Here is a 540525-nt window from a genome sequence, read left to right on the forward strand (position 1 = left end):
ATAGTGGTAGGAGGGGAAGGTGGTGTTGATCCCCATTAATTGTATAGGGTGGTCATCTCTATTATTGGTAGGAGAGGAAGGTGGTGGTGATCCCCATTAATTGTATAGGGTGGTCATCTCAAACAGTGGTAGAAGGGGAAGGTGGCAGTGATCCCCATTAATTGTATAGGGCGGTCATCTCCATTCTTTGTTGGAGGGGAAGGTGGTGGTGATCCCCATTGATTGTATAGAGGCAGTCATCTCCATCATTGGGAGAAGAAGGTGGTGTTGATCCATATTAATTGTATAGAGGCGGTCATCTCCATCTTGGTTGGAGGGGAAGGTGGGTAGTGATCCCCATTAATTGTATAGAGGCGGTCATCTCTCCATTCTTGGTAGGAGGGGAAGGTGGTGTTGATCCCCATTAATTGTATAGGGTGGTCATCTCCATCATTGGTAGGAGGGGAAGGTGGTGTTGATCCCCATTAATTGTATAGGGTGGTCATCTCCAACATTGGTAGGAGGGGAAGGTGGTGGTGATCCCCATTAATTGTATAGGGTGGTCATCTCAAACAGTGGTAGAAGGGGAAGGTGGCAGTGATCCCCATTAATTGTATAGGGCGGTCATCTCCATTCTTTGTTGGAGGGGAAGGTGGTGGTGATCCCCATTGATTGTATAGAGGCAGTCATCTCCATCATTGGGAGAAGAAGGTGGTGTTGATCCATATTAATTGTATAGAGGCGGTCATCTCCATTCTTGGTTGGAGGGGAAGGTGGTAGTGATCCCCATTAATTGTATAGAGGCGGTCATCTCCATCATTGGTGGGAGGGGAAGGTGGTGTTGCTCCCTATGAAATGTATAGGGTGGTCATCTCCATCGTTGGTAGGAGGGGAAGGTGGTTGTTATCCTCATTATTTGTATAGGGTGGTCATCTCCATCATTGGTAGGAGGGGAAGGTGGTGTTGATCCCTATCAATTGTATAGTGTAGTCATCTCCATCATTGATAGGAGAGGAAGGTGGTGTTGATCCCTATGAATTGTATAGAGGAGGTCATCTCCATTCTTGGTTGGAGGGGAAGGTGGTGGTGATCCCCTTTAATTGTATAGAGGCGGTCATATCCATCATTGGTGGGGAGAAGGTGGTGGTGATCCCCATTTATTGTATAGAGGCGGTCATCTCCATCATGGGTAGGAGGGGAAGTTGGTGTTGATCCCCATTATATGTATAGGGTGGTCATCTCCATCCTTGGTAGGAGAAGAAGGTGGTGGTGATCCCTATGAATTGTAAAGAGGTGGTCATCTCCATCATTGGTAGGAGGGGAAGGTGGTGTTGATCCCCATAAATTGTATAGAGGTGGTCATCTCAAACAGTGGTAGGAGGTGAAGGTGGCAGAGATCCCCATTAATTGTATAGGGTGGTCATCTCCATCATTGGTAGGAGGGGAAGGTGGTGTTGATCCCCATTAATTGTATAGGGTGGTAATCTCAAACAGTGGTAGGAGGTGAAGGTGGCAGTGATCCCCATTAATTGTATAGGGTGGTCATCTCCATCATTGGTGGGAGGGGAAGGTGGTGGTGATCCCCATTAATTGTATAGAGGCGGTCATCTCCATCATTGGTAGGAGGGGAAGGTGGTGGTGATCCCCATTAATTGTATAGAGGCGGTCATAATTGTATAGAGGCGGTCATCTCCATCATTGGTAGGAGGGGAAGGTGGTGGTGATCCCCATTAATTGTATAGAGGTGGTCATCTCCATCATTGGTAGAGGGTGAAGGTGGTGTTGATCTCTATCAATTGTATAGTGTAGTCATCTCCATCATTGGTAGGTGGGGAAGGTGGTGGTCATCCCTATTAATTGTATAGAGGCGGTCATCTCCATTGGTAGGAGAAGAAGGTGGTGTTGATCCCTATTAATTGTATAAAGGTGGTCATCTCCATCATTGGTAGTGGGGGAAGGTGGTGGTCATCCCTATTAATTGTATAGAGGTGGTCATCTCCATCATTGGTAGGAGGGGAAGGTGGTGGTGATCTCCATTAATTGTATAGGGTGGTCATCTCCATCATTGGTAGGAGGGGAAGGTGTTGTTGATCCCTATGAATTCTAAAGGGTGGTCATCTCCATAATTGGTAGGTGGGGAAGGTGGTGGTGATCCCCATTAATTGTATAGAGGTGGTCATTTCCATTCTTGGTAGGAGGGGAAGGTGGTGGTCATCCCTATTAATTGTATAGAGGTGGTCATCTCCATCATTGGTAGGAGGGGAAGGTGGTAGTGATCCCCATTAATTGTATAGAGGTGGTCATCCCCATCAATGGTCGGAGGGGAAGGTGGTGGTGATCCCATTTAATTGTATAGAGGTGGTCATCTCCATCATTGGTAGGAGGGGAAGGTGGTAGTGATCCCCATTAATTGTATAGGGTGGTCATCTCCATCATTGGTAGGAGGGGAAGGTGGTGTTGATCCCCATTAATTGTATAGAGGTGGTCATCTCCATCATTGGTAGGAGGGGAAGGTGGTAGTGATCCCCATTAATTGTATAGGGTGGTCATCTCCATCATTGGTAGGAGGGGAAGGTGGTGTTGATCCCTATCAATGGTATAGTATAGTCATCTCCATCATTGGTAGGAAAGGAAGGTGGTGGTGATCCCTATGAATTGTATAGGGTGGTAATCTCCATCATTGGTAGTAGGGGAAGGTGGTGATGCTCCCTATTAATTGTATAGGGTGGTCATCTCAAACAGTGGTAGGAGGGAAAGGTTGCAGTGATCCCCATTAATTGTACAGGGTGGTCATCTCCATCATGGGTAGGAGGGGAAGGTGGTGATGATCCCCATGAATAGTATAGGGTGGTCATCTCCATCATTGGTAGGAGGGGAAGGTGGTGTTGATCCCAATTAATTGTATAGAGTGGTCATCTGCATCATTGGTAGGAGAGGAAGGTGGTGATGATCCCTATTAATTGTATAGGGTGGTCATCTCAAACAGTGGTAGGAGGGGAAAGTGGCAGTGATCCCCATTAATTGTATAGGGTGGTCATTTCAAACAGTGGTAGGAGGGGAAGGTGGCAGTGATCCCCATTAATTGTATAGGGCGGTCATCTCCATTCTTTGTTGGAGGGGAAGGTGGTGGTGATCCCCATAAATTGTATAGAGGTGGTCATCTCCATCATTGGTAGGAGAAGAAGGTGGTGTTGATCTCTATGAATTGTATAGAGGCGGTCATCTCCATTCTTGGTGGGAGGGGAAGGTGGTGGTGATCCCCATTAATTGTATAGAGGCGGTCATCTCCATCATTGGTGGGAGGGGAAGGTGGTGGTGATCCCTATGAATTGTATAGAGGTGGTCATCTCCATCATTGGTAGGAGGGGAAGGTGGTGTTGATCCCCATTAATTGTATAGAGGCAGTCATCTCCATTCTTGGTAGGAGGGGAAGGTGGTGTTGATCCCCAATAATTGTATATGGTGGTCATCTCCATCATTGGTAGGAGAGGAAGGTTGTGGTGATCAACATTAATTGTATAGGGTGGTCATCTCAAACAGTGGTAGGAGGGGAAGGTGGCAGTGATCCCCATTAATTGTATAGGGTGGTCATCTCATCATTGGTAGGAGGGGAAGGTGGGTGATCCCCATTAATTGTATAGGGTGGTCATCTCCATCATTGGAGGAGTAAAAGGTGGTGTTGATCCATATAAATTGTATAGAGGTGGTCATCTCCATTCTTGGTTGGAGGGGAAGGTGGTGGTGATCCCCATTAATTGTATAGTTGGTCATCTCCATCATTGGCAGGAGTAAAAGGTGGTGTTGATCCATATAAATTGTATAGAGGTGGTCATCTCCATTCTTGGTTGGAGGGGAAGGTGGTGGTGATCCCTATTTATTGTATAGAGGCGGTCATCTCCATCATGGGTAGGAGGGGAAGTTGGTGGTGATCCCCATTATATGTATAGGGTGGCCATCTCCATCCTTGGTGGAGAGAAGGTGGTGATGATCCCTTTGAATTGTATAGAGGCGGTCATCTCCATTCTTGGTAGGAGGGGAAGGTGGTGTTGATCCCCATTAATTGTATAGGGTGGTCATCTCAAATAGTGGTAGGAGGGGAAGGTGGTGTTGATCCCCATTAATTGTATAGGGTGGTCATCTCCATCATTGGTAGGAGGGGAAGGTGGTGGTGATCCCCATTAATTGTATAGAGGCGGTCATCTCCATCATTGGTAGGAGGGGAAGGTGGTGGTTGATCCCCATTATATATATAGGGTGGCCATCTCCATGATTGGTAGGAGAAGAAGGTGGTGTTGATCCCATATGAATTATATAGAGGTGGTCATCTCCATTCTTGGTTGGAGGGGAAGGTGGTGGTGATCCCCATTAATTGTATAGAGGCGGTCATCTCCATCATTGGTAGGAGGGGAAGGTGGTGTTGATCCCCATTAATTGTATAGAGGTGGTCATCTCCATCATTGGTAGGAGGGGAAGGTGGTGTTGATCCCCATTAATTGTATAGGGTGGTCATCTCCATCATTGGTAGGAGTAGAAGGTGGTGTTGATCCATATAAATTGTATAGAGGTGGTCATCTCCATTCTTGGTTGGAGGGGAAGGTGGTGGTGATCCCCATTAATTGTATAGAGGCGGTCATCTCCATCATTGGTGGGAGAAGAGGGTGGTGTTGATCCCCATTAATTGTATAGAGGCGGTCATCTCCATTCTTGGTAGGAGGGGAAGGTGGTGTTGATCCCCATTAATTGTATAGGGTGGTCATCTCCATCATTGGTAGGAGGGGAAGGTGGTGGTGATCCCCATTAATTGTATAGGGTGGTCATCTCCATCATTGGTAGGAGGGGAAGGTGGTGTTGATCCCTATTAATTGTATAGAGGTGGTCATCTCCATCATTGGTAGGAGGGGAAGGTGGTGTTGATCCCCATTAATTGTATAGAGGTGGTCATCTCCATCATTGGTAGGAGGGGAAGGTGGTGGTGATCCCCATTAATTGTATAGAGGTGGTCATCTCCATCATTGGTAGGAGGGGAAGGTGGTGTTGATCCCTATTAATTGTATAGGGTGGTCATCTCCATCATTGGTAGGAGGGGAAGGTGGTGGTGATCCCCATTAATTGTATAGGGTGGTCATCTCCATCATTGGTAGGAGGGGAAGGTGGTGGTGATCCCCATTAATTGTATAGAGGTGGTCATCTCCATCATTGGTAGGAGGGGAAGGTGGTGGTGATCCCCATTAATTGTATAGAGGTGGTCATCTCCATCATTGGTAGGAGGGGAAGGTGGTGTTGATCCCCATTAATTGTATAGAGGTGGTCATCTCCATCATTGGTAGGAGGGGAAGGTGGTGGTGATCCCCATTAATTGTATAGGGCGGTCATCTCCATCATTGGTAGGAGGGGAAGGTGGTGTGATCCCCATTAATTGTATAGGGTGGTCATCTCCATTCTTGGTAGGAGGGGAAGGTGGTGTGATCCCTATGAATTGTATAGAGGTGGTCATCTCCATTCATTGGTAGGAGGGGAAGGTGGTGTTGATCCCCATTAATTGTATAGAGGTGGTCATCTCCATCATTGGTAGGAGGGGAAGGTGGTAGTGATCCCCATTAATTGTATAGAGGTGGTCATCTCCATCATTGGTAGGAGGGGAAGGTGGTGTTGATCCCAATTAATTGTATAGAGGCGGTCATCTCCATCATTGGTAGGAGGGAGGTGGTGTTGATCCCCATTAATTGTATAGGGTGGTCATCTCCATCATTGGTAGGAGGGGAAGGTGGTGTTGATCCCCTATTAATTGTATAGAGGCGGTCATCTCCATTCTTGGTAGGAGGGGAAGGTGGTGGGATCCCCATTAATTGTATAGAGGTGGTCATCTCCATCTTGGTAGGAGGGGAAGGTGTGTGGTGATCCCCATTAATTGTATAGGGGTGGTCATCTCCATCATTGGTAGGAGGGGAAAGGTGGTGGTGATCCCATAATTGTATAGAGGCGGTCATCTCCATCATTGGTAGGAGGGGAAGGTGGTGTTGATCCCCATATTAATTGTATAGAGGTGGTCATCTCCATCAGTGGTAGGAGGTGAAGGTGGTGAGTGATCCCCATTAATTGTATAGGGTGGTCATCTCCATCATTGGTAGGAGGAAGGTGGTGGTGATCCCCATTAATTGTATAGAGGCGGTCATCTCCATCATTGGTAGGAGGGGAAGGTGGTGTGTTGATCCCCATTAATTGTATAGGGTGGTCATCTCATCATTGGTAGGAGAAGAAGGTGGTGTTGATCCCCATTAATTGTATAGAGGTGGTCATCTCCATCTTGGTGGAGGGGAAGGTGGTGGTGATCCCCATTAATTGTATAGAGGCGGTCATCTCCATCATTGGTAGGAGGGGAAGGTGGTGTTGATCCCCATTAATTGTATAGAGGTGGTCATCTCCATCATTGGTAGGAGGGGAAGGTGGTGTTGATCCCCATTAATTGTATAGAGGCGGTCATCTCCATCATTGGTAGGAGGGGAAGGTGGTGGTGATCCCCATTAATTGTATAGAGGTGGTCATCTCCATCATTGGTAGGAGGGGAAGGTGGTGGTGATCCCCATTAATTGTATAGAGGCGGTCATCTCCATCATTGGTGGGAGGGGAAGGTGGTGTTGATCCCCATAAATTGTATAGAGGCGGTCATCTCCATCATTGGTAGGAGGGGAAGGTGGTGTTGATCCCCATTAATTGTATAGGGTGGTCATCTCAAACAGTGGTAGAAGGGGAAGGTGGCAGTGATCCATTAATTGTATAGGGCGGTCATCTCCATTCTTTGGTTGGAGGGGAAGGTGGTGGTGATCCCCATTAATTGTATAGAGGCGGTCATCTCCATCATTGGGAGAAGGGGGTGTGGTGTTGATCCCCATATTAATTGTATAGAGGCGGTCATCTCCATTCTTGGTGGAGGGGAAGGTGGTGTGATCCCCATTAATTGTATAGAGGCGGTCATCTCCATCATTGGTGGGAGGGGAAGGTGGTGTTGATCCCCTATGAATTGTATAGGGTGGTCATCTCCATCGTTGGTAGGAGGGGAAGGTGGTGGTGATCCTCATTATTTGTATAGGGTGGTCATCTCCATCATTGGTAGGAGGGGAAGGTGGTGTTGATCCATATTAATTGTATAGAGGCGGTCATCTCCATCTTGGTGGAGGGGAAGGTGGTGTGATCCCCATTAATTGTATAGAGGCGGTCATCTCCATCATTGGTGGGAGGGGAAGGTGGTGTTGATCCCTATGAATTGTATAGAGGTGGTCATCTCCATTTTGGTAGGAGGGGAAGGTGGTGGTGATCCCCTTTAATTTGTATAGAGGCGGTCATCTCCATCATTGGTAGGAGGGGAAGGTGGTGTGTGATCCCAATTAATTGTATAGAGGGGTCATCTCCATCATGGTAGGAGGGGAAGGTGGTGGTGATCCATTGTATAGAGGTGGTCATCTCCATCATTGGTAGGAGGGGAAGGTGGTGGTGATCCCCATTAATTGTATAGAAGGGTGGTCATCTCCATCATTGGTAGGAGGGGAAGGTGGTGGTGATCCCCATTAATTGTATAGAGGTGGTCATCTCCATCATTGGTAGGAGGGGAAGGTGGTGGTGATCCCCATAATTGTATAGAGGTGGTCATCTCCATCATTGGTAGGAGGGGAAGGTGGTGTGATCCCCATAATTGTATAGAGGTGGTCATCTCCATCATTGTGGTAGGAGGGGAAGGTGGTGGTGATCCCCATTAATTGTATAGGGTGGTCATCTCCATCCTTAGTAGGAGAAGAAGGTGGTGGTGATCCCTATGAATTGTATAGAGGTGGTAATCTCCATCATTGGTAGGAGGGGAAAGTGGTGTTGATCCCCATAAATTGTATAGAGGCGGTTATCTCCATCATGGGTAGGAGGGGAAGGTGGTGTTGATCCCCATTAATTGTATAAGGGTGGTAATCTCAAACAGTGGTAGGAGGTGAAGGTGGCAGTGATCCCCATTGACAGTATAGGGTGGCCATCTCCATCCTTAGTAGGAGAAGAAGGTGGTGGTGATCCCTATGAATTGTATAGAGGTGGTAATCTCCATCATTGGTAGGAGGGGAAAGTGGTGTTGATCCCCATAAATTGTATAGAGGCGGTTATCTCCATCATGGGTAGGAGGGGAAGGTGGTGTTGATCCCCATTAATTGTATAGGGTGGTCATCTCAAACAGTGGTAGGAGGTGAAGGTGGCAGTGATCCCTATTAATAGTATAGGGTGGTCATCTCCATCATTGGTGGGAGGGGAAGGTGGTGGTGATCCCAATTAATTGTATAGAGGCGGTCATCTCCATCATTGGTAGGAGGGGAAGGTGGTGGTGATCCCTATGAATTGTATAGAGGTGGTAATCTCCATCATTGGTAGGAGGGGAAAAAAGTGGTGTTGATCCCCATAAATTGTATAGAGGCGGTCATCTCCATCATGGGTAGGAGGGGAAGGTGGTGTTGATCCCCATTAATTGTATAGGGTGGTCATCTCAAACAGTGGTAGGAGGTGAAGGTGGCAGTGATCCCTAGTAATAGTATAGGGTGGTCATCTCTATTATTGGTAGGAGGGGAAGGTGGTGTTGATCCCCATTAATTGTATAGAGGCGGTCATCTCCATCATTGGTAGGAGGGGAAGGTGATGCTGATCCCCATGATATTGTTTAGGGTGGCCATCTCTATGATTGGTGGGAGAAGAAGGTGGTGTTGATCCCCATTAATTGTAAAGGGTGGTCATCTCTATCATTGTTGGGAAGGGAAGGTGGTGATGATCCCCATTAATTGTATATAGCGGTCATCCCCATTCTTGGTAGGAGGGGAAGGTGGTGTTGATCCCCATTAATTTTATAGAGGCGCTCATCTCTATCATTGATGGGAGAGGAAGGTGGTGGTGATCCCTATGAATTGTATAGAGGCGGTCATCTCCATTCTTGGTAGGAGGGGAAGGTGGTGTTGATCCCCATTAATTGTATAGAGGCGGTCATCTCCATTCTTGGTAGGAGGGGAAGGTGGTGTTGATCCCCATTAATTGTATAGGGTGGTCATCTCAAACAGTGGTAGGAGGGGAAGGTGGCAGTGATCCCCATTAATTGTATAGGGTGGTCATCTCCATCATTGGTAGGAGGGGAAGGTGGTGGTGATCCCCATTAATTGTATAGAGGCGGTCATCTCCATCCTTGATAGGAGGTGAAGGTGGTGGTGATCCCCATTAATTGTATAGAGGTGGTCATCTCCATCTGATAGCATAAATGATAATTGGTGTTTATCACGTATATATATGTCTAATGAACACAAACAAGAGGCCCAGAGGGCCTGTGTCACTCACCCGTTTTTTTTTCTTTTTCTTTAATTTAGTTATTAGGGATTAAAAAATTACAAAGACAAATTGACCCCTCGATTTGTTTAATTTTGAATCCTAACCATATAATAATGCTATAAATACCATACGAATATGCTATCCAATACATAGTGTCAGAGAGGAAGCAATTTATATGAAAATAGTAGCTTAATCAACCGTTTTGGCCCCGTGCCTAAGGCCCCACGAGGTCAGCCCTATCATTTTTACAATTTTGAATCTCCATCCTATAAGGATGCTACCATTGCACTATGAGTACTATCCCATGCTTAGTTGCAGAGGAGTTGTTAATATGGTAACAGCCAAATTGATCCCTTTTGACCCCACTCCTCTGCCCCCGGGGGGGGTCAGCCCGATCATTTGTACAATTATAAATCCCCATCCTATAAGGATGCTACCATTGCATTATGGTTGCTATCCCATGCATAGTCGCAGTGGGGAAGAAGTTTTTTATATGGAAATTGACCATGCCCCTCAGGCCCCCGGAGGGATCAGCCCCATCATTTATACAATTATGAATCCCCACCCTATAAGGATGCTGCCATTGCATTATGGGTGCTATCCCATGCTTAGTTTCAGAGAAGAAGTCATTTATATATGGAAATAGCCAAATTGACCCCCTTTGGCCCCGCCTCTCAGGCTCTTGGGGGAGGTGGGGGGGTCAGCCCCATCAATTGTACAATTTTCAGTCAGTAACCCATAAGGATGCTACCAGTCAAATTTTGTTGAATTTCGACCAGCGGTTATAAAGAAGAAGTCGATTGTTGACGGACAAGCAGACTACAGACGACGGATGCCAGACGCCACGGTATGGCATAAGCTCACCTTGGTCCTTCAATTTATTTTGCTTTTGGTGCATGTGCAATCAGTACTTCATTGCATATAGGACATATAGTGCCATGAAATTTTTTCAGAATGCAAGTAATTATTTTTAATTTTTTTATCTTGAAGTAAAATTAGAAGCTCAAACTTTTCAATGGCAGTAACTTTTCAATGGCAGTAATAGTGTTAAGTAAGTAACTTTTTTAACTGACGAAAAATACTGAATCATTTGCTCTTGTTTTTTATAGAGAAAAAATATTATTTTGTCAGCGATGGAGCATCTTTAAGGGAGGGTGGTCATTCCTTGTAATTGAACAGGGTAAAGGTGTGTTGATTCCATCTACATTTTTGTTTTTATCAGCTAGGGGAGGGAGAAGGTCATCCTTATCATATGTAGAAAGAAGGGATGATCCCTCACCAATTATACAGCGGGTAGGGTGGCGTGGGGGTGTCTTTTAAAATGATTAAGCCGAGTATGGATGGATATTCAATGCATACTATGCCCAGGATTCCAAAAAGTACATTTATGTTTGTCGGCACAAATTATCAGATGAAATTCTGCTGATTTTTCCATTTTGAAATGTGAAAATTCCTCAATCTGTATCAAGTCGACAAATGTTTCTGGACTTGTCATGAAAAGTAGGTCTTTGGCAGAAACTACTGGAAAATGTTCATGGATAAGTCTTATGTTCCGCAGCGCACATGTTCTTATAACAAGTTATCTCAAAACAAGGAAAAATCCAAAATTAAAACCGAACATTCCTTAAATTGTGTAAAATAGAGATTCTCTCCCTCATTCAAGAGATTTCCCCCCGGTACTGCCTACACCCGGTGTGTATGGGCCATATGGGGATGGCTGTGTCCCCGCAAATTGTAGATGGGGAGGGTGGGGATTTGCTTAGTGCAGGGAGTGAGGGAGTCCCAATCGTTTGTAGAGAGGTGCGTATGCCTTTCCCATCCTTTGTTGGAGGGGGCAATCTCTATTTTACATAGAAGTCGAATTGGGATGGATGTGCCCTGTCAATTATATTGGGGGTGAGGAGGCTGAGGTGTCATCCCATTATTTTGTGTCCTATTATCCTGCCAACGAACATTATTTTAAATAGTCTAGAATTCTGTCACGAAGTAAAATGATTATCACTCTATTTTATTTTTATTTATTTCTATTGTTAAAGGCCCACTACCTTTTCAGAGTAAAACATAAACGTTTGTTAAAATCATTACCGGTAATAACATCAGGAAATATTCTAACAGACTTAGATGAGATCACTACGGGGGGTGGAACTGCAACGTCCTGGGTTATGGAAAATGTAGAAATTCTTGATGGAACCGGCCGTGGATTCAAAAGAATACAGAGGCCTCACTTGTAATCCAGGTAAATATATAAAAGAGCGAGTCCAACACGGTAGTTCCTTCCAGTAAGCTGATTTTTTAATCAGATAGTTGTTGACATGTTTCGACTCTAGACGACTCGCCTCGAGTTTAAACATGTCAACAACTATCTGATTAATAGACTTAGATGAGGTTACAACACCAAACATATATGCAATATTTCCTGCGTAATATATGATAACCTGTGGCATCGGAAGATGAAACGTAATGGGGAGGGGGCAAAGGTCCTCAATATTAAGTAATGATAATTGTGAATGTCATCATATCATAATGCAACCCTGCTAGATCTGATCCGCTTCTTACGCCCCTGATACCAGTGGAATCATTTTCCTGTTTTGCCGTCACGCGCAGTGATAATCAACTACCGCATGAGGATGTGTGCGAGATATCAATTTATCTAATGTTTAATTTGTATAAATGTTGTATATTTTAAACTGGAAGAGGGAAAGGGTTTACATAGGCACTGTCTGTTACCCAATCCCATTGTGTATAATCATATACAGTAAAATATTTTGAATTGAAAATTGAACTACGTAGATCTACTGTACCTCATGGTATTTAGAATGGCGGCGGGAAACATCAAACAGTCCGCGTTATGAAAATAAACGTTTTATTTATTTAAATCAAATTGTTCAGAAGGTGATGATAAGTGTAGTATTTACGGAAAGTAAATAGGTAACTTTTGCGACTCTGCAAAATTATCGATTCCCATTTTAAAAACAATATAACAGTTAGGCCTGTTATATGTAGGTAACGTTAGACTCAGTACAGTGTATGAGTATGTCAGCAGTTTTAAAGAGAAATTGAAAATAACAAATTAAAACACAATAGCAAATTCATTTATTTATAATATTACTTTTTTTCGTTCTCTAATCAGTCCTAGCTGCTAGCACGCATTCACATTTTGTGCGTGACCCGCCATTTGTAAATGGTCTTACTAAATGACAGCAGTGCAAATAATTGACAAATTAATTATAAACCCTTTACCTAAATATTATCAATAAATACGGTGTGATGACTAGAAAATAACTGTAATGTTTATATCTGTTTACAAAATAGTCTGCTTCTCTTCTTCGAGTCGCTTCTTAGTAATCCACATACTTATGTCGACTACGTAAGCGGTTTGGTTGGTGATGTCACCGTGTTCTGCGAATCTAATTTGTGGTTGGTTCCCATAATGCCCTTAAACCCCACCCAGCACTGTCAAATTGACGTATGGTTTTCAGAGATGATATGTCGGCTAAAGAGGAAAATACGACCATTTCAATGTATAATTGTGCCGGCTTGGAGGATATAAGGGATCTAAGTGTTGTCTAGGCACACTGCACCCTCATCATAGTGACAAAGGGCGCAGTTGTGACCGAGGACTATTCGCACAGCCGAATCGGCAGGGTATATTCGACGCCTAGTGTTCACCCAAAACAGGCAAAATTTCGTCCCTACTTTTCACGATGGGGTGTTGCAGTGGACCGGGCGGCCCGAGTGACGAGGACGAAAAAATTAAAAAGGAGGCTAATAAGAGGATAGAAAAACAACTACAGAAGGATAAACAGCTATACAGAGCCACACACAGGCTCTTATTATTAGGTACTAAGGGTCTATCATATTCTTAGCCGAATACTGCTTTCTTCTCGTGGTATTGCGACCTGCTCTTACCCATAATAGTGGTGGTACGACCCGTAATCAGATTTTTTTCTGTTTCTTCTGCAGGTGCCGGGGAATCAGGGAAATCGACAATTGTCAAACAAATGAGAATCCTTCACGTGAATGGGTTTGGGCAAGAGTGAGTAAAATATCTCAATAATGTGTCGATTTCTGTTTACTTGCCTATCTGCGTGTGTACACATTACTACACAACTCGTTCTCGACGTTCATAGCTAAATGTTTATGTATGCATGGCATTATCGAAACATATTGGTAAGGGGGTGATAGGTGAGAAGCGAATCGGCATTATCAATATTTACGCTAAATATGTGTCTAAAATCGGTTTCAGAGAACGGAAACAGAAGATCGAAGACATTAAAAAGAACATTAGGGATGCAATACTGGTGAGTTTTCCCGAAGACCTAATTCCATAATCATTGATTAGAATGTCTCCATCTTGGAAAATGGCGACCATTTCAGTGTCTGATTGAAACTTGCATTGGCACTTCCCGGTACAATGTAAATTCCATGGTTTAACAGTCAGTCGTGTTAGCTCAAGTGTGTTATATATTTATAGTGTCAATTTAATGTAAATAATTGAAATTGTCATGATCATGAGCAGTCAGAATATTATGAGCGAGATTAAAAATACTCTCAAAATAGATGCCCTTTTTTGACATCTTTACATGAATGTCTGGATTGGTGAATACATGTGAGCATCAAGTTTATATCTTAGGTGTGTTTTGAGTAATTTTATGTTGTGTGCAAATGTACATTAAGTTAATTATTTAGATAATGATGTGTGTTGGGCTGTTATATACAGATATTTGCCACAGATAAATTTTATGATGCCAACCTCTGACAGCAAAAATCAGGTGATCACTCAAGATAAAACAAGGGTGAAAGAAGCAAAACAAGTCTCTGTCTTGCATCATCATTTCTTACAAATGTTATTTAGTTGTACAGTGTACAAAGCCAAAATCACACCCAGAATGATGAAAATAGTTATATAATTAAAATAATTTAAAAATTATAATTTCAACATCCTAATCAATGCATTGCTGTACACCAGTACAATATACACATATACAAGTTTCTATCTTGTTATTTTTCAGTCATTATGAAATTCAAATGTATTCCATAGCATTAATTTTGTTTCATTAGATGGGGTTGGGGGTTAAAGATTGTCAAAAATCAAATGTTAAGATCATTCTTTCTTTCAGTTGAAAATTTCTTTCCTTTATATAGGGCAAGTTCCAGATTTAGATGACATATATATATATATTCACATATGGAATTTTCTTGAAAATATGTTACAAAAACACCCAACTTGAATTAGAAAGCATAACTTTTGCAACAGATCAACATGTGTTTAGGTCAACATGCATGACATATAGGCCTATATTTTTAGCAACACTGAGTCAAAATATTCCCTATTGTAATATCATGCACACCCGAGTCGATATTCTGTGATGTCACTTCCAAGTTGTTATTGCAATTATAATGTGACAATTCCGTCTTTGCATAGTACAATTAGCTCCCTTGCAGGTAAGTTTCGATTGTTATGACAAAAAATGTCATTATTTTGTGAGCGCAATTCACATCGTTTTTCTCCGAAAAGTATGACGCAACGCTCGCAAACACGACATCACAATCAATACCTAACCGCAAGGCCAGATAACTCTTAATATGCAAATACAGAATACCCAGACGTCGAGTTCTTTGGGAAGATGTTGTCAAGCCATACTCCATGCATTTACAACATTAACACTATCGGCCTTACTATATTTTCCCTATAAGGGTGCAGTACCACATTTAATAAGAACGCTCCCAAGTGTCATGTACAAATTTCTCAGTAGACATTAGCGATTAATGTCATTGTGGGTACCAATAAAATAATGTTTCACACCTGGTTGGTGCTTACTTATTCAAGTAAGGGTGTTCTATCTTAACATGTGGGCTTGATAGCAAATCTAGCAGACCATAATATTGACTAGGAAAAACTTATGGAAGGTTTGGCTACATTTTCACCAGGTTTTAGGATTTAATTTTTACAGTTTTCATGACATAATTGCATGGTGTTATGGATCATCATCATATTGTATAATATTCTTTTATTGTGTTGGCACCCCCATATAGTTTAGCTTTTCCAATATATCCTGCCCTTGTAGGGAGAATCGATAAGACTGAGAACATTTTAGGGTCAGCTTTCATTAATGTATGCAAAAAGCTAAAATTTAGAAAGGAAGGAGAATTTAAGTGATCAGAAAGAAAAATTACCAGATTAATAGATCTGTGACTAAATATCTAGACCATTCCACTTATTGTCAAGTGTTTAAATAATGCATTTGAATGGAAAATTGTCAAAATATTAGACTGAAAAAGAAAATGCTGAAGAGGCAGATATAAATTTAATCCTTTAGCATCCTCCAACAAAGCAATTTTTGTAAGAAACTAAGATGTACAATATTGAGGGTGATAAAAGATAGACCCGTAACATACAGGATAAACTTTAAATTATTGATGATAAACCTTACTTTGCTGCTCTTGAAAGTTTATAAGTGAATTTGTGATGTAATGTAAAAAACCTGACTTAAATAGCATAAAACAAAAACACAAAGAAGTCCAAACTGCAGGTGATAAAAAAAAAAGGTGACATCAATGGCATGTTTATTAAGAATATACAGCCATGCGATGCATCAGGTACACGAATGCGAAACAGACAAGTACAGATAGACTCAAGATCGAAGCATGATCAGAACGCACGAGTAACCAATAAAACACAGCTAGTAGTACTAGTGCATTGATAGTGTGCATCTAATGGCAAATTTTGTCTACTGATGTACATTCCTCATTTTGAACCTGTTCAAAATCTTTCACCAGATAGAAAAAACATTTATGGAGAAGGACTACAACAAGTGGTGCATAAGGAAGCTTAAGACGGAAGAAACACATGCAAATAAATAAGAACATGTCAAAACTTTTGTTAAACATTGAAAATTTGTCGGAATTAACAATGTAATGTGGCATTATATTAGCTTTAGTCATATTTCAACAAATTGCTATAGTATATCGGTATTAAGTCATTCCTGACAAGTTAAGATTGGGCATTGTACACCTGGTAGGATTGATTTTAATTATGTAATGGATATATTTTGATTTGTTTGGCATTATACAACACTCGTTACTGTTCATCTTTCAGACTGTCACAGGAGCCATGAGCACTTTAAATCCCCCAGTCTTATTGGAGAAACCTGAAAACCAGAGCAGGGTTGACTACATGCAGGAGCGGGCCAGTCAAACTGATTTTGAATATCCACCGGTATGTATAATTTCATCAGATTTGTTCCATTTAATTTTCCATTTAGATGTTGGTCAAATGTGAAATTCACATCTTGTTGTAGATCAATCACAGAATCACATTGGTCCAGCTGTGTTGCATATCCCGATTTGGTCACGGGACTCAAGTTACATATTGACCTTTGACCAGCTACATCAAAGAAAATTCTTCATCTAGTCTTTTAGCTAGTAAGGCTCTGAATTTTCGTATTGTTCATGATATGTTCAGTGGTAATAATATCTATACTATTTGTTTTTAATTCATCTCTTGCATCTTGCTAGACATTTATTGTCCTCTTGGTGAATTATAGAACAATATAATCTTACATACATGGCTGACAAGTGACAAGGATACATAACCCTCATGTAAGATTCTGGCAAATTAAAGCCTCAGGTCCACACCCAAAATTTTTCATGAGTGTTGATGAGATATATTCCTGTCCACTTGACAGGCCTATGTTTGATTATTTTTTCCATTCTTGGAAGAAAAAGGATAAAGTTTCAGCTGCTGACTAGCTTTTTCATCGCACCATCATCACAGAACATCATTATGCTTCAACATTGCGCGCTGCATTTACACCACATGTATTGATGATGCCGCATGATTTTCTAGTGCACATGAACTGTCATACACCTCTTTGTGTAAGATTAATAAAATCTTGCATGGGTCTGTCAAGTAGATTAGGATAAATCTTAACCCTTTGAAAGATTTTTGGCGTGGCTTGCTGGGGGTTGATGGCCAAAATTAGGATAAATCTTAACCTTTTGAAAGATTTTTGGCGAGGCTTGCTGAGGGTTGATGGCCAAAATCTTTCTTGAGGGTTGAGATATCCCTGTCCACATGATAGAACTCTGTTCATTTATTTTTCTCTGATACTTTATTGAAAAATGGTAATTAAAGAAAGATTCAGTTGTTAAAAAACATTCTCACATCACCATCATCACACAGACGTCTCGATGTCAAAATGATGCCATTGACAATGGTCACCGCATGTATTGATGACGTCACATCATTGTCTAGTGCATGTGAGCTGTACGTCTTTTACCTACCTCCTAGCAACCACGGGATAACCTTCGCAGGTATATATGGAAGAATAATTATATAAAATCTTTCACCCCTTTGGGGTAAGAGAATCTCAATCTAAAGGTAAGATATACTTCAGTTGTCAAACACAAGGCTTTGCTGAGTGTTTGACAGCTTAAAAATCTTAACCCTAGGGTTGAGATCACCTGTCTCACCCCAAAGATGGTGAATGATTATTTTTCTCTTACCCTATGTGAGCACGTGCAAAGATCCTGTGTAGCATGTCTTTACCCTTGGATGAGATAGAAAAATCTCACACCAGTAAAATTGTGGGTATCCCTATCGGGGTAAGAGAAAGAGTTATCTTTTCCTTTGCAATCCATCATTGGCATTTAATTTATATAATGATAACTAAACATTGAAAAAAATATTCAGTAAAATAAGCTAAGGTTATTAACAAGCCTCTAGGGACAACAAAATCACTAAAGTGACTGTAAACATTTTTTTATTTACACATTACAGACATCTTACATATGAACCTTGACAGTGAATAAAAATCACTACGCTTTAACCATGAATTTGTTGTAAGCATGTTTGTTATAATTATAAACATGTTTTACTGTATAATTATTATTTGGCATAGGAAGGTGTGATGTTAGCACAGTAAGATCAAACTTTGTTAACTTGAAGAACCCTCTCCAGTGTCCTATATGGATAAACCTCTAATTATATCCAGCACATGTAAATTGTAAACTGTGTGGTCTGGACCAACAATACACTTCAAATTAAAAAGTATCTCCAACCTTACAGTTTGACTCATACAAGGTTTTAATTTAAGCTCTACATGATCTTACAGGACCCCATATTTGAACTTTAATTTTAATTAAAAAGATGGCCATTCATGATTGTAAGAGTGTAGTACATTTGTTCAGGTGTTAGAATCTTGTAACAAACTAATTGATGTTTGATGTGTGTAGTATATGTTATGCATTTGTTACGCATTCCCTCTTTTAATTAAAATGGCGTTTTCATCTATGTGAGACTTCTTTATTTCTACAGAGTTTGGTAATTATAACTTACTTTATACGTACAATATGAACACTCTCTGCCATTACATCCTGTCCTGCTTTAACAGTAACAGACTTAAAACAGCTTTCTAGGTTTATTATTAATTTGTGATTGTCATCAACCTGCATTAGTACATATGATAATGCTTTGCTGTGCACCTTCATCTTTCCCAAACATCCAAAATGGCTTCCTTTGCTTCTGATCATGATTGGCTGATATTATATGTTGTGATGATGCCCAAACAGATATATTTGGGATAAATATGACTAAATATGAGATAATAATGTGTAACTAACAAGAAATTACAATCAACCCATGTTTGATTATATTCCTTTGATGCTAAGAAGATTATACGATTAAACTTTGGTTCTTTAAAGGCATTTTCATCTTCGTGATCACAGAAACGTTGTGCATCAAAATTGGTTGGTGATGATTGACATGTCGCTGTTGGAAGACCGAGTTAGACAGTATTGTGAACATATTCACTGGTAGTTGAGCAATATGGTTCCTTGAACATTTTAGTGTATATTTAATAATTACTTATTTTCTTATTTCTTTGAACAGGAATTCTATGAGCACACAGAAATCCTCTGGAAAGACAAAGGAGTGCAGTCTTGCTATGAAAGGTCCAATGAATACCAGCTCATTGACTGTGCTCAGTAGTAAGTGTTTTATATATTATGTCTTACTTTATATTCATGCTCAATTAAAGATGCTCCACTGCCAACAGAGCATAAACAACTCATCATTTGATATATGTGTCTAATTAACACAAATATGAAATCATTTGTTTTGCTTTTGGTGAATGCGCAATCAGTAATTCATTCCATATAGGGAACAGTGCGATGGAGGTTGTTATTAATTAATTTTGATATAATATTTTGAAATAAAGTAAGAATCTTTGAGTTTTCAATGATGTTAATGGTGTAAAGTAAGTAACGTTTGTGACTAAAGTAAAATACTGATTCGTTTGCTCCTGTTTTTGATAGAGAAAGAATACCATTCATCATCAATGGAGCATCTTTAAATAAAGCTGTCTTACTTATATACCACTCTATATTATGTTCATATCCAATTAATAATTATTATATAGTCTTCTTGATGTAATAAAACTCATGTCACCACTCTAGTTGTACTACCTGACATAATAGATACATTGACCAGAAGTCTAGTGGAAATATTTTCTTTGTGTTATTTGGTAAAATGATGGGTGGCTATTCAGAATCATATGTCTGTGGTTTGTCTGGAGATATATATTAATGGTAGGCTATTCAGACCTATCTGTGTCTATGGTTTGTCTGGAGATCTACTCATGCAAGTGGTAGGCTATTCAGATCTACCTGTGTCTGGTTTTTCTGGAGATATATATTAATGGTAGACTATTCATATCTATTTGTAACTGGTTTGTCTGGATATCTACTCCAGTGGTGGGCTATTCAGATCTACCTGTGTCTGTGGTTTGTCTGGAGATCTACTGAAGTGGTGGGCTATTCAGATCTACCTGTGTCTGTGGTTTTTTTGGAGATATATATTAATGGTAGACTATTCATATCTATTTGTAACTGGTTTGTCTGGATATCTACTCCAGTGGTAGGCTATTCAGATCTACTTGTGTCTGTGGTTTGTCTTGAGATCTATTCTATTGGTAGGCTATTCAGATCTACCTCTGTCTGTGGTTTGTCTGGAGATCTACTTCATTGGTAGGCTATTCAGATCTACTTGTGTCTGGTTTGTCTAGAGATATACTCCAGTGGTAGCCTATTTAGACCTACTTGTGTCTGTAGTTTGTCTGGAGACCTACTCCAGTGGTGGGCTATTCAGATCTACTTGTGTCTATGGTTTGTCTGGAGATCTACTCCAGTGGTAGGCTATTCAGATCTACCTGTGTCTGTGGTTTGTCTGGAGATATATATTAACGGTAGGCTATTCACATCTATTTCTGTCTGTGGTTTTTCTGGAGGTATACTCCAGTGATAGGCTTTTCAGATCTACCTGTGTCTATGGTTTGTCTAGAGATCTACTCAAGTGGTGGGCTATTCAGATCTAGTTGTGTATGTGGTTTGTCTGGAGATCTATTCAGATCTACCTGTGTCTATGGTTTGTTTGGAGATCTATTCCAGTGGTAGGCTATTCAGATCTATTAGTGTCTGTGGTTTTTCTAGAGATCTACTCCAGTGGTGGGCTATTCAGATCTACTTGTGTTTGTGGTTTGTCTGGGGATCTACTCAAGTGGTAGGCTATTCAGGGCCCGGCACCATAAAACTTTCTCAGACAGATTCTTTACTCAAGCCTATGTAAAATTATATACTTGAGTACAAAAATTGTCTGAGAATAGTTTTATGGTGCCAAGCTCTGATCTACCTGTGTCTGTGGTTTGTCTGGAGATCTACTCCAGTGGTAGGCTATTCAGATCAATTAGTGTCTGTGGTTTGTCGGGAGATATATATTAATGGTAGGCTATTCAGACCTATTTCTGTCTGTGGTTTGTCTGGATATCTACTCCAGTGGTTGGCTATTCAGACCTATTTCTGTTTGTGGTTTGTCTGCATATCTACTCCAGTGGTAGGCTATTCAGATCTACTTGTGTCTGTGGTTTGTCTTGAGATATGTATTAATGGTAGGCTATTCAGACCTATTTCTGTCTGTGGTTTGTCTGGATATCTACTCCAGTAGTAGGCTATTCAGATCTATTTGTGTCTGTGGTTTGTCTGGAGATCTACTAAAGTGGTGGGCTATTCAGATCTAGTTGTGTCTGTGGTTTGTCTGGGTATCTACTCTAGTGGTAGGTTATTCAGATCTACTAGTGTCTGTGGTTTGTCTAGAGATCTACACCAGTGGTAGGCTATTCAGATCTACTTGTGTCTGTGGTTTGTCTTGAGATATATATTAATGGTAGGCTATTCAGACCTATTTCTGTCTGTGTTTTGTCTGGATATCTACTCCAGTAGTAGGCTATTCAGATCTACCTGTGTCTGTGGTTTTTCTGGAGATCTACTTCATTGGTAGGCTATTCAGATCTAACTGTGTCTGTGGTTTGTCTAGAGATCTACTCCAGTGGTTGACTATTCAGATCTACTTGTGTCTGTTATTTGTCTGGAGATCTACTCCAGTGGTAGGCTATTCAGATCTGCATGTTGTGCAATAATGCAAACCAATTTTTCTGTGTGTTAGAATCTTTTGATCAACTCAGAAAGAATTTGTTGGGAAGTGACCTTGGTCCTAATTCAAGGTTATATGTTTAACATTTTGTTAAAAGCACACCAAGAAAGATAATTGTGAAAAATTGAGGGTTTTGTCTGCCAAGTATGAAGCAAAGTATAAAAGAATTCCATTGACTTAAGCCAAATTTTCTATTAGGTCTCTCAATCTAATCTGAGCATTACAGATCCATGGGGCCTCTTGTTATACCTGTTCTGTGAGCCACTCTTCAAATATGTATAATGAACAGCCACATTGCCTCACAAAAGATTTAAAAGTCTGAGAGCAACATTATATATGCAGAGGTGGGTAGTTTATATTTTATATGTGTGGCATGAAGCCTCCAGTGAGCTATTGATCGGAAGACAGAGAAGAAATCATATATAACCAGTGTGCGAGGTGGCTCAATCAAATATCAGTCCACTTGAAGCTACAGACAGCTGCTATATATAGCTGCAGCATAATGGCAGTGCTATAAATAGAGCAGGTGCTATTGACACTTGTTGACCTAGCCAAGGTAAACTTAAAGATCAAAGGGCAATTTAATAGAATTGAAGGTACCCAGACAAAGAGTATCGGGTAGGCAAGAAACTTGTCCATAATTCATTCTTACCCCTGCCTATATATATACACCTATTGCAGAAAGTGGATCTGATTTTAAATCATATCACTGCAAATAAAAGTACATGACAGTAATGAGATGTCCTACTTTCCTGCAATGACATTTTGATTCTAATGCATGGCTATCAAATTCTAGATCTGTTGAGAATGGTATCACTTAGTTACATCATCTACAATTACAAATATGCAAGGCAAAATTGCTAGTATTTGTTGGTCTGATTCTCAAGCTGGCTTTATCTTGTTACCAAGTCCCTCCACACCAGTTTTACATGAAATATTATATAAAACAAGTCTTAGAAGTTTTGTTTTTTTTGCAAGTCTTGGTGAACTAAAAATAAAAACATTTGAGAAGTTTCATAAAATATATGAAACGAACACAAATTTAAGTCTTTTTATCGCATATTAAACTGCAACAATCTCCATATTGCAAAAATCCAGCAGTGGTTGCCATTTTTTCATGAGGTCATAATGAATTTCCTGTCCAGCACAACCAATTAAAAATGCTTCATGGGAATATTACTCTAGTCACATGCACAAAAATATTATGGTGGTGAAGTTACTGGTTATCAGGTGTGATTATGTGACTTAATTGTATGCCCTTGCCATGAAACTATATGTATTATATGATTTTGTCGGTTTGAACTCGCACTGATGTATTTCTTTTACAAAGATATTGAATCATTAGATAGGGGAGCTATTCAAATCGCATTTCGTCTTTGTTCCGTCAGTCAATTCATCTGTCTGTCTGTTAACAGTTTTTGTTACTGCTATTTCTCAGAAAGTACTGAAGGGATCTGTCTCAAATTTCACATGCATGTGCCCCTAGAGTCCTAGTTATGCATATTGCATTTTGGGACCGATCAGTGAACAAGATGGCCGACAGGCCGCCATCTTGGATTTTGATACTTGAAGTTTAATAGTTACATCTATTTCTCAGAAAATACTGAAGCAATCTGTCTCAAATTTCATATTTAGATTCCCATGGGATCTTAATTGTGCATATTGCATTTTGAAATCAATTGATCAACAAGATGGACAACAGGTAGCCATCTTGGATTTTGCTAATTGAAGTTTGTTACTGCGATATATCTCAGAAAGTAATGAAAAGATCTTTTTCAAACTTTGTATGTAGTTTGTAGTAAAAGTTTAAAAACCAGAGAAAAGATCTGTCTTTCCATTGTCAGACGTAGATCATTGTTTGGTGGGCCCCAAGATCCCTCTGGGATCTCTTAATTTGATTTCAAATCCTTCCATGATTTCTTTCTAATCAAAATAAAGATCTCTCAAAGGATTTGTTCAACTCACTGTAAACATTACCCTGGCCTTAGATTGCCTGTACACACATAACATTACCCCGGCTTAGATTGTTTGTACACAAATAACATTACCCTGGCCTTAGATTGTCTGTACACAAATAACATTACCCTGGCCTTAGATTGTCTGTACACAAATGACATTACCTCGGCCTTAGATTGTCTATACACAAATAACATAACCCTGGCCTTAGATTGTCTGTACAAAAAAAAAACATTACCTTGGCCTAAGATTGTCTGTACACACATAACTTTACCCTAGCCTTAGATTGTCTGTACAAAAAAAACGCATTACCTTGGCCTTAGATTGTCTGTACACACATAACATTACCCTAGCCTTAGATTGTCTGTACAAAAAAAAACATAACCTTGGCCTTAGATTGTCTGTACACAAATGACATTACCTTGGCCTTAGATTGTCTATACACAAATAACATAACCCTGGCCTAAGATTGTCTGTACAAAAAAACCCATTACCTTGGCCTTAGATTGTCTGTACACACATAACATTACCCTAGCCTTAGATTGTCTGTACAAAAAAAAACATAACCTTGGCCTTAGATTGTCTGTACACAAATGACATTACCTTGGCCTTAGATTGTCTATACACAAATAACATAACCCTGGCCTAAGATTGTCTGTACAAAAAAACCCATTACCTTGGCCTTAGATTGTCTGTACACACATAACATTACCCTAGCCTTAGATTGTCTGTACAAAAAAAACGCATTACCTTGGCCTTAGATTGTCTGTACACACATAACATTACCCTAGCCTTAGATTGTCTGTACAAAAAAAACGCATTACCTTTGCCTTAGATTGTCTGTACACAAATAACATAACCCTGGCCTTAGATTGTCTGTACAAAAAAAATAACTTGCTTAGATTCTGTACACATAAAAAAATTAACCTGGCCTTAGAGATTGCCTGTACACATATAACATTACCCTGGCCTGAGATTGCCTGTAAACAAATAACATTACTCTGGCCTTAGATTGCCTGTACACAAATAACATTACTCTGGCCTTAAATTGCCTGTACACAAATAACATTACCCTGTCCTTAGATTGTCTGTAAACAAACAACATTATCCAGGCCTTAGATTGCCTGTACACAAATAACATTACCCTGGCCTTAGATTGTCTGTACACAAATAACGTTACTCTGGCCTTAGATTGTCTGTACACAAATAACATTACCCTGACCTTAGATTGTCTGTACACAAATAACGTTACCCCGGCCTAAGATTGTCTGTACACAAATAACATTACCCTGGCCTTAGATTGTCTGTACACAAATAACATTACCCTGGTCTTAGATTGCCTGTGCACAAATAACATTACCATGGCCTTAGATTGTCTGTAAACAAATAACATTACCCTGGCCTTAGATTGCCTGTACACAAATAACATTACCCTGGTCATAGAATGTCTGTAAACAAATAACATTACCCAGGCCTTAGATTGTCTGTACACAAATAACATTACCTTGGTCATAGATTGCCTGTACACAAATAACATTACCCTGTCCTTAGATTGTCTGTAAACAAACAACATTATCCTGGCCTTAGATTGCCTGTAAACAAATAACATTACCCTGGTGATAGATTGCCTGTACACAAATAACTTTACCCTGGCCTTAGATTGTCTGTAAACAAATAACATTATCCTGGCCTTAGATTGCCTGTACACAAATAACATTATACTGGCCTTAGATTGCCTGTTAACAAATAACATTACCCTGGCCTTAGATTGTCTGTACACAAATAACATTACCCTGGCCTTAGATTGCCTGTACACAAATAACATTACTCTGGCCTTAGATTGTCTGTACACAAATAACATTACCCTGGCCTTAGATTGTCTGTACACAAATAACATTATCCTGGCCTTAGATTGCCTGTACACAAATAACATTACCCTGGCCTTAGATTGCCTGTAAATGTCTATACACATAACATTTTGGAGATTTTGTGATTCAGAAATTTAAGTTCATTTTAAAATTATCAAGCAAAATTCATATAAAATTCACACCAACATATTAAATTGTTCACACCAAACTCTCACTAAATATGTTCCATTGTTTATTTAAATCTGGGAAATATAATTGTTCATTCAAAACTTGCACTAAACATGCTAAATCGTTCCTTCAAAATTCTCACTAAACATGCTAAATCGTTCCTACAAAACTTACAAAACTCACACTGAACTTGCTTAATCATTCATGCAAAACACACACTGAGCATTCTAAATCATTGATGCAAAATTTCCACATAACATGATTAATCATCCATGTAAACTCACAAACAAAGGTTCCAAATACACCTTTTTACAAATGCAAATGCTCACTGAAGAACACAAATCCCGATGAGATTCCATTCTACAGATTCCTTCTGACACTAGTTCTGTCTAGCACAGCTACCAGCAGTTGGTATGTAGTTATAGATATTTTCTGCTCTGTGCCATCTGACTACTTGGTAAAAGTATTTTATTGGTCCAGACCAAATTTCTTTACTGTATTATATTCCATTATGTACAAATACTCCATAACTTTGCCGATTTCCAACAGACTTTGAGATTAACAAAATTCAATTGAAATTTTACAAATTCTATCATTGTTTTGGTTTCTTTTAATTTTCTGAAGTAAAAATGCTATAGGAAAGAAATATCTTAAAACCTTTTTAAAAATGCATTGTACTGATAAATGACATGTCTGACAAATACAGAGACTTAACAGCATATTCCATTTAGCAAAATTTTCTGCTTGTCCCAACTTGGAACAGACTCACTAAATGAAACACAATATGATAAACCAATCACATTTGAGGCATGGGTTATCCAATATGGCGGCTATCAACATCAACTTGCTGTTATATCCAAACCTGTATTTTGTCTTCATGATACACAGTTACCTGCTCTTGTCACCTGATATGCTGAGATTATTACATGACCATTTTGATATCACACCCCTTATCAGCCCAGAGGGATATCACCCAGGCCAATATCAACATGTGGGATTTAGGTATTTGCTGCTTAAATTACAAAACGAGTGATATCAGTAGTTAACATGATAATGCTTGTGATATCATTTGCTTGCAAGAATTTGAATGGAATCTAAATTTAGGAGGAAATGGTATACTTAACTCTGCATAACAAAAAGAACAAAACAAAAAAACAAAGAAACATAAAAACTAAACAATAAACAAACTCTTGATAGATTAAAATGTCATTAGTTGGTATTATTATGATTCTAACCACATATTCCTTTACATAGAAATTTACCTTAGTTTAGCATATCAATGCAGTAATTGTTTGGGTAAAAATGTTTTATTGTATATTGTAATAATTACTTCACTTTCTTAAGGTATCAATTGATGAAGTAGTTTTTGGACAGCTGTAGAATTGTTAATGTTAAATAATATGTAGGAACACTTCCATGGAGTTTTATGATTATCCAGACCTTGTGTAGAAAATTCATGTGGAATTCTAACATAAAGCCAGGGGAAGTGATAGAACAATTTTTACTTGATGTTGAAACAATCCCAGTATTTGTTGCTGACACTTATAGAATATAAAGTGTGAAAAATTGAACACTTTATAGCGTGGAGGACAGTTGAAAGGCGATGACTGTACAAGTTAGGTGTGTATGTACATGTTGGGCTGGTAGAAATGGTGGCAATAGATATATGTAATTGACTTCACCCAAATAAAATCCATACACATGTTACACAGCGTTTTCATTATCTGAGCATTCTAAGTCTTTCTAAATGGGATTTGGGTCCAGTAAATGTATAAAGTTAAGTAGTGACAGCCATGTAGCAGTGTGGGCTGTCTGTATACCACTGTGTGTGTGTATATACACCAAGGTGTAGTACACTCTGTATATATTTATATATTCTGGGTCATTACTCCAACCATAAATTATCCAATAGCTTTCTAAAAATAGCGCTCAAATGAGTCATCCTGCTATATTGGGTTACAAGGCTAAGAGCTGAGCAGTATATACACACATGATCACTGCTTCCTCCTCAGAATACAATAGGCAGTTGTCTCCCTTATACAGTAGATAATCTAATTAATCCATCCTCATGTAATATACTCTTGTCATATGGTCTAAGGATATACTAGTGTCTTATCGCATGGTGAGGCGATATACTAGTGTCTTGTCTTATGGTGAGGCGATGTACTAGTGTCTTGTCTTATGGTGAGGCTATGTACTGGTGTCTTATCTCATGGTGAGGCGATGTACTAGTGTCTTGTCTTATGGTGAGGCTTTTTGCTAGGTTATCTCATGGTGAGGTGGTGTCTTGCCTTATGGTGAGGTGGTGTCGTCTTACGGTGAGGTGGTGTCTTGTCTTACAGTGAGGTGGTGTCTTGTCTTGTGTTGAGGTGGTGTCTTTTCTTATAGTGAGATGGTGTCTTTTTCTTATGTTGAGGTGGTGTCTTGTGCTATGGTGAAGTGGTGTCTTTTCTTATAATGAGGTGGTGTCTTATCTTATAGTAAGGTGGTGTCTTGTCTTAAAGTGAGGTGGTTTCTTGTCTTATAGTGAGATGGTTTCTTGTCCTAAAGTGAGGTGGTGTCTTGTCTTGTGTTGAGGGTGTGTCTTTTCTTATAGTGAGATGGTGTCTTTTCTTATGTTGAGGTGGTGTCTTGTGCTATAGTGAGGTGGTGTACTGGTGTTTTGAAGAAATAGATGAAGACTTAAATATATGACTTATATTGTAATAAATCTGCTGCTTAATGGACCATTTTTTTTCTTCAGTTTTTTAGACCGTGTACATATAGTAAAGCAATCCGATTACACGCCAACTGAACAGGTAAGATTATTTAGCACAATAACTTAATACATATCTGTGTTTACCTATCCTGTTTCACTTACAAAGGACTACTGCCTATCACAGAATTCACTGTTTCCAATATAGAAAATAACAGTAGATTATCCTCAGGATATGTAAATTAAGTGCCATGTGAATTGTCAATCACTATAATGTTTAGCCAATCACTGTCTCATAACATACCGTATTTTCCCTATTAAGAGCGCCTCCTCTAATAAGGGCGCCCCCACGTTTTTTGCTGAAAAAATCAACTAATTTCATACAATTTTTGTGCCAGATTGTGACGATTTGTCTTTGCAAACGCTAAAAAATACTGATTCACATCAATCTGATGCTTAACAGATATCCGATCAGTTTGTATAAGCACTAAATTTATTGCATTGGACAACTTAGGACATCTTTGCCAAGTGTTTACACATAGAAACAGCGAGAACGCCATGTTCAAAATAAAACGTGTCACTTGAATGCCCCACACACTTGTATGGATGAAGACTAGCTGGCAATAACATTTTAGCGATGTCTATACAGGTTTTATGAATACTTACTGTATATCTATGAGGTAAGGTTCCTAAATAACAGGAATGTTTCCATTTCTAAGCATTTTATTGTGTGCTCATGTCGGTAATTTCCATCTGCCACAAAACGAAAGTAGCGATCGAAATCACCGTCCGCCATTTTGTGTACGCATGGTAAACAAACAGGCTAGCATGAAATGCCAAAATTCCGTGAAACAGACATATTTAACCAATCTTTAATACTTCTGGTGCATATATTTCTTCATAATTATGTAATTTCAATACTTCCTTGACTTCAAAACGTAAGTTGGTTATAGTAAGTTTCAGAAAAATATGTAACTAAAAGAAAGATGACTATAGTCTGTTTCAGAAAAAAAAACCATCTAAAAATGGTCTCAAATAACGGCGCCCAATTGGCCATTTACACGCACCCGGCGCCCTCATTAGAAAAATTATGGTAAATGGGAAGATGACCATATACAAAGAATCATCAAGAATTCATTTCAGACAGTCCTTTTATACTGTATAGTACTCAACAGTAGTTTTAAGTGTTGTGATTTCCTTGCTGTGATACTTCTTGCATCTTGAAATATTGTGCAAGTTTCAATTTCAAACAGTAATATTCTTTCTATTTAATTCGTGGATATTTGACTTTGTGAAAATCAAAGTTTACCGCAAATATATAGAGAGAGAAAAAAATGAACACAAATAAAAGCAGCTATTAATTACCTGTCAAAAGAAGTTTTAAAAAGAAAGCAAGTTCTTTGTTTCTGTATGCATAGATTTTCAAGTCCTGGTTTTTGATGCTGTGAAACAGCATTCCTAGGTACGCTCGGAGAGCCTGTGCACATCAAAACAATGAAACCACTCCACGATGAAAATTAAAAGTTGTTTTATTCATTTCACATAATACTTGATGGTATGAAAAAATAAAACCCCAATATTAAAAACCACAGACATAGAATTTGTACATACGTATACACCATGGATGGAGTGTTTAAACTGTTCAGTTGGGACTCTATGATGTTTGTATTACTCCGAGAACACCGGTCTCCCGAAAATCACAAACAACGCCTTCTTCGCTGTCTTCCTCCGCGACAGACTTTCTGTGGATTTTGGATTGTGTATGGTTATTTAAATTTTTTACGTAATTCATGCTAATTATCGATTATTGTAATCAAATGTTATGAAGGTAACTGCAAAAGAAAGTTCTTATAACGCTTATAAAGTTTTTTGTGTTGGTTGTATTGACGAACTATATCTGAGATATTATTGCGCAGTAAAAGTTTATAGTTTTGAGAAATTTGACTGTTATAAGTAACCAAATAATGTACCCTTTACTTGACAAATGTATATGGCCATGTTTTATCATAACTCAAAATCGGCAAAGCAAAACTCACGATAAATGTTCTGCACGATAATATCTCGTCAACCAGTTACTGTTAGGCTTACGAAGACTTGCTAAAGTCTGATACATTACATGAGGTTATCTTGATGTTAACGGCTAGCGTTCTTGTGAATTTAAAATTATGAAATAATGTACCTTTTTGGCAAAAATATCTGGCCATGATTTATTAGTCAAAAGTCGTCAAAGCAACCCATGTTAGTTTTCTAAAAAGGAAACCAAAACATATCCAGAAATGGTAATATTTCTAATGTTATATTTTTCCGAAAATATTCTTCAGTGTTAAGTGGATATTAAGATACGAAAATGTTTACTTATTATTTTTTTGTCTTTGAAGAGACATTGATAATGATAATTTAGCAATACGCCGATTCCGGGATACAAGGAACTCTTCTGGGTAGGAGGTAGAAAACGTTGATTTGGTCATGTGACCGCGAAAAATTTAGGGCACTTTTTTCCGTCATGGCGGTGACACTTTTAGGCAGAGAATATCAATGTCCGGGTAAAGGTCATAGTCAGTAATACTTGCTTGATAACGGAACTAAGATAAACTGTTATGTTTTGTGTTTCTTATTTGTTATTGAGTTTTGGCAAATGCACCCTGGTAAGTTATACAATAAATGTGAGTTAGACGTCAGCTACTGTTGATTTTCAACTGCTAGGCGACAGCTCCATTTGATGCCGTAATTGTCATTTCCTTATTAAAGTGTACACGGAACGGAAAATTATATTTTGATATGTTATTCTGTCTGATCTCCTGACAAGAATGTTGAAAACTGCATCAAAATCGGCCGCTTCAGTACCGAGATACCGCCCTCTGAAGTGCTCGATTTTTACCTGTATAACGACTGCTAATCAGTGTATCGGCCGCTCACCCTGATTTGGGAAATAACAGGATGTGACGTCACGAGGACAACGGCAGTGTGAGCTGTATATGTTTGGTAGTGGGGTTATAGCACAAAGGTGGACATATATATATTCCTGAAATGGGGTTACGATAATTTGACAAATATATATACAGTTATGATGACGATTTGATCATATTATATTAGGAAATATTGCAACTGAAATAAGGCTAAAATACATATTTATAATCAGTCTAAAAGCATCACTTTGTGTACCTTGTGTAAACTTTTATACGTGCACGCCTCGGTACATTTTTACTAGAGATCTAATCTCTGTTTCAACAAATCACTAAATTATCAAACTTCATGAATATTCAATTTTCACTATGTAATCTTAAAAGAGACTAATTCGGAAAATGATGGTCATATAATTATCCATTTGAATATGTTTCTGTATAAATAAAAATTCACTGCTATGAATTTCAAGAATCAACATAACAAAAAAGAAAATGTGTTGAATGTATTTTATAGTTCAATACACGTAGCCATCATAGACATAAATTGGGGGTAAACAATAAAACAAAACTTGAGAGTTTGAATTTATAATATAAAATCCATTTATAGCTATAACGTGTTTCTCTTCTCTTTTAATCTATGTCGACATGTGTTATTTAAACAATCTTCAACAGTACATTTATTGATCATATAGATTATTATTTTTGGTATCATAATAATGATCGATATTGACCAAAATTCACAAAGAAATGGACATCTGAAATCTATTAACTATCAGATGTATCAAAATTCTGACATTGTGCATTATATTTGCATTAATCTTTCTCTATATGTCATTTGTAAATAATTTTGCAGTTTTTGTTATAAAAATACATATACATGTAACCAGAAACATTTATTATGTACAAATGTATGCATGGGTGTTTCTGAAGTATATACATGTAGTGCTTGACACACTTGTTATATGTTACGTATATTTTACTTTTATTTTTAAACCAAAAATTTATAAGTGTTTACAAATATGACATTATACAACAATAACATGATGGCTTATCGCTAACTTACCTGTGAACTGATATTTTGACACGTGACGTGTGCTAATCAACTAAGCGTGGCAGGTCACTAACACCTTTCTTACGTAATCCCCTCATTAGCCAGGGTTGATCACGCGCTTTAGTTACTGCAGTATACAGGTATAGAGATTAACGCGGCACGACATTGAAAGTATTCTGATTTCGAAACTTGATATCTGATATTTGGAAAAGACATAGACATCATCTACGTAAAACTCTTCACTATCACATCTTCAGTTCGTCTGACCCGTGCTTGACTTATTGTTCTAGTAAAGACACTAATGAATGAATTTGAGCGAAATATCAACAAGTCGTCAGATTTACCGTATTACGTGTATATGAAAGCTGAATGTATTTCGTCAAAAAACAATTAGATCGGAAACTATCACTCCATCTAAATTCTGAATATGTGTTACGGTTTTCAAAACTTAGTATATAGAATTAAATCCACCAACATATTTACTGGTAATTAAACAATGGTATTGAATGTGTATTAAGTCACACGATCGATTTCAGACAAAACACAATTAGTAGCTAGATGCATTTGCACATATGCAAAAAAAATCTGTTTAGAATCATACCTTAAGTCGTATGGGCAGGTTTTATGAAAAAGTCGGAATTTTGTAAAGTGTGTTCAAGGATTTGTTTGACCAGTTGACATTAGACGACCCGAGTTGGGTTTTGGGTAACATAATCAAGAACATATACGTCCTTGATATAATATTCATGTATATGTGGTCCCAAACCCCGCGGATATACAACGTACATGGATTATTATGTACATTTTATTGTGTATAATTATGCAGTAATCGCGCAGAGATGTTCATTTATCTACGACAGGTACATCAATATATGTATGGTATAAATCCCTATTTCCATGCATATTCCAAACTCATATCTGTGATTGAGGATAATATTAAATAGGTATCGGACATGTACACAGGTACTTGTGTCTTCAAAATCGATTTTTACAAACGAATGGTTCACATTAGATGGCAGACACCGAATATCGCCACTCTAACTTATGCGAGTAGAGTCGATTCTGTTGTCCTCGTGACGTCACAGGTCAGGGGTCCTGAATCGGGGTCAGTGGCTTGGGGCTTCAGGTGTGTTCTAGAGAAACGGCGCATTATCTCTAATACCGTAATCGCTTTGAAACTCGTACTTTCGGCATTCTAAATTTTATCCAATGACGCTTTTATCAAGCCTTATATACCAAACCATTCCGTGTACACTTTAAGTGTTCAAATTTAACTTTGGTGCATATTTGGATTAAATTTAATACAATTTGTTCTGATAATTAATGTTAAATGTTCTGTCATGATATGTAATTTTCCACCCGTGTACAATCATTACATATGCCGCCATTTTGTTTCAAATGTGCCCTAAATTAAGTCACGTGGTGATGAAAGTCACATGACTAAACTGACTGAATGTTGTATCCCGGAATCGGCGTATTAATAAAGAATTATAAAAAAATGATACTCAGATTCTGAACAGTTTCATTGGTGTTGAAATCGTTATTTCAAAATAATTTAGAAATAAAATTTATTACAGTTATTTCAGGATAATAAGTTATTCAACTTATTGTTCTTGAAAAACTTAAAATATCATAAAATAAATATGATATATCGTTAATATTTTTTTTATTAAACTCCGAAATTCAACACTGCACACTTATGTAGAGTTTACTTAATTCAATATTTAAATGCAAAACCAATTTCTTTATTCCTTTGTTTGAGTCCTTCATTCACAGCATCTATGAGTGGCCTTGGCACTTTGATTTTTTGCTCATTTTAATCCTATTTGTTTTAATTAAATAGCTTAATGAATTATGGAATTAGCTCATGAATCCTATGAAATTGTAGTTCATTTTGTCTTTATGTCACCAGAATACTTAATAAGATCAAACATTAAAATTATACTTTACTTTACCATTTTAGAATTGGAAGTATTTATAGATGATAGTTATCAGTCGAACCAGTGGGCTGTTTGATTTCACTGATGAGATTGGCACAAGAATCCATGCTTGATTTTCTGTTGTTCATCATAATTCATTACATATTTTTTTCTTTTCTTTCCAGGATATATTACGATGTCGAGTTTTAACATCAGGAATCTTTGAAACCAAATTTATAGTTGATAAAGTGAATTTTCAGTAAGTATTCTTTTATTCGTTTGTCGTGTTTTTGCATGTATAGTGCGCAAAAACATTTTTTAGTTGTATTTTGGAGAGAGAAAAATGAATAAAAAAATCTTAATTTTTGCATCTTCTTCCGAAAAGTTTTGTATAGTCTCCAAACACCTTGAAGCAACAAAATCAAAAGGTTATATTGTTGGTAGTGCTTAGAACAACCTTCTGGTCATTAAAATTAACTGGTATCATTATTAACTTGAAAGAATATGTTACTTTGGTATATCAAAATACCATTTGAAAAATAAATTAATAAGCATTTCCTTAAAACCCACAAAAAGGTTAAAAATGTAATGTGACTTATGAATAAAGCACAAGTTCATTAGCATCAACCTTTTGTTTGGTAAATTTAAAAGTTGTTGGCTACTCATCTTACATTTGTCACTTTGCTGCCATGATATTTGAGGGAGGCCATATCAACCCCATACCACCTCATCACACCATGTTGCAATTGAATATTTCATATCATGTTAAGGCATCTTACATATATTTGTAGTTTTAATATATATCTTCTATGGATCCTGTCCCAATACAAATGTATCCCTGTCTTCCTGCAGTATGTTTGATGTGGGTGGCCAGAGAGATGAGAGGCGGAAATGGATCCAGTGTTTTAATGACGTGACGGCCATCATCTTTGTGACAGCGTGTAGTAGCTATAATCTTGTACTTCGGGAAGATCCCAGCCAAAATCGACTCAAAGAGTCCCTTGCACTTTTCCTAAGTATTTGGAACAACAGGTGAGTTGAATAGTGTCATTGTTTGTTGTTTCTCTTTGAGGAAATGTAAGTCATTGAACAAAGATGTTTTACTTCTTGTTCTCATTGTTACCTGAAATGAATAAAAGTTATTTCTTTATTATTTTATCTTTATGTTACCCCATTTAGTTACATACTGATTTATTTGCCCGTATTGAAAGGTACTGATGGGTATTTTATGGATTTGTGTTAGAATTGGTGCTTTTTTCAGAAATAAATGAACTTTTCTCACAAATAAATGGCAATCACAACTGGTTTAATACAAATAGTCATGTAACTAAATCCTCAATACTCTGGGGGTTACTATCACTGTCATTATATCTACCCCTGGACACGTCATAGTAACACTGAAGACATTTCAGGAGGGAAAAAGCTTACCTATCACATTCCTGTAGATACTTTATTTGAGGGTTAAGATACTTTATTTGAGGGTTACAAAGATCAATACCCACTTGAAAACAATACAGTTCATATTCTTTGATTTTTATGACTGACCTGTCATATCTGTTGTCTCTACTGTTCAGTTTTACTATATGATATAATCCAGAGGTAGATATCACGACAGTGATAGCAACCCCTGGAGTGTAACCCCTGGAGTGTCAAGAATGATGTAACTACAGATCATGAAATGGTGAAATAAAGTTGAGCTGTGATGGTAGATTTGCTTTCCAGCTTTGTTTTCCAATAATTTTGTTTATATTTCTTACTAATGTCCTGTAACTATAATCTAATTCTATTTCTGATTTGTTTCTCCACAGATGGCTACGAACTATCTCCGTAATTCTATTTTTAAACAAGCAAGACTTACTAGCAGAGAAGGTGAAAGCAGGGAAATCAAAGATAGAAGAATATTTTCCCGACTATAGACGCTACCAAATACCTTCAGATAGTACGTATCGCTTATTTTTATACTGAATGGATATTTATCTCACTTTCATATCTAGATTCCTCCTGGTTAATCATTTCATTCTCATCATGAATACAGTAAGTTGACTTCGAGACTTATCTTAAGTCAGTCATCTGCATGCTTTTCTTGTTTCCAAATGATAAAGAGCAAGGGATGAAAGGAGAAAATGTTGAGAGAAAAAAATATATGAAATTTAGAAGTTCTTTATATGAATGTAGTTAGCTGTCTCTTTTTGAGGTTACAGAAGTCTTTCTTTTGATGAGTTAGCTTCAATGAGTTAACTTCAACCTTTAGTCGAGTACAAATAACACTGTTAACCTTAAAGCTAATTTTAAGTTTTAAGAGAGAAAGTATAAAATATGCTCAAAATCATGTAAAGGATTGATTTACACATAATTAGTGAATGATTGTTGTTGGTACCAAGATTATGATAATTTGAGTATCTTACACAAGTTCAATAATGATTTTAATCAAATTAGTTTAATAAGAATTCGCCTTTTACAGGAGTAGGTGCCAGGGTAAGGTCAATATGACTGATATACAGTCAACCTTCTTTCTTTCGCGGGTACTAAATTTCACGATTTTCTTTTTCAAAACAAGTTTGCAAGGATATCAATTTTCAAAATTTCATAGAAACTTGCAGCAATTTAAAGATGCTCCACCGTCGACAGAGTATAAATGATATTCATCATTTGAACAATAATTGGTATTTTATCGTGTATATATATGTATAATTAACACAAAAAATTATATAAGATAATTTATTTTGCCTTTGGTGCATGCACAATCATTACTCCATTCCATATAGGATAGAGTGCAACAGATTTTTTTCGGGATGCAATTAAATATTTTTTATATTTTTAACTTGAAGTAAAATTAGAAGATCAAACTTTTCAATTGTGGTAATGATGTAAATTAAGTTACTTTTGTAACTGAATAAAAATACTAAATCGTCTGCTGCTGTTTTTGATAGTGAAAAATACCATTTGTCAGCTGTAGAGCATCTTTAAGTGATGTAAATATATATTTTGGAAGAGAACTTTCCCAAATTTACTTGGATCCTGAAATGAAACTGCATAGGAGAGAAAGTTGGTTTACAGTGCATAAGCTAATTGATGTTACTGTTTACACCTTCCACTAATTCTATGTTTGTTTACAGTTGTTGTAGGGCCAGATGATGATCCAGAGGTGTTCAGGGCCAAGTACTTCATCAGAGATGAATTTTTGGTAAGATTTCAATTGAAAGACATAATATTTAATCTAATAAATAAAGGAAAAACAAATTAATCTGGCTTTCTGACAAGCTTTGCTAATTTGAGAAAAGTTCTAATTGATGTTGAGTTTATCAAAAATAAATTTAAGAGTAATACTCCTTTGTGGATATTCAAAAGTTTTATCAATTTTCAAAACATTACAGATTTTGATGGAAATGTCCTTTTATACTTTCCAAGAGAATAAGGATTAAACTAGGTTCTGCACTTCTGGTATAGAATAATGATGGGTATTGAAACAATAAGAAATGAAAGATTGTCTTCATAACACTTCACGTCTAATACTGTTTCTTTATTGTCCTCAGAAAATCAGCACAGCGAGTGGAGACCGTCGCCACTATTGTTACCCTCATTTTACTTGTGCTGTAGATACAGAAAACATTCGACGGGTCTTCAACGATTGTCGGGACATCATCCAAAGGATGCATCTGCGTCAATACGAATTACTGTGATGTTTGGACACTTCCCCGCAACCCAGGGGGTCGGGGTCATGTGACAAAAGCGTGATGCATTAGTTGGCTTAAAACATACTGTGTGAACAAGGTGGAGCGCATTACACGCATATTCAACTGGGCACGCATCATGGTGATATGGCAGCCAGTGAACTGGCAGTTGTATGTATGTGTGTGACTGCCTGCGTGCAAGCCTGGCAAAGCAAGTGCTTTGGGGTGTTTGGTGCAGGAGATTGGCCAAGCATCGTCCTGACGGAGATCACTAGACTAATATTGGGAGGATCCCTTCTAGACAACAAAGGCATGGGACAGTGTCTCTATAAACACAGATATGTGAGAGTGCTCTGGAGAGTGAATGGCGTATAAATGTGGCATGCATGTAAAGTAAGATGCAAGCAAGATTAAGGATGGACTATATATGCTCTTTGTGAATGAAAGTGGAAAAAAACATTTTGAATACAGAGTAAAATGTGTGCATTTCACTATTAAGCAGAGAATGCTCTGTATTTTAGATTTCAAATGCAAAACTGTAACGTCCCAAGGATTACGATGTTGATTTGGATTTTCTATGGTGTACCATTATAATTTTTATCCCAGTTTGTATCACAGCATTTGACAGGATTTGGGATAGTGTTGCAAATGCATTTGGTAACCAAATCATGTGAATTAGGATGTCCTCCAACTTGTGTACTAGTATGCCACACACTTCTTACTCGAAGCTTTCTCAGTTTAGTGCCCTATATGTCTGATGTGGATTTCATTATCCGCAGTACTCTAATGCATGTCTCAAACAATCTGTTTTAGTTGCCTCTTGTCTGTCGTCATGACAAAATCAAATGGGGAATTTCGTATCCCTGATTAAGAGGCAAACTATACAGTTTCAAGTTGTCAACACCAGACACAAATGCATTTTCCAATTTTTATTCAAATTCTCCAATCAGCATAGTCAAATGTTGTTGATGTCCTATTTGCAAAGCCATATTAACAAGATACATTGTAATGTCTATTTAGATCATACAGCTTTAAACCTGTACGACAGAGAACTTGGGTGACTGTTAAGGCCATATTGGCCTCTTGTTGATAACAAAGGTATATTTTAAGGGAAGTAGAAAGTCCTGGTGGCCTGATGCAAAGGGTCTGGAATATTAATCCATCTGGTATCCAGGGGATATATTTACAGTGGTGGTCAGTAGATATTGTCTGTGATATGCAGAGTGTAAAACAGATCTTCCAGCTCTGGGCAGTCGGGTGCAACAGGAACCACGTTTTACATCACTCGATTTTAAGGCGATTTTAAAATAGTTATAAGTGAGAATTTTTTTGTGCTGATATTTTGATAATGTTGTGTTGTTGGCACATCATTTTGTAAAGCACAGCAGTGGAGATGCAATCATATCTTAACATCAATATTGGTAATTGAACATGTTCAGTTTTTTCCATAAAAGTGACATTCTTTGTGTCAATGTTCTAGTTTTACTAAATGTTTCAACTTGCATGCACTGTGATGATTCTCCACGAAAATCAGATGATTTCAGTCCCTCACTGTGAATTGAGTCATCAGAGAAGACTAGTTTCTGCCCTTCATTGTTTATCAGACACTCAAAGATGGGTTTCCACTCATGACCATACCTAGAACATACTGAAGAATTTGGGAGACCCAGACCATGCATCAGACTGTGAAACTGGTTTCCACCCCAGACCATGCATCAGACTGTGAGACAAATTTCCACCCCAGACCATGCATCAGACTGTGAGACTAATTTCCACCCCAGACCATGCATCAGACTGCGAGACTGGTTTCCACCCCAGACCATGTATCAGACTGTGAGACTGGTTTCCACCCCAGACCATGTATCAGACTACGAGACTAGTTTCCACTCCAGACCATGCATCAGACGTGAGACTAATTTCCACCCCAGACTATGTATGAGACTGGGAGACTGGTTTCCACACCAGACCATTTTTCAGACTGGGAGACTGGTTTCCACACCAGACCATGTATCAGATTGCGAGAGTGGTTTCCACCCCAGACCATGTATCGGACTGCAAGACTGGTTTCCACCCCAGACCATGTATCAGACTGTGAGACTGGTTTCCACCCCAGACCATGTATCAGACTACGAGACTAGTTTCCACTCCAGACCATGCATCAGACGTGAGACTAATTTCCACCCCAGACTATGTATGAGACTGGGAGACTGGTTTTCACACCAGACCATGTATCAGATTGCGAGAGTGGTTTCCACCCCAGACCATGTATCGGACTGCAAGACTGGTTTCCACCCCAGACCATGTATCAGACTACGAGACTAGTTTCCACTCCAGACCATGCATCAGACGCGAGACTGATTTCCACCCCAGATCTAGACTATGTATGAGACTGGGAGACTGGTTTCCACACCAGACCATTTTTCAGACTGGGAGACTGGTTTCCACACCAGACCATGTATCAGATTGCGAGAGTGGTTTCCACACCAGACCATGTATCAGACTGCAAGACTGGTTTCTACCCCAGACCATGCATCAGACTGTGAGACTAATTTCCACTCCAGACCATGCATCAGACTGCGGGACTAGTTTCCACCCCAGACCATGTATCAGACTGCGAGACTGGTTTCCACCGTTGACTGTCATTGTGGCTTGTTATTGTGTTATCCATGTATGCATGTAAACCATTAATATATTTACTCCAAATCCTAGTGGAATCTCAATACTGGTGTAGAGGTTTCTCATCCTAAACATGTAATATGCTGTTATAGGATCAGCAACTTTTTTGTTTGTTAAGTTCGATTAAATGTACAGTCAATGGGATCAGGAAACAGTTTCCATGGTGAGTCCACACCTACCACTAGAAATGGTTGTTAGATAGGACTGGGGTTGTTTGTGCGTGATCAAAAGCTTGTAGGAAATTTTGGCTTCTGTTTTTAGGATGTCAAGCAAATAAACAGTTATGCTATGGTGTCTTGCTGAAGGACACTTGAGCATTGTCCAATGTTTTATGGTAAGATCTGTGGACGTAGTGGTTTTTACTGGTAACATCAAGGTACATGGTCTCATAGATTTATAAGATTTTCAGGTATAACACTCGTACTACTCTATCATAAGGAAACGGTTAAGGTCAGAAAGTCTATTGTGAATCACTTGGTTTGAAATGCAATTATTTATTTTTGACAGTATGATTTCCAAAGATAATAATGTACAAATTTTGAATGATGAAAAGTATACAATGCAATGTATCCTTTTACATATGCTGCAGAGAGTGGTGAAAAAGCTTGGATTTCACATGATGCATTCACTTGAAAACATATCTCAATAAAAATGTGATTCATTGTAGTTTGTTGAACTTCTAGCACCCAATGACTTTAGGGAAAACAACACAAAATCACAACTCCACATGAATTTGAATTTCTCTCTATTTCATGATAATGTTTGTAGTTCAGTGTAAGAACAATAAATTTGATGTTATGAAGACAAATCATTTTATATGTATGTTTTTTTTTGTGTGGATAACTAGGGACCATAAAAGAATCCCGTGTAATTCTACTAGATAATGAGGGAACGATAAGTGGAGATGGTATTTTTTAGGTCAACCAACATTTAGTCATGTTCTGTCAGTCATTGTGCGCTCTGTATATATTAACTTTGACATCTTTTTAACTATTCCAATTTTAACGTGGGATTTCTACCTGAAACTTTCCTGATATCGTCCATCAATGGTTCAGACTGCATGCTGCTTCATCATGATAGGAACTTTTTACCTGGCAATTGAATATGAGACATAATCATACCACAGTTTTGTGTTGATCAACTTGTACTAGTATAGTTTAGTTGGCTAGGAGTTACCCTTGTTTGGATGCTGACCATGTTCAAATAGGTTTATAGGCTTGTTTGAAATCAAATATTTCTGCTAAAAGTAACATCACAATTGAAACCTTTCTGAAATGGTTCTACATATATATATATAATCCTGTGCATTTCTTCAGCTGTAGCCATCCCTTCCCAGTATCCACTCTTGGAACTTAGAATTTAGCACGTTATAGCTATTTTATGTTGTTGATTTCATTATTTTGTTTTCGTTATTATTACTTTTTTTCTGGCATTTTACCATATACTGGTATCATCATTATACTATTTTAAAGTAATTGGTTATTTGGAAGTGAACAAAACTTCTTCAATGACCATCAGTTTCCACCCAGGAACATATTTAATGTACAGTACTAGACAAAACAGAGTGCAGATCACTCTAACAAAGGGGACATACTCGAATATTTAAGGTACAGTACTAGACAAAACAGAGTGCAGATCACTCTAACAAAGGGGACATACTCGAATAACAAGGTACAGTACTAGACAAAACAGAGTGCAGATCACTAACAAAGGGGACATACTCGAATAACAAGGTACAGTACTAGACAAAACAGAGTGCAGATCACTCTAACAAAGGGGACACTACTCGAATAACAAGGTACAGTACTAGACAAAACAGAGTGCAGATCACTCTAACAAAGGGACATACTCGAATAACAAGGTACAGTACTAGACAAAACAGAGTGCAGATCACTCTAACAAAGGGGACATACTCGAATACAAGGTACAGTACTAGACAAAACTCTAACAAAGGGGACATACTCGAATAACAAGGTACAGTACTAGACAAAACAGAGTGCAGATCACTCTAACAAAGGGGACATACTCGAATAACAAGGTACTACTAGACAAAACAGAGTGCAGATCACTCTAACAAAGGGGACATAGTAACAAAACAGTGCAGACTAAAAACAAGTACAGTATCAGTGCAGATCACTAACAAAGGGGACATACTCGAATAACAAGGTACAGTACTAGACAAAACAGAGTGCAGATCACTCTAACAAAGGGGACATACTCGAATAACAAGGTACAGTACTAGACAAAACAGAGTGCAGATCACTCTAACAAAGGGGACATACTCGAATAACAAGGTACAGTACTAGACAAAACAGAGTGCAGATCACTCTAACAAAGGGGACATACTCGAATAACAAGGTACAGTACTAGACAAAACAGAGTGCAGATCACTCTAACAAAGGGGACATACTCGAATAACAAGGTACAGTACTAGACAAAACAGAGTGCAGATCACTAACAAAGGGGACATACTCGAATAACAAGGTACAGTACTAGACAAAACAGAGTGCAGAGTGCAGATCACTCTAACAAAAGGTCAGACATACTCGAATAACAAGGTACAGTACTAGACAAAACAGAGTGCAGATCACTCTAACAAAGGGGACATACTCGAATAACAAGGTACAGTACTAGACAAAACAGAGTGCAGATCACTCTAACAAAGGGGACATACTCGAATAACAAGGTACAGTACTAGACAAAACAGAGTGCAGATCACTCTAACAAAGGGGACATACTCGAATAACAAGGTACAGTACTAGACAAAACAGAGTGCAGATCACTCTAACAAAGGGGACATACTCGAATAACAAGGTACAGTACTAGACAAAACAGAGTGCAGATCACTCTAACAAAGGGGACATACTCGAATAACAAGGTACAGTGAAAATTCAATATGATATCTGATTGAGTAAAAACTTTAGAATGAAAACCTAAGCAAGACTAAATGACAAAATCTTAAGTGTATGTACCTGTTCTTTTTTCTGATGGGTGTGCTTTGGTGTAGAGCGGTGCCTTTCCAGGTTGAATATGGTATACAATTAATTCTGAAACTCTAGGTGCGATGTTACAATAAGATGTTGTTAGGATCATTTGTAAGTTTAAGCTCACCTGGTCCAAAGGACCTCTTGGATTTTGAGAGGTATGTTCTTAATATATTTTATTTATATTAAAGATACCAGACATTCTTCTAATGTTTTCACCTACAGTGTGTCAACTTAATGCAAGCCTTTTCAGCTTTGGCTGTAGTGTGGATACCTTATATGGACTCCCAAATTGGATTGGTTGATTTCAAACAGACTTGGTCTTATTTTATATTACATAATGTGTCTGTAATTATCTGGTGACTTCTACACACTACTGTTGTGTTTCTAGTGTAATATGATCCGGAGTGTCCATTGATTGTGCTGTGTAGATATTGCGATGTTAGACCAATGTCATCAGGAATTGACAGTGATAGCACTAAAGAATGGCAGCCTCCATTGGATTAGATTGCAGTAGATTATTCTTATAAAATTTGTCAACACATAGATTTTTGGATTTAGGGGATAAAACATTACTTCAGCTTGTGTACATTTCATATGAGATTTTGTGGATTTAGTCTTTCTAAGTTTTGATTTTTGCTCATATAGTGTAGCGAAAAGAAAAACTGCTGCAGACTCAGTTCTGAGCTTCTTTGAAATGGCAACATATTTCAGATCTTGTATATTGTGTTGAGCTAGGTCTGAGGAGCTGAAATCTGTCATCAGTAAACCTCTGATGATCCCTATTGTCATTATGTTATCATTTTAATTGTTATGAAATCCAAGATGTAACAAGAGATGGTTTTACAGTCGTGTCTGTAGAATATTGCTATTAACAGCTGGAAGACTTAATGGTGATGAATTTGTAACTGTTCGCACTTCACTTGTACAGTTGTGATGACTGTGTTGGCCCACAGGGCCTGTGTCAGTTGCTATATGAAGTGGAAACATTTTTAAATATTAGCTGTCCCCAGTTTTACTTGTACAGAAACATTTGCAATCTTTATTCAGACAAAAAAATCATGCACAAATATATTGAATCCATTGTAGCAGGTATCTTAAGACAGTGTGAGTGTAAAAACAAAACCATTGATTTCATTGAGACTGTAACCATGTTGCTGGCCTCTGCGGACTATCAGATGTGCTGGATAGTATCTGATAGGGTCACAGAAGGGCTGTATTTATTTGTTTGTTAATCGCACATCATCTGGCTGTACATCTTAGTTGAAATTTGAAACTTTGAATATGCTTGATTGCATTATCATGCCAGCAGATTTATAAATAAAAAATATGAAACTTAACAATGTGTGCTTTTCATTATTTACACGAAACACTTGATAAATAAACAGCTTAATACGGGAGTTTCGAGATCACAAAAAGACGTGGGTAAAGTGCATTTTACCGTTGATTAGTCCCACCTTTCAATGATTATGATGTCATAATCACCTGAAGGTGGGACTAATCGATGGTAAATTGTACATTACCCACATCATTTTGGGATCTCGAAACTCTCGTATTGAGACACATTCAGTGTTAGGTCTGATTTTCAACTTTATAGTAAAATGTGTCTTAGCCCATGTCTGAGGTGACTGACTTTGTCCCTTATACCTGAATTGTTTATTTTGTAAATGATCTACCATTTTCATCTGAACTCAGGGTCACAAAGGGCAGTTAATATGATAGATTTCTGAAACTTCTTCCCAGTCCAGTGAGCAAACTCCTCTTTAGTCAACATAGCACTTTTTTGTTGGCAATAAAGTTTGATGAAATGAATCGCTTTACTATTGATCAAGGATATGGTCAGAGTAGGTTTCTGTTCGATAACTAAAAATCCCAGAGATATGCAGTGATATGTCTGTGACATGCTGGAATGAAAAGTAACAATTTATTTTGAATAAGATTATGAAAATTTATTGAAATGAATTCAGTCAAGCTTAGGTTCATAGGGGTAAAATATGTTGAAAAAGAAATTCATTCATTAAAGCAATACAAGAAACCATATAGGTTTGATATATTTTGTATGTAGCATGATGTTAACATGGGTAAACAAGTAAATAGTGGACCAATTTGGTCCCAGTTTCTCAGTATTGGAATATTGACTGACCAGTAGTAACAAAAGGAGACTTATTTTAGAAATCATGATAAAGGGGAAAGATTCACGAGTATCATTGAAATCAACATTGACAAATACAGTTGCATGTTGTGTATAAGAATGGTATGCAGAGGGAGTATATTACCTTCCTGGAAAATGACCATTCTTGGGCCAAAAAAATAACATGTCTGGTTAAGGTTACCCGACCAACCCTAATTTTTTACCCCACTTTTCTACGAAAACAAAATTAAAAGTTGGGATTTCGATCTCGGACTCCGGTTCCGGCTATTATTTAAGAATGAAAGACACTAAAAAAATCCTCCCAACCTATATAGCTACCTACCCTATTTTTTGTTGCTAATGTAACCCTAAACAGACATATTTATTTTTTTGGCCTTATGAAAGATCTGTTAAAATTACACTAATAAAACAACTATAACCGATCAATCAAATTTAGAACTGCATATTAGCATTAATAAGAAAGCCAATGATTAATTTGAAAAAATATAAAGATCAAGAAGAAAAAAAATCATGTTCATTCACGTTTTCTTGACACAACCAAGTCAACTGGCACCTGCTGCTGAGATAAGAGTGGAAGAGTTTTCTCCCCTGATCCATGAACTCGCTGATTACCATACAGCTATATATATAGTTACTAGTTGAAATAGAGTATCGATGCGCATTATTAATTTGATTGAAACATACATATTTTTTTTCTTTTCTAAGCGTAACTCTAAACAGAACAGTAGTGCGAGTTTTTTTTTCTACTTGCAGGTAAGATATTTGATTTAAAATAGTATACACTTCAAATTACATCTGCTTTATTTCCAAACGTACACGGTAGGTCAACATATTAAATTTGTTGTCTGTTTCTTCTTATATTTCGCCTGAGATATATGAAATCGTCTATGAAGACATAAAAAATTGCTATTTGAAAGACATGATCAAACAGAAAGTAAACATATACGTTTCTGGATAATATATAGGTCCACTACATATAGTCTTCGTACAAATGTACTCTGTTCTCATCCTCCATCTTTATAAGCCTAGTTATATCACGTGGACATATTGATTATCTATACTATACTGCAACGTTATTTTCAAAATAGAATCTACCAGGTTTGTACGGTTTAACTGTTGTTTTTTTAAAGGTTTAGAATGTCGTTGCTCTTTTTATATATTTAGTTGCTATGTTGTTCAGTTGACATCTAGATCTAGTCCCGAACTTCTGAGTTGTGAGTTCGAACCCTCAAAGTGCAGTTGCAAATTTATACTTGCCGTATATTGATGTTTTTTTCGGAGAACTATTTGGGTTTTTCCGTCTCCAAAACCAAATGTTAACAACAAATGTGTGTACAGAATAGATCTAATGTTACATGTAGCACGCCTTTATTGATGTCCCTGATTGACAGATAATCGGTCCATGATCCCTGACTAGTATTATCGTCGTTTTACATTTAATTTCTAGCTTAATAGAATTCTGTGTTATTAACATTATAAATGTTTATGTGTATTCGAAAGCAACGTCCATTCTGACTCCCTTATCACACGTAAAGATATTGAAGAAGAGTGATCCAAGGGAAGCAACTCCTACAGGCCGGACTAAACGATAGACCACACACTGACGAAGCACAGCCTTACGCGTTGTGTTACCCCGACTCCCGAGAAGGTGTTACCTGTTGACCACATGAAACAGATTTTTTTTTTTAAATAGGTACCATGTCTTTATTTAGCTTTTTATCACTTGTATCAAGGACACATAGAATTCTAATTAAAAGTAAATGTTTCCTTGGCAACAACTAAATAGTGATAAACACTAGAAATAAGTTATTTGTCGTCTATAACTTACTACAAGATGGGGTTAAAGGGCCACTACCTTTCCGAAACGGCTTTTAATTTTTAAAATAGAAATGTAAAACGAGATCAATAATTTTGTAGAGTCGCAAAAGTTATTAACTATACTTTTACTAGCACACTTATCATCACCTTCAGAATTGTTTAATTAGAATAAATAAAATGTTAATTTTCATAATGCGGGTCGTTTTATGTTTCCCGCCGTCGTCCTAAATGCCGCGCGGTAGTTGACTATCACTGCGCCAGACGGCAAAACAGCGAAATGAATCTGTTATCGTACATTAGACAGGAAATCTTGCATATGTTTGGTGTTGTAACCTCATCTTAAGCCATCGATATATATTTTCTTTTGTTATTAATGTTTTTAAGAAACCTTTAAATTTTGCTCCGGAAAGGTAGTGGGCCTTTAAGTGATTATAAATATAATATTTATCCATGTCTTGACATTCTTTCTGAATTTACATTAAAATGACAAAAGAACAGAAAGTAATTAAATCCTATGTTTCTAAAAATCATTTTAACATGTGGTATATTATGCTAGATTTTTGCACCACATTTTGACAATGATATTATTCAGAAAGTAGGTTTTGTTGTGTTGTGATAAAAGTAACTTACATTTGTGTTCATTTCAATACTAAAAAACAATATTTGACTCATTACATAAATCATACATTTGTATACGAAATTCACACTAATAATAAAGATCACCCCATGTGACAATTCAGAAACTTGAATCGCAAGACGAATAACCTGTCTTTGTAAACCTTTGAACTGAGAGAAATGTCACAAGAACCAAGTGGGCTTTATACACAGGTCAAATTTCTGACACCATGTTGCTAAATGAAGCTTTTAAGTCTTGACTACCAATTTAAGTTATTGAAATGAAGCTTTCAATATTTAGTTTCCAAGGAAATTCAGGGGCATGGGTTAAAATATTATTCAAGCATTGATATAACTCATATAAAATACTTTATAGCTAAAACAAATAGCATGTCTTTGTTCATATTAGGAAATAAGAATGCCTAGATATATAAATTGGTTCATATGGCTTTTTCAAAAGATTGTGGCCAAATGGCGTTCATGTCTATGATGGAGACTGGAGATAATAAAAGGGCCATGCCTTATATAGCTACTTGGCCACCATGACGCAGTACAGTTCCACTTCACCTACGTCGGTAAGTTCTGAGCTTTTAGTAGGGCTTACAGTAAAAACGTAAATGTTTGTAAAAGGTCTGTACCAATGGAGACCAGGTGTGACTCTCAACACTCACCCGTATAGTACAGCTACTGATTAAATCAGATAGGTAAGTTTTAATGTAAGGTCATAGGTCTTATATCATTGTGTCACATTGGCATCTAAAGAAACATTTAACAAAAACTTCTTCTCATTAACCAAAACACACAGAAGCCTTTATTGGGATATGAGACATGCTGATGTAAAAGTTTAGGTATTCAACAGCAACATATAACCATCATATAGGGAATATTTTGGTTTGTCAGCTCGTTGGTCCAGTCTCGTTTTTGAAAGCTGGTGTGAATAGTGATCAAAAGTATGAATGACCTTGACCTTCAAATGTGCTATAATGTTACAAAACTTCAATATATATTAATCAATTTAATATATCCTTTAGTTTCATTATTCATAAATCTTAAACAAGCTGTAAAATCAGGTTAATGAATTCCTAAATATTGAATATCACTGATATTAAACAATTTTCATATAATTTGATTTTCTTTGATAAAATATTTCAATGCCATTACTGCATTAATAGCTAGATGATATATCAAAACTTCATAGGTAATATAACAGAACATGGGGATTGGTGTTTTTTTTAAAGGTTTGCCATTATATCAATAGAATGGGAGATTTTAAATTGGATCTGGAAAGGTAGCTCAAATATTACAGATGATCAGATACTAAATAAATATTGAGGAGCAAAATAAAAAAGAAGAAGTTTTTAAACAATTTTGAATTAAAAAGAATTGTAACAGGTAAATATAGTAGAAATTAAAATCCAAGTTAAATTAAGAAATAGCTAAACTGTGTTGTCATTTAATGTAATAAAGTCTATAACTGTATGTCCAAAGGAGCAATTTGTATTTCAGGTTTAATCAGTTGGCTGTTAAGCTATTGAGATGGGTACAGCCTTGCTCTGTAAATAAAGTTTCATTAGAAAACACAGAGAGTCTTTCAGGCCATTTGTAGATTACTTTAAACGTTTTATGTGTCAATGCTTTATGCCAGAGTTAAAAGAGATAGTGGAGTACTCCGTTGAATGACCTTCTCTTATACAGCGGAATGAAAAACTCCCTAAATTACAGCCTTTGTGTTACTGTATATTATATTAAAGCTAGTGACGGCCAGTATTTCTGTGTATATAAATGTATATGAATAAAATTTCGCAGGTTGAATTAGAATTGTTGAAAAAATTCTTCGGGGTGATTTGGCCTGACTAGTTTCATGTCAGTCAGTGTACCTGGTAAATGTGTGGTAATGTCTTAGTTGTTACTTTTACAGGTAATTACTATTAAACGATCAGGTGTCAGGTAAACTAGGTAATGTCTAAGTTGTTACCTAAACAGGACGTTGTCTTGTATGATATTTAAATTTCCCAACAGAAGGGTAAAACACTGATTACGTAAAAATCTGTGGAGAGTACATATTAAATACATGATACGTCAACGAAGGTAACACAGGACCAAGGCAATGTATAGCCGTATAGAACAAACACACCGATTGAATTTCCATCGAGGAGCAGGAAACAAAGATAAACAAAAGAGACAATTCAAATATTTTGATTTCAATGTCTATACGCTGTGATATGAAGGAGCTTTGGTATTTATGTGTGGAATCAAAATAGTGCTTGTTCAATTATAAGGCTGTACCTTTAATATTGATGTTCAATATTTTCATTAAATAGCTGGAGTGTTTCTTACTGAGACCACAATGTACCTCGGCTAACAACAAAGATGTCACTTATCAGTTTCCGACTGAAGATTTAAGGCAATACATAAGAAGGCAATCAATGATTGGACGCTGAGTGGACTTAATTAATGACTTGTTGATGGTTTCTGCTGTAAAAAACCCTGAATGAAGTAATAACCACTGGAGTGTTGAGGAAGACATGAGTACAGGAGATTCAAGTGCAGATCTAAAGGATAACGAAAGCTTGTCAGGGGAGGATCCATGGTAGGTACCAGGTTATTATTTATCATAAAGGTTGTCGGGGGAGGATCCATGGTAGGTACCGGGTTATTATTTATCATAAAGGTTGTCAGGGGAGGATCCATGGTAGGTACCAGGTTATTATTTATCATAAAGGTTGTCGGGGGAGGATCCATGGTAGGTACCGGGTTATTATTTATCATAAAGGTTGTCAGGGGAGGATCCATTGTAGGTACCGAGTTATCATTTATCTTAAAGGTTGTCAGGGGAGGATCCATGGTAGGTACCGGGTTATTATTTATCATAAAGGTTGTCAGGGGAGGATCCATGGTAGGTACCAGGTTATTACTTATCATAAAGATTATCAGGGGATGATCCATGGTAGGTAACGGGTTATTATTTATCATACAGGTTGTCAAAGGAGGATCCATGGTAGGTACCAAGTTATTATTTATCATAAAGGTTGTCAGGAGAGGATCCATGGTAGGTACCAAGTTATTATTTATCATAAAGGTTGTCAGGGGAGGATCCATGGTAGGTACAAGGTTATTATTTATCATAAAGGTTGTCGGGGGAGGATCCATGGTAGGTAACGGGCTATTATTTATCATGAAGGTTGTCAAGGGAGGATCCATGGTAGGTACCAGGTTATTATTTATCATAAAGGTTGTCAGGGGATGATCCATGGTAGGTACAGGGTTATTATTTATCATAAAGGTTGTCAGGGGAGGATCCATGGTAGGTACCAAGTTATTATTTATCATAAAGGTTGTCGGGGGAGGATCCATGGTAGGTACCAAGTTATTATTTATCATAAAGGTTGTCAGGGGAGGATCCATGGTAGGTAACGGGCTATTATTTATCATAAAGCTTGTCAGGGGAGGATCCATGGTAGGTAACGGGCTATTATTTATCATAAAGGTTGTCAGGGGAGGATCCATGGTAGGTACAGGGTTATTATTTATCATAAAGGTTGTCGGGGGAGGATCCATGGTAGGTAACGGGCTATTATTTATCATGAAGGTTGTCAAGGGAGGATCCATGGTAGGTACCAGGTTATTATTTATCATAAAGGTTGTTGGGGTAGGATCCATGGTAAGTATCAGGTTATTATTTATCATAAAGGTTGACAAGGGAGGATCCATGGTAGGTACCGGGTTATTATTTATCATAAAGGTTGTCAGGGGAGGATCCATGGTAGGTACCGGGTTCTTATTTATCATAAAGGTTGTCAGGGGAGGATCCATGGTAGGTACAAGGTTATTATTTATCATAAAGGTTGTCAGGGGAGGATCCATGGTAGGTACCGGGTTCTTATTTATCATAAAGGTTGTAGGGGTAGGATCCATGGTAGGTACCAGGTTTATTATTTATCATAAAGGTTGTCAGGAGAGGATCCATGGTAGTTACAGGGTTAATATTTATCATAAAGGTTATCAGGGGAGGATCCATGGTAGGTACCAGGTTATTATTTATCATGAAGCTTGTCAAAGGAGGATCCATGGTAGGTACAGGGTTATTATTTATCATAAAGGTTGTCAGGGAAGGATCCATGGTAGGTACAGGGTTATTATTTATCATAAAGGTTGTTGGGGTAGGATCCATGGTAGGTACCAGGTTATTATTTATCATGAAGCTTGTCAAAGGAGGATCCATGGTAGGTACCAAGTTATTATTTATCATAAAGGTTGTCAGGGGAGGATCCATGGTAGGTACAGGGTTATTATTTATCATAAAGGTTGTTGGGGTAGGATCCATGGTAGGTACCAGGTTATTATTTATCATAAAGGTTGTCAGGGTAGGATCCATGGTAGGTACCAGGTTATTATTTATCATAAAGGATGTCGGGGGAGGATCCATGGTAGGTACAAGATTATTATTTTTCATAAAGGTTGTCAGGGGAGGATCCATGGTAGGTACAAGGTTATTATTTATCATAAAGGTTATCAGGGGAGGATCCATGGTAGGTACCAGGTTATTATTTATCATGAAGGTTATCAGGGGAGGATCCATGGTAAGTACCGGGTTATTATTTATCATCCAGGTTGTCAGGGTAGGATCCATGGTAGGTACCGGGTTATTATTTATCATAAAGGTTGTCAGGGGAGGATCCATGGTAGGTACAGGGTTATTATTTATCATAAAGGTTATCAGGGGAGGATCCATGGTAAGTACCGGGTTATTATTTATCATAAAGGTTGTCAGGGTAGGATCCATGGTAGGTACCGGGTTATTATTTATCATAAATGTTGTCAGGGGAGGATCCATGGTAGGTACAAGGTTATTATTTATCATAAAGGTTATCAGGGGAGGATCCATGGTAGGTACCAAGTTATTATTTATCATGAAGGTTATCAGGAGAGGATCCATGGTAGGTACCAAGTTATTATTTATCATAAAGGTTGTCGGGGGAGGATCCATGGTAGGTAACGGGCTATTATTTATCATGAAGGTTGTCAAGGGAGGATCCATGGTAGGTACCAGGTTATTATTTATCATAAAGGTTGTCAGGGGATGATCCATGGTAGGTACAGGGTTATTATTTATCATAAAGGTTGTCAGGGGAGGATCCATGGTAGGTACCAAGTTATTATTTATCATAAAGGTTGTCGGGGGAGGATCCATGGTAGGTACCAAGTTATTATTTATCATAAAGGTTGTCAGGGGAGGATCCATGGTAGGTAACGGGCTATTATTTATCATAAAGCTTGTCAGGGGAGGATCCATGGTAGGTAACGGGCTATTATTTATCATAAAGGTTGTCAGGGGAGGATCCATGGTAGGTACAGGGTTATTATTTATCATAAAGGTTGTCGGGGAGGATCCATGGTAGGTAACGGGCTATTATTTATCATGAAGGTTGTCAGGGAGGATCCATGGTAGGTACCAGGTTATTATTTATCATAAAGGTTGTTGGGGTAGGATCCATGGTAAGTATCAGGTTATTATTTATCATAAAGGTTTGACAAGGGAGGATCCATGGTAGGTACCGGGTTATTATTTATCATAAAGGTTGTCAGGGGAGGATCCATGGTAGGTACCAGGTTATTATTTATCATAAAGGTTGTCAGGGGAGGATCCATGGTAGGTACAAGGTTATTATTTATCATAAAGGTTGACAAGGGAGGATCCATGGTAGGTACAGGTTATTATTTATCATAAAGGTTGTCAGGGGAGGATCCATGGTAGGTACCGGGTTTTATTATTTATCATAAGGTTGTCAGGGGAGGATCCATGGTAGGTACAGGGTTATTATTTATCATAAAGGTTGTCAGGGAGGATCCATGGTAGGTACAGGGTTATTATTTATCATAAAGGTTGTCAGGGAGGATCCATGGTAGGTACAGGGTTATTATTTATCATAAAGGTTGTCAGGGGAGGATCCATGGTAGGTACAAGGTTATTATTTATCATAAAGGTTGTCAGGGGAGGATCCATGGGTAGGTACCAGGTTATTATTTATCATAAAGGTTGTCAGGGGAGGATCCATGGTAGGTACCAGGTTATTATTTATCATAAAGGTTGTCAGGGGAGGATCCATGGTAGGTACCAAGTTATTATTTATCATAAAGGTTGTCAGGGGAGGATCCATGGTAGGTACAGGGTTATTATTTATCATAAAGGTTGTCAGGGGAGGATCCATGGTAGGTACAGGTTATTATTTATCATAAAGGTTGTCAGGGGAGGATCCATGGTAGGTACAGGGTTATTATTTATCATAAAGGTTGTCAGGGGAGGATCCATGGTAGGTACAGGGTTATTATTTATCATAAAGGTTGTCAGGGGAGGATCCATGGTAGGTACCAGGTTATTATTTATCATAAAGGTTGTCAGGGGAGGATCCATGGTAGGTACAGGGTTATTATTTATCATAAAGGTTGTCAGGGGGGGGAGGATCCATGGTAGGTACAGGGTTATTATTTATCATAAAGGTTGTCAGGGGAGGATCCATGGTAAGTACCGGGTTATTATTTATCATAAAGGTTGTCAGGGTAGGATCCATGGTAGGTACCGGGTTATTATTTATCATAAATGTTGTCAGGGGAGGATCCATGGTAGGTACAAGGTTATTATTTATCATAAAGGTTATCAGGGGAGGATCCATGGTAGGTACCAGGTTATTATTTATCATAAGGTTATCAGGGGAGGATCCATGGTAGGTACCGGGTTATTATTTATCATAAGGTTTCAGGGAGGATCCATGGGGAGGGTTATTATTTATCATCCAGGTTTCAGGGGAGGATCCATGGTAGTACCGGGTTATTATTTATCATAAAGGTTGTCAGGGTAGGATCCATGGTAGGTACCGGGTTATTATTTATCATAAAGTTGTCAGGGGAGGATCCATGGTAGGTACAGGGTTATTATTTATCATAAAGGTTATCAGGGGAGGATCCATGGTAGGTACCGGGTTATTATTTATCATAAAGGTTGTCAGGGGAGGATCCATGGTAGGTACAAGGTTATTATTTATCATAAAGGTTGTCAGGGGAGGATCCATGGTAGGTACAAGGTTATTATTTATCATAAAGGTTATCAGGGGAGGATCCATGGTAGGTACCGGGTTATTATTTATCATACAGGTTGTCAGGGGAGGATCCATGGTAGGTACAGGGTTATTATTTATCATAAAGGTTGTCAGGGGAGGATCCATGGTAGGTACAGGGTTATTATTTATCATAAAGGTTGTCAGGGGAGGATCCATGGTAGGTACTGGGTTATTATTTATCATAAAGGTTGTCAGGGGAGGATCCATGGTAGGTACAGGGTTATTACTTATCATAAAGGTTATCAGGGGAGGATCCATGGTAGGTACTGGGTTATTATTTATCATAAAGGTTGTCAGGGGAGGATCCATGGTAGGTACTGGGTTATTATTTATCATAAAGGTTGTCAGGGGAGGATCCATGGTAGGTACTGGGTTATTATTTATCATAAAGGTTGTCGGGGGAGGATCCATGGTAGGTACTGGGTTATTATTTATCATAAAGGTTGTCAGGGGAGGATCCATGGTAGGTACAGGGTTATTATTTATCATAAAGGTTGTCAGGGGAGGATCCATGGTAGGTACCGGGTTATTATTTATCATAAAGGTTGTCAGGGGAGGATCCATGGTAGGTACCGGGTTATTATTTATCATAAAGGTTATCAGGGGAGGATCCATGGTAGGTACCAAGTTATTATTTATCATAAAGGTTATCAGGGGAGGATCCATGGTAAGTACCGGGTTATTATTTATCATACAGGTTGTCAGGGGAGGATCCATGGTAGGTACAGGGTTATTACTTATCATAAAGGTTATCAGGGGAGGATCCATGGTAGGTACTGGGTTATTATTTATCATAAAGGTTGTCAGGGGAGGATCCATGGTAGGTACTGGGTTATTATTTATCATAAAGGTTGTCAGGGGAGGATCCATTTTAGGTACCTAGTTATTATTTGTCATAAAGGTTGTCAGGGGAGGATCCATGGTAGGTACCGGGTTATTATTTATCAAAAAGGTTGTCAGGGGAGGATCCATGGTAGCTTCCGGGTTATTATTCATAATAAAGGCAAAATAATAATACTAGGAAATACTTAGTGGTGAAATTTACTAGGAAATATACTAAGTACCATGTACTTAAAAGTATATGTAGGACCATGCACTGGTAATCCCAAGGACCATGTACAGGGTAATCTTAAGGACCATGTACAGGGGAAATCCTAAGGACCATGTACAGGGTAATCCTAAATTAAGGACAATGTACATAATATCCTAAGGACCATGTTTAAGGTAATCCTAAGGACCATGTACAGGGTAATCCTAAGGACCAAATATAAAGTAATCCTAAGGACTATGTACAGGGTAATCCTAAGGACCATGTACAGGGTAATCCCAAGGACCATGTACAGGGTAATCTTAAGGACCATGTACAGGGTAATCCTAAGGATCATGTACAGGGTAATCCTAAGGACCATGTACAGGGTAATCTTAAGGACAATGTACAGGATAATCCTAAGGACCATGTACAGGGTAATCCTAAGGACCAATAACAGGGTAATCTTAAGGACCATGTACAGGGTAATCCTAAGGACCATGTACAGGGTAATCCTAAGGACCATGTACAGGGTAATCCTAAGGACCATGTACAGGGTAATCCTAAGGACCATGTACAGGGTAATCCTAAGGACCATGTACAGGGTAATCCTAAGGACCATGTACAGGGTAATCCTAAGGACCATGTACAGGGTAATCCTAAGGACCATGTACAGGGTAATCCTAAGGACCATGTACAGGGTAATCCTAAGGACCATGTACAGGGTAATCCTAAGGGCCATGTACAGGGTAATCCTAAGGACAATGTACAGGGTAATCCTAAGGGCCATGTACAGGGTAATCCTAAGGGCCATGTACAAGGTAATCCTAAGGACCATGTACAGGGTAATCCTAAGGGCCATGTACAGGGTAATCCTAAGGGCCATGTATAAGGTAATCCTAAGGACCATGTACAGGGTAATCCTAAGGGCCATGCACAGGGTTATCCTAAGGACCATGCACAGGATAATCCTAAGGACCATGTACAGGGTAATCCTAAGGGCCATGTATAAGGTAATCCTAAGGACCATGTACAGGGTAATCCTAAGGGCCATGCACAGGGTTATCCTAAGGACCATGCACAGGATAATCCTAAGGACCATGTACAGGGTAATTCTAAGGATCATGTATAGGGTAATCCTAAGGACCATGTACAGGGTAATCCTAAGGATCATGTACAGGGTAATTTTAAGGACAATTTACATGATAATCCTAAGGACCAAGTACAGGATAATCCTAAGGACCATGCACAGGATAATCCTAAAGACCATGTATAGGGTAATTCTAAGGACCAAATACAAGGTAATTCTAAGGACCATGTACAAGGTAATCCTAAGGACCATGTACAGGGTAATCCTAAGGACCATGTACAGGGTAATTCTAAGGATCATGTATAGGGTAATCCTAAGGACCATGTACAGGGTAATCCTAAGGACCATGTACAGGGTAATTTTAAGGACAATTTACATGATAATCCTAAGGACCAAGTACAGGATAATCCTAAGGACCATGTACAGGGTAATCCTAAGGACTGTGTACAGGGTAATCCTAAGGACTGTGTACAGGATAATCCTAAGGACCATGTACAGGGTAATCCTAAGGACCATGTACAGGGTAATCCTAAGGGCCATGTACAGGGTAATCCTAAGGACCATGTACAGGGTAATCCTAAGGGCCATGTACAGGGTAATCCTAAGGACCATGTACAGGGTAATCCTAAGGACCATGTACAAGGTAATCCTAAGGACCATGTACATGGTAATCCTAAGGACCATGTACAAGGTAATCCTAAGGACCATGTACATGGTAATCCTAAGGACCATGTACAGGGTAATCCTAAGGACCATGTACAGGGTAATCCTAAGGACCATGTACAGGGTAATCCTAAGGACCATGTACAGGGTAATCCTAAGGACCATGTACAGGGTAATCCTTAGGACCATGTACAGGGTAATCCTATGGACCATGTTTAACCCTAGTAGTGCTGTATTGTCTCATATTGGGATAGTACCGAGTGCTGAATTGTTTGGAAAATTTAAAAAAAAAAAATTTTTTTTTCTTCATTCTTAAATACCAAGAAGCATCCAAATAATATGTTTGATACACTCAGTGGTCATTTGAAAGTCGATAGACTTCAGTTTGTTTCAAGAAAAAGGTCTTATCATCCTGGGTCAATACATTGAAGGACTAATTTTCCTGAAATGCTAATTGGAATTAGAATAGGTTGACTGTTAAATTTCAGATGAAAGTTAAATGGGTGGAGACCAACAGTTAAGGTGGAAAAGGACATTGAAAAAGAATTGCCTATATTACTGTAATAACCTTTTCTGAAACTGAGCAATTTACATCACTTATAATTACAGAAGGGAAATATTAAAGTTATATAAATGGTAGGGCTGGAGATGTTCATATTCATATTGAGCTACTCTTTCTATGAAAATAAGCAATTCTAGATACAACTAGTTTTATAGTCAAACTTTTTAAAGCTTTTCCAGACTGAATGGTACAGAAAAATTTGGTTTACAAATAAGGATTTGAGAAAAGAAAACACTCAATTGGAGGGTGTGTGGATAGGATTGGGTTGGATGCAAGTTGATGTATCACAGATATGAAAATGCACTCAAAATAAAATTTGATCAAAACCTTATGGGGGAGTATGAAGGAAAAGGGATACTGTTAAACTTATTGCTGTCACTTGTATAAGGTTTTTATAAAATGAAAATAATGATAATAAAAATAAAATTGGGAGATGGGAGTGAATTTTGTAATGGAGTTGGTGCTGGTAGAGTTAAAACAAGTGAAGGAATTGATCTGTCGGGTAACATAGGAACAGCTCTATACAAGTAAAATCAAATAAAAAATTTGGAGAATTGTATTGATTTGAATGATTATCAGCAAGGAAGAAAATTTAAGTATAAATCAATATATCCTCTTGTCCTTTTTAAAATCCACACCAAGATATGACACAGAGTTCATTTTGTGTGTCAGCTCACACTGCTAGCATGGAAACCATCGAAAATATTTGATACCTGCCAAGTAGTCATTAGTGGTAGGTACATACACCATAATGGGCCCAATAAATACCCACATCCTTTTACAGTCGTTAGTGATACATACCATAATGGGCCCAATAAATACACATGTCCTTTTACAGTTGTTAGTGATACTACCATAATGGGCCCAATAAATACACATGTCCTTTTATAGTCGTTAGTGATACATACCATAATGGGCCCAATAAATACCCACATCCTTTTACAGTCGTTAGTGATACATACCATAATGGGTCCAATAAATACACATGTCCTTTTATAGTCGTTAGTGATACATACCATAATGGGCCCAATAAATACCCACATCCTTTTACAGTCGTTAGTGATACATACCATAATGGGTCCAATAAATACACATGTCCTTTTATAGTCGTTAGTGATACATACCATAATGGGCCCAATAAATACCCACATCCTTTTACAGTCGTTAGTGATACATACCATAATGGGCCAATAAATACCACATCCTTTTAATCGGGATCATAATGGCCAATAAATACACATGTCCTTTTACAGTCGTAAGTGATACATACCATAATGGGTCCAATAAATACCAATGTCCTTTTACAGTTGTTAGTGATACATACCATTATGGGCCCAATAAATACCCACATCCTTTTACAGTCGTTAGTGATACATACCATAATGGGCCCAATAAATACCCACATCCTTTTACAGTCGTTTGTGATACATACCATAATGGGCCCAATAAATACTCACATCCTTTTACAGTCGTTAGTGATACATACCATAATGGGTCCAATAAATACCCTCGTCCTTTTACAGTTGTTAGTGATACATACATAATGGGCCCAATAAATATACCCATGTCCTTTTACAGTCGTTAGTGATACATACCATAATGGGCCCAATAAATACTCACATCCTTTTACAGTCGTTAGTGATACATACCATAATGGGTCCAATAAATACACATGTCCTTTTACAGTTGTTAGTGATACATACCATAATGGGCCCAATAAATACCCACATCCTTTTACAGTCGTTAGTGATACATACCATAATGGGCCCAATAAATACTCACATCCTTTTACAGTCGTTAGTGATACATACCATAATCGGTCCAATAAATACACATGTCCTTTTACAGTCGTTAGTGATACGTACCATAATGGGTCCAATTAATACCCATGTCCTTTTACAGTCGTTAGTGATACATACATAATGGGCCCAATAAATATACCCATGTCCTTTTACAGTCGTTAGTGATACATACCATAATGGGCCCAATAAATACCCATGTCCTTTTACAGTCGTTAGTGATAAATACATAATGGGCCCAATAAATACCCATGTCCTTTTACAGTTGTTAGTGATACATACATAATGGGCCCAATAAATATACCCATGTCCTTTTACAGTCGTTAGTGATACATACCATAATTGACCCAATAAATACCCACATCCTTTTACAGTCGTTAGTGATAAATACATAATGGGTCCAATAAATACACATGTCCTTTTACAGTTGTTAGTGATACATACCATAATGGGCCCAATAAATACCCTCGTCCTTTTACAGTTGTTAGTCATACATACATAATGGGCCCAATAAATATACCCATGTCCTTTTACAGTCGTTAGTGATACATACCATAATGGGCCCAATAAATACCCATGTCCTTTTACAGTCGTTAGTGATACATACCATAATGGGCCCAATAAATACCCATGTCCTTTTACAGTCGTTAGTGATACATAACATAATGGGCCCAATAAATACCTATGTCCTTTTACAGTCGTTAGTGATACATACATAATGGGCCCAATAAATACCTATGTCCTTTTACAGTCGTTAGTGATACATACCATAATGGGCCCAATAGATACTCTTGTCCTTTTACAGTCGTTAGTGATACATACCATAATGGGCCCAATAAATACCCACATCCTTTTACAGTCGTTAGTGATACATACCATAATGGGCCCAATAAATACCTATGTCCTTTTACAGTCGTTAGTGATACATACCATAATGGGCCCAATAGATACTCTTGTCCTTTTACAGTCGTTAGTGATACATACCATAATGGGCCCAATAAATACCCACATCCTTTTACAGTCGTTAGTGATACATACCATAATGGGCCCAATAAATACCCACATCCTTTTACAGTCGTTAGTGATACATACCATAATGGGCCCAATAGATACTCTCGTCCTTTTACAGTTGTTAGTGATACATACCATAATGGGCCCAATAAATACCCACATCCTTTTACAGTCGTTAGTCATACATACCATAATGGGCCCAATAGATACCCTCGTCCTTTCACAGTCGTTAGTGATGCATACCATAATGGGCTCCATAAATACCCACATCCTTTTACAGTCGTAAGTGATACAAACCATAATGGGCCCAATAAATACCCATGTCTTTTTACAGTCGTTAGTGATACATACCACAATGGACCCAATAAATACCTAATCCTTTTACAGTTGTGAGTGATACATACCATAATAGACCCAATAAATACCCATGTCCTTTTACAGTTGTTAGTGATACATACCATAATGGGCCCAATAAATACCCACATCCTTTTACAGTCGTTAGTGATACATACCATAATGGGCCCAATAAATACCCATGTCCTTTTACAGTCGTTAGTGATACATACCATAATGGACCCAATAAATACCCATGTCCTTTTACAGTTGTTAGTGATACATACCATAATGGACCCAATAAATACCATGTCCTTTTACAGTTGTGAGTGATACATACCATAATAGACCCAATAAATACCCATGTCCTTTTACAGTTGTTAGTGATACATACCATAATGGGCCCAATAAATACCCACATCCTTTTACAGTTGTTAGTGATACATACCATAATGGACCCAATAAATACCCTTGTCCTTTTACTGTCGTAAGTGATACGTACCATAATGGGTCCAATTAATACCCATGTCCTTTTACAGTTGTTAGTGATACATACCATAATGGGCCCAATAAATACCCTTGTCCTTTTACAGTTGTTAGTGATACATACCATAATGGACCCAATAAATACCCATGTCCTTTTACAGTTGTTAGTGATACATACCATAATGGGCCCAATAAATACCCACGTCCTTTTACAGTTGTTAGTGATACATACCATAATGGGCCCAATAAATACCCTTGTCCTTTTACAGTCGTTAGTGATACATACCATAATGGACCCAATTAATACCCATGTCCTTTTACAGTTGTTAGTGATACATACCATAATGGGCCCAATTAATACCCATGTCCTTTTACAGTTGTTAGTGATACATACCATAATGGGTCCAATAAATACCCTCGTCCTTTTACAGTTGTTAGTCATACATACCATAATGGGCCCAATAAATACCCATGTCCTTTTACAGTTGTTAGTGATACATACCATAATGGGTCCAATAAATACCCTCGTCCTTTTACAGTTGTTAGTCATACATACATAATGGGCCCAATAAATACTCACATCCTTTTACAGTTGTTAGTGATACATACATAATGGGTCCAATTAATACCCATGTCCTTTTACAGTTGTTAGTGATACATACCATAATGGGTCCAATAAATACTCACATCCTTTTACAGTTGTTAGTGATACATACCATAATGGACCCAATAAATACCCTTGTCCTTTTACAGTTGTTAGTGATACATACCATAATGGAACCAATAAATACCTAATCCTTTTACAGTTGTTAGTGATACATACCATAATGGACCCAATAAATACCCATGTCCTTTTACAGTTGTAAGTAATACATACCAATAAATACCTACATTTAAAAAAAAAACTCTTTTTTTTTTTTTTTAGATGACCCAATGTCATTTATGTCATTTATGTAATAAGACTTTACATATCAAGGGCTGATATTTCAACTGCATTTGTCATTATAAATCAATCAAATGTATTTACATCTAGAATGACTGATGATTTAGAAATTAATATATGCCAGTTTTGTGATTGAATTGTAGACTTTAGCTATTGGAATAATGCAAAACTGATAGAAATGTCCAAATAAGTGTCCACCTAATTTTGCTTTATGTGTTTCACCCTGGGTATATCTTAGGCTAACTACACCAATCAAATTCTACCTTATAAAACTCATGCTGGGCCATATTGTTCAATGGTAAGGTGACACACACTGATTTTTAATAAGACTAAATTTGACACATGTTCTCAGTATTTAAACAGTGCTTTATACATGTACCTTAAAAGGAGAGAGAAAAGCCATCAACTTTTCTTTCTGCTTTGACACACCACTTCAGGTCCATGCAAAGTGTTTTGAAAAATTAATCAAACAAATTGATTCTGTCGGACTGTTGACTGTACGGATTTAGAGTTGTTAAAGATCACTGGCTATATAGAGTTATTGTTACTAACTGTAATACCACAGGTCTATATAAACATATAGCGACCACCTTACCCTAAGATTGATCACAACGGATTAAATCCACTATTGACATAGTTCCTAACTATATGGATACAGGACTGGACAATTAGATTCAATGGTAAAAGCTGTTCCCTCTGTTAGAAGTTCTGGGCTGAGTTCTGACTTTTGATTTTGTCCTGATACATTTAGTGTCCTATTAAAGGCCCACTGTATTCCCGAAACAATTATTTTAAGTTTATTAATAACATCAGAAGATATCTTTATGCTGGGTTTAAAATCAATTATTCTAGATAGCTTATATTTCCGGTGTCTATCTAGACTTATAATGTCTATAGTTGGAATCTTGTTCCTAAGTTGTCACCAGATTTCTGTAACACTCAGAATCAGTAACAACACTCCACTCGTTAATTGATACATTTTCACTGTTGGCATTGTTCAGTGCATGACTGCCAGTCACTTAGTTTGACGTCATTATCACTGTGACGTCAGCATTGTCGTGTTGGCGATCATGGGAGATAGCCAATGGCTGGTCTGTCCATGATGATAGTGGCATGTTTATTCGTTATAATTCAACACTTCATTAAATTTGCTGTCGTCTAGTTGGCATTCATTCTTCTATAATTGCATACTGTTTGATTTGGTATATATATCCAAATCCTAAACTCTTTCCTTTGAAATTAACTTAATAGCAGACGATGTAAAAACCTTGGCCAATTACTATATGTCATATTTCAGTGTAGCATTACACATTTAAAACACTGAGCTATGTGTTGGCTGTCAAAGTGTTATTTAAATGTGATTATGGGTCAGTGTTGTGAATTCCCAGCGGAGAAACATGATCGAGCTTTTAGTTTCTTTTCAGAATCTGTTCAATTAACCTGACAAATGTTTAATCTATATATAGCTAACCCTGTATGTAGTTGCTGATATTATGTTGTTTGTTCCCAATAAGTTGAGATTTGTACCACAGACCTTGTCTATGCCCTAAGTCAATACCATTTACCTATCGACAAAGCAATGTGAGCTGCCCATCAGAAATATATTTTAGTATTATCCTTTGTACACTCTATACTTCTGATCAATACCACGGCACATCCTCAAATTAAACTTCGTCCTCTGTGGCGTTTTTGTAATAGTTCAATATCACCATTCATTTGACAATTGTTGAATTTCCTTACTCAAACATTTGAGCCGATAGGATCATGATTTGGCTCATACATGTTTACATATGTGTTGCTATACAGATCAAGCTGACATCAGTCATGTTAAATTTGTTACCTCTCAAGATTAAACACAAAAAACACTTTTCTCCAGTATTTACACTGTCTTAATTAAAAACAACTGTAGACATATTTGTACGAATTAAACAAAATGTATTTTTATCTTTTACCTGGTGACTCGCTCCTGTAATTTGTGACTCTGTTCTAGGCTGCGAGCTATACCTTGTGAGTTGCACTTGTAATTTGTGACTCTGTCAGGACCATATCAGGTCCTGACAAAGTGTTGTTATTTGCAGGTTGATCTGAAATCCATGATGGCCGCCCTGACACCATATCTAATTAATTTCCCATATGACTGTTGCCTAGGTAGTCAGATGACCATTAAGGCCCTTGGGCCTTTTGTTCCCCTTTTCCACATTAATCATAGTTGCTCCTCCCTCCTTCCAATTTCACATTTGCCCCATTCCCCCCTCCGAGTTTCATTTTTACCTCCCTCCCAAATCTAATTTGCCCCTCCCTCGTCCCATTCACAGTTAATCACAGTTACCTTTTGCCCCACCTCCTACAGTTGTACCCTAACATTGTTTGCCCTATATCCCACAGAAAGACTCCTATGACACACTCCCTCTAACAATAGAGGTCCTTATGTTGCGATCGATTGTATTTCCAGGTGATCAGTTTCCTCCAAACAGCTTTATTCTATTTGTGAAATGGCTGATGAAATTACCATCCTTTTAATTCAATACAACTGTAAATATGTGTTGCCTTATAGTACTTCATGTCAAACTCAGTGGGGGCAATCTGTATTTATTATTTTTATATCCGAGTCAAATTTACAGGTCAGATCTAAATCTAAAGAATTCAGTCAGGTGTTAAATAAAGGGATGTTTATGTTAGCAACTGATCGAGGATGGAGTATGTAAGATATAATAGTAAAGGGTAGCTATAGAGAGGTCCAGGTACTGACCATACAGAATACTGACCATACAGAATACTGACCATCATAGTAGATAGCCTGTGTGATGTAACAGAGTATGTAAGTATACCATAAGCAGATTTGTTACGTCAGCCTCTAAACTGCTCATGATATAGAAATTTTCACTCTTGATAAATATCGATATTTGTTTTATATAGGTTGACTGGAATTGTTCGATAACTTATAAAAAAGTCGTTTGAATCATAAAAGTCATGGAAATATGCATAAGTAAAGCTTACATGCCAATGTACGATACCAGCAATTGTTTTTCCTCTCCTCAATTTTGACCATCATATTCTGTTAATCTATTTTCTTGTGGATACATTTGAGATTTTGTGAAAGCAAATTAGCAAAATTTCCAGGCAGCTAAAATATTCCTATTTTAACAGAATTTGAATATTTTGAATCCTTGATGATTGCTGTGTACTGTACGTATAAGATGTTTGAAGCTATTTTTGTGTCAAGTTCTTTGTGTCTTTTTTTACAAGCAGAAGTCTGAATCTGGGATGTAAGTTTGTGAAAAAATACATAACAGTGTACTAGAAATTATCATTGGATGTCATGAAGACTCTTAACCATCAAGATATTATGGTCAAGGTCATTCATATTACATGTAACAAACTTGGTAACCCTTCATCTCAGCCACACAATAAAGAGGTAGGAAATAGGTCAGATCTGAAAGAGGTCATAGTTAGCAACGAGTTATATCAATAACTATGATCAAATTATACCCATCTTATTAGATCACCTGACCATAGGTCATAGTGACCTATTGTGATAGTCTTTTGTACGTGGTCGTCCTTCGTCCGTCGTGCGTCATGCGACGTCCGACGTCCGTTAAAATTTCCTTGTGAACGTGATAACTTGAGTAAATTTTCACCGAGCTTAATGAAACTTTATATGTAGACTAACATTGGAATGATCTCAGACAAGTAAGAAAATCAGTATGATTCAACAGAAATTTATGGAGTTATTGCCCTTTGCACTAATAATTACTATTGGACATTGTGAACGCAATAACTTTAGTAAATATGAACCAAGCTTAATGAAACTTTGTGAGTAGACTAACATTGGAAAGATCTCAGACGAGTTCAAAAATGAACTTGATTCAATAGTAAATTATGGAGTAATTACCCTTAACACTAATATTTATTATTGGGCCTTGTGAATGCGATAACTTGAGTAAATATAAACCGAGCTTAAGGAAACTTTGTATGTAGACTAATATTTTAAAGATCTTGGAGGATTTTTAGAATCAGCTTGATTCGACAGTAATTTACGTAGTTATTGTCCTTTGCACTTACCTTGTGAACATGATAACGTGAGTAAATATAATCCATGCTTACTGAAACTTTGTATGTAGACTAACATTTAAAAGATATTGGACGAGTTTGAAAATTAGGTTGTTTTGCAGATAATTACGGAGTAATTGTCTTTTGCACTAAGAATTATTATTGGACATTTTGAACACGATAATTCGAATAAATGTGAACCAAGCACAAATAATTATTATTGGACATTGTGAACTTGACAACTTGAGTAAATATGCACCAAGCTTAATGAAACTTTGTATGTAAACCTATAAGATCTATCAATGTCCTATTTTGTGAGCAAAGGACATCAGTTGGCTAGTAAATGACATCCATAATTTATATCAAATATCAGGTGACTGTTAAGGCCCATGGCCCTCTTGTTTAGTCCCAGTTATATATAATTTCATTTGACCAGTTTGATTTAATGCTGTTTGAACCTCATCAAAGTTTTATGAATCTGTTAAAGCTTGTTGGTTTGAATGTCCACCCACAGAGTTATATTGATGTAATGACAAAACTGGAGAATGTAAAAATAAGTGTATTGTTTGGGCTGTAGTAATCCTCACAGTTGGTGTTACTCATTGTTTACATCATTGACAGTTAATTATGTCAGTTTTGATGACATGGAAAAAATCTGGGTGATTATGTTTCTTTAAATTGAGCTGTGATTCCAAACTTCTACAATACAAAGTTTATGTTTAAGTATAAAACAGTTATGGACTGGAAGTCATGATGAGATTCAGGTGAGTATCATAAATGTTTTTGACTCTTAACTGGTGGAGTTTTATAAGACAATGGAGTGTAAAGTAATATATCACTTATAACATATATCTTACTGGTCATGTAATGTTGATGTAATAACATTTTCAATTATCAACTGTTTTCTTAGAATTGTTGTTGCATGTGCGATAGGTATTTAAATTGACCTTCATAAAAGGGTACAAAATTACTTTATAGTTTACCAATAACCTTGCCATGAAAAATAGCTCTTTCATGTTTATACAGAAAAGATAATAATTAACAGAGAAGATAGGATCAAGTAAATACCACAGCCCAGATACCAAAACATCACATTGGTTTCTCATTTGTATTTCCATGTCCTTTTAACAACATATGAAGATGTGCAAAAATTTGATGGTGGACAAAATTCTGTAATTTCAAAAAAAAAAATAGTTATAACCCAAGGCAACCACCTGGCAACCATATTGTGTAGACCAAGATAAAGTAACATACTCCTGGACGTATTTGGGAGCAGGGCAAATAGTATTACCAATTCCTAATTGTCAGAAAAGGATGACTTGTGGTAGGGCGGGGGGCTGGTGGTGACTTGTGGTAGGGGGGGTGGGGCTGGTGGTGGACTATAGTCAGAAAATGATGACTTGTGGTTAGGGGGCTTGTGGTGGACTTTAGTTAGAAAAGGATGACTTGTGGTTAGGGGGCTTGTGGTGGACTATAGTCAGAAAAGGATGACTTGTGGTAAGTGGCTGGTGGTGGACTATAGTCAGAAAAGGATGACTTGTGGTAAGGGGGCTGGTGGTGGACTTTAGTCAGAAGAGGATGACTTGTGGTAAGGAGGGCTGGTGGTGGACTATAGTCAGAAAAGGATGACTTGTGGTTAGGGGGCTTGTAGTGACTTGTGGTAAGGGGGCTGGTGGTGGACTTTGGTCAGGAAAGGATGACTTGTGGTAAGGGGGCTGGTGGTGGACTATAGTCAGAAAAGGATGACTTGTGGTTAGGGGGCTGGTGGTGGTGATGGACTATAGTCAGAAAAGGATGACTTTTGGTAAGGGGGCTGGTGGTGGTCTATAGTCAGAAAAGGATGACTTGTGGTAAGAGGGCTGGTGGTGAACTATAGTCAGAAAAGGATATTTTGTGGTTAGGGGGCTGGTGGTGGTGGACTATAGTCAGAAAAGGATTACTTGTGGTAAGGAGGCTGGTGGTGAACTATAGTCAGAAAAGCATGACTTGTGGTAAGGGGGCTGGTGGTGGACTTTAGTCAGAAAAGGATGACTTGTGGTAAGGTGCTAATGGTGGACTATAGTCAGAAAAGGATGACTTGTGGTTAGGGGGCTGGTGGTGGTGGACTATAGTCAGAAAACGATGACTTGTGGTAAGGGGGCTGGTGGTGGACTATAGTCAGAAAAGGATGACTTGTGGTTAGGGGGCTGGTGGTGGACTTTAGTCAGAAAAGGATGACTTTTGGTATGGGGGCTGGTGGTGGACTATAGTCAGAAAAGGATGACTTGTGGTTAGGGGGCTGGTGGTGGACTTTAGTCAGAAAAGGATGACTTTTGGTATGGGGGCTGGTGGTGGACTTTAGTCAGAAAAGGATGACTTGTTGTGATTGAGGAGGCTGGCGATGGTGGACTATAGTCAGAAAAGGATGACTTGTGGTAAGGGGGCTGGTGGTGGACTATAGTCAGAAAAGGATGACTCGTGGTAAGGGGGCTGGTGATGGACTATAGTCAGAAAAGGCTGACTTGTGGTAAAGGGACTAGTGGTGGTTGACTATAGTCAGAAAAGGATGACTTGTGGTAAGGTGCTGGTGGTGGACTATAGTCAAAAAATGATGACTTGAGGTAAGGGGGCTGGAATTAAGGGGGCTGGTGGTGGTGGACTATAGTCAGAAAAGGATGACTTGTGGTAAGGGGGCTGGTGGTGGACTATAGTCAGAAAAGGATGACTTGTGGTAAGGGGGCTTGTGGTGGACTATAGTCAGAAGAGGATGATTTTGTGGTAAGGGGGCTGGTGGTGGTGGACTATTTTGATAGTAATGGCTATCCAAGCCAGGTGGCCACTGAGGGTTTAAGAATGTCTGATGTTTTAAATCACTGTTGGATTTGTGGTAAAATGTCTGACGCCTTAACCACTTAACTTTCCTTCACCGTAGTTGAAGTCAAATAAATTTAAACTGTTTATCAAATCAGTGTTCATGGTGTACATATAACTGCAAGTATACAACCCATAAATATTTAGACCAGAGTATTTGATAAATAATACAGGCCCATTGGATCTCTTCTTTTAAGTTCTGTGAGCAACCACCACATATATCAATCATGACATCTCTCTATATACCAAAGGATATGATTCACAATATCTTTATTTACCAGTTATTCTGTTGGAAGGGAGGTAACTCCTCTAGGACAGATTGAAACAATTTATTAGTTCACATATGCATAAGAAGCAAATTCCAGTACACCTACCAATACCACTTTGAAATAAATCAAGAGCATTTATTAATACCGTCCCCTGCTCTGTCCCATCCTGTCACATCCCATGCTTTTTTGAAAGTCTCAGTATACAATATTTATGTCTTAGGTATCGGTCCATCATCAGTCCAGAACATTTTACTTTTTTTAATTTCTTTTTCAAAAAACAGGAAGAGTTATAAGACCCTTTACTAAAATTATGAATTTCATGACTCTGGTACCTCAGATTTTCCCCATGGGGAGGGGGTTATTTTATTATAATTCATATAGAAAAAAACTCATTATTTGTTAAATTCCTATAGGAAACAAGTCAAACTTGGTTAGAACATATTAAAGACATATCGTCTGTGAAGAACCCTTATGTAGAAGAACAGGAAAATACACATTCGTGTTGAGTGCCCCGACGAGGAATCCAACCTGGGTCTCCAGCGTGGAAATCTATGGCTCTACCGTCCGAGCCAAAGAAGCATATGCTCCGTCAGCTGAGTGACAGAGACCGTATTTAACATTATTTACAAGTCACACCGACCCGCTCCTTTTACACTTAGGGGCCTAACAGTCTGGTCCCAAATGGGGTCAAAATTACAAAGACATGTTTAAATTTTCCTGTTGACTCAGATAAGGTGAAATCAAATATTCTTCATGGATGGAATGGTTCCCATGTAGTGAATCAATGTTACCATAAAGGAAATAAGCTAATGACTTCTGGATCTATTGAATAATAATACTATTTGCACACATCTGTTCTTACTGAAATCCAGGGGCCATCAAGAGTAAACACTCAGGTAATTGTTAGGGCCTATGGGCCTACTGGTTTGTTTTTTTACCTGGTTAAATGCCTGCATTTTGTTATTGTGAATCTTTTTAATTGTGCTTCATTTCCTGTTCAAGTAATGATCTTGATTTGAATCCCCAACAACTTGAATGAGAAGCTGAATGATTAAATGGTATTGTGAGACAGTTACAACTATAAAGTGTGTTTATAGTTCCCCTGACCGTTGTGTTCATTACCAAGCTTTAGGAACAAAGGCAGAATCAAGTCCTAGAGGGCAATTTGAAAACCCAGATCTAAACTCAGACCTTACCCTCAGGTAATTGGTACTTTTGGTGGCTTTGTTCGTAAATTAAATCAATACCATCATCAAAAGTAATAATAATAATAAAATCTTTTATTTAACCAGGGTTACATATTTAGACAAGTCTAATTTACAATATGGCCCTGCATCAATATATACAGTTATCACAGACAACAGTTTAATACAGACAATACCTTAATTTAAAAGACATATACATTCATATCAACATGTAAATATGGTTGCTTTCTGAAATATTGGTAGAAAGTATAAAACTAACATTGTGAAAACACATCCTTTAAATATTTTTGTTTAAAAACAGCAACACTGGGGGCATTTCTAATATCATTGTTCAATCCATTTAGTAAATTGGAACAAGTGTAAACAAATGAACGCTTAAAATAACTTGTTCTAGCATTAGGAATATAAAACTTATTTGAAATTGAAGATCTGGTATTTCTCATACTAACATCCCTAATATAGGTAAACATGTTACTGAAGACACTAGGAGTATCCCCATGTAAAATTTTGTAAGCAAGAACAGCTTTCCTAAAAATAAAATAGTTTTCTATTGGCAGCCACTTCAACTGAGTAAAAAGTACTTTGGATGGTGTTAAAATATCTCTAACATTTAGTAAAACTCTTGCTGCTCTTTTTTGCAGTTTGCACAATTTATGAATATAAGATTTGTTACTGGCCTCACTCCAAACAACAGAGCAATATATAAATTGTGGAAAAAACTATACTTTGGTAAACTTTTTTCAGAACATCATTTGACATAAATGGCCTTAGCCTTTTCAGAACACCAATCTTTTTTGAGACTTTCTTAGATACATAGTCAATATGGTCTTTCCATGAAAGACAACGGTCAACAAAAACTCCAAGGAGTTTAGCACAATGTACAGATTCAATATGAAAATCATTTTATTTTAAATTCAACTCTCGGCATTTGGATAACCTCTGTGCTGATCCAATCATCATGCACTGGGTTTTGTTCAAATTCAGACTAAGTTAAAGTTGTATTTCTTGTAATTTTCACTGTAACGATATGTCGTTTTACATTTGATATTTGCATATGGACATGTAACTTGATGATTTAGCTCCCCAAAACCATATGTCAGTCTATAAAAGAGCCGAAATCTAGGGATCATATATTCCTGGTTTTGAATAAAATGCCTTCAATCTCCGCCATATTCAGTACCTTCGGGTTTTGTCGGAAATCCGAATCATATCACGTGACTGACGTCCACACGTCCTGCACGTGGTGATCCAGGTAACTAGGGTAAGCGCACATGTGTTTGTTTACGTTTACCTTGTGGCTAATATGAGCAAATCGTGCTGGTTCATGTCCACAGAGCGAGTATTTGAAACATCTAATTCACACAATGTGCGAGCATTAGTTTCTTTGTAGATCCAGTCTGCTGAGGTCGACCACGTGTTTTATTTATGAAAAATTGTTGACATTTTTCTTGGTTTCACAACACTCGTGTTACTTCGAGATTGTCGTGGCGATGTTCGGAAGAGTTCGGAATGAATCGGCATCTTTCGAGCCTATTTTTTACGTGTACACGTTAAAAAGATTTTTTCACTTTTATAATTAAAATACTTCCAGTGCTGCAATTTAATAAAAAGTGTTAAAATTAGAAAGTTTAAACCTCGGACAGACGGAGAAAAATGTGTATAGCACCTATACAGTTTTTACTATGACAAAAAGAGCGAAAGTGATAGACCATACAACTTTAAAAAGTGTACCTGGATTAGTAATCATCTCTGAATATGCTTAGGTTTCAAGATATTGAAAGCAAAGATACCATTTCTTACTGTGTTTGCACTAAATAATAACTTATCTTCCATACCAACCATATACTCTCCATAACAACCATACACTATCCATACCACCCATACACCCTCCATACCAACCATACACTATCCATACCAACCACACATTCTCAATACCAACCATACACTCTCCATACCAACCATTCACTCTCCATACCAACCATACACTCTCCATACCAACCATACATTCTCAATACCAACCATACACTCTCCATACCAACCATACTCTCCTAACCAACCATACACTCTCCATACCAACCATAAACTCTCCATACCAACCATACATTCTCCATACCAACCACACATTCTCAATACCAACCATACACTCTCCATACCAACCATACACTCTCCTAACCAACCATACACTCTCCATACCAACCATAAACTTTCCATACCAACCATACAATTTCCATACCAATCATTCACTCTCCATACCAACCATACACTCTCCATACCAACCATACTCTCTCCATACCAACCATACACTCTCCATACCAACCATACACTCTCCATATCAACCAAACACTATCCATACCACCCATACACCCTCCATACCAACGATGCACTCTTTTTATCAACCATACACTCTCCTTATCAACCATACACTCTCCATACCAACCATACACTCTCCATACTACCTATACACTCTTCATACAAATCATTCACTCTCCATACCACCCATTCACTCTCCATACCAACCATGCACCCTTCATACCAACGATACACTCTCCTTACCAACCATACACTCTCCATACCAACCATACACTATCCATACCAACCATACACTCTCCATAAAAACTCCAAGGAGTTTTGCACGATGTACAGATTCAATATGAAAATCATTTTATTTTAAATTCAACTCTCGGCATTTGGATAACCTCTGTGCTGATCCAATCATCATGCACTGGGTTTTGTTCAAATTCAGTTCAAATAAAAAGTGTACCTGGATTAGTAATCATCTCTGAATATGCTTAGGTTTCAAGACATTAAAAGCAAAGATACCATTTCTTACTGTGTTTGCACTAAATAATAACTTGTCTTCCATACCAACCACATACTCTCCATACCAACCATACACTCTCCATACCAACCACATACTCTCCATACCAACCATTCACTCCTCATATCAACCATTTACTCTCCATACCAACCATGCTCTCTCCATACCAACCATTCACTCTCTATACCAACCATGCACTCTCCATATCAACTGTTCACCAAGTTTGTTCACATGAATAACATTGACCTTCCTTCAATGTCACAGGGGTGAAATAGGCTTCCCAATAACCAAGAGGCTTAGAAATCTGGTATATCGCTAAAGTTAAGCTTTTTGGATTCAAGTGGTGCAAAATCTGATGAATTTAATGACCTTTTTAGAAATGTTAATGAGGCCAAATGATGTGTCTTTAAACACCTGTTTTCAATTTCTAAAACCATTGTCTAAATTCTTTCTGCACTGAATTGACCAGCACCTTCAGGACTCCTCTGTACGGATCACTGATAGTATTACTATATGCATATAGTCTTATAGTGCCTTAAAATCCTCATTTCATACAAATAAAGGAATTTCAACCAAACCAGGGCAGACCAGTAGTTAGACAAACAGGTAAAACTAACTTTTATTCAGATGATTGTGTAAACAGATGTATTTAGTTAAGATTTAGTGTAGCAAACCTCTATTGTGTACAGACCAATCTGTGATGTATGGCGTTTTTTGATGGCCACTGTCCGCCATCAGTACAATGTGTCCCCTGTCAAAATAAAGCTACAATCAAACATATGCTTAGCAACGTTTAAGTGTTAGCTTGCGATTAAACAGACAAATATATGACACCATAACGATTGCTAGTTTAATGACAGATATATTTTACTGCTACAATATATTGCCAAAGTTCTGGTTACATGGAAACTGAGATTACTTTGAATACGATAAAAATGGATTTATTGGCCTAATAACTATTTGGTTGTGAAAATAGATCTCAGAGAAAGATTATTGAGATGATTATTGGACTTGGTATGGGTTTAAAATAGGATGATTAAAGTTTAAGTTGAATGTCATGTTTTAGTATAGTGTTTAATGTCAATGTGACATTGGGCAGACTGACGGAAATCTGTATTGTAGGGAATTCAGCGTATTTCACAAGCATTGAGGTGCTACATTTCATTAAACACTAAGTTTAAAACAGGTGAGGACTAGAAACAGTCCAGAAAAACAAAAGACATCCAGGAAAAGTTGAGAAATACCTTGGGAGATATACATAACATTAGATGAAATGGGTAAATTGTCCAGTATTTGGTAGTGACCAGGTTTGACCTCTGAGCAGCAAAATGACATTACATGATGGTCAGTTTAATGTCCAGTACTCAGGATGGTGACCAATACCTAGGGACACCTAAGTAACGTCCACTACCGTGGATTATGCCCACCCGAGCCAGATCAGGAGATAGCATTTAGTGATAGCAGACATTTATTATTACAAAGGGGCTGGAAATCTCAGCACTCACAGGCCAATTTGTTTATCGGAAGATCTGAAGAAATAAAACTGCCTGGTGCCATTAGGTGTGTGGGGCCGGTATTGATCTACAAAGTCAATATCTGACCTGTACTCAGGTACAATACATCCTATTGTGGCAGACTTCCCACTAAATGGTCATCACACAATGTCACCACATCAGTTTGGCTAGGATGAATTATGCCACTTTGTCAACACCATCCGGGGTTTAATTTCTAAAGATCAACCATCACTCTGTGTAATGGAGACATCCACGGTAATTTTGAATGATAAATCATTCCAATGGACAAATTTATATCACTTATTTTAGTGGAATGAAAGTTTTGGAATTTGGCAAATTTTGAATTTCTGTTGGAAATCAGGATTAATCTTGGAAGGCTTCCACTTCAGTATGTGTGAAAATGAGGACAATTCATTCAAAGTGTCATACACCAAGAATAATAAAATGTGTTCTTATGAGGATGGAACTATGGTGAAAATCTAACAATGTCATCATCAAGTTTAAATGAGAAAGAAAAATCTTTAACCAAGAATTTTCACCAAGTGACACAAGCTCTTCAAGCAAAGCAGAAATGGCTCAATGTTTTCTCTAAGTAAGTATCAAGATATCACTGTATACTTTTGTTTACACCGCTGATGAACCATAGGGTTCAAAGTATTAAGGGATATATCAATTCTGATTCAATAGCTTAGTAGAAATCTTTTATATTCATCTAGATGAAAGATGAAAGATGGAAGAAATTATCAAAAATTAAGTTTTCTTTCAAGAAGTGTAAATGTGTAAAGGGTCACCTGTTGTAGTTATTACCTGTGTAAAGGGTCACCTGTTGTAGATGTTACCTGTGTAAAGGGTCACCTGTTGTAGATGTTACCTGTGTAAAGGGTCACCTGTTGTAGATATTACCTGTGTAAAGGGTCACCTGTTGTAGATATTACCTGTGTAAAGGGTCACCTGTTGTAGATATTACCTGTGAAAACGGTCACCTGTTGTAGATATTACCTGTGTAAAGGGTCACCTGTTGTAGGTATTACCTGTGTAAAGAGTCACCTGTTGTAGTTATTACCTGTGAAAAGGGTCACCTGTTGTAGATATTACCTGTATAAAGGGTCACCTGTTGTAGGTATTACCTGTGTAAAGGGTCACCTGTTGTAGATATTACCTGTGTAAAGGGTCACCTGTTGTAGTTATTACCTGTGAAAAGGGTCACCTGTTGTAGATATTACCTGTATAAAGGGTCACCTGTTGTAGGTATTACCTGTGTAAAGGGTCACCTGTTGTAGATATTACCTGTGTAAAGGGTCACCTGTTGTAGATGTTACCTGTGTAAAGGGTCACCTGTTGTAGATATTACCTGTGAAAACGGTCACCTGTTGTAGATATTACCTGTGTAAAGGGTCACCTGTTGTAGGTATTACCTGTGTAAAGAGTCACCTGTTGTAGTTATTACCTGTGAAAAGGGTCACCTGTTGTAGATATTACCTGTATAAAGGGTCACCTGTTGTAGGTATTACCTGTGTGAAGGGTCACCTGTTGTAGATATTACCTGTGTAAAGGGTCACCTGTTGTAGTTATTACCTGTGTAAAGGGTCACCTGTTGTAGGTATTACCTGTGTAAAGAGTCACCTGTTGTAGTTATTACCTGTGAAAAGGGTCACCTGTTGTAGATATTACCTGTATAAAGGGTCACCTGTTGTAGGTATTACCTGTGTAAAGGGTCACCTGTTGTAGATATTACCTGTGTAAAGGGTCACCTGTTGTAGTTATTACCTGTGAAAAGGGTCACCTGTTGTAGATATTACCTGTATAAAGGGTCACCTGTTGTAGGTATTACCTGTGTAAAGGGTCACCTGTTGTAGATATTACCTGTGTAAAGGGTCACCTGTTGTAGATGTTACCTGTGTAAAGGGTCACCTGTTGTAGATATTACCTGTGTAAAGGGTCACCTGTTGTAGATATTACCTGTGTAAAGGGTCACCTGTTGTAGATATTACCTGTGTAAAGGGTCACCTGTTGTAGATATTACCTGTGTAAAGGGTCACCTGTTGTAGGTATTACCTGTGTAAAGAGTCACCTGTTGTAGTTATTACCTGTGAAAAGGGTCACCTGTTGTAGATATTACCTGTATAAAGGGTCACCTGTTGTAGGTATTACCTGTGTGAAGGGTCACCTGTTGTAGATATTACCTGTGTAAAGGGTCACCTGTTGTAGTTATTACCTGTGAAAAGGGTCACCTGTTGTAGATATTGCCTGTATAAAGGGTCACCTGTTGTAGGTATTACCTGTGTAAAGGGTCACCTGTTGTAGATATTACCTGTGTAAAGGGTCACCTGTTGTTGATATTACCTGTGTAAAGGGTCACCTGTTGAAGTTATTACCCGTGTAAAGGGTCACCTGTTGTAGGTATTACCTGTGTAACGGGTCACCTGTTGTAGATATTACCTGTGTACAGGGTCACCTGTTGTAGATATTACCTGTGTAAAGGGTCACCTGTTGTAGATATTACCTGTGTAAAGGGTCACCTATTGTAGATATTACCTGTGTAAAGGGTCACCTGTTGTAGATATTACCTGTGTAAAGGGTCACCTATTGTAGATATTACCTGTGTAAAGGGTCACCTGTTGTAGATATTACCTGTGTAAAGGGTCACCTGTTTTAGATATTACCTATGTAAAGGGTCACCTGTTGTTGATAATTGTAGTTGTTATGTACAAATGGTCATGTGCCAACCTCAATATATATAATATTGTGAGAAATCACTAATCCTTACAAAACATATATATAACATTGTGAGAAATCACTTATCCTTACAAAACATATATATAATATTGTGAGAAATCACTAATCCTTACAAAACATATATATATAATATTGTGAGAAATTACTCATCCTTACAAAACATGTATATAATATTGTGAGAAGTCACTTATCCTTACAAAATATATATATAACATTGTGAGAAATCACTCATCCTTACAAAACATATATATATATAATATTGTGAGAAATTACTCATCCTTACAAAACATGTATATAATATTGTGAGAAATCACTCAACCTTACAAAATATATATATAACATTGTGAGAAATCACTCATCCTTACAAAACATATATATAATATTGTGAGAAATCAATCATCCTTACAAAACATGTATATGATATTGTGAGAAATCACTCATCCTTACAAAATATATATATAACATTGTGAGAAATCACTCATCCTTACAAAACATATATATAATATTGTGAGAAATCACTCATCCTTACAAAACATATATATAATATTTTGAGAAATCACTCATTCTTACAAAACATATATATAATATTGTGAGAAATCACTCATCCTTACAAAACATATATAAAATATTGTGAGAAATCACTCATCCTTACAAAATATATATATAACATTGTGAGAAATCACTCATCCTTACAAAACATATATATAATATTGTGAGAAATCACTCATCCTTACAAAACATATATATAATATTTTGAGAAATCACTCATTCTTACAAAACATATATATAATATTGTGAGAAATCACTCATCCTTACAAAACATATATAAAATATTGTGAGAAATCACTCATCCTTACAAAACATATATATAATATTTTGAGAAATCACTCATTCTTACAAAACATATATATAATATTGTGAGAAATCACTCATCCTTACAAAACATATATAAAATATTGTGAGAAATCACTCATCCTTACAAAACATATATATTATATTGTGAGAAATCACTCATCCTTACAAAGAATTGGAAAATGTATATTGTTACGTGATAGCAGTAGTTACAAAGGAGATGTGAATAATTAAAGTCATTAACATTGTGTGTGTACAGGTAGTAGGCTTCATCAGGTCACTACCTGTTTACAGTAAATAGTGTCATTGACACAGGTATATAATGAGTTTTTGTTATTGAGATGATATCTGGAGTTTATTAAACTTTAAATCCCTATGACATTTCTATATAAATGTTTCTCTAGACTGTCTACAAAGTTAATGACTTTCTTATCAACTTAATTATCTCGTCGTATTTCCTACTGTTGTTCGCACATTGAGTTGACAGAAAAGGACAACGCAAAATAAAAGAAAATGTCAACAGTATTTTTAATCAGAAGTAAACGTAAGCCTTAAGGGCCATGGCCTCTAAACTTGATATGGATCTTTTGATTACAATTTTGATGTTGGTAAAGAAATTGCAAAATGGCTTTTTAAAATCACAGTATTAATTGATATCTAAAATATTCATATTGTTATCCTCTTACTATACAAGTCACTGTAAATCTGTGTTTATTAATCAAGTCTAGATAGATCAGTCACAATACAGTATAGACATGTTTGGAGATTCCTAAAAAGTAAGCTATTTTTAAAACATCTCTTAGGAGTCAAAGCTGATGTTACCCTTGTAATCAGTGTAGTTGTAAGAAGGAAATAACTTCTGTTTCACCTTGTGTTCTGTGGCTTATAATTATATTCAATGGACAATAAGTCATCTGTCTTTCTTTGTCAATTCTCTGTCTTTTGTTGTCCTTCTTCTCTCTTTCTTGGTCGTCTGTCTTTCTTTATCACTTTTCTATCTTTCTTTGACATTTTCTGTCTTTCATTGTCCCTCATCTGTCTTTCTTTATCATTTCTTTGTTATTCTTTGTTCCTTGTGCCAAGTGGTACTGAATCAAGTCCCTGTGGTACTGGATCATTGGAATATCATGTCCCTGTGGTACTAGATCATAGGAATATCAAGTCCCTGTGGTATTGGATCACTGGAATATCAAGTCCCTGTGGTACTGGATCATTGGAATATCAGGTTCCTGTGGTACTGGGTCATTGGAATATCAAGTCCCTGTGGTACTGGATCATTGGTATATCGAGTCCGTGTGGTACTGGATCATTGGAATATTAATTCCCTTAGGCATTGGGTCATCAGACTGGGTTACTGTCACATAGAAATAGGTAGCTCAGGTCCAATTTGTGTTGTATCAAAGGCCTTTGTCCGTGTCCTTGTGCTGCAATAGTAATTTGGTTACAGACAATAAAAAGTTTTGGAGTCTGTAGGTTTCAATTCAAGGTTATCTGCTTTACAATCAGGGTTTGATCCTATAATGATCTTAAGGTGCACAGCTTTGATAGTTCAAGTGTATTTAAGATATTTACTTTCTAACCGTATTACTCTATATATAAACCTAATCACATAAGTATGTGTACAGGATATTTGTTTGTCTCGTGTTCAATTGACCTTGTGGTCATGATCACTCAGGTGGAATCCTAAACCTAGTAACAAGAGACTACTGACAGGTGCTTCTACCATAGAATCACTAGGTTTCCTTAGCTCTCAAACTCCTAAACAACTCCATAGTTTTCTTGTAGTAAAGTTCTGGTGAAAATGTCAGTAGTACAGGCCCTCTGAGCCTCTTGTTTGGTATGAATGGGCCAGTACCTACATTAAAGCTCTCCACTATATGTGTGGTGACCTGTAATAAGTAGCCCTGATATATAAGTGTTTATTTATATCGTGTTTCAGTATGTGAATGATTTACAAACAAACAGTGATCTATAAGTAAGGAACATGTAGATTTTACTGTATATTAATGTAGAGAATTATCATATTGTGGACTGATGATAAATTTTCCTCTGACAGATAATCTCTTCAAACACTGGACTACCATTAATAACACAAACCAGGCAATTTGACAAGCTTTTCACATTTAAATATCACCAGACAACCACACAGGTTTACATTACTATATTATATTCTGTGTGATAACAGGACCGTGCTGGTGTAAGGCACGTATACTTACCTGTACAGGTAAAGATCATATATTACATAGTATTAATTTACATCACTGACAATGGATTGAAAAGTATTCAGGCAACTTCTCTTTATATAATTATATCATATTAATCTTACCATGATAAAATTTGGGGTGGATAGCAATTATTTCTGTCTTTAATTGGAGCTGATTCAGTTAATTCCCCGAAACCCTCTAGTGAGGAGAACTAATTATTAACATCAATCAGTACCTAAGTATTCCTTAGCTATCTTCTATTAGGACTTTAGTTTGATTTTTATGAAATTTGAAACCATAATTATCTAATCAGAATGTAAAATCACACCTCGTCATCTTGAATTGTTTTTTTAACTGGAGAAATTTTAGCATTATTACAACAGGATCATACTCATATATGTCTATGTTTGACCATAGGACACACAGGATGGTGTGGACCACACCTTATCTAAGTAGATATAATCTCACATAATACCAAATATTTTAATGGAAAGGTACACAATACCTGTTACTCAATTTTGGAAATAAAAAAAAATTATCGTAACATAATATTTACATAAAATTCATAAAATTAACTGTAATTAATATTGTTATGTGTAATGAAATAATATTTCAGTAATGTTATAATGATTTATGATAAAATCAGTTAAGTTCCTAAAAGGAAATCTTATACTCCACAGAGATTTTCTGTTTATAAGGCTAAAGTACTGTGGTATCTGTATCACTCAATAACTTTAGACTATCAATGTGTACATTGGGACCCATCGTTGGAAATCCATGAGTCAACGCTCTATCATTTATCATTATTGACAATGATTTGGACTATATAACTACAGATGTCAATGAAATGGTAAGATCATACTGAAAATCTCCAACAATATGTCTCAAATAATTGTACAAAAAACTGCTTGGTGAGAATGTGGTTCAAACATGGACCCCCCTGACACTCAGAAGACAGCTCTACAAGGACCCTCCTGACACTCAGAAGACAGCTCTACAAGCACCCCCCTGACACTCAGAAGACAGCTCTACAAGGACCCCCCTGACACTGCAGAAGACAACTCTGCAAGGACCCCTCTGACACTCAGAAGACAGCTCTACTAGGACCCCCTGACACTCAGAAGACAGCTCTACTAGGACTCCCCTGACACTCAGAAGACAGCTCTACTAGGACCCCTCTGACACTCAGACGACAGCTCTACAAGGACCCCCCCCCCTGACACTCAGAAGACAGCTCTACTAGGACCCCCTGACACTCTGAAGACAGCTCTACTAGGACCCCCCTGACACTCAGAAGACAGCTCTACAAGGACCCCCCTGACACTCAGAAGACAGCTCTACCAGGACCCCCCTGACACTCAGAAGCAACTCTACAAGGACCTCCCTGACACTCAGAAGACAGCTCTACTAGGACCCCTCTGACACTCAGAAGACAGCTCTACAAGGACCCCCCTGACACTCAGAAGACAGCTCTACTAGGACCCTCCTGACACTCAGATGACAGCTCTACTAGGACCCCCCTGACACTCAGAAGACAGCTCTACCAGGACTCCCCTGACACTCAGAAGACAGCTCTACAAGGACCCTCCTGACACTCAGAAGACAGCTCTACAAGCACCCCCCTGACACTGCAGAAGACAACTCTGCAAGGACCCCCCTGACACTCAGAAGACAGCTCTACAAGGACCCCCCTGACACTCAGAAGACAGCTCTACAAGGACCCCCCTGACACTGCAGAAGACAACTCTGCAAGGACCCCTCTGACACTCAGAAGACAGCTCTACTAGGACCCCCTGACACTCAGAAGACAGCTCTACAAGGACCCCTCTGAAACTCTGAAGACAGCTGTACAAGGACCCCCCTGACACTCAGAAGACAGCTCTACCAGTTGATCTACGAGTTGTCTTCTAAACCTTCTGATTGATTTTTTTGCCTAATATATATTAGGCAAAAAAAAATGGAAAAAGCCTAATAATATAGGCAGGTTTACCTGGTGATCAGCTGGATCCACAACCGTTACACTCTTACCTTCCTGTTTTAGTCTTTGTCCTGAAGACACCTGGTGATCAGCTGGATCCACAACCGTTACACTCTTACCTTCCTGTTTTAGTCTTTGTCCTGAAGACACCTGGTGATCAGCTGGATCCACAACCGTTACACTCTTACCTTCCTGTTTTAGTCTTTGTCCCGAAGACACCTGGTGATCAGCTGGATCCACAACCGTTACACTCTTACCTTCCTGTTTTAGTCTTTGTCCTGAAGACACTGATGTTTGCAACAGGGTTTGATCAAAAGCACCAAATGTAGTAGGAGCAGAAAAATGTAGCGGTCAGACCGGGATTTGAACCTGGAACTGTGAACACTAGCCGTGTGCTCTACCGATTGAGCTAGTGGTTGCCAATATTTGACCACCTACAGTTTTAAATCCTATTTATAATGAAATGTATATATCGTAATCGACCCAATTAGTGCCAAGGATGCTATAAAAATATTGAAACAAATAAAGGAGCGCTAAATAGAACCAAATTTGGACTAGCCTTTCTATGTTTAATTTGAGGTAAGTGAAATGGATGCTTAAAAAAGGGAGAGGGACGCTTATAGGGGTGGGGGACGCTTATTGGGACAAATATGGTATGTAGTTATACTTTCCCTAAATTCAGCAATATTAGACCCATTGTAGATATACTAATTTGTTTGCTTTATATGCTATTTTATTCAGTTTAGTTTTATTTTGAAAGAGAGTGTTTATTCACAATAAATATGCTTATAAATCGATAACTAACTTTAGTTTATGAAACCCAGCAATGTTTAACTTATTTTATGTATATCCCTTTAACATGTGTATGGGGTTTACATTCACAGATTGTGATTCATAAAAAGTAGAACTCTTCAATGATATTGGGTTGTGATGTCACTCACGGTAGGTTTGAAACTTACAAAAGATATTATCAGATTAGAGAGCAATTTTCCTGCAGACATTTACACTTAAGCAGCACACCTTTATTAAATAAGTTTAATTACACATGAACAACGTCACATTCATGTATGTTATTCCAGATTCATTTGAAAATTCATCGCACAATTTTAATTTACTCTGCCTTGGAATTAGAAAATATGTTTTTATGATCATTTCAAAATCTAACCCTGTATAAGAGTTTTGCACACTGAATTTGAATTAGAAACAATTCAGACGAATTCCATGTTTTGCACTTAAATGTACTCTAAGAGTCAGTGAATAGCTAAACTTTGAAAGTGTAAATCTTCAATGTTACGCCTGATGTACATTAAGAGGTAGATATCAATGGTAAATTGATATATTGAAATAGCCCTATATTGCAGTATAAGATCGCTGTATACAATTTGTCATGCAAATCACGACCCCAATATGGAAGGGATCAGAACCATATTTTATGTACACAGTAACCTTTTAAGTTGGATTAAAGAACATTTCTTAGTTGTGAAGACTTCAGGTGGACGTTTTACCTGTACAGGTGTTGAGGTAATACAGGTATTGTTAACTTCCAAAATGAAAAATCTGAAAACAATTTAACTGCCTGTATTTCAGCACAGTACATCAAAATTCTGTATTTTCATATAACAGCATCACTTTAAAATACTGATAAATATTAATAAAATTAAATGTTTTATCTTGTATCAAATGAAAATGAAGTGGAAATGAGTGGAACAATTCTAGGATGACGTAGTAGGACCTAGTACTCCTTACATAGTCAAACACATGCATGTTTTCCAGTTGTACGGAAGATCAATTCGTAATGCTAACTTAGAAAGATGACAGATGAAATATTGGCTCAAGTCTCACTCTCTCCTTGTGAGAGTTGTGATGATTTAAAGAGATATCGGGAGTCAATACTAGGTGTGATAAATAATAACAATAGATCTGCTGGCTAACTTTACTTGGAGTACTGACATCAACCATTTCCCCTGGATATTGTGAAAAACTATTTCTGGAGTGACTGTGGTCTGTGGTGTCAAGTAGTTTGGGATTATGATAAAAAAAATTTCTGGGGGTCTCTTTTTTCTAGTTTTTCCTAATGTCTCATATACATGTATTGTTTTCCTGTAAGGTTTTACACAATTTATGACATAATTATAGTACATGTTGTTTTTTAATCACTTCATGTGTATAGAGAGATGCTAGGGTTGAAAAAAAGTGTGTTGGATTAATCGTCTCAGGATTTTAAATTCTTCTGGTTGGATAATTTCCAGATAGACATTCCAAATATTGTTTTGCTTTGCTAGCAGTGCAAATAAGAAGTGTGTATGAGAGTTGTAATTGATTTTTGAGTTTCCAATCGATGAAGGGATGAGCCAATGGGATAGGAGCTTGGTGATTGTGAAATTAGTGCAAACACAGAAAACTATAAACACTTGTTGACACTGATAATGGTTAATGCAGGCATTAACTCTGACTGTGCATGAATTTAAGTTTATTTCATACATGGAGGTATTATTCTGATGTGTTGTAACCATTATGGAAGTTAAAACCCTCCAACGAAGGGATAGTTTCCCTAAAGTACAACGGAGAGATAGTTTTCCTAGAGACCCCTCGCCAGGTCCAGGGGGTCTGAAAAGAAGGCTCAGTTTTGCAACAGTAGCAAAAAAGGCTTTACAATACAAGAGGGATGATGAACGGTAAGGAAAAATTTTCTAAGTTAAGGGGTTATCAACAAATTATTTCAGATAGAACTGTACAATTATTTTTTTTTTTAATTTTTGTTTATATGTTGATCTTTGTACATCAACTTATTTTGAGCCAAGAGAACACTAAACTTGAATTGGTAATGAAAAGGTCAGGAATGTATTCCTATAGTGGGGTACTCCTATTCTGCAAACATTTTTTCTCATAAGGATCATAGACACATTGTATTAGATGTCACTAACATCTAATACAATGTGTCTAAACATATAACCTAATAGGGGTTTCTCCCTGTTCTAGACTAAGGTTTATTAGTAAACTTGTCAGATATTCCATCAAAATTAGCTCCTCCAAGCTTGATTCACTTCTGTATATAGAGTGATATTAAAGATGTCTGACATCCTACCAATATTTCTCCATCTCAGGGCTGTAAAGGCTGAGTGGTCAAGTGCCTGCCATTATCCTAATATTCCTGCATTTATGGGCTACAATGTCTTGAGTGTTTCATGTGTTTGACAGTCATTGTGCCCCATCAGTAATGGTGTCAGACATCGAGGTTCCAACGGCAGAGTGGTTAAGGTGTCTAAAGTTCTATCAGTAGTGCTCTGTCTCTAGGTCACAGTGATCCTATGGTTAATTAGCTGTGTGATTTTAAACTACAAGCCCTTTTTCCTCTGGGTCTCCAAGCAGTCAATGTGTCTTGACTTTCTACCTCTTTAGCTCCTGTATCTTTTAAGCTTTGAAACGTATGGCAGTGAAGTGAAATATGATATTTTACAATTAGCTCTCCATCTTCAGGCTTCAGTGACCACATGATTAAGGGGTCAGATATTCTACCAATAGCCCTTGAACTCTTGGCTTCAGTGCCACATGACATGGTGAAGTTGTCTGACATTCTAACATTATTCTTCTTTCTGATCAACATCCCCAACCTCTGGGCTACAGTAGCTATGTGGTTACCCTGGTGTCTGATATTTCTGATCAACATCCTCAACCTCTGGGCTACAGTAGCTATGTGGTTAACCTGGTGTGTGATACTTCTGATCATCATCCCCAACCTCTGGTCTACAGTAGCTATGTGGTTACCCTTGTGTCTGATATTTCTGATCATCATCCCCAACCTCTGGGCTACAGTGTAGCTATGTGGTTACCCTGGTGTCTGATATTTCTAATCAATATCCTCAACCTCTCAGCTACAGTAGCTATATGGTTAACCTGGTGTGTGATACTTCTGATCAACATCCTCATACTCAGGGCTACAGTAGTTATATGGTTACCCTGGTGTCTGATATTTCTGATCAACATTACCAACCTCTGGGCTACAGTAGCTATATGGTTACGCCAGTATCTGAGATTTCTGATCAACATCCCCAACCTCTGTGCTACAGTAGCTATATGGTTACGCCAGTATCTGAGATTTCTGATCAACATCCCCAACCAGTGGTTTAAAGTAGGTATGTGGTTACCCTTGTGTCTGATATAACAATATATCAATAACTGGCAATATTGGCTGTGGTACCTCAGCTTACCTCAGAACCAAAACTTTACAGGGTTCATTGTCCATGGTGAGTTAAAGACATGCAGAGTATCAATGAGGAACCTTAAAGGTGCTCCACCGCTGACAAAAGGTATTTTTTCACTATCAAAAACAGGAGCAGACGATTTAATATTTTTCTTCTGTTACAAAAGTTACTTACTTTACACCATTACCACCATTGAAAAGTTTGAGCTTCTAATTTTACTTAAGTTAAAAATATGTGCCACTATATTCCATATGAAATGAAGTACTGGTTGCGCATGCACTAAAGGCGAAATAAATTATTTTATATTATTTTTTGTGTTAATTAGGCATATATATACATGAATAAACACAAATTATTGTTCGAATGATGAATGCCATTAATCCTATATAATTTATTATTGTTGCAGTCATTCGAAATGAGGTGGAATATTATTATCTGGGTCTCCAAGCAGTCTCTATCGGCAGTGATTAAGGGGTCAGAGCTTCATTAAATATAATGGTTATAGTACTTATGTGAATAACATCTCCCCAGTGGTACCATGGTGTTTATATGTATGATAATGACTGTTACCCTGGGTGTCTTGATATTTTGATCAACATCCTCAACATCTTGGCTTAAATAATTCCTCAACCTGGGGCTACAGTAGCTATCTCTTTACACCTGGTGTTGATATATTGGTACCGGATCAAACATCTCAACTACTCTGGGCTACAGTAATGTGTCTGATATTTCTTAAGCAATATCCTTCAACATCTGCGCTACAGTAGCTATACTGACCCTGGTGTCTGTATTTCTGATCAACATCCTCAACCTCTGGGCTACAGTAGCTTTGTGGTTACACCTGGTGTCTGATTATTTCTGTTCTACATCACCAACCTCTGTGCTACAGTTGCTATATGGTTTACGCCAGTATCTGAGATTTCTGATCAACATCCCCAAACAGTGGTTATAAAAGTAGGTATGTGGTTTTAAACCTGGTGTGTGATATTTCTGATCATCAATCCCCAAACTTCTGGTCCAGACAGTAGCTATGTGGTTACCCTTGGTTGATATTTCTGATCATCATCCCAAAACAGTGGTTAAAAGTAGGTATGTGGTTAACATGGTGTGTGATATTTCTGTTCATCAATCCCAACCTCTGGTCTAAACAGTAGCTATGTGGTTTACCCGTTGTGTCTGATATTTCTGTTCATCAATCACCCTAACACAGTCCTCAAGGTATGTGGCTAAAACATGGTGTGTGATACTTCTGATTCTTCAATCACCCAACCTCTGTCTACAGTAGCTATGTGGTTTTCCCTTGAGTCTGATATTTTGATCATACTTCCCCCAACCTCTGGGCTACAGTTAAGCTATGTATACCCTGGTGTTCTGATATTTTCTAATCAATAAACATCCGACAGCCAGAGAGACAATGGATATACATCCGACAGCCAGAGAGAGACAGAGGTAGATAGAGGATTATTATATATAGATACATCCGACAGCCAGAGAGACAGATGGGTAGATAGAGGAATCACAATATATATAGATACATCCGACAGCCAGAGAGACAGATGGGTAGATAGAGGAATCACATATTATATATAGATACATCCGACAGCCAGAGAGACAGATGGGTAGATAGAGGATTCATATTATATATAGATACATCCGACAGCCAGAGAGACAGATGGTAGATAGAGGAATCACAATATATATAGATACATCCGACAGCCAGAGAGACAGATGGGTAGATAGAGGAATCATATTATATATAGATACATCCGACAGCCAGAGAGACAGATGGGTAGATAGAGGAATCACAATATATATAGATACATCCGACAGCCAGAGAGACAGATGGGTAGATAGAGGATTCACAATATATATAGATACATCCGACAGCCAGAGAGACAGATGGGTAGATAGAGGATTCATATTATATATAGATACATCCGACAGCCAGAGAGACAGATGGGTAGATAGAGGAATCACAATATATATAGATACATCCGACAGCCAGAGAGACAGATGGGTAGATAGAGGATTCATATTATATATAGATACATCCGACAGCCAGAGAGACAGATGGGTAGATAGAGGAATCACAATATATATAGATACATCCGACAGCCAGAGAGACAGATGGGTAGATAGAGGATTCATATTATATATAGATACATCCAACAGCCAGAGAGACAGATGGGTAGATAGAGGATTCATATTATATATAGATACATCCGACAGCCAGAGAGACAGATGGGTAGATAGAGGAATCACAATATATATAGATACATCCGACAGCCAGAGAGACAGATGGGTAGATAGAGGATTCATATTATATATAGATACATCCGACAGCCAGAGAGACAGATGGGTAGATAGAGGAATCACAATATATATAGATACATCCGACAGCCAGAGAGACAGATGGGTAGATAGAGGATTCATATTATATATAGATACATCCGACAGCCAGAGAGACAGATGGGTAGATAGAGGAATCACAATATATATAGATACATCCGACAGCCAGAGAGACAGATGGGTAGATAGAGGAATCACAATATATATAGATACATCCGACAGCCAGAGAGACAGATGGGTAGATAGAGGAATCACAATATATATAGATACATCCGACAGCCAGAGAGACAGATGGGTAGATAGAGGAATCACAATATATATAGATACATCCGACAGCCAGAGAGACAGATGGGTAGATAGAGGATTCATAATATATATAGATACATCCGACAGCCAGAGAGACAGATGGGTAGATAGAGGAATCACAATATATATAGATACATCCGACAGCCAGAGAGACAGATGGGTAGATAGAGGATCACATATTATATATAGATACATCCGACAGCCAGAGAGACAGATGGGTAGATAGAGGAATCACAATATATATAGATACATCCGACAGCCAGAGAGACAGATGGGTAGATAGAGGAATCACAATATATATAGATACATCCGACAGCCAGAGAGACAGATGGGTAGATAGAGGAATCACAATATATATAGATACATCCGACAGCCAGAGAGACAGATGGGTAGATAGAGGATTCAATATATATAGATACATCCGACAGCCAGAGAGACAGATGGGTAGATAGAGGATTCAATATATATAGATACATCCGACAGCCAGAGAGACAGATGGGTAGATAGAGGAATCACAATATATATAGATACATCCAACAGCCAGAGAGACAGATGGGTAGATAGAGGATTCATATTATATATAGATACATCCAACAGCCAGAGAGACAGATGGGTAGATAGAGGAATCACAATATATATAGATACATCCGACAGCCAGAGAGACAGATGGGTAGATAGAGGAATCACAATATATATAGATACATCCGACAGCCAGAGAGACAGATGGGTAGATAGAGGAATCACAATATATATAGATACATCCGACAGCCAGAGAGACAGATGGGTAGATAGAGGATTCATAATATATATAGATACATCCGACAGCCAGAGAGACAGATGGGTAGATAGAGGAATCACAATATATATAGATACATCCGACAGCCAGAGAGACAGATGGGTAGATAGAGGAATCACAATATATATAGATACATCCGACAGCCAGAGAGACAGATGGGTAGATAGAGGAATCACAATATATATAGATACATCCGACAGCCAGAGAGACAGATGGGTAGATAGAGGATTCATATTATATATAGATACATCCGACAGCCAGAGAGACAGATGGGTAGATAGAGGAATCACAATATATATAGATACATCCGACAGCCAGAGAGACAGATGGGTAGATAGAGGAATCACAATATATATAGATACATCCGACAGCCAGAGAGACAGATGGGTAGATAGAGGAATCACAATATATATAGATACATCCGACAGCCAGAGAGACAGATGGGTAGATAGAGGAATCACAATATATATAGATACATCCGACAGCCAGAGAGACAGATGGTAGATAGAGGAATCACAATATATATAGATACATCCAACAGCCAGAGAGACAGATGGGTAGATAGAGGAATCACAATATATATAGATACATCCGACAGCCAGAGAGACAGATGGGTAGATAGAGGAATCACAATATATATAGATACATCCGACAGCCAGAGAGACAGATGGTAGATAGAGGAATCACAATATAGAGATACATCCGACAGCCAGAGAGACAATAGATAGAGGAATCACAATATATATAGATACATCCGACAGCCAGAGAGACAGATGGGTAGATAGAGGAATCACAATATATATAGATACATCCGACAGCCAGAGAGACAGATGGGTAGATAGAGGATCACAATATATATAGATACATCCGACAGCCAGAGAGACAGATGGTAGATAGAGGAATCACAATATATATAGATACATCCGACAGCCAGAGAGACAGATGGGTAGATAGAGGAATCACAATATATATAGATACATCCGACAGCCAGAGAGACAGATGGGTAGATAGAGGAATCACAATATATATAGATACATCCGACAGCCAGAGAGACAGATGGGTAGATAGAGGAATCACAATATATATATAGATACATCCGACAGCCAGAGAGACAGATGGGTAGATAGAGGAATCATATTATATATAGATACATCCGACAGCCAGAGAGACAGATGGGTAGATAGAGGAATCACAATATATATAGATACATCCGACAGCCAGAGAGACAGATGGGTAGATAGAGGAATCACAATATATGTAGATACATCCGACAGCCAGAGAGACAGATGGGTAGATAGAGGAATCACAATATATATAGATACATCCGACAGCCAGAGAGACAGATGGGTAGATAGAGGAATCACAATATATATAGATACATCCGACAGCCAGAGAGACAGATGGGTAGATAGAGGAATCACAATATATATAGATACATCCGACAGCCAGAGAGACAGATGGGTAGATAGAGGAATCACAATATATATAGATACATCCGACAGCCAGAGAGACAGATGGGTAGATAGAGGAATCACAATATATATAGATACATCCGACAGCCAGAGAGACAGATGGGTAGATAGAGGATTCACAATATATATAGATACATCCGACAGCCAGAGAGACAGATGGGTAGATAGAGGAATCACAATATATATAGATACATCCGACAGCCAGAGAGACAGATGGGTAGATAGAGGATCACAATATATATAGATACATCCGACAGCCAGAGAGACAGATGGGTAGATAGAGGAATCACAATATATATAGATACATCCGACAGCCAGAGAGACAGATGGGTAGATAGAGGAATCCAATATATATAATACATCCGACAGCCGAGAGACAGATGGATAGATAGAATCACAAAATATAGATACATCCGACAGCCAGAGAGACAGATAGTAGATAGAGGAATCACAATATATATAGATACATCCGACAGCCAGAGAGACAGATGGGTAGATAGAGGAATTCACAATATATATAGATACATCCGACAGCCAGAGAGACAGATGGTTAGATAGAGGAATCACAATATATATAGATACATCCGACAGCCAGAGAGACAGATGGGTAGATAGAGGATTCATAATATATAGAGATACATCCGACAGCCAGAGAGACAGATGGGTAGATAGAGGAATCACAATATATATAGATACATCCGACAGCCAGAGAGACAGATGGGTAGATAGAGGATTCATAATATATATAGATACATCCGACAGCCAGAGAGACAGATAGGTAGATAGAGGAATCACAATATATGTAGATACATCCGACAGCCAGAGAGACAGATGGATAGATAGAGGATTCATAAATATATATAGATACATCCGACAGCCAGAGAGACAGATGGATAGATAGAGGAATCACAATATATATAGAGATACATCCGACAGCCAGAGAGACAGATGGGTAGATAGAGGAATTACAGATATAGCGATACATCCGACAGCCAGAGAGACAGATGGGTAGATAGAGGAATAACAGATATAGAGAAGGAGAGCAAAAAGATGAAAGGGAAAGAGACATGCTGATTAAACAATGGCTGATTTAAGTTTGTGAATGAGTTCTGTTGAAATAGATTTATTGAACAACAGTTACAGTATTGATTATGAACATTTAAAATGGAGAATAACATGTGTACATACTTATGGTATTCTACTAATTGGTCTGTATAACGACTTGGTGAAGTCAGTTTAGTAATGATTTTAATCTGCTTAGCATTGCTGCTCAGTTTTTACCCCATAGTATTAGTGGTAATATTCCTTAAGAACTTTAAGAGACTATATATATAGCTAGTATCAATTAACCAAATTTTGTAAGCTCATTGTCTGGGGAGAAAAACTAACAAAAGCAAAATCTATATCTTTAAAAAACCTCAAAAGACTTGAAGATTGCTGTTTTTCATTTATAAAAGTATATTAATAATGATTTTCTTTTATAAGGAAAGTATGGATGAATTATATTACTTCAATATTGAATGGCTCTGCATGTTAAGATGTAATAACTTTTGTGATTCAATGAACCTTGAAGTAAATTAATTACCAGTTAACATTAGAGGCAAGTGGTAATTACAGCACCATTTTCTGATGTCCATCGTACCCTTAAGTTTGGGAGAAAGCATTTAGCTTGACTTCTGATTATTGAATTAATTGGATCCACTTATATATGAGTATAATTTGAAAACGATTGATGTGAGAATCTATTTATAAGTTGTAAAAGTATTATATCATTTAATGTTCTTATGGTTCCATGGTTACAGGTGGTAAACATGCCCAAGTTACAGTGTAAAAGAAATATATTTCATCCCCCCTGTACTTATATTATATAAACCTACAACCCAAGCAATAACTATCACCAACACTCAGTCTCACCAGACCTCTGAGATCAAAGGTGGCAATAAAAATTAACAAAAATTAGACATGTGTATTTGAGGGATATTTCTATACCCCTCCCCTCCAACCCCACCCTTATCCAACCCCACCCTTATCCAACCCCAGTACTTGTTACAGTGTGAAAAAGAAAATTCAGATAGGTAATATACAGATGTATTCACCTGTCCAGATAGGTAATATACAGATGTATTCACCTGTCCAGATAGGTAGTGGTACAGATGTATTCACCTGTCCAGATAGGTAGTGAGACAGATGTATTCACCTGTCCAGATAGGTAGTGATACAGATGTATTCACCTGTCCAGATAGGTAGTGGTACAGATGTATTCACCTGTCCAGATAGGTAGTGGACAGATGTATTCACCTGTCCAGATAGGTAGTGATACAGATGTATTCACCTGTCCAGATAGGTAGTGGTACAGATGTATTCACCTGTCCAGATAGGTAGTGAGACAGATGTATTCACCTGTCCAGATAGGTAGTGGTACAGATGTATTCACCTGTCCAGATAGGTAGTGATACAGATGTATTCACCTGTCCAGATAGGTAGTGATACAGATGTATTCACCTGTCCAGATCACTGGTAGTGATACAGATGTATTCACCTGTCCAGATAGGTAGTGATACAGATGTATTCATTATCACCTGTCCAGATAGGTAGTGGTACAGATGTATTCACCTGTCCAGATAGGTAGTGATACAGATGTATTCACCTGTCCAGATAGGTAGTGATACAGATGTATTCACCTGTCCAGATAGGTAGTGATACAGATGTATTCACCTGTCCAGATAGGTAGTGATACAGATGTATTCACCTGTCCAGATAGGTAGTGATACAGATGTATTCACCTGTCCAGATAGGTAGTGATACAGATGTATTCACCTGTCCAGATAGGTAGTGATACAGATGTATTCACCTGTCCAGATAGGTAGTGATACAGATGTATTCACCTGTCCAGATAGGTAGTGATACAGATGTATTCACCTGTCCAGATAGGTAGTGATACAGATGTATTCACCTGTCCAGATAGGTAGTGATACAGATGTATTCACCTGTCCAGATAGGTAGTGATACAGATGTATTCACCTGTCCAGATAGGTAGTGATACAGATGTATTCACCTGTCCAGATAGGTAGTGATACAGATGTACAGATGTATTCACCTGTCCAGATAGGTAGTGATACAGGTGTATTCACCTGTCCAGATAGGTAGTGATACAGATGTATTCACCTGTCCAGATAGGTAGTGATACAGATGTATTCACCTGTCCAGATAGGTAGTGATACAGATGTATTCACCTGTCCAGATAGGTAGTGATACAGATTGTATTCACCTGTCCAGATAGGTACATCCCTTGAAATGTGATACAGATGTATCATTCACCTGTCCAGATAGGTAGTGATACAGGTGTATTTACCTGTCCAGATAGGTTGTGATATAGATGTATTCACCTGTTTAGATAGGTAGTTATATAGATGTATTCACCTGTCCAGATAGGTAGTAATACAGATGTACGTATTCACCTGTCCAGATAGGTAGTGATACAGATGTACGTATTCACCTGTCCAGATAGGTAGTGATACAGATGTATTCACCTGTCCAGATAGGTAGTGATACAGATATACGTATCTATTCACCTGTCCAGATAGGTAGTGATACAGATGTATTCACCTGTCCAGATAGGTAGTGATACAGATGTATTCACCTGTCCAGATAGGTAGTGATACAGATGTATTCACCTGTCCAGATAGGTAGTGATACATGATGTATTCACCTGTCCAGATAGGTAGTGATACAGATGTATATGTATTCACCTGTCCAGATAGGTAGTGATACAGATGTATTCACCTGTCCAGATAGGTAGTGATACAGATGTATTCACCTGTCCAGATAGGTAGTGATACAGATGTATGTATTCACCTGTCCAGATAGGTAGTGATACAGATGTATTCACCTGTCCAGATAGGTAGTGATACAGATGTATTCACCTGTCCAGATAGGTAGTGATACAGATGTATTCACCTGTCCAGATAGGTAGTGATACAGATGTACGTATTCACCTGTCCAGATAGGTAGTGATACAGATGTACGTATTCACCTGTCCAGATAGGTAGTGATACAGATGTATTCACCTGTCCAGATAGGTAGTGATACAGATGTATGTATTCACCTGTCCAGATAGGTAGTGATACAGATGTATTCACCTGTCCAGATAGGTAGTGATACAGATGTATTCACCTGTCCAGATAGGTAGTGATACAGATGGTATTCACCTGTCCAGATAGGTAGTGATACAGATGTATTCACCTGTCCAGATAGGTAGTGATACAGATGTATTCACCTGTCCAGATAGGTAGTGATACAGATGTATTCACCTGTCCCAGATAGGTAGTGATACAGATGTATTCACCTGTCCAGATAGGTAGTGATACAGATGTATTCACCTGTCCAGATAGGTAGTGATACAGATGTATTCACCTGTCCAGATAGGTAGTGATACAGATGTACGTATTCACCTGTCCAGATAGGTAGTGATACAGATGTATTCACCTGTCCAGATAGGTAGTGATACAGATGTATTCACCTGTCCAGATAGGTAGTGATACAGATGTGTATTCACTGGTCTGTCCAATAGTAGTGATACAGATGTATTCACCTGTCCAGATAGGTAGTGATACAGATGTATTCATCTGTCCAGATAGGTACGATACAGGTGTATTCATCTGTCCAGATAGGTAGTGATACAGATGTACTATTCACCTTCATTCCTGTCCAGATAGGTAGTGATACAGATGTACGTATTCACCTGTCCAGATAGGTAGTGATACCGATGTATTCACCTGTCCAGATAGGTTGTGATACAGGTGTATTCACCTGTCCAGATAGGTAGTGATGCAGATGTATTCACTTGTCCAGAATAAGGAACAGGTATTTATTTGATACACAGAAGGGTTAGTTGGCTGAGTGAATGTTCTGATGCAGCGTTCTTGGATTCTTTATTATTGACGTTTATAGAAGAAGATAAGGCGTTTATCTGGGTTGGGGATCTATTTCCTGTTTTTTATCCTAGGATGTCATTGATCTGTCAGGTCTTTATTGTGGAATGTCTGCCATTTATTGATTCTACTGTAACAAACATGGACCTAACCTATTTGTTTGTTGTTGTCCATTCATATATCTGGTAATCAACAAGAAAGACAGCATTGTAAACAATTCATCAGGTAGTTAATTGAATAAAACCACAGAAAAAGATCAGGATATCAAACTGATATTTTAATTAAAGACTCTTTATTATGTGCTTCATTCTGACTACACAAGATTTGGACAGGTGCAGGTGAGCGTCCATATAAAAAGATCTGATTTTTGTAATTGGAGGTAACTTCTGCATTCAGGTCAAAATTGTATTTGAGGTCAAATATCAACTCTTGTATAGGTCAGAGATGTCTGTGCTTGTGGTCAGATATCAACTGTCTTTGTGGTCAGATATCAACTGTCTTTGAGGTCAGACATCAACTGTCTTTGTGGTCAGATATCAACTGTCTTTGTGGTCAAATATCAACTGTCTTTGTGGTCAGATATCAACTGTCTTTGTGGTCAGTATCAATTGTCATTGTAGTCAGATATCAACTGTCTTTGGGGCCAGATATCAACTGTCTTTGGGACCAGATATCGACTGTCTTTGGGGCCAGATATCAACTGTCATTATAGTCGGATATCAACTGTCTTTTCAATCAGATATCAACTGTCTTTGTGGTCAGATATCAACTGTCTTTGTGGTCAGATATCAACTGTCTTTGTGGTCAGATATCAACTATCTTTGTGGTCAGACATCAGCTGTCTTTGTGGTCAGTATCAACTGTCATTGTAGTCAGATATCAACTGTCTTTGGGGCCAGATATCAACTGTCTTTGGGACCAGATATCGACTGTTTTGGAGCCAGATATCAACTGTCTTTGCAGTTGGATATCAACTGTCTTTGTGATCAGATATCAATTGTCTTTGTGGTCAGATATCGACTGTCCTTGTGGTCAGATATCAACTGATTTTGTGGTCAGATATCAACTGTCTTTGCAGTCAGATATCAACTGTCTTTGTGGTTAGATATCAACTGTCTTTGTGGTCAGATATCAACCGTCTTTGTGGTCAGATATCAACTGTCTTTGTGGTCAGATATAAACTTTCTTTGTGGTCAGACATCAGACACCCATGTTTGATTCTTTTTCTCCCATACTTAGTAGAAAAAATGATGAAATTCCACTTGGTTTCCAGCTTTTTCATCGTGCCATGATCGCAGGAACGTCGTTATGCGTCAAAATTGATGACGTCATCTAGAATGTGCTGCAGTTATGCCGCATGTATTGATGACGTCACGTTATTGTCTAGCGCGTGTGAGCTGTCTTACACCCCCCTGTGTAAGATAGAGATATCTTTTCCCTAGCAACCACGGGATATCCCTGTGAAGTATGGGAGAAATCAACTGTCTTTGGGGCCAGACATCAACTGTCTTTGGGGCCAGATATCAACTGTCTTCAGAATTCAAGGCTAGAGTCAAGGTTAAAACCTTGATCAGAGTCCCTATTCCCCCTAGTTGTAAATAATTAACATTGAGATGTTTAATTGTTGCAGGGAGAAGGAAAAGAATGAGCTGAAGTCTCGCATTGATGAGTTGGAACATTATAAAGCCAAGTATGAGCAGCTACAGGAGGAAAACCAGGTAGGTTAAATATGTCAAAATTTACCTGATGTTATGAGGTGAGGGCAAGGTTGGTTTATTCTGTCACTTTTACCTGATATTGTTAGAGGAAAACCAGGTAGGGTAATTCTGTTATAATTTACCTGATGTTATGAAGTGGACGCAAGGTAGGTTAATTCTGTCACATTTACCTGATATCGTAGGAAGAAAACCAGTAGGTTAATTCTGTCACATTTACCTGATATCGTAGGAAGAAAACCAGGTAGGTTAATTCTGTCACATTTACCTGATATCGTAGAAAGAAAACCAGGTAGATTAATTCTGTCACATTTACCTGATATTGAAGAAAGACTAGGTAGGTTGATTATGTCATTTTTACCTGATATTGAAGAAGGAAACCAGGTAGGTTGATTATGTCATATTTACCTGATATCATGCAAAGAAAACCAGGTACTGTAGGTTAATTCCGTCAACATTTACTTGATATTGTAGGAGGAAAACCAGGTATGTTAATTATGTCTACATTTTCTGTTGTTAGAAAAGGAAAATAAGGTCTAATAGCTGCATGATGCTCTATAAAGTAATTATGGTCATGGTTTGTTGTGTTGTCTAATGCTATTTTTTTTGTCTTGATGACAGACTAAATGTGTAGCAAGAAATATTCAGCTATTACAAAATTGATATTAACTCAATTTTTACTTGACTGCATAAATGATAATATTTTTAATCATCTTTAAAGGCAATTAGATAAAAGAAGTTTAAATTGTAAGACCCTTGGAATAATGAGTATATTGTGTGTTATAGGCGCTACAGAGAAAGGTGGACCACATGTACCTCGGGCAAAGTGATGCAAGTCAGAAACTCCTCAAAACATCAGAGCTTAATGACAAGCTACGGGCTGAGAACAAGAAAAAGACGGAACAAATTGAGAAGTTTCAGCGAGACACACGATTAATGGAGGACCGGATACGCAATCTGGAGATCCGAGGTCAGTCTGGTCTCATTTTCATTGTGTTGTGTATAAGGGCGAGCAGTCAGTTGATGTTAGATAAAAAAAACCATAACTGTAATTATTACAATGAATTAAAACAATAAACACTTTTCTAGTACATGGATGGAATCTTGACTACCTATCATATTTCTTCTGCACAAGTAATTTGTCACTCACTGTGGGAGGGTAAAGGTAATGGTTGAGTGAGTTGGATAGTCACTGTGGGAGGGTAAAGGTGATGGTTGAGTGTGTTGGATAGTCACTGTGGGAGGGTAACAGTGATGGTTGGGTGAGTAGGATAGTCACTGTGGGAGGGTAAAGGTGATGGTTGAGTGAGTAGGATAGTCACTCACTGTGGGAGGATAACGGTGATGGTTGGGTGAGTTGGATAGTCACTGTGGGAGGGTAACGGTGATGGTTGGGTGAATAGGATAGTCACTCACTGTGGGAGGGTAACGGTGATGGTTGGGTGAGTTGGATAGTCACTGTGGGAGGGTAACAGTGATGGTTGGGTGAGTAGGATAGTCACTGTGGAAGGGTAACGGTGATGGTTGGGTGAGTAGGATAGTCACTCACTGTGGGATGGTAAAGGTGATGGTTGAGTGAGTAGGATAGTCACTGTGGAAGGGTAACGATGATGGTTGGGTGAGTAGGATAGTCACTCACTGTGGGAGGATAACGGTGATGGTTGGGTGAGTTGGATAGTCACTGTAGGAGGGTAAAGGTGATGGTTGAGTGAGTTGGATAGTCACTGTGGGAGGGTAACGGTGATGGTTGGGTGAATAGGATAGTCACTCACTGTGGGAGGGTAACGGTGATGGTTGGGTGAGTAGGATAGTCACTGTGGGAGGGTAACAGTGATGGTTGGGTGAGTAGGATAGTCACTCACTGTGGGAGGGTAACGGTGATGGTTGGGTAAGTAGGATAGTCGTGTGGAAGATAACGGTGATGGTTGGGTAAGTAGGATAGTCACTCACTGTGGGAGGGTAAAGGTGATGGTTGGGTGAGTAGGATAGTCACTGTGGGAGGGTAAGGTGATGGTTGGGTGAGTAGGATAGTCACTCACTGTGGGAGGGTAAAGGTGATGGTTGGGTGAGTAGGATAGTCACTGTGGGAGGGTAAAGGTGATGGTTGGGTGAGTAGGATAGTCACTGTGGGAGGGTAAAGGTGATGGTTGGGTGAGTAGGATAGTCACTGTGGGAGGGTAAAGGTGAAGGTTGGGTGAGTAGGATAGTCACTCACTGTGGGAGAGAAAAGGTGATGGTTGGGTGAGTAGGATAGTCACTGTGGGAGGGTAAAGGTGATGGTTGGGTGAGTAGGATAGTCACTGTGGGAGGGTAACAGTGATGGTTGGGTGAGTAGGATAGTCACTGTGGGAGGGAAAAGGTGATGGTTGGGTGAGTAGGATAGTCACTGTAGGAGGGTAAAGGTGATGGTTGGGTGAGTAGGATAGTCACTCACTGTGGGAGGGAAAAGGTGATGGTTGGGTGAGTAGGATAGTCACTGTGGGAGGGTAAAGGTGATGGTTGAGTGAGTAGGATAGTCACTGTGGGAGGGTAAAGGTGATGGTTGAGTGAGTAGGATAGTCACTGTGGGAGGGTAACAGTGATGGTTGGGTGAATAGGATAGTTACTGTGGAAGGGTAACGGTGATGGTTGGGTGAGTAGGATAGTCACTCACTGTGGGAGGGAAAAGGTGATGGTTGGGTGAGTAGGATAGTCACTGTGGGAGGGTAAAGGTGATGGTTGAGTGAGTAGGATAGTCACTGTGGGAGGGTAACAGTGATGGTTGGGTGAATAGGATAGTCACTGTGGAAGGGTAACGGTGATGGTTGGGTGAGTAGGATAGTCACTCACTGTGGGAGGGAAAAGGTGATGGTTGGGTGAGTAGGATAGTCACTCACTGTGGGAGGGTAAAGGTGATGGTTGGGTGAGTAGGATAGTCACTGTGGGAGGGTAAAGGTGATGGTTGGGTGAGTAGGATAGTCACTCACTGTGGGAGGGAAAAGGTGATGGTTGGGTGAGTAGGATAGTCACTGTGGGAGGGTAAAGGTGATGGTTGAGTGAGTAGGATAGTCACTGTGGGAGGGTAACAGTGATGGTTGGGTGAATAGGATAGTCACTGTGGGAGGGTAAAGGTGATGGTTGGGTGAGTAGGATAGTCACTCACTGTGGGAGGGAAAAGGTGATGGTTGGGTGAGTAGGATAGTCACTGTGGGAGGGTAAAGGTGATGGTTGGGTGAGTAGGATAGTCACTGTGGGAGGGTAACAGTGATGGTTGGGTGAATAGGATAGTCACTGTGGAAGGGTAAAGGTGATGGTTGGGTGAGTAGAATAGTCACTGTGGGAGGGTAACGGTGATGGTTGGGTGAGTAGAATAGTCACTGTGGGAGGGTAACGGTGATGGTTGGGTGAGTAGGATAGTCACTCACTGTGGGATGGTAAAGGTGATGGTTGGGTGAGTAGGATAGTCACTCACTGTGGGAGGGTAAAGGTGATGGTTGGGTGAGTTGGATAGTCACTGTGGGAGGGTAACAGTGATGGTTGGGTGAGTAGGATAGTCACTGTGGGAGGGTAACGGTGATGGTTGGGTGAGTAGGATAGTCACTCACTGTGGGAGGGAAAAGGTGATGGTTGGGTGAGTTGGATAGTCACTCACTGTGGGAGGGTAACGGTGATGGTTGGGTGAGTAGGATAGTCACTCACTGTGGGAGGGTAAAGGTGATGGTTGGGTGAGTTGGATAGTCACTGTGGGAGGGTAACAGTGATGGTTGGGTGAGTAGGATAGTCACTGTTGGAGGGTAACGGTGATGGTTGGGTGAGTAGGATAGTCACTGTGGGAGGGTAACAGTGATGGTTGGGTGAGTAGGATAGTCACTGTGGGAGGGTAACGGTGATGGTTGGGTGAGTAGGATAGTCACTCACTGTGGGATGGTAAAGGTGATGGTTGGGTGACTAGGATAGTCACTCACTGTGGGAGGGTAAAGGTGATGGTTGAGTAAGTTGGATAGTCACTGTGGGAGGGTAACAGTGATGGTTTGGTGAGTAGGATAGTCACTGTGGGAGGGTAACGGTGATGGTTGGGTGAGTAGGATAGTCACTGTGGGAGGGTAACAGTGATGGTTGGGTGAGTAGGATAGTCACTGTGGGAGGGTAACAGTGATGGTTGGGTGAATATAGTCACTCACTGTGGGAGGGTAAAGGTGATGGTTGGGTGAGTAGGATAGTCACTCACTGTGGGAGGGTAACGGTGATGGTTGGGTGAGTAGGATAGTCACTGTGGGAGGGTAACAGTGATGGTTGGGTGAGTAGGATAGTCACTGTGGGAGGGTAACGGTGATGGTTGGGTGAGTAGGATAGTCACTGTGGGAGGGTAACGGTGATGGTTGGGTGAGTAGGATAGTCACTGTGGGAGGGTACAGTGATGGTTGTGTGAGTAGGATAGTCACTGTGGGAGGGTAACAGTGATGGTTGAGTAAGTTGGATAGTCACTGTGGGAGCGTAACAGTGATGGTTGGGTGAGTAGGATAGTCACTGTGGGAGGGTAACGGTGATGGTTGGGTGAGTAGGATAGTCACTGTGGGAGGGTAACAGTGATGGTTGAGTGAGTAGGATAGTCACTGTGGGAGGGTAACGGTGATGGTTGGGTGAGTAGGATAGTCACTCACTGTGGGATGGTAAAGGTGATGGTTGGGTGAGTAGGATAGTCACTCACTGTGGGAGGGTAAAGGTGATGGTTGGGTGAGTAGGATAGTCACTCACTGTGGGAGGGTAAAGGTGATGGTTGAGTAAGTTGGATAGAAACTGTGGGAGGGTAACAGTGATGGTTGGGTGAGTAGGATAGTCACTGTGGGAGGGTAACAGTGATGGTTGGGTGAGTAGGATAGTCACTGTGGGAGGGTAAAGGTGATGGTTGGGTGAGTAGGATAGTCACTGTGGGAGGGTAAAGGTGATGGTTCGGTGAGTAGGATAGTCACTCACTGTGGGATGGTAAAGGTGATGGTTGGGTGAGTAGGATAGTCACTCACTGTGGGATGGTAAAGGTGATGGTTGGGTGAGTAGGATAGTCACTATGGGAGAGTAACGGTGATGGTTGAGTGAGTAGGATAGTCACTCACTGTGGGAGGGTAATGGTGATGGTTGGGTGAATAGGATAGTCACTCTGGGATTGTAACGATGATGGTTTGGTGAGTTGGATAGTCACTGTGGGAGGGTAAAGGTGATGGTTGGGTGAATAGGATAGTCACTGTGGGAGGGTAACGATGATGGTTGAGTGAGTAGGATAGTCACTGTGGGAGGGTAACAGTGATGGTTGGGTGAATAGGATAGTCACTGTGGGAGGGTAATGGTGATGGTTTGTTGAGTTGGATAGTCACTGTGGGAGAGTAACGGTGATGGTTGGGTGAGTAGGATAGTCACTGTGGGAGGGTAACGGTGATGGTTGGGTGAGATGGATAGTCACTGTGGGAGGGTAACGGTGATGGTTGGGTGAGTAGGATAGTCACTCACTGTGGGATGGTAAAGATGATGGTTTGGTGAGTAGGATAGTCACTCACTGTGGGAGGGTAACGGGTGATGGTTAGGTGAGTAGGAGGATAGTCACTCACTGTGGGAGAGTAAAGGTGATGGTTAAGTGAGTAGGATAGTTACTTTGGGAGGGTAACGGTGATGGTTGGGTGAGTAGGATAGTCACTGTGGGAGGGTAACTGTGATGGTTGGGTGAGTAGGATAATCACTGTGGGATGGTAATGGTGATGGTTGGGTGAGTATGATAGTCACTCACTGTGGGAGAGTAAAGGTGATGGTTAAGTGAGTAGGATAGTTACTTTGGGAGGGTAACGGTGATGGTTGGGTGAGTAGGATAGTCACTGTGGGAGGGTAACTGTGATGGTTGGGTGAGTAGGATAATCACTGTGGGATGGTAATGGTGATGGTTGGGTGAGTATGATAGTCACTCACTGTGGGAGGGTAAAGGTGATGGTTGGGTGAGTAGGATAGTCACTCACTGTGGGAGGGTAAAGGTGATGGTTGGGTGAGTAGGATAGTCACTCACTGTGGGAGGGTAACGATGATGGTTGAATGAGTAGGATAGTCACTGTGGGAGGGTAATGGTGATGATTGGGTGAGTAGGATAGTCACTGTGGGAGGGTAACGGTGATGTTTTGTTGAGTAGGATAGTCACTCACTGTGGGAGGGTAAAGGTGATGGTTGGGTGAGTAGGATAGTCACTCACTGTGGGAGGGTAAAGGTGATGGTTGAGTGAGTAGGATAGTCACTGTGGGAGGGTTATGGTGATGGTTGGGTGAGTAGGATAGTCACTCACTGTGGGAGGGTAACTGTGATGGTTGAGTGAGTTGGATAGTCACTGTGGGAGGGTAAAGGTAGTGGTTGGGTGAGTAGGATAGTCACTCACTGTGGGAGGGTAAAGGTGATGGTTGAGTGAGTAGGATAGTCACTCACTGTGGGAGGTTATCGGTGATGGTTGAGTGAGTAGGATAGTCACTCACTGTGGGAGGGTAACGGTGATGGTTGAGTGAGTAGGATAACGGTGATGTTGTGAGTATAGTCACTCATGGTGGAGGGTAACAGTGATGGTTAGTGAGTAGGATAGTCACTCACTGTGGGAGGGTAATAGTGATGGTTGGGTGAGTAGAAAAGTCACTCACGGTGGGAGGGTAACGGTGATGGTTGGGTGAGTAGGATAGTCACTCAATGTGGGAGGGTAAAGGTGATGGTTTGGTGAGTAGGATAGTCACTAATTGTGGGAGGGTAAAGGTGATGGTTGAGTGAGTAGGATAGTCACTCAATGTGGGAGGGTAAAGGTGATGGTTGAGTGAGTAGGATAGTCACTCACTGTGGGAGGGTAATAGTGATGGTTGAGTGAGTAGAAGAGTCACTCACTGTGGGAGGGTAATAGTGATGGTTGAGTGAGTAGGATAGTCACTCACTGTGGGAGGGTAACGGTGATGGTTCAGTGAGTAGGATAGTCACTGTAGGAGGGTAATGGTGATGGTTGAGTGAGTAGGATAGTCATACACTGTTGGAGGGTAATGGTGATGGTTGAGTGAGTAGGATAGTCACTGTGGGAGGGTAACAGTGATGGTTTTAATGAATAGGATAGTCACTCACTGTGGGAGGGTAACAGTGATGGTTTGGTGAGTAGGATAGTCACTAACTGTTTGAGGGTAACAGTGATGGTTTGGTGAGTTGGATAGTCACTGTTGGAGGGTAACAGTGATGGTTGAGTGAGTAGGATAGTCAGAGTGGGAGGGTAACTGTGATGGTTGAGTGAGTAGGATAGTCACTCACTGTGGGAGGGTAATAGTGATGGTTGGGTGAGTAGAAAAGTCACTCACTGTGGGAGGGTAACGGTGATGGTTGGGTGAGTAGGATAGTCACTCAATGTGGGAGGGTAAAGGTGATGGTTTGGTGAGTAGGATAGTCACTAATTGTGGGAGGGTAAAGGTGATGGTTGAGTGAGTAGGATAGTCACTCAATGTGGGAGGGTAAAGGTGATGGTTGAGTGAGTAGGATAGTCACTCACTGTGGGAGGGTAATAGTGATGGTTGAGTGAGTAGGATAGTCACTCACTGTGGGAGGGTAATAGTGATGGTTGAGTGAGTAGGATAGTCACTCAATGTGGGAGGGTAAAGGTGATGGTTTGGTGAGTAGGATAGTCACTCAATGCGGGAGGGTAAAGGTGATGGTTGAGTGAGTAGGATAGTCACTCACTGTTGGAGGGTAATAGTGATGGTTGGGTGAGTAGGAAAGTCACTCACTGTGGGAGGGTAATAGTGATGGTTGAGTGAGTAGGATAGTCACTCAATGTGGGAGGGTAACAGTGATGGTTTGGTGAGTAGGATAGTCAGTCACTGTGGGAGGGTAACGGTGATGGTTTAGTGAGTAGGATAGTCACTGTAGGAGGGTAATGGTGATGGTGGAGTGAGTAGGATAGTCATACACTGTTGGAGGGTAACGGTGATGGTTGAGTGAGTAGGATAGTCACTGTGGGAGGGTAACAGTGATGGTTTTAATGAATAGGATAGTCACTCACTGTGGGAGGGTAACAGTTATGGTTTGGTGAGTAGGATAGTCACTCACTGTTTGAGGGTAACAGTGATAGTTTGGTGAGTTGGATAGTCACTGTTGGAGGGTAACAGTGATGGTTGAGTGAGTAGGATAGTCACTGTGGGAGGGTAACTGTGATGGTTGAGTGAGTAGGATAGTCACTCACTGTGGGAGGGTAACTGTGATGGTTGAGTGAGTTGGATAGTCACTGTGGGAGGGTAAAGGTGGTGGTTGGGTGAGTAGGATAGTCACTCACTGTGGGAGGGTAAAGGTGATGGTTGAGTGAATATGTTAGTCACTCACTGTGGGAGGTTATCGGTGATGGCTGAGTAAGTAGGATAGGCACTCACTGTGGGAGGGTAACGGTGATTGTTGAGTGAGTAGGATAGTCACTCACTGTTGGAGGGTAACAGTGATGGTTGAGTGAGTAGGATATTTACTCACTGTGGGAGGGTAATAGTGATGGTTGGGAGAGTAGAAAAGTCACTCACTGTGGGAGGGTAATAGTGATGGTTGGGTGAGTAGGAAAGTCACTCACTGTGGGAGGGTAATAGTGATGGTTTGGTGAGTAGGATAGTCACTCAATGTGGGAGGGTAAAGGTGATGGTTTGGTGAGTAGGATAGTCACTCAATGTGGGAGGGTAAAGGTGATGGTTTGGTGAGTAGGATAGTCACTCACTGTGGGAGGGTAAAGGTGATGGTTTGGTGAGTAGGATAGTCACTCACTGTGGGAGGGTAACGGTGATGGTTGAGTGAGTAGGATAGTCACTCACTGTGGGAGGGTAATGGTGATGGTTGAGTGAGTAGGATAGTCACTACACTGTTGGAGGGTAATGGTGATGGTTGAGTGAGTAGGATAGTCACTGTGGGAGGGTAACAGTGATGGTTTTAATGAATAGGATAGTCACTCACTGTGGGAGGGTAACAGTGATGGTTTGGTGAGTAGGATAGTCACTCACTGTTTGAGGGTAACAGTGATGGTTTGGTGAGTTGGATAGTCACTGTTTGAGGGTAACAGTGATGGTTTGGTGAGTTGGATAGTCACTGTTGGAGGGTAACAGTGATGGTTGAGTGAGTAGGATAGTCAGAGTGGGAGGGTAACTGTGATGGTTGAGTGAGTAGGATAGTCACTCACTGTGGGAGGGTAATGGTGATGGTTGGCTGAATAGGATAGTCACTGTGGGAGGGTAACGATGATGGTTTGGTGAGTTGGATAGTCACTGTGAGAGGGTAAAGGTGATGGTTGAGTGAGGTGGATAGTCACTGTGGGAGGGTAACTGTGATGGTTGAGTGAGTAGGATAGTCACTCACTGTGGGAGGGTAACAGTGATGGTTGGGTGAATAGGATAGTCACTGTGGGAGGGTAACGATGATGGTTGGGTGAGTAGGATAGTCACTCACTGTGGGAGGGTAATGGTGATGATTGTGTGAGTAGGATAGTCACTCAATTTGGGAGGGTAATGGTGATGGTTGAGTGAGTAGGATAGTCACTCACTGTGGGAGGGTAACAGTGATGGTTTAGTGAGTAGGATAGTCACCGTGGGAGGGTAACAGTGATGGATGGGTGAGTAGGATAGTCACTCACTGTGGGAGAGTAACAGTGATGGTTGAGGGAGTAGGATAGTCACTCACTGTTGGAGGGTAACGGTGATGGTTGTGTGAGTAGGATAGTCACTCACTGTGGGAGGGTATCAGTGATGGTTTGGTGAATAGGATAGTCACTCACTGTGGGAGGGTATTGGTGATGGTTGGGTGAGTAGGATAGTCACTCACTGTGGGAGGGTAACGATGATGGTTGGATGAGTAGGATAGTCACTCACTGTGGGAGGGTATCAGTGATGGTTGGGTGAGTAGGATAGTCAGTCACTGTGGGAGGGTAACGGTGATGGTTGTGTGAGTAGGATAGTCACTCACTGTGGGAGGGTATCAGTGATGGTTTGGTGAATAGGATAGTCACTCACTGTGGGAGGGTATTGGTGATGGTTGGGTGAGTAGGATAGTCACTCACTGTGGGAGGGTAACGATGATGGTTGGATGAGTAGGATAGTCACTCACTGTGGGAGGGTAACTGTGATGGTTAAGTGAGTAGGATAGTCACTCACTGTGGGAGGGTAATGGTGATGGTTGGGTGAATAGGATAGTCACTCCCTGTTGGAGGATAACAATGATTTGTAAGTAATGATGTGGAAAAACAAACGTATATACATAAATAATCATGGCATTGTTTATGGTTATAACACAGTGGTCGTAAACGAATAGACAACATTGTTTTAAATCAAACTTCTTCATTATCAATTTTTCAAACATTTGCATTTACTGGAGTTACACTTGACTACATCAGCTTTTCCAACTCCCCTCTCATGAATGTTTATTCTGAAGCTAAATTATCCATGCATTATTTCAGCTTCTGAAGTAGACAAAGCAGAGCTGATTCTTGAGTCGACTAAACAGGTTTTGGAGTCCACACAGTCACAACTCCGTGGACGAGAACATGAGATTCGGACTTTGACCTCGGAACAAGAAGACACAGAGAAAAAGTTACAGGTACTGTACAATGCATTCTTTACATCAGTTTCTGGTAATGTCATTATGATAAAATACAATGAAAATAATTGTAAAACCTTACTATTCTGGCTAGAGAGTTAGGCTTCATTTCAGTTATATTAAATGTAAATTCTGGATGGCATTTATGGCCCATTAGGCCCGTATTGACCCAAAGCAGATGGAATAATGAATGGTTGTTGCTGAGGACAAAGTTGATGAGTTGGTTTTCTGATGTTTAATTGGTTGGTTAAAATAAAAATACTAATTGGTTATTTATTTTGTCAGATTTAATTGGTTGTTACTAATGAAAGAATTGCAGATTGGTTTTACTGAACCATAGCATTTATTTCTCACAATTTTATCCATTGGTGTACATTGTAGCAAACCAACAGAGAAGTGAGGGAGCTTGAGAGTAAAATACAGGACCTGAAATACCAAGTACGACAGGAACTGGTCAAAAATGAAAATATTGAAAAGGTAAGCACTAGAGCAACTTAAGCTATTATCGACCCCTATCAATTATCGACCCCCTACAGTTAATATCATAAATATCTCATCTTATGCTGATATATTTGCCAATCAATTCAATCTCCAAATTAACAAAGATTAAGGCATGCGGATCATCTTTTGACTATTCCATAGACACAAGTTACTTTTACGGTATAGTTCAGAATCGATGTTGTTACGCAACGAGTTAGTAGAATGCACGAAGTCCATACGCTCAGTATTGACTCTGTCTTGTCTTTTTTCCTCGTTTTAGGACATAAACAAAGAGATGTGAATATCATTAACCAGGTTAAAGAAAGATAGATATGCAAATATCTTAATTTTATTTTGTGGGTAGGGGGTCAATAATAGATTGATAAATCTGAAAACTTAATGTATTATCGACCCCCCCCTACATCCCGGAAGCAAGGATGTCTTTATAATCTTGAAAACGGATTCGGAATACCTATTATAAGAGTTATCTTTCTTAGACCATGAAGCAAGTCACTGTCAACGAAAGTATGTAGTATGATAAACAATTTTCTCGATTATTTTAACGATATTTTGTCTAATCGCACTGTACAGATATTGATGCAACAGTGCAGTTATTTTTGCTCTTAGTAAAAAGAAAATAAATAATTTGCGATGGCTTTCCTGTGAATATTATTCTAACCATTACATTGCAATTACACCTGTATTATGATTGCTAATGATTTTGAGAAAATGAGGCACTGCAGACTTATTCTAGATGTTAACGACTTGATCAAATAATTTGATAAAAAAGAAGTTGAAGAGAGCAGAGTTAAGATAGAAAACAAACAAATGGATGGGGGAGATCTGAGCCATTTCTATAAAATTAGGAATTGGCAGAAAGAAAAAAAGAAAGAACTAGAAAAAAACCGAGATTGAGAGAAAGAGAAAAAATTTAAGCAAAGTATAAAAGAGAATTAAGCAGTGACACCAAAATGTCTGAAACAAAATGACAGGATATCAAATTTGATATAAAGGATGCATTGTTTTGTCAGGGATGTCAGTTGAGCGATAGATCGTTTCCATAATATATGATATGCATGCAGTATTAGGTAGTATATCGTATGCAGACAAGAAAATATCATAAGTGACCTGAATCTTATGCCAGACAATAAGTTTAATTGTGTATTTTACACGTAAATATTTGCTAGTAATAGCAATTTCTAAAAAAAAAAAAAACGGTATTAATATGCATATTGTATACGTCTAATCATATACATATTTTAGGTAATTATGTCCCCCAAACGAAGTGGGGGGACATATTGTTTTTGCTCCGTTTCTTATTATTATTATTATTATTATTTTTATTCTTATTTCTTCTGGTTTCTTCCGCCGCGCGGGTTTCCGCAGCTTTTCTCAGTAACTACTGGGCCGATTATCACGAAACTTCACATACAAATTCATTAGGGTGTGGGATTGTGCATAAAGGTTTTTTTTCCCCAACCGGAAGTCCAAGATGGCCGCCAGGGCCCATTTCCTGTTTTCAGGTTTCGGTCTCCGATCTCGATGAAAATTGGTCTATGGGGGTTTTAAGGGATGGCGAACATCATGAAAACATTTTCGTGAAGATTTTTGGTATTTCAAGATGGCTGCTGGCCCACTTCCTGTTTTCAGGTTTCGGTCTCCGATCTCAAAGAAAATTGGTATATAGGGGTTTTAAGGGATGGCGAACAACATGCAAAGGTTTTCGTAAAGATTTTAGTATTCCAAGATGGCCGCTGGCCCACTTCCTGTTTTCAGGTTTCGGTCTTCTATCTCAATGAAAATTGGTGTATAGGGGTTTTAAGGGATGGCGAACAACATGCAAAGGTTTTCGTAAAGATTTTGGTATTCCAAGATGGCTGCTGGCCCACTTCCTGTTTTCAGGTTTCGATCTCCGATCTCAATGAAAATTGGTATATAGGGGTTTTAAGGGATGGCGAACAACATGCAAAGGTTTTCGTAAAGATTTTTGATATTCCAAGATGGCCGCTGGGCTCACTTCCTGTTTTTATATTTTGGTCTCTGATTTCAATAAAAATTAGTATATAGGGGTATTAAGGGATGCTGATCAATATGATAAAAATTTTAAAAGATTGTCGCTGGGCAAACTTCCTGTTTTCAAATTTTCTTCAGCAATTCATTGAAAATTGGTAAATGGGGATTTTAACTTAAAATTTTAATGGATGCCATACAGTCATGATTACTGCCAAATCAATTTCTCTGAAAATAGCCTTGTATTACCATATTTCTGCGCGTATAGTGCACACTTTTTTCAGATTTGTTGCAATTGGGGGTGCGTTTGGGGGACTATGTAATGGTGTCCATTACAATGAGTACTTGTTACATATATATTTTCTTTAATATAAATCAAGTCTCAGTAAGTGTTTGGTTGGTTGATGTGTTCAGTTCAAAGTCATCTTTTTATCGAGGTTTGTATTCCATGTGTCTCCCAAAAACAATCGTACATATATATAGTCCTGGATGCCAAGTTTCATAATTGTAGATCTAGACTGGAACATATTACATACATGTATAATTATGTTTTTGATTTGGATTATACAGGATTCAGTTATTGCAATATTCTGTGCAAAATACAATTATAAAGCGGGTGTATCATTTTCAAATGGGATTTGCTTGACAATGTTCTCTTTACATTTGATAAAACATGTTTCTTTTGAATATTTATTTTGGGGGTCGATAATAGATCAAAGGGGTCGATAATACAGTGTGATAGAAGGTCTATATAAGAACCTGTTTCTCCAAAATAAGACCTTATTGTATAGCTAAACAACACTTAAACACTAGTAAAAATTCCAATTAAAAGCTTTTATATGACACTCCAGAAATTTCCGATTGCACTCTTCACCTATGAATTAAACATTGTTAAGGGGTCGATAATACCTCAATATGCTCTATGTCACATATTGATACTGATCCTTGCATTCAACTGTTATATAACCTTGCATTGTCTTAGTACCATGTGACACCTTTGCTGGTGTTTTATATTTCCATTTTTGTGTCATCAGACATCTCTTGTGATATCAAGCTTTCATATCCTGAGAAAAAAAAAGGTCAAACTGTAGTTATTTGTATTTTTAGAAAATATTTTGAATGGTACATGTCATGTGTTTAAATATTAACAATAAATATGACTTTTTGTTACCAATAATATAAGACTCTATCATATGTGGATATGAAGGATAGGGATATTCTACCCGAGGGTCACAAAATGTAGTAAAACCCTAGGCTTGCCAAGGGTTTTACAACATTTTGTGATCCCGAGGGTAGAATATCCCTATCCTTCATATCCACTTATGAAAGAGTATTTTTCTTTCATACCTCGACGTTTTATTGCAATTTTTCAACTATAATATCCTGCCATTTTGAAATAAATTCAAAGAAATCTACGACTGGAAGTCAATTTTCCATACATGAAAAATTATGTAATACTTTCAACACAAATTCCATTGTTTGCATCTTTTATGGTAAAACCAGTCATATTTGTGAAAAAAATGTTAAAATTTTACCGAGGAAACAGAGATTTTGTTGACGCCGTGACGTCACGAGGCTTTATTGCATACAGCCTCAGGCGACATGAGTGTATTGCCCTGGACCAGCCAGTATTACACGTGTAAAAAAAAAAAAAAAAAATGAAAGAAATATGCCTACATGATTACAAGATATATATCCTATTGCTATACATGAATGAGAATTTTCATGTAAAAATGGTCCCGTTTTGTTTAATCATTTTATTATATTTGACAAAATAATCAGCTATGTTAAACTTGCTAACATAGTATCCTGCATTTTTATTTTTATTAATATTAGAACTTAGAAACAATTCCAAAAATAAAAGAAGAAATTAAGGAAAAGGAAGAGAAACTTCAGAGACTACAGAAAGATTTGGATGAGAAGACGATATTACTGGCGACATCACGAAAGGCTGTTCGGGAATACAAAGAACAACTGAGAGTATGTATCCATCAATGTATCTATCATGTGATACTCATAGCTAATAATTCAATTTTAAATTTTCTTAATTGATCATAAATCTATGGAGTGTGCTTATACAATGTTATTTAATTTAAAAAAGTTCTTTCTTTTTAATTTTTGTTCTGATGAAAATAATTTGTATTTCATAATACAGTGTGTAGTTGCTAATAATATTTGAGACCAAGCTTGTACAGCTGGTTCACAATGACAGAGCAATGAAATACAGAGGGGAGATAACTCCTCTTCAACTCCTCCTCTCATTACTATCTGTATTACAGGAGTATGAGCGGACAGCCACCCGGACAGAAAACATGAAAGAAGAGATGGACATCGCACAATGTGAGGTGTCAACACTTAAAAAACTCTTACAGGGGAAAGATTTTCTCATTGTACAGAAATCTAAGGCATTAGACCTTTCCAAGGTAAAGACTATACAAATTTATATCCAGTATATATGGTGGTGCATCCCCAGTAACTCATTGTCAAATTATATCATTTAGTATATAACCATAGACAATTATAAATATTGTATGGGTTACAGAGGGTGATGATAGTGTTTCAGATAAAACAGACTAGTATGTTGTTTCTGGGGATTTAATATTATCAGGGTGTGCCTAATCAACTTTGTCTATTAGAAGTATTAACGAATAGTAAGTTTATGTTTTTGTTTTTCTGTCTTTCTAAAGGATGTAATCATGAGTCTAAAGCAGTCAACCAATAAGGAACAAATAGACAAAATTGTACGTCTTCTTGACAAGATTGGCAACCAACCACAACATTGTACCTCCAATGGGAACCTCAGGTAAAATATCACAATATGGTGACACAACACATATAATCTGATTACATAAAACACATAAAATGGTGACCCAGTACACATAAAATGGTGACCAATCACATAAAATAGTGACCTAGCTGTCACACGTAAAATGCTAACCTACTATAAGTTATTATATATTAAAAGATGCCCTTGTCCCTAAGTTGACCTCTCAGGCGATATAAAATGGCTGGAAATTATTTCATGTGATCAAACTAGATTTAATTGTGTACATGTATACATATATATTGTAAAATTAGTTGTTTTATTTCAGTTCTAGTGACCATACCTTTAACGAGTATGATACACACAGCAGTGTGACAGACAGACCCCAGTATAGTCGTAATAGAGGAAAACATCCAGTAAGTAGCCACTATTGTAAAATTATAAAAATATGACCAGTAAAGCCTCGGCTCGGAATACTAACTGTTGTATAAGTAAGACCAGCAAAGCCTCGGCTCGGAATACTAACTGTTGTAAAAGTAAGACCAGTAAAGCCTCGGCTCAGAATACTAACTGTTGTATGAGTAAGACCAGCAAAGCCTCGGCTCGGAATACTAACTGTTGTAAAAGTAAGACCAGTAAAGCCTCGGCTCAGAATACTAACTGTTGTATGAGTAAGACCAGCAAAGCCTCGGCTCGGAATACTAACTGTTGTAAAAGTAAGACCAGCAAAGCCTCGGCTCAGAATACTAACTGTTGTATAAGTAAGATCAGCAAAGCGTCGGCTCGGAATACTAACTGTTGTATAAGTAAGACCAGCAAAGCCTCGGCTCGGAATACTAACTGTTGTAAAAGTAAGACCATTAAAGCCTTGGCTCGGAATACTAACTGTTGTATAAGTAAGACCAGCAAAGCCTCGGCTCGGAATACTAACTGTTGTAAAAGTAAGACCAGCAAAGCCTCTGCTCGGAATACTAAGCTGTTGTATAAGTAAGACCAGCAAAGCCTCTGCTCGGAATACTAACTGTTGTAAAAGTAAGACCAGTAAAGCCTCGGCTCAGAATACTAACTGTTGTATGAGTAAGACCAGCAAAGCCTCGGCTCGGAATACTAACTGTTGTAAAAGTAAGACCAGTAAAGCCTCGGCTCAGAATACTAACTGTTGTATGAGTAAGACCAGCAAAGCCTCGGCTCGGAATACTAACTGTTGTAAAAGTAAGACCAGCAAAGCCTCGGCTCAGAATACTAACTGTTGTATAAGTAAGACCAGCAAAGCCTCGGCTCGGAATACTAACTGTTGTAAAAGTAAGACCAGCAAAGCCTCGGCTCGGAATACTAACTGTTGTAAAAGTAAGACCAGCAAAGCCTCGGCTCGGAATACTAACTGTTGTATAAGTAAGACCAGCAAAGCCTCGGCTCGGAATACTAACTGTTGTATAAGTAAGACCAGCAAAGCCTCGGCTCGGAATACTAACTGTTGTAAAAGTAAGACCATTAAAGCCTCGGCTCGGAATACTAACTGTTGTAAAAGTAAGACCAGCAAAGCCTCGGCTCGGAATACTAACTGTTGTATAAGTAAGACCAGCAAAGCCTCTGCTCGGAATACTAACTGTTGTAAAAGTAAGACCAGTAAAGCCTTGGCTCGGAATACTAACTGTTGTATAAGTAAGACCAGCAAAGCCTTGGCTCGGAATACTAACTGTTGTAAAAGTAAGACCAGCAAAGCCTCTGCTCGGAATACTAACTGTTGTATAAGTAAAACCAGCAAAGCCTCTGCTCGGAATACTAACTGTTGTAAAAGTAAGACCAGTAAAGCCTCTGCTCGGAATACTAACTGTTGTAAAAGTAAGACCAGCAAAGCCTCGGCTCTGGAATACTAACTGTTGTATAAGTAAGACCAGCAAAGCCTCTGCTCGGAATACTAACTGTTGTAAAAGTAAGACCAGCAAAGCCTCGGCTCGGAATACTAACTGTTGTAAAAGTAAGACCAGCAAAGCCTTGGCTCGGAATACTAACTGTTGTAAAAGTAAGACCAGCAAAGCCTCGGCTCGGAATACTAACTGTTGTAAAAGTAAGACCAGCAAAGCCTCGGCTAACTTTTGGTCGGAATACTAACTGTTGTATAAGTAAGACCAGCAAAGCCTCGGCTCGGAATACTAACTGTTGTAAAAGTAAGACCAGCAAAGCCTCTGCTCGGAATACTAACTGTTGTAAAAGTAAGACCAGCAAAGCCTCGGCTCGGAATACTAACTGTTGTAAAAGTAAGACCAGCAAAGCCTCGGCTCGGAATACTAACTGTTGTAAAAGTAAGACCAGCAAAGCCTCGGCTCGGAATACTAACTGTTGTAAAAGTAAGACCAGCAAAGCCTCGGCTCGGAATACTAACTGTTGTAAAAGTAAGACCAGCAAAGCCTTGGCTCGGAATACTTGCTCGGAATACTAACTGTTGTAAAAGTAAGACCAGCAAAGCCTCGGCTCGGAATACTAACTGTTGTATAAGTAAGACCAGCAAAGCCTTGGCTCGGAATACTAACTGTTGTAAAAGTAAGACCAGCAAAGCCTTGGCTCGGAATACTAACTGTTGTAAAAGTAAGACCAGCAAAGCCTTGGCTCGGAATACTAACTGTTGTAAAAGTAAGACCAGCAAAGCCTCTGCTCGGAATACTAACTGTTGTATAAGTAAGACCACAAAGCCTCGGCTCGGAATACTAACTGTTGTAAAAGTAAACCATTAAAGCCTCGGCTCGGAATACTACAACTGTTGTAATGTATAGTAAGACCAGCAAAGCCTGGCTCGGAATACTAACTGTTGTATAAGTAAGACCAGCAAAGCCTCGGCTCGGAATACTAACTGTTGTAAAAGTAAGACCAGCAAAGCCTTGGCTCGGAATACTAATGTTGTAAAAGTAAGACCAGCAAAGCCTCGGCTCGGAATACTAACTGTTGTAAAAGTAAGACCAGCAAAGCCTTGGCTCGGAATACTAACTTAGTACCAGGAATACTTACTGTTGTAAAAGTAAGACCAGCAAAGCCTTGGCTCGGAATACTAACTTTTGGTCGGAATACTAACTGTTGTATAAGTAAGACCAGCAAAGCCTCGGCTCGGAATACTAACTGTTGTAAAAGTAAGACCAGTAAAGCCTCGGCTCGGAATACTAACTGTTGTAAAAGTAAGACCAGCAAAGCCTCGGCTCGGAATACTAACTGTTGTAAAAGTAAGACCAGCAAAGCCTCGGCTCGGTATAATAACTGTTGTAAAAGTAAGACCAGCAAAGCCTCGGCTCAGAATACTAACTGTTGTAAAAGTAAGACCAGCAAAGCCTTGAAGGGGAATATTAACTTCATGGCTACTAAATTTTGTGAATTTCATTTCAAAACAAGTTCGCGAAGATTATATAATATCCATGTATTTGAAAAAAATTTTGAATGTAAATTTCTCTCAATAAAACTCTCAAAATCAAATGCATGAATGTGATACATTTGTTATTACCTAGAGTGGACCTGGCATTGATGTAAACAAACATCCCTATACTACGGATATGGAAAAAGAGCCTTATTACAGAAAGCGCCCAGTGTCTGCAAGTACCTTCCAGGAACTTCTGTATGATAGTAATGAAGATCTACGTGCCAAAACTGCAATAGTGAGACCAGTGAAGCGTACATCCTCTTACAGGGAGACTAGCACTTCAAGGACTCATTCTTCTTTATCTAAACGCTCACAGCCACCAAGCGAATCTTCAGGACGTTTGTCTTCTATGGACCGTAAACAACTTAGTAAGAGTGTAGATGTTACAGACGGTGTTGTTCATAGTAGGAACTGTATAAATTATGATTCTGTAAGTCAAAGAACGCAATCTCCACGAGGAACATCAACATGGATACGGAGGTCAAGGTCAGAACTTTCGCTGAGTAGCGAGTTGTCATCGCTGTCATCTGATTTAGATGATGTGGCTAATACAGCTGTTATGTCTAAACTTACTAAACTTTCCTCGCGACAAAAGGAGGATATTCTGTGTAAATTTGTGTCGCCTGGTGACAGAATTTTATTTAGTGTGCCACAGAAACCGCCACGTTATGGCAAGAAAATTGGTAAGTATGGATGTGATAAGAAATATTTTGTATAAGATGAAACGTAGTATATTGTATGTACAAATTGTTACAATTATTGATCAGAGGCCTCAGAATGAACACAAAACATATGCCTGAAGAATCAAGGTCCTGATTTTGAGTGTACAGTTTGAAGGTCCTGATTTTGAGTGTACAGTTTGAAGGTCCAGATTTTGAGTGTACAGTTTGAAGGTCCAGATTTTGAGTGTACAGTTTGAAGGTCCAGATTTTCAGTGTACAAGTTTGAAGGTCCCAATTTTGAGTGTGTCCAGATTTTGAGCGTACAGTTTGGAGGTCCACATTTTTAGTGTACAGTTTGAAAGTCCTGATTTTGAGTGTACAGTTTGGAGGTCCACATTTTTAGTGTACAGTTTGAAGGTCCTGATTTTGAGTGTACAGTTTGGAGGTCCACATTTTTAGTGTACAGTTTGAAGGTCCAGATTTTGAGTGTACAGTTTGAAGGTCTTGATTTTCAGTGTACACAGTTTGAAGGTCCAGATTTTCAGTGTACAAGTTTGAAGGTCCCAATTTTGAGTGTACAGCTTGAAGGTCCAGATTTTGAGTGTACAGTTTAGAGGTCCACATTTTTAGTGTACAGTTTGAAAGTCCTGATTTTGAGACTGGAGTTAGAGTGACACAAAATTGACCCCAATGACTCATTTTGACCTATATAAACAAGATAACAAGAAAGTGTTTTTTTTCTTAGTTCCAAAGCCAAAGATATACACAGGCATCGTCAAGTATCGAGGGACTTTGGATAAGCCAGGCTATGATGCGAGGATGTTTGTAGGAGTGAGGCTTGATGATCCAGGTAAAGGGACAAAATACCGACAAATTTACAAACAATTCAAATTAAGTCAAAGTGAGACAGGACAATCCAGGTAAAGGGACAAAATACCGACAAATTTACAAACGATTCAAATTAAGTCAAAGTGAGACTGGACAATCCAAGTTAAGGGAAAGGGACAAAATGCCGACAAATTTACAAATAATTCAAACTAAGTCAAAGTGAGACTAGACAATCCAGGTGACAAAATACCGACAAATTTACAAACAATTCAAATTAAGTCAAAGTGAAACTGGTCAATCCAGAAAAAGCAAGAAATACTGACAAATTTACAAAGAATTCAAATTAAGTCAAAGTGAGACTGGACAATCCAGGTAAAGTGACAAAAAATTCTGACAAACTTACAAACAATTCAAATTATGTCAAAGTGAGACAGGACAATCCAGGTAAAGGGACAAAATACCAACAAATTAAAAAACAATTCAAATTAAGTCAAGGTGAGACACAACAATCCAGGTAAAGGGACAAAATACCGACAAATTTACAAATAATTCAAATTAAGGATGTATTCTTCTGTGGTTTCAGTCCCATTGAAGTCTCGTTTCAACATAGATCAAAAACGTTATGAGATTTTCAAACACGATTTATCAATATCTGTAGCATGTGGTCTGTAGCAAATTTTGTCAAAAAATTACATTTCTATTTTTAGTAGATTTTTTACACAGCGATTTTAAGAAATGGCCCATTTGGCGGCCATTTTGAAACTATGTCTTTTTTTGCTTTGAGTAGAGCCACCGTTTTACCATTTTTTACTTAAATTGTTTTTACTTAAATCATTACCGCGTCAGCATTTTCAGCTGTATCGAGTTAATTTTTGCTGCAAATCTTCACTGGGTTCGTGTTAATTAAAATATTGAACATTAATGTGTGAAATGATACACTTTTGTCACTTTATTTCTACATTTAATGGTAATTTGAGCACTTTTATTTTTTATTCAAAAATATTGATAAATAACAAATATTTAAATGGGACAAAAAAGTAAGCACACGGACCCCCCCTTGTTCTGCATGATTTAGAAATAACAACCCTTTCCCTATTGATATGCAAACTATTGACAAAAGTTTAATACCAGAACTTTTTCTATAAAGCTTTACATTTGACAAAAATGGCTGAAAATGGTGCATTTTGGAGCTCAAAATTAAGGGGTAGGCGTAGCATATGTTGTTATTTTGAGAAAAAATATGAGTGTTATTAATCATAACTGGTATATTTTTAATGAAGACTACTTGAAAATAAATTCTACAAACATCCATACATATCAAATACCTCATTAGGGAATTATGGCTTTAAATTCTAGTGTATGTGGTCAAAACGGCTAAATTCCAATAAAATCTACTATTTTGTCATTTTGGTATCTTTGAGTGACAATAGCTCAAAAACGAGCACACGAACATATGTTTTTTCTTCCATTTTCTTTCATGGTATGGACTCCTATTTCCAAAAATCTACACGAGAAAAAAAGTTTAATACAAGAAAATTTGACTTCTCAGAGGAGTACATCCTAAGTCAAAGTGAGACAGGACAATTCAGATAAAAGGACAAAATACCGACAAATTTACAAACAATTCAAATTAAGTCAATGTGAGACTGGACAATCCAGGTAAAATGGCAAAAAATTCCAACAAATTTACAAATAATTCAAAATAAGTCAAAGTGAGACAGGACAATCCAGGTAAAGGGACAAAATACCGACAAATTAAAAAAACAATTTAAATTAAGTCAAAGTGAGACTGGACAATCCAGGTAAAGGGACAAAATACCGACAAATTAAAAAAAACAATTTAAATTAAGTCAAAATGAGACAGGACAATCCAGGTAAAGATACAAAATACCGACAAATTTACAAACAATTTAAATTAAGTCAAAGTGAGACAGGACAATCCAGGTAAAGGGACAAAATACCGACAAATTAAAAAAACAATTCAAATTAAGTCAAAGTGAGACTGGACAATCCAGGTAAAGACAAAATACCGACAAATTTACAAACAATTCAAATTAAGTCAAAGTGAGACAGGACAATCCAGGTAAAGATACAAAATACCGACAAATTTACAAACAATTCAAATTAAGACAAAGTGAGATTGGACAGTCCAGGTAAAGTGACAAATTCTGACAAATTTCCTAACAATTCAAATTAAGTCAAAGTGAGACAGGACAATCCAGGTAAAGTGACAAAATATTGATAAATTAACTAAAAATGATCCAAACTCAGAGTAAGTCTGGATGATCTAATTTAATAAAGCAATAAAAAACTGACAAATTAACAAACAAAAAATAATAAAGATTGGTTCTGGTACATAGAGGGTATGAAGGCTACAGAACATGATATGACTGCAGCGTTGTTTTGGGGATATCTGTAATTACGATCAGTACTTGTTTTTCTTGTTTTAGTGGGATTTTTTCAAAAGATGTATATTTAAAAACCTTGTTTTGTAGCTGGTGAGACAGACGGTATGTACAAGGGCAAGCGATATATGTATACTCCATTTGATCAAGGGAAATTCTTCAAACTACTAGATGCTACCTCTGTGTTGGATGTTGAGGTAGGAAATATCACCAGGGAAGAATACTGTAAATAAATATGGCTGACTAAATCAGGATCCATCAATTCACTTGAAAGTCTGCCTTAAATTCTAATATGTTAAAAAATCATCTTTAATAACAAATTTTAAACTTAAATTTCAACAAATTTCATTGCAATAATAGTTTGAAATCCACGAGTAAAGGAAATTCAAGGAAGCTTATAAATAAGCTTTTTATTGATTTGATATTTATAATCTATTCAAGTTTAACATTTTCTTTTCAATTCAGGATGGAAAATACAAACTGTTGTCTTCGTTAATGTGTAAGTATGTAGCCAATGAGATGGAGAGTTCAAAATGATATAAACATAACAGTCAACTCCTACAGAGGTCAACACGTACAGAGGTCAACATCTACAGAGGTCAACACCTACAGAGGTCAGCATCTACAGAGGTCAACATCTACAGAGGTCAACACAGTCAACACCTACAGAGATCAACATCTGCAGAGGTCAACACCTACAGAGGTCAACATCTACAGAGGTCAACACAGTCAACACCTACAGAGGTCAACATCTAGAGGTCACCACCTACAGAGGTCAACAAAGTCAACACCTACATAGGTCAACATCTACAGAGGTCAACATCTACAGTGGTCAACATCTACAGAGGTCAACACCTACAGAGGTCAACAAAGTCAACACTTACAGAGGTCAACATCTAAAGAGTTCAACAAAGTCAACACCTACAGAGGTCAACACCTACAGAGGTCTACAAAGTCAACACCTACAGAGGTCAACAAAGTCAACACCTACAGAGGTCAACAAAGTCAACACCTACAGAGGTCAACAAAGTCAACACCTACAGAGGTCAACATCTACAGAGGTCAACATCTACAGTGGTCAACATCTACAGAGGTCAACACCTACAGAGGTCAACAAAGTCAACACTTACAGAGGTCAACATCTAAAGAGTTCAACAAAGTCAACACCTACAGAGGTCAACACCTACAGAGGTCTACAAAGTCAACACCTACAGAGGTCAACATCTACAGAGGTCAACAAAGTCAACGCCTTCTGAGGTTGTCAACACAGTCAACACCTACAAGAGCTGGAGAAGTCGACATTATGCTGACACCTTAGTTGTTGTTTTCTATGACAATAACAATGTCATGTTCAAAGTGGTAGGTTCCTTTAACAATAACAATGTCATGTTCATAGTTGTAGATTTCTATGACAATAACAATGTTATGTTCAAAGTGGTAGGTTCCTTTAACAATAACAATGTCATGTTCATAGTTGTAAGTTCCTATGCCAATTATAACGTCATGTTCATAGTTGTAGGTTCCTTTGACAATAACAATGTCATGTTCATAGTTGTAGGTTCCTATGCCAATTTTAACGTCATGTTCATAGTTGTAGGTTCCTATGACAATAACAATGTCATGTTCATAGTTGTAGATTTCTATGACAATAACAATGTCATGTTCATAGTTGTAGATTTCTATGACAATAACAATGTCATGTTCAAAGTGGTAGGTTCCTTTAACAATAACAATGTCATGTTCATAATTGTAGGTTCCTATGCCAATTATAACGTCATATTCATAGTTGTAGGTTCCTATGACAATAACAATGTCATGTTCATAATTGTAGGTTCCTATGCCAATTATAACGTCATGTTCATAGTTGTAGGTTCCTATGACAATAACAATGTCATGTTCATAGTTGTAGATTTCTATGACAATAACAATGTCATGTTCATAGTTGTAGATTTCTATGACAATTATAACGTCATGTTCAAAGTTGTAGATTTCTATGACAATAACAATGTCATGTTCAAAGTTGTAGATTTCTATGACAATAACAATGTCATGTTCATAGTTGTAGATTTCTATGACAATAACAATGTCATGTTCATAGTTGTAGGTTCCTTTGACAATAACAATGTCATGTTCATAGTTGTAGGTTCCTTTGACAATAGCAATGTCATGTTCATAGTTGTAGGTTCCTCTTTGACAATAGCAATGTCATGTTCATAGTTGTAGGTTCCTTTGACAATAGCAATGTCATGTTCATAGTTGTAGGTTCCTCTTTGACAATAGCAATGTCATGTTCATAAGTGTAGATTTCTATGACAATTATAACATCATGTTTTTATAGTTGTAGGTTCCTTTGACAATAGCAATGTCATGTTCATAGTTGTAGGTTCCTTTAACAATAGCAATGTCGTGTTCATAGTTGTAGGTTCCTTTAACAATAGCAATGTCGTGTTCATAAGTGTAGATTTCTATGACAATTATAACATCATGTTTTTATAGTTGTAGGTTCCTTTGACAATAGCAATGTCATGTTCATAGTTGTAGGTTCCTATGACAATAACAATGTCATGTTCATAGTTGTAGGTTCCTTTGACAATAGCAATGTCATGTTCATAGTTGTAGGTTCCTTTGACAATAGCAATGTCATGTTCATAAGTGTAGATTTCTATGACAATTATAACGTCATGTTCATAGTTGTAGGTTCCTTTGACAATAACAATGTCATGTTCATAGTTGTAGGTTCCTTTGACAATAGCAATGTCATGTTCATAAGTGTAGATTTCTATGACAATTATAACGTCATGTTCATAGTTGTAGATTTCTATGACAATAACAATGTCATGTTCATAGTTGTAGGTTCCTTTGACAATAACAATGTCATGTTCATAGTTGTAGGTTCCTTTGACAATAGCAATGTCATGTTCATAGTTGTAGGTTCCTATGACAATAGCAATGTCATGTTCATAGTTGTAGGTTCCTTTGACAATAGCAATGTCATGTTCATAAGTGTAGATTTCTATGACAATTATAACGTCATGTTCATAGTTATAGATTTCTATGACAATACAATGTCATGTTCATAGTTGTAAGTTCCTTTGACAATAGCAATGTCATGTTCATAAGTGTAGATTCCTATGACAATTATAACGTCATGTTCATAGTTGTAGGTTCCTTTGACAATAACAATGTCATGTTCATAAGTGTAGATTTCTATGACAATTATGACGTCATGTTCATAGTTGTAGATTTCTATGACAATAGCAATGTCATGTTCATAAGTGTAGATTCCTATGACAATTATAACGTCATGTTCATAGTTGTAGGTTCCTTTGACAATAACAATGTCATGTTCATAAGTGTAGATTTCTATGACAATTATGACGTCATGTTCATAGTTGTAGATTTCTATGACAATAACAATGTCATGTTCATAGTTGTAGGTTCCTTTGACAATAACAATGTCGTGTTCATAGTTGTAAGTTCCTATGACAATAACAATGTCATGTTCATAGTTGTAGATTTCTATGACAATAACAATGGCATGTTCATAGTTGTAGATTTCTATGACAATAACAATGGCATGTTCATAGTTGCATTTTCCTTTAATTAGTTTCAGTGTTCAATGTTTCAGTTTTATGTAAAATTTGCATAAACTATTGTGTCACATTAGGCTAATTACAAGTTGATGTATAGCAGATGTATAAATAGCAATGTCATGTATGAGGTTTAGAAAATGTATGTATAGTGACTTCGTCATCAACTTAGTTAATTAACATAATCATCATCATATCTAATTAATGTATAGATAGTGATGTCATATGAGTGTAAGGTCTTAATATAAAGATAGTGATGTCATATGAGTGCTAGATCTGTACTTAATGTAAAGATAGTGATGTCATATGAGTGCTAGATCTGTACTTAATGTAAAGATAGTGATGTCATATGAGTGCTAGATCTGTACTCAATGTGTAGATATTGATGTCATATGAGTGCTAGATCTGTACTCAATGTATAGATAGTGATGTCATATGAGTGTTTGATCTGTACTTATGTATAGATAGTGATGTCATATGAGTGTTAGATCTGTACTTATGTATAGATAGTGATGTCATATGAGTGTTAGATCTGTAATCAATGTATAGATTGTGATGTCATATGAGTGTTAGATCTGTACTTAATGTATAGATAGTGATGTCATGTGAGTGTTGGATCATTACTCAATGTATAGATAGTGATGTCATATGAATGTTAGATCAGTACTCAATGTAAAGATAGTGATGTCATATGAGTGCTAGATCTTCTTAATGTGTAGATAGTGATGTCATATGAGTGCTAGATCTTCTTAATGTGTAGATAGTGATGTCATATGAGTATTAGATCTGTACTCAATGTATAGATGGTGATGTCATATGAGTGTTAGGTCTGAACTTAATGTAAAGATAGCGATGTCATATGTGAGTGATAAATCTGTACTTAATGTATAGATAGCGATGTCATATGAATGTTGGATCAGTACTCAATGTATAGATAGCGATGTCATATGAGTGCTAGATCTTCTTAATGTGTAGATAGTGATGTCATATGAGTGCTAGATCTGTACTCAATGTATAGATAGTGATGTCATATGAGTGCTAGATCTGTACTTAATGTATAGATAGTGATGTCATATGAGTGCTAGATCTGTACTCAATGTATAGATAGTGATGTCATATGAGTGCTAGATCTGTACTTAATGTATAGATAGTGATGTCATATGAGTGCTAGATCTGTACTCAATGTATAGATAGTGATGCCATATGAGTGCTAGATCTGTACTCAATGTATTAATCTGTAAGCAATGTATAGTTAGCGATGTCATATAAGTGTTATATTTAAAGATACAAATACCATAATTATGAGTGTTGTGCCTATACTTATGATATGTTTATATAGATACAGATGACATAGAGTATTATATCTGTACCAATCTTTAGAATGCCATTTGTGTGCTATATAGGTATCTAGATAAAGTGTCAAACTGTTATGTCATGCTAGTATATTTATATGTAGTGTATACTACACGAGCTTCCTTTAAAATATATGATATAGTATTACTGTCACCGTTTCAATTCAATTGTTGTTTAATTTATATGGTTAAATAATCATATCTACATAATAGTGTAGTGTTAGGTATCTAGTTAGAAGATGATAACTATATCATACTGTGTTAACAGTGAGCCTCCGGTGATACATCACTGATTTAAGGAGATATATGTATATGAATTGTTATTTTTCTTGTAATATCTATACAACACCATTCACCTGTGATATCTACAATACAAATGAAAAACCTCCAAAGCTTGTGTTTTTTTGTTTTTTTAAATGCAAAGAAATTTTAGAGTATGCAAAATTAGATTTTCAAACAGTATCAAAGCATTTGTAAGTTTCCCAGGTGAGATTCCGGACATCTGATCACGTTTTCTTGCATTTCCCAGATTCGTACGTCATGGCCACCGATCTTGGTAATTTAAGAACAATATACAAAAACCTTTTGGTGTTAATTGTTAAAACCTTCTCCTTTTTTATTTGGATCATGATACAATCAAGAAATTACTTGACATTTTCAAAATTATAATCTACTTAGGTTTGTTGAAATGTTTGGAAACACGCTCGCCTCACAATGCTTTGCGAACAATGGTCAAAATAAAACCTATAGACATAGTCTATACTTATTACAAATTAATTATAACTGTTATGGGAATATACATTTGTATCTGTCCCGGGTACGATAAATGTAATTTAGATGACTATTGTATGGCCGAAGAACAAAATCCATGTTATGATATATTTTCCAAACATTAGTAATATGTTATAAATTATCTACTCCTTGTCATAAGTGTCCGACAAGGAGCCGCTTTCTGAACTATATTCTGCCGATTTCAATGACTTCTTGACGAACGGATCTCCTATAATTGTTAGGGAACACTTTACACCTATGTTCTACAATAATTTCTTAAATTCAAATATATACTTCCTGTAGAGAGAAGAGAATAAGTAGACAAACTAAATTCCCTAATCGTTTGCCCATGCAAAGAATATAAACACAACACAAACATATTCTGATGTATGCCAAACTTGGTCTTTAGTTTATAGGGTAAGAGAAAGAAAGATCGGTCTCGTAGGCCTATCAGGTGGAAGCGAGCCATTGAAACATAGATGAGTAAACAAGATATATCGAACAGCTCCAAACAAAGTCGATAACGCAAACGTCACGTCATATTTTACGTGGTCTGTGCAGTTTGACAGAGCTCTCGTGATTTTGTTTTAACCAGATTTTCATAAACTTGCAAAAGTTTGTAGAAAGCTTCTTGCTCTGTCTTCGGATATGTTTGAAATATGTTTCATTTAAATAATTTTGTGTGCAGTGTAACAAAACTTTTACATATTTTTTTTTTTCTTATTTCATAATTTCACTAGAGAAATACCGGTATATAAAATGTGTTAGATATCTCTTGAAATAAACAACGGTACGTTCTACAAATATTTTCTACGGGATTTACAAATATTTTTCATCATCACATGACGAACTTTAAGGAAGATTTGTTGTAAAACGAACCCATGAAAATATATTGAAAGGTTGTCAAAATGCTTGAATTAAAAATATGACGTTTTCCAATACTTATGTCCGGTCTCTGTGTATGCATATCAAGTGTAAAAACGGAAGTGTATAGTATTTTCTAAATTTCGTAGTTATGTGTCTGTATAGCGGTACTTGGTCACTTGCTAAAACAAATGATACAATGAATAGTGGATAGTTTTTGCCAATTTTATTTATTCTGTACGTTCATATAGTCATTTACAATTCAGAGGGAGTAAATGCAACAAAAATGCAATAGAATGCACCACGTTGTGATATTCAGGTATAGCTTGGATTGCCATAAACCAGTCATTACTTTTTAAAAAAATGTTAGAATTACGTAGAAAACAAATCCTTCTAGAATCACTAAATCTAAAATCTAAAATTACTTCCGTCATATCCATATTTCTTACGCTGGAAATGGCTGTTCACTTTCAAAATTATATTTTCGTGTCTAACGTTATTTCACGGGGATTCAATTTCGCGATTTAAACTTTTGTTTTTTACTGTTCATAATACCATTGTTGCGGCGTTTTACAATTTCTTATCACCAGCGAAATAAGTACATGTGTAATATGATCGCACGCGTTAATATAAGTTGGTTGCAAATATACCTTATGGGGAATTCCATTAGTATGGACAAAAATAATGTCAAATTTTCAAGGCGATCAAGGCGATCTGTCCCATTATCAATACACAAAAAGAACAAACAAAATTTCATCTTAATGACAGTCAAAATGTCCACATACGCACATTTTTTTTTAAATTATAACACATATAGGCTAATTAACATTAGTGATGATAGTGATGAACATCTAATCTACCTTTATGCATCTGTATCGATTGGTATGTACATATTTAATATCGTTATGGCCGGGAATCACGTGATCAAAAAAGTTAGCTTTCCATGAATCAAATCATAAAAAATAAGATTTAAGCAACTTTCTACTTTTTGTTTATATGTTTCTCAATGCTGAACACATCCTGTGGTCTAAAACGATATCATATGTAACTTCCTTTTGCTTGAAAATTGCTGAAAATTAGAAATATGAGCGATTTGTAATCATTCGTAAAAAGAAAGCGGCTAAAGCATATCTTAAATGTATTTCGTGCATATTTCAAGATATGTTTTAGCCGCTTTCTATTTACGAATGGTGTAGAATTAAGAAACTGTAAATATATGAATAATCAAATTATTCATATAAGTTGAAATTATGAGATATATAATGTTTAACCTATTTTAGATAAGAATAATGCCAATATCTTGTGTTTTACCGACCTGTATACCATGCCTGTTTTCATTCATCCCGCTTCGATACTCACAAGTGACGATACTATACTATACACTTCCATTCATACACTGTGCATATTGCTGATTGGATATCTCCATCGAGAGCATTGCAATGGGGGCAAGAATGTCATTTTCTATTAGTTACTTGTGTCGATGATTATGCGGCACTCCCATATAATGCTACCCCTCAATGACGTCATTATTAGGAGCAGGACGGAAAATGATGACGTCACCATAGAGTTACGTCACATATCATCACAACCACTGTACACTCGCCGCCATTTATGCACGCCTGTTCTCTCTGGATGAAGCAGAATGAATCCAAAAATTATCATAAAAGCGATCAAGATTAAGATTGCATTGAAAAGATTGTCGAAAGCTAAAGAAAATGCTGTCCGGATTCACCGAGGCCTTCCTCCTCTTGTTCCCTGGTATGTATTATCTAGAAATACACCATGTTCACATTACCTTATTCAAGTTATTGTACCAAGCAAACGGTGTGCCATAAACATAAACTCTCGTTAGGCCTAAAAGAAAGTAGACCTAGGCCTTTCACATTTCTGAAAATGTTAACGCAACCAATATGTCCTGGCGCCAGCATGCTGCTGTCATCATAGCTTCGAAGCAACTGTGTTCTAAACAACCATGACTGCAATGCGCAAACATGTTTTGAAATAAGTATGGCTATGCTGTTATCAAGCATTTTCTTTGCAAACATAGATAAAATCTGTCATGTTCAAAGGCTTTAATGAAAAAGAGAGGCATGCAGATGAACTCCACTTGGCCCATGCCGAAATATGAATGTTTATCGAAGTTTAGAGGTTTCGATTCCATTATACCGGTACCGTTCTCGACGTTAAACTGTTTACAGGTACAGACAATGCTACATCTGCTGTATGTCCTCGATACGGCGGGCCTGCTGTCGTCTGTTCTGTCCATGCTGCATATACGACGGTCCCAGACCCCCGCCAACCACTCGTTGTGGACGGGTGCTCACTGATAAAACGTACGAAAATGAAGTCATGAGGAATTTCTTAGGTAAGTAAAACTTGCTTCATTCATGGTTATTTATTTGCTTGATAATTGTTATCTGATTATTCTAAATAATTAAATCAGTGTGAAGTAAAAACGAATAACAAGGTAAATGCATGACCGTTCGTCCTCGATACTCTAGGGGTTTACTATCACCAGGGGCGGATGTCAGGTTTTGAGGTTAGAAGTGGGCGTGTGACCAAGCAAATCAGCGAGGCGAATACTGGTGGCGCCGACCTTACGCCCCGCACAAAGCTTACTACGCACATTAAATGGCTGCAAAATCCTGCAATTCTGAGGATTTCAATATGAAACAGTAAACACAAGCATTATACCATAAAACCTACTGCGTGCGAGCATACAGTTAACGTCAAAGGCTAAATCCATGACCTAAACTGCGGCATACATGTAAAACACCATTTATCCATACAAAATAATTATGGTTTTCGTGTCAAGTGTCAATTTTATCTTTATTTAAAGTTTATGATTATAAAATTTTTCACTGTACAGAATTGCAATTAACCAAAACACATCTTACCTCTACTTTCAATATGGACCCATAAAGCGATGATCGGGTCTGCGGGTAGCATGGCGCCCCCAGAAGCCCTCGAATAAATGACTACTAAAAATAAAAAAAAAAATCCTGCTTTCTGAGGACTTCGTGTACACTTTCCCAAAAAATATTTGAAGCCATGTAAAAATATTCGTTTATTATTTTTGACGTCAAATGATCATATTTTTGGAATTAAAAGTTAACAGAATTGCACTGCGCCTAAAATCACAATATTTTATAGAGGCACGAAGCAAAGAAAAGGATGGGGGTCAGGGGGCCGACTAGAACGAATATACGTACCCCAGCCTACTAAAGCATTTACATATTATTTTCGTCCAAAACAAACAAAGAAAATACCAGGCTTACTATCTACCGTACCGCTCATTAAAACGTTGAAAACAAATCACATTTTGGTGAACTTGCCGTATAATTCCCTTCTGAAGCACCTGTTCATACGTATGTAATGTAAACAAATAATGCCCTCGATCGACAGAATTTGATAAATTATGTGGTTCGTTTTTATTGCCTAGTAAGGTAAGCTATATCAACACAAGTACGCGATAAAAATATAATCGCAACATACGTTTTATAATGGTTTACATATTCATCACACTTTGCTCCATTTGCAGCGTAATAACGAACAACGCGAGAGCTTAAGCTCTAAAGAAGAACACCAATTATTCTGTCTACAAATCTACTTCATTGAGCTACAATCTATTGCAAGCGACTAGGGCTCTCCGCCTAGTGAAGGTTTATTAATAGGGCTAATAAAAAATGTAATGTCTGAACTTTTCTAACGATATAAGCATTTACACTTTTTAACATTATTTGTTTTTTTTTTTTCGGATTAGAATAATTCTTAAGATTTTCACTAACCATACACAATCGTTCAATAATTCGTGTATTCGGAACAATGGACAGAAAATTAGGGCTAGTGGTCTGTTCTCTCTCCAAAAAAAAAATTTTTTTTCGGGGGGAAGTACGACGGGTCCGCTCTCCCCTAATGGATCCGCGCCTATCACTGACGTTATATCCATCCCTAGACTATTTATATCATGAATATATCAGTTATATCAGACGGCAACAAAAGACACAGGGAATTTGGTCCTCTGAAATCAAAAGAATAAAATAACGGTACAATGACAATGTGGTTGACTGTCACATAAGATATAACGTTAGCTTTGAAGTTGAGCGTTACGCTCTTCAAAGGAATTTCTGCATGCCTGTGATTGGTCATTTTTTTTCTCCTACGATGCCTCCAGTTTTAGTATGAGATAATCCAGGGGTCGATATAAAGACAGTGGTGATAACTCATGGAGTATCCAGAACAAAGACCGTTATTTTTGCATTTAGATTAATCAGTTTGTCTAGAAAACGGTGATGTGTTTAGCGACTTTTTGCCTCCGTTTTCAGATCTGACGTTGACCACGTGTAAGATGACGTGGCTAAATAACCTATCACATTTGGTTCTATTTCCAGGTTTTACGTTGGGTATTTTGGCCACCCTAGTTTTCTACATGACCATGCTATCCCAGTTTAAGTTCCATGCTCTGACCGCTGGTATTCTGGCCTCGATTGCCGGTGTGTTCATTACCAACGGAATGGCCTTCAGCTCAGGCATGAGATGCATCACTTGTCTCACCATCCCACAAATGTTCTCAAGTAAAGTATATTTTGAAATCTTTTCACACGTTCAAATTGTTCGGATTGGTTCTTTAAACTGTTTGATGTTAGTTTTTTTTTATCAAAATGAACTATTTGGAACATATTTAGATATCATTAGGTCTAGTACTTTCTGATCCAAATGTAAATTCGCCGCATAGGTTACTAAGAAGTTAGATTTGATGATGTTTCCAACAGGATCCTGTTCATAATTCGGACCAGCGCATGCTATAACATATATATAAGTAAGGTACAGCTTAAACACAATACATGTAACTAATTGCTTTGTCCGTTCTCGCAAGGAGAAAGATTTGGACTGAAAATTGATAAATCAGTAAAGCCAGATATGCTGATGTTTTTTCACAAGTCCAGCTTTAGTTACACGTTGACATGATAAAATAATGGATATTAAATCCACATGAACATATTTAAATACTATATGTAATTTACGCGGTATTACATTATTTGTTTGTTATAGGCACGGGGCGATATTTCCTACTGATGTATATTATGATACTAGTGCTGTCACATCCAGTGAAAAATTTCAACCACAACATCATGATTATGTCCAATAGTTACACATGCGGCCAACAAATGGCGTATAATCAGACAAAGCAATTGGTGGACGCTGCCGTCGCTCCTATCGCAGGTATACAACCTATCTACTTACTTCGTACCTCCAAAATACACTGTTCCATTTCCTGAAGTAGAAGAGTCCAAAGGTGTCTTTAGAAGTGAATGAGTTAAATTTGAAATAACATACAACGTATACTTGAAACCCGCATAGTTTTGCAAAGGTTATAAGTTTCCACAGATAGCGCACTTTAAGAATTTTTCTGATTTTTCTGGTGTTTTCCTCTGTATACAGATGTCATTGTTGGTCAAGCAGATACATTCTCTATCTTTGGTGTGTTTCCTCTGTATACAGATGTCATTGTTGGTCAAGCAGATACATTCTCTATCTTTGGCGTGTTTCCTCTGTATACAGATGTCATTGTTGATCAAGCAGATACATTCTCTATCTTTGGTGTGTTTCCTCTGTATACAGATGTCATTGTTGATCAAGCAGGTATATTCTCTATCTTTGGTGTGTTTCCTCTGTATACAGATGTCATTGTTGGTCAAGCAGATACATTCTCTATCTTTGGTGTGTTTCCTCTGTATACAGATGTCATTGTTGGTCAAGCAGATACATTCTCTATCTTTGGTGTGTTTCCTCTGTATACAGATGTCATTGTTGGTCAAGCAGATACATTCTCTATCTTTGGTGTGTTTCCTCTGTATACAGATGTCATTGTTGGTCAAGCAGATACATTCTCTATCTTTGGTGTGTTTCCTCTGTATACAGATGTCATTGTTGGTCAAGCAGATACATTCTCTATCTTTGGTGTGTTTCCTCTGTATACAGATGTCATTGTTGGTCAAGCAGATACATTCTCTATCTTTGGTGTGTTTCCTCTGTATACAGATGTCATTGTTGGTCAAGCAGATACATTCTCTATCTTTGGTGTGTTTCCTCTGTATACAGATGTCATTGTTGGTCAAGCAGATACATTCTCTATCTTTGGTGTGTTTCCTCTGTATACAGATGTCATTGTTGGTCAAGCAGATACATTCTCTATCTTTGGTGTGTTTCCTCTGTATACAGATGTCATTGTTGGTCAAGCAGATACGTTCTCTATCTTTGGTGTGTTTCCTCTGTATACAGATGTCATTGTTGGTCAAGCAGATACATTCTCTATCTTTGGCGTGTTTCCTCTGTATACAGATGTCATTGTTGGTCAAGCAGATACATTCTCTATCTTTGGTGTGTTTCCCCAGTATACAGATGTCATTGTTGGTCAAGCAGATACATTCTCTATCTTTGGTGTGTTTCCTCTGTAAAACAGGTGTCATTGAGAGCGTTCGGGTGGTGATGAAGTCTCTGAAGGACTTCGCCGTGGTATTACAAAAGTCCTTCATGGTTTTAAAGAAGGCTGTCACAGAAATAGGTAAGTAATCATTTCATACGATCCCTGGGTGTATTAGAATTAGGAAACATCTATAGTTGACCTGCAACATGAAAAATATAAAGAAATACATTAATTCGCTAAATTGAGAATAGAATATTACAGCATCCATTCAAAATGTTGTTGACATTGACTATTGATGTATTTATCTCCTGCGAAAACAGTTCTGATCTGCAAACTAATGTCAAATCCTTGTCGCCTGTTGTTTCATTTAGTTGGTCAGGTATTATCTGATTTTCCCGACTTGTAAAGTTCGCAACCCTGATGTTAATTATTTCTTATCTCTCTATTCCTATTTAAACTGACCACTGAAAAATATATGTATCGTCCATTTGTCAATAAAGTTTGTTATTTCCGTGTATATATCTTATCATAATAACTTGACGGTACCCAAATTTGAACACTTTTTGAAGATAATTGTAAAAAATTTCTAACGTGTGCATAAATCCAGAGTTTTCTCTTAACTTTCCACAAGTAGTTGCCTTCAGTTTCATGAATCGTGTCAGCAGTGCATGTATTTTGAAATAGAGAGATTGAAGTATGCCCGGTCTAGTCCCGTGTTCCAACAGGTTCGAGTACCCAAAATGGAACACCTCCTTTATATAGTTTGATTAAAAAATGTATATACATCATTAAAAATGTTTGAATTCAGTTCAAACATTTTTTAGTTTACTTAAGTCACATATCTGTCAAAAATATCCCATTGTGCATTTGTTTTTCTTGTTTTAAAATACATGGTGTTTTAGGGTTGTCGCACGACGTCGTTTCCCGGATTTTTTCACAATTTTATTCTTTTTGTTTTTAAATACAGATGATAAGCAACCGGAAAGAAAATGACATCTAAAACGTGTCACACTTACTCTTCAGCACCTTAATTTTTGTTCAGGACAGTTATTGATAGTTTCGACTGTAAACGGAAAATTCTGTTTCACTTATTTTAAAAGTGTTCCATTTTGGGTAGTGTCACGTTATACCATTTTCAACACACTGACAGAGAAGAAACTCCGGAAGAACATCTTACACGATTTTCAGCTAGCTGTGAGACAGATCATATATGTCATCCAATTGTTAGTTTTCCCTTTCCTTCTTAGTCTTTGTAGCGTTTCTACTTTTTCTTTGCCAAGTCTTTGTTTGTTGTTATTCGTTTTCGTGCAATTTTATTGCTTTCCTATATCGGTTTGAATTTATTTTTGGTTACCGGAGACGACATCCTAAATGACCTATCATGCATTCTACTAAAAAAAGTAATCACTTTTGTCCGTCGCAATACGTCCGTGCAATTTGCATTTTCATTTCCTCCAAAATCAATCAAAATTGTGAATTACATGGTCGTCCTTGTTCAACTTTATGAGGTATAATGAGTTAGCACTCGGATGATAGCTCTGTTTTTCTTGTTGCTGATTGTTGACTTTGTCCACAGCTGCAGCTATAGGGCGAGTGTTTTCATGGCTGAGCAGCATAGTGGATATCTGTAACGAGAAGATGGGAGAGCCTTACCATAAGTGTACCGGGACCTTTAATACAGCAGAGAACAACTGTAGGTAGGTCACATTGTCGTCTGCTCAGGCTGATTTCTTTCCCAAGTGTCGCATGTCAGATGGTATAATAGTAAACAATCATAAAATATTATCCATGTAAATATTGGTAATTGCGTGCACTGTCCTAAGCAATCACCCCCACCATAGTATACATTCCTTCCAACTGTAATTACCGATATATTGTATTTGATTTAATTCCGTAGTTCTTACACATTTTAAGTTTCCTAAGTCTATTTTGTTCCTAGAGAGATGCTGGGATGGTTTTTCGGCTGGATATGTGGTATTGTGACTGCTTTCAAACAAGTATGTCATATTGTCCGCAGTAAGTATTACATCCCTGGTTGTTTGATCTTAACATTTTTTCAATCCATAGTTGACTTCACGTAATTAAAGTTAGATATCCAGTTTATACTCCTGTAATGATAAAACACCAGAGCCTATTTTTTACCGTATAGTCGGTCATTTCCACGGGGCGATATTTCAGTAATAGATTCATTGATACGCCATACGGTATTTCAAAGAGCTTCTTGATGCCTGTAATTTTAGTCAAAGTTGCATCATACACGTAGTTAAAGGTAACGAGTCACTTAGGATTGGCAAACCATTATTTATTATGTAGCTGAAGATAGTCCCTTTACTCTCTCCGTGACTTATTGGTATTTTAAAACCACAACCTGTAGCAGCAGCGGTCGGTAGTAACGAATGTTGTTTTCCTGCCTTCGTTCATTTATCAGATTCCATCTCAGAAGACAGTGCTACGGACGCTAGAGTTTAATCCTGACGGTGACGCTAACTTACCACTGCTGAAGGCGACTAAATTGATATCATGATAAAAATATATTTTGCTGTTTTCTTGTTTGAAATCGTAATCACTTGAGAAAAACACTGTTTCCATGTATATTTATGATAAATCAAACGTATTTGGGTTTTTTCTGTGTAAATATTTATAGGTGTTGGTGTTTGTTTTAGTTGGCGAGCTTCTATGTGCAATAGCCAGTCTAATAAAAGACTTGATTATAGACCAGTTGGCAGACCGTAAGTACTTCATAGACTTACAAAACACTAACGTTTGGCTATCTTTAGAATCATTACTAAATCATTTATATAGATTTGTATTGGATATCGCCAGGTCTTTATTGATATTCGCGATTACAATTTACACCATTACCACCAAGAAATAATTTAATGATATAGGGATTCATTCTACTGTAATTAAAAACATGGCAAAATGTTCTGCATGTCTTGACCTTAGTATCCTCATTGTATGTATAACAGGTACTGTTTCATCTTTTCTATCGTCGTTGTTGGACAATGAAATTTATTGTTAGTGATGTTCATATAAAAAGGACAAGGATTCATCTACGTCCTTGGGAAGGGTAAGGTTTTGGACGCAGATAATGTATACTGTGGGAGTTCTACATCATATACTACGCTATGTTATAATATGAGAGGATACCATTGGCTGTCTGGGTTGTTCAACTTTCAATGTCTTAAGTTAAAGGGACAATTCAGTCTAAGAGAACATTAAAATTTGTATATATATCAGATAAAACAAGTTCTAATGGAAATTACATCAGTCAGTTTTACTGTGATATGCCTGAAACGCCTATGGTGGTGACACGTGTGTGAAATATTCAAACTTGCTCGCTGTCCGCCATTACACACTGTGGTCGAACTTCTTGTATGCCGAACCCTGTCCCTTGCTCGTAAAGTAATGCAACTTTTGGCTAGAACTGCTCAAATCGCTCTGAGAGTAGTGTGTTTACCTTATTAGGTGAACTGTCTTGCCTAAAGATCATTTTATCACCTTCTCAGTGGTTATGTAGTTCATTTGTTTAACGTGCGTGACTTTGGCTCGGGTATGGGTACAGAGTTAATATTGTACCTGCTTAATCGTATTGATCAACGATTTGATATTTCAACGATATTAATTAAAATACTTAACAATGTCGTGGAATTTGTCAATGTTTTACGTTATATGTTTCATAAGAAATGTAGAACAATACATTTATGCTATTGTTTGCTTATTGGTTATGTAAAAGAATTTGCCTGGGTTGTTCAACTTTCAATGTCTTAAGTGTAATGGCTTTATTCAATAACCAAACTTTTTAAGCTACTTACTTACATTATTTAATACAGCAATGTCAAAGGCGATAGACTCGGTCACGGACATGTTTTACTTCAACATAACCATCAACTACTCCTACAAGTTTAATATGACCCAGTCGAAGAATTTGTCGCAGATTCGGGATGATATTTTAGCCGACGTGAAGGAACGCGTTGGTCAGCACGGTACCTTAATGGACACAGTCCAATTCGTCATGATGTTTTCTAGTGTTTTCGTGGTGATAAAGTGAGTATTGTATACGATAATGTTTAGTCTCTAGACCACACACACTCACATAATTTTACATATTGACTCATCTCCATGTGGTTGAATTGCATGCATTGTAAGCCATACCCTACTCAGCGCATTCTACATGTATATACTCCAGAGGTTACTATTACCGATGTAATATCCACCCCTGGTTACTATGATATAGTCCAGGGGTGGATATAACGTCAGTGATAGTAACTCCTGGAGTATCGAGAATGCACTCAGCGACTTTTGTCGAGACAATGTTGGTTCTATCCTCAAGTTAGATTTTGGCACTTCTATCTTCATTTAATTATTTTGAAGTTCATTTTCTAGTTTCTTCTTTCGTCAACACTTTTTGGCGTCTGACTTGATAGATAATCCTATAAGGTTGAAATATGCAGCTTACCTCATTTTGCACTCTCATGGTGGTTTTGTTTCGTACAATCGTTTCAGGGCATTAATATATCGCAGGAAATACCTCACCACGGACAAGTTCGACAACATCTACATAACACTGAAGATAGAGAGTATAGAGGAGAAACGGTGTGATCAGGGCGGTGAGGGTATACTACCACTCACCCCAAAGGAGTCCAACAAATATATAAAGACAAGTGAGTGATTAATAACCATGTGGTTATTTCTACTAGTTATGACACTATCAGATCTGCTTTTTATTATCTGAGGCAAACGTTTTCTTAGTTCCATTATCATCAGCCGATTCATCGGATTTTTACATGGGATACAGTTACGCAAAATCAGAAAACGTTCTCTGTCTGGCATCACTTAGTTTCCAATAATCTTCTCTCCAGTCTCTGGGAACTATACCTATAACCTCTCCAGTCTCTGGGAACTATACCTATAACTTAATTAGTATAACTCTTACTTCCCCGTGCTATCTACAGGGTCTATTAGACTTGCCAGACGTGAGAAGTCCAAGCTAGCCAAGGGGATAATGATGCTCGTGGTCAACTTGATTTACACCAGTTTCTACATCATCTGTGACTACAGTCTGTACTGGCTTCTCGACCTTCTCCGGACTCAGCTGGAGGTCAAAACACATTCAGTAGGTAAATACATACTGCTAATCCAGTGGGCATAGACGCCAACACAACATTTCTCTAAAGACCTTCATGTTTTGTGATAATATACAATGGTTTTTGTTAGAATAGCACTTATGATAAGCGTGTGGATACACAGTTTTAAAATTCAATTTCATTCTCATTTTTTTTATTCTTTAGTAATGAGCACATCACTAATTATGAGCAATGGTAACTTTATCCTGTAGGTTTTCGCAATATTCGATAGTTTCGGGAAGACTACTATGTTGCCTCCGTGTTACAGTTCCCCCTCACCTGAAAATCCACGTCCAAGGTGATGGTGCTATGGCCGACATGTACCGTGCCCTAGTTAGCTTCTTTGATCCTCTCGTGACGGATGCTTCTGTGGACACCACACCATGTTTACCGAACCCAAGTACACCAAACTTCGCCATCTATAAACAAATCTGTAAGTTCATTTTAAACAAACATCGACCTTATACTCAAATGATAATCTTGATCTTATAATGACCTTATAATATCAAATTATGAGGTAGACTGGATCCTTGTTTCTGTTATATCTTTTTAAGTAGTCTCAAATTCCTCTTTTAGACAACATTGATATTTTATCTTTGTGTGGGTGTTCAGTATATAAAACTGCAATGTTATTTTGAAATTATAAATCACTATCAGAACGGATATCCAAATGTATTGAACAGACTTAAACCGCACATAACTAATCATTATATATGTCACGTACGAAGGCATTCTTCCCTATATCGTATGGCAATGAAAACAAAACAAACTTACATAAGTCAGTGCCATGGTATATAGAATGACTCCAGGTTGTCGTTCTCCTTTCCAGGGAGTATGTAAAACATAAATCAGTGCCATGGTATATAGAATGACTCTAGGTTGTCGTTCTCCTTTCCAGGGACTATGTAAAACATAAATCAGTGCCATGGTATATAGAATGACTCCAGGTTGTCGTTCTCCTTTCCAGGGAGTATGTAAAACATAAATCACTGCCATGGTATATAGAATGACTCTAGGTTGTCGTTCTCCTTTCCAGGGAGTATGTAAAACATAAATCAGTGCCATGGTATATAGAATGACTCTGGGTCGTCGTTCTCCTTTCCAGGGAGTATGTAAAACATAAATCAGTGCCATGGTATATAGAATGACTCTGGGTCGTCGTTCTCCTTTCCAGGGAGTATGTAAAACATAAGTCAGTGCCATGGTATATAGAATGACTCTGGGTCGTCGTTCTCCTTTCCAGGGAGTATGTAAAACATAAATCACTGCCATGGTACATAGAATGACTCTCGTTCTCCTTTCCAGGGAGTATGTAAAACATAAATCAGTGTCATGGTATATAGAATGACTCCAGACTCTCGTTCTCCTTTCCAGGGAGTATGTAAAACATAAGTCAGTGCCATGGTATATAGAATGACTCCAGACTCTCGTTCTCCTTTCCAGGGAGTATGTAAAACATAAATCAGTGCCATGGTATATATGGAATGACTCCAGACTCTCGTTCTCCTTTCCAGTGAGTATGTAAAACATAAGTCAGTGCCATGGTATATAGAATGACTCCAGACTCTCGTTCTCCTTTCCAGGGAGTATGTAAAACATAAGTCAGTGCCATGGTATATAGAATGACTCCAGACTCTCGTTCTCCTTTCCAGGGAGTATGTAAAACATAAATCAGTGCCATGGTATATAGAATGGAATGACTCCAGACTCTCGTTCTCCTTTCCAGTGAGTATGTAAAACATAAGTCAGTGCCATGGTATATAGAATGACTCCAGACTCTCGTCCTCCTTTCCAGGGAGTATGTAAAACATAAATCAGTGCCATGGTATATAGAATGACTCTAGGTTGTCGTTCTCCTTTCCAGGGAGTATGTAAAACATAAATCAGTGCCATGGTATATAGAATGACTCTAGGTTGTCGTTCTCCTTTCCAGGGAGTATGTAAAACATAAATCACTGCCATGGTATATAGAATGACTCTAGGTTGTCGTTCTCCTTTCCAGGGAGTATGTAAAACATAAATCAGTGCCATGATATATAGAATGACTCTAGGTTGTCGTTCTCCTTTCCAGGGAGTATGTAAAACATAAGTCAATGCCATGGTATATAAAATGACTCCAGGCTCTCGTTCTCTTTTCCAGGGAGTATGTTCGGGGTGTATCTATTCCTAACCCTCTTCGAATCTTATGGCTTGCGTTTGCGTCACGTGATCGCAGCTTGTTACTACCCTAAACGTGAGCAACAGCGAGCAGTATGGCTGTATAACCACATCCGTAAGTGTAGGGGTGGCTTCCTAAAGACTACCAGACGACAGCTGAAGAGGAAATACCTTAGAAACACAGAAACAGAGAAGGTCAGCCTTCGTGGAAAGTTGGCCGCTAAGTAGGTTTATCACTGTTCTAACTCCAATAATGTAATTCTACGGTGTATTATAGGGTTATATTACATAAGGTCTTTGATTTAAACATATGTATTGCCAAAAATACAATCAACAAGGGATTATGCACAAGTTGTTTTAACGTATTGACGCATAGTTTTCTAGATCAAACAATTGAACTATTTTTTTAATCTAACCCTTCAAGTTCTTAGATTGTGCTATCTTGAACAACCTGTATTCATTTTTTTCTGAACAAGACTTAAGCTATTCTGGTGTAACTCACTTTATCACATAATTTTATCAAGATATCCGTTGGCTGGGAAATTATTCCGGTATCTAGGGTGGGATCGGAAGGCCTGTATCTGTTGTGGGCGTGAGGGTAGAAAAGAGGACCATGACAACTTCCAACACTGTGTCAATGCGGGATGCAATGGTAAGTACAAACGTCAAAAGTAAAACCTTCAACATCCTGTTCAGCTTTCAAATGTGTCACAGTGCTTTGTAGTAGTCCAAAAGCTTTCTCTGTAGATGGAATCAAAGGCCTAGTTTAAGTCAGCGAAGTCCATATACATTGTTCCACTCGATTCACTGTTCTATTAAGTTTTGTTCCCCGTGTGGTTTTTACCCTGTTTTACCCTTAGATCCACTGCACCTTTACCATAAAAAATATTTATCAAAGTATTGATATTGGAGAACAAACCCACAGGGACTTGTAACGTAGGTTTTGAGAAAGTCTGTTGTGTATACATGTGTACTATGCCTATATACTATATAAAAGGACAAGGGAACCAACGGCTCGCTTGGAAGAGGTACACCTGCCTCTACAAAAGTCGCCCATATTCCGTCAAACATGGATAAATATGTATATATTTAATACTAATATATTCTTAAATAAATTTTCGATACGGAAAACACAACTTCAGACACGAAATAATATATTAACATACCTTTATTTCATTATGAACGTGAAAAATGCAGTCAGATATCCACACTGTCGTTATGCCTGTCCAGTGAAATCTAGGTCAAAGGCACTCATATAGGGATTGGATTTCGTTTTTATGTTGCTTGTATGGAGCAATTCCCCTAAGAATATATTCTATGGGGCGCGTTAGCGACCCATATTGAATATATTCTTAGTGGAATTGCTCCATACAAGCATGGTTAACATAAAAACGAAATCCAATCCCTATATTTACACTGACACGACTTTTTATTTATATTTTATGCAATAAAATCGTCATTTGAAAGTGACGTAATTATTCAATAAAAGTCGGTCAAAAGTGGGAGGAGCTTCCTCAATTGAACAGCGAATGATGACGCTTCACGTAAGGTAGAATTATTCATCCGCGACGACAAAAAAGTTCAATATTTTAGTGTAAAATAAACATGACAAAAAAAGTAAATTTCATAGATAATTTTATTTAATCAGATCAGAACTTTAAATATATATTCAATTTTGCTAAAAGTTAATATATAGCGTAATAATTCAATTTTGTTTGTTACGAGCATCTTCATTGGTTTAAAAATTTACTTTATCAGCCCATAAAGGAAAAAATGGCGTCGCTTCGCGGTTTATTTAGAGTACACTCAGATTTTTGTGTTATATCTCCATAACATAAAAAATCTATTCAAGTTAATCCTTAAATAACATAAAGAATTTGTACACGGCCACATGTGTGAACTCGGTGACCGTTATTGTGCAGCGAGGCGAAGCTGACGCACGCTTACACACTGGAGTTTGCCGAAGTTGTCGGACACCGATTTTCAAGTAAGTCAATGTGTTTTAATTGTCGTCTGATTTGACGGTTTTACATCCTTGGGAGCCATGTGATTATATAATCTACGCTTAGATCCATATCGCCATCGATAGATGAAACAAATTCACTTGTGTTCGATGGATACAATGTATTTGTGGTGACGCGGAACTGTCAACACGTGGATTATTAGCGGTGCATGTTTTATAATACACATGATTAAATACTCAAAGAACAAAGACAAGAGGATATGTTTATAACTGATCTCTATCAGAGGGTCTCACACCCGTCTACCCCAAAGACTCGATCGTAGGACGAACATAGGCACAGAGGTAATGACAAAATGTTTACATTTGACATCCATCATTTTTAACAAAAATGAAAGCACGTCGCCCCGGTCGGGATATTTTTCCGTTTCTTTATACAATTGTTAATTTAAAAATTGTTTGAATCATATATAAATATAAAACATGTATATATTGTTTACATTTTTTTGTTCACTTTTTTTTATCCAGCACTCGACTCTTGTTCGTATAATCCGCCATATTGTAATTGATGATGGGTACCTTTTTAGTGTACTCGCCCTTACCCGATACTGCACTGAAATTCTGTACCCAGACTCTGTATAAATTAAGTTTCATGGTTAAGGTTCTTAGAAGTACCTTTATTTGAAATACACGTATCATTAATTGAAGAATCTAACATAAGTCGAGACTCTAATGTTTTACTTTATCGTTACCACATATGGGGTTTCCAGTTCGGGTCCGGGTATGGGATACACAATATCCACTCGAACGTGTTTAACCTAGATTTCAGTGGACAGGCATAACGACAGCAAGGAAATCTGACGGCATTTTCCACGTTCATAATGAAATAAAGGTATGTTAATATATTATATCGTGATTGAAGTTGTGTTTTCCATGTCGAAAATTTATTTAAGAATGTATTGGTATTATATATGTACATATTTATCCATGTTTGACGGAATACGGGCGACTTTTGTAGAGGCAGGTGTACATCTTCCAAGCGAACCGTTGGTTCCCTTGTCCTTTTATATAGTATATAGGCCTAGTACACATGTAAACACAACAGACTTTCTCACAACCTACGTTACAAGTCCCTGTGAACAAACCGATATCTACACAATAAGGACTTCAAATCATTTTGCTGATATTGTTTCTTTGTTCCATATGGATGTAAAGACGTTTTTGTGTGCTATCATGTTGTTTCTATGGCAACTTTTATTATGTTTATTGTTATGCCATTAAGTTACCTGTATCAGTTCCCCCGAATTTCCCATTTTTACCTTCCGTATAGATTTGATGATTTCCCCCTTCTTTATCTGTTTATCTATCATCTAAAATGTTTACTTAGCTCTCGTGAACGTGAACGATTCAATACTTCCATTGAGAACTATTCATATCTGGTCTTTCTTTGCCTCTCAGAATCTTTGTATCATTAACTGTTTTTGTCGTCACTTTTGTCTAGCCAATGTATCGTTTCCTCACACAATCTGTTCGTGACTTGTGTAGTGCTCTTTCTGTTACCATAACCAGGCGAGGTCTATTTACAAGCTGTTGTCTCAATGTTTCCACTCTAAACAAAGCTTCCGTGATCCACAGACATCTATGTAGTTTTCCCAAATGCCTTCAATGTTTTGTCCGTTTCTTCCAGCACTTGGAATCTGTTCTGTGAATTGGCAAAACAAGCCAGAAATTATGTCACGTGTTCCAAAAGAGTCAATGCAATCGTGTTCTGACTACCCTTTTACAATTCTATATCACATCTGGGTTTAGATATAATCTTGAAAGAGATTTACATTGATTAATGATATTATTTTATGTGCATACGAGTGATGTCGAGTCGGATATCAAATCTGAAATATTGTTATTTATGATATACGATTATTACTGACAAATTACATTATTTTCTCTGGAAGGTATATACTGCCACGTGTGCTTCTCCGACCTGAACAACATGTGTACAGTCTGTATGAATCCGGTAGACTACGGGGATTTCTCAGACTTCAGTGAAGAAAGGTATAGCATCTTACACTCATCAAATCAGTACATCATATCATAATTCACCAAATAAACTTCCTCGGCTACTCATACTTTACAATCCGAGTAAATGGAAATGATAATATAGTTGATATCTTCGATGAACCGTATAGCCAGTTATTTACGCTGGCCAAATAGTCGCGATTTTAATAGTAAAGAAAAGGTGGGGCGATTTTCGTGATATGGTAGATCATTCAAACACTGCACTACATTTCACGGATTAATTTAATCCGCTAAACCTGCCTATATTATTAGGTTTTTTTTTTTTTTTAAATTTGCCTAATATATATTTTGCCATATATATATTAGGCAATTTAATTTTTTTTTAAAAGTCTAATAATATAGACAGATTTAGCGGACTATGATTAATTTTCAAGATCATAACGATGTGCGGCGAGATCATGAACATAACCGGCTATACGGTACTATTTGAAGCTGAACATACGTCTCTTTGACGAACGGAGTCTTTACATTATGTCGTCTGCTCTCGTGGTTGTGTATATGTCGTTTTCTAATATCGTATCCGAAAAGATGTTTTCATACATTATCCATACAATACAGTGTCAGCATCTGTTGGCCTTCTGGGGATAGAGTAGGTTGGTGTCTGAGGCTGAGGATCTCAATCTTTGGTAGGTTTTCTTTAAACAGCCATTGCTACTTTGTTGTTATTCAACCAAAGGATACCAAAGTAAGTTGATTTTGCTTTACTACCTAGTGTATATGTTGCTTTCTTTTGCTATATGTTTCTTTCTTTTGTGCCCTGCAGGTAGGGCATTAGAATTGTACCTCCTATCCCTATTACGTGATCGTAAAATGCGACTAAATTTATGATCCTATCTTTTCTCTTCTTCCTAACTGTGTTTCCTAATGCCTCCCTTGGCAACGCCTCACTTTTGGCCTTGAGTTGAGCGTTCGCCCCTGTGAGGAAGGCTCTGGGTTCTGTCCCCTGGCCGAGACACACCATAGTCTATAAAAGTGGTAGTTTCTGCTCCTGCTTAGCACTCAGCAAACAGGGAGTGGGACGACTGGTTCGCCCGTTGTCAGTATAATGTGACCGGGTGGGGTGTGTTGCTTGGTGTCTTCGACGGCATGCTTCAGTGATATAGCATTATAAAAAGGGCAACAGTTCCACTATACAAGAACACACAACACGAACATACCACAGTCTCCCAAAACACGCACCTCGCACTTCACACACGCTAAACACTGCATACATGGGAGGCCGTCCTTACATGACCCTGGCTGTTAATAGGACGTTAAAATAATCAAACAAACAAACAAACAAGCTTTTTTTTGCCAAGATAACTGAAAATATTTATAATGTGGAATTTTATATTTTTTTGTATTTAACAGAGATTCAAGTGAAGATGAAGATGAAGTTGCAAGAATGAAAGATATATCACAGAGGCGACGTGAAGACACAAAGCGTCTACAGGAACAACAAACACCGTCAAACATTCTGGGAACCTTCCGTCATCAGCTCAAACTCAGTAGTGATAGCATGAACAGTGACGATACAGCTGGTGGCCCATCAGATCCGTATCACCAACGCTACTATCATTGATGTAGTGCTACTCTGCATCAGCAAGAGACATCACTGATCTTTGTGAACTGTGGATCATCGACGGGACTGATGTAAATCAACAATGGATCAACGAAACTCTACACCACAAAACAATATCATTACCTGGTACATGTACTCATGAATCATGAATTCTAGTTTACCAATAGGTTTTACTGATAGATGTCAAATCCACCTCATCGATGATGCGTAACTAAGGGATTGTCAACTCAAGATCACCAACGACAAACAAGACTGGTGATAACATAATGCTGATTAAGGATCACTAGCGAGATCATTACTATTAAAGAGTGGATTCCACGTCATCGTCACGAAGAATGATGAAACGTCAACCCCACATCACCGACGACAACATTACTGATGAAGGCCTACTTCAGATCACCAACTGAACTTCACCGATGAATGTGAACTCCGCGTTATAAACAGGAAGCTTTCCAATGAAGGTTTATTCCAGAACACCAACTAGACCATTACTAATGGCCTACTCTCTCCCTCTCTCTTTCTTCCCATAGCCCTAATCTAAATTTGCGCACACAATTTCGCGACCCCTCTGTCATCTCCCTTTATTCCATTGAATCCATCCACCCGTTCTCTTTTTTTCTACCCTATTCCTTCCATCTTCTTATTGTCTGTTTTCCCCTTATTACTATTATTGGATATAATGCGACAAGCTCGTCAACATTTGAACAACTTGGATGAGATAGAGAGTGAGTTTTCGTTTCAAAGTTAAACATTATTGAATAAAGACAAGATTCAATGACGTGCGTTTGGCTTTTTTATGAGTCACTATTATGGATCAGCCTAAATGCTCTAAATCAGAATTTGATATAAATAGAGAACGAAAATAAAAGATTACCGACAACAGAACAAAACTCAAAACTTTAAAATGATCATATGTAAGTAACGTTCAGCAAACATTCAAGTGAGCACCCAGTCGTTACACATGCCTACGTACAAGGACAGTTGTTGATCAAAACGTCAGTCGGTTCACTTTAACTGTGCGTTGTTTTACTGTCTCACGGGCAACTGCATATAACAGAATTTCACGCTTTTGAAGTCTAGTGGCATTTCCAGCGACGATAAGAGAATGTCGACTTTTTTCAGTTTGTTTACTTTATGGTCCCCATCCAACCGTTTGGAACTCTCATTTTTTGCTCAATCATGAAAAATTTAAGGTTTAAGACCCCGTTTAAAGTATCGATTATTTTGTACGTTTATATCACTTCTTAGGTGTACTTGACCATAAATTATTTGATATAAAGTGTGTTAACCTTAGATATTACTGTTGACTCTTAGATTGTTGTGTTGTTTGTAAATTTGGACAAAATATGCAAAAAGGTACACTTATTAGTAATAATTGTAAGTCCACAAGGTTCATTACATATTTCTGTCACCAAATAACCATGCCATTATGTTTGACCGTATTCGACTTTACATAGGCATACACATCCACTTCTTTTTGACCTTGTCAGGAAAATGGCGACTGTATATTTAACATGCAAAATATGGCATATATGGGACGTCCTTATTGATATCAATGTACATATTCAATATTATAGTGTCATCTGAACATAGTGGGAATAATGTTTTAAAGAAAAAACATGTTTAATTTAAGATTTTAAGTGCATTTCCACAAATCTGCATGTTTTGTCCCAAATACAGCAGTTAAACATTTTTTTCTCAAAACAAACCTGTTAGTCTCCGTTTCATGTTTAGTGTTCCTAACAGTATATAATATACGGATTTGAGATGATTGAAATACCTTCCTTTACGTTATATTTGCATCATATAATCCCGCCAAGATCTAACTGAAGACTCGATGTGTGTGCCTTTGTAAAATCGAATTCGGTCAAACCATCGCTCTTGCTACATGTCATAAACACTAGTAAACACAATGGCATGAGTTATTTGGTGACAGAAAGATATGTAATGAACCCTGTGGACTTGCAATAAATCTGAAAGTGTACATTTGTTTTTGCATATTTTGCCCAAATTTACAAACAACACAGCAATCTACGAGTCAACGGCGATATCTTAAGGTTAGCACGGATGCATAGACACTTTATATCAACTAAATTATGTTCAAGTACACTCGTACACTGAAGTGGTATATAGCCATACAAAAAAATCACTATTTAAACATAGGTATTTAGCACGCCTATAAGTCAAAGACCCACTATATAGACTAATATATATGATCTCTATATATATTAGTCTATAGTGGGTCTTTGACTTATCGGCGTGCTAAATACCTATGGTTTATGCCTGTATTGTGTCTTTGAAATGGACGGGATAAGGGCAAAATATTTAACATATCGGTAGTTCATATTTGGAGAGATTCTACAAAATGACGAGAGAAGTTAGTTCAACATCACATCCACTAACACGTACGCTTTGGTTGAGCCGAAATGACAACATGCTTATGGGATATTTATATTGTGGACAAGGAAAGACAACTCTAATATAATTAGTTACTCGATAGTATATACGTCACCGACAGACGAACACCATGTGGCAATAAAAGTCTAATAATAATACGATTTCATACGACATTAAGTCATTAAAAGCAAATGAACTATAAAGCGGTATCTAAAACAATTGAAATTAACAAGATGGAAACAGTTTTAAGAGTGGCTTCCGAGGGCTCAAACAATGTAATTATATCAGAGATTTAATTATATATATAGCATTTTTTCGCGATATAATGCCAAAGTTTCGCGTAATAACGCGAGATTCATTTATTTTTCTTCTACCAAAATGAGCCTAATCGGCTTTCGTAGTTCCAAGCATCAGTTTTTTTAACGATTCTGAAAGTGTTGTTAAAGTCTCATCCTGTGCGGCGATGCTATAGAGCTCTTACAGGTGATCAATATCATTTAACTAACTCCACAATTCGATATTGTGGTGATTTTGCATCTGTCGGGTATTAAAGGGGGAAATATTATGGGATATAATAATTAGTCGACGGTGTACATTCGCGCCTTATCGCTTGACTCGCTTCGGGAAAATTAAAAAAAAAAACAGGTTCGATTCACTGATAATACATGTAGCTAAATATAGCGGTATCTGTGTATTATGTGTATATATGTACATAATGGTAACCGTCGCAAGTGTGACCATTATCATAAATACATAGACTTCCCATACTACACGTGTATCGGAAGCACGCCATCTAATGTATCCTTTACAATAAGTAGTAATAATATAGATGTATCTCATTGTATGGCTAGCTATTGTTCAGACATAAAGTGCTTCAGGAACTGTGATAAGCTTTACTGTCGAGAAATTTTTTATAACGATAGTTTTGATATGTTGCATCAAAACATTCATCCTATTCCTGCAGATTGTACATGTGTAGGTCTTGCACAATAAATCCTACTTAATTTGGCTGCCCTCACTAAAATGGCAGCGTCCTCATTATTTCACACTAAGTTAACACAGAATCAATTACATTTCCCAAAACGAAAAATACCACTCGCTTCCTTTAAGATCAGATGTGTTACAGTTTTAATAAGATAGAAATCATTATTATAGTAACTAAGCATTTCAATCGCATCGTGCTGGAGCCGCGGTCGCTGCATATACAAAAGTGTAGGACTAATTCAGATCATACACTGTCATGAGCCAGATCCTTACATGGGCTAATGAATACCATCCCATCTCTCTGATGTATATTCTTTTATCTGAAAACACACATTACGCAGATCAGGCCTATTTCTCATGAGATTTTTTAACAGGAAACATGTCCCGTCAGAATCGACATAAGGAACATAGCATTAAAAAAATGTAAAATATACCGACGCCCCACTGGTTCCCATGAACTTGTTGGTTGCCTCGGAAGTACACGCCAGTACAAAGTTACCGGCTGTGTGTTCAGTCATCCGCAGCAATCACTCTCCTGGAACTAGCGCGTCAGTTGCTGAAGGTTGTGAGTCGACACAACATTTTTCAAAACTGAAGAAGTTAAGTATACAATTTGCCTAAACTTCAAAAAATGCCAAGAAGATCTCGAGACGGAGGTGAGGAGAGCCAGCCTGTTTTAAAGCGAGGGCGCTACAGTTTCCGAATGACCAGGTAAATAAACAGTTTATAGCGCTTATTTCCTTTCCTCGATTCCGGGTACGCTTTCTAAAGAAGAAAAAAAGTACTTCATTAGGTGTGCAATTACCTGATTACTACGAAACCGAGATACGTTCGTTCATTTTCTTTTCCTTAAAATCTTGTACGAAAGTTTTTTGACCATAAAAAGCCAAACGTTTATCCATAGAAAATATACATCCCGCTTTGTATGTGTACTACTGCCTCTTATATAGACCTATGTACGTACACATGTGTTGTGTATAGTATAAAAGGCCAAAATCGAGTCACTCACTCTGCCTTCATTGATTTTGTTTACAAGTGGTTTATATTGATAGTTTTATTGAGATTTATAAAAGTGTTGCTAATCAGAGGAAAAGAAAATACACCATTGAAAAAAATAGTGATATTGAATTTGTAATTAAAACATAGTAGAAATGATATAATCCACTTGGGTGATCGGGTGGTGTGTGGTTAAGCCGCTCGCCTTTCACCTAGCCGCCGGGTTCGATCCCCGGCATGGACGTGGAAAGGTCAGGGGTCACCTGCCCGATCACGTGGGTTTTCTCCGGCACTCCGGTTTCCTCCCACACTAAGACTCCACGCGCGCTTACATCCGGGCCATCGAGAGTGATTTATATAAGTTGTGTAACTTGTTTCTCAATCGATGTAAAATAAATAAAGTTTATATTATAATCCACTATAGCTACTGTTTACTGAAGGGAGGTTTGGATCTTTATGGCCTTTTTGCATTGGGTAAAGTGACAGATGATTAAAGATTTGACAATGTAAGTGAAAATATCTTAATTAGGTCTAATTGGTAAGTGCCCACTAATATTTAAAAAGTTTATTAAAAACCATATTTTTTTCAAATGTAGGAAAATATGTATGTCGATGGCCTAAGATAAGGTTGCAACTCCACACAAATGCAAGCTTTCCTGTGGGATCAATATCAGATTCATTTCGCTGTTCAACTATCGCACTATATATAATAAGATGACGGCGGGAAACATAAGACGACCTATGAAAATTAAATAATTTGATTAAAATTTTAATAAAATTGTTCAGAAGGTGATGATCAGTGTAGTATTAATGGTAAGCAAATAACTCTACAGAATTTGAATTATAAATCTTGTTTTAAATTACCATTTAAAAAAATAAAAGCTGTTTCAGAAAGACCGATGGCCTTTAACATTATTCCTCTCCAGTGACTGGCAGTGCCAGGGGCTGCATATAACACAATTATTAAATGCAATGTAAGATGTACACAAACATTGAAACCAATGAGTTTTTGGCCCAAAAATCTGTTGAAGTGACCTTGACCCATAATTATACTGCATAATGTTAGTTAGTAATAATTAACCCCCTATCCCCCATTCCCCCTTGTCCAGTGCCCAGACAACTTCTATACTACTGAACCAATTTCAATGCATCTCACAGTAATGACCCTGTGTAGATGTGCAGTTAAAAAGTTTATTTTCCAAAAAAAATGGTTGCCATGGAGACCATTTGGTGACTGTAAAATTGTCAGTACAGTGGACCTTCGATAATCCGGACACCTTCGTTCCCAGCCTAAACCGTCCGGATTACAAGTTTTTCGGACTGCCGAATTCCGTGTTCTTAGTCAATTAAATTGTCACGTACGAGTTACTCCCCTTGACCTTGTAATCAATGATCGATGCTTTTATGTAATATACGCGTATTATAACTAAAACTTCGTTTGTTATGTTTTATACATATTTTTATATCATTACGTTAAGATCATTAAATAAATGTATTTCTTTTTCAAAATACGAAACCTAAAGCCGTCGTTAATTGTGTGTTATGTATGCATATAGCTACGTATCCCATTCTTGATCTGTCGTACGGCAAATTGCCTAACCAACTACGTTCTTGGCATAAAAAAAACTATGATAACAAACAGTTGTGAACATTTTATGAACTCGTATAATTGTTATTTTGTATAATGTGTGTTTTTAATGACCATTTCCACAAGTCTTTGCTTTCTGACTTACAGACGTGTGTAACATATTATAACCACGTGCCCGTTCACGTCTAACTTCGTGCACAATGTCACACACGTGTAAATGGCATGTGCCGTAGCCTTTATATCTTATACCACAGAAGATAAATTTGAATAGATTCACATACATTTAAATATTTTTTAAAATTCTTATTAATTTTGTGAGTATTATCTCGCTTTATTGTATCCGATACTCATTGCGATATATTCTGCATGCGAAACAGGTACGGTATCTACAGCCAGAGATTTACATAGTATACATTATCTATGTCTCTTACAGCATACGTACCCGTACCCAAGCTAAAACTAAATGTTTACAAGCGTGTGGCTAAAAATATATTGCGTATCTTAATTACAACGATGAAGTTTGATCTCCTATAGAAAACCAATGAACCGTTACATGACTGCATGTACCCGTGTGAAAGGTGTTCAGGTAAACGCCCGTGGCTATGACCTGGCAGCCGTCGTTATGACAACACACTCAGTGTCAAGTGATAACGTGTGTATTGTACATTCTCGGCACGTGGCCACAACAAATTGTCCGGATTATTGTGGGAATTTATTAACGAAAATTACATTCCGTTCCCAAAATGGAGTTCCGGATTCGGAATACGAATTTCCGGACTAGTGAGTATTAATAACGTTACGGAAGTCCGTTCCCTGACATTTCCGTCCGGATTGTGAGTTTTCCGGACTATCGGCGTCCGGATTATCGCGGGTCCACTGTAACTCATTATTCTTTGGATCAATTTTGGTCAAACTTGGTCAAGTGTTGTAATATATAGATGCCTATTATTTGATTCACATATTACGTAGGTTAATAATGGTTACCATGGAAACATAACAAAAGCATCTTATTGATCCGTTTAAGCTGAAAAAGGCTATATATGGGTTTTGAAAGGATGACAATTACAATGATTACAGTATAATTTTGAAGACATTCAGTGGCATTTTATTACGCCAGATACTGACTGCTGACATTTTTTCTTGGGTACTCTGGCTTTGCTACACAATCAAACCTTTGTCCTGGCACATCCTTAAATGACCCTGGCTCAGGCAGTTAATAAAACGTCAAACTAATAAATAAACATTCTGTTGCCATGATTAACAAACGAAATGTCAAAATAAACATAGACGACTGTGTGCTGCCCACAAATCTGGCGAGGACAACTCCTAAATTACTGAAACTTACTGTAATGTTGGGGACCATGTATAGATGGACAACAATGATTTTTTTTTCATATTTGGTTGCTATGGTAACTAGTCACACTTTACACAGGTTATGGGCAGTAGTTATGATTCACAATCCTTTTGAGTATGACCTATTCTCATATATAACATATTGTTGGTTTGTCTGAAAAGGTGAGGGATACCACCTGTCACAGGTCCTGTGGGCCTTTGTTGGATCGTTTTGTACTGTTCAGGCTGTGTAAGATAATTGTGTTTACATGTTTATAATTAGGAACCAATATTTCAGAAAAGGAATGCATTGTTTGCAAGCTTAAGCAATCAATTCAATTTAAGCTGTTGCTCATAGAATAAGTAGAGGTAAGCTTTGCCCTAGCTTGAAGAATACACATTTGAAAATAGTGTTAAAAACAGTGGTAATGATGTAACATCTAGTTGTGATGCTCAGTTTGATTTTTGTGTACTTAATTCCAGTTTGTTATGAGTCATTTTGTCTATAAAAAGGGTCTCAAACAATGACTGGCAGTCTAGACTAGTAGAACCCTATACTATCAGTCAGGGGGGCACATTTAAATGGCAAAACAACTGGAGTCATTGAAAATGTTGTTTACTACAATACTGCACATTAAACATATGATACAAATGTTTGGGGACACATATAAAATAATCTATCATCATGTTTAGTGTTGGGAATCAGTTGAGATGTCTGGGGGTCAGTCATGGAAAATTTGTTAATAAAATTCAATGGTCATCTCATAGGGATAATGTTGACAACATTATTTGACTCATTTCCTACTACAAATGAATAGATACATGTAATGCTCAAAAATGTGTTTCCCTATTATAGAATATAAACTATAGTAAACTATGAGGGGAAACATGAGACCCCAGGGTCATATAATTCATTTTTTATAAAGGACCTTATAAGACCTTAAATTTATATCTATAAAGGGTATTTGGTTATACCATGTCATCTGTGAAATTTTAGTCAATTTTATCCCTTTTGGCTCCTTCCACAGTCCCCTGGGGCTGGGGATCATATAATTCACAATTTTAATTGGCCTTATGCCTTAGATGTTTTTGCAAAATTTCATTGAAATTGCTATAGCGGTTTTGGAGAAGAAGTCAAAAATGTCAATTGTTTATGCACATATGATGCACAATGGACAACAATCTTGACTTAGATCACTTAATTATTTGTCACAGGAAGGAGTGTGTCATTTGTTTTATATTATAATGACAAAGATTCATCACGGTACTTAAACAAGTCTTTTCATATTTTAACAAATTTATGACATTTGCCATCAAAAGCCTCATGATTACTTGATTACATTTTCTTTTGTTTCCATGATTAATTTTACCAAGTTATTGAAAAGGAAGGGGAAAAATGGGTTAGGATACAGGTTAACGTGGAAGAGGTAAACAAAAGAGGTTCATAGCATCGATACGTTTGCTCCTATCAGTTTCAATATAGCGTTTATAGCAATCACTAGACCATAAACCTAGAAGTTGGATATCGTCATCTGCGACACCACACAAACTAGCCCAAGTAGCAGCCCCCGCCTCAGAGAGTGACCCTCATAGGAAGCGGCGTAGTACCCAAGTTGAGAGAGAACCAAGCGGAAGGCCTTAAGGAAACCAGAGAAGGATAAGCACATCCCAGAGGATAAAAGGAACAGAGGTTGGGTCAAATCTGGCTGTTATAAAAGCTGCTGAAGTGGGGCACAGGGGCAAAGGGGGTGACCTAGCTGTAAACAGGGAAGAACTATTTCAATAGGAACAGCTCTAAATTGCATGGCCTTTACAACTTTTAAAGACAATAACATACCCCATGGGTGAGGCAACAAATCCAGACACTGAACATGACGGGAGGGTTCAAATACACCTTTAACTAAGAAATTATTAGGTCTCAAAAAACCAAAGAAACCAACAAGGAAAGCTGCCCAAAAAACACAGTTGGCTTTACAAGTAAAGTCTTAAATTTTTGGGCTTTTGGCATGCCCAAAAGGTAATTTTTGTGTCGTGCATATATATGATGGTGATGTTTCTCCCTTAAACGTCCATTTTAAGCTTGTCAGTGCAAAGTCTGAAGGGTGAATTTTTACTGAGCAGTAGGCACTTTTTAAATCCACTTTTGCTAAGAAATCACTTGGTTTAATAATCCAAATAGCACTTTTTTTTAGCTCACCTGGCCCGAAGGGCCGGTGAGCTTATGTCATGGCGCAGCGTCCGTCCGCCATCCATCCGTCAATTTAAATCACTACTAGTCATAGAGTTCTGCATGGAATGTAACCAAATTTGGCCAGAAACATCCTTGGGGGAAAGGGAACAGAGTATGTATAAATTTGGCTCTGACCCTCTGGCGGCAGGAGGGGCATGGCCCAATATGGGGAATAGTGGTAAATCCTTCAAATAGCTACTAGTCATAGAGTTCTGCTTGGAATGTAACCAAGTATGTCCAGAAACATCCTTGGGGGAAGCTTAAGGGGAACAGAGTTTGTATAAATTGGCTCTGATCCTCTGGGGGCAGGAGGAATGTGACCCTATAGAGGAAATAGAGGTAAATCCTTAAAATCGCTACTAGTCATAGAGTTCTGCATGGAATGTAACCAAATTTGGCCAGAAACATCCTTGGGGGAAGGGGAACAGAGTTTGTATACATTTTGGCTCTGATCACCTGGTGGCAGGAGGGACAGGACCCTATAGGGGAAATAGAAGTAAATCCTTAAAATCGCTACTAGTCATAGAGTTCTGCATGGAATGTAACCAAATATGTCCAGAAACATCCTTGGGGGAAGGGGAACAGAGTTTGTATAAATTTTGGCTCTGACCCCTCCTCAGGGCAGGAGGAGCAGGGTCCAATAGGGGAAATAGGGGTAAATCCTTTAAACTGCTACTAGTTATAAGAGTTCTGCATTGAATGTAACCAAATTTGGCCAGAAACGAAACATCCTTGGGGGAAAGGGAACAGAGTTTGAATAAATTTTGGCTCTGAACCCCCTGGGGGCAGGAGGGGCTGGGTCCAATAGGGGAAATAGAGGTAAATCCTTTAAATCGGTAATTGTCATAGATTTCTGCATGGAATGTAACCAAATTTGGCCAGCAAAATCTGTGGGGGAAGGGGAACAGAGTTTGTATAAATTGTGGCTCTGACCCCCTTGGGGTAGGAGGGGTGGGGCCCAAAAGGGGAAATAGAGGTAAATCCTTTTAATCACCAATAGTGATAGAGTTCTGCAGGGAATTAACCAAATTTGGCCAGAAATATCCTTGGGGGAAGAGAACATATTTTGTATAAACTTTGGCTCTATATACCCCTCACCGAGCAGAAAGAATGGGTCCCAATAGGGAAATAAGAGGGAAATCTTTAAATTCCTTCAGAAAAGAAACATTGATCCTGTAATCAGAACATTACTTTGCATTACAATTACCAGGTGAGGGATACAGGCCCTCTGGCCCTCTTGGTTTTATAAATTATTCTTATGTAAATATATGGATTGAAAGTATTTTTCTAATTTTCATAGCGGCTATGATTAGCAGAAGCTCTCTACATATCTTACGAGGATTAATAACGTGCTCCACGGGATGTAGATACAGTAAAACCCCTTTAACTCGAATCCGGATTCCTCGAATACCCGCTATTCGTCGAACTCGTCGTACGGTCCAGACCGTCTCCCTATGTAATCTATGTAACAAAACCCCGGATAGCTCGAACAGCTATTCGTCGAATACCCCTTATTCCTCGAACAGAATCATGTCCCCGTTTCATCAAATACATAGTGTTTACCCATGTATTCGTCGAACAGGTGTTCAGCCCTTGAGATTTTTTTACCTGTGTCACACCTGACTGCACCGACCGACATGGATAATTGCTCACGATCTTGTGTTTATACAGTTGGCGTGTCGAGCCTTTAGGTAATTAAGAGATTAACGGTGTCATTATTACCTACCTACACGATCGCAATGTTGTTTGATGCTAACTTTATTTGAATATTTCAGAAAAGGCATTAAGTTATTGATGTTTCTCTCGTAATAATCTTCGCTGTAAATACGAAAATACGGGAGTTGTTGATCCGTGTTAATAGAAAGTACAAATTGTGAAATGACAAAAGAGGCGGAAGATATTGCTGACGTCCGCCTAATTATAAAAGTGTTTTTTTTTTTTTTTAAATTTCTTTGTTGGTTTCATTCGACAGGCTAACACAATGTTATTTATCGAAAGATGTAAACGATATCAAACGATATGTGCAAAGAATGTTGAAAGATAGGGTAATTAAAATGCCATTGTCGTGCATTGTTTGTCATAGTTTGAGACCGGACATTTTGACTGTTGATCATGACCAACCTCGGATGAGTCGAATACCCCGTATTCCTCGAACTATTGACCTGGTCCCCTGCTGTTCGAGTTACAGGGGTTTTACTGTAGCTTTTTCTATTTATAGCCGCTATGAAAAGTAGAAAAATACATTCAGTCCCTATATAAATATGTGAATGACAAACTATGCTCATAACGAAGAAATTCTCAGGGCATCCAGTTGACCCTTGTCTTTTAGCAGATTTAGAAGTCGCATCATCATTTCTCAGAAATCTGAAGAGTCAAAACATATTACAAAACCACATGTCCTTCAAGCCCAAGAGTCAAATTTGATTTTTGGGGTTCAATTTAAAAACAGTTTGAGGAGTCTACTGGATGGCCTGATTCTGCTTGTTTTTAGAGGGTCATTATAACTGTTTTAGACTTTTAGTGTAATTTCAAGGTCTCATAGGTCTTTCAATATACTAAATCATTGTATCCCTGTCTTAAAAATGATACATTTTATTCTTTCTTCAGGTCTCGTACAAGAAGGCTAGCCAGACTTGGCAATGAAATTGAAGGCAGAGTCAACAAAATCTCAGATGAAGATTTCAAGAAAAAGTTCACCATCCTGGAGGTGGAGGAGAAACGTAAGACCGATTCACTTCTACAGAACTACTTACAATGAAATACAACCAAGTTTATATTGAACATACAGCACTGGCATATATAGTGGCCATGAGCAAAGTCATAGATGGGTCAGAAAATAAAACAATTCATTATGTACATTAATTGGGACTCCAGACTCAAATTAGAGAGAGAAAAAAAGTATATATTTTGAAAAGTGAATTGCTATTTAAGTTAATACAAATTATAGCAGGAAACCTTTGATATTATCTAAACTGTTAGCTATATACCATAACACTGGGTTTTTCTTGTGTTCATGTTATTTTTAGCACAAGCTTATATCATAGCGTGGTGCCGTCATCCATTAACATTTCCTTTAAATCGCTACTAGTCATAGAGCTCTACTTGGATTGTAACCAAATTTGGCCAGAAACATTCTTGGGGGAAGGGGAACATAGTTTGTATAAATTTTTGCTCTGACCCCTTGGAGGCAGAAGGGGCATGGCCCAATAGGAGTTATGGAGGTAAATCCTTTAAATCGCTGCTAGTCATAGAGTTCTTTATGGATTGTAACCAAATTTAGCCAAAAACATTTTCAGGGGAAGAGGAACAAAGTATAATTTTTGGCTTTGACCCCCTGGTGGCAGGAGGGGTGTGGCCCAATAGGGGAAATAGAGGTTAATCCTTTCAATTGCTACTAGTCATAGAGTTCTGTATGGATTGTAACCAAATATGATCAGAAACATCTTCTGGGGAAGAGGAACAGAATTTGTATAAATTTTGGCTCTGACCACTTGGAGCAGAAAGAGTGGGGCTTAATAGTGAAATTAGAGGTAAAATTATATTTAAATTCATTCAGAAAAGGAACAATGAACCTGTATTCAGAACATTTAGGGGTTTCAATATCAGGCGGTACCGGTACTTTGCTGGTTGAACCTGGCTGTGGTACCGCCTGATTTGGGCTAAATTCCATTAGATAGCATACAGATGGTATAGAAAAGTACCCCCTGAAATTGCAATTGTACCGCCTCTCCTGAAAGATAATGAAACCCCTGCAGTCATTGCTTGGCATTACAAACCAGGAGAGCAATACAGGCCCTCTGGGTCTCTATATTAAGGAATATAATGTAATAAAGTGTTCTATAGTGATTGATCCAAAACTTATTCATAACATATTTTCAATTACCAACATAAGCTCAGTAAAATGTTGAATCGGGGGCCTTTATGTTTTACCCATTTTGTCCCCACAGCTGGTGCCTCACTCAAGGTAATGTCCGTCGACAACCACCTGACGCTGAATCGCCGTGAACACCATACCAAAGAGTATGACCAGCAGGATTTGATAGTGAGACGTGGTCAAGCTTTCAAACTGACCATTACATTTGACCGTGAGATTGACCAGGCTCATGATACAGTCCTACTCCAAGTCACTTTTGGTATGTATTCTGTAGAGTTGAAGAAATAGACATGAGATACCAGATGATATTATATACATCAGGGGTTATTTATAGACACCAAGGGATATTTATTGGCTGGGTATTGGAAGGTCTAAAACGATACGTATTGATGATATACTGGATCTCTTTTTTTCAAATTCAGTTGACCATTGTGTTTTGAATATTGTGACAATAGTTAAAAGACAATTTTGATAAAACATTCTATAACCTGGCAAAAACCTACCAAACATTTGTTTTGGTTCACCATCTGTGATGATTAATTTCTGTCAATTTGTATTCTTACCTATGAAAAACATGTCTAATCCATCTAGGTGACACAGATGGTTTAAATACTTCCTTTTGATTGAAATGCTCTTACTTGAAAGATGTTTTAGAATAAATTTTGTTTGGAATTTCCCCTTTCTATAATCAAAACAGTAGGTTGAGTTGTTAAAACGATACAGCGATATACAGCATGTTTGCGTATCGATATTCGATACGCTTCTGAAAACCGATATGTATCGGTATATCGATATATTGATCCAGCCCTAATAGACACCAGGATATATTTATAGTTACCAGGGGATATTTATAGAGACCAGATGATATTATAATACACACCAGGGAATATTTATAGACATCAAAAGGCAAGGGATATTTTCAGACACTAGGGTAAATCTATAGACACCAGGGTATAATTTTAGACACCAGTGGTCAGTTATAAACACCAGTGCATGTAGATATTCATGGACCTCAAAGGGTATCTATAGACACCGATCGATGTTATCTTGATTTAATGATTACTAATGAATTTTATAGGTGATCAACCAAAGGAGAGTAAAGGAACCATGGCACGAATCCCTGTGTTGTGGACCAAGAATGTGAGTTCCTCTGACATGGCCGACAACTGGTCTGTGAGCACTGTGGACCAGACAGGGAAAACAGTGACCTTGAATGTTACCTGTTCCTCTTATGTTTGTATTGGAAGATATAGCCTGTTTGTGGAGAGTAATCTAAAGGACCAGGACATGGTGAAGCGATACAAACACCAAGATGAATTCATCGTTCTCTTCAACCCCTGGTGTGAAGGTGAGTGATTTTTCTATATACCGTATTTTCCCTATTAAGAGCGCCTCCTCTAATAAGGGCGCCCCCACGTTTTTTGCTGAAAAAAATCAACTGATTTCATACAGTTTTTGTGCCAGATTGTGACGATTTGTCTTTGCAGACACTAATAAAATACTGTTTCACATCAATCTGATGCTTAACAGATATCCGATCAGCTATAAATTTATTGCATTGGGCAACTTAGGACATCTTTGTCAAGTGTTTACACATAGAAACAGCGAGAACGCCATGTTCAAAACAAAACGTGTCACTTGAATGCCCCACACACCTGTATGGATGAAGACTAACTGGCAACAACATTTTAGCGATGTCTATACAGGTCTTATGAATACTTACTGTATATCTATGATAAAGGTTCCTAAATAACAGGAATGTTATCATTTCTAAGCATTTTATTGTTTGCCCTTGTCGGTATTTCCCATCTGGCACAAAATGAAAGTAGCGATCGAAAGCACCGTCCGCCATTTTGTGTACGCATGGTAAACAAACGGGCTAGCATGTCTATGAAATGCCAAAATTCTGTGAAACAGACATATTTAACCAATGTTTAATACTTTTGGTGCATACATTTCTTCAAAATTATGTAATTTCAATACTTACTTGACTTCAACACCTAAGTTGGTTATAGTAAGTTTCAGAAAAATACGAAACTAAAAGCAAGATGACTATAGTCTGTTTCAGAAAAAACTATCTAAAAATGGTCTCAAATAACGGCGCCCCCCTAAGCCATTTACCCGCGCCCGACGCCCTCATTAGGGAAAATACGGTACTAATATCGTTATCTACAAGCCTTGATGTAAATTTAAAGGTGAGTGATTTCTCCCCTGCCATTGTTTCACAAGGATGGAAAAAAGTGTTATCTTTATCATGGATCATGATTATGAAATTTAATTTATGCTTTGAGATTGATCTTACACTTCTTTTGGTTATAGGTATAACAAAAATCAGGGGTAATGTATTTCACTGGATACCTGTTTTTGGAATTGAATCCTTTCATATTGACATTAAAGAATGATCTATTGTTTATGGACCAAATAGAACTAAGGTACTAAAGGGCCAAGGATGAGCTTAGGTGTGTTGATCTGGCCAATATTCTTAGGCACAAATAAATTACAATGTTGACAAAATCATTTGACAGCTTTCAAAAAAATGTAACAAGATATTGCTTAAAGCTGACAATGCAAGTTAAACAGCATGCATTTGAAATAAAAAAAAAATTGTTTCTGAGACATTCCCCAGTTATGACAGTGTCGTATACAAGGAAGTGGCAGCCATTTTTATTTTTGCTCTGCTTAGTTACCTTCACTGGCCAACTCCCTATATAAAGCGCGGGACTAGACACATGTGTGTCATTTCAAACATAACTTGTCTCGTATACACATGCCCCGATATTGCAAATAACAATGTCAAACTGAAAATAACCTGACAAGGTTTCATTGAAATAATACAGGAATGTGTTGTCAGCTAAATCCCAAATAACATCCAAAACGAGCTAATGAAACACTTCAATATACACTAGATTTTACACCTACACCGACACGTGTGTGTCCTTGGTACAGTAGTTGTCGCTTGTTTGGGACAGATAGTCACGTGCACATGGCCAGTTGAGTACATCGGTTACGATAATATATGTGGAGATATGTGGATGGTTAATCGTTTGGATTTCTATTCATTTGTGTGGAAATTTTATTTTGACAAACATGTAAATGACAGCTTAGAGGATTTGATGTATTTTGTTGCCAAACAAGCCCCATATACCTTTATAGGTAAGTGTTTTGTTTACGTAACAGTAGGTGATATACAGTGGACAACTGCCAGGTGTGTATGTACGTGTATAGACTAAACGCACGTGTGTCGATTCACGCGCTTTATATAGGGGTTGGTGAGAGCCCCGGATACTGACAGAGCGAAAAACAAAAATGGCTGACCTCGATAGGGGGTTGTCTCATAAACGATTCTTGAAATACAAGTGTGCTTAATTTTTTTTTTAATCTCAATTTAAAACTTTTTAACTTACATTGTCAGCTTTAAACCTTAATTTTACTTGCATGTGCATTTGTTAGTTAAATCCTATAAAAGACTGCTCGAGTTATGAACATGTAACTTACAGTAGGAGGAATTTGAAGGGTATAGATATTTAGTGGGTCTGATATGTCCTGTCCTAATTGAGTACAGGTAATTGATGCTGTAACGTCCTGTCCTGATTGATGCTGTAACGTCCTGTCCTGATTGATGCTGTAATGTCCTGTCCTGATTGATGCTGTAACGTCCTGTCCTGATTGATACTGTAACGTCCTGTCCTGATTGATGCTGTAATGTCCTGTCCTGATTGATGCTGTAATGTCCTGTCCTGATTGATGCTGTAACGTCCTGTCCTGATTAATATTAATGCTGTAACGTCCTGTCCTGATTGATGCTGTTATGTCCTGTCCTGATTGATGCTGTAATGTCCTGTCCTGATTGATGCTGTAACGTCCTGTCCTGATTGATGCTGTAACGTCCTGTCCTGATTAATATTAATACTGTAACGTCCTGTCCTGATTGATGCTGTAACGTCCTGTCCTGATTGATGCTGTAACATCCTGTCCTGATTGATACTGTAACATCCTGTCCTGATTGATGCTGTAACGTCCTGTCCTGATTGATACTGTAAGGTCCTGTCCTGATAAATATTGATGCTGTAACGTCCTGTCCTGATTGATGCTGTAACGTCCTGTCCTGATTGATGCTGTAACGTCCTGTCCTGATTGATGCTGTAAGGTCCTGTCCTGATTAATATTGATCCTGCAACGTCCTGTCCTGATTAATATTGATGCTGTAACGTCCTGTACTGATTGATAATGAAACGTCCTGTCCTGATTGATGCTGTAATGTCCTGTCCTGATTGATGCTGTAATGTCCTGTCCTGATTATATTGATGCTGTAATGTCCTGTCCTGATTGATGCTGTAACGTCCTGTCCTGATTAATGCTGTAACGTCCTGTCCTGATTGATGCTGTAACGTCCTGTCCTGATTGATACTGTAACGTCCTGTCCTGATAAATATTGATGCTGTAACATCCTGTCCTGATTGATGCTGTAACGTCCTGTCCTGATTGATGCTGTAACATCCTGTCCTGATTGATGCTGTAACATCCTGTCCTGATTGATGCTGTTATGTCCTGTCCTGATTGATGCTATAACGTCCTGTCCTGATTGATGCTGTAACATCCTGTCCTGATTGATGCTGTAACGTCCTGTCCTGATTGATACTGTAACGTTCTGTCCTGATTAATATTGATCCTGCAACGTCCTGTCCTGATTAATATTGATGCTGTAACCTCCTGTACTGATTGATGCTGTAACATCCTGTCCTAATTGATGCTGTAATGTCCTGTCCTGATTGATGCTGTAACATCCTGTCCTAATTGATGCTGTAATGTCCTGTCCTGATTGATGCTGTAATGTCCTGTCCTGATTAATATTGATGCTGTAACATCCTGTACTGATTGATAATGAAACGTCCTGTCCTGATTGATGCTGTAATGTCCTGTCCTGATTGATGCTGTAATGTCCTGTCCTGATTATATTGATGCTGTAATGTCCTGTCCTGATTGGTGCTGTAACGTCCTGTCCTGATTAATGCTGTAACGTCATGTCCTGATTAATGCTGTAACGTCCTGTCCTGATTGATGCTGTAATGTCCTGTCCTGATTGATGCTGTAATGTCCTGTCCTGATTATATTGATGCTGTAATGTCCTGTCCTGATTGATGCTGTAATGTCCTGTCCTGATTGATGCTGTAACGTCCTGTCCTGATTGATACTGTAACGTCCTGTCCTGATTGATACTGTAACGTCCTGTCCTGATTAATATTGATGCTGTAACGTCCTGTACTGATTGATGCTGTAACATCCTGTCCTGATTGATGCTGTTACGTCCTGTCCTGATTAATATTGATGCATTAACGTCCTGTACTGATTGATATTAATGCTGTAATGTCCTGTCCTGATTGATGCTGTAATGTCCTGTCCTGATTGATGCTGTAACGTCCTGTCCTGATTGATACTGTAACGCCCTTTCCTGATTGATGCTGTAACATCCTGTCCTGATTGATGCTGTAATGTCCTGTCCTGATTGATGCTGTAACATCCTGTCCTGATTGATGCTGTAACATCCTGTCCTGATTAATATTGATGCTATAACGTCCTGTCCTGATTGATGCTGTAAGGTCCTGTCCTGATTGATGCTGTAACGTCCTGTCCTGATTGATGCTGTAACATCCTGTCCTGATTGATGCTGTAACATCCTGTCCTGATTAATATTGATGCTGTAACGTCCTGTCCTGATTGATACTGTAAGGTCCTGTCATGATTAATATTGATGCTGTAACATCCTGTCCTAATTGATGCTGTAATGTCCTGTCCTGATTGATGCTGTAACATCCTGTCCTAATTGATGCTGTAATGTCCTGTCCTGATTGATGCTGTAACGTCCTGTCCTGATTAATATTGATGCTGTAACATCCTGTCCTGATTGATGCTGTAACGTCCTTTCCTAATTGATGCTGTAACATCCTGTCCTAATTGATACTGTAACGTCCTGTCCTGATTGATGCTGTAACGTCCTGTACTGATTGATAATGAAACATCCTGTCCTAATTGATGCTGTAACGTCCTGTCCTGATTGATGCTGTAACGTCCTGTCCTAATTGATGCTGTAACATCCTGTCCTGATTGATGCTGTAACGTCCTGTCCTGATTGATGCTGTAAGGTCCTGTCCTGATTGATGCTGTAACGTCCTGTCCTGATTGATGCTGTAACATCCTGTCCTGATTGATGCTGTAACATCCTGTCCTGATTAATATTGATGCTGTAACGTCCTGTCCTGATTGATACTGTAAGGTCCTGTCATGATTAATATTGATGCTGTAACATCCTGTCCTAATTGATGCTGTAATGTCCTGTCCTGATTGATGCTGTAACATCCTGTCCTAATTGATGCTGTAATGTCCTGTCCTGATTGATGCTGTAACGTCCTGTCCTGATTAATATTGATGCTGTAACGTCCTGTCCTGATTGATGCTGTAACGTCCTGTCCTGATTGATGCTGTAACATCCTGTCCTAATTGATACTGTAACGTCCTGTCCTGATTGATGCTGTAACGTCCTGTACTGTCCTGTACTGATTGATAATGAAACATCCTGTCCTAATTGATGCTGTAACGTCCTGTCCTGATTGATGCTGTAACGTCCTGTCCTGATTGATACTGTAACGTCCTGTCCTGATTGATGTTGTAACGTCCTGTCCTAATTGATGCTGTAACATCCTGTCCTGATTGATGCTGTAACGTCCTGTCCTGATTGATGCTGTAACATCCTGTCCTGATTGATGCTGTAACGTCCTGTCCTGATTGATGCTGTAACGTCCTGTCCTGATTGATGCTGTAACGTCCTGTCCTGATTGATGCTGTAACGTCCTGTCCTGATTGATGCTGTAACGTCCTGTCCTGATTGATGCTGTTACGTCCTGTCCTGATTGATGCTGTAATGTCCTGTCCTGATTGATGCTGTAACATCCTGTCCTGATTGATGCTGTAACGTCCTGTCCTGATTGATGCTGTAACATCCTGTCCTGATTGATGCTGTAACGTCCTGTCCTGATTGATGCTGTAACGTCCTGTCCTGATTGATGCTATAACGTCCTGTCCTGATTGATGCTGTAACATCCTGTCCTGATTGATGCTGTTATGTCCTGTCCTGATTGATGCTATAACGTCCTGTCCTGATTGATGCTGTAACATCCTGTCCTGATTGATGCTGTAACATCCTGTCCTGATTGATGCTGTAACGTCCTGTCCTGATTGATGCTGTAACATCCTGTCCTGATTGATGCTATAACGTCCTGTCCTGATTGATGCTGTAACATCCTGTCCTGATTGATGCTATAACGTCCTGTCCTGATTGATGCTGTAACGTCCTGTCCTGATTGATGCTGTAACGTCCTGTCCTGATTGATGCTGTAACATCCTGTCCTGATTGATGCTGTTATGTCCTGTCCTGATTGATGCTGTAACGTCCTGTCCTGATTGATGCTGTAACATCCTGTCCTGATTGATGCTGTAACGTCTGACAACTTTTCATGGTGCTCTTACTTCTTGATTCCAGATGACAGTGTGTACATGAAGACCCCAGAATGGAGAAAGGAATATGTCCTCAACGAAAGTGGAAAAGTTTGGGTTGGTAGTCAGTACAGGAATCATGGCAGGTCATGGAATTTTGGACAGGTATATACACAAGTATAACAAAAAATAACATAAAGAAAAATAAAGAATCCCCACTATACTTAATGTAGACAAATGCTATAGTTCTATATTCATGATTTAAAAATGACATTTTCAAGTCATCAGATCCAAAATCATGAATTTCTTCACAAACTGAACAACACAATATGCACATTACTGTGCTAAGTAATAAATGTCTATACAGATATGTATACCGTTACAAACATAAATAATTAACGGGTAATAAAGTTTTGTTTTCAATAAATTATAATTTATAATATTAAATTATTTTATTCTATATGGGGAACAGCTTTGCATTCATTGTATGATATGACATGTCAAAGTCTGTAATGTTTGTTCCAAAGTGATAACCAAAACGTTTTCATTGTCTCTATGGGAGAAGTTCTTTATATCCAGATTAATTGTATTACCATATTAATGGCTACTTATTTATAATGTGTCACATTTTTACAGTTTTCCGAGCCCTGCCTGAATGCTGCCTTGTACTTGTTGGACAAGGCTGATTTGGCCGACTCTGGAAGGTTCAGTCCAGTATCAATTGTCCGCATCATCTCTTCCATGGTATGTCTAACTTGTCAAGGACAATTCTGTGTACTTTCTGTCCTTGTTTGGAAGTTGTTTTGTAGGTACAAATATTCATGGTTCATCTTTATTACAATCATTCCACATACAAATGTATTAAACAAAGTGAGTTGTTTCAAGGAGAGGATACTACACAATGAAAAGTTTATGTTCTACAGTACTCTGTTTTAAAACTGATATTGTAGAGTCAACTGATTCATAAACTAGGTAGTTAGTGGTTAAACTATCATAAAGTCTCTGTTTTAAAGACAAAAACGATTTAGAATATCAGCACCAAAGGAAAAAAAGTATTTGGCATTCCGGGTACAGTAGAAGGGAAGGAACCTTTCTATATAGGCTTGTGAGTGCATCCTTTGTTTTCTTGAACTGAAATTCCATATATATCTGCATTTTGAAGTAAATCCTATGGCTTTAATGTTGACAGGCTAATAGTATGGATGAACCAACTGGTGTACTGGAGGGCAGGTGGACCTCAGAGTACCCAGACGATTGTACACTCCCCTGGGTGTGGACTGGAAGTGTGGACATATTGAAAGAATTCATGCAAACTGACAAACCAGTCCAGTACGGCCAATGTTGGGTGTTCTCATGTCTGGTGACCACATGTAAGTATCACTGGTCAAAACTGACTGACCAGTCCAGTACGGCCAATGTTGGGTGTTCTCATGTCTGGTGACCACATGTAAGTATCACTGGTCAAAACTGACTGACCAGTCCAGTACGGCCAATGTTGGGTGTTCTCATGTCTGGTGACCACATGTAAGTATCACTGGTCAAAATTGACTGACCAGCGTAGTGAACACCAGCTTAGTGAACACAACAGGTCAGAGCTGATCAATCAATTTAGAACAACAAGTGTCTGGTGACCATATGTAAGTACCACTGGTCAAAACTGACTGACCAGTCCAGTACGGCCAATGTTGGGTGTTCTCATGTCTGGTGACCACATGTAAGTATCACTGGTCAAAACTGACTGACCAGTCCAGTACGGCCAATGTTGGGTGTTCTCATGTCTGGTGACCACATGTAAGTATCACTGGTCAAAACTGACTGACCAGTCCAGTACTGTATCACTGGTCAAAACTGACTGACCAGTCCAGTACGGCCAATGTTGGGTGTTCTCATGTCTGGTGACCACATGTAAGTATCACTGGTCAAAATTGACTGACCAGCGTAGTGAACACCAGCTTAGTGAACACAACAGGTCAGAGCTGATCAATCAATTTAGAACAAGAAGTGTCTGGTGACCATATGTAAGTACCACTGATGAGAACTGACCATCCATTGCAGCCATTGTTGGTTGTAATGACCACACAGTGCTTCTGGTCTGTGGTCAAAACAGACTGACCAGTCTAGCATGGCTAATGTTAGGTGTTCTTAGCCCACCATTAGCAGATTTTAATAAATGAAATGTGTTGTTTCTATAGAGACATGTAGTTTGTCTGTATGCAGTAAATGTTTCGAAGAAACAGGGAAAGAAGGGAAGACTGAAGAAAGCGTTTGTTTATGACAGAGATCATTACAGCCGTGCTACCCCAACTGAGAACGATGCGTGTATATAAACCCCTACCGCTCTACCGCTGACTTGTATCGATGTGTTGAATGAGTGTCGAATGAAGAGTTTTACGAACCGTGATGCTAAATATAACGTTTCGGGGCACGAGAAAAGATAGGAAATGGAGTAGGAAGAGCAGAGTATATAGAGAAAGCATAGAGTGAGTAGTCGTCTGCTATACCTATATATCTATTAATTTGGAAGACAACTCCTAGGTTCTAAAATGTCCTACCATGGCATCGTCTAGCAGTAACTAGCCCTACCCATCAAGAGCAGGGGGAAAGGAAGGAACCTAACCTATCAATTTGGTATATAGATTCTATAATTTTGAAGCCCTTCTAATTTATCTATGTGAAAATATCTAAACTATGACCTGTACCTATACCTAACCTCTGGGCCGGCGTTATCACACCTACTCTTCATCGAAAGACCGCAGAGCGGTTTTTATCGTGCAAGGCTGAGCATCCTCACACGGGATTGAATGAGTGTACTGTAGCCGTGTTATTTATAGACTGGAGTACTGTCGCCAAATCCACAGGTAAATTGGTACTGGATGCTACGCTCGGGCCTCTCATCCAGCTTAATGAAACTGAATGGCTAGTTAGCTTAACCGATCTATATATCATCAACAATGCGTCTGTATCTACTTAAAAACAAAACAAATATTCTTCAAATTGCATCAACATTCACTTGACTAGTATTTCTTTATTTTAGATATTTTAACAAATCTTCATATTTCTAGTAAAATTGCATATGAAACTCCTTATAGATCTAGCGTAGGGAACCGCCATACCATGTCCCGGCTGCAGGCCGTGTGCAAAAAGTCAAAACACGCGTGGGATTTATAAGACGGGTCCTAAACTGTCCTATATTTAGGATTTTCAATAAGTGGTTCGTAATATTATTACAGCAAAACTGACAAGCTACAAGGTTAGTGGCATTTTAACCGAACTGTTATTTATAATTAGCCATCAGCTTGGATCTGGTGCCGTACAGCAAGGATGTATATGAGACTTATAAATCCTTGCGTACAGGTAGTGAGTTTACTCACAATGTGACTATTGCAAGCCACCATATCTGCTATCCGATTGCTCTTTAAAGTTTGTTAATGATCTAAAACACACTTATAACTTATTGTGGCAATTTTAAGTAACTAGATTATAATATTTTCAAATAGTTCTGATAACTATTCATGTGTAATATCTCCAGACATTGACAGTAATTACCACCTTTATAACATTGAATTTGTGGTTCCCCGGACATTGTTTTCCCCAAAATTTGAATGCGCAAAATATACCGATAGTAGATTTGTTTCAGCATGTTCAGCCCTAAGAAAAAATACATGTGCAAAGTACACTGGTGTGTAAGTAAAACAAGTTTTTACGGTATTTGTAACAATTACGATTGTGTTTGGTACAGATTATGTAGCCAGAGCGCCCGCGATTTACCTGTGGATTGATGACAGTACTCGAGTCTATAAATAACTAGCTTCACTCATTCAATGCATCGATACAAGTCAGCGGTAGAGCGGTAGGGGTTTATATACACGCATCGTTCTCAGTTGGGGTAGCACGGCTGTAAAGGGTGGATGTCATGATCCCTTTTGGATTTCTTGTTTTTGTAAGATTACTTTCTGAGAGTAAGTCTTTGTTAAATACCAATAATGTATAGTAGAGCATCTACAAAAATAATTGTACATCAATATTGATTGTTACTCTACACAAAATGACTATGGTTTGGGTCTTTTTTGGTCCCTAAAGTCATCAAATATTTAAGCCTTCATGTTAAGAAAGTAAGTTGTGATTCAATTGTAATGGAAGTTTTCTAGTTTTACAGCTTCAGTTGCCATTTTAACCATCCAATATATATACGAGTTAATTAAATGAATTTGACAATTTTGTCATGTTTTGTTTGGCCATTTTTTTCAGTTTTGTTATAAGAAACAAAAGAGCACAATTTTGAACAAACTTCATAATGATTTTCTGAAAATATGTAGTCAATGCACAGATACATCTGAAAAACATAAAGTTTGTTCAAGGATGCACTCATATTCTAGAAAAAAAACATAGACAAAAAAGAATATCAAAATTGACAAAGTTTTCACATTTTTAGGTCACCTGAGACGAAGTCTCAAGTGACCTATTCTAATCGCCTTTTGTCCGTCGTGCGTCGTATGGCGATAAACAATTTACTTTTTCAACTTCTTCTTCAAAACTACCGAACCAAATTTGTTGAAATTTTGCAGAAACCTTCCATAGCCAAAGGTCAACCAAAATTGTGAATTATATGGTCCCAGCACCCCAGGGGCCTGAGGGGTGGGGCCAAAAGGGGTCAAATAGGCTAAAACTTCAAAAATCTTCTTCTGAAATTCCAGAAATGGTAGAATCAAATACTCTTCATAGATTGAAAGGTCTTGAGGTCCTTTACAAAAATTGTGAATTATATGACCCTGGGGTCTCACGTTCCCCCCTGGGGAGGGGGTCAAGTTTACTATAGTTTATATAGGGAAAAGACATTTTTGAGCATTATTTGGTCATTTGTAATAGGAAATAAATCAAATGTTGTCAGAATTATCTGTATGAGATGGCCATTGAATCCTATTAACAATTTTTCCACGACTGACCCACAGGGGCCTGAGGGGTTGGGCCAAAAGGGGTCAAATAGGCTAAAACTTCAAAGATCTTCTTCTGAAATTCCAGAAATGGTAGAATCAAATACTCTTCATAGATTGAAAGGTCTTGAGGTCCTTTACAAAAATTGTGAATTATATGACCCTGGGGTCTCACGTTCACCCCTGGGGAGGGGGTCAAGTTTACTATAAATTATATAGGGAAAAGACATTTTTGAGCATTATTTGGTCATTTGTAATAGGAAATAAGTCAAATGTTGTCAGAATTATCTGTATGAGATGGCCATTGAATCCTATTAACAATTTTTCCACGACTGACCCCCAGGAGCCTGAGAGGTGGGGCCAAAAGGGATCAAATAGGCTTAAACTTCAAAAATCTTCTTCCGAAATTCCAGAAATGGCAGAATCAAATACTCTTCATAGATTGAAAGGTCTTGAGGTCCTTTACAAACATCGTGAAATATATGACCCTGGGGTCTCACGTTCCCCCCTGGGGAGGAGGGTTAAGTTTACTATAGTTTATATAGGGAAAAGACATTTTTGAGCATTATTTGGTCATTCGTAATAGGAAATGAGTCAAACTTTGTTAGAATAATTAGCCTGAGATAGTATTTTAACATCATATCCATATTGGTCCTGGCTGACCCCCAGGGGCCAGAGGGTGGGGCCAAAATTGGTCAAAATGGCTAAAATTTCAAAAGTCTCCTTCTGAATTTACAAATTTGATGGAACCAAATACTCTTCATAGATTGGAAGGTGTACTGACAATAAACAAGCCTGGCTCGAATGTATGAACTTGTCAGATTTATTGATGAAATAGTGAAAGCTGAAAGTAATCAAAGTTTACATAAGTGTATGTTGATGATGGTTTGATTATTATTTACATTAAATGTAAACGGCAATGCAGCATAATAGACAACATTAACAGTACCAAAAATATGGGTACACTTATTGCTTGTCTCATTCATACACAGTTATACACTTTACACTTTTTAATATAATTATGGTGAGAGCATCCTTAATAAACTGGCTTGTTGCTTTACTTTACAATACTGGCAGAATAAGCTTGAGTAACTTATAACAAATGGACATGAAATATATCAATAATATCTTATGACTAGATCAGTAACATGTTGACGAGACAAATGAGTATTGAAAAAGTGCAGTTACAGAAACATACACCGTAAACACTTGTTTAAATTTACCGCTTTGACCCCACATCATAATATTGTAATTATCGGTTAATTATTTATTCTATGACTTTGGCTTTGAAACAATGCTATTCTATAATAAAGGTATCAACAAATATTATTATAAAGCTATAGACTTACACAGTATGGGCCACAATAAAGGCTAAAAGTGGCAAACAGCATATTGAGAACCGTATCAAAACAAAGTTGGGCGGATATGGAGAAATACAAAGGGCGATAACTCTAAATCACATAAAAATTATAGGTAGCATACACCTATATAAATACAGGTCAATAGGCAGAACAGAAGGTCTTTTTAAGGCCCTGTACAAAAATTGTGAATTTCATGCCCCTGGCATCTCAGACTTTCCCCTGATTAGGGGTCAAATCTATTTTAATTGATATTGGAAAAACACATTTATGAGCATTATTTGCTTAATTTTCATAGGAAACAGTCAAACTTGGTTAGAATTATTACCCTGTGATAGCATTTTAGCATCATATCCATATTGGTCCTGGCCAACCTCCAGGGGTGAATAGGCAAGGCCAAAAGGGGTAAAAATGACTAAAATAAGAAAAAAAAATCTTCTGAATTCACAGATTTGATGGAACCAGATACTCTTCATAGATTGAAAAATCAGTTATAAAATCACTGACTGGTTTCAAGGGCCTGATGGGCCAATATATAGTGTTTTTGTGTCTTTGTTTCATTCTGTATCCAAACTCAGGTGACCGCTAAGGCCCATGGGCCTCTTGTCATAATTAATGCATGTTTAGGATAGTTACCATAACAACTACAGCTGCAATGATACTCAACTATCATACCTACTCTATCAATGATACTCAACTATCATACCTACTCTATCAATGATACTCAACTATCATACCTACTCTATCAATGATACTCAACTATCATACCTACTCTATCAAGGTTGTACTCGATATTTGAAATTTTAACAATTTAATCACAAGGGTTGAAAATTGACAGATGGGGCCAAAAAGGGCCGAAACCATACATGGTCCTTTATGGAATATATTAAACAGTTGGTTGACTCAGTAATATTTAGATGACATTTGTTAGTACTAAAAGAATGTTTTAATTTAGTGCTGCGATCCTTGGGTATACCAACTAGGACTGTGACAAACTTTGAATCTGCCCACGACACAGATTGCAGTATGACAATAGACTACCATTACGATGAGGATGGTGAGCCAGATGAGGATTTAAATGACTCCAAGTGGTATGTACTAGGTTAAAGATATAGGTGCTTTGTGGATTATCAGTTAAATGCTCAATCTATTTTAAAGGGACAATTCAGTCTAAGAGTACATTAAAATTTTCCCATTTATTGGAAACAAACCAGCCGTAATGAAAGTAAAGATTAGTTGGTTTTACTGTGATATGCCAGAAAAACCCACTGTGGTAAAATATGTGAAATGTTCAAACTCGTTCGCTGTCTGCCATTACACATTATGGTTGGACATCTTTGATGCCGAGCGAAAGTGGAGTAAAGCAAATTTTGTTAAGAACTACTCAAATCACTTTTATACTAGACTAGTAAGTGTGTTTACCATATTATGTGTATGCTGCTGTCTGAAAAAACAATTTCATCAACTCTTCGATGGTTATGTGTATTTTTTTAACTTACGTGACAATGGCTCGTGTACATAATAGTGTTTGATGAATAGTATTTCTACGCAAATTGGAATTTCAACAGTTTCAATTAAAATACTTCACAATGCCATGGATTTTTCAATATTTTGTGTTTATAAAAATCATGTTTCATAAGAAATGTAGAACACTACATATATGCCATATTTTGCTTCATGGTTATTTAACAGAACAAGCCTCACTTAATTGTCCCTTTAATATTAAATATATAAAATTTATATCAGACAAGTGCCCTAGTTGTGCATTATGGTGTTGCAGACCTTCCATGTTCAATGTTTTTTCTGTTACCATGAAAACTTAGTCAAAATACCAAATTACTTTTTATTTTTGACACCTGCTGTTTTTTAGGTCATCTGACCCGAAGGGTCAGGATGACCTATAGTCATCATGTTTCGTCCGTCGTCGTCCGCCGTGCGCCGTGCCGTGCGCCGTGCGCCGTCCGCCGTGCGCCGTATGTTAACTTTTCACATTTTGAACTTCTTCTCAAGTTCTACCTGTGCAATTTGGCTGAAACTTGTATGAAATGATCCTGACATGGTCCCGACAAAGTGTTGTTATTTTTGCGGGTCGATCCGAAATCCAAGATGGCCGCTACAGCCGCCATTTTGAAAACACATTTTGAACTTCTTCTCAAGTTCTACCGGTGCGATTTGACTGAAACTTGCATGAAATGATCCTGACATGGTCCCGACAAAGTGTTGTTATTTTTCGGGTCGATCCGAAATCCAAGATGGCCGCCACAGCCGCCATCTTGAAAACACATGTTGAACTTCTTCTCAAGTTCTACCTGTGCGATTTGACTGAAACTTGCATGAAATGATCCTGACATGGTCCCGACAAAGTGTTGTTATTTTTCGGGTTGATCCGAAATCCAAGATGGTCGCCACAGCCGCCATCTTGAAAACACATTTTGAAATTCTTCTCAAGTTCTACTGGTGCGATTTGGCTGAAACTTGCATGGAATGATCCTGACATGGTCCCGACAAAGTGTTGTTATTTTTCGGGTCGATCCGAAATCCAAGATGGCCACCACAGCCGCCATCTTGAAAACACATTTTGAACTTCTTCTCAAGTTCTACCGGTGCGATTTGGCTGAAACTTGCATGAAATGATCCTGACATGGTCCCGACAAAGTGTTGTTATTTTTCGGGTTGATCCAAAATCCAAGATGGCCGCCACACCCGCCATCTTGAAAACACATTTTGAACTTCTTCTCAAGTTCTACCGGTGCGATTTGACTGAAACTTGCATGAAATGATCCTGACATGGTCCCGACAAAGTGTTGTTATTTTTCGGGTCGATCCGAAATCCAAGATGGCCGCCATCTTGAAAACACATTTTGAACTTCTTCTCAAGTTCTACCGGTGCGATTTGACTGAAACTTGCATGAAATGATCCTGACATGTTCCCGACAAAGTGTTGTTATTTTTCGGGTCGATTCGAAATCCAAGATGGCCGCCACAGCCGCCATCTTGAAAACACATTTTGAACTTCTTCTCAAGTTCTACCGGTGCGATTTGGCTGAAACTTGCATGAAATGATCCTGATATGGTCCTAACAAAGTGCTGTTATTTTTCGGGTTGATCCGAAATACAAGATGGCAGCCACAGCCGCCATCTTGAAAACATATTCCAAATTTTTCTCAAGTTCTACCGGTGTGATTTGGCTGAAACTTGCATGAAATGATCCTGACATGGGCCCGACAAAGTATTGTTACATCTCTGGTTGATCACAAATCGAAGATGGCTACCATGACACTATATCTAATTAATTTCCTATATGTTAAGGCACTTGGGCCTCTTGTTTGAAATAAAATTTGTTGAAAGAAATTGAGAATGATCCTGACATGGTCCTGACAAAGTGACACCATATATAATTAATTTTACTATTGCCAAGGTAGTCAGATGACCGTTAAGGCCCTTTGGGCCTCTTGTTTTGTTTTTTTTCCCCCAGTTTTACAATACTAAATAAACATACATTTAAAGTTATACTTTAATAACACTTACTTTGAGCTTGATATATAAATATATTTGGATGTTCATACCAACTGTGGGGCATGTTTTTTGTTGGTTTTTATTGTCATCATGCACCATCCGTTGTCGTGCCCTTGCGCCATCTGCCATGCGGGATCTGCCATACGTAAACTTTTCATTCTTAGAATTTCTTCTCAATAACCGAAAGGCCCAAAGTACTGATATTTGGCCTGTAGCATGCTGGGATGAAGGGCTACCAAGTTAAATATTCAAATGAATAACCTTGACTTTCATTGAAGGTCAGGGGGGTCAAAAAGGCTGAAATCTTTTAAACGACTTACTCTCAAGAACCAAAAGGCCCATGGTACTCATATTGGGCCTGCGGCATGCTTAAATGAAGGGCTACCAAGTTTGTTCAAATGATTAACCTTGACCTTCATTTAAGGTCACAGGGGTCAAGTAGGCTAAAATCTTTAAATCATTCTTGTAAATAACTAAGAGGCCTACAGGCCTGATATTGGACCTGTGGCCAGCATGCTTGGTTGAATGGCTTCCAAGTTTATTCAAATGAATGATATTGACCTTCATTCAAGGTCACAGGGGTCAAATAGACTAAAATCTTTAAACAGCTTCTTATGAATAACCAAGAGGATAGAGACCTGATATTGAGCCTTTGACATGCTGGGATGAAGGGCTATCAAGTTTGTTAAAGTGAATGACCTTGACCTTCATTCAAGGTCGCAGGGGTCAACAACTTTTAGCATAGTGGGGATCAAGGACCTTCATTCATGGTCTTCATAAAATATATCAGAATCTGAACTTCCTCTATTAAAAGAGTTCTTTTGTATTGCCTTGATTGTTTGCTACTACTATATTCTTTGAGGTATTGTACAGTCAGATGACCGTTAAGGCCCACGGGTCTCTTGTTTTAGTTCCAGGTGAGATTTTGTCATGGTGCGGTGTTCGTCCGTCGTCCGTTCGTCAAAATTTCCTTTAAATCGCTACTAGTCATAGAGTTTTTTTTTTTATAAATTGTAGCCAAATTTGGCAAGAAACATCCTTTGGGGTGGGGGGAACATAGTTTGTATAAATTTTGGCTCTGACCCCCGGGCACAGGAGGGATGGGGCCCAATTGGGAAATTAGAGGTTAATCCTTTAAATCCCTACTAGTGATAGAGTTCAGAGTTAAACATGGAATGTAACCAAATTTGACCAGGAACATTCTTGGGGGAAGGAGAACAGACTTTGTTTAAATTTTTCATTTTACCCCCTTAGGGCAGGAGGGGCGGGGCCCAAAAGAGGAAATAGAGTTAAATCCTTTATATTGCAACTTTTCATAGAGTTCTGCATGGAATGTAACCAAATTTGACCAGGGACATCCTCGTGGGCAGAGGAACACAGGGCAGGAGGGGCTGGGCCCAATAGGAAAATAGAGCTAAATCCTTTTAAGATGCTCCACCGCAGACAGAGCATAAACGATACTCACCATTTTAACAATAATTGACATTTAATCGTACATATATATGTCTAATTAACACAAAAAAGGATATAAGATCATTTATTTTGCTTTTGTTGCATGCGCAATCAGTACTTCATGCCATATAGGAAACAGTGCCACAGAATTTTTTCTGGATGCAATTGATTATTTTTGATATTTTTATTTCAAAGTAAAATGGGAAGCTCAAACTTTTCCCGGGGCAAAAGGGGTGGGGCCCAATAGGTGAAATAGAGGTAAATCCTTTAAATCGCTACTGTATAGGACTTTCATAGAGTTCTGCATGCTTTGGAATGTAACTAATTTTTACCAGGAACATTCTCTGTGGAAGGGGAACAGAATTTGTATAAGGTATGTCTCTTACCCTCTGGAGCAGAAAGAGTTTGGCCCGATAGGGAATTAGAGGTAGATTTTCTTGAGAAAAGAATAATAGAATCTAACATGGATCTGTCAAGTGGACAGGGATATCTCAACTCTTGTGAAAGATTTTGGCTGTCAACCCGAGGCTTGGATCCATGTTTGATTCTTTTTGTCCCATACTTAATAGGAAAAATCCGAAATTCTCGTTGCTTTCCAGGCTTTTCATTGCGCCATTATCACAGGAACATTGTTATGCGTCAAAATTGATGACATAACCGACAATGCACGACGCGGCTATGCCGCATGTATTGATGACGTCGCATTATTGTCTAGCGCGATTGAGCTATCTTACACCCCCCTGTGTAAAATAGAGTTATCTTTTTCCTAGCAACCACAGGATATCCCTGTGAAGTATGGGAGAAACCGTGATCCTGTATATTTGTATTCAGAACATTACTTGGCATTAAAAACCAGCGATACAGGCTCTCTGGGCCTCTTGTTTTTTCTAACATTAATTCACAATGAGGTGACTGATTTTTTACTTTGAGTGATTGTACAATGCATTACAGGAATTTCCATGTCTGGAACGAGTCTTGGTTCAAGCGCCAGGATCTGCCCCCAGGTTATGACGGATGGCAGGCACATGATGGAACACCCCAGGAACTGAGTGAAGGTATAGTAACCAGGCTCATGTCACTGCATATTTGGTACTGTGTTTACCTTGGTATATGTCATGCATTAAAAAGCAGGTTACCAGCACACATTTTGTCTTCTTACCATCATATCAAACTTAGCTTAAAATTTTATACACAAATGGTTCATGAGTCCTGCATGGTAAAACATTATGTTACAAATATTGACCACTATTACTTAATTTGTACCTGGTTCAAAGGACATAGTTGAGCTTATACTATAACATGTGTCAGGCATCCATCCATATTTTTGTTAACAACTTCTTCATAACCTTTGAATTTGACTGGTACACATTAAACAACATCTTGGAACCATCAAATAGCCAAGATTTCAACCCCTTAGACACCAAGACGTGCTCTGATAAACACACAAGGGCTTTATAGGGTAGCTCAAAAACTATCACATGTCAACACTTTAGCTTCATAAGAGTGAAAGTTAGCTTGAAAACAAACTTAATTGCCTGTATGTAAATTAATATCTAAATAATGTATTTGCTTAAGGTAGCTCTTTGTATCCGCTAATTGAGAAAAAAATTCTCGGCGTTGATAATAGTAACTACTGAATGATACTGCATTCTGTTTGTACTTTGTACATCTGTTGGATTCCTATAAGGTGGTTGGGTGGTGTAGTGGTTAAGCCGCTCGCCTTTCACCTAGCCGGCCGGGGTTCTATCCTCAGCACAAATGTGAAAAGGTTAGGGGTCACCTGCCCAATCACATGGGCACACTAAGACCACTCATGCATTTACATTCTGGCCATCGAGAGTGATTTACATAAGTTGTATAATTTGTTTCTCCATCAATATATAGTAAATAAGGTTTATATATTTTACTATTTAACCATCAATTCAATGTTTACTTCTTAGCCCTAGTCATTGATAGAGCATCATATTACAGGGTCAATTCTTAGATAATTTTAGCTACTTTTGCTAAGATGTTAAACAAAAACACCAAAAATATTTAATGATACAACTAGATAATGATAATTATGTTGTTTCTGCAGGCGTAATGCGATGTGGACCAGCTTCACTGAAGGCCATTAAGGAGGGTCATGTTTATCTCTCTTTCGATACCAACTTCATCTTCTCAGAGGTCAATGGGGACAAGGTCAACTGGAGGGTAAGTCAGCAGGGACAAGGTCAACTGGAGGGTAGGTTAACAGGAACAAGGTTTGCTGGAGGATAGGACAATAGGGATAAGGTCAGCTGGAGGTTTGGTCAGCAGGGAGGAGGTCAACTGGAGGGCAGGTTAACAAGCTCAAGGTCACTTGGAGGTTTGGACAACAGGGACAAAGTAAGCTGGGGCTTAGGTAACAGGGAAAAGGTCAACAGGAGGGTAGTTCAAAAGGGCCAAGGTCAGTTGGACGTAAGGGCAACAGGGACAAGGCCATCTTGAGCTTAGGTCGACAGGGACAAGGTGAGTTGGAGGATAGATCAACAGGTACAAGGTCACCTGGAGGTTAGGTCGACAGGAACAAAGACAGCTTGAGGATAGGTCAACAGGGACAAGGTCAGCTGGGGGGTAAGTTTACAGGGACAAGGTCAGTGTGAGGGTTAGACAACAGAGACAAGGTCAGCTTGAAGGTAGGCCAACAGGTATATGTGGTCAGCTGGAAGGTAGGCCAACAGGTATGTGGTCAGCTGGAGGGTAGGACAACAAGAACAAGGTCAGTTGGAGGATAGGTTAACAAGAACAAAGACAGCTGGAGTGTAGGACAACAAGAACAAGGTTTGCTGGAGGGTAGGTTAACAGTTATAAGGTCAGCTGGAGGGTAGGTCAACAGGGCCAAGGTCAGTTGGAGGATAGGTTAACAAGAACAAAGACAGCTGGAGTGTAGGACAACAGGTATAAGGTCAGTTGGAGGAGGATAGGTCAACAGGGACATGGTCAGCTTGAGGGTAAGTTTACAGGGTCAAGGTCAGCTGGAAGGTAGGCCAACAGGTATGTGGTCAGTTGGAGGTTAGGTCGACAGGGACAAGGTCAGCTGGAGGTTAAGTTAACAGGGACAAATTTAGTTGGGAGGTTAGGTCAACAGGAATAAGGTCAGCTGGGGGGGTAGGTTAACAGGGATAAGGTCAGTTGGAGGGTAGATTAACATGGACATGGTCAACTGGATGGTAGGTCGACAGGGTCAAGGTTTGCTGGAGGGTAGGTTAACAGGGATAAGACCAAATTTGAGCTGGAGTCAAGGGAGATATGAGGAGAAGACAGTTAGTTTGGAAGAAGAGAAGATATCAATCCAAAATGTTTGTCTTTTATGTTCATACTATTATGGCAGCATGTACAATTTTAAAACCCTACTTGCAAGATGGTACGTGGTATGGACTATAGGAAAAAATATTTGTTATTGTTGTTACCAAATTATATACTGAAATTGTGCTATGACCAGAAATATGAAATGTCACATAGTGAACATTTGGTGTATGTTGTGTATTGTTATTGAACCCTGACTGTTACAGGTGTTCAAGGATGGTCGCATGGAGGTGTTGAGTATTAATGAGTTTGCTGTTGGTAGGAATATCAGCACCAAAGCTGTTGGTTCTGATCTGAGAGAGGATCTCACAGGACAGTACAAGTATCCGGAGGGTAAGTAGTTACCTGTGCTGAATCACAATGCTATCCCATCACACATCAGGTGCTATCTACTACATCACCAGAGGATTTAGTGTCATTTTTGAGTAATTTATATCATGTCAATAAGTGGATGTGTACTTTATGCAAATACAAGTTATTCTTGAGAGATCTGTCTTGATTTTGTTGTCTGCCATATTGGATTATTTAGTTTTAGTAAAATATTGACTGAAGGATAAAATATCAAACAAACAAAAATCCTCTTGAATGTTTGATGTGTTTGAGTTCTATATGTAACATTAAGAATGAAATTACTCCTGTGGAGATGGACTATAGGTTTGTGTCATGTCTGTCGGGCATTTCCTGTGAATTGGATTTGATCTCCGATAATGTAAGGCAATGGAACTTCATACATGGTATGTGGGTCTGTCTTGGTAAGATGGTATGTTGTGTACCAAAATTAGGTCACTGTGACCAACATTTTGACTTCATTTAAAAGCAAAAGTTATCTGAGCTCTATCTTCTATACTATGGAACTTTATACTTGGTAAGTGGGCAGTGATTTACGGGACTCGCCTAGATGAGTCATGGACTCATGATTTTCCTGTGGGACTCACCAAATTTTGAGAACCCTCTATACTTCTTTGTACTGGGACTCATTAAAATTTGAAAATAAGTGTCTGGACTCACCTTAAAAAATCCCCCATAATAGCTGAGTGGGTCAATCTATGTTAGATTATGTTGTATGCTAAAACTAGGTTATTGTGACCTATACATGTATTTTGTCCTTTAACCTACATGTAAGAAAAACCTTATCTGGATTATATTGCCTATATCATATAGTACAGAAACTTTTTTCGGCTATGGGTTCATCCACAGGGACCTGGCACGAAAATTCTTAACCAATACCGTATTATACATATATATATATATTATAGTGTCAAGGGTATGAACTCGACGGCCAAGAAAAACGGACCTATTTTTTTAAAACAAAATTTGACTGGTAGCATCCTTATGGGCTACTAACTGAAAATTGTACAAATGATGGGGCTGACCCCCCAGGGGCCTGAGGGGCGGGGTCAAAAGGGGTCAATTTGGCTATTTTCATATAAACGACTTCTTTTCTAAAACTAAGCATGGGATAGCACCCATAATGCAATGGTAGTATCGTTATGGGGTGGGGATTCAAAATTGTACAAATAATAGGGCTGATCCCTGGGGCCTATTTCCATATAAATGACTTCTTCTCTTCAACAAAGCATGGGATAGCACCCATAATGCAATGGTAGCATCCTTATAGGGTGGGGATTCCAAATTGTGCAAATAATAAGACTGACTCCCCGGGGGCCTGAGGGGGTGGGGGGGGTCAAAAGTGGTCAATTTCCATATAAATGACTTCTTCTCTGCAACTTAACATGGGATTAAGCTCATGATGCAATGGTTACATCCTTATAGGGTTTGGATTCAAAATTTTGCAAATGATGGGGCTGACAACCCGGGGGCCTGAAGGGTGGGGTCAAAAGGGATCAATTTAGCTATTTCGATATAAACGACTTCTTCTCTGCAACTAAGCATGGAAGAGCACTCACAATGCAATGGTAGCATCCTTATAGGGTTGGGATTTGAAATGGTACAAATGATAGGGCTGACCCCTGTGGCCTTACACGGCAATAGACGCAGGGTCAAAAATGTCAATTAGGCTACTATTTTCATATAAATTACTTTGTCTCTGAACCTATGTATTGGATAGCATATTTGTATGGTATCAATAGCATCATTGTATGGTTGTGATTCAAAATTATACTTTGGGAGTCAATTTTGCTAATTTTTCTAATTGTCAGAGTCTTTGTGATAATTATTAAAAAAAACCAGGTGAGCGATACAGGCCCTCTGGGCCTCTTGTATTGTATAAAAGTCAGATGACATTTAAGGCCCATTGAGCCTTTTGTTTGACAGATTAAGGAAATGGCCAAAATAATAAAGGATACTTATGTTATCAGTCTTTGGGTCTAAAGCATTCTGTTTCTTTTCCTTTCCAGGATCTGAAGAGGAACGGAAGATTGTTAAGTTTGTTCAACAGTTTGGAACAAAGAAAAAAGAGAAAATTTATAAGACAATTGCTGTTAAAGAAATTGAATTGGAGGCTGTCCTTCCAAATGACACCATGGTTGGGGACGATGCAGAGATAAAGGTGAAGATCAGTAACATGACACACCAGGATCTTGTGTTGGACGTCCGTATAACTGTTGCTAACTGTTACTACACTGGCATTGCTGGTCGTAAGGTGAAAACTGAGAAGATGCAGTGTTCTGTACCTGCTGACAATGGTGAGTATATTTGATCTATGGTTATTGTATCGCCAGCGACTATATTTCACAAAGGCGAAACACTATGGTGTTCTTTTCTGGCGGCGCGTTGTCATCAACATTTTACTTTAAAGTTTTGCGTTTAGCTCTGTTTCTCAAAAAGTTCCCAAGTCCAATCCTAATCCAACTTTAAACATAGCTGAAGGACATCATTATCACCTCAACACACATAATTATTGCAGGATTCATTTCAGGCCATGGGATGCAGAGGCTGTGAAACTTAAGTATGCTAAACTATTTAGAAGACTTGACTTTAAAGTTTTGCGTTTATAGCTCTGTTTCTCAAAACCGTAAATCAAATCCTAGCCAAACTTTAAACATAGCTAAAGGACATCATTATCACCTCAACACACCTAATTATTGCAGGATTCTGTGGAACTTTGTGATGCCAAACTATGCTTAGCTCTTTTTTATTCAAATCGCCTTTCGTACGTGGTCCGTCCTTCCGTCCGTCCGTCCGTTAACAATTCTTGTTACCGCTATTTCTCAGAAAGTACTGAAGGGATCTTTCTCAAATTTCATATGTCGGTTCCCCAAGGACCCTAGTTGTGCATATTGCATTTTCGGACCAATCGATCCACAGGATGGCCGACAGGCGGCCATCTTGGAACTTTGATAGTTTAAGTTTGTTACCGCTATTTCTCAAAAAGTGCTGAAGGATCTTTCTCAAATTTCATATATAGGTTCCCCTAGGGCCCTAGTTGTGCATGTTGCATTTTGGGACCGATCGGTGAACAAGATGGCCGACAGGCGGCCATCTTGGATTTTGATAGTTAAAGTTTGTTATCGCTATTTCTCAGAAAGTGCTGAAGGATCTTTCTCAAATTTCATATATAGGTTCCCCTAGGGCCCTAGTTGTGCATGTTGCATTTTGGGACCGATCGGTGAACAAGATGGCCGACAGGCGGCCATCTTGGATTTTGATAGTTAAAGTTTGTTACCGCTATTTCTCAAAAAGTGCTGAAGGGATCTTTCTCAAATTTCATATATAGGTTCCCCTAGGGCCCTAGTTGTGCATGTTGCATTTTGGGACCGATCGGTGAACAAGATGGCCGACCGACGGCCATCTTGGATTTTGATAGTTAAAGTTTGTTATCGCTATTTCTCAGAAAGTACTGAAGGGATCTTTCTCAAATTCCATGCATAGTTTCCCCTTGTACCCTAGTTGTGCATAGTACCTTTAAGGACTGATCCATAATGCCTTTCGGGACTGATCGGTAAACAAGATGGCCAACCGGCCACCATCTTAGATTTCATTGTTGAAGTTTGTTACCACTATTTCTTAGAAAGTACTATAGCGATCTGTCTCAAATTTTATATGTAGTGTGTTTGAAAAAGTTTGAAAAGCAGGGAAAAGATCCCTCTTTCCATTGTCAGACATAGATCATTCTTTGGTGGGCGCCAAGATCCCTCTGGGATCTCTTGTCTTAAAAAGCATAAGTCTAATCCTTAACAATCTTGGAATATAGCTAAAGGCCATCATTATCTCATCAACACACTTAATTATGGCAGGATTCATTTCAGGATGTGGGATTCAGATGCTGTAGGACGTAATTATGCTGCATTTCACTTTTCCTTCATTTTGTTTTATTTTCAGATGTTTTTAGCCCACCATTATCAGATGATGGGCTATTCAAATCGCTTATCGTCTGTGGTCTGTCGTCCCTCCGTCCGTTAATATTACTTATTACCGCTATTTCTCAGAAAGTACAGAAGGGATCTCTGTCAAATTTCACATTTAGGTCCCCCTAGGTCCCTAGTTGTGCATATTGCATTTTGGGACCGATCTGTCGACTGGCCGCCATCTTGGATTTTGATAGGTGAAGATTGTTACTGCTATTTCTCAGAAAGTACTGAAGCAATCTCTCTCAAATTGTATTTGTAGGTTCCCCTTGGGCCCTCGTTGTGCATATTGCAATTTCGAACCGTTTGGTTCCAATTACATGTGCAGGTTCCCCTAGATGTCTATTTGTGCATAATATATTTTCGGATCAATCAGTGAAAAAGATGGTCAACAGGCCGCCATCTTGGATTTTGATAGTTGAACATTGTTACCGCTATTTCTCAGAAAGTACTTAAGCAATCTCTCTCAAATTGTATTTGTAGGTTCCCCTAGGGCCCTATTATGCATATTACATTTTAGGACTGATCGGTCAACAAGATGGCGAACAGGTCATCTCGGATTTTGATAATTGAAGTTTGTTACTGTTATATATATTAGAAAGTACTGAAAGGATCTTTCTTAAATTTCTTATGTAGTAATATGAAGTAAAAGATTGAAAAGCAAAGAAAAGATCCCTCTTTCTATTTACAGATGTAGATCATTCTTTGGTGGGCTCCAAGATTCCTCTTGGATCTCTTGTTAAATATTCCATTATAGTTATGTAATAAATCAACAATGCGGTATGGGCGATAATTACGTGTAAATCTTGTTAAAATTTTACTGTTACTACCATTAACTGGCCTATCATCTCTACCCTACAATGTTCAAACATTTTATTTATAATGTTGGAATTAATATCTTTACAGTGCAAACTGTCAGCATGTGGATGTCAAAGGCAGATTATGTGAAGCAGATGAATCCTGAAGGTCGATTCAAGGTCAATATACATGCCAAGAATGTTGCCAATGACCGCCTGTACGTTGTTGATGACGTGTTTGTGATGGCGATACCAGATAAGCTTTCTGTTCATGTAAGTTATTATTCACATAGAGAGATACATGTAATGATAATACCTAACTATATATACACTATACATGTAACCTGGGTAAATACTATAAACCACAACATACCACTCTAATTAACTTTATATATATACCACAGTCCTACCTGTCTCTATACTTGACTACCTGTCTCATTATAAACTTTAAATATACCACAGCTCCCACCTGTCTCCCTCTATTATATATATATATATGTAAAAACCCAATTTAGACTTTATATATACCACAGCTTCAACCTGTCTCTCTATATGTAATAACCCAACCCAGACTTTATATATACCACAGCTTCCACCTGTCTCTCTATATGTAATAACCCAACTTGGACTTTATATATACCACAGCTCCCACCTGTCTCTCTATATGTAATAACCCAACTCAGACTTTATACATACCACAGCTCCCACCTGTCTCTCCATATGTAATAACCCAACTCAGACTTTATATATACCACAGCTCCCACCTGTCTCTCTATATGTAATAACCCAACTCAGACTTTATATATACCATGGCTCCCACCTGTCTCTCTATATGTAATAACCCAACTCAGACTTTATATATACCACAGCTTCCACCTGTCTCTCTATATGTAATAACCCAACTCAGACTTTATATATACCACAGCTTCCACCTGTCTCTCTATATGTAATAACCCAACTCAGACTTTATATATACCACAGTTCCCTCCTGTCTCTCTATATGTAATAACCCTACTTGGACTTTATATATACCACAGCTCCCACCCGTCTCTCTATATGTAATAACCAAACTTAGACTTTATATATACCATGGCTCCCACCTGTCTCTCTATATGTAATAACCCAACTCAGACTTTATATATACCACAGCTTCCACCTGTCTCTCTATATGTAAAAACCCAACTCAGACATTATACATACCACAGCTCCCACCTGTCTCTCTATATGTAAAAACACAATTTAGACTTTATATATACCACAGCTTCAACCTGTCTCTCTATATGTAATAACCCAGCTCAGACTTTATATATACCACAGCTCCCACCTGTCTCTCTGTATGTAATAACCCAACCCAGACTTTATATATACCACAGCTTCCACCTGTCTCTCTATATGTAATAACCCAACTTGGACTTTATATATACCACAGCTTCCACCTGTCTCTCTATATGTAGTAACCCAACTCAGACTTTATACATACCACAGCTCCCACCTGTCTCTCCATATGTAATAACCCAACTCAGACTTTATATATACCACAGCTCCCACCTGTCTCTCTATATGTAATAACCCAACTCAGACTTTATATAAACCATGGCTCCCACCTGTCTCTCTATATGTAATAACCAAACTTAGATGTAATAACCAAACTTAGACTTTATATATACCATGGCTCCCACCTGTCTCTCTATATGTAATAACCCAACTCAGACTTTATATATACCACAGCTCCCACCTGTCTCTCTATATGTAATAACCCAACTTGGACTTTATATATACCACAGCTCCCACCTGTCTCTCCATACTTGATTACCTGTCTCATTTAAATTTTATACATACCACAGCTCCCACCTGTCTCTCTATATGTAATAACCCAACTTGGACTTTATATATACCACAGCTTCCACCTGTCTCTCTATATGTAATAACCCAACTCAGACTTTATACATACCACAGCTCCCACCTGTCTCTCAATATGTAATAACCCAACTCAGACTTTATATATACCACAGCTCCCACCTGTCTCTCTATATGTACTAACCCAATTCAGACTTTATATATACCACAGCTCCCACCTGTCTCTCTATATATAATAACCAAACTCATACTTTATATATACCACAGCTTCCACCTGTCTCTCTATATGTAATAACCCAACTCAGACTTTATACATACCACAGCTCCCACCCGTCTCTCTATATGTAATAACCCAACTCAGACTTTATATATACCACAGCTCCCACCGTCTCTCTATATGTAATAACCCAACTCAGACTTTATATATACCACAGCTTCCACCTGTCTCTCTATATGTAATAACCCAACTCAGACTTTATATATACCACAGCTCCCACCTGTCTCTCTATATGTAATAACCCAACTCAGACTTTATATATACCACAGCTCCCACCTTCTCTCTCTATATGTAATAACCCAACTCAGACTTTATATATACCACAGCTTCCACCTGTCTCTCTATATGTAATAACCCAATTCAGACTTTATACATACCACAGCTCCCACCGTCTCTCTATATGTAATAACCCAACTCAGACTTTATATATACCACAGCTTCCACCTGTCTCTCTATATGTAATAACCCAACTGACTTATAATATACCACACTGTCTCTCACCTCTATATGTAATAACCCAACTCAGACTTTATACATACCACAGCTTCCACCTGTCTCTCTATATGTAGTAACCCAACTCAGACTTTATACATACCACAGCTTCCACCTGTCTCTCTATATGTAGTAACCCAACTCAGACTTTATACATACCACAGCTTCCACCCGTCTCTCTATATGTAGTAACCCAACTCAGACTTTATATATACCACAGCTTCAACCTGTCTCTCTATATGTAATAACCCAACTCAGACTTTATATATACCACAGCTCCCACCCGTCTCTCTATATGTAGTAACCCAACTCAGACTTTATATATACCACAGCTTCCACCTGTCTCTCTATATGTAATAACCCAACTCAGACTTTATATATACCACAGCTCCCACCCGTCTCTCTATATGTAGTAACCCAACTCAGACTTTATATATACCACAGCTTCCACCTGTCTCTCTATATGTAATAACCCAACTTGGACTTTATATATACCACAGCTTCCACCTGTCTCTCTATATGTAATAACCCAACTCAGACTTTATATATACCACAGCTTCCACCTGTCTCTCCTTATGTAATAACCCAACTTGGACTTTATATATACCACAGCTCCCACCCGTCTCTCTATATGTAATAACCCAACTCAGACTTTATATATACCACAGCTCCCACCTGTCTCTCTATATGTAATAACCCAACTCAGACTTTATATATACCACAGCTCCCACCTGTCTCTCTATATGTAATAACCCAACTCAGACTTTATATATACCACATTTCCCTCCTGTCTCTCTATATGTAATAACCCAACTCAGACTTTATATATACCACAGCTTCCACCTGTCTCTCTATATGTAATAACCCAACTTGGACTTTATATATACCACAGCTCCCACCTGTCTCTCCATACTTGATTACCTGTCTCATTTAAATTTTATACATACCACAGCTCCCACCTGTCTCTCCATACCTGGTAGATACTGTTGGAAAGGTGGAATTCAAAAACATAACACAGCTTACACTGACAAATGGTATGTTTTCCTGCGACGCTGGCAATGGACTCATAATGAATGGCTTTAAAGTCCCTGTAAAGTAAGTACAATTCCTAAGCTGTAAGGGTTATATTTGATCTGCTAAGAATGCAAAGAAATCTGTGTTACTAGGATTTAACTTCAGATAACAAATAGTCTTGTGCTTTATTGATGTTGTTTCTTATTGACAATCAGCTTATAAGGTCATTTGACCAGAAAGGTCGGAATTAACTATAGTCATTGTGCTCCATCCATGGATCGCAGTCTGCTCTGTGTAAACGTTTTATTCAAATAACTTTTTCTCAATAACTAAAATGCCCAGGGTACTGATATTAGGCCTGCATCATGCTGGTATGAAGGACTACAAAGTTTGTTCAAATAAATGACCTTCACTTTCATTCAAGGTCACACGGGACATATAGGCTAAAATCTCAACTTCTTGTCAAGAGACTTTATACTGGGCTTATAGTATGCTGGATGAAGCATGTGCACTTTCAAGTTTGTTTACTTTAATGAATTCTATTTCATACTTAAAAAAAAATTAAAAGTATTTAAACTTGTTTCTATAAAAGGTATATATGGTAAGTGGTAATGTTTACTTCTCAACTTTAACTGTCGAACATTTTTTTCAAGGCGACCCATCGCTCCTGGTGAAACTGTGGTGGAGGAGTTTGTTATTCATCCAACTCGGCGCTATTCTCGTAAACGGCGATTGTATGTTACATTCAACTGTACCCAGTTTGTAGATGTGGAGGGCTATGCATTGACCAAGATAGTCAACACTCCTCCCAAGGATGCTGATGAAACTGACAGCAGCGACGATGAGGATTAGGCGCAGCAGAGACAATGAAGATTGAGGATATCAAACTAGCAGAATCTCACTAAATCACTCATATACTCATTCTGACTTTGTGTAGTATTATTCATTGTTAAAAAGATACCTTTGTTTGATTACTAATTTTGTTGCTGTATTTGTGTCTTGTCTGACCTATCATATGTGGTTTTGTGGATCCCCGGTGGGAAATGAACAGAGTGTACTATTTGTGGCGCATAAATAATATGCTCCATTGTTCTTTATATGGGAGGCTATACATTTAACAAATTTATTTGAAAAGTTATGAAACTGAGGTGAGATGAAGAAATACAGAAAAATGTTTTTAAATGTTGCAATAGTAACGATTATTTCATTACACTTTGTTAAAAAAAAAAAAAAATTCTACCACTTTGGTTTCTCAGAATTGTTGAGGATTGTAAAACATGGATCACCACTGCTGTAAATTCACTAACATTTTGCAATTTAAATGTTATGTTAAATCTACTACCACAAGGCTAGGACTACATTACAATCATATGGAACAGCTGTGTGTGTCTGTACAACACTCAGCAGTAGGTTGTCAGTCGGCAATTTTCTTGTAATCTGAGAGGGACTACTTCATGATATTGAAAAGATTTACCAAATGGACTTTACAACATGCAGCGTTCTGACATTGGTTGACTTTTCTGAGGACATCTCCATAGTTACAGCACAAGGGACTCCCCTTGCCACCATAGTGCTAACTTTAATAGGGCTTTACGCTTGATCATTATGATTTTTGCTATACACACCAAGTTGTCTGTATTTCAAAATACAGGCAAGTACATAGTACTGCATGAAGCGTTTCTACTGCATGAATATTGGTTGTTGTCTTTTGTAAAGTGAATGTTTATGTGTGTTTAATATGATCTATTTACACTCAAAGTGGATGCTCAAAGAACCAATCATATCATTACACATACATGTCAGGGGAATCAAAATTAGTATTCATTAATAATTATGCAGGCAGCTAAAAATAGTACTAGAGGTGAGAGTAAAAGATCCGAAACATCAGTAATATATGTATACTGTGAAACCAGACTTCAACTTTCACTCTATTGAAACATTCTGTTTTGTCCTACCACATACAATATCTTAATATCAACATAGAAATGGTTCCTGGTCACCACTGGCATTATACTGATCATTGTCTGTTAATTTTCACAATCCTAGCAATGTCCCGCAAAATCGCTAAAATCTCATCCCCGCGAAAATAACTGGCTATATGGTACTATAATTAATGTAACCTAAAAGGGTACGTCCTTTACTGTTGATGCCAGAACCTACCAAGTCCAATACAGTGTCAGTAAAGTCAGGTTTCACTTTAGTATGTTTGTTCAGTTGTGCTCATCAAATATAATACAATCCACCCTTGAGATCGAATTATACATCATTGAGTCGCTTATCATAATACGGAACTGTAGTTCTTTATCACCAAGAAATGGTATGTGTATGTAAGGAAATTGTTTGTGTTCTTTGTTTCATTTCATTGTTTGAATTCCTGAGTAAAAGTGCTTATATGTATCAGATTAATTATCTCTATTTCTATAATAAAATCTCTTTGAAATTCATGTAAGGTCTTCAGTCAGTAAATTAAGATTTTGCTGAGAGGAAATAACAAGTCCTGTTTAATCTGTAAAAATATCTACCAGTAGGTTCCACCTACTGTACTGATGAGGAAATATCATAACGACTGTCTCCAGATTTTTTGGGCAACTGGTGCTGGTGACCTATTGCAAAAGTCTTCTGTCTGTCGTGCGTTAACTTTAGCTTGTAAACAGGATAACTTGAGTAATTGATGTGACTTTTAGCCTTGCACCATTGCACTCATTTGACTATCTTATAGTTACTGCCCTTTGCAATAATATTTGACCTTGCAAAACAACTTGAATAAATATTTACTGAGTTTAATGAAACTTTGTCTGTAGCCTTACATCAGAAAGATCTTTGAGGAGTTCGAATAATAGTCTTTTTACCCCACCATCATCACATTGTGGGCTATTCAAATCGCCTTTCGTTCATGGTTTGTGGTCCGTTCTTTAACAATTTTTGTTACCGCTATTTTTTTGAAAGTACTGAAGGGATCTGTCTCAAATTTCATCCTTAGGTTCACCTAGGGGTCTAGTTGAGCATATTGCATTTTCGGACCGATCGGTGAACAAGATGGTGGCCATCTTGGATTTTGATAGTTGAAGTTTGTTACCGCTATTTCTTAGAAAGAACTGATGGGATCCGTCTCAAATTGCATGTGCAGCAGGGTTGCATTTTCGGACTGATCAGTGAACAAGATGGCCGCCATCTAGGATTTAGATAGTTTTAGTTTGTTACCGCTGTTTCCCAGAAAGTACTGAAGGGATCTGTCTCAAGTTCCATGTGCAGGTTCCCCTAGGGGTCTAGTTGTGCATATTGCATTTCCGGACCGATAGGTGAACAAGATTGTGGCCATCTTGAATTTTGATAGTTGAAGTTTGTTACCGCTATTACTCAGAAAGTACTGATGGGATCCGTCTCAAATTGCATGTGCAAGGTTGCATTTTCGGACCGATCAGTGAAAAAGATGGCTGCCATCTAGGATTTTGATAGTTTAAGTTTGTTACCGCTGTTTCCCAGAAAGTACTGAAGGGATCTGTCTGAAGTTCCATGTGCAGGTTCCCCTAGGGGTCTAGATGTTGTTATTGCATTTTGGGACCAATCGGTTAACAAGATGGTCGGCAGGTCTCCATCTTGGATTTTGATAATTGAAGTTTGTTTCTGCTATACATCTCAGAAAGTTCTGAAAGGATCTTTCTCAAAGTTTATATATAGTATGTTATAAAAGTTTGAAAAGCAGAGAATAGATCCCTCTTTCTGTTGACCTTGTCAACAGGATAACTTGAGAAAATATTTTCTAAATCCTAAATTATCAACAAATGGGTCAAAGATGCCTATGGCATATTTAAAGACCTCAACAACAGGTAAATTTTATGAATTTTTGTATGCAACCCTCACATCAGTATAATCTCTGACACGTTTGAAAATTGGACTTTTCTTTATAAAGTTACAAGAGTTATTGGCCTTTGCAATAATATTAATATTGAACTAGTGAACAGGACAAGTTTAATAGGTAAATATGTAGCCTAACATCAGTAAGAACTTGGATAAGTTTTGATTGAAATGATCTGATTGCAATTTTATATTGGTATGATATATTATACTAACATACATGAGTTGTTAATCAGAATAATTAACTCTTCAATGTCTGTAATGAATAATGACGTAAAAAAGATGTGCTGTGCATTTAAAGGTCACTCTAAAAGGCAAGTGTTGGCCCATATATGACAATATAAAAATGTCCGGTAACTGTAAGGCCTTGTGTATAGAGACCACCTGATCATATTAGGCTTAACAATTCAGAATTATACATATCAGAAGACATTATGATAATAAATAGTTTTATTTACTGCACACATACTTCCTAGACCATTGTAGCAAGCAGTTCAGTAAATAAAGACACATCCAAGAATCTGAAAACCAAGTACAAGCATGCTGTGGAATATCTACAAATCATCTCGTGCATTCTATATCACAGATCAAATAATAATGAAGTCACTAGTATTGTTTCATGGATGCCTCGATGGCTTGTCTCAGCATTTCCTCATCATCCTGTTCATAATCCTGAAAAGAAAAAGAAAATCTTTCTACAGTAACTAAAATGAATTTACCGCTATATCTAAATGGTGATAATCTACCTACAGTTACACATAACCTTATCATTACAGCTAAACGAAATATAGAACAAAAATAAATGTGTATTTGCCAAATCAGTGCCTTGACCTCATTTACTGTAAATGTAAGAAATGAATACATTAAAATTCCCAAAACTAATGTTTTCTCATCTGTAACATAAATTCTCCCAACGTAGTCACTACGTCATAGCTAGTCAAACCATGTCACAATTCATTCATGACAATAAAAACACAATGACGAAGGTCACTCTGACAAAATTATGTGTCATATTGTATTTCACTGTGTTTCTTGAAAACAAAGTGTGTACTATGAGAAGGAAGCAAGTATATAACAAGAGGCCCATGGGCCTTAACGGTCATCTGACTATTAGTACAATACAACATAGTCGTTTAAAGATTTTAGCCTATTTGACTGCTGTGACCGTGATTGAAGGTCAAGGTAATAGGTAATTCATTTGAACAAACTTGGTAGCCCTTCATCCCAGCATGCTGCATGAGTTCTTGAGAAGAAGTCATTTAAAGATTTTAGATTATATTGCTTCCGTGACCTTGAATGAAGATCAAGGTGATTCATTTGAACAAACTTGGTAGCCCTTCATCCCAGCATGCCACAGGCCTAATATCTGGTTTCTAAACCTCTTCATTATTCACAAGATGTCGTTTAAATGATTATAGCCTATTTGACCCCTGTGACCTTGAATGAAGGTCAAGGTCATTTATTTGAACAAACTTGGTAGCCTTTCATCCCAGCATCCTACGGGCCCAATATCAGTACCCTGAGCTATCTGGTTCTTGAGAAGAAGTCGTTTAAAGATTTGGCCTATTTGACCCCCGTGACCTTGAATAAAGGTCAAGGTCATTTATTTGAACAAAATTGGTAGCCCTTCATCCCAGCATGCCACAGGCCTAATATCAGGTCTCTACGCCACTTAGTTATTCACAAGAAGTTGTTTAAAGAATTTTAGCCTATTTGATCCCTGTGACCTTGAATGAAGGTCAAGGTCATTTATTTGAACAAACTTGGTAGCCCTTCATCCCAGCATCCTACAGGGCAAATATCAGTAGCCTGGGCCTTCTGGTTCTTGAGAAGAAGTCGTTTAAAGATTTTGGCCTTTTTGACCCCTGTGACCTTGAATGAAGTTTAAGGTCATTCATTTGAACAAACTTGGTAGCCCTTCATCCCAGCATGTCACAGGTCCAATATCAGTACCCTGAGCGTTCTGGTTCTTGAGAAGAAGTCGTTTAAAGATTTTAGCCTATTTGACCCCTGTGACCTTGAATGAAGGTCAAGGTCATTTATTTGAACAAACTTGGTAGCCCTTCATTCCAGCATGCCATAGGCCTACTATAAGGTCTCTAGGCCACTTAGTTATTCACAAGAAGTTGTTTAAAGAATTTTAGCATATTTGACCCCTGTGACCTTGAATGAAGGTCAAGGTCATTTATTTGAACAAACTTGGTAGCCTTTCATCCCAGCATCCTACAGGCCAAATATCAGTACCCTGGGCCGTCTGGTTCTAGAGAAGAAGTCGTTTAAAGATTTGGCCTTTTTGACCCCTTTGACCTTGAATGAAGGTCAAGGTCATTCATTTGAACAAACTTGGTAGCCCTCCATCCCAGTAACCTACAGGCCAAATATGAGTACCCTGGGCCTTCCGGTTATTGAGAAGAAGTCATTTGAATGAAAAATTTACGCACGGCGCACGACGACGGACGGTGCATGATGACAATAGGTCATCCTGACCCTTCGGGTCAGATGACCTAAAAATATGATTGTTCTTCCCCAATGATGTTTTATAGCAAATATAGATGAAATCCATCCAAGGATGAAGGAGTAGTATTTTAAAGCTAAAAATAACCTTTTTGGGGCCCCACCCCTCAGCCCCTAGGGGACAGACCAGGCTCATTTATATAAAATATGATTGTCTGTCCCCAAGGATGTTTCACACCAAATATGGATGAAATCCATCCAAGGATGAAGGAGTAGTATTTTAAAGCTAAAAATAACCTTTTTGGGGCCCCACCCCTCAGCCCCTAGGGGACAGACCAGGCTCATTTATATAAAATATGGTTGTCTCTCCCCAATGATGTTTCACACCAAATATGGATGAAATCCATCCAAGGATGAAGGAGGAGTAGGATTTTAAAGCTTTAATTAAGAAAATTTCCCCTTTTGGGGCCCCGCCCCTCTGCCCCTAGGGGTCGGACCAGGCTCATTTATATAAAATATGATTGCCCTTTCCCAACAACGTTTCACACCAAATATGGATGAAATCCATCCAAGGATGAAGGAGGAGTAGGATTTTAAAGCTAAAATTAAGAAAATTTGCCCTTTTGGGGCCCCACCTCTCAGCCCCTAGGGGTCGGACCAGGCTCATTAATATAAAATATGATTGTCCTTCCCCAATGATGTTTCACACCAAATATGAATGAAATCAACCCAAGGATGAAGGAGGAGTAGGATTTTAAAGCTTAAAATAAGAAAATTTGCCCTTTTGGGGCCCCGCCCCTCAGCCCCAAGGGGTCGGACCAAGCTCATTTATATAAAATATGACTGTCCTTCCCCAATGATGTTTCACATCAAATATGGATGAAATCCATCCAAGAATGAAGGAGGAGTAGGATTTTAAAGCTAAAATTAAGAAAATTTGCCCTTTTGGGGCCCCACCCCTCAGCCCCTAGGGGTCGGACCAGACTCATTTATATAAAATATGACTGTCCTTCCCTAATGATGTTTCACACCAAATATGGATGAAATCAACCCAAGGATGAAGGAGGAGTAGGATTTTAAAGCTTAAAATAAGAAAATTTGCCCTTTTGGGGCCCCACCCCTCAGCCCCTAGGGGTCGGACCAAGCTCATTTATATAAAATATGATTGTCCTTCCCCAATGATGTTTCACACCAAATATGGATGTAATCCGCCCAAGGGTTAAGGAGGAGTAGGCTTTTGTATAAATAGTCTTACGCACGACGCACGGCGGACGGCTGACGGCGCACGGCGGACGGCGCACGACGACGGACGAAACACGATGACAATAGGTCACCCTGACCTTCGGTCAGATGACCTAAAAAGGACCGTGAAACCTTTGCAGTAACATTTTAGTCGCTAGAAGACCTCGTCATAAATTTGTTTCCTATTAGGCGAGTAGCGTAATCTATAGTTTAATTTTTTTAACTGTTTCTTAAATCATATTGGCTAGGTTTCATCTGTATTTTACTGCGGGCTAGACTTGATGGGAGAACCAGTGGACGCAATATTCACAGGAAATGCTCTATTAAGCTATGTAACACATATGCAACCTACTTCTAAAATATTAGTATGGTAATTTAAGAATGCATTTTTAGCACGAGCGTACTCGCACTATTATTTTCCTTGTCGGGTGTAGAGTCTGTGTCGTCCGCTATGCGCAGATTCCAACTGCGCACGCGATACCGGAAGTCAGTGTATTATACCCTTTAATAGATTTTGCCATGACTTAGTGGCACCAACCTTTCAATAACATATACTTAGATGTACTTGTCAGCGATAATCTACTATAAGTTATGAACAGTGACATTACACAGTGCTAAACACATTTTGTGTTGTGTAAACTTCAAGCGGCGTATCATACAAACTCTTGCATCGGTCACGATATTCTAAGCATCTGATCGACTTCGGAAATTTCTGGAACAATACTCTGCAAATCAGGTTTATATAGTCAATAAAAGAAAGTGACGATATGGATAACTTTTAGTACCGGCCACATATTTAATTTATTTCATATCATCCTAGGTCTTAGGTGTACATTGCACTATCGCTAACTAAACCCTGTGACCACAGATCGCATCCGTTGCAGTTCTAATAAATATTTCTAAAATTACACAGCTTTGCATAAGAAAAACAGAATAAAAACAAATGTTATAAAATATCAGCCTGAACGTCTGAGCTCTAGATCTAATGTATCCTAGAAAGCAGTTCAAGCATGGCACAGGTAAGTCACCACGTGCACAGAGACTGGATAGTGTTCTAGCAGACGACTATTTTGAAAAGCGAAACAAGTCTATCGTATCAATATTGATATGATAATAAACACACTTCTATGTAACAAAGAGCACATTTAACAAAGTTCAAAATAATTTCACATTTAAAGTTCTGATAAAGTGAAGGAAAGTATTTATTACAATACACCAAGGGCGTAAACCATCTCCATGCAATAGTCCTAAGGATAATGACCGAAAGTGCTACGTACACATGTTGCCGAGGATGATTTCATACTGGAAATTAAGGTTAGGAAGTAGTTAGCGAGCACTTAATGTCTAACAGACATATTTCTAGTTAAATACAGGTGCTGTGTTCTTGATTTTTTTTTATTTCATGCTTCGACTGCAAAGGGATTTCCCTAAAGTCGTGCTTTGTGTGAAAAGGGAATTCCCCTTGGAAGAAGTTCTGGCTAGTAGGGTGATACAAGATCTTGTATCACAAATGTGTTATACAAACAAACAGAAAATATTCAGTGAAGTTAGTTGTTTCACTATTGTAAACGACATGTAATTAAAGTGCTTACCACGTAAGTATCGTACTCAAACTTGTGCCTCATATTTAAGTGCTGAAGGAAATCTGAGCTCTGTTGGTTTGGATCTCCCCATGGCATTGCTTTACATATTGGACAAACCTAATAAAAACAATAGGCCCATGGGCCTTAACGGTCACCGGAGTTTGGATAAAGAATGAAACAAAGACATATAAACACTATATAAATGTCCATCAGGCTCTTGAAATCAGTCAATGATTATATCGTTTTGACCTTTAAATCTTTAAAGAGTATTAGATTCAATTACATCTGTTACATTTCTTATGAAAACTGAGCAAATAATACTCATAAATGTGTTTTCCCTATATAAAATAAAGTAAATTTTACCCCCTCCCCAGGGAAAAATCTGAGACTCCAGGGCCTTAAATGCTGTAGAGGGCCTTGAGACCTTTTAATATATGAAGAGTATTTGGTTCCATCATATCTTTAAATTCAGAAGATTTTTTTAAATTTTAGCCATTTTGACCCTTTTTGCCCCTGCCCCTCTGACCCCTGGGAGTCAGCCAGGGACCTACCGGGTATATGGGTTTGATGTTATACTTTCTCAGGCTAATAATTTTAACCAAGTTTGACTCATTTCTTATGTAAATTGAGCAAATATAATCGGTACTCATAAATGTATTATCCCTATATATGACCCCCTCCCCTGCGGAAAATCTGAGACCATAGGGCCTTGAAATTCACAATTTTTGTAGCTGGTATTGAGACCTTCAAATAAATGAAGAGTATTTGATTCTACTACATCTGCAAGTTGAGAAGATGATTTGTGGGCAAATAATGCTCATAAATGTGTTTTTCCTATATACACTAAATTTGACCCCCTCCCTAGGGGAAAATCTGAGATCTCAGGGCCATGAAATTAACAATTTTTGTAGAGGGCCTTGGGACCTTTCAATCCATGAAGAGTATTTGAAATTTAGCCATTTTGACTCTTTTTGGCCCCGCCCCTCTGGACCCTGGTAGGTGGAGGCCATATAATTCGACCTTATGCCTTACAAGGTTTGTACAAAATTTCATTGAATTTGCTTCAGCAATTTTGGAGAAGAAGTCAAAAATGTAAATTGGTTACGAACACACGACGGACAAAAGGTGATTAGAATAGGTCTCATGTGACCTAAAAATATTGGATTAGCAACTAAATCATGTTACTATTTTTACCATACGAAAAAATTTGCAAACTAATTGATAAAAGATTTTTCATTACACGTACTGCGTATATACATGTATGCACACTACATATGTATGAGGGGAAAAAACCCGAAATAACACGTACTACTGAAGAGCTCCCTTGAATGGAGCGAAAGTGCTCACTAGTCAATCATTATTGTTTTTATTTCTTATAGATTTCGTCCATAAGGATTTTTCTTTAAGTTTATCATATATATATGTATATATACAGGTTTTGTGGAGATAAGTCAAATGGTTTTGCAGTTGCAGCGATGAAAAGTCTTAGATTTCTCCTAGTTAATACATGTAACATAAATGTTGATGTATAAACAAGCCGTGTCTCTTGTTTGATCAGCCTACCATGTTTGTTTTCTCCTTGCGATGGTATTGGTTACAATGCTGAACAAGATCTTGACAGGTAAAGTTTTGTTGGTCACACAAAGGACACTGGAAGGTCAATCGATTTGGTAAATCACTGAAAAATTAATACAGACAATGAACAAATACATTTTTTCAAGAAATTCAGTACAATGCTGTTGGAGTAAAGGGTTACATATGAAATACCTTTTGAAATGTTAGGCAATGTTTGGACGATGGAGAAATAAGGCATTTAATGCCATACACTGAACAGGGACACATATTTATTGTTAAGTTTTGTTAATTTTTGTCATTTTTTCCAGTGTCTTCCTTTTGAAACCAAATTTGTTGATAATACTGCAATCCTTTACAAGGGTATTCTATACAAACCTAGGAAGTGTCTGGGAGGTACTGCTGATAGGCTTGAACGGTTGGATTGTGTTATCTTGCCGAGAACATGTCTTTTGATGTGATTTTAAGTCTGGTAATGTGAGCTGCACAAACAGAAATACAAAACAAACAGTCAATCTGGCTATTAGGAATTTTTATTAGGAACTTCCGCATCGAGGATTCTCACAAAAGTTTGCAAACAAAGTTTATTTCATAACCTGAAGAAGTTAAAAAATAGTTAAATCAATGCTTATAATTAATTTTTCAGACTACTTTATAACATAAAATACCTTAGTAAACATACAATTCCCTTGATTTTCCAATACATTATTTTTTCTAAATCAATATGCAACGTCGACGTCTCTATTGTGACATCATGATAACGTCGGGTTTTCGCACCATTCTCAGATTTTTAGCCCACCATCATCAGATGTTGGGCTATTCAAATCGCCTTTCGTCCGTTGTCAGTCATTCGTCCGTCCGTCCTTTAACAATTCTTGTTTCCACTGTTTCTCAGAAAGCGCTGAAGGGATCTTTTGTTGGTTCCCCTAGGGCCCTAGTTGTGCATATTTTGCATTTTGGGATGATTTGGTGAATAAGATGGCCGACAGGCCGCCATCTTGGATTTTGATAAATGAAGCTTGTTTCAAAGTTTTGAAAAGCAGAGAAAAGATCCCTCTTTTCATTGTCAGATATATATCATTCATTGGTGGGTGCCAAAATCTATCTGGGATCTCTTGTTTCTTCATAGAATATGAAGTAAAAGGATCTGCCAATCAGAATGTTGGATTTAGTATGAAAGCAAATAAACTTCATACATGGATGTCTTAGTTCCTCAGTAGAGAGGGAAGGACCTCAGATCAAGTTTTCCTCTCAAACCCATCTTGCCCAAGTTTATATTGACCTTGATATTCACACTTTTATTAATACAGTAACACTGACCACAAGTATTACATCTACAATGAATTCACCAGGATCCACAAGTATTCACTAGGATCCACAAGTATTACATCTACACTGAATTCACTAGGCTCCACAAGTATTACATCTACACTGAATTCACTAGGCTCCACAAGTATTACATCTACACTGAATTCACTAGGCTCCACAAGTATTACATCTACACTGAATTCACTAGGCTCCACAAGTATTACATCTACACTGAATTCACTAGGCTCCACAAGTATTACATCTACACTGAATTCACTAGGCTCCACAAGTATTACATCTACACTGAATTCATACAGTAACACCAGGCTCCACAAGTATTACATCTACACTGAATTCACTAGGCTCCACAAGTATTACATCTACACTGAATTCACTAGGCTCCACAAGTATTACATCTACACTGAATTCACTAGGCTCCACAAGTATTACATCTACACTGAATTCACTAGGCTCCACAAGTATTACATCTACACTGAATTCACTAGGCTCCACAAGTATTACATCTACACTGAATTCACCAGGCTCCACAAGTATTACATCTACACTGAATTCACAGGCTCCACAATATTAACATCCACAGATTCCATTACATCTACACTGAATTCACTAGGCTCCACAAGTATTACATCTACACTGAATTCACAGGCTCCACAAGTATTACATCTACACTGAATTCACTAGGCTCCACAAGTATTACATCTACACTGAATTCACCAGGCTCCACAAGTATTACATCTACACTGAATTCACCAGGCTCCACAAGTATTACATCTACACTGAATTCACCAGGCTCCACAAGTATTACATCTACACTGAATTCACTAGGCTCCACAAGTATTACATCTACACTGAATTCACAGGCTCCACAAGTATTACATCTACACTGAATTCACAGGCTCCACAAGTATTACATCTACACTGAATTCACAGCTCCACAAGTATTACATCTACACTGAATTCACCAGGCTCCACAAGTATTACATCTACACTGAATTCACCTAGGCTCCACAAGTATTACATCTAACACTGAAATTCACCAGGCTCCACAAGTATTACATCTACACTGAATTCACAGGCTCCACAAGTATTACATCTACACTGAATTCACCAGGCTCCACAAGTATTACATCTACACTGAATTCACCAGGCTCCACAAGTATTACATCTACACTGAATTCACAGGCTCCACAAGTATTACATCTACACTGAATTCACTAGGCTCCACAAGTATTACATCTACACTGAATTCACCAGGCTCCACAAGTATTACATCTACACTGAATTCACCAGGCTCCACAAGTATTACATCTACACTGAATTCACCAGGCTCCACAAGTATTACATCTACACTGAATTCACCAGGCTCCACAAGTATTACATCTACACTGAATTCACCAGGCTCCACAAGTATTACATCTACACTGAATTCACCAGGCTCCACAAGTATTACATCTACACTGAATTCACCAGGCTCCACAAGTATTACATCTACACTGAATTCACTAGGCTCCACAAGTATTACATCTACACTGAATTCACCAGGCTCCACAAGTATTACATCTACACTGAATTCACCAGGCTCCACAAGTATTACATCTACACTGAATTCACCAGGCTCCACAAGTATTACATCTACACTGAATTCACTAGGCTCCACAAGTATTACATCTACACTGAATTCACTAGGCTCCACAAGTATTACATCTACACTGAATTCACCAGGCTCCACAAGTATTACATCTACACTGAATTCACCAGGCTCCACAAGTATTACATCTACACTGAATTCACCAGGCTCCACAAGTATTACATCTACACTGAATTCACAGGCTCCACAAGTATTACATCTACACTGAATTCACTAGGCTCCACAAGTATTACATCTACACTGAATTCACAGTCATACTACTGAATTCACAGCTCCACAAGTATTACATCTACACTGAATTCACACAGGCTCCACAAGTATTACATCTACACTGAATTCACCAGGCTCCACAAGTATTACATCTACTACACTGAATCACAGGCTCCACAAGTATTACATCTACACTGAATTCACCAGGCTCCACAAGTATTACATCTACACTGAATTCACACTCCACAAGTATTACATCTACACTGAATTCACAGGCTCCACAAGTATTACATCTACACTGAATTCACAGGCCACAAGTATTACATCTACACTGAATTCACAGCTCCACAAGTATTACATCTACACTGAATTCACCAGGCTCCACAAGTATTACATCTACACTGAATTCACCAGGCTCCACAAGTATTACATCATTCACAGGCTCCACAAGTATTCATCTACACTGAATTCACAGGCTCCACAAGTATTACATCTACACTGAATTCACAGGCTCCACAAGTATTACATCTACACTGAATTCACCAGGCTCCACAAGTATTACATCTACACTGAATTCACCAGGCTCCACAAGTATTACATCTACACTGAATTCAGCTCACAAGATTACATCTACACTGAATTCACCAGGCTCCACAAGTATTACATCTACACTGAATTCACCAGGCTCCACAAGTATACATCTACACTGAATTCACAGGCTCCACAAGTATTACATCTACACTGATTCACACTCACAAGTATAATTCACTAATTCCAGGCTCCACAAGTATTACATCTACACTGAATTCACCAGGCTCCACAAGTATTACATCTACACTGAATTCACCAGGCTCCACAAGTATTACATCTACACTGAATTCACCAGGCTCCACAAGTATTACATCTACACTGAATTCACAGGCTCCACAAGTATTACATCTACACTGAATTCACCAGGCTCCACAAGTATTACATCTACACTGAATTCACAGGCTCCACAAGTATTACATCTACACTGAATTCACAGGCTCCACAAGTATTACATCTACACTGAATTCACTCAGGCTCCACAAGTATTACATCTACACTGAATTCACTGCTCCACAAGTATTACATCTACACTGAATTCACAGCTCCACAAGTATTACATCTACACTGAATCTCACACAGGCTCCACAAGTATTACATCTACACTGAATTCAGGCTCCACAAGTATTACATCTACACTGAATTCACCAGGCTCCACAAGTATTACATCTACACTGAATTCACCAGGCTCCACAAGTATTACATCTACACTGAATTCACTAGGCTCCACAAGTATTACATCTACACTGAATTCACCAGGCTCCACAAGTATTACATCTACACTGAATTCACTAGGCTCCACAAGTATTACATCTACACTGAATTCACCAGGCTCCACAAGTATTACATCTACACTGAATTCACCAGGCTCACAAATACATCACACGTCACGGCTCCACAGTATTACATCTACTGAATTCACAGGCTCCACAAGTATTACATCTACACTGAATTCACCAGGCTCCACAAGTATTACATCTACACTGAATTCACCAGGCTCCACAAGTATTACATCTACACTGAATTCACTAGGCTCCACAAGTATTACATCTACACTGAATTCACCAGGCTCCACAAGTATTACATCTACACTGAATTCACCAGGCTCCACAAGTATTACATCTACACTGAATTCACCAGGCTCCACAAGTATTACATCTACACTGAATTCACTAGGCTCCACAAGTATTACATCTACACTGAATTTCACAGGCTCCACAAGTATTACATCTACACTGAATTCACCAGGCTCCACAAGTATTACATCTACACTGAATTCACAGGCTCCACAAGTATTACATCTACACTGAATTCACCAGGCTCCACAAGTATTACATCTACACTGAATTCACCAGGCTCCACAAGTATTACATCTACACTGAATTCACCAGGCTCCACAAGTATTACATCTACACTGAATTCACCAGGCTCCACAAGTATACATTACACTGAATTCACATCAGATACATCTACACTGAATTCACCAGGCTCCACAAGTATTACATCTACACTGATTCACAGGCTCCACAAGTATTACATCTACACTGAATTCACCAGGCTCCACAAGTATTACATCTACACTGAATTCACCAGGCTCCACAAGTATTACATCTACACTGAATTCACAGGCTCCACAAGTATTACATCTACACTGAATTCACGCCACAAGTATTACATCTACACTGAATTCACCAGGCTCCACAAGTATTACATCTACACTGAATTCACAGGCTCCACAAGTATTACATCTACACTGAATTCACCAGGCTCCACCACACACTGAATTCACCAGCTCCACAAGTATTACATCTACACTGAATTCACAGGCTCCACAAGTATTACATCTACACTGAATTCACCAGGCTCCACAAGTATTACATCTACACTGAATTCACCACTCCACAAGTATTACATCTACACTGAATTCACCAGGCTCCACAAGTATACTACAACGATTACATCTACACTGAATTCACCAGGCTCCACAAAGTATTACATCTACACTGAATTCACCAGGCTCCACAAGTATTACATCTACACTGAATTCACCAGGCTCCACAAGTATTACATCTACACTGAATTCACCAGGCTCCACAAGTATTACATCTACACTGAATTCACAGGCTCCACAAGTATTACATCTACACTGAATTCACTAGTCCACAAGTATACATCTACACTGAATTCACAGGCTCCACAAGTATTACATCTACACTGAATTCACAGGCTCCACAAGTATTACATCTACACTGAATTCACAGGCTCCACAAGTATTACATCTACACTGAATTCACCAGGCTCCACAAGTATTACATCTACACTGAATTCACTAGGCTCCACAAGTATTACATCTACACTGAATTCACTAGGCTCCACAAGTATTACATCTACACTGAATTCACTAGGCTCCACAAGTATTACATCTACACTGAATTCACCAGGCTCCACAAGTATTACATCTACACTGAATTCACTAGGCTCCAGGCTCAAATTGGCCATGAGGTTTACATCTACACTGAATTCACTAGGCTCCAGGCTCAAATTGGCCATGAGGTTTACACTGACACTTAGTTTTATATTGATGTTTTACTAGAAGGTACAAACTAACCTCTACATTAACCTGGGCCTGCCTTTCCTCTTGACCTTGGGGTGTTTATTTTACTACACCTAGAGTTAAACACTTGCTTTGAGTTTAATTCTGACCTTAAGTTTCACACTGTCCTGGAGATTTAAAATAATTTCACTAATAATGCAATTTGGAGAAAAAATTACCTTGAGTGTTACAAGCTGGTAATTTGTTTAAACCCAACCTGAGATTCACACTAACCTTGGAGTATCTACGCGGACCAATGATTGGCAAGGAGATGCTAAATATCCCAGAAAGTCATCATTTTAAACCTTACAAATGACTAGCTATTGAGATTGACTAATTATAGTCATATTTGTTATACCCCTATAAAAAGTTCTATATAAACTCTCTTGACAAAAATGCCAATAAATAAACTGTTCCGTCGAGCAGTCCAAAGAACTGTTAAAATCGACTGTTAAAATGTCCTGTTGGACCAGAGTGATGTCACACCTACAATTCGTGACATCAATGCATTGTTATGAGTCAATGGGTATAACAAAACAGTTCTCAACTGGGTTTTCGGGCAACAGATGATTTGTTGCCCTCTACCCCAGTCAAAAACTGTATATTGTTGTTGGGCCAAAATTGGCCCTTACTGGACGTTGTCCTTTACTGGTATACTGACCGTAAGTTTTACACTGACTATTACTTTCAAAAAGACAGGAGCGCAATAATGATTTTGAAATTTTCAATTATCATGACCTTTTCTTCTGACCTTGGATCCTATACTAACCTGAAGGTTGCACCATTTACATTTGGACCTGGCTGAGCAGAGACGTGACAGCACATCTGTCGCTTGATACACTCTGTCAAGTCTGAATGGCTGACGGCATTCTGGACATTCTGGTTCAGCCATGTGTTGGTATGGACGTACACATTCCTCACAATACCTACAACAGTAATATCTAATCCACCTCAGTAATCCTAAATATCTTTCTTTTTCGTTCACATAGAATTGTGGTACTACAGGTACAGTCACACAGGTAAACCAGTACTAGTGCTGATGTTGTAGTCAAAGTGAGTCAAGTGTGTGAAAACAACATCAACATTTGATAAAATTGTTGCAAATAAATGGAATCTGCTATTCAAGTATCTTCAAAAACTTTTATTTTTACAAGGATTCATTCTAACGTGACGCTACCCAAATTGGTATGCTACCCAAAATGGTACACTTTTGATATATATATGATGCAGAATTTTCAGTTTACAATCTAAACTGATAATAACTGTCCTGAACAAAAATTAAGGTGTTTCATAGTTAGTGTGTCATATTCTTTCCTGTTGCTATTATCTCTATTTAAACATGAAAATAATGAAATTGTGAAAGAAATCTTTCCTTAAATGAATTCAAACAATTTTTATCATGTCTATAGACATTTATTAATCAAATCAAATTTAGGAGGTGTACCATTTTGGGTACTCAAACAGGCTTAAACACAGGGAGGGACATCCAAGTTTCTAACAGTGAAAAACTGAAATAGACTTTATTCAACCTTACATAAATTTAAACCTTGGATTTGATTCCCTTGTTGTCCTAATTAATTTACAGAATTTGTACAAAAAATCCTGATTTTTTACAAAAGCCCTAAAAACAAGGTTGTTATTTGTTTGCTGGAAGGCAAAACTAATAAAAAGTTTTTGAATATAGGCACTGATTTTATGGGGTCGGTCAGGTTACCGGAAACACAAATATTTTTTTGTATGGCCTAAAGTTCTCACGAGAATAGAAAATATCCCTAACAAACTCCTAATTGACAGGAGTTTGGGTACCTTATTTGACACTTCTTGGGCACCCTATAAATCGAGTTGGGCACACTAGTCATTGATATGATCACTACTCCAAAACAACACTTATTAACCAATGATTTATTATAAAGCCCCTAAGTCCGATATATAAACACTCTCATAGTGTCAATTATACAACTCTGGGCGCACATTGGCACTGGTCTCCCTAAATGGACCCCCGTGCCCAAGCACTAGCTGCTATAAATTTGAGTAATACTTCCCTTTGGTCCTGTAGAAGAACAGGGAAAATACACATTCTTGTCGAGTGCCTCGACCAGGAATCGAACACAGATCTCTGGCATGGAAATCTACGGTTCTACCGACTGAGCCAAAGAAGCATGCTCCGTCAGCTGAGTGACAGAGACTGCATGTATTTAACACTATGTACAAACCACACCGACTTGCTCCTTTTACACTGCTCCCCCTGTTTTTCTTGAGATTTCCTAAATCTCAACCCGAGACTCTTTAACCACCTTCCAAGGGTTATTTAGCTGGGTGCCAATGTAGAAGAACAGGGAAAATACACAATACTGTCGAGTGCCCCGATCAGGAATCGAACCTGCATGGGGTCTCCAGTTGAAAAACTACGGCTTTACCAACTGAGCCAAAAAAGCATGCTCAGTCAGCTGAGTGAAAGAGACCGTATTTTACACTATGTACAAACAACACCGCTCCTTTTACAGTCCTTTACCAATTACACATTACAAACACATTATTAAAACAGTTTTAGGTTACTGCGCCTGATCATGATAAGCGAATTGATCTGGTCACATGGTCTTCCTAAAACTCAAGCTAAAACAATCAAATACATGTTTCCCTGTATTGTGAAGATAAAACGCTGTCAAATTACTTTGGCAGTGAAAATGCTGCAGGTACATGGCTGTTAAACCGATGCATTAGTCAAGAAGGTCCTCTGCGCATCCATCAGATCTTTCCTACCACATCAGATTTAATTATTCCACACCCTTTTGATACCACATTGCTATGGCCAAATTATGTACAACCATAGTCTAATGATATATGTCTACCTATTACAGCTGTATGCCTACTGTTTATTGTTAGTGCGTGTTACCAGTGGCCTGCCACTGTCAGAAACCTTAGGGACGATCGACCTAGGCCTGTGTTGACAGTTATAAATATCACCAGGGTTTCCATCATTATACTTACACGTGGTTGTTTCCACAAGATAATATCACAGGGTTCGTGAATATTTCGAGACATATAGGACAGATGAAACCCGCATTATGCAGTTCAACCTCTTCATATTCGTAAGCTACATGTACGCCTGCCATTTTTCTATAATTTTTCAATCATCACCACTAGGCCTACCTAAAAATCCGACATGTTGATGTTCCGAAGAGACGGGAAGTTAAAATAATATTATTCTATTTTATGGACTACATACTACTATGCATACATCAAACGAATATATTTTAATTGAGAAAAACAAAATGAGAAAAATAGACGAATTGTTACCTAAACAGCGACAAATAAATATATGAGGTCCGATCAATTAGTGTAAGGGGAGATAACCTTTGTATAAATAACAGAGATAACTCGTTACATTGCCCCTAGGATCCAAACGAAAATATTTTTTTTTTTGAGAAAAAAACATTTCGATAAAGGGTGATGGGATGGTAAAGAAACACATGTTTGATAAGTTGATACTTTAATACAGACTTTTTTAGTAGATCTTATAGAATGATACAGACATTAAACAAACTCATTCATACACGTTAAGCTTACACAAACAGCATTGTCATCTTCTCGAGAAAGAAAACAACTACATGTAGACTTCGGTTCACAGGGACCTGGCACAATTCTTGTTAAACTAACAGAATATATATGTATATATTAGATACTATAATATATATATGTATACTATTGGTTAAAATTTTTCGTGCCAGGTCCCTGTGCTTCGGTTGTCAGCATCGGACACGATTACAAATCACTTTTATAGTAAATAAATTAAGAAATTACATATAGACCGACTGTAAGATACTAGTATTAAATTAAATAGACTTTTCAGAAACATATCCTTACCGAGATTAGACAAAAAACCCATGAGAAATGGATAAAAGTTGATTGATATACATTGTATGTATGTATGTAATATGCCTATCAGTGGAATCTGATCAGAAGCTAGATTGATTGGTTAACAAAATGTTTCTTACATGTAAACTTCTAAATTTGGCCCAGACGTCTGCATTTCCAGATATTTTGCCTTGTGGACGAAAACAATTTCTTCTACGTATCATATATTGTTAGCTAGCCATGCAGAAAAATCATTTCTAACAGTGATCGTTTATACATGTACATAGAGATTGGCAACTCCGCCATTTTTGCGATCGGCAGATGTACCTCTGTATGGGCTTAGGGGTTTTTAGATAAACTTTTAAATAGTTAAATACAGCAGAATAACTTTGAAATGTTATAAAAGTTCAGTTATTTTCAGATGGTTTGATTACGATTTTGGAAAGAAAAAATAATATTTTAACTTATATAATAATAAAACAAAATGCACCTCCGGTTTTGAATGATTGCCGATTTTCATTCTTTCAAAAATCATATTAAATACAACAAATTGGAAAAACTGGTCACATCAAACCATGATATAATTTTTAAACTTTGTATTGATGCAAAAAGATATTGTTTAAAAGAATACACTTAAAAGTAGTTAGCCAAGGGAAAATGCCTATAAACCGGAGGTCCCTCTGCCTGTCAACAAAGACAAAGGAGTTTCTAATCTCTATGTATATATGTTTCTGGAATAACATACACGTGTGCGAGTTGCTCTGTACATTTGTCTCATCCTTGATTTGTCTATATTGTTATCATCTAAAATGGTGTCACAGTTGTCTGCAAAAAAGCCTGTTGATAAAGCCATCTTTGGGAAGGTTTAGATATATTTATACTACCATAAAAGGTAGGACTGAATACGCACTGTGACAGACTGCAGGTAGTTACAAAAATACTTATTTTATGTAATGAGTGATTCTTATTGGCCGACAGGTTGGCATTGGAGTTTTCGGTTATATTTAAGTTTCACATTGTATTTTCATCAGTCCGCTCGGGGGAGCCCGATCGAGAAGTGAGTAAGGATGATTATCTTGTGCTCCAGTTCATCTAGTTTAACTTGATAATCTGATACATTTGTAGTTATGACTAGACAGAAGGGTCATAAGTTGTCAGTATCGTTAGAAATACAAATTTAAGAAATTTTATACAAATGCATCGTAGATTAACTACAAAAAATCAAGGATTTATAAGTGATACCATTTACGTCTTTGAAAAAATTAAATATTCTAAACAAGAGGCCCAAGGGCCTTGACGGTCATCTGACTACCTCGGCAATATTAGTCAAATTAATCATATATGGTGTCATGGTAGCCACCATGACAAATAGTTGAAGAAGTTCAACATGTGTTTTCAAGATGTCGGCTGTGGCGGCCATCTTGGATTTCATATCGACCCGAAAAATAACAACACTTTGTCGGGACCATGTCAGGATCATTTCATGCAAGTTTCAGCTAAATCGCACCGGTAGAACTTGAGAAGAAGTTCAAAATGTGAAAAGTTAACGCACGGCGCACGGGAAGATGGCGGTTATGGCGGCCATCTTGGACATAGGATCGACCCGAAAAATAACAACACTTGGTCGGGACCATGTCAGGATCATTTCAAGTAAGTTTCAGCTAAATCGCACTGGTAGAACTTGAGAAGAAGTTCAAAATGTGAAAAGTTAACGCACGGCGCACGGCGGACGACGACGGACGAAACATGACGACTAAAGGTCATCCTGACCCTTCGGGTCAGATGATCTTAAAAAATGTCTTCTGGTGACTGAAACGAAGACGCTCAAAATGTACTAAATGTTATAAGTGAGAAAGTGAGAGTGAAAGAGACGTTTCTTTTGTATTTGTCTTTGTATACTGTGAAAAATGCAAATAAAAATGTGTTTCAAGTGAAAACAAAATTTAGTCTGGGTATGCCGGGATGTTGCTATCCAGAAATTGGTACAAGTATATCACGACGTATAACAATATTATTTTGGCGGCTTTTGATTATCACAAATTGGTAAAACTTCTGTGAAAATTTTATTAAGACATTGAGAAAAGAACGAAGTACAAGAGAAATTGTAATCTAGCTGGAACAGAAATGGCGAGACAATGTGATCTATACATCGCCGTCAGTTGGAGAGTCAGCATTGGTCACTTGTTCTCTGGTGATTGACGTGACGGATTGACGTTTTTATTTCTTCCCTTAGGGCATTTCCTTGTATTGTAAGTGACCACCGTCAAATATTTCTGGACGTTCAGGGAAACTCCCAACTCCATGGTAAGTTTACACGTTTATCTCTGGTTTTAGTTTTATCTTCACGAAATATAATTACATATTTCGACGATTAAAGTGTTTTAGCTGTGATAGATGTAATTGTAAAATACATAACGTTTGGTGTTATAACGTCACTAGCTCTGCGCTGGTCAAGGGCGTGAGTCATACGAACACTGGTCATTGTTCTAGTATGCACCGGTCAGTAAGTCAGTGAGTGGTCAACTAGATATGTGCCGTGGGATGGCGAATATGGTTAAGTAGGATATTCTCTAATTGAAATGACAAACTCTTGACTCCCAAAACTTCGTCAATATGTTAAAGCACAGGGGCTTGACACAAGTGTTGGGGTGTCACCCACACTCGTTTCTCAAGCCCATGTGAGTAAATCTATAATTATGAAGCTATACATTGTAGTCGTGCAGTGAATTTCGAGAATGGATTGAAACAAGTGACGTATGTAGTTTCATTTCGAGATTCCACATAGACAGTTGGTGAAGCTGGACCTTGTGGGTTATTTATCAACCTTTAGTTTCCTAAACGCCAATGTTTAATCAACTACATGTCTACTAGTTTTATTACTATGCGCCAACATTTTACGAATGAAATTCTAACTGAAGGTTTGATTAAACGAAAAAGATATAAATGCTTGATTTGTATTCCAAAAAGTCAAACAAAATGTCCAGAGATAATATAGCATTGTGCTCCGGAGGAGGAAGCGTTCATTGCTTCATAAAAATATCAGCCACAAAATTTGCATTGCAAATACGTCTAAATAATCTCTAGTGTTATGACTACTTTACCTCTTGACGACGTACTGGAAAGAAAGTCCGCCCTCCACCTGCCTGGCAATTGTAGTGGGATATCAGAAAGCTAATATGTACATATGGCATTTTAACAAAATTGGCTTAAAATGTTTGAGCAAATTAAATACAAGCGGCAAGTTGAACATATATGCAACCGTCGACTTGCCTTTATTCAGTGTAAATTATTAGGAATAAATCAATGCTTACGAAATTAATGTTCATACACATTATCATTTATCTACAATAATTCAGTTATAATGTATAATGCTTGTTTCTCTCTTACAGTAATCCGATTCCAGCCTCGTGATGACGTCACAAACAATAGTGACCATCGTTGTAGTTCTAGCATTCGTTAGTTATGGAGCGAAAGGAACAATAGAAGAAGTTAGTATCCATGGAGACATATTAAACTGTTACGATTCCTACAGCCGTGCCTCAGACATTACACGATCTGTCGGCTACAACATTCACTGGAAGTGTATGCAGATGTATATATGGAACCTTGTGGAGCAGAGTAGCCTCAACATTACCCTCGCAGACCAACAATGGATCGAGAGCATTACCTCTATCCCGATTCTTCAGGGAAGGAAAAAACGACAGGCTCAAATGCCGCGCGTGCGTCGGGAATACAGGCGCATGAGCAACCAGGAGCGAGAAAATTATCACCGAGCAGTGAACTTACTGAAACAAATACCGGTAGGTGTCAGTTGTGTTGTCAGAAAACATTTGTCGAATAATACTTGTTATTTAAATTACGTGAAAATGACGTCAACGTTTGCGAAGTCGCTCTTGAACGACTGATCGCGGTGTAATAGCTACGATAGTAAATATTCTGTACCGTTTACGTTTAAAGCTTTAAAAAAATATAGGACTAGTATAAAAACGAGCAAAACGAATTAAAAAATCTCTTTATGTCTAACGTAGAACAAGGCCAACGTATACTTCACTATCGCCATTTAATAATTATTTGATTTAGAATACTTTCATAAAAGTTACTGTTTTTAAGAATAGAAACTGGGTATAAAAGTGCTTGGTATTGACAATAAATATTTTTAGTAATTATTTCTAAGAATAAAAACATGGTATTAAATTGCTTGGTTTTGACAATAAATATTGTTTCTAGCGTGATTTTTTTTTCAGATAGCAAACACGACGAGATACGACTTTATAGCTAATATTCACAGAGGAGACGCCATACCACTAGCCCACAGGGGACCAAACTTTCTCGGGTGGCACAGAGTCTACCTCATTATGTACGTATACATGTACTATGTTACTAGATAATAAAGCATGGTATTGTAATTTATATTACATCGCTACTTCAAATCCACTGGATGCAGGGCAATTGCATTTGTTAAGGTTGACAAATTTTGCACCAATAGTGAATACACGGTCCATTGAAGTTGTAACGTTGACAATACCACCGTGTCACTTTTGCAATGTATCGAGCATCGCTTATAAAATTGTTCAGTCCTTCATCCATTTTGAAGTTAGAAGTATAACTACTGCATCTACATCCTAAGAAATAATACAAAAGACCCCTTTTCACCTGTAAAATTTGTTAAATGTGAATGGTGCGTCGATCAAATAGTCAAAGCTGTAAATTGATAATTACTTATATTGTTGTCTTGTAGAAGTGTAATGGTTTCGTGTGGGTACACGGATTTAATCATTTTAAAACGTAAACATGGGCTATGTCATAGCAAAAATAAAGGTTCTGTGTGTGGCAGCAGATGAGGCAGGCATTTTGGTCCTTTGATATGCATCAAAAGAATAGAACTTATGGCGTAATTGCTTTAAGCAATACTTCAAAAGAATCTATGCAAGCCTGTGGTTGGTCATTTATTTCTCCTGATATGTCTTCAGTTCCAGCATGACAAAGTCCAGGGATAGATATCACGTAAGTAATAGTAACCCCTGGAATATCGAGGATGTATACCTGGTAGACCGTACTGATTCAGTCTTTGGTATACTATTGACTATTGTGTGACTTGGAGACTACGGTTTGTTTTTCTATTTATGTAAGCACAGACCTGGTGGCGTGGGAAATGACAACGTATCATCAATATGTGACGATGATATTTGATTTATGTATTTAAATTACAGATACGAGAATGCCCTCCGACAAGTTGTGCCTGGTGTGAGCATTCCGTATTGGGCGTCATCCCTTGACAATGAACTGGACGTTTCGGAGAGGACACAGTCAGTCATTTGGTCAGATCTGTTTTTTGGAAATGGAGATGGATTCGTGACATCTGGCCCATTTTCTAATTGGCAAACGCAAAGTGGACCACTAATAAGAAACATCGGCCTTTTCGGAGAACTCTTCAGCAATGATAGAATTGAGCGAATTCTGAACAGGACAAGAACTTCGGAAATCACCTCCCCGAGTGGAGCTCCAGAGAACCGGCTTGAGGATGCACACGACGAAGTGCATATCTGGGTAGGGGGAGGTAATGGTCAGATGAATGACTTCAATACAGCAGCTCAGGATCCCATCTTCTTCAGCCATCACGCCTTTGTGGACTATCTGTGGGAGGAGTTCAGACAGCGGCAGGTACAGAATGGCATAGACCCTTCCCTCGATTACCCTGCACAGTTCGGCTCGCCCCAGCAGTCTCCACAGGCTCCAATGAGGTTTGGGAATCTGAGGAATATCAATGGCTATAGTAACCTGATAACGTCAAACATATATCAGTACGAGGCCTCGCCGACCTGCCGCAGACAAAGATCCACGTGCGGCTCGGATTATCTCCGGTGCGATACCAATAGGGCGGTACCACGCTGCGTCTCGTTACGGATGGACGAAGTATCGCTGGGCGCCAGGTTCAAACGACACACATGGAAAGCCAAAAGTAAACCAGCATGTTCTGGTTATCAACGTGCTGTACAGAACAAGTACATGTGTACCAACCAGTCGGACATTCGGGAGTGGTCCTACATACCCGTAGACGTTGTGTACCGACGACCTCCAGAGTTCGTGCGGTATCAGTCCTACCCCGTGTTTAACGGACAAGGGATGGTGAACAGTGATGTATACTCCCCTTCATCCTATGTGGGGCTGGCGACATCTCTCCCAGTGGGAAATCCTGCTAAGTACAGCGAATGTATGGATCCGCATTACACCGCCGGTAAAGTATTTATTGAGTCTAATGGGTTGAATCATTATGGATCTTACAGTGAATATGTAATGGTGGATAACCGATTGGCAATCTCGAGGACCACCGGTTACGTTGCAGTGAAATCACCAGAGTCCGGAATGACAGACGTGCACGTGTCCGCACATGATTCGTGCGGGCGCGTGTGTCGGCCATATTGTAGGACACCCGGCTCACCACAACATGACTTCCATCCATGTTCTGGGGCTATTCGCGTTACAACTGCTGCCCCAAAGCTATACGGTAGCACGTATGGCGAGATCATTCTTGATACTTGGAAATTCCCTACTGATGGGAACTGCCCGAAACCTGACGATAACTATGCACATCTGCGTTTCTTCTGTGACTACACGAATCAGTGGCCGTGGGCGGATGTCCGTCGAGCTGCGCCAAGCGTAGTTCCTTCAGTCGCTGCCAACACAACCAATACTGTGGAGAATACAGAAACTGCAATACAAGGTACAGTAGAACACACATAGCGGAAAGTAGCAACTGCCACACAAGGCATACTAGAAGTAGAACACAAATAGCAGAATATAGAGACTGCCATACATGGCAAAGTACACAAAAAGCAGAATGTAGATACTGCCATACATGGCAAAGTACACAAATAGCAGAATGTAAAGAGTGCCATACAAGGTATAGTAGAACCAGAGGCCCATGGGCCTTTACAGTCATTTTGTGCCAATACAAAACCTCAAAGAATATAGTAGTTGCAAACAATTAAGGCAATACAAAAGAACTCGTTTATTAGAAGAAGTTCAGGTTCTGATATATTTGATGAAATAGACCATGAATGATGTCCCTTGATCTCCATCATGCTAGAAATCCAATATCCAGTCCCTAGGCCGCTTTGTTATTTACAAGAAGTTGTTTAAAATGTTTAGCCTATTTGACCCTGTGACCTTGAATGAAGATCAAGGTCATTCATTAGAAAAAACTTGGTAGCCCTTCATCCCGGCATACTACATGCCCAATATCAGTACTCTGAGCCTCTTAGTTATTTACAAGAAGTCGTTAAAAGATCTTAGCCTATTTGACCCATGTGACCTTGAATGAAGGTCGAGGTCCTTTATTTGAACGAACTCGGTAGCCATTCATCCAAGCATGTCGCAGGCCCAATATGAGAAACATGGGCCGTTTGGTTCTGGAGAAGAAATCGTTTAAAGATTTTAGCCAATTTTACTCCTGTAACCTTGAATGAATTAAAGGTCATTCATTTGAACAAAATTGGTAGTCCTTTGTCAAAGCATGCCGCAGGCCCAATATCATGTCTCTAGGCCCCTTAGTTATTTCCAAGAAGTTGTTTTAAGGATTTTAGCCTATTTGCCCCTGTGACCTTGAATGAAGGTCAAGGTCATTTATTTGAACAAACTTGGTAGCCTTTCATCCCAGCATCCTACGGGCCCAATATCAGTACCCTGGGCCGTCTGGTTCTTGAGAAGAAGTCGTTTAAAGATTTTAGCTTCCTTGAATGAAGGTCAAGGTCATTTATTTGAACAAATTTGGTAGCCCTACATCCCAGCATGTCACAGGTCCAATATCAGTACCTTGGGCCTTCTGGTTCTTGAGAAGTCCTTTAAAGATTTTAGCCTATTAGACCCCTGTGACCTTGAATGAAGGTCAAGGTCATTTATTTGAACAAACTCGGTTGCCCTTCATCCCACAGGCCTAATATCAGGTCTCTAAACCTCTTCATTATTCACAAGATTTTGTTTAAATAATTTTAGCTTTTTTGACCCCAGTGACCTTGAATGAAGGTCAAGGTCATTTATTTGAACAAATTTGGTAGCCCTACATCCCAGCATGTCACAGGTCCAATATCAGTACCTTGGGCCTTCTGGTTCTTGAGAAGAAGTCGTTTAAAGATTTTAGCCTTTTTGACCCCTGTGACCTTGAATGAAGGTCAAGGTCATTCATTTGAACAAACTTGGTAGCCCTCCATCCCAGCAACCTACAGGCCAAATATGAGTATCCTGGGCCTTCCGGTTATTGAGAAGAAGTCGTTTGAAAAGTTTACGGACGGCTGACGGCGGACGGCGGACTGTGCACGACGACGGACGGTGCATGATGACAATAGGTCATCCTGACCATTCGGGTCAGATGACCTAACTAGCTACACCCATTCAATACATTGATACAAGTCAGTGGTAGAGCGTTAGGGGTTAATATACACGCGTCGTTCTCAGTTGGGGTAGCACGGCTGTAAGTCTATTTGACTCATGTGACCTGGAATGAAGGTCGAGGTCATTTATTTGAACGAACTTGGTAGCTCTTCATCACAACCTGCTACAGGCTCAATATCGTTTCTCTAGGCCTCTTAGTTATTCACAAGAAGTCGTTTAAATTTTTTAGCCTATTTGACCCTGATCATTTTTGAGAAGTAGTCGTTTGAATGAAAAGTTTACGCACAGCGCATGGTAGACGGTGCATGCTGACAATAGGTTATCCTGATCCTTCGGACAGAGCTAGATTGTTTATATCCGGTAAAATCACATGGATTACTTATTTCAATGTATTCCGAAACTATTTAGGTATCACTTTTATATCCATTTTATTGTTAACACCAAAGATACTTGGTATTTATATTCGAAGCGTATCTTTCATATGGGTACCGCTATCATGGAAAAATCCAAACACGTTCCAGTTTGCAGTGCCGTACCAATTTAGTACAACTGTTACGAATCTGCAAATGGAACGCATGGTCAGTATTCTTAAGATGAAGTGTTAGTATGGGAAACATTTTTGTCAGATTTTCAACGGGAACTGCTATCACATGACAAGACTTTTTGTCAATGTAAAGACAGTGAATCCCTTAGCAAAAATAACTGTGAATTTACCAGTGATATTCCGGTTAAATCCCAGTTAAAACACAGTTTCCATTCATTTACCATTCATTTCAAGGTTTTTGTCTCCTCACATTTCTTCATACCAGTTTTGTATGAACAGTTAAAAGACAGTTTTCTGAAAACCTTGTTTTAACTGCTGAAAAATTTCCATTCAAAATGCAGTTTTTAGATAACTGGAATTTAACCGTATAAAAATACCAGTTATTTCACAGTTTTATTCTGAAGCAGTTCTTGTAAATAACCGTTTCTGATATCTCTGCTCTGTAACCAGTTATAAAATGCTACCATCAACAGTACTTGTGTACATATAGCCACAGCAGGGCATGGGTCAAGCCCACAGGAAGAATGTGAAAGGAGTGGGGGATATGGGAGGGGATGGAGTGGGGGGCAAATTTGAGCCTCAATCTAACATATCGTCCAATGGAAAGTAACTTCCTCTCATTTTGAATGTTAGTTTGCTGTGGCTGCACCCATAGCTAAATAAACTCCATTCATTTTCCATTCTTTTCACAGTTTTATTCTGAACAGTGGTTTTACAGTGTTTTTCCAGTTATCACTTTTAGGTCAGATAACTGCCATTGTGGCTCTATGCAGTTAAAGTCCAGTTATTTCCCAGTTACCATTCAATATACATTACTTTCACAGTTGTTTAGCAGTTATTTGCTATATTATGCAAATGAGATTTTCCAGTTTTATGACCTCACAGGTGATTGGTTCCACAAAACTTATAGTGCACAATTCATCCATAGAAATTCACTTCTTCTAGGAACAGATTCTAAAATTGTTTAACTTCAAGAAAAGCTGTTTTGACGGAGACAAGAAAATGGAATTGCCTACAACTGCTTAAGTTTTTAGGAAATGATGATAGTGTTCTACAATTGTATCTATTGTTTTGTGATATTTTGAAGTGAATTTCTATGGATGAATTGTGCACTATAAGTTTTCTGGAACCAATCACCTTATTTTGAAACAACTGAAAGTGAATTATATGTTTAACATGTTTGGTGATGGGATTTACTTTTCAATTGATTCTGTTGTTTCTGGGTTTATCTAACAGAGTTAGCCTTTTATTGTTAGTCATTTATCTTTACTTAATCCTATAATTGACCAAATGTCACATGTTACTCAATAGAGTTAATTATGGTATTATTGTCAACACCTGTTGGGTCAGAACTTGTAGGACCAGTTGAGTACCCCCAAGGTAAATAGTATTAATTGTCATTGATGATTGTTTAGCTCCGCCCATATTGAAATTGTCAGGCCACACCCATTTATTGCCTAATTAAGGAATTAGCCAATGAGATTTAGGATAGTGGACAAGTTTGATTATGATGAAGAATAGGATTAATAAGAACAGTAGAGAGTTGGAGTAAGAACAGAGAGAGTGAAGGTCACAATCAGGAGTGGAGAGTCTGAGAACATGGAGCTTTAATGATTGTAATTTAATATTTCGGAACTTTTGGCAGTCACCAATAATAAAGAAAACATGGAACCAGGAACTTTGTTGTGTTGGTAATTCATGGTTAATTAACTATAACCATGCCATGGACACTGGTACTCTCAACCATCAGGGGAGATAAGCTAATTCCTCCCAAAGCAAAACGTGTTGTCCCCTGATGGTATAGTACAAGGGAGCTCACCGAAATCCCCAGCAAACTGCCCCGCAGCAGTATTGACTCGGTGAGAGATTATGATATGGTAAGCATGGTTGATTATGTGGCTCTATCATATTGTATATGAAAGGTATATATAACATTTGAAAAAGTTAGAGGCTATAAATCGATATACAATATATATAGCTTTGTATATCCTAATATTAAGGAATGATTTAAAATCTGAATGGTTAGATATAATGATGTTAAACATCTCTTAAGTTCACCATGTCCTCTAGCTATTATTCTAAATCCTGGGACCTCAATTAAAGTTGACCTGATTAGAGTGTCTGCATAGTTTACAGTCACTTCTCACATTCTTTTCCCCTCCCCCAGCCTCCTCCCCCTCCCCCTTCTCACCACCTGGGTAATCAACGGTTTTATAACAGTTATTTTGCAGTTATTCTTATCATCAATGCTTCCATCCTAGACCAGTTTATTTACAGTTATTTATGACATCATAAACTGGTATACTGGTACTGATAATTACTACCATTCCAAAACCGGTTTTTGACCAGTTTTCTGTGAGGTCATAAAACTGGAAAATCTCATTTGCATAATATAGCAAATAACTGCTAAACAACTGTGAAAGTAATGTATATTGAATGGTAACTGGGAAATAACTGGACTTTAACTGCATAGAGCCACAATGGCAGTTATCTGACCTAAAAGTGATAACTGGAAAAACACTGTAAAACCACTGTTCAGAATAAAACTGTGAAAAGAATGGAAAATGAATGGAGTTTATTTAGCTATGGGATGTTTCACAGTGAAGCATTTTGACGATCTTTTCTTAGAATGACAACAAAGTTTGACTTTGGTGGGCTCATTTTTGATAGGATGCCTTTATGGCAACAAAATTTGTATAAAAAACGACTTGGTTGTGATGAAAATATTTTCTATGACGGCCCACATGGATGATGGCAGCTAACGCTCTTCACATAGACAAGTAATACTGTTGTAGTTTCCTCATCCTCGATATTCCAGGGGTTCCGATCACTTACGATCTCTACACCCCTGGACTATCTCATAGTAAAACTGGAGGCCACAGAATAGAACAGGTAATTTAGTCATTTGATGTATATCAAAAGAGCCGTATAACCGTACACTGTGGTTGACTGTGTGGCTTTGATGTTAGGCGTCAGTCTCTCTGTAGTCTTCAAAGGAAATCTTTGCTAGCCTGTGATTGGTCAAATGTTTTCTGCTGAGCTGCCTTCAATTTCACGAGATAGTCCAGGGGTGTAGAGATCGTAAGTGATCAGAACACATGGAGTATCGAGGATGTAGTTTCCTAACTATAACTTTATGTCCAAAGACAGCTTACATTTTCGGTAGAACCTTTATCGGGACATTTTTTTATTTGTTTACGACAGTATTGAAATGGAATGTCAGTTGAATAGTTAACTTGTATTGAAATGATACTAATGTGGAAGTTTTGCCCTCCAGGATGCCTGCTGGGTCACGGATGTGTGGTGAAGACTCCGTGCGGTCCCTGTAAACATGGCAGTAAACAAGCCTGTATCAAGTCGGGTACCAAGTTCGCCGTCTGTAATGGTGACAAGTATACCATCAGGAAGTGCATCAGTAACAGTCAATATGATGACGTCACAGGCACGTGCATTACCGCGGCGACGGCAGCTAAGAGAAAGTAAATCACCTTTTCATTTCTAAATAGATTTCTGTACTACGTGTAGTGGGAATACCAATTATTATGGTTTAGTGTGTTTGGCAATTTTTCCCTGATGAGACACACGTGTATTACCGGTAAAGGGAACTTGATCGAAAAGGACAGACCGAGATTGAGGTCATCGGGTCAGACGTAAATTGTTCATGTCAGTTTTAACACTCAATGGAGTGTATAGGTCAATTACTCTACCTGTTTTCTTAGGGTCACTAACAGATAAAGGTCACAATTAGTGAACATTTCAGTGAAAGTTTAAACAAGCAATTATTGAAAACCACTTTTTAAAAGTTGAATCAACAACCATGGCCAAATGAGGAGACTTTCACTGAAATACTAGCTACATAATGTCACAATAGGACACATGCCAGTCGGTTTGTTTTCCTTAATGTTCATATCGGGTGTGAATAAAGAGGTAATACAGATCAGTAATGATAAGCTTTTTACTGTATAAGGACAAACACAAACAGAACAAGCACTTTAAATATGTTTATTGTTTTCAGTTCTATCACAGACTGTTTATCAGCATGTTTCCTTGAAGAATCATTGGTAAACAGCATTTAACAATGTTTGTAAAAATGTATACGGAATGATTCAATATAGAAAAGAAATATATATTGACAAATTCCACTTCACTTTACATCTGAATATAAACATTTCAGATGAAAAATATACAAAACAATTGATGTAAAAATATATTTTGTTTCAATAAATATTAAATATTACGCATATTAATTTCTAAGTATGGACGGAATGTATTGAAAGAATGTAATTAATTTCTTCCTGGAATTCAATTGAATTTTTTTAATACGAAAGTAATTCAATTTGGGACGGAATGTATTGCCAAATATTAAATGATAAAAATCTTGCATGGTTTCATTGTCAGTTATTTCTTCTGATGCATAGTTGTGAAAAAAGTTTTCTGACAAAAAGGTTTAGAATGTTACGTATAAAAATCTCTCAGGATTACGATTTCTCTTCATTAATCAATGTTTTATCCCTGAAATAATAAATTTCTTTTCTTCTCAAATACTTCTGAAATAGTCTTATTTGCATACCTTTCCTTTTTTAAACATTTAGTTTGTCGCCTTTAGAAGGTCTTTGTGAATGAATAATAGTTTCTACATAGCTGTCGTTGTGACCACTATGATGTGACGCCCCTCAGGTAATATACCCACTGGGCGTTGGAGTTACCTCCAGCTGAACGTGCACAAGACACCACAAGTTTGCCCATGACAACAGCTTTAGAGCCACTGTCGTTTCCATCGAATCCCACCACAATACGGTGCTCCTTTCGCGACCGCACACTTTCACTTTGTTTTGTTAGATGGAACAGCGGATTGTCTACTTGGAACATGAATGGTGTTGTACTAGAGAACACGTTACGGAATGAGATGTGAGTTGTGCCACCAGCCTTGATGATATAAGGTCCTTGTGGTTTTGGCACTATACACGTTCCAAACAGTGGGAATATATACTCGCCTCCCTGTAGTGAGCTCACAGTCAACATGGCCCTCTGTTCACCTAGTCGTGATGGCTCAAATGTTACTTCAAGGTTCACTTCTGTGCCTCCTGTTGAGCCGGGAGCGGCCGCCACGGATTTCTCTACATGGAAGTCAGAATTATCCGTCTGGAAAATAACAGTAATCTCAAGCAATCAAAGAATTAAAGCAAAAAAAACAAAAACATTATGAATCAAAGTAAAATCGATAAATACCCATCCAAGCATGAGAAAATCAGAAGTGGCTATCAAATATGTTACGGTAACTCTATGTACATGTTTTGTTTTAAATAGACAAAGAGTCAGTTGTACAGTGTATCCCTGTATTTATTATAATTATCCTTTTAATCCTACAAAAGACTTTTGTTAAGACTTTAAATAGTTGGTTGATACAAATGAGTTGCCTGTTACTACTTTAAATTTTATATCTCCTCTTCAAGCCACCAGCATATTAAACGTTTTCAGACCATTCGAACCAAATTGTGGTTTCTTACCTTGCATGTGTAGTCTGCTTTGGCTTGTTTAGCAAAGTTTAAGAATTTGGCAATGTGTGACTGTGCCTGGCCTAGACATGTCCTGAAGTAAAGAGCCTTCTCTGGCCCTGCTGCTGTTGCTTTGAGGTTCAGATCATATGTATAGCTACCAAGGTCAGTACAGATGTACTCAATCTTGCCTTGGAAGTCGCCCACCTTCAGAGGCTGGTACTCAATGCTAACCTCACCCTGTAGCAAATAATATCAGTAATTATTACAACTGGCGATTTTGCTTTCTTAGATTCTTGAAAATTAAAAAGACTGAAATATAGCAATCTCGATAAAATTGTTTAAATGCCCTATGAGCAACCAGGGTCATTTAGTGGCAGGATCTCGTTGTAGATCTGAGCTATTTCAATACACATCATATGAGGAACCCATCACATATCATCCAGAATTTAGGTGAAGGTTAAGGAGTAGCCTGGTAAAAATATTTACAATTCATTATCACTATTAAGCAGAACTTCAGACGAATAAGGATAAAGAATGAAAACAGTTTTTAAGCCTTATATTAATTCCTATTTCACATGATGACTACTACATGTACTTCACACAGATAACTTACCGTAGAATTAGCTGGTACATTGAACTGGGGTGGCATGAGTACTTCAGGGATAGTACATGTGCCATTAAATGATACAGCGTAGGCTAGCGGGTTTTCTATAGATATCGTGTGAAGAACGCTCTGTCTGACTGGGGTAGATAAATCAATGGATCCCACAGTGCCTTGTTTGGTGGCCTTGAACGTCACCTCATAAAACTGGTACTCCTGTGTCTTCTCGTTGATAAACGTCACCTGTAACAGTATCACATGCCATATTAACAATAATCTAACTATCTTGGTTAAGGAAGAACATTGACAAATTAATTGAATGTTAAACTGACCAGATTAAAGAATATTAATTTCATATGTAATTCTTTACCTTGAGCATGGTTGTGCCCTCTTTGTGGGCATAGAACGTTAACTTGTAGTCCTTTTTCCCGCTTGCTGGAACATCAATGTACTCCATACCCTTTACTGATGTCCCTGTGTCAAGCTTCTCAGCTTTAATAGTTTCTCTCAGTACAGCAAACCTGAAAGTTGAGAAAAATTACAAATATCTTAAAAATAATAAACATTGGTTAACTGACAGTACATTACTCATTATTGGCTTATGGTTAATCTTTTTCAATCTAGACATCTTATTAGATAACAGTCGATGGAGAGGTACTCATATTAATTAAACTGAGAATTCCATATAATTAAGTATGTAATGAACTAATATGTCTAGTACATCAACAATATTAATATAAACTTACCTTTGTGGACGTTTGAGCCAATTGTCCACACTTAGAAGTTCTGTATGAGCCACTTTACATGGAACATCAAAGTGAGGTTTACCGTTGGGTTTTGGTGGCTCAGAAACACCCATCATATTGAACAGTAGACCTTGGCCGTCAGGCATTGGGAAAAATATAGTTCCCTGAAAAGTGAAAGAAACTATTTACTGGAAGGAAGAAACAAGTTAGCTTAAATATAATAACATTCAATATACTATTTTAGTACATGTATACATCAATTACAAATTACAGAGTACACACATATATCTTTGATTTAATTAATCTTATTTCTGGTTCTGACTTCAAATTTCAAGGACTAGTTTCATGATTATAAAACAGATTTTGACTTAATTCTGTTCATGACATAATCAGTTTGCAACACACCATTAGAGTGACCCTTGTATTTACCTGGTGTTTCTTGCCCTCGGGTGTCATGGTGAGTGGGCGGTATGTGAGAGGGAACTGTTTAGTTTGACCAGCCTCCACAGTGAAGGTGACCGGTCCAGACCAGTATTCGCCATCAATGATAGGCTTGAGGTTCCAGGTCATGTTGGTTTTGTTTGGGATGGACAGGAACTTGGTTTCCGCCTGTCTGACATGGGTCGTCAGGTGCTGGGTCTCCTTAGGTGGTGGCAGACTTACACACATCCCAGTCAAGGTCAAGGTCACAGGTTTGTGAGGACTGGACTCCGGGAACATGCATCGTAAGCTCTACAAGTCATCAGATGAAAACCATGTCAAGCATACTCTTCCATATATGTTTCCTGCATCATGTTTATAAACTTCAGGTTCAAATGCTATAAATTATAATAAGTCATTTTTTCCTGCTTAACATCATGGCATCAGCTTGGATCATTTAATGAAGCAACTTGATTAAACAGGTTTTTTTTTGTGATCTTGTGATAAACTGAAACTAATGACTAACTTATGGTGCTGTCTTGCTGAAACAATCTGCAGGAGACTTCTAGACACTTTCAGTTAAACTGTTGCTATAATTGACAATGAGATAACCGCTCACCATGATGTATTATTGGTGAGAGAATGGACACATAACATATTATAGCTGTGTTACTTACATCATATCTGATATCCTGGTTGAGCTGTTTGGGATGGAAGGTCACCTCAAATGTTACATCCATTCCTGATGTTATGTAACCCTCGGCAGGAGTTATAGAAAAGTCAGGAGCAAACTTTCTGTTATCCCACTTAAACCTAAAACAAAAAAGATTAATTTAGCTTCTGATATACAAATCAATGATAATGGTAATTATGCATTTTGATCTTCAAGTAGGAATATGAAAAGGGTTACAGCAATTGTATAAGGTGATAAAACACAAATAGAAGCTTCTTAACTTTCCACAATCTCAATATACACTATGTTGCCACTGCTAATCTAGTCACTTCTGATCAGCTTGTCTGAAGATGACAGAACAGAGATGCCACACTCTAACCATCCATATAGGTGATATGATAGTAAAATGCAACACTCCAAATCATCTATTAGTTAAGTATTTTTGCATTAATCGATGAAATGTCACTTAAAAACATAAGTGAACGAGTGTAATGTAAACACCTACTTTGTATTCATGTCGCCTGTGTTGCTCATCACCAGTTTGCGTGTACTCTGGCTGTCCTTGACAACAGCACCAAAGGGAATGGCGTGTGTATCCAGAATGATCTCCATACCTAGACAGGAGCCCTGCAGTACGAACAGTGGCTGATAGAGTCCAGCACACTCCAGCATCACTTCCTCTGTAAACTGGGGGATCCTACACTTAGGGGCAAATATCACCTCCACCTTGATGGTACCTCCCTTGGGTTCCAGAGTGATGGTATTGGTTGGGGAGATAGAGATGACCCCAGGCTTCTGAAGGGCTGCTGACACGGGGGTCAGTGCGAGGTTAAAGGTTATTGGTGCTGGACTGTTGTTTACTATTGGAATGTACTTCTTGACAACATCATTTACAACACGTGGACCCAGGTTTAGGATTTTATGTCTGGGATCTGCGACTTCAATCTGAAATTAGATCATTAAAATTATTTAGATGCTATTTTTTGACCAAATGGAAAATGTATACATGTAGTTAAGTTGGGCATGGAGACATCTGCTTACTAAAATCTGTAATTTTCGACACTGATGATTGGTTGAGATTGACTTGCACACTGAATTGTCTGCTAAAAATCAGCCTAACCTTCATTTCTGTGCCACAGCCGAGAACTTGTATACTGTGTTTGGACAGACCATTTATTTCAAACGTCAGTGTCTCGTTGTACTTTATGGCCTGACGTGGATAGAATGTGATAGTGACATCAACAGACTGGCCTGGCTGGATAACGCACGCCTCAAAGTTGTGATGTAGATGGTTGGTCTGTGTGTACAGACAGTCAACACTGCAAGAAACGTTCAATGTCCAAATTAAAACTTTAACAGTGAAAATCACATCGTTTATAATAAACGTTCATTGTCCAAATAAAAATTGTCATAACTTTAACAGTGAAAATCACATTGTTTATAATCTTTGTTTTATCTAAAATCGATTCCATGAAATTGTTTATATCTTACTTTGAGAATATCTCAATTCCATATCAGTATATAAACTAGCTCTAAATCTTACCTGATTTCTTTTTTATCCTTGTTAGTGAGCTTCAGCACTTTGTAATGAGCAGGCATTCCAGCACGGTAAATGAAACAGCTACCAAAGTTACAGGTTTGGAAGGAAAAGTGGAGTCCGGGGGTTACACCCAGGCCTTCAAGGGCTACATGATAGCTTGGACCATTAGAAATCTGTCAATGGAAAAATACAAAACTGAACAGATATCGGGGGTAAACAGTACAGAGTTATCCAGCAGAATAATCCATTTTACAAGTTAGAACACCAAAGGGAGTCCTGAACTGGAGTAAATCTTTATTACACTGCTCTACAATGAAAGAAATACTTACTCGCAGGGTGAGGGAGCAGTCCTTTAGTGTAGCTTTACATGGAGGACAGAAGAGAAGAGAACATTTTTGTTCCTCCCCGTGTGCGACCCCTCCTGACATTGGTGATATTGATACCATGTCTTTCTTCTTGTTCCCAGTATTGAGTTCCCATTGGAAGTCAAAGTTGAATTTTCCGGAATTCATCACAAAGATGTTTCTAATCTGTTGTTCATTAACTTCAACCTGAAATACAAATAAGGATATACATTGAACTATAAAGTTTAACGAAATCATAAACAGTTTGCCATAACTCAAGTAAAAAAGGTTGAAGGTTTAAGACTATTAGGCACAAAAAGGGACTTGTTACTGATAATATCATTATGTGAAACCCATTAAACTCTTGGAAGGAGAATCTGAATCAAAGAATATGATGCTTATCTATCATTCTTACCTCTCCAAACTTGATGATGTTGCGAGTGTCTTGGAAGAATTCCTGTTTGTTGCCCTGCGAATCCTCACAGGTGAGAGTACAGTTCATAGAGTAACCTTCAGCCTTCACATTTAATGTGACTGGAAGTACCTTTTTCTTTATCCTACACACAATGTTGAAGTTTACCTCCTTGTCGGTGGTTGGGGTGAAGTAGAGATCCACAGCCAACCTATAAGTTAACAACACATTTATAAAATCCTTATAAACATCACATTTAGAAAAAAACAAAAAAAACAATGCCTAATATCAGACAACAGAAACTGATAGTTCAAACTCATGGATCTAATATTAATATATTACTAGAACTGTAACTAAATGTAATTAATACTCACACTTCCAGCCTGCTAACTTTTATTTGAGTCCATGGCAACCAAATATTTCTCCATTTGGTTTCCATGGTAACTAATTTGTGAAGAAAGTGATTTGTCAAATCAATTGTAGACATCCAAATGTAACAGTATATAAGTTAATAAGAGACATAAGTACCTGGACTTGGCAGGAATGTTCCCAGACATGGGCTCTACACGAAGATGGTCGGAGTATCCGGCTGAATGACATGAGTCCTCTTCGAAGGAGAACGAAAATGGCTGGTCTTCTTGGTTGATCAGGTACACTCGTTCTACAGCCTGGTGGCCTGGTGACGTGGAGTAAATAAGTAAGTATTTGTATTATCATATACAGTCAAACCTGTCTATAACGACCACTGAAGGGGAGACAGAAAAACGGTCACTATAGACAGGTTGCCTTTATAGACAGGTTGAAGCTTTCATGCCAACCAGCGAGTCAGTAATTAAAACAGATGTATTTTAATGAAAAACAAACCTGCTATTGGATATTTATATATTTATTACCATGCATTATTTAAGAACTAATTGTATCAATATATTTCTGTAACTTGTGTTAGTTTTATTTTTTATTGTTTGGATGGGGCCTTCAAATGCAATCAGAATTTCGATCTTAACAAAATCAGCTCGTTTTGATACACATTAGTGGTTGTAGATTTTTTTAGCTATAAACATAACAATTACCTAATTACTGACTTGATATGGCCTGGAATTATCTGTGCAAGATTAATTTCGGACAACATATGCGTGTAATATTTTGTACAACACTTCCTCACTGGCAAGTCGTATGTAATGTTGCCGTGTTACCAGTTTTGACGGATTAATCTCGAGACATGAAAGATAGATTTGGAGGCGTTTTCTCACAATATACAGCTTCAAAACTATTAAAATCACAATGCAGGTACACATATTAACTTTGAGAAGCATTTCTACCAAGTAATGGGACCGTATTTTATTGATAAACACATCGAGAATACCTGGGTTACATTGGGCGATAATCCGACTGACTCTATATTCGTGAAGAAATCGAACGTAAATTTAGAGTACTAATTTGAAATAGGTTAAGTACAGGCCATTTCTCAGTAGTATTACAATGCTAAATATCGACAATAAATAACGGAACACATTAAATAAATCGACATGTTTTATTTTGCCTACCGTATCATCCAAGTTATGGCTTCAAAATCACGCATTACGAGTGATTTTTTCATGCACATGGCGTTCGTGACCAAACATAATTTCAGTCTTTGATAGGCATAAACGGTCGTTAAAACTTCCATCTTTAAGTCAGCAAACATATTTGTACCTCAAATGTTACGACCGCTAGGTTATAAACCATACAGTCCTGTATAAACAATCATAGCTTGGGCTTCAGTAATGACTGCCATTTAATTTGCTTTCTAAGGGAGTTAATTACCGGAAGTAGGTCAAAGGGACACTACTACATACACACTGTACTCAGTACTCGAAAAGTCGATCTCAGCGCCCGGTCATTAGACAACTTTGACGGGGCTAAAATGACCGGTCGCTAGCCGCATTAGACAGGTGGTCATTATGCACAGTGCCATTGTATAGTAAAAATGCACCGGGAGACTAAAAACCGGTCGTTATAGACAGGCGGTCATTATATACAGGCGGTCGTTAGAGCAGGTTTGACTGTAGTTTAAAAAAAACCCAAAGAAGCAAGCACATGAACTCTTAAAGCTAAGATTAAAGGGTGCTTTCCAACAAGCAAATGTCTCTCTCCAATGCTTTAGAGACAGTTGGAGCTGTCATTAAAGAGGTATTTATTTACATGTGATGTTTCTTGGATTTCTTTCATTTACAGCTGAAGGAAGACCTACCTATGAGGAGAGCTTTGAAGTTCATGTGAGAACGATCCATAGAAATGTCTGGTTCACGAGCCTTTCCCACTAAAAGGAACGGAACAGTGATGTCCTGTTCCGGGATGTGGAACTTCCAGAATGATTCTACGATATCCACTTGATTTGAAATATACTCAAATGAAACCTGTCAAACAAATGTAGAAAAGGAATGTTAAACATTTTTGCTCAAGTGCCTTTAAAGATGCTCCACTGCTGTCAAATGGTATTTTTTCACTATCAGAAACAGCAACAGACGATTTAGTTTTTTTCTTCAGTTACAAAAGTTACTTACTTTACACCATTACCACCGTTGAAAAGCTTGAGCTTCTAATTTTACTTCAAGTTAAAAATATAAAAAATAATTAATTGTATCCCGAAAAAATTCCATGGCACTATATCCTATATGGAATAAAGTACTGATTGCGCATGATTCAAAGGCAAAATAAATTATTTCATATAATTTTTTGTGTTAATTAGACTTATGTATACACGATTAAACACTAATTATTGTTCAAATGATGAATATCATTTATGCTCTGTCGGCGGTGGAGCATCTTTAACATTTATTTCCTTATGATATCATTTCATCTATTTTAAATGATATCATTTAACAAACAAATAATAATCTAATATTAATTACAGATGATAATTAGAGTTTGAAATAAATATATCTAATTAGTTGTACCTGGAACTTCTTGCCACTTTTGATGAGGCCTTTGGGTACAACACAGTTGAAGGATGGAGGTTTCTTAGGATCTAACTCATCTTCACACGACCACTCAAAGGTGTAGGGTTGGTTGGTGGGGTTTACAATGCCAAAAGTTCTGAAAATAATCACACATTTATCATTACCATATCTTGTGGTGTATATCTAAAGAGCTACATTATAGAATTATGGCCCTCTGTGGAGGGATACATCTAGGATTGTCTCCCTGGAAAAAATTATTTTCTTGAGGGCGAGGGCGAAGCCTGAGAGAAAATAACTCTTTCCAGGGAGACAATTCTAGATGTATCCGACACATAGGGACATAATTACTTCATTATACCGACCAAAATTTTAAAAAAATCCATCAATTGATTACATCAACAAGCTATCTAATAAATCTCTGGTAAAAGAACTCATGAAGATATTTCCCAACAACACTAATGCTTAATTCGTCGGGCTGCAAAAAAAAAAATTAACAGCGTTGCCCTTGTTGGTTGACATTGCAGATGACTTAAACTTATAGTCATGTGCGGAGCTTCTAAGAGGTTATTTCTCTGGTGTTATTTCCTTCAGGAGTTATTTCCCTCATCTTCCAATGCCAGAGAAATATATAACTTATTCAATGTCATGTGATCAAGTTTTATCCAATCAGAACAATCTAAATGAAAGTGAGGTATACTAATGTGTGTTATTTATGAATACTCCATTTATTTATACATCAAAGGAGCATATATCATTACTTTTCATACAATCTATTCATTTTTAATCAAAACATCGAGATAATACTATAATATAATGATTAACTTACTTGAGGTTTTTGACACCAACTCCGATACAATTGAACTCTATGACACGAGTATTGGGGTCCAGTGTGGAGCCCGCGGGAGCTCCTCTTGGACCTCTCATCTCTGGGTTTCGTCTGGAGCTGGAGATATAGTCGGAGTCCTCCAGCTCAAAGTGGCAGTAAGGCATGAGACTCTTTCCTCTGAGGGCCACAACAGGTCCCTGCTGGGACTTTTCCAGGTTTGGAACACTGAAAGGGCAAATACAAACAGCTATAATCCAGGCTATATCAGACTAATTACTTCATAAAAAATCACAAGAGAAAGCTGAATAATAACATTTTTTACAGCTGTTTTGAATACTTACGAGCAAATTAGTCTGGCCTCATAGTCATTCATATCTAGAGGTGAAAATCGTACTTTAAAGCTAGCCTTTTTGCCAGCCTGTATAGTTCCATACTCTGGTTCTATAGTGAAAGGGACATAACTACTGTCGGCAAGGTCCATTCGTGACTCTGGGCGTTCAGCTTCGGACATAAAAGTGACAGCACGTTGGAAAGTAGGCATATTCTCCATCACGACCTGCCAACTGTAGTCCATCTGTACTGTGCCTTTGTTACTCAGAGTAAAGCTGTGAATACAGAAAAGTTTCATTTATCAAATGTCCATGACAGGTATGACAGGCACAGATGGCGAAGTCTTGTACATTTACCTTTTAATTAAACATTTTGGCTCGACTAGAAGAGTGCTAGAGTAGTGGTTGCAAACTTTATACATTTTCACATTTTATCAAGGAATCAAACTAGTTACCATCTAGTTAACATTGTGCCTTCTACTCAACATCTCTTGACTTGTAACCTATACAACACATAACCTATAGTCATGTAACATAGATCAACCTTACAAAGGACAACATGGTCTCATGTGATGGGTAAATAATACCCCAAACACCCCAAAGCAGTTTGTCAACCTTGTGATTGTATAATAAATGAAAAGCATATTTCAGAATACAATTGAGGACTTACTCGTAGACCCTGGTCTGGAACATGAGTGTATCTCTGTAGTTGACAGCCTCGATCTTACACTTGTATTTACTGTAGTCACACAGAGCAGTGACCAGCAAGTCCACCTGGCGAGTAGTATCGGAAACTTCAGTAAAAGCTGGCTCTGTCTCTGTCTCGATCACCTTCTTCTTAGCTGGCCTGGAGGACAGTGGTGCCTTGTTACCTCTGAAATAAATTCAAATAATTGTTTGAAGTGTTGTCAAACTGGATGGTATAGTTTTGCTGTCAATTGAATTTTTGTCAAATATCAAAAAGGCTGTATTTTTAGTGCTCTCCTCATCAATTTGTAATTTTCATTACATCAAAATTTGTTCCAAGAATACAAATTGGTTTGCAACCTAATTTGAAAAGTTCTGCTAATGACAAAGAGCCAGGAATATTGACTACTTGATACAAGGCCTTTTCTGAACAGAACACATACCCGTCGTTGACACTTGAAGGCTGGGGGGAGGTAGGAACGTCCACCCACTTGACCGTCCGGATTCGATCATCCCAGTCAGACACTTTCTCTGGTTTATCAAATGTGATCTTGTTGACCTTACAGTTGACCTTCTCCTCAGTTAAGGTCTTCGGCTGGTCACTTTTGAAGGTGACTGTCATGTCCTTTGTTGCTTTGGGATGGAGATGACCTACGTTTGGTGAGAATTTCAGCTGTGCATTCTCTGGCCATTGGAAGCGATAAATGTCAGTTTTGGAATGGTTGGTCATAGCAAATGTCAGAGTACGAGGCTCTCCAATGGCACAATCACCAAACTTCATCAAGTTTGGCTTGGCAGCTGAAACATAAAAGAGGATGACATCAGAATGATTCAAAATGAATTAAAATTACAAGAACCAGGTTTCAAATACCGTAATTTCCTGCATATTGCCCGCTGGCTATACAATTTTTAATTTGAGAAGATGCCAAATGCGGGTTATCTGCCATGAGCTACATATTTTTTCACATTTATATCCTATTTCTAAATAAAGAATTGTTATTGATAACTTTGCATGTCTTTAGATAAACCTATACCCCTTCCCAAATGAAATCACTATAACAGATAGACTAACACACTACATATGTACTGTACTTCCAAGAATTACATCCCGCGTATAACCCGTGGGCAATATGCTGGTGCAGTTTATCTGGATATTATTTTACAAAATCATAGAAAATGCATGATTTTGCTTCCAGTTATCCAAAATATTGAAAAATGTTTATCCCCAATAACCCAATGTCTGTCAATGTGTATTTTGTTTTTATAATGATTTAACATTATGTAAACAAATAACAAGAATTATATTGAACAAGAGGCCCATGGGCCTTAACGGTCACCTGAGTTAGAATATATAATGAAACAAATTAAAGACATATAAACACTATATGCTGGTCCTTGAAGTTGGTCAGTGATTTATAAATTTCACTTTTTAGACTATGAAGAGTATTTGCTTCCATCAAACCTGTGAACTTAGAGGTATTTTTTGAAATTTTAATAATTTTGACCCTTTTTGGTCCTGCCCCTCTGGTCCCCCAAGGGGTCCTCGAGGACGGATATGAATGTTAAAATGCTATATCTTAGGCTAATAATTCTTATCAAGTTTGACTAATTTCCTACGAAAATTGGGCAATAATGTTCACAAATATGTTTTTCCTATATAAACTATAGTAAACTTGACCCCTCCCCAGAGGGTAACGTGAGACCCCAAGGTCATATAATTCACAATTTTTATAAAACACCTTAAGACCTTTCCATCTATAATTATTTGATTCCACTATATCCAGAATTTTAGAAGATTTTTGAAGTTTTAGCCTATTTGACCCTTTTTTTGCCCCGCCCTCTGCCCCCAGGGGATCGGCCAGGACCAATGTGGATATGATATTAAAATGCTATCTCAGGCTAATAATTCTAACCAAGTTTGACTCATTTCCTATGAAAATTGAGCAAAAAATGCTCATTAATGTGTTTTTCCTATATAAACTATAGTAAACTTGACCCCCTCCCCAAGGGGAAACGCGAGACCCTAGGGTCATATAATTCACAAATTTTGTAAAGGACCTTAAGACCTTTCTATTTATGAAAAGTATTTGATTCTACCATTTCCAGAATTTCAGAAGAAGATTTTTGAAGTTTTAGCCTATTTGACCCTTTTTTAGCCCCACCCCTCTGCCCCCAGGGGGTCGGCCAGGACCAATGTGGATATGATATTAAAATGCTATCTCAGGCTAATAATTCTAACCAAGTTTGACTCGTTTCCAATGAAAATTGAGCAAAACATGCTCATAAATGTGTTTTCCCTATATAAACTATAGTAAACTTGACCCCCTCCCCAGGGGGAAACGCGAGACCTCAGGGTCATATAATTCACAATTTTTGTAAAGGACCTAAGACCTTTCTATTTATGCAAAGTATTTGATTCTACCATATCCAGAATTTCAGAAGAAGATTTTTGAAGTTTTAGCCTATTTGACCCTTTTTTAGCCCCACCCCTCTGCCCCCAGGGGGTCGGCCAGGACCAATGTGGATATGATATTAAAATGCTATCTCAGGCTAATAATTCTAACCAAGTTTGAGTCGTTTCCAATGAAAATTGAGCAAAACATGCTCATAAATGTGTTTTCCCTATATAAACTATAGTAAACTTGACCCCCTCCCCAGGGGGAAACGCGAGACCCCAGGGTCATATAATTCACAATTTTTGTAAAGGACCTTAAGACCTTTCTATTTATGAAAAGTATTTGATTCTACCATTTCCAGAATTTCAGAAGAAAATTTTTGAAGTTTAAGCCTATTTGACCCCTTTTGACCCCGCCCCTAAAGTCCCTGGGGGTCAGTCATAGAAAATTTGTTAATAGGATTAAATGGCAATCTCATACTGATAATTCTGACAACATTTGACTCATTTCCTATTACAAATGACCAAATAATCCGCAAAAATGTGTTTTCCCAATATAAACTATAATAAACTTAACCCCCTCCCCAGGGGGGAAACTAGAGACCCCAGGGTCATATAATTCACAATTTTTGTAAAGGACCTTAAGACCTTTCTATCTATGAAGAGTATTTGATTCTACCACATCTGTGAGTAGAGAAGAAGATTTTTGAAATTTTACTCAATTTTACCCCTTTAGGCCCCTCCCACAGCCCCCTGGGGGGTGGGGACCATATAATTCACAATTTTGATTGGCCTTATGCCTAAGAAGGTTTGTGCAAAATTTCATTGAAATTGCTTCAGCAGTTTTGGAGAAGAAGACGAAAATGTAAATTGTTTACGGACATACGACGGACGACGGACGACGACGACGACGACGGACGACGGACGACGGACGACGCACGACGGACGACGACGGACAAAAGGCGATTAGAATAGGTCACTTGAGACTTCGTCTCAGGTGACCTAAAAATCGATAATATCCCAGACAAGCAGTCCCCCACAACAACCCATTAGGGAGCAGCTGGACAACTAACCTCCTACATCATCCTCTGCCATATTGCCTTCCTCGTTTTCAGGATCCACAGGAACTTCCACACTAGTGATATTGTCCAGAGTTATCTCCTCTTCGTAGCCCTCTCCCACTAACTGTATGACAGAATCTTCGTACTGGTTATCAATCACAGTCAGACGAATGTGTGCCTGTGATCTCTGTACAGTGCCAGGCTTAAAGATGACATCAAAGGCAGCAGCCTCTCCCACATTCACTATCACAGACGCTGTGTGAGGACGCTTAGTGACTTCTGTAAAATAGGAGATTATACTTCAAGGCAATCTTTCCTGTTGACATTCTCTAAAACAATGAACACTGACACAAAACCTTAATCCATGACTGGTTTAACAATATAGAAACAAAACTAAACATTTCCTCTGGAAATTTGGATAATATAAGGAAAGCATATTTATAACAAATCAGAATTTCTTATTCAAGGGATCAATATCTTAATACTTTTCCTTGAAATCTTCCTTCTGAAAACCTGTGCTCTGTATGAAAATCCTCCATAGAAATTGGCTTATTTAATGATATAACAAATAACCACTATGACATACCTCCAAAATCGTCCTCCATGACAGCCTGAGTGGATCCCTTTGGTTTCAGCTGGAAAGCCTTGTCTGGGTCAATCAGGTCTATATCTACCTTACTGGGCAGTGTGCCGTCGTTGACCAGTACTAGTGGCATGGTATCACTCCTTCCTAACAATATACGTTTAAATAGAACCAGCGGCTGGCCACGCTTGTTCCTGACTGTCGGCTTCTGTATACTGATACGAGGCAAGTTGCCTTCACCAGAGATGTCAAAGGTCAAAGTACGACCTTTTGCTTGATTGGATGGTACACCTTCAATGCTAGCCTCAAAAGTTGCTGAGAATGTCTGCATGGATGGTGGTGTGAATGTGACTGTGGCATATACATGACTGTGGTTAGGGATCAGAGCCTTGGCCGGCTCAATTTCAAACACGTCCAGGTGTTTAGTCATGCCTTTCACGAGGATGGGTTTGAGTGACATTACAACATCACATGGAACTTTGTTCACATTGGCTATCTTAAATCTAGCTGTAGCTTTGTGTCCAACAATCACGTTGTTAAATACAAACTTCTTCTCATCTTCTCCATACACACCTCCTTCATTTTCCATTTGAAGCTGCATAAAAGGTAAGATACAAAATGCTGTCATAATATCATGATATTCTAAATGCAACATAAGACGCAATATGTGGCTGTTTCTGATGTTTGACTCTAAGAAACACTTCAACTCATGTGAACTTTAAGTGAAACATTTGGAGGTCATTCAGCTATAAAATATATTCCACACTTTTTAATTTTTTAACATGATCCATGGAAAATGTCCAAAAGTTGAAATCCCTAGAAATTGTATAGGTAGCTTAATATGAAAATCCCTTGTACAATGACCACATGTATTAATTACTGGGTTATAATTTTTTAATCCCTTCTACAATGACCACATGTGATACTGGGTTATCATATCTTTTAATCCCTTGTACAATGACCACATGTGATACTGGGTTATCATGTCTTTTAATCCCTTCTACAAATCCACATGTGATACTAGGTTATCATGTCTTTTAATCCCTTCTACAAATCCACATGTGATACTAGGTTATCATGTCTTTTAATCCCTCTACAAATCCACATGTGATACTAGGTTATCATGTCTTTTAATCCCTTCTACAAATCCACATGTGATACTAGGTTATCATGTCTTTTAATCCCTCTACAAATCCACATGTGATACTAGGTTATCATGTCTTTTAATCCCTCTACAAATCCACATGTGATACTAGGTTATCATGTCTTTTAATCCCTTCTACAATGACCACATGTGATACTGGGTTATCATATCTTTTAATCCCTCTACAAATCCACATGTGATACTGGGTTATCATGTCTTTTAATCCCTTCTACAAATCCACATGTGATACTAGGTTATCATGTCTTTTAATCCCTCTACAAATCCACATGTGATACTAGGTTATCATATCTTTTAATCCCTCTACAAATCCACATGTGATACTAGGTTATCATGTCTTTTAATCCCTCTACAAATCCACATGTGATACTAGGTTATCATGTCTTTTAATCCCTCTACAAATCCACATGTGATACTAGGTTATCATGTCTTTTAATCCCTCTACAAATCCACATTGATACTGGTTATCATGTCTTTTAATCCCTCTACAATCCACATGTGATACTAGGTTATCATATCTTTTAATCCCTCTACAAATCCACATGTGATACTAGGTTATCATGTCTTTTAATCCCTCTACAAATCCACATGTGATACTAGGTTATCATATCTTTTAATCCCTCTACAAATCCACATGTGATACTGGGTTATCATGTCTTTTAATCCCTCTACAAATCCACATGTGATACTAGGTTATCATATCTTTTAATCCCTCTACAAATCCACATGTGATACTGGGTTATCATGTCTTTTAATCCCTCTACAAATCCACATGTGATACTGGGTTATCATATCTTTTAATCCCTCTACAAATCCACATGTGATACTAGGTTATCATATCTTTTAATCCCTCTACAAATCCACATGTGATACTGGGTTATCATGTCTTTTAATCCCTCTACAAATCCACATGTGATACTAGGTTATCATGTCTTTTAATCCCTCTACAAATCCACATGTGATACTAGGTTATCATATCTTTTAATCCCTCTACAAATCCACATGTGATACTGGGTTATCATATCTTTTAATCCCTCTACAAATCCACATGTGATACTGGGTTATCATGTCTTTTAATCCCTCTACAAATCCACATGTGATACTGGTTATCATGTCTTTTAATCCCTCTACAAATCCACATGTGATACTAGGTTATCATGTCTTTTAATCCCTCTACAAATCCACATGTGATACTAGGTTATCATGTCTTTTAATCCCTCTACAAATCCACATGTGATACTGGTTATCATATCTTTTAATCCCTCTACAAATCCACATGTGATACTAGGTTATCATATCTTTTAATCCCTCTACAAATCCACATGTGATACTAGGTTATCATATCTTTTAATCCCTCTACAAATCCACATGTGATACTAGGTTATCATGTCTTTTAATCCCTCTACAAATCCACATGTGATACTAGGTTATCATATCTTTTAATCCCTCTACAAATCCACATGTGATACTGGGTTATCATGTCTTTTAATCCCTCTACAAATCCACATGTGATACTAGGTTATCATATCTTTTAATCCCTCTACAAATCCACATGTGATACTAGGTTATCATGTCTTTTAATCCCTCTACAAATCCACATGTGATACTAGGTTATCATATCTTTTAATCCCTCTACAAATCCACATGTGATACTAGGTTATCATATCTTTTAATCCCTCTACAAATCCACATGTGATACTGGGTTATCATATCTTTTAATCCCTCTACAAATCCACATGTGATACTAGGTTATCATATCTTTTAATCCCTCTACAAATCCACATGTGATACTAGGTTATCATATCTTTTAATCCCTCTACAAATCCACATGTGATACTAGGTTATCATATCTTTTAATCCCTCTACAAATCCACATGTGATACTAGGTTATCATGTCTTTTAATCCCTCTACAAATCCACATGTGATACTAGGTTATCATGTCTTTTAATCCCTCTACAAATCCACATGTGATACTAGGTTATCATGTCTTTTAATCCCTCTACAAATCCACATGTGATACTAGGTTATCATATCTTTTAATCCCTCTACAAATCCACATGTGATACTAGGTTATCATATCTTTTAATCCCTCTACAAATCCACATGTGATACTAGGTTATCATATCTTTTAATCCCTCTACAAATCCACATGTGATACTGGGTTATCATAATCTTGGTTTCAATCCCTCTACATCCACATGTGATACTGGTTTCATTCTTTTAATCCTCTACAAATCCACATGTGATACTAGGTTATCATATCTTTTAATCCCTCTACAAATCCACATGTGATACTGGGTTATCATATCTTTTAATCCCTTGTACAATGACCACATGTGATACTAGGTTATCATGTCTTTTAATCCCTCTACAAGTCCACATGTGATACTAGGTTATCATATCTTTTAATCCCTCTACAAATCCACATGTGATACTAGGTTATCATATCTTTTAATCCCTCTACAAATCCACATGTGATACTGGATTATCATGTCTTTTACCTGGTTATTATGCTGCCAAACACTCAAGTTCTTGCAAACTCTGTGTTCTTCAAAGATGGAGCCAATGTCATCGACATTGATGGAGGGAATACAAGCTTCAGCGATGAGTTTGTAGGGGATGCCACCCGGATTGTCATTAGGATCGCGGTCAGAAATATCTATGGCCAGCTCCTAGATTGTGTAAAATCATAAAAGTAATAAGTACAGATTTTCATATCATAAAGATTTACATCCATATACAAAGTTGGATGAAAACAGAATATCATGTTTAGGTTTGTTTGATTAGTTTAACGTCCTATTAACAGCCAGGGTCATTTAAGGACGTGCCAGGTTTGTTGGTGGAGGAAAGCCGGAGTACCGGAGAAAAAACCACCGACCAGCGGCCAGTACCTGGCAACTGCCCCACATGGGATTCGAACTCGCGACCCAGAGGTGGAGGGCATGTGGTAATATGTCGGTACATCTTAACCACTCGGCCACCACGGCCCCCCCCATCATGTTTAGGGAGGTAGATTTAGTGCTTTACCTTTTAATAAATAATAGGAAAATATATCTCATTTCTTGTACAGTAAAACACAGTTATAACGAACCTCTGGGAACCAACAAAATCACTTGACCATAGTAACTCTATATTTGTTATCATTTATACCTATCTCCTCACAGCTGCCCAGAGTTTGTGTTGTATCTACCTCCTCACAGCTGCCTGGAGTTTGTGTCGTACCTACCTCCTCACAGCTGCCCGGAGTTTGTGCTATACCTACCTCCTCACAGCTGCCTGGAGTTTGTGCTGTACCTACCTCCTCACAGCTGCCTAGACTTTGTGCTGTACCTACCTTGTGGCTATACCTACCCTCACAGCTGCCCGGAGTTTGTGCTATACCTACCTCCTCACAGCTGCCTAGACTTTGTGCTGTACCTACCTCCTCACAGCTGCCTGGAGTTTGTGCTGTACCTACCTCCTCACAGCTGCCTGGAGTTTGTGCTGTACCTACCTCCTCACAGCTGCCTGGAGTTTGTGCTGTATACCTACCTCCTCACAGCTGCCTGGAGTTTGTGCTATACCTACCTCCTCACAGCTGCCTAGACTTTGTGCTGTACCTACCTCCTCACAGCTGCCTGGAGTTTGTGCTATACCTACCTCCTCACAGCTGCCTAGACTTTGTGCTGTACCTACCTCCTCACAGCTGCCTGGAGTTTGTGCTATACCTACCTCCTCACAGCTGCCTGGAGTTTGTGCTGTACCTACCTCCTCACAGCTGCCTGGAGTTTGTGCTATACCTACCTCCTCACAGCTGCCTGGAGTTTGTGCTGTACCTACCTCCTCACAGCTGCCTGGAGTTTCTGCTGTACCTACCTCCTCACAGCTGCCTGGAGTTTCTGCTATACACTCCACATTGATGACTTGACTGTTGTTACTAGAGATCATACCAATGGCTGGAGACACGACAAACATTTGTAGTGGAAGTCGTGACTGAGTTACTCCCTCTTGTCTGTAACCAAGCAAAACATCCTGTCACCATCTATATACATCACCACTAAAGTTGATCCTACTACAGACATTAGGAAACCATAGGTTACTGCAGAAGTAAAACTCAACAATTTATCATTGTAGAACAGTTTCTGGTTAAATTATGTAATTTACTACATATTTACACAACTGTTTACATAACTCAGTTATTCAATGTTCAATTTGATTAATCTAATAGCTTTGTTCATCCAGGGTTTTATAAGAATATGTTGAATAATTTTGCTGTTAGATGACAGAATACCAGAGAGAAATTACCGACAAACACCTAGTACTAATGAAAGTAGTGAAATTTATCCATGTGGCTTTGAAAAATATTATTGTCTTTTTTAACCATATTCATAAAATAATTCATCAGGTGAGTTTAACATACATTTGAATTTAAAGGGAAAAAAAAAGCTAAAACCAAAACAAAGAGAAAGAAAGAAAGGCATTTATAAAACATGAAAGCATTTAATATGTATAGTGCATTGAAAAAACAACAATGTAAACATGTAGTAAACATAAAGAATGGTTAAGATGAAATGTGTAAGGATGATATAATGAACACATACCATAACATACAAGAGGCCTATGGGCCTTAACAGTCATCTGATTATTGGCACAATGCAACACCTCAAAGAATAAAGTAATGGCAAACAATTAAAGCAATACAAAGAACTCTTTTAATAGAAGAAGTTCAGGTTCTGATATATTTGATGAATTTGACCATGAATGAAGGTCCCTTGATCTCACCATGCTACAAATCAAATATTCATCATTCTCTAGGCCTCACAGTTATTTACAAGAAGCCGTTTAAAGTTTCTAGCCTATTTGATTCCAGTGACCTTGAATGAAAATCAAGGTCATTCATTTCAACAAACTTGGTATTTCTTCACCCCAGCATGTCACAGGGCCAATATAAGGTCTCTAGGCCTCTTAGTTACTCACAAGAAGTTATTTAAAGATTTCAACCTATTTGACCCCTGTGACCTTGAATGAAGATCAATGTCATTCATTAGAACAAACTTGGTAGCCCTTCACCCAGCATGTTACATACCCAATATGAGTACACAGGGCCTTTTGGTTCTTGAGAAGAAGTTATTTAAAGATTTCAGCCTTTTTGACCTCTGTGACCTCAAATGAAAGTCAAAGTCATTCAGTTGAACAAACTTGGTAGCCCTTTATCCCAGCATGCCAGGCCAAATATCCGGTCTCTAGGCCTCTTAGTTATTCACAAGAAGTTGTTTATTAAAGATTTTAGCCTATTTGATGCCTGTGACCTTGAATGAGAATCAAGGTCATTTATTTGAACAAACTTAATAGCCTTTCATCTCAGCATGTGAAAGGGCCAATATAAGTTCCCTAGACCTTTTTGTTCATGAGAAGAAGTCGTTTGAAGAATTTAGCCTTTTAGACCTCTGTGACCTTGGATGAAGGTCAAGGTCATTCATTTGGACAAACTTGGTAGCCCTTCATCCCAGCATGCTACTGGCCAAATATCAGTACCCTGGGCCTTTTAGTTATTTTAGATGAAGTCATTTGAATGAGAAGTTTACGCATAGCGCAAAACAACAGGCGAAGCATGATGACAATAACAAAATAACATAACCATCAAACATGGACAAACATCAAGTCAAGACATGCAGTCCAGACAGTAGGACACGCTACACATCAAAAATTAGATCACCAAAAAATACAATAAGATAAAAAAAATTTGTGAATATATTCTTACAAAATATTAAGAGTTCTTACTGTCCGGATTGCTACCTTTTGGGACACTACTAACACATATAGGGCAGAGTGAGTCGCTTTATAACCCATACATATTTCATAGATTTTCATTTGATACTTTTAGGCCTCAATGTCAGACAACCCCTCAGACTGCTTCTTATATAATTTGTTCCCATGCTAAAAGCCAATTCCTTTCAATCCATCAATTTTATGCTCTTTCACCCATAAAACTGTCTGTTCCCTAAACCATTGATAGGGCTGGCCCTAAGTCCTTAATCAAACACATGTAAGCTGCTCACACTGCCCTACAGAGGACACAGTTACCTGTTGCTATTATGTAAGCGTCTATTGACTACAACATTGTTCATGCGAGACACACCACTAGTAAGCTGGATCTGACTGTGAGTTGTGCTGTATTCACTGCAGTGTCGATTACAACAAAATTAATAAGCTTTCAAAATTACATCAGAATTGCCTTCCTTTAGAAAAAAAAAAACAAAAAAAAACTAAAAATTTGAAAATGCATCAATTTTCAGAATTTCATAAGTTTAGATGTGTTTCAATATTTCTGATGAAATCTTGATGTTTTTAGTATGAAATTGTTAGAGAAACTACCACCATCATTATTAGACTCATTAAGGCAGTGTCCAAAAGTTTAAAAATGTCCATGAATTACAAATAAAGAAGTATCTTTCTCCTGATATACAAATCTGATAAAGACACCACATGCACACCAATACAAGATCAGAACAAATACACAACATGGCTGGCAGGTCACAATGGGGTCACAATCAGGTCACTAAGGTCATACTTAGTCACAGTAATTTGAGTAAATAGTTACCCAGGCACTAACTAAATAATTTGGGTTCAATGGTAATTAAAGATATAAGGTCACAATAGTTTAACTATACATGTATACATGGGGTCATAATGATTTATACCGGTTAGACCATTTACTACTGGGTCACAAAGGGATTATAACTAGCATCAGTGACAAAGGGGTCAGTCCAAGGTCATATTGAAGTTAAATAACAAACTGGGGTCATAAATGGGTCATGCTACACAGCTTGGATCAAACTAAGGTCATATAAGGGTCACATTACTCAGCTGGGATCAAATTAAGGTCATACAGGGGTCACACTACACACCTTGGATCAAACTAGCTGCAATATTGTAGCTCAAAAGACTTTTTGACAGAAAATGGCGTCGTCTTTAGAGCTACAATTGGTGCCTATTACTGCTTATGGAGCAAAGTAATGATTATGGATACCATTATAAAATGTTTGTTTGCATTTTTATCGTACTTGTTTGATATTGCTTACCTACTAGGTAATAAAATTGAACAATGTAAAATATCAAATTCTCATCGAGGCATTATTTTTTTACATAATACATATTAAGGTCTTTCTGAAGGGCATGTCCACAAATTGTGAATTTGATGTCTTGTGAGTAGTACGGTAGATATTAAAAATGGTAGTTATGTTTGTTTTGGACAAAAATGATATGTAAATGCATGTATACGCATAAAATAATTGGAAACCTACAAAAAAGTATAGAAAACTATACCCGAGTGATTTTCGGAGGCGGTGCTCCACTACGAAACATAGGGACCAATTCGTACCCGGCTGAAAGGTATAGTAGGCCGGGTACGTATATTCGTTCTAGGATCAAACTAATTAAGGTCATACAAGGGTCACACTACACAGCTGGGATCAAACTAAGGTCATACAGTGGTCATATCATGCAGCTAGGATTACAAGCTAGGGGGTCACACTACACAGCTACCTAGAATGACACACTAAGGTCACACTAAGGTCACACTGGGATCATATTTGGGTCAAGCTAAGGACATATTACACAGCTGGGATCACATTTAAGGTCACACTGGGGTCACACTGATGTCACATTAAAGTCACAATACACAGTTGGAATCACAGAGGTCACACTGAGGTCATAAGGTCACACTGGGGTCACACTACACAGAAGCCAGTACAGATAACACTACACAGGTGTCCTTGGTATATGGTCCAGTGGTGACCACACCCAGTGTCCAGTGAGACACCTACCTCACTGAGTCAGCCTTCTTTGGTCTGGCCACTGACCGGCCGGAGCTAGAGCCATCCCGTGACTTACTCCGCTTATTGTCCTTAATAGGGCTGATGGTGATAGAGGGAATACATAAGTCAGTGTTACTTATGTGGCAGACAAGTATTATTCCCCCTTTTTTCCATTGTTTCAATAATAACAATGCTAATCTTTTATACAAATGACATTATCTAATAAGCACCTGATAACAGGTAAACTCACTTATTTTTAGACACACCAGAGCTATTTTTACATGTGGGATTGATACTTGTCTGCTCACATTCTACAATAGAGTTTTACCAGACAGATAGGTAATGAAGCCTTGTTCATAATCAACACACTTACATTGGTATACTGTATATGTAAGGAAGGTATGTTATAATCAGCACAAACTGCACTTTAGTAACTGTTTTTAGGGTTTTCACTAACATCTTTGTTTCAGGTTCATGGTTTTGGTCAGTATTATCAGTAGCTACTATTATTGTGGAATATTAACCATTAATGTATATCTGGGATCCATCACTGTCATTAAATCTTCTTGTTCATGAAATTTGTGCTGTTATAATAAAGCTGAAGCTGCACACTTAACTATTGTTATATCATTAGTGGATAATGGAAGTTGTATCAGACAGAATGTTCTTCTACTTTCTGTATTCTATTACCTGACTATAACGTAATGTAGTCCATCATGACCCATCATGAAATATTTGCTGCATATTTGTAAATATTGAAAAAAATTCTCTATGGACTCAGGCTAAAATTAATTGAGGACTTAATACACATCTGGGGTATCCTGGAATTGATAGTAATAACTGCCATTCCAGGATAAATATACAGTGTATAAGTCTGAAACAGCATTTAGCATACATATATAGAAACATTTAATTATCTGGTCAAATTATGGAGGCATTAGACTTTAGCAGACATACTTAATTTAATTATATGGTATATGTTTCTGTGGACATTCTCTTTTCTATGACAATGTATTATGAAGTGAGCATTTGAAAGGGTCTCTACATCAAAATCAACTATACTCCTCAGATCAAATCCCAATTCAGACATACTTGATAAAAGGACATCTTGATACCAGGCAGATGCTGTGGAGTGACATATATTATTAGTTTATAAGAACCTTAAATGCCAGGGCCCAGTTTCATGAACTTTCCTTAACTTTAAGGAATTCCTTAACTTTAATGTCTTCACAGAAAAGCATTACAAAAGTTAAGGAAAAAATCTTAAGTTAAGGAGCCTTCCTTAAAATCTGTAATGCTTTCCTATGGAGAATTTTAAGTTAAGGGATTTCTTAAATTTAAGGAATGTTAATGAAACTTAGCCCAGATGTGTAGGAATTCATCCTGTAATCAAGATACTGACCCTTTCACCTTTTAACAAATGAGTTACATTATACCAGCAAAACAAATGCTAAGTGTAAATTTCAGACGTTTAACAGACGGAGAAGTGAACTGCCTGAGTGCTGTAATAGCCGCAACCCAGAGTCTTGTAGCGAGAGGAGAGGTCAATATTTAGAGATTTAACAACTTACGGGCGGGCATGCCGAGTCTGTGACTGTTGCGTCTCCTTTATCATCTTAACAATCGTGTACTTCATATCAAACTCGCCCTTGTTCTGGATAACAAACTGTCGAGTTTTCTTACTGTTAACAATCATAGAGCCGAAGTTGATGTCGTTCATGGGTAAGATGTTGTACTTATTAAAGCCGGCCTTAACGGTGACTTTGACTGGAATACTGGCGATGATTTCTCCTCCTTCGGCCACGTTAGGCTCGATAACCAGACACTTGAGGATTGCCTGATCTTTGATATGGACCTCCTTCATTGACTTGAACAAGACCGTGACCTGGGTCGGTCGGTCAAGAGGACTCAGACTGCCTTTCTGGGGGATGATGGTGAAAAGCTTTGATGCGTTGGGATTGTCAGGATCACAGTCCTCAAGGTCAAATCTGTAAAAATTCCAATCCAGTGTCAGTGCAGATTACAGTAAAACCACACAACAATCAAAACATCATTATTACAGCCATATCATGTCTAAGGAGTTTGTATTGTTTGATTGAAAAAATACTTACTTTAAGTTCAAAAATTAAACAATACTTACTGATATTGTATTTCATATTTGCCTCTGTTTTTCAATGTACATTGTTGTTTTTGCTCTTCCCCAACACGGATTGTTCCAAAATCCAATCCACCATCAGCTCCTGTGAATATAACATAATGCTACATACAGAAATGATTACTGACACAGGAACACAACTTCAATATCAATTTCAGCATATAACTAAACTGACATAAAAATGAAATAAGAAACTTCAACTAATGTCAAGATTAAGACTTTTGACAAGAAAACACTAAAATAATATAACAACTGCTAAAATAAGAACACAACATTGCAGTATCTCCAAATTCAGGATAATAATCTCATTGTGATGCTGTGGTCTTTGACCTCCTGACCTAAACCATGACCCCTACCTTTGGGGAAGCTCATATCCAGTGCGATGTCATAGGCTTCAGCCGTGACTGTGATGTTCTCTGTGCTGAACATGCCGAATATCTCGTCCACATCATAGATCTGGAACAGGTACAGGTCAGTCAGAATAGATAACTCATATATCTAAATCTGTCTTTAAGCTTGATAACAAAGGTTTAAGAGAACTTTTTCCAATTGTATTACTTCCCAACAATTAACCTTTGTCTACTCAAAAATTATTGTGCTTTCCCAAAATCAAAATAAAACATTTTTTCACATCAATATTATATAAACAACACTAATGGGTTCAATGGAAACATCAATCTTCTTTCTTCCATTCCCTATTTCAATAACCAGTTTTCAGATCTCAGTGGTATATCAAATGTCTAGGTTTATTTTCAAGTATACTGACCTCTAGACGGATCATTTTGCGAGCACTTTGTACAGGTTTCATTGCTCGGAAGTAAAAATGGAGAGGATATTCAGAGCGAGGCTCTACGATGCCGTTATCTGCAGCCACTGTGAAATCATCACCAAGGTTTTCTAGTAGACTGAGCTTCCATCGTACTGGTAACATGGTGCTGTTCCTCAGGTATATTGTCTTTGTGTCCTTCCTGTAAACAGTTGTTTTAGGATAAATATAAAACATAGAAACATCTAACATTGGTACTAGCATTAAATCTAACATTGGTACTAGCATTAATGAGTTTGTCTGGCGACCACAAAATGTTAACTTTATAGTGCTGTCATACAGAACCATACACCTGATAATACTCAGAAATCCCATCTATACTACCAGTCAAAAAAAGATGTCACACTACTAGTATGAAAAGCAGGATTTTCATAGCTATTTACCTGTGTAGGAGGACCTTCTCAAAGTGTAAGGCCTTCTTATCAAGCTCCAGTTCAGCTTTCACCCCAACACAGGTTACTTTGAAGACAACAGGTTCAGGATTTTCCCTGATACAACACACTATGGCATCCTCATAAACCTCGGGAGAGCGTGGGTAGGCCCAGATAGTGAGAGTTTGGGTGTCCCCTGGCTTCAGTGTCATATTGGGTGGGTCTAGCAGGAATGTCTCTCCCTTGCTGTCATGTTGGAAACAGAAACTGATGTCGGCCTCCAGTGGCGATGTATTGTTAATCACCAATTTCTCCATATTTTCTGGGTATCGACCCTCCTTATACCTACAAAGTACAAGCAGTCAAGTCATGAATTCACTGATCTTTTTGGTTTTTTTTTAGTTTTGTTTGATTTTTGTGATTTTATAATGGTAGTTTTTAGCATTGAAAATGTATTTTGTCTTCTACAGCATATATTTTACTATGAATTTCAATTTTATCTTTTACTACAACATAATAATAATTACTTATTATCCAGGCACCAAAGTCTCAATGCTTTGAAGTTTAGAGATTCTATGACACTTTACCTTTCTCTCGATTTCATGATGAGCAGTGGACCAAATTCAAACGTCTCTGATGACAAAACGTACTTCTTATGTACAATTTCATCAGATTTTTTGTTCTTCTTACGACTTGGAAACACAATTCTGTTCAAACCAGAAAAAAATGAATATAAAACTACCTACAATGACGGTTCGCATATTTCTTCTATATAAATAAAATTTGAAGGTACCTTCAAACCCAATGAAGTAATGACCTTTATATACAAACGAATATTCAGTATTCTAGAGATAAGATTAATGTTAAATACAAATGAATATATAGGCTAAGATAAATATGCATTAATCTTAATGAATTAAATGGAACATTTACTACAATCAGATTCTTACATGACTACCTGAAGTTCTTACCTAGGTTCTCTACTGATAGAGGGGAAGGCACATATTCCCCGACAGTACAACTGGTATCGTCGTCTAGTACCAACAATCTCAAAGTTGAGTGTCTGATCAAATTGCCCGAGTTCCTCAGACTGGAAGCGTAGCCGAAGAGTTACCTCTCCATTGGCTGGGACTATCCATCGGAAGATTGACAACCTAGTCAAAGAAATAACATATATAAGGATCATAATTGGAACAATTTCAAAATTAGGTGAAGGTGTAAGAAAATTTTAGTCCCAGAATGGAGACATACATCAACATATAGATAGGTAATAGGTTGTATTTTATTTGATTCACCACTGGCCTATTATTACTGACTTAGTATGTTAACATTTCAGGTATTAAATACTAAGAATATATTAACTTAAAACTGCTAGTATTCCAGGAATATCTGGTATCATAATAATCTCTCAACAAAGCCTTATTGATCCTTTAAAAGTTCTCCCATAGTTCCTTGTAATACAAATATGATACACTTACAAATTGCAGTCTGTAATCGCCACAACCAAAAACGAGTTTTAACATCAAAGTATATGATAACAGGTCAGGATTTAGTTGAATATGATTATTTGGATACAAAAGCCTATGTACACTACCTCGATCACAATATCACCAGAAGATTTACTGCACTGGAATCTACTTTTATAAGGTACAGATATTGCTGTAAACGTTTAGGAAATAGGTACAGATATTGCTGTAAATGTTTAGGTAATAAGGTACAGATATTGCTGTAAACGTTTAGGTAATAAGGTACAGATATTGCTGTAAACGTTTAGGTAATAAGGCACAGATATTGCTGTAAACGTTTAGGTAAAAAGGTACAGATATTGCTGTAAACGTTTAGGTAATAAGGCACATATATTGCTGTAAACGTTTAGGTAATAAGGTACAGATATTGCTGTAAACGTTTAGGTAATAAGGCACAGATATTGCTGTAAACGTTTAGGTAATAAGGTACAGATATTGATGTAAACGTTTAGGTAATAAGGTACAGATATTGCTGTAAAAGTTTAGGTAATAAGGTACAGATATTGCTGTAAATGTTTAGGTAATAAGGTACAGATATTGCTGTAAACGCTTAGGTTACATGTTTACTTCACACATCACTTGCTATGGTCGTGTTTTTATATACTTTTGTACAGCCAAGCACTCAAAACTACAATATCATAGTATTGGATCTTTATTGAACTATCATCTACTATATTATAGTTATTTGTTTAATTTTTTAATTTGTCATTTACTGTACTTAGAATACTTGACAAGTTTAAAACAAACCCAAGTCATGACCATTTTGAAAACAAAACAAAATGTTTTTGTCTAAATACCTAGAATTTATTTTTGCCACTACCAGATAACATATGACTTCAGTTATAAAGCAATATGTTTGTCTTGATTGCCCTTTCAGTAATTACCACAAGTTCACTGGTTAATCATGGTAACCCTGCCACAAAATGATGATGCTTAAGACAAATACAGAAAAATGCATCAAAGCCCTCACATATAAGACTGACAGTTGCATGTTTCTGAAGATTAATACACACACTAGTTAATTAGTAATTAGAAATTAGGAAATTGGTTTAAGGCACCAGAGGAAGGGATATATGTGCAGTTAAAATTAGAAAATCATGTCAAGTTCACATGCATGTTGAAACAGGGTAAATGAGAAATTTACATGACTATTGTATAGCTTTTTAACCTAAATAAATCAATAGACATTGACACATGAACTCATCAAAGACAAATGATAATGAGAAAAATAACAAAATAAATAAAAGGTAATTCCATTTTCTGAAGTTTTTGTGTAAATGAAAATGGAATTATTTTTGTTTATTGTATTTTGCCCGCTGTGATATTTACGGTAAAGGGACCATTCTGAGTACTTGGAGCTCCAATTCTCTCCTGATGTTATCCGGGTTTTCACTTGTCTCTAAATCCTGCTGCTGTAACAACTTCAGGTTTCCCGAAGTCACTGACATACTTTGTGACCTTTGTGATGACCTTTGTGACATCACAGACCGTTGTGATGTCCCAGACCTCTGTGACAACCTTTGAGATGTCACTGATCTTTGTGATGTCACAGACTTTTGAGATGTCACTGACTTTTGAGATGCTAAAGATTTCTGTGACACCACAGACATATTTTGTGATGTTGACGATTTCTGTGATGTGAGAGACGTCACTGATTTTTTTCTACTCTGACTGGTCGACTTGTAACGAAAATATCAGTAACATTTATACCAATTTTTACATATAAATTGTAATTATAGATCTGATAGACCTTAAGTTATTGCTCACCTGAATGATGTTCAATGGTGTCATTACATTTCAATAAACTGGGTCAACCTCAAAAAGGTGATGAAGGTGAAAGTCACTTCCTCTTGGTAGCAAACTTACCATTGGCCTTGGAGTATACACAGAACTTATCTTGTGAGGACTGATGTGTAGTGTGCGGTGGCACGGTTTAAACACTGATGATTTAGTGAATGACCCGACATATACTACCATTTAAAGCACAGGCAGATGTGGATGTTGTAAAATGAAATAAAGTCTAAGAAATTTGTGGCTGGTGTTTAAAGCTTGATGATCCTGTGCTTAGAGCATGTGTGTGTGTTAGGAGGCCGTGTTCTGACATTGTACAAGTCAGAAGTTCCATTGGTACTTACTTCGGTGTTTTGGAATCAGCGACACCAAAGCCTTCGCCGGTAGTGCTGTAATCAAGGAGAAGCCGGTCATGCACTGCTACATAGATACAATGGTGCTCTAGGATAACTCTCAACAACAACTACTCTTATCTCCTCATATAAAGTTTGTTGTTGAGAATTAATATGGAAATTGTGAAATGTGTGGGAAACAGTGAAGGAGAAAAGGGAGACAACCAGGTGTAAAGTGATTTGATAACAACTAACAGGGTAGGCCATTAACAAATAAATAACCAGGGCCCAGTTGTTCAAAACTATCGTAAAAGCTAATGACATCGTTAAACCATAGTTAGCGAGTCATTAAAACTTAACGATGTCGTTAACTGTTGTTAAACAAAAATTAACATTTAGCGACTTTCTCATTAATCGTTAACTTTAATTACTTGAGAACCCTCGATTAAGTATTTAACGAGTCGTCAAATATGGTCGCCAGGATGGTTGTGGTGGTGCCTCCTTGGAGGAAACCGCCCATGTATCAACACCCAGCCACCTTGGACGGTGCATACACCCATCAGGAATTGAGAGCAGGCTACAGGTTTGGACGACAGTCCATCGCTTTCCTGAATTTCCTGCTCAAGGTAAATAACTATGATCACTTAAAGGGCAGATAACTATCATATAATATAAAGGGAAGATAATTATCATATAATTTAAAGGGAAGATAATTATCATATAATGTAAAGGGGACAATTATCATATAATATAAAGGGGAGATAATTATCATATAATATAAAGGGGAGATATTATCAAATACATTAATGGGAAAATAATTATCAGATAATTTAAAGGGCAGATAATCATCATATAGAAGATAATTATCAGATAAGTAAAAGGGGAGATAATGCTTACAAAACTTGAAAGGGAGATTAATATCAGATAATCTGTAGGAAATTTCATCAGATCTCAGATTTTCTAACAATTTCAATGATAATAAATAACTCTTATAGGAACTAAGTGGTTAGGAAGTGAATATTTCGTTTATGAAAAATCTGAACAACACTTGACTGGGTAATAAATTAATATACATTGTACATACGACATTATATTGGAAATCTGGATTTGGCTGAACAGGGCGACACACATTTACAAGATATCTTTATAGGACTTGGTGAGAAAGATAATATTTTAGAAGAAATCTTGATAGGACTATTTAGGGTGATACACTAATTTTACATAAAATCGAGATTGCAGCATGCATGTAATGGTGAGAGATAATCAGACACAGTAGATGCTAGCACACATTCAACAGATCAAACTGGTTAAATATCAAAGCAAGTTCATGCTGATTATTAGGGAATCACTGCATAAAGTTATTAAATACATCCTATAAACAAATTAAACATTTTAGTTGGAGTGATCTACAGCAAACATTATCCAATCATTGAAAACACACTCTAACACTCAATCAATCAAACAATAATTAAGTATATTGAAAAATTGCTAAGCTTACTATCAGAAACAGTTAGCAAAGACAACAAGTCTGTTTATTATCTTTAAAAATTAGCATAGAAAGGGCCAATTCTGTTACTTATCAAAAAATTCATAAAATTGAGAGATCTCATCCTGTTACCAGGAATTGATTGTGACATTGTATGATGTTAACCTCCAATCAATCAGGAATCAATCTCTGCTGCCAAGAGCAGCTAACTTCTCATTACATAGGATAGTTTGGTAATGTGGAAAACTATTGTAACAGCTACCTGTCTAAGTCCGACACTGGGGTAGCAGCACCAGGGGGAGGTGATGGAACCTGCATTGAGTTACGACGGGATGTTGTCTTGGACGTCTGCTTCCTTTCTGCACTCTTCTTTCTTTCACCTTTTTTATCCTCTTTCCCAGCAGACTTGTCTGTCTTTCCTGACTTGCCTTTAGTTGGAGTGGTCAGGTCATTACCTTTATCAGGGGTGACAGACTTTTCCTCCTCAGGTTCTGGGTCTTTAGAGTCCAATAAACCAATGTTTCTGTCAACACCAAACACAATAGAAGGTAATAAATGTGCAACCTATAGATTGGTACATTGATCTACCGAAAACACTAGAATAAGGATCACAACATTTATAATCTTATTTAATTATCAAAGAAAAACAAGATCAACTCAAACAGATAAGTCACTTGTGATCAGTGAGGTATATATATTACAAGGTAAACTACTTACGGATCATCTGGGGAGGATGCAACAAATATGTAGCGACCCCCGAACTCTGATACAGGTGGAGCTCGTCTCTTCACAGGGTAGGGAACTACAGCGAATGTGGCTGAGGGTGGTATAGGGGGCCCGCGGGGACCAAGTCCAATCCCGTCCAGGACCTGCAGACACAAAACATTGTACTCAAACAAGGAAATCTGATATAGTTCTGCGAACTAACAACTTAATCACCGATTCTGGTTTTTTTTTTACAAATTACACTGTTACCAATTTAAAGATTCTTTTAAGATTTTCAGTCATGCATGGTTGAGTTAATAAACCTATCAATGCTATTTTACCTATTTAAAAAACTGATCATCCATATATTATATCTATAATTACTATACCTCATTCATGGATGGCAGTTTCTGTAAGCCCATGAGTTTATCGAAGGGTGTGACAGATTTGTCAGAGCAGTCTATCTGTAGATGTGGGATACCAGAGCTCTCCTCCTCCTTAGGAGCCTCCTCACCACCCTCTCCATCTACTCCGTCTCCCTGGGCTGCTGCCGCTGCCTGTAATGTCAAAGTTATCTCCCTTTATCATACTTACACAAAACTGCCTATAATCTCAGGAACCTAATAAGGAATGTTACAGTCCAAATATGTACTATGTGTAAGGTAATAACTGTACTTTTGAGTATACTACAATATACTTGTGTACTATATACCTCTCTAGCTGCTTTCTCAGCATTTTCTTTCTCTATCTGTTTCTGCCTCTCTTTTTCCTTCTCTTTCTCTTGTTTGTCATGTTTGTCTGTGAACAGAAATCATTAACTATTGCAGCACAAGTAAAACACAAGTAAACCTATAAACAATGTGATGATTCACCGTACTGACCACTGAACAGGTGATGTGATGTGATGATTCACCGTACTGACCACTGAACAGGTGATGTGATGTGATGATTCACCATACTGACCACTGAACAGGTGATGTGATGTGATGATTCACTGTACTGACCACTGAACAGGTGATATGATGTGTGATTCGATTCACCGTACTGACCACTGAACAGGTGATGATGTGATGATTCACCGTACTGACCACTGAACAGGTGATGTGATGTGATGATTCACCGTACTGACCACTGAACAGGTGATGTGATGTGATGATTCACCGTACTGACCACTGAACAGGTGATGTGATGTGATGATTCACCGAACTGACCACTGAACAGGTGATGTGATGTGATGATTCACCGTACTGACCCACAGGTGATGTGATGATGATTCACGTACTGACACTGAACAGTGATAGTGATGATTCACCGAGACCACTGAACAGGTGATGTGATGATACTGTACTGACCACTGAACAGGTGATGTGATGATTCACCGTACTGACCACTGAACAGGTGATGTGATGTGATGATTCACCGTACTGACCACTGAACAGGTGATGTGATGTGATGATTCACCGTACTGACCACTGAACAGGTGATGTGATGATTCACCGTACTGACCACTGAACAGGTGATGTGATGTGATGATTCACCGTACTGACCACTGAACAGGTGATGTGATGTGATGATTCACCGTACTGACCACTGAACAGGTGATGTGATGATTCACCGTACTGACCACTGAACTGGTGATGTGAACCTTTCACACTCTTGCTTTCATTTACAAAAGGACATATAATAGCATCACCATGTTTAAAAATGTCCCTGTTTATATCTTTTAGATCATATAAGTCTGACAGTATTGATATAAAGTGTTGGTGCCCTATATAATGGAAACACACAATTATTACAACTAATAATAAACTATCATTGTATTTATGAAGTCGGACATAAGGGGAGATAACAAACTCAGTGGACTAAAAGTCCTGCAAATATTACATGTACTCACCTTTTCCCTTTGCCTTTTTGCCTGATGGTGGATGATGTTGTCCATCTTCCTCTGACTTTTCTGAGGGAGTGGGGGGACGTTTGATCCCCAGGGTTGTTCTGTCCCAAAACTCTATCAGGTCAGCTATCTCTTTACTGGAATGCTCTATGGTACGGAATCTCTGCATCAGAAGGATTTCTGATTCCTTAAGAGGATCATGACAAACTTCTGCTTCACTCTCTCCTTTTTCCTTATCTGATTTCTCCTTTCCATCTCCTGGTTTCTTTCCATCTTTTCCTTTCTTTCCCTTCCTAAAGAATAAAAAGTCAGACCATTATTACTATATCTGGTACATATTGATCTTGGTTTTTTCTAGAGAAAGCTTTCCTTAGCCTACATGTGAATGATCAAAGTCTGCTTCAAAATATCAATGGTAAACATAAACATGGAAGAAAACAGATGTTTTCTATCAATGACATATCCTCTTCTTAAAATTCTATAGCTAATTTTATTCTAGTTAAAAAACTCGAAATTTTAAGGTAAGAGTATAGATATTTTTATTGCTTATCTCATGCAAAATGTATCTGAAAGCGGAGACTTACTTTCCATCATCGAGCACTGTATCACTTTTCTCTGTCTGGTGGGATTCTGGTCGGTCAGTGATACTGGACCCTGCCTTACTGACAGGGTGGTCACTGTCATGAGGTTTAGGGCCGCCCTGCGACTTCTGCACACGCTCAGTACTAGCTGTTTTACCTGTGGCTGCCACACTTTTCTTACCATCTTTGGCAGGTTCTTCTTTAGGCTTCTCAGGACCCTTCTTTCCTTTCTTTTTGGGTCTGAAAAAAAGATGAGAAATGTTTCAATTAGAACTTTAATTTTATGAAATCAAGGAGAGATAACCATTTGAGAAATTTATCTTAAGTTTAATAAATTAACCTTTACACTTTGATCAATACATTTCACATATTACACAAAGTCAAAAAAGACTAGAATGATTGCTGGAAAGTTACTAAAAACCAACTTGAAATCCTGTTACAAGTAAGAAACACATGTCTCGAAGATAATAATGTTATATTTACTTTTCTTCCTCCAATCTTCTTGCTTCTGCCTCAGCAGCCTCCCGTTCCAATCGATCACGTTCCATACGCTCCTCATTTTCCCTGCAAGACGTTTAGGGAAATACAATCTATTTCTATATCATTTAAATTTGATTTCCTCTGTCAGTCTTAATAATTTACTAATAATAACTTGGGAATGTGTTTCCTTACATAATTAGTCTAAACAATGTTTACATGATCTATGTAGTAATGTAATTATCCTTGTTATCTATTTCTGACACTGAAACAAAGCATTTGGAAGCAAAATTTTAATATGCCAATATGATAGATCTGACACAGGTGCTTAAACTTTGTCATTCAAAAAGTCAATATATATTGATAATTCAGTATGATTTTACTTCAGGCTAGAATAACACCATATAGACCCTACCAAAAGTTTTACTACGAGATAATTTGCTGTAAAATCAATGTCTTACTTCCTGATCCTCTCTTTTTTTATTTCTAGTCGTTTCAAGTCCACTGCAGCTTTATCTTTCTCTGGCAGTGCATCATACTCATCCTCCGACATTTCTTCTAGCCTCATTCTGTCTTTTTCTTCTTCTTCTTTTGCCAAACGCTCTAAAAAGAAGTTACGTGTACATTGTATATACTAGATAATACAGATTCTCGGCTTTCTTATGATAAAAGCAAAATGAAACTTGTGAATTTTACTAAAGTCTTTCATTAATTTTGAAACATTTAAACTAACTTCTGATAATAAATGTTTTTTCTGGTCTTAAATGATACATTAAATCATATTACTGTATTTTGTGTATAAGTCAGGGTGACTTACTGGTTCTAGTCAACAGGCATTGATAATTCTGTCATTGATTGTGAAATTAAAATGTTCTGAGAAGCAACCTATTTTTTTCTTAATAAACTACAGTAACAGATGGTGTTGTAAACTCCTACTTCTACATACAAAAAAACAAAAGTTGCCTGTGACCTACCGCTTTCCTCCTGGGCTTTCCTTTCCTGTTCCTTCAGCACATTATAATCCAGCTTCAGAGAGATAAAGTAGATAAAACGGCGATTATTGAGGGCCTTCAGGATCACATTGGCAGCCGTCTGTAGGTTTTGGGCAAACAAAGTTTCAAGGCCATCCAAAACAACTCCACGATGGCAGTCATTTAGCTGTAAAGTAACACCAAACAATTAGGTAGTGGTAATATATATATGATGATCGTGACTGACAGTCTGCTAATAAGGAATCTAATTACAGCTATGTTTTGAAAACAGAGGATCTCATATTATAGTGACCTGAATGTTAAAGTTATACTTTCTCAATCAAGTTCAGTAATTTGTTCTGCTATAAGCTCTATGAGATGATGGTATCCCTGTATGACTTACCTGTAATCTCTCAGAGATGATGGTATTTCTGTATGACTTACCTGTAATCTCTCAGAGATGATGGTATTCCTGTATGACTTACCTGTAATCTCTCAGAGATGATGGTATTCCTGTATGACTTACCTGTAATCTCTCAGAGATGATGGTATCACTGTATGACTTACCTGTAATCTCTCAGAGATGATGGTATTCCTTTAAGACTTACCTGTAATCTCTCAGAGATGATGGTACTCCTGTATGACTTACCTGTAATCTCTCAGAAATGTTGGTATCCTTGTATGACTTACCTGTAATCTCTTAGAGATGATGGTATCACTGTATGACTTACAATTAATCTCTCAAAGATGATGGTATTCCTGTATGACTTACCTGTAAACTCTCAGAGATGATGGTATAACTGTTTGACTTACCTGTAATCTACCAGAGATGATGGTATCACTGTATGACTTACAAGTAATCTCTCAGAGATGATGGTATTCCTGTATGACTTACAAGTCATCTGTCAGAGATGATAATATTCCTGTATAACTTACCTGTAATCTCTCAAAGATGATGGTATTCCGTTATGACTTACCTGAAATCTCTCGGAGATAATGGTATCACTGTATGACTTACCTGTAATCTCTCAGAGATGATAGTATCCCTGTATGACTTACCTGTAATATCTCAGAGATGATGGTATCACTGTATGACTTACAAGTAATCTCTCAGAGATGATGGTATTCCTGTATGTAACTTACAAGTAATCTCTCAGAGATGATGGTATCTCTGTATGACTTAACTGTAATTTCTCAGAGATGATGGTATCCATGTATGACTTACCTGTAATCTCTCAGAGATGATGGTATCCCTGTATGACTTACCTGTAATCTCTCAGAGATGATGGTATCCCTGTATGACTAACCTGTAATCTCTCAGAGATGATGGTATCCCTGTATGACTTACCTGTAATCTCTCAGAGATGATGGTATCACTGTATGACTTACAAGTAATCTCTCAGAGATGATGGTATTCCTGTATGTAACTTACAAGTAATCTCTCAGAGATGATGGTATCCCTGTATGACTTACCTGTAATCTCTCAGAGATGATGGTATCCCTGTATGACTAACCTGTAATCTCTCAGAGATAATGTCCACCAGAAGATCCTCAGGAAGGACACAGCTCATCAGACCTTCCTCTCCAGCCACGCTGGCACTAACGCTGAGTCGGCGGGCGATGGGTGCAGCTAATGGAGGGGGACTACTTGGTACCTAAAGAGGCAGAGAAAAAACTCATCAGAGAACACAACAAAATGAGTATCATACTTTCATTTACATTTCTTTTTTGTAATACCTATTATGTTGAAGCCAATATAATAATTATTTTATTTGCCATAGACACTTGTGTTACCATCTTTGTGTACTTAATACAGAAACCAACTGTTAAATGTTTGCAAAGAATATTTATTACATTGTGTTACATTTTTTTTGTTTCTAAAACATCTTTATTAAGATAGGATATACCATCACCTCTCAAACTGTTAGAATCTGCTCTATTAAGTCATCTAAGTGGAAATCAGTCTGACATTATTTACAACAAACAGTCAATAATCTATACTACAAGTCAACTCTGAGCAAACCAGCATTACAGGAATTCTTGTCAAAATAATCAGATATAAATAGAAATCATTTTGGTTACATTCTTCAAACCATACCATTGTGTATCTATATGGCAGTATTCTACTTGTCTAAATGTCTGTCTCTCTAACCAGACTATCATCTACAAATATAGCTAAAAATAACTTAGGATCAAACATATAAATTTTTTAATATTTTCAAATAATTTCTCCTTTTATACCATATAAATTGCACTAGATAATGTTAATCAAGCTAAACTGATAAAAATGGGTAAGCAACTTTAATACCATTAGTATCTGTCCTTCAATATTCATACATTTTATTCTCTTTATTCAAAATCAGATATTAATATAATACAATATCTTTGCAAGTTAATGATGAAATATCAACTTTAAACTATACAAAAAGTAAACAAGAGGCCTAATGGGCCTTAACATTCACCTGTGAACTAAACGTAACAGGCAATGTGAACAATTCTACAGAAGAAAGTCTAGTGTTTCTCAGGATACCTATCAATAAACAGCATATCCAATATTATCAGAATGCATTGATATTTACTCATGTTATCCTATTCGGATGATTCTTTTATTAATCATGGGATCCACCTTAATTGTGTATACATCCTTTGTCTATCCATCGTACTGTGATCACAATAATGTTACATACATGAAGACAATGAAGGAAAGAAAGTCAATATCAGTATAATAGGTCATCACAAGCCTTTGGACAAGATGGCCTAAAATAAAAAGAAGTTATCATTTTTCTAAGGAACAGAAGGAAATATAGCAGAGCAAACAGAATGAAGTTGAACTAACATTAACTATTTGTTTCAGGAAAACAGTAAATTAGTGTAGAATTATAATAAAACCTATCACTGCAGCTCTACTGTGCAGGATCAACAATTACCAATAGAATAACAACAAACTCAACAGTCTATCAAATGTAAAAGTAGATAGAATAGTATGGCCATTCCTGGAAAAGATCAAGGAAATATGACCTAGACTACTGAAAAAGATATTACACAATGTTTATGTGGACTTCCCTGTAACGGCAAGGCCACTCGTGTTGATACGTATACAACCACAACAAAGAAAGCAACACAGTATGCCTGTAAGCATGCAGGCTGTATACATGCTGTAAACATGCTGTAATCACACTTCATACTGTAATCACGCTGTTACCACGCTGTAATATTACACTCAGGTGTTAAACATTATACCTGTTTTAGTTTTTTGAGAACCTGTAGTTGAGATTTTTCCTGAACTAATAACACAGAATCCTAAAGAAATGAAGAAAAGAAAGATTGTTGCTCTTATTATAACAAGATATGTTTGTATCAAATAAACTTATTAAACTATAATTCATAAGTGTTGTTTTTTTTTAAATTGAGTTCTAGTAAAACCCTTCTATAATTGTTGATTTTGTCATTCATTGTTACAAAATCTGATAACCAACAAATCCTACCCTAACTTTACTTCTACAACAGTAACAGGTTGATAAATCTCAATTTTATCAACGGTTTCAGTCATGTGCTACAATAATGATATATTTCCTTGAAATGACAAACAGAATGTATACACGTTAGAATTATGTTATGGCTTGCGTGTGATCATTTCCTATAGTTTATAAAGTCTATAATAAACAACAACAGTGTTCAATAATGTCATTTGTCAGGGTAATTAGAATATCTAAAGTTGTCAAAATAGTCATGTGTAAATATAAGGTTTCTGATGCTGACAAAATTCAGATTGCAGGAACCAATTTGGAATTTGGCAAAATATACATTATGCTGTACAATAACAGTATCATCATTTATTGATCTTGTCTGGATTATTGGCTCACTAAAGGAGCAACAACAAACAAAATACCATGCATCCATGTGTAGAAACCAACAGAAAGTCATAAAAATAACATCATGCATCATGCATTTGTTGTATCACTTTAAATAACAAGAGGCCCAGAGGGCCTCTCTGGGCCTGTATCGCTCACCTGGTTTGTAATGTCGAGTAATGTTCTGAGTACAGATTCATTGTTCTTTCCTGAAGGAAAATTGAATATTTACGTCTACTTCCCCTATTGTGCACCACCCTTTCTGCCCTGGGGGTCAGAGCCAATATTTATACAAAGGCTATTCCACTTCCCTTAAGGATGTTTCTGGCCAAATTTGGTTTCAATCCATGCAGAATTCTAGGACTGGTAGCGATTTATAGGATTTACCTCTATTTCCCCTATTGGGCCCCGCCCCTCCTGCCCCCCAGGAGTCAGAGCCGAAGTTTACACAAACACTGTTCCCTTTCCTCCAAGGATGTTTCTGGCCAAATTTGGTTTCAATCCATGCAGAACTTGAGGCCTAGTAGCGATTTATAGAATTAACCTCTATTTCCCCTATTGGGCCCCGCCCCTCCTGCCCCCGGGGTATCAGAGCCAAAATTTATACAAGCTCTGTTTCCCTTCCCCAAAAGATGTTTCTGGCCAAATTTGGTTTCAATCCATGCAGAACTCTAGGACTAGTAGCGATTTATAGGATTTACCTCTATTTCCCCTATTGGGCCCCGCCCCTCCTGCCCCCGGGGGTCAGAGCCGAAGTTTACACAAACTCTGTTCCCCTTCCCCCAAGGATGTTTCTGGCCAAATTTGGTTTCAATCCATGCAGAATTCTAGGACTAGTAGCGATTTATAGGATTTACCTCTATTTCCCCTATTGGGCCCCGCCCCTCCTGCCCCCGGGAGTCAGAGCCGAAGTTTACACAAACTCTGTTCCCTTTCCTCCAAGGATGTTTCTGGCCAAATTTGGTTTCAATCCATGCAGAACTTGAGGCCTAGTAGCGATTTATAGAATTAACCTCTATTTCCCCTATTTGGCCCCGCCCCTCCTGCCCCCGGGGGTCAGAGCCGAAGTTTACACAAACTCTGTTCCCCTTCCCCCAAGGATGTTTCTGGCCAAATTTGGTTTCAATCCATGCAGAACTCTAGGACTAGTAGCGATTTATAGGATTTACCTCCATTTCCCCTATTGGGCCCCGCCCCTCCTGCCCCCGGGGGGTCAGAGCCAAAGTTTACACAAACTCTGTTCCCCTTCCTCCAAGGATGTTTCTGGCCAAATTTGGTTTCAATCCATGCAGAACTCTAGGACTAGTAGCGATTTATAGGATTTACCTCTATTTCCCCTATTGGGCCCCACCCCTCCTGCCCCTGGGGGGTCAGAGCCAAAATTTATACAAACTCTGTTTCCCTTCTCCAAAGGATGTTTCTGGCAAAATGTGGTTAGAATCCATGCAGAACTCTAGGACTAGTAGCGATTTAAAGGAAATGTTGACGGACAGACGGACGGACGCCGCGCCATGACATAAGCTCACCGGCCCTTCGGGCCAGGTGAGCTAAAAATGGTTATAAGGGAACAACCAACTAAATGAAAAAAGACCTTCGAAATGGCCCCTTTGGTCCCTGTGTATAAAATTTAAGATTGAGCCCAGGATAGAATTTTAACCCAGTCGCTGATTGGCTGGTTAATTATGATTTTCAAAAGTAAAAATGTTTTCTGACAGGTAATTATTCTTAGATAACCATGATATGAATTTGGAAATTCAGATTGAGATTTAGGTTCAATATATCAATTTTGATAATGAATAGGTAAAAACATTAGAATTTCAAGAATTTTTAGTGGAAAATGTGTCTGATTTCAACATGGCTACCCTGGTTGGAGTTTGAGCAGAAGGACCCAAACTTTTTTTCTATCTAGTGTTATATGAGAACCTTGACTTATAGAGCACAATAGCTAACTAATATTCCTTTGTTTTAATAATACATAACAAAACTTTAACAAACTTTAACACTGTGGTCTATGTCAAATTATTTAGTTGGTTGTTCTCTATAACTACTGACCATCATGGTATTACAAATGAGGGTGTCAAGAGATGAATAGAAACTAGAAATTACTGGGGCATATCACTATATACGCATCCATATAACCAATCAGTAAAGGGGAACGGGAGCGGGTGGGACAGATATAGCTTACACTATACATCCTCCTCCATATGTATGAGGAGGGGATGGGGGAGGGGTCCATGCATTTACAGCATTGCAGGGATTACTATATATACTGGGTTAACTAGATCTGAGAGTTAACTATATATATATAGATATTTTAAAATTTATTATTAAATACATATAGTTTAATAACTAAACCAAAAGATTGTCCAGAACATTTAAATTCACTTGTTCCATATGTCACTAAATGATAAAGAGTCAAAAATAACAACTACCTTATTCCATTGAAAAAATAAACAGGATTCCCAAAATGAATACAAAATAATGAAATTGAAAAAAGAAAAGAAAAAAAAAGAAAACAACTAAATAATAATCATTAAATGAAGGAAAATTAAAATGAAAATAAATCAATAAATAAATGAATACAATGGATAAAAAAACATATATCAACTGAAGGTAAAATAATTACATGACTGTAATGCTAATAGTAACAAGGAAAAAGTACCATATTTCATACTCAAATTTTGAATAAAAAAATCAAAATTTAATTTAGATACCATAACTTTCTCTACCAGTGTATGGTGATAGTAATGTCAATTTCCTTTAACATGATAAAAAATAACAATTAACTTCAAAGATATAAGCTGGTACTGTTTCACCTGGTACTGGTGGTAAATATTCATTACACACGATATCACCTGGTACTGGTGGTAAATGTTCATTACACACGATATCACCTGGTACTGGTGGTAAATGTTCATTACACACAATATCACCTGGTACTGGTGGTAAATGTTCATTACACACAATATCACCTGGTACTGGTGGTAAATGTTTATTACACACAATATCACCTGGTACTGGTGGTAAATGTTCATTAAACACGATATCACCTGGTACTGGTGGTAAATGTTCATTACACACAATATCAAATATGGTACATTTTAAATGTTACTAACAACTAAATGATAACAATAGGTTGGAGTGCGTGACAATACATGGTATATAACCTTGTCAGAATTAGAGGTCGGGGGATCTCCAGGCTTGGTTCGTACGGCCCCGTGGCCTCCATGGGTCACCTGTTAACATTGGTACGCACATACTCTTCTTATGCTTTTGAACACAGTTTATTTTGATGATGATAACTTGGTAGACATTATTTTTTCAAAAAAAGAAAAAAAAGCAAATGTGTGAAAACCTGTTTTCTAGCCATGTCAATCTCAGGTGATACTATCATGGAATACATTTCCTAGCTAACAGCTTGGTATGAAAGAGAAATCTTTTCAAAGGATATATTCCATCAAACGAAACATTCTGATAGACTTCTTTAATCCTCAAATTAATTTAAAATTTGACAAAGATTTATGAATTATGCTCAGCACGACATGCATGTAAATGAAAATCACACAGATTCTGACCAAACATTTTACTGACCTGGCTACCAGTGGCTCCGTCAATGGATGAGGTGTTGATTCCAGTCTTAGCTCCAGCCACGCTGCCACCATGATGCTTGTCCTTTCCCTTCACATCTGAAACAGTGCTAGTCTTACGATTCGACACGACGGAATGAGCTTGTGACACGGCTGCAGTGCTGGCTGTAGGTGAAGGTTACAGACACGAGGTTAGCATGGTGACAGAAGCAAGTGATCATAAGAAAGTGAGTACGGATAGCAGTGATCATATATAGGACAAGTGACGGTACATAGTGTGCAATAAACACTGAAATAAAGCAAAGGACGGCACAAAGAGAACATGTGACACCACAAAATGTCTGTAATACCACAAAGTGTCTGTAATACCACAAAAAGAACATGTAATACTACAGAATATCTGTAATACCACAAAATGTCTGTAATACCACAAAATGTCTGTAATACCACAAAAAGAACATGTGACACCACAAAATGTCTGTAATACCACAAAATGTCTGTGATACCACAAAAAGAACATATGACACCACAAAATGTCTGTAATACCACAAAATGTCTGTAATACCACAAAAAGAACATGTGACACCACAAAATATCTGTAATACCACAAAATGTTTGTAATACATAAAAAAGAACATGTGATACCACAAAATATCTGTAATACCACAAAATGTCTGTAATACCATACAAGAGGCCCATGGGCCTTAACGGTCACCTGAGTTTGAATATATAATGAAACAAATAATGAAACAAATTAAAGACATAAAAACACTATATACTGGGCCTTGAAGTTGGTCAGGGATTTATAAATTTGAATTTTTAGTCTATGAAGAGTATTTGCTTCCATCAAACCTGTGAACTCAGAAGTATTTTATGAAATTTTAATCATTTTGACCCTGTTTGGTCCTGCCCCTCTGTTCCCCCAGGGGGTCATCGAGGACCCATATGGATGTTAAAATGCTATATCTCAGGCTAATAATTCTAATCAAGTTTGACTAATTTCCTATGAAAATTGAGCAAATAATGTTCATAAATATGTTTTTCCTATATAAACTATAGTAAACTTGACCCCCTCCCCAGGGGGTAATGTGAGAACCCAGGGTCATATAATTCACATTTTTTATAAAACACCTTAAGACCTTTCGATCTATATATAATTATTTGATTCTACCATTTCCAGAAGATTTTTGAAGTTTTAGCCTATTTGACCCGTTTTAGCCCCGCCCCTCTTCCCCCAGGGGGTTAGCCAGGACTAATATGGATATGATATCGATATTAAAATGCTATCTCAGGCTAATAATTCTAATCAAGTTTGACTCATTTCCTATGAAAATTGAGCAAAAAATGCTCATAAATGTGTTTTTCCTATATAAACTATAGTAAACTTGACCCCCACCCCAGGGGGAAAGGTGAGACCCCAGGGTCATATAATTCCCAGTTTTTATAAAACACCTTAAGACCTTTCATCTATAAAGTGTATTTGATTCTACCATTTCCAGAATTTTAGTAGAAGATTTTACAAATTTTAGCCTATTTGACCTTTTTTGGCCCCGCCCCTCTGCCCCCAGGTGGTCAGCCAGGACCAATATGGATATGATGTTATTATGCTATCTCAGGCTAATAATTTTAACCATGTTTGACTCGTTTCCTATGAAAATTGAGCATAAAATGCTCATAAATGTGTTTTTCCTATAGAAACTATAGTAAACTTGACCCCCTCCCCTGGGAAACGCGAGACCCCAGGGTCATACGATTGACATTTTTGTAAAGGACCTCAAAACCTTTCTATCTATGAAAAGTATTTGATTCTTCCATTTCCAGAATTTCAGAAGATTTTTAGCCTATTTGACACTTTTGACCCCGCCCCTAAGGCCCCTGGGGGTCAGTCATAGAAAATTTGTTAATAGGATTTAACAGCCATCTCATACTGATAATTCTAACATTTGACTCATTTTCTATTACATAAGACCAAATAATGCTCAAAAATGTGTTTTCCTTATATATATACTGTAGTAAACTAAACCCCCTCCCCAGGGGGACGAGAGACCCAAGGGTCATATAATTCACAATTTTTGTAAAGGACCTTTCTATCTATGAAGAGTATTTTATTCTACCACATCTTTGAGTAGAGAAGAAGATTTTTGAAATTTTACTCAATTTTACCCCTTTTGGCCCCTCCCACAGCCCCCTGAGGGGGTTGTGCAAAATTTTATTGAAATTGGTTGCGCAGTTTTAGAGAAGAAGTCGAAAATGTAAATTGTTTACGGACATACGACGGACGACGCACAAGGGAAGACGGACAAAAGGCGATTAGAATAGGTCACGTGAGACTTCGTCTCAGGTGACCTAAAAATGTCTGTAATACCACAAAATGTCTGTGATACCACAAAATGTCTGTAATAACAGGAAATGTCTGTGACACCACAAAAGAATCTCACTAGAGGGGGGTGAATGATTAATAAGTGATGACTTACATCATACAATCCTGATACATAATTCAAGCAGTTTACATGGTCATAAACAACATATGTAAGCAGTTTAACATATTGCATATTTTGAATTACTTTGAGATATGATTTAAGCAGTTTGAAGCACAGGATTCTATGAGATACTAAAACAGTCTCTATGCATAGCTTATAATATCCTTGGCAGATATCCAGGGTTTAATAACACCATACATAATAAGGAAAAGTCAAGCAAAAGCCTTTTATAAACATACACCACTGGGAGATATCAATTGCACATTGACTTACAAACACCAGGGAGATATCAGCAATTAAGTTAAAATACAATATTTTATAGCTTTAATTCAAGCTTTTCAACAAATTACAAGCCCTGTATGAAGTAGTATGGCTATAATAAAATAGTACCTGGTACACTTAACAAAGATAAATACTTCTCACATCAGGTTAATTCAAAAGTTCCCTTCAAGGAAGAGAAACAATTTGTTTTAAATGACAAAAATGGATATTTTTCAATCCATTACAAACTGCTTGTGTTTGCCCTATAAGTTCCCCTATATAATCCCTACAGTTACAACTTACTGGTGCCCTGTGTATGTGCGGTAACAGCCTCTACACTCAGACCACCGCCGGCTTTCTTCTCCATCTCCTCCCCTTCTAACAGTTTCAGCTCTTCAGCCCTTTTACGTGCGGCCTCCTGACACATCTCGCGTGCACGCATGCCAGACTTAGTTCCCGTGGAGATAGCATCGAGAACCACCTGGTCAATGGTCAGTATGGCTGCCTCATACATTCTGGCCAGGGCTACAGCTGTTACAGTTTTACCTAAAACATACAATGGGCATTAATATTGTTAAGAGAGCAGTTACCATTATAGATAGTCAAAAGTACTAAGATATGAACGAATAAGTAAGAAATTATAATAGAAATCTAATAAGGCATTATGAGATTACAAAAGCTAGATCCAAGAGGGATCTTGATGCCCACCATAAATGTTTTATAAACATTCCTTTCTCTCATTTTCTCTATTAAATCTTTGTCAATTTCAAGATAGCCAAATATCAATTATTTTGTAATTCTGTAATCAATATAAAAACTAAAAATATATAAATGCAAAAATATGCAAAATAATGGTAGCAATTAATTTTAAACTTCGGATTTGAGAAACATTCCTTCAGCCTTTCAAATAACAAAGTCAGAGCATATCTATGAACAGAAACCAGAGATAATTATCAAATTATCACTGTTGTAAGCCTTACCAGACATAGGAGCTCCGTGGACAATGACTGCTATTCCTCTACGGTTACGTGCAGCCGTACCTTCGGGTGTAAGGTCAATACCGAGGTGACGGGCGATAGCAGCTGACACTGGGGTAATCTCCAGCTCACCAACTCCGAGGGCACTAGTGGACCGGGCTAAACAATAGGAGTATTTGTTACTCTTTTGAATCATTAATAGGTTAGAAGAAATAGCATTTTATCTTAATCTAGTTGTTTGCATTATGTTCAACTATTTTAAATTAGGAAATATTTTCTGAATGTCACATTGTATGAAATAAAATTCAGTATCCTATCATATTTATAAGCCAAACTGGTTAACATGGTGTCCTACCTTCACTTTCCTCCTCTTTCCTCAGCCTATCCTCTATATCTAAGGCCTCTATGACAGATGGTGGATGTGATCCAGCAGCCGTACCCAAAGCACCGTCTGTCTTAACCTCGGACTCTTCTCCTCGTCCATCACCGTCTCCACTCTCACCTGTCATAACAACACAACATTAATATTTATTTCAGATCTGTAGAATTGTCTATACAGGCTTACATGCATTGGCTTAAATACAGGTTCTCTTTGTTACCTAAAGCATTTCAAAATGGTTCCTAGCAAAATAGGTTGTAATAAAACTTGTTATATGCTGATGGAAGATTAACTGTGTCTTGATTTCCCCTAGAGAGTCAAGGTCTTGGATGATGACCAACTATTTCACTAGTCGAGTCTTTGGTGTACACATATCAAACTATGTTAGGGTAGTGACTTTGGCCATGAACACAAAGCAGTCCTCAAACCAACCATTACTGGTACGGTTATCTCTACACATACCATCTTTGTCCTCCTCCAATCGAGCCGCCTCTGCTGCAGCCTCTTCAGCCTCCCTTCGTACTCGTTCCATCTCCTCCAGCTTTTTCATTTGCTCTGCAATAAATGTTGTCATCGTTCTGTAATGATTACTGTACTTTCTCATTTGAACTATCAGTTAAATTTTAAGTCCTAAGATTAAAGTTTATCTTATCCTTAACTCTACATGCTGGCTGTAAGTCTTGTAAAATTTTCATTTTGAAAGAGCAATATTTCAATATTTCACAATCTTTCATGAAGTTTTATTATTCAATGATATTAACATTTGATCAGAAATGTTTTAAAGACAGAAAAATAAGAATTGTGTATATAAACATGCCATCGTAGTATTCTGTGAGTTCCGGTGGAAGTTTTTCTGAGGGCCCACGTGGTGGTAGCAGAATGGTGTTCATTTCATCATAACCCTTCATCAGACGTAATATCTAGGAACAAGAAAATGAAATATCCTTAAGGAATGACGAAAGAAAAGGATGATTTCCTTTATTTTTTTAAACTTTCAATCATATTGATGGCTTTCACTTCAATATGAAACTTTTATACAAATATTATACCTTCTCTTCCTCAAGGTAGGTAGAATCAAATTCTAGATTGTAGAACTCGATGGGGAAGCTACATGGGTTTCTGATAATGATGTCCTGCTCATCTCCCGTACTGTGGGGGAGAATTGGTCCAAACTCCACCATATTTCTGTCAAAGTCCAAGTGAGGCTCTCTACCCTGACCTCGACATAGCAACAGAATCCTTTGGCTACTCTGAGCTATTCTTATAAGGATACGCTGCTCATAATATTTCTGAAACAAACATATCATTTGACAATTATATCTCAGATCTAGGGTCTGCATGTATAAAAATATGTGAAGACAGAGAATTCCTCAACAACACAATAACATATTGCTTGAGATTTTCTTCAATGTTATGTTTTATAGAAGTGGACTCAGGACTGTAAACTCCATTTTCAAATACTGCAAATGTACAGATCTTTTTTTTAATTCTACTTTACAACAAAGTGAATAAAACATTACAAGTTACCTCCTCTGTAGGCATGAATTTCACTTGAACATTCTGACGCTGCCCAGGTACCAAAGTTCCAGTGGCAGGCATGATCTCAAAGTGTCGTGGCTTCTGTTTTTCTTGCTTCATCTTACGACGTAAGTGCATTGGAACATGTTTGTCAATCTGTATGACATGAATTACAAAATATTACATTTATGGCTGAATTTTCAACCAGGAAATATAAATATTTAATAAAAACAAAAAAACAATGCCTAAATTGCAACAAAATATTGCATATTGTACATATTTTTACACTGTATATAAACGAAAGGCGAGCTAATTGAAAATCACTGGTATTTTACTGTCGACGAGGGATTACTTCGAAAGGCCGGCTGTATTACTTCCTCGATATGTGGATGAACTAGTTACCTGTGCATATTCTGGGAATGCAGCGCTTGTTTTTATTGGTCGACGCATTTCTATAAACACGCCCATTTCCCCCCAAAATAAGTTTAAGAAAAAACGTGTGTTCGAACTATCTGAGTTGAAATCGGTAAAAATCACTTTCAGTACTGATACATATCTGACATAAGCGACGTTACGCAGAAAATTTCTAGGAAAAGCACACATTTTGCTGATTTACCTGAAAGATGAATTCTCCATTAACGTGAGCATTTATTTGTACATTTAATTAGAAATCTAACATGAACTGTAGGCCTAATGTTAATTGTGTAACAGAAGCCATGCGTTTAGTCAAGGCCCCAAAACAGCACCGTTCATGAGATAGGCCTAGAATCTACATCGATGTCCATAATTATTTACTGGCAGTAAACCACAGAAAATCTAGTTAACTATTAGTCTTTTGTTATATTTCGTAACTAAACAAATTGTTTTATTATAAATGAAGTCGGTTGCATTTACAAAACTGCTGCTGAAAATGTTTACATTCTGTTCGTAAAATTAGGTCACAATCAAACTGTCAGATTGTCTAACCCCCGATCGCAGTTTGTCAACGTCTAAATTAGATATATATAGACTATGTTAATTTATTTAAACTGATTAAAAGTATGCATCATTTACATTGTTAAAATATTACCAACAAGTGGATTGTATTGGCTGGAGCTAAATACCCAGCGTTCTCGCTGACATGACACCTCGTAACTGGCTTGCCCAAACCAGCGTACGGCACATGTTTACATGTATTAACCACTTGATTGGCTGACAAAAGAAAGACCAAATGTTGAATTTTAATGTCAATTTTAAGTGATATCTTTATCTAGATTGGGCCTAAGATACATTGGTGATTTCTTCCACATACATCACATACAAATATACTTTGTTGGAGTGCTGTTTTGTGCACAATATTTCAGCGCAAATAATTTAATTTATTACTTAAAATGTTCATTTTAATTCATTATCTGTTTTAAAAGTCATTATAATGATCATTAATACAGTCTTTAATTCAAAAATCTTTGTGGCAATATTCTAAATACCGTCATTTTTGGGGATCCCATTGTGCCAATTTCAGCGACAAAAATCTTACCTTTACTTCGATCATTTGATGTATTCGAACTGTCGCTAACTAAAGAATTATTGTTTTTTCATGAAAAAATGTGGGTTTGAACTATCCGTCGGTTCAAATTAACCAGGGCATTACCATACAGTATATATATGTAAAGGTAATTAAAACATTGAGTTGTTTGTTCTACACCGAAACTGAGAGGCCATGTCACTACGCAGTTCACGACTGCCAGTGTTGTTTATAGGGCGGGGCTTATGAAGTCAGACTCGACCAATCGCCATGCGCATACTGTTATCCCATTCAATTTGTGCCTGTAGTGATCAAAGGAACTTCCTCCGTCTGTCTGGTAAGTACTACACCTGTGCCTTTCAAAGTAATCCCACGTTGACAGTAAAATCTCCAAAGACCAAACTTTAATTTTTATTAATTTTTAATTAATTTTTATTCTACTACAAATATGTATAATGATACAATGAAGCTGTCACTATCCAGGTTTATTTTAAGTAAACTACCAATGTTGTCCCCCTGTCACTAACGAGAAGGACTTTGCCTGTCTTGAGACTGACCTTTTTGCTGTCCTTGTCTGCAGGCAGTGAGTTCCACTCACACTTGACCTGCTGATGGTTGTGAAGCTGGACTGTGATTACTTTACATTCACCACATTTTGTCTCAGTAAAGTCCAGTGTATCATCAGAGATCTCCATATCTGGCATGGTCACCTTGGCTCGGAGCCGAATCTGAATCACTGGTCCATTAATGATCTAAAAATCACAGAGCATATTGACATTGATTATGAGACCCTTGAAATGTATTATATGCATTATAGAATAAAACCAAACAATATGTATATATGTAGCTACAAGCTATTTCCCACTGATTTTATTGATCAGTCTTAGTACATTTTTGTAGTAGCTAGTCAATGTTATCATTCAAGAAAATAAAAAGTAAAACACAAAGTTTTGGAAAATTGGTTATAATCTATAATGGTTTAAATCAGCATCGGCTGGCACTATAAAGATCTTGAGAAAAATCTGTTCCATGTGTATAGTTTAGTTATGGCATACTCACATTGATGGGAACAACAGTTTCCACAGCGCCCTCGGAAAGATTAGCACCCCTGGGGTCAAAGCTGACCACAAAGTCCACTGTTTCATGGTCAGGTGACCCCGGAAGATTCCTTACTCGGTCCAGCTCTACATGAAATCCAAAATGGTGGATGTCCTCTCGTTCCACCTGGAAGGATGTAGGAAACCAGCCTGTGTTTGTAGCACGGACAATGTGTGTCCTCACTGTCCCCAACACCACATAACCAAAGTCCAGCAGGTACTCCGGCAACTTAGGCCTGTAAGAAAATACAAGGTCTCAGGAAACAAAAGGTACACAAAATCACTGTCTTATTACAACTCTACCTCCAGGTCAAAGAAGTAATATCAATGCTTATACACATCATATACTCACTTGACTTTCTTTCGTTTTGGTCGTCCCTCTGTGTCTGTGGACTCACGAGTCTCATTACTATCAGGTGGGGTAGTGTCTAGTCCAGCATTCAGTCTTGCTGTCTGACTTTGCTGCATATCCCAGGCAAACTCCTTAACAGTCATCCTTTCTAGTTCCATCTGGACCTCAAGCTCAGGAGGCTGGCTCGGGATGTCCTGGATTACAAACATAACTTCATTGTCAGTTTCAATCATAGTGAACAATTTTCAAAATATGTTTCCTCTAAAATAGAATAATTTACAGAGTATTCACTGAGTGAATCATGAAGGGATTCTCTGAGTATGAGATGAGAGTTTTGAGAAAGTCTTCACCTGTGTAAGGAGTGGATCACCAGGTACACGCTGTGATGAGGGGAGACAACTCTGGGGTCGCTCTGTCAGTGGTTTGTTCAATGTCCTACTAGAATAAAGATTCTCTTTGGCCTGTCGGACAGTCTCTTGATAATGTCCTTCTGGGTCGGAAGTCCGTGGAAGGTCCAATGATATCCTTGGAAAAACGCCCTCACCATGAATACAAATCTTGTCCGGTTCAAAGTGAGCTACTTGGATTTGGAATGTTTTAGAAAAAACTTCCGGTACACCAGGAAGGTATTTGATGACTAGTTTCTGTTCTGACAGTGGTTCCACAAAACCCTGTAAAAAGTCAATGGTATCATTACATAATGCATTTATCAGTCAACATATACAACTTAGACTTCAGATGAAGTCCAGATCATGACAGCTAATCAAATTTTGATGATGATATAGACATAGATATTAATTGAATGATAAAAGTTGTGAGCTACTTACAGCATGAGGAACCATGATAGGGACTCCAGGAGCAGGCTTTTTGGTCAGACTGGGGTCCATTCCCATGGCACAAAACTCAAAGCCAACCTTGCCAGTGTTACAGAGCGTTATTTCTGATGAGGCAACTTGGTCATACATCTGTAAAGTAATCATTTAAAGAGGATAAAATACACTTAAACATAATTACAAGAATCTCTGGAGACAAGGAAATAGCTTAGTAAAGGTATTATGTATTTTATATTAGCACATTGTAGTAAGTTTGTGTGTGATAAAGAATGTCATGTTATATCTATGACTATGTTGTAGGAGTGTTAACATTAAACATCTAATGACACCTTAGGTGGATAATACCTTATATAAAGGAGGCATATGACCTTTCCCTGACCTACCTGTTTTCCGTAATCAATCTCCTTGCAGTCTATTTTGTAGTCGACTAAGGAAGCCTCTCCCTTGAGTAGCAGTTCGTATGTAGGGCCTCCTTCCACTTCACAGATTGCCTTGGTCTCTCCCCAGATGTCTGCGTGGCCATAGAAGGTCATGGTGACCTGTTCTGTATCGCCTGGCTGTAGTATACCATATAGGGGCAGGATATCAAACACCTCCTCTACACCAACTGGCGTTTCTTCGCGGTCGTTCTCCAACAAGGCACTAAGGGCACGGTTTGTCTGTAGAGGATCTTCATCTACGGTGATATCACGGAGAGAGGTCAAGCTTAGTCGTAATCCTTCCATCTGGTTTTTATCAACACCTCCCTCTGGGGCTGCCTCCTGCTCCAGCTGACCTTTTTCTGGTCTCTCGTCATCGCTATCAACAGCCTTCAGACTCTCCTCGTCCTGTGTATGGAAGCTAGATTGGTGCTCCTCTGTAGCCTTGTTGTCAAATGAGCGGTCAGATTCTTGTTCCTTGTGTGATTCATCTGCCTCACCATGGATACTGCTGCCTAGCAACACCTCACTCTCCTAGCAACAAAAATATTATCTTTTTAAGTATTCTTTACTCAAATGCTTATAAATGGGTTCATATGGGGGTATTTATGAAACAGTTATAAAAAATATCAATCCCTGACACTTAATAAAAATATATACTAATTAATAAATGAAATTGTGAAAATTGGGTGCTTTAGCTGTATAAAATTGAAGAGATGATTGATTTTATGTAAGAATTTTGCTTTGTAACAAACTCAAGGAGGGAGGTCACGTGACTTGACTATGGACAGGTGTGTGTGATCAAGCTCCAGAGAAACCTATCCAAAAGTATTATTAGGAAGGTTTGTTTAACTTCATCTTGGACTAGTTCGATGAATAAGGTTATAGTTTGAATATTTTGAAGAAATATTGTGTGTAATTTGATTTAAAAGCCATGTCTGTGAATAATAACCAAGGTATGAGTAGTGGTCACCCGGGCCGAGGTGCCCGTGCAGTCATCGATATAGGTAACATTCCTCAGAGTGTAGTGGAATTTCTCCGGGCCGGGAATTATGCATTAGTACAATATGAAGCAGAGGGAGACACAAATGATAACTCCGCAATTACATCAGAAGCCCCTACACAGACATTGTATTCGGAAGCAGTGGAGGGGGGGTCGGGAGCCAACAGCTATCCGGAGGGGTATGGGACGGCAAAACCGGTATTTCTCAGTGAAAGGGATGTGTATGGCTCTATTAAACCCTCTAACATTGATTGGATTGCTCATCATGAAATATTTATTGCTCTCAGTAATATAATTCCTGGGGAAAATATCAGAGGCATTCAACGTACAGGTAAATACTGGCGTTTGTATGTGGACAATATCTCTGATAGGATTTCTCTCCTGACTAACGGTGTCACAATGCGCGGGAAAAGTCTTTTTCTGTTGCCGGAAAACCCAAATATCCCTAAATTTAAAGCCGAAAAAACCACAAAGATTAAAGTCTCTAACGTGCTGTTATCTGCAGATGATGGACTGATTAAAAAATTGTTGTCAGAACAGGGATGCGTCGTTCTTAGCATGCATAGGGAAAAACTAAGGATAAATAATCGCTTGACGAATTGCGATATTGGTGTCCGTGTATTAATTGTAGAAAAACTTTTATCTAATTTACCAAAAACTTTGAAAATGGGAAAATACTATGCTAATGTATGGTACTACGGTCAACCTAAACAGGAAAATGTAGGCCCAGGGGTGCTGAGATCCAGTACACATTGAGTAAAATGTAAAAAACAGGGACACTTGGCATCCGAATGTCAGAAGGGCTGGATCTGTAACTTTTGTGGACAGGAGGGTCAAAGACAATTTGAATGTCCAGGCACTGTTGTAAGTACCGCTGATTACACATTACCAGATGGAACTGACGACTGTTAGGAGAGTTAGTGATCGGAACGGAACGGAAGTGACGTTAGAGAGAAGAGTGGACGGAAGGAGATGACAGAGAGTCGGGGACAAAGAAGTATTCCAGCCGACGACCAGAGGAGCTTGAGTCAGGGATCTATGGAGAGGTTTCTGACGAAAACCCCAGGGCGCGACAGGGATTGAAGTAATTCGAAAACCAGGACTCCGCCATCCACAGGAAAAGAAAACAAGAGGCCCATGGGCCTTAACGGTCACCTGAAAATTTAAGCTATTTGGACCCCACTGGGCTCCACCCCTTAGCCATTGGGGATGAGACAGGGTCAAAATGACATAATTCTTGTGGTTATAATGTGAATCAAAAGTTTGAACAATTTCCAGTAGAAAAGAAATAAAATATACCTAAGAAGTATTCAATATAAACTATAGTCTCCTCCCCAGGGGCAAACAAAGAGGCCAAGGGTTATAAAATTCACAATTCTGATAAAGCACCACAATATCTTTAGATCACCAGGTCCAATAATAGCATTATAACAAAGGACATGAACTCTATAATATAGTTACCGTCGAAAAATTTCCTTTTTCAAACTCATCCTAGATCTTGTTGATATAAGGCTACATACAGAGTTTCATCAAAATCAGTTCACATTTACCAAAGTTATCTTGTTCACAAGCACAATGATAAAATTAGAACAAAGGGCAATAACTTGTACGTTACTGTCGAATAATTCCCATTTTTGAACTCGTACGAAATCTTGTTGATATAAGAAGGCTACATACAAAGTTTCATCAACCTCGGTTAACATTTACTCAAGTCATCATGTTCACAAAGTAAAGTTAACGCACGATGGACAATAGGCTATTGCAGTAGGTCACTATGACGTATGGTCAGGTGACCTAAAAATAGTAACAGTGACCTTGACCTGGCAATCCTGAAACTGTATCTTGTCGAAAATATTATGGTCCTTTAAATTTGTGTGAAGTTTGATCAAAATCACTCAAGGAATGAAGCCGCTACAGCACTGAAAAGGATTTTCTAAAAAAAAAAAAAATCGGTGACCTTGACCCTGCAACCTTGAAACTCAAACTTTTTCAGTCCTTTGTATCTGTGTGCAGTTTGATCAAAATCACTCAAGGAATTAACGCACGACGGAGTACTGACAAAGAAATTATCTAAAAATAGTAACAGTGACCTTGACCTTAGTCTGGCAATCTTCACACTCAAACTTGTCCGAGATATTGTGATCATTTGTCTATGTGTGAAGTGTGATCAAAATCACTCAAGGAATGAAGCCGCTAGAGTGCTGATAGGGATTTTCTAAAAATAGTAGCAGTGACCTTGAACTTGACCGAGCAACCCTGAAACTCGAACTCGTCTGAGATCTTGTTAATATTAAGCTACATACAAAGTTTCATCAATCTCGGTTCACATTTACTCAAGTAATCGTGTTCACAACAAAAAGTTAACGCACGACGGACGACGGACGACGAAGGACAAAAGGCTATCGCAATAGGTCACCGTGACCTAAAAACCCTAAAAAGCCAAAAAAATGACTTCGTTTATTAATAGATGAATAATTTGCATGTTATTTCCCTTAATGCACAGGGCTTAAGGGACAAAGGGAAAAGGCATAGATTATATGAATGGTTGAAGCATCAGAAATTTCAAATCGAGTTCCTTCAGGATACTCATTTTACCAATGATATTAAAAATAAAGTGGAAATTGAAGTTACAAATTTCGCTAACAATTCCAATAGCTTTGGTAAGTCCAATTGTAGAGGTGTATCTATTTTTATAAGCAAAAAGACCGATATCTGGGTTGTATCAGTTAGACAAGACATAGATGGACGCTTATTGATTATCAATGTTGAACTGGCGGATAATTACTATACGCTAGTAAATATGTAGGCACCAAATGACGAAAAATCACGAGATATGTTTTTCAAAAATTTAAAGAAAATGGTCGATGAGTTCGCTCAAGGCTCTATTATTGCAGGGGGCGATTGTAATGAAGTTGTTGATCACGCCGATAGAATTTTTAGAAATAATAACAAAACTGTATTGAGAAAAACCTACGGTTTTAGTCAGTTCCTAAAATCTAATAAGCTTATTGATATTTGGAGGATTAAGAATAAATTTAAAAGACAATTCACATGGCAGCGGAAGAGTACAGGTGAGGCTAGCCATATATATATTTGATATTTATTTAGATATGTTTTTGATTTCAGAGAACCTGGGCAACATTGTCTCCTGTGACATTCGTCCTGCTCAAATTAAGTATATTGACCATTTAGCGATATCTCTTAAAATACAACATAATGCAAACGCCCAGGGCATGGGGATATGGAAATTAAATAACAGTTTATTACAGGAAGCTGGTTATAAAACAATGGTAAGAAAAGTGATAAAAGGTTTAAAAGAAGAGCAGACCGTGCAAAAAATGGGGGAGGCTCAGTTTTGGGATTACTGTAAACATAAGACAATAGATTACTGTAGGAATAGAAGTAAAAGTGATTCAGTAAAGATACGGCACATGGAGAAACAGTTAGCTGATCTAGAAATACAAAACGATCAGAGTCCATATGAAATGCTGAAAGAAAGAATATCGGAATTAGGTAGAAACTTAGAATCTCTTTATGAGGAAAAAGCCGGAGGAGAACAGGTAAGATCAAGGGTAGCATGGGTGGAAAATGGGGAGAAAAATACAAAATATTTTTTGGGGATGGAAAGACAAAGGCAAACGAAAAATAAAATAACAAATATCAGGCAGGATGATGATATTGTAAGTGACCCCGAGAAAATATTAAAAGAAATTGAATTGTTTTATTCAAATCTCTATAGCAGTTCATGTATTGATAAAAGGGAGATAACTACGTACATTGATAGCTGTGATGTTAATTATACGTTATCGGAACACGAAAAGTTATCATGTGAAGGTGAGTTGAAATTAGAGGAACGTACAGCCGCAGTGAAGAACTTGAAGTTGAACAAAAGTCCTGGCAGTGATGGTCTTACTGGTGAATTTTATAAAACTTTTTGAAATGACATCGCAAATATCGTTTTGGAGTCTCTAAATGACGGATTCAGGAAAGGTGAGTTAAGTAATACGCAGAAACTTGGAGTTGTAACTCTCATTTATAAGAAAAATGACCCAAAATTGCTACAAAATTGGAGACCAATTACTCTGTTAAATCTAGATTATAAAATAGCGGCTTATGTATTGGCAACAAGACTGAAACCACTGATGCAACGCCTGGTAAGTACAGATCAAAACGGATATATTAAAAACAGATTTATTGGTTATAACATAAGACAAATTCAGGACATTATAGATTATTCCAAGAAATTTAATATTGATTCGTGTTTGCTCGTTTTAGATTTCACTAAAGCTTTCGATACGATAGAGTGGGATTTTATGTTTGGATGTTTAGATAAGTTTGGTTTTGGCCAATCTTTTATTAAATGGGTTAAGGTGTTATATACCAATATCAAAGGCTGTGTTAAAAATAATAACTGGTCAACCGGAAGTTACAAAGTGGCACGTGGTATCCTGCAAGGTTGCCCCCTCTCATGTTTGACCTTCGTCCTAGCAACGGAAGTACTGGCTCAGAAAATGAAAACTGATGCAAACATTAGTGGTATCAAAATACAAAGTAGGAAAATAATAATCTCTCAACTAGCCGACGTCACTATGTTATTTCTGAAGTATAGAGAAATCAATAGAGCATCAGATATTGTTGAACAGTTTGGGAAAATATTTGGTTTAAAATTAAACAAATCTAAAACGGAGGGGTTATACTTTGGTTGTAACAAAAATAAAAATAATACCTTCATGGGTATAAACTGGGTTAAGCAAATCAAGTCGTTAGGTATACACTTTGGTACAAACTTAAAGGTATGTTCAAATCTTAATTGAGCAGACAAAATAACAAGTATTGATGCCCTAATTAAAAATTGGAAAAAAAGAAAACTGTCCATGTTAGGAAAATCTGTTGTGGTGCAGTCTTTATTGATAACACAAATTACGTACTTAGCAAGTGTCCAATATATAAGTAACGATCAAATTAAGGAAATTGAAAGGAAGATTTATCGATTTTTTTGGAACGATGGACCAGAGCGTGTTAAACGTAGTGTAATGATTGGTGATAAATCGGAAGGTGGTCTATTTATTCGGGATGTTGAATCCCATATTGATGTTTTAAATGTATCCTGGATAAAAAGGTTATTGTCTACTGAAGATTCGTCTTGGAAAGTGATTCCAAATTATTATTTAGACAAACTAGGTGGACAATTGTTCTATTGTTTCCCTATTCAAACTATATCTCGATAGAAAGTTACTGTTACAATGATACAGAGATATGAAATTATTAAAGAATATGTCAATGTACTTAAATGAAGAACAAAATAATTAAAAGATGATTAAAAGAATAAATGAATAAAACATTGTGCAATGATGATAAACCTTGGGGCTCTGAGCGCTTCGCGCTTAAAATGTAGTTATAACAGTTTAATGTATAGATTTTAAATGTAAAAGATGGTGGTTGAGATAAGATAAGTTGTTGATAAGAGATAGTTGTAAAGGAGAGAAGGTGGTTGAGGTGAAACGGTAGATGAGACGAGATGGTGGTAAACGTGAGATATTGGTTGAGACGAGATGAGGGTAGAAGTGAGAGGCTGTTGAGACGAGATAGTGGTAGAAGTGAGATGGCGGTAGAAGTGAGATAGCGGTAGAGACGAGATGGTGGTAGAAGTGATATGGCGGTAGAAGTGAGATAGCGGTTGAGACGAGATGGTGGAGTGATATGGCGGCTGAGACGGGATGACTAAAATGAAATGGTGAGATGGTGGTTGATACATATACGAGATGTTAGTTGGGATGAGAGGAGAGAGATAAGTAGAGAGCATGCTGGGAGGTATGTATAAGAATTGTATTGAAAATGAATGTGTAAAATCCAAGAGTCAAAACGGAAAATATAATATTTGTTTTATATACGCCTGAGACTATATGAATGAGATTAGATACAGGTGTAATGAGCCAATATCTGAGAAAAAACTGAGCAAAAAAAAACAACAAACTCAAACCTTTGTCGGTTCAAAGTCAGCCTTCTCCTCTTCTTCCTTGACCTCTTCCTTTTCGTCCAGTTGTGTCTGTGACGGTTCCTGTATAAGGACAGCGATCTCAGGCTGGACCTCCGTCGCCTCCTCTGCAGCCTCCTCAATCTGAGGTAATGTCACCACAGGTTTGGGCGGATGTCGGATCACCACATTTGGCTCCTTTCCCACCAGGAATGACCAGCGATACTTCACCTCCATTGGACTGTTGTTGGTGATGTTAACATAGCGAGTAACCTCAGTATCATTGAGGATACAGCCAAAGTCGACCACAGTCTTCTCAAAGTCAATGTTGGGGAAGTAGACCTCACCTCTCAGGGCTATGTAGTCCTAGGTAAACACAGTAACATATGGAGTAAAAGGTCTGTCACAAAAATCAAAGGATACAAATACTTTCGATGTAAATTTTTTTTTATTGTAATAAATCTAGTGATTGACAAAGATCAGAATCTTGGTATGGCATCCTGTTCTTTTAATTGAAAAGCAACTTAATAATGAGAATGACTTTGAATACAAAATGTATGTACCAACTTTTATAATAGAAGTAACATGCATATGTCTGGTCAAACTTACGATATGTGGATGTTCCCTGTAGGTAACATGGAGGATCTCATCGATGGTTCGTATATGGAGGTCATCTTTATAGGCCGGGTCAAACTGGATAGTCAGGGTATAATCTTCGTTCACATCCAGTCGAACTTCCTGTGTTACATAAAACAACAATCATATCAGACTTGAATTTATACAACTGTGAGACCTAAATCCTATTTTGTTCAGAATTTGTTGGTATAAATATTGATCTTGAGTTTTGTGCTTGGCATCACCTATCAATAGAATTACTCTTAGCATTGCTAACAAAAAGGCTTAATCCTGTTTCGTTTCCTCGCATATCCTTGATTTTTGAAAGCTAATATCTCATATTTTCTTATAAAAGTAATGAGGAAGGTTGGGGTGAACACTTACCATTTCCGAGGTAGCCGAGCCATCATCCAGTATGATCTGGAATGGATGCTGTAACTTGAGGCCGGTAGATAAAGGCAATGTAGATACATTGGTCATCTTCAGCTCCCTCACCTGAAGGGAAAGTTCTTCATCTGGCTTCTGGAAAGTTAACAAACATCTACCATGAACATCTTTGAAACAATAATTTGATAACGTTTATATGGTTGTTCTTTTACACACTGAGAACATTTTCTAATAATTTAGAATATTTTTACTTTCAATTACAGTAATTACTGTGGTTCAAATGGAAAAGCAACATGGAGTGGCAACACCCTCCTAGATAAGACAAAATCAAACAGTCGCAATTTAACACAGACAGCAAATCAATCAGGCCTAAATCTGATGAAGGTGTACCTTTATATTTATTTAATGAGAGAGAGAGACTCTTTACCTTGTCCACCCTGAAGTAAACAGCTTTGGTAGAGAACTCCAACAGAGGACTGATGAAGTCAGCAGACACGTCCACTCTCATGATCAACTCCTTCCCTCCTTGACGGCCAATGATTGCGTGACACAGTAGCCTCTCTTTAACACTCTGGGGACTGAAAGACAAAAATCACAAAATTATTTAAAACTTTCAACTTATTTTCTTTGATTTACTAGGAGTTGTCCTTACAACTGACAGAAATTAATTACATGAACAGTATAGGATATATATTACAAATCTACCAACCCACCACCTCTCTTTAACTCCTGTTCCCTTCCCCACACATCAAACTACAAATTCACCAACCTGTCAACCATCCCCTCGATGTGCATGTCCATACTGGCACCAGGGGGCAGGTCAAACCTGTTAGGGTTCAGTCTGAATATAGGCCGTCTTGGTTCAGGTGGCGGAGGAGTGTTCTGAAAATCATAACATCACATTACAGTACAACTTAACTATTACCAATGGCTTAAAACTTCCGTGTTTCTATCATAGCTCAATTCTTAAGCTTCTACAGCTGTACCAACGGTTGTCAATTAAAAAGAGAGATTTCTAGATAGTTAAAGCACAAAATATAACGAATTCTCTTGATTTGTACCTGTTTATTTATACTAATTTAAAACCAATGTTTATACAACAATGCTCAAGAGTCATGGCATCTGAAATAAAATCTGTTTCATTGTCCAGCAGGATATACATTATGTTTGAAATCCATTTTTATTGAAAACAAAAAAACCAGCTGTAATAAAGACTGGAATGTACCTTGAACTTCATGTCAAGTGCATTGTACGATGCCATTTCCTTTTTGGCCTTGGCGATAGGACCAAAACCATCCATACTCCAAACAAGTTGCTGGTGACGCCGGCTCTTGTTGGTCAAAGTGAAAGTCTTCTGGAGTGGCCGGTTACTAGTCAATGATATACAAAGTAATATTCATTAATATAACATTCTCTGTTAATTCAAATAACAATATACTTAATTTGTCTTAAGAATTTGCTGGAAAAAACCAGGTTACATGGAGGTTGGCATTCTTTTATAACCAGAGGTTTGTCTGATATTTACTGAGGTATCGGGACAATGACCTACCTGAAATTGGGTCCAAGGTTAAGGTGAGGGGTCAAAGGAGGGTCAGACACGATGGTTGTACCCTGTCCATAGGCAGTCAGGGGGATATGTCGCACCTGACTCTCAAAAAAGTTCACCTGCAGCTTATCCTGGAACCTGTCAGTATTATAGTGTAAATATGTAAATTGGAATCAGAGAGATATTCAAGACTGGGGTATATATTAATTACCTATGAGAACATAATTTGTGCTAAACATCACAGGTAAATTAGTTGTATAGTTTGCTTATTACTTCATTTAGCGATCAGAACCAAAAAAGAAAATAGGACCAAATAAGCTCACCAGTGATCGATACACCTTACCCTATGTTCATTTCAATGTTACATTCTGTAACCATGACAACCAAATGACATCTAATGTCAACAGAGAAGGTGATTCAAGCATAAAAGGTATAAAAAGAAAAGGACTACATTTTTTTGTATTTGGGTATTGTTTGGTGACAAATGTTTTATTCATCAAGTCAGTGATGCCACTGTTTGCACTCACCTCACACAATCATTGAGGTTAGCTGTTACTGTCAGCTCCAAGGTCTTTTCTGCTGGGATTTCTCCTTCTGAGGGTTCCACATGGAACACAGATTTATTTCTTACCTATAAAAATAAGTTCAAGTCTGGTATTCTTCAACCATCACATTTATAAAAATTGGGGGGGGGGGACCATTTATTCATCCATCTGATAATATGCGAGTATGTTGCTTGACTTACCATGTGTGCTGTGAACTTGGCTGGGATGAGAGACTCATTGGATAGAGTCACTTTCATAGGTGTGTCTGTCAGTACTGGGATCACATTCCAGTCTAGGTCCATCGGAGAAATGTGTACAACAGGACCCTCTCCTGTACAACTCATCTGGACAGACTACAAAACAGAGGGTTCTGTTCATACTGCAGTATTCTTTGTAAGTTTAATACACAGTGTCAAACTACAACAATATAGATATCCATATTTTAATTTGTAGGGTTACCTAAACAATTAATTAAACATTAGGTTTTAAGTATAAGAGTGGTGTCACTTGTACTTACCAGTGGTGGGTCTGGACTTCCAAATATGGAGAAATAGGAGATCACCTGCTGCTCCTCCAACATCTCAGCCTGTATAATCATGGGTACCTCACACAGGGAGTGGGGCTCAACAATACCCTACAAAATAATATCAATATACTGTTATAACCTGATAAATGAGAGAAAGTCACACAGGGAGTGGGGCTCAACAATACCTTACAAAATAATATCAATATACTGTAATAACCTGATAAATGAGAGAAAGTCACACAGGGAGTGGGGCTCAACAATACCCTACAAAATAATATCAATATACAATGTACTATTATAACAACCCAATAAGGGAGAGAAAGTCACACAGGGAGTGGGGCTCAACAATACCCTACAAAATAATATCAATATACTGTAATAACCTGATAAATGAGAGAAAGTCACACAGGGAGTGGGGCTCAACAATACCTTACAAAATAATATCAATATACTGTAATAACCTGATAAATGAGAGAAAGTCACACAGGGAGTGGGGCTCAACAATACCCTACAAAATAATATCAATATACAATGTACTATCATAACAACCCAATAAGGGAGAGAAAGTCACACAGGGAGTGGAGCTCAACAATACCTTACAAAATAATATCAATATACTGTAATAACCTGATAAATGAGAGAAAGTCACACAGGGAGTTGGGCTCAACAATACCCTACAAAATAATATCAATATACTGTAATAACCTGATAAATGAGAGAAAGTCACACAGGGAGTGGGGCTCAACAATATCCTACAAAATAATATCAATATACAATGTACTATCATAACAACCCAATAAGGGAGAGAAAGTCACACAGGGAGTGGAGCTCAACAATACCTTACAAAATAATATCAATATACTGTAATAAAATAATATCAATATACAATGTACTATCATAACAACCCAATAAGGGAGAGAAAGTCACACAGGGAGTGGAGCTCAACAATACCTTACAAAATAATATCAATATACTGTAATAACCTGATAAATGAGAGAAAGTCACACCGGGAGTTGGGCTCAACAATACCCTACAAAATAATATCAATATACTGTAATAACCTGATAAATGAGAGAAAGTCACACAGGGAGTGGGGCTCAACAATACCCTACAAAATAATATCAATATACAATGTACTATCATAACAACCCAATAAGGGAGAGAAAGTCACACAAGGAGTTGGGCTCAACAATACCCTACAAAATACCCTACCAATAAATAACAATGTAGATAACCAATAAGTGGATTGGGTTAGGATGTCATGGGTATTTATTGACTTTATTTAGACTCCAATTGTTGAATATTTCTGTATGCTTGGGCCTCAAATTGACCAGAAGAAATTAAGTTTTGACTTATATGTTTATTTTTGTTTCAAGAAATTGGAGCCAGGACATTTGAACCCTTAAGTAAAACTCTACCTTAGGTTTAGGACTGTTATATGTGATGGGTGTATCTTGGTCCACATATTGTTGGATCAGTTCATACTTAGCAGGAAGATCCGTGTCATTGTGGAGTTTGACACTGTGTTCATAAGAATGCCTCAGAAAACAGCGACCATAGTCAAGCATTGGGCTCAGCACAGTTACATTGGGTACAATACATCTGTAGATAATAAAGTTTATGCATTCAAAATTTGAATCATCTTTGTGTCATCTAAAGGATTACAAATAAATTTGTAACATCCAAGTAAAATCATTAGTTATCACATCCTGGTTGAATATTTACTTTTGTGAATAATTTATTCACTTCAGATAAGTTTTAAATGAGATAATAGAAATGCAAAAATTGACATTAAACAAATTTGGATTCAAATTTACTTTATAAGTATCTATGTCTAATGGTATCACTAAAACAGACATACTTAGCATGGATCGGCAGTGATAAGATCTCCTCGCCAACATTGTCAACGTCAACCACCATTACCATCTCGTACTTCTTGATTGTGTTGGAGATGAATTTCACCGTGATCTTGGTTTCACTTTGTGGTTGAAGGGTGCCAGAGGCTGGAATGATTTCAAACTCCCTCGGGAGTCCTGATCCTGGTTTAGGAAGTGGAGGACTGGACTCACTTTCTAGGTCTGAAGTACAGCAGATACTGTCAGTATTGCCATCTCCAGGGACTCGCAGGTGGAACGTCATCGGCACCAGGGAGGTGTTCTGTAGCATGCAGGTCTGGGTGTTCAGAAACCCTGATAAGAAGATGGAATGATAAACTATTCACAACTTCTATTCTTGTGTTGTAATTAAGAAGAAAGAAGAAAACCATAAGACCGAATTATACACTATCATGTATATAGTTAGAGCACAGCGTGCATGGTTTAATAGGTACAGGATTCTTTTTACAGGTTTCAATATCAGATTCTCTGATCACAGACATGAGATCTACTTACCGTATGAAACAACTCCAAACTTGAGTTTTGGAACATTGAACTGGAACGTTGGTCCAATTACAGAGCCACTGTAAATAACCCAAATAAAAAAACTAAAAAAACAGTTAGCAGTAAAATAATCAGAATCTGAGAGTTTCATAACATGACTCATGAAATAATGCTAATAATCAGATAAAACAGTTGAAATGACAACTCACAAAACCTTAATCACATTATCATTTATCCTTTTGATCAGACAGTTTTTATTGTACATGCAAATCTGGCACATAACTCATAAATACTTATAAAAACAAACAAGAAATATATATAGTGTGTACCTGAACTGGACCTCCAGTATATCTGGCTGTCCATCAATTTGAAACTTGAAAGTTTCCAGGAAATCTCCAAGGTAGGGACTAGAGAAGGAGATATGGATGGCTTGGTGGCCACCTGGCATAACAATGCCTTCTGAAGGGTTGAAACTGAAGCACGGTCCAAAGATACTGGAATTTGGCATTACGCTATAAATAGCATCTATGTCTCCCTTGTTGGCCAAAACTACCTCGTAGGTGTGCTTTGAGCCAATAAAAATGTTCCCCATGTCGAGAGACTCAAATGAAAACTGTACACTAGGTCCGATTCCGTCGCCACGGATTCTCAAAGGGAGGCGACTCTCCCTTCCAGTGATATCACAGAAGGCTGTTCTGGTATAACTCTGTGCTTCTCTCGGCTTGAATATAACATTGACTTCAAAGCTTGAGTTGGGCCAAATGTCTCCCTCCACAGGTTCAACTTTGACTACATCATCATTAAACAGCATGCTATCATTCTCCACAAGCTGAAATGATAAAATATTAAGAGGTTTAAACTTTGTATCTTTTTATCGTTAAACTGTATCAATATAAGTTTAATTCAAAGGAAGAAAGTATCAAATTAAAATTAAAATAGAAATATATATTGGAAAAAAGAACAAATCAATAAACAAAGTTCCTCATACCATTCTCCTGTTCTGAAAAGTGCGTCCAAGTATAGAAAGTTTGTCCCTGAGTGTAGGATCCTGGACACATTCCTGTAGGAACTTTTCTGTATCCGACTGTTCCTCTTGTGTTAGAGTGCTGGTCATTCTGTAGGGATAAGGAAACCACGTAACCATACATTTATAATGGAGTTTTTCTATTAAAGAGTCTATGAATAACATGCCCCATTTTTTTTATTTTCCTTTTTAACTTCAGATACATTCTATCACTTTTCACAAAGAAAGTACACCATTACCCAATAGCCAAAATGGAAGTATCTTGTTTTTGTACCAATTGAAATTCAAATACAAATGTATGATGTAGTATCAAGACTTTTCTAGTAGTAAAGAAATCCTGTCTTTATCTGGCACTCTAGCACACAGGAATTCATTCAAGACTATTACATTCAGTACTCACTGACGATACACAGAAAGAATGTTTCATCTTATCCCCTGTCATGGGGAAAAATTATGGGTAAAAATGATGTGTTAGAATCACTCACCTGTGTTTTTGTTGGTCTTCCTCTTCCTGTGTGGCAAACTGTGTCCAGCGGAAGTGAGCGATCACATCGGACCTGTTGTGGATCGTAACTGTTCTTTCATTGGCCATCGATATGAAGGTGTTTTCTATTCTCAGGGAGTTTTTATCAAGTCTTACATTTCCATCCTGAGCCTGTCCATGTAGGGCTATCAATACATCTTCTCCTGAAAGTATCATACAAAATGTGGTTAGTTTTAGACAGTCAGGCTTATATGATACCTTATATGCCTATAAAAGTATCACAATGATTGTAACTTGTAAGACTTATAATTAGAAATATACATAATGGTATAAGTATTGCCGCAATTTTTAGCCAGTCCTTCCATTGACATTTTCATTCTATTAGAACATGGACACCACACAGTGCTGTACTGCTGGTTCTGGGTACCCAGATATGTGATGGTATCATGATAATGAACCATTGTCTCTTCTTGCACTTATCATAGCGATGTTAAAAAAAAATGCACAAAAAAATACAACATATTTATGATTATTCTGTCTTATTTTTCTTAAAAAATGAACATATTAGGCAGGAAAATTACCTGTGTGGTAATGTAAGTTGAGATCTTTTGTGTGATCACCAGTCTTTTTGGGGTTAAACTCGACGGTCACCTGCATACTATCCTGTACAGGTAGGGTGCCTATCTCTGGACTAACGCTAAATGGTCTGAAAAACGAGTACATCTCATAAGTTACAAACTGATATGATCAAAACAAAATATGAATCTATGCCATTATACAATTAAAGATAATTTCCAAATGCCTTCTGACGGAACTATACCAAGCTAATCAATACCAGTTAACCAGGGGAGATAACTATGAATACTTATCAGGGGAGAATATTGTGTTACAAAACTTATCAGGGGATAAAACTTTGACAATACTTATCTGGGGAGATAACTGTGACAATATATATCAGGGGAGATAACTGTTTGAAACTACTTATCAGGGGCGACAACTGTGACAATACCAAATGAAAAGCACTTTAATAGTTAGACAGTGAAAGGTTTCTATCTCCTGACTAGCATTATAAAACAAGGACACACTTACTTATCTACAGAGAGGGTAAACTTGGCCTCCTTGTTGCCGATGTTTCGGATCAGGAGTGTTCGGCTCATTGTGTTTTTAACTGGTCCTACAGGAAAGACGATGTTATCCGGGAAGTCCAGTATAGCTCGCGATCCAATAGCTTTGACCGGAACAATAAACTTTTCTCTTTCCGTAATACAAACTAACTCATGGTTGTAGTCCTGGTTATAGACAACACACATACAAACCATTATCAGGTCTCAAACATTAAACATCACTTTCATCATGGATCAGTACCGCTAGTCTAAATATTCACCCTTTTCAAGTCTTAAATTTAGTAAAAGCTGACTTTAAAATCACTTTAATTTTGCTCCTAATTAAATAATCTGTTTTTAATAGAGTTTTGTTTTAATTTTTAGCCCTTGACTGAAATCCACACTTTTTCACCATTAGTTATTATTTAAAAGGCGGGATTAATTCTTTATTCCAAGGTTGTAGATGGTTAATGTACTACATGTGAGCATTTCATACAGCTGTGATATCAATTTTTATCATGTTGAAAATACATACCTGTATGACAATTGGTTACAAAAAGTAGCATGTTCAGGGGTATTCCTTTAAACCTGGCACCCTTGACAGTTTGTTGCCTGGATGTAAAAACATTTGTATGATTCATTTTCACGTACCTTTTTCTCATCTGGAGTAAATTCTATTTTGAAAGTTGTTGGTAGTCCTGGTCCAACTTTGTGTCCAACATCATGAGGACTGATGACCTTGAAGTAAGGTGAATCTGCCTGGGTCACCTTCACCAGACGAGGAACCTACAACATCACAATATACAAAATCAACATATCGATATACTCTAAGATTGCATATTCAATGATTTCTTAAACTTATACAGTCACATAAGATAACTCCCACAACAGTATCCCTACCTTGTCGTTGTTTCTGAGAATCAGTGGAACTTCATACACCTCAAAAGGCTTGAAGTTCTGGAAGTAAATCTCTGATGGATAGGGTTGGAACATTGGTTCATCAATGTTGACTTGGGAAAACTGTCAAAACAAACAGGTCATCAATTTGATTTTTTGTTAAAAAAAAATTTAAATACTGTAAGTCTGTTCCTTGTATCATCAATTACCATTGCTAATATGAAATTGAAAACCAGCTACAATTACCTTAATTAGATGCTCAAATTTAACATCAATATTTGGATTTTCTATATGCTCTTAAAAAAATATTTCAAACATTTTAAGTAGGGATGTGAGATTTGGGTTTGCATGCTTTTTAAAATCTTATCACAAGAACTTTGTAGTGAACGATGATTATAACAGGTCAAATCCTTACAAAGGTAGAAAAACACATGTAAATACATCCCTGTAAGTCAACTAATATAAAGAAAACAATATAAATGGAATTCAAAAGAATTTGAAGAATTTATAACTTTTGACCGTGACAGCTTTTCTAAAACTTTCTCCTTATCCCAGTAATCTAATATTATACTACATGTAAGAGTTAAGACTTGTTTCTAGTGAATGTCATACTGAAATAAAAGTAAAGTAATTATTGTAAAAAATGCAAAAAGCAGTAATGACATGTATCACAATAATGTATTAGCCCCTCCCACCCAACAAAATATGCCATTAATACATACATGCTATATTGATGATGCATGCTGGTTGGTGATTGCAGTCACATGCTAGTGTGTGATTATATAGGTTAGGGGGTATTGGGTTGGGGACAGAAATAGAAAAAATTGGCGGCACATGGGGCACCAGTTACAACTGGTCTTGAATGACATTCAGATCACATGTAGGGTGAACTTAAAGACCACAATCCACTAATTCTGGAGTTTTCAATTTCTCAGGTGCTGGGTAAACCTTCAGACTATAATAGGTGTGGCCTAAGGTCATTGTGATAGTGGATACAGAACCAAAAACAGATCATTATGTTTTGTTTAGGACCTTAGTATCATCATAACTAATGGTGGGACTTCAGACCATATAATTAGTTGTAGAGTGATACTTTGTACTGAGGTAGGGACATGACTTTGACATGGTAAGAAGGTAAATGAAATGAACCCGAGACTTTGGTTATATACTTGGACATAATGTATTGTGACAATATGGTCAGTGCATACAACATCCATAAATGCATATATAGTATATGAATGTAGGCCAATCTTATCCAAACTAGATCATTTTTCAGCTACTGTAATTCAGTTTTTAGTCAAACTGTAACTTTTCCCTCAGGTATACATTTGCGTATTGTTGTATATGATATAAGTAGCATTAGAGTGATCTAGTTGTGTAAGATCTATCGCCACTTTGTTAGTCATTACCCCAACTTTTTTTGTTAGTTCCTCTTCCTGGAAATGAAAATCATTTTACAGACAATGTCAAATTCACTTCTGTCACCATCTTTCAGCAATAATATGATTGTAACAAATGTAACAATAATTGATGCCTCAAACAGAAGCAGGAGAATGAATCACTGATAAGGACTTGCTTTTAAAAAGAATTTTTTTACTGGTTTGAGATATAGGTTCAAATTTTCTGTTTCTAAAAAGAAAACTATAGATTAAGAAAGAAAATTTCAGTTAGTAAAACTATGCTTACTAGTAATTACCACCAATCCTCATAGTATATGGTAGGAGCTTAATTGGGTACAATCTAAATGTTACTGTTAGTAGGAATGGTGCACAATGAGCAAGTTAAGGATCTATATCAACAGTTCTCACTAAAAGTCTATGTGCATTTAAACTGGTGGATAAACTCCATCCTTATATTGTACTGACCTTTTGTAAGCTGGTGTCAGCCATATCCAACAGCTCAATTTTCCTTGGCACTTTCATGTAGTGTGTATTGGCAAGCTTCTGTTCTGTATCCATTTGCATGTCGAACAAAAACTTACTAGGAGTCATCTGTGAAATAACAAAAAAAAAGATATTTCCATATAAAAATTGATATTGATGTAACACAATACAAATAATCTAATCAATATACACATTTTTTGTAATTTAATTAATTGTATATGTTGAAGGAGTATTACATATTAAGTCAAAGGCTTAACTACATATTTACTTCAAACTTGTAAGTAAAAATACATCTACATAGGTCAGATTTTGTCAGATTTTATTAACACACTCTGGGCACACCCCTGTGTGCCACAAGAGGTCAATTTATACAAAAGATACATGACAGACAGGGTAGCTGATAGTACAGTGTGAACATAATACACTCAAGCGTACATATCCGTGTATGAAATATTTTACGTACATTGGAGAGTATAATGAATGGTCATCGTTAGTTATGTATGATTGTAGTATAAACAACAACCATAGCAATATTTTAATATTATAATGGTATATGCTTAATACTTCATTTCATTGACCTTTAGCGTAGCCATAGCAGTATAATACAATTGCATATCCACTAAATATATTTCAATTTTACTTAAGTTCATACTTTTAGCTTTAATAGAACTTGAACGCTTAATACTTTGTACAGAGTATCAATAGATTGAACATATACATGTAGTAGTTATACAATTGTATATTCAATGCTATATCATATAACATATATAATCAGCTATATCACAACATAATAAGAAGTAATAACATACAAGTAATATAAATGCAGGTGTATGTAACAAGTACACTGTACTTTTTGATCAATTTAAAATACATAACTGTTCTATTTGTTTAAAAAAATAACTCACTCTTGTTAATAGAGTTTGATTACAGATTTCAAACATGCCTCCCATTTTTAATAAACTTGGATTTGTAAAATAGTATTGTGGAATATATTTATGCCTGATATTAGTTTCACTTGCATTACTACATTGAAATAAGTAGTGATATTCATCTCCAATACCGTTATTACATAGTAAACAAATATGGTTATCACGTGGTATACCAGCCCATCTACCAGTTTCAATAGGAAATTTTAAATTCGAGGTTCTAAATTTACTAATAATAACACGTTCTTTGAAATCAAGCTTTACTAAATATGGTTCAAGTTTAAATTGCTTTTTAAAGGTTGAGTAGAATTGTCCGCGAGACGATGTTTCTATTGATCACATAAACGTTGTTTTAGCAAGTTTTTAAACAAAGCTCTATTCATCGTACATGTTTTTTGAAATGCCCATATATTGTTAAAACCTGTGTCATTAAGGAGTGAGTTTATATGCCCAAGCCATTTAAATTCTGTAGTATCGTTTTCTTGCATTCTTAGTGTAAGGCGATAAAATACACTGGAGAGTTTATCTCCCCCTGTAATTAATTTGTGACATAACATTAACATCTGTACCTTGATTTCAATTTCTAAAGGAAGTTTACCAAGTTCTCCATAAACCATAAAATTAGGAGTACTGTTTCGAACATGAAGAATTTTTTTACAAAATTGCAAATGAATTTTCTCAATAATGCTTACATTTTCAAATCCCCAGATTTCACAGGCATACAACAAAATAGGAGATACAAGTGAGTCAAATAATTTCAATTGTAAATCTATTGACAATGGGATGTTTCTAATTTTAGTATACAATGCATACAGTGCTTTCTTTGCAGCTAACTTTTTCTTTGTTTTAGCAAATGAGCTGTTGTAATTGAACAATATACCAAGATAAGGCTAAGAATCCTCACAAGTTGTCTGATCATTAAATAATTTGAAATTATATTGCCATCTACTTTTGCGTTTTTCAAAAATTACTATTTTTGTCTTTTGTGTATTAACAGTTAGTTTCCACTCATCACAATAACTTTGAAAGCAATCAAGTGCACATTGTAGAATTTCAGGTGATTCTGACATCAGCACAGTATCATCTGCATATAAAATGACAAATAATTTGACAAACATACCAAGATTATTTTCACATAAACTATCAATTTCTCTCAAATATGACACATTGTTTTGGTGAAGATATTCTTCAAGATCATTAAGAAAAATAGAGAGAAAAAAACGGTGAGAGTTTTTTGCCTTGTTTAACTCCAACATTACATATAAAAAAATCTGACATTTTATTTCCATTGCGTACACAGGATTTTGTATGTTCGTATAAATTATATATAACTTATATTGGATAGTATATCAATTGAATGGCACATGCCCTATATACATATATAACAAAAAAAAATACCAGGTAAGCAAATTGACATATTTACCAGCTAATAAAGTAATATAGCATAATATTAAAGAAATTGTAAAAATGAAGAATTCAAAAATAGCTACAAGATTTAAGAGACAATACCCTGGTAGTCTAGTTAAACATATCAGAATGAAACACAGTACTGGTCTATGAACTGTGGTGTAGACTGAAGTCTAGCATTACCTTGTGTCCTTCCACATCTCCTGGCTTCAGGAGTTTGGGGTTTCTGGGAGCAATGACTTTGCTCTTGTAATTTGCAGCCTCTGGACCAAGGGCTTCTAGGGTACCAGTGGTGCCCACCACCTCTCCAAACGGCCCCAGAGGCATGATGGTTAGGTAGAGGTCTGAAAAAAAGCAAAATGTATACTCTAGATCATGATCCAAATCATACAAATAAAATTAGGGCAAAGATTGATTAGATAATGCGTAATAAAAAAGTTGTGCTTATCAAAACTATAAAATGCACATTTATCAAAACTTTTTTGCACTCTAAATCTTGTCTTGCATTAAATGTATCGAACAAGGATATGGAAATGTGTTGAAACAGTCACCTAAATTGCAAATTACCATGGTGGCCAATGTGGAAGCAGATTCAAACAGAAGTTAATGGACAAAAGCATTGCATAATAATGAGTAGTCACTATATGAAGAGTACAAAACTCATTTATATGTCAAACAAAGTTCACTCTTCACTTCTTTTATCGTATCTATAAGATATCCATTGATTTAATAAGTTTCTTTCGATTACTTAAAATTTTTACTTTCATTAGGATTTTTACCCTACAATATTAAAGTTGAAACAGTGAAAATCAGTTAAGATAATAAATAAATTACGATTAAGGCTTTATTTAATGTTTCATACAAAATCAATAATTATATGAGTTTGTTATTCATTACAGTAAAGTCATGCATCTTAGAATTATTTCATATATTTATTTGTTTTCCTAAATGTAACTATCATTTATTACAGATATTTTTTAATAAGTTCAGTGAAATTATTAATATCATGTTAAAAGTTACAGTCAATTATGTTTTTCTGCTATTGTTTTATTACCGGTAAGGACAATTTTACTTACCTTCCATCATAAAAAACTGAAAATTGTATCTGTGGTTACCAACAGATGACAGATTTAATAAATGATTTTGAAACTTGTTTTTTATAAATATTTACACACAATATGTTGATTAACATAAAAAGAAAAAATATCATGTTACAATATAAGGAACTCTAAATATGTTTTCTCTGTTTCTGGTTTCAGTAATTAAACCATACGTTGAAGTTTGTTTAAACAATTATAAAATAGTATTGTAGTTATTTTCGAACTTTAAATTCTGTATCGCAGATTTTTGTAAAAAAAAAAATAGTCCACTTTTTATACCTAATTACATGTATTGTAATGTTCAGTATAATGAAGGAGGTTGATTAACGGATCAAGGTAGAACGTAAAACTTTTTAATTACATTTCTTACAAAAATTAGAATATACTGGCAAGTGACCAGTTCTCGCCGAGTACCAATTCTCGACATCGCATATGTAATAGTAAAATGATCACAGGCAAATTTCAAGACAATTTTTTTGTGGAAATCAGCTTCTAAGTGTCTTCTATCAGAAGGCTAATATTGACTACATTTGCGTGGAAATCATACAGATACAGATGCGATGGCAAGAACTGGTACTCGGTGACTGGTCGACCAGTTCTCGCCGAGTACCAATTCTCGTCATCGTATGTTTACTTATATGATTACAGACGAATTTTCAGACATTTTTTTTGGTGGAAATCAGAATAGTAGTGTCTTCTATCAGAAGATGGTTTTATTGACTAAATTTTCGTGGTAATCGTACAGATGTGATGTCGAGAATTGTTACTCGACGAGAACTGGTCGCCTGCCAGTAGTGGTTTAAACCGCCGAAATTTACTGAAACTTGTATACAAATAATGAAAGCAGGTGCGTGTTTGGAAAATTTCATTCAAAGAACAAATGTCATCAGATTTATTGATACCAACTTAACAAGACACTTTAAAACCAAAAAGTGCATTATATGTACACCTCAATTATGCCTAGCTTCAAAGACAATCAAACTAATGTATTGTCAGGCAACAGAATACAACAGGTCCACCGACCGATGGCGAAGGATCCGGACCTCTTGGATAATCAAGTACGAACAAAACAGTTGATAATGTTTTAGATAAGAAAAAAATTGCCAAAAAATTTCCGATTATAGCATCCTTAAAAAGAAATGTCGAAAAATTCTACCATACCTCTTCAATTTGTGAAATCAGACAATATCAACACTGAAGCAAAACTGGGTTGTTTGTGAACGCCATATTGCTGTTTGTTGCTATAGCGCTCCTCAGCCTATCGTGTATAATAGAACATTTTCTATTGGTCACTGTTATTACATATACAGAAATATCAGCCAATCAAATATTACTTTGGTAAGTGTCGTTTGCAACACCAAAATGATGTTTCTACACTTTATCAAACACAAAAATATTTCCACATATAAACCCATATCTTAACTAGATAGGATATCCTTTCTTCAATAGACATAATTTTGCACATGCAGTTCGAGTAGAATCTATGCGATTTGTCAAACATGTTCACATAAATGCGGTTCCAACAACAAGCAACAACACTCTTTCAATTTTATAACAGTTACTTCCCTTTGTTTGATTCCCGATACATTGTCCAGTCATTCCGTCACATATTTTTTATCTATGTCTTTGCTGTATTGCATGTAATTTGACAATTTTCTGTAAATTTTAGATTTTTCCTGCATGGAATTTGCACTGATTACTGAAAAATTAAAAATATAAAGCTGGATGTCCGGATTCATTCAGTCAGTCTTTAGTTCCTCTTATATAAGAGATAGATCTACAAATAATAAATTCAAAAGAAATACAAAATTTTACAAAAAAAAAAAAAAAAAAAAAACAAAAAAAAAAACAAAAATACAAAAAAAAAAAAAAAAAACGAAAACTGATTTTTTTTTCAAATAGAAAAAGGAAGAGCCAGGCGTACATCTACGCGTTCACGTCGCGAAACGTTAATCCATTGTTTCCTATTCCTATTTCGGATTTTCTTGTATAGAGCATAAAGTGCTTTATTCGCTTGTTCTATTAACTTATTCGCTCAGTATTCGCTCAGTTGACATCATTGGTAAGCTAAGACTAGCTTGTGGAGATGTATTAAAGTTTCTTCAAACAATGATATTGTGTACTCCTAACGCGTACTATGGACTTCCGGTTGCTTAAAATAATGTATATACAGTCATTTCATTAATGTTGAAATCCTTTTCCGTTGTTAGGGGAACAGGAGATATATATATACACAATGTTACTTAATCTCATAGTAATGAGCTACCGACACATATATGTAAGTGCCAGACACTGATGAAAACACTGATTAAAAAGTTTACATGGATTTAGAATATCACAGGGTTTGCTGTCCATTCCTGTGAGTAATTTTTTCACCCCGATTTATACAATTTTGTCAGAAAGATGGTTGAAATTTTGCTGGGTGGTTTTTCCAGTACTTATTGAGTCTTGACTTGAAGGTGTTTAGAGATGGTGAACACACCACTTCCTCTGGTAGAGAATTCCAGATGTTGATAACTCTGTTGCTGAAGAAGTGGCCTGATTTTCCCAGTCTGAATTGCCTTTTATATAGTTTTCTGGAGTGCCCCCTTGTTGAAGTTCGTCCAATTTCATCGAATAGTGACTCAACGTTCAGTATGTCCAAATGATATCTGCGCGCTCTCTACGATATTGAAGTGTTGGTAGACTTAGACTCTTTAAGCGATCTTGGTAGGATAGATGTTTTAAACACGGTATCCTTTTTGTTGCTCGTCTTTGTACATTTTCAATGACGGTCATGTCTCTGAACAGGTGTGGTGAGGATACTGGTGTTGCGTATTCCACAATCGGACGAATAAGTGATTTATACAGTGCCAGGAACATTTGAGGGCTCATATATGAGAATGATCTAAACATTAAAGGGACACTACCTTTCCGAAACGGCTTTTAATTTTTAAAATAGGAATGTAAAACGAGATCAATAATTTTGTAGAGTCGCAGAAGTTATTAACTATACGTTTACTAGCACACTTATCATCACCTTCAGAACTGTTTAATTAGAATAAATAAAATGTTAATTTTCATAACGCGGGTCGTTTTATGTTTCCCGCCGTCGTCCTAAATGCCGCGCGGTAGTTGACTATCACTGCGCCACACGGCAAAACAGCGAAATGAATCTCCACTGTTATCGTACATTAGACAGGAAATCTTGCATATGTTTGGTGTTGTAACCTCATCTTAAGCCATCGATATATATTTTCTTTTGGTATTAATGTTTTTAAGAAACCTTTAAATTTTGCTCCGGAAAGGTAGTGGGCCTTTAAACAGATGATTTTGTTGGCCTTTGAGCTTGACGAGTTGGCATGAATTTAGAACTGCAGGTTTTGGTCAATGTTCACTCCTAAGTCCTTTTCCGACTCTACTTTTTGTACTGGTGTTGCGATGCCATCTTGACTAATAGTATAAACATGGTTTCCTTGAGATCTGCCTATCTCCAGGTATTTACATTTGGATGTATTAAGTTTCATTAGCCAGGTCTGTGTCCATCTACACATTTGTAGTTTTAGCTTTTCAAAATTTCCCATTATAATTGAATATAATACCAAGATATGAGTAGGAATCTTCAATGTTTAGCCTATCATTATTAAAAGTAAATGTATGTGTTCTTCTACTTTTCTTGTTTTCAAAAATCCCTACTTTTGTTTTATTTACATTTACAGTAAGTTTCCATGTTTCACAATATCTATGGAAACAATCAAGTGCTTTTTGGAGACCATCTCTTGATTCCGACATCAGAACAGTATCGTCGGCATACAAGATAATAAAAAGTTTCAGATACAATCCAATGTGTGTAATGCATGCAGTTTCAATTTCTTCCAATGGATTTACATTATTTTCACTTAAAAAACTTTCTAAATCATTTAAATACAAGGAAAATAAAATCGGAGATAAATTTTCACCTTGTTTTACTCCGACATTACATCTGAAAAAATCTGATATTTCGTTTCCATTTTTAACACAAGACTTAGTGTTCAAATATAAATTGTAAATGACTCGGAAAACTTTTCCACTTATATTTTGAGCAATTAACTTTTTCCATAGACCTACGCGCCATATAGTATCGAATGCTTTCTTAAAATCAATAAAGGAACAATATAATTTTTTCTTTTGTGAAAGATATATAGAGATTAACGAGTGTAGGATAAAAATGTTTTCCGTGGTTGAATATTTTTTCCTAAACCCAGCTTGCGCATTAGAAATAAGGTTAACGTCTTCTGCGTAGTGATTCAGCCTTTCATTGATAATTGCAGTGAATAATTTTCGAAAACATGACACTAAAGTTATTGCCCTATAGTTGTCCGGGTCTCTATTATCGCCTTTGTTTTTATAAATTGGTTTAATAACGCCAACTGTCCATGATTCCGGAACTTTACCCGTTTCTAAAATTATGTTAAACAGTTTTACATAAACGGGTAATAAAGAGTTACTTGTATTTTTAATGTACTCATTTATAATTCCATCAAAACCACCAGCTTTATTATTTTTCAACTTTTTGATCGCCTTTATAAGATCGAGCTTATCTATAGCTTATTCTTTATTTCAATAATTGTATACTAGTAATCATTTTAATATGCTTTGGTCGAGTGTAAATCAAATAACTCCTTATTTTTAGGTGTTGTTGTATGTTCCTATTTCGTGCTTGCAATGTCAAAGATGTGTGCTTAAATATCCTCCCATATGGCAAGCCAAGTTACTTTTTATTCCAATTTCCGATATCGGGATTCTAATTTCCGATATCAGAAATTCTAATTTCCGATATCGGGAATTCAATTTCGGATATTGGAAATTCAATTTCCGATATCGAGAAATCAATGGCCGATATCGGGAATTCATATCAATTTTTGTTATCGGAAATTCTAATTCCGATATCAAAAATTTTAATTTCGATATCGGAAATTCTAATTCCCATATCGGAAATAAGAAAACAAATTCTGATATGGGTAATTCTATTTCCGATATCGAGAATTGAATTTCCGATATCGGAAATGAAGTATAATCTGCAATGCAAATAATGAGTAGAGAGAATTTCCGATATCGGGAATTGAGTTTCCTATATCGGGAATTGAATTTCCGATATCGGAAATTGAATTTCCCATATCGGAAATTGTTTTCTAATTCCCGATATCGGAATTAGAATTTTCGATATCGGAATTAGAATTTCCGATATCAAGAATTTTTGTTCTAATTCCGATATCAGAATTAGAATTTCCGATATCGGAATTAGAATTTCCGATATCGGAATTGAATTTCTGATATCGAGAATTCTAATTCCGATATCAGATATCGGAAATTCAATTCTGATATCGGAAATTCAATTCCGATATCGGAATAAAAGAATAAAAAGTAACTTGGCTTGCCATACTCCCAGAGTCCCCATGTCTTTACCCAACATACGTGTACTAACATTTACTTCGTGTAGCTTTATATAAATTAATACAATGAATTGGTTTACAATGTAGAGTTGATCAATCCTACAAGATTTACTTGTAATGTGCACATACATGTAATACAACACCATAATATAACTTGAATGTTTACTTCCTTTTTGAGATTGTTTTATCTCACCTTATCTAACTTCATATACGAAAAATAGTAATTCGTAAGACAAATTTGGTATAGATAGTCAAAAAGGGGCCGCGATGGCCGAGTGGTGAAGATGTCTCGAATATGTGTGTATTTCGTTTTGAATGTTTTAAATGTATGTTACATATTCAGTGGCGTAGTAAGATGAAACGTAATGGGGAAAGGGGGGGGGGGGGCAAAGGTCCTCAATATTTTGCAACCCCCCCCCGCCCCGCACACACTGGATTTACTTTATATATTTTATTTCATATATCATTACATGTAATCCTTGTACACATCTATAGACAGTGGCGTCGCTAACAGGAAATTAATAAATACGCAAATTAGCGTGCGAGCGCCGAAGTTTCGAGATTTTGAATGTTTGGGGGTCCGGGGATACGGAGCAAAATAATGTTCCTCGGGGAAAACATTACGATTTAGAATGACTGAGATGAGTTTTACGATGCATTTTGATGAATTTGCAATCGCCGAAGGCGCGATATTTTGGTGCGATTTAGAATGGCTGAGATGAGTTTTACAATGTATTTTAATGATTTTAAAGCGTTCTTAACACGGTAATTTTTCGATTTAAAGTTACCTGCATTAAGTAATGATTATTGTGAATATCGTCATACCATTATGCAACCCTGCTCGATCTGAACATACCGGATTCACACCATCGGCACATTGTTGTACTAAGACATATAAACAAATCAATCTTTTAAGACACATTTTTTTGAAAAAAAGTATAATCCCTTGATGGACATTTTTAGTCTAATTGTGTATATTGAATTTTCATTATTAAAGGTTTGAACATTACGTGCTTGAACGTTTTAGCAGAAACACAGATAATTTACTATCTAAATCTCTGGTTTTAGGAAACGCACAGCACAGCGGAAACTTTTCTAAAATGAAGTACGAAAAATGTGCAGGTTTACCCTTTTTTCTTTCAAATGTGCATTTTTAGAACATTGCACTCGGCGAAAATGGTGGGGGAGACATGTTTTGCCCCCCCCCCCCCCCCCCCGTCCTGGGGAACGGGGGAGCAATTGCCCCCCTGCCCCCCGCTTCCTACGCCCCTACATATTCGTATGTATAAATTAATTTAATAAAATCATTGAATGAAATAGTTTTTTGGGGAAAAAAATGTCTCGACATAATACCAAAAGCCCTCCACCTCTGGGTCGTGAGTTCGAATCCCAAGTGGGATAGTTGTCAGGTATTGATCGCTTGTCGGTGGTTTTTTTCTCGAGGTACTCCGGCTTTCACTACCAGCAAACCTGGCACGTCCTTACATGACCCTGGCTGTTAATAGGACGTTAAACTAATAAAACAAAACATGGACAAAAAAAATCTGCAGAATATCAACAACACGTGTTTCCGAGACTGTAATTCCCTATCGGAACCACAGGCATTTGCAGACCAAACAATAATCTGACAGCATGTCTTGCATGGTAATGTATATTACTAGGGTGGACTTCAGAGAATACCAGGCGAGGTGTGTCTGCGAGGGGGCGAGGGGGCAGTGTCCTGGTTGGGGTCCAGGGGGGGTGGGTGGAGGATGGGGGGGGGGGGGGGGGGGGGGGGCGGGCGAAGCCCCCCGACGGAAAAAAGTTTTAAGGAATTGTTTAGCCCCTGCAATTGATTTTTGGTAGTGCTTGATATTTTTAAATTTGAGTTTTTAAAATCAAAATAAAAGGTCTGTTTCCTACCTGTATGTGAACTTGATAATTATGCTTTACTATTTAAAAAATTACCGTTACTATATCATATAGCTATACGCACGGACTCGCGCACGCGCTCCAAACAGTTTAGTAACGCGTGCTTGTCGTGCGTTGTAATGTGTAATTTCTTCAGTAAAAAATCCAATCAAACAAAAGGAGCTACGCTGTATATATACGATAATAGATTGTTACATGTAACTTCATTTGGTAAAAAAAGTGGTGACTGGGATCAGATGTTCATGCGCACAGGTATGTGGTTTTGGAGATGATATTCTTTACATATTTATGTACATTTAATTTGTTGGTAGAGTCAAACCGTTAGGCATATTGATCACTCGTTTGATATCCATAAATGTGCAATGTTACACATACTTCATTCTGGGTTATATGGATATATATATACAATTATGCTGTATGACACGGAGTTACGATAATGGTGGCTACATAATCAGTATTAATTCTAAAATGAGCATGAAAATGATGTGGATACACGGGAGTACCAGAGTCTATGGTGGCTATACATATGTGGATACACGGGAGTACCAGAGTCTATGGTGGCTATACATATGTGGATACACGGGAGTACCAGAGTCTATGGTGGCTACATATGTGGATACACGGGAGTACCATATGTGGATACACGGGAGTACCAGAGTCTATGGTGGCTACATATGTGGATGGACGGGAGTACCAGAGTCTATGGTGGCTACATATGTGGATACACGGGAGTACCAGAGTCTATGGTGGCTATACATATGTGGATACACGGGAGTACCAGAGTCTATGGTGGCTATACATATGTGGATGGACGGGAGTACCAGAGTCTATGGTGGCTATACATATGTGGATGTACTGTTTACCACCACAAGCGTAGATTTTGTGATTTTGGCTTGGTTTTTGAGGTACCCATTAGAGCCGAGACGACATTTCGACCGGACAGGGAAATGTATACCTAGCATATTTGACGTAAATTTATCGATTCATCAAGCCATAACTTCGTCAATACTTGGCCAATTTTATTCATCAAGCACTCAATGGAAACATAAATTATTTCTCTTTAAGGTAAGATATCCGTCAATGTTGTATAGAACCCATTTATTAAAATAATCACGATTTTAAAAAAATAGGTCAGTTTTTCTAGACCGCCGAGTTCATACCCTTGATACTATAATATATATATATATGTATACTGTTAGTTTCAAAAAAAATCGTGCCAGGTCCCTGTGTATCTCACTTATAAATCCTTGGTAGACACAAATGTTTGAGTTTTTGTGTTTGTTGATTATTTACTAGAGCCGTTCTCGGTGTTTATATCTTGAAATGTTGACTAAACTTTTACTGTCAGTTAGCGGCACGGTAACTCATATTGCAAGATTCCATCAGAAATTATATAAACCTTCCTATTGGATAAAGTGGAACTTTCCGTTGCAATCAGTAATTGATCATTTCTTTCAAAGAATTCCCCAAAGATGATTTTTACACAACAAAATTGATCAAAGTTCTGTTTAAAAGGTTGTACAATTCGTCTTCCTTAGATATATGTCTATATACAAATACAATTTTTTAAACGACTTTATCCATTTTCATTTCACAGAATCATGCATTTTTGTAACAAAGTTATCCCTCAGATACAGGACTATCCCGCATATACAATAAATGTACGGGAGTGTCCTCAACCTGTCTAATACTCTGTTTCTCTACATTATAAAGAGATAAAATTAACTTTGATGTTTGAAGGCACGTGTAAGAGAAAAATAAATTGAATTGAATCAAATCACTATAAATTACAAGATTCATGAAACTTTATTTAGTGTCGCATACACATGTATGTACAATCACAGGCGTTTGGCTCTATAGACATTTCTCTCTATAGAGCTGAACGCCTGTGGTACAAATGTACAATGCTAACTTTAGCGCTGAATAGCACTATTTCCATGGCATACAGTTGTATGCATAATTCATTGAGTAAACCTAGCCCAAGTCCTATTAATTAAAACATAAGCAAATGAATAGAAATCAGAAAGTAACCTATGTGGACTCCATGAGCCCGATGTTTAATGATTATCTAAACAATCGTTTGTTTGAGTGATAGTTATCGACCGTTTAAATATATTTGGATATAGCCTAGTGCCCTCCATCCTCGACAATTCAGGGGTTACTAGCTATTATTTTCGCGAATACATATTAAAATGACAGTGATCGTAACCCATGGAATATCGAGGATGTGTGTCCTTAAACAATTTAATTAGTTAGATTTGGATACGTCCTACATATAATACAAATCACAGGGATCTGAGAATTAGTTACAGATTATATAATCATGGACCCACCAGAGTGCCCTAAGACCATTTTTAGACGTTTTAGAGGTCTAGATCAAAAAACGATAAAAATTATACTATACATGGTACATGTACTACCTCTCAAACGTCTAAAATGGTCTTAAGGCATTCTGGTGGGTCCATTGTTATAAGATCTGTAACTCATTCTCAGATCCCTGTGATATAAATGTAAGTAAACTCGTACGAGCGTAAAGTGGTTGGGTGATCACTATTCAGTAGCCGATATGTGCCCTACACCATTATGCTGGTCACGTGACAGAAAGGACGAACATCATTGGTTCATATTTCGCATTTCAATTCAAATCTCTGCCCATTTCTCAGAGATACTCTTGACCACACGCACGCATTTTGCATCGATCCGAGATATGGAGTCTTTCACCGCCCTTTTCATCGCCATGGAATTGATTTTCCACTGCATAAGCAACGCTATTGTTCGCGGAAAGGTATGTAGCCTAAGTTTTTATTGTCTGAACAAGAAAATCATGGGATTAGCCACAAGTTCTTACAACTGATAAAGTTTCCTCCAATACTATGACATAGTTATATTTTATAGTAAAGACGAGAGTCCTGAAACTATATTAAAAAACGTTCATTAGGGATACGGGGCCATTTAGGGGTCTAAATCTAGATCCATTCAAGTTCAAAGTTGTCTTGATGCTCTCTGATATTTAAATTGCACTGACATGGACTCGATAACCATGTTTACTAGTATTATCATTATCAGCGCATTATGATAGAACAAAACGTGCGGCGATTCTATCGTTACGGGAATAGTCGCTGGCGTAGCAACTTGGGGTCATGATCACTTTTGGCGGGAACATATGAATGACTCGATCCAATCATTTGTTCAATCGAATTCGTTGACGATGACGAGAGAGAAGAAATATGTGTATTTAATTAAAATATATGCAACTGTCGCGAGAATAAATAATATTTATTTACGTGAAAAACTGTAATTATGAGGGTATAATGATAATGGAACCCGTGTAAATTTTAACCCGGCTTCGCCGGGGTTACATAATTTACACGTGCTCCATTATCATTATACCCTCATAACATCAACAAAATAAAAATCTGTTCCTTAAATAAACACGCGGACAAAGATCGAAAAAAAAATGGAATTAATAAAAATATCTTTCTGGGGTTGAAAATCCCAGAATTTCAGGTTACTCCAATGAGATAAATTGGTAGCATGTTTGGATGAAGGGTTACATCAAGTTATCAAATGGATGACCTTAACCTATTCCGCTAAACCTGCCTATATCATTATAGGCCTTTTAAAAAAAGATTTGCCTAATATATAAATTAGGCAATTAAAAAAAAGCCTAATAATATACTGTAGGCAGGTTTAGCGGACTAACCTTAACCTTCGTGGAAGGTCAAAACAGACGAATCATATTTAAGTAATTTCCCTGTCATAATTAAGTACTGTGAGCTAGTACCTCTATAGACGCCACATTTCCCGAAAACGACGTGCGGTGAAAATGGTATCAGGTCGTTTCGGTCACGTTCCGGTATATTGTACGGTCGTTTCGGGACACATAGAAAAGTCGTTTCGGTACTTATAAGTAAAAATTAATACACACGGTTGATTTCCTTTAGATTTACAAACCGGTTTTCATTAAAGAGATCCTCCTGAAAATACTACAAGTTACTTTGGGTAGTAAACGAATTCCATCCATAAAAACACACTTTTCTTAGATCCGACTACAATTAAGGGGGGTAACTCGCACAGGATTTTTGTCTCTTCCATATATGGTAATTCAGTCGACCAGCTGATAATTCTCACTATAAAAGTAAGGACAACTTTTGAATTCCAAATTATCGACTTTCTACTACAATAAAATCCCCCTTTCCTCAACTCAGATGATAATGTCAAATCACTACCGTTTTCTTCTTTTAAACGGTCATTAATTTCCCAACCTATTTCTACAGTCTACCATGTTATAAATACATGTACTAAATTATAAGACACCGGTGTAGTTCTCCCAGAGATGACATTTTCGGTATAAATTTGACACTAGACTGTACTTGTGTTTTAATTGTAGCAACATTTGTGAAAATGCTAACCATTTCTTTCTTGAATCTCAGAATGATACTACTGTCCATGCTGATGTGGCTCAAGTTTTTAATGACCTAGACATAGAAGTAAATTATATTTGTTACTTTATGGAAATGGAAACTTGACTTTGGAAATAAATTGTTAATTATTTGAATTTGTGCAGTCATTTACAAAGCCCAGTAGAATTGTTTAACCATGAAAATTGTATATCCTGTAATTATGTAAATAATATGTTAAATTCAACTTATACAATGTACTTACAGTGTATAATGCCATCACTTGTATATAATGTTGATTGAAGAAGGCTTCATAAGTTAAGATAACTTGTGCCTAATCCATTTTTACTTATCTTGAGACAATAAACTACAGTGTATATGAATGTAAGTTAACCTTCACCCTTAGTGCACTAGTAGTATACAACATTTAAACTACAGGTAAACTACATGTAGTAGTGCACTACACCTAGATAGGTGATAAACACAAGGTACAGGTAATGGTCGGCTACCTGTGATTCTCACCTTTGAATGTCTGGTAGTTACCTGAAGTCTAGAGTCTAGATTGTATTTGGTTAATTGCTCAGGACAAAACCAGTGAGAGTGTTGATAATTACCTCTACCAAGAATCTACCTTCTGTTATCATAGATACTGCCGACTCTATCTGTGAAATGAATAATTATATCTAGGGAAAGTTAACTAAAACCAATTGAATTAATTAAATATATAAATGAATGATTAAGTCGTATTTTCAAACTTTTCATTTTGTTGATTATCAACAAAATAAAAACAACTTTAATTAAATAAATAAAAATATGATTAAGTCGTATTTTCAAACTTTTCATTTTGTTGATTTTGTGATAAAGTTTTATTATCAGTATTATTTCATTAATTTAGCTTTACATTTTATATATGTAATACATTTATTTAGCAAATGTTTGGTACGTGCAACATGTACATCATTAAAGATGCTCCACCAGCGACAAATGGTAATTTTTCTCTATCAAAAACAAGAGCAGACAATTTAGAATTTTTCTTCAGTTACAAAAGTTACTTACTTTATACCATAACCACCATTGAAAAGTTTGAGCTTCTAATTTCACTCGAAGATAAAAATATTAAAAATAATTAATTGCATCCCGAAAAAATTCCGTAGCATTATGTCCTATATAGAATGCAGTACTGATTGCGCATGCATCGAAAGCAAAATAAATTATTCTAAATTATTTTTTGTGTAAATCAGACATATAAATACACAATTAAACACCAATTATTGTTCAAATGATGGGTATCATTTATGCTCTATCGGCGGTGGAGCAATTTTAAATACTTTCTAGGCCACAATGGTATATCAGAAAGTAATAAATACCTTAAGTAACAACTTGAGAGTGATCTCCCTTTGCCTATAAAATCCACCATTGCTATTCTGTCATTATGTACTATCAATGATACTTGAGATATCTTTAATTTAAATAAAGATATCTTTAATTGAATAAGAGATATAAATTTGTTTTTGAATTAGAGATATTTCTATTTAAGGATTAAAGTCTCTTTCTGGTGGTTCTATCGAAGGATAAAGTTGAGTAGGGTATCGATATTTGTTTCATGGACCGCTTGGATTAAAGTCTCTTTCTGGTGGTTCTATCGAAGGATAAAGTTGAGTAGGGTATCGATATTTGGAATGGACCGCGAAGCGGTCCATGAAACAAATATCGATACCCTACTCAACTTTATCCTTCGATAGAACCACCAGAAAGAGACTTTAATCCTTATATTTACAGTCTTAACTATTATTTTCATAGCTCAAAATTTACCCTTAATAGTGTTTATGGCATTTATAAGACTAAAATTGAATTATATCGTTTGGTTCCGACAGGCATTTCGAACAGCCACTTGAAGTGGCGGAAATTCCCGCCATTTTATCAATGAACATACCAATAAAATGAGTTCCGTCTGATGAAGCATATATCTGAGGTTTTCCCGGTATGGAACTATAAATCATTTTATTTATCTGTTGTTAAAAACACCATGGTGCAAAGCAGTTCGGTTTTAATATTTTGCTTCGTATGATTTCACACGCTTACACAATTCATAACGTGGCAGGATATTTAACGTAGTTGTGACGCGGCGTCCGATTCAAACTGCCTGTGTCAAGGAGGTGTGACAAACAGAGAGTTTCTTCAATTTTGTGATCACTTGAGTTCTACTTAATCAGTTCACGTTTGAAATTTCTTGAATACACGGATGTTTACATAGTTCCATGTCATTTGTATCGGACGTCGTTTCGAGGAACATGTACAAACACAATCCCAAAAAACTTTTCTCGTACAAAAAAACAACTAAGAAAGAGAACTCTGACATCACAGCCCTACGGAAAGACGGACATCTATTGACGGACACAACTGACAAAGCCAACATCTTAAACCAACAATTCCAGTCTGCTTTCACACAAGAACAGAATACAACCATACCTGACAAAGGACCTTCACCACACCCAATTATGCCAGACATCCACATAACACAACAGGGCATACACAAACTACTGAACAATATAAACCCGCATAAAGCAACTGGCCCCGACAACATCCATGGCAGAATATTGAAAGAACTCAAAGACATCACAGCTCCAATCCTTACAAAAATATTTACATGCTCACTCACCACAGGAACACTTCCCCACGACTGGAAACACGCAAATGTCAATCCCATTTACAAAAAAGGCGACAAATACAATCCCGCAAACTACAGACCAATATCACTCACATGCATCACATGCAAATTAATGGAACATGTAATCACCAGCGCCACCATGTCACATCTGGAAAACAACAACATACTTTACGACAAACAACACGGCTTTAGACCTTCCAGATCGTGCGAAACCCAACTGGCCACGTTCATACACGACCTCACACAAAACCACAACAACAACACGCAGACAGACATCATAATCATGGACTTTGCAAAAGCCTTTGACAAAGTACCACACAAACGCCTTCAGTACAAACTCAAATACTACGGTATCACAGGTAACACACATGCATGGATAACAGATTTTCTTTCACATCGCACCCAGACAGTAATACTTGAGGGCAAACACTCACACAAAAATACCAGTAACATCCGGAGTCCCTCAAGGAACCTGTCTGGGCCCCATACTTTTCTTAATATATATCAACGACCTACATGAATACATGAAACACAGCACCCTTAGACTTTTCGCAGACGATAGTATCATTTACAAGACCATACACAAACAAGAAGACACACAGAAACTACAACACGACCTTGACAATGCAGGACAATGGGAACACGACTGGCTAATGCAATTTCACCCCGACAAGTGCAACGTCATCTCCACTACCACCAAACGCAACAAAATCCACCACAACTACACTCTCCATAACCACTCACTTGAACACGTCAAACACAGTAAATACTTAGGCCTCACACTGCAAAACAACCTCCAATGGGACAAACACATAAACAACATCACCGCAAATGCAAACAGAACACTAGGTTTCCTAAAACGAAACCTCACAATCAATTCACCACACATTAAAGAACACGCATATAAAGCACTTGTTAGACCCAAACTTGAGTACTGCTCCTCTATCTGGGACCCACACAATACTGGCCAAATACAACAAATAGAAAAAACTCAACGCAGAGCAGCAAGATATGTACAAAACAGGTATCATAACACTTCTTCAGTCTCAGACATGTTATACACACTCCAATGGCCAACACTACAAACACGCCGTCTACAATCACGACTCATCCTCCTATATAAAATCACACACCATCTCGTTGCCATCAACCCAGAACAATACCTAACACCTGTAGACACCCGCACTAGACACACACATCCCTATGCATACAGACACATCGCCGCCACAAAGGATACATTTAAGTACTCCTTTTTCCCACACACCATCACATACTGGAATCTCCTCCCTGTGGCAACAGTACAAAACACTACACTGGAGGGCTTCAAGGCAAACATAAACAACGTAGCCCTTGAAGCCCCCACTCACAAATAAACACCTCATTTTTTATCATGATTTTAACCTATCTACTTTTATCTATTCCAGCACCAGAAAAAAAAAAAAAAAAAAAAAGCACTGTATATATAACCCCTTCCCCCACGCCACTGAGCCAATCACTCACCTAAAATCGTCACTATTGAGGCTGGTGACTCACCAAAGAAGAAGAAGAAGAAGGTAGGCCCACTACTGTAAACGTTTACTGTACCGCTCTCAAAATGTTAGCTATATTTATATTGTTGATTTAAACACTTCAATAAATATTAGAGGTATCTATTACAAGTATTGTAAAGCTACAATTGAAGGATTCCGTTTCATTGATATTTCGAAACACCCAAACGTACATTGTGTATGTAAGTCCTACTCTCGCCGATTCACAGTAGATTCTAGATAACGTACAGGACTTGTCTGTCCGCCGAGGTGAACAAAAATGCATTGTCGTGCTAGGTCGTTTTGGTTACACTTATCCAACTCAAATACTGATGTTGTTCTGACATATCTTATCCATTCGCGTACAACCAAAGATGTTAAAAATACGAATATAATGTAGATCTAGGCTACATGTTGTAGAGAACAACACAGACTCACAGACACACAACATGTAAACATTGCGACGTCATCGGAATGTGCAAAACTGTACATTGTACAACATTGCTTATTTATCATACGCACGGAAGCATTGCTCAAAGAGGTACGGTAGTAACATAAACAATGTAATTTTTCTACATTTGTATTTACACACATACATGTATATGTGTTCAAACCTATTTTGATACATGTACATGTTCATCGAACGTACGTTCGGTTACTGAAAACACCAAAAGTTTCTGATTTGGACCATCATAAATTCATCCGCGCGGCTCCAAATTGCGCGTGACATACTCAATTTATCGAGAAATAAAGTTGAGTAGCCTTTGGTTGAAATCAACGGGGTTTATACTATCAATTCACCACTGACTGTAAATATTTAAAAATCATGATGTGTCTAATTAAACACAAAATAGAGAGATCTTTTATTAAAAAAAAACAGATATCTCTAATTTCAATTAAAGATATCTCTAATTTTTGTAGCAATACAGATATTCTTATTTTAAATACAGATATCTCTATTTGAATTCAAGATATTTCTATTTGACACGAAATAAAAATATCTGTATTTAAACATCAAATTGGAAAAACTCCCTTGATTCTCCCTTTTGTGAACTTTATGTGACGGCACCCGTCACAATTAGATCTTGTTATTCTTATTCTTTTAGATTCTTCTTCTTATTTTTCTGGTTCTTCTTTTTTCGTCGCGACGTTGTCCGACCAATTTCTAGAAAACTAAATGTCAGATCACTTACGAGGTTATTTCTAGTGACCTGCAGATGTGTCGACTGGTTTCATTTTTTCTGACCAGAATCCAAGATGGCCACCACAGCCTTTCATTGTTCAGATTTGAACTGCTTATAGATATTTAACCACTTGCGATTTTGACTGGAAACGGTTTCAATATGTAGTTTAAATCAGATTCTAAATTTTTAAAGTAAAAAATACCATAATCATTCAAAAAAAAAAAAAAAAATACTTCCTTAATTGTTCTTGGAATACAGCTGGGAACCATTTTAGGTCCACTTTTATTTTTGTTGTATTTTTTCTGATATAAATGATATTGTTTTCCAACGATATAACACTATATCTATTTTTGCAAAATAAAATGTATTTATCGGTAAAATAATTTCACATCATCATTCAGGGGAGGTCACTCTTACTTGTCAAATTAGGCTCTGTGGAGATTGGAGGAACTTTTTGTGACAGCACCCGTCACAATTAGATCTTGTTGCTTTGTGTTTCAATATTAATCTTTGCATTGAGCATGTGAAAATGAGTCATTATCAGAAATGTTCCAAATCCAACATAAAGAAAACTGAAAAACTCGCCTCCATAAATGGATAACTTTAATTCAGAAACTTAGAGAAAGATCATTGTAGATATCAAAAACAATATTGGTAATTATTGATAAGCTCCCAATTATGACAGAAACATATATTTAGATCACTTGTCAAGGTCAAATGTCCATAGTGTTACCATACTTAGATACCATAATATCCTGTTTTAAAATCTATTAATGTAATTAATAACTGTTCATTTCATTTTAAACTAATTAGTCAAAGTAATAGCTCATGATAAATTATATTACATTAATATGCATACTCCGTAATCCGTTGACATATATATCTCAGCAGTCAACAGACTTGTACTTTTATAGCATACAGGTACTTATTATATAAAATGATTCTAAAACATCATTCTTTTGAGACAAAGATTTTATTTTGGTCTTTCAATAATTTGAAATTTTTTAGGGCTTCTGACTCGAGGGGTCAAGATGACCTATAGTCGTCATGTTTCGCCCATGGTCGTCCGCCGTCTGCCTTGCGCCATCTGCCATGCTTTAACTTAATTTTCAGATTTTGAACTTCTTGAAGTTCTACCAGTGCGATTTAGCTGAAACTTGCATGAAATGATCCTGACATGGTCCTTAACAAGAGTTGTCATTCTTCGGGTCAATCCGAATTCCAACATGGCCGCCACAGCCGCCATCTTGAAAACACATTTTGAACTTCTTCTCAAGTTCTACCAGTGCTATTTAGCTGAAACTTGCATGAAGTGATCCTGACATAATCCCAACCAAGTGTTCTTATTTTTCGGGTCAATCCAAATTCCAAGATGGCTGGCACAGCCGCCACCTTGAAAACAGATTTTGAACTTTTTCAAGTTAAACCGGTGTAATTTGGCTGAAACTTGCCTGAAGTGATCCTGATATGATCTTGACAAAGTGTTGTTACATCTCCGGTTGATCCCAAATTGAAGATGGCACCATGACTTTTGCCAATTTGAAGTCAGATGACCGTTAAGACCCTTGGGCCTCTTGTGTTTGTTATCATCTTGGAACTTGTTATTTTGCAATATTTTTGTCCTTGTGGACATTGATTGTAAACCGCTGAGAAAGGTAACACAACAGACATTTGTCCATGGTGTTAACCGATTGAAAAGTTTTGTAAGGTTCTTGATCATCATAATGACATTCATTAGAGATTAAAAATGGACTAGATAGAGAAAATACTATGATTTCAAAGAGTTTGAAATATATCTAATGTTACAAAGGAGTAAAAAATCAGTATTTCTTTATCCTTGTCTGTGGTGTTACTATGTTTGTCCATACTGTTATCAAGACTAAATATGGTGGTACTGTTGCCGATTGTATTTGTGATTCATTATTTTGAAATGTATTTTATCTATGAAGATATATACATCAAATATTATAACAATTAAATGAAAATGTGTGTTAAATTTCTTGTGTGACTCTTTTATTTCTGTGGTATTACCAAAATTTGTCAGTGGTGTTACTATTTTATCACTGTTGGTATAAGTAACACCAAGGACAGTAACACCACAAAAGTTTTCTTCAATTTTTAAAGATTTTCATTTCTACTCTTCATCATAGTACAAACTGTAACATCTTAATTTGAACTAACTAGTAGTTCCTTTAAATACAACATATCATTGCATGTGTATCCGAGACAAGCTAATTGTTTGGAATGATGCACATGTATCAAGTTCCGTGCTTTATATAGGGGGTTGGTCAGTGAAGGTATCTAAGCAGAGCAAAAAGAAAAATGGCTGCCACTTCCTTGGATATGACACTGTCATAACTGGGGAATGTCTCGGAAGCAGTTTTTGAAAAAAAAGAATTCATTGTTTTTCTTAAATTTCAAATGCATGCTTTTTAACTTGCATTGTCAGGTTTAAGTATGAATTTGGGTAATTTCTCTGGTGACAAGCCCATTTCCTGTGATTGACCTACTTTGAATTTTAAAAAAACTTCAACATAATTGTTATTTTCAAAACAAAGTGCATTAACAGTTAGTTTCTTGGTAAAGTCAGTTTTAAGCCTCATACATAAACCTTTTCCTATTAAAATATTTCTAAAAAGACAATATATAGAGAAGACAGCAATTTGGAAATTTTCTGAGAATGACTCAAATACAGATGTCTTAAATTCAAATTGAGATACCTGTATTTCAAATATTTTCTAACACAATTTAAGATATCGATATTTTAATTTTTATTTAAAATTCTATTTTCAATGGGACAAGGATTTGAAATAGAGATATCTGTAATTTAAATGAAGATATCTATTTTAAGTAGAAAAAGAGATATCTGTATTTAAATTAGACATCTTTATTTAAAATAGGGATATCTTTATTTAAATAGAGATTTCTTTAATTAAATAGAGATATTTAAATTTTGATGCATATAATCATATAACAAGGATGCCAGTCTATGTCATCAATCAGCTTTGTATATGACGGAAAGTGTACCATTTTTTTATCACCTCGCCAAAAATTGTGCCATATTGATCATCTTTAGCGGCCATAAATGTCAGACCACAAGCGTTTGGCTCTCTACAGTATATATTTGTGTCATTTTATATATATGTATACTGTATTACATATACACACACATGGTTATCTTGGAGAAAAATGAAAATAACATGTCAGTGTCTGTACTGTTGATCCAGATATAAGAGAAAACTACCATTTCATATATGGAAAGGAAGGATAATATGACTCTTTTCATCTGTGTATTAGCCTGAGATGCTCTAGCTCTGACACCAGACTTAGACTTTATGACATAAATTATATTCCAGGTAGATGTCTGGTTTAGGGCCAGAGCGCACTGCTATATCAAAACGTGGAATAAGCCAACACCGTTTGGTATCGGGCCAGGTCATCTCCGATTCAGCTGCTTACAAAATATTTTACCACCAAGAGTGCCACCTACCTTAAGTTGGTCTTTTCAACAGATGAATAATTTATCTACTCATAGCCATCCATTTTATAACACATGCACATTCTTTTGTGTCAACACAGTTAAGTTTCTTTTCCAAATTTTTAAATTTCCCTCGTTGCCGTTGCCATTTTCTCAATGTATTTAAACCGCCTTTAATCTTGACGAATTACTATATTTAGCTAGATATAAATTATTCATTTGTTGAATAGACTAAGATTGGTGGTGCTTCTTGGTGGTCAGTTTGAATCGGAGATGACCGGGCCCAAAACCAAACGGTGTCGGCTTATTCCACGTTTTGATATAGCAGTGCGCTCTGGCCCTAAACCAGACATCTATCTGTCATAATGTCTAAGTCTGGTGTCAGGGCCAGAGTATTTCGAGCTACTGTGTATATGAATGATGGTGATATTCTACCCTCTGGATCACAAAATATAATTCATGATAATGTAAACATTTAAAATATGACCCTAAGGTAGCTATAGATTATTCCCAACTTCTCTATTCACTTAGTCTTCTTTTACTGATATCAATTAATCTTATCCACATGAACATACCTGATCAATTCGTTCGACCAGATTCTTACTTAAATAATTGCAGAATATTGTGTGTTGTTTATTTGTTTACTGAACTTCTGTTGCTCTTGTTCTTGTAGGCTGTGTCCTTCCGTGGCTTTAGCTTGGTGAGCCGAGCAGCAACATCGCTTGCTGTTGCGGTTAGCCAACGTCTGTCTCTGCCGGAGGCCGTGGTAAGATGTTACATTTTAACGCTAAGTGTAGAATACGATATTCTCTACTGTGAAAGTAGTTCTCTGGTAACTGTAATATTTTAGCTCGAAAGACTTCTAGACAGATAATGTCATCTTAAAACGTACATGTGGTCAGGCTGGGTATACATACATTTACATTAACATATACAGTTTTCTCTGTGCTATTAGAACTCCAATTTCAGACCAATATGATTAAAATACATATCCTTATTACATGTATCACTCCATTCGATAAGGATTTGGCAACATCCCATTAGGGGTCACGTTCTGGTAACCATTCAAATTGTCCAGTCAAATTGCTGCTTCCAGAATCTGGGAAGTGAATTTTCTCTATTGCAATGTAAAGGAGTGATTATAAGGATCTGTATTTTAATTAGATTAATTTGACACCAATCTGATATTATTGTAAAGTAGGCAATCAGTTGGATTCATGTTTAAAACATCACAAAATTTTCATGTTTGGAGAATTTATTTTGAGTCATGGTTTTCTTAGAAAATGTCATATTTATGTACTGTTAAAAAATAACGCCAATCGAGGTACAATAGAAATGATACCTTTTCATATACACTGTACTGTAGGGATACATGAAGTATAGGGATATTCTTAACTCGGGATCACAAAATATCTGTATTGTTATACATTGGGATATGCAAATAAATAAAAATTATATTTTTTGCCTTCCCTATCCTTCATGTCGACATATTCAAATAGTGATATCAATAACCATGTGTACATAAACATATCTGATCATTGCTTAGTCCAGATTCTCACTTGAATATCTACCGAATATTGTGTATTATGCACCTTTATTTGTTTACTGAAATGCAACTTGTGTTCTTGCAGGTTGTGTTCTTCACCGCTTCGTTTGACTGCACAGGAGAGGATAGCCCTAGCCTTGCAGACGATGAGCCAGCTACACTACCCGCTCCAGCCCCTGTGTCCGTCCGAAGGTCTGGCCGTGTGAGGAGGGCACCAGCCTGGCACAAGGATTACGTAATGTGATTTCAAAATCAAATGTACTGTAATATCCTTGTTAAGTCCATGGACTGTTGTTGCTTGAAGATGTGGTAACCCCTCAATAATCGTCCCAACCCCGATCCCTCACCCAAAAATGTACTCTCTTTGACTGAAACACATGCAGTGATACAACTATGAGGTTGTTTAAGGTATACATTATATCTGTAAGGTTTTGAGTGATTATACAGAAACTTGAAACTTGACAGGCATACTCGTGGGAGTGTGCATAAAGGGTTTATCGAGATAGAAATTTCAAGATGGCTGCCAGGGTCCACTTTCTGGTATAAATTGGTAAATGGGGTTTAAAGGGATGCCGAACAGCATGACCATATTTTCGGATAGATCGGCCGCCACGGTGATATACGGAGGCCTCTGATTGGTTGAAATTTATACATGTACGTTGCTGAAAAAAGACAAAAAATTGGTACTAAAGGTTTCGAGGGACAATGAACACATGCAGTAATACAACTGTGGTGTTATTTAAGGTACATACATTGTGTATGCAATGGTTCCCATTACAACTTGTGTTCAATGCTATAATTTTGACTCAACTGAAGTGTACAGAAAGTAGTCAATAGGTTTTTTTTTGTCCCTGTCCCTAACAATACTCACATTACCCTGCCCATATACCCTAGCACATACACAGCACGTATTTATCTTTAACATTCTAACAACTACTTTCTACATGTACATTCACAGTTGACGTGTTCAAAAACAGTGTAAAGAAGTGATTTGATAAGTTTTATGTCTTATTAACAGCCAGGGTCATTTATGTACATGCCAGGGTCAAAGGTGGAAAGATATCGCTGACCAGAGGTCAGAACCTGGCAACTGCCCCAAAATTGAATGGAACCTAATTAATGGTCATCAGACAAGCTTGGCACCAGTGACATGGGAAAGATATAAATAAAAAGTTTTTTAAAATGGTGACTTTTGCGCCCATCCTTGAAATTCAAAATGTGTTTTTAAGAACACTTGGTTGGGACCATGTCAGGATTATTATCAGGACATATTTTAGTTTAGAACTTGAGAAGAAGTTCAAAGTTTGCTTATAAAATGGTGGTCATTTAAAATATGTTCCATTTGCCCTTCCAACCCCCTGTCTCGCCCCGCCCCTCCCCACCCCACTTAAGGTATTGTGATATCCTTAAATAATTATCTGCCCCCCCCCCGCCTCGCCCCGCCCCGCCCCACCCCACTTAAGGTATTGTGATATCCTTAAATAATTATCTGCACCACCCTGCCTCGCCCCGCCCCACCCCACTTAAGGTATTGTGATATCCTTAAATAATTAACCACCCCACCCTGCCAAACCCCGCCCCACCCCGCCTCGCCGCAACCCACCCCGCCCCGCCCTACTTAAGGAAATGTGATATCCTTAAATAATTACCCGCATTCCCCGCCCCATCCTGCCCCGCCCCATTTAAGGAAATGTGATATCCTTAAATAATTAACCGCATTCCCCGCCCCATCCTGCCCCGCCCCATTTAAGGAAATGTGATATCCTTAAATAATTACCCGCATTCCCCGCCCCATCCTGCCCCGCCCCATTTAAGGAAATGTGATATCCTTAAATAATTACCCGCATTCCCCGCCCCCTCCTGCCCCGCCCCATTTAAGGAAATGTGATATCCTTAAATAATTACCTGCATTCCCCGCCCCATCCTGCCCCGCCCCATTTAAGGAAATGTGATATCCTTAAATAATTACCCGCATTCCCCGCCCCATCCTGCCCCGCCCCATTTAAGGAAATGTGATATCCTTAAATAATTACCCGTCCCACCCCGCCCCACCCAGCCTCCCAATTCCACCACATGCCATCTAAATCCAGGACGACAGGAAGAGACAGAAGTTGTAGAATTAAATTGTATGTAAAAAAGGAGTGAAAGGAAGTAGAAAAGTGCAGCATGTATTTAAATACATGATGAAAGAAAGAAAGTAAGTAAGAAAGAGAGAAAGTGAAAGAAAGAAACAAGAAAGAAAGAAAATGAAAAGAAAGTAAGAAAGATAGAAAGAAAGAAAGAAAGAGAAAGAAAGAGAAAGAAAGAGAAAGAAAGAAGAAAGAAACAAGAAAGAAAACAGAAAGTAAGAAAGAAAGATAGAAAGAGGAAGAAAGAAAGAGAAAATGAGGAAAGAAAGAAGAAAGAAAGAGAAAGAAAGAAAGTCTAATGTCAATGTGTGTTGAATGAAAGCCCCCCTGCGAGGGGACATCTGTTTATAGAAAGAAAGAGAAAGAAAGAAAGAGAGAAAGAGGAAGCAAGAAAGAGAGAAAGAAGAAAGAAAGAAAGAAAGAAAGAAAGTCTCTAATGTCAATGTGTGTTGAATGAAAGCCCCCCTGCGAGGGGACATCTGTTTATAGAAAGAAAGAGAAAGAAAGAAAGAGAAAGAGGAAGCAAGAAAGAGAGAAAGAAGAAAGAGAAAGAAAGACAGAAAGAAAGTCTCTAATGTCAATGTGATGAATGAAAGCCCCCCTGCGAGGGGACATCTGTTTATAGAAAGAAAGAGAAAGAAAGAAAGAGAGAAAGAAAGAAAGGGAAAAAGAGGAAGCAAGAAAGAGAGAAAGAAGAAAGAAAGAAGAAAGAGAAAGAAAGAAAGTCTCTAATGTCAATGTGTGATGAATGAAAGCCCCCCTGTGAGGGGACATCTGTTTATAGAAAGAAAGAGAAAGAAAGAAAGAGAGAAAGAGGAAGCAAGAAAGAGAGAAAGAAGAAAGAAAGAAGAAAGAGAAAGAAAGACAGAAAGAAAGTCTCTAATGTCAATGTGTGATGAATGAAAGCCCCCCTGCGAGGGGACATCTGTTTATAGAAAGAAAGAGAAAGAAAGAAAGAGAGAAAGAGGAAGCAAGAAAGAGAGAAAGAAGAAAGAAAGGAGAAAGACAGAAAGAAAGTCTCTAATGTCAATGTGTGATGAATGAAAGCCCCCCTGCGAGGGGACATCTGTTTATAGAAAGAAAGAGAAAGAAAGAAAGAGAGAAGAAAGAAAGAGAGAAAGAAGAAAGAAAGAAGAAAGAGAATGAAAGAAAGAGAAAGAGGAAGCAAGAAAGAGAGAAAGAAGAAAGAAAGGAGAAAGAAAGACAGAAAGAAAGTCTCTAATGTCAATGTGTGATGAATGAAAGCCCCCCTGTGAGGGGACATCTGTTTATAGAAAAAAAGAGAAAGAAAGAGAGAAAGAAAGAAAGAAAGAAAGAAAGAGGAAGAAAGAAAGAGAGAAAGAAGAAAGAGGAAGAAAGAAAGAAGAAAGATAGAGGAAGAAAGAAGAAAGAAAGAGAAAGAAAGACAGAAAGAGAGAAAGTCTCTAATGTTAATGTGTGATGAATGAAAGCCCCCCTGCGAGGGGACATCTGTTTATATTTAAAAGGCTGACCCCAAGGCCCCAACCTTGGCAGTCTTCAAATGTTCTGGGGTATTAAAAGGTTTTATGAAAAAAAAAAGAAAAAAAAACAAAAAAAAAAAAAAAAAAAAAAAACAAAAAAAAAAACCAAAAAAAACCAAAAAAAAAAAAAAAAAAAAAAAAAAAAAAAAAAAAAAAAAAAAAAAAAAAAAAAAAAAAAAAAAAAAAAAAAACAAAAAAAAAAAAAGAAAAAAAAATGTAAATAAAATGTAAATAAAAAAATCAGCATGTAATAATTGTTTCAAAATATTTTCATATTTTCAGGATAGCGATACCATGAAGAAAGTGACAGTGACACCCGATAGCAGACGTTCCTTGATAGCGACCATATTAGTAATTAGCAGAGTTTAATTAAGGTATATTTCCTATAAAACTACCATTACCAAAATTGTAAAATTTATTTCAGTTCTATTGCAAATGTGCATGTTTTGAAAACCATCATCAGTTAGTCTCTGTTCAATATGCTTTTCATCTGTGGTCAAGCGTTTATAACTCAGTCCTTTTGTCCATTAATAAGCAGGATAGTGCAACCAGCAGGATTGAGACAACCACCAGGAATTAGTTACAAGGATAGTGACAACCGATGGCAGACGTTCCTTGATTGTGGCCATTAGTGATGAACAGAGCTCCATTCAGGTAATTATAATAATGTGTATGTAAATAAAGGCATAATATGCTATATTAAAATTATGAGAAAAACATTTTGCAAAACAATTTTGTTATTAAACATGTAGTAGTAAGTACATCTGTTTTATGTTACATTCAGTCAGATTATAGAGGTATTGACAAATGAATATTCAAGTAATTGGTGAATAAATAACTTTGTTAATAATATACAATTACAATTTAATAGATTAGTTATTGTAGACAGAGAACATGCTGTAAATATTTATTACACAGACCAAATTTTCGGAGGCTGCAGTATGTTAAGCGTTGTGCCATTTAGTAACTTTTTATAGTGCTATCTCACTGGAGCATCTCACTAAAGATACCAAACAAGCACACCCAACCTTTTACATTATACTGACAACGTCAAACCAGTCCTCCCACTCTCTTTACCACTTTAGAGACTATGTTGTCTTGGCCAGGGGTCAAAAAAGGGCTTGTGTCAAGGGAGACTCGGAAGAAGCATTGTAGCACATTTATTCATTCAAAAGAAGAAAACCTACTTTTTCATCAAAACAGAAACGTCCATAATTTAAAAATAATGTTAAGTTTTATAATATAATCATATTAGTATTGCAGAAGATAAAATTCTAAATTCTTTTCTCTGCTTTTATTTTCCAATTATACAATTACATGTAGAAATATTTTCCAAACAATGAAGAATTTTATATTATAACAATAAAGACACGTTTGTTAATGTGATGTTTAAGTCTATAAGAGCCAGTATGATCATTTTTAGCTCTTGCATTAACCAGTATATTTTTGAAAATCATTCTTATAATGAATAATCTTCCAAATTTCCTGCAGATAGCCATTGTAGTAAACAAACTATCTGATATCATGTCTTGTTTTTTGAGTACCTGTAACTTGTTTTCCAAATTTTTGTTTTATAGAATATAGAAAAGTACAGTTCTTTAATCCTTATACTAACTCTACAAGACATTGACGAAAAACCTCCCAACTGACAGGACACAAACGACTAGACTGGACCGACATGGGAGGCGCGTACGAACTGACCCTATCATTAAAACTACTAATTCACATTCTCACTTCTAAGGACTTCTTTCCTATATTCTATAGTTAATAATATATACATAAATTTCAAAATTGTGAATATTATTGTTAAGTGATTAATTTGTTAGTTTAATGAAATAAAGTAAGTTAATTGAAAACAAAAAAATAAATTGAAAATATTTGATTGGAAATAAGTGTTAATTTCAAATTTTATTCTTCTACAAATACTGGTTTGAGCTATTATGACCATCTGTCTTGTAGACCAGAACAGGAAAATCATGGTAATACAATAATCATTGAATTATCAACATGATGGGAATTTTGACAGAAGACCAAGATGTAGCAAGAGTTATAACATTATGTCATTGATAACGATTTTCAATTAAGTAGTTATCTTCCTTTTAAATATCACCTAGATGTCAATATTTTCAATCCTAAATTTATAACAGCATTTAATCAATAAACAAAAAATCACAAACTTAGATTATGGAGGTTATAACTGTTATTTTGAAATAAGTACATTTAATTTATGAATAATTTCAAAAGATGCACCCTGTTCAGCATAATTACATGTACAATGTATGTCGTTCAAGAGTTTGCAGAGCTTGCATTGATACATCTGTCAATAATCAAGCGTCTACACAAAACAAACCATAAGTTGTCTCCCTTATCATGAAGTTAAGACATGAACCGGCCATCTTAAGGAATCAACTTTATTTGTTTTCAATTTTCTTTAGAGCGAGACCGTATCATGGTAATTTAATGTGCAATGAGTGATCATTTTGAGGCAGGTTCCATACAGTACTAGATCAGTATCTAAAATAGGAATTTCAGTGGTACATATACACTGGGTCTCTTGATAATTTAACTATTTTGTACAATTGGTACTGTCTCCACAATATTATTATACAAATTGTAAACGTTCTAAATTAGAAAATATTTTGTCGAAGTACTGTCCCACAATCTATAAAGCTTATTATTTTGTTTCAAAACTATCGGGTTTTCATTTTAACATTTTAATGAAGCTAAAAATAATTATAATTTTTAACAAAAGTAGCTGAAAAAAATAACAACTTTTTTATCGTCATAAAAAATCAAGCACACTGACCCTCTATTTTCATGATTGTTTTAGAAACAACAAGTTGTTTTCTTTTGAACTGCACTTTTTTCTGTGAAGCGCTGAATCTGTGAAAATTGTAAAAAAAAATACCCCAAAAAACAAAAAATATTTTCATCTTCAAAATTTAACAGGTATAGGAGCAATATATATACAAGTTCAAATTCTATATTCTTTTCCTGTTTTCGGATTGTATAAGTTCTGCAAAAATTTAACATGCTTAGTCTTTCATAATAATATTTCAGTATAGAATGAACTTTAAATAATGCCACCGCCACAATTCGCATCAAATAAGTATCTGATTCATACAATGTAAAAGCTCAAAACCAAGCACACTATCTGACTATCATATTCTTTTTATTCCATTGTCAACTTTGATATGAACTCCTTTTTCCAAAAATCTATACTAGAAAAACAGTTAAAGTCTTAAAAAAAAAAAAAAAAAAAATTCATCAGAGCATCCTTAAAAGCTTTAAAATATTTCAATACAATGTACGTAATTATCAGATCATGGTAAGATTAGAATGACAGTGGTCTGAAGTCTGTGAGAAATATGGCTTGTTGATTGACATTCGGACAAATGGCAAATTTCTGGATTTCTATAAAATTCCAGATGTATGGTGTGATATCTAGTTCTATATATACAGTTATTATAATTTAATCATCAGAATGTTTGTTTTAAGTTGCAAGTGTTTGAGTTCAATTTCAAACAATTTTATTGACAAATATCAGAGATTTAAATATCAAATGATTAGACAGCATGCATACATTGTCTATATTTGTGCAGGAACTAATGATGTTTTCTCTGTTGTAGAATTTGGAATGATTTCTGTGTAAATAAGTTGCAATGTTCTAAACTTGGTGTAGGATCCTAGAGGACCAGCATACATTGGACCTAACTTTACGGAGATGTCCTATTTTGGAGGTTACAGTGTTCAGCTGTCTACAGATGTTTCTTAGATGTCCACTGGATGTTTATTCGTTTTAAGACTGTTTAATTAAGACTGTCTTATTTGTTAACATTTAATAAAAACTATCTTATTCGGTCATGTTAAATATAAGGACTATCTTATTTGGTCATATTTTTGTTTTCGCGGCCTTCTTAAATCCAGCATTTGAAATCTTAAGCATTGAGTGCTGGTGCACCTCCTGCTAACCTGCACTGCAGGATTTTTCAGGTTGGGTGGCTCGCTTGGTTTCATAAAAAGACTTGGGACTCAGATGTGTACATTATACTCGTCCAATAATACCAATCCAGCAGCCTAATACAGCGTTCAAAAGAATGTCAGTCTTGTGTTCTAATTTCAATTAAAATATTTAGAAATGACATAATTTATATTCGGATAAGGTACGAAGCAGAACATACATATCTTTTCTTTCATACCTAGGGGTGTAATACTGGCTGGTCTAGGACAATACACTCATGTCGCCTAAGGCTGTATTGCATGGCTACCCATGCAATAAAGCCTCGTGATGTCATGGCGACAACAAAATTTCTATTTCCTGGGTAAAATTTTAACATTTTTTTTTTTCACAAACTTGACTGGTTTTACTATAAAAGATGCAAACAACGGACTTTTGTTGAAAATATCATATAATTTTTCATGTATGGAAAACTGACTTTCAGTCGTGGATTTCTTCGAATTTATTTCAAAATGGCGGGATATCATAGTTGTAAAATTGCAATAAAACGTCGAGGTATGAAAGAAAAATACTCTTTCATAAGGGGATATGAAGGATAGGAATATTCTACCCTCGGGATCACAAAATGTTGCAAAACCCTCGGCAAGCCTCGAGTTTTAGTACATTTTGTGACCCTCGGGTAGAATATCCCTATCCTTCATATCTACATATGAAAGAGTCTTATAGTCTACACTGTCGGAGTAACTTCTTTGGCCAACTTAATTTGAATCTTAAATACATTTGTTTATAAGTATCCAGTATAATCTTGATCTTTATAAACGAATGTCCTGTGTAATCCATGTCTCTCTGTTGTACTATCTGATGCAGTGAGAGTAAACTCGCGCGCTAATTAGGACGGTGGCGGGAAGCATATGAGACCCGCGTTATGAAAATCAACATTTATTTCAACTTCGAAACAAAATTTGCCGCATCAATTATAAAGTAAATAGTCTGGCAAAGGAAAACTAAAGTCTGTAATATTAGTGCTAATATATCCAGTAAAATTTCTTAAGAAATAGAAAAATAAAATTTCCATCAAAATTGATCTGCACACGAAGAAATTAATTTTCATTATAGGAATCCTAAAACGTCCTATGTCTGTGTCGACATTCCACGCAGCCTCGCTTTAAAGAGTCAACAGAATTTATTTTTGTTAACAGATATTTACTGTTATTTTGATATACTATATAAGGACTTTTGGAAGGCCAATGAGTGCATTTACACTGGTTTTCTTTGCCCGACTATTCACTTAAGGTATATTTCTCCTTGATGTGCAATTTTTATCTATTTCACCTTTTTTAAGAAGGAAGAAAGGACCTACAGTTGGTAGTAGACTAAAGGTTACACCCTTGTGCACACGGAGTGCACTACGTTTAGACTACAGGTAGACACGGAGTGCACGAGGTTTAGACTACAGGTAGACACGGAGTGCACAAGATTTAGACTACAGGTAGACACGGAGTGCACTACGTGTGAACACGGTGTCCACTACAGGTGGACATCGTGTCCAGGTAAAATGTCCACTACATCCAGACCACAGACAGACTAGATGATGTGCCACAGAGATATGAGAAAATATGTATTTATTCTGCAGTCTATATGGACTTTGACAGATAGAAATATTTATTGCGATCAGAAACATAATATTTATTGCAACATAAAAATTGCCGTTAATTACTGGAAATCATTCGCACTGTAATGTTTATTTTAATAGATACATTATTATCATACAATTTAATTTATAAATAAGGACGTTAATTAGAATTTATAAAAGCAAATTAACTGCGTTGCAAATTAACTGCGTACGGTAAACCACATACTGGTTATGTCTCATCAATGGATAGTTCCCAGTAAAAACTATTTTTCTTATTAATGATACGTAGTTTAAAGATGAAATTCTTTTTCGTACGCATAAAGTGATGCACCTTAAGCTTGCGTGGAGTAAGATTTTTAGTGTAAGCAAATCGTCGCCAAAGACATATTTTGATCGGCAAACTATTTTGATTAAAAAGAATATATTGATGGGCATAATAAAAGCAAGGACATATAAACATAAACAAATTAAATTCTTCATAAAATGTTTAACTATGCATGTATGGAATATAGTTTTCTAAACGGCAAGGTGCGCGAAATAGTTTTAATCCTGTCAAACGTATAATATGTATACATTTGCTACATGGAACCTGGCGCGTTGCAAAGCATTGGAAAAATGAGAAATCGTCCATAGACGTTAAAAATCGGCATTAGAAATTACACTTTATTGTGTCAACCGATTGAGGAACCTGTAAGCACTGGCTTAAGAAAGCAAAAATTTATTATCGGGCATGTGGCTTCTCGTGAGCATCAACACTGTTCAAAGGACCGATCGCTAATTAAATGTAGGTCACATGCCTGATAACAAATCAAACAGACACTACAGGTGGACATCGTGTCCAGGTACATTGAGACTTAGACAGGCAAGGTGATGTGTTACAGTTAGGGATCGGGGAAGAATAAGTTCTTCAATTTGAAATAATACATAATAATAATTTTTAAGTGTTTATTTTTTTTAATTACAACATGTACAATTTAATGTAGAGTATATATAAATATATTATACGATATTTTTTAGTTGATATGAATAAAACCTTTTCACTGCAAAAGTAATAAAGATTAATTTTTATTCATAAAGTATAGGTCTATTTAATTTTATATCAGTAGTTTCCATTTCTTATCTTAAATTGTCTTTATTACGTTTTCAAAAGTAAATGTTTTATGGGTAAATTGCATTAAATATATATATATATATCATTTACATCAAGCATTTTTACATGTCAAAAACAACTTTGAATTGCAGCAAAAACCAGTTCTAATATGCTTTTGAGACACTTTTTCTTTTATAATAAGCTATCAGTGATACAATCATATACCGGTTATACATAGCTTTTAAATAAAAAGATTTGGTGCCTATCAATCAGTTGTCTAGCGATACCCTTGTAGATCGTATTTCATTAAAATATATACACTTTTATAATATTTTTCTTGCTATTTTATGTTCTAAAAGTATTGTACGTAAAAATAGCTTAATTACATATTCTTTATTAAAAACTGAACGTCTTTAAAAGATCATGCAGAATTAAATCCACTTCAAACTATATGACGTCCTCCACTAATTGGTGGCTAGTCTACCTACAAGTACCCAATTCAGCTTGTTTTGATTCTTAATTACCGGTACACACAATAAGTTTATGATCTCAACCCCGCAAGTTATCTTGACCGTATATTGCGTCATGGTCCAATAATTATAACTTGCCAAACATACAGGTAAGCCACAGTATCCAGCTGATGGCAAGATGGCGGCAAAGTGAGTGCATCGCTCGGAGTTCGCTCCGATATTCTGGAGTATTTCTGTCATTTGGAAGATGTGCATTGTAACAAGAGTGTAAAGACTTGTGGGTTATGAGGACGGCTAACACGGTATACATTCATTTTTCGATTTGGTGAAGATTATTTTGAGTTTTTAGTGTATACATCCTGGTTGTATGCAAAGTATATGATATATATATACACCGAGTACCCGCATTCCACCTGTGTTCTATATTTAGCAACGAGCTGGCCACACTACAGCGAGCCTATACTGGGAAATTCGTCACGCTCTGCCTATTTTTGTAACTTTACCTGTATGAGTGCGCGTTCCTATACCATGGTTACATTGTGCGCGTTATAAATTAATTATGGCTTCTGAAGGTAGTACGTCAGCTTTGATTGGAGAATCTCGTAAGACTCTGTATGGTGAGGACTCTGAACATGGGTCGGATATCGCTAACTTCATGAAACAGATTGACGCGAGACTTACGCATATTGAAGTGCAGGTGAACAAAATAGATAAAGTTCATAGTGCTCTGCTAGCACTAACGATCAGAGTTAGTGAGATAGAGAATAATCAGAAAAAACTAGCTTCAGATACGCAAGAGTTGGAGCAAAGCACCAGGGTAATGAGTGATTTGTTTGACAGTATGAAAGTTACCACAGAGACACACGAAACCAAGATCAAGGAAATTAAAAAACAGTGCTATAGCGATCAAGTAAATACGTCTGTCGCTTTAGAGAAAGTATGTAAAGAGAGAAATGAACTACAATCCATGCTAACAGATTTACAGTGTCGATCTATGAAATCTAACCTCGTCTTCTTAGGTCTTAATGAAGTACCCCGTGAGGACACAGAGGGAGTTGTGAGATCATTTTTATACAACGAACTCGGTATCACAGAGAACATTGATTTTGGCAACGTCCATAGATTCGGGAAGAGGAAGTCAGGAAGGCCGCGTCCTATTGTTGCTAGGTTCATCTACCAACGCCAGCACGGGCTGGTTCTATCACTGACCCACAAGCTGCACGGGTCGCGTTATAGTATAAATGAGCAGTTCCCTGCCGTTGTCGAGGATGTCAGGAGGAAGCTTTACCCAGTCGCCAAACGACTTCGTAGAGAGCGCCATAGGGTAAAATTTATCCGGGACAGAATGTATGTTGACGGTGTTCTTTACACGGGGCCTGAGGCTTCCGCACCTCAACCGGTTCAACAAACGAGCCAAGTGTTTCATGATTCTGAAACCTTACAGCATAATAGGCGACGACCTAAGAAACGTACACGCCCTCCATCTACGCCTACGTCGTTATCGGGAGGTCCAGTCAGAGGTATTACAACCGATAACAAGTTCCAGCCCCTAGACCTTACGTCTCGCGATGCGACAGCGGTGTCTGGACCATCAGACCCGTCTGACAATACCGGAAGATCTCAGAGAGATAGCGATGATGTCACACCACAACAGCACGCTACTACGTCATCTATGCAAAGCTCGGATCCTGAACTTGACGAAACCCACGTTAAACAAGTATAGAGGTTACAGGAGGGTAATACCTCATTAACTATATGTAGCTGGAATGTCCAGCGCAATTTAAGACTTAAGCTGGAAAATATAGACTTTTGTAATGTATTTAACAAAACAGATATTGTGTTTTTGTCAGAATGTTTGGTTAGATAATGACTCCAACCTTGTAATAGATGGTTTTGAATTTTGTAAGCCAGTCATTAGAGCAAAGTGTAAAGGTGGAGGTATCGTTTGCTACTCAAAGCATGGCTTTGTCCGTTCGTGGTCAGTAGAAATGATAGAATTAGATAGTATTATGTGGATCAGAATAGATGGCTCTCTCTTTGATGATAAGAAAGATGTTTATGTGGCTTTTACCTATATTCCACCAGAGAGATCTATTTTCTATGGTTCCTATGATGAAGATATATTCCAGGTGTTAGAGAATGGGGTTGGTCATTATAGTGAGAAAGGTCATGTTTTTGTTATTGGTGACCTGAACAGTCGGACTGGAGTAGAACCAGATTTTATAACATTCGACAATATGTATATGCACAATAACATAGATAGTTTAAACGACGGCTTTATATCTTATAACGTAGAACAGACTGTCCCTGAACGTAAATCCGAAGATATACGACTTAATACGTTTGGACGTAGTCTTATTGAACTATGTAAATCTACCGGTTTAAAGATTGTCAATGGTCGTTATCTGGAGATAGAAATGGTAAGATCACGTTTTATAATACACATGGTACAAGTGTAATTGACTATGTGCTTGCTGATATTATGGCTTTGTCAAATGTTACCAGTTTTAGTGTAGGCTGCTTTAATGAATTCTCAGATCATGCACCTATATATGCTACCCTGAATTGTCAAAAGACAATAAGTGATAAATGTAATTGTTGCTCAGATGATATTAAGCATCCTGTCATGAATGTAGTCTGGTCTCATGAGGCCAAAGAGAATGAACGTATTTTAGAAAACATGCATCTAATTGAGAGATCTGTAGATCAGCTAAGTAATACTAAGGAAAGTATCGACGATTGTTTGGATAATTTTGTTAAATGTACACGTTCTTTGTTTGATCAGTTTTGCTTACGTCGACGAGAAATAGTAAACTGTACTTGTTCTTGTCTTGTCATTGTTTAAAGTCTACTAAGAAAGTACCTGATAAACCATGGTTTGATGATAATTGTAGGCGGTTATACTCTAATTATAAATCTGCTCTGACTATTTTTAATAGAGACAGATCATTCACTAACAGGATAGGTCTATCGGAGGCTAAAAAAATGTTATAAGTCATTTGAAGCGAAGACTAAGCGTTCTTATATGAGAATGCAAGGTAACATGATGGATTTACTAAAGCGCAATAACCCTAAGGAATTTTATAAAACCTTTGCAAAGCGGAATGTCAGTAGTGTTGGAGATATAACATTAGATGAGTTTTTTTCTTCATTTCAAGAGTCTTGCTGGAGATCATATCACGTCTGACACTGATAGTAGCTTGGATGGTAAAAATCTCGATAATGTTTTTCCTGAATTAGACGTGGATTTTGAATTAGATGAAGTTATTCAGGCAATTAAAGGTCTGTCTAGAAATAAGTCGGCTGGTACCGATATGATACTAAATGAGTACATGATTGAATATAAAACCGTTTTTGCACCTGTTCTGTTAAGATTGTTGAATAGTATTATATGGAAGTCGGATATTTTCCCGATTCCTGGGCTCAAGGTATAATTATTCCTGTATATAAAAAGGTGATAAAACAATCTAAATAACTATAGAGGGTATTACATTGATTAGTCACATATGTAGCAAAGTTATTTACCAGTCTTTTGAACAAACGGCTGTTAAAATGGAGCGAATCTGTATCTGCTGTTATATACATGTGTATGCGCAATTTGGTTTTAAACCCGGTTTCGGAACCCGTGATGCTATATTTGCATTAAGTAGTCTAATTACTAATACTTTGAAACAAAATAAAAAGCTTTATTGTGTATTTGTCGATTACAGTAAAGCATTTGATAGCATTGTACATAATAAGCTTTGGCTTAAACTATGGCGATGTGGAATTAGGGGTAGATTGTTGAAAGTGATTATATCAATTTATGATAATGTAAAATCATGTACAAAATTAAGTGGAAAACTATCTGCAATGTTCGATTTACATGTCGGACTCTTACAAGGGGAATCTTTGTCTCCGATACTTTATTCTCTTTTTGTTAATGATATAGAAAGTGAATTGATAAACTCCAACTGTCAAAGCTATCAACTGCAACTTTTAAATTTGTTCATACTTATGTATGCTGACGATACAGTTTTGTTTACTGAAAATGCTACTGACCTGCAAAACATGTTAGATTGTCTGCAAAATTATGCAAATAAATGGAGTTTATCTGTTAATATAGATAAAACCAAAATAGTTGTTTTTAGAAAAAGTAAACGTCTACAGGCTAATGAGTACTGGACCTTTCAAGGAAGGGCTATAGATATTGTTGATAATTTTTGTTACTTGGGGCTAGTTTTCAATTATAATGGGAGATTTACTCTAGCGCTTAATACTTTAGCATCACAAGGAAGAAAGTCATACTATCTCCTTAATAGTAGAATGAAAAAATACATGCTTAATGTTGAAACAAAATTATCCTTATTTGATACTTATGTTTCATGTGTGCTTAATTACTGTTGCGAGGTATGGGGCTCGCACCCAGCACCTAAGATTGAATCTGTACATCTTTTATTCCTGAAGAGTCTATTGAATGTGAAAAAAAACAGTCAATAGTTCTATGGTGTATTTTGAGACTGGAAGGTTTACTTTACATATACAGCGTAAAATAATGGTGATGAAATATTGGTTAAAGCTATTAAGAACAGATAACTGTATTTTAAAGTCATGCTATAATGCTCTATTTGAGCTCATTATGAAAAAGCCTAATTATAAATTAAATTGGTTGTATGATGTAAAAAATGATTTAGGCAGATGTGGTTTCAACAATATTTGGATTGCTCAGAATGTAGATAATGAAAAACACTTTTTGGAATTGTATTCACAGCGCTTTGCATGATATATTTATTCAGGAACTGCGTTGCGCATTTGACGTGTCTCCTAAATGTGAAATTTATAAACATCTTGTTGATAACTTTGAAATTCAATTTTATTTAAAGAAGCCTTTGAATTCTAAAACTAAACAAATATTGAGTAAATATCGCATGCAAGCCCACTCTCTGCAAATTGAAGCTGGCCGTTATAACGCCGTTCCCAGAGGCGATAGACTTTGTACTGTTTGTGACAAAAATGATGTAGAAGATGAAATGCATTTTGTATTACTATGTCCTGCTTATTCTGAGTTACGTAAAAAGTTTATAAAAACTTATTACCACAAACACCCAAGTGTATATAAATTAATTATGTTATTTTCATCTAAAAATGTAAAGAGCTTAAATCTGTTGGGGAAATATTTGATCCAGGCAACAGAAAAAAGGAAAATTATCATTAATCAGCAGTAGTATATATATCATACTCATGTATTAATCATTTTGTTTAATTTGGTATGAAGTATATCGGAATTATCCTCCGCCATCTTGAAACATAAAAATGATCATTGTATTATGTATTTGTGTATTGGTTAAACCTATATGCTGTATTGCATTTGGAAAATAAAAAACTTGAAACTTGAAGCCATAACCGGGGCAAAAATTTATTATCGGGCATGTGGCTTCTCGTGAGCATCAACACTGTTCAAAGGACCGATCGCTAATTAAATGTAGGTCACATGCCTGATAACAAATCAAACAGACAGAATCAAAATAAATCCAACTTCTACCCATTTAAACTGTAGATTCATAGTTGTTGATTAGATTCTGAATTTGTCATAATTATTTTAATTCTAGAAACGTTGATAATTTGACAATATCCTATTCTGACCTTCTTTTACAAACTGCGTGAGTTACATGATAACAATGTATGATCCATACATGTAGTATATTGTACACTTAAATTTGCCTGCTCGAAAGGTAGACCCCTAGTCTAGGACTGCAGTTGCCATGGTCAATTGGACTTCATTCTGTTCCATCAACCACACCACGGGTATGATAATCTAAATTACCTAACATTGGTCAGAGTGGGGCCTGGGGCCTTCTTTTGGCACCCTTCAATATGTTCAGTCAAGTGTATCACAGACTAACAACACCTGTATACATGTAGTACGTACCTTATCCCAACCCCAGGAGGTCCATTTATAGCATGCTGTACTTAGGTGGCAGCCTCTCTACATACATACATTGTACTCATCACACAAATACGTACAGTTATACAACAATGCTAGTCAATAAGGATATGTGTTTTAACTGGTAGTGCATTTTAATTTATTTGTTAATGAAGCTTTATATATTAAAATTAAAAATAATCAAAATACCAGGTGTATAATTAACTAAAACATTTATTTCAAGATTATTGGAATATCATATTTCATCCAATATCTTTTCATTAATTTAATTTTTTTCACACTGGCTTTTTACATATATCAGAAACCTGATTATCATGACTATGTATATAATATACCATATTACAATGTTGAATAAGTACCTAATCTAAATTAATTTTGATTATAATATACATGTATTATTGGTAAATTCAAGGTTGTGACAGACATGCATGATTTACGCATTGTACAGCTCCCGTCAGCTCCACTTCACGGCTGCCTGTCATGACAATAATTGAGGTGTATTCAGCATCACTTACTATATGTTTTGCCAGCTAGTTTTTACCCCATCTCATCCCAATCTCTCTCCGCCCCCATGGTACTTATGTGTTTGAAACTCATGAACCTACATGTATATGATTTTTAAACGGTAAAGTATATTTGTTTGTCTTAACAAACTTCCATAGAAACAATTCTAAAATCACATATTATATAAAGATACTGCCCCCATTCTCATAAAGCTGTGCAAACACAGAAGGCAACGATTCTGCCCTCTGGCCATCTATCGATGGTCACCTTGACGCACCTGTATAGCTGGATACTGTGGCTTACCTGTATGTTTGGCAAGTTATAATTATTGGACCATGACGCAATATACGGTCAAGATAACTTGCGGGGTTGAGATCATAAACTTATTGTGTGTACCGGTAATTAAGAATCAAAACAAGCTGAATTGGGTACTTGTAGGTAGACTAGCCACCAATTAGTGGAGGACGTCATATAGTTTGAAGTGGATTTAATTCTGCATGATCTTTTAAAGACGTTCAGTTTTTAATAAAGAATATGTAATTAAGCTATTTTTACGTACAATACTTTTAGAACATAAAATAGCAAGAAAAATATTATAAAAGTGTATATATTTTAATGAAATACGATCTACAAGGGTATCGCTAGACAACTGATTGATAGGCACCAAATCTTTTTATTTAAAAGCTATGTATAACCGGTATATGATTGTATCACTGATAGCTTATTATAAAAGAAAAAGTGTCTCAAAAGCATATTAGAACTGGTTTTTGCTGCAATTCAAAGTTGTTTTTGACATGTAAAAATGCTTGATGTAAATGATATATATATATATATTTAATGCAATTTACCCATAAAACATTTACTTTTGAAAACGTAATAAAGACAATTTAAGATAAGAAATGGAAACTACTGATATAAAATTAAATAGACCTATACTTTATGAATAAAAATTAATCTTTATTACTTTTGCAGTGAAAAGGTTTTATTCATATCAACTAAAAAATATCGTATAATATATTTATATATACTCTACATTAAATTGTACATGTTGTAATTAAAAAAAATAAACACTTAAAAATTATTATTATGTATTATTTCAAATTGAAGAACTTATTCTTCCCCGATCCCTAACTGTAACACATCACCTTGCCTGTCTAAGTCTCAATGTACCTGGACACGATGTCCACCTGTAGTGTCTGTTTGATTTGTTATCAGGCATGTGACCTACATTTAATTAGCGATCGGTCCTTTGAACAGTGTTGATGCTCACGAGAAGCCACATGCCCGATAATAAATTTTTGCTTTCTTAAGCCAGTGCTTACAGGTTCCTCAATCGGTTGACACAATAAAGTGTAATTTCTAATGCCGATTTTTAACGTCTATGGACGATTTCTCATTTTTCCAATGCTTTGCAACGCGCCAGGTTCCATGTAGCAAATGTATACATATTATACGTTTGACAGGATTAAAACTATTTCGCGCACCTTGCCGTTTAGAAAACTATATTCCATACATGCATAGTTAAACATTTTATGAAGAATTTAATTTGTTTATGTTTATATGTCCTTGCTTTTATTATGCCCATCAATATATTCTTTTTAATCAAAATAGTTTGCCGATCAAAATATGTCTTTGGCGACGATTTGCTTACACTAAAAATCTTACTCCACGCAAGCTTAAGGTGCATCACTTTATGCGTACGAAAAAGAATTTCATCTTTAAACTACTTATCACTAGCTAAGAAAAATAGTTTTTACTGGGAACTATCCATTGATGAGACATAACCAGTATGTGGTTTACCGTACGCAGTTAATTTGCAACGCAGTTAATTTGCTTTTATAAATTCTAATTAACGTCCTTATTTATAAATTAAATTGTATGATAATAATGTATCTATTAAAATAAACATTACAGTGCGAATGATTTCCAGTAATTAACGGCAATTTTTATGTTGCAATAAATATTATGTTTCTGATCGCAATAAATATTTCTATCTGTCAAAGTCCATATAGACTGCAGAATAAATACATATTTTCTCATATCTCTGTGGCACATCATCTAGTCTGTCTGTGGTCTGGATGTAGTGGACATTTTACCTGGACACGATGTCCACCTGTAGTGGACACCGTGTTCACACGTAGTGCACTCCGTGTAGTCTAAATCTTGTGCACTCCGTGTCTACCTGTAGTCTAAACCTCGTGCACTCCGTGTCTACCTGTAGTCTAAACTTCGTGCACTCCGTGTCCACTCGTAGTTCACACCGTGTGCACAATGTGTAACCTTTAGTCTACTACCAACTGTAAAATGATAATTTCTAACAATGTTCTGGGTTTGTGTCAAAGGGACTCCTTGTATCCACCATTTGAACGTATTTTTGGTTTTTTAATTATTTGCTAATGAAAATGAATTCATTCTTTATTATGCCCCGCGAAACACGTTCAAACACTTTTTGGGACCAATTACAACTTTCCAATTGCCCCCCTGCCCCTCCCCTACCCCCGGCTTCCTACGCCCCTGACTGACGCTTATATAACCAACAAACAATTTCAACCGACTGACATGATAGACATTCTTAAATCCTAACCTATCAATAAACTAGTAGAACACGACGGACGGAATCAGCCATAATATGCTAAAACACACAGCATCTTCTATTGCATCTTCCTTGGATACTGGTATCTTCCCAAAACAGTGGAAATTAGCTTTAGTCACGCCATCCTTTAAAAAGGGAGATAAGCATAATTCTACTAACTATAGACCTATATCTCTTACGTACAATAAGAAAAGTTTTTGAGAGATTTGTAGTCAAATATTTAAACAATTACTTACTTCATACTTCACTCATATACAAATATCAGTCAGGTTTTCAACCTGGACATTCTTCATCTCACCAACTTATTGAAATACACCATTCCCTATGTGAAAATATTGAAAAAATGCACTCAATATGTTTAGTTTTCTGTGATATTTCGAAAGCATTCAATTGTGTATGGCACAAGGGACTGAATGTTAAACTAGCAAATTATGGTATAGGCGGAAAATTGCTAAATTGGTTAAAAAATTACAACAGTAATCGGAAACAGCATGTTTTTGTAGGAGATAGTAAATCTTCCGTCAAATCTACAAATTCTGGTGTCGAAGTCGAAATGTAAATTGTTTATCGTCGCACGACAGACGACGACAGACAAAAGGCATTTAGAATAGGTCACCATGAGACTTTGTCTCAGGTGACCTAAAAAATAGATCTTTTACATTTTTGCAATCTATGATTCGGTCTATATATGATTCATCCATATCTCGTATATTTTGCGGATATTTTTTTGCGATCGTCTCGCAAAATACTGCAAGTGTCAACATAATTTACAAGTACCATCTGGCAAATGTAGCTGTTCATGTACCTGTATACGATACTTGTTACAGATCAATACCAGGATAAACTGTATCACATCAACGAGTCGACATCATATACCTGGCCATGACTAAGACCTTGGCATTCAAAGGAATGTTTGTGCAAGACTGTTTTGCACTATTTTGCACATAAATGTAGTAACTGCACTCGGATTGCTTTGACACAGATACTGCCGACGTTTCATTGTATTTTAATGTGGAATATTTATCAAAATGGACGTATTTTTAAAATTGTAGTCATCAGAAGTAAACTTACACTTTTATGTGTGTATTAAATTATATATGATATCTTTATGGTCGTAGAATGTTATGTAATGATGTCTATATTTGTATTCAGCGTACATTGTATATAACGAGCTTTGGTGGTAAAAGGATTGAATTGAAAACTTCAAGTAGTCCTGTCGGCCGACAAACTATCCTCAGGGACCAACATAGAGACAAACACTGTGAACATACGCGGATTTAAAGCGCGGAATTAAAACATCTTTATACAAACAAAAAACCCATCCATATTTCCTCAAATAATGCTGAAAGACACCATCATCTCCGACAATTTACACTATACCACCAAAACTCCAACAACAGGTGGCCGCCCATCAGGTGGTGTTGCGGTGGCGGTGCATAAAAACGTTCCTCACAGACACATTCGCTAAATACCACCTTACAAGCTGTTGCTATAAGCGCAACTCTTCACCGAAAAATAACAGTCTGTTCTATATATTTACCTCCAAATACTCCATTTAGTTGTGATGAACTTAGTAACATCGTATCACAACTACCAGTGCCATATATTATCATGGGTGACTTTAACGGTCATAATAGCCTCTGGGGCTCCCCAGGCACTGACGATAGAGGTAGACGTATCGAAGATTTTATTAATAAAAACAGCTTATGTCTTTATAACACCAATGCCCCAACATATTTTACACCCTGCCTCTGGCTCGCTTACCCACATTGATTTATCGTTGTGCCATCCATCAATTCTTCTGGATTATGATTGGATGGTCAACGGTGATCTCTGTGGGAGCGATCACTTTCCAATTATACTTAAAAACATAGGGTCACCAAAACTTGAGGAGCCTATTCCTCGTTGGAATCTACATAAGGCGGACTGGGTTCAATTTAAAAATTTGTGCGCAGAGGAGCTCATTGAGGATAAATTTTTGAACCTCGATGACCCCATTAAAATTTTCACAGAAGCGCTCACTTCTATCGCTACAAAAACCATACCAAAATCCGTGCCAAAACCTACAAAGTTTCGTCTCTCAAATGATTCATTTATCAATAGATCTGGTAGAAATTCCGCTCTGAGGCGGTACTTGGCTTCGCCAACCGTCTCAAACTATAACAATTTTAAAATTTGGAGAGCAAAAGCTCGAAGGTCTATCAAATCCGACAAGAAAAGTACTTGGAAAGAGTACGTCTCAAAAATTAATTCCAATACATCTTCGAAGAAAGTTTGGGAAATGATTGGAAAAATCAGTGGGAAAAGAAAAGCAACACCATCCTCCCACCTCATTAACAACAATAAAATATTTTCTTCAAAATCCGAAATAGCTGACGCCTTTGCCAAAAATTTTGCTAAAAATTCATCCATCAAAAATCATTCCAAAAAATTTCAAAAATTTCAAAAGGAAAAGGAAAAGAGACGTCTTAATTTTAAATCCTCCAATAGTGAAAGTTACAATAGGCCTTTCGAGATACCAGAATTGCTCGAGTCCCTTGAGAAATCAAAGGACTCGGCAGCTGGACCAGACGAAATTCCATATATGTTTTTAAAACAATTACCAGACTCTTCACTAAAATGTCTTTTAACTATATTTAATCAAGTTTACTCTTCTGGCAAAATTCCTGAGTCTTGGAAGGAATCTACTATTATACCCCTTCCGAAGCCCGGGAAAGATGCTACTGATGCCAATAACTATCGTCCTATTTCATTGACGAGTTGTATTTGTAAAACTCTAGAACGTATGATAAATACCAGATTAGTTTGGTTCCTGGAATCAAACAATATTTTAAGTCCTTTGCAAAGCGGCTTTAGAAACCGCAGGGGAACGGTAGACCACTTAGTTAGACTAGAAACATTTATACGAGAAGCATTTGCCAAGAAAGAACATCTTGTGGCCGTATTCTTTGACCTTGAAAAGGCATACGACACAACTTGGCAATATGGAATCATGAACGATCTCCATGACATCGGTATACGTGGTAATTTGCCAAAGTTTATATCAAATTTTATATCTGACAGGCATTTCAAAGTTCGAACGGGTTCAACTTATTCAGAAACAGAAACACAGGAGATGGGCGTCCCTCAGGGTGGTATCCTGTCCGTCACACTTTTTGGACTAAAAATTAACAGCATAACTAAATGTCTTGGCCAATCTACGGAAGGGTCTCTATTTGTGGATGATTTCTTGATCTGTTACAGATCAAAAAACATGCACACTATAGAACGACAACTACAACAATGTTTAGGCAAATTACAAAATTGGGCTGACGAAAATGGCTTTAGATTTTCAAGATCAAAAACTGTCTGTATGCACTTCTGTCAAAAACGAAAACCACACAATGATCCTGACCTCACACTCAATGGAATTAAAATTCCAGTAGTTGAACAAACTAAATTTCTTGGACTAATATTTGATTCGAAACTGTCCTTTGTTCCACATATCAAACATCTGAAGGATAAGTGCTCGAAGGCGTTGAACATTCTACGTGTTCTGTCCCATTCTGATTGGGGTGCAGACCGTGAAATGCTTCTGCGTATCTACCGGGCACTTATTAGATCAAAACTTGACTACGGCTCTATTGTCTATGGATCGGCTCGCAGCTCCTATCTACAGATGCTTGACCCTATCCAGAATCAGGGACTGCGTCTGGCACTTGGAGCTTTTCGAACAACACCTGTGAAGAGTCTCCATGTGGAAGCTAATGAGCCATCTCTAGACGATCGACGAAAGAAATTATCCTTACAGTATGCTGCCCAACTGAAATCCAATCCCAAAAACCCCGCATTCGATCTTGTATTTAATCCACAACACCAGGACATATTCAGACAAAATCAAAAGCTCATACCAACATTTGGCATCAGAATTTCAAATTTTTTGCAGGAACTAAATATAAATTTCGACGCCATTGACGAGTACACCATATCGGATGTACCACCATGGCTCATTCAAACACCTGATATCAATTTATCTTTGCATGAGAGGGCAAAAGTCCAGTGCATTACCCGAAGAACACAAATCCTCCTTTCGGGAGTGCATTAGGGCTTTCCCTGACCATGTTCAGATCTACACTGACGGATCAAAAGATGGTGATAATGTTGCGGCAGCATGCTGTACGTCTAATCACTGCTCCTCTATCCGACTTCCAGATGTTGCCTCCATTTTCTCTGCGGAAGCATGTGCTATCGGTCTGGCGCTTGACCACATCGAAGAACACCGCATTGAAAAGGCAATCATCTGTTCAGACTCTCTTTCGGTTCTTCAGGCTTTGAAATCAAGAAGCCCTAGAAATACTCTAATCCAAAATCTTTTAATCCGAACATTTCGATTATCTTCTAAAACTCAAATTACTTATCTCTGGATTCCCAGTCATGTGGGTATAAAGGGGAATGAACAGGCTGATAAAGCAGCTAAGACTGCTCTTCGCCTAGCACAAACAGATTTGAAACTACCATACACCGACATCAAACCTTCAATTCAGTCAGCCATCAAACACCATTGGCAACAAAGGTGGTCTACCGAAACAAACAATAAACTGTTTAAAATTCAACCTACACTTAATCCTAAACTGTCCAGTCGGAGAGACCGCAGAGAGGAAGTTGTTCTCTCTCGGCTCCGAACTGGACACACATATTTTACACATTCCTATCTATTGAGAGGGGAGGATCCTCCTACATGCCATGCATGTGATTCTCCTCTCACAGTGGAGCATATTTTATTGCATTGTATTGATTTTAAACACATACGAGATAAATACTACGATGTCTCCGACATGTACACTTTGTTTCATGCCGTGAGACATAATCGTATTTTCAATTATCTCAAAGAGATCGGTATTTTAAGCAAAATATGAACGTTTTCTCATCATACATCGTATCAACTCAACATTTCATCGTTTCATCAACATTGTGCATGAGTTTTCTCATGTGTTTTAGCCAAATTTATTTTATCCCATGCAAAACTCTTTTATCAAATAAACGTTTACAATCTGTGTTTTAGTCCTTACTTGCTTCTTCTTACCCTGAACTTTTATACTGATATTAATGCATGACTTGTAGTTTGGCCCTAAATGACCTTAGTTGTCGATGGGCCGTAAAACTCAATCAAACAAACAAAAAACAAACAGTACAAAAAGCACTCACAGTCTGACCTGCAAACACAAGAGTTTCTTCAATATTCTCTAGATGCAAAAATATGATTTGAGATTAATGAAATATCATTTAAATTTCTTTTCATAATTTTCCATTCAGCTTTAAGTGTTCAACAGTTTCTAGTGGATATAATGACAGTGAAAATAACCTCTGGAGTATCAAGGATGCAGTCTCCCATGTTATGAATATGTCATTGTTCTGTAGTAGAAGGGGAAATATACATGGCTAGTAAGAGGCTGAACTTAATACATCTACCACCTCAGTTAAGGTTCACTGATCTGGAACTGGACCATCCAAAAACATACAATCATTTTATTACAATAAAAAGAATAGTGATGATGCATTTGTGTTTCTTCAGATGTGAACAGGTAACAAGACATTCAAACCTTATACAGGTGAAGATCTGATTTAATGTAAAGTATATACATGTAACATGTGTATATACAAAAAAAGTCTGGAGTTATTCTTGTTTTATTGCACTGTTTAAATATTAGAGTTAAATTCTATCTTTTTTACCTCATTTAATAAATACATGTATGCTATTCACAAATAAATTTTTGTTATAGGTTGACTGCTTTGCAATCTTAAGATTTAGTGGTAACTATTTTATCAAACAGCTGCAATGATATCAAAAGTCAAGTTCTGACATCTTATTGTTAATCTCTGTTAAATCTGAAAATCTTTGAAAAGAGAGTATGAAATTGCACAAAATATTAAATAAATGAAAAGCCTGAATGTCACTAGAATGACTGTTTGTTTCAATGTAAGCATATTAAAGCTTTGATCATACTCTATTGTTTTCTTATCAAAATCCAAAAAGGAAGGGATTGATCATTACATGTATTTTGCCTTATGTTTGTTTACAGATTTATGGAGAAAACTGAATATACAGTATATTATTTGGTTTGTTAATAAAATTGAATATTTAGTCTCAAATAAATCCATCAGTATTTCAAATTCAATAAATATTATTGACTCATAGATATTAGACATTGGCCTATGGCTGTCAAGAAAAAGCTTTATCCTCTCCAATTTGTTATAATTGTGGTTTTCTTTTTCATTGCTGCTCACAAGAAACATTTGAATGGATCATCAAATAGACAACCAGAAGACTGATTTCACTTCTTAAAAACATTTGAAGTGTCATCATAATTGTCCCAAGTAAACCAAATAAGATTCATGTATATTTACATGTACATACATTCTATATGGTACATGTATAAATATTTACCGGTAATGTTTCATAAAATGAAAGGAAGACAAGTAGATTTCTTTAAATATCTGCTTAAGTAATACTCCCTCTCATTCTACAGAGTATTCCCTTAATGTGAAACTCATGTGTAACTCACCAGAGCAAACTTAGTACACTTTACTTATACTGACTAAAGTAGACCTAGTGCATTAGCAATCTGTTTCTATTTGCAAAGAAATGTTCATCATACAATGTATTTAAATTGACTGTGTTGTCAAAACATGTACTTAATGTTTCTGGTGTTAAATAGGTATTAAATATACCGGACATGTATATTATGTATAATTTTAATGTGCATATGTATACATGTACATTGCCTCCCGTAATGTAGGGGGGGCCTACAAGTGTACGTGTTGTACATGTACTTTTGATCAATGGATTTATTATTTTTATTTCAATGGCGGTAACTACAGACACAGAGATTGGTCCACAATCATTTCTCAATAATCTTTCATATATAAACTGTCAGTATAATCAGGTTTCATAATTCATATGGAAAATTGAGGATTTTTAACATTTTTCAATCTGCGTTCCGTACAAACAGCTGACAAATGGATGATCAGAGTGTGTAAATATAACATTGCATTGAAGCGACGAGTTACCCTTATATTTCATCTGTGACTGTTTCAGAAATAAGAAAATAGTATAAAAATACCTTATTCAAGCACTTATTATCTTATCATGAGTTGTCACGCCGATATTTACACCAAAAACAACGCGTTTCGTCGTGTTGACATCGGTAACAAATGTGTCAGGAAGTGCCGTTTTTGTCAGGTGTTCCTTACGTCATTACAAAATATGCCGCTTACATCACTGAGAAATGCAAATGGTCTATTCCTTATTGTGAATTTAATTGTAATATGATTTAAGCATATACCTGATATTTGTTTATATTCTATGACATGTACATGCTTGAAATGAAATGAATAAATAAAAGATAAACACAATATGACATTAGCTGTTTATATTTTTTGTCAAAAACATATTAAGCTGATCGTTCATAACACACTAATCATCACCTTCGAGACAATTTCATGAAAATCAATTAAACATTAAATCGTCTTATGTTTTCCCCGCCTTGACTATCAATGTTCCCTGATCTCTCTGAAAGTATTGATTTTACCTTTTTTTTCGGTCACCACATGAACTGCCTTTAAATCAATCACACCAATGAGACATACATTTACTGCATTCATTATAACACTGTAAGGCAATTCTGCAAGATCAGCGAACATTGTTGATTTGCCTTGAAAATCTACATGCACAGTATGGTACCATATGTAACAGGAGAGGAGAAAGTGTAGCGACAATACCGGGATTCGATCCCGGGACTCTCCGAACACTATCTGAGTGCTCTACCGACTGAAGTACCTGGTCATCGATAATCGACCCAGTCTAGTCCCGCTACACTCCTCCCTCCTTTTTGAATACATATGAGACACTTTCAAACAACACAACCGTTGGTTATTTAGTTGGGTGCTAATTCTGTAACAGGAGAGAAGAAATGTAGCTCTTCCGACTGAGCTACCTGATCACCGATAATCAACCCAGTATGATCCCGCTACAAATATTTATCTGGTTATTTTATCTCCCTTCCTATTTTCAATCTACCTTTATGACTTAGAATCTTACCTGGTGGAAAAGAATATTTTGTCTTACAAATCTTGACAAATTATGCACACTGTGATTGTTGCAAGCTAAACTACGTATCCGCTAGCTGATTGCTGTTGATTGTTAATGATCTCAAACACACTTATTACTTATTGTGCCAATTTAAGTAAATATATTCTTCTCTTGAAAGATATTCCTGATTACTATTCATGTGTAATATCTCAAAACATTTACATGTGCACGGAGTACGGCGGACCAGACCGCCGATGTTTTGGACATCTGCTAGATATTTCAGTTTCAGGCTACGGTGGCCAATAAAAGAAAACAAACACAATGCGGTTTTCATATGTTATTTCTTCTAAATACAACACTTTTTGTGCAAGTTGTCAAGCATTTATGGGGAATATTTTGCATTGAAATTGTCACCTTCATACATCGGTTTTGGGACTCCCCTGGACATTGTTTTTTCCCCATTTTTTTGATGCGCAAAATATACTGATAGTAGATTTTTTAAGCATTATCAGCCCTAAAAAGTACCTGCGCAAAATTATACCAGTTTTTACGGTATATGATATTGGAATGTATCCCAAACTTTTTATCATATTATTTGCCAATAACACTGTTATGATATCAGAAATATCTGATGTTCTACAACAAATGTTACATGAATTTTAACAATATTGCATAACATGGAAATTAGAACTTAATATCAGAAATATAAAAATTGTGATATTCTCAAGACGTAAATCGGTACAACAACACCGGTTGATGTTACGGATTACAGAATTAGATTTATAAGAACTGTTTACATATCTAGGTACAGAAAATAATGTTAATGGTAGCGTTTTTAAAGAAAGGGAAAAAAACTGCTAAACAAACAATTAAATCGGTGTTTGCTAGTTATAAGAAATAAAGGAATGTATCTCTTCCTGTTCATCTTAAACTGAAAATATTTGATTCACTTGTAATGACAGTTTTTATTATACTCATCAGAGGTATGGGGATTTGAAAATAAAAAATGTTGTAGAAAAATTCATTTGTAATTTTGTAAAACAATCCTGAAGTTAAGAAAGTGTACAACAATTTCATGGTTTATGGTGAGCTTACAAGTTATCCGGTTTGAATTGGAAGTTCGGATATAATGTATATCAATCAACTTGCTGTTTTACAAAAGAATGATTACAAAACTTGTTAAAATTAGACCAAATGAACAATTTATTCAAAAATCACATGGTGACATTGATAAGTCTGCTAGAGGACAGACATATTATATATTTAAGACATTTTGGCATAGAAAAGTATGCCTCTTGTCTTTCTCTGCTGCAAAACAATACTTGTTAACTGATACTGTGGTCCCAGGATCTTGATGACAATAGTCATTAAGAATGGATATTTTCATAAACATCAAATTAACAAGGAAAATGCTAAAGGTGTTATAAAATCATTTGACATATAACATCATAGGAAATATTAGAATGGGCTTCCAAGATTTTAATATGTGTCTCTTATTTTACACCTTGGTGTCCAAGGAATCCTCAAAAGTCCAAACTGGAAGGAACACCAGTCAAATTTATTTCTTATTGTACAAAACTACAGTAGTATTGACCTTAGAAATATATTCCTCATATCATCGAGACCGAGCCATTTAGTACTATCAGTACTTTGATTTTATTTTGCCTTCCAATGATTTCCATAAAATTTTCTATCTTCGACGGAAAGGCCAGGCTTGTCGTCGTCTGGGGTCCTACGAAAGACCGAGTCATTTACGCTTGTGCATGGCGCCAGGATTGTAGGACGACCCTTTCCGAGTATTCGAGTTTTACTAACTTGGACAAAATTCGGATCATGGGTGATCCCTAAGCAGACTTCTCCGATGACAACCCATCCTAGATTTAGTCTTTGGGCAAACGGAGTGCCTTTGGGACCCAGACACTGATCTAATACGTGATGGGCTTCAATGAGGTCACGGCCTATAAGCAGCATGATTTCTGTCCCATCATAGAGTTGCGGGATATCCTTTGATATGTCTCTTAAGTGATCATGATACAAAGCGACTTCTGGGGTTGGTATTTCATCCCGGGCATTAGGAATCTCGTTACATTCAATCAGAGTAGGTAGGTTCATGCTAAAGTACTAATTCATGTTTCAAAAGAAGCTTGTGGTAGCTAGCGACCTGTTACTTTGGTCGTCTATAATAACATATAGGAGTATTTGGCGTTTTGGAGATTCTTTGGGGTAGACTCTAGCAAGAACCGTCTTTGCGCAGGATTTTCCGTTTTTGTTTTTACTGCACAACTGTGTACATTTGGCATTTACATCTGATGAAATATCCTTGCTTGGTAGATCCTCCCCACCATGGTCGCTCACGATGTTGTATACAGAAGGTTTTCCTTTAGTAGTCGTGCTAGTTGGGCTAGAAACATGTAGGGCAGTACAGTGCGAAGTACTTTTACAGCGGGAACAGAGCACAGATTTTTCTTTGCAATCTTTCGCAATATGTCTATTTGCCTTGCAACACCGAAAACAGATACCCTTCACCTTTCTGCTGTTGGTTTTTGTTGGAAGGCTCTGCATTCATTGAGGGTATGTCTAGTATTATGAATAGGACACAGGTTCTCCTGTTGAGTATAAGGCTGTGAGATGTTATCACTCTCGGATGGAATGTCTGTTTTCCGTTTAGATACGACAGGAATAGTCTATTTCTTGCCTTTCTCAGTGTGTACCTGAGTTTTGTTTCATTTTTGTAGATAAGGCTAGGATCGTTGGCTCGACTACTAGATTCACGCACAAAGTTGCAGAAAACCTTGAATGGCGGGAATCCCACGGTGTTATCCCTCTTATAGCGTACATTTCGATTATCTTCTAAAACTCAAATTACTTATCTCTGGATTCCCAGTCATGTGGGTATAAAGGGGAATGAACAGGCTGATAAAGCAGCTAAGACTGCTCTTCGCCTAGCACAAACAGATTTGAAACTACCATACACCGACATCAAACCTTACATTCAGTCAGCCATCAAACACCATTGGCAACAAAGGTGGTCTACCGAAACAAACAATAAACTGTTTAAAATTCAACCTACACTTAATCCTAAACTGTCCAGTCGGAGAGACCGCAGAGAGGAAGTTGTTCTCTCTCGGCTCCGAACTGGACACACATATTTTACACATTCCTATCTATTGAGAGGGGAGGATCCTCCTACATGCCATGCATGTGATTCTCCTCTCACAGTGGAGCATATTTTATTGCATTGTATTGATTTTAAACACATACGAGATAAATACTACGATGTCTCCGACATGTACACTTTGTTTCATGCCGTGAGACATAATCGTATTTTCAATTATCTCAAAGAGATCGGTATTTTAAGCAAAATATGAACGTTTTCTCATCATACATCGTATCAACTCAACATTTCATCAACATTGTGCATGAGTTTTCTCATGTGTTTTAGCCAAATTTATTTTATCCCATGCAAAAACTCTTTTATCAAATGAACGTTTGCGGTCTGTGTTTTGGTCCTTACTTGCTTTTTCTTGCCCTGAGCTTTTGTACTGGTGTTGATGCATGACTTGTGGTTTGGCCCTAAATGGCCTTAGTTGTCGATGGGCCGTAAAACTCAATCAAACAAACAAACTTATAGCGTGCACTTGGATTGCATGTAGGGGGAAGTTTCTCAACAATAGGAATTACGCCGACTGATGAGTCGTAGAAGGCCATAAGGGAACAGTAGTTCTCTTGCTCCTTTATTGATTCAATCTCTGATAGGATATCCGCTAGGTCATATAGGCGCTTTGTGTCTTTATTATTAAGTTTAGGGAAGTTTGTGAGCTTATCGCGCATCGAGGCCTCAACAAGTTCTGGGGCACCATATCTCTCATCTAGTTGTTGCGAGACCCTGATGAGTCCGGACAATGGGTTGGCGGCATTAGAGGATCTAAAGCTCTCAGCGTGTCGTTTTGACTCGTTACCGAGCAGTTCTATTTCCTCGGCTGGTGTCACTTACAGGTCAGAGATAACTGCTTTGAAGCCACTCTTCCATGCTGAGTAGTGTTCTGGCTTATCATTATAGGTTGTTAGCCTGTGAAGAAGGAGATCTCTTTTCATTATATATTTGGTAATTTCACACATGCCGGATGAAGTGACAGTATCTGTTGGGTGGGACTCCTGTTTGAGATTTAAGTCTATTCGCTCGGTCTCAGCTGGCCTGAGGATGTAGGTCGATGGGGCCATCATGGCAGATGGTGGGCGTGGTATTGACTCCTGGGTGTATGATAGGTTTGGCGGAGAATGAGGTGCATTGGTAGAGAGGAGTAGTGGCGATGCATAGGTGCGAGAGGCACATATTGGGGGATCAGCCCCAAGTTCATGGTTCGATGCCGGAGCATAGGAACGCTTGTCCGTAGGTTTCAAACCTAGTTGCTTAGGAGGACTGAACTCCTGAGCGGTAGCGCGTAGTTCACTGATAGGGCCCGAAACATTTTCCAGACCAATAGAATTAGGATTCATATCGGGTATGGGCTCGATGTTTGAGGGTTGTTCCTTTTGTATACTCATGTTACAGAGAGACTGTTCATTAAAATGTTCCTGTATGTATCGTTCAGTAGGTTTTATTGTGTTGCTTGGTGTCTTCGGCGGCATGCTTCAGTGATATAGCACTATAAAAAGGGCAATAGTTCCACTATACAAGAAGACACGCAACACACCGCATACATGGGAGGCCGTCCTTACATGACCATAGCTGTTAATAGGACGTTAATTAATCAAACAAACAAACAAATTATTGAGTCAAGTTCTGGCACAGAGCTCAATCTGGTACTGCTCTCGCCTTCAGAATCTTCTTCAGGCTCTAAGATTTGCTGCGGCAGCTGCGACCTCCTTTTTCTGATTTAGGAGATGAATGTCTGCAGTGAGTTGTGCCTTCTTTCTGTCAGATGTAGCTTTTTGTTTTGTATCTTTCTCCTCAAGTATAGCTTTCTGCAGCTTAAGTTTGTATTCAAGTTTTTCGAAGTCTAAGCGAGCTTTAGCTTCCAGGGCTTTGGCTCTGTGCCTAGCTAGGCTTGAGCTGGACTTACTTCGCATGCTGGTACCAGAATTACTACTTCTTACAGATGACTCTTGTAGTACACCGAGAGATTTACTGGTTTGAATTGAAGGGGGTTTGTCCACTGTGCCCTTAATGCTAACACAAATATGATCCATCTTATTTAAGACTGTAGACATCTTAGCTTCTATACTACTATGTATCATCTTTTGTGACATGTATTCCAGGCTGCTTTCTTCTGTGTTTTTTCTCTTAAGGAATTCCAAGAAGATTTTCACGGTGTTGAACCACAAGGCTTGTGTTAATGGTAGCATAGTTCAGGATTACACTTTATATGTCATTGCAAATAGATCTTGCCTTCGCGGCATATTTCTGTACTTCCTGTTCATATATGTGACGGCGACTGACAAAATGGGCCCAGATGCGGCGATTATGACGTCGGAATAAATGACGTTATAAAGTTACGCACATTTTTTACCGACGTCACCACGTGTATTTGCGGAAACTCTCAATAAACGACGGTTCATTAAGCCCGCATTTGATGTGTAAATTTAACTACCTGTACCATATCAATACATAATATGAAGAGTAGACTGGTGAGTGTCAGGTGATCAGTATATACATGTAGGTACTTTCTAGCAAAATATAAATAAAATAAATAAATATAGCTGTGAATAGACATTAGAAAAAAATCAAAGAACAAAGATAAGAGTGAAAAAACCTGATTTATCTCAATCAGTAGTTAATGCAGTTATTCGACTGAAACTGTAATATGCAACAAATTATGGGATCCAGACACAATATTTATAAATAAATTTAAGACAGTTCAACATTTTTTGATCGTATCTAGCAATATTGTTTCTCCACGGATATTCTGAAAATTTCACAGGCTTTGCTCTTTCATAAGTTAATAATATTTTGCACATTATTTCGTAATATATTTAAAATAAAAGATCGAAAATAAAAGCCGTAAAAGTCACTGAAATTATACCGAATACATTGATATACATGTAGCAAAAATATCACGAGTGCGGGAACTTAAAATGCAAACAACGGGATGTTGTTTTAAAAGCAGAATAAAGGTAAGAAAATTGTGTTAGACGTATTCCTTCAGAGGACAAGGATGCAGATTTCATCATCCGATAATACAGGTGTTTAGCTCTATAAATATTCTTTTTCTTGCATGTATACATATGTAATTCTAGTAGAGAGAGAGAGAGAGAGAGAGAGAGAGAGAGAGAGAGAGATTCTATAAGTTAAGTTTCTGATCAGTGTAGAAAGAAGATGTCTATTTTCTTGTAGAACTTTGCGACGATGATAATAATGTTTGTTTGTTTGTTTGAGTTTTACGGCCCATCGACAACTAAGGTCATTTAGGGCCAAACTACAAGTCATGCATTAATATCAGTATAAAAGTTTAGGGTAAGAAAAAGCAAGTAAGGACTAAAACACAGATTGTAAACGTTTATTTGATAAAAGAAATTTGCATGGGATAAAATAAATTTGGCTAAAACACATGAGAAAACTCATGCACAATGTTGATGAAACGATGAAATGTTGAGTTGATACGATGTATGATGAGAAAACGTTCATATTTTGCTTAAAATATATTGACAATGAGCCAAAAATATATCGTTGCAACAGAAAGCTCCTCCACTTTCTTGAAAAACGTTCATATTTTGCTTAAAATACCGATCTCTTTGAGATAATTGAAAATACGATTATGTCTCACGGCATGAAACAAAGTGTACATGTCGGAGACATCGTAGTATTTTATCTCGTATGTGTTTTAAAATCAATACAATGCAATAAAATATGCTCCACTGTGAGAGGAGAATCACATGCATGGCATGTAGGAGGATCCTCCCCTCTCAATAGATAGGAATGTGTAAAATATGTGTGTCCAGTTCGGAGCCGAGAGAGAACAACTTCCTCTCTGCGGTCTCTCCGACTGGACAGTTTAGGATTAAGTGTTGGTTGAATTTTAAACAGTTTATTGTTTGTTTCGGTAGACCACCTTTGTTGCCAATGGTGTTTGATGGCTGACTGAATTGAAGGTTTGATGTCGGTGTATGGTAGTTTCAAATCTGTTTGTGCTAGGCGAAGAGCAGTCTTAGCTGCTTTATCAGCCTGTTCATTCCCCTTTATACCCACATGACTGGGAATCCAGAGATAAGTAATTTGAGTTTTAGAAGATAATCGAAATGTTCGGATTAAAAGATTTTGGATTAGAGTATTTCTAGGGCTTCTTGATTTCAAAGCCTGAAGAACCGAAAGAGAGTCTGAACAGATGATTGCCTTTTCAATGCGGTGTTCTTCGATGTGGTCAAGCGCCAGACCGATAGCACATGCTTCTGCAGAGAAAATGGAGGCAACATCTGGAAGTCGGATAGAGGAGCAGTGATTAGACGTACAGCATGCTGCCGCAACATTATCACCATCTTTTGATCCGTCAGTGTAGATCTGAACATGGTCAGGGAAAGCCCTAATGCACTCCCGAAAGGAGGATTTGTGTTCTTCGGGTAATGCACTGGACTTTGCCCTCTCATGCAAAGATAAATTGATATCAGGTGTTTGAATGAGCCATGGTGGTACATCCGATATGGTGTACTCGTCAATGGCGTCGAAATTTATATTTAGTTCCTGCAAAAAATTTGAAATTCTGATGCCAAATGTTGGTATGAGCTTTTGATTTTGTCTGAATATGTCCTGGTGTTGTGGATTAAATACAAGATCGAATGCGGGGTTTTTGGGATTGGATTTCAGTTGGGCAGCATACTGTAAGGATAATTTCTTTCGTCGATCGTCTAGAGATGGCTCATTAGCTTCCACATGGAGACTCTTCACAGGTGTTGTTCGAAAAGCTCCAAGTGCCAGACGCAGTCCCTGATTCTGGATAGGGTCAAGCATCTGTAGATAGGAGCTGCGAGCCGATCCATAGACAATAGAGCCGTAGTCAAGTTTTGATCTAATAAGTGCCCGGTAGATACACAGAAGCATTTCACGGTCTGCACCCCAATCAGAATGGGACAGAACACGTAGAATGTTCAACGCCTTCGAGCACTTATCCTTCAGATGTTTGATATGTGGAACAAAGGACAGTTTCGAATCAAATATTAGTCCAAGAAATTTAGTTTGTTCAACTACTGGAATTTTAATTCCATTGAGTGTGAGGTCAGGATCATTGTGTGGTTTTCGTTTTTGACAGAAGTGCATACAGACAGTTTTTGATCTTGAAAATCTAAAGCCATTTTCGTCAGCCCAATTTTGTAATTTGCCTAAACATTGTTGTAGTTGTCGTTCTATAGTGTGCATGTTTTTTTGATCTGTAACAGATCAAGAAATCATCCACAAATAGAGACCCTTCCGTAGATTGGCCAAGACATTTAGTTATGCTGTTAATTTTTAGTCCAAAAAGTGTGACGGACAGGATACCACCCTGAGGGACGCCCATCTCCTGTGTTTCTGTTTCTGAATAAGTTGAACCCGTTCGAACTTTGAAATGCCTGTCAGATATAAAATTTGATATAAACTTTGGCAAATTACCACGTATACCGATGTCATGGAGATCGTTCATGATTCCATATTGCCAAGTTGTGTCGTATGCCTTTTCAAGGTCAAAGAATACGGCCACAAGATGTTCTTTCTTGGCAAATGCTTCTCGTATAAATGTTTTCTAGTCTAACTAAGTGGTCTACCGTTCCCCTGCGGTTTCTAAAGCCGCTTTGCAAAGGACTTAAAATATTGTTTGATTCCAGGAACCAAACTAATCTGGTATTTATCATACGTTCTAGAGTTTTACAAATACAACTCGTCAATGAAATAGGACGATAGTTATTGGCATCAGTAGCATCTTTCCCGGGCTTCGGAAGGGGTATAATAGTAGATTCCTTCCAAGACTCAGGAATTTTGCCAGAAGAGTAAACTTGATTAAATATAGTTAAAAGACATTTTAGTGAAGAGTCTGGTAATTGTTTTAAAAACATATATGGAATTTCGTCTGGTCCAGCTGCCGAGTCCTTTGATTTCTCAAGGGACTCGAGCAATTCTGGTATCTCGAAAGGCCTATTGTAACTTTCACTATTGGAGGATTTAAAATTAAGACGTCTCTTTTCCTTTTCCTTTTTAAATTTTTGAAATTTTTTGGAATGATTTTTGATGGATGAATTTTTAGCAAAATTTTTTGGCAAAAGGCGTCAGCTATTTCGGATTTTGAAGAAAATATTTTATTGTTGTTAATGAGGTGGGAGGATGGTGTTGCTTTTCTTTTCCCACTGATTTTTCCAATCATTTCCCAAACTTTCTTCGAAGATGTATTGGAATTAATTTTTGAGACGTACTCTTTCCAAGTACTTTTCTTGTCGGATTTGATAGACCTTCGAGCTTTTGCTCTCCAAATTTTAAAATTGTTATAGTTTGAGACGGTTGGCGAAGCCAAGTACCGCCTCAGAGCGGAATTTCTACCAGATCTATTGATAAATGAATCATTTGAGAGACGAAACTTTGTAGGTTTTGGCACGGATTTTGGTATGGTTTTTGTAGCGATAGAAGTGAGCGCTTCTGTGAAAATTTTAATGGGGTCATCGAGGTTCAAAAAATTTATCCTCAATGAGCTCCTCTGCGCACAAATTTTTAAATTGAACCCAGTCCGCCTTATGTAGATTCCAACGAGGAATAGGCTCCTCAAGTTTTGGTGACCCTATGTTTTTAAGTATAATTGGAAAGTGATCGCTCCCACAGAGATCACCGTTGACCATCCAATCATAATCCAGAAGAATTGATGGATGGCACAACGATAAATCAATGTGGGTAAGCGAGCCAGAGGCAGGGTGTAAATATGTTGGGGCATTGGTGTTATAAAGACATAAGCTGTTTTTTATTAATAAAATCTTCGATACGTCTACCTCTATCGTCAGTGCCTGGGGAGCCCCAGAGGCTATTATGACCGTTAAAGTCACCCATGATAATATATGGCACTGGTAGTTGTGATACGATGTTACTAAGTTCATCACAACTAAATGGAGTATTTGGAGGTAAATATATAGAACAGACTGTTATTTTTCGGTGAAGAGTTGCGCTTATAGCAACAGCTTGTAAGGTGGTATTTAGCTGAATGTGTCTGTGAGGAACGTTTTTATGCACCGCCACCGCCACACCACCTGATGGGCGGCCACCTGTTTTTGGAGTTTTGGTGTATAGTGTAAATTGTCGGAGATTGATGGTGTCTTTCAGCATTATTTCTTGAAGGCAGAATATGGATGGGTTTTTTGTTTGTATAAGATGTTTTAATTCTTCTATGTTCGCTTTAAATCCGCGTATGTTCCATTGTATGATAGTGTTTGTCTCTATGTTGGTCCCTGAGGATAGTTTGTCGGACCGACAGGACTACTTGAAGTAGGTTGTTTGGTGGCGATAAATGTGTTGTCACCAAACTCGCTGTCGTCCGATAGAACATCATAGATGTTCCGTCCAAGGATAGGGTCATCTGATCCCTTACTGGGTTTGTTGTTTATTGCAGGGAGCCTCGCCAGCTTTACCTTGGTGGTTTTTGTCTGGCGTTGCTCCTGCGGTGGTGTATTTGCTGGTCGCTTGGCTTTCTCAGGGAGTTTTTTTACGTCAATAGACGGTGAAGATGTAGCACGTCTATGACGAGCGGCGGTAACTTTTTTTTCTAATGTTCGGTGTTTGGTGTTGTGTAAGTTCTGGAGACGCCGGTGGGATTGGCGTTTTAGCTCCAGGTGGTTTTTGTTGTGGTTTTTGTTGTGTTTTGTGTTGGGGCTTTATATGGACCAGACTTGAACCTGTTCGGGTCCCCCATGATTATTTTGCAGGTCTTAGCATCAGCCATATCTGGGACATCATTGTCCCAGTTAGGCTTGTCAACCAAGGCCTGGACCGACGCATGTTTGACGGTGACACTGTCAACAGGCGTCTTTGCGCGGGTGATCTGAGCATAGGTTGCCACATTCAGGTCTGAACGCTCGACTATCCTCCTAGCCTCGGGGAAAGAGACACCTTGGGTATATTTGACCCGTAATATCTCCCTCTCCCGAGTCCAGGCGGGACAGGTGCGAGCAGACGCAGCATGGTCACCCCCGCAATTGACGCAGTGACGGTTGACAATGTCACATTCGTCTTTTTCGTCGTGACCTTCACGGCCACAGTACTGACATACCATTTTCCGTCTACAATTGTTCTCATGATGGCCGTACCTCTGGCAGTTACGGCACCTCAATGGATTAGGGATGTAGACAGTGACATTGTAACGTTGGTATCCAACAGTTACGCTCTGTGGTAATGTTGGTGTAGCGAATGTTAAGATAAAAGTGTGTGTTGGGACCAAGCTCCCACTTTTTTCTCGTCATGATGCGTTTAACATGAGAGACCGGAATGTTCTCCTCTTGGAAGTATGACAGTATGTCAGCCTCATTGTCATTGCGCAAGGCTGGGCACCTGATTACCCCCTTGCTGCAATTTAATGATGAGTGTGGTTTTACACACACACTGAGGCCGGCAAAACTGTTGGTTCCAAGGAGGTTCTCCGCTTGTTGCTTGCGGAAAACCTCTATTAGGAGATCACCCGATCCCAAAGGCTTGACAGATTTGACATCTCCAGCAATGCCTTTGATGCCCTTTCGCAATATTAAGGGTGATAAACCTGCAGTGGTCTTGCCACTCTGTGTAGAGGACATGACCAGAAACTGTGGGAATGTGTTTGTTGTACCGCTTTTTGTTTGTTGATTTGTGGTTGATTCCTTTTGGGGAGATTTTGGTTGTAGTTCATTTTGTTTGTTTTTGGAAGCCATCTTTTAGAGTTAATTACAATTCGCTAGCTGTGCCCCCACCCACCTCGGAGCCCAACAGGGGGACACTCATGATGACATGGATATCCAATGTCAAAGTGTCAGGGTTACACAGATAGTATACTCGGAAGAATATTTCGAACAAACATAATTCAAATCAAGCTTGCGACAGCACGCTCGCAAGATTGTACACCTGCAAGATCGATCAGAATCAAGACAATCCAAATTAAACTCACGATTGACCCTAAGCCACCGCCTTCTTGGAGATCTACGAACCAAGGGCTCGGCATGACCAGCCGATTGATAATACAGGGCCCATATTACCTCTCGTCTAACCGGAGTCTGAAGCCAAAGTAGTTGTGTGTAGCAGTAAAAAAAGGAAGAAAAAAGAGCAAAACCTATTCAACCACCAGGACCTTCTTCCCCCGGATACGAGATGCAACCCACGGCAAACAGGTTGGCTCAAATTGGAGCTACTGTGAAAGCCTTCAGCTACACTGATATCAAGCAGACGCACATCACACCCCCAAAAGTGGTGCGCATCCGCATGAGAGCAGTGCACCCAGTCTCGGGACGTGGACCCAGCTTTCATGGAGACCTAGATGATAATAAGGATCCGGTTAACATCCAGAAAACGATTCATGTGACAGTAATACAGTATTTATAGTGGACGTCCGTATAGTTCAGTACTTATACTTTGGTCATAACCCCTTCCGATAAAACTTAAGATGTACTCCCAGCATGGATTTTAGCCATTTTTGCTTGGCCTCCGGCCGGGCAACAGCGGGCCGGTGGTCGGGGCTCTCAGACACACAGCATCACAGACGTACCCGAAGAGACATCGGGGACGTAACCCGAAGAGAGTCGAAGTTAAAATCTCTCTGTGTCCCGTAGAATTTCATAATCGGCCACATATCCTTCACATATTCGTTGAAGCATCGTCCAATATCCGGCCAGGCCTGGTACAACTAATCCTTCGTTGTCCGTAAGATATTCGGGTAATGATAATTGGCCCATTAGCAGTATATATTTCAATTCAATTCAATTCAATTCAATTTTATTGCTTCCTACATCCCACATAAAATGGATCGATAGCAAAACATGCATGTATATAACACACAGTAGATCAAAGCAACAACTTATCAAGCCAGCTTTCCTCAGTTCAAATGACTTTGAAAGAAAGAGGCCTAAATCCTGTAGAAGTTTTAGATCATTAGAAGACAAGAGTCGTATAAAATTTTCAAAATCTGTTAGATGGTGGTTAATTATATCTTTATGACTATTAAAGAAAATTGTTCTCATAGTAGAGTTAACGGAACACTTAAAAATGAAGTGAATGTTTGGTCCAATAGACCTCTATAGTGATTTATTGGAAACTGTGGTGTGTGTTTAAATTGATATAAACTGTTACTAATTCTCAGACCCCTCTGTTTGAAACATGTTTTGCGTCTTTTTCTTTTCAATCGTGCTTATTGCAATATCTAGAGACCCTGTCTACATCTTATTTGCTTTTTACATATATATAAAATAAACATAAAGTAGAACTCTAATAACTAGGTTTCATTCTTAAGTTGTCTAGCAGATATATTGCAAGGAAACGGTCTGAAATGTAAATGCGATCACTAGTTTTTGAAATTTGATCCCTCCATCCACAGGTTTTTGTTTTTAGTGCCATATTGGGTCAGTATTACTAAATTCAGTAGCATGTATATATGAATAGATGTGTCTGTCTATCTACATGATATAAAACAAAAAAATTTCTGGTTCACAATTTTAAGGCCCACTACCTTTGTGAAACAAAAATAAAAGTTTCTTAAAAACAATAATACTATTCGAAAAGGTATTTAAATGGTCTAAGAGGATGTTATAACACCGATCAAATACTAGATTCCCTGCATTAAACTACATTAACAGTGAAGATTCATTTCGCTGTTTTTGCCGTCTGGCGCAGTGATAATCAACCGACGCGCGGTATTTAGGACGACGGCGGGAAACATCAATTGACCCACGTTATGAAAATTAGCATTTAATTTATTTTAATAAATTGTTAAGAATGTGATAGTAAGTGTATTATTAACGGTAAGTTAATAACTTTTGTGACACTATAAAATTATCAATTTCGTTTTGCATTCCCAATAAAAGATGTTTCGGAAATGTAGTGGCCCTTTAAAGAACTTGTTAGTATTCGACTCAAAAAACACGTTCAACAGAAACAAAAATAGTTAAAGACATACATCGTTTTAGTTTTAAATGTTGACACAATAATTATCTAAAATCTGTTCATGTATAGGATAGTATTCGACTTCTTCGTTACATATACATGTATATCTCGTCGGTCGCACCATTATTCGTATACATGTACCAACATTCTAGTTAAAAGAATCTGAAAGCATATACACTTTAATCTAATGCACAGATCTTCGCTTTTCGTGAAATTTTGAATACGAAAATACAAATGAATATCATTGCATGAAATTTCCTCATGAAGTTGTTCTTTTGGCGGTTGCTGTGGACCATGAATATAAAAAACAACTTATCATATTTGATGTATTAATGGTAGGGTAGTACATTGTATCATTGACGAACCATAAATATCTCTACACATGAAAACATTTGAAAGTTCCAACCACGAACCTAAAGTACACACGAATATTTTTTGTTACACACAACACGCAGTGTGTCATCCCGTCAAATCGTCGAATTATATTGTTACATAAACGTGTCACAGATTAACTTGTATTTTGATAAAATGGACAATAACGTAGCTACATGTAACACTGATCGAGCTAAAGCTTAACTTTGTTAAAGGCCCATTACCTTTCTGGAGCAAAATATAAAGGTTTCTTAAAAAAAACCATTATTAACATCAGAAAATGCGTACCGATGACCTAAAATAAGGTTACGACACCAAACATATGCAAGATTTCCTGTGTAATGTATGAAAACAGTGGAGAGTCAATTCGCTGTTTTGCCGTCTGGCGCAGTGATAGTCAACTACCGCCCGGTATTTAGGACGACGGCGGGAAACATAATACGACCCGCGTTATGAAAATAAACATTTTATTTATTTTAATCAAATCGTTCAGAAGGTGATGATAAATATAGTATTAACGGTAAGTTAATATTTTTTGCGGCTCTACAAAATTATCGATCTTGTTTTACATTCCCATTTTTAAAAATTTAAAGCCGTTCGGAACGGTAGTGGGCCTTTAATATATTACAAGTATTAAAGACCAGTCCAAAGCATAGATATGTGCAAACGTGTATGTTTTATGTAACATCTTTGACAGCCTTGTAACATGACGTCAATGTTCATGACGTGATGATTTGACGTCGCTAATTTTGTCAGAAAAGAATGTAAATGTTGTCTCATTCAAAGTCGGATATCTCTTAAATGCCTTATCCTTCGGCTTTAATATTTTGTGAACGTGATCTACACACCATAAAGTAAATAAAAATGTGAAAAAATGAAAATGTGATTTTTCCTCATCTGGGCCCATTTTTGTCAGTCGCCGTCACATATATCTTGAATATCAAGTAATTCACAAATTACAAGTTTGCTAAATTTTTTTCTTAATCAAGGGTATACAACTGATATTTATTTTAAAGAATGAATTAATCCAGAATTGACTTTAATTTGTATCAATTTAACATTGCAAACATGCAACAACGTTTACGCCAAAATAAAACATCATCCACGTTAAGGCCTGTATATACTTGTATAAGGGCCAAGTATACAAAATCCAACAAGAGGTAAATAACATTATTTAATTAGCAAATTGAGTTGACACTAATTAAGTCCATAAAATGTCTATCACTTTTTTGTCTCCGTCATCTTGTCTGTTTGGTAATAAAACATCATTCATGTTAGGGCCTGTGCACACTTGTATAATGACCAAGTATACGAAATCCACCAAGAGGTATATATAACAGCGACATCACGTCCATGAAATATATATCACTTTATGCCTCCACCACCTCGTCTGTCTGGTGAATACTCCAAGCACAGAGAAATTGATGCGCTGGCATCTGCTTCTGTGCAGCCCATTGTCTTCATTATGCTTGCTGAAAAGAAAATGCAAGTGGATTAATTTGTAGAAATATTTTTTTTTAATCAGATTGATTTGTTCTTTGACCCTACGAGGTTGACCATTGGCCCTTCTGGTCAAAATACCATAAAAATGTAAATTGAGAACCTCCTTGGAACCAACAGTTTTGCCGGCCTCAGTGTGTGTGTAAAACCACACTCATCATTAAATTGCAGCAAGGGGGTAATCAGGTGCCCAGCCTTGCGCAATGACAATGAGGCTGACATACTGTCATACTTCCAAGAGGAGAACATTCCGGTCTCTCATGTTAAACGCATCATGACGAGAAAAAGTGGGAGCTTGGTCCCAACACACACTTTTATCTTAACATTCGCTACACCAACATTACCACAGAGCGTAACTGTTTGGATACCAACGTTACAATGTCACTGTCTACATCCCTAATCCATTGAGGTGCCGTAACTGCCAGAGGTACGGCCATCATGAGAACAATTGTAGACGGAAAATGGTATGTCAGTACTGTGGCCGTGAAGGTCACGACGAAAAAAGACGAATGTGACATTGTCAACCGTCACTGCGTCAATTGCGGGGGTGACCATGCTGCGTCTGCTCGCACCTGTCCCGCCTGGACTCGGGGAGAGGGAGATATTACGGGTCAAATATACCAAGGTGTCTCTTTCCCCGAGGCTAGGAGGATAGTCGAGCGTTCAGACCTGAATGTGGCAACCTATGCTCAGATCACCCGCGCAAAGACGCCTGTTGACAGTGTCACCGTCAAACATGCGTCGGTCCAGGCCTTGGTTGACAAGCCTAACTGGGACAATGATGTCCCAGATATGGCTGATGCTAAGACCTGCAAAATAATCATGGGGGACCCGAACAGGTTCAAGTCTGGTCCATATAAGCCCCAACACAAACCACAACAAAAACCACAACAAAAACCACCTGGAGCTAAAACGCCAATCCCACCGGCGTCTCCAGAACTTACACAACACCGCACACCGAACATTAGAAAAAAAGTTACCGCCGCTCGTCATAGACGCGCTACATCTTCACCGTCTATTGGACGTAAAAAAACTCCCTGAGAAAGCAAGCGACCAGCAAATACACCACCGCAGGAGCAACGCCAGACAAAAACCACCAAGGTAAAGCTGGCGAGGCTCCCTGCACTAAATAACAAACTCAGTAAGGGATCAGATGACCCTATCCTTGGACGGAACATCTATGATGTTCTATCGGACGACAGCGAGTTTGGTGACAACACATTTATCGCCACCAAACAACCTACTTCAAGTAGTCCTGTCGGTCCGACAAACTATCCTCAGGGACCAACATAGAGACAAACACTATCATACAATGGAACATACGCGGATTTAAAGCGAAAAACGTTAAGAAGAATTAAAACATCTTATACAAACAAAAAAACCCATCCATATTCTGCCTTCAAGAAATAATGCTGAAAGACACAATCAATCTCACGACATTTTACACTATACACATAAACTCCAACAACAGGTGGCCGCCCATCAGGTGGTGTGGCGGTGGCGGTGCATAAATAACGTTCCTCACAGACAACATTCAGCTAAATACCACCTTACAAGCTGTTGCTATAAGCGCAACTCTCACCGAAAAATAACAGTCTGTTCTATATATTTACCATCCAAATATATCCATTAGTTGTGATGAAATGAGTTACATCGTATCACAACTACCAGTGCCATATTTTATCATGGGTGACTTTAACGGTCATAATAGCCTCTGGGGCTCCCCAGGCACTGACGATAGAGGTAGACGTATCGAAGATTTTATTAATAAAAACAGCTTATGTCTTTATAACACCCAATGCCCCAACATATTTACACCCTGCCTCTGGCTCGCTTACCCACATTGATTTATCGTTGTGCCATCCATCAATTCTTCTGGATTATGATTGGATGGTCAACGGTGATCTCTGTGGGAGCGATCACTTTCCAATTTATACTTAAAAACATAGGGTCAACCAAAACTTGAGGAGCCTATTCCTCGTTGGAATCTACATAAGGCGGACTGGGTTCAATTTTTAAAAATTTGTGCGCAGAGGAGCTCATTGAGGATAAATTTTTGAACCTCGATGACCCCATTAAAATTTTCACAGAAGCGCTCACTTCTATCGCTACAAAAACCATACCAAAATCCGTGCCAAAACCTACAAAGTTTCGTCTCTCAAATGATTCATTTATCAATAGATCTGGTAGAAATTCCGCTCTGAGGCGGTACTTGGCTTCGCCAACCGTCTCAAACTATAACAATTTTAAAATTTGGAGAGCAAAAGCTCGAAGGTCTATCAAATCCGACAAGAAAAGTACTTGGAAAGAGTACGTCTCAAAAATTAATTCCAATACATCTTCGAAGAAAGTTTGGGAAATGATTGGAAAAATCAGTGGGAAAAGAAAAGCAACACCATCCTCCCACCTCATTAACAACAATAAAATATTTTCTTCAAAATCCGAAATAGCTGACGCCTTTGCCAAAAATTTTGCTAAAAATTCATCCATCAAAAATCATTCCAAAAAATTTCAAAAAATTTAAAAACGGAAAAGGAAAGAGAGACGTCTTAATTTTTTAAAATCCTCCAATAGTGAAAGTTACAATAGGCCTTTCGGAGATACCAGAATTGCTCGAGTCCCATGAGAAAATCAAAGGAACTCGGCAGCTGGACCAGACCGGACAATTCCAATATATGTTTTTAAAACAATTACCAGACTCATTCAACTAAAAATGTCTTTTTACATATATTTTAATATTGTTTTCTATTCTGGCCAAAATTCATGAGGTCTTGGAAGGCAATATTCTATTATACCCCTTCCGAGCCCGGGAAAGTTGCTTAATGCTTGCCATATAATAACTAATCGGTCCTATTTCATTGACGAGTTGTATTTGTAAATACTCTAGAACGTATGATAAATACCAGATTAGTTTGGTTCCTGGAATTCAAATTCTATTTTTTTAAGTTCCTTTGCAAAGCGGCTTTAGAAAACAGCAGGGGGACGGTTATAGACCACTTAGTTAGACTAGGATAATCATTTTATACGAGATGGCATTTGCCAAGAAAGAAACATATTGTGGCCGTATTCTTATGACCTTGCAAAAGGCATGACGACACGCTTGGCAATATGGAATCTTGAAACGATATCCATGAACTCGGTTGATACGTGGTAAATTTGCCAATGTTCTTATATCAAATTTTTATATCTGTCAGGGCATTTCAAAGTTCGACAACGGGTTCAACTTACTCAGAAAATGAATACCACAGGAGAATGGGCGTCCCTCAGTGGGGTTATCTTGTCCGTCTCACTTTTTGGCCTTAAAATTAAACAGCTTAACCAAAATGTCGTTGGACAATCTACGGAAGGGTCTCTTTTTTGTGGGATGATTTATTGATCTGTTATCAGATTCATAATTAACATGCACACTATAGAACGGAAATACTTCAAACAATGTTTAGGCAAATTACAAAATTGGGCTGACGAAAATGGCTTCAGATTTTCAAGATCAAAAACTGTCTGTATGCACTTCTGTCAAAAACGAAAACCACACAATGATCCTGACCTCACACTCAATGGAATTAAAATTCCAGTAGTTGAACAAACTAAATTTCTTGGACTAATATTTGATTCGAAACTGTCCTTTGTTCCACATATCAAACATCTGAAGGATAAGTGCTCGAAGGCGCTGAACATTCTACGAGTTCTTTCCCATTTCTGATTGGGGTGCAGACCGTGAAATGCTTCTGCGTATCTATCGGGCACTTATTAGATCAAAACTTGACTACGGCTCTATTGTCTATGGATCGGCTCGCAGCTCCTATCTACAGATGCTTGACCCTATACAGAATCAGGGACTGCGTCTGGCACTTGGAGCTTTTCGAAACAACACCTGTGAAGAGTCTCCATGTGGAAGCTAATGAGCCATCTCTAGACGATCGACGGAAGTAAAATTATCCTTACAGTATGCTGCTCAACTGAAATCCAACCCCAAAATCCTGCATTTAACCTTGTATTCAATCCACAACACCAAGAAATATTTACACAGAATCAAAAGCTCATACCAACATTTGGCATCAGAATTTCAAAATTTTTGCTGGAACTTGATATAACTTTCGACACCATTGACGAGTACACCGTATCGGAATGTACCACCATGGCTCATTCAAACACCTGATATCAATTTATCTCTACATGAGAGGGCAAAATCCAGTGCATTACCCGAAGAACACAAATCCTCCTTTCGGGAGTGCATTAGGGCTTTCCCTGACCATGTTCAGATCTACACTGACGGATCAAAAGACGGTGATAAAGTTGCGGCAGCATGCTGTACATCTAATCACTGCTCCTCTATCCGACTCCCGGATTTTGCCTCCATTTTCTCTGCGGAAGCATGTGCTATCGGTCTGGCGCTTGACCATATCGAAGAACACCGCATTTGAAAAGGCAATCATCTGTTCAGACTCTCTTTCGGTTCTTCAGGCTTTGAAATCAAGAAGCCCTAGAAATACTCTAATCCAAAATCTTTTTAATCCGAACATTTCGATTATCTTCTAAAACTCAAATTACTTATCTCTGGATTCCCAGTCATGTGGGTATAAAGGGGAATGAACAGGCTGATGAAGCAGCTAAGACTGCTCTTCGCCTAGCACAAACAGATTTGAAACTTACCATACACCGACATCAAACCTTCAAATTCAGTCAGCCATCAAACACCATATGGCAAACAAAGGTGGTCTACCGAAACAAACAATAGAAACTGTTTAAAATTCAACCTACACTTAATCTAAAACTGTCCTAGTCGGGAGAGACCGCAGAGAGGAAGTTGTACTCTCTCGGCTCCGAACTGGACACACATATTTTTACACATTCTATCTATTGAGAGGGGAGGATCCTCCTACATGCCATGCATGTGATTATCCCTCTCACAGTGGAGCATTTTTTTATTGCATTGTATTGATTTTAAACACATACGAGATAAATACTACGATGTCTCGACATGTACACTTTGTTTCATGCCGTGAGGACATAATCGTATTTTTAATTTATCTCAAAGAGATCGGTATTTTAAGCAAAATATGAACGTTTTCTCATTCATACATCGTATTCAAACTCAACATTTCATCGTTTCATCAACATTGTGCATGAGTTTTCTCATGTGTTTTAGCAAAAATTTATTTTATCCCATGCAAACCTTTTTTTATCAAAATTAACGTTTAACCAATCATTGTGTTTTAGTACCTTACTTGCTTTTTCCTTACCCTGAACTTTTATCCTGATATTAATGCATGACTTGTAGTTTGGCCCTAAATGACCTTAGTTGTCGATGGGCCGTAAAACTCAAACAAACAAACAATGGACACATTGAGACAGTGCCTCTGCAATGGGCGGCTTTCTGAAAACAGGGGACTTCATAGACAGTAAATAGATTCAGACTAGAGCACATGTGTAATTTTGGACCATGGTGAAGCATTTAACAATTCTAAAACATCTTATCATTTGGCCGTAACCCCTTTGACCTTGCAAAAAGGGCCATATATGACACAGTTGGTGGCAATATGAGGGGGATACGGGGGTTTTATCCTGACATGCTTACCAAGGTTATAATTACCTGTTCATTTTTTACCAAGTTTATTCTTCGATGCATCGAATTTTATGACTGTAGGCATTTTCAAAGGCATTCCGACACATGCGTTCCACTATTTCAAACAGAAACATATAAACAGGAGATCGGGCCCTTTTTTACCTCAATGGTGAAACATCCGTGCCCTAAGGCACACTAATAAATTACTATAGCATAATGAGGACAACTAATCTTGTAATGAATTTACCGGCAATCTATTTGACTCATGAGATTGATAATACTTGATCTGTTACCTAGTGTGGGATCAAAAACAATGCATATACAATAGAACGGCAACTCACAACTGGATGTTTTACGCCTAGCAAGTACAACATGCAGAATAATCCACCGACGAAAATGCTGCCTATAATTTTCAAGATGACACGTATTTAACATAATGCACTGGTACTCAAAGATTACAGATGGAGTCCGCCATTTTTGTATAAAATAACCGACCGTCACCCGGCCACAAGATTATCAATAATGACCAAAATTCCAGAATGTTGACTTGGTCTATGCCTATTCTGTGGAATCAATATTTGATCGTAGACTATTTTATTGTTCCACATGTCGATTTTTAATAATGAATTGTAATGCAAATATGGGCTAATAAACAATTGTATAGTTCCATGTCCCTAAGCATGACCGAACCAAATAACGTGGGGTTCATGACCTTTAAAGAACCATCTCTAATCGGGCAGGTTCTTACACATAGGTCAGGATGAACCTTTTTTCACTTGAGAACATACATATGCAAAGTAGGTCCAGTTGTCAGTGGATTGCTTCTGGAATAACTCCTATCTACATTCCGCAACACAACACATTCAGGGGGATCTACCAACGTTAACATCCACTGGCAGTCATTTTATTGTTTTTGACGTCTAACACCAACATCCAAGTGAAATCGGAAGAGTTTCCTTTAGTGGACAGCAACTATTAGTCCAGTCTGTGTCGCTAAATATGCCATCGACATCCAAGAAATGTATCCACATTTGTATGCTGCTCAACTGATCCGAATCCAAGCCAAAAAATTGCATTTTAAACTTGATTTAATCCACTTACACATGACTCTATTTCAGACTGTAGCATCTAAAGGTATTGTACAAACATTTGGATCATCAGTAAATACCATCTATTTTCTAATTCTTGCAGCTAAACTTAAATCATTAAAATTTGAACACCATTGACAGAGCCTCTCATCCATAACTTCGATGTAACATGTCAACTATTTGCCGTCATTCAAATACCATAAATTTATCTTTCATGAACAATGTCAGTAATGTCATTACCGAACATAAATCCTAACACGAGAAGGCAAGTGCATACTCAAGGACTCGCCCTTTCATGTCCAATACTCGTTTACAGATCTGTCTTATTCTCAATATCATTTCGGGTATGTAAAGTCAGACGTGGCCGCGATGCAACCTAACGGTACAATACCCCATCCTGTAAACACAAATCCGAAAGGATATGTTGCAAACATTATGGACATGAAAAGGTTAAAGCGTGAGATTTGTTACATGCTAGCAGTATTGCAATTGATAACGACAAAAGCTACAACTACTTTAAAGTAAAACAAAGTACAATGGCAAACTTTTCTCTTCTTCCGAAATATTGACTTTTATTCTATTAAGTAAAATATGCTCACTTGGAATCTGCCTCACTTCCCTTTTCAGTTCATATAACGCTAATGTCATAGATGAGCTCTTAAACGTGATCCCCCTATTTTCCGAGACAAACCAAAGTCTATTTAAAAGTGGTTACAGAAGTAAACTATCAAACGGCTCTTTCCTTAGACACTCGGATCCATCAAGTGGGACGTAAGTCTGGAAATTCGCCCCGCAAACAGTATAATGTGACACGGGTTTGTAAATTCCAACATGTGGACAAAAATAATGTCAATTTTCAGGTGATCTATAGCCTCGTTTGACAAAACGCTGTGCACAACTACACACCACTAATACTAGGAAGACACCAATCATGATATTTTACCGGACTTGGTCTCGAAGTCAACATGCCAGAAAATTGTTCTACGTCCAGTTTACACTGCATTTGGTCACTCACCATAAGTTAGTGGGTAACGCTCTTACATGTTTTTACCCTCGGCACTGAATAAATAGTTATTTACATTAATTAATCATTCGCATACCATTCCAATACTATTAGCTTTGGGAAAGGAAGCTTGTGCTACTGTCTGGTATCTTGACAACATGCGAAAGAACACCGTATTGATCAGCAAATCAAGAAGATCTTTACTCTACTTCCTTCCATGCTTTAATCAAGAAGCCTAGACTGTCTTAAATATGCTAATTCATCATCTAAAAAATAAACATTTATTTGAACAAATGGAATTAGCAGCTTCTAAAACTATAACAATTAACTTATTCAATCTTTATTCCACACTGCTATGTTTGCATATTGGGCAGTATGAACATTCTGTTTTATTCTGCAAACTAAGACATGCATCTGTTGCCTGAGCAAGTCCAAAATGTATTTCATAACAACTACCATTAGACCGACATCAAAACTACAGGCCAAATTCTGAACAAAGCCATCAAAACCATTGCTGGAAAAAGGCAATTTCTATTAATTAAAACTGGGTTAGCAACAAACATGTTTAAAAGGGACAATTCAGGTGAGGCTAATTCTTACTGTCCATGGATAGGGACCGCATATAAGGAATTTGTATTTGTCTCATCATTCAGCTCTTGACCTTATATGCAAGATATTTTGACATTCATATTGCACCTATTTAGCCCCTGTGACCTGAAGATATTTTTTGATTATATACCTCCTTTGAACATTGCCAATGGCATTGCTTGATCTTCACAGTCGATTAAGTCATTTACAACATTGTATTTACCCTCCACCTGAGATAAAGTATCTACGACATGTCATTTAAACACTTTTGGTTCTTTATGCCCGTGTTGATACCACATGAAGTATTGATCTCAACATAATTATTTCAGACGTAACATCGTTATTTCTTCAAGCAAAATATAACACAACTGTAATTCTCATCTTTTACAGTAAATATCTAGACATATTTTTCTTTACATCACTGAATAACACTGCTTTGAATGGTTTTCTCATGGGTTCGGCAACTTGGCTAGCACATTTATCCCAGCATTCGAAGACATTTCAATACATTGCCTAGCCTTCTTGCTTTTCAGATCATAACCGAGTGTTTAAACCAGTTTACATTTCCATGAACTGTGTTTGTTTCCTTGAAATAAGTGTCATTTATTTGAATTTCTTGGTTAGATCTTTTATCTATGTGCCTAAATATCATTTATGACTTGGTAGTTTGAGAATGAACTGTAGTTAAAACGAGCTTAATTTTACCCATGTGAATACCTTTACATTAGTACCCAGGTCATTATTTGAACAAACTTGGTCCTAGCCCTTCATCTTACCAGCATTGAAAACAGGCAAATTCAGTACCCTGGGCTCCATCTTTGGTACCCCTTGATAGAGGAAGACTTAAGGAGCAATTAAAGCTGTAATTTTAGCCTATTTGACCCTGTACCTTGAATGAAACAATTTTGAATGGTCATTTATATATGAACAAAACAGGTAGCCTTCATCCCACATCATACAGGGCAACATAGGTCTTACTACCCTGGGCTATTCATGGTTCTTGTATTTCAAGAAGTTCTACCCTTTATAATTTTTACCTTTTGACCCCTTAACCTTGTTATTGAAGGTCAAGCGTCACTATGGCTTACATTTGAACAAACTTGGTATATTCATCCCAGCAACACTAACAGTTTTTCAAATATTATTAAAATGATGGGCCATGTACTTAATTTTTTTCATTGAGTGAAGTCTTCGAATTTTAATTCCGTAAATAATTTTTACGCAGTATGGTAGCGCCGAGTACGGTTCTACACTTCAACAATACGGGTAACTAATACAGGAAGGCCTTCGGGGTCAGATTAAAGTTAATAATTTATGATTAATAATGTTTCACTATTTGATGAAATATTCATTTTACAATTTACCCAGATCTAAAATCTACCCAAAATTACACGTGGCCTCCACCATTCATACACGCCATACAAACGCTGAAAATACTTACTAATATGAACTGGTACTTACACGTGCGGACTGCCATGGTTAAGGTGATATTTAATAATATGCCAACTTCATTCAGAATCCTGATAATAAGCAATTATGGGGGGCCGAAAAAGTTTCCTGTAATATTCTTCACCCTGTTAACTTCTGTACAATATTAATAATTCAAGACAGCTAAAGTTAAACTTCAAAATATCACAAAGTCCGAAATTCACTCAGCTATTCTTGTTTCAAATATACAAAGTTTCCTTTGAATGATTCTTAAACCTTTTAATATTTCAGATTAACTCTGTTCCCTTTGATGTAAACATCAATAACTGACCGCCAGTATAAAAACTTTCTGCTTTGTATTATAACACAAATACAACTTTCAAATATCACTAATAGTTCTTTTTGTATTTACCCATATTTGTAAAGATATTATGAAAATCTGCTATTCCACCCAGTAATAAATTTCAGAATACTGAAATGAATATCTGAATATGGGTCCCAATTGTTTGTATAACTTTACCTGAGCTTAATTGTCCATGTTATATTCTACCCAGTATAACTGTGACCCTATCCTAATATTCTTGTTGAATGAGTTCACATAATTCAAATAAAAATCCATTGTTAATTGCGTACACTTTTCAAATACAAATAAACTAATTCCTGTTTCTATATCACCACAGTGATCAACTAGGCAATATACTCCAATTCTGATTTATATTTCACCTATTTACTTCAATAACAAATATCTTAAGTGTTAAATAATCCATGTAAAAACTTCAATATCTAAAATGCCTGTTTAATTCACTCATACAATGAAGCATCTTAAAATATGTTTTCAAAGTATCTGGTTAACATTAACGGTATGGAATTATAAATTCTTTTAAACTAATATCAGTTAATGAAATTTACCCAAACTATTTTATACTAATTATCTATGTATTCTGATTTACCCAGTATAAATTAATTTGCTATCAACTTAATTATCAAAATAATTAAATTTATTTAGGAGGTATACGATATACTATATATCAAATCCAAAACTCCTTTAGATTTAATGGGAAAATAACATACAGATTAACTTTCACAACGTTGTAACAGTGACAATGTACCACAGATCAGTTACATATTGTACCTTAGAGCCAAAATGCTTATCAGTCAATATTTTCAGTTAGGTATACGAAAACGCTTTAAAGGTATCACATCCACCTCAAAACTGGTACAACTGGTTGACATAAAACATACATTTATCCACATCCTTGGGTCAAATACGATTTTCTACCAGGTGTATTAATCATAGTGTTTTTTATGAAATGATAAATTGCTTTCAGAATTTAATTTCAAATAACTTTTCCTGCACAATGAAACCTTCTCATTATATCAACATATAATGTTTGATGCAAATGGCATCATTTCGTGTATCCAAGCTGATTCAAACGTACTGCAGTGATACCAATTTTTAGACCGCCACAAAATCAAAGTACTGAAAGTACTAAATGGCTCGGTCTCAATGATTGGAGGATATATTTCTAAAGTCAACATTTTTTTTTTGGACAATAAGAAATAAAGTTTGCTAGTGTTCCTTCCAGTTTGGACTTTTGAGGATTCCTTGGACACCAAGGTGTTAAATAAGAAACATATACTAAACTCTTAGGAGCCCATTCTAATATTTCCTATGGTGTTATATGCCAAATGACTTTATAGCATCTTTAACCTTTTCCTTGTTAATTTGATGTCAATTAAAATATCCATTCTGAATTGCTATTCTCATTAAGTTCCTGGGACCAAAGTATCAGTTAACAAGTATTGTTTTGCAGCAGAGACAGACAAGAGGCATATTTTTCTATGCCAAAATGTCTTAAATATAGAATATGTCAGTCCTCAAGAAGACTTATCAATATAGTCATACCATTTCTGAATAAACTGGTCAATTGGTCTACTTTTAACAAGTTTTTGTAATTAGTCTTTTGTAAAACAGCAAGTTGATTGATATATCCAAACATGATTTAAACTAGCTCTGATAAAATATCTTAAACATCTTACAGCCATTTAAACAAGAGCTGTCGGAGAACAGCAAAGCTCGCCTATTCAGAAGAAGTTGTTGTTCAAGTATTTACTATTTAAACATGGAAATATGACAAATTAACAGACTAAAAAAACCTAAAGGGCCCCAAATTGGTTGTATTATCACGTTCAGCATCCATACACATTAGGAAAATAAAATCATAAACATTTATGATGACTTAAGCTTAAACAATAGACAAAATAGAAACTTGCTCAAAAACTTTAACGTGAAATATGACAAATTAACAGACTCAAAAAACCCCTAAAGGGCCCAAAATTGGTTGTATTATCACGTTCAGCATCCATACACATTAGGAAAATAAAATCAGAAACATTTATGATGACTTAAGCTTAAACAATTGACGAAACAGAAGCTTGCTCAAAAACTTTAACGTGAAATGGGACGCCAACGCTGACGCCGACGCCGGGGTGACAACATTAGCTCCCCCTATTCTTCGAATAGGCGAGCTAAAAACGTCTGGTCTATTTTCATGTTAAGTATACATTATGCCAAAAAGTAATCATTCTACATTTTATTCCAATATCAATTGGGTATCTTGTTAGCTCGCCATAAACCATGAATTGTTTTATACACTTTTTTAACTTGAGGAAATTACAAATGATTTTTTCTACAATATTTGTATTTTCAAATCCCCATACTTCTGATGAGTATAATAAAACTGGCATTACAAGTGACTAAAATATTTTCAGTTTAAAATCAACAGGAAGGGATACATTCCTTTGTTTCTTAAAAATAGTAGACACTGATTTAATTGTTTGTTCAGCAGTTTTTTTTCTTTTCTTTAAAAACGCTACCATTAATGTTAAAAAATATACATAGATATGTATACCCTTCTTATCAAAATAATTCTATATCCCATAACGTAAAACTGGTGTTGTTGGGGCCAATTTTACGTTTTGAGAATTTACAAAATAACTAGATTTAACCTTTCTGATATATTAAATTTTAAAATGATTAATTGAAATCCGTTTACCAAATATATACCAATAAATTTGCATATAAATGATAAATAATAATGCAATATTTTATCAAATCCGTATTTAACATTTGTTTAGAACAGTGTCATCGCCATATAAAATGATAAAATGATAAATAGTTTGGGATACATTTCAAATATCTGTAAATATTTGTCAATAGTTGTCAGACAATTAACATTCTTTTTCCGCCAGATAAGATTCCAAGTCATCAAGGTATATTGAAAATAGGAAAGGAGATATAAATAAGGTACCATACTGTGCATGTATATGTTCAATGTAAATTAACAATGTAAGCCGGTCTTGCAGAATTGCCTTACAGCGTTATAATAAATGCAGTTGTCTCATTGCATTGGATATAATTGATTTAAGGCAGTTCATGTGGCAACCGAAAAAGGTAAAATCACCATTTTCAGAGTGATCAGAGAAGATTGATAGTCAAGGAGGGAAAACATAAGACAACCTGTGTTATGCAAATTAATATCTAATTTATTTTGAATAAAGTATGCCGAAGATGATGATTAGTGTATTATTAACAATAATCTTAATATGTTTTCTAAAAATATTAACAACTAATGTCATATTGTGTTATAAATTTAATGTTTTATTTATTCTTTTTATTTCAAGCATGTAGATGTCATAGAAAATAAACAAATACCAAGTATATGCATATTAAAGTAAAATTCACAAATCACAACACTAATGTGTATTGTATATATGGAATGAAGATGATGATGGTAATTATTTGGATCAAAAATGTTTACAACATTAAATGTATTATATATATGGAATTTGAATATGATGATAGTAATTATTTTCATATCAAAAACTATTACAGTATTAAGCTACCACAGTTGAAAATGATTTCTTTCATTTTGTTCACACATTTTTTCTCCTGGACTGGTTCCAATTGAAATGATACTTGCATGTAGACATTCTGTAAAACATAAGAAAACAATAAATGTATTAACAGAGTAATTACCGAAAAGGCTAATATCATATAATTAAACATTTTTTTTTATAAATAACAATACCAGTTTAGAGTAAATATTATTGAAATTTATTTTCTGTTGTTCTTTAGTCCTCCTGTTCTTTGGAGTTTTGTCCTTCATAAATTGATTGTAATACAGCAGTTGTCATATAATGTATCTGATAATGTGCACACAGAAGTATAAGTATATGCATATGCATGTGTGCATGGGCACGGTGATAAGTTTATTTTGCCGAGTAAAAAGTTCAAAGAACTAGTATTGTTCATACTCAAAGATGTAATCGCACTAAAATAGTGATCGAGTAGGCTTTTGGTGTGATTGCATTTGTAAAGGGGTGTAGCTCTGAAAAACGCCAACATTTTGGATTTATCTGTAGGGTAGTTTGTTGTGACAGTGGTTATAGTCTTTTTCCTAAAGGCAGACCCAATGCCACAGGTGTAATACCTGTGTTGATACTTATATGCTATATTGTGGATTAATTCTAATTTCGAGTAATATGTGTTAATATCAGATACATAGAATTATAGCATAATTATGTTTATCTATGCGGCTTTAATAGATATGGAAGAGAACTCAACCAGTAGAATCTATGGAACTACCTTGGAAATCAAAACTTAAATCATTCACATTGATTGTATTTCAAGGAATTATTAAAGGCTTTCCTTGACTATGATCACTAAAAATTCACTAGGTATAAAATTCTCATTAGATTTTCAATAGATTTGCATCACTAAAATCGAGCCCAAAATTCTTTTGAAACTCTGATTTCATATTGGAAAGTAACTTAATTTCCCATTCCAGGGTGAGTAGGACCAGTTAATATTGTTAAACAGAATAATAACGAACCCACAAGACTTATCCAATTTCCAACTGTCGTGTGCATCACACCAATTCGCACAATTACAAGTTTGAAAATAATCGAAGGCAGTTTTGCGCCTGTGAACACGTGTGGATAACTATTCAACCCAGGATTACCATATATGTTAGTTTAAGTTGACTCTAGTATATAATATCATGAAGTACAAAATGTCCCTTATATGCTACATTGTAACATCCATTGCATGTAGAGCATTACCTACAAAAGAGTAATTAGTGAATTTATGTCAAATTAATGATTTCCATAATTTTAAAATGACTCGAATATGGGGGTTGTTTAACCGATGCATTTACTTGTACTTGCCTGACCTTTTACTTTTTAAGGTGAACAGAACTACCAATACAATAATATATTTTTTGAACAAGTTGCTTGTAGGAAACGATCTGCATATTTTATCTTAAGTATTATAATTAATTACCTTGTTTCTTATACCCTAAGATGGTATTTTCTAGATTACAGCGTGGTAAATGTACAAGTACATTTGTATCTTCGGGGGCGCGCGATGGAACTCAAGTGTTAAAATTTGGCTATCGCTAAATTGCTGATTACAATATATATCATGTAAATGCTACATTGGTCTAGTAATTATATGCTTAAATTTCTTTCCTATGGTTGAATGCACGGTTCAAACAATACTTACTAGATTAAATATTTGGTTTATGTCCGGCAATCTTTATACAGAATGGATATTAGGATAATGTTAATTTGGTATTCTGAGCTACTAATACTATGCAACATTTTGAAAATTACACTAGACTTCAACTTTTTGACTTTATATTTATTGTGCTCCTGTTAGAGATATTAACCTCTATAATATCGTCTCCGTATGAATATGATTAATACTCACTAACAGTCTTCAATATCAATGAAGACTCTAGATATACAATTATTAAGGTGAACTTCTAATAGATATTTGTATCTCAACCATATACCATATAGAGCATTAACCCTCCAATGGTTATTATTATAACAATGTTCATACATCCTATATATGTGGTGTTTGGCATGTACAGGGCCTTCAATAGGATTACTCAACTTAAAATAAAACATATAATCCAGACCAGTGTCCTCCCAAATTATTCGACAAACTTAATTTATTTAAACTATCTTTATGATACATGTCTGTTCTCCCACTCATTTTCTAACCAAATACTTCACGGTGTACGTCTATGCGATAAGAGAAATCATGCGCAACTATGCACGGTCACAAGAAATGAAAGTTGGCTAAGAATGTAGCCCTACTGGAACTCCTATGTCAAAACAGAATACTGTTACATTAGAATATACACTGATCAAGAAACCCGTTTTTTCTGATAAAATTGAGATATGATTTGTAAAAAAATATTTCACCTGGAACTCAAAATGCATCGTTCTTAATAATCCACATGTAGCTCCATATTAATTCTTAGCATATTAAAGCACTGATTATCTTTGATTAATAATTTACGTTGTATATAATACGGAATATATTGAAGGAATTTTTATCCAAAACCCACCAATGTTACCTATGATACTGATTGAAATACAGGTAAATCTCAAGTGACTTTACAGGTGAAAATAAAGACAGCTTATATGAAACAGTATATAATTGCCTTCCTATTGTTTCCTAAAACAACACCTACCTGTTGTTGATAAATATGTTGGCGTTAAGAGAACACCCCTTTGTAAGACTGTGCCAGGTGGTAGAGATTAGTTCCGCTCGAGTGATCACACAATGCAAGTGAGAATCGGGAGTATGTTTATGTAAGTTTTAATTACTAATCTCTGATGATTGTTGATAAAATATAACTCAGGATAATTGCTAAACATTTAACCGTTTTCTCCACGTTTGTTGTAGATTGAAACAGCTTTTTAAGTGCCGTTCTAGATCTACGGAAGAATTATGAAAAAGAAATCGGCATTTTCATCGATCTACAAATGAAGTAGTCCAAAAAAATCTCACTTCGAGTTATACGAACATTTTATGTATGATTTTTGTCATTCGGACCAAAAATACTTCGTTAATTACGTAGTTTACTGAATACGTTATATATATTATCAGAACGTCAAGCTCCTGTAGGCCTACATGTGATGAAAGTGGCTAAAATGTTTTAGCGACAACCTCTATACGTGCTTTTAATATGTATATATAATCTGATAATGTATACATGTGCTTATATTTACACTTGCTAGGCTTGGTCACTATACGCTAATACTAGCCGATTTTGTTTACCATAACTGCATGGTAACATTGAACTTTGAACTTGCGTAAGGAAATGTTCTGTGCAACGTAAAAGGACTACTTTTTAAAAAAAGAAACACATGGCTTTGTTTACATTTTGACGCAACATTACGTGTATATTGTTGTTTTTCATAGAATTTTGGAAAAATGTAAACAATATATACATGTTTTATATTTATATATGATTCAAACAATTTTTAAATTAACAATTGTATAAAGAAACGGAAAAATATTCAGACCGGGGCGACGTGCTTTCATTTTTGTTAAAAATGATGGGTGTCAAATGTAAACATTACCTTTGTGCCTATGTTCGTCCTACGATCGAGTCTTTGGGGTAGACGGGTGTGAGACCCTGTGATAGAGGTCAGTTATAAACATATCCTCTTGTCTTTGTTCTTTGAGTATTTAATCATGTGTATTATAAAACATGCACCGCTAATAATCCACGTGTTGACAGTTCCGCGTCACCACAAATACATTGTATCCATCGAACACAAGTGAATTTGTTTTATCTATCGATGGCAATATGGATCTAAGCGTAGATTATATAATCACATGGCTCCCAATGATGTAAAACCGTCAAGTTAGACGACAATTCAATTACATTGAGCTAATTGAAAATCGGTGTTCCACAACTTCGGCAAACTCCAGTGTGTAAGCGTGCGTCAGCTTCGCCTCGCTGCACAATAACGGTCACCGAGTTCACACATGTGGCCGTGTACAAATTCTTTATGTTATTACGCTATATATTAACTTTTAGCAAAATTGAATATATATTTAAAGTTCTGATCTGATTAAATAAAATTATCTCTGAAATTTACTTTGTTTGTCATGTTTATTTTACACTAAAATATTGAACTTTTTTGTCGTCGCGGATGAATAATTCTACCTTACGTGAAGCGTCATCATTCGCTGTTCAATTGAGTAAGCTCCTCCCACTTTTGACCGACTTTTATTGAATAATAACGTCACTTTCAAATGACGATTTTAATTGCATAAAATATAAATAAAAAGTCGTGTGAGTGTAAATATAGGGATTGGATTTCGTTTTTATGTTAACCATGCTTGTATGGAGCAATTCCTCTAAGAATATATTCAATATGGGGCGCTAACGCGCCCCATAGAATATATTCTTAGAGGAATTGCTCCATACAAGCATGGTTAACATAAAAACGAAATCCAATCCCTATATAAAATTATCGATAATTATGGATGTGGTAAATATTCATACCTTATTAACTGCCGTAAGTTGGAAGGTTACGCCAGCTTGGACATTTAGAAAATGTTCATCGTCTCTCACGCGCTATTTGATCAGTTTACAAAGTTTATCCTAAATTTTCTTAGAGTTGTCTTTCTTCCATTGTGGATTTACACGTACAAGTGGCATAACGCAGCCGTGATAAACAAATCTCCATTTCGTCCTGAGATTTATTTGCTCCCGAACTAATATGATTCAAATTACAAAAATCATTATTGTAAAAATTTTGATGTTTGAGGTGAAACATTGATTTCATTTTTTCCGTTGCGGGATAATTGTCACTAGTAGGGACAAAACGCGTGGGGCGAAGCGAAGCATTTTCGAGACGAAACGTCTTCATGCATTGTTAACAACATTTTCGGGACGGAAAGTCTAGATACATTGTAAACAATTCAAGTGAAAATTTTCCAACCTAAGATCATTTGGATAGTGTATATGGTTAGGATATGAAAGCAGTTATCTACTTCTCCTATTTCAACATTACAGATACGCTTATTTCAGTAACTTTCATATTCAAAATTTGCTATTTAAAATTCCCGGTAAAATCAAAGTTGTTGAATACACTGCCGTTAGGAGCGCTAGTATCTGCGAGCAAGTTCTAAGCCAATCATATTGAGGAAATTGACTGAAAGAGAATTTTGCAACCACGATCACAATGGCGAGGTGATCCTCGCCAAAAATGCAATTTACATGTAAAACTTTTTAGATGAACTCAGTGGTATAGATCAACCCTTTTTAACGTGTACACGTGAAAAATAGGCTCTAAAGATGCCGAATCATTCCGAACTCTTCCGAACATCGTCGCGACAATCTCGAAGTAAAACGAGAGTTGTGAAACCAAGAGAAAATATCAACAGTCTTTCTAGTCCGCTAAACCTGCCTATATTATTAGGTTTTTTTTAATTTTTTTTTTGCCTAATATATAGACTATATATTAGGCAAAAAAAAAAAAACCCTAATAATATAGGCAGGTTTAGCGGACTACAATCTTTCATAAACAAAATATGTGGTCGACCTCATCAGACTCTATCTACAAAGAAAATAATGCTCGCACATTACAATATTTGATACACACAACATTTTACTGTAATGTGTAAATTGGATGTTTCAAATACTCAATCTGTGGACATATACTAGCATGATTTGCTCATATATATAGGCCAGAAGGAAAACGTAAACAAACACAAGTGTGCTTACGCTAGTTACCTGGCTCACCACGTGCAGGTCGTGTCGAACGTCAGTCACGTGATACGATTAGGAATCCGAAAAAAACCCGAAGTCACTGAACATGGCGGTGATTGAAGGCGCTTTATTCAAAACCAGGAATATATGATTCCTCGATTTCGGCTCTCTTATAGGCCGACATATGCTTTTGGGGAGCTAAATCATCAAGTTACATGTCAATGTTTAAATATCAAATGTTTAAGTTACATATCGTTACAGTGAAATTAGCAGCAATACAACTTTAAATCGGGAGTTGCGAGTTGATGTTAATATTTCGTAATAACCTTTGCAACATAGTGTCATATATCAAAAAACAACTATTATTACAACGGGGGGGGGGGGGGGGGGGGGGGTTCGCTCTTAAACGTCTTTTGCGCAATTATCGCAAATTCTCTCCGCGGATAAAATTCCGCGCTTCCAGTAAAACGATAACTAATGGAAGATGTGCTTACGATGGTAATACCATATTTGTTATCGACTGATATAAGAAAGGCATTTTACCTTGCACAGATACATGTTACGGGTATTTTCCTGTGAGAACATTAAAGCTCATTTCGTTATAATTATTGAAAAAAAGACAAATTAATAGAAATTAAAGATATATTTTTTGATATTAAGAGGTTCAATACTGTGTATATGTATTGGTTTAACGCTTATATGATCGTTATCTTCTGAATGTGATGCGGTATATTATTAGTTATAACATGAACACGAATGAAGTGTTGTTGTGGTAAGATTTGCTGGTTTTGGTGATGTTATGGTCACTGTGGAATCGAGGTATATTGTATGTGATGTGGTGTATGTTATAGTTGTTGAGTAATTTTGTGGTGTTATTTTTTCTTTGTACATTTTACAGTTTTTTTTGTGGTATTTCGTACTTGTTGTGATGCCCCATTTCAGGTTGTAGTGATAGGATATTTTACATACCTTGTGTTCTGCTGTGTGAAATATATCACCACTAAGTCACGCATCCCTAGCTGTTGTCATGACAACATTAAAATTAAAAAAGTTTCAATTGTAAATACGCGGTTATGGTTCAGTTAACAGCTAGGTCAGGTTAAGGTATATCTGTATTAATAATAGCAGCACGCATGGTTGACTCATGTACCAACATCTGAGCTTTATTGATTTTCCTCTGCTCTTCGTCGTCCGCTTATATTATAACTATGGGTACTGGTCACGTGATGGATGTAATCCCGCCCTTCGTTCTCGCTGACTATATAAGCGACTGTAACCGGGGTGTTTAGGTACTTCGCCCTTACGACTCATCGTTGTCTTCAAGGAGGAAATCATTACCAAATCTCAATCAAAATGGTGAGTACTAACTCTTCTAAATTCGTCCACCTCACTGCACATATTTTTCTTCACAATGAACACAATAAAGGATGTGTGTATTATAATTAAATGATAGTAATGTCCAGACGCTTATATTGTTATATTTACCAAAGGAAAGAATTTGTTTCCATTTGGAGGTAATCTGTCATGAGGACTTCACTTGAATAGATTTTTATGTTATGGAGCAAACCGCTAAGTGTAAAATTTATTGTTTGTGTTGAAGCTCAAGAACTATTCCTTGATCTAATCTGTGGAAAATTCACATTTATTGAGTAACTAATTTGTCACAGTATCGCTGCGCCGCTGTATCAGCCACTTAGATGCGCAGTTACAAACGTCGATGTCATTTTACGTTATGAGATGAAAACATATTTTTGAACCAATTGAAGTGCTCATTACAAGCCAGATTATATTATTGTTTCTTAACATGTCGAGCTCAATCATATATGACTATAGATGTAATTATGATATAAATGTAACAATAATTAAAACAACAGATTGCAATGCCTTCCAGGGGCAACATTTTTGTGATTTGCCAAGGTCATCCTTCCATTTTGTTTTACAATTTCAGCGTGAGTGTATCAGCATCCATGTCGGCCAGGCCGGAGTCCAGATGGGCAATGCCTGTTGGGAGCTGTACTGTCTGGAGCACGGTATCCAGCCTGATGGTCAGATGCCCTCAGACAAGACCATCGGAGGGGGAGACGACTCCTTCAACACCTTCTTCAGCGAGACAGGAGCGGGCAAACATGTCCCCCGGGCTGTCTTTTTGGATCTGGAGCCCACAGTCGTCGGTAGGTGTTCATATGTCAAGAATATATATACCAAATCACTGACAACAATCTGATTAAAGACTTGTGGTAAAATGTAATACATCCTAACCAATAGGTTCCATCTATGAAACGATTTAACAATATGGATCTGTATTTTAATAAACATGGTCAAGAATAAATTTGAACATTCCGCAACAAAACGTATCTATCAGCACTGAAAGAAATGTTAAATTTGTCTTTTTTGACTGGAGCCTACAGTCGTCGTTAGGTGAATAATTCTAACAACAATAAACATTCTGCAATGGAAATCAAATAGCAGAAAGAAAAAAAAAATACAAATCTGTCGAAACAAGATCATACCATACCAAACGGGGTGCTACATGTTTATAATCTTCTATAACACAAACGGAATATTATAGATACTTCTTGGATTATGCATCGCTATGTCGCTGAAAGTTGTCTAAATATCGATTTTATAAAACAATCACTTAACATATTTGTAACATATGGTACGTTTGATCTAATTGTCTACAATACCAAGCTACGATTCGTATCTGCTGGCCTTGGTCACTATCAACATACCCTATGTTTACAGGCCTCACTAAAATATGTATGAATGTAGAACACATTAACCTGTGGCTAGAGTATAAACCGAGCTCCTCTGGGAATTCATTAGAGAGCATAGTTAAGTATGTATATCTATAAAAGTGAGGTTCATAGGAAGATGACTTCCCGTGGTTAATGCTAGACGCGTGTATATAGTCACAATATGTCCGTGTATGGGTTGGCCCTAATGCTGCAGATGTACTTAGTTATGCTTTATGAAAGAAGATAAGATAGAACAGAGAGAGGATTTCTGCCGAATTGTGTTGCTTTTTTATGATTTAAGCTCACCTGTCGGGTACCTGTATATACTTTGTAATAGGCACGCCATGCCTAGTGAGTATTTATACATTCACACACATATAAAAAGGTCCTGACTCATCAGGTGAATGCTTTAATGTGTCTATCTTCACACAGTATATATGTATAAATTTCACCTCGTGTATTTAAGTCTGTCACAATTTTCGGGTAAACGTTTTATAAATGACTTAAATGGCCTCTAAGTGGTTTGCCTCAGTAGTTACATAGAATGCTCTAGCTGCCTTTTAGCTGTCTAGTCTAATTTGTTTATAAGAGTTTGTACCTTTGAGGTCAATACAGAACTGCAAATTCATTGTGACACAGAAGGCATGGTTCGTTGAATGCTGAAGGGGTCGTTTTGTCTTAATTGTGCATTTGTGTATTACCATTTTAACATATGGTAAAGCTGACGAGTTCAGTCACGGTACGTTGCACCGACAGATGTAAAATAGGCACACGTTATGCTCGATCGCACTGAATCAACGTGAAATGTTTGAAAATGGTATAATTGATGTTGTGTGGGAAGTACATTTACCTTAATCTACACTAGAGATTGGAAACATACGATATATCTTATAAATTAGTATCACCTGGAGCTCTTTATTATTTGAGATTTATCTCTGATATGGTACCAACAGATTGTCGAATCTGATTGAAAATGATATCCATTTATTCTTTAGACGTACCAAACAAGTGATGAAAAAGAATAAATCAGATTAAAATAAAAGAAACATAGTCGTGTTGATACTCCTGCTTAAAGTCGTCCGAGTTGTACTTGAATGAGGACAAACATTACATTCGACATATATTTGAAAACTACATTACGTGGGTGTAAAATGTATGTTTGGTATCATATCATCATGTTATTTGATATTGAACTCACAGAATGGTGTCAGTTGAACTAATCGCAACAATGTGTTTAAGCCAACATCTTACTTCTTTGTTACAGATGAAGTGAGAACTGGAACCTACCGACAACTGTTCCACCCCGAGCAGCTCATCACGGGGAAGGAAGACGCCGCCAATAACTATGCCCGTGGTCATTACACCGTAGGCAAGGAGCTCATCGACGTCGTCCTCGATAGGATCCGCAAACTGGCGGACCAGTGTACCGGTCTCCAAGGCTTCCTTCTCTTCCACAGCTTCGGAGGTGGAACTGGATCCGGTTTTTCGTCTCTGCTGATGGAACGTCTCAGTGTTGATTATGGAAAGAAATCTAAGCTAGAGTTCGCCATCTACCCGGCGCCTCAGATCTCCACGGCTGTAGTCGAGCCTTACAACTCTATACTAACCACCCATACCACACTGGAGCATTCCGACTGTGCCTTCATGGTGGACAACGAGGCCATCTACGACATCTGTCGTCGTAACCTCGACATAGAACGTCCAACCTACACTAATTTGAATCGCCTGATAGGACAAATCGTCAGCTCCATCACGGCATCCCTACGTTTTGACGGCGCTTTGAACGTCGATCTGACCGAGTTCCAGACCAACCTGGTGCCTTACCCGCGTATCCACTTCCCCCTTGCAACCTACGCTCCAGTTATCTCCGCCGAGAAAGCTTACCACGAACAGCTCACGGTTGGTGAAATCACCAGTGCCTGCTTTGAACCTGCTAACCAGATGGTAAAATGTGACCCTCGTCACGGTAAATACATGGCCTGTTGTCTTCTGTACCGAGGTGATGTCGTACCAAAGGATGTCAACGCTGCCATTGCTACCATCAAGACCAAGAGGACAATCCAGTTTGTCGACTGGTGCCCGACTGGTTTCAAGGTCGGAATCAACTACCAGCCACCAACTGTTGTACCTGGAGGTGATCTGGCCAAAGTCCAGCGTGCCGTGTGCATGTTGAGCAATACTACCGCCATCGCCGAGGCCTGGGCTCGTCTTGATCACAAGTTCGACCTGATGTACGCCAAGCGTGCCTTTGTTCACTGGTACGTGGGAGAGGGTATGGAGGAGGGAGAGTTCTCCGAGGCTCGCGAGGATTTGGCAGCTCTAGAGAAGGACTATGAGGAGGTTGGAGTTGATTCAGCAGAAAATGAAGATGAGGAGGAGGATGACGAATATTAAACTCTATTATCTAGCAGTCTCAGGGATGTTAAAAATATAACTAATAAATGTAATACTGCATATTTCTATGCAATGAAATTGTTGTTTTTCGTTTTGCTTACTCCACTTCATATTCTTGTGTGATTTATCCACACTGTGTTGCTGTATTAATGTTAGCTGATGACATGATTTGATTTCCTTGTCACTTCTACAATAAAGTCTTCGTATGGTTACCATGAAAACCTAAACAGATGGAAGATGACCTTCACATTGAAGTATACTATTACGATTCGATGAAACGTTTCATACATATCTCCTTTCGTAAATTAGATTTGATGCTGAGACATACGTAAATTTAAGATATCCAGCATCTACAAAATAGATAAATCATTTAAATTATTTAGCAGTTGTAAAAATATAGTCTTAGTTTTAACAAAGACACAAATCCAAACGTGATTTTCTCCTTCTTATCTATTAATAGGAGAAATGAGAGAGAGATCATTAAAAAAATAACCTTTACTAATGTTACTTTGGTTATTACACTCTGGTATAAACCTACAGTGCAATAAGTTTATATAGGCAAATTAATGCGCGTGACCTATCACCTTCTTAACCTTGCGGCTTTGGTTAAAAGATATAATATGTAGAGACTGTTCGGAACATATAAAAACCATACAACATGTACATATTAAATCAAAATTGAATTTAACATTGATAATGACATATTATCCTGTTTTGGGCTGCATACACATTCAAATGTGATATCTGTCTTTAAACCACTTAGACCAGCTCTAGTGTTGTGTTAACGGAGCTTACCTAAATCAGGAAGAAAAAATCTAAAAACGCGAAATCAAACCACTTTTTATATATGTGTATGTATATTTTTTATTTTAATCTATTTATTTACATATTTATTTTATTTCTATTTTTTTTTTTCATATACCATATTTACAAACACATGGGACATGGGACAAATATGACATACAAATTTTCTATTGTTATGAATATTTGCATATAATTGTAATATGAACAAACAGCGATAATAGTACTGGTGACAGATGGATTTACATGTATTTTCAGCACAGATACAAAATCTATCACTTATACAATACATATACATAAAAATAAACACACACTACACAAACAAATAAAAATAGAACTTATAAGTAGAAGTAATGTTGATTAGTGCAGCTAGAGAGATATTTAACAACTTAGAACCAGTATGAAATACGATGCATATAGATGGAGAAATCATGAAATGAATATGCTTTGGCAGCCTTCCTATAGCTTGTTAAAATCAATACTAATATTTTTCTAAATGATTTTTTTCAACATTAAATCGGTACATAAAATATCTTTAATATCATTGGATGTAAGATTATCAAAGGGTTTTTTGTGATAATTTTATAGTGTTCCAAAATTTAATTGCCTACTTTAAATAAAGATGTTTATGATCATAGTCTTATAAACAACATACATTGGAAATCAATATTATCAAGCTTAGGTGTCGACAGATGAAGTATGAGGTAGGGAAATCTACAAATGAATGAGCACATAATTAGCACACGGAACAGAAAAGCCAAATGTGTTCATACAAACAGAGATATCAATAAAAAGTTATAAACTTAGAGATAACAACTGTTTTTACTGAATAGTGAAGCCAAAATACACATAGGGCATACATACGTACGTACCATCCATCTCTTGGACACTTTTTTCATTTCATTTAAAGCTACACCAAATGCATGCTTTTGTTTATTGTTTCAAAGATAATTTTCAAAATATGAAAGTACCTGTATAATCCGGTTAAGTGTATACTTTTCAGTGAATACATACAGTGTATATCTATTGATTGTTCTAGGCATTTGATTGTGAAATTTCAGTTTTAGTCATTAAAACATCATTACTAATGCTCTTGCCTGATCCGACTTTGAGGTTTTATATCTTTTTATCATATTTTGTTTATTATTTATAATTTCTAATACTGCTACAATAAGGAAGATTCTACAGAATACATTCAAGTGATTGTCATGTAGCCACACAAAGAAATAGCAGCATAAGAACACAAACATGTCGGAAGTGTATGAATTGTCTTCGAAGTGAATTGTGGTGGTAGAATTATGTTGAAGTATAATGTTTAGAATTATGTTGAAGTATAATGTTTGGTGATGCTTTGGTATAATTTGTTTTAGTTCTGTTGTGGTACGTTTGGGTTTTTTTTTAAGTTCTGATGCTATGATGGTATGTTTTGTTTTTTAGTTTTGTTGTGGTGAGTTCTATTAAGTGCTGGTGTTGTGGTATAGTTTATGGTCGTAATGTTATTCCGTAGTTTAGTTTGTATTTTAAAATGCTGAAGTATAATTCAGTGTTTAGGATGATGCTGCAAAAGGTTATTTGGACGTTTGTATTCTAAACAATTCATTACAACCAAAAATAATACATTAATAATATTGGACTGTAACGAGGGATTGTGTTCTTATACATATAAAGAAGGGTTTTAAATATATCATAATTCCATGTTGTAAAATATGTCGCCATTCCGTCATGCAACACCAGCGATTGTCATGACAACATTACCAGAGGGTTACTAGTTGTTATTGCATAAAACACCACGCAAGACTGATCCCTGCTTCAACCCCTTGAACATCATTGGTTTTCTCTACTCTTCTTCATCTGCTTATTTGTAACTATAGCAGCATCCTGACTGACTAATTGAGGGTCTGTATCAGGCCCACAAAGGTACGAAGCCCTTACGACTCATCGTTGTCCTCAAGAAGGATTCCATCGTCTTCTAATCAAAATGGTAAGTAGTAGATTTTCTTTTTTAATTACTAGCTTTAAGGGCCATATTAAGTGCAATTTATTAACTGTTGGCAATGGTTAATAGAATTCCCACGAAGATCAAATTTATACATTATATATCTATACAATATAGTAGTTTGATCTTGATCAAGCATATAATCACATTTATGTTATTATACTTACTCCACGTGCATTGATTTATGATTCGATATGGTTACCAATCCATGGTTCAAATTCTGAGTGGCATACATGTACATTTTACATCAAGTGCAACATTAATTAGTGATTTGACGAGGTCATCCATCCATTTTGTATTACAATTTCAGCGTGAGTGTATCAGCATCCATGTCGGCCAGGCCGGAGTCCAGATGGGCAATGCCTGTTGGGAGTTGTACTGTCTGGAGCACGGTATCCAGCCTGATGGTCAGATGCCCTCAGACAAGACCATCGGAGGGGGAGACGACTCCTTCAACACCTTCTTCAGCGAGACTGGAGCGGGCAAACATGTCCCCCGGGCTGTCTTTTTGGATCTTGAGCCCACAGTCGTCGGTAGGTATTAATAAGGAATGTCATATTTACACATTAAAAAAAACATAGATATGATAGATAAAAATTCATTAAATAACAAACAAGATTATATCGATATAAGCTCTTTAAAAACAAACGATATATTATAGATATAATTTCATTAATAAAAATATTATATTAAACAAAACTATACATAAAATCATACAGGAACAAATGGATAGAGTTAACGGTACATATAATACCATTTTTTACTTTATATTTCACTGAAAAGTATATTTAAACATGCGCTTAAGATGACACATTTAAATAATAAAAATAAATATGAAATGATGTGTAACTAATCCTACAGATTTTTGTTGTCTAATGTCAAGTTTATAACATTGTTTTGAAAAAAAGCGTTTAAAAGCAGATGGTTTCAAACAACGATTTCGAATATGAATGATGAATATGTAAGTAACAATAAGTTCATATCATGATTTCTTCTAATAGATACGTCCTAAAGAAATACTCCAATTTGAGTCGCACAAAATTTCCAACTTTCAAAGTTTTGATTGCATTTGCACCAAATCAGGTTTGAATAAACTAATCACTGCTCGAATATATCCTCACTAAAATAAAAAATAGTCTATAATGAAAATAAATCAATGGTTCAAGTTTCAGAATTTACTAAGATACTTGAACGTGCATAAATAACTCTTTTACAGGGTCAGCTTTCAATACTTCATCAATCGGATGTACATAAAATGGCGCATTTTCTATCCAAAATACAGCTGATTGATAATGAAGATTGGTACCCTTGTTTTAAACTAAATCAGATCAGCTGATCAAAGTTTTGTATAATGATGTCTAAACGCAAAGCTGAAAATAAAACATTTAGAATAGTTTTCTATTCTTTCCTATTTTGTTTCAACATATCTCAACATGTTGACATGAAAATGAGGCGAGGTCGGGGAGTGTAGTTATATAACTTGGAATAGCGCTGCCTGTAATTATATGTATATAATACCATTAGATATAATTGCTTCTGATATGAGATATGTACACGCTATGTTTGATTGGTTTGAATAAATGAGAATTGTTTGTTACTAATATTGATTGATACTATTGTATTCACATGAAGACTAAGAAAACATCATTCACCTTAACCATGAAACTATTAACTAGACAGAACGCTGGAAAAATATATTTAGTATTATTTCAAGTGGGTTAAAGAAAATCAGTAGGTTCCGACCAAAACGACATATTAAGATTTTGAAACTAGAAACAATATCCAACTATTACTGTCACTATAGAAACCTATACTACAAATATCTCATATACACTACACTACAATATGTCTAAGGTTATACCCTCTTTGTTACAGATGAAGTGAGAACTGGAACCTACCGACAATTGTTCCACCTCGAGCAGCTCATCACGGGGAAGGAAGACGCTGCCAATAACTATGCCCGTGGTCACTACACCGTAGGCAAGGAGCTCATCGACCTCGTCCTCGACAGGATCCGCAAACTGGCGGACCAGTGTACCGGTCTCCAAGGCTTCCTTCTCTTCCACAGCTTCGGAGGTGGAACTGGATCCGGCTTTTCGTCTCTGCTGATGGAACGTCTCAGTGTTGATTATGGAAAGAAATCTAAGCTACAGTTCGTCATCTACCCGGCGCCTCAGATCTCCACGGCTGTAGTCGAGCCTTACAACTCTATACTAACCACCCATACCACACTGGAGCATTTCGACTGTGCCTTCATGGTGGACAACGAGGCCATCTACGACATCTGTCGTCGTAACCTCGACACAGAACGTCCAACCTACACTAATTTGAACCGTCTGATAGGACAAATCGTCAACTCCATCACCGCCTCTCTGCGTTTTGACGGCGCTTTAAACGTCGAACTGACCGAGTTCCAGACCAACCTGGTGCCTTATCCACGTATCCACTTCCCCCTTGCAACCTACGCTCCAGTCATCTCCGCCGAGAAAGCCTACCACGAACAACTTACGGTCGCTGAAATCACCAATGCTTGCTTTGAACCGGCTAACCAGTTAGTAAAATGTGACCCTCGTCACGGTAAATACATGGCCTGTTGTCTTCTGTACCGAGGTGATGTCGTACCAAAGGATGTTAACGCTGCCATTGCTACCATCAAGACCAAGAGGACAATCCAGTTTGTCGACTGGTGACCGACTGGTTTCAAGGTCGGAATCAACTACTAGCCACCAACAGTTGTACCTGGGAGTGATCTGGCCAAGGTCCAGCGTGCCATGTGCATGTTGAGCAATACTACCGCAATCGCCGAGGCCTGGGCTCGTCTTGACCACAAATTCGATCTGATGTACGCAAAGCGTGCTTTCGTCCACTGGTACGTCGGTGAGGGTATGGAGGAGGGAGAGTTCTCTGAAGCTCGTGAGGATTTGGCAGCTCTGGAGAAGGACTATGAGGAGGTCGGAGTTGACTCTGTAGAAGGCGAAGGGGAGGAAGAGGGTGACGAATATTAAGCTGCACTCCTACTCATTTATTTATTAATGTGAAGTGATTTAGCATGGATGGCATTGGAAAATTTTTCTCATGGCTGATGTTGATATTAACAGAAGTAATTATAATTTTTGATAAATTTATTAAAACTTTTCTCATTTTCTCAATGTCTCCTAGCAAAAATGGTCTTCAAAGCATTGATTTTTGATTTTCGATGTTCTCATTTGCCATTTATTTGGTATCAATATGAAATTTATAGTTACGGTATAACATGAAACGAGTGTACTTTCTTTCGTTGCAAAAAGCAGTTACATTATTTTGTTGGTATGAAATATTCGTGTACAAAAATAATAGTGGTAAATTTTTAGAACAATAAAAACAGAAAATTGTCAAACAACTATCGTTGATTTTTAGTTTCCTTTTTCCATAATAAGCACGCAAACAACGAAAGTATCCACATAATAACTATTTCTTATTATATTAACAGTAATCAAATAAAAAAAACACATTTAATATTACAAGCTACACACTTATTTTATTTCGTTTAATCGAAATAATATTTCGTTTTCACGAGACGTTATTTCGTTTTATCGAAATATTTTTTTTCGTTTCATAAAAACATAATTTCGTTTAATCGAAAAATTATTTAGTTTTAACGAAATAACAGCAATGTATTATTACGTAACCATTTCACTATGATCAGGTATAAATCAGAGGGACAAAAGACTGACGACTTATATCAAAACTCGAGTAGTGATCAGAGAGTTTGTGTACCACAAATAAATAACTGTAATATATGTATTCAATAAATCTAAAACCCCTACCAGTTCATACTCAGCAAGGGTGATATCACGCACCCCTGAATGATATAAAACCTCTTAAAAGTGATGTTCACTCCACACCATTGACTTGGTTTTCGTTCTGTTTGTAATAAATAATAAAAATATATTTTGATGTAAAGACACGACATGTCATATGGCTTGCATAACGGGTTTCTGAGGTGGATTAAAGTCGGAGAACCGGGAGAAAATCCACCGACTAGTTGTCAGTACCTGGCAGTCATCCAACAACGCATCCAATTCTATAAAAACAACTATAATTGGTGTATTTTTGTGTAATGTTTTGGTGTATTTTTGTGTAATGTTTTGTTGTATATTTGTGTAATGTTTGGTGTTAATTTTTGTAATGTTTTGGTGTATTTTTGGGTTATATTTTGGTGTATATTTGTGTAATGTTTTGGTGTATTTTTGTGTAATGTTTTGGTGTATTTTTGGGTAATATTTTGGTGTATATTTGTGTAATGTTTTGGTGTATTTTTGGGTTATATTTTGGTGTATTTTTGTGTAATGTTTTGGTGTATTTTTGTGTAATGTTTTGGTGTATTTTTGTGTAATATTTTGGTGTACTTTTGTCTAATCTTTTGGTGTATTTTTGTGTAATGTTTCAGTGTATTTTTGTGTAATGTTTGGGTGTATTTAGGTAATGTTTTGGTGTGTATTTGGGTAATGTTTTGGTGTTTATTTGGGTAATATTTTGGTGTATTTTGGGGTAATGTTCGGTGTTTTTTTTTGGGTAATGTTAAGGTGTATTTTTGGTGTAATGTTTTGATGCATTTTTGTGCACTGGTTTGGTTATTTTGTAGTTGTGTTCTTATGCTGTGGTACAAAGTATATATATAAGTGGTAATTTGATGCTATATACTTTGGCAATGAGAAGTGACATGTTCAATTTTATACTTTCCCATCGTTGATATATTACGTCCTATGAACAGTAAGAATAATTTACCAAATGAATATATGCCAGATTACGTAGGTGGGGAAAACCTAAAGTAACCGGGAAAACCATCGACCTAAGGTCAGTACCCGTAAACTACCTCGTGGAGGATTAGTCAGTCTTTGACACCCAGAAGTGGAGGACGAGTGTGGTAGTATGTCCGGTACGCCTTAACCATTAGGCCACAAAAGACACCTGGTTGTCACGAAAATTGATGTGATATATTTTAGAGTTTAAGTTGATAACATGGTTATTTCAGGTAGCTGTGGTAGTGTCATTAAACCTGTGTATCCAACAGTTGCCATGACAACATCACAAAAGTAAAAACAGTACAAGGTGTAAATTAGCGGTTATGGTTCAGGTGCTAGCTAGGACGGATCGTTAAGGTAGTATAAAACACACATGGCTGGATGTATCAATATCCCACTATCATAGTGATTGCTCTCCTCTCTTTGTCGTCGTCTGCTTGTACGGTTACTACGGTACTAATCACGTGAGGGGATAATCCCGCCCTTCGTCCTGGCTGACTATATAAGGATCTGTAACCAGGGTGTTTAGATACATCGCCCTTACGACTCATCGCTGTCTTCAAGGAGGATTGTAACAAAAGCTCAATCAAAATGGTGAGTAGTAAGTTCTGATTCAGGCTCCAAACTCAACATAATTTGTCTTGACAAAAAAACAAGGTGCTGGAATAATAGGCTTTATGTAATGAAAATAAATGATAGAAATACTATCGTTATTGTTACAAATGAGAAACAAATTTTCCGTCTTGATGTTAGCTTATAAAATTTATATCTACATGTTTTTATTCTTTATCTATGTTTGACATGACAATACATTCATTTTGTTTTACAATTTCAGCGTGAGTGTATCAGCGTCCATGTCGGCCAGGCCGGAGTCCAGATGGGCAATGCCTGTTGGGAGTTGTACTGTCTGGAGCACGGTATCCAGCCTGATGGACAGATGCCCTCAGACAAGACCATCGGAGGGGGAGACGACTCCTTCAACACCTTCTTCAGCGAGACAGGAGCGGGCAAACATGTCCCCAGGGCTGTCTTTTTGGATCTGGAGCCCACAGTTGTCGGTAGGTATTCCTAGGTCAAGAATAAATTCCTAATCGAAATCCACACAACACTAAATATAATATCAACATTCAGTATAACAATAAGAACTTGTTATCCAATCAAATTAAAACTAAATCACCTCGTCAAGAATTGTTAATGTTCGTACTATATGCCGTGTGATATAAACAGGATGTTAATACAGATGTAGATATTAATTAAAATAAAACAATGTTCTATATAAACTCTTAAACAACATCAAATAGGGCATATTATCAATTTTGTTTGGTTATGGATATGAGACTGAAAACTACTACTTCAACACCAATTTTGTGATCATTTAATGTATATATTGTAATATATGGCTTCATTGATTTAATCGTGATCTTTAAAGTCCCAATTAATTATCGAGTCATTGTTTGTATTTGTCGTCCTTGGCAACTAATTTAATGCATCAACGCCTTTCATATCCACGGGTATCCATGAAATATGTATGACTATAGATTAATGTGTCTGTACACGTACTAGAGACTAAACACTTCTGGAATTTCATGAGAGCATTGTGAAATGTGGTTCTATTAAGTCGGCGACTCATATTAATGGAAAAATGATGATTTTAAATCGGGAAATCGCAATAGCTTTTTTATCTGTGGTCCCTAGCAAAACAAGGAAAGCTCTACGAAAAAATAACTCGGAACTTTTTTAAATAACTACAATACAATAAATTTTATTTAAAGTCGCATATTTCTTACAAATAACATTAGCTCTTGTGAGCTATTTTCGCGACAAACAAAAGTATATATGTATTGTTAACAACACAAAGATTATATTAAAATGTGGAAAATCAAAAGATATAGGTTTTTATATATATCACAGAAATTAGAGGGCACAACATAGTTAGATATGAACACTCGAATTTGTACAAACACTGTGTTACTAACGGTAGGGATTAAAACACTATCAGATAAGTGTAATGTACATATATGCTAACATAGCAAAAAGTAAAAATTGACAGATTATACACTAATATGGTGTGAGTTAAAATGAAGCATTTTAATTTGAGATCGTAAAAAGTAATATTAAGACCATATTATATAAAGACAAAGTGTCATCAACATAGACTGGTGATAGATAAACGAAAAAGCGTAAACATGACAAAGCTTTTGCAGATACATATAGTGTATACACAAGCTGCATAATACAGAATAATACAGAACACAGGATAAAAGAAATCTGTAAGTATACACAGGAGAATTACAAGACAGCAAAAGACAGACAAATGGCACACTGACAAATTTGGCCGTTTAAAGATTATGATATGTTTCTTATGTAATACAAGACAAACAAAGCTAACTGGTTAGGTAGTCCAATTGTATGAAGAACACTTAATTAATTTATGCTCTGAAGTAGCGAAACTCACTTGCTTGAAAATTGTGAGATTTGTGAAAGACACATAATATTAGTATAAACAAAAAATAAGATATGAGGCTGAAGAAAACAGATTCTTTAAACACCAATATTAATGTATTAAAGATGATATAATAACACATATATACAAATAAACAGGAACATTTAGCTCTACTATACAGATCTTTCTAATTTAGTGTGAGCTTGTGTATAGTGTTCCTCATTCTTTAACAAGTATTTTTTAGAGAACATAAGACTAACCAACAAATAAATCTATTGCTATTTAACATTTTCAGAAGGTTGATAGTTAATACTCAACTTCAAAGTTGACTAGTAAATAAGCAAATATTATTTTGCGGGTTTGAAAATAAACGATTATTTCACTCGCATACAGAGCTTCACAGCATTGAGGTTGATTTGGTATCTTAAGATATTTGTGTTGTCAGCTTGAAACTGATTCTGTAATAGTCAGTTATATAGTTACATCTATTAAAACACGACAAATATAACGAGGAATAATTCCCGATTTCCCTTTCTAATAGTCGCATCCCTGTGCTGGTTAACTTCGAATTGAACAGTGATAATAAGTATCGATTATTCAAGGTAAATCCGTTTAATATCTGAGTATTACATAGGCGTTCTGTCATTGCATTAGGTTTAAATGTTATCATACTTACATTTTAAGATTACGTGTAACGATTTTTTTGTCTCAAAATTTACTTCAATGCCTTTAATTTGTGTATATAACAGAAGAGTTTATATTTTGTGGATCCAATACTATAATTCCAAATCACTATACCAAAGACTTGTCAAGTGTCTTAAATGAAATCGATCTTTTATAATTTGTAAAGAGTATTTAATTTAACAACCTTAAAATACAAGTAGTTTGTATGCATACAATATCATTGAAGCTAATGTTCAATACCGTATAGTTCCATCCGTGCGGAGATTAGGAATCTTACAAGTACTTTGGTCACGGTACATTACACCGACAGACGTAAAATACGTCATGCTTGATTGGTCTAAATAAACGTGAAATGTTTGTTAGCGATATTGATTGGTAGTATTCACAACAAAGAAGGACAGAGTAAATTAATACTAATTGTCCTAGACAACGTACGTTTTAGTGCACAGAAAGTATATAGGCTCAGTAACTCCTATATCAAAGATAAAGTTTTATAACATTGAGATTATTTTAAAATAATCCATTCGAATGCCAATAGTACTGAGAACTTTCGGAGACGTTCAATTAGAGTGCATTGCTTCTTTCATAGATGTCAGCATGCAGGGTGACAAACGAATCGTCACACAATGACAGACTACTTTAGAGTAAACAAGAGCTGTTTGAGAACAGCAACGCTCGGCTTTTTAATTTTTTACTGACAGGAACTGTTTGAGAACAGCAACGCTCGAATATTTCAGTTTTTACTTACAAGAGCCAAGCACATTTTAAGTTCTCATTCTGAGTTTCTCTTAATAAAGTGTCCATTTCAAAAACAACACTTATAACCGCTAAATCAAAGCAGAAACCGATATGTGAAGTTAATGATAACAACGTTTCAGCATTTCATTCAAAGCCAATCAAGCATATTACGGCCTATTGAGTCGTCTGATTTTATTCATTTTTAAAAATTCTGAATTCCCCTTCCTTCAAATGATTGTCAAAAGAAAGAAAGAAATTATTTTGTGTATTTTAGGAGAACATCATTTCCAATTGGCACAAAACGGCCTGATAAGATATCCAAGAACTGGTTCAAATGCTGACGCCGACAGGATTTATATACCTTTGAAGTAGAACTACAAAATGTGCTTGTTTTGTCCTAAATGTCTAAGACACGACAGAAGACAAAATCGCTTTTACTTTGGCAACGCTGGTCTCGTCCTGTCCACAGTTCTATTAGATACATTGTATACTTGTTGTAATATCATTTAAAGGGTTTAGAAAATAACAATACATCTCTTTAAGATTCATGTATAGGCTTTAACCAGTGATATTTTGCAAGCCTACAACTCATTACAGTGCTGCAATTGTTGTAAATGCAAATGGCTGCTTTAAATTGCGGATCACAAATATAGCATATAAGAAGACATTTTAATTGATACAAGTGCTCTTATATACACTATAAGGTACTCTGAACATGACAAGAAGACTATTTACGAAAAACAATAGTTAAAATGTGGACTTTGAGGCTCTTTCCGGAAATTTGCATTTTTCGCCCCAAACAGATCGGTTGAACTATTTTTTTCGTGAAGAGTCTTCTTGTCATGTTCAGAGTACCTTATGGTGTCTATAAGAACATTTGTATCAATTGAGATGGCTTCTTATATGCGATATTTGTGATCCGCCATTTATAGCAGCCATTTGCATTTACTACAATAGGCTCCTGCGCTATTTGCTGGTCCGATTTTGCCAAACAAACTGTTGGAGTACCTGGCATATTCACAACTGAACACGATGGCATGATTATTTGGTTCCATCAATGCAATTCACACGAGTTCTATGTCTTCTCCAGAAATATACATTTTTCTCATATTTTACTGAATTTTACAAGCAGCTTCACAAATTACATATCAACAGTAAAACTGACAGTTAGCCAGGGTATATAACATCAATTAATGAAATTAGTTCTGTTCAATTGCAGCACAGTAATGAGTTTTAGGCTTGCAAAATATCACTGTTTAAAGCGTTTACATGAACCTTAAATATACATACGTCATGCCATTTTAAATACAATTTTACAAAAGTCATTGTATCTAACATATATGACATCTATACTTTTTGCATTGTTATTGTATAATTCAACATAAAAATGACTTAGCTACACTACAACATTTCTAAGTCACCATCTTACTTCTTTGTTACAGATGAAGTGAGAACTGGAACCTACCGACAACTGTTCCACCCCGAGCAGCTCATCACGGGGAAGGAAGACGCTGCCAATAACTATGCCCGTGGTCACTACACCGTAGGCAAGGAGCTCATCGACCTCGTCCTCGACAGGATCCGCAAACTGGCGGACCAGTGTACCGGTCTCCAAGGCTTCCTTCTCTTCCACAGCTTCGGAGGTGGAACTGGATCCGGCTTTACTTCTCTGCTGATGGAACGTCTCAGTGTTGATTATGGAAAGAAATCTAAGCTAGAGTTCGCCATCTACCCGGCGCCTCAGATCTCCACGGCTGTAGTCGAGCCTTACAACTCTATACTAACCACCCATACCACACTGGAGCATTCCGACTGTGCCTTCATGGTGGACAACGAGGCCATCTACGACATCTGTCGTCGTAACCTCGACATAGAACGTCCAACCTACACTAATTTGAACCGTCTGATAGGACAAATCGTCAGCTCCATCACCGCCTCTCTGCGTTTTGACGGCGCTTTAAACGTCGACCTGACCGAGTTCCAGACCAACCTGGTGCCTTATCCACGTATCCACTTCCCCCTTGCAACCTACGCTCCAGTTATCTCCGCCGAGAAAGCCTACCACGAACAACTTACGGTCGCTGAAATCACCAATGCTTGCTTTGAACCGGCTAACCAGTTAGTGAAATGTGACCCTCGTCACGGTAAATACATGGCCTGTTGTCTTCTGTACCGAGGTGATGTCGTACCAAAGGATGTTAACGCTGCCATTGCTACCATCAAGACCAAGAGGACAATCCAGTTTGTCGACTGGTGCCCGACTGGTTTCAAGGTCGGAATTAACTACCAGCCACCAACTGTTGTACCTGGGGGTGATCTGGCCAAGGTACAGCGTGCCGTGTGCATGTTGAGCAATACTACCGCAATCGCCGAAGCCTGGGCTCGTCTTGACCACAAATTCGATCTGATGTACGCAAAGCGTGCTTTCGTCCACTGGTACGTCGGTGAGGGTATGGAGGAGGGAGAGTTCTCTGAAGCTCGTGAGGATTTGGCAGCTCTGGAGAAGGACTATGAGGAGGTCGGAGTTGACTCTGTAGAAGGTGAAGGGGAGGAAGAGGGTGACGAATATTAAGCTGCACTCCTACTCATTTATTAATTAATATGAAGTGATTTAGCATGGATGGCATTAAAAAATTTTCTCATGGCTGATGTTGATATTAACAGAAGTAATTATAATTTTTAATAAATTTTATTAAAACCTTTCTCATTTTCTCAATGTCTCCTAGCAAAAATGGTCTTCAAAGTATTGATTTTCGATTTTCGATGTTCTCATTTGCCATTTATTTGGTATCAATGTGAAACTTATAGCTACGGTATAACATGAAACGAGTGTACTTTCTTTCGTTGCAAAAAGCAGTTACATTATTTTGTTGGTATGAAATATTCGTGTACAAAAATAATAGTGGTAAATTTTTAGAAAAATAAAAACAGGAAATTTTCAAACACCTATCGTTGATTTTTAGTTTCCTTTTTCCACAATAAGCACGCAAACAACGAAAGTATCCACATAATAACTATTTCTTATTATATTAACAGCAATCAAATAAAAAAAACATTTAATGTTACAAGCTACACACTTATTTTATTTCGTTTAATCGAAATAATATTTCGTTTTCACGAGACGTTATTTCGTTTTATCGAAATATTTATTCGTTTCATAAAAACATAATTTCGTTTAATCGAAAAATTATTTAGTTTTAACGAAATAACAGCAATGTATTATTACGTTACCATTTCACTATGATCAGGTATAAATCAGAGGGACAAAAGACTGACGACTTATATCAAAACTCGAGTAGTGATCAGAGAGTTTGTGTACCACAAATAAATAACTGTAATATATGTATTCAATAAATCTAAAACCCCTACCAGTTCATACTCAGCAAGGGTGATATCACGCACCCCTGAATGATATAAAACCTCTTAAAAAGTGATGTTCACTCCACACCATTGACTTGGTTTTCGTTCTGTTTGTAATAAATAATAAAAATATATTTTGATGTAAAGACACGACATGTCATATGGCTTGCATAACGGGTTTATGAGGTGGATTAAAGTCGGAGAACCGGGAGAAAATCCATCGACTAGTTGTCAGTACCTGGCAGTCATCCAACAACGCATCCAATTCTATAAAAACAACTATAATTGGTGTATTTTTGTGTAATGTTTTGGTGTATTTTTGTGTAATGTTTTGTTGTATATTTGTGTAATGTTTGGTGTTTATTTTTGTAATGTTTTGGTGTATTTTTGGGTTATATTTTGGTGTATATTTGTGTAATGTTTTGGTGTATTTTTGGATTATATTTTGGTGTATTTTTGTGTAATGTTTTGGTGTATTTTTGTGTAATGTTTTGTTGTATTTTTGTGTAATGGTTTGGTGTATTTTGTGTAATATTTTGGTGTACTTTTGTCTAATGTTTTGGTGTATTTTTGTGTAATGTTTCAGTGTATTTTTGTGTAATATTTTGGTGTATATTTAGGTAATGTTTTGGTGTGTATTTGGGTAATGTTTTGGAGTATTTTTGGGTAATATTTTGGTGTATTTTGGGGTAATGTTAAGGTGTATTTTTGTAGTTGTGTTATTGTTCTGTGGTACAAAGTATATACATAAGTGGTAATTTGATGCTACATACTTTGGCAATGAGTAGTGACATGTTCAATTTTATACTTTTCCATCGTTTATATATTACGTCCTATGAACAGTAAGAATAATTTACCAAATGAATATATGCCAGATTACGTAGGTGGGGAAAACCTAAAGTAACCGGGAAAACCATCGACCTAAGGTCAGTACCCGTAAACTACCTCGTGGAGGATTAATCAGTCTTTGACACCCAGAAGTGGAGGACGAGTGTGGTAGTATGTCCGGTACACCTTAACCATTAGGCCACAAAAGACACCTGGTTGTCACGAAAATTGGTGTGATATATTTTAGAGTTTAAGTTGATAACATGGTTATTTCAGGTAGCTGTGGTACTGTCATTAAACCTGTGTCTCCAACAGTTGCCATGACAACATCACAAAAGTAAAAACAGTACAAGGTGTAAATTAGCGGTTATGGTTCAGGTGCTAGCTAGGACGGATCGTTAAGGTAGTATAAAACACGCATGGCTGGATGTATCAATATCCCACTATCAAAGTGATTGCTCTCCTCTCTTTGTCGTCGTCTGCTTGTACGGTAACTACGGTTCTAATCACGTGAGGGGATAATCCCGCCCTTCGTCCTGGCTGACTATATAAGGATCTGTATCCAGGAAGTTTAGATACATCGCCCTTACGACTCATCGCTGTCTTCAAGGAGGATTGTAACCAAATCTCAATCAAAATGGTGAGTAGTAGTTTCTGATTCAGGCTCCAAACTCAACATCATTTGTCTTGACAAAAAAACAAGGTGCTGGAATAATAGGCTTTATGTAATGAAAATAAATGATAGAAATACTATCGTTATTGTTACAAATGAGAAACAAATGTTCCGTTTTGATGTTAGCTTATAAAATTTATATCTACATGTTTTTATTTTTTATCTATTTTTGACATGGCAATACATTCATTTTGTTTTACAATTTCAGCGTGAGTGTATCAGCGTCCATGTCGGCCAGGCCGGAGTCCAGATGGGCAATGCCTGTTGGGAGTTGTACTGTCTGGAGCACGGTATCCAGCCTGATGGTCAGATGCCCTCAGACAAGACCATCGGAGGGGGAGACGACTCCTTCAACACCTTCTTCAGCGAGACTGGAGCGGGCAAACATGTCCCCAGGGCTGTCTTTTTGGATCTGGAGCCCACAGTCGTCGGTAGGTGTTCATATGTCAAGAATAAATTCCTAATCGAAATCCACACAACACTAAATATAATATCAACATTCAGTATAATAACAAGAACTTGATATCCAATCAAATTAAAACTAAATCGCCTCGTCAAGAATTGTTAATGTTCGTACTATATGCCGTGGGATATAAACAGGATGTTGCAGATATTAATTAAAATAAAACAATGTTCTATATAAACTCTTAAACAACATCAAATAGGGCATATTATCAATTTTGTTTGGTTATGGATATGAGACTGAAAACTACTACTTCAATACCAATTTTGTGATCATTTAATGTATATATTGTAATATATGGCTTCATTGATTTAATCGTGATCTTTAAAGTCCCAATTAATTATCGAGTCCTTGTTTGTATCTGTCGTCCTTGGCTACTAATTTAATGCATCAACACCTTTCATATCCACGGGTATCCATGAAATATGTATGACTATAGATTAATGTGTCTGTACACGTATTAGAGACTAAACACTTCTGGAATTTCATGAGAGCATTGTGAAATGTGGTTCTATTAAGTCGGCGACTCATATTAATGGAAAAATGATGATTTTAAATCGGGAAATCGCAATAGCTTTTTTATCTGTGGTCCCAAGCACAACAAGGAAAGCTTTTTTTTTTTTTTTTTTTTTTTTTCTTTTAATAACTACAACACAATACAATAAATTTTATTTAAAGTCGCATATTTCTTACAAATAACATTAGCTCTTTTGAGCTATTTTCGCGACAAACAAAAGTATATATGTATTGTTAACAACACAAAGATTATATTAAAATGTGGAAAATCAAATGATATAGGTTTTTATATATATCACAGAAATTAGAGGATACAAGATAGTTAAATATGAACACTCGAATTTGTACAAACACCGTGTTACTAACGGTAGGGATTAAAACACTACCAGATAAGTGTAATGTACATATATGCTAACATAGCAAAAAGTAAAAATTGACAGATTATACACTAATTTAGTGTGAGTTAAAATGAAGCATTTTAATTTGAGATCGTAAAAAGTAATATTAAGACCATATCATATAAAGACAGAGTGTCATAAACATAGACTGGTGATAGATAAACGAAAAAGCGTAAACATGACAAAGCTTTAGCAGATACATACAAATGTATAGTGTATACACAAGCTGCATAATACAGAATAATACAGAACACAGGATAAAAGAAATCTGTAAGTATACACAGGAGAATTACAAGACAGCAAAAGACAGACAAATGGCACACTGACAAATTTGGTCGTTTAAAGATTATGATCTGTTTCTTATGTAATACAAGACAAACAAAGCTAACTGGTTAGGTAGTCCAATTGTATGAAGAACACTTAATTAATTTATGCTCTGAAGTAGCGAAACTCACTTGCTTGAAAATTGTGAGATTTGTGAAAGACACATAATATTGGTATTTGAAGGTAACGGTAGGTATAAACAAAAAATAAGATATGAGCCTGAAGAAAACAGATTCTTTAAACACCAATATTAATGTATTAAAGATGATATAATAACACATATATACAAATAAACAGGAACATTTAGCTCTACTATACAGATCTTTCTAATTTAGTGTGAGCTTGTGTATAGTGTTCCTCATTCTTTAACAAGTATTTTTTAGAGAACGTAAGACTAACCTACAAATAAATCTATTGCTATTTAACATTTTCAGAAGGTTGATAGTTAATACTCAACTTCAAAGCTGACTAGTAAATAAGCAAATATTATTTTGCGGGTTTGAAAAATAAAAGATTACTTCACTCGCAAACAGAGCTTCACAGCATTGAGGTTGATTTGGTATCTTAAGATATTTGTGTTGTCAGCTTGAAACTGATTCTGTAATAGTCAGTTATATAGTTACATCTATTAAAACACGACAAATATAACGAGGAATAATTCCCGATTTCCCTTTCTAATAGTCGCATCCCTGTGCTGGTTAACTTCGAATTGAACAGTGGTAATAAGTATCGATTATTCAAGGTAAATCCGTTTAATATCTGAGTATTACATAGGCGTTCTGTCATTGCATTAGGTTTAAATTTTATCATACTTAAAATATAAACTACGTGTAACGATTTTTTTGTCTCATAATTTACTTCAATGCCTTTAATTTGTATATATAACAGAAGAGTTTATATTTTGTGAATCCAATACTATAATTCCAAATCACTATACCAAAGACTTACCAAGTGTCTTAAATGAAATCGATATTTTATAATTTGTAAGGAGTATTTAGTTTAGCAGCCATAAAATACAAGTAGTTTGTATGCATACAATATCATTGAAGCTAATGTTCAATACCGCATAGTTCCATCCGTGCGGAGATTAGGAATCTTACAAGTACTTTGGTCACGGTACATTACACCGACAGATGTAAAATACGTCATGCTTGATTGGTCTAAATAAACGTGAAATGTTTGTTAGCGATATTGATTGGTAGTATTCACAACAAAGAAGGACAGAGTAAATAAATACTAATTGTCCTAGACAACATACGTTTTAGTGCACAGAAAATATATAGGCTCAGTAACTCCTATATCAAAGATAAAGTTTTATAACATTGAGATTATTTTAAAATAATCCATTCGAATGCCAATAGTACTGAGAACTTTCGAAGACGTTCAATTAGAGTGCATTGCTTGATAAACGAATCGTCACACCATGACAGACTACTTTAGAGTAAACAAGAGCTGTAGTTTGAGAACAGCAACGCTCGGCTTTTTAAGTTTTTACAGACAGGAACTGTTTGAGAACAACAACGTTCGACTCTTTCAGGAGCTGTTTGAGAACAGCAACGCTCGGCTCTTTCAGTTTTTACTGACAGGAACTGTTTGAGAACAGCAACGCTCGAATCTTTCAGTTTTTACTTACGAGAGCTGTTTGGGAATAGTAAATCCCGTCTTTTTCAGTTTTTACTTACAAGAGCCAAGCACATTTTAAGTTCTCATTCTGAGTTTCTCTTAATCAAGTATTCATTTTAAAAAACAACACTTATAACCGCTAAATCAAAGCAGAAACCGATATGTGACGTTAATGATAACAACGTTTCAGCATTTCATTCGAAGCCTTAATTAATCAAGCATATTACGGCCTATTGAGTCGTTTGATTTTATTCATTTTTAAAAATTCTGAATTCCCCTTCCTTCAAATGATTGCCAAAAGAAAGAAAGAAATTATTTTGTGTATTTTAGGAGAACATCATTTCCAATTGGCACAAAACGGCGTGTTAAGATATCCAAGAACTGGTTCAAATGCTTACGCCGACAGGTTTTATATACATTTGAAGTAGAATTACAAAATGTACTTGTTTTGCCCCAAATGTCTAATAAACGACAGAAGACAATATCGCTTTTACTTAGGTAACGCTGGTCTCGTCCTGTCCACAGTTCTAATAGAAACATTGTATACTTGTTGTAATCATTTAAAGGGTTTAGAAAATAACAATACATCTTTTTAAACATATATGACATCTATACTTTTTGCATTGTTATTGTATAATTCAACATAAAAATAACTTAGCTACACTACAACATTTCTAAGTCACCATCTTACTTCTTTGTTACAGATGAAGTGAGAACTGGAACCTACCGACAACTGTTCCACCCCGAGCAGCTCATCACGGGGAAGGAAGACGCTGCCAATAACTATGCCCGTGGTCATTACACCGTAGGCAAGGAGCTCATCGACCTCGTCCTCGACAGGATCCGCAAACTGGCGGACCAGTGTACCGGTCTCCAAGGCTTCCTTCTCTTCCACAGCTTCGGAGGTGGAACTGGATCCGGCTTTACTTCTCTGCTGATGGAACGTCTCAGTGTTGATTATGGAAAGAAATCTAAGCTAGAGTTCGCCATCTACCCGGCGCCTCAGATTTCCACAGCTGTAGTCGAGCCTTACAACTCTATACTTACCACCCATACCACACTGGAGCATTCCGACTGTGCCTTCATGGTGGACAACGAGGCCATCTACGACATCTGTCGTCGTAACCTCGACATAGAACGTCCAACCTACACCAATCTGAACCGTCTGATAGGACAAATCGTCAGCTCCATCACCGCCTCTCTGCGTTTTGACGGCGCTTTAAACGTCGACCTGACCGAGTTCCAGACCAACCTGGTGCCTTACCCGCGTATCCACTTCCCCCTTGCAACCTACGCTCCAGTCATCTCCGCCGAGAAAGCCTATCACGAACAACTTACGGTCGCTGAAATCACCAATGCCTGCTTTGAACCTGCTAACCAGATGGTAAAATGTGATCCTCGCCACGGTAAATACATGGCCTGCTGTATGTTGTACAGGGGTGATGTTGTCCCCAAGGATGTTAACGCTGCCATTGCTACCATCAAGACCAAGAGGACAATCCAGTTTGTCGACTGGTGCCCGACTGGTTTCAAGGTCGGAATTAACTACCAGCCACCAACTGTTGTACCAGGAGGTGATCTGGCCAAGGTACAGCGTGCCGTGTGCATGTTGAGCAATACTACCGCCATCGCCGAAGCCTGGGCTCGTCTTGATCACAAGTTCGACCTGATGTACGCCAAGCGTGCTTTTGTTCACTGGTACGTGGGAGAGGGTATGGAGGAGGGAGAGTTCTCCGAGGCCCGTGAGGATTTGGCAGCTCTGGAGAAGGACTATGAGGAGGTTGGAGTTGACTCTGTAGAAGGCGAAGGGGAGGAAGAGGGTGACGAATATTAAACTTCATTTCCATGCAGGCTTAGAATATCTTCATGCCTGGTTTGACGGAGTACCAGACAAACTACCATCTGATATAGCAATAAAAAATAATTTAATTTATAACTAGTTCAAGTGGTTATTTTGCTTCACTTTCTAGACGGCATTATCTCACCAACTATTCATAGGGGGTCATAGCAGCATAGCAAAGATTCAATCTCTGTTCCTCTTCCCCTAAGGACGTTTCAGGCCAAAGTTGATTACAACCCGTGCAGAACTCAGTGACTAGTAGCGATTTAATAAAATGTTGACAGAGGGATGAACAACAGATGCCACACCATGACTTACTAACTCTTCCTAGAAAAAAGGCAAGACACATATCTATATAAAATCATTTGTCCATTTTGTATGAAATTACTAAGACCTAGTCAACAAATATATAACATATTAACTCGGAAATTCAAATTTGACACGTTTCAAAATTTTGCCATAAAATGAATTTCCTTACCATTAAATTGTAACCAGTTTCTGATATCCGATCATAAATATTAATGAAAAAAATATCAATTAAGATTTCTATTTTAAGTCTATTTACATGTCGGTTACTGAAAACTAACTTATATAACCGTGTGTAATTAAATGTCTATCTTGCAAGTGATAATAAATCACACACAAAAATCGCCATGGAAAGGTTTCAAAAAGAGGCAAACACAGTCTTGAATTCAAAATTTATTTTTTTAAATTGCTATTGAATTAAAGCCCCATTATGTTTTGGGGTGAAAAAAATATCGTCATAAAGTACCAAACTTTGCTGAATAGTAGAGCATATATCCTTATGAAAATATCCGCTAATAAAAAATGCCTAACATTTCCATGTTTTTCAAAAACAATAGAAAATCCCTCTTCGGAGAGGGGGAAATCCGTAGTTCCGCCCCAGAGCCAAAACAATCTAGTACGCATGCGTAGGCACATAAAAAGTGGGATTTCCCTAACAAACTTCAACATCATGCATGGCGAACGCAACTCGCCAAACTTATACGTGTCAGCGAGCACACATGCGTCTGTTGGAACGTGGTGAAGAGGGAGACCAATTCTTCAAACAACGACAATTTAGCGGTCAAGTTGCTCGATCGCGATCGACTGCACGTTACGAACCCACGCATTCCACGCGTGGACCTCAAATTCATAGTAACTTATGTATTTACATGTAGTTTCTATATAAAACTTGGCTAAAACTATTAAAAAGTGTTTGTTCTTGAATGGAAAGCAAGCAATTAACAAAATTATAATTACTATTTTATTTGCTGATCTTATGTATTTTGTATTAACGTTTTATAGATGCCTATATGGCCTAATCTGGCTTTATCGAAATGTACATCGAAACCGAACACACGTTTGTGTTACCTGATGAGGCCTCCCATGGGGTGGCTCGACAAAACTCGTAAACAAATGAAAGTAAACACAAACACGTCATGTCGTTACCTGCTATATAGATCTTACACTTTGGTTCTTTGTATAACAATACAGCGATGTATACATTCATACGAAGTCTGGTAAGCCCACATGTTCTACCCCATCGAAGACCGAACATAAGCCAGCGGCGTAGCTAGGTTTGGATAGGCCTGCATGCCTGGGGGTGCAGGGGCGATAGCCCCCTGCTCAGGGTGCAGGGGCGAAGCCCCGGTAGGGGGTATGGGGGGCGAAGCCGCCCAGAAGCTGACGGGAACTTGTTACAATGTAGTAACCATTTTACTCCAATGGTTAAATGGAGGTCACGATATTTAGTTGATAACCATGCAGAACTATACACAAATTAGAACAGTGGTGATTTTTTTTATATGCATATAATCGTACTATACTAGACTCCCCTGACAAGTGCTCGAACAAAAAACACGGATTTTTGTATGTAAAAATCAAAATAGTAAGCAATGGGAGAATTTTGTGTTATTTCAAGTGATGAAAAACTTATGGCGAATATTTTAAAGTGTACACGGAACGGAAAATAATATTTAGATATGTTATTCTGTTTGATCTCCTGACAAGAATGTTGAAAACCGCATCAAAATCGGACGCTTCAGTACCGAGATACAGCCCTCCGAAGTGCTCGATTTTTACCTGTATATCGACTGCTAATCAGGGAATCGGCCGCTCACGCTGATTTGAGGAATAACCGGATGTGACGTCACGAGGACAACGGCAGTGAGGTCTGTTTTAACAACTTTCTAAATTATCAAACCTCGGGAATAAAGGGACAAATTAGAAAAATGAAAGTTATATAATTATTCATTTGAATATGTTTCTGTATAAATAAAAAGTATCTCTAGGCCTATGGATTTCAACAGAAATATATATTGAAATTGAAATTAAGTTTACGTGTTGGTTTGTTTATGAGAGCCAGTCAAAGACCACTGTCAAAATGGCGTAAATTGCGTAAGAAGGGACCAATCCACGACCACCTCAATAAAAAAAATTAAACATAGTATTTATAACCTATTTTTCTACCTATTCTGTTCTAATTCTAACAATTACAACAACAAAAATATTTTCTAAATCAACAATCTGTTCATATTCGACAAAAATAAAAGTCAACTATTTCGTGAGTAGACACCGAAAATCATGGATTAACACGCGTTTTAACGGGGCGGGAAGTGAACTAAAATTGAAAAATTCACTTTGGCCAAGAACATGTTGCAATTGCTATTTTAGTTGATTTGATATCATTTTAATATAGTTATATGCTTTTAGAATATTTCCAACTTTTCATGCGATGTTGTTTATTTTGGTATTCGTAAGTGTTTCCCGATTCAAAAGCCACATTTGCTTGAGGGATTTTTGTGAAGAAGTCTAATATTGTCTTCGACAAGATTCAAACAATAAAATTTAACAACTAAATGCACGTGGTAACCGGAAATATATAGACTATTATAATAAATTTCCAGAATGGCCAATCTTCAAGTCTTTCTAATGTGCACAAAGTTATGTTAGGCATATAGTTGGACATATCATATGTATTTATACGTAATTTATATTCTGCAGCGTTACGTGTATTCAAATGTTGTGTTTTTCTGACTGTATAAAAATGTAAGTCAGAATATTTTTTGCATGCTTGAGCATGGGCGCTACGCCACTGTAAGCTTAGACCATTGTATCGGCATTATCAGATATATCCATGACAAGTGATCATGATCATGAATTACTAACTGAGTACAATCCACATTGTAGCATGAAATTATTAGTATGAACTTTAAAATTACTACATGCAGAAACATAATTATGTTTATGTTACATGTAAAGATACATGTATATGAACCACAGGTGTTTGGCTCTATAGACATTTTTTTCTACACACACACATATATATATGTGATACTGTGTCAGTATATAAAGAGAGAAAAATGTCTATAGAGCCAAACACCTGTGAATGAACCATATGTAGGCCTATGTGATTCATATCACCTCATAATTCACTGCATGCACGGGACAGGAAAAGGAATGCATGTTCATCAAGTGAACTAAAATCTGGTGGAAAAGTATACCAGAAAAGCTAAAGAAACCCTGGATCAGTCCTTCATTAAAAGAAGAGAACATGGGGAAAATATCCGTTTTAATAAGACTGGTAAAGTCCTAGCAGGTATCACGAACCTATTTTTCTTACATATTTTATTTAGCGCATAAACTTTTAGACTTGCTCCATAAATCGAACTTTTTCTATGAAAACAAATAGGCTGAATGCTAATAAACATAATTCACGTTCAGCGTAAAATGGAATGCACACTCGTGAAATTAGAGAAATTTCAGTTTCAATTCCCTTTTCCTTTTTACTACGTACATGTATACCGTACTAAGAATTACGTACTGGCGGAAATTGATAGTCCGCCAGGTAGCATCATGGGTCAAAATAATATATGTTGTGTCTTTTTAATGATGAAATAGTCTGACAATATTTATATCCCCTTAGTTCTCTCTAATACTGACGTCTGTACGAATATAAATGCGAGTCTTTGATTACTTTAATTCGTTCCGTGTACATAAAAATGTAGGCCTACATGTATATTTAAAAATGCCCATACGATAATTAAGACTCATGCACCTGGTAATCAATACTTGTATATACACGCGTACTCTGATGAAATGTATGATGATCCTTTTCTTACCACACGAAACGTAATCGAGAAACATTTAATCAGTTAATTATACAGAAATGAAATCTCGACAGGTATCGGTATATAGCCCCCTGGTTGGAATATATACCAGAAAAGTTTTACATATATAATTGATAACAAAATAAAGGAGGTAATAGCAACGGTATATATGTCAATTAAGTGCTGGGTCCTACATGTAACAAACACATATATGTTGGGTACATGAATACTGAGAATAGATATGTAAAGATGTAATATACGATATGTATACTATCGTATATATATATACAGTATGCAGTAACCGTGTTGATAACGAGCAAAGTAATATATATAATACAGACATGTCTCAACATACAGATTGACGTATCTCGACTAGCACCGATTCCAGTAATCTTTCATCTACATGTACTATCACATATTTCATAGACATAAGAATATCGTTATAAGATACACAAAGAAGAAATAGAAAGCAGTTATACATGTATATAGTAAGCTATTGGTCCACCTCTTTACGTATGTTCTAAGTATTTTAGATATACTGTGCTCTCATAACTCTCAAATTATGAATAGATTAGTAGTATCATGATATTTAATTATCAATATATAGTTTGGGATAAATACTGTATTTATCTCAAATTATTACACGAGAGGAAAGTTAAAATCAACCGATCATTACCAAAATTGACACGGCCACGTGTTTATATTGGTACGATAAAATACCCCATATGGTGCCCCATGTACGCATTTCACTATTTACATCCACTATTTTTCGATTAATAAGTATTCTGTATTAAGCTTTATATAAAATATATGTAACCTTTAACAGGACACATTTATAATTTGTGAAATCTGATATGTATATCATATACTAAAACAATTATAGAACATTGTATTGCTCACCGCTTGCTCAAAACTGCCCTCTCTCTCGGCCATGCGTGTTTTTGTTTACTATCCGGGTACCGAACATACGTATACACGAGGTATTTTTAACTATGCAAATCAACCCGTTCTATTTTAAGAATTCTTTACTAATTGATTATTGCGTAATTATCTTCATTGGAAAGAAACCAAATGAAGAACCTTTTATAAGGGATGTTAATATATATTTTAGCAAAGTTTGGTGAAAGCATAATGGGACTTTAAGTTATCCATTGGAGTAACTTTGGCACCAATTGTCCTACTCCTTTTAAACATATGAGAAATACAGAAAATACAGGTTACATGTATATTATCAGTTGCATTCCATGCATTGAAACTGTTTAATAAATAATACAGATTTGTCAGTAATGAAATTAACCTGTTATGATGTCAATCTTTAGGATGCAATTTTCAAAGTAACTTCATTTGAAAAACATTATATAATGGTATAAAAGAGCGACTAAATATCGGCAGTTCCTTCTATTCATCTGACATTACCTAGTTAACAAATCTACGGCCAAAAATTATGATATTCTTCATAACACTGACAGTGAAATTCGAAAATTTCTGGTCGTTCACGTATTAACCGGAACCTTATAACTTAAAGCATTGTGTATTTGTTCTTGTTATTGTTTAAACATTGATAACGTGGCTCGACAAAACCTACAATTAAAATCTAATTGAGATTTACCTGAATTGGGAAACTGCAATTTTTGCCTATTAGTCAAACAATTCTAATATGAAATAATTTATTCGTACCCTGATTAAAAATCACCATTTTTGAGCTTTAAATCCTATATTGATTTCATAAATAGACCATTTCATGGTCCAATTAAAACACATACATATATTTATTTTTGGTCGGTAGAATTGAATAAAAAATTGTTAAAATTTATTGTTTCATTTTATACACTCAATTGATGTCTACTTCGGTCACTGCAAAAATGTTCGCATGTATGAGTTTATTCTATCATTTTTCAATTTTTAGTGATAATAATTCCGACATTGGCGGCCATCAAAAATGACACAAATCAGCTTACCGGAAGTTTCATCCCCAACTTATGATATGTTAACAATTGGATGCTGAAGTAAGTGGTCATCAAGGGTTCAGAAAAATATGGTTCGGGAGGTATTGCATTATGGTATATTTTCCTCTTGTTCATATTTAAAGACGATTTCTTTAAGCCCATGGCTAATGTCATCGATTTAGTCATTTTCACTGGGGGGGATGCCAATTTTCGTAATATTGTTTTATCAGATCTGAATCAGCACGTCATGTAGACGTATTACTGTACATAACTTTAGTCCCATCCTGCCAGGACACGATGAATGTATTATATCAAAAGGCTGAATGTCAGGTCTAATGATATTGTGAAAACTCAGATTTAAAGTCGAATACATCCAAATATCGGTTTAATTACTACGTGACGTACGTGCAAAGTCTCCTATATTCGTCACACGTGAAATATTCAATTAGGAATATTAATTTTATTTACTGAAGGCAAACTTACAGTGCTTACGGTTGTTGGTGATTTTGATAAGTGATTGTCGTATTTCGTTTTATATAAAATAAAATAGTTCATTGACAACTTGAAAAAAACTTGTGATTTGTAATTAACAAATATTCCATTTTTACTGGAATGCTCTAGTTCATAATTTATTACCCCTCGGTCATAAGGTATAATTGCAAGTTTTTACAATGATATATTATTCAACGGCCTTTGGACTAATTTTTATAACATTATGTTGATTACCATCACCTCGGGTTAAACGTCCATATTATGAACTCTAGAGCAATGCAATAGTTACCCAATGAGAATACAATGTATAATATAAAAAGTTGTTATACCAGTACATCTAGATCAATTGCCTAGATTATTGTATGACTATGACGTCAATAATTTCTGTTGTTTACGTACGTATCCATGGAACGTCTACAATTGACTATGATTGTTGATAACTTCATCTTGCTGAGGACGACTCGTTTAGAGTCCGAAACATGTTAACACTCTATCTGATTCAAATAAGGAATCAGTCAGTCATAGAAGACATGTGTATCCAAAAGTGTCTTTTATGGTTTTATTTAAAATTTTGACTAAACAGCACCTGCATTTCCTATTGAATTTAAACAGCAAAATTCTGTTTCAGACAACTCAACTCCAGAAATTAATGAAGTTGATCCTTCCATTGAAGTAAGCTATCATTATGTACTTATTTATGCAGAGACAAAAATACTATTCTCTTGTAACCACATTTTGCAATGTTGACATAACATCATCACTGTAGCATTGAAGATTTCAACTTTGTGAATGTCAATGGTAGCTATCCTCTGCCTAGATATACACATCTTAAAATGTTAAAATGGTAATAAACTGATATTTTATCTTTACATCTACAACAAGTGCATTTGCAAATATAAGTGTTGGTTATATTTTTGACACGGAAAATTTTGACATCCTTATAAACACTGTAATAACGCTGTGCTGATGTGATTTATAATATGCTGATACAAGCAGAGATCAACTCAATAGGTACTGTTCCCAAAGTAGAAGACCACTCCGAAATGATAGCTTTAAATGTAATTGAGTTAACGGAATGTAAGCGTAAAAGATGGCATCTTGATGGTTGCCGGCTGTCCACGGTATGATATAATTACAAAGAAATAAAGAAAACAGAAACAAGGATTGATATAACTCACCGGTGTCATAAGTCAGATATAACTCATTTATATAAAATATGATTGCCCTTTCCCAACAATGATTCAAACGAAATTTGGTTGCCATCCATTCAAGGGTTAAAGAGTAGTAGTATGATTTTACAGCTAAAATTAAGACAAGAATTCCATAACTCTTGCAAATATTGATGGATTTTGACGCTGACATAGTTATACCTAAGTGTCGCCTTTGTGTTGTAGGCGACACAAAAATTAAGATGTATCAAACCAAACATGGTTGAAATATAATTTGCAGTTAAGGAGTAGCGTCATGACTAAGGTCATAACGGAACCTATGTTATGCTGTCTGAAATTTGAGACTGATCCCTTCAATACAATATATTTCAATTTTCACTGAAGTTGGACTCAATGAAACTACTTAAAAAATTCCGGTTTCATTTGCTCATGAACTTGAGTATGAACTTAGGTATCTTAACATCGGTTTTCACGCAAGAAAATATTTTTTCTAGACCTACGTTTGCCTAAGAATGCATAGGCCTACATGCAGCTTCCTACTAGGCCTAGGCATATCTAAAAAGCGGGATTTTTTAAGTGCAAATATTACGGACAGATTTCTACATTTTGAAAAGTATTTGTTATGAACTTTCGTTTTACTGTCTCTTGTGTATCGTTCGAGTCAGCAACATTGCCTACCGAAGAAAAATAAAATGTGCCATGTCCCTGTGTGACGTGTGTCGAAACTACGGTAGAACGTCTCAGTTACTAACAAATGATGAAGCCTAAACGGCGATAAGAAATACGATATAAAAGTCAATGAGTGTTGATTTACCTTTAATCAGTTGTTTAAACAAACCACTAGAACTTTTCCTTTGCCATCACGTTACGGTGATTCCATTTTGAATCGAAGCGGGAGACAACAGTATCACGAGTCTAAACATTATTCTTCCGCATGTTCGGCGGACCATTTTTGCAATCACTTCTAAATCTGTTGGAAATGTTTTATGTTTCATCTGGATTACATTGATAATTAAGTTGTTTCTAAATAAATGTATGACAAATTGTAATATTTGCGCTATTTATTCATAATTAGTTGTATTCTAATGACGCACTATTTTCTTACGACTCTCGTTGTACACATAGACTTGCACAAGCCCAGAAACTCGCAATTTAAAAAAAATCTATAGACTAATACGATTGAATTGAAATACAAGGATTGAATCTTGGTTTGGTCGATTTCCTTGGGTGATGAATTGAGTTGCTCTTGAAACGAATTCAACATGAACTGCTTCGCATTCAATTTGTCCAAACCAAGATTCAATCCTTAAATAAATGTATTTAGTTCTTGGAATCATATTATAATAGACAATGACTTACCACTGAAGTCATTCATGAGCATTAAAGGCCGACATTGTACAGCAGCACATTTCGCAGTCGGCCCATTTCAGGAGTGTCCTTTCTGCCATCTTGGAAGGTTTAGCATTATATCTTCAACGCAGAAGAAGAAGGGCACTGCTAACAGACCGATAATTCTGGAATTAGAATGGTACAAATTGAGTTGACCTCAGATGTTTGGAAACAACAATGGCATCTAACCTTTTAACCTACAGGCCTAAGAGTATTTATATTTCTGGTATAAATCTCTTGACAGATGTTCTTTTATGGTTTCAGGAAGTTACTAAGCTTAGTGAAAAACTTTTCTGTGTTCAGTCACAGAAGGGACCCGGAGTAGTAGTGAAAGTGAAGTGACACAGTGCAGTAAAATGCCTTACTTGCAATTCCTGCAAGGTTTCATTGCCTGCACCTGTCAAAGTTTCTGGAACTCCATGGATCCAATGACAAGATTCCATTAAAACCGGATCATATCAGCCAATATAGTTATTCTACAGTGCATATTCCTTTTGAATCGACACCTACGATGCAAGAGGTTTACAAGCGATCACCTGTAGATAGAGTTTCCTTGGTGCAGCAACTGGTTTCCTCATAAGAACCAAGTACCATCTAGACCTATCCAGTGCATAAATTGTGGTGTGGGTCTTGACCTTGAAGGCTCTGGTGGAAAACTATACAACTGCACTTCTACTAACCAGTGGAATTGTGGAATTGGAAGGTATTTTATCAGGTCTCTACAATGAAATATGTGGAAAATCAGAGCATATATAATAAATCTGTGCATTGATCTCCATTGAATGAAAAAAAAATGTGAATTTTGCAATAGATTCAATAACATAGAAGGACGTCATAAAGGAACAAACTAAACACCAGTATTTTTTGTATGCAATCACACTTTGTAATCTTTCAACCATTCATATAAAATATCACCATACATATGGACAAGCCGGCCAACAGACTTTCTTTGATGTTGGACTGCAAGATAAGCTAGTGACAGTGATTGATAGCCTATTTAGAAAATGCAGAAAAAGAATTAACTGTGAGTGTAATATTTCACAGATTTAAATATGTACTTATTTTTAGTTTCCAGTAGAAAATGTTCAAAATGCAAGAGTCTTTAACCCAAATTGATGGCATTCAAGCATGTTTGATCAACATGGGCAACTACATGGTTTGCCATGAGATACTTAGGAAATACCTTTATTATTTTCCTTTCTGGAAGGTAATGTAACATTCTGATCTTTCGAGCAAGTTTGAGTTTTTCCAGATACTGAAAACCAACTTTTATTCTTGGCTACAATTTTTCTTAAATCTGTTTTCAAAAAGGGTTTGCGGAGATTAACTTATTGAAACAGAGTATTTACAATGTGTTACATATATCTCCTATTGTAAAAACATAAAGTATAGCTTTAGTTTTTTTAGAACAAACATTTTGGTATTAGCATTGTAAGACATAACATATGCAATGAAAATCATTCACTTGAACCTATAGGTACACCTTCAAAAACAATCACAATATACATGTGTAGCCTTAAGCTAAAAATACTGAGACTTTAGAAAACTCTGGAAAAGATTAAAGAGAATCTGTTTGTCAAAACTGAAACTTAACCTTCTGATCAAAAGTTCCTCATAGAAATTAAAGGAAACCATCAAGACCTGAAAAAACATAAAAAAAAAAGAGTAAAGAGGATGTCTTTGTCACAAAAACGAAACAAATGGGTTGTTGATGAATTCCATCTGGTGTGTAAATAGTCATGGCACAAACATTGTATCATGCTAACAGAGCATTTTTGAACTATACAGTCATACATATGTATTGATAATAATTTCGTGAATAAAAGTTGGTTTACAGTAGATATTTTTGTGAGAAATAAAATCAATAAATTACAAGGATCCCAGAGGGATCTTGGCGCCCACCAAAGAATGATCTATGTCTGACAATGGAAAGAGGAATCTATTCTCTACTTTTCAAACTTTTACTTCATATTACTACATATTAAATTTGACAAAGATCCTTTCAGTACTTTCTGAAATATATAACACTAACAAACTTTAATTATCAAAATCCAATATGGCTACATGTCGGCCATCTTGTTGACAAATCGGTTCGATAATGCAAAATGCACAACTAAGGTCCTAGGGGAAATAAACACATACAAGAGATCCAGCAATCCAAGATGGCTGCCTGATCTATGTTTCTGACAATGGAAAGATGGATCTTTTTTCAAACATACTACATATAAAATTTGAGACAGATCGTTTCAGTACTTTCTGAGAAATAGCAGTAACAAACTTCACAACTATGAAAATTAAAGATGGCTTCTTGGCGGCTGTCTTGTTGATCAATCGGTCCCCAATCGCAATAGGCATAACTAGGGTCCTAGGGGAACCTACATATTGAATTTGAGAAAGATCCCTTAAGCCCCTTCTGAGAAATAGCGGTATACAAGAAATGTTAAGGGACGGAAGAACGGAAGGACGATGGACCATGGACTAAAAAAGGATTTGAACAGCTCACCATCTGATGATGGTTGGCTAAAAAGCATGCATATACTTATTATGTTATTACCATGCTTTTTATTTTTCAAACAATTACAAACTATTTATGGCATTCGATTATATATTACTGCTCTTTCATTTTATAAGGACATATGTAAAATATATACATGTAGTTAGATTTGCATTATCAATCAATTCATTTCAGAAATATAATAATGAAATCTAACTACATGTATATATATAAAATTTACATATGTCCCTTTATAATTTAATGAAAGAAGCAGTAATCGCAAATGTCGTATGAATACAAACCCATTGCGCTACATTGAATATGTAGGTAATCCACTTTAGTTCACATCGTTTTTAACACAATCCACGGTTCAATCCCTGTATGATGTAATTTACGGGAAGATATCTGAAAATTTAAAACAAGAGATTATAAACAATATATCATTCTACTACACAGTCTGGATTTTTTTACGAGTCATTATCAGAGATTGTCACTGTTTTATTATTTTCCTGTTCATATCAATATGCCAACTCTTATGAGGAAAAATCATTTGATCACAATTGAAAACACTAATGAAAGGATCAAAACATGGGTCATACAGATTAAACATATAATAAGTAGGAATGTCAAAACTGGTCAGAAGAATCCAATTAAGCGGTTAATCATTGAACCTATAATTAACATCATAATATTATACTTAAGCATTGATGTCACTATTTATCGGGGTATGAAAATAAATACCTTAAATATCCCCTTCCCCCCTTTTGCCAAACCGATAATCGATCGTGTCCAATGCAACCTCGGATGATATTGCATCTTTGGCCATCCTGACTACCATAGTTACCAAAATTAGCAACCAACACTATTTTAAATTTGACGATTAACATGTTAAATTATACTTCTTTATGTAAATATAAAGATTGAACTTTGTTTTGATTTCTAATTTTTCCAGGTCAACGATCTTTACAGAGTACTCAACATTGAAGTTGTTTTATGAAGATCAAGGTATATTGGACTTCAGCAATAATTTTTTTCGTAGAACAACTTCAAATGGTCATGGTATGCATTTTTGGAACTGCTTGAAATTGACTACGAAAACTGGATTTGGAATTGTGGAGAAGATCCCGATACATTGATCATGGATGCAACAAGTGTTTCATTCAGGAAAGAGCTGGCATCCTGGTCTGTTCTAGAGAACCTCCAAAACCTAGCAAAAGAGACAAAACAAGGTACCAGTACATTAAAAAAAGGCTGTTAACCCAAATTTTTCATTAAGCATTAAAATCATTATACAGAAGTGGTTGCTACATGTCTTATATTAAAACAAGATTTTTATATTCACTAAAATGCCCTCATGTATAATTTATTTTGATTTTTGCCAAGCATTTGATAATTTTTATCTAAACACGTATGTTTAAAGAGTTGTTTACCAATATTTCTTTGTTAGAATATTGGTATGCAATACTTTTCTGCAAAATAAATATTAATGACAGTTTTGGTCGATCACTACATCAGTGGGCTACAGCCTCATTACCTTGTATTTGTCACAGTGATGTTATCTCTACAGTGCCGATAGGTGGTGCTGTTACGTCATACATTACAATATAAAGTAGAGTACATTGTAGGCCTGAAGTAGTTTACATTTTATAGAATTACACTGTAGTATGTTGAAGTACGACAGTCTGTATTGTTTACGACACAATATGCTTCCAAACCTCACCGAGATAAAATACAAATCACACTGCAGTCGAAATAACGATACTGATATTGTTATATTACTGTATTTTAACTTGGATACTGGAACTGCCAGAAAAAAATATGATACAGGTAACAATTGTTTCGTAGACTTTTAACGGAAAAGTACTTGTATCAGAAGACACTGGGATATTAAAATCACATCAAAATCTCAAATAACAAACTATATTCTCTATTCAATTAATGCCACCTGCTGGCACCATTGAGATAACATTACTAACACTGTGACCAAGTAGGACCGATGGGGCCTACTCAAACATACGTACTAATAGTTATGTTATTGGGTTTTTTTTTTGTAGAAACCAGGAACGTACTTTTTTAAGTAAACCACTTTGCAACTTCTTGTCCTCTTTGGTTAATACGGGTGGAGTGGGGAAGAGTCGCTGGCCTCTTTTCCTGTCACAGCTGGAGGAAGAGTGTCCCGTCGTTGTCCCCCTTATTAAAGTGATTCAAGAAAATGATGGAATTTTGATAAAGGGAGAAAAGATGTATTGTATCGACTTGTGGCAGGACTTCCTAAGATGTCTGGCGAGCTCCTACCCATTTTGTTCCTTCATCACAACCTCCTATGAAGTCCACAATGTATTGAAAAGGATGTGCAATCCTCATTTTGCAAAGAATGATACAGATGTATCAATTCTCCAGCACAATGATCCCGTAATTTTCAATCTGATGATGAACCTTCACGATAATTTTCCAAGAAAAGAGTTCTGTGACATGTTAGATGCGATGATAGTCAAATCGCTATCTCCTTTTGACACTTCATCAGTAGTACTTGATAAATGGAGCTGTCAGCAAAAACATTTCACACTTTCCTTCTCTGGCGATCAAAAGAGGACGAGGGTCTTTCTCTGCAGATAAACAGATCTTCAAAAACCAATGCCCAAAAAGCTCTACCGGTCATCAATCTCTTCTGCCTGGAGTTTTCACACTTTTCTGTAAACATGGTAATTAGACATTGTTTGTTAATAGACTAATAAAACCCAATTTTTCCGAAGTCACTTTGTATGAAACACTCAGGTTGTTTTAATGGTAAACACGTTTATTTTCTAACATTTTATTCGTTTTGCCATGTATGTAATATGTTGATACACATCCAATGAAATTCAATTGCAAGACATATCATTACATAGCACACGTCAATTTAATTTTAAAATATTGCAATTTTATTAAGTACATTAATAATTACCCAGAAATATCAAATCAGATATTTAAGAAATTGTTTTTTGTTTGTTTGTTTGATTGAATAATTAACGTCCTATTAACAGCTATGGTCATGTAAGGACGGCCTCCCATGTATGCGGTGTGTTGCGTGTATGTTATACGAGGTGCGTGTTTCGGGAGACTGCGGTATATTCATGTTTTGTCTTCTTGTATAGTGGAACTTTTGCCCTTTTTATAGTGCTATATCACTGAAGCATGCTGCCGAAGACACCAAGCAACACAACCCAACCGGTCACATTATACTGACAACGGGCGAACCAGTCGTCCCACTCCCTGTATGCTGAGCGCTAAGCAGGAGCAGAAACTACCACTTTTATAGACTTTGGTGTGTCTCGGCCAGGTGACAGAACCCTCAACTCAAGGCCAAAAGTGAGGCGGTGCCAAGGGAGGCATTAGGAAAGATTAAGTCAGTTAGGAAGAAGAGAAAAGATAAGATCCTAAATTAAGTCGCCTTTTACGATCATGCAATAGGGGCAGCAGGTACAATTCTAACGCTCTACCTGCAGGACATGCATGTACAGTTTGAATGTTATGTTCACTTTCGAGTACCAGCACTATATGACATATGACAAAAAAGTAAATGTCAAATAATATTTTCATTAGTGTGGCAGTATTGTTCTCCGAATCAAAATTGTTTACAATTCGTTTCAGTACGTATATTGCTAGTCTTAATGAAAAAAATACGTTCTGAAAATTGCTATATTTAAATCTATAGGCGGATTTTTCATCTCCAAAAAAAAGTAAATAATATCAATGTTTTAATCTAAATCACTGAGACTGTCAAAAGTAAACGCCATTGAAGATCAAAACGAGGACGGGCAAAGAAAAATTTGAAAGTATTTTCATAAGGGTTGCCAATAAACATTCAGGGGTTTTTGCAAGATGAACCCGAAATAAATCATATATCAGAGAACTCTTTTGGTGTTGCAGCTTTGTATTTATAATATTAATTTTTCTATCACCATATTCATAATACTTTTACAGTTAAGGGGTTAAGGTCAAAACTGAAGAGTAGAAGTTTGGAACTACAAAGTTATTTCTGTTTCTAAGAGGATATTAAAGATGCTCCATCGCTGACAAACGGTATCTTTTCACTATAAAAAACAGGAGCAGACGATTTAGTATTTTTCTTCAGATACAAAAGTTACTTACTTTACACCATTACCACCATTGAAAAGTTTTAGCTTCATATTTTACATCAAGATAAAAATTTAAAAAATAATTAATTGCACCCCGAAAAAATTCCGTGGCATCTTGATGTAAAATATGAAGCTAAAACTTTAAGTTATTTGTTGAGCTATCGGGATACTCTTTACATCTTTTAAAACTACAGATAATAGCCGACAACTTTTGTTCGGAGAAAAAAATCATTTGGCATCGTCTTTTTTTCTCTTTCAACGAGTTAAAAATTCATGCCAACTTAATTCCGAGCATTTTTAAATTGTTGACGTCGTGTGTCAGACGACGTAATCGCCGGAGCGGAGATTCTACAGTGTATCTCGAATTATGCAACAAGCAGCAATAAGTAATACTTGTAATTCATGGATTTTGTAGTTGATAATGTCAATTTTATATGTGACTAATTATATAGAAAGAAAACCGTTCTAACATTATTTTTTCTCGTCGCAATTTACCATACATACCAAGAAAGCCGAGAAACCATTGGTCAAAATACACAAATTTGTAATTCATTTCATGCCGAAATAAGTTTTCTAATGCCTCTACAAATCAGGTAGTGGTTTCGACGGAAATCGCGGTCCGGTAAAATTTCTAATATGTTGACGTCATCGGTACAAAACAAGCACCTGTGCGATGAAGATGAGCATCGATTATAAGTTGATTTTTTCAAAAGATATAAATATAAGACAAAATTAACACAAGGAATTTATTCAATTTATCATTGAAATAATGAATTTTAAAATATTGTTTGAGATGCTGACGACAGCGATATCTATTTATAGTAGTAAGGTATTTCCTTAGCGGGACAACCACTTTCGATTTACAACACGGGCCATATGCAGATGTATATGGACATTTTATCTAAATCTTTACCAAAACAACATGGCAACCTTCTGATTATGATATTCAACAAACAAACTTTGAAGTGATATCGACGTTATTGATGATACAAGCCTACATAACAGTTGTTATGAACATACATTGACAGCTGAATTATACTGTAACTGCACCAAGGATTCCAAGGCACATTTATGTTGAGTAAGTATATTTGAATTTCTCAATAAAAAATATACAAATTACATTATCAGATTGTAATTCTAGAGCAAAGTTGATAAGAATGAACTGCACTGTGATATCCTTCAATGTACATACATAGCATGTTTTGTATTATAAATATAGGTAACCCCTCCCCAACACACACACACTCTTTGAACTGCCAGTTGTTTGGGTTTGTGTGAGTAATTATAACATGAATGAAAAGGCTCTGTTGTTTTACAAATAAATTCTAAAGATTTAGAACACCATTTGACCAATTTACAATGTTTGTTTGTTTGTTTGTTTGAGTTTTACGGCCCATCGACAACTAAGGTCATTTAGGGCCAAACTACAAGTCAGGCATTAATATCAGGATAAAAGGTCAGGGTAAGAAAAGGCAAGTGAGGATTAAAACACAGATTGTAAACGTTTATTTGATAAAAAAGGTTTGCATGGGATAAAATAGTTTTGGCTAAAACACACGAGAAAACTCATGCAAAAAGTTGATGAAACGATGAAATGTTGAGTTGATACGATGATATGATGAGAAAAACGTTCATATTTTATCTAAAATTCCGATTTCTTTGAGATAATTAAAAATACGATTATGTCTCACGGCATGAAACAAAGTGTACATGTGAATTTACAATGTACATATGTTGTGGTCACAATCTATTTCCACCCCTACATGTAGATGTACAATGTATAGTGTTACTGCACATTCAAGTTGCTAAAATAGTGTTAGCATGCAAATGTTTGATATATCTTTGTCCAAATTCAAGATATATATGAACATTTATTGCCATGTCAGATTTTGTTCTAAAATTAAATATACAACAAATATAAATAATTAAGTAGTAAATATACAGTGCATATACACAATTGTATATGGTTAAATATTTTATGTATAACTGGTAAGATGTATAAGTACTGTGTACATGGACCATATTTGTAGGCGGTATTCAAATTTGCAGTTGATCAATCTCTCAGTTCAAGGTTTACAAACATGTACTTCAATGATCTGTCTCTTCATTGTTTACTATAGAATACCAGAAATTGATACCCAGAGGATTTATGTACAAGAAAACATATATTACGTTAGTTAAATTGTGAAGAAAAAGATAAAATAAAAATACATGTAATCTGCACCTGATGCTCAGAGTAACCAGAGTTTCTTCTAACTCTAACAACACATAATAGACATTCTATAGTATGATATGTCACCTCACTTAGTCTGGCAATAGGTCTAGAGTCATTGAAACCAGAATAATCTTGCTATCTAGATGGAAAATGGAAAGGTGATTTTATTTCTGATTTTAAACAGTTTAAGAGATTCTGTACCTGGACTTTATATACATGGATGGAATACCTGACCTGATTAAAAACACCAATGTATCTGCAATAGCTGAATAAGATTATTCATACTGTATTATGTTTTTCAGCCTCTAATATGTGCAATCCTTTTGAAATGAGAGTAATGGAAAAAAATTCAAAATTTCAAATCTGACATGAATATTTGATTTTCTTTTCAGGATTTTTTTCTTACCTGTAATGATCAGTTATTGAATTATACTGCCAACCAGAAGTTTTAATGGAAGATTAGTGAAACTTTGAGAAATCTGCTAGATTGATTTACTGCAAAGGTAGGAGCAAACATGTTTGTTAAGTTCAATTAATCTGTAATGGATCACAGAGACCTGGCACGAATTTGTAAACCAACAGTATACATATATAAATTATAGTATTATAAATATGTATACTCAGTCTGTTGGTTAAAAAATATCGTGCCAGGTCCCTGTGTGATGGATCAAGAGTTTTTTGGGGGGCGTTTGGAAACTTATTTTTTTATATATGTAAAAAGTGTTTTCACCATTTTTTACATTCATGATCACACCTCGGAATTTATACCAAAAGTGTATCTTTATTAGTCTAAGATCTATTTTTAGGTGTAACTTTCTAAGCACTAGTGTATTTAATATGAGCAAGATTTTTTAAATGGTATACATACATATAACATGCACATGTATTTATACTTAGTTACTTAGAGTGTACCATACATTTTATTTGATGCTTGTACAACCAGAAACTGCCATTCAAATGATTTTATTATTCTGGATGGTTTTTACAATGTTTGTTTTATTGAAAACTTACAGGTACATCAGTTTGGACTGCATGTACATGGACATCAGTGGGTGACAACCTTAGGAAGATAATCAATCTCCTGTTATGAAACTGAAACTCAGCCAGTTCATCACCATTTTCCAATCTGCATTATTAAAAATACCATACCTGTATAAGGCTTTTGAGTTCTTTCAAATTTAATTCATACAGTTGTGAACTTTTACAAGTTATTGTGTTTAAAAAAAGAAAACATGACAGACAATATATAGATACATGCACATGGATATTCTTTACATAAATAATGTAACCAGAGGCCAAAGATACAAGATATATGTATGTGTCTACAATTCAGACAAATCACAACACACATGTGCATGTACATAGACACCACAGGACTTTGGTTCTATAGATATACGAACACCTCATGTATGTGTAACACAGTATTGCCCGTAAACAGAGGTGTCTAAGGCCTGTGGTAGACGCCATGTATATATATATATCTGCAATATGATCAAGACAACATACATGTACATGTTTGTAGATAAAGCAGTGTATCTATGAAATTGACAAGACATATACGCTGCAGTTTATCTACAAACTAAACAAGACACAACACACATGTACCAATGCATGGTATATACAATATGGTCAAGACATATCACAAATGTAAGTACATTTGTTTACATTTATATGGAGATTTAGTGGATGGGGCTTCTGTATAAAGCTATATACACGTAGATAGAGCATTGAACACATGCATAACAAATTAAACCCTATGAAACATTGAAAAGTATATATATATATATATATATGCTTTATTTTCCTGTTTTATTAAAGGTACAGGTCACATGCATAATTTGTTTCCATAAACATGCAAGTCCCTGAATGTTACAAACTTTTGATTTATCAACACCTAATCTGTTGATGGTATTGATACTTTTGTGTCGAAGTTTAGGGAAAGGGTGATATTAGCAAAATTGATAAATTAGTTGCCCTGGTAACTAGCAAATTACTTCAGTGTGCACACATATGAAGAGTACTGCATTACAATTTTGATTATATTCATCTGAACATCTTGATTTCGAAACACATACGCTATCGGCTTACTACATATGACGGAATAGATAAGAAATGATATAGAATATACATGTAATTTTGAATATTATTGACATTCAATCCTATAGATTTAAATATTGTAATTTTCAGAACGTATTTTTTCATTAAGACTAGCAATATTCGTACTGAAACGAATTGTAAACATTGATAGTTTGATTCGGAGAACAATGCTGCCACAGTAATGTTAAAATATATTGAACTTTATTTTATTTGCCATATGTCATATTGTGCTGGTACTCGGAAGTGAACATAACAAACAAACTGTACATGCATGTAAAAAAAAACTACGGTTCCTTTTTATTTACTGTGTTACGATAATAATACGCCACACTAGTGACACCAGAGTGTGATATCGCATCCTAAGTTATGATAAAGAAGAATTCAGTAGTTGGAGAACACTCCCAATTATCCACACAGAAAAACGGACGGACCACAGACCATGGACGAAAGCTGATTTGAAAACCCCATCACCTGATGATAGTGGGCTAAAACTGACATATTCCTCGATAAAACTACACGCTGTGGGCATGCGCAGGCTGACAAAAGAAAAATCGATCAGACACGCGGTGCAGCGAGTATCATTAGTACGTGTAAAGATGTCGAAAATGATCCGACTTTATGTAATCGCTGTCGGCTTTACCATGGTATTACTATGTGTTCTGATTTATCGCATCGATAAAGTAGTGGACATGAAATTTATGGGAAAAGCGGTTCATGAGTAAGTATTTTTTATTCCTGCAGTACTTTATACTTTCATTGGTGAAATGCCGACCGAAACTTTTAACACAATCCTCAATATTTGTAAAAAGCCATATCAAGTTCAGTTCCGTCGAAGTATACATATTTTTTGTTTTGATATTTAAAGTGAGATCATTGTGTGTTAATTGCATGATGAAAATGTTGCTTTAAATGATAGTAAGGTCATTACTTCTTACAGCAGAGTGATATTATATACAGAAACTAAAAACACCCGAAACATGGTATAGAGTCAAACCTTGTTGATAAAGACCATCCAATGGACAAAGGGAATATGGTCTTTAAAGGCAGTTTGTCTTTATACACATGTTAAAATTGGTCCTTTTGAACTATAGGAAAGCGGTCGCATTAAGCAGATGGTCTTTATACAGAGTTGGCCGCTATGACAGGTTTTCTGGTCCACTACGTTTACGAAAAGAAACAATAAAACAATTATAACGCAATAACACCATACAAATACAAAATTCCCGTTATAAACATTAGTTACAATGAAGGTGTCTTTTGTTGTTTTGCTGTGTGATGTAGTAATAGTCAAAACCCGTGTCGTAATTAAAATGACCCAAACAATAAAATAAATTACAGTTATCTCTTTAAAAATGTTCGGAAAACTTAACCAAATTATCCAATTCGTCTTACAGTTTAAGAATTAAGAGTCGTTTTGCTTAAGTATGTACCTTTAAATGTTATTTCTTACATATCTGATTTGATATTTCTTGGTAATTATAAATATACTTACTAAAATTGCAATATTATTAAAATAAGTTGACGTGTACTTTGTAATGATATTGATTTACATGTCATGCAATTGAATTTCATTGGATGTGTATCAATATATTACATACATTCCAAAACAAATAAAATGTTAGAAAACAAACGTGTGTACCATTAATACAACCTGAGTGTTACATACTAAGTGACTTCGGAACACCGGTATTTAGTAAGCCATTACATTAACTTCTTTGATGACAGAATGCGTTAACCAGCAACGATTAATGAGCTGTCAGAGCTGAGGGGCTTAATATTGGGTATGAAAACTTATTTTGATACAATATTTGCAAAATGTGTGAGAGAAAAAAACGTTTAAGAAAAGTAATCGAAATATGTCCTTGGATAGAATTGAATGAGAAGTTGAATGAAAGCAATTTCTATAGAAGAAAAATGAAGAGCATCATTTATCAATATCATTTATCAATTTCGTACAATTCATCTAGCTCTATACTAGTGTATAAGCAGTACTCTGTGACATCAAGAGCGATACAACGCCAAAACGTAAAGTTTTTCATCACATAACGACCAAGGTTCACACTCACCTTGAATAAACAAAGATCAATACATGATAACGGACATTTATGCTTGCTTTTCTTTTACATTAAACGTAATATTCAAACGTATACGAACTCCCTATATATTTATGTACATAGTCATTACTGTTTGTCATCAATTCGGTTATTTATTTCGTATTTGCTGTTTAGTTATCTTATTTTCGAAATAAATTGTGAAAGGACATTTATTTAGAAAACAATTTTCACATAAAATCAATACACATATTCTAATTGATAATCTTTTTTATTATATTCACTATCATAATTAAAGATTTCACTACGTGGCAAACAACAGATGGCTGTCCAATTTGTTCTGACAATTAAAAATTGACCGTAACTCATCAATGTATCTACGTAATATTGACATACTTTTGTTTGTATGATTGTTAAGGTTTTACGGCCCATTGATAACTAATGTCATTTAGGGCCAAACTACAAGGCAGGCATTAGTATTAGAATATAGACAAGGACTGTATCTAAAAGATCAGGATAAGAAAAAGGCAAGTAAAAACTAAAACAAAATTATAAATATTGATTTAATAAAAAGAGTTGCACAGGATAAAATAGTTTTCACTAAAACACATGAGAAAACGCATGCACTATGTTGATGAAACGATGAGTGTTGCGTTGATATGAATATTAGATAAATCAAGATGAGAAAACGTTCAAATTTTGTTGAAAATGCCGAGATAGTTGAAAATACGATTATGTCTCACGGCATGGAACAAAGTGTACATGTCGGAAAACTTCATAATTCTTATCTTCGTTTGTTTGTTTGATTAAGTAACGTCATATAAATAGATATGGTCATGTAAGGACGGCCTCCCATGTGTGTGGTGTGCTGCGTGTATGTTGTGCGAGGTGTGTGTTTTGGGAGACGGCGGTATATTCATGTTGTGTTTTCTTGTATAGTGGAACTGTTGCCCTTTTTATAATGCTATATCACTGAAGGATGCCGCCGAAGACACCAAGCAACACACCGAACTCCACATTATACTGACAACGGGCGAACCAGTCATCCCACTCCCTGTATGCTGAGCGCTAAGCAGGAGCAGAAAACTACCACTTTAATAGACTTTGGTGTGTGTCTCGGCCAGGGGACAGAACCCAGAGCCTTCCTCACAGGGGCGAACGCTCAACTCAAGGCCAAAAAATAGGCAGTGCCAAGGGAGGCATTAGGAAAGATAGAGTCAGTTAGGAAGAAGAGAAAAGACAAGATCCTAAATTTAGTCGCCTTTTACGATCATGCAATAAGGGCAGCAGGTGCAATTCTAACGCCCTACGGTAGTTTCAAATCTGTTTGTGCTAGGCGAAGAGCTGTCTGAAGAGCTGTTTTAACGGCCTTTTCATTCCCCTTTATACCCACATGACTGGAAAACAAGAGGTATGTAATTTGAGTTTTAGAAGATAATCGAAATGTTCGGATTAATGTGTTTCTAGGGTTTCTTTATTTCAAAGCCTGCATGACCGAAAGAGAGTGGGAACAAATGGTTGCCCTTTCAATGCGGTGTTATTCGATATGGTCAAGCGCCAGATCGATAGCACATGCTTCCGCAGAGAAAATGGAGGCAACATCCGGGAGTCGGATAGAGGAACAGTGATTAGATATATCTCATCTTTTCTATTCTTCCTAACTGACTTTATTCTTCCTAATGCCTCCCTTGGCACCGCCTCACTTTTGGCCTTGAGTTGAGCGTTCGCCCCTGTGAGGAAGGCTCTGGGTTCTGTCCCCTGGCCGAGACACACCAAAGTCTGTAAAAGTGGTAGTTTCTGCTCCTGCTTAGCGCTCAGCAAAAAGGGAGTGGGACGACTGGTTCGCCCGTTGTCAGTATAATGTGACCGGGTGGGGTGTGTTGCTTGGTGTCTTCGGCGGCATGCTTCAGTGATATAGCACTATAAAAAGGGCAAAAGTTCCACTATACAAGAAGACACAACATGAAATATACCGCAGTCTCCCGAAACACGCACCTCGTACAACATACACGCAACACACACCACATACATGGGAGGCCGTCCTTACATGACCATAGCTGTTAATAGGACGTTAATTAATCAAACAAACAAACAAACAAAGTACAGCATGCTGCCGCAACATATCACCATCTTTTGAGCCGTCAGTGAAGATATGAACATGGTCAGGGAAAGCCCTAATACACTCTCGAAAGGAGGATTTGTGTTCTTCTGGTAATGCATTGGACTTTGTCCTCTCATGTAGAGATAAATTTATATCAGGTGTCTGAATGAGCCATGGTGGTACATCCGTTACGGTGTACTCGTCAATGATGTCGAAATTTATATTTAGTTCCTGCAAAAAACAAAATGAAATTCTTATGCTAATTTTTGTTTGTTTGTTTGATTAGTTTAACGTCCTATTAACAGCCAGGGCCATGTAAGGACGGCCTCCCATGTATGCAGTGTGTAACGTGTGTGAAGTGCGTGGTGCGTGTTTTGGGAGACTGCAGAATGTTCGTGTTGTGTCTTCTTGTATAGTGGAACTGTTGTCCTTTTTATAGTGCTATATCACTGAAGCATGCCGCCGAAGACACCAAGCAACACACCCCACACGGTCACATTATACTGACAAAGGGCGAACCAGTCGTCCCAGTTTGCTGAGCAGGAGCAGAAACTGCCACTTTAATAGACTTTGGTGTGTCTCGGCCAGGGGACAGAACCCAAAGCCTTCCTCACAGGGGCGAGCGCTCAACCAAAGGCCAAAAGTGAGGCTGAGCCAAGGTAAGCATTAGGAAAGATAAAGTCAGTTAGGAAGAAGAGAAAAGATAAGATCCTAAATTTAGTCGCCTTTTACGATCATACAATAGGGGCAGCAGGTACAATTCTAACGCCCTATCTGCAGGGCCATCTTATGTTGGTATGAGCTTTTGATACTGTAAGGATAATTTCTTTCGTCGATTGTCTAGAGATGGTTCATTAGCTTCTACATGGAGACTCTTCACAGGTGTTGTTCGAAAAAACTCCAAGTGCGAGACACAGTCCCTGATTCTAGATAGGGTCAGGCATCTGTAGATAAGAGCTGCGAGCCGATCCATAGACAATCGAGTCGTAGTCAAGTTTTGATCTAATAAGTGCCCGGTAGATACGCAGAAGCATTTCACGGTCTGCACCCCAATTAGAATGGGAAAGAACACGTAGAATTGTCACCGCCTTCGAGCACTTATCCTTCAGATGTTTTATATGTGGAACTAAGGACAGTTTCGAATCAAAGGAGGTGTTGCATATAGGGTAAAAATCCGCCCACGATAATTTTTTGATTTTTGAATTTAAATTAGTTAATTGCATTAATACACATATGTCTATAATACTTAAAACCCGATTGGACCATTATTAGGACTACAGCGCCCCCCTACATTAACACTGGTAAATTTAAAGCCAATTGGGCCTTTTACCTGGCATAAGTCATAGTAAAAACACTTAAATCACGTTTTTCTTATGATTTAAAAATACCACATAAAATTGCCTTTATAACGACATATCACACTTGGCTGTATCATATATATTATTTTATCATAAATGGAACGTAAATATCAAATTTGACAGAAAATACGACTTTTTGAAGTTTTAAATTTTTCGTTTTAAGCAACAGAATAAGTAAGGCACTGCTCGAGTACCCTAAAATTTTGATATATAAAATTATATTTAGGTTACCATCGTTTCATCATAAACAGCTCAAGTTGATGAATCACTGGATATGCCACGTTTTTTAGGTTTATTTCGTCTACCCCCTGTTTTTTCCATAATTTTAAAGTACTGAGAGTACACTGTCAAATATTACCGACTTTACTGTAAGAGTAGAATGTGATGATGAGTTGCGTATTTCAACCAAACCTTGAAGTTATCATCATAAACTCATGTTTATAATGTTTTTTCAGAAATTCTACTTTTCTGTTTTGGAACAGTGGGACATATAATACTGACAGTTAAGATTTAACATATACACAATGCCATGTTGCATTCCAGAAACTGTATAAGCATTAAGGTAATAAATATGACAGTATGTGTCCTTTGCCCATTGTTAAAGGAGCCATCACTGTTGCCATCGTTTCAGGTAGGATGTTAGAATTGCACCTGTTATACCCATTGCATGATCGTAAAAGGTGACTAAATTTGGTACCTTTTTGCTTTTTTGCTAGCGTCAATCAGACATCAGACGAGGTGCTATGTCTCATTTTACCTTTAGTATCGCGAAATAATACCATCAAAAAGTCTACCAGGTACTGATTACAAATTATTTACAAAATTTTTCTCATCCAACATCCTTCATGAAAGTGCATGCTTTCTAGATTATCTAATGAAAGTTCTAGAAACGCTCTAAAAAGTTCTAGAACTGTTCTACAACTGTTCCAGAACGGTTCTACAATGTTAAATGAGACTTTTTCAGAAATGTTCTGAAACTATTCTAGAAATGTTCTAGACCTGCTCCAGTTTTCAATTCCAGAATATTTCTAGAATTGTTCTAGAACATTACTCTAGTACACTGTTCTAGAACAGTTCTAGAAAAACGTTGTAAAACGATTGAAGAATTCCTTTAGAATAATTCTAGAACAGTTCTAGAACTGTCCTAGAACTCCTCCAGTTTTAAATTCAAGAATAGCTCAAGAATTGTTCTAGAACATTATTCTAGAACATTGTTCTAGAAAAGTCTCATTTAACGTGACTTACGAATGAAATCCTAGTCATCCATGACATGTTATAAACATCAAAACAACAGTATATCATTTTGAGAAATATCTAAGGTCAACATATAAGTTACATCGATATACGTTTCGCTAAACGGAATTTGCTTAGTAATAAGTTGATAAACCCATGAAGACAGAAATAGGAAAAAATTCTGACGATTGGTGTAGGAAACATAAGTCATATTGACCTTATTTTGCTTATATAACATATTGTATAGTTCCATATATGACCCTAAAATTAACTTTTTGTGACATATGGGCAAAACAAGGTTTTATTTAGATGTTGGTCATATGTCAATAAACATGTCAGTTTGACCGAACTTTGGTACACCAACTTACATGGGATACATTTTACTCAACTATGACGTCGCTAAAGCGGCTTTTGATACATGATAGAGTCGAGAGAAGGACAGCTTTCGGTTAACATTTTTAACTCTCAGTACTCTCAGTACTTTGATATTGGGTAAGACATAAAGGGGGTAGACGTACAAAAGTGCCAAAAAGTCGGCATATCCAGTGATTCATCGGCACAATATTTTCATGAGTCAATAAATGATATATGAAGATATTTTTGATTGCTAAAATTTTAGGGTACTCGGGGTTTGTCATTGTTATCTAAGAAATTAATTAAAAACTAATGAAATGAAATGAAATTTCTCTATTTTCATGAAAAATTAGAAGCAAAACTGGAAATTGCAAGAAAACCCCAACAGATCTGATGAAATATTGTATATCATTACAAAGATACGAAATACGAAATGCTATGTTATTACACCAAAATGATTTATCTTTGGGTTTTGTATGCCTAAATATGATATATTAAAGGCACACAAGTAGGAATCGGACGTAAAACTTTCAAAAGGTGGCACTGTAGTCGCATGATTAATCTATTCATGGAATAAGTACTGTTCCGATACGTATTATGTGCCGATTGATGTATTCGCACCAAAAAATTAAAAATGGGTTTTTTTTTTTTGCCTAATTGATATAGTCTATATATTAGGCAAAAAAAAAATTTAAAAAAACCTAATAATATAGGCAGGTTTAGCGGACTAGAAAGACTGTTGATATTTTCTCTTGGTTTCACAACTCTCGTTTTACTTCGAGATTGTCGCGACGATGTTCGGAAGAGTTCGGAATGATTCGGCATCTTTAGAGCCTATTTTTCACGTGTACACGTTAAAAAGATGTTTTACTTTTATAATTAAAGATACTTCCAGTGCTGCAACTTTATAAAAAGTGGTAAAATTAGAAAGTTTAAACCTCAGACAGACGGAGAAAAATATGTATAACACTTACACAGTTTTCACTATGACAAAAAGAGCGAAAGTTATAGACCATACAACTTAAAACACTCAGGATTACTGATGTGCTTGACTGTAACCAATAGTATGAATGAAGAACATTTTTATGTATCATTTGACAATCATAATTATGGTATTATATTGATAATAAATCTCATCTTATTCCCTTTCAACTTAAAATGAGAACTGCAGATGAAAATGTCGGGACATATTTATGATTAAGAAGACATCAATTTAAAGCAATAAATTGTTTTATATTTGTTTTTACCCAAATCAACATGGTATATCCATTGAAACCAATGTAAACACTTCACCTCTTTCACACCTGACGAGTAGACCAGTCCATTATGAAATTTCAGGGGTGAATGAGTTGTTAACACATGATCACGCGAGCTTACCTTTGCAATCATATTCTCTAATACTAAATTTCGCGAGCGTCTATTTCACTGGTGATTCTCCTTTATTGTTGGTACTCTGGATTGTAAATATTGCATTAGATAATCTTATATTGCCCCAACACCATGCATTCTAAAAGAACTCGCCATTGATGCCAAGGGACAAACGTATTGGTCATTTTGGAAACAGACAATTATTATATTTGAAAAACGCTAAAACGAGGAAAGGCGATGTAAATGGCTAAAGTATTTGGTAATAACGGCGATAAAAAAAAATTGAATAATAATTTGGTTCTAAACTGAAAATAACAAATCTGACAATGGATGCATTTGAGATTAAAAAAAATAAAATGACATGTTTCAAAAATCGATTATTTAAATTCTTTATTTTTTTTTAATCTCAGTTGAATGCTTTTTAACTTGCATTTCAGCTTGAAGAAATATTCTGGATCGTGTCACTTTTGATATGAGCGTTACGACCAGGTTATTGTATTCCTAGGGACCTCACAATGCGCAGCGGTATCGCCTACTGGTTATCACAAGAACAACATAAATCTTTGTGGGTAAGCTTAAATATTTTATATGTTATAAAGTAAATTGTCTTGTTCGATGACTGGGGTTTCCAAATCATTTGACCAAATGGTACTTATCATTGGGTGCATTACGGTTTAAGAATGCAAGCGTCATAACTGTTACTGCACCATGCGCAAGTGTTGCCGCCCTCCCGAAATAGTCAGTAGATCAAACAAAATGTTAAAGATAAAAGGAATATTTCAACCGGAACAATATTTCTTGTTAATAGTGAGTCCCGTAAAAAACAAATGTGTCTCTAGAGTATAATGGATTTTTTCTTAATATTAGTTGTTTAAGCCTTCAACATGAGTATGTCTACCATTACTTCTAAATACATGTATCTCATATAATCTGTCTTAGTTGTTTTATGATCCAAGTTTAATAGTTACTCTTAATATTGCTGTCGAATCCTAGGGCGTAAAAGTCGCGCTGCTAATAAAGTAAAAACAATTATGAAGATGCTTAATGACTTTTGTATATTTCTTTGTCAGATTCAAAATATGTTTATCTTATATCATTGATACGACAATAAGGCAGAAAATTAGTATTGAAACGCACTTTTATTGATGGCATAGATGGCAAAGTGTTTGTGTGGTTCTGAACAAAAACCAAAAGGTCTAATGAAATACACACAATGAGAGGCGACATATACAAATATAAATGGTGGTATATGGATTCTGTGTTTGTTTCCTTACGCACTAACACCTTTCGGTTGCCAGGTATAAGTTCATGTTTTTTTAATTGATATCCGGGAGTTTGTTCTATTTATACAAACATATTTCCTTTATTAATCCACTGCTTAATTACTTGCTCAACGATCCGTGGTTTTTACTGTTTCACACTTGACCTGTCGACACGATAAAACTAATTGTCTTTGTATGGTCGCACAATTTTCGATCCAAATAAACCAGTATCTGGGAATTTTCCAAAACAATTTCTATTGAGTCGATTCCTAGTTTCTCATCTGCGTAAATTTAGCGTACAAAATGATAAATGTACTAAATGATATTTGTTTGATTTACTTTAGTGGATAGTTTGGACAGCACCCTAACCAAGTTATGTCCCTCTAGGAATCTTTATATCTTACTACAGGATGGTCACAGGCAAGATGGACTGTCCATAGTAGTAATGTATACCTTATTTGAAACTAATAATGTCTTAGTTATGAGGAGTTATGTCCCTTGCAATAGTATATGACTTCGACGTAGACCTATTTCATATGTAATTAAACCAGCATCACTTTTTATTGATATATTTGTGGTTTACATTTGGTTGCCTCGTACGATGTATAATACATTATTGTATATGTTTTATTGATAACTGTAGATGTTACTTACAAATATCTATAAATACCTGTAACATGAACTTGACTGCTGATAATTTTCATATGTATATAAATAGTTTATAGAATGATGTAGATGTTTTATATGTAATTTTAGATGTATTATAGATACACGGTTGCATATATATTTTTATATAGATACTTTTAAGCCTTGATGACACTATATCTTTTTTTAACTTGAACAGACTATTGTTTTTGCAAACAAAATACATTTCATAACCCGATGAAGTTAAAAAATACTTACATCAATGCTTATAATTAATTTTTCAGACTACTTGATAACATAAAACACGTTTAAACATATGATTCCACTGACTTTCCAATGGATTATTTTTTTTCCAAATCAATACGCAAATCGACGTCTCTGTTGTGACGTCATGTTAACGTCGGGTTTTCGCGCCATTCTCGGATTTTTTTCTTCATAGTATATGAAGAAAAGTATCTGCCAATCAGAAAGTTAGATTTAGTATGAAAACAAGAAAAAAATGATTATAATGCTTTGAGTGACTTGTTATAAGATAAATTTGGACGTTTATCTAGGCTACGTTATTTAGAATTGGATTAAATCTAGTATAAAGCCTGATAAGATAATACATACTCTCTAACACTAACGACAGAGATTGTGCTTCAGGAATCATGAATAGTGCATACTCTCTAACACTAACGACAGAGATTGTGCTTCAGGATAAATAGTACATACTCTCTAACACTAACGACAGAGATTGTGCTTCAGGAATCATGAATAGTGCATACTCTCTAACACTAACGACAGAGATTGTGCTTCAGGAATCATGAATAGTGCATACTCTCTAACACTAACGACAGAGATTGTGCTTCAGGAATCATGAATAGTGCATACTCTCTAACACTAACGACAGAGATTGTGCTTCAGGAATCATGAATAGTGCATACTCTCTAACACTAACGACAGAGATTGTGCTTCAGGAATCATGAATAGTGCATACTCTCTAACACTAACGACAGAGATTGTGCTTCAGGAATCATGAATAGAAATATTGATATATCCATTAGTTAAACTTTTTATATTATAAAATCGTTCATGTTGATAAATGAAGTGAAGATTTTATTGCATTTAATTAGGTTTCTCTAATGAACTTGAAAATTCTATTAAAATTCAATATTAAAGGGAGTATCCGTATCTGATGATGAATTGATTTTATGACGTCAATTAATTAATCTGATCAATTTGAATTAACATTAAACTTTAAACTAATGTGAAGTAAATTTGCATTTTAAAAATTTTGAACAATTATCAAAACTCTATATCAATCTATTTCGTAAATACCGTATATCTACAATAATATTCTAGTATCAATACATTGATTAAGTGGCTCAAAAACCAATGATGAGACACTATCAATCGTCCAACAAGATGCCGATATGATAACAAACCCTTAGTTTATTAGGATCTACTCTGATGAGAAGTCAACATTGGTTGTTGCTAACTGTTTCTCTAATATTTTTGGACACAGGAGTTCATACCAAAATTGAAAACGGAAGAAAATAATATGTCGGTGAGCTATTCAAATATAGCTATTTAACAATGTATGTGAGTTTACCGAAATTTACCAACACATCGCTATTGTAATATCTTCCAAATCAGTTTTCTGATCAGTATGACTGTTTGCATACTTGACAAACCAGTGTTTTCTGTTAAGAATAATAGTAACACACAGTCAACGTGTTTTATTTGATCATTATAGCAGCATTTGTTCCTCCTACCTCGTAAATTATGAAGATAAAAATACCCATTTTTCACCATTTTTGACAAATCCAACGCTTTATGTAAACAGTTCTGATGACTAACGTTTTCAAAGGGTTTGCAGTTTATGGATTTTTCCTAAAGATGTTTAAGTCTCGTTGAAATCTCATTTCTATCCTGATTAAAGAGTTTTGTGATTTTTCATACGAAATATGTGACATATATTTAGCTTGAAGTTCATTATTACTGTTAATCTTTTGAATGTTATCTTTGATGAAAATATTAAGCATTTAGAGGTGAAATTGTAACAAATTGCTTTTTTATTTTTACTTTTTAGTGCAGTTCAAGTATTTTGAACTATTGACAAGAAATAGTGAAAATAACATATATAGTAACGGGACAAAACATCAAGCACCCTGTGCCTATTTTTTAAGCCGGTTTTAGAAACAGCAACCTTTTATCGTTTAAGTTGGAAAATGTTAGAAAACGTTAGTCATTAGAACTTTTGTGTGAAGCTCCAAATATGTGAAAAATGGTGGAAACCTGGGTATTTTGGTCTTCGAAATTTAGGTCATGCTGGTATTCTGAGCAAATAAAATAGATTGACGCCGTGTTATTATTATTTTATTAAATCATCGTTGTAAATTATGCAAACAAACATATCTATCAGACAACTTAAATATACAAAGTTGCTCTAACCTGTCGTGTGTATTGCCAAAATAGTTAAATTCCGGTAAAATCTCACATAGTGTCAAAATGCTTTGATTCATATTAGTTCAAAATCAAGCACACTAATATATGATTTTAGTGTATATTCAACATAAGTCCTATTCCAAAAAAATATAACAGAAAAAAGTTAGTCATAGGACAATTTTGTTTTTTTTTAAGCAGAGAACAACAAAAATGATAATATCTCTTACCGGCATAAAATTGGGGTCAGTGTCCTTGATATTTTATGCCATTACAATATTTGGCTAAAAATAAACAACAAATCTAAATATTTCAACGACAATAAACTGTGAAAATTAAATACCCTAACACTACAAGGAAGAGAAGTATATTTTTCGCCACTTTTGTATACGACATCTGGCTTCAAACAGAGACCGTTAATTATTGTTTGAATATCTTTCAGTTCATCACTAACAAGGGAGAGCACGTGTATATGCATGCTACCTGTTGCCCAATTAAAACATTTGACTATAAAGTATTCTGAAATGATAGCATAAGCATCAATTGTTCGAATTATTGATTATGATGACTTTATCGTGATGAGAGAGTAAAAATTTGCCTGCGAGACATAAAAGATTTCGATACCACAGACTGGTCTCTATAATCCCCATCGGAATTCCTTGTCAATTTCTCCACATCTAGTTTATGTTCGCAGAATGAGCGAGGTATTCCGACTGTCAATCACCCCGCACATCCCAATTCATGACGAGTTATATTTCAACAATAAGTCAACTGATGTTACGAAAATTGTAATAACTATAAGAAAAACAATAAAAATCCTCAACTCTACTTAACCCTTTGAAGGTATGCGAGGGTATACTACATTGTATTTTGCTTTTATTTTATTATGGAAGAATAGAAGAGCTTACTGTGTTCTTTTGGTATGCAACATATTTAAAAATAAGGTGTTATTATAGATTGTTTCATATGTATCGTTCAATAAGGAAAATACAGAGAATTTCAAACTATAGGGAGAGCGTATCAAAAATTGATATTCTGAGTATATTAAAAAGACTTACTTAGTTAAGCTATTATTATAAAAAAGAAAATAACCGTTTTTTCAAATTCTGCAAATATTCATACACATCAAACAACATTTTGGGAAATACTACAAAATCTAGGTATAGTCACATCAAATCCTTTCATTGAACAAAAAGTTTTAAAGGCGAGCTCATGGACATATTGATTCTTTCATTTTTTCACTATTTTCAAAACTCGAATCTGCAAGAGAAACATGTTGTATACAGGACACTTTTGACATATCAAAGAGTACATCCTTCAGGTACCTTTGGATGCTAAATGTTCCGGTTTTATGACTTTCTGGACGAATAGTAAACACATGTAAAAGATTTGAACAAGAATCACTATTGTAAATCTTTTCTTACATAAGTATCCAAATGAGATGCAGATATATTAACTTATTAATATTGATTGAGGAACTAAATTTTATTAACTACTACATATCACTACATATTAAATAATAAGAATAATCTGTCAAAATTTTAGCACAACTGTAATCTCATTGTCACCCTAACCGCCCTTGCATGGGGGTGTTCTCTGAACGCCAACATATTTATCAACAATAGGCAGGTGTTGTTTAAGGGAACAATAGGAAGGCAATTATATACTGTTTCATATAAGCTGTCATTATATTTTCACCTGTATAGTCACCTAAGATTTACCTGTATTTCAATCAGTATCATAGGTAATATTGGTGGGTTTTGGAAAATAATTCCTTCAATATATATCTTACAATATACAATGTAAATTATTAATTAAAGATAATCGGTGCTATAATATATAAAAATCATAAACATTGTAATACACTGTAAATTTTTTTTTATTGGACTCAGTTCAGATACCTCTCGCGAGTCAAGTAACCTGTGTCAAAAATAGATCGAGGAAAAATCCCTTGAAATGTAACGTCATAATCACTTTTGACGTCAAGTCGTACCCAAATATAGTGTAACAGGAGTTTCCCTCATTCAATGACGTCGGGATTATCAATTGTGAAGTCAATATCATAGTCGGCAACATATATGGCGGAAGGCAGCAAGTTTACTGCGATCAACGGTGACAACTGCAAACTTCAATTTATGGAAAACGTTCAAGAATGCCAGACGGGCTGCAGTTGATACAATATTCCAGTTCTACCAGTCTAAACCGTTAGCAAGAAGCATTTGGATATTTACCATATACTACATGTAATTGCTTTTGTAAACAGAAAGTTTGCAAATATTATCTTGTTTTTTGTAGTTTTAAAAGTCTTTTTGAAGAGCCGGGTTAATATCATGTAAGTGTCATATAATAAAACAGTTATCGACCTATTTTCAGGTGGATACGGTGAGTTTTCAACCCTCGAAAATGATATAACCCTCAGCCTCCGGCCTCGGGATATATCACTTACTCGGGTTGATAACTCACCGTATCCACCTGAAAACAGGTCGATAATTGTATAGTAACTGTATTCTGTATTGACATAGGAGTTCTACAGGGCTACATTATTCTTAGCCAACTTTCATCTCTTGTGACCGTGCATGGTTGATTTCTGTTTTCGCATAGACGTACACCGTTGAGTATTTAATTTGGTTAGAAAATGAGTGGAGAAAAAATATCATAAAAGTTTAAATTAATTTTGTCGGAAATTTTGACCTGTTGATTATAGTTTAAGTTCTTTATCTATTGAAGCCGACACAAACACACATATATGACGTTTTACAAACATTGGTAATAATATATCATTGGTTTTAAATGCTCTATATGTATTTTAGATACAAAATATTTTAAAAAATATCACGTTTCAACAGGCAAAAGGCTTATATTATTTCAAACTTGTAATGGAATTGGTGTTACACTAACTTTTGGGTTTTTTTCGTCGATACTACTGGATGGGAAAGTTTACTTCCACGTGAAATAGGTTTCAAAGAATTTTGCTTGATTTTAGTATCAATCTATTAAAAATCTAATGAGATTTATACCAGAGATTTTAGATATATCAAGGAAATCTTTAAAATTCTTGAAATCAAATCACTGTGAATTTAATATAATTTCGTTCATAGATTCTATTGTTATATTTTCATAGATATTAACAGAAACATATGTTATGTATATATGTATCTCACAGGGACCTGGCACGACTTTTTTAAACTAAGAGTATACATATATATACTATAGTATCAAGGGTATGAACTCGGCGGTCGAGAAAAACGGACCTACTTTTTTTAAAACCGTGATTATTTCAATAAATGGGTTCTATACAACATTGACAGATATAGTACCTTAAAGAGAAATAATTTATCTTTTCATTGAGTGCTTGATGAACAAAATTGGCCAAGTATTGGCGAAGTTATGGCTTGATGCATCGGGAAATTTACGAAAAATATGCTAGGTAGACATTTCCTGTCCGGTCGAAATGTCGTCTCGGCTCTAATGGGTACCTCAAAAACCAAGCAAAAATCACAAAATCAACGCTTGTGGCGGTAAACACTACCCATAGCTGTGTTCATCCACAATCTCCGTTGGAGGTGTCAAGACCCGTACTTTGTAGAAACTCCATTTAAACATCGTGTAGCTCACTTACTTTAACCGTGACCGCCATGTTCATTTTTCTCTCGGAACGCTTCTCGACTTTACATATCGTGACTACATTATGCAAATTATGTAATGTTGTGCTTGTGGGTAAACTCGAGAAGCGTTCCGAAGAACAAATGAACATGGCGGTGACGGTTAAAGTAAGTGAGCTACACGATGTTTAAATGGTGTTTCTACAAAGTACGGGTCATGACACCTCCAAAGGAGATTGTGGATGAACACAGTTATGGGTACTGTTTACCACCACAAGCGTTGATTTTGTGATTTTGGCTTGGTTTTTGAGGTTCCCATTAGAGCCGAGACGACATTTCGACCGGACAGGGAAATGTCTACCTAGCATATTTTTCGTAAATTTCCCGATTCATCAAACCACAACTTCGTCAATACTTGGCCAATTTTGTTCATCAAGCACTCAATGGAAAGATAAATTATTTCTCTTTAAGGTAAGATATCCGTCAATGTTGTATAGAGCCCATTTATTAAAAAAATCACGGTTTTAAAAAAATAGGTCCGTTTTTCTCGACCGCGGAGTTCATACCCTTGATACTATAATATATATATATGTATACTATTGGATAAATTTTTTTGTGCCAGGTCCCTGTGATGTATCTGATATCAAATCTGAACACTTATTGAAATAAAAATGAATCAATATACATTTAGATAAGTATCAACCCAGGTAACTTTTACAGGTAAATTTACCTGTTGGCATTGGGACTCCTTTTAGGAAAAAGACTATAACCACTGTCACAACAAACTACCCTACAGGTAAATCCTCCAAAATGTTGGCGTTCAGAGATACACCCCCTTGCATGTATGTTGCATACACGAGTACATAGAAACGTAATTGTATCGACAGAACAATGTGCTCACTGAATTAGCATTACACAGTAACTTTGATGTCGTCTTTTGTTGGAAAGTACATTAATAAGTTAATTCCCTTGGTTACTTCCAAAATGTGCCAGTATACTGGTATAAAGTTATTTCCAGGGGCAGAACATATTCGGACTTGTTAGCTATGACATTACTTATCTTTTATGAGGCTGGTTAACGATATATTAAACGTCTAATATTGGATTTTGCGCAAGAAACTTTAGAAGACCCGTTGATCTGACATTCAATTTAAATTATCGTACCTATTACCAAGAAGTTGAAATATACAAAAAGAAGGGAAAAAACAACTCATTGTTAAGTCGTCTTTGATTAATTTGGGAATTAATAAAAAGTTCAACGGTGTATTGCAGTATAAACAAACATCTAATTATGTATATCTATTTGACATATATTTGACAAAATAACCTCGTCAAAATGTATTACGTGGATGGAATGACAGTTTTATAACCACATTCTACCACAAATATAGCCACGGTGGTCGTAGACAAGACAGTTTTATAACTAAACTCTCTGTTCTAAATCCTTTGTTCTCACAAGTGAATTAATTATAGCTTAGAAATTTAATTTCTGAAGGTGTCTGATTAGCGTGATCGTGTTCGCTGTATCATCAGTGATAATTTTTTTACCTGTACAGTTAACGCCTAGTTAGCGTTGTCAGACCACATCTTGAATTCCCACTTAACAGTGACATGTGAAATATTATAGATGTACGTATGTCACAATGGCACTTAAACCGTCATACTATCCACTATCATGTTTCTCTGTAGCTGACAGGTATTGACAACATTCTATTGTTTATTGCTGCTCCCTACTAGTAAATGAAATAACATGTCATATGGAGCATCTTTAATGTACTTCTGCTTTAAAGTACTATTCTCTTATCCCCAGAATACACGAATGTTCTGATTATAATGGCATTATCCATTAAATGACTAGGCACATTTTTGTTATTTCTAGACATATTGACTGTGACGGTAGTTAAGAGTACTGGTAATTTAAAGGCAATATCTGTTTGTTCATTTACATATCAGTCCTTTTAAGGGAATCATCGTGGAATCATAATATGTAGAATTTTGTATCAATGGACATCAGGGTGATATTACATTATTGTCAGTAATTAAGAAGAAAAGTATGTAGTCATTGATGGTAGTAGACTTTATGATAGTATGGTCTTTTTTTCGGTGATTTTGTTCTCTTCAAGGAAGGCGGACAATAAAATAAGAACATGTTTGTGAAATATATATTTACATATTGATATTGGTTACAATATCATTTCTGATGGGTAACGTGACTTTTAGGTGAATACAGATTATCCACCAAGAATCATAGAGATATGAGCAACCTAGGGTTTGATTGCCGCTATTTTCAAATTAATTTTTGGAATTAGTTTGTAATATTGCACTATTTTAACCATAGGTATCTTGACGATGTTCTTTCTTTTAATAATAAAAATTGCCATGCCAATTTTATAAATTGTATAAATTGTACGAGATTTTCCAATAAAAGTAGCTTACCATGATTTATCTTCCAACGTTCGTTGCAGCCTGAAGCAGCCATATACTCATTGTGATGGTATTATATTCTCCGGTAACTTTATATTTCCAGATGGCAGTATTCCCGCATTCCTCATGTACATGCTTTATACATCTTATTTCAGTAATGGATAGAGGTTTGTTAATATCACGATTTCCTAAATGATGGATAATGATCTTTTTAAGTGGACATCTTGGCCCCAGTTTGATACTTGGCCGCATGTTTCATGTTTTTTTTTAACATTCTGTATACCGTCTTATTTTCGTTACCGACAATCATGCAGTTATATTTATGTTATTTAAACATTAAACTATCTTCCTATGGCATCTATGGTCTATATAGATGTCAGAGCTTTGCAGACAATCGTCATAATGCGCATAAACGGTGATCAGTTGACGTCACCACGTCAACATTAGTGACGTCATTATGGTCACGTTTTGGGTGTCAGTTATACCGTCATATACTTCAATTTGCCTTTGGGTAGTTTATATAGTAGAAGTGACAAGGAAATGTAAATATAAGAGACTCTAACCGACAATCGTGCAGTTATATTTCGTTTATACAAATATTCGCGAAAAAATGGAATTCGAGTTCAAAATTCAAATAAATCATGTCTCCGAAATTAATGCGGTTTAGAGTATTTTTCAGGTACCCGATGGTAATTTGATCATGTCTATATAAGGCTAATTAAGTTCACGAGAATGTCGTTTGGGTAACGTTGTGTAATCAGGATTTCGGCATTCCACTTGGAGGATGTTACGTCAGAGCTGCCAGAAACGTGTATTTTTTTTGTTGTTACCCAACGTTTCTTCACAGAATTGGTACTTTTCTTCTCGATTCTTTTCAGGAGTGTCAGCACAAATGCATAACTATTTGTCTGACATGAATTCTAAAGGGTTGTATTGCCCTGAGATTAATGAGTTTAATATTATGATTGAGTGATCATATTTGTATTGAAAGTAAATAACCGTTATTACAGAGTATATGTATATGTATGCCATATTGCTAGTGCTTTAACTACCAATGCATTTTTTTGATAAACGTGTTTTCCCTGACAATCATATTAGTGTAATAACTGCCGTCTTACCCTTCGTTTGTTATTTTAATTCTTTTGATTTATTTTGTATTTTCATACCCAAATAACATAAATTTTCAATTAAGGAAAATTATTATTCATGAGTGTTAACAATCATATAAATTCCAACAGAACAGTTTTTGTATGTATATGCATTTAAGGAATTTTGACTTGTGAACTAAAATATATGAAGCGTTTTGATTAAATGCTGGGTACTTTTAACATTTTACTATATGCGGTTCAGATAAATAAGGGTAACATATTTATACAATTGGTGTCATGTTAAACTAGCCAGCGCATGGCTACGTAAATGACGCGTATTTTCGTATGAAAATATTTTATGGGAAATTACAGTATTTCTTATTTAATGATTTTGTCTTAATTTCGATCTTACATACTAAAACATTTCTTTCACAACATTGTATGAAATAAAAATAAAGCATTAGAAATTGAATGGAAAGGATTGCGCAATAGATAAATTGCGTTTTATATAAACATTTTGTTTATCTTGATTAGATGAAATAAATTGTTTGCGTTACAGTGTTATTTTAATAAAACTGAGACGAAACAAGAGTACATAATTATATTTTATTAAGTTTATACAATATAAATATGATTCGTATGAAAACTAGAATGAGAACCCATTGACCAGTAGATCTCTGATAAACAGCGTTAATACTACTGATATGTAGAGTAAGTAATGATAAACTGGGACAGTCGGTTACAAATCACAGGATGGAGACCTCAACACACACAGATACACTGGACATACTGTATATCATTTATAATGTTCTGTTCTCAGTGAGGCAATGTTCTTAGACGGCTGAGTAATGATTCGAGCACTCCTATTGTCCGCGACACTGTCGATGTGGAAATGGTAGGCGTAAATGTGTGGAAAGCTTGCGAATTCATGATCGGTGATCGCACTGATGATTGGCTCTGACCTGAAGTTGGCGACTGGAAAAGTTTGAAAACAAGACTTGACAATTCCGCTGGAGACTGTGAAGCCGGTGAGTGGAATGCTCTATTTTGGTGCCGTGTTGGGGCATGGAGAACAGTTTGTACAACCCGAGGCCTTTCTCCAAATGCCATTGTTTGTTCGGCAATCATCTGTCTATTTGGTCCGACATTATTTGATGGGTTAACGGTTGATTGTTTTGAAGTAGCGAACGGTGTTGCTACGATAGCGTTGACCCTTTTGATTTCATTCGTTTTAAGCCGATCCGAAAGTGCTTCAAGCACAGATGTAATCATTTTTGGTGCCTCTTTAATTTTTTTAACCGCCTTTCCAGCTCGATATATAGCTCGGATATCCTTCAGTGGGGCTACGTACTTAATCCTTGGTTTTTTAGGCACGGGTGAATTCAACGGCGAGTGTAATGGGAAATTCATGGGTGAATTTAATACATCTGCGACAATTTTAGCACTGGTTTGATAGTCCGGGACGACAATGAAGTCCTTATCGGTGCCCTGTCCGGTAACACAGTATTCTCTATCCGCATCCCACATCAAGACGCTTCTACGTTTCCATGCGGGATTGTTACATTCCCATGGCTGTGCGGCCTGAGCCGGCGAAGGACTATAATGGGCACGGACAGACACATGCTTGGTGTAGGCGTCACTGTTCATTAGAGGGTAACGGCTGTCGAACGGAAACTTGGCCAGGATCTTAGCTGGGTCCTGAAGAGGGTTGGTGATGGACGAATCGTATGGGTATTTCTCCGGGGACTGCATGTTTTGACGGATATCCTCCCACAACTTATCTATGTAACATTGGGCGAAAAAGTAGATAGGGTCGGAGGGAGCGGTAAGCAGTCCTGACATGGTGCCGCCGACCCAAGCCTGTACTCCATTGTGGTACTCCTCCAAGGCAATATTGGTCGTGTACACCAGTTCGTGGTTAGTCTTCCTGCTCATTAACGAATCCACGTTTTCTCGAGCTATTAAGGACCCGGCCTGTCCTATACTTCGAGATATAGGAGTACCGTCTGGTTCAGTGAAATTCATAAATTTTCCAATCTTGACAGTTCCATCGCCGTTCCCAAAATAATACTTCGTCCACAGAATCGACTTGGTTGGGTCTGTTATATGGAAGTCCAACGTGCAATCCCAGTAAGGAATGGGGACATGTAGATAAAACTCCAACCTGGAAGGAAACATTGACAACAACTAAGTTAATAATATTAAATGTGGGGACATGGCGATCACAGGTAAATACTTAACTAAACCAGGAAAGCCTGTCAGGACATTTCGTCAATAGTGAATCTAATAATAATAATAACATCCAATCGTGCTTGCTGATGACGATTTCGATTTTGAAATACCGGATACTTGTTTGTTTTTATTCATTCTTGTTCTTAAGTTATTTATTTTGAGTGAGGGAGGGTATTAGTAGTCTGTGATGGCAGTAGTCTGTTAATTTCAAGGTGTTAAGGAAGACAAAAGAATTATCAAAAACATTGAAATCATTGGAAGACGATGGATATTTACCATAACAAAACTACTTTGTGCCAGCCAAGGAAAGCAGGTCCGCCATTAGTTCCAGCAATACTCTCGTCCGAAAAGAAATCCACGATAGTCTTATAGAACTGTTGAATAAAATGGACAATTATTACTTTAAAGAATAGCAGAGTAGTGCAAAGCGCACTCACAATATAAAGTGACTATTTAGTTTAATTCGTGTATCAAATATATATCAATTATGGACCTTTGTTGAGGTCAATATTGTGTTATATTGCCCGAGTAGAATAAATAATGACCGAGGGCGTAGCTCGATGTCATTTTTTGAAATTTTACAAGGGCAATATAACACCATATGGACCGAAACAAAGGTCCTTAATTCTTATATTAGATATGAGAATTATTTTAAATGTTTGCTTCGTCCTAAGTAATATAGAAATGAATGGAGAATGTCTCGACTACATCTTTCCGAAGAACTCGACGTCGGGGTATTGTGACATCATAATCGCAATATCGACCTGAGTGACAATAGTAATATTGACTCGGTGTTTCTAAAAATTAAAACTAAAAATATCGCCCTCGCCTGACAGTGTATTAGCCAATGAGAGTGGCGGAAAATCGGAGCATATCTAATACATTTAAATATATGTACATCTACATGTATATAGCTGTTTGGAAATAGCTATTAATTATATAAAACATTTCACGCTGTTTTTATTCAAAATTTGAACTATCCGTACTCTTCTTTCCTAAAACAATTAAAGATAAATATCTTGAACGGCCATCCTTAAATACATACGTGTTTGATAATGAAACTGATTTAACTGCTTACAACCTGAAGATTTCGATAAACTCGTATTACAAGCGGGAGGTGGGTAATCAAATGGTTGTGATAACCTTTGCTCATTACTCATTAGAAATTATACATAGTTAGAGATACGGACATTCACAGGCTCAAAGCATGCATAACTGACGGGTTCAAGAGAAATGTTGCTTATTTCTTTTGTATACTTGTTTAATTCTTAGGAAAATAGCATATTTAGTAAAAGTATAATGCCAAAAAACAAAGCAAAACAAGCTTACTCACCCCATTTTCCCGCAGTGAATTAAAGCGGTCTCTAAGAAGATTCCATTCCGGAGGTGAAAGCATTCTGATTTCCCTACGGGGCTGGGCCTCGTTAGAAACTTGCCTCTTCAACCTCCAGTGTCCAGTTTTCATCTGCCGTAAAACAGCGTTAAACTGATTCACCTTCTCCTGCTTCATTTTCGGTGCCATCTTTTTGATACCGCCATTCCCTAAACAGTCGATGAGCGAGATGATATTCTGTTGCTCCTGTTCTTTGCTCACCTTTCCCAGAGACAGGCCCTTGTCTCCACATGTAAACTGGTACTTTTCATGGGTGGCCACCTGGAGGTCGGACAGCCGGTCAAAGGTCACGACAGACCAAATATGGGCAATGCATAGCATGGCACAGAATACCACGGACCTCATGCCTACAGCCTAAAACGAGAAAGGGAAACTACAGTCAACCTATTTACCATTGATCTCTATGTTAATGTGGGTGATTTAAAGATCACCATTGCATTACATGGAATATCCATGTGTATTTAAAAAATGAAAGGTTGTCTTGTTAAGTTTTTGTGAAAGGTGTACAGAAAGCCTTTATTATGAAGTCGGATACAAATGTGAATGCATCAATGCCCTATTGATATCTAAAATTGGTCAAGATTTTAGAGGCAGAGGAAAATAGAAATACCCATTGAAAAATTACTGACCAAAGGTCAAAATCCTGACAAGTTTTCTATGTTGGTTCAAACTTGCGATGCACTGGTATAAATTCAAACTACGTTGTCAGAAAGATAATGGTTTGATTGAAGTAACATATTGAAAATATCACACATATTTTGCAGAAATAGGTAAGCTCACAAGAGTTTTAATAAAAGTGCTAAATGATCAAGATTATTAATTATAGTAAATTGTATTATACATAAAATGTATGTATATAAGCATTCAAATTATATAGAAAAAATCTAATTACTAGTGCCTGTTTTGCTGATATTAACACTTTAAAAATTTGCATAATCAACTTTTTATCAAATCAGTCTAGCTAATTGGCATATATCTATCAAAATTATAATTGATTGATATACAATTTTGATCAATTTCTTTTACACATTATCAATCAGTGCTGTTTTTTTATAGTTAACAAGCGTTATCGTATCTTAACGACGTGTTTAGAAATGAACTATTGAGTAAAACAGTTCTGGTAAAACAGATTTATCAAAGTGTTCAAATATCATCTTATTATTTTTTTCTTCATGATTTATTCCAGAAGTAAAATTCACGGATAATAAATTGATTGGAAATTTCTATTACAGTATAGATATAGATATCATTTCGTGGAATGTTAAAGAAAATGATGCTCCGGAGCCATTGTTACAAATCAAAGAAATAATTCAAACAGTGTGGACAAAATCGATGAATGTGATGTATAAATATAACAGTTAACCTTACGCTATCATATTACTGTACATGCTTTTGCATAATTATATCTGTGAGAACAGTACGACTTTATCATTATAACATATAACTGTAGATTTACCAGTATAATATTTGTCTGACATTACTCACCATATTTGTTCCGTGATCCTAACCTTGTCTGGCAGATACGAGATCTGTTGGAGTTTTGTATTAATCTTCAACCATTTAAACAATTCAGATAGATTACAATAAATACGATAAAAGAGGCTCCGCCTTCCATTACAGCCACGCCTTTCTTCGTATAATTTTAGACATATACAGTATATGGACCTGTCCCGCCCACTCAGCACGTGTCACTTAGATGTGGGCTGATTAATCGTTTTCAATTACTGTATAATTTCCTTGGATGTGCAAATAAATCAATTAACGATTGGAATATTATTGATATGGTGCATAAACTTAATTGATGTACTGTCATATTTAATGCAATTTCTACATCATCATCTGATTGATATCAATGCAGCTATTGTTAATTTAATTTAAAAAAGAGTACATATGATAGAACCAGTATTAGGCCTTAATTTTTCAGGCCGAAAAATATTAACTCTGATCCACATCAATTTCACATCAATAAATACTCTCATACTTGCCATTCATCGAAACATAACTTTTTATAATCATGTACACGATGTGCTCCACCTATGACGTCATCAATGAGGATTTTCCTCTTCTCGCCAAATTTTGCTAGAAATTCATCATCTTTAGGTTAGAAAAGGCTTGAAATGGATTTGGCCGTCACCTTGGAGCAACTTTACATTTTGCATGGATATGCGTAACTACACGATACATAACGTGTGAAAATCTCTTTCTGCTCCACGAAGGCGGCCACATTCATTTTTAGAGAAAACCACTCAAAAAGTATGCTTTTCAAGGATTTTTGTGAAAAATGGCGTGAAACTGCATGTTGATGACGTCATAGTGAACATAATTGGCATATGCGGGATATTTTCGGGATATAATGTGTTAGCAAATGTATTCAACTGTTATATGGCAAAATACGTTGTTCTTTACCGGAGAATTAATTTTGCGGCCATATTCGAGTCTTAACGTACCTTCTTCTTTTAGCTGGGAAAGGCACACTCTTTTATATTACAATAATTCATACGAGAATTTGAAAAAAAAAAAATAAACCAATGTTCCCCAAAAGCCATAAACATCGTCAGTGCAGATATGTTTTCCAGTCATATCATGGGATGTGGAAAGATGTGAGCCCAAGTAAATATTACAAAGACGAAGAAAGCGATTCAGTAATGCATTTCGTTTGTAAGCATTAAGGGCGTGTGTTGATTGAGGCGTCTGCGCGAGGACATACTTGTATCAGGTATGATACGTATTACTTGTAAATACAACAATAGATCTCTGAAAAAAAGTAACTTCGGATATAACAATATCAAATGAATGAAATGTATGGTTTCATGAACGTCACTAAAACGTTTAAGAAATCCAATCTGATTTTGATATATGATGTGGTGGTGTCTAGGGTAATGTTTAATTCATAAGGTGATGGAGATGTATAACGTGACCAGCTGACATGGGGTTGTCGATTTCCATTTCGACTGTGAGGTCGTAAGAATATATTATATACATGACAAGGAGATTTTTAATTGTTTTTTCTAACACCTGTTGATTAATGAATTACATCAAGAAAATGACGGAACTTAGATTTAGTCTGCACTTTTGATTAGATTGCACTAGTGAACGGCAAGAGTGTCATACACCAGGAACTTCATTTATCAACATTCATTTTAACTAATATTGTGTAGCATTATAACAAAATATTAATTAATATTGTGTATAATAATAGCCAAATATTAACATCGTGTGGATAATAGCAAAATATTAATTAATGGCGTGTAGAATTATAACAAAATATTGATTAACATCGTGTAGAACTATAGCAAAATAATAATTAACACCACTTGGAAAAATAGCAGAATAGGCTCATCATTTATCTATACATTCTAGGTATACGAGATAGGATGGAATTGTTGACTTTTAACACAAGTAAAATAGAATATGTTTAGTTTTCAGTCTTTCTCAAGAGATTCCATTTAGATATGAGCACAATTTAAATTCTCCCATTGGTATGTAATGGGAATAAAAACCACACACTTAAGGTATCAATAACAGATTTTACTGCTGAATAAACTAACAACCCTGTTTTAGGGGTTGTCTTTTTAATTTCTAATTTCGGTAGCTGCATTGAGATAAGTGCATTTGTATATATTGTTTACTTTGTATTTGTATATATACTTTGATGAAGCTATAAAAATGATAAAGAATCCTTAAAATTAAACTAATATTTCAAAATGTGTTGTTTTTATCGGATTATAATAAGCAAGGTAGGGAAAGAAAATGCACTATATAAAGCTGACAATGCAAGTTAAAAGCTATCCTGTTTTCAGATATTTTTTCTTTTCTTTTTTTTTGTAAATTTGTTTGCAGTTGCCTTTCGTGATATCTGTTATCGTTTCTAAGGAAGTGATCGTCATTTGTATTTAAGGCCACCTAGTAACCAGTACTAGGTGGGTATAAAATGAACGGGCTACATGGTCGATCTAGTTTTCATTTCAATGTCATTATTGAGTTGTAATGCGGAAATTTGGGGGTTTTATGAAGCCTTAGATATAGAAAAGGTTCATTTTAATTTTTGTCAAAAAAATACTATGGGTAAAAAAGAGCACTTGTAAGAATTTAATATATTGTGAACTCTGAAGATTGCCATTGTCAACATTAAGAAAATTACGTATGATTAAGTACTGACTTAAGATTCGTAAGTCAAATAACTGTGTATTAAGAGTTTGCTACGAAGATAGAATACGATCTAATGACAATTGGATTTTAAACATACGGAAGTAAATAAATTAGGATTAACATATTTCTGGAATAATTCGACAGTAGATGATAAAATTATTGAGAATAAATTTTACGATGTTTATAGACAAGAACTAATTTCAAATATACAAACGATATCGAAAGGGTTTCTTTATAGACATTTTACAGATAAATGCACTCTTCAATTAACGAAATCAATTAATAATTCACATAAGAAGAATATTGCACGTATAAGACTTAGTTCACATAACTTGAATATTGAACAAGGGAGGTATAGAAATCGTTAGAGAATTCGAAGATTGTGTGAGGTCGGTAATGCTAATGACATTGAAGATGAATTTCACTTTATACTTATATGCAATTGCTACTCTGATTTAAGAAAAAAATATATCTAATCATATTATTATAGATGTCCTAGTGTGTTTAAGTTGGTACTTTTATTATCGACCCAGAATATAGGGGAATTAAACAGGTTAAGAAAATATATAGATTTGGCTTTTAAAGCTACGAGATAATTTAATTTCTAATTTAAGTTAATTAATATTGCAAGGTTTTGAAATGTGCATTATAAGTTATTGATATTATGTCTTATGAAATGGTATATATACATAATTAATCATACAATGTACCTGTTTTGTTATGCAAAATGTAGTTACAATGTATATGTTTCTCCAGCACTGTCTGCATTGTTATATTGTATATGTTTATGTCAACTCTCCAATGTGTTAAGAACAAGGAAATAAAATAATCTGAATCTGAAGGCCATTTATACGGAGTCCAACATTGGTAACTGCATGTATGTGGTCGTTCACGTAAATGACCGTCACTTCCCTAGCAACTACCATCAATATATTAATATCTTAAGGCGTCTGCAATCTATTAATTTTATCTCAACACATGATTTTATGAAGTTGCATTTTCTGCTTTAATAACTTATTTCACGTCAGGGAGGTTTTCTATATAAATTGCTAGATTCTGAATTGTATAAGTTATATCCTGTATCTTTAGCTTTTCAAAAATCAACATCAACAGGTAGGCGTGGGTAGACCTAAGAGAGTTTCCTGAGGCGTCGGTCCCAAAGACAGCGCTGTCATTAATCGACACGTGAACAACGATATCAGTCCAAGCATAACGTGTAAACATAGAGGAAATATTAAAATTTGATGGACATATGTTTATCGTAAATGTCACGTTCCTATTTAACTTACATATTTATGAATATCACTTAATCCTTCACATGAAAGCGGAGACGGAACCGCTATTTAATCTTTGTTTCATATGCATATTGCTGTGTGTTGTAGTACGCAATTTAGTTCACTTTTGTTATAAATTAATTATTTGATAATAGTTTTATTTTCTTTCCTTAAAATTCAATACAGATGATTGATATGATTTAAAGTAATACACCATGCTATACAGTCGATTAATTGTTTAATATTTAATGGTAATTCGCCATACATGAACATGGTAATGAATTTTAAAATGTGAAATGTTATGACAACAGTGAACTTCTGGTATCCCTTTTTAACATGAACATACTTTCTCTAGTTTTAGAAAACAGTAGCGATCTGATCCAAATGAATAATCGGTTAAACAGCATTTTTGAGGCTAAACTGTTTTTTTTTTTTTGTTTTGATGCTAGAAATCTGACATCCTGTGGGACCGACTGATTGTGTCGGACAAGACATTGTGTCAGTAAAGTCGGTGTCGCGATTACTGACGACAAATGAAGCAACATAGAGTCTTGTATGGACCTGGTAATTACAATTTATTTCAGAATAAACAAAAGGCAAAATTAGTTAAAATGCAGAGTACGGAATACGAAAGTAATAAAATGAGAAGAGAAAGAGAAAAAATATGCAATTCAATAATTCCTTATGATCTTGTAATAGATGCATTGTGTTTTACATGACAAACCTATATAAAGGCCGAATCCAAGCATGATTTTCGAAAACCCCCAACTATAACAGGGAGTATAATGTTTGTATCAAATTGCTGTGGCATCAAACAACAGAGGCATAGAGACAACATATAAGAACTGAAATGAAACTATATCAAGCTTTATAGCTATACATATACACCGTATTTCTGCTTTATCCTAATAGATATCACCCTAAAACTGCCATCAGAATCCGAATGTCAATAATACATTAACAAATAGTGTCATACTATTGTTTCCCTGCAGAGCATACTTTCCAAATAAGGTTGATTAAACTCTATATCTCCTGTTTGTGATGCATAGTTTAGTGAGTTCTATTTTATGTCGCCTTTTCAAAATAATGGTAGTGAACCTCTTATTCATTTTAAAGTGCTATCTCAGTGAACCATACTACCAAAAGCATCAATCAGCAAACACACCCATTATACTGACATCTGATTTATCACTACCACTTGTAAAGATTATTGTGGGACGATGAAGGTGAAAGACTCCTAGACGAGGAAAGATAGTTACAAGAATTATGTGACTATTTGCAGCAGGGCTGAGTACAGGTGTCAAGAATAAGCCAACTGTTATGTATTAAGTTTGCTATGATCCGGATTTATATAGTTTTGTTCCAGTCATTAGTTACGCTCTGCGTAAGAATACAACCTGTCTGTCTGTTAGTCAATAAAAAGTAGTTCTATAATGGCGAACAGGTGTTGTTGATGTTTGTCATCAGCCCCAAACACATTTCTGGCGACGAGGATTGTGGTACAACCTACGACAATGGGTGAAAACGCACCACAACGTCACAATCGATCTATTGGTAAGATCGGACAATTTGATGACTCAATCGAGTCATGGGAAACATATGTTGAACGGACAGAACTCTATTTCACCACAAACAACATTGACGGTGATGTTAAGGTGGCTTCGTTTCTCACAGTAATTGGTGCAAAAACTTACGGGTTATTGAAAAACCTATGTGCTCCAGACAAGCCTGCTGATAAAACTTTTGATGATATCATTGTTATATTGAAGAACCACCTATGCCCCAAGCCGTCAGAGATCGCCGAGCGTTTTCGTTTTCATAAACGGGATCAGCGTTCGGACGAGAGCGCCATGTCATATATCGCAGAGTTACGGAAACTTTCGATACACTGTAATTTTGGAGACCACTTGAAGACCACATTACGCGATCGTTTTGTATGTGGTCTCCATAAAGACAACATACAACGGCGGCTACTTGCTGAGACAGAGCTTAATTTAGAAACGGCTGTTAAAACTGCTGTCGCTATGGAAACAGCCAGTCGTGATGCACTCGAGCTACAACACAAACGTTCAGAACCTGTAAATAAAATAAATTCCAATACACAACGTCGGGGGAAGGGAGGTAACTCCAATCACAACAATCAGACTAGTGGAGCAACAGGGGGCCATATGAATAAATCTACTCGTACTTTCAAACCCTGTTGGCGATAAGGAGCAACCACACACAAATTCGACAAATGTAAACATGTGAACTCTACGTGCCATTTCTGTAGCAAAAAGGGACATATTGTTGCTGTATGTATGTCTAAGAAGAAATCTGGACATGGAAAAACAGTGAGGTATATAGATGATGGTCCTGGGGAGGAGGGATATGATACATTTGAGCCCATGTTCCAAATGGACACTATTAACAATGTAAACACTGTCAACCCTATCATAGTGAAACCTAACATAGGTGGCAGCACTATTCCTATGGAATTAGATACAGGATCCTCAGTATCCATCTTACCCGAGGTGACCTATAAACAACATTTCAGCAACAGGCCTCTCCAGCGTAGTACAATTAAACTACGGACATACTCCGGGGAACAAATAATACCTGTGGGAGCTTTGAGGATACCAGTCAGTATCAATGACCAAACTGCTGAATTAGACGTACTAGTAGCACGACAGAAGGGACCAGCACTTTTCGGAAGGGACTGGTTACAACATTTCAAGCTTAATTGGAAAGAAATCAAGAATTTGAAGGCTTCAAAACAACAGGATAAAAACACTTCACATACAGAGAAGGAACTACAGGCAATACTTGATAAACACAAGACTGTGTTTACTGGAATGGGAAAGCTTAAGGGTATTAAGGCTCAGCTGTTCTTGGAGGAGAACGCACAACCTAAATTTCACAAAGCTCGTACCGTACCATATTCATTAAAACACAAGGTAGCAGCTGAACTACAAAGACTACAGGATAGTGGCATCATTAGTCCTGTACAGCACAGTGACTGGGCGTCTCCTATTGTTCCTGCCTTAAAGAAGTCTGGACAAGTGCGCGTGTGCGGTGACTATAAGGTCACAATCAATCCAGTGATGAAGGTAGAGCATTATCCTCTACCGAAGATAGAGGATATCTTTTCATCTCTGGCTGGAGGCAAGAAATTTACAAAGATTGACTTAACAAATGCATACAACCAGATGGAAATGGAGGATAGCTCGAAGGAAATGCTCACCATAAACACTCACAAGGGTCTGTTTAGGTATAACAGATTACCATTTGGAGTTTCATCTGCTCCAGCTATATGGCAAAAGGCTATGGACCAAGTCCTACAGAACATTCCATTTACTTCATACATATTGGATGACATGATCATTAGTGGTAAAACTGATGAAGAGCACTTACAGAACATTAACACTGTACTCGATCGGCTGGAGAGCTACAACCTTACAGCAAACTTGACAAAATGTCATTTCTTTAAAGAGAAGATCACCTATTGTGGCCATATCATTGAGGGCGAAGGACTCCACAAATCTCCAGATAAAGTCGAGGCAGTCGTGAAAGCCCCTAAACCAGAGAATATGACACAGCTGCGTTCATTTTTGGGATTGGTAAACTATTACCGCCGATTCCTTCCTAACCTAGCAACTGTGGAGGCACCACTGAATCAACTACTACAGCATGACAACAAATGGTGCTGGACAGACGAGTGTGATCAATCTTTTCAGAAGGTAAAAGAACTGATCACGTCGGAACAAGTTCTCTGTCATTATGAACCTAAGCTTCCAGTAAAGCTAGCATGCGACGCTTCACCTCATGGATTAGGGTGTGTACTTTCCCATATCACAGAGGACGGAACAGAGCGACCTGTGGCATTCGCTTCACGATCACTGACAAAGGCTGAGACAGGATATTCACAGATCGACAAGGAGGCCTTGGGTCTCTATTGGGGTGTACAAAAGTTCAACACCTATCTCTACGGTCGTCATTTTACCTTAGTGACAGATCACAAGCCACTGGTCAGCATCTTACATCCAAACAAGTCGATACCTACCATGACCGCAGCAAGATTACAAAGGTATGCCATGTTTCTTTCTGGACACACCTACAGCATTGAGTATAGGAACACTCATAACCACGCAAATGCTGATGCACTCAGCAGACTTCCTTTAAAGACTCAGGGTGACTATACAGACACCTCATCTTTGTTCTATACCTCACAGATAGAACAATTACCTGTGTCGGACACACAAGTACGCAAGGAAACAATGCGAGATCCAGTACTGTCGAAAGTATTGGAGGCTGTTCTACAAGGAAGTACAGAATTTCCATGTAACGATGTGTACAAACCTTTTCGTAACCGTGCTACATAACTGAACGTACATCAAAATGTATTGTTATGGGGCAACCGAGTTATCGTCCCTAACACGCTACAAACAAGAGTACTACAGGAAATTCATGATGTGCATGTGGGCGTAGTCAGGATGAAATCCATTGCTCAAAGTTATGTGTGGTGGCCAAACATTGATTCGGACATAGAGAACATGTGTAAGTCCTGCTCTGGATGTCAATCTACGAGTAATACGACGCGAGCCGCACCAGTTCATCCCTGGGAGTGGCCAACCACCCCTTGGGATAGGCTCCATATTGACTTTGCCGGGCCGTTTCTCAACAGTATGTTTCTCATCATTGTTGATGCTCACAGCAAATGGCCTGAGGTCTACCCAATGAATTCTACAACAGCCACACACACCATTGAGAAATTACGAATCTTATTCTCTCAACAAGGTATGCCACGACAGATTGTCTCGGACAACGGGTCACAATTTGTAAGTGAGGAATTCAAACAATTCCTGAAACAGAACGGCATTCAACACACTACTTCAGCACCGTACCATCCACGGACAAACGGACTTGCCGAACGTTTCGTACAGTCCTTTAAACAGGCTATGAAACAAGCCAAGGGAGACAACCGATCTCTCCAACATAAACTTAGTAACTTCTTACTCAAGTACAGAACCACACCACACGCTTCAACAGGCGAAACCCCAGCAAAATTACTGTAAGGTAGAAGTCTGAGGACTCGATTAGACTGTCTCAAACCAAATGTATTCGCGAGAGTTCAGAAGGGACAGGAACGAATGAAGATATCTTCTCACTGTGGGTCTAAAGTACGCCAGTTTAAGACCGGCCAGCAAGTTTTGGTTCGCGACTATCGCGGAGGGGGAAAGTGGATTGCAGGTCAGATTATACAACAAACTGGTCCGATTTCATACAAAGTTGGTACTGGCAATGGTAGTATTTGGAGACGTCACACAGACCAAGTTCGTGCAACACAGATCGCTACGGAACCGGAACCAGAAGTAATGGTGACATCATCTGCACCGACACCACCAGTCAGCTTAGCACCATCGACTATCCCGGTACCAACAACTATCACGGCTCCCCCAGCCACACTGGAGGTAGTGACACCGCCTGCCAACTCAGTTCCAACAGAGACACGACGCTATCCAAAAAGTGAGAACATTCGTGCCTCTGTGAAATTAGATTTGTGAACTACTATATTGTTATCAATAGGGATAAAACCTGATTGGCTCTGTGTATTTGGGCATAATAATCCCTGTGCAATCAGTCAAGACTAAGTCTTGAATAGTACTCAAATTACATACTTAAGTCTAGTCTTTATGTGTTATCTAGTTATCATAAGAGTGTAATAAGGTTAGATTTTATTAAGACAATTATTATCTCTGATTTAAAAACTGGAAACATGAGCTCAAAATATTATTAAAAATTAATATTATGATGCTATATTTACTCAAATTACTTGTATACAAGACTCCACAACTGACATGAACTTAACAAAATTCTTGTTTAAGTTATATTAGAGGACTCTATAACTTTCTATTGAAATTATTGCATATTTTGTTAAATTTTAAATTAACAGGACCCAATATTTGCTAGTCATCCACAGCAGACTCAAAATGTTGAAGAATTGAGATTATCAAGAAGCAGTGAAATAATACCGGGCATATAACAACTAGCTGCAATGGCAGATATATAAAGTTCTAGACAACTTTGTCGTCAGATCTAGGGTTACAAATCTGTCCAATTGACCGTAGTGTTGCAAAACATCTAATGATGAACACGACATAATTAGCGGCTGCAGGTTTCAAGTAAATTTGCAATTGAACAGATTTACGGTATGTAAAAAGCATATCAAAATGCATACGTTCAAATGGACATGTATCACTAAAGAATAAAATAAAAATAATGTTTTGTTATGTTATGCTATATTATTTTATTCAAGTATTTTTGAATAAACGTAATTAAACACAGTTCACTTTGTATTTTGATGCAGCAACCAATTCTTTATAGGACAATTAACCCTTAGTTTTTAGTTAGATAATCTGACCTGAAGGGTAAGGATGACCTATAGTAGATGTTTAACGATTCACATGGATGCATCAATGTATTGCATCCCTTGGTGGTGCATCAATGCATCGTGTACAATTTATTTGTATTGTGATACCTAAAAATAAAAAAATTGAACAGTGGATTTCTCCCTTGGTCAATGTCAGCAGAACGTTTGTTAGTAACAAAATTGTAGAATCACACGAAAAGCAAAACACTAAACTTTTGTCAGCGCCTGTCACCTATAAGTCCACTAGCTTATTTCAAGTTTCTATCTATAAAACTCACGTCTATCTAATGTAGTGAGTGTAAGCAAAAAATTAAAAAAAAATCCGGAAATACAACAAACCTAACAACACATTTACAACAGCACCACGACAGTCGAAGTGTCTATCAAAATATCGTGATACGTATCGTATCGTGAACCCTGTATCATGATATGTATTGCATCGTCAGATACCTTGCGATACACAGCACTAACCTATATTCATCATGCACCTTCCGTCGTCGTGCATAATTTTTTTCACTCAAACAACTTCTTCTCAATATCAGAAAGGCCCAGGGTACTAATATTTGGTCTGCGGCATGCTAGGAAGAAGGGCTACCGAGTGTGTTCAAATGATTTACCTTGATCTACATTCAAGGTCACAGCTAGGGACCAAAAAGGTTAAAAAGCTTTAAAGATATGCGTGGATAAAAGGATTTCAAGTTTGTTTAAATGAATGACCTTGACTGCCGTTCAATGTCACAGGGGTCAAAAACTATAATATTAAAAAACTTTTTGGGAATAACTAAGAGGCCTAGAGAACTGACATTGGGCTTGTGACATGCTGGAATGAAGGGCTACCAGGTTATTCAAATGAATGACCTTGGCCGCCATTTAAGGTCACAGGGGTCAAATAGTCTTTTTATAACATCTTGCGAATAACTAAGAGGCTCAGAGAACTGATATTGGGCCTGTGACATGCTAGGATGAAGGGCTACAATGTTCAATGGCCGTGACTGCAATTTAAGGTCACAGGAGTCATATAGGCATACATATTTAAAATGACGTGTTGTGAATAACTAAAAGGCCTAGACACCTGATATTGGGTCTGTGACATGCTGGGATGAAGGGGTACCAAGTTTGTTCAAATGAATGACCTTGACCTTCATTCAAGGTCAAATAATCAAATTAAAAAGTTCTTTTTGTTGCCTTAATTATTTGCCATTACTATTTTTTTGAAATATTGTATTGTGCCAATAGTCAGATGATCATTACGACCCATGATCCTTTTGTTATTACTTGCATTTAATTTCTTGTCTTGATAACTCTTTTAGTATCTGCCTTTCCTTTTATAGTTGATCTATACCACTGAGTTCATCTAAAAAGTTTTACATGTAAATTTTAGATATTGCATATAAAAAATGTAGTTCCTTATCAATGCTATCTGTAAACAACATTTAAGATAAAAGCCATGAAACTTGTGAAAAGCAATATCATTATCTGTTTTCATACACCATATAGGGATAGACAGGTGTCAGATTTTACTTCGTTCTTTAATTGAGTCTTCAGGTAAAGTTAGCTTGTTGTCATTTTCTAGCAAATAGCTTTTAGCTGTATGTCTCCATGACCTTGTCCTCAAGATCAATAGTCAAATGATGTTAATTACACTTTTACTTCTCTCTGGGGAGAGTATTTGGATAGGAACACTTTTTTTTTTTTTTTTGTTAACATAAAAGTTTATTCATAATAGGCATGTTATTATACATTTAGTGTCCTCTCACAGGAGGAGATCCATTCATCATTCCCACTTTCATACATAACTAGGCCTAGAACCTAAAGATTTATGTCGTGATACCTTATATTAAGGGAGGTAACTCTTAATACCACCCGGAAGTCAGTAATTTCACGCGAAGCACAGTATCCACATGTTGGCGTCTACACGTGGTCCACTAATTATAAGCTAGCTATAGTCTACACTTTGGTGGTAAAGATAAACAGTTGTCTACTATTTCAGGTAAGTGACCTGCTTAATTTATATTATTATAAAAAGACCCTTTTTCCAAATACATTTTTGTATTGTTATTACCATTTCTAGCACAGGGTCCTGGGAGTCTAGTAAGCTTACACTCTAGCCCTGGCTGCTCTCTACATGTAAATAAATCTTTCATACTCCAGCAGTCTAAGATACAAAGTTACAAACTACCGGTAACTTGTTATTTAAATAATTTCTAGGTCAATATCCAAAGTTCCTGTACAGTTTATACCAATTAATGTAAACAAAAGTACTTCACAGTGAATGTTACACATTGTCATACATGCAACTAAATGTAGTTCATATGAAATAATACAAAATTATATTCAGTTTAAAATTAAATGTAATTGACACTATAATTATTTTGATTTGCTATTATTTCTTTTCAGCAACAGTTGGATTTATTCTAAAAAGTGCCTGTTGAAGCTATATCGATGCTGTTTGTTATTTCAAGTGATCCATTGCCATTGGGATTTATTTTCTTAAGAAGTTAGTGTTGTTGATTCTACAGACGAAGATCGGTGTATATCAAGTGGATATTCAAAATTGCAGCTGAACAATTAGTTTATTACTTTGTATCACAATGTATGCTAATTATAATAGACCAAGTTGACTGAAATTCTTAGAATAAAATGTCAAGTCTGCTATAAACATACTATATATGTCAAGAATTTTTTTGCCTTTTGTCACTGACATAGTAGGATTTATATATTGTGTATCCTGCAAGTGCAAGCAAAAAATTAAATTGTTTACACATCTTATTTTCTGGATAATAACCCAAAACTATATATTTCAGAGATCGTACATTTATAAATATTCCTATTTTATGAAGATTCATTGTCAGTTTATTCCAAAACATTTCCACATGTGTGCATTCTATGAAAAAATGTGTGTTGTCGTCAACCTTATTACAATATGGACACAATTCCGAATTTTTCTAGTTGGAATTATATTATGAATCAATTTCCATTTGAAATTTTTTAATGAATTGTCATGTAAATTTTTTAAATTGAATTTCAAAATTTCACAGAACTCATTGATATCACACCGAAAATGATATCTCCATTTTTCTAATAGGTTTGGTTTTTCTATTTTATGATTAAGTAAGGTTTTATATAAGAATTTGTTTGTATGTCCATTCAATACTTGAATTTCATCTTTATTTTTACTTGGCTCTGTTCTTACTTGTGTTTTCATTTTTTCTATCCATGTTTTCGGTATTGATTTTTTTATTTTGATGAGTTCTGCAATCCAGTTTGCTTTGCAAACTAGTTTTTCATAAATGCTAGCATCATTTATATTTCCAGTTTCATCAAATAAATCTTTTATTTGTATTATATTACTGTCGATCCAATTTTTAAAAATAATAGATTTACCCTCGTAAGTAATGCTGGAGTTACCCCATATTATCTCATTATGCACGTATGTTGGTAAAGCATTTCGCTCTTGTGATCTAAATCTAATCCAAGACTGTAGTATTTTTATATAAAAAGCTGGGATCTCTTCAATATTATGTATCTTTTTAAGTGATTTGATATTCATTCTGAATATTAGCGAAGTGTTAACAAATTTATCATAATAGAGTTTAGGTATTATTGTCCAGTTCGAAAAAGTATTTTTTGGGTCAAATAGTCTTTTCACCCATGTAATCCTAAGCATTTCTATATGCGTTTCAATATCTCTTATGTTCACACCCCCATTATCTATTTCATTTATCAGTACATTTCGCTTAATTTTGTCTGGTTTATCATCCCATAAATATCCAAATATTATTTTTTCCAGTGTCTTTATTTGATCACTATTTATATGTTGAACTGTTGCCAGGAAAGTTATTTTAGGTATGATTAATGCATTTATTATAGTAGCTTTTCCAATTAGTGTCAGTTTTCTTTTTTTCCAGTTTTTTATGAGATAATTGATAGCATTTATATTTTTTTCCCAGTTCATTTGCTCTACTTCTTTATTTTTAACACCAAAAATCACACCTAGAGACTTGATGTTTTCTCTTGTCATCTTTATACCATAAACCTCTTTTTTGTTCTTGTTTTTACCTAGCCAAAGACCTTGTGATTTTTCTTTATTAAGCTCAAGCCCAGAATGTATACCAAAGTTCTCAATTTCTTTTATTGCTTCTTTTATATCACTTGATTTTACAAATAATGTTGTATCATCTGCTAATTGGGAAATTTTTATTATTTTTCTTTTAATTTTAACCCCTTTGATGTTTTGGTTTTCTCTTATATTTATTGCCATAATTTCAACTGCAATCACAAAGATCAAACAGCTCAATGGACAACCTTGTCTTATTCCGCGTGAGATTTTATATGAAATATATCCGTATATATCATAGTACAGTGTCTGTACCCAAGAGATAAAAGATTTTCCAAAACCAAATTTGTCTAAAGCTTCTAGCATGAATACCCATTCAATAGTATCAAAGGCCTTTTTTACACAGCGCTATAGCATAGCGCTTGGGTTTATGCCGTCTGGTTTGACCCGATTTGTAAGACATAGTAGGACTTGCCCCACAACGACATCTAGCGGTGATTTTGCGAACCATTTCATTCATAAACTTCCATTCATAAATTTCCGTTCATTCCTTTCAACCAATCAAAATGCTGTCTTCCAATTACTGCTTTACTAATCATTTAATTGATTGCGTTAAATAAGTAAATAAAATCAATAAAACAACAATAAGTGTTTGCTGTATTTTATTGAATGCAGATTAGCATCGTAATGTGAAAAATGCGTATTTAATATATTTCAACGGAAACCTTACACTAGCTAGACCGTATTACAGTCATATCGTTACCTGAAATATAGTTCAGTGTTCTGCACATGCAACATTATTATTGTGCACGGAGATGAATTACGGAGAAATCAAATTACATAATAAATTAAATGGTAAAATTGTTAATCGGGTAGCCTAATGTGTATAATAATTATTCGTACATGTTAATAACTAATTTGCCATCGCGTATTAATTTTAATCAGTCTTCGCTGCCATCCCGAACTCATCGAGTGTTATCGCGAGAATATATTCTTATTCCCCGAGGAGTTCCGGATGTCTTCGCTGCAAGATTCTTCCACCTTCGACCCGGACGAAATATCCACTAACATCACATTTATTTGCATCATCGACTGCTAAAAATGTAAGTAATGTATTAGAAAACATTTTGTGTACCATATTTTACATGCCTGGATATTGTATTTCATTAATAATACTTTTGCGAGATCCATTTTATCGCACATTTTCAACATCCAAAGTTATTGACAGTTGACTGAGGTACCGTTGACTGATGCTGTTTATCAACATTCAGCTAGATCTATCACAGTATCTAACGTTGTGTTAGTTTAGTTAATGACGATAATTTTTTGACATTTGCCCAGTTCTGATAGGATTCGACTGAAAGACGATTGATAAGTGCAGGTGCTCGTTTGACGACATTTGTCATCTAAATTAACGCCGATTTGTCGACATTAACTCTCGACTAATCAACGTGCCTACAATGTACGCATACTACTTAACTTGGACCCAACCAGTAGTCGTTACGGAACAGTAGTCGTGATTGTGTACATATTCTGTTGTGAATCCAGATTTCCGAATGGCTGGAACTACTGTCAAAAGCTTCATGATAGTGTTGTTTTGTTTATGTGGAAATAATGTGTTTCATCAGAAACATATATCTGGTTTCATGAGATGCTTAGGAGACTGGCTACCATTCTCTAGAATATTAAACAAACAAAAAAATTGGCTTGATTATTTTTGTTTCTACTACATGCCTGATCCTAAGTTTTAAACTAGGGGGAGATAATCTAGTAAAGAACTCTGCTGAGAAAGTCTTATCAGCAACTTAGGGTCTGGTGGCCAGTCTAGATGCTTAGCTAAGAATTAAATTTTGTCCAAATCATGACTACTGTATGTTCGTTCATGACTACAGCATCCCAGTAGCCTATTCTATCTTTAGCTAGAATTTAAATAGTTAGTGTTTCAGTTGTAATCCCAATACACATGTATTTGACAATGTAAATATGCAACCAGATGTTCCATTTTGACATGTTTTCAGTGCCAGTTTACCCCATCTTGTTTCTAGGGACAAATTAATTTTGATTTTAACCACCTCACTGGAATCTTATTGTGTTATTCATTGGTTATTTTTAGTCCTGTACTAGAATTTACAAATGTTAAATCATATTTATTTTTGGAGAAATGTAAACTGCATCTATTTGATGAATGTGAATGCATCATTCATTCATTTGAAATTGTTGTGCATGAATTGTCAGAATAATAATCTGGCTAATTGAAGCAGAACTCAAGATTAAAGTTTATATAATAATAGACCATCAAATTTTCAAATGACATTTAATTTGTGGTGTACTTTCATATTTAAGACATCTTCAGTCTACTTTGTCATGTTTTCATGTTTTTCAGAGATGAAATTTATATTCTTATAACCAGATATTGAAATTGTAATTAAATCATGATGTGAATTTAAAATTAGTCCATATAATATTTGATTTACGATTATACCTGAGCAAAAAGGTGTGTTATTTGGCTAACAAAATACAAAACAGGTTGAAAACACACAAAAAAACTGTCCAATCTTATTCAATTAATCCTTATGATTATCATTATCTTATCAAAATTCAAATATGATTCTAATAACTGATCAGTGATAATGATTGGCACTAAAATGATAGTTAAAAGATGGATCTAATGTACAGTACATCTAGATAGACTGATATATGTCATGAACAATATTGACCAACAGAAAGCTGACATATATATACCTAGTGTTGGGAATCGATTGAAATTCATGGCCCAATCACAGGGGCCCGTAACTACTGTATATATTAATTATAAGATATATTTTCAATCACTGGGTACGTTATATATCACAGTATTGGGACTGGATATAACATACGTATACCCATTGACTGAAAATATATATCATAATTAATATAAACAGTAGTTACGGGCCCCTGTGGTCCTCATCAGTTTTATTTAAACCAATCAATGATCGATTAGAATTTATTATTTTATTCCTTGATGTGTAAACAATTCTCATATAAATAATAGCCTTCAAAGGCAAACTGGCTTATGATCGCGAGGCCTCTCTAGATCTGTGCTGTTATGTTTTCATGTCAATTATTTTCTTTACAAATCATGCTCATCTGAAGATTTAGATTACTACGTAGTGCTTATGCGCTCTTCAACATTTAAAATTTGAAATGATATGAGTGACAACCACATACAAGCGAACGATTTTAACGAGCTGTCTATGATTTTTTTTTGCATGTTTTACTGATCAGCTACCTTTATACTTTGGTTTATCATGGTGTCGTAAAATTTCCACCTCAAACCTTACGATACTTGACAAACTCCATTAATCTGAATACCACTATCATCATATAATGATACATTTTTATGTGTTTATATGCATGTGAACCCTGTTTTATGATGTTCAAATAGTGCATATGTTTGTTAAAAGTTTTGCTCAGATCAAAGTGAAAATGTGTTTCTCTTGCATTCTACCAACCGGCAACCCTCTGTCTTAGTGTTTCAGTATAACTAAAGTGCTAGCTACCTTTGGCTTTGGGAATATTTATTATCCTATCAGTGCAGTGTTTTCCATCTTTTAACAGATCCAGAAACCTGAGAGCAAGATGCTTGAACAGTTCGGCAGATCAATATATGAAGGTGGCAAACAACCACCTTCACATGATCAGATAACCTGGTCCATAATTCAACTACTGGTGATGCGACCCAGCATTACTGAAGGAAAGGACCATGGAACTATGGAATCCTTTCACCATTGAGGAAATTTATCCTCGGAAAGATCACAGATCAAGAGATGTCTAGATATTTTAGCCGCCAGATGTCATCATATCTTGCCATATCAACAAGTGGCAGAGACAAGGTCTCAAGGTAGATATAGTCCATATAAGCTAATATTAATTTGCATGCGAGGGAAACATCTGTTTTACAATGTCATTTAGGATACTTTTATCATGGAAAGTAGACAATAATAAAAGATATGTTAAAGTATACTACAAATTGATATTTTTTTAGCACTGCATATCACTTGTTTTAAGGTATGTTAACAATTCATTAAAGATATCATAATAAATGATACTACCAGTCATTTCATTCTAACAATTCATCTTCTTTCATTTCAGCACAAATACTTGTTTTGGAGAATGGTACGTGACTTGACAACAACATGAATAGATAAATCCCCTTTAAAATTCATAAGGAAAATTCTATATTGGTAAGTATTACAAAACTTTTTTTTTCCGAACTTACATGTTAATTTTAATGTATAAAAAATGTTGCTAAAAGTAATATATTTGAGCAATTGTTTGATGCATTTGCAAGACATTCCCAGACTTTCACAAAGTGATAGCAACAATAGGAAACTAATGTGTTTATAATGATGCATATTTGACTCATTGAAAACTATTTCTTTTCTTCCAGATAAGAAAGATTAATGAACTGGAACCACAAACTTGACAGGTCAACAATTCTACCCTTGTGAGACTGAACAATGACCTAACATAAATAATAGAAAATTTTACGAGACAATTTATCAACTAGCAGCAAAAGGAGTTCAATTTTATCATGGAAATAATTTATTCTTGGCCGGAGTGAAAATCATTATTAATTGCTTGAGAAGAATCTACATGATTATTATTAATTTCCACTTAATGATATTGCAGCTATAATTCTGTAATAAGTATGTAATTGTTACATATTAAATTCTGTGAATTGAACATTTTATTGAAAGACATGTGTACCAATATGCATGTAATCCATGAAGCATCTCTTTTTGTTAATTTCTGAATTGTATGTATTTAGGCCAATTTCCACAATATCAATAACAAATATCAAAAATTGAATGGCATGTTAAGATCATGTTACAAGAATGAGGTACATATCAATTTACCTTCTATATGTTTAACTAAATAATGTTGTAGACTTGAACTAAACAAAATATGCTATTCTTAACAGCAGTGTTATATAAGCAGAAATTTGACAGCGCAAAATGCAACATTTACACAATTCAACAATAACAGAAATATTACATATCATATTAAATGTTAATGTAAATGTATGGATAGATAAAATGTTATACATATGTACTTAAACAATTAGAAAGTACTGTGGGTATGTGAATGCAAGTTTAATGACCAGGAAAGAATCTAAGCAAGTAAGAAGAGTGTTTTGTGTATGTATATTGATAATCTATACAGCATGAGAAAAAGCTATGCACGAGTGTAAGGGTACATGTATGATTACACACGTGGGAAATAGTAAATATATATGAAGTATGTATGATGATCATTGATCACCGTTATCTTGTGTACATTACATGTATTGATGAAAAACTGAATAAAATGTAAATTATAAAAAAAAAAGATATATTACATGGAAATACAATAACCTTGTGACTACAAAACTGTGCATAACATGTTATTTAACCGTAGTACAATTGTGATGTTATCCTTGTCTGTGATTTCTATTTGTTTCAAATATGCAGGATATTTACAGTGATGCTTATCATTGATAATTCCATATTGTCGATGTTTACATTTAATAAGTATTTAAAGACTTTCTTGATGGCAAGTTAACTTAAGCACTCGTAAAGGTATTGCTTCAAATTCCGTCTATGTAAATGTATTATAAATGCATACATTTACATTTAAGAACAATTTGATGCTAAATGTGTGAGGTTTTACATTGGCTGATATTTTCAGGCATTATTTGCAAGAATTTGAAAATTGGTTGCAAAGGCTGCAGCATTATTTATATCCTAAAACTGAAAATATATTCATGTGTTCCTTTAATATAATATAGATGTAAAAATAAATATGCAATACATGAACAGATTAAATTTCTTTGTTTTTTACTATTATCATTTCAAATTTTCTTAGTTACATCACATATTGACCAAATAGGTTACTTGCAGGAAGGTTACAGTGATTTCAACTTCCATTCAAGCAACAAATACATCTACTTCAGATATGTATAATTGAGTCCAATTGCATTATCCTAACCTTTAACTACAAGGACATGATGGTCACATCGCATAATTTTCGTTCACCTTGTAATCAGTTTAATAGGCATATTGATTTCTTTAATGGCTGTCTCCACATAATTGAGTTTGAAACCTTTAAAGGTGCTCCACTGTGAACAACATAAACAGTACTATTAATGTTAACAATAATTGCAGGGCAAGAAACTTATTTTGAAAACCACTTGCCCGAATTTAAGATTTCATTCTAACTATACCCAAAACAGGGTAATTTACATTAAAATCGGGCAAGTTTACACCAATTTTCACTTGCCCTGGAGGATATTTTACTGGTCTCGGGCCATCGGACCTGGGATATTTCTTGGCCTGAATTGGTGTTCATTCTGTTTGTATATGTCTAATTAATACAAAAAATAATATAAGATAGTTTATTTGGCTTTTGGAGCATGCACAATGACTATTAATTCAGTAAAGGACATTGTGCCATGGATCTTTTACAGGATGCAATTAATTGTTTTTAATGTTATTTTTATCTTTAGTAGAATTAGAAGCTCAAACTTTCCTGTGGTGGTAATGATGTAGAGTAAGTAACTGAAGAAGAATGCTTATTTGTCGTCTTTGATAGAAAAAACATACCATTTTCAGCGGTGGAGCATCTTTAAACCGTAATGATAATTCTCTATACTACTAAGTATTATATATACAGTTTGTATGTCATACACAACTGTAAATGATCCATTGAAACATTTAAATTTGAAAGGAAGTTTAAAGAGACAATTCAGTCGAAGAGTACTTTAAAATTTGCATTGTATCGGAAAGAAACCAATGCTAACGGAAGTTAGATTAGTTGGTTAAACTGCCAAACCCTGGCCCTTGTCAGCGTAGTAAAGAAAATTCTGTCTAGAACTATTCAAATCTTTCTTACAGAAGTGTGTTTAGATGCATGTTCTTGTCTAAATCTAATTTCACCAACTCCTCAGTGTATTGCATTTGTTCAATTACGTGACTTTGGCTCGGGTATGGGTACAGCATACATGTTATGCCTGAATATCATATTGATCAACGGTTTAGAATTTCATCGATATCAATTAAAATACTTATGAAATTTAGCAATATTTTTTTTTTATATGCTTTATAAAGAATGTAGAAACATACATTTATGTCATATTTTGCTTCGTGGTTATGTAACGGGATTAGCCTCATTTGTATTGTCCTTGTAGTCACTCTTATAAAACATGCATTATTATATAGGGATTGGATTTCGTTTTTATGTTAACCATGCTTGTATGGAGCAATTCCTCTAAGAATATATTCTATGGGGCGCGTTAGCGCCCCATATTGAATATATTCTTAGAGGAATTGCTCCATACAAGCATGGTTAACATAAAAACGAAATCCAATCCCTATATTTACACTCACACGACTTTTTATTTATATTTTATGCAATAAAATCGTCATTTGAAAGTGACGTAATTATTCAATAAAAGTCGGTCAAAAGTGGGAGGAGCTTACTCAATTGAACAGCGAATGATGACGCTTCACGTAAGGTAGAATTATTCATCCGCGACGACAAAAAAGTTCAATATTTTAGTGTAAAATAAACATGACAAACAAAGTAAATTTCAGAGATAATTTTATTTAATCAGATCAGAACTTTAAATATATATTCAATTTTGCTAAAAGTTAATATATAGCGTAATAACATAAAGAATTTGTACACGGCCACATGTGTGAACTCGGTGACCGTTAGATTCTATTGTGCAGCGAGGCGAAGCTGACGCACGCTTACACACTTTACGTTGCCGAAGTTGTGAAAACACCGATTTTCAAGTAGCTCAATGTGTTTGAGATGTCGTCTGACTTGACGATATTACATCCTTGGGAGCCATGTGATTATATAATCTACGCTTAGATCCATATCGCCATCGATAGATGAAACAAATTCACTTGTGTTCGATGGATACAATGTATTTGTGGTGACGCGGAACTGTCAACACGTGGATTATTAGCGGTGCATGTTTTATAATACACATGATTAAATACTCAAAGAACAAAGACAAGAGGATATGTTTATAACTGACCTCTATCAGAGGGTCTCACACCCGTCCACCCCAAAGGCTCGATCGTAGGACGAACATAGGCACAGAGGTAATGTTTACATTCGACACCCATCATTTTTAACAAAAATGAAAGCACGTCGCCCCGGTCGGGATATTTTTCCGTTTCTTTATACAGTTGTTAATTTAAAAATTGTTTGAATCATATTTAAATATAAAACATGTATATATTGTTTACATTTTTCCAAAATTCTATGAAAAACAACAATATACACGTAATGTTTCGTCAAAATGTAAACAAAGCCATGTGTTTCTTTAAAAAAAAGTAGTCCTTTTACGTTGCACAGAACATTTCCTTACGCAAGTTCAAAGTTCAATGTTACCATGCAGTTATGGTAAACAAAATCGGCTAGTATTAGCGTATAGTGACCAAGCCTAGCAAGTGTAAATATATAGATATGGTTATACAAGTGTATGCATATATGAATGTATAAATACAGAACATGTAATCAAACAATTGCAATATATATGGGCAAAATTGTTAAAAAATAATGGCTCATGTATTCTAATTATGAAAAGACATTTTATTTCATTTAATTTTTTCTCTTTGTGTAGCGCTGTGTTTTCAGTACTTTCAGTACTTTGATTAAAATCTAAAAATAAAATTGCGCTATCTGTTCCAAATTTTTCAGCATAGTCTATCACATCTTGTATTTGTCGTATATTAAACCCAATAAACCTATTTTTGATGTATCCATTTTGATCTGTATGTAAAAATTTAGGCATTATTTTTTTCAATCTTTGAGCTAATACAAATGCTGCAATTTTATAGTCTATATTTAGTAAGGTGATCGGTCTCCAATTTTGTAACGAAGTTTCATCACCCTTTTTGTATATTAAAGAAAGTAAACCTATTTTTTGTGACTCTGACATTTCTCCTGCATAATACCCTTCATTTAAGGCGTTGATTACATCATCTCCAATAATACTCCAGAAATGCTCGTAGAATTCTACTGTTAGACCGTCTAAACCGGGGCTTTTATTTTTTTCATATTTTTGATAGCATGTGTACATTCAGATTTTGTTAGGGGTCCATCACAAATAGCTTTTTCCGATTCATTTAGGGTGTCTTGACAATTTGTATTTCTGAGATATTGCTTTATAGATTCTTCATTAGGATTTTTACTTTTGTATAGGTCTTCGTAAAACAGACGAATAACATCCAGAATTTTACTCTTTTTCGTTACTAATTTATTATTCTTGTCTTTAACCTTATGTATAACTTTTTTAGCTTGTCTTTGTTTTTCTAAGCCCAAAAAGTATTTATTTGGTTTCTCTCCCTTTTTTATGTATTGACATCTTGACCTAATTTGTTCACCCTGTGCTTTGTGTTCATAATATTCTTCTATTTCTTTTTCCAATATAAGGATTTGCTCTTCATTTTCTTTTTCTGATTTACTTTCATTTCTTTCATGAACCATTTTAAGTTTTTCTTCAAGGTATATAACTTTATCCTTCCTCTGTTTACTTTTTACAGTAACCAATTGTTGCTTCTTTAATTAGAATTTTTATATAATCCCATGTTTGCCTTTTATTTAGATTACTCCTTCGACATTCTTTTTTCGCATTTACAATTACATTTTTAATTTTTTTCAGTATAGTTTATGTCTTTTAGCACACTGTTGTTCATTTTCCAAATTACCTTTCCGCGTGTTTCGCCTACATTTATCAGTTTTAGTGATATAGCCATATGATCAGTTGAGCGTATCTGAGCTGGTCTTATATCACAGGAGTTAATTCTATTTAAGAAATCTTTTGCTATAAGCCAGTAATCTATCCTGCTTGCTTCTTTTCCAGTTTTTCTTCTCCAACACTTTTTTTTTGAGTTGTATGTTCCATTGATTTTCATTATTGCTACCATTGTCATATTTTTATGAATGATATTTTTACTTTTGTTGACAAATGTGTTTTATATAATTATGCAGATGATAATACTCTCTCTAAGATAGGTGATAGTTTTTCACATATGAAAGGTTGCTTAGAAAAAGAGAGTAAAGTTCGAATAGACTGGTTTAATTTTAATGGTATGAAGGCCAACCCAGAGAAGTTCCAGGCTATATGTTTTGGAAAGAAGACAACAAATTCTATTAAATCTTTTAACATCGATGGCCTTGAGATTATGTGTGAAGATACTGTAAAACTTTTAGGTGTAGATATTGACTTTGTTCTTAAATTTGATGCACACATATCTCGACTCTGTAGAAATGCTGCCAAACAACTTGCTGTTTTAAAAAGACTGGGAAATAATCTTACAAAGAAGGGGAAAATTACCATTTTTAAGTCTTTTATACTTTCAAATTTTAACTATTGTCCACTTGCCTGGCACTTTTGTACATTGACTAATACTAGGAAAATGGAAAAAGTCCAGGAGAGAGCACTTCGTTTTATTGACAATGACTATGTTTCCCCAGTCTTCGATATTTTAAGGAGGCACAAACTTGATTTTTTACATGTTAAGCGTATGAAAGATATGGCCTCTGAAGTTTTTAAAATTTTAAATGATATTTCTTCTCATATTTTACAAAATCTTGTTGAGAAGAAAGAAGTTTTTTAGGTCACCTGAGACGAAGTCTCAAGTGACCTATTCTAATCGCCTTTTGTCCGTCGTCGTGCGTCGTGCGTCGTGCGTCGTGCGTCGTATGTCCGTAAACAATTTACATTTTCAACTTCTTCTCCAAAACTGCTGAAGCAATTTCAATGAAATTTTGCACAAACCTTCTTAGGCATAAGGCCAATCAAAATTGTGAATTATATGGTCCCCACCCCCCAGGGGGCTGTGGGAGGGGCCAAAAGGGGTAAAATTGAGTAAAATTTCAAAAATCTTCTTCTCTACTCACAGATGTGGTAGAATCAAATACTCTTCATAGATAGAAAGGTCTTAAGGTCCTTTACAAAAATTGTGAATTATATGACCCTGGGGTCTCTAGTTTCCCCCTGGGGAGGGGGTTAAGTTTACTATAGTTTATATTGGGAAAACACATTTTTGCGGATTATTTGGTCATTTGTAATAGGAAATGAGTCAAATGTTGTCAGAATTATCAGTATGAGATGGCCATTTAATCCTATTAACAAATTTTCTATGACTGACCCCCAGGGACTTTAGGGGCGGGGTCAAAAGGGGTCAAATAGGCTAAAACTTCAAAAATCTTCTTCTGAAATTCTGGAAATGGTAGAATCAAATACTTTTGAAAGGTCTTAAGGTCCTTTACAAAAATTGTGAATTATATGACCCTGGGGTCTCGCGTTTCCCCCTGGGGAGGGGGTCAAGTTTACTATAGTTTATATAGGGAAAACACATTTATGAGCATGTTTTGCTCAATTTTCATTGGAAACGAGTCAAACTTGGTTAGAATTATTAGCCTGAGATAGCATTTTAATATCATATCCACATTGGTCCTGGCCGACCCCCTGGGGGCAGAGGGGCGGGGCTAAAAAAGGGTCAAATAGGCTAAAACTTCAAAATTCTTCTTCTGAAATTCTGGAAATGGTAGAATCAAATACTTTTCATAAATAGAAAGGTCTTAAGGTCCTTTACAAAATTTGTGAATGGGCAGGACCAAAAAGGGTCAAAATTATTAAAATTTCAAAAAATACCTCTAAGTTCACAGGTTTGATGGAAGCAAATACTCTTCATAGTCTAAAAAGTGAAATTTATAAATCACTGACCAACTTCAAGGACCAGCATATAGTGTTTATATGTCTTTAATTTGTTTCATTATATATTCTAACTCAGGTGACCGTTAAGGCCCATGGGCCTCTTGTTTTATAATCTTAGACAGGACAACCTGGTAAAGATTCCAAGGGTAAACACCTCCACTTATGGTAAGAGATCTTTTCGTTTCGCTGCTTCTCAGGTGTGGAACAGTTTGCCAAATGAATGTCGGCAAGCTGAAAACTACAGTTCGTTTCGCAGACTGCTTCACACCTGGGATACACAGATCTGCTCCTGTACCATCTGTACACACCATATAGGATGAGTTGTTCCCCTTTGGAATCTACCTACTTGTAATTATACCATATAACCTGTGATATTTCAAACCTTTTCAAAGATCATTACTTTTATAAATCTTTTTTTAGCTTTTGTTTTCTACCTATGACTTCAATATCTACTTTTAATTCACACTATGTTAGTGTATATCCTGTAAATTTTTACACTTTGCTATATTAGCATTTATGTACATTACACTTCAGTGTCTTAACCTTTTTTGTGTAACATTTGTGTGATATACAAGTGTAATTATTAAGTTATTACCTTTAAATTAAATTTTTTTATTTCTGCTAAACTGTGATAGCTGTTTCCATATCATGTATCTATTGCATGCTTGCTATAGTTAAATTGTTGTCTGTCTATATATATTTTACCTGTTTGTACTGTGATATTTTACATATGTTTGTCGCAAGAATAGCACTACAGTGCTAATGTTATTATGTTCCCCATGTATGCGACTCTAAATAAAACTTCTTGACTCTTGACTCTTGACATTCCAGGATGATAGCTATTATAATCGGTTGCTTTGCCTGTCATGTTGTTGGGATTTCACATGGTTATAAATAGTCTGTTCACTTTGATTGGCTGGTCAAAAACAATTTACGTGTGTTGATTGTGCATGATTACTTGTTGTTGAAGATTTCATGTGTGTAAGGGGTACCTGTTGGGAAATTATTGCAAACAAATTATCATTAGATAAACCCAGAGAAGTCCTAATGTTTTTTCTGGTTGTCGGACAATATTCTCAGAAATCACACAAGGTGACGCTACACGTATTGAATAGAAACATTGTCGGGAGCGTGTGGATCATCTATATATAACCTAACTATTGATCATGACCTACTTGTAAAAACCGTCTGTACATGGGAGATGCTGAAACAAAGTTAGGCTATACTTAGGGGATATTTGTGGAACTGTATGCGCTGAGTAAAGTACAGTTTTAACCGAAACGTTATGCTTGTTTTTATGGTATACTATGTATTTCACCAACTTGTCCAAGTACATGTAAATGTATATCAGTATAGTGTACATTTGACGGAAAACTTGTTAGCATAAGGAAAAGGCCCACTTCACCTTCTGAACAACTTTATTGAAATAAATAAAACGTTAAGTTTCATAACGCAGGTCGTATTATGTTCCTGGCATCGTCATAATAACAATGCGTTAGTTGACCATTTCTATGACACACGACAAAACTTCAATTTATTATGTTATAATTGTTATAAAAAGACTACTTTCTGTTTCGGAAAGATAGTCTAGTGGCCCTTTCATGAATATCATGAAGTTGATAATCTTTTACATTGAATGTGAAAGCATTTGAATTATCATTCTTCAAAAAGGAATTGTCATAAGAACTATGGCAGCTAACTGTGAAAAGAACAATTCGTCAAGCTTTTCTATCATTGCTTCCTAATAAACAATACTGTATGGTAGTCTTCTTAGCTTTTTGGGAAGCTAATACTTGTTTTTTTTATGTCTACTCGTCTGAATACCTGCAAATTAACTTTCATCACACTTGCCTTAAGCTCTCAGTACTTTCAGTACTTTGATTATACATGTGAAATGTCCTGACTTAAACTGCCTATTCTTGACTACTTGAACCCTGTTTTATAAACTTAACTTATACTATCGATTGTTCCATCAAGTTCCGCATAGATAACACTGAAGACATGTATATTACAGATTATGCATATCCATGTAGTCTTGAGAAGTCACAGCTCCCTGATCGAGGTGTTCATCCCATATATGCCTAAACCTTGGCTGGCCTTGCTCATGCGTTATGTTTCCTTTATGCTATGAGGTAAGTATAAGTGCATTGGTTAGTGTTTTTTTTTACAGTACTTATAGTTAAGATTTGCTGGTCTCGGTAACAATCATACACACACCGTTGGGTAAGCTGTAATAGAGTGTGCTTCCTGATTCCCACCCAGGATAATATACAATGATGGCCCTCTGTAGATGTATTAATCTATAATTATCTTCAAGGAAAGAGTTGTTTGCTCGTTAAAGCCCGGGTGAAAATAAATATTTCCATGGAGTTATGACCTACATGATTCCACGTTTGTTTGTCAGTGCCTCTAAGTCTTGAATGGCCTTCAATTTTTCCATTATCGATGGATGGCAGAAGACGTTGGATTTGTGATTTCGTGCTGTGTAGTGAACATTGGATTTGTGATTTCGTGCTGTGTAGTGAACATTGGATTTGTGATTTCGTGCTGTGTAGTGAACATTGGATTTGTGATTTCGTGCTGTGTAGTGAACATTGGATTTGTGATTTCGTGCTGTGTAGTGAACATTGGATTTGTGATTTCGTGCTGTGTAGTGAACATTGGATTTGTGATTTCGTGCTGTGTAGTGAACATTGGATTTGTGATTTTGTGCTGTGTAGTGAACATTAGAGGAATTCCAACTACCTCCTCAGGTGTTTGTTAGGTGATCACAGGCGAATCCTTGAAGGAGAACGTGTGGGTTTTCTTTTCCTTTTTTTCTTGTTTACAAATTTCCATCTCGCAATTTTAGTTAATAGTTTAGTTACTCTTCCTTCCTTATGATTAGGAATAATCTTGCCTAGCAAAATGTTTCATTTCGGGCGTTCATTACCCATTTTCCTAAACATGAACTTCTGTAACGTCCTGTTTTCAATGAAGTCTCTATTTGGCTGATGATGCCTGATATTACCTGGCGTCCTTCGGCCTTTGTCTCTCTGTTTGGATGCTCATCTTCAACTATAGAATAAATAAACCGACGAGTATATTGCTGTGACAGAACGGCGATAAAAACGTTACGATTTCCAATGGCTACTGCAGGCAATACCATAACACATAAAGACAATGTAATAATGACTGCAAACGGACACTTTGACTAAAGGGAGATAACGCCTACAGGATATCCAAGCTTAAGTGATATGTCAATTGAGATATACACAAATGATGTTGTTTATTACCACTAGGTTAAGTAACACAGTCATTTTAACCAGCATTATATCCATCTTTATATATTATAGCGAACCTTTAATATGTTTCTCAATGCCAAAGGTAACCAGCAATCTATTAAAAATACAATTCTTACTAATCGTGAGTTTGCAAAGAGAAATAGTGTCCTTCAGGTAGGGTGTTAGAATTGTGCCTGCTGTCCCTATTGCATGATCGTAAAAGGCGACTAAATTTATGATCTGATCTTTTCTATTCTTCCTAACTGACTATCTTTCCTAATGCCTCCCTTGGCACCGCCTCACTTTTGGCCTTGAGTTGAGCGTTCGCCATTGTGAGGAAGGCTCTGGGTTCTGTCCCCTGGCCGAGACACACCAAAGTCTATAATAATGGTAGTTTCTGCTCCTGCTTAGCGTTCAGCAAACAGAGAGTGGGACGACTGGTTAGCCCGTTGTAAGTATGATGTGACCGGGTGGGGTGTGTTGCTTGGTGTCTTCGGCGGCATGCTTCAGTGATATAGCACTATAAAAAGGGCAACAGTTCCACTATACAAGAAGACACAACACGAACATACCACAGTCTCCCAAAACACGCACATCGCACTTCACTCACGCTACACACTGCAAACATGGGAGGCCGTCCTTACATGACCCTGGCTGTTAATAGGACGTTAAAATAATCAAACAAACAAAGAGAATTAGGAGCCAAAATGAGTTTTGATAGTATTGTCAAACATCAGGATATTTTCAAATGTCTAAAAGTGAGTTCAAAGTGGCTTGCAACCTCATTTCCTATTTTAACGCTTTAGATTCAGTTCTCATCAAAACATATATAGTACATCAAAAGTAAGAATTTCGACAAAGAATAGTGCTTATAGGGCAGTGTAATGTCTGTCGGTGGTTTCTAATGATTATAATGATTTTAAACGTTTTCTTTCATCAAAACTTGTGTCAACATTTTCAGTCTGTTATGTCAATAACGTACACAAAATCATTTGACAAAATTTGTGACCTTACTTATGAGCCAATTATTTGCCAAAAACTGGACAAAATGAAGTAATATCTTCCAAACAGGCTGTCAGATGTCTGCTGAGTATATAACTGTATCCAAAGTGGATGTGGTCTTAGTTTGCTGTTAAAGAATGATAATTGCACAGAGTTAATTATTACGATCGCTCAGAATACAAAGTAACAATATTTCCTTATTTGATATTTTGCAAGTTAAAGGGTAAAATTTGCGTTTTAAAACCGAAAAATTCAAATCGCTTGAACTATACTATGAAATGAAAAATGAATTAATGAATTAACAGCTTATAGACAGGGGGTCGAACGTGTCTCGGTACTGTAAATTCATCGATTTCTCACAGTGGAAACAGAGTAAACATTGTTTGATTGGTTAGTTTACAGAATTCTGTCTATCATACGGCCGTTCTAATGAACTACAATTTCACATTCAGTCAAACTAAGTCATGTACTATACACAGGTGATGTTTTTGTGGGAAAATCGCGTGGTTTTTCTTAAATAGATTTTTAACTAAATGAAGACAGTAATCATCTCTTGAATTTTTAGAAACTTCAATCATTTTGTCACCGAAACGCAGTTTCTATAAGAGTGTTGCATGAAGCATAGAAGAGACATGAGTGATTTCCCAATCACTTTGCATACCAATGTACACCTTCGCATACCGAGACACGTTCAACTCCCTGTATATATCAATTCAAATGATTTGTTTAAATGGCTTTCCACAAAGCGTAAGAGTCACCCAGGTTATACTTTCCACGTGTCAATTTGTTAAAAATTTAGTCATCCTCTATTTAAGTTGATTAACGATCTCAAAGAAGAAAGAAAACAGAAAATTATACTTGTTAACAAGAATTAAGAAAATGGCATTCTGATGCGATCACACCAGAGCGTCAGTAAATTGAATTATCGGCCCTACACCACTGTATATTATATGACATCTTTTTTTTCTGTGACTTACCTGCATGATGAATTTTGATTTTGGAAAATCTTTCAAATATTCGTTTGAGATATAACTTTGAGCACTAGATCAAATACAATTTGCCATATATTGTAGTGATTTCCACCTGGACACTATCACAAAGCTTTCGTTACAAAGAAGAATCCGAAAATAATACTGAAAAGTGTGAAAGGTGGTGTTCAAGCTAATGTTAAAAATCCCATAGAAACTGCCCACAGCCCAATTTTCTTGAAACTTTGCATATTGAAAGTACTACTAATTGTCCCTTTAAAATGACACTTCTTTTTCCTTTTGTGATTTTGAAAAGGCCCAAAGGGCCTGAATTCTTTGTAGTCATTTTCATTAAAACTACCTGCACAAACATGCCTAAAAAGGTTAGCCTTTGTTAAATATTCTACATTTTTTATTCATAAATCATTTGAGTAGATCGTATACTTTATATTTAAGTAATTTCTTTTAGATTTTTAACAGAGAATTTAGTTTGAAATAATATTTTTTACGAAAAAGTAACACTTTTTGGAAAAAACAAAAACGAAACATTGCTCTTTGTCATCTCATTTTACCCTGTTTTTGTCCACAATTTTAACCCCATTTAAAAATACTCTCATGACATTTTCTGTCAATGTGTAAATTAGGTTCAAAATTAAAATCCGGGAAAACTGTTTTTGAGTGACTTCAAAATAGAGAGTGCATGTAGCAACGGACCACTTATTTGTTAGTATACCTAGTTATACATTTCCAGTTTATGATTCCAGAGTCCGATGTAAGTGAAAATCAGTGTACAGTTACAATTTTTGATGCTAAATATAATGATAACACCTTTTAAAATATTGGTTGCCATGGTAACAAAACGGAGGCCTCTGAGTGGCTGAAATTTAAATGATGTCAGAATGAAGTGAAAATTGGTATATAGAGGTTACGAGGTATGCTGAATAACATGGTAACACTTTCAAAAATATTAGTTGCCATGGAAACAAAATGGAGGTCTCTGATTGGTTGAAATTTAGATATTATTAGATATTAGTGAAAATTGGTATATATGGGTTATGGGGTATGCCGATTGAACTAGTGACAGTTGTAAATACATTGTTGCCCTTGTTTCGAAATAAAAGCCGTCTGATTGCTCAAAATTAAAGGATTTGTGCAGTCAAAAATGATAATTTCAGTTTATGCTGGAAATGGCTTTATTAGCACGTGTAGAAACCTCTCCGTGCCGCGCGCGACCGGAATAACCTGTAAGCCGTCGATATAGAGGTCAAATTTTCTGACCACCCGATTATGCATATTTTCTAGCTCTAAACCGTGTGACGTCACAATAGTCCATGGCTTATAGCAAGCTGTACTATAACTGATGTGCTATCACTTATATCGACGGTCACAGGAAAAGCCGACCAACATTTTTTTTATGATTACTTTTGAGTGAAGTTAATCGTACAATAACTTTGGCTCGAATGTAAATAACTAAAAGAGTGAAATTCGATGTTTCAAATACTCTAATTTATGCTTTAATAGCAGGTATCTTCGTGTAATTATGAAAGAAAATCCGCACAGAAATAAAGTTTCGGATTTTTTTTTTGTCGAGGAGTTCGTCAACGAATAAGCTTTAATTAGATAATATTTTCCTGTAGTCTGTATCTTTGATACATTGTGAATTGCAAAGTTTGTGACTGTAAAATGAAATTTTACGTAACAAGTAAAGAAATCCTTGATTAAAGCATCGAGAATATGATGCTTGACGTACGTACACACCGATGATTGATCATTACAAACATTGTGTTGTGTGTTGCTAACCGAATAAATTGAGATACATTTATTACAATACCGTAATACGTTTCAACATGTGGTAGAAAGAATTTAAATTTGATATTATAAAAGACCAAAATATTGAAATATTAAGCATTAACAAACTATTTTTTACGGAAGCGTATTAGGCTCACGTACGACAATATTTTTCAGGATAACGAAAATGTTTTATTTGGCGGCCGCCATATAATTATCTGGCGGCCGCCACTCAATTTATCTGGCGGCCGCCACTTAATTATCTGGCGGCCGCCACTGAATTTATCTGGCGGCCGCCATATAATTATCTGGCGGCCGCCACTTAATTTATCTGGCGGCCGCCAAATAATTATCTGGCGGCCGCCAGATAAATTAAGTGGCGGCCGCCAGATCAATTAAGTGGCGGCCGCCAGATAATTATATGGCGGCCGCCAGATAATTATTTGGGGGCCGCCACTTAATTATCTGGCGGCCGCCAAATAAACATTTTCGCTATGCTAAAAAATATTTTCGTACGTGAGCCTAATACGCTTCCGTAATTTTTAGACAGTGCGGTCGCTTTCAATTTTTAATTGATATATGGATAGATACACCGATATAGTTATATAATTAGCCACGCCTTTGGTTTGATGGTTATGTAATACCTGGACCAGGATGTGGTTTACCTGTACACAACGCCATTCATCGAACTCACCTATAATTACCTGGCCGCGGGCAATTTGCTATTTGGTGGACTATATCGGGTATTTGGTATTGTATTACTGTCAATCAGGTTAGGACATCCGTTAATTGGATTGTGATTTGAATTATGGAAACTCCGTACATCTATATCTTGTTTTTTTATTGTCACCTACATTTTTAAAATGAAGATGTAAAAGCAAATGGAAATAAAATATCCCTGATCATACCTAGGAATATATATTACATATATATATATGTCGTACACAGGTAAAACAATAATGGAAGTTGACTTATTCAGAAACAAAAATGGTTCTAAGAACTATTTCAACTTAAGGTTTAACCTTAAAAATTATTCCAGTCAAGTACTGTAATAACGGAATCGTGGCATATATAGCAATCATCCGTAAGGAGGTGTTGCATGGCCGCCCACGATCGATTTTTTAATTTTTTGGTGCAAATACATCAATCGGCACATAATACGTATCGGACCAGAACTTATTCCATGAATAGATTAATCATGCGACTACAGCGCCACCTTTTGTAAGTTTTACGTCCGATTCCTACTTGTGCGCCTTTAATGCATCATATTAAGACATACAAAACCAAGAGATAAATTATTTTGGTGTAATAACATAGCATTTCGTATTATCTTTTTAACGATATACAATACGTCATTAGATCTGTTGGGGTTTTCTTGCAATTTCCAGTTTTGCTCTTAATTTTTCATGAAAATAGAGGAATTTCATTTCATTAGTTTTTAATAAATTCCTTAGATAACAATGGCAAACCCCGAGTACCCAAAAATTTCAGCAATCAAAAATATCTTCATATATCATTTATTGACTCAGGAAAATATTGTGTCGATGAATCACTGGGTATGCCGACTTTTTTGCACTTTTGTACGGCTACCCCCTTTATTTCTTACCCAATATCAAAGTACTGAGAGTATTGAGAGTTAAAAATGTTAAACGAAATCTGTCCTTCTCTCGGCTCTATCATGTATCAAAAGCCGCTTTAGCGACGTCATACTTGAGTAAAACGTATCCTATGTAAGTTGGTGTACCAAAGTTCGGTCAATCTGACTTATATATTGACATTTGACCTACATCTAAATAAAAACTTCTTTTGCCTATATCACAAAATGTTAATTTTAGGGTCATATATTGAACTAGACAATATGTTAAATAGGGTCCTATAATATTTCCTACACCAATCGTCAGAAGTATTTCTGTCTTCATGGGTTTATTTACTTATTAATAAGCAAATGTTCCGTTTAGCGAAATTAAGGTATATCGGTTGACATTAGATATTTCTCAAAAGAATATACTGTTGTTTTTATGTCATAAACATGTCATGGATAATTTGGATTTCATTCTTCAGCCAAACAGCCCATCTCGGACTATTATTCACACAATAAAACATAGTCAAACTATACAGTAATGAAAAAAGAATACAGTGGACTGAAATTGCTTAACTTTTTGGGGCACCAAATAAGATATTTAACTCTAGGAACTCTTCAATTGACGTTCTTGGTGTCTGATATATTTAAAAACTGTTACTATGAAAGTAGGTAAAGTAAACAAATCATGCGGAATATTACAGACCCACTATCTGAGTTCTTTAGGCCTTTCACATATTGAAAAGCTGTTTGAAGATTTGAATATTTTCATATATTTGACTTGTCTGAAGCCCGTTATTCCAGCATACTGCAAGGCGTCTTAGTTATTGTCAAGAAGTCGTTTATGTTTGCCAATTTGAACCCTGCGACCTTCAATTAACGTCAATGTCATTCATTTGACAAACAACTTAGTAGAACTTTATTTAAGAATATGTTAGGTCTAACATCATGTTTTGATGCCTTCCAATTATTGACAAGTCGTTTGAATGAAAAGTTTATGAACGACGGCGCACGAAGTACGATCACTCAAGGTCACCCTGACCTATCGGGCAGGATGATTTAGGAACATTTGCTACATGTACAATACCAGGTGTCTAGTCCTTTTAGTTATCCACAAGAAGTCGATTAAAGTTTTTAGCCTATTTGACCCTTGTAACATGCCAGCATACTTAATCCATCAGGTATCTAGGCATCATAGTTATTCACAAGAAATCGTTAAAAGATTTAGCCTTTTTGAATTCTTTGACCTTGAATGAAGGTCAAGGTTATTCATTTCCACAAACTTGGTGGTCCATCATTTCAGCATTCTACATGCCTAATATCAGTTTCTTGGGCCTTTCGGATATTGAGAAGAAGTTGTTCGAATGAAAAGTTTATACGAACGACGAAATGCGAACAGTGCACGACCATGGACAAAGCATGTTGACTGTAGGTCATCCTGACCCTTCGGGTTAGATGACCTTATGACATTAAAATGAAATAACGATGAAAATGCGGCCCTGCAGGTAGGGCGTTAGAATTGTACCTACTGCCCTTATCGCATGATAAGAAAAGGCGACTAAATTTAGGATCGTATCATAGCATCTCTTCTTCCTAACTTAATTTATACTTCTTAACGTCTTCCTTGACACTGTCTCACATTTGGCCTTCGGTTGAGAGCTCGCCCCTGTGAGGTAGGCTCTGGGTTCTGTCACCTGGCGGAGACACACCCTGCTTAGCGCTCAGCATTAAGGGAGTAGGACGAATTGTTCGCCTGTTGTCAGTATAATGTGACTGGGGGATGTGTTGATTGGTGTCTTCGGGGGTATGTTTCAGTGATACAGCACTATGAAAAGGGCAAGAGTTCCACTATAGAAGAAGACACAACATGAATATACCGCAGTCTCCCATATCGCACACTACGCACTTCATACACTCAGGACACTGCATACATAGGATGCCGTCCTTACATGATCCTGGCTATTAATAGGGCGTTGATTTAATCAAACAAACAATGAAAACAATTTTATAGAGTCACGAATGCAGGAATTGGTCTACTGCAAAAGTAAACTGGTTGATTCGCTGATTTTTATTGACGTACTTCTACAGCTATGGTCATTTAAGGACGGCATCCCGTGTATGTCCTTTCATATATTCTATGGTGTTGCCCCATCAAAGGACAGAACCAAGATATTTCATCAAAGTTTTTCCCCCATAATTAATTTAGCAACAATAGTATTTTTTTTTTTTTTTTTGGAAAATAGCGAATCTGATATAAACATTGACCGACCAATTATAATAAACTCATGATATAGGTATTTCGGTCTTTGTTCTAAGAAGTTAGACGAAAATATCTAGCAAAATGAAGCTGCTAGAAATCATGCACTTTCATGAAGGTTGTTGGATGAGAAACAAACTTATAACTTGTAATCAGTACCTGGTAAACATTTTAGTGGTATTATTTCGCGATACCTATAGGTTACTAAAGGTAAAATGAGACATAGCGCCTCGTCTGATGTCTGATTGACGCCAGCAAAATAGTTACCAAATTCAGTCGCCTTTTACGATCATGCAATGGGTATAGCAGGTGCAATTCTAACGCCCTACCTGAGACGATGGCAACATTGATGGTTCCCTTTAAATAACAATGGGCAAAGGACACATACTGTCCTCTTTATGCTTATGCTTAATGCTTATACAGTTTCTGGAATGCAACATGGCATTGTGCATATGTTAAATCATAACTGTCATTTTTATGTGTCCCACTGTTTCAAAACGGATAAGTAGAATTTCTGAAAAATATTATTTAAACATGAGTTTATGATGATTATTTCAAGGTTTGGTCGAAATACGCACCTCATCATCACATTCTACTCCAACAGTAATGTCGGTAATATTAGACAGTGTACTCTCAGTACTTTGATATTATAGAAAAAAGGGGGGGGGGGGGGGGGGGGGTAGACGAAATTAACCTAAAAAACGTGGCATATCCAATGATTCATCAACTTGAGCTGTTTATGGTAAATCGATGATAACCTGAATATAATTTTAAACATCAAAATTTTAGGGTACTCGAGTAGTGCCTTACTTATTCTGGTGCTCGAACGAAAAATTGAAAACTTCAAAAAGTCGTATTTTCTGTCAAATTTGATATTTACGTTCGATTTGTGATCGAATGATATTGGATACAGCCAAGTGTGATATGTCGTTAAAAAGGCAATTTTATGTGGTATTTTAAATCACAAGAAAAACGTGATTTAAGTGTTTTTACTATGACTTATGCTAGGTAAAAGGCCCAATGGACATTAAATTTACCAGTGTTAATGTAGGGGGCGCTGTAGTCCTAATAATGGTCCAATCGGGTTTTAAGTATTATAGACATATGTGTATTAATGCAATTAACTAATTTAAATTCAAAAATCAAAAAAATATCGTGGGCGGATTTTCACCCTGTATGCAACATCTCCTTTCTAAGGTATTAGTAAGAATTCTAAGCATGTATTAGAAGGGTTACAGCATTACCATACTAAATATACTTATTTAAATATCACTAAGTATGTTCATATATCAACACTATTTAAATCTCGGTATGATATACAAAAGTATCGACAATGAATACGCTATTTTAAGGATTTAGTATAAATTTGAAATAATGATTTTTTTTTTAAATCTACACGTATACTATAATTTAAAAACATACATCAGAAATATCATTGATGTATTTCTGCTTTTTAGTAAACGTTATGGATACAGTTTCCAAGGCAACAATATAGATATACATATTATTTTCGGTATATGATCGGTACTGTTACTCTAATATCACATAACTGACAACCGTCCACATTTTATTTTTACTCAAAAACTGTGCCTTGTTTGCATCGTTATGGCAGAAGTTTGAAATAAAAACACGCATTCTAGATATGTTCATGCTTATTTTAGTGATTTTACTCGTAAAAAGATAGTGTTACATTATACTGTTTTTTATTACACAGAAATTTACAGAATATGCTATCTAAATCTCAGTCCAGACTGATCCGAACATCATTTTGATATCGCTATCAAATTGGACTGTTTATCTAATCTAAAGTTAGATATATGCTTGTTTGAAATGGTGTAAATGGAATGTTTTGAAGCTGAAAATATCTACATCATATAGCTAGAATAACCATTTACTCGAAAAACTCAAATTGTAGATCTAACGTATACGTATATGTGCTGTATATATGTATAGTACTAGGCTTACCTTGTGTAGCCGCGGACTACTGTGACATCACATGACCACGTGACCGCCTAGCTCATTATCTCTGAACCGTGTAGTTGACACTACCCGTAAATCACGACCAAAACCAACCGATAGCGCTAAAAGCTAGGCGATTCGTTGGGTGGGACTTGATTTTTCATTCATCCAAAGCAATATCCTGACGTATTATCAAAAAAAATGTTGGCTGCACAAATCCTTTAAGATTGTAGCCTTTGTGGTGCTGGTATTACTTTTAAATTATACATACTTTATTCGAAAATCAAATGTAACTCTGTTTCCCTCTTTCATCATTTTTAATTCAATTAAAAAATAGTTTTTATTTACATAAGAGAGATGGATAATCTTAATTTGTATCTTTTGCATTTAAGTTGCTGACGAAAATATGTTTCTTTCCAATAATTATTTGATTTTTGATATGAAAAGAGAAACTATTTGTTTTACTCAAGAGCATATCTAGTTGTTAGGCTTTTTTGTACTGTTAGGGAAGATGCATGAATAGAATTGCAATAATGTTAGAGTACATATGTTAGTTAGTTAACAAAAAATTCTATCACAAACTGTTGTTTTATTATGGTGTCTATGATCAATTTTAAATTTATGGTCAACTAGGGCAAATATTGATTTTTTAGAAAATTCCCCTTGCTATATTTCAGCCTATAAAATGCTATTTTCCCGGATTTCATTTTTTTTGAAAAAGTATCTTTTATAAGATTATACCTATATCGTGTTTTTAAAATTGTTTAAAAGTGTGGGCAAAATCGATAGCATGCCAAATATTTCGAGCAAACCCAATATCCTCAATTTTTATCCTGACAAAAAATTGAGATTTCTTTGCTTCAAAATCAATTTGTCGTAAAAATAATTCGTATATATCATTATAAATGGATATGAAATAAATAATGAAGTATCTTTTATTAACAAAAATAATTAAAAAATGAAAATTATGTTCAAAAGATGGACACAAGGGGTCTCCTTGCCATATACCCAAAGTAATTTTAGAAACATCATTTCAGGCCCTTTATGCCTTTTTAAAACATACAAAATAAATAAACAGCACATAAAAAGTAGTTATTTACCTAGACCTTTAACACTGCAAAATTTGGAAAAATTCGGCACGTGGGCGGATTTTGCAACCCCACCTTTAGGGGGTTGAAGTGATGATCTTTGGTGATGTCTTTCTAAATATTTTGGAAATCGAGAGTTAAAAATCTCAAACCTTCAACGATTGAAAAACAATATTACTGCTTGAAATTAAAAGGGAATTAAAAAGCAACCGTAAAGTAAGACTAATTTATAAAAAGAATAAATACAAATTATCTTTAAAATGTGTTTGATAACGTTTAAATCATGAATAGTACAAGTACAAATGTACTGATTACAATTTTCGACAAAATAAAAAAAACCTCTCGTTATGTCATAACAAAAGCGGCTATCATGATATTAACAAAAATATGACAAACAAGGGAATTGGGCACAAAGACAACATCTGGTCTGTTTAGTTAACACAACTATGGATCGATCTAAAGAAAGTCTTGGGAAACCAAGAACATGAAAATACAATGTACATGTATGTATATATTTATTTAATTATAATATTTTCCTGTTGTTAACATGATAGTTAGTTTCTTTGTATAACTGCCTGTAATTACGTGTAGATATTTTTACGTGTTGATTATGTACTGAAGTGAGAATTATTTTGATGCCTCATTTGTCACGCTGATCAACAAATGAAAAAGGTCCTGTCAATATTTCGGCACGGCCGCCATTTAATGCCGTCATCATAGAAAAGTCGTCCTAGTTTATGCAATATGTTTCCTTTAATTGGTTCATTAAGAACCTTCGGTCGTGTATTGTTTCTTAGACGTCATGGGAACCTTTGATTTTATTCTATTTCACAAAGTGTATGGTCTTGTATAAGAATTATGTCAACACATAATCTATAATGCGCTGATATGGCCTGACCAGTCGTTTAATACTATAAGACTCTTTCATATGTGGATATGAAGGATAGGGATATTCTACCCGAGGGTCACAAAATGTATTAAAACGCTAGGCTTGCCGAGGGTTTTACAACATTTTATGATCCCGAGGGTTTGGTTTGTTTATTTTTACGTCCTATTAACAGCCAGGGTCATGTAAGGACGTGCCAGGTTTGTTGGTGGAGGAAAGCCGGAGTACCCGGAGAAAAACCACCGACCAGCGGTCAGTACCTGGCAACTGCCCCACATGGGATTCGAACCCGCATCCCAGAGGTGGAGGGCTTGTGGTAATATGTCGGGACATCTTAACCACTCGGCCACCGCGGCCCCGTGATCCCGAGGGTAGAATATCCCTATCCTTCATATCCACTTATGAAAGAGTATTTTTATTTCATACCTCGACATTTTATTGCAATTTTACAACTATAATATCCCGCCATTTTGAAATAAATTTGAAGAAATCCACGACTAAAATCAATTTTCCATACATGAAAAATTGAGTGATATTTTCAACCAAAAATCCGTTGTTTGCATCTTTTATAGTAAAACCAGTCAAATTTGTGAAAAAAATGTTAAATTTTTTTCGAGGAAATATAACGCTCGTAAAACACAGAAAATTGTACCATTTACGTATGGTTTAAATATTGGTTTCCTTCGCCATACATTTGTATAAAGTAGAATTATAGTATACGTTTGCACATCTTTAACCTGTCAACAAAGAGATGGATCGATATATGTTAAAAACATGACGGAGGATGGTGGACGATTCACCAATCTCCGTCACCTAGTGTACTACATCTAAGCCGAGTAGCCAGCTAATAGGCAAGGTTTGGTATTAATTCAGTGAGATTGATCCCATAAAGTAGCATAGAAATCCAGAAAAAATATTATATATAACTGATTTCAATTACTACTGCTGATTCATTATCATTGGTTGATCGTTCATATCTATAGATAGATTTACGTCAGATGATCTGAAACTCTGGGGATGGGTGATAATATACATTGTATTGTAGATCGATTTGACTCTCCATATAATAAAACTTATGTAGGACATTAATACGAAAAATATTTTCTTATTTGGAAATTATATTTAGTATGGATACGTACGTACTGTTAAAAATGTTATTTCTGTAATAAGTTTCTCATTTGTCTTATTATCATCAATTAGTTTGAAGGATATATACCTGGTATATTTATTTTTTTTTTTCAGATTGAAAATAAGGTTACTAATTATGACACTCAATATTGACCAATCAGAACCAAGCATTTGTAGTGAAAATATCGTTTTGGCTGGATAACCTTGTTTGGAAATATTACTTGCATCTTTTTCATTTTTAATTGTTGCAGCATTTTGTTACATTTGATTATTTTGTGTTAATGTTTCTTCGAAACGTGCGCCTAGTGAGTGGAACTAAATTAGTAAGCGGGCAATGAGTGATGGGAATAAACAGGTATTGTAGCAGATTAATATATTATGTACATTGAAGATATAAATATACCTGGTATGCTTTTAATTAAATATTTTGAAAAGGCTTTTGATTCTGTTAGTTGGAAATTTATTAACAGGGTTCTCTCTTTTTTAATTTTGATATTTGTAAATGGATAAAAGTTTTGCACTCTAATGCATTTTCCTATATAAATCAAGGTGGAAATCTTTCAAACTTCTTGTGAGTCAAAAGAGGCTGTCGTCAGGGTGACCCTATTGCTCCCTATATATTTATTTTATGTGTCGAAATACTTGCGATTAGAATTAATAAGAATATCAAAGGTATAAATATAGAGAGTATTCCAATAGTTCTTTCCCAATATGCGGATGATACTTCCCTTATTTTAGACGACAGGAAAATATATTTCATGGAATCTGTGAACGAGCTTAATAACTTTGCAAAAATCTATGGTCTGAAAAAAAACAAAAGCAAAACACAAGTTATGTGGATTGGTAGTAAAAAATATAGTGATGATATATATTTTTCAGAATGGAATTTGCAAGGGGTATAACAAAATTTACAGTTTTAGATATAGACTTTAGTGTTGATTTACGTAGAATCCCCAGACTAAACTATGATAAAAATAAGTTAAACTTAAATCTTTGATAAATACCTGGAAGAGAAGAAATATCACACCTGTTGGCAAAATACATATCATCAAGTCTCTTCTGATATCTCAGTTTAATCACCTATTCATAACATTGCCAAAAATGGATAGCCTATTTAAAAAAAATGAATACAGAACTCTGTAAATTTTTATGGAATGGTAAAATTGAGAAGATAAAAAGAGATATAACTATTAAAAGTTTTCATGAGGGTGGACTTAAAATGATTCATTTAGAATCCTTTATTGACTCCCTGAAACTAACATGGATACGTAGGTTGTACACATCAGAGGCAAAATGGAGCTTGTATTTTAAAAGTTTTGGTAATGAAAACATTACCGCATTGTGGTAGTGATTATATTTCAAAATGTCAACAAAACTGTAAAAACCTGTTTTGGAAAGATGGTTTCAAAAGTTGGTGTAAACTTACTTTAAAGTGTGAAAATATTAAAAAGAAAAATGATAATGTTCCTAAAGTTCCTATTTGGCATAATAAATCAATAAGAATTAACAATGAAAGTTTTTTTTATAAAGAATGGTTTCAGAAGGGTGTTGTAGTCCCGAATGATATGATAAAAAATAGTGAAAATGTTGTGTTTTACAGTTTATATGAGTTTAATCAGAAATTTAATATGCATACAGATTTTCTTACATATCAAGGTGTAATCAATGCCATTAAAAAACTTTCTCATCAGATGAAATTTCCAATAGGATTTTAAATTACCCATTCATCCCAAAAAACTTAGAAATATTTATGAAGCATAAAAAAGGAGCAAGTGATTTTTATAAGGCACTTTGCCAGAATACTACTGTTGTTACAGGAAGAAAAAAAATGGGATGATATTTTTGGTTTTGACAATCAAAAATGGAGACAAAAATACATTATTCCTTTTATCAGTATCAGAAGCACAAAATTCCAGTGGCTTCAGTATAAAATTAATCAGTATATTTTAACCACAAATTCATATCTGTTTAAAATAGGCCTTGTAGACACTCCTTACTGTCATCAGTGTAAAACTGAAATTGAGACTATAGTTCATACATTATGGGACTGTGAAAATGTTCCGTTATTCCTATCAAATTTTGAATCCATATTAGAGATGCTTTTAATTCCATTTACGTTTAATAAGGAATCTTTCATTTTTGGACTCTCTAACTGTAAAAATTATACAGATAATGTTGTAATTTTAGTACTAAAGCAATATATTTATAGTGCTAGATGTCTCCAAATTGGTTTATCAATGAATGCGTTTAAAAATCTTTTGAAGGATATATACAGGACTGAAAAATACATTGCAAACACCAAGGGTGAAACACATGTTATGAAATTTGTCAATGAGTGGAGAAAATGGGAAAGTTATTTTAGAATAATGTCACTTTTTAAACTTTTTCTCTTAATATACTTTAATTGTTTTTTTGCATGATCTTGGTGTGGTATCTAATCTTTTAACATATGATTTTATAAATCTCATTGAGAATGATGAGCCTTGTCAGTCCATTGCCACTTCTTCTTTCTCTCAGTTTTTTTCTACTATTCTTCTTTTTCACTTAATCTATTCTTTTGCTTTTCTACTAGGGTGCATTAATCGTTCAATTAAAACTCAAGAAAATTACTATCATATTGTATAGGGAATACCTGGTACTGTAAACCACTTTGTCAAAACACGGCAACTATTTTTTTTCTACTTTTCAGATTTGATATAATTCAGTCGAGTGATTATATATATATATGAAAACACGTAATAACTAATTAATATATATATATAATGCATATATATATATATATATATCTACAGAGAGAGTAAACTAGCATTATATCTAGCAGCCCGTGTAAATAACTTGGTTTACAGTATTAGAGAAATTCAAAATTTATAAATGAATATTATGATTTAAATAATGAATATTGAATATCATATAGAAATGCTTTTTGTACCCATGTAAAATCTCTTCAAAAATAATAAAAAAAAATAATAAAATAAAAAAATATTATGTACATTGTACTATGGTATCAGTAGGCCCAGTAGAGACATAAGACAGAGTCGTAGAAAATGTAATAAATTGAATAAGCATTGTTTCTTGATCAATGACAGTTATATATCATATTATGAGGTGACAATTTTAAAGTCCCGTAAATTTTGTAAATGTTAACGGACGTATTATGACCAGTTTCAAACCAATCCGAGATGTCATTGGTATAAAGTAATATACCAAGTTTGGTTGAATTCGAACAATAAATACTTAAGTTATCACACGGAAACCGTTTTTCGGACGTCGACGCCGACGCCGATACCTCTGTGTCGCACTTTCAAAAGGCAAACGTGTTAGCGGAATTTTAGTAGTGTATTCACAAGAAAGCCGGAAAGGGACACACCACATGTCATGCATACACATATTGATTATCCATTTGTTTGGAGGGACATCGAGGAAGAAGAAATTGCCAAATTGATAAAAACAATTGAATTCAAACAAATCTCAAGGACCTGATGACATTTTCCCAACGGTATTAAAATAACTTGAATCTGTAATATGTAAACCACTACAAATTCGTTTTCAACCAGTCAATCCGTACAGACTGCGTACCATCAGCTTTGAAACCGGGAAAAATAACAGCATTGATCATCTCGAGAAGAACAGTCTTATAATCAGTCAGCAATTTGGATTTGTTAAAGGCTGGCCCACAGTACTCCAGCTCCTGAAAACCATGGATGAATGGACAAAAATAATTGATGAAGGTGGTAGTATAGGGGTAATATATCTGGACTTCATGACAGGCTTTTGACACTATTCCACATCAAAGGTTGATCAGCAAATTGAAATCATATGGGTTTTCAATTGATTCCGTAAGATGGATAGACTTTTTGTTAATGGTCACAAATCTAAATGGAAACCAGTCACTAGCGGGAGACCACAAGGCAGTGTGCTAGGACCATCGCTATTTATTTTGTATATAAATGACTGTTTGCTTATGATACAAAAGTGTTTGAGGACATCAGGATAAAAAGAGATCTCCAACTGGACCTAGATAATCTTCAAGATTGGTCAGATAAATGACTGTTGAGTTCCACCCAGACAAATGTAAAACAATGACTTTAGGAAAAAGTAAAAGTTCTACTAGCCTTAATTTATATATGGAAACTTATGGTCATAGAACACCAGAAAATTTGACCCAAGAAAAAAATTACACCTTGGAGTAATTGTCGGTAATAAATTAAGCTTTAAAACTCATATGCAAGTCGGTGTGAACACACTGAACTTTTAGAAAGCGTTCAAAGGCGGGCTACTAAATTATATGTACTGCCTGGATTGAAGAATTATTTAAATTAAGAAAGATTGAGATGTCTTCAGCTCCCGTCGTAAGTATATAGGCGCAATAGAGAAGATATGATAAAAAATATTCAAATTTTACACAAGGAAGCCACGATCTACAGTATCCGTTTCACAGGGACTTGTGTCATATAAACAGCCTGAGAGGTCGTCCTTATATGATCTTAGCTGTTGATAGGACATTATACGGGAGAGGTCGTCCTTATATGATCTTAGCTGTTGATAGGACATTATACGGGAGAGGTCGTCCTTATATTATCATCATAGCTGTTGATAGGACATTATACGGGAGAGGTCGTCCTTATATGATCTTAGCTGTTGATAGGACATTATACGGGAGAGGTCGTCCTTATATGATCTTAGCTGTTGATAGGACATTATACGGGAGAGGTCGTCCTTATATGATCTTAGCTGTTGATAGGACATTATACGGGAGAGGTCGTCCTTATATGATCTTAGCTGTTGATAGGACATTATACGGGAGAGGTCGTCCTTATATGATCTTAGCTGTTGTTGATAGGACATTTATTACGGGAGAGGTCGTCTATGTGATCATAGCGTAGATTGATAGGACATTATACGGGAGAGGTCTTATCCGTCCTTATGTGATCATAGCTGTTGATAGGACATTATACGGGAGAGGTCGTCCTTATATGATCATAGCTGTTGATAGGTTATTATACGGGAGAGGTCGTCCTTATATGATCTTAGCTGTTGATAGGACATTATACGGGAGAGGTCGTCCTTATATGATCATAGCTGTTGATAGGACATTATACGGGAGAGGTCGTCCTTATATGATCATAGCTGTTGATAGGACATTATACGGGAGAGGTCGTCCTTATATGATCATAGCTGTTGATAGGACATTATACGGGGGAGGTCGTCCTTATATGATCTTAGCTGTTGATAGGACATTATACGGGAGAGGTCGTCCTTATATGATCTTAGCTGTTGATAGGACATTATACGGGAGAGGTCGTCCTTATATTATCATAGCTGTTTATAGGGCATGATGCGGGAGAGGTTACAATTTTTAAAATGGCAATGCAAAACGAGGTTAATAATTTTGAACAGTCGAAAAACTTAATAACTTACCGTTATCACTACACTCATCATCACCTTCTAAACAATCTTATGAAAATAATAAAATAACACATTTGTTACTTTAATAACTTTTTATGCATATTCATCTCGGTTTCTATGCTAATCGTTTTATGCATATCTATTTGGGTTTCTATACTAATATCAAAAGATGGAAAATATAGTAATTGATAAATCGGCGCCAACCCATCTTTAGCATAATGCAACCATTAAAGTTTGATATTATCTTTAAAAATCCTAATGAAGTTATCTTGTATGTCACAAGCATTTTCATTGCACAAAAACTCTTGGTGTACGAAATCGTAAAAGGTAATTAAGAGTATAGTAAGATTCGCTGTGTTATATCTCCATAACAGAATTTTATTTAAGCTAATGCTTAAAGGTCAACTTCCTTTCCGAAACCGCTTTTAATTTTTTAAATAGGAGTGTAAAACAAGATTGCTAATTTTGATAAACTACACGATTAAAATCAAACAATTTTCATAACCCGATCGTCTTATGTTTCCCACTGTCGTCCTAATTACCGCGCGTAAGTTGACTATCACTACGGTAGATGGGAAAACAGCGAAATGAATCTTCACTGTTAACATAGATAATGGAGGGAATCTTGTATCTATTTGGTGTTGTAACCTCATCTTAGAGATTTTCTTATGTTGTTGTTATTTTTAAGAAACATTAAATTTTTGTTTCGTAAAGGAAGTGTGCCTTTAAATAACCTTAACTGTTGATGTCAAACATAATAAATTAAAGCCTTCTTTATAAAGAATGTGGTGTTATTACATGAATAATTCATGAGGGTAAAAATTCTTATTGCCAACTAATGTAAATGTTAAATTAATCTTCTAATATAGTAATGAAGATAGGTTTCCAACAACCAAATAAATATGTTTATGTAAAACCCGATAAACATATAAAAACTATCTCAATTTATTTTCTTTATGCGCATAAGATTGAACAAATGTGGCTTGAATACAAAATTTAAGGAAAGTCAAACTGTTTGTTACAAGGAGTGTGATGACGGAGGCAAACTGTGTGTTACAAGGAGTGTGATGACGGAGTCAAACTGTTTGTCACAGGGAGTGTGATGACGGAGTCAAACTGTTTGTTACAAAGAGTGTGATGACGGAGTCAAACTGTTTGTTACAAGGAGTGTAATGATGAATTTAAGCTGTTTGTTACAAGGAATGTGATGACGGAGTCAAACTGTTTGTTACAAAGAGTGTGATGACGGAGTCAAACTGTTTGTTACAAAGAGTGTGATGACGGAGTCAAACTGTGTGTTACAAGGAGTGTAATGATGAATTTAAGCTGTTTGTTACAAGGAATGTGATGACGGAGTCAAACTGTTTGTTACAAAGAGTGTGATGACGGAGTCAAACTGTTTGTTACAAGGAGTGTGATGACGGAGTCAAACTGTTTGTTACAAGGAGTGTGATAATGGAGTCAAACTGTTTGTTACAAGGAGTGTGATGACGGAGTCAAACTGTTTGTTACAAGGAGTGTGATGAGGAGTCAAACTGTTTGTTACAAGGAGTGTGATGACGGAGTCAAACTGTTTGTTACAAGGAGTGTGATGACGGAGTCAAACTGTTTGTTACAAGGAGTGTGATAACGGAGTCAAACTGTTTGTTACAAGGAGTGTGATGACGGAGTCAAACTGTTTGTTACAAGGAGTGTGATGACGGAGTCAAACTGTTTGTTACAAGGAGTGTGATGACGGAGTCAAACTGTTTGTTACAAAGAGTGTGATAATGGAGTCAAACTGTTTGTTACAAGGAGTGTGATGACGGAGTCAAACTGTTTGTTACAAGGAGTGTGAAAATGGAGTCAAACTGTGTGTTACAAGGAATGTGATGACGGAGTCAAACTGTTTGTTACAAGGAGTGTGATGACGGAGTCAAACTGTTTGTTACAAGGAGTGTGATGACGGAGTCAAACTGTTTGTTACAAAGAGTGTGATGACGGAGTCAAACTGTTTGTTACAAAGGAGTGTGATGACGGAGTCAAACTGTTTGTTACAAAGAGTGTGAAACGGAGTCAAACTGTTTGTTACAAGAAGAGTGTACAAGAGTGTGATGACGGAGTCAAACTGTTTGTTACAAAGAGTGTGATGACGGAGTCAAACTGTTTGTTACAAGGAGTGTGATGACGGAGTCAAACTGTTTGTTACAGGGAGTGTGATGACGGAGTCAAACTGTTTGTTACAAGGAGTGTGATAATGGAGTCAAACTGTTTGTTACAAGGAGTGTGATGACGGAGTCAAACTGTTTGTTACAAAGAGTGTGATGACGGAGTAAAACTGTTTGTTACAAAGAGTGTGATGACGGAGTCAAACTGTTTGTTACAAAGAGTGTGATGACGGAGTCAAACTGTTTGTTACAAAGAGTGTGATGACGGAGTCAAACTGTTTGTTACAAAGAGTGTGATGACGGAGTCAAACTGTTTGTTACAAAGAGTGTGATAATGGAGTCAAACTGTTTGTTACAAGGAGTGTGATGACGGAGTCAAACTGTTTGTTACAAAGAGTGTGATGACGGAGTCAAACTGTTTGTTACAAAGAGTGTGATAATGGAGTCAAACTGTTTGTTACAAAGAGTGTGATGACGGAGTCAAACTGTTTGTTACAAAGAGTGTGATGACGGAGTCAAACTGTTTGTTACAAAGAGTGTGATGACGGAGTCAAACTGTTTGTTACAAAGAGTGTGATGACGGAGTCAAACTGTTTGTTACAAAGAGTGTGATGACGGAGTCAAACTGTTTGTTACAAGGAGTGTGATGACGGAGTCAAACTGTTTGTTACAAGGAGTGTGATGACGGAGTCAAACTGTTTGTTACAAAGAGTGTGATGACGGAGTCAAACTGTTTGTTACAAAGAGTGTGATGACGGAGTCAAACTGTTTGTTACAAAGAGTGTGATGACGGAGTCAAACTGTTTGTTACAAAGAGTGTGATGACGGAGTAAAACTGTTTGTTACAAAGAGTGTGATGACGGAGTCAAACTGTTTGTTACAAGGAGTGTGATGACGGAGTCAAACTGTTTGTTACAAGGAGTGTGATGATGGAGTCAAACTGTTTGTTACAAGGAGTGTGATGACGGAGTCAAACTGTTTGTTACAAAGAGTGTGATGATGGAGTCAAACTGTTTGTTACAAGGAGTGTGATGACGGAGTCAAACTGTTTGTTACAAGGAGTGTGATGACGGAGTCAAACTGTTTGTTACAAAGAGTGTGATGACGGAGTCAAACTGTTTGTTACAAGGAGTGTGATGACGGAGTCAAACTGTTTGTTACAAAGAGTGTGATGACGGAGTCAAACTGTTTGTTACAAGGAGTGTGATGACGGAGTCAAACTGTTTGTTACAAAGAGTGTGATGACGGAGTCAAACTGTTTGTTACAAAGAGTGTGATGACGGAGTCAAACTGTTTGTTACAAGGAGTGTGATGACGGAGTCAAACTGTTTGTTACAAAGAGTGTGATGACGGAGTCAAACTGTTTGTTACAAGAGTGTGATGACGGAGTCAAACTGTTTGTTACAAGAGTGTGATGAGGAGTCAAATGTGTGATGACGGAGTCAAACTGTTTTGTTACAAGAGAGTGTGATGACGGAGTCAAACTGTTTGTTACAAGAGTGTGATGACGGAGTCAAACTGTTTGTTACAAGGAGTGTGATGACGGAGTCAAACTGTTTGTTACAAAGAGTGTGATGACGGAGTCAAACTGTTTGTTACAAAGAGTGTGATGACGGAGTCAAACTGTTTGTTACAAGGAGTGTGATGACGGAGTCAAACTGTTTGTTACAAGGAGTGTGATGACGGAGTCAAACTGTTTGTTACAAAGAGTGTGATGACGGAGTCAAACTGTTTGTTACAAAGAGTGTGATGACGGAGTCAAACTGTTTGTTACAAAGAGTGTGATGACGGAGTCAAACTGTTTGTTACAAGGAGTGTGATGACGGAGTCAAACTGTTTGTTACAAGGAGTGTGATGACGGAGTCAAACTGTTTGTTACAAAGGAGTGTGATGACGGAGTCAAACTGTTTGTTACAAAGAGTGTGATGACGGAGTCAAACTGTTTGTTACAAAGAGTGTGATGACGGAGTCAAACTGTTTGTTACAAGGAGTGTGATGACGGAGTCAAACTGTTTGTTTCAAACTGTTTGTTACAAGGAGTGTGATGACGGAGTCAAACTGTTTGTTACAAGGAGTGTGATGACGGAGTCAAACTGTTTGTTACAAAGAGTGTGATGACGGAGTCAAACTGTTTGTTACAAAGGAGTGTGATGACGGAGTCAAACTGTTTGTTACAAGGAGTGTGATGACGGAGTCAAACTGTTTGTTACAAGAGTGTGATGATGGAGTCAAACTGTTTGTTACAAGGAGTGTGATGACGGAGTCAAACTGTTTGTTACAAGGAGTGTGATGACGGAGTCTCAAACTGTTGTTACAAAGAAGTGTGATGACGGAGTCAAACTGTTTGTTACAAGAGTGTGATGACGGAGTCAAACTGTTTGTTACAAGGAGTGTGATGACGGAGTCAAACTGTTTGTTACAAAGAGTGTGATGACGGAGTCAAACTGTTTGTTACAAAGAGTGTGATGACGGAGTCAAACTGTTTGTTACAAGAGATTGTGATAATGGAGTCAAACTGTTTGTTACAAGGAGGTGATGACGGAGTCAAACTGTTTGTTACAAGGAGTGTGATGACGGAGTCAAACTGTTTGTTACAAAGAGTGTGATAATGGAGTCAAACTGTTTGTTACAAGGAGTGTGATGACGGAGTCAAACTGTTTGTTACAAGGAGTGTGATGACGGAGTCAAACTGTTTGTTACAAGGAGTGTGATGACGGAGTCAAACTGTTTGTTACAAGGAGTGTGATGACGGAGTCAAAACTGTTTGTTACAAGGAGTGTGATGACGGAGTCAAACTGTTTGTTACAAGGAGTGTGATGACGGAGTCAAACTGTTTGTTACAAGGAGTGTGATGACGGAGTCAAACTGTTTGTTACAAGGAGTGTGATGACGGAGTCAAACTGTTTGTTACAAAGAGTGTGATGACGGAGTCAAACTGTTTGTTACAAAGAGTGTGATGACGGAGTCAAACTGTTTGTTACAAGGAGTGTGATGACGGAGTCAAACTGTTTGTTACAAGGAGTGTGATGACGGAGTCAAACTGTTTGTTACAAAGAGTGTGATGACGGAGTCAAACTGTTTGTTACAAGGAGTGTGATGACGGAGTCAAACTGTTTGTTACAAGAGTGTGATGACGGAGTCAAACTGTTTGTTACAAGGAGTGTGATGACGGAGTCAAACTGTTTGTTACAAGGAGTGTGATGAACGGAGTCAAACTGTTTGTTACAAGGAGTGTGATGACGGAGTCAAACTGTTTGTTACAAAGAGTGTGATACGGAGTCAAACTGTTTGTTACAAGGAGTGTGATGACGGAGTCAAACTGTTTGTTACAAGGAGTGTGATGACGGAGTCAAAGTTGTTACTGATAGGTGTTACAAGGAGTGTGATGACGGAGTCAAACTGTTTGTTACAAGGAGTGTGATGACGGAGTCAAACTGTTTGTTACAAGGAGTGTGATGACGGAGTCAAATGTTTGATACAAGAGTGTGATGACGGAGTCAACTGTTTTGTTACAAGGAGTGTGATGACGGAGTCAAACTGTTTGTTTACAAGGAGTGTGAAAATGGAGTCAAACTGTTTGTTACAAGGAGGTGATGATGACGGAGTCAAACTGTTTGTTACAAGGAGTGTGATGACGGAGTCAAACTGTTTGTTACAAGAGTGTGTGATGACGGAGTCAAACTGTTTGTTACAAGGAGTGTGATGACGGAGTCAAACTGTTTGTTACAAGGAGTGTGATGACGGAGTCAAACTGTTTGTTACAAAGAGTGTGATGACGGAGTCAAACTGTTTGTTACAAGGATGTGTGATGACGGAGTCAAACTGTTTGTTACAAAGAGTGTGATGACGGAGTCAAACTGTTTGTTACAAGGAGTGTGATGACGGAGTCAAACTGTTTGTTACAAGGAGTGTGATGACGGAGTCAAACTGTTTGTTACAAAGAGTGTGATGACGGAGTCAAACTGTTTGTTACAAGGAGTGTGATGAACGGAGTCAAAACTGTTTGTTACAAAGGAGTGTGATGACGGAGTCAAACTGTTTGTTACAAAGAGTGTGATGATGGAGTCAAACTGTTTGTTACAAGGAGTGTGATGACGGAGTCAAACTGTTTGTTACAAGAGTGTGATGACGGAGTCAAACTGTTTGTTACAAGGAGTGTGATGACGGAGTCAAACTGTTTGTTACAAAGGAGTGTGATGACGGAGTCAAACTGTTTGTTACAAGGAGTGTGATGACGGAGTCAAACTGTTTGTTACAAGGATTGTGATGACGGAGTCAAACTGTTTGTTACAAGGAGTGTGATGACGGAGTCAAACTGTTTGTTACAAGGAGTGTGATGACGGAGTCAAACTGTTTGTTACAAGGAGTGTGATGACGGAGTCAAACTGTTTGTTACAAAGAGTGTGATGACGGAGTCAAACTGTTTGTTACAAGGAGTGTGATGACGGAGTCAAACTGTTTGTTACAAGGAGTGTGATGACGGAGTCAAACTGTTTGTTACAAGGAGTGTGATGACGGAGTCAAACTGTTTGTTACAAGGAGTGTGATGACGGAGTCAAACTGTTTGTTACAAAGGAGTGTGATGAGGAGTCAACTGTTTGTTACAAGGAGTGTGATGACGGAGTCAAACTGTTTGTTACAAGGAGTGTGATGACGGAGTCAAACTGTTTGTTACAAGGAGTGTGATGACGGAGTCAAACTGTTTGTTACAAGGAGTGTGATGACGGAGTCATCCTGTTTGTTACAAGGAGTGTGATGACGGAGTCAAACTGTTTGTTACAAGGAGTGTGATGACGGAGTCAAACTGTTTGTTACAAGGAGTGTGATGACGGAGTCAAACTGTTTGTTACAAGGAGTGTGATGACGGAGTCAAACTGTTTGTTACAAGGAGTGTGATGACGGAGTCAAACTGTTTGTTACAAGGAGTGTGATGACGGAGTCAAACTGTTTGTTACAAGGAGTGTGATGACGGAGTCAAACTGTTTGTTACAAGGAGTGTGATGACGGAGTCAAACTGTTTGTTACAAGGAGTGTGATGACGGAGTCAAACTGTTTGTTACAAAGGAGTGTGATGACGGAGTCAAACTGTTTGTTACAAAGGAGTGTGATGACGGAGTCAAACTGTTTGTTACAAGGAGTGTGATGACGGAGTCAAACTGTTTGTTACAAGGAGTGTGATGACGGAGTCAAACTGTTTGTTACAAGGAGTGTGATGACGGAGTCAAACTGTTTGTTACAAGGAGTGTGATGACGGAGTCAAACTGTTTGTTACAAAGAGTGTGATGACGGAGTCAACTGTTTGTTACAAGGAGTGTGATGACGGAGTCCGACCTGTTTGTTACAAGGAGTGTGATGACGGAGTCAAACTGTTTGTTACAAGGAGTGTGATGACGGAGTCAAACTGTTTGTTACAAGGAGTGTGATGACGGAGTCAAACTGTTTGTTTTGTGATGACGGAGTCAAACTGTTTGTTACAAAGAGTGTGATGACGGAGTCAAACTGTTTGTTACAAGAGTGTGATGACGGAGTCAACTGTTTGTTACAAGGAGTGTGATGACGGAGTCAAACTGTTTGTTACAAGGAGTGTGATGACGGAGTCAAACTGTTTGTTACAAGGAATGTGATGACGGAGTCAAACTGTTTGTTACAAGGAGTGTGATGACGGAGTCAAACTGTTTGTTACAAGGAGAGTGTGATGACGGAGTCAAACTGTTTGTTACAAGGAGTGTGATGACGGAGTCAAACTGTTTGTTACAAGGAGTGTGATGACGGAGTCAAACTGTTTGTTACAAGGAGTGTGATGACGGAGTCAAACTGTTTGTTACAAAGAGTGTGATGACGGAGTCAAACTGTTTGTTACAAAGAGTGTGATGACGGAGTCAAACTGTTTGTTACAAGGAGTGTGATGACGGAGTCAAATTGTTTGTTACAAGGAGTGTGATGACGGAGTCAAACTGTTTGTTACAAGGAGTGTGATGACGGAGTCAAACTGTTTGTTACAAGGAGTGTGATGACGGAGTCAAACTGTTTGTTACAAGGAGTGTGATGACGGAGTCAAACTGTTTGTTACAAGGAGTGTGATGACGGAGTCAAACTGTTTGTTACAAGGAGTGTGATGACGGAGTCAAACTGTTTGTTACAAGGAGTGTGATGACGGAGTCAAACTGTTTGTTACAAGGAGTGTGATGACGGAGTCAAACTGTTTGTGTTACAAGGAGTGTGATGACGGAGTCAAACTGTTTGTTACAAGGAGTGTGATGACGGAGTCAAACTGTTTGTTACAAGGAGTGTGATGACGGAGTCAAACTGTTTGTTACAAGGAGTGTGATGACGGAGTCAAACTGTTTGTTACAAGGAGTGTGATGACGGAGTCAAACTGTTTGTTACAAAGGAGTGTGATGACGGAGTCAAACTGTTTGTTACAAGGAGTGTGATGACGGAGTCAAACTGTTTGTTACAAGGAGTGTGATGACGGAGTCAAACTGTTTGTTACAAGGAGTGTGATGACGGAGTCAAACTGTTTGTTACAAGGAGTGTGATGACGGAGTCAAACTGTTTGTTACAAGGAGTGTGATGACGGAGTCAAACTGTTTGTTACAAGGATGTGTGTGATGAAGGAGTAGAAAACTGTTTGTTACAAGGAGTGTGATGACGGAGTCAAACTGTTGTTACAAGGAGTGTGATGACGGAGTCAAACTGTTTGTTACAAGGAGTGTGATGACGGAGTCAAATGTTTGTTACAAAGAGTGTGATGACGGAGTCAAACTGTTTGTTACAAGGAGTGTGATGACGGAGTCAAATTGTTTGTTACAAGAGTGTGATGACGGAGTCAAACTGTTTGTTACAAGGAGTGTGATGACGGAGTCAAAACTGTTTGTTACAAGGAGTGTGATGACGGAGTCAAACTGTTTGTTACAAAGATTGTGATAATGGAGTCGAACTTTTTGTTACAAGGCGTGTGATGACGGAGTCAAACTTTTTGTTACAAGGAGTGTGATGACGGAGTCAAACTGTTTGTTACAAGGAGTGTGATGACGGAGTCAAACTGTTTGTTACAAGGAGTGTGATGACGGAGTCAAACTGTTTGTTACAAGGAGTGTGATGACGGAGTCAAACTGTTTGTTACAAGGAGTGTGATGACGGAGTCAAACTGTTTGTTACAAGGAGTGTGATGACGGAGTCAAACTGTTTGTTACAAGGAGTGTGATGATGGAGTCAAACTGTTTGTTACAAGGAGTGTGATGACGGAGTCAAACTGTTTGTTACAAGGAGTGTGAATGATGGAGTCAAACTGTTTGTTACAAGGAGTGTGATGACAGGAGTCAAACTGTTTTGTTACAAGGAGTGTGATGACGGAGTCAAACTGTTTGTTACAAGGAGTGTGATGACGGAGTCAAACTGTTTGTTACAAGGAGTGTGATGACGGAGTCAAACTGTTTGTTACAAGGAGTGTGATGACGGAGTCAAACTGTTTGTTACAAGGAGTGTGATGACGGAGTCAAACTGTTTGTTACAAGGAGTGTGATGACGGAGTCAAACTGTTTGTTACAAGGAGTGTGATGACGGAGTCAAACTGTTTGTTACAAGGAGTGTGATGACGGAGTCAAACTGTTTGTTACAAGGAGTGTGATGACGGAGTCAAACTGTTTGTTACAAGGAGTGTGATGACGGAGTCAAACTGTTTGTTACAAGGAGTGTGATGACGGAGTCAAATTGTTTGTTACAAGGAGTGTGATGAAGGAGTCAAACTGTTTGTTACAAGGAGTGTGATGACGGAGTCAAACTGTTTGTTACAAGGAGTGTGATGACGGAGTCAAACTGTTTGTTACAAAGAGTGTGATGACGGAGTCAAACTGTTTGTTACAAAGAGTGTGATGACGGAGTCAAACTGTTTGTTACAAGGAGTGTGATGACGGAGTCAAACTGTTTGTTACAAGGAGTGTGATGACGGAGTCAAACTGTTTGTTACAAGGAGTGTGAACGGAGTCAACTGTTTGTTACAAGGAGTGTGATGACGGAGTCAAACTGTTTGTTACAAGGAGTGTGATGACGGAGTCAAACTGTTTGTTACAAGGAGTGTGATGACGGAGTCAAACTGTTTGTTACAAGGAGTGTGATGACGGAGTCAAACTGTTTGTTACAAGGAGTGTGTGGAGTCAAAGTTGTTACAAGGATGTGATGACGGAGTCAAACTGTTTGTTACAAGGAGTGTGATGACGGAGTCAAACTGTTTGTTACAAGGAGTGTGATGACGGAGTCAAACTGTTTGTTACAAGGAGTGTGATGACGGAGTCAAACTGTTTGTTACAAAGAGTGTGATGAACGGAGTCAAACTGTTTGTTACAAGGAGTGTGATGACGGAGTCAAACTGTTTGTTACAAGGAGTGTGATGACGGAGTCAAAACTGTTTGTTACAAGGAGTGTGATGACGGAGTCAAACTGTTTGTTACAGGAGTGTGATGAGGAGTCAAAGTTTTGTTACAAGGAGTGTGATGACGGAGTCAATCCTGTTTGTTACAAGGAGTGTGATGACGGAGTCAAACTGTTTGTTACAAGGAGTGTGATGACGGAGTCAAACTGTTTGTTACAGGAGTGTGATGACGGAGTCAAACTGTTTGTTACAAGGAGTGTGATGACGGAGTCAAACTGTTTGTTACAAAGAGTGTGATGACGGAGTCAAACTGTTTGTTACAAAGAGTGTGATGACGGAGTCAAACTTTTACAAGAGTGTGATACAAAGAGTGTGATGTGATGACGGAGTCAAACTGTTTGTTACAAAGAGTGTGATGACGGAGTCAAACTGTTTGTTACAAGGAGTGTGATGACGGAGTCAAATTGTTTGTTACAAGGAGTGTGATAATGGAGTCAAACTGTTTGTTACAAGGAGTGTGATGACGGAGTCAAACTGTTTGTTACAAAGAGTGTGAAAATGGAGTCAAACTGTTTGTTACAAGGAATGTGATGACGGAGTCAAAACTGTTTGTTACAAGGAGTGTGATGACGGAGTCATCCTGTTTGATAAAAAGAGTGTGATGACGGAGTCAACTGTTTGTGACAAAGAGTGTGATGACGGAGTCATCCTGTTTGTTACAAAGAGTGTGATGACGGAGTCAAACTGTTTGTTACAAGAGTGAGTGTGATAATGGAGTCAAACTGTTTGTTACAAGGAGTGTGATGACGGAGTCAAATTGTTTGTTACAAGGAGTGTGATGACGGAGTCAAACTGTTTGTTACAAGGAGTGTGATGACGGAGTCAAACTGTTTGTTACAAGGAGTGTGATGACGGAGTCAAACTGTTTGTTACAAGGAGTGTGATGACGGAGTCAAACTGTTTGTTACAAAGAGTGTGATGACGGAGTCAAACTGTTTGTTACAAGGAGTGTGATGACGGAGTCAAACTGTTTGTTACAAGGAGTGTGATGACGGAGTCAAACTGTTTGTTACAAAGAGTGTGATGACGGAGTCAAACTGTTTGTTACAAAGAGTGTGATGACGGAGTCATCAAACTGTTTGTTACAAAGAGTGTGATGACGGAGTCAAACTGTTTGTTACAAGGAGTGTGATGAAGGAGTCAAACTGTTTGTTACAAGGAGTGTGATGACGGAGTCAAAACTGTTTGTTACAAAGAGTGTGATGACGGAGTCAAACTGTTTGTTACAAAGAGTGTGATGACGGAGTCAAACTGTTTGTTACAAAGAGTGTGATGATGGAGTCAAACTTTTTGTTACAAGGAGTGTGATGACGGAGTCAAACTGTTTGTTACAAGGAGTGTGATGACGGAGTAAAACTGTTTGTTACAAAGAGTGTGATGACGGAGTCAAACTGTTTGTTACAAAGAGTGTGATGACGGAGTCAAACTGTTTGTTACAAAGGAGTGTGATGACGGAGTCAAATTGTTTGTTACAAGGAGTGTGATGACGGAGTCAAACTGTTTGTTACAAAGAGTGTGATGACGGAGTCAAACTGTTTGTTACAAGGAGTGTGATGACGGAGTCAAACTGTTTGTTACAAGGAGTGTGATGACGGAGTCAAATTGTTTGTTACAAGGAGTGTGATGACGGAGTCAAACTGTTTGTTACAAAGAGTGTGATGATGGAGTCAAACTGTTTGTTACAAGGAGTGTGATGACGGAGTCAAACTGTTTGTTACAAAGATTGTGATAATGGAGTCGAACTGTTTGTTACAAGGAGTGTGATGACGGAGTCAAGTTGTTTGTTACAAGAAGTGTGATGATTGAGTCAAAAAGTTTGTGACAAGGAGTGTGATGAAGGAGTCAAACTGTTTGATACAAGGAGTGTGATGACGGAGTCATCCTGTTTGATACAAGGAGTGTTGATGACGGAGTCAAACTGTTTGTTACAGGGAGTGCGATGATAGAGTCAAACTGTTTTGTTACAAGGAGTGTGATGATGGAGTCAAATTGTTTGTTACAAGGAGTGTGATGACGGAGTCAAACTGTTTGTTACAAGGAGTGTGTGACGACGGAGTCAAGCTGTTTGTTACAAGGAGTGTGATGACGGACTCAAACTGTTTGTTACAAGAACATGCAAAAAAAACCCAACTAAAGTAATGATAATGAATGTTGTTTTCATTCATACATACATTCACACACAAGTGTCAAACTGTTTGTTACAAAGATTGTGATAATGGGAGTCGAACTGTTTGTTACAAGGAGTGTGATGACGGAGTCAAGTTGTTTGTTACAAGAAGTGTGATGATTGAGTCAAAAAGTTTGTGACAAGGAGTGTGATGAAGGAGTCAAACTGTTTGATACAAGGAGTGTGATGACGGAGTCATCCTGTTTGATACAAGGAGTGTGATGACGGAGTCCAACTGTTTGTTACAGGGAGTGTGATGATGGAGTCAAACTGTTTGTTACAAAGAGTGTAATGATGGAGTCAAATTGTTTGTTACAAGGAGTGTGATGACGGAGTCAAACTGTTTGTTACAAGGAGTGTGATAACGGAGTCAAGTTGTTTGTTACAAGGATTGTGATGACGGAGTCAAGCTGTTTGTTACAAAGATTGTGATAATGGAGTCGAACTGTTTGTCACAAGGAGTGTGATGACGGAGTCAAACTGTTTGTTACAAAGACTGTGATAATGGAGTCGAACTGTTTGTTACAAGAAGTGTGATGACGGAGTCAAGTTGTTTGTTACAAGAAGTGTGATAATTGAGTCAAAAAGTTTGTTACAAGGATTGTGATGAAGGAGTCAAACTGTTTGATACAAGGAGTGTAAGGACGGAGTCATCCTGATTGATACATGAAGTGTGATGACGGAGTCAAACTGTTTGTTACAGGGAGTGCGATGATAGAGTCAAACTGTTTGTTACCAGGACTGTTTGTTACAAGGAGTGTGATGATGGAGTCAAATTGTTTGTTACAAGGAGTGTGATGACGGAGTCAAACTGTTTGTTACAAGGAGTGTGACGACGGAGTCAAGCTGTTTGTTACAAGGAGTGTGATGACGGAGTCAAGCTGTTTGTTACAAGAACATGCACAAAAAAACCCAACTAAAGTAATGATAATGAATGTTGTTTTCATTCATACATACATTCACACACAAGTACACATACAAACTTAAATAAAGATAATGCTGGTATATCAACCAACAATGTTAACAATAAAATAAATTACTATGACTCATTATGACAAGATATTGACAGTGGAGTATCAATTTGAAGATCATGAAATAAAATACAAAATGTTTCATTCCTACAAACATACATACTGATATCAAGATAAAGATGACAATGGTATTCAAAAAGGGTTTACAATCAAATAAATTGTAAGTCAATTATTGTAATTGTATATATTATCAATTTAAAGAGTAAACTTGTGGGTAGGTATGGATTATGACCTCATGTGTTTACGAGGGTAACGTCATTCTTTTCATTAGTAACGACGTGAGTTTCGCTATCAAAATAATGACATCACAAGGAATACCTTTCCACAAGGGAGGATACTGTGTTATCTATTATATGTAAAAAGACGGGATACTATCTTGGAAGTGAAGCAACTAAATAATTATAAGAGTATCTAAAAACTGTAGTTAACAGGGCTTTTTAAGAACAATTACACGAGACCTAAGTTTATTTTTGGACTACGAATGATTTATATCAGTCACGTGATATTTAGATACCTTGTTTGTTTGCTCTTTTCTTCTTTCTCTCTTCTTTCAAAAGATTCAAAAGTCTATACAGGACAAGCAGCAGCAATTAAATAGTCCAAATTAAATATGGTCAAATGTCCACCAAGCATACTCAGATATAACAATAACAAACTAATAAACTACCATAATTTAAAATGGCTAAACAATTTTCTAATTGTTCTTAAGATATTAAGAATCAAGGATCCTATACAGAATAAATTGATCCCTGCAATGCTTTTCTGTGAAATTTCGATAAATAACCTAATTATCGAAACCAGTAAGCTATTTTATCTCTTGTGTAACGTATTAGTAAAGATTGTGGTGACGGAAATTGTGTAAAAGGCAGGGATTTAAGGTTGATGTTGCTGAAATGACGTCATGTCGATAGATCCTATTGTTGGGGCGTTTCGTTGTCGTGCTGCTTGTAACGCCTGTGTCATTAGGCCATGAAGCCTGTTATTGTTGGCGGATGTTTCCGCGTTCTGTGTCGAACCATGTCCAAAAGTATGTCCAGCTAACTGTCCTGTCTGTCCGATCGGCTGTCCAATAAGATTCCCTGTACTACTAATCGAAGGCCCCGCCAAACTTTCTAGATTTCCCGTCTGATGTCCAATCATAGTCCCTATGTTTCCTGTTGGAAGTCCCAAATGGCTGATGTCATTTACGGGGATTTGACCTAAGACATTGCCCCCGATGGTAGGCAGTTGTAACGAAGATCCAATACTATTGATACTATTGCTATTTATTCCGGATGGACGCATGTTACTTACTAGCTGAGTGAACAAATTGCTTTGCCGTCTTTCTAGTCGGAGGAGTAGCTCATCCAGGATTGCGTTATTCCCCCTACGGTCGACATTGGATGATGAACTGGTGATTTGTGGCTCTAAAGCACCTGTTCTCACATCATGGATTTCAGAAACAAAAACATTATTGAAGACATCATTTCTCAGAGCTCTCGCATCATCCTGGCTACGCGAGCTAGATTGAAATTCATTGAATCTAGTTCTGACGTCTTGAAGTGGTGACTCAAATACGAGACGTGGAATAGAACCATCATTGAAACCTGAGGAAGATAAGCGATTTGTCTGTGGTTCTGGAGGCGTTTCAAAATCAGCGGTATTGCCCCGACCGCTTACACATATTTGACGACTTTCGTCCCATTCCAGAACTAGTCTTCTTCGCCATGAACGATTTTCACATTGAAACCTACTTGTGGCCTGTCCAGGCGATCTCTGGTATGTCGCACGCCTTGCGATCCAGTTCATATAGCCGTCCCGATTCAATAGAGGGAGGTTTCTATCAAAGGGGAACATAACCATGGGTTGACGTGGGCGTTGGGACGCAGGTGAGGAGCTCTCGTACGGATATTCCTCTGGGTTCCGCATTCTCAGCTGAGCATCTCTCCATACCTTGTCAACGAAACTGTGATGGAACCAAAAGCAGGGATCGGATGGTGCGGTTATAATTCCCGATAGGGTACCCCCGGTCCAGACGTGGGGGCCAATATGGTAACCTTCTAATGTGATCATGTCTGTATATACAAGGTCCCTGTTGCTAGTCCGGTTTAGGATAGCTTCAATATTTTCTCGAGCTATGAGAGTGCCGGACCTACCAATATTGCGGTTGATACGGCTGCCGTCTGGTTCTGTAAATGTCCTAAAAGGTCCAGTCCGTACAGTTCCACGGCCATTGCCGAAGTAAAACCTAGTCCATAGAATAGACTCTGTGGGATCAGTGATGTGAAAGTCTAAAGAGGAGTCCCAGTATGGCACAGGTACGCCCAAGTAAAACTCAATCCTGTAAATTAAATAAGGCTAGGTAAAATTGAAGATCTAGTTGATGTCACAAGTATACAAATTAACATTCATTTCATTGAAATGAAATAAAAAGCCTTCCGTAGATCAAGATCAATCGTATTAAATAAATCATCGACACTCCAGGATTATTTTCGCTGTCGTTATCCACCCCAAGAATATCTCAGAGTAAAACTAAAGACAGTTCAGGTGAAAAAAAGACCAATCCTAGGCCTGCAGACACTTCCTTTGAACTAAGACCAATCCTAGGCCTGCAGACACTTCCTTTGAACTAAAGCCATAATATGTGCCGTTTTTTTTTAAATATGTTCCTTACGTAAAAGGACATCAAAAGAATCGAATAACGGATACGCAAACTACGTGCTCATTCGTTGTCGCACAAAAAACTTTCAGATTTTGCTATGACATATTCGAGGAATGGATATAACGACAGTGATATCAACGCATGAAATATCGAGGATGATTAAAGTAAATACACAGTCAGGTAAATACATGTAAAGCCGATGTAAAGGTCTATTTTATTGTACATCAAATGTAAAGTTCATTTCATTAAAAATAAAAATAAACCTAACCTAATATATCGGCAGGTTCACCTCATTCTATTATAGCTGAAATACAGAGCCAGATAGGATTATTATGTTATCAAAAGTGAACTAATACAGAAGTTAGAACTTCTTGAAGATCAATTAAGAATTAAATTATTTTAAGACAAAGAACTTCAGAAGAAAAGATGCTAACCAAAGCAGCAGTATCCTGTGCCAGCCGAGGAATGCGGGTCCATCATGTGCCCCACTGACCGCATCGTCCGAGTGAAACGAAACAATTTGGCGTAGAATCTGGAATTATATATAAAATTTATATATCGCAATTATCAGCGTCAGTTGTATATTGAGGCTAGTATTGACCCGGGTAACATAATAAACGTACATGATAGGTATTGTTCCTGTCCATTGAATAAGTCATATTGATCTCACAGCTCCACAGGTTTGATCCCGTTTGGGGAAGAAGTAGAGGAATATAATCAAACAAGCGTCGGTCAAGTAGATGGATATATTTTACCTGATGATGAAATAGCTAGTATGCACAACCTTTTTTGTAGAATCGCTCGCGATGACAAAATACGTCTGAACAGAGCACTGTTTGGATATGTGATGGCTCCATGCCAGGTTTTAGTACTTATCTCACTGTGTAGAGTATTGTAGAATTGACTGGTAACGAAACACTATTGTGTACTTACCCCACTAATAAATATTATTTTAAATTGCCTGGTAATTAGACGCATTATGTACTTATCCCGTCATTATTATTATTCTATAAAATTACCTGGTAGCTAGATACTATTGTGTACTTAACCCGTTATTAAATCTTGTAAAAGATCGCCTGGTAACTAGACGCATTATGTACTTTCCCCGTCATTAAATATTCAATGAAATTGCTTGGTAACTAGACGCATTGTGTATTTACCCCGCTATCAAATATTATATTGAATTACTTGGTAACTAGACGCATTGTGTACTTACCCCGTTATTGAATATTCTATTGAATTGCCTGCTAACTAGACGCATTGTGTACTTAACCCGTTATTAAATATTCTAAAAGATCGCCTGGTAACTAGACGCATTGTGCACTTACCCCGTTATTAAATATTTTATAAAATTGCCTGGTAACTAGATATTATTGTGTACTTACCCCGTTATCAAATATTCTATTGAATTGCCTGGTAACTAGACGCATTGTGTACTAAACCCATCATTGAATATTCTATAAAATTGTCTGGTAACTAGACACTACTGTGTGCTTAACTCGTTATCAAATATTCTATAAAATTGTCTGGTAACTAGACACTAATGTGCACTTACCCCGTTATCAAATATTCTATAAAATTGTCTGGTAACTAGACGCATTATGTACTTACCCCGTTGTTAAATATTCTATAAAATTGCCTGGTAACTGGACACTTTTGTGTTCTTAACCAGTTATTAAATATTCTAAAAATTCGCCTGGTAACTAGACGTTTTGTTTACCTACCCCGTTATTGAAAATTCTATTAAATCGCCCGGTAACTTGACGCCACTGTCCGGGAGTTAGAGATCGCACTTCACTCCTCATACTTCCTCCTATTGCTTGTCTTCTCAAACGCCAATGGCCGCCACTCATCATTCGTATCACTTCATTAAATTGATTTATCCTCTCCTGGGTAATGTTAGGTTTATATGTCTTGATAGTGTCTCCTTTAAAACAATCCAAGTACGAAACTATATGTTGTTTTTCCTGTTCGTGGCTCACCTCGCCAAATGTCACTGACATATTGTTACACTTGTATAAAGTCTTAGGAAATGTTTCAAATTGATATTTCGAAAAATGATCATGTGCGAAAGTGATTGCTATTTGACTGATGCAGAAAATGACAAACGCTCCTGGTGTCATGGTGTCCTGTAATATAACCAAAAACGAAAAAATGTCAACAATCCTATCACCACGGCCTTAACGAACGTGTGGGACCAATGAAATTAATTCTAAGCACAGTTCGTAATGCAAATATTCTAAATAGCTTATATGAACATTGATGAGGAATGGAAAACCCCACGGTATGACCATGAATTCATTGCAAGTTTACAGATACAGATGTAACATGAAATATATGAAATCTCAATTTTGGGAAACTAAACATGAGACACAGAAAGTTTTGCCTGTTGTTTAGCAACGATTCGTAAATAACATCCATCTACAAAATGTAGCTTGTACCCATATGTACGATGGCCGAGAGCAGCCTGCCATTGTTTTTGATAAAATAAAAATGTCATTACACTTTTTAGTCGAAAAGTCGACTAAAAAGGTGTCATGACATTTTTATTTTATAAAAAAAAATAATGGCAGGCCGCTCTCGGCCATCGAACATATGTGCTCTATCGTGAATTTTAATTCCTCTTTTGCGGTGGACCGCATTTAAAATTTACCAAGGTGCGTTAAATTGTTCACAATGCGTTGTTAAATCTTTACTGGTTAATTCAACTTCAGTTTTATTTGAGGGTTTTCCTTTACAACTCAATAATTAAAAACGTTCTTAACTTCATTAAAATACAAACAAATTAATTAGAAAAACAACTTGGGTTTATTGTTGATAAGCGAGATGAACAGAAAATTATAGACCGTTAATCTGAATCATAAAACTGTACAGATTTATGCACGAACACCTTAATTCGAAGTTTAAAACAAGGATTGAACTTTGTTTGAGCTAAAGCATTTGATAATGATCTATCGAACCTGTTTAATTTTGTACATTTACATGTTGCATTAGTGCATTAAGATAATATATGTGAAATGAAATCTGAACTCACCATTTTGGTTACTAGGTATCCAGGAGGCCGTCTGACGAGGTAAGCCTAGGATTCTCTGTTATATCAGACACAATCCAGTTGACTTCCCTGTCACGTAACTGACGAACTCTGTGATTGATCCGGGAATAAATTACTGCTACATGACATACGGCTTTCTTACTTAATTACAGTATAAAAGGGCGGAACAAAGCATACGCTCAATTCGAATTAATTTTGTTTGTCTCGGTAATACGTATTTGTTATGTTTGGTAAACCAGACAGGTAAACTAGCACGTAGTTTAGCTTTACGTAACACCAATGTTATTGCACCTCCATATTTATTTGCATATTTGCCCTATAAAACCTGAAATGTATGAATGCAAAATTAACAGGAACTTACATTATATTTTTGTGTAGGTTGTTCAAGTCCAAGGACAGAATTTACCGTCATCATTTAAAGGATTCCATCAGCAGTGTTACACCAGACATGTATTACTATACATATTTTTACACTATATTACTTTTATACAATATTACTATACAGAGTAATATATATATATTATATAATATTGCTTAATCAAAACTTGTTTTTATCGTAAACGGTATTTCAGATGATATATGCAAGTATTAGTATAGCATACAGTGACAGAATAACTCCACGATCACGGTGTTGACAAATGACACCCCATAGATGATGTTAGATAAGCCTTTAAAATAATGTTGATAATCTCTAGCTTCATAATGCGACCACCTTGGTTTTATATTATTATATAATATATTTAAATCTAACAAAGGCTGTGATGATACAATCGCTAAAATAAACATTATTATTATTTTATTTTTATTTATTTATCATATTTTTGTGGGAGGGGACATGTTATTATCGTATAAAGAACAGTTGTTCGCGTTGAAGTCTCGTTTCGACATGATCAGAGTTATGTTTTAGATAAAATCTCTATCTTTAAGTTCAGTTGCAATTGTCAAAATTCTCTATTTTTAGTAGTTTTTTATATGGGGACTTTAAGAAATGTTTGGCGCCTTTGAATGTGTCTTTTTTCGCTTGAATAAAGTTTTACATTTTTTACTGAATTTTTTACGTAAATCACACTGCCAGTATTTTTAGCTGTATCGAACTAATTTTTGCTGTAAATCGTTATGGGTTCGTGGTAATTAAAATTGAGCTTAAGTGTGAAATACATCCTTAAATAAGTAATTTGACAGTTGGTTTTGTTAATATATTGACACAAAATATCAATGCAAATAACTTCGCTAGATATCGCAACAGAGTTACATAATGAAAATGGAGTCTTCCAAAGCAAGGTGGGGGCAGTCCTGGACCCCTCCCCCTCTGGACCCCCTCTCCTCCAACCCCTCCTCTAACACAAATCTACTACAATATACATATATCAAATAGGAGTGCAACGAGTAGATACAGATAACGCAACCCTCGTAGAATATGAAGGTTCGATCTCGGAAGGCCTCATGCTGGTCGTGGCAATCGTTTTATCTGGTTATGATATATCTTTTCTATTTCACAGATCAATGGAGGATATTATTAGTCAATTAATCATTTTCTGATAACAAGGTGATTAATTGAACTTGCGAATCTAATCGCTGACAAATTTATACTATAAGTCAACTTGTGATGGTTATAGCTGACACATATATGGGATGCATTATACTTCGATGACCTTGAAAGTGTGTCCGCTTCTTGGCTTTTCAATGCTTCGAAATTGGTGATTTGAAATTTTATGTGGGTAATACGAAACTAAAGCACTGAACAAAAGCGCTTTAGAGTTAAGGCAGAAATTTAAAACAAATTGGTTGTTTTAATGACTTGAAACTACAACTTTGCCATTCAATACAATCTTTGTTGCGAATAAGACTATATTCAATATATTGTAATGACAAATCAAAACATTCCTTACAGCTGTTTCATTCTTCTTATTTATGACCATAAAAGATATATAATTATACAATTAGTTATTTGATAACTCATCTGGTGGAATGTTCATTAAACCATTAATGACATCCCTTGTTTCGCCGCTAACACATGATAAGATATATTAGTCCTGGCCTGCCTACCTTGATTCTGAATACAAAGCGGTATACACTTATATTTACAGTCAGTGGTGAATTGATAGTATAAACCCCGTTGATTTCAACCAAAGGCTACTCAACTTTATTTCTCGATAAATTGAGTATGTCACGCGCAATTTGGAGCCGAGCGGATGAATTTATGATGGTCCAAATCAGAAACTTTTGGTGTTTTCAGTAACCGAACGTACGTTCGATGAACATGTACATGTATCAAAATAGGTTTGAACACATATACATGTATGTGTGTAAATACAAATGTAGAAAAGTTACATTGTTTATGTTACTACCGTACCTCTTTGAGCAATGCTTCCGTGCGTATGATAAATAAACAATGTTGTACAATGTTGTACAGTTTTGCACATTCCGATGACGTCGCAATGTTTACATGTTGTGTGTCTGTGAGTCTGTGTTGTTCTCTACAACATGTAGCCTAGATCTACATTATATTCGTATTTTTAACATCTTTGGTTGTACGCGAATGGATAAGATATGTCAGAACAACATCAGTATTTGAGTTGGATAAGTGTAACCAAAACGACCTAGCATGACAATGCATTTTTGTTCACCTCGGCGGACAGACAAGTCCTGTACGTTATCTAGAATCTACTGTGAATCGGCGAGAGTAGGACTTACATACACAATGTACGTTTGGGTGTTTCGAAATATCAATGAAACGGAATCCTTCAATTGTAGCTTTACAATACTTGTAATAGACACCTCTAATATTTATTGAAGTGTTTAAATCAACAATATAAATATAGCTAACATTTTGAGAGCGGTACAGTAAACGTTTACAGTAGTGGGCCTACCTGTGTTTGTACATGTTCCTCGAAACGATGTCCGATACATTTGAAAATCTCTAAAATCCGGAAATAATGACACGGAACTATGTAAACATCCGTGTATTCAAGAAATTTCAAACGTGAACTGATTAAGTAGAACTCAAGTGATCACAAAATTGAAGAAACTCTCTGTTTGTCACACCTCCTTGACACAGGCGGTTTGAATCGGACGCCGCGTCACAACTACGTTAAATATCCTGCCACGTTATGAATTGTGTAAGCGTGTGAAATCATACGAAGTAAAATATTAAAACCAAACTGCTTTGCACCATGGTGTTTTTAACAACAGATAAATAAATAGAGAATACACGGTTAGTATCTTACAATACAAGGTTTATTTTGGTGCGAGACTTAGGAAAGCCGAGATGACGAGGCTTTGCCGAGTCATCTAGGCTTTCCGTGTCGAGCACCAAAATAAAACTTGTATTGTAAGATACTAACCGTGTATTCTGTTTATCCTGCAACTATTATGGCTTTCAAAACGAAAGCATATTGACAGTTCCTTACTTTGTTTCGCTCGAAGCGAGACGCTTCATTGATGCGGAGGTAAAGATTCATTCACTTAACCGAATGAGAGTGTACTCCTTTTTACTGCCGTGGGAAATAAATAAGCGCATTCACAAACAGTCACCGTAATTCTATTCAGGGTGATATATCACTGAAAGGAAATGAAAATACTCAAATAGCAATAAATACCCATTAAAGAATTACTTAACAATACATACCTTTGTCATGAGCCAAGAAAAAGACGACACCGCCATACGAGATTTTCGATATCGTAAAAATGACGTCATTTCGATGAATGTGACGTCACGTTTTAGCGGGACTGAATGACGTTTCATTCACCGGAAGGTTCAAGTTCTGGGTCAAGTTAGAAAAAGTTCCGTCAGATATGGAACAAATTCACGTGATCGTATTGACGGATAAAGCATATCGTATTGACGGATAAAGCACAAGTTTATCCGGCAGTTGTTATCGGTCAGTATGTGGGACGGTTGCAGGATAAAATGATTTATCCTGCAACTGTCGTCATCTCGGCTTTCCTAAGTCTCGCACCAAAATAAACCTTGTATTGTAAGATACTAACCATGTATTCTCTATTTATAGTTCCATACCGGGAAAACCTCAGATATATGCTTCATCAGACGGAACTCATTTTATTGGTATGTTCATTGATAAATTGGCGGGAATTTCCGCCACTTCAAGTGGCTGTTCGAAATGCCTGTCGGAACCAAACGATATAATTCAATTTTAGTCTTATAAATGCCATAAACACTATTAAGGTTAAATTTTGAGCTATGAAAATAATAGTTAAGACTGTAAATATAAGGATTAAAGTCTCTTTCTGGTGGTTCTATCGAAGGATAAAGTTGAGTAGGGTATCGATATTTGTTTCATGGACCGCTTCGCGGTCCATTCCAAATATCGATACCCTACTCAACTTTATCCTTCGATAGAACCACCAGAAAGAGACTTTAATCCTTAATTGTTCTTTGAAGACAATTGAATATTGAATGATTAATAAGAGTTATTGTTTGTACAATTACTTTAACTAAGTAAGAAATATCCTGTCCGCTACTTTGTTTATCACTAGCATGACATAATTGTGATTCAATGTTAAAATGCAGAGACAAATTAATGTAACGGAATATAATAGATAAGCCTGACACATTTCCCAGACCATATTGACTTTGAACTTGCTAAAATGTATTTTTTCTAATATTGATTTCAAATGAAGCCCAATGAACCCGCCATACAGGTCATAAAATGATAACTGGAATCCGATTATGTATAGAAGACTTTTGTTTAACATAACTCAGTGACATTTGTTATAGACGGAAATATTGACTTGACGGGCCCGCAAAATAACTTCATAGTAAAATATAATTCGATATTTGCAAATTCGTTATACGTTTCTCAAAGAAGTATAGACAAAGGGAAATTGGAGATTTACACCTAACAAGCAGAAATTCGTATAAAGCAGAAAACTTTACTGCATCTCAAAAGCACAAATACAAATGCAGTTATCTGAATTATATTTCAATGACCAGGAAGAGGAAAAATTTCACTTTTGTTACTTGATTATCGTTTTATGCACGTTTATTTTTTTGTTTAGTTTACAGTAACTAATATCAATATAAAGACGAGATATAATGAGAGATTGGAACAAAAGATAACCTGTTTAGTTTATTTGTGTCATAAATTAATGAATGACATTAATGAAGAGAGACCAAACTACAAACACCACACTATTGCTGTCCGAACGGAACCTCTCTTTTTCCAAGACTGTTTTTCTTTAAATAGAACAGTGAGCAGTGAAACTGTGTAGTGATATATGCAACATATATTGGAGATCATTAATTTTTCAGTAATGTCACGTGATCATTGTTTTATTTGTTTCTGATGTGTCTATAACGTTGTAAATATGAATACACCGCCCGCAAATTCAGTGCTTTTTATAGAATGTAACCAGAAAGTACAATTTATTAATTTTGTCAGCCACGGTACATTGGGAGTTAGATGTGAAATAAATTTCGTTTGCAAACTTTTGTGAGAATCCGCTACGCGGATTCACACAGTTTGCAAACAAAATTTCTTTCATGACTCGATGAAGTTTAAAATAGTAACATCAATTCAAGAAAAAAAAAAAAAATGGCGCAAAATCCCGACTTTATCGTGACGTCAAAATAGAAACATTGACGTTGCGTAATGATTTTGGGAAATAATCCATTGAAAAATCAATGATTCATTGATGTGACTATATTTTTTAACTTCATCGGTATATAAAATAAATTTTGTTTGCAAACTGTTTGAATCCGCGTCGCAGATTCTAACAAAAGTTTGCAAACAAAATTAAGTATTCTGATCTTAGACCATCAATATAAATGTTCCTACTTTATTATCATTTTATTAACTTTTTGTTGTTTGAAGATACCAAATATATACAGATCAAATATTCTGATGTGAAATCAGGTCAATTTCAGGATAATGTAACATAAGGTCAATTCAGGTTAAATAGTTTGTAATGAAATTGACCCGAGTTTCATATAAAATGATTTCAGGTTGAATAATCCATCTTAAAATTGACTTTTTTGATCTTTTCATTATATTGATCTCAAATTTAAATGAAAAAAAAATATTATGAACTGAAATGAAGGCATTTTGAAGTCAGTTATATTTGAAATTAATACAAATGTTTCAGATGAATGTCTTTAACGTTTCAGGTCAAATTGACCGCAATACAGTTTGCCTAAGAATATGCGTGTACAAAATTGATTTGTTAAATATTAGAAAATGAAAACATCTTCTTATGTGGATACGCTCATCCATCGTAGCGCCGTGTGCCAGATCTAAAATAATAGCATCAAAGAAAGCAATTCTGTTTGTTAAATGAGAAGCTTATATATATATATTTATCTATGTGACCGGAGCACTTATAAAATACCATCCATCAACAAAAATACTTTAACTTAGTTATACACACAGGGACTTGTAACGTAGGTTGTGAGAAAGTCTGTTGTGTATACAATTATAATATACAATTATAAATAAGTATATATTTAATACTACCTCTTGGAAGAGGTAGTATTAAATATATACATATTTATCCATGTTTGACGGAATACCGGCGACTTTTGTAGGGGCAGGTGTACCTCTTCCAAGCGAGCCGTTGGTTCCCTTGTCCTTTTATATAGTATATAGGCCTAGTACACATGTATACACAACAGACTTTCTCACAACCTACGTTACAAGTCCCTGTGGTTATACATGTCAAGTGACGGTCACGCTCTTGTGCACTCGGACACCTCGCGTGCTCCTATAAAGAATTTTTTATGATGGATCAGCAGTTTGTTGTGGTTTAATCAGCACGAGAACGTGTTACAATTCCAATGTTTAAAAGAGGTCGACCCTAACTCAATCAATCACCAAAAACAATGTGTTAATTTTTAATATTTGAGATCCATTTGAAAATAAATTACAGTCAACAAGACACATAATACTCATTAAAGATGTCTCTAGGAATTCTTATCATTAGTCCAATCATTACATCCAGACAGACAAATGATGGAGTTTTGAGAAAAACTGCATCGGCTCAACACTACACTCGACTCGATACATCAGTTGTGAATCATTCATTTAAAAAGCTCAATTTTCATTATTGTATTTACTACAGTTTTATCAATTGAAACACCTCCCTATTTGCATTTGTGTTGTATAGTTTTCCTGTCATTTGCATTTCAACATCAAACAAAACTCAACTCCTATTCTTTGATGAAACCAATATCAGATCTGACCCATGGATTCCTTTTATAGATATTATTGGCCATACTTGCATGCGTTTTTGGTACAAAATAGGTTACCTGCACGAGTTCTGTAGGAACAACTTTACAAAACACGTGCTAATAACAAAATTCTAAGGATAGCGTTACTGACCTAAACGTTTACATATAAATATCTGTACAATTAATATAATGTCTTAATTGATAATAAGATATTTTTGAAATAAAACTGTTACAGAGTTGTTCAGAATGACTACAAATATTGCAATAGAATGTGACAGGTTGCACTGATGTAAGACAGAATGGATTGACATCGGGTTCGAAAGGTCACTGCTGCTACTACAAAAAGAATATGGACTGATTTTAATAAAACAGCTCTTGCATGTATCTGAAATATCTTTGATAGAAGTTTCGGAGCTGGTAGGTCAAGGTAAATGTCACTGTTGCTATATACATGTATATACACGCACAATCATCGTCAAGACTCTGATGGCTTCATTTCTTTAGCGATTTCCCTACAAATCGCATACATAAAGTTATATTTCATGCTAATTTCAATGTAATGATATGTCGCTTAGAACATGGACATGCAACTTGATGATTTAGCTCCCCAAAAGCATATATCGGCCTATAAGAGAGCCGAAATCTAGGGATCATATATTCTTGGTTTTGAATAAAGCACCTTCAATGCACCTTCAATCACCGCCATGTTCAGTACCTTCGAGTTTTGTCGGACGTGACTGACGTCCACACGACCTGCACGTGGTAAGCCAGGTAACCGGCGTAAGTGCACATTTGTTTGTTTACGTTTTCCTTCTGGCTAATATGAGCAAATCGTGCTAGTATATGTCCACAGATCGCGCATTTGAAACATCTATTTCACACATAGCCGTAATTCAATATTGTGTGTATCAAATATTGTAATGCGCGAGCATTTTTCTTTGTAGATCCAGTCTGCTGAGGTCGACCACATGTTTTGTTTACGAAAAATTGTCGACATTTCCTCTCGGTCTCACAAATTTCGTGCTACTTGTCGCATCGATGTTCGGAAGAGTGCGGAATGGTTCGTCATCTTTCGAGCCTATTTTCACGTGTACATCACGTGTACACGTGCACGTTAAAAAGATTTTCTATTTTTATAATTAAAATACTTCCAGTTCTGCAATTTTATAAAAAATGGTAAAATCAGAAAGTTTTTTGCTCACGTATTGGCTCATTACACCTGTATCTAATCTCATTCATATAGTCTCAGGCGTATATAAAACAAGTATTATATTTTCCGTTTTGACGCTTGGATTTTACACATTTATTATCAATATAATTCTTATATATATATATACCAGCATGCCCTCTTCCTATCTCTCTCCTCTCATCCCCACTAACATCTCGTATATGTATCAACCACCATCTCACCATCTCATTTTAGTCATATCTTCTCAGCCGCCATATCACTCCACCATCTCGTCTCAACCGCTATTTCACTTCTACCACCATCTCACTTCTACCGCCATCTCACCTCTACCACCATCTCACCTCTACCGCCATCTCACTTCTACCACCATCTCGTCTTATCTACCGTTTCACCTTAACCACCTTATCTCCTTTACAACTGTCTCTTATCAACAACTACGATCTTATCTCGACCACCATATTTTACATATGAAATATATACATGTACATTAAACTGTTATAACTACATTTAAAGCGATAAGCGCTCAGAGCCACATTTTATCATCATTGCACAATGTTTTATTCATTATTTTTTTTAATTATCTTTTTAATTAATTTGTTCACCATTTAAGTACATTGACATATTCTTTAATAATTTCATATCGATGTATCGTTGTAACAATGACCTTCTATCGAGATATAGTTTGAATAGGGAAACAATAGAACAATTGTCAACACTTCTGTTTGAAATATGATGTTTGTATATTGTATAGCCAATTAAGGACAAAAGAACATTAATTTCGTTGTAATTCCGATCAGCAATCTTCTAACCTATAACAATGAACATCATTAACCTTAATTGTACATTGAAGTGACATCTTTCTAAAATTGTATGGATTAAATTCCACAAAGCATCTACACATTGACATTCAATAAAATAGTGTTTATAATCATCCTTAATTTTACATATCAAACATGTATCATCCTCAATAATAGCCCATCTTTTAAGCAAATTTCCATTTGGAAGGATATTGTTCAATGTTTTTCATTTATATATTTTAAAATCAAAAAGTTTAAAACTAGGAAAGACGGAGAAAAACCCCCCACTATTTCTAGAATCATAACATTATTGTACTTAAAATGAAATCCCTTTTTCAAAGAATGTACAGAACAGTTTGTAACTACATAGGATCTGGGGTTAATTAGACTTCCATTATGATCACGTCAATGGTCATTGCAATTACGGTGACCGGAAGGAGACATGTATTGGTTCAGCATTACCCAGAATGCTTGTTGTCTTGGTTTCACTTGGAATGTAGACAATTGAGGCTTACTAATATAACAAGAAGTCTTTACTCTTTCTATCACCAAAGCGAAAGTGTCCTTTACATACACTGGTTCACAATGATGGCGCATTTGTTTTGTTATGGTCATACCATTATGAAGAAAAAAGAATTTTAGAGGGGTAGTTTGGTGACGATAAAAGGGGGAAGTTAAATTGTCAGTCGATGTTACAATTTCTTCATTGCTTTTAAAACATTTCGTTCTACTCGCCAGGCGGGATTCATGCCTTCTGTTTAACAAAACGAATCTAATTTTACGTTTGCAATTTGTATTACGTTTTTCTAAATGATTTTTGTAGTGTTCGCTATATTAACGTGATCTGACGTCGTCCGTTATATTTGTAAATATCTGTCAGGAAATACTGCTTTTTATAACTGACAAAGCAGAACTGTTCCAAGAAACTGAGTTGACGAAATCCATGTGAATATGGCGTCAAATGACGTAACGGTATTTCGCGTAATTATGAATACATTTGCATTTCTGCGTTCTAGATTTACATATTTAAGAATGATATAAATGTTTCGCAGTGACTCAGATAAACTATTGCTTTTGTTGCCTGATTTAGTTGACTTAAGAACCTGTTGCTATACACTGTAGATTCACTTTTTTCCACACAGGTAAGCACACTCTCATTATGTAAAGTGCATTTTGAATTCACGTAATCCATTTTCTGACTGGTATACAAATATGGTAGCTATATCCATATAAACGCCAGATTTGCTTTCATCATTGAAGTCATCATTGTCATATGGAATCATCAATTCTATTGAGAAATCATATATCTATATATTTATCCTCAGGGGATTAATAATGGGTTTTACAGATCACTCAAATGCTGCATTCTATTTTGAATATAACAAGGTTAATTAAAACATTTTTCATTTATCAAATTGTCTATGTAATAATATTTGAAGCATTGTATTTCTTTTTATTCATATTATTGACATTTACTTTTATTCATATTATTGACATTTACTTTTATTCATATTATTGACATTTGCTTTTATTCATATTTCTACATTAATCATCCCCTTTTCAGTTTTTGGATGTTTCAATTAAAAATTCGTTTTTTTATAAGTATTACGGAGTATGTATCATCATGCAAATATCTCAAAGGGTTTTTCTGATTTATCAGAAATAACTACGGTTAATTCAGTTCAGATGTATCGGATAATATGTCAGTCATGAAGATAATGACGTATTGTCCAAGCTTTTTGCCCGATAAATCGTGTTTTCCTTATACAGATATACCTGTAACACGTATTGCATTAATTAGCTTTGTGATATAATGTCGATGGCTCGTAATAATTTAGGACGAAATAGCATCATCAGATGAAGTCTGGTTTTAGATAGTATGGTATACCATATGTTATGTGTCCCAATATATATGAATTCTTTGTTTGAAATATTTCTCTGTGTCAAATATGTATTACTTGGATCGCGTATATGTCATGAGTCAGTAGGTCATCCTATCAAACAGGCGAGTCAATCAGTCGTGAGCATGTCTTGCCTGGAATAAATAACACGGACAGGTAAGAAACATCCCTTCCATTACCAATGTGATGACGTATCAACACCACTAACATAATGTAATGGAGGGAAAGATGTACCATTGGGAATAATTAGAACTCGGAATGACGATATTAATCCTAACGGATTTCCGAAATGTATTTTGGTACATCTTATAATATGAAGATTGCAAGGTCAGAGATACGGTTGGTTCATCAAAAGTGCTGCTTATAAAAGAAGGCCATCGAATCTCTGATAGGCATAAGAAAACCAAAACGCAATCGTCAATTTCAGATGTCCAATTGTTTAGTCCCGATTGTTCTAAAATTTAGACATTTGTTTCGTAGATCAGAAATCGCAACACTTTATATTTTAATATCGCTAATCAACATTTCTTGATATGAATTTTCCACTCCCAGATTGAGGAAGCAAAGTGTGTCAAAACTGAAACAACATCTTGTGATCAGTATTCAATATATGATCGCAAAATGATAAATGTGGTCTACAGGTTTTTATGTTTCTGAGAAAATGCAAGCTTAATTGATTATTTAATTCAACCACAACGTCGAAGACTGAATACTAATGTCATTGTTGTTAATAAGAACACCTGGGTTTAAATACCGGTATCAATTACATAATTACTAATTAGTAAAACATACTGCTTTAGTCATATAAAGCTGCTCATTTGTTCTCAATGATAATATTATCGTCATTAACTGAGCAAAAACCTACATATGGTTTCCAAATTAATTAACCTTTAGCTTAATTATCTATACATTCGATAATATTTTATCGAGAAGACCGCATATGTCATATTTTATGTTGATCATACGTAGGTAGGTCACCCAGGATACAATAGGGGTTACTATCACTGTCGTTATATCCACTCCTGGACTATTTAATAGTAAAATTGAAGGTTCTGTGTGAAACATCAGATGGGCCAGGTATGTTGATCCTTTGATGTGGATCAAAAGAATTGAATAACAATTCACTGTGGTGGACTAATTGACTTTGAAACTTTGAAAGGAAGTCTCCGCAGGTCTGTAATTGGTCAGTTTATTTTCTCTTGAAATGCCTTCAGTTTAACTGAGATGGTCCGGGGTGGATAAAGACAGTGATAATATCCCCTGAAATATTAATGGTGTTGGTAGGGTAGAAAAAAGTGTTTATTCTCAGAAATAGCAAAGTACGTTTGAAACTAATCTATGGTTATCATGTTGTAGTTGTCAATTCATTAGGATTTATATAAGATATTTTTATATATGTATAACGAAATAAGTTATCGACGAAGCATTTTCTCTCTTCCACAGAGTTTCTTTCCTATAAATAATTTTAGATGAATAATCATAATCTTTATCACAAACTGTATATGATGCTTCAATGCAACTCTATTTATGGAATTGACACTATATTATGCTCGGGTACCTCGATGAGACTATATGACCACAGATATAAACATTACAGAAACTGTCTTGAAATGACCATGTATGTAAGCGATTTGTTTAACGAATATAACCAAACTTTTTCTGAACCTTTTTAAATCACCTAATTAACCTTTATATGGCCGATCGATATACTACCAGTCCATCAACATTAGACCAAGTACTTAAATAGTGATGAACGACATAGATACTCAGGACTTTTCTCTGGAATGCTGTAATATATCAACTCCTTTATCATCAAATATAGCCACAACTATACCCATATATCATTAAAGATAATATTTTATTTTACCTTGGGGCCTTCACCATGGACTATGATCAGTTGACGTCAGTGGGAGACAATGTGATTGATACCTGGTTTAGCTACGATAGACTGCTGATTCATAATGCTATAGACATATTCCTTATATCGACAGAAGAATAGGCCCCAACATAATGAACAATATAAAAGTTTAGATTAAGGTAATCAAAAATCACTTTACAAAACAGTACGCTATAATTGATGGGCAAAGTCGAAGACTGTTTCATGATCCTGGCTTCAGGTATAGACTGTTAGTTTGATCACAACCTGGGTAGCAATATAGATGACCTTAACGTTACAGTGACTGCTGATTACTACTAGAAACATATATAAACTCAGTGGAAATGATGAAACATGGTTAACACGCCTATCGACCATCTGTGATGTAATCGTAGGTGACTCGACTTTAGATTGCAGTACTTTTTATACAAAAATGATTTCCACAACACAATACTTATGTTATTTGTTATCAGAACGATGAAACGATAAATGACGAAAGAAACATGTATATTTATATATTTTATGACCATCTTTTTGCTATCCTTTAGATTTGCTAGGGCTACCTTGACTACCTCTAAGTCTATGTACAGCCATAAAGTCCACTGACACACTGTACAATAAATCACGTTGTTCTAGATCTACTGGTTCCATGTAAATTCCGTACTGACGCGAAACATACACACGCAATTTATATCTATAGAAATCGATATGGCAATCGTAGTTCAAAGCATGACTTTTATTTAAGATGCATGAAATTACCATACAACAACTCATAACATCAAATCAATTTAATACAACTAAAGATTATGATTATTTTAATAAAAATATTTATTATTATTCAGAAATAAATAACCTTAACCATTTTCATATTGTGTTTACAAGAAAAAAACTTTTCAACCAACACTTTCAACTATCAGAGTTATCGGTCTTATGTTAATTCATATGACA

The 540525-nt window shown here is 36.7% G+C and overlaps 15 protein-coding genes, 4 long non-coding RNA genes and 2 pseudogenes across 32 annotated transcripts; 17 read left to right on the plus strand and 4 right to left on the minus strand.

Annotated features, from left to right (window-relative positions):
* The first annotated feature begins 12742 nt into the window (after positions 1-12742).
* LOC138316000 (guanine nucleotide-binding protein G(s) subunit alpha-like) lies at positions 12743-41520 on the plus strand. Its single transcript, XM_069257467.1, has 11 exons — positions 12743-13155; positions 13279-13351; positions 13562-13616; positions 16415-16534; positions 19208-19305; positions 28538-28592; positions 34548-34621; positions 35215-35394; positions 36171-36301; positions 37479-37546; positions 37896-41520. The coding sequence occupies exons 1-11, from the start codon at positions 13020-13022 to the stop codon at positions 38040-38042; spliced, it is 1137 nt and encodes a 378-aa protein (XP_069113568.1). The 5' UTR covers positions 12743-13019; the 3' UTR covers positions 38043-41520.
* A 1317-nt stretch (positions 41521-42837) lies between these two features.
* On the plus strand, positions 42838-45036 carry LOC138316001 (uncharacterized). Its single transcript, XR_011207572.1, has 2 exons — positions 42838-43193; positions 43268-45036. It is a non-coding gene; the product is annotated as an uncharacterized lncRNA (long non-coding RNA).
* Positions 45037-50323: 5287 nt separating this feature from the next.
* On the plus strand, positions 50324-128024 carry LOC138316002 (putative leucine-rich repeat-containing protein DDB_G0290503). Of its 5 annotated transcripts, none has more exons than XM_069257470.1 (13): positions 50324-50868; positions 99470-99557; positions 100341-100524; positions 109999-110138; positions 110520-110615; positions 114465-114608; positions 114908-115051; positions 115316-115431; positions 115721-115808; positions 118884-119478; positions 120203-120307; positions 122781-122887; positions 123156-128024. In XM_069257470.1, the coding sequence occupies exons 1-13, from the start codon at positions 50804-50806 to the stop codon at positions 123225-123227; spliced, it is 1944 nt and encodes a 647-aa protein (XP_069113571.1). In that variant the 5' UTR covers positions 50324-50803; the 3' UTR covers positions 123228-128024. The 5 variants fall into 5 exon arrangements, with proteins under 5 accessions (XP_069113571.1, XP_069113574.1, XP_069113570.1 ...); XM_069257473.1 differs by lacking the exon at positions 50324-50868 and adding an exon at positions 66001-66125; XM_069257469.1 differs by lacking the exon at positions 50324-50868 and adding an exon at positions 76066-76605.
* A 2812-nt stretch (positions 128025-130836) lies between these two features.
* On the plus strand, positions 130837-149349 carry LOC138316003 (DC-STAMP domain-containing protein 2-like). Its single transcript, XM_069257474.1, has 16 exons — positions 130837-131025; positions 131466-131632; positions 133659-133841; positions 134320-134490; positions 135731-135832; positions 137271-137391; positions 137634-137710; positions 138358-138423; positions 139528-139741; positions 140201-140358; positions 140650-140814; positions 141089-141253; positions 142961-143201; positions 143502-143629; positions 146890-146989; positions 148364-149349. Exons 1-16 carry the CDS (start codon positions 130910-130912, stop codon positions 148572-148574), a joined length of 2385 nt encoding a protein of 794 aa, XP_069113575.1. The 5' UTR covers positions 130837-130909; the 3' UTR covers positions 148575-149349.
* A 3178-nt stretch (positions 149350-152527) lies between these two features.
* On the plus strand, positions 152528-195235 carry LOC138316004 (protein-glutamine gamma-glutamyltransferase K-like). Its single transcript, XM_069257475.1, has 15 exons — positions 152528-152666; positions 160709-160821; positions 162049-162234; positions 163054-163323; positions 169510-169628; positions 170100-170207; positions 170653-170833; positions 176708-176843; positions 181672-181775; positions 182798-182913; positions 184254-184380; positions 186405-186692; positions 189261-189424; positions 192730-192872; positions 193445-195235. The coding sequence occupies exons 1-15, from the start codon at positions 152587-152589 to the stop codon at positions 193641-193643; spliced, it is 2334 nt and encodes a 777-aa protein (XP_069113576.1). The 5' UTR covers positions 152528-152586; the 3' UTR covers positions 193644-195235.
* Positions 195236-197078: 1843 nt separating this feature from the next.
* On the minus strand, positions 197079-213015 carry LOC138316005 (E3 ubiquitin-protein ligase RNF166-like). Of its 3 annotated transcripts, none has more exons than XM_069257476.1 (6): positions 212854-213013; positions 210635-210791; positions 203876-203979; positions 203489-203603; positions 201935-202042; positions 197079-197318 (listed from the first exon to the last, which is right to left on the minus strand). In XM_069257476.1, exons 1-6 carry the CDS (start codon positions 212976-212978, stop codon positions 197253-197255), a joined length of 675 nt encoding a protein of 224 aa, XP_069113577.1. In that variant the 5' UTR covers positions 212979-213013; the 3' UTR covers positions 197079-197252. The 3 variants fall into 3 exon arrangements, with proteins under 3 accessions (XP_069113577.1, XP_069113578.1, XP_069113579.1); XM_069257477.1 differs by lacking the exon at positions 212854-213013 and adding an exon at positions 212537-212797; XM_069257478.1 differs by lacking the exon at positions 201935-202042 and having other exon boundaries at positions 212854-213015.
* A 2941-nt stretch (positions 213016-215956) lies between these two features.
* On the plus strand, positions 215957-227194 carry LOC138316007 (uncharacterized). Its single transcript, XM_069257484.1, has 5 exons — positions 215957-216024; positions 217110-217520; positions 217965-218077; positions 218931-220441; positions 225930-227194. The coding sequence occupies exons 2-5, from the start codon at positions 217131-217133 to the stop codon at positions 226133-226135; spliced, it is 2220 nt and encodes a 739-aa protein (XP_069113585.1). The 5' UTR covers positions 215957-216024; positions 217110-217130; the 3' UTR covers positions 226136-227194.
* LOC138316006 (hydrocephalus-inducing protein homolog) lies at positions 226639-304148 on the minus strand. Of its 4 annotated transcripts, XM_069257479.1 has the most exons (81): positions 303995-304148; positions 301917-302077; positions 299383-299508; positions 297521-297640; positions 297272-297406; positions 296607-296806; positions 296099-296223; positions 295519-295720; positions 294998-295124; positions 294339-294838; positions 294022-294089; positions 293493-293820; positions 293050-293233; positions 291623-291739; positions 291306-291458; positions 291088-291191; positions 290564-290698; positions 290240-290384; positions 289784-289896; positions 289442-289592; positions 289012-289149; positions 288622-288750; positions 288019-288378; positions 281000-281569; positions 280611-280748; positions 280134-280454; positions 279784-279977; positions 279394-279667; positions 278892-279086; positions 276840-276986; positions 276362-276601; positions 276130-276232; positions 275775-275867; positions 275289-275435; positions 274937-275092; positions 274260-274502; positions 271220-271380; positions 270796-270864; positions 265292-265432; positions 263781-263964; positions 263268-263409; positions 262813-262893; positions 262333-262569; positions 261752-262041; positions 260570-260655; positions 260247-260414; positions 259870-260021; positions 259415-259675; positions 257679-257723; positions 254989-255171; positions 254605-254724; positions 254030-254362; positions 253587-253788; positions 253177-253276; positions 252806-252905; positions 252237-252653; positions 250675-250764; positions 248933-249028; positions 246725-246860; positions 245371-245541; positions 241710-242301; positions 241136-241402; positions 238111-238465; positions 237651-237854; positions 236993-237256; positions 236652-236876; positions 235823-235961; positions 235117-235282; positions 233415-233562; positions 232890-233097; positions 232460-232681; positions 232134-232303; positions 231711-231909; positions 231096-231535; positions 230595-230730; positions 229927-230229; positions 229498-229661; positions 229122-229272; positions 228764-228994; positions 228160-228387; positions 226639-227794 (listed from the first exon to the last, which is right to left on the minus strand). In XM_069257479.1, the coding sequence occupies exons 2-81, from the start codon at positions 302058-302060 to the stop codon at positions 227309-227311; spliced, it is 15888 nt and encodes a 5295-aa protein (XP_069113580.1). In that variant the 5' UTR covers positions 302061-302077; positions 303995-304148; the 3' UTR covers positions 226639-227308. The 4 variants fall into 4 exon arrangements, with proteins under 4 accessions (XP_069113580.1, XP_069113582.1, XP_069113583.1 ...); XM_069257481.1 differs by lacking the exon at positions 270796-270864; XM_069257482.1 differs by lacking the exon at positions 248933-249028.
* A 6121-nt stretch (positions 304149-310269) lies between these two features.
* On the plus strand, positions 310270-329095 carry LOC138316008 (uncharacterized). Of its 4 annotated transcripts, none has more exons than XR_011207573.1 (4): positions 310270-310407; positions 324085-324177; positions 325043-325197; positions 328871-329095. XR_011207573.1 is itself a non-coding variant. In XM_069257485.1 (4 exons), the coding sequence occupies exons 1-4, from the start codon at positions 312863-312865 to the stop codon at positions 328955-328957; spliced, it is 408 nt and encodes a 135-aa protein (XP_069113586.1). In that variant the 5' UTR covers positions 312730-312862; the 3' UTR covers positions 328958-329095. The 4 variants fall into 4 exon arrangements, 1 of the variants encoding a protein (XP_069113586.1); XM_069257485.1 differs by lacking the exon at positions 310270-310407 and adding an exon at positions 312730-312940 and having other exon boundaries at positions 325043-325192; XR_011207575.1 differs by lacking the exon at positions 310270-310407 and adding an exon at positions 318756-318776.
* A 78-nt stretch (positions 329096-329173) lies between these two features.
* On the plus strand, positions 329174-332686 carry LOC138316009 (uncharacterized). The gene is made up of 2 exons (XR_011207576.1): positions 329174-329242; positions 332218-332686. It is a non-coding gene; the product is annotated as an uncharacterized lncRNA (long non-coding RNA).
* A 6732-nt stretch (positions 332687-339418) lies between these two features.
* LOC138316010 (uncharacterized) lies at positions 339419-341114 on the plus strand (annotated as a pseudogene).
* A 48151-nt stretch (positions 341115-389265) lies between these two features.
* LOC138316011 (tubulin alpha-1 chain-like) lies at positions 389266-393222 on the plus strand. Its single transcript, XM_069257487.1, has 3 exons — positions 389266-389368; positions 389961-390183; positions 392015-393222. The coding sequence occupies exons 1-3, from the start codon at positions 389366-389368 to the stop codon at positions 393142-393144; spliced, it is 1356 nt and encodes a 451-aa protein (XP_069113588.1). The 5' UTR covers positions 389266-389365; the 3' UTR covers positions 393145-393222.
* Positions 393223-396251: 3029 nt separating this feature from the next.
* On the plus strand, positions 396252-399297 carry LOC138317025 (tubulin alpha-2/alpha-4 chain-like; annotated as a pseudogene).
* A 1583-nt stretch (positions 399298-400880) lies between these two features.
* LOC138316012 (tubulin alpha-1A chain-like) lies at positions 400881-407539 on the plus strand. The gene is made up of 3 exons (XM_069257488.1): positions 400881-401319; positions 401561-401783; positions 406033-407539. The coding sequence occupies exons 1-3, from the start codon at positions 401317-401319 to the stop codon at positions 407160-407162; spliced, it is 1356 nt and encodes a 451-aa protein (XP_069113589.1). The 5' UTR covers positions 400881-401316; the 3' UTR covers positions 407163-407539.
* Positions 407540-408923: 1384 nt separating this feature from the next.
* On the plus strand, positions 408924-414711 carry LOC138316013 (tubulin alpha-1A chain-like). Its single transcript, XM_069257489.1, has 3 exons — positions 408924-409418; positions 409660-409882; positions 413480-414711. Exons 1-3 carry the CDS (start codon positions 409416-409418, stop codon positions 414607-414609), a joined length of 1356 nt encoding a protein of 451 aa, XP_069113590.1. The 5' UTR covers positions 408924-409415; the 3' UTR covers positions 414610-414711.
* Positions 414712-431170: 16459 nt separating this feature from the next.
* On the plus strand, positions 431171-434297 carry LOC138317026 (uncharacterized). The gene is made up of 3 exons (XR_011207698.1): positions 431171-431413; positions 432943-433053; positions 433564-434297. It is a non-coding gene; the product is annotated as an uncharacterized lncRNA (long non-coding RNA).
* Positions 434298-455152: 20855 nt separating this feature from the next.
* On the minus strand, positions 455153-459756 carry LOC138316014 (uncharacterized). The gene is made up of 4 exons (XM_069257490.1): positions 459671-459756; positions 458126-458539; positions 457069-457166; positions 455153-456724 (listed from the first exon to the last, which is right to left on the minus strand). The coding sequence occupies exons 1-4, from the start codon at positions 459671-459673 to the stop codon at positions 455377-455379; spliced, it is 1863 nt and encodes a 620-aa protein (XP_069113591.1). The 5' UTR covers positions 459674-459756; the 3' UTR covers positions 455153-455376.
* A 5366-nt stretch (positions 459757-465122) lies between these two features.
* Positions 465123-465818, plus strand: LOC138316731 (uncharacterized). Its single transcript, XM_069258390.1, has one exon. The coding sequence runs from the start codon at positions 465123-465125 to the stop codon at positions 465816-465818; it is 696 nt and encodes a 231-aa protein (XP_069114491.1).
* A 2919-nt stretch (positions 465819-468737) lies between these two features.
* Positions 468738-469151, plus strand: LOC138316733 (uncharacterized). The gene has a single exon (XM_069258392.1). It carries the CDS (start codon positions 468738-468740, stop codon positions 469149-469151), a length of 414 nt encoding a protein of 137 aa, XP_069114493.1.
* Positions 469152-471731: 2580 nt separating this feature from the next.
* Positions 471732-479939, plus strand: LOC138316015 (uncharacterized). 2 transcript variants are annotated; one of them, XR_011207578.1, is made up of 5 exons: positions 471733-472007; positions 472415-475177; positions 477672-477954; positions 478206-478297; positions 478504-479939. It is a non-coding gene; the product is annotated as an uncharacterized lncRNA (long non-coding RNA). The 2 variants fall into 2 exon arrangements; XR_011207577.1 differs by having other exon boundaries at positions 471732-472007; positions 472415-477954.
* Positions 479940-520767: 40828 nt separating this feature from the next.
* LOC138316016 (uncharacterized) lies at positions 520768-526714 on the minus strand. Its single transcript, XM_069257491.1, has 4 exons — positions 526611-526714; positions 525301-525705; positions 524011-524108; positions 520768-523255 (listed from the first exon to the last, which is right to left on the minus strand). The coding sequence occupies exons 1-4, from the start codon at positions 526611-526613 to the stop codon at positions 521809-521811; spliced, it is 1953 nt and encodes a 650-aa protein (XP_069113592.1). The 5' UTR covers positions 526614-526714; the 3' UTR covers positions 520768-521808.
* Between the last annotated feature and the right edge of the window lie 13811 nt (positions 526715-540525).

The sequence above is a fragment of the Argopecten irradians genome, chromosome 2, assembly GCF_041381155.1.
Source record: "Argopecten irradians isolate NY chromosome 2, Ai_NY, whole genome shotgun sequence".
NCBI lineage: Eukaryota > Metazoa > Mollusca > Bivalvia > Pectinida > Pectinidae > Argopecten > Argopecten irradians.

Excerpts from the sequence above, each read along its gene's own strand:
- LOC138316012 (XM_069257488.1), top strand. Across the intron at positions 401,784-406,032 it reads TCTGGAGCCCACAGTTGTCG|ATGAAGTGAGAACTGGAACC; the intron begins GTAGGTATTCCT and ends TCTTTGTTACAG.
- LOC138316006 (XM_069257479.1), bottom strand. The coding sequence starts at position 302,060 with ATGCCTCTGGGGCCGTTTGGAGAGGTGGTGGGCACCACTGGTACCCTA. Across the intron at positions 279,668-279,783 it reads CCAAAACGAAAGAAAGTCAA|GCCTAAGTTGCCGGAGTACC; the intron begins GTGAGTATATGA and ends ATTTTCTTACAG. Across the intron at positions 260,656-261,751 it reads CAAAAAGGCAAAGGGAAAAG|ACAAACATGACAAACAAGAG; the intron begins GTGAGTACATGT and ends TTCTGTTCACAG.
- LOC138316013 (XM_069257489.1), top strand. Across the intron at positions 409,883-413,479 it reads TCTGGAGCCCACAGTCGTCG|ATGAAGTGAGAACTGGAACC; the intron begins GTAGGTGTTCAT and ends TCTTTGTTACAG.
- LOC138316003 (XM_069257474.1), top strand. The coding sequence starts at position 130,910 with ATGAATCCAAAAATTATCATAAAAGCGATCAAGATTAAGATTGCATTG. Across the intron at positions 140,359-140,649 it reads CAACAAATATATAAAGACAA|GGTCTATTAGACTTGCCAGA; the intron begins GTGAGTGATTAA and ends TGCTATCTACAG. Across the intron at positions 141,254-142,960 it reads CGCCATCTATAAACAAATCT|GGAGTATGTTCGGGGTGTAT; the intron begins GTAAGTTCATTT and ends TCTCTTTTCCAG.
- LOC138316731 (XM_069258390.1), top strand. The coding sequence starts at position 465,123 with ATGGGTGAAAACGCACCACAACGTCACAATCGATCTATTGGTAAGATC.
- LOC138316002 (XM_069257468.1), top strand. The coding sequence starts at position 86,298 with ATGGAAGTTAAAACCCTCCAACGAAGGGATAGTTTCCCTAAAGTACAA. Across the intron at positions 100,525-109,998 it reads ACGCAATCTGGAGATCCGAG|CTTCTGAAGTAGACAAAGCA; the intron begins GTCAGTCTGGTC and ends GCATTATTTCAG. Across the intron at positions 114,609-114,907 it reads AATACAAAGAACAACTGAGA|GAGTATGAGCGGACAGCCAC; the intron begins GTATGTATCCAT and ends TCTGTATTACAG.
- LOC138316005 (XM_069257476.1), bottom strand. The coding sequence starts at position 212,978 with ATGGCAGGCGTACATGTAGCTTACGAATATGAAGAGGTTGAACTGCAT. Across the intron at positions 210,792-212,853 it reads TCTTGTGGAAACAACCACGT|GTATTGTGAGGAATGTGTAC; the intron begins GTAAGTATAATG and ends TTACTGTTGTAG. Across the intron at positions 203,604-203,875 it reads ACCTCCCAGACACTTCCTAG|TGATTTACCAAATCGATTGA; the intron begins GTTTGTATAGAA and ends TTAATTTTTCAG.
- LOC138316000 (XM_069257467.1), top strand. The coding sequence starts at position 13,020 with ATGGGGTGTTGCAGTGGACCGGGCGGCCCGAGTGACGAGGACGAAAAA. Across the intron at positions 35,395-36,170 it reads CTAAGTATTTGGAACAACAG|ATGGCTACGAACTATCTCCG; the intron begins GTGAGTTGAATA and ends GTTTCTCCACAG. Across the intron at positions 37,547-37,895 it reads TCATCAGAGATGAATTTTTG|AAAATCAGCACAGCGAGTGG; the intron begins GTAAGATTTCAA and ends TATTGTCCTCAG.
- LOC138316014 (XM_069257490.1), bottom strand. Across the intron at positions 457,167-458,125 it reads ATTCACTGCGGGAAAATGGG|TTCTATAAGACTATCGTGGA; the intron begins GTGAGTAAGCTT and ends TTTATTCAACAG. Across the intron at positions 456,725-457,068 it reads CACAAAGTAGTTTTGTTATG|GTTGGAGTTTTATCTACATG; the intron begins GTAAATATCCAT and ends GTTTCCTTCCAG.
- LOC138316004 (XM_069257475.1), top strand. The coding sequence starts at position 152,587 with ATGCCAAGAAGATCTCGAGACGGAGGTGAGGAGAGCCAGCCTGTTTTA. Across the intron at positions 170,208-170,652 it reads TCCGCATCATCTCTTCCATG|GCTAATAGTATGGATGAACC; the intron begins GTATGTCTAACT and ends TAATGTTGACAG. Across the intron at positions 170,834-176,707 it reads CTCATGTCTGGTGACCACAT|TGCTGCGATCCTTGGGTATA; the intron begins GTAAGTATCACT and ends GTTTTAATTTAG.
- LOC138316008 (XM_069257485.1), top strand. The coding sequence starts at position 312,863 with ATGGAGTCTTTCACCGCCCTTTTCATCGCCATGGAATTGATTTTCCAC. Across the intron at positions 312,941-324,084 it reads ACGCTATTGTTCGCGGAAAG|GCTGTGTCCTTCCGTGGCTT; the intron begins GTATGTAGCCTA and ends TTGTTCTTGTAG. Across the intron at positions 324,178-325,042 it reads TGTCTCTGCCGGAGGCCGTG|GTTGTGTTCTTCACCGCTTC; the intron begins GTAAGATGTTAC and ends GTGTTCTTGCAG.
- LOC138316733 (XM_069258392.1), top strand. The coding sequence starts at position 468,738 with ATGAAGATATCTTCTCACTGTGGGTCTAAAGTACGCCAGTTTAAGACC.
- LOC138316016 (XM_069257491.1), bottom strand. Across the intron at positions 524,109-525,300 it reads ATAGAATTTTCAATAACGGG|ATTCTACGCCAAATTGTTTC; the intron begins GTAGGTAAACAA and ends ATATAATTCCAG. Across the intron at positions 523,256-524,010 it reads CACAGGATACTGCTGCTTTG|GATTGAGTTTTACTTGGGCG; the intron begins GTTAGCATCTTT and ends TTTAATTTACAG.
- LOC138316011 (XM_069257487.1), top strand. Across the intron at positions 390,184-392,014 it reads TCTGGAGCCCACAGTCGTCG|ATGAAGTGAGAACTGGAACC; the intron begins GTAGGTGTTCAT and ends TCTTTGTTACAG.
- LOC138316007 (XM_069257484.1), top strand. The coding sequence starts at position 217,131 with ATGACGTCACAAACAATAGTGACCATCGTTGTAGTTCTAGCATTCGTT. Across the intron at positions 218,078-218,930 it reads CACAGAGTCTACCTCATTAT|ATACGAGAATGCCCTCCGAC; the intron begins GTACGTATACAT and ends TTTAAATTACAG. Across the intron at positions 220,442-225,929 it reads TACAGAAACTGCAATACAAG|GATGCCTGCTGGGTCACGGA; the intron begins GTACAGTAGAAC and ends TTTGCCCTCCAG.